General features: G+C 44.6%; 2 protein-coding genes across 4 annotated transcripts; one reads left to right on the top strand and one right to left on the bottom strand.

Annotated features, from left to right (window-relative positions):
- Positions 1-71,536: 71,536 nt before the first annotated feature.
- Hs3st4 (heparan sulfate-glucosamine 3-sulfotransferase 4) lies at positions 71,537-404,259 on the top strand. Its single transcript, XM_042689824.1, is given in 3 exon segments — positions 71,537-71,872; positions 71,874-72,295; positions 403,373-404,259. Coding segments are annotated over 3 exon segments (1,395 nt in total). The 3' UTR covers positions 404,010-404,259.
- Positions 404,260-457,185: 52,926 nt separating this feature from the next.
- Positions 457,186-462,404, bottom strand: LOC122116138. 3 transcript variants are annotated; one of them, XM_042689768.1, is made up of 3 exons: positions 461,851-462,404; positions 461,692-461,772; positions 460,185-461,011 (listed from the first exon to the last, which is right to left on the bottom strand). In XM_042689768.1, the coding sequence occupies exons 1-3, from the start codon at positions 461,979-461,981 to the stop codon at positions 460,876-460,878; spliced, it is 348 nt and encodes a 115-aa protein (XP_042545702.1). In that variant the 5' UTR covers positions 461,982-462,404; the 3' UTR covers positions 460,185-460,875. The 3 variants fall into 3 exon arrangements, 1 of the variants encoding a protein (XP_042545702.1); XR_006148904.1 differs by adding an exon at positions 457,186-457,326 and having other exon boundaries at positions 457,730-462,404; XR_006148903.1 differs by adding an exon at positions 457,186-457,358 and having other exon boundaries at positions 457,730-462,404.
- Between the last annotated feature and the right edge of the window lie 114,312 nt (positions 462,405-576,716).

Consider the following 576,716-nt stretch of genomic DNA (forward strand, 5'->3'; position numbering starts at 1 on the left):
TTACGATGCATTTTAACAATTGATGATATATGTTAGGCACTGGTGGCCACACCTATAATCCTAGCTGTGCAGGAGGCTGAGATGTAGAGGATAGCTGTTTGAAGCCAACACAGAGCAGAAAAGTCTGAGAGATTCCTTCTTCTCCAGCAAAAACTGGGCTAGAAGCATGGCTCAAGTGATAGACCACCAACCCAGCAAGTATGAAGTCTTGAGTTCAAATCCTAGTACTGTAAAAAAGTTGAACATTTAAAACACATATTAAGCTTTGTTCAGCAAAACAGACTTCACAGTATTTTCAGACTTCTTATCAAGAAGATAAAACAAGAGCCAGGTTCACACCTATAATCCTAGGTAATTAGAAGCCTGAGATCTGAGAATCTCAGTTCAAAGCCAGTCTGGGCAGGAAAGTCTATGAGATGCTTATCTCCAACTGACCACTAGAAAAACCCCGAAAGTGGAACTGTGGCTCAAGTGGTAGAATGCCAGCATTGAGCTTAGTTCAAGCCCTAGTACCAGCAAACATACATACATACACACACATACACACTCACACACACACACACACACACACACACACACACACACACACACACACACACACACATATACCATAGCTCATTTGAAGGAAAACAGATTATAATCAAGAATATGTACAGTATAATTTTTTGTCAGTTGTGGGACTTGAACTCAGGGCCAAGGTGCTATCACTGAGCCTCTTTGTGCTTGAAGATAGCATTCTACCACTTGAGCCACAGCGCCTCTTCTGATTTCTGAGTTGTTAATTAGAGATAATAGTCTCCCACGGACTTTTCTGCCTGGGCTGCCTTCACACTGTGATCCTCAGATCTCAGCCTCCTGAGTAGCTAAGGATTAAAGACATGAGCCACAGGTACCCTGCTCACCCGAATAATATTTGTAATAAATATTTGTAACACAGGTAGTGGGATACATTTGAAACATATTAAAGGCATACACGATTGAAAAGCTGACAACTTTGAAACAGAGTAGAAACATCAGAACAAGATTTAGTGCAAATAAACATTTGTTACCAAGAATGATGACATCTTACAACAAACAAAACTGGTGATAGATTCCTCAGTAAATGAGTCTGGGATTCATTGAGGAGAACCTTCCATTTCTACTGAATACGATGCAGGTGGGTAAGATCAAAGGAAAACGTTAACATCCAACAGTCTGCCTTAGTCAGACTTTCATTGCTGTAATGAAATAACCCAAGAGAGGCTGCTTTATATTTAAAGAAATAGGTTTATGTAGCTAACAGTTCTCAAGATTCAAGGGCAAAAGTTCCACATTGGTTTGGAGCTGGTATAGAGTTCATGAAGGAAATGTTGATAAATATGCAATACAAAGTTCACTAGGGGTGGGCTTTTAAAAGGCATTATCATGATCTTTCTGTGGTTATACCAAGGAATTCCAATTCAGTAAACCAGATTATGAGCACCCTGTCTCTTGATCACTGCCACCTCTTCCATTGATGCCTCCCCCATCTCTCCCAAACCCATCCATCCCCTCAAACTACCTGGTTCCATTTTCACATATGCATATTGAATACTATGACTGCATTCGCCCAGCTTTCTGCTTCCCTCTCCTCCTCTCTGGCCATCACCTGTTCCAGAAACATGTTTGTTTTTCATAGGAGTTACACCATTGGAATCCTCCCTTGCACATACTACGCCAGTCAATTTGAACATAGCTGCTTATGACCCCGTAGATATTTTCATATATGCTTATAACTTAGGTCCAGCGTCCACATATGAAAGAACACATGGGCCCTTTGTTTCTCTCTGCACCTGACTTACTTCATTTAACATAATGCGTTCTAGGTCCATGCCTTGTTCTTCAAAGGACACCAAAATTCTTCCTGATAGATGAGTAACATTCCATTGCATGAGGATTCACGGTAGCTACACATGACAGCACTGTATATAGTTCCCTACACAGCACTGGGTAGGAATGACAGCCATTGGCTACCATGACTATCCCTTCCAATAGGAGATTCCCATATATCTGAGAACACTGGTGACCCAGAGTCAGCAAAGGTTCTAGAAACTACCATTTGAGCCTTGTAGGCTTCCCAGCAAGGGACTCAATCCTTGGAAAAACAAGTCCGATGTCATCAACTTGACCGGGTTCCTAAGGCACGGTCTATGTAATTAAGGGTTGCTTAGCATCAACCTGAAGTATCACACAAATCCTATCTCCTGTTAGCTCTGTGAGTTAGGTAGTAGTAGTCCTACCCAGACACTAGTACTTGAGATAGCTGCACATTAAATTCGAAGAGACATTTGACCCAAACCTAGAGAACCCAGTGGTACTATCAGTTCTGCTCTGGTGCCATCTATCACAGAGCGAAACACAAAATGAATGCTGTGAGGAGGAGATGGATGGGTCTGTTTTGAATCCAGACAGTCTGGAGGAAGTGGCAATAATAAACGATGCCCAAATCTCAGTAACTTATAACCACAAATGTGTATTTCTCACTCACACCGTATGTCCGTCATCACTCAGCCGGGAGTGCCAGAGTTAGGGGAGCAAGGTATCTTCTGCTGGGGTCACCACAGCCATAAGAGCAAGGAGAAAATCAACCCCTGGACACACACAGCCTCCTAAGTCACGTGACTCAAGCCATCTGACCAAAGCAGGCTGACAGGAGTTGCTATGTCTGGGAGATGCGAGGACTAGAATCTTCTCCTGAGGCTAGGGATTGCTGGGACAAACATAGGCATGTAGATTACTACTTAACATCGAATACATTTCCTTTTCCAAAGCCGCCTCTTTTTTTTTTTTAAGTTCTGGAAGTTGTCCTATGGCCCCAGACTCAGCAGGACACAGAGCTTTTCCAGAAAGCTCTCTCTGCTTGCTCTTCCCTTTCTGAAGCAAAACATTCAGTGAAGGAAACAGATGTTCACTGCCTAGGTAGGGCCACTAGCAGTGATGGACAGCTCTTCTGTGTTGTTGATTCTCTCAGGCAGGGTGATAAATTCTCCTCCTAATCAGCCTTTGTGTTTCTCCTTCTCGGATGCACCAGCCCTGCTAATGAGTGATGCGCTGACATTAGCGGCAAAGGCGCAGCACACCTCACCCAGCACTTGGCCTTCGTGATGCCAAGACATGCCCTCACTTGTCTCCCAGACATGAAATTGAGTTTCCTGAGGCTGGCATGGGTAGACAATGAAGTGTGCCACAGTCTTTGTTTTCAGTCACTCAGGCCAGTATATCCTGTCAAGTACGCAGCTGAATATATTTGGTGGTGGGAGAGAAATGATGCTTGGAAGAGTCCCTAAGCACACGGTCCTGAGTTTCCCAGTGGCGAGTCTGAGATCTGATAGGGGAGGTACTTCAGCTGGGTTCTGAGAACGCTCCAGCAGGAGGGATTCCTGCCTGCCACAGCCAGCACAACCTCAGGGAGATCAGATGGAACACGCATGCACACTGGGGAGTTCCTTTTCTCTTTCCATACGACCATGCGTTTGAAAAGTTGTAAGAGCCGGGTGCCGGCGGCTCACACCTGTCATCCTAGCTACTCAGGAGGCTGAGATCTGAAGATCACGGTTCAAAGTCAGCCTGGGCAGCAAAGTTCGTGAGACTCTTCAATGAACCACTCAGAAAACTGGAAATGGCACTGTGGCTCAAGTTCTAGAGTGCTTTTCTTGAGCTGAAGAGCTGAGGGACAGCACCCAGGCCCAGAGTTCAGGCCCCATGACTGACAAAAAAATAAAATAAAATGAAAGTTGTAAGAGCTAGGTGCTGGTGGTTCATGCCTGTGCTGTAATCCTAGCTACTAAGGAGACTGAGCTCTGAGGACTGAGGTTCCAAGTCAGCCCAGCCAGGAAAGCCTATGAGACCCTTATCTCCAATTGGTAGTCAAAAAGCCAGAAGTAGGACTTTAGTTCAAGTGGTAGAGCACAAGGACAGTACCCAGACCCTGAGTTCAAGCACTAATTCTGACTCACACATGTACATGTGCACGCACACACATGCACACACACACACACACACACACACAATGTTATATATAAACCAAGAGCAGATTTTGTTTTAAACATTGAGTGGATTCTCAGCTGGGCACTGGTGACTCACGCCTGTAATCCTAGCTACTCAGGAGACTGTCTGAAATCATGGTTTGAAACCAGCCTAGACAAGGAAAGTCTGTGAGACTCTCTATTTCCACTGAACAACCAAAGGGGAGAAAAAGCCAGAAGTGGAGCTATGGCTCAGGTGGTAGAGCACTAGCCTTGAGCAAAAAGAAGCTCAGGGACAGCACCCAGGCCCTGAGTTCAAGCCCCAGGATTGGCACGTGCGCGTGTGCACACACACACACATACACACACCCACACACACCAGTAGGGTCTTAAAGCACAGCATCATTTTGTGTGTGTGTGTGTGTGTGTGTGTGCGTGTGTGTGTGTGTTTCACTGAATCCAGACTTCAACCTTTATTTTTCTAAAGTAGATGAATCTTATAAAATAGGGCAGACACAGTGCGGGAGGGTGAGGTAGACTTGGAGCAGAGTCACAGGGGCAGAAAGCTGAGAAGCGCACCTTGCACTGGGCCAGATTCTCCCTTAGGTCACGAGGACTTTTGAGCTGTGAATATCCAGTAGGTACTGCTTGGTGAAGTGTTGGTACAGCCGGGGGTGGGGAGGGCGGCGGGGAGGGACATCAGGGCCCAGATAGGGAAATACAGACCCAAAGAAAGTTGGGTGAAAACTCCCAGAATTTTATTCTTTGATACCCTATAACCCAAGTGATAGATCGGAACCCCCAGAGCAGGAGACATGGGTTCACCCACAATCCAGGCATGGCCTTGAACAGCCCGGGGGGGGGGGGCGTGTGGAGAAATGACGGATTCAAGTTAGGGACACTCTTGTAGATGTCCACAGCATGACCCACGCACTGCAATATCCAACATGTATCTCAGGAGAAAACTGATCAGGTTGAGACTTGGCTTTGGGGATATAAACCATGCTGAAGTTAACTAACCTATCCTGGGAAGGAAATTGCAATTTTAGAACTTTGCAATAAACACTAAATGAACCAGCTGCCGAGACAATAAAAGAATATTGATAAAGTGTATTGGGCTGGAGCTAATTTACTCTTCACAAGTGCTATCTTGGACAAGAACAGCTTGTTAGAAAACAGTGGCCCACGTGAATCACTGGAAGGCCAGAGGATGGACCTAAAGTCTAAGAGGTACAAATCTTAGCCTGAAAGCTTGAAAGAGCACCTTCCTTTATTTTCTGGGCAGTTAATCTCTGTCCCCAAGATGTTGATGCTCAGGGTTATCAGAACTCTCAGGATACACAATCTTCTTTTAGGGCTGGCTGTGTTTCCCTCCCTCTCTCCTTCCCTTCCGCCCTCCACTTCTTTCCCCTCCCCTCTCTCTCTCCTACTCCTTCCCTCCCTCCCTTCCCCACTCTCTTTTACTGGTCCTGAGGCTTGAACCCTTGGCCTGGGTACTGTCCCTGAGCTTCTTTGGTTCGAGGATAGCACTCTACCACTTGAGAGTCACAACACCACTTCTAGCCTTTTCTGAGTAGTTTATTGGAGAGAAGAGTCTCACAGACTTTCCTGCCTGGGCTAGCTTTGTACAGCGATCCTCAGATCCTAGCCTCCTGAGTAGCTAGGATGATAGGCATGAGCCCCTCTCTTTCCCTTGCAGATTCCCTAAACACATTTTTATCATAACTGCTGATATATACATGTATATATTTAGTGCAGATAGATGCAACATACAAAATGAAGTTTCCTTTGCTTCCTTCTACCCTTCTCCTGTATTCCCATTCCAGAAGTCACTCATTACAGTGGATTTTACATCTTTCCTCTATCTATAGCTACATCTATAGATCTGTATAGTTCCTGTGTGTTCTTTAAACCTTTTTAGCCTTGCATTTGTGTAGCTTGATGTTTCTGTTGACAGAAATAGCACCAGACCTTATGCAAATCCCTTTTTCATCAAATGGTGTATGTTGAAGATATTCCCATATAAACATGTATAAACCGACCTCATTTGCTTCACAGATGCATGGCATTCTATTGCCAGAATATGCTGTCATGTATTTAAACACTCTCTTATGGCTGGATATTTTGTGTACCTCAGCTACAACCTTAGAGGAGCCTGCTATGACAAATTGCCACAGGCCAGGTGGATTAAATGACAAACATTTCTCTCTGGCTGTCTAGAGGTTAGAAGTCTGGGATTAGGATGTCCACAGAGTTGTGTACTGATGTGAGTTCTCTTCTTTGCTGTAGACTACTCCCTCTTGGGTTTCACATAGCAGGAAATGGTCTTCCTGGAGACCCTACCTCCATGACCTAATTATCTCTAAGAAACCACACCATCTCCAAAGCCACCCCATTGGAGCGTATGAGTTGGGGGTAAGACCCCGTTGTACTCATGTTTTTTTCTAGGCTGTCCATCGGTCCTGATTTCTTGGCAGAGGGCTAGGTGTATTTCTTGAAGAAGAATGTAAGGTATGGTTGAGTTACTTGGTAGGAATGCTTTACCAGTTTGATCTCCCAACAGTGCTCATCAACATGAGCTTAATAATGCCTTCACTGTGCCCTTCTCTTAGAAATATCTCCAGAAAACATCACTCGTTTTCACATGGTCCTTGTTCCTAATACACTTAAACATCCTTTCATTTGTTTTTTTTAATACATTGCCTGTTTATAGTATTTGTTCCAATTTTTGTTCCAATTTTTGTTTTGGTTTGTCAGTCATGGTGCTTGAACTCAGGGCCTGGGATCTGTCCTGGAGCTCTTCTGCTCAAGGTGAGCACTCTACTACTTTAAGCCACAAGACAACTTCTGGTTTTTTGCTGGTGAATTGGAGATAAGAATCTCATGGATTTTCCTACCTGAGCTAGCTTCGAACTGTGATCCTCTGATCTCAGCTTCCTAAGTAGCTAGGATTACAGTATTTGTTCAATTTTATTGTTTTGATGTTGAGTCTTTTTATCTAATGATTTTTGAGAAATCTTTGCTGTATAATATATATACAAAAATTATATATAAATGTATAAGTACCTCTCTCTCTCTTTTTCTCTCTCTCTTCTCTTATGACTGTACTGGGACTTGAACTCAGAGCTTGGGCACTGTCCCTTAGCTTTTTCTGTCAAGGATGGTGCTCTGCCACTTAAGCCACAGCTCTGTTGCTGGATTTTTTTGCTGGTTAAGTGGAGAGAAGTCTCATAGACTTTCCTGCCTGGGCTGGCTTTGAACTGTGACTCTTAGATCTCAGCCTCCTGAGTAGCCACGGTTATGGATGCCTGGATTAAAGAAATCTTTAATCTTGATATATCTGGATAGCAATCCTTTGGTGATTGTACATGTTGAAAATACTTCCAGCCTGATTCTTATCTCTTAATCTTTTTTTTTTTTTTTGGTTGGTCATAGGGCTTGAACTCTGGGCCTGGGCGCTGTCCCTCAGCTCTTCAGCTCAAGGCTAGCACTCTACAACTTGAGCCACAGTGCCACTTCCAGCTTTTTTCTGCTTATGTGGTACTAAAGAGTGGAACCCAGGGCCTCATGCATACAAAGCAAGCACTCTACCACTGATCCACCTTCCAAGCCCATAATCTTTCAAAGACTTTTGGTTTGATTCCACTTCAAGGGTTTAAACTCAGGGCCTCGTCACTGTATCTGAACTTTTTTCCCTGAAGGCTAGCATTCTACCATTTGAGACACAGCTCCTTTCTGCTCCCCTCCCCTTTTTTTTATTGGTAATTACAGATAGTAGTTTCATGGATTTTCCTGACCAGACTGGCAGGGAACAGAAATCTTCAGATCTCAGCCCTCTGTAGTAGATAGGGTTACAAGGTATGAGCCACCATTGCCCAGCTACACTGAACATTTTATTCACCTGGAATATACTAAATTATGCTGGGAATAATACGTCTTTCCTGTATGGAATTTTCCTCCCCCTGTCCCCAGTAGGTAAGTAGTATTTGTTGAACAACACATTCCTTCTTTGCCATCTTCAAATACTACTTTTATAAAAAATAAATGCCCACTCTTAGGTTTCTCTTTTCTGGGATCTCTATTCTTCTGTATGAACTGATTTGGCTCTTCTCATGGCTTTTCTCACATTTTTAACAGGAATACCTTCCTGGAGTGTCAGAGGCAATAGAAAAGAATTACTATCCATACAATGACGACCACAACTTGTATCTCCTGCTCAGGTGTCTCCCTGGGAAATCTGATCCAACCCCTTCCTTGTTTACTGATGCTTTGACTCACCACGAGAAGAGCCTTGGGCATTTTTATCACTGCATGTTTGGCCTCCAAACCTTTATTTATTATTAATCTCAGAGAGAGCAGAGAAGATTCATGTGATCTCAGTATGAATATACCCCTCAAATTCTCAGATTCCCGTCTTAGGATTTTCCTTTTCTGGGGAAGACTGAAGACCAGGGAATCTATCTGGGCTGACTTAACTGTCCATACAACCCACAGGAAACAACATGATAGTCATTTCAGAACGTGATGTTTTAATGTGTTTTTTTTCTCACTTCCTTGTTAGTTTTAGAATATGCCAAGCCATTTTTTTTTACCTTTTCCTTTTCTTTTCTTTTTTCTTTTTCTTTTTTGCCCATACTGGGGCTTGAACTTAGGGCCTGGGCTTCTCCCCTCCCCCCTTTTTAAAAATTGTTATTATAAAGGTGATGTACGGAGGGGTTACAGTTACATAAGTCAGATGATGAACACATTTTTTTGGGACAATGGCACCCTTTCCCTCGTTCTCGCCCCTTACCTTTTTTTGTTGTTCAAGGTTGGCCCTCTGCCATTCGAGTCCCAGCTCCACTTTTGGGTGGTGAATTTGAAATAAACTTGTCCTTCCTGGCCTGGCTTCTAAGCATGAGCCTCAGATCTCAGCCTCCTGAGTAGCTAGGATCCTAGAGGCATAAACCACTGGTGCCCGACTGCCAAGCCAGTCTTGTTACCATGGGATTACGTATTGAGAATTGAAAACCTCACATTAAATGAACACAGAGTCTAGTCCTGCTCTGGGTTACACGGCATTCACTTCCTTGAACGTCACGCCAGGATTCTTGTTTCTGAGTCTGTTTGAACTTCAGGATAGAGACAGGCTCGTCTGCACTGGCGAATCTCCTCCCATCAGAGGGTGGCACTTAGCAGATCTTGGCACAGACTACACACACATGGTCCTAACACGTGCCTAAGGGAGCGACCTGGTTAGCACCTCCAAAGACGTCCCTCAGCTCCATCCTAATTGCATAAAGCTTTTTATAGTCTCCCCTCATCCCCCAAACTCACCATCTCACTAACTCTCCCTCTCTCCTTTGCCTCCCTGTGTTGCCACTGTACAATTCCTTTATCTCAACCCTGCTCCAGGGTCCCGGTGACCCTCCATTAGCGTCTTTTACATTCAATCACATATCTGTGCCCGCACAAGAGTCTCTCTCTCTGCAGCCTTGGTCTGTGTGCCGCGGATCAGGCAGTCAAACCGTTGATTTAATTGGCACGAAATAACTACGCCATCTGTTCTGTGGAGTTGGTCTTTTAAGTGTTACTCTCCTCTCTGCTCTGAAGCATCTTGGCCACGTGGAAAGACTGTGTGTCAGATGGTGGGTCGTTAAGCATGGCGGCTTGAAGGCCGAGAGCATGAGGCCTAAGGGAGGCCCAAGGATTTCCTGGTGTTCCCTGTCTTTTAGGCGGGTTCATTCTTCTTCCGCTGCATGTATTAGCACTTTGTATGTTACACACCCGCCTGTTTGTCTCTCTCAATAGAGGTTAAGCAGCAAGGAGGCATGCAAGCAATCCCTGGAGCTTGAACTTAGGGCCTGGATGCTGTCCCTGAGCTTTGTAGCTCCAGGCTAGCGCTCTACCACTTGAGCCACAGTGCCACTTTCAGCTTTTGGTTGTTAATTGGAGATGTAGGTCTCAGGAACTGGCTGGCTTTGGCCACAATCCTCAAATCTCAGCCTCTAGGGTAGCTACAATTAATATCAAAGCTAGTGCTCTACCACTTGAACCATGGCTCCACTTCTGGTTTTTGCTGTTTAATTGGAGGTACGAGTCTCACAGACTTTCTTGCCCAAGCTGGCTTCAAACTGTAATCCTCAGATCTCAGCTTCCTGAGTAACTAGGATTATAGGCACGACCCCCCAGCACCCACTCCTTTCCTATTCTTAATTCAATGACAACCGTGCCCTTCAGGTGTTGATTTTATTTTCCATATAGGTTAAAGCTTTATTTGTTCATTCCTGTAGTTCTTGAACATCTATCAAATTGCCAGGTACTGTTGTAGGTCCCAATGACCCTGCCCGGGGTTCACATTTGCTTTGAGGTAAGGAGACAACGAACAGATACAGAATTATATACCCTAAGCCACCTTGAGGGGCAATAAACACCATCCAGGCAAATAGGAGAAAGTCATAGAGCAACCAGGAAAGGAAGAGGTGGCTGTGGTATTGAGCTTTGACTAGGAGAGATGGTATAACATCTAAGGAAGGAGGATTGCAGGTTAAAGGTTTAGTAAGCACAGACTTATTTGAAGGGAGAGTGAACTTGCTATGTTCTGGGCATGGAGAAGACAAAGCAATCTTGGAGGAAGTGATAGGGGAGTTGGTAGGAGATGTTGGCCATGGGTTACGTCCTCTGGAAGATGAGATGCAGGGCTTTCTGGTCTACCACACATTTCCAGCAATTGCAGGTCTCATTTTCCAGCTTGGTCTAGCCGGTCTGGCTTTAACCAACTCGTGGAGATGGATGTGATTGGGGAGAAGGAACCACTCTTCCCACGAGAACTAACTCCATGGTTGGCAACACGTCCAGCAGCTAACCCAGTTTCTCGCGGAGAACCTCATTAAAGGCAGTTGGCGAATTGCTCCACTTCATCTTGAGAATGGTGTCATGGGCAGGCCTGCTGGAAGGAAGGGTACGCGGAGGGCCTCCTGCAGCTCGGCTAGGTTGCTGTAAGCTAGACACTGGGATTCTTGCATTATTGAGCTGATCTTTCACCGGGGACCCTCTCCGCGCTGGATTCTACACCTCCTTTGCCATCCCTAGATTCGCTGATCCTGCCACCGAGAACTGGACTCCTTTAGGAACCCAACTGGGTATGTTTTAAAAGAGATGCTGAATTGAATCCCATCCTTCTGTGCATATTCTATTAAGGGAATGTGTAGAAAGAAAGCACTGAGGAGGGATTGTGCTGATTCAATACAGCTGTTCTATAAACCAGCATAGAGTGCACTCCAAGGAGAGCCTAGAGCCCCCATCCGACCATTCCAGAGGCGCGTCACTCTCTTGACCTAGAGTCTGCAATCGGATTCTAGGCTGTCCCCAGTATACCCTGTCCATATTTTCAGACCAGAGTGGCTGATTGGGTATGCAGTGTCTCTTCCGTGCTCTTTCTGTATATTTGTGTAATGGAATAACTTTAGAACAACAGAAATTGTATCTCTGTCGATATGCACATATGCATATACATATGTAGATCTATCTATCTATCTCTATACATAAAGAGAGAGATGGTGATATCTCTATCTGAGAAATTGAGAAATTGAGGTATATAATATGTCTCTATATAGAAGAGAGGAAGAGAGAAATAGAGAGAGACCGGCAGACAAACAGAGAGACAGAAACAGAAACAAAGGACTCCAATTCAGTCACTCTAGTTCTATAATTATATCCAGAAAGCACACTGAGGAGATTTTTTATTAGAATATACTGTGTGTGTGTGTGTGTGTGTGTGAGAGAGAGAGAGAGAGAGAGAGAGAGAGAGAGAGAGAGAGAACACTGTTATACATTTGCTCTAGATTAGGGCCTCCTCCGATCTGTTTCCCACTAGCAGCCTGGTGGTCCTTTAAAAAAAAATCACAAATCTGGTTATGTCACAGTCAAGCTCAGCCCTTGGGTGACCCCATAGTGTCCTGTCTTCCTGGGATCACCTCATAAGTAGGAAGATCAGAAGAGATGTGGGCTTTGTAATCATTTGGGGATGAGTTGCTGGACAGCTCAAGTGCTCCTGGTCAGAACAGAAGTTGAGTTCCAGTACACACTGAATGAGGAATGACAGGGCCATCATCCTCGCTTGACGGTCTGAAGAACGCATGAAGCCTGCTCCTCAGGCTTCACTCACCCCAACAGCTGCAGACGGCTATGACTGGCATCGCCCTCTGGAATGAAATCCAAGGCCCTTGTAATGTGCACAAAGCCTGGCGCCTTCTTAACCATCACCATGGCCCTGGCAGCCTTCTCTCCGTTTCTTTTCCTTTTTTTTCCTATCAGTATCTTTTATTGAGCTAATTTAGGGACACTAATCAAACACACAATCTCTGAAATTGTCCAGTTTCAATCTCTCCAAGTTAGAGAGGATGTGGTTGTAGATGACTGCAGTGTACTTTGAGTAAGTCCATATCCTCTCTTGTGATCCCTTAGCCCCCCATATATACCTCATTGTTCAAATAGTATTGGTTGGCTTTCATTGTGCTATCTTCATGTGTGTGTAATAGACTTTGGAGCTCTTCAGTCCCTAATGTCCTCTGTCTGTCTGTCTGTCTGTCTGTCTCTCTCTCTCTCTCTCTCTCTCTCTCTCTCCCCCTACTCTGAGAATCAACCCCTCCCCAATCCTCATTTGATGTTGACGTCTCCTTTTATGATGATCATTGTTTTAGACCTAGAGTCTCCATATGAGTCTTTGTCATGTCTCCATGGCATCACGCACCCTTCTGGCCTCTGGGCCTTGCTACATTCTGTTCCTTTTGTTGAGGACACGACGCCGCTTTGGACTTAACGCCTGTTTCACTTTCTGGTATCAACTCAAATGTCCCTTCATCAGAGAATCCTTTTCACATTCCCAAGAGATGAGTTTTCTTTAAGAATCGTTTCTCACAAGCGCCCAGAGCCATGCTGTACCGACCTTGAGTGTGTTTGCTTATAGTGTTCTTTGGTTTGTGTAGGCTCTGCCTCTAGGAGCGTGTGCTATTTAGCAGGGCAGCGTGGAGACCATATAGACTCTCATCCTCAGTGTTACAAACACAGGATTTGGAATCTACCAGAAGCGACTCAACAGGCATTGGCAGAATGTATAACCAAGCCATTTGAACATGTTCATTCCAGTTAAAACAATCCACCTATGAAACAGAGAGGTACCTCCATCCGACTCTGCCCACTCTCTGGCCCACCACAGGGGCTTAGTAAATATCAGTTGACTGAGAGATATGGAAAGAGGTATTGAGAGGTGCTGTCCAATCAGGCGCAGTGCCCTTGATCTCTCCTTTCCAGCCTATCAACCCGGCCACGGGCCTCCTGTGAACGTCAACACCTACCTGCATCCCAGTGTCCTCTGGGATGCACTCCAGTTTCCTCCTCCAAACCCCACTTGCTTTGTTCCCGTTGCTGATCACATGCTGTTCTTCCTCCTCCTTCCCTTTGTACGGTTGGTGCACCTAACAATGGTATCGCTCCTCTCCCAGCCTCTGCAAACAAGCTCATCCATCTCAGAGATCCTGCTGTTCGTTCTGGAAACCCTGGGCCCCATTCCACCTCCTCCTCAGCCTCCATTGGGCGTCAGAGACCACCGCCCAGACCTGACTCTGTGGATATCATTCGGAAGAAGAAGTCAGATAGTCATTCCCCCACTATGGAGAGTACTGCTGTTTAAGACATTTAACTGGTCAGTCACCAATTAACTTATACAACCAGAAAACAGAGTGGCAGGCATTTTAACTGCACAAGGCAAAGGCACCAAAGCCAGGTCTCTGTGGCCGACCAGATGGGCCATCTGTGGTTCAGTTACTTTGGCTCTTGGCCACTCTAGACATTGGCTGGTTCTCACCCTCCAAGTGGCCAAGTGTGGTGCTGGCGTTGTTTCCTGGCAGGTTTTGGCTGTAGAGGACCAAGGAAAACAGCGGTGCTGGCTTCTGGGGGCATAGAATGGAGTCAGAGCCTCCATTCCCCGTAGCTACTTGGTGTTTGTTGGGTGTATACCACTTCTATTCCTAGGCTTTAGTGGAAATCACTTCTACTCCTAATATATAGTCTTTTGTCCCCAGTCAGGGAAACACACATAGAAGAATCTATGTTTTTTTTTTCCTCTTGTAGTCTTCAACTTTGATAAGCATATTGGGACCAATACAGAAGTTTAAGATTCTTGTGCTATTGCTGAGTGTGATAGGGAGCTTCTGGAATCCCAGCTATAGAAGGTAGAGACAGGAGGATCACAGTTCAAGGCCAGCCAGCTTGGCGAAAAGCATGACCCTATATGAACAAACAAGCCATACATGGTGATATAGATCTGTGATTCCAGCTATGAGGGAAAGATGGATAGGAAGATTGTAGTCTGATGCTGGCTCCTGACAAAAATGTGAGACTCTGTAGGAATGATCAGTCAGGCAAAAACCAACTGGGGTTGTGATTCAAGTGGTAGAAGGCTTGTCTAGCATCACAAGGTCCCATGTTCAAACCTGAGAACTGCCATGGAAGAAAAGAAAAGAAAAGAAAAGTAGCCAGGCACTGGTAGCTCACATCTTTAATCCTAGCTACTCAGGAGACTCAGATCTGAGGATCACAGTTTGAGGCCAGCTTGGGCAGAAAAGTCCATGAGAATTTTATCTCAGATAAACTACCAAAAGGCTGTCACCGGAACTGTGGCTTGAGAGGTAGAATGCTATCCTTGAGGGAAAATAAAAAAGCTCAAGGATAGCACCAAAGCCCCAAGTTCAAGCTCCAATACTGGCATTAAAAAAAAAGAAGGACACAAAGGGAATAAGGGGGAAAATTCCGATGCCTAGTTTCCTCTTAGGTCAATTTAAAAGCATCTCCACACATCAGTATGCTTCAGTCCCTTCACGTGAGTTAAGACAGTCACCTGAGATTTGAACATGCATAAGAAGCACCCAGAGCACGTTGGCATTATGGGGCTGGAGAATGTACATTCCTAACAAGCCACTGGGTGATGATGCAGTGCTTACTGCAGGCCCCACAGCGGGCAGCTCTGTCGCAGAGCCAAGTCACTCTGTGTGTCCCTGGAACAGGAGCTCCCACACCCTTTCCTGACTCTTCCCAGAATCGCAAAGGCCCAAGCCCCTCACCAAGATGGCCCTTCTCCCCTCCCTCATCCCCTTCTCTCCCCTCCCCGCCTCTCCTCTCCTCACTTCCCCTCCCTTCTAACTCTATTCTCTCCTATCCTCCTTTCCCCTTTCCTCCTCTCCCCTCTCTTCTCTCTTCTCTTGTGCTAGTTCAGGGGCTTGAACTCAGGGCCTAGATGCTGACCCTGAGCTTTCTTGCTCAAGGCTAGCATTCTTTCTACCTCTTGAGCCAACAGTTCCACTTCCAGCATGATGATAGTTTATTGGAGATAACTGTCTTGCAGATTTTCCTGCCAGGGCTGGCTTTGAACCTGGATCCTCAGATCTCAGCCTCTTGAATTGTTAAGATTACAGGCATGAGCCACCAGTGTTTGGCTTCCTCCTCCTCCTCCTCCTCCTCCTCTTCCTCCTCCTCCTCCTCTTCCTCCTCCTCCTCTTCCTTTTCAAAAGATCTCTAAGTGATTTATATGGATACTAAGGATGAAGAAAGATATATAGAACTATACAGCATCCAAGCTACATTTAGCTGGTAGATGTGTATTTTATCTGACTTGCCCAGGGTTTTTGATTGGGGAAAAAATTCTAACAGCATTAGGTCTTTATGGGAACAGAGCAACAGGAGAGCGTGGTCATGTCCACTGCTACTGTGGTTGTTGTATGTTGAGATCATGTCTCCATTTCACTCACTGAAGATAGCTTCCACACCTCCACATGTGTTTAAGTTGGCAGCTCCTCGTTCCTCCACTTCCTTCCTCCTGCCCCCCCGCCAGGTGCAAATTCTTGCTTCCAAGCATTCTATCTTGAGCCAGTTCCTTTTTATCTCCTTGTATCTCGTACTATTGATCTGCTATGGATTGATCATAGTTATTTAGAGTTCTGATAAAGACTAAATGGAGATGGCCTTTATGGTTTTAAAACTTTACTGCTGTGTTTGGCTACAAGAAGCAAGGCCCTCTGCCCAGAACTCTCAAAGTATGCTGGCTGGCTCATGTATGTGAAGATCACCTGGGAATTTGATAGAAATGCAAACTCTCAAGCTACCTCCTCTCACCCCCCCCCCCCGCCCGCCCCAGAGCTAAGTGCGCCATCGATTGTCAGATGTTTCTACAAAGTGTGCAACTTCTTGAATTTTACCCGGATCTAAAGTCCACCGTAAGCACTGTCAGCTATGTAGAGAAAGTTGTACCAGGACTTGTAGGTGGATGGAATTTTGCAAATGGAAGAGACCAAGGGGGCGGGACTCAGCAGGTATAAGTTTGAGCTCTGAAATGCAGGAATCTATGTATCTGCCATCACCTGTGGGCGCACCCAGGCTTCCACGCTCCCTGTACAGCAGGAGACAGAGATGGTCTTTCACGTGTGTGTGTGCATGCACCAGCCTTAGGACTTGATCTCAGGACCTGAGCGCTGACCCTGAATTTTTTGTTGTTGTTGTTGTTTGTTTGTTGCTCAAGGTTAGTGCTCTACCACTTGAGCCACAGCTCTACTTCTGGCTTTTTGATGGTTAATTGGAGATAAGAATCTCACAGACTTCTCTTCCCCAGGCTGGCTTCAAACCATGATCCTCAGATCTCAGCTTCCAGAGTAACTAGGATTGAGGCATAAGCCACCAGTATCTGACAGAGATGATCATAGCTCATGGCAAGAGCCCATGTTGGGCTGAGCCTCGTTGTCTGCATAGCCACTCTGGTTCTGAACGTTCACAGGTTCTTCAGACCAATTGCCCCAATGCATTAGGCAGATGTGATGGGCAGATGTACAACCAAAAGCATTTTCTTGCCTTCTGCCTCTCTGGCTCCCCGGGCTCCCCAAATGTATGACACCCAGGCCTGTGCAGCTATCTGATGACTATGCTGTGCCTTACATGCAACCGGGAACGGTTGCTCCACTTCAAGGCTGTTCATTGGCACAGCCTAACACACAGTGCTGATGTCAGCACTTTGATCCCCGCCTCTCTCCCTACCTACCCTAGCTGACTTTCTAGAGTCTGGGCTGTCTACAGCCTCCCTCCCTGACACTGTTGTAATCAGAGAGGAATGGGGGCCGGGGAGCAGGTGACCCTTGGAGGAGGGGGCTGTGGTGTGACGAAGCGAAAGAAGATGTTGTACCAGGACATCTGGACCAGAAACGTCACTGTCGTAACTGGGGGCAGAATGTGCATTGCAGCAATGGGGAGAGGGTTGGCCAAGGGACAGAACGCTTCCGGAAGGTGGCAGTGATGGGCAGGGAGGCCGGCTGCAGAAGGGTGCTCGGGAAGTCCTGCTCTGATGATTTTTAAGGAGTGATTTGGCTAGGAGGGTTTGTCCATCTGGGATTAATTAGGTTTTTATACTGAGGAAAACAGGATGAGACTGTGAGGAATGATGTGTGTGTGTGTGTGTGTGTGTGTATGTGTGTGTCCGTCTGTCTGTCTGTCTGTCTGTCAGTCGGTTGGCCGGTCTGTATTGGGGTTTTTTTCTCTCAAGACTGGTGCTCTACCACTTGAGCTACACCTCTACTTCTGCCCTTTTGGTAGTTCATTGGAGTTAAGTCTCACAGACTTTCCCTGCCTGGGGCTGGCTTTGAACCACGATCCTCAGATCTCAGCCTCTTGAGTAGCTAGGAGGACAGCCACCAGCTCCTGGCGGCAAAATGACTTTTAAGTTGAGAGATTAATCAGTGCTACTTGGAATTATGATAGTGATAATAATGACAGCAGTGATCTTTTCCATGACTGACAGACACTTGTGCAGATTGTTTCTAAACCCCATATACTGCAGAGAGAAGATAAGAGATGTGTGAGATTTGATGAATCATGAGGATCCCCATTGCAATAACTCAAATATATCCCTGGACCACACAAGCAGCCATGAACAATGCATCCACAAATGGTGTTCCAAAAAGATGGCGGTGGCTGGATTTGGCTTCCACCCTGCGGTTTGCTAGCTCTGATCTCATCTCATTGACCCTCATGGAGCTGTGGTCTGTATCTTCCTTGATCCCCATTTCACAGATAAGGAAAGAATCTTGGAGAGATGATAGCTTTACATGCAACTCCAGGCCCAGCAGCACCCCATCTCCGGGCTGCTGGCATCACCACAGCTTGGTCAGGAATCTGCTCCTGTGTCTTGGATGTGTTCTTGGTTCAACACTTCGCTTATTTAATGATGATTGGGCAGGGCTGGGATGGTGGCTCAGTGGTAGAGCGCTTGCCTTGCATGCCTGAGGCCTGGGTTCGATTCCTCAGTACCACATAAGCAAAAAGAAAAAAGCCGGAAGTGGCGCTGTGGCTCAAGTGGTAGAGCGCTAGCCTTGAGCTGAAGAGCTGAGGGACAGTGTCCAGGCTCAGAGTTCAGGCCCCACGACCACACCCCCCAAAAAAATGATGATTGGGCACCCCCTAGGTACCCGGCATTTATTTACCCCATCTCCTTTAGCTGTGAGGATCACTACGAATCCCTACCCCATTTCACAAGTTGGAGATGACAGATTGAGCAAGATGCCCAAAGTCCACTCATAGGGAGAAGCTGACCCAGGGCTCTAAGTACAGCCTTCTTCCTTCAGACTACCTTTGCCTCCAGACTGAAGGAATCTCTAATGATGTTCGAATTCTCGAATGTTTGCCATGGAGGGATTTGAACAGTTACACAGAAGATGACAACGACAGGCTCCCTCATCAGTCACCATTCACACATACCCCCTGCTACTCCTCAGATGCTTGAGCCATGATTGCTGTTTTTCCTGTAAGATTATATACTGAAAAAAAATATTTTATCTATTTGCTATTTATCTGTTTAGACTGGAAACATTTCCTTACATTTTGAAATTGGATGAAAGCCCCACCCAAATAAATTGTTTACCCCCACAGAGGATGGTTACATAACTTTAACCATTGAGATACTTCCTCCACCCCCCCCAACCCCAACCCCCACCCCCCTACCCCCTGTCATCAATTGCTTGGTGACATTCTTTTCCAAAAGTATCTCATTGAAAAATACATAGCATGCATGAGGCCCTGGGTTCAATTCCTCAGCATTACGTAAACAGAAAAGGCCATAAGTGGTGTTGTGGCTCAAAGCGGTAGAGAACTAGCCTTGAGCTGAAGAGCTGAGGGACAGTGCCCAGGCCCAGAGTTCAGGCCCCACGACCAAAAAAAAAAAAAAAAAAAAAAGCATACAAATTCAAAGATACATATGGACAATGGCTAATAATTACAGAAGGCTTGCCACAAGAGAATTATGCAACATATTTATCACCAACGATAGTCATCATTTTGTGTATGGTTAGGGGTATATGACAGTAATTAATAGAAATAAGGGATAGTTACCAAGGACTCAAGAGTGGGAAGAATTAGGGAATGCTAATCAAGAGGCACAAACATTCAGTTATATGATGGAAAAAGGTCTAGGGGTCTTAACTGACTGTTAGAGTCACTACAGTTTAAAATAGTGCGTTGTTTGCTTGAAATCTGGTTACATTCTACAAAAATTTCTGCTTGAATTTGTAGTCATTTTCCCCAAGGGGGAAAAAAATTCCTAGAAAGAATTCGGTTTACCAAGAAGGTTTTGATTATTTTTAAAGGTCATTGTACATAATTCCTAAAATCTACAGTAATTTTCATTTCTCTTGGTAGGTCAGACATACCTTACTGCAAATCAATAACCTTTAAAAAGTGGGGGTCATTTAATTGCTATGTTTTTAAATTGCTTTTTGTCAATAAGGAATGATGCATTAGAGATTTCTTGTTGACTGGTCAGAAATCTTTATATATGAAGGGACAATCATAGCTCTTTGGGGAAGACAAACATTCTAGGTAAAATCCTAGGAGTAATAAAAATAAAATTTTGCCTTGGTAAGAAAATAACTCCTTTCTATATACTTTTTATCTGTTTCCTAGGGCAGATCACACCCTATTGGCATTCAATGTATGACTCCACTTGGAGGTGTGGTTCACATGGTAAAGTGCTACCTGGCATGTACAAGACCCTGAGTTCAAACTCCACTATCACAAAGACAGACAGGCAGACACAGATTCACACACACACACACACACACACACACACACACACACGCACACACACACGTGTGATTCAAAGATTCTGTGTTTCAGAATCTCTTCTCCTCTTGAGATTCAAATACAGTAAGACACAAGATTCCATTTGCTTCTCAATGTATTTTCTTTTCAAGTAGCATTTCCACTCAAGGTACTTATTTCTCTTACAGTGAAGAGACAAACTTTTCAAGAGTGCTTGAAAATTGCCACACACATGGCCAAAAAAAAAAAAAAAACCCTAAACAACAACAACACAAAACCCACAAATAAACCCCACAAAACCAAGCATCTTGGAGGCTCCAGAGAGAAAGATTCTTGAAAGAATTTCAGTCTTCTGCAAAAATGTGCTCCCCGTCTTCTGGCCCTGAGCTGGAAGATACTTCCTGCCCTTAAAGTGTACGTAGGTGAGAGAGAAAAGCTCTGAGGCCGATCAGTAGGGAACATAACATTCATGTATTGGCACATTATCTGCATGCGTATGTGACCGCATACCTTCGTGCCTGCGAATACACGCGTGTGTACATTTATGTCTCTGTGTATATGTGGCTGTGTGTGCATGTGTTGGCATGCGTATGTGCCTTTGTGTGTCAGCACAGCTACCTATGTGCCCATGAACCTGCGTATATTTTGGCCTGCACGTGGACATGCCTGTGTGGACTTGTGCATGAGCATAGGTAAATGGGTGCGTTTGGGCCTGGGTGCACACATGCGTGTGTGCCTGCATACTTTCCTTCATGCATTTGTTCCTAAATTCATGTGGGCCTGCGTGCCCATGAATCTGCATGTATTTTGTCTGCACGCATATGAACGTGCCTCATGTATCCATGCATGCTTGTGTGCCTGCGTGCACTTATGTCTGAGCACGCATGAATACATGCGTTTGTGCCCGAGTACATACATGCCTGTGTGCATAGGTTTCTGCGTGCCCAGGAACCCCTGCATCTGTGTTCCTGTGCACTTGTGTGTGTACATGCCTGCACACACAGTACATATAAATGGAAGCTCCAGGTATCCTCACAGGTATCCTTTTCTTTGTTGAAATCCAGGTGGACTGGGACCAAGATGGGGGTGTCTCTGGAGCCTCCTCTTCCTCTACTTGTAGCAGTGGGCTCCTGGAAAGCACGAGCCTACGGGAGCCATGTTCTCACTGAATGCATCTGCAGAGAACAGGAGGAGCTCTGCACATAGGCCATGGTCTGTGGGAAGGACTGTGGGAAGCCAGTCACACTTGAGTCTGGGACCATGAGCCCACGGGAATGGGAGTGGGGTATCTCCTGAGGCCACAGGTCAGCTGGAGTCAGACTTTCAGGTGGCTGTGGCCATGAGGTACAATTAAGGCACAAGGAAGCGAAATTGATGCAATACCTAGGAAGTGATTAAATAGCACTTAACTGCAAGTAGTGTGAATAAAGAATGGCGAGTTAGGAAATCTCCATGCTAATGAGGTAGGGGACTTGGTGATTGGGAGAGGGAGGTTCTGGGGTCTCATTAAATCCCGCATGAACTTATTCCTGAACAACCTCCCAGCCCCTCTGAGAACCTCGCATTGGCCTGCTGAGATTCTTGTCTTTGCAATTTCCCAGAGATCCTTCCTGCAAACTGCAGTCCTAATTATTTCAGGTAGGTGGATGTCTAAAAGGGGAATGCTTCAGGTACAGTATACACGTTTTATTTCTTCTGGACTCTTGAGATAACTTTTCAAAAGTTTTCTATAAACAATGTTTCCTTCCCACCTTTTAACTAAAATACTTAATTAAAAAAATGTATTTTGTATAGGTACGAAGTTTTGAGAACTGAAAGTTCACGAGGTTTCTTCTTTATCAGGAGAACTTTCCACTAGAAAAGATTGTCAGGACATTGATATGCATATCACATAGGATGCTAAATGTCATTTTATTTTTATTTATTTTTTTTTGGGGGGGGGGGGTCCGGTCATGGGCCCTGAACTCTGAGCCTGGGCACTGTCCCTCAGCTCTTCAGCTCAAGGCTAGCGCTCTACCACTTGAGCCACAGCGCCACTTCCGGCTTTTTTCTTTCTGCTTATGTGGTGCTGAGGAATCGAACCCAGGGCCTCAGGCACGCAAGGCAAGCGCTCTATCACTGAGCCACCTTCCCAGCCCATGTCATTTTATTTGTATAGCATATTTTCTGGGTCAATTTGTCCTCTGAAGAGGAGCTGGGCTGTTTCCATAACCTCAGCGCTGTGTAGTGCAGCAGTGAACATGGATGTACAAGTAAGTAGTGCAGGTCTCATTTTTAATAATAGCGTACATCTGTTATTGTAAAGGGAGCAAAGGTTGACAGCACACCAGCTCGGGTTGACGTGTGCACCCTTCAGGTGCATCCTGGGCCCACTGAGTCAGAGCAAAGGCCTCTCCCTCTTTGACCTCCACAGAACACTAGACAAAGAGGACTCCATTTTGGTTTGGCTCCAGCTTTGCTAGTGTTGTGCTCAGCAAAAGCAACTGTCCCCACCTGCTCAGGCAGTTTGAAGCCATTGTTTCCCGGACTTGTCTTGGTCCTGCATAAAGAACACTTCTAGAATATCACCTGATCCTCGCATGGGAGACATGCCAACACTTCCCTTGAAGAGCACTTGGATGTGGCATGGCTGCCCAGATTCCCTGTGGGCATCCCTGCTCCAGTGAGAGGACCAGAAGATCCTGAGGTGGCGTTCGCTTGAGGAATGCCACCAGGTGTCCCAGGGAACCATGCAGGGTCAACCTTAGGCTCTAGGGTCAGGGAGCCATTTTCCATAGGAACCCAATCTTCAAGCTGGATGCTCATGCCTGTCATCCTAGCTACACAGGAGGCTGAGATCTGAGGATCGCAGTTTGACGCCAGCTGGAGCAAGAACATCCAAAAGACTCTTATCTCATATTAACTAGCAAAAAGCCAGACGCAGAGGTGTGACCCAGTAGAGTGCCAACCTTGAGCAAAAAAAAAAATCGAAGCAAGAGTGTGGGGGCACTGAGTTCAAGCGCAAATACTGGCAAAAAATAATCAAACAACAACCACCAAACAATTCTCTTTCCTCATGGCCTCTCCTTGGTACATTAAAAACTGGATATCTCACAGACCTCTCAGACTCTTGTTTCCTTTCCCCTTCATAGAACCTGTCTTTAAAGAACCCAGACTTATCCTCCACAGTATCTGGTAGGGTAGGGTCTCAGAGGTCTAGCCATGAGAGTGCTCTTTGGAAAGTTCTGATTGTAAAAAAAAAAAATAATCAAAATGCTAGAGAACCTTAGTGAAGGAGGAAGGAATTTGGCCTAGGCAATCTAGAAGACTTAGCAAGAAAAGAAGAATCTGAACTCACTCTTCAAGTATCCTGAGATTGCCAAGTAGAGATTCCAGTGGATGATTCTTTTTTTTTTTTTTGCCGGTCGTGGGACCTGAACTCTGGGCCTGGGCGCTGTCCTTCAGCTCTTCAGCTCAAGGCTAGCACTATACGTCTTGAGCCATAGCACCATTTATGGCTTTTTCTGCTTATGTGGTGCTGAGGAATTAAACCCAGGGCCTCATGCATGCAAGGCAAGCATTCTACAGCTGAGCCACCTTCCCAGTGGGAGGATTCTTTTTGAGCCAACTTTTGTTGAGTACTGACTATGTTGTACTATCCTGTTGGTCCCAGTACTGTTACTCAGTGTCCTTGGGAAGGGGTGTCCATGGATTCCCATGTATTGAGTGTACTACTCACATGACATGTCTATGTATTAACTCATGTACCCTTACAACCTGGGATACTACGCTCATAGAATTTCCATTTTATAACTAAGGTTATATGTCTAAGGCCACACTGCAAGTAGGTGGTAGACTTGGAATTGCTACCTTGCTATTTTGACTCAGAGTTTCTGACATCTTTGCTATAGTACCCAGAAAACCAACAGACTCAACGGAAACAAAGGGAATGAGGCATTGGGGTTGTTTTGAAAGTAAGTGCAAAGTTTTTGATATTCCTTCCTGCTGTGCCTGGAGGGTAGTTTTCCTCTTCTGGATTGGACATAGGGACTCATTGCCAGTAAATAGAATAAATAAAGCAGAAACAACAGTGTACAACTTTGAACACTAGCATATATGGCTTCTGGCCACACTCTGGAGAAAATCAACCGCCATATTGTAAGGATACTCAAGCAGTTCTATGGAGAGGTCTACATGGTGAGGACCTCTCTCCTTGTCTCTCCTCAACAGCAGTAAGGAGCTGAGGCATCCTGCCAACAGTCACGTGATGAGTTTGGATGCAGATTTCCCCAGTCCCTGTCAAGTCTCAGATGACCACAGGCTTAGCCAACGTTCTGCTTGCGACCTTGTCAGAACTGCATACCTAACCTTCTACATATCCAGACCCATGAATATTATGGGAGGGAGGAATGAATGTCTATTGTTTTAAGCCACTAGTGCTGGGGGTCACTTGTTACACAGCAACAGATAACTGATACAGGCAGGAGGGGATCTTATGTCTCCAATGCTATCAGCAGTTAGCATTCAGGGTTGAAGCTCATCATTTTTAAGAGAACCAGGAATGGGGAGTACAGGTTTTAGGATAAATAACGAAGCCCAGTCTACATCAGTTCACAGCCAACCTGCGAGATTGGACTCACAGGGCCCACTTAGCAAAAGCAAACTTCACACTCTCCAATCTCTGACCACCCCCTCCCACACCCAATGAGAAAATACCTCTGCTTTATTCTACTCTTCCTGCCTGTGCAGCTTTTAGTGCACACACCTTTCTTCCTGATGAGAAAGAATGTTGGGCACCTAGAATGTTGGGCTCACATTTTAATTCTTCCTACACACACTCCTCTGGTCACTGCAGGAGCCCCATTAATGTTTGGGGAATGAATGCTTTCCACTCTGAAGCCACATGGCTGATGATTGGGCTCTCGTTCAGTTCCAGACAGTGTGTGCTTCTTTCTTTCTTTCTTTCTGTCTTTCTTTCTTTCTTTCTTTCTTTCTTTCTTTCTTTCTTTCTTTCTTTCTTTCTTTCTTTCTTTCTTTCTTTCTTTCTTTCTCCCTCTCTCTTTTCTTTTTCTCTTTGTTTTTCTTCCCTCCCTCCCTCCTTCCCTCCCTCCCTCCATCCCTCCCTCCCTCTCTCCCTTCCTTCCTTCCTTCCTTCCTTCCTTCCTTCCTTCCTTCCTTCCTTCCTTCCTTCCTTCCTTCCTTCCTTCCTTCCTTCCTTCCTTCCTTCCTTCCTTTCTGGAGAATAACAGTCCAGAGAAGAATGAAGGGAGACCCAAGAGGCAAATTAGTTTCAAGTGCCAGTAGACAGGCTGGACACTTTTAACATAATGGTGTGAAATGATTAACTCATAGAGAAACTCAGGCATGATGCAGAAGACATCTTGTGGTCAGGGAAGACAAAGCAATAAGCCAGGGCCATGTTTGGGGGGAGGGTAATACACATCAAGACAAACTGTGTTTCCTATGTAGTGTTAGATATAATCCTCCTTTCTCTGCCTTGTTCTCAAATATTTGCAAGTAAGCAAATGTGTCAGAGGTAACCTATTAGAGACTATTAGAGAATGTGTTTGATAATGCATTTATTCCATGAACGAAAGCTGCGTAGATGACAATCAATATTCTTAACCCTGACGTTCTTTGGGCTAACTATAAATAAAAGGGTTGGAGATCATTTAGGAGAATTTTTATGGATAACCAAGGCCTCTGTCCACTGATTGGGACCCATTCTAGCAGCAGCAAGCTGGAAAAGGTTACCAAACACCAGGGAGCCCAAGGCAGCTTTCCAGTGTGATCACTTATGTGTAATTATTTTTGTTGGTCATGGGGCTTGAGTGACCAGGGCCTGGGAACTCACTGTCCCTGAGCTTTTCTGCTGAAGGCTAGTGCTCTACCACTTTGAGCCACAGTGCCACTTCCAGTTTTCTGGTGGTTCATCGTCATAGCTTGAGGATGGCCCTGGCCACAAAGTGCGACCTTATGTGAAAAATGAACTAAAGCATAAAAAATACTGGAGGCATGGTCCAAGTGGTAGAACATCTGCCTGGGAAGTATGAGGCTCTGAGTTTAAATTCCAGTACCATTGAAAATGTATGGCCTTATAACACATAATAGTATCTACTAAATCATTAGTATTCTCTTTTCACTTCAAAATTCTTTTCTCTGTTTCTGGCCAGGAATATTCTTCTAGAAATTAAGAACTTATCCAGATCCAAACAAATGCCTTTGGGACTAAGATTAGATATCATTGGAGAGTTCCTACTGGGTCTTTTTATTCAAGTTTTTGGTATTTGTTTTTTTTTTTTAGTTATCTAAACCTTTGAGTATATCTCAGAAACATCTTATAACATTGCTCACACAGACATTCAATTGATTGTCATCACACGTGAATTTTTTCTTAAGAGTGGAATTTTTCGAACAATGTAATTTCTCACCACATTTCTGGAACACTGGACCTCATCACATAATAATTATTGATGGTGAGGAAGCTCAGTGGATAGATAATTATGGAGAGATTGACTATCCTCAGTTCACTTGTGAACTTGATCACTTCCCAAGTAAATGAAACTGAAGAAAAAAAAAAAGGAAGTATTACCACTGTTTGCCCCTTCAGGAACAATTTATTAGTTCTGCTTCTATAAATATAGAAGCTAATTTATGAAAATGTATATTTATTTACTGACTCGTTTTACAAAGTTGGGTCATGGAAGTCAATGTATCACTTTCATTTTTCAACAACTTTGCAAGGATGAGCCACGCATGTCCAGAGGGCTTCTTATTCTTGTGTCAACCCTTAACGTGTCTCAGTAAACACAGGAGCTTATTCATTTCAGCAGGAGCTCTCTCTATGTCTGGACATGAGGCAAAGGGAAAACTAAGGGGGGAGGGGGGGTGACCAGTCCTTAGAACAGCTGCTTCACTGAGATTTTCTCCAAGCTCCAAACTCATGAATGGCCATACTGACAGCTTTGTCCATCCAGGGTCCTGGACGTTCAATCGGGGACTCCAGGTTTTTCCTGTCAGCCTACATCCAGCTGTTGGTTTAAAACTATGATATCCAAGCGAGAGGAAAGAGCTAATGCTTTCCCCTAGGAGTAGCCCCATGTGCCTCACCAGTGAGGTAGGGGGTGTCAGGTGGGAGAGGCATCTAAACCAGCTCCACCTGTGAACCGAGATTAGCTAGTTTCCTTAAGTTCATTGTAATCAGCTCCTAGAATCCATCCATCCATCCATCCATCCATCCATCCATCCATCCATCCATCCATCTCCTCCTCATCCTCCTCTTTCTCTGTTTCTGTTGCTGACAAGAGAGTGTATCTCTTCCCTGCCCTTCTTTCCCTTCCCTCCCTCTCTTCTATTCCTCTCTTCCTCCCTTCTTCCCTTTCCTTCCTTCCTTCCTTCCTTCCTTCCTTCCCTTCCTCTATCTCTCCCTCCCTCCCTTCCTTCCTACCTAAAGCATTCCATAGCTGGGTGCTGATGGCTCACACCTGTAATCCTAAATACTCCAGAGACTGAAATAGAGAGGAGCTACGGCTCAAGTAGTAGAGCACTATCCTTGAGCAAAAGGAGCTCAGGGACAGCACCCAAGCACTAAATTCAAGCCCCACAAAAACTGGCAAAAAAAAAAAAAAAAAAGCATTCTATATATAATGAAAATGAAAATTTTTCATATCTGGAACAGAAATTCACAAAGGCCCCCGAAAGTTGTTCTGATGAATAGCACGGAAATCCATTTTACAGTGTTTACCAACTTCGTCGCAGCCTTGCTCATTTTGCATTTGATCAACAAACACACCTTTTTCCCTAACCCGGTGGTCCACTGCAGATGCTGTACCCTTTGCAATCTCCTAGGGGAAAGCAATTTATTTTCTCATCCTGGTGTACCTCAGGGGGTAGAAAGCATGCCTTTGTGGTGCTTATTACTTCACTCTGTGCCTAAAACCATTGTCCCGTCTTATTAAAAAAATGCTAGGCATGCTGGTACATTCGGTAATCTGGAAGGTCACTGTTCAGGGTCAGCCCAGGCATAAAGTTCATGAGTTACCATCTGAATCAGTAAAAAAAAAAAAAAAAAGCAAACACAGAGTGTGGTTGTAAGAGTCTGTAGTCCAGGATGGCCTGGGTATAAATGTGAGAGACTTTTAAAAATAATAATTAAAGCAGAACTTGCTGGAGATGTGGCTCAATGGGTTCAACACCTGTCTAGCAAATATAAAGCCCTGAGTTTGAACCCTAGTACAAGGAGGGAAGGAAGGAAGGAAGGAAGGAAGGAAGGAAGGAAGGAAAGAAGGAAGGAAGGAAGGAAGGAAGGAAGGAAGGAAGGAAGGAAGGAGAGAAGGAGGGAAGGAGGAGGGAGGGAGGCAAACCCATAGTTATCCTGAAGTTCAATAGGCTCTTCCTTACAGTTACTTCAACCAACCTTATTCATTATTTAATTTGTGTCTGAGAGAGATGGGGGTGGAGGGAGGGAGAGAGAAAGAGAGAGGGAGAAAGAGAGAGAGTATATGTCCTGGGGCTTGAACTCAGGGTCTGAATGCAGTCCCTGAGTTTTATTTTTGTTATCATTTGAGCCACACCTCAACTCCTGGTACTTAACTGGAGATAAGAGGTCCACAATCTTTCCTGCCTGGACTGGCTTTGAAACTACAGCCCTCAAGGGCTGGGAAGGTGGCTCAGTGGTAGAGCGCTTCCCTTGCAGGCATGAGGCCCTGGGTTCAATTCCTCAGCACCACATAAGCAAAAAGAAAAAAGCCGGAAGTGGCGCTGTGGCTCAAGTGGTAGAGTGCTAGCCTTGAGATGAAGAGCTGAGGGACAGCGCCCAGGCCCAGAGTTCAGGCCCATGACCAGACACCTCCCCCTCCCCCCCAAAAAAGAAACTACAATCTTCAGATCTCAGCCTCCTGAGTAACTAGGATTACAGGCCTGAGCCACCAGCACCTGCCCATCTTTATCCCATTCTTTCACAGCTCCCCTTCTGCCCCCGTGGCTGTCCTCCATGGGTAGCTAGTGACCCTGTGCAAAGCATCTCAGGCTTATGATTTCCCAACTGGAACAACCTTGCTGTCCGGAGCATCTCAGCCAGCCTCTCAGACCAGAGCCCCTGGCCATGACCTCTGACCTCTGTCAGGCACAGAATACCTGTGCATTCGCCAATGGATCTGCTCAACTCTTTCTCCTACTACTTCTCTTTCACTGAAGTAGAGAGATTGGGTCTGGCCGGCGCCATCTTGGCCACACGGTGGATAGTAGAGTCTGGCATCTTCCCAGGTGATGGATGTGTCTAAATCCCTGGAGGAAGGGGTGGGGACTTGGCTGATAGGTTACCCCACCTCTCCAGTGCCTAGGACTGGGAGTTTCCTATGACCCTGTCCCCTGACCTGACCCTAATTAGGCCTAGACCAGCTCAGGCGCCATGACACCACGTCTACATGTCTTTGTGTTCGTGGTCTCTCTCCTGGCTCTTCTCCGGTCACCATGGTGTCTTACTTCAGCTCTCCATTGGAGCTGAATTGGTTTGTTGGTATTGTTTTTTTGTTCTTTCTTTCCTCTCTGGCCTTCATAGCTCAGTTTCCTAACAGTGTTAAGTATATTTGTTGGCTCCTGGTCTTTGAGACAGGCATCTACCAGGCAGTTACCAGCCTTTTAATAAAGACTCCAAGATTGGAACTCTCAAAATGTGGCTTCTCTGTTTTCTTACCTTACAACAGTGCCTTGAGGCTGGTGCTGAGTGTTGGAACATTGCAGCCTAGACCATGGACCTTCAAGGTGAAGGTCACCAGGGCCTTGGGCAGGTGAGAAGGAGCAAGATCCACTCTCCACGGTGGCCACCCTCCGTTGCTCTTTATTGGCAGAACCTCCCTAAAACCAGCCAGCTGGGCACAGAGAAATGATGTCTGAAGAATTCCAACCCCAGCTCCAGGATGGTTTGAAGCTGAGAGACATAATTGGAATGAGGCCTTTATTTCCTTTCTACCCACACCTAAACTTCCCTACCTCTCCAGCTTGGGATTAATTATCCAGTCTTTTCAGTTACTGTCTGATGGATATCGTAAATGTTATTTCCTTCAAACAAGCAGGCTGGATTCTCTGATTCGCAGCCCAGCTCTGTCCGTAGGTTTTCACATTATTCCTCTAGGCCATGTGTTTTCTCCACACTCTGCAAATACTGCTTTCATTCTCCACCCTCCTCCAACTTCCACCTCCTTTTTCTCTCTTGCTGGTGCCTGCTTCAAAGATGGGCAGTTCCTCCTGACCTTCTCTTACTCAACCAATCTCTTTGCCTACAGCTCCCAGCCTTGCTGCCTTAAGACAGAGAGCCTGTGATGCTCTGGAGGGAGATGATATCTGTTCCCTCGGTCAAACCTTGAACCTTTCCCTTTTTTCGAAATGTTAGCATCCGCCTGGAACCTGATTTCTCCAGTCCACAGTTTTGTTTTCTCTCCCCTTCACCAGGCCTTTGCCTTTAGGCTCTTCATAAATTTTCATACCCTGAAAATTCACTCAGTCATAGTAGAGAACAGTTTGGTAGTTTATTAGAAGAGAAAGTGTACACAGTAGAATCCAGAAAACCACTCCTGGGTAGTTGGCTCAAACACAAAGGAAAAAGTCAGATTTCATAGCCAAACCTCCGAGTGAATTGTTGACGGCAGCTCTCTTTAGACTCACCCACACTGAGAAATAATTGTAACTGGGTAAAGGAACCATGACTCATTCCTAGGATGGAATACTACACAGCAGTTAAAAGGAGTAGAGAGCTGGTAGAATGTAGCTGAATCTGAAATGCCTTGTGTCACTGAAATAAGATGGATTCCAAAACCAACACTGTATGCTCCAATATATGGACATTCAGTGATACGATGGAAAAGACAAAGTTATGGAGAAAACAGATCCTCATAAAAAAATCCCTTTGAATTTCAATGATTCCTACCATTTTTTTTTCTTCAGATAGAAAGCCAATTTATAGAAACCAAAGCCTGTAAGATCCCACTTCAGATTACTGCCGATTTTGCTCTCATGTTTACAAGAAATTGTGTAAGGACCTGTGTCTACACCCTATCTCTACTCCCTTCGCTTCCATTCCCTTCAACATCAAGTTCACCTTTCTTTTCATGTTATTGAATCCCACAGGTGGTTCTCGGTACGCGTTTCTCTCTCTTGCTCACAGTAGCCGCGCCCAAATGTTGACTTTCCCCCCTTCATGGAGATCAGAGGCTCACCCTCTAAAGACTTGCTGGATTTATTTGAGTCTTTTCTGTATTTGCCTGGATTCTAGTGTAGTTCCTTCTACAGCATAAGAACCCAAGGCCCATTGCCGGAAGGAGCTTTGGGATGCCTCTCGGGACAAGGCGGAGCCATCCCCAGCTTGCACCGAAATCTAGCATCTTCCCCAGCTTTTCTTCTTCATTATTTCCTCCTAAAGACATTTCCACCTGGTACTCACACCTATTACAATACAAACACCACCATCACAAGACAGAAACAAATGGCAACCGCCCCAACGCTAACAAATGCCTCTTGTTTATTCGATTTTTTTTTTTTTTTGGCCCCTCTCAATAATCTCCCAGATGGATGGACTTCTTTTATAGACCTTTGAAGGCGATCCCTTTTCCTCTCTTGGAACATCCGTTCTGATTCTGGATGTATTGCAAGTTCTGTGCCTCCGCTTTGATTGATTGGTACTGAGCAGTCTGAGCAGCGAGATCACTAATTATCCTGAGGATGTAATGCAGTTGAAGAGTCATTAAGGACTCTCTAAATTTGGAAAGCAGCCACTTGCAAACAAAGGCACTAGCCTTCCTCACCTGGGCCAGGAGGAGAATGCGCAGTCAGGTCCCTGGGGGGGTGGAGGGGATGGGGTGGGGGGGGAGTGTCTGACTCAATGTAGACTTCCTTTGTGTCCTAGACACACTACCAAGGCAGGGCTTAGCCTGATGTTACTCAGTGACAAAGATAAACCAGAATTCAAAAAAAAAAATGCTAAGACTCTGCATACATCTTTACCTTAATAAGAATTCGGTCGGCATTTCTTTTTCGTGCAGAACTCTAGGATGCTATAGCATAATTGCAAGGCACAGTCAATCTAATAAGGCACCTAGCTATTTTCTCCCTCAGTCTGTCTCTGGTGTCTATCACTCATTCCACTGTTGAACATGCGGTACTTTTATGGGGGGAATTAAGGAGTTGTAACCTAATAAAACACCAAATGGGTGGAGAAAAATGCATCCAACTGGGTAGACCTCTTCAGATCCTATATGCAGAATAGGCAGGTCAGTGGCTGGATCATACCGAAAAAGTCCTAATAAATGGGGGCGGGGGGGGGAGTTAGGGGTAGGAAGGAGAAGGCAATGATTTCTATCACCAATTTCTGCTAGAACTTTCACCAAACAAATCTTTGTGGAGCATCTGGTTGATGGCAGGCTACTGTATTCGCTGTTAGGAAGATGGAGATGAATTGCTATAATTCATGCTCTCAAAAAGCTCAGGTGATCAGAGCAATAAAACACTTAGATAAATAATTAGAATTCCACATAGTTAAGTGCCATCGACAGTAGATGCACTGAGCCCCTCGTGAGAACGGAGAGGCGTACAGCTAGCTGGGCTCGTGTCAGGCAGGGATGATGCTGTATGGGGGTGGGGTATGAGAAGAGCAGAGCTTTCAAAGCTTTGGCAGATGAGGGACCGAGGCAATGGCTTGGATAATGACAATAATAAGAGGAAACCAAGCAGCTGGCTGGTTGTGCCTGGGCATATATTTCATGGAGAAAATGTTGGCAAAAAAATGGGTACAATAAATGTTTTTGCTTCATTTGGGTGGTCCTGGGATTTGAACTGGGATTTCACATGTGTTTGACTTGCTTGCTCAGTTGGTACTCTGCCATTTGAGCTCCATCTACAGCCCAGCTTTTTGCTGGTTATTTTGGAGATGAAGTTTTGTGGACTTTTCTGCTCAGGATGGGCTTTGAACTGTGATCCTCTGAATCTCACCACCCCGTTCCCCACACCAAGTAGCTAGGCGTGAGCCACCTCTACCAGGCTCTGGAATCATGTTTTAAATGATAAAATGTCATGTCTAGGTGAAATGATTTAATAGCATAACACATAGAAGACTGAGAACACATTTCTAAGCTGGAACACAGTATAATTTACTAATTAGATAGATACATTCATGGCCATGGGTTTAGTGGTGCATGTCTGTAATCCCAGCTATTCAGGGAGTGGAGATAAGAAAATAGACATCTGAGGACAGCTCTAGGCAAAAGCAAGAGACCCTGTCTGAAAAGTGAACTGAAGTGAAATGGTCTGGAGGTGTTGCTCAAATGGTAGCGCACTTGCCTAGGACGTGTAAGGTTCTGAGTTCAAGCCCTACTGCCATCAGAAAGACAGATTAGTTGACAGTGATCAAATCCAATCTCCTGACTTGTTATATACACTTGAGCTAAGAATTATCCTCACATTTTTAAACGGCTGACATTCGAGCAAAACCATAATATTTTGTGGCACATGACAATGACACACAAAATTCAGATTTCAACACCCACAAATACAGTTTTGGTGGAACAAAGCCATGCTCAGCTTTATGACTTCTCTTTGGTTGCTTCTGTGATACAGTGGCAGTGATATAATGCTGGCACAGTGTTCACCTAAAGCATTTGCTCTCTGCTCTTTAAAGAGAAAGTATCATCCTTGAGCACAAAAGGCTAAGCATAGTGCCCAGGTCCTGAGTGCAAGCCCCAGTACTGGCACACACACACACACACACACACACACACACACACACACACACACACACACACACAGAACTGGGGGGGGGGGAGAGAGAGAGGAGAGAGAGAGATTTTTTGCTGGAGCTCCTTGTTGAAGACACTGAAGAAAACAGAGAGAAAGCAAGGCACAAAGCACCAAGGTGTAGAGGAAGAGGCCCTTCACATATATTACTCAAAACAAGATAAACCTCCACTTAGATTTCTGTAAACTAGTTACCGATGTTCTTAATCCAGATCACTTATTCTTATAGCTCACTCTAAAACAAGTAAGGAAATGAAAACTTAAAAATCAAATACTAGTAAAAGTACAAGATTGAGGCCAGGTGTGGTAGTACATGCCTGAAGTCTCATTTCAAATCGCATTTGTGAGACTGAGCCAGGAAGATATGAAGTTCATGGTCAGCCTGGGTTATACAGTGAGATCCTGTCCTCAAGTAAATATTACAAGCCCAGTCTACTTCACACTAGCACCATGACTTCAAGGATAACTCTCTGTCACTGTAAGATCACTGCTTCAGGGTCTAATTTTGCTAGATTCTTCTGAGCGTGAATACAGACATTTGCCTCCTGTTCTCAATGATCACTTGATTTTCTCAGGCACCATTCAGAATCTTCCTTCAGGTAAACTATGTCTATAAAGGACAAGACATAGACGTAGTTTAGTTTTGGAGAGGTCTTGTTGCATGTTTTCATCTACCATTGTAGCTTGAAAGCACCCAGACAGCACATAAACAAGGAAGCAATCCTGTGTCCCAATAAAACTTTATTGGCAAAAATCAAGCAGTGGGCCAGAGTTGGCCTGAAGGCTGTAGATTGCAAATGACGGTTCATAAACTTCCCCACTTGGAAAGTAGGCAAGAGACCAGATTATCTGTTGGGTTGTGGACATTCATTTAACAAGTCCAGAGACCCTTGTGTATGGGGTCAGGATCAATGATAAACTTTATAAAATTTGGATCACAAAAATAGGTAGTGAATAGACTTAGTCCATAAACTAGAAGTTTACTGAGGATATAAAGTAGGATTACTTCTTAATATCTATATCCAAACCAGCACACAGCAAGAATGCACGTAACTAGTTTCCCTTGGCCCCAAATGTTGTTTTCCACTCGTGGATTTTCAACCCTAGCAGCTTGGAGATGACCACAGAGTCTAAGCACTGGTTTCCAATGGCACTCTAACAAAGGGTGCTCCTGTGCATTAATGCACAGAGACTAATGCACACTAAGAACGAAACATGAACACCCTTGAGGCTATTGACCTTCCGCTGAGAGATTTAGGGACTCATTTCTTTACTTTTGTACATAATGAGGTTTTTAAATTTTTCCTCTTTAATTATTTTTACCATTATCTTTATGTAGGTGGACAGAGGAGTTGCCATTTAACAAAGCAATTTGTGAACACTATCTATCTTATTCCATGTCAACCTTTTCAACATTCTCACCCATCCCTCCCCTACCCACTCCTTCCCTTCCTTTTCTTAATTTCATAGGATATACATTGGATTCTTGTTTGCATTTCCCTCTTCTTTTCCTCTTTGACTACCCCCCCCCCATTCCCTTTGAACCTACACTACCCCCTTTGGAGTTCCCACTTCCTGGCATTTTATTTTGGGATCTTCTAAGGAATGACACTTTTTGAGATCTCTCTTGAATCTACTGTATTTCAGTTCATTCATTCGTGTACACTTGCATACCACCCATTGTATTTACCTGTGAGTTCATAAGCTAAATCTAGCTTCTACATAGAAGGGAAAACATGGATCCTTTGTCTCTCTCTAAGCCTGACTTATTTCACTTAACATAATTTTCCCCAGGTCTTTCCATTTCTTCACAAGTGGTTAATATCATTCTTTCTAATGGATGCGTAAAATTCCATTGTGTATATATACTCCGTTTTCTTGATCCATTCGTCCATCTGGGCTGATTTCAGACTTTGGTTATGGTGCAATAAACAATGTTTTATCTATACTGGAAAGCATTTGGGGTCAGAGTTTTTATTTTCTTCATGAAGTCTTTGGTGTAGAGAATCACATCTTACCTGGACAGGAAATTCAAATCATCTGTCTCTGTCTCTGTCTCTGTCTCTCTGTCTCTCTGTCTCTCTCCCTGTGTGTGTGTGTGTGTGTGTGTGTGTGTGTGTGTGTGTAGTCCTAGGGAATGGATGGGTGGCCATTTCCCAGCTGGACCACAAATTCTCTCTTAGAACTTGGGCATGTGTCCCTGGGTATTCTTGGGTAAATTACTTTCTACCATGCACTCACACATGCTGGGATCTATGAGAAACACTGGTACGCTAGAATGGGTGGCACTGATTTGAGTGCCACTGAAAAGTAGTCACCTTAATTACATGCTTACTCTTTGTAATCTTCAATCCTTTGTTGTTTTTCCAGAATCCATCTATTTATTCATTCTTCAGACAGAAAAACAGAGACTCATCTACCTACATAACTTGCCCAAGGATGATCATATCCCCTAGTTTCTGAGCTTTTGAATTCCCTTGTAAGATGGACACCAAAGCAGGTGCTACATACAGTATGGCAAGAGGTTCAGGGATCACTGAGTGGAGAATGTGAGGGTCCCCTGATTGTATGCAGAATATTAGAAAGCAAACACAGTAAGGCATGAGGCTTACAGGTAGAATGTAAGGAACTCACTCAGATGCTCAAGATGGAGTTGTGTTTTATTGAAGATCTCATCATAGATAAAACTCTGGACTGTTTTGGAGGGAAACATTTAAAAAACAAACAACAACAAAAAAAAACTTCCAGATTTTCCTTCTACAGATCTCCACGGCGCAATCTTTCAAGCTGTTTTGCAGACGCTGTCTTCTCCCTGAAAATGATCTGACACCTTATTTAAATTGCAGACTGCTTCCCTTTTTCATCACTGGGAACTGCACCCCCCACCCCTCTGCTTTTGTTTGGCTACACATCTGTTTTCACCTTCCAACGTACAGTACCGCGTAACTTATCTATTCGCATTTATTGCTTATTTTGTATCATTGCTTGGCTTCTCCTTTTAGGATATAAAAATCAGTCAATGAGAGGAGGCCCTTCATAACTGATGTATTAAGGAATGCATCAAGTTCCTAAGGAGAATGCCTTAGACAATACATACTCACAGCTGTGGGTTAGAGATTGGACTGAGTGATTTGGTGATCTACCCTGATCTTACCATTAAGCATTGCATGGCCAACAAAGAGCAAGCTCTGACATAAAGCCCAGAGGTGTTAGAAAGCTTACATTTGAACCCGGATGCAGTCTACACGCTTGATGAACTTTCACCTGCTGTGTCCTGGGTTCAGCACACACACCAAATACCCTCCACATCTCCATGGCTGGCCAAGCAGACTCTGTGATTTGAGCTGGAAACATTTAAAAAAAAAAATGTACGGGAGTGTCTTTGTGTGTGAATTAACATAATTATAAAATTTACAGGCAGCCAGTGTACTTTTTATAAGGCTTCTGTAATAGATGTGTCAAATGTCTGGTTTTGAAAGGACTTCATAACTCAGTTACAATTTCCTCTGGGTTAAATATTGGAGTCTGAGAGTTGGCAAGGGAGGAAGGGAGAGGGGAGGGGAAAAAACAACAAATTTCTCGACACAACTGCAGAGTGCAAGATGAATGCTATCAGTTATAGCATTGGGCTTTCTGCCTTCCTTTTTTTTCTCCTCTCTCATTATATTGTACCCACCTCCCTTATTAGGCTGAGGAAGAGGAACCAGTCCCTTTGTAGAGAGGTTGAAGATGACTTTCTAATTCTTTCTTGAACACTCTGGGGCAGGGGAGGGGAGGAATTGTGACCAGGCTCAGCTCCAAAACTGGAAGAAATGAGGGTATCTGCATTTATTCCCATGTAACCATGTAACTGTCATTCGTTTAGGTGGTCATCATCTCTTAATGTATTTCCCTCAAGTTTTTAAGGTAACATGAAAACAAGGGCTGAAGTCATTCCTTCCACTTTTTGCTGCTTTTCTTAGGAAGATCTGAGTGGATCAAATTTAACCTGATTTTAAAAAATTCTCTATGCTACTATCAGGGCTTGATCAGGCCTCACTCAGTTGTTTGTTTTTGTTTTTGTTTGCGCACAGGTGGTTCTCTACCACCTGAGCCATGTCTCCAGCATGAATTTTGACTGCTTAAATAGAGATGGAGACTCACAGACTTTGTTGCTGGGATTGGCTTTGTGATCCTCCAAGTCTCAGCTTCCTGAGTAGCAAGGATTATAGGCATGAACCACTGTCCAGCAACCTTGAATTATACATGTATAAATATAAATATATCTAAGCATACAGGTGTGTATACATATAATATAAATTGTATCTAACATATGTAATCATCTAATATCTATCTCTATCTAATATATATATACATATATATATATATATATATATATATATATACTCTAATATATGTAATATTGATGGTAGGTATTGGGAATTGAACCTAGGACTCTACCACTTGGGTTGTGTCCCTAGATTTTTTGTTTTTATTTTGTTTTTGAGAGAAGGTTCTCGCCAAATGCCTAGATTGTCTTTAATGTAGGAACCTCCTCCCACTGCCTTGTGGATGGTTAGAATAACAGACTTGTACCAACACGCCCAGTTCTTGAATCCATCCACTTTTTCATTTTTCTCTACCCTTGCCCTATTTCTGGTAGCATAAGGTTTTTTCTGAGTAAGTGAACAAAAGAGCCCCCCTATTGTAATGTTCAGAGGGGAGGCTTTGGGAAATGACCGGGGCTTCAGGACTCTGCCTTTATCAGTAGTTTCATCCACTGATGGTGTCAAACATTTTTTAAAAATATATGTTATTGTTATTATACAGGTGATGTACAGAGGGGTTACAGTTACGTAAGTCAGGTAAAGAGTACATTTCTTTTTGGATAATGTCACCCCTTCCCTTGCTCTCTCCCAGTTTTTCCCTCCCATCCCTGTCCACAAGTTATATAGTTCATTTTCCACATAGTATCCAGTGAGGGCCACTGCTGCATTTGTTGACCCTTTGTCCTTCCAGTTCTGTATCCCTCCTTACCCTCCCAGAGACAGACAAGCTAACAAACAAGACAAAAGAAAAACAACAAAAACAGCAGCAGTAGCAACAGCAACAAATCTCTTCTTTCCATTTCTTGGAGGTCATTTTGAAAAATATTATTTTATATGATCATATATAATATGATCATATAAATATCATAATATATGATCATATATTTTATATGCACATAGCTCTTGAGCCTTAGTGATCCACTCCTATGGTCTTACTATATGAATGTCTGGAGACCTGTATAATTTATCACATCCAGATGTATTTGGACAGACTTTGGACAGGTGTTGGAGCTGTGGCAAGTGGGCTCACTTGCAAGAATGAGGCCACTGGGAGAGGAAGTGTCTTTGTAGGGTGTCTTGCCTTGTTCCCTTCCTGTCTTGTCCCTTGCTCTATGCCTGGCCATCTTGAATTGAACAACTTTGGCCCTGCCACACATTCCCTATCAGGACATTCTGCTTACATGAGTCCAGAAACAATGGAGCCATGTGACAATGGAACCAAATCTCCAATGCTGTGAGCCAAGATGAATATTCCCTCTATTGAACTGGTTCCAACATGGCAACCTGCCCAACCAGCTTTGCCTCCAGAGGGTTTCTGTCTTCAAAGTGAACCCACCTTGCCCTACCTGTTAGCCTTGTGATTCTCTAGTTCCCTGGCTGGCTACAGCCTGTGGAGCTGCCTCTAAGTTGAAATTGACTCTCCTTCAGCTCTACTTCAAGACCCCCCAAACAGCTTGGATTTTGACACAGATTGCTTTGTCACTTACTCTTTGCCTGGCAAATTTCTTCTCTTGAACATGACACCACATTCACCTTGTCACCTTGTATTTTATCTGTGCCATTATATATGTAACGTCATATCTTCTTTCCTCCTTTTAAGGTGCCAGTTCTGAGGCTTGAACTCAGGACTTCATGTTCTCTCATGGCTTTTATGAATCGTACCTCCACTTCTAACTTTTTGTGGTTAATTACAGCTAAGAGTCTCCCAGCCTTCCCTGTCCATCTTGGCTTTGTATGGTGATCCTCAGATCTCAGCACCCTGTGTTGCTAGGATTACAGGCATGAGCCATAGCACCTGGTCAAGAGGTCCCATCTTTTGCATAGCTATTTATCTCCAACCTATACGCCAGACCTGGAAAACATTTAATACCTTGTAGATGTGTTACTAGTAAATTTCCTTCCTATCTAGTTCCAATTTTCTCTTGGTTGAATTCACAAAATCTTCATCTCTCCTCCATTTCTTCTTCCTTCTCTCCTTTCTCTTTCTCCTTTCTTTTCTCTTTGGGAGAAACAACTCTTAGAAGTCAATTTGACTTACTGTTTTTTTTTTTAATTTATGAGAGCTAAGCCAAATAATTTCTGCTTTTACCATCTCATTTTCCTTAGGTATATTTGTTATTTTTATTCCTGAGCATTTGCTTCAGCTCACTTCCTCCTCCTTGATTGAGCTGTTCTGACTCTCTGCTTCTCCTGAAGAAATTGAACGGTTTGACTCATGTGTTTTTTCTGTGTGCTATACCCTTCCTTCTCTGACTTAACAAATATATTTTTTGGGGGGTCTGGTCTTGGAGCCTGAACTCTGGTCCCTCATCTCTTCAGCTCAAGGCTAGTGCTCTACCACTTGAGCCACAGCGCCACTTCCAGCTTTTTTCTTTTTGTTTATGTGGTGCTGAGGAATCCAACCAAGGGCCTCAGGCATGCAAGACAAGCGCTCTACCACTGAGCCACCTTCCCAGCCCCTTAACAAATATTTAATAGATACTTTGCCACCTTGTCTGGTGACTGGCTAACTCTTTAAGATCTGGATCAGTTGTGCCTCATCTGCAATACTTTTCTGCCTCTTCCCTCTTCGAGTTAATCTATTTGGTAGTCCTAGAATAGAGATGACCTATTATAATAGGCACAGGCCTCCCATGGACCCCAGAGCCCCCACCACAAAAGTGTATGCACCCCTGAGTGTCTACAGCTTCTCCTTTGGAGAAAATGAGCATGGATAATTAGTCTGTCTCTCTCTAAGGTCCCAGCCTTCTGATAAATAAAGAAATCTCCTAAACAGAAAGATAACAAGTCATAGGAAAATAGACAAGGAGACAAAAAGCCAGAGTTGGGGGCCAGGAATGCTGGGTCATGTGCCGTGTCCATTTCCACACTATTAGCTAAGACCGATGGAAATGCTTTGCCTTAAACAAAAAGGTGGGAAAAAAGGCAGATACAAATACGTATTTATGTATATATATCATACCTATATTTATATATTATCTATGTAGAGAGATTATATCTATATTTAATATAGATAAGAGGGGTTCTGGAGAAAATTCCATTGGATGAACTTGGTCCCTGGAAGATGTGTGTGTGTGCTGTTACTGGGTCTTCAACTCAAGAATCTCAAGCTTTTCTTGGCTTTAATCCCTTAAAGCTGGCAATCTACCACTTGAGCCACACCTTCATTTCTGGCTTTTATTTATTTATTTATTTTGCTGGCTAATTGGAGATAAGATTCTCATGGAAATAAGAGTCTGCCTGGGATGATTTCAGATCGATTCTTAGATCTGCCTCCTCAGTATCTAGAATGACAGGCCTGAGCCATGGGCAACCAGCAAGATGCTGATTTTGAACTGAGCTATGGTTAAAGAGTCTCTTCTCTCCAAAACTCATGATGAAAGAGAATCCCCATAGTCATATGTTTTTGGAGACGGTAACTGCTTTGGGGAGGTAATTAGGAATTGGACAGTCATGAGGGTGGGGCTCTCATGATGTTAGTGGCTTTACAAGCAGAAAGAAGAAAGTTGCTAATCTTCCAAGAGCCAAACACAATTGTATTCCTTATATGCACCCACTTTATGGTACTCTGGAACAGCAAGTAGACTAAGCAAACTGAATATGGACTAAGATAAAAGTTCAGGTGATTAGAATGAAATACAGACCTTGATGAGACTGGAGTCTGTTTAAACCTGGGGCTTGTGGCTCCTGCTTGTAAGTTTAGCTACTCTGGAGGCCAAGATCTGATCTAAGGTTTGAAGTCAGCCTGGGCAGACCAACTCAAGATACCCTTATCTACGGTTAACCAGCAAAAAGCCAGAAGTAGATGTGTAGCCCAAATAGTAGAGCACCACCCTTGAGAAAAAAGAGCTTAATTAAGGACTTAAAGCCCTAAGTTCAAGTCCTAGTACTAAAATGTGTATACATGTGCATGTGCACGTGCGTGCACATACACGCACACACACGGAATAGAGTATGTTGTATGTTTGAAGACTTTTAGAAATGTCTCATGGAGTCAACCACAGAAGGACTGAGGACAAAGGAAGTCACAAAGGACTGACTAGTTCAAGACCAAATGGCCTGGGTGCATTTACTTAGTATGTTTGCCATTGCAAATAGAGAAGGAAGTAATGGAAGGTCCAGTGGTAGTCTGGGGGACTGTAAATGATGGGATTTCATGGAGGAAAGGGTGTCAATTATGCTCATGAAAACCATAGAAGAGCTTCTCATGAGCCATAGGTATGTGAGATTTGAACTCCTGGCCATGATGGACAACAGGTTCTGTGGGAAAACAGGGATTAAGAGATCAAAGGAGAGGATGTGTGAGGATTTGCCTATGTTTAAGACAAGTCAGTATCAGAGCTACATCCTCTTACTGGCCCAAACCATACTTTTCTCTCACTTTATGGAAATGAAATAAAAAAAATACTTGTAGGGTGTGAAAAATGTAAAACTGAGCCAGGTGCCAGTGGTTCACGCCTAAAATCCTACTATTTAGAAGGCTGAGATCTGAGAATTGTGTGTCAAAGTCAGCCAGGGCAGAAAAGTCCCGGTGAGACTCTTATCTCCAATAGTCACTCAAAAACCAGAAGAGGAGAGCTGTGGCTCTAAGTGGTAGAGCACTAGCCTTGAGCAAAAGAGCTCAGGGACAGCGCCCACACCCTGAATGCAAGCCACACAACTGCAGGGAGGGGGAAATATGTATATTCAATATAATATATCATTATCTATCTACCTATCTATCTATCTATCTGTCTGTCTGTCTGTCTGTCTGTCTGTCTGTCTGTCTGTCTGTCTAATGGAAGGGTGTATTAAGCCTTTCATTATCAGGTATGATTTGACTATTACACCCCACACTGTTTCAGCCTTCTGGCTACATGTGGGGTTCCTCATTAATCAAGGTTGTCCTGAACCCCAGAACTTCCCTGGCTCATTTGGTGTAAAATAGGATAGTCACTAAGGAGTGGCTTAGCTTAGAGCTGGGATTTTTTTTTTTCTTTCAGAAGTGGTTAAGGAGAGAGGGTTCCTGCTCTTTTAATGGTACGATTCAGACACACATTTATCTTACTTGATATACCAAGGGATATGGAAAATAAGGAGACTTAAGTCAGAAGGAAAATGAACCAGGAGACAAAGAAATGCCAGTCATGTCTTCTATACGTTTTCAACTGTATTAGAGTCTCCCTCCACCCCCACAATGGAAATCCATTTCTTGAGAGAAAAATGAAGTAGGAGAAAGGGGCCGATAAATTTGAGATAGATAAAAGAGGTTTTGAGAAAATTCTCTTGAATGGATGTGGTCCTCACCAAATACGATCTGGAAGGCATTTTATGGAACACAAACAGCAAATAAGAATGGTTTTGAACACACAAGGGGCTTTGAACTGCAGATTTACAGGCATTCCCCCTTTCTTGTTGCTCATCTCAGGAAACAAAGCAAAGCAAAAGAAGCATCACAGTCAATGTGCAGTTAGTGATTCTCATGATAAAGGAATATCAATTGGTGGAGGGAGGGCCTGTTGGGAGCAGAGCCAGAGGACAGGGTTTCCCCTGAGGTCTCCCAGGAGAAGGAGACTCATGAAGTAGAGGTGTGGTCATATTCACAAGTGATGATGTAAGCCACATAGAACTGGTAACCACACCGAAGAAGTCATAAAGACAATGCATGGTGAAGGTCCTGAGATCATGGCTGGGGAGAATGGCAGGTATCCAAGGCCAAGGTTTCCAACTTCAGCAACACAAGGATGGTGGCGCTACTCAAAAGAATAAGGCGCAGGTAAAGCAAACCTTAGCTGGGGGCTGGGAATGTGACTTAGTGGTGGAGTGCTTGCCTAGCATGCATGAAGCCCTGGGTTTGATGCCTCAGTACCACCTAAACAGAAAAAGCTGGAAGTGGTGCTGTGACTCAAGTGGTAGAATACTAGCCTTGAGCAAAAGAAGCTGAGGGACAGTGCCCAGACCCTGAGTTCAAGCCTCAGGACTGGCAAAAAAAAGCAACAAAAAAGAGAGAAAACCTTAGCTGGGCACTGGTGGCTCATACCTATAATCCTAGCTACTCAGGAGGCTGAGATCTGAGGATTGTGGCTCAAAGCCAGCCCAGACCCCAAAACAAAACAAGTCCCTGTGAGACTCTTATTTCCAAATAACCACTCAAAGATAGAAGTGGAGCTGTGGCTCAAAGTGGTAGAGTTCAAAAGAGCTCAGGGTCAGTGCCCAGGTCCTGAGTGCAAGCCCCACAACCAACAATCAATCAATCAATCAATCAATAAGATGGATCCTAGAGCTGCAAGTGGGGGAACTTGGGGACGGAATAGGGGGGTGGGGACTTCCCTGACATGGAGGCAGCTCCACCTTCTTTGCAGAGACTGTGCACCTGTGTGTGCCTCACAGTTCCTGTAGCTGTACATTTAGGAAACTGGTTCCAGAAGCCACCATCGAAGTGGTTAGGGGACACCCATTGCCTGGCAGTAGTGAAAGCTTCATTAGGTTCTGTAATAGTCAGTGTTCTGATACTGTAACAAAATCCCCCAGGCTAGGTATACTGGAAAGCAAAGAGGTTTCTTTAGTTGACAGTTCTGGAGATTCCAGGGCATGGTGCCCACCTTGGCTGAGCTCTACTGAGGGTTCCATAGCAGAGAACATCATGGCAGGACATGGAAAGGAAGAGGCTGTATGGCAAGACAGAACAGTTGGAGGTGGGGAAATGGAGTCTACTTTTATAAAACACAAAACAAAAAAACAGAAACATAAAAACAAAACACAGGTGAGAAGGTACAATTGTCCCATAAGAACCATATCAACTCCTTCTACGGTCAGTGTCTTCCCCCCTCCTCCTACCAGGCTCTGCCCCTTCAAGGTGACAGAATCACAGATTGAGAATCAAGTCTCCACCGTGTAGGCCTTCGGAGACCACGCTGCAATTTTATTCATTCCACAGCAGGTGCCCACGGCCCTCCCTGTGAGTATGAGGCCAGCAACCAGTTCCCTGCTTCGCCTTCTCCCAAATCTGGCCCTCTCACCTTCATAACACCTCAGCAAAATCTCACCACCACTCCTTCCAAGATTGCCTAAATGATCAGGATTCGCGGTCAAGGGGACAAGGGACTGGTGTTTTAAAAATATTTGCATGCGAGCTCATTTCCAAATCACCCCATGAGTTGCACGCATTTAGGGATATCTCTACAGAGTCTTCAAATACAGATCTCTGGCATGTTTCCTTGTGAGTGACTGTGGGTGAGAGTTAGGAAAAGATATTGAGCCAGGGCTTCGAAGTTGAAATGTTTTGAAAAACAACCCTCACTACTCCCTCCCAAATCCCATACTTAATCTAATTAGTTTTACTACAAAGAGGAAGAACAGATGTGAGATTGATTTGGTGGCTCTTTGCATCGAGTAGCATTTATATTGGATTTTAGATTTTATGATTTTTTATTAAAGCCTTTAGAAAAAAAAAACCCTTTATCAGGTCAGACAAAGAACTTGGCGTTAGAACATACCAGTCCAAGCCAGGCGCCAGCGGCTCACGCCTATAATCTTAGCTACTCAGGAGGCTGAGAACTGGGGATCATGGTTCAAAGCCAGCCCAGGCAGGAAAGTCCATGAGACTCTTATCTCCAATGAACCACCAGAAAACCAGAAGTGATGCTATGGCTCAAGTGGTAGAGGGACAGCAGAGGTCAAGCCCCACAACTCACAAAACAACAAACATAAAAGAAAGAAAATACCAGTGCAGCCTCTGGGATGGAGGCCTGAGCATGTCACATTTTCCTTTGCTGCCTTTACTGCTGGAGGAAGAACTCATCATCAGGGACTACAGGGAGCTGCTGTGGGGCCAGCTCCAGGGACAACATCCACATTTGAGTCCGGCTGTGTGAGTCTTCCTTACAGCAGGTTAGAGATTAGAGATCAGGCAGAAAAGTTGTTTTCCAGTTATCTGAACACATACAGGAAATCTTTATAGTGATCTTAATGCCACAGGCCAGTTTCTAGGACTTGAGATGAAGATTTAAATTTTTTTTTCTTTTCTTTGTTTGTTATAGGAGTTGTTCTCTGGACAGGAAACAGGAGGAGAAGACAGAAGAAAACTGAACGTGGGTGCAGCTTTGGTGGGAGACTTGCTGTCATCGGACAGCCCAGAGGATGCTGGTCCAATTTGAGGCCAGGCTGCTGGCTTTTGGCACTTGAATTAATTGCTGACTTCACAGCAGATCCAGGAGTCACTGAGCGCATACAGCAGCTTTACTTTAGCGGCTAATGAGGGACAAGCCCATGGCCAGTAGGGTAAGGTTGGTCTCTAAGAGCATCCATTATACTAGGGGAGGAAGAGATGTTTGGGGAAAGCAGGAAGGCTAAGAGCAAGATGATAAATAAGAGTTAGGTCAGGGCATGGCTGCTCACTCCCATAATTCTAGCTATTTGGGAGGAGGAACTAGGAGGCTTGTGGCTTGAAGCCCGGAAGACTTCACTTCAACAAATAAGCTGGATATGGAAGTACATGCCTGTAATCCCACTGGAGGCCTACAGAGGAGGATCACAGTTCGTGTTTTGTCTCGGCATAAAAGGACTCAATGATCCCATCCAAAATAAATAACTAAAGCTCAGAGGCTCAAGTGGTAGATTGTCTGTTTGGGGAGTGCCAGGCCCTGAGTTCAAATGTCAGTCCTGCCAACAAAAAAAAGGGCAATAAGAGACTTGAAAAATGGGAGCATGGTGTCATGGATCATGGCACATATGTAGGCCAAAGGGTGGAGTTGCAAGTGTTACCGGCTCTCTTCATAAAGGAACAGCATAAAGGAACAGCAAGACCATGTAATACATTCTGCACTCTTGGAAACCCAACAGGTTTGTGGGAGGAAATGTGAAGTATATACCGGGCTCTGAAGATTGCCCTGGTCCCGTTAGTGCTTCCGCTTGTGCACAGATATAAATCAAGCACTTACTATATTTCATGTGGCTGCAGACTTTGCAAATGGAAACGCCACATCCTTCCTCCGAAGGGCGAAGGTTCTCCTCTCTGTGGTGCAAAAAGTTCTCTTCTTGGCACAGGTAGGTGCAGCCCGGGTGCCATTGACAGGTGTTTCTAAAGAACATACATTTTTTTTCTCCTTTATATTTTGCATTCTATTTTTATTTGAGATCTCGGGTACTTTATTTTTTTATCATATCTACTTTTTAAAAACATTTTTTTCCTTGTTATGATAAAGGCAGTGTACAGAGGGGTTAAAGTTACATAAGTCAAGTAAAAGTACATTTACTTTTGGACAATGTCACCCCTTTGCTCTACCATATTCTTTCATAACAGCAACAGAAAACTAGTACAGCCATCTATTTCACTGAAGAGGAGGCTGTTTATGCAGAGGATAGAGCTTTCTCCCCCATCACACACCTTATTTTTATTAGCATCCTTTAGCTGTAAAGAAGACAGGTGGTTTAAGGTCAACATGTTCATATCTGCATACAATGTATGCTGATCACACTCCCCCACTCTGTCATTCTTTCTCATCTCTCCTCCCGCATGACCTTGACTTATAGCACCCCAAATTCAAGGCAGCTGTTAGTCAGACTTTTCATTGCTGATACAAACACTGAGGAAAAGCAGGTGGAGAGGGGATTCGGTTTGCTCAGGTGTCAGAGGTTTCAGTCCATCATGCAGGGGGGGGGGGGGGGAGTATGGTGAAGCCGAGCAGCTCACATCATGGCGGCCAGGAAGCAGAGAGCGAACCCGCCACATTCCCAGACTTCCTCCTTTCTCCCCTTTCCTTCCACCCTGACCCCAGCCTGTGGGCGATCAAGGTCAAGATCAATTCTCCCCCCTCTCTCTCCTTGATCCTCCCACCGTTGGGGCTTTACTAAACTTCTGAGTGCAGTCAAGTTGACGATCAATGCTAAGTGTTCCAGATACACAGACAAAGGGAAAACCACAGCTAGGCACTCCAAATACAAATCTTTACATGATTTCTTGGATATCATAGGCAATGAGTCATGTATTAACCATCCAGTAAAACTCAGGGCACTGAGAAAAATTAATTCTTGTATTACCTCCTACCTGTGTCCCAGCATGAGGTATTGTGTGTGTATGTTGTTTACTATTATTTTTAACTAGCATCCATCAGTATTACAAGGTGGAGGGTTATTGTAATAAGTCAATAGATACATTCAGTCTATTCTGAACAAGTTTACCTATTATGTTCCACTAAGACTTCTCCTTCCTTTTCTCATTCTCTCTTTTTTTATTGTGTGTGCCAGTACTCGAGATGGATTTTAGGGACCTCTGACTCTTGCTTGGTTTTCTTGGTCACAGCTGGAACTCTACCACTTGAATCACTCTGCCGGGTTTGGCTTTTTTCTGACTAATCGGAGATGGAGTCTCACAGATTTTCTTCCCCTGGGAAGCTTTGAACTTTGTCCTGAGTAGCTAGGATTACAAGCGGGAGCTACCTGGTTTTGTTACATTCACTTAACATATATAATATCTTACATATATATACATCTATGTATATGTGTTATTTGTATTGGTATGTAATATGTATGTGTGAATAAAATGTAGTTTGGGCCCAGAATGAAGTTTTCAACAGCCTCAACTGCAATGAAGAAAGGCAAGTGGCTGCAAGGGTAATGGGTAGTGTCTCAATTTGATTTCAGATAAGAAAGGACTCAATAAATATGTATTGGATAGAGAAAAAACATCCTTGGAGGCCTTGCCCCTCAGGAGGTACAAGGAAACCAAGCTATAAATGAGAAGGAAGAGAGAGGAAAGGACAGGATAGCAGAAGTCAGGGAAATAGATGGAGATGGTTTTAGAGCTACACATTTGAAAATGAGGTAAGAGCCTTTCCAAGTAAAGATGGTGAATTGAGGACAAGGCACATACCATGTTCCTTTCAAACATGTTTTTTAAGAACCTGCTATACTCCTTTTTCTTCCTTAAAGAAAAAAAAAAAAAAGAATACATCCATAATAATGCGAGGAAACTAGGAAGGAAGGCAGCTGGAGAAGGACATTTTGAAGAAATCTTAGAATACAGAAACAGATGGAAGCTGATTGATGAAGAAAACTGATGGTGGAAAGTTGTCACCCGAAATGCCAGAGGGAAGAGGAATGGTTCCCAGAGGAATCCTTTGAAAACTCTGACTCCACAAATACAGGGGACAGGGATGAAGCAGGCTCCAAACTATCAGAGTAATTAATACATTAATTATAGTCTGAGTTCTACATGCTCTATTTTGCTGACTCTTTCTGCTCACTTTCTCTCTGTGTGCCAGTCATTCTCATTGCTGCTGCTGCTGCTGCTGCTGCTGCTGCTTCTTCTTCTTCTTCTTCTTCTTCTTCTTCTTCTTCTTCTTCTTCTTCTTCTTCTTCTTCTTCTTCTTCTTCTTCTTCTTCTTCTTCTTCTTCTTCTTCTTCTTCTTCTTCTTCTTCTTCTTCTTCTTCTTCTTCTTCTTCTTCTTCTTCTTCTTCTTCTTCTTCTTCTTCTTCTTTCTTCTTCTTCTTCTTTCTTCTTTTTGAACTCAGGACCATGCATACTCTTGTGTAGCTTTTTTTTTTTAAACTCAAGGAAGGCACTCTCCCACTGAAGCCAAAATCACTTCCAGTGTTTTGGTGATTAACTGGAGAGTTCTCACAGGCTTTCTTTCTTGGGTTGGCTTCAAACCTTGATCCTCACATCTCAGTCTACTGAGGAAGCAAGGGTTACAGGCCCGAGCCTCTCATTACTCTTCTTTCTTTCTTTCTTTCTTTTTTTTTGCCAGTCCTGAGGCTTGTTTTCAGGGCCTGGGCCCTGTTCCTCAGCTTCTTTTGCTCAAGGTTAGCGCTCTTATCTGTGTATGTGGTACTGAGGAATTGAACCCAGGGCTTCAGGCATGCTAGGCAAGCACTCTACCACTAGGCCACATTCCCAGCCTCATTTCTTTTCTCTATGCCCCTTTATGTGAGTGACATCTATTCCCCTACCTCACGCAGTGTCTTTGTACATGTTACCTCTGTCTGGAGCAGTCTGTCTCTGGGCCTCTACTTTAGTTCATTCTTCCTTGCCAATTCAAATTTGAGCTTTAACTTCACCTACTCTAAGAAGGTTTCTCAGACCACAGTAGCTGAATTAGATCCCAACTTTTGCCAATCTATCCTGCCCTCCCTACCCTGCTTCTTTTTCTTCATGGTGTATGCTAAAGTTAGTGCTTCACCACTTGATCCATGGCACTACTTCTAGCTTTTTCTGAGTAGTTTACTGGAGATAAGAGTCTCACGGACTTTCTTGCCCAAGCTGGCTTTCAACAACGATCCTCAGATCTCAGCCACCTAAGTAGCTAGGATTACAGGCATGAGCCACCACACCTTGCTTTCTTTTCTTTTTTTTCCCTCTTTCTCTCTCTCTCAATAAGCTAGAGTCATACTCTCTTGCCTTGTTTGACCTGGGATTATGATTCTCCTACTTCCAAGCAGTTAGGAATGCAGGTATACACCACCTAACTTGTAGTTAGCTTCTATTGTGTAACCAACTACCTGCCCCCCCCCAAAAAAAAAGCTTTTACACAGGAACACTTCATTGAGTATATGATTGATTCATATGGAACAATAAAAGACCCGGAATAGCAAAAACAATCCTTGGTAGAAAGAACAGAACTGGAGGAATATCAGTTCCAAATTTCAAACTCTACTACAAAGCCAGCTTGATACTGGCACAAGAACAGACCTGAGGACCAATGGAATAGGGCTGAAGACCCAGAAATGAACCCACAGACCTATAGCCACCTAATCTTTGACAAGGGAGCTAAAGCAATAGAATGGAAGAAAAACAGCCTTTTCAGAAAATGATGCTGGCAAAATTGCTTAAACACTTGTAGAAAAGTAAAGCTAGATCCGCATTTATCACCCTGCACCAGAATCAACTCCAAAAGGATCAAAGCCTTGAAATAAAAGCAGACACCATGAACACATTACAGGAAGGAATAGGAGAAACTCTAGGGCTCCTTGGCACAGGCCAAAATTTTCTTAATAGAGACCCAGAAGCACAACAAATCAAAGAAAGGTTAGACAAAAGGGACTGCATGAAGCTCCAGAACTTCTGCATGGCAAAGGACAAAGCTAGTAAGATCAACAGAAAGCCCATGGACTGGGAGAAGATCTTCACTAGCCATACAACAGACAAGGGTCTCATATCTAAAATACACTTAGAACTCAAAACACGAAACCCCCCAACAACAAATCCCCAAAGAAACAACTGCCTGATTAACAAATGGGCTAAAGACTTAAAGAGAGACTTCTCTGAAGCTGGGAGGTTCTTATCTGCAGGCACTCAGCTAAACAAGGGCTGGGTTTGCTCAAGTACCCACAGTCAGCTGGTGGGTTTGGCTGCTGGGTGGATAATCTAGGAAATGTCTTTTCTACGTGTTTAGTGTCTAGCAGCCCATTGGCCAGGTAAATTCAGTGATCTGGCAGGCTTATGGTATTCGGTTTCAAACCAGTTCTGGCTTTGGGCGCTTTATGGTGACTCTTGGTGAGGTCTGGTGCTCATTGGTGCCCATGTGGCATCGTCAGGATACTGAAAAGATTGGGCACTGTACAGCTGTGGGACCCCCTGAGTCTCCTCTGCCTAGAATGACACCCCCAACACCAGTCAGGCCCAAGACCCCCACGAGTGTGGGCGGTCTTGGACCCCGAGGCCGGCATGAGCAGCCACAGGCGATGCTGGCTGGAATGGATGTCTGAGAGCATGGCATGGGGGCTACTTCAGAGGTTCGTGTGAACAGGCAGGCCAGCCAAGGCCCAGGCCTGGTCTGGCTTCCCACCCCATGGGTGGCCTCGTGCTCCCTCTGCGGGTGCCCGAGCTGGGGGAGTGGTGGTGGAGCCTCAGGGCCCACTCAGCAGCACCCTCCTCTGAGGGGAGGTAGCTGGGGGTCGCTGGTCCTGGGCTCTACTCAGCACTGAGTTTGACGGCGATGACTTCCCTACTGGGTTTCAAGTCTAAGGCTTAGACTTGCTTCCTTCTCCCTTCCTCAGGTAGGAGGTATCTCTTGGACGAGGTGGGCAACTCCTTCCTTTCTGCCTTCTGCATCGAATATATATCACAGATGATATATTAATATACAAGATGATATATTCACATATGTCATTAAGATAACATCAATTAATTATACATAATATAAAATATGTAACATATTTAAGAACATAACAACAATTTGCTAACTATACTAACATATTAGCACAATACAATATCATATTAATATATTAATAAATAACAAAATAAATACATAGATAATAAATATATTCTAAATAATAAATATATTATCTAAATAGTTTCTATAAATTTATTGTATCCGCATCATGTATTGATCTATAATAGGTTAATGTGTTAATATATAATATATAGTCTTTAGGTAGTTGTACAAAGGAGTTGCCATTAACAAAGCAGCTCATGAATACAGTGCATCTTGATTAGTACCACCCCCTCATCCTTCTTCCCTACCCCCCAACCCCACCCCTTTTCTCAATTTTCTTAATTTTGTAATATCCATTGAGTGTTTGATGGCATTCTTCCCTCCCTCACTCTCTTCATTTGTCTATCTCCCTTACTTTGACCCCCCCCCCCTGCTTTTTTGAGAACCTGTTCCCTGGAGTTTATTTTGTTGGACTGTGAGTTAGCTTGTCAGGTTGCTATGTCTGTGGACAGACGGTCGCTGGGGGACCTGACTTAGCTGCTATCTTGCTCCTCTCCTCCTTTTAAAGCTGGTAAATTTAGAAAAGAAAATGCAAGCACAGAATGTACACTATAGATTGGTAATCACCAAAAGAATTAGAAACACAAATGGTTTTGTTCGTTGTCTCTAGGGAGCCGCTTTGTCTGAGGAAGGTAAAAATGAGGTAGTAAGTTTTTCAACTTTTAAAAATTTTGCATCTTTCTTTATGAGGGCAGTAATTTTTTTTATTCTGCTTTTTACTAGACTCTGTTATTGCATACCGCATATATGAGGATTAAGATTTGAAGCCTGCTTGGGCAGGAAAGTCCCTGAGATGCTTTACCAGCAAAAAGCTGGAAGTAGAGATGTGGTTCAATGGTAAAATGCCAGCTTTGAGAGAAAAGGAAATTGTGAGTCCCCTCCCCCCCCCTGCCAAGTTCAAACCCCAGTACCAACCCACATACAAAAGAACTGAAGATTGGAGATTTAGCCTAGTGCCAGCTGCCTGGCTTGTATGAGGCTATGAATTGGATCCCCAGGATTGAAGAAAGTAGAATAAAAGATTTTAATTTAAAATATTAGCTAAAAAATTTAAAGGTAAGGAATATTTTAAAAGATACAAATAAATGAAATATAAATAGTAAACTATAAAATATAAAAGTAGCTGGGCGCTGGTGGCTTATCCTGTAAACCTACCTACTCAGGAGGCTGAGATCTGAGGATCAAGATTCAAAGCCAGCCCCGGCAGGAAAGTACGTGAAACTCTTATCTCCAATTAACCACCAGAAAACCGAAGTGGCGCTATGGCTCTAGTGGTAGAGAGCTTGCCTTGAGCTGAAGAGCTAAGGGAAAGGCTCAGAGTTCAAGCACCATGACCGGAAAGAAAAAAAAAAGTAAAAGTCACCATAGCTTACAAACAATAGAGTCAGGTGCCAGTGGTTCACACCTATAATCCTAGCAACTCAGGAGACTGAGATCTGAGGAGTGTGTTTCAAAGCCAGCCAGGGCAGGAAAGTCTATGAGACCCTTATCTCCACTTAAACATCAAAATAACAGGTAGAAATGGAGCTGTGGTTCAAGTGGTAGAGTGCTAGCCTTGAGCAATAAAGCTCAGGGACAGTTCTCAGGCCTTGAGTTCAAGGCCCAGGACTGTCTCATGTACAAAAAAAAGAAAAATGTGAATGATATTTAGGCTAATGAAGACATCACATATTAATAGAGAAAATAAGAAAACTATGAGCACAAAGCTTCAGGGGGGAAACATAAAGTTTGGTAGTTCCAGAGCTTTTTTTTTTTAAAGAAGGGAATGAAGATATCCAAAATATTATTTGGAATACATATTCTTGGTATTTATAATTTTCTCTTATTCATTGTATTACTTAACAAAGATAAAAAGAGGTTACTGGGGCTGGGAAGGTGGCTCAGTGGTAAAGCGCTTGCCTTGCATGCCTAAGGCCCTGGGTTCGATTCCTCAGCACCACATAAGCAAAAAAGAAAAAAGCCGGAAGTGGCGCTGTGGCTCAAGTGGTAGAGCACTAGCCTTGAGCTGAAGAGCTGAGGGACAGTGTCCAGGCCCAGAGTTCAGGCCCCATGACTGGACCCCCCCCCCCAAAAAAAAGAGGTTACTACTGGACATGTTTGTGTGAGAGTCCTTGGGTAAATATGAAGATAAAAGCTCACTACAGGTCAAAGAAATATAGTGGAGAGAAACAGACATCCATAAAGAAAGAGTAAGATCTGAACACAGTGAAACTTTTTAGCATGGTCTTTTTTTGGGGGGGGGGATCCGGTCGTGGGGCCTGAACTCTGGGCCTGAGCGCTGTCCCTCAGCTCTTCAGCTCAAGGCTAGCGCTCTACCACTTGAGCCACAGCATCACTTCTGGCTTTTTTTTTTGCTTATGTGGTGCTGAGGAATCAAACCTAGGGCCTTGGGCATGCAAGGCAAGTGCTCTACCTCCCAGCCCTAGCATGGTCTTCAGAGCTATGGAGAATGCTGTAATTAATTTGCTCAGGGCATCTGGGAAATGTAGGAGATGCTTTTTCTGTTCCACTTTGAATAGTAAATGGGAAACTGCCATTGAGCTGGGAGCATGAAGGCTTTTCCAGCAGAGGGAGCAGAAGGAGGAGGAACAGAAGGTTCTGAAAACTACAGGGTAGGTTGAGGAAGAGATTGATAATCTAGTTAGAGATATATGGAAGAAAGGCAATGCGAAGTTGGGACTGTAAATTAGTCATGATATTCTGTGTGTGTGTGCGTGCATGCGCGCATCAGTACTGGGGCTTGAACTCAGGGCCTAGCTTTGTGTACAGGGCAGGTGCTCTATGACTTGAGGCACAGCTCCACTTTCAGATTTCTGCTGGTTCACTGGAAATAAGAGTCTCCCGTGCCTTTTCCTTCTGGGTTTGGCTTTGAACTGCGATCCTCAGATCTCAGCCTCCTGTGCCTCAATGATTGTAGATGTGAGCTACTGGTGCCCAACTTCACATACTTTTCTGAGAGGACTGGACCTTCCATGATAATCTGTGGAGGCCATTGATGGATTTTATGCACTGAAGAGAAATAATCAGAACCTCCTTCATCTTGAATGATGATGACAGAAAGCCAGCAGCTTCTGATTAGCTACTCCCTGCACTTACATAGATATAAAAACTCAAGAGGCCATGGAGAATTGCAACAGTGTTAGGAACCAGGAAGAGCTTTTCTGACTTAACACTTGGAAGCCTGTACTTATAACAGTAGCACCATGAATGGAAATATATTTCAAGAAATCGGACAATCTTGGACTTCCATTCATCAAGAGTGAAGGATTTGAATCTCCTTCAGCTGTTGACTTGGGCAATCAGAGTCTCCTAACACTCTTCGTTAGCCTCTGTTAGGATCTGAAGATCTGCATTTGGGAAGAACTGTATGTAGAAGTCACATAGGGTGAGGGTTATTAATTTTACATGCAAATGTATCAATAATCAATGTAGAACGAAGATGTCAATGTTGCAGAGAGATAATCAGGTACTGGTATCAAAATATCCCTCCTTGGAGCACAGATCATCATTTTGAAGGATGGTTAAGATTCTTTTTTTTTAAACTAGAAATTTTAATTGGCCAAATTTGAAAGTTTAATGATAGGATTGGTTCCATCAGTAGTCTGCCCATAGAAACATTACTTTACTCAATTGCACATGAAAAATGTCTTCTGAAGAAGGAAAAAGGAACAGGAGAGAAGGCCCAGCATTTGGGTACAGGACAATAATGAGAAAAGATGCATGGAGGAAGACAGGAAGGATAAATGTGTGTGTGTGTGTGTGTGTGTGTGTGCGCGCGCGCGCGCTGGTTCTGGGGCTTGAACTCTGGGCGTGGGTGCTGTCCTTGAGCTTTTCTGCTCAAGGCTAGTGCTCTACCACTTGATGTACAGCTCTACTCCTGCCTGCTATTTTCAGTTTAAACAGAGACTCAAGAGCCTCATGGACTTTTGTGCCTGGCTGATTTCAAACCACAAGCCTTAAATGTCAGCCTCCTGATTAGCTAGGATTACAGGTATGAACCCACTGGCACACCGCTCAAGGAAGGATAATTCTACCCACCTACATCATTCTCCTCACCTGCCCCAGACAGCACAGTGCTCCACTGCTTGGAGGAAAGAGAGACAAATGGAAGTAAACCCAGGATTTTTTTGTATCTGACCACTAAGGCCAGAAAAGCAGAACTTCACCCTGCACTAGTAGACCCTGTACCTCATTCTTTCATGCTAGAGTCAATGCGCCGAGCCTAAAGACACATCCAGCTCAGACCACATAGCCCTAGGTTTCAGGCTTATGTGGCAGACACTGTCTGAGGTACACACCTAATGGGTGGTAGATATCAGCAATCACAGGTGCTGGACAGTTCACCACAGCAAACCGTCTTGAGTGGCCCTGAGTTTCTGGTATGTCCCAGCAACGCACCTGCCCCAGAGCCTTCTAACACAGACAGTCCTTGAAGATTGGATTGGTGCTGATTTACTGAAATGCAGAGACAGGGATACAATCCAGAACCACAAGAGAAATGTGACATCACCAGATGAACAAAGATATTGAGATGGATGAACTGCCTGACAAAGAGTTCTCCATCACTGTATGTGGAAGCTCTGTGAACTTCAAGAAAACAAATGGAAATACAAGAAAACAAGGGAAACAGAAAATGACAAGAATGAGAATTTTCAGCTAGGCCTTGGTGGCTCACACCTGTCATCCTAGCTACTCAGGAGGCTGAGATCTGAGGATCACCGTTCAAAGCCAGCCCAGGCAGGAAAGTCCGTAAGACTCTTATCTCCAACTAACCACCAGAAAACCAGAAGTGCCACTGCGGCTCAAGTGGTAGAGTACCCGCCTTGAGCTGAAGAGCCCAGAGACAGTGCTCAAGCCCAGAATTCAAGCCCCATAACTGACCTCCCCCCCCCCCAAAAAAAAGTATTAGGCATGAAAACAAAGGAAGGTTAAAATTTGTTGTGTGCTAGTGGCTCACGCCTATAATCCTAGTTACTCAAGAGGTTGAGATTTGAGGATTTGAAGACAATCTGCTCAGGAAAACCCATGAGACTCTTATCTTCAATTAGCCAGCAAAAGGCTGGAAGTGGAGCTGTGGCTCAAATGGCAAAATGCCTAGGCCTTGGATTTAAACTGCAGTAGCAGCACACACACACACTCACAATATAGATAGATAGATAGATAGATAGATAGATAGATAGATAGATAGATAGATAGATAGATACACACACACACACACACATATATATATACATATATATATATACATTCTTGGTACCATTGACAAAATTGGAGTATAAACCATGAAATAGATAAGTCTAATGTTGAAGTCAAATTTTCTGTACTTGGTAACTGATGTGTGATTACATAATTAATTAGCTTTGCTTTTGGAAACATATGCTATAAAACATTAGAAGATAAAGTGGCATATTATATGCTAACTACTCTGAAATCAGGAAGAATGAGAAAAATGGCAGAAAGAAGATAAAATGAGCATGTCATGTCTTCATGTAGATGAATCGTGTTAAAAGACACGTGGGAGTTTTATGCATTTATTTTACAAATGACTTGTAAATTCACCATTTTTCTCAAAATACAAATATTTGAAGTAACTAAGAGTAAAAGCGCAAGACTGTCACACATGTTGACTTTTTCAAAATATGAAATATACATAGTAGTTGATATGCTGACTCCATTACTTTTCTTTTTTTTCCTCTTTCTTTTTATTTGTTCATTTATTTATTTTTTAACTAGTACTGGGGCTTGAACACAGAGCATGGGCACTATCCCTTAGCTTTTTTGTTCAAGGCTAGTGCTCTATCACTTGAACTACAGCTCTACTTCTGACTTTTGGGGGATTAATTGGAGGTAAGAGTCTCACAGCCTTTCCTGCCTGGGCTGGCTTTGAACCATGATTCTCAGATCTCAGCCTCCTAAGTAGCTAGCATTACAGGTGTAGGCTACCAGTACCTGGCTCATTCTTCTCTCTCTCTCTCTCTCTCAGCAAATATATCTCATATGTGCATATATGCTCTTTCAAATGGGAAATAACCTATATGTCCACCAATAGAAGGATTAGATAATATTTTATTTTAGACAATTCCATGTAATCCTCCATGGTCATTAAAAGAACTTGAATACATCTATGTGTGGTTGGAGCTCAGAAAATGAAACTCCAACGTAAGATGTTGGTGTATTGTAGATGTTGAACATAAAGAACTAGGAATTGAAAGGCCTTAGAAGCAGCTTCATAACCCAGGTTTCTTTGCCCTTCTCCTACCCCAGATACCTCTCCCTTCCTAGCCCTTCCTCTCCTCCTCTCTCCCCTGACTCATAGGCAGCACCTTTCTCTGAGTCTCCCTAACCTGCCTAAGCACTTCCCTGAAATCTTCTCAAACAAGATTAACACATAGGGAAAGCAGACTGAAGACACCCATCACTAATTTTTCAGAGGTTTGTTACCCCGAAATGGTATCTGCATGACAGGCAACATTTGTTTGGTATCTATTTCATCTTATCATACTTCCATAACTGATGGTACCTCTTGCCAGAAATCTTGATTTCTCTCTCTGTTTTAAGACACTATATAAACTTCAGCCATCCAACCCTTCTTTGAGTTTCATATTTTGTGTATACACTGAATATACTTACATGGTTTTTCTCTACTAAATCTGTCTACTGCCGGTTTATTTTACAAACTCAAAATAGTAGACTTTCAGAGGGTAGGGAAGTCCCTTTTTCCTCTACAGTGTTTTGACAGGAAAAGTCTCCCAAATCTTTAGAACAAAATAAATTTGGGAGCCGGGTGCCGGTGGCTCATGCCTATAATCCTAGCTACTTAGCAGGCTGAGATCCGAGAGTCATGGTTCAAAGCCAGCCTGGGCAGAAAAGTCCATGAGATTCTTATCTCCAATAAACTACTCTGAAAAAGTTCGAAGTGGAGCTGTGGCTCAAATGGTAGAACAGTAGCCTAGAGCCAAAGAAGCTCAGGGGTAGTGGCCAAGCCTAGGTTCAAGCCCCAGGACCAGACATGAATAAGTAAATTTGGTACAAAATATTATTTATTATACAATCCAAATTTTTGATAGCAGAAAAATAAAAAGAACTACCCCCAATCAAACAGTTAAAGGTGGTTGCTTTGGAGGAGCTCACATTTGGGGACAGATTAGTTTTTGAAAGGTTGTTTGCAAGATCATATGTTTTTAGGTCCCAAGTAAATGGGACAGATTTAAACGTGTGATTCCCCAACTGCATTTCTGCCTTACAGGATTGTGAATCAATTTCCTTGAAGCCTGAGAAGCAGGCATATTCTCTTCTTTCTTACACATATATTTTCTAGCAGATTTATTTCCTCCAAATAGATAAATTTTGTCTTCCTTGGAAACCTGTTAAGGGAGGTATTTGTCTTTTCCTGCATAATCTTGCCTAGTGTCATACATTATTCTCTAGCTGTGAAGTCTATACCTGTGTAGCTTTGCCATATGCAGGGGCAGTGTGCTGACTCAGAAGGGCCTCAAAGCCTCCAGGAATCATCCGGGAAACAAAAGATCAGCAGAAGCCCCTTTACCATCTAATTACTCTCAAAATTCTCTTCATCAATTAACACTAAGTGGATGGGCGGCTGACTTTAATGTTGATCCTATTACTGCTGACTCAAAGTTGTTACCCTTCTTTCTCCCTCCTTCCTCCCTTCCTCTTTCTTTCTTCCTTCCTTCCTTTCATTTTCTCTCCCTTTCCCTTTCTTTCTTTCTTCCTTCCTTTCTTTCGTTTTCTTTCCTTCCTTCCTTCCTCTCTCTTTCTTTCTCTCTCTCTCTCTTTCCCTCCCTCCCTCCCTCTCTCTCTCTCCTTCTTTCTTTCTCTTTCTTTCTTTCTTTCTTTCTTTCTCTCTCTTTCCATCCTCCCTCCCTGCCAACCTCTCTCCCTCCCTTCCTTTTTTCCTTCCTTTTTCTCACTTAGTCAAGTAGTTTTATTTTCTTACTTCCTGATGAACATGGCTGATTTCATTGGCACCCTGATTCCATTCTCATCTGCTCAGTTCATTTGTGCTTCAAAATCATTCACACTCCTCAGCAATTCATGGAGTGTGTATGAGCTTACCTTCCCTACTTTCTCACCTTTCATTTCTTTCATTGCATATATATATATGTATATATGTATCCATATATCAATTCAATATATCCATATGTATACATAAATCATATGTACATCTGCACAGCCCTCTAAATGGGAAATAACCTCTATGTCCTATGTCCCATCTTACAAATTTTTCCAATATTCCCAATACTTTTCCTCCTACATCATATATGACAGTACTAATAATATTTGCAGACTCTCTAAACTCTACGCACAAACTCAGCAAATATGACTGTAGAGTGAACATCAGCATGAAGACCCGAGTAAACGTGACCACATTATCTGTCAGCCACACACTTGGTGCGTGTTTATTTTGAAAAGTAGCTTTCATTATATCTGTGAGAATTTGTAAATTCAATATTTGTTAATAGAAGCACTTCCAATTGCGTCTGGCTTTGTGAATTTATTCTTTGTTTAACTTAAGACTATGTATTCATATTTTATTTTGTAATTACAAAAACAGAAAATAATAATAAAAAAGGGAGGCTATCTTGTAATTGTGGTACTTACTGGCAGGCACAATTGCATTTCTGCACATGTTGATTTCCTTCTGAAAAATGTTTTGGATGTATTTGCTTGTTTTGATGTCACTGTGGTTTGAGAGTTCTTTTGTGCCCAGGGAAACAATAGATTTTGCTCGTTTATGTAAAAGCATGCTGTTTAATTGGGGGACTTACCAGAATTTGGTCGCAGTTAGAAGCCAGACCCCTAAGGACAAACATATTCTAGAAAAACAGAATCAAATCAAAATACCTCAAGTATAGGAATGTCAAAGAACTGGTATGGAAAATCAGCAGAGGTTAACATGACCAGCATTAATAATAAGTGATTAAATGCATTTAGGTCGAAAACAGAGCTAAATATTAAAAAAGCTATCACTTTATATTAAGTGAAGTAAGCCAGGCCCAAAGAAACATAGGTCCCATGGTTTCCCTTATTTGCAATATCTAGTATATGTATGAGTCAAGCGGGAAAGGTCAGATAATGTGGTGTTAGGAAAATGAACCCTTAGATATGTATTTTAATGCTTTTTTATTTCATGCATTTGTTTCTAACGCATTTATAAGATTATCTCTTTGTTGCTTTGTATGTCCCTCCCCCACAGTATAACTCCTGCTTTCACTATATTTGATGTCAGTATAACTTGTGGAGGAGATGGGGAAAAACAAGTTGTTTAAGGATACAGGTGGACCTGTTGCAACAATGAGAAGTACAAGGTCATGTCGAAAACGAGCTTTACAACGTTGGTGTGGGGGGGGGAGGGAATGGGGGGGTAGAGGGGAGGTAGGGAAGGGATGTGAAGGGTAAACAAAGGAGGAGGCTGCAATGCTTGATAAGAAATGTACGCATTATCCTGCCCATGTAATTGTAACCCCTCTGTACAGTATGTTCACAAAAAAAATTAAATTAAATTTAAATTAAAAAAAAAAGCTATCACTGATAAAGAAGATATAAGAAAATATCAACTCAACAACAGTAAATCTAGAATTTCAGAGATCAGGTGAAGGCAAGTTACTGTGGTGGGTTTCATTATGCTTTTTTTATACAGAAATATGTTAGTTTGACCATATTCACCCCCATTCCTGTCTCCTCTCTTGTGTTACACCCCAATAGTTCCCCTTCTACATTCATGTCATATCACTTTTTGTGGGACTTGAACTCATGGTCTAGATGCTGTCCCTGAGCTTTTGTGCTCAAGGCCAGTGCTGTATCATTTGAGCCAAAGTTACACTTCTGGCTTTTTGGTGGTTAATGGGATCACAAACTTTGAGAGGATCACACACTTTCCTGCCCAGGCTGGCTTGGAACCACAATTCTCATATCTCAGCTTCCTGAGTATCGAGGATTACAGATATGAGCCACCAGCACCCAGATGATACATGTTTTCTATATTTCATGTTTTATTTATGGCAGTCTTCCCTCCCTAGATGTTAAGAGAGGTATGATTCTATGCTTTTTGTAAAATACGACTATACTTGTTTTATACACAGAGGAAGGCGAGAACTAACTTCCCTTTTGTGCATTGGACAGCCAATGATTTATTAAAAAGCTCATTCATTCTCTCACTTAGCATAGGATTCAGAGGGGATCATTATATTTCTCCCTTCTTGGAAGCTTCATCTTCATTCAATATCAACAAATCTGAACTCCTTGATTAGTTTAGACGGTTATAAATCCAGTTTCCTTTATCAGCATATGAATTTACATCATCAAACCTAAACACATAAAGCTTTTTTTTGTTGTTGGTTGTGGGGTTTGACCTCTGGCCTTGGGCGCTGTCCCTACGCTCTTCAGCTCAAGGCCAGCACTCTACCACTTGAGCCACAGCGCCACTTCCGGTTTTCTAGTGGTTTACTGGAGATAAGAGTCTCACAGACTTTCCTGCCTGGACTGGCTTTGAACGATGATCCTCAGATCTCAGCCTCCTGAGTAGCTAGGATTACAGGTGAGAGCCACCAGCACCCGGCTCACATAAAGGTTTTTCAAGGCTAAGCTATTTACTTTAATGTCTCTCTTTCTTCACCTTCCTAGTGGAGGGCTCATCTTTCCCCACAGGAGGGTTAGCATCATTCTGCTTCCATGCTTGTATATGAAATTTAGGAACAACTTACCAAACTATGCACAATCACACGGACTACACACAAGCCTGTTGAAATCACTTGGAATCCAGTGATTAATGGTGAGACGTTAATTGTGTGTGTATGTGTGTGTGTGTGTGTGTGTGTGTGTAAACTGGTACTAAAGCTTGAACTTAGGGCCTGGGCACTGTCCCTTATTTGCTCAAGGCTTGTGTTCTGCCACTTGACCAACACCTCTACTTCCAGCTTTTTGGTGGTCAACCAGAGATGAAAGTCTCATGGACTTGCCTGTTGTGGCTGGCTTCAAACTGTCCTCAGATTTCAGCCTCCTGAGTAGCGAGGATTAGAGAAGAGTCACTGGCTTCTGGTGAGAATTTCATTTTTGTAAGACTGAATCTTTCATTTGCAAATCATTTTTATTTATTATTCTATTCTATATCCATTATGGGTTGAATTATGTCTCCAAAGGACTCCAGTCTGCCGTGTCTACAAATGGGACACTTATTTGGATACGGGGTCTTTGTAAATATATTGAAGTTCAGATGAAGTCTTAGGGTGGGACCCAGTGGAGGAAAGTATCACCTAAAGGCAGAGACACCTGTAGAGATGGCTGTGTGAGAGCAGAGGCTGTCCCTAGAGCCATATGCTCGTAAGTAAAGGCATAGCAAGGATTTATGGCAGCCACCAGAAATTGGCAAGGATTTGTTTCTCCCTGAGTGTCAGAGGGAGCACTCTTCTTTTGACATTGTGATCTCAGATCCTTGGCTCCAGAGCTGTGGTATAGAACATTACTGTTGTTTTAAGCAGTTTATGAGCACTTCCTTATGGCAACTCTGGAGACACACTGCCTGCAGTTCTAGCTGCTCAGGAGACTGAGATCTGAGGATAGAGGTACATATAAATACATACACACACACACACACACACACACACACACACACACACACATACATTATATTTGTGCTGGTACTTGAACCCAGAGCCTTGAGCTCTTGCTTGATTTTTTTTTACTCAAGGCCAACAGTTTACCACTTGAGACACCTGTACGTCTGTTTTTTTGGTGGTTAACTGGAGAAGACAGCTTCACAGACTTTTCTGCCTGGGCTAGTTTTAACTGCGATCCTCAGATCTCAGCTTTCTGAGTAGCTAGAATGATAGGCATGAACTACTAGTACCCAGCTAATAGTTCTACTTGTAAAGAGCTTCTTGCCCTTTATTTCCAACTACTTTTGAGGGTTTGTTGTAGTTGTGAATCAGATCTTCTTTTAAAATTGTATTTTCTAGTTTGTCCTGCTTGTGTACAGAAATGCCAATATTCTTTGTGGTGTTTTATTTAATGAGCTTGTCTAACTCTTTTGTTGGCAGAATATTATCAATTTTTCTTTTGGCCAACAGCCAATAATAACTTGCAAATAGTCATTCTTTTCTTTTCTTTTTTTTGGAAGTTCTCATGCCCTTTATTACTTTTTTCTTGTCTTATTACAATAACTGGTAATTTGAGTACAATGCTGAAGAAATGCTGTACTCAGAAACACAGGGTTTGTTTCTGATCTTGAAGGATTCAACTTTAATATTTCCTCATGTTTCATTGTAGTGGGAAAACATCCTTTTATTTCTGAAAGTTACTTTAAATGGAGTTTGCTTACTGTATTTATTAGAAGTGAAATGGGGAAGATGTTGTACATATTAAAAATACCCTCTGGCTTTCTTTGATTTAATCCAAACTTTGTTTTTAAATCAGGGAATACATTCAATGTCCTCTCCCTTGGCAGGGATTATTTCATGCTTTTGTGCCAGCAATTAGAGCTATAGTTTTCTGTGTTCTCTCTTTCTTTATTGTAAAAAAAAAATCTTACTAAAAAGAAGTTGAAGATATGGCTTAAGCAGTAGAGTACTTACCCAGCAAGCTGAAAGCCCCAAATCAATCACCCAGTGCCACACAAAACAAATTAATTAATATTAAAAAAGTAAAAAGTTAAAAACCTCAAAGGAACATGCAAGAGATGAAAGATTGATATCTTCATTTGTCTGCTATGTAAAATAGGATAGACTGGGAGTGTAAACAATGAAAATTTACTTTTTCAGAAGACTGGGAGCTCAGCATCAGAGTGTCAGTGTGGTTAGGCTTTAGTAAGAAATCTGCTGGTTACAGTCAGCCACCTTCTTAAGGGGTCTTTAAATTGAATGTGTGTGTGTGTGTGTGTGTGTGTGTGTGATAGAGAGAGAGAGAGACACAGAGACAGACACAGATAAAGGAGAAAGAAAGAAGGAGGAAAAGGAAAAGGGAGAAAGATCTTCTTGTTCATAGAATTCTATCATTATTACCTCCTTATTTCCTGATGCTTCTTTTGTTTTCTAGGTTATTGAGTGGATAGATCAATTGCTTTACATTCTTATTCCCTTAAAATATGTGTTTGAATTTATAGTATTTCTGACAAGAATGCTTAACTGTGTAGTATTGTCAGTTATAAGTAACTCCTGATTTTCTATGTGAGCTCCTTTTTTTTTCCAGTCCTGGTGCTTGAACTCAGGGCCAGAGCACTGCCCTGAGCTGCTTCTGCTCAAGGCTAGCATTCTACACTTAAGCCACAGTGCCACTTCCAGCTTTTTCTGTTTATGTGGTACTGAGGCATCAAACCCAGGGCTTCATGCATGCTAGGCAAGCACTCTGCCACTGAGCCACATCCTAGCCCTTTTATTTTTTAGTCGGTTGTGGGGCTTAAACTCAGGGCCTGGATGCTGAATTATCTACAGTCTGGTAGTTAACTGGAGATCAGAGTCTCACAGACTTTTCTGCCCAGCCTGGTTTTGAACTTTGAGCCTCAGATCTTAAGTCTTCTGGGTAGGTAGGATTACAGACATGAGCCACTGCTGCCTGGCTTGAGCTCCTTCTTTTTTTTTTATGGAAGGCTTTACATATTTGTGGACATTATTATTATGTTTGGAAGCTTTTCTTCCTTTTGTAAGACTTCATTGCTCTTCTTTTTGATCATGCTGTTTTCTTCTGGAAGTTTGTCTTGTTTGTCTCTAGATTTCTATAGGGAAAGGACACCTGGTAAAGTATATTTGCTATATTTGAGGCATGGGTTCTTCTATACTGGTGGGAAAATATTTTGTGTGTGTGTGTTGTTCCTGGGGCTTGAACTCAGGGCCTGGGTACTGTCCCTAAGCTTTTGTACTTGAGGCTAGCTCTCTATCACTTGAGCCATAGCTCCACTTCTAGCTTTTTGGTTAATTGGAGACGAGTCTAAAAAGTTAACGGGCTATCCAAGCTGTCATTTAGGTACTTTTGTAGAAGGGAATTCTTCTCCCCCTCTTCTCTCCTCCTCCCCTTTCTTTCCCTCTTCCTCTCCTCCTCCTCCTCCTCTTCTTATTTGAAAGTAAAGGAAAGTCATGAAAGGAATGTAGTGAGATTCTTCACCAGGAAAGGAGCCTCAGGGAAGGCTGTTATTATATAGTACAGGACTCCTCCCCTGAGCTTAGTGATGATTGCTTGATGGCTTGTGCAGGTAGCTGCTCCCAACTGTTGTCATTGGTCGAGGGTGAACCCAGGGCATTATGGGAAGGAGAATTTGAGCAGGAGCCCACACAACTATGGAAACAGGAAGCACTAACATGGGATAAATGTTATCTCCTATGAGTTATGTTTACCACTTTTTATCCCTGTCTCCCTATCAGTTTCCTTTTGTCTCTCTCCCCTTGCTCAGATGGGAACTCTTGACTGCCATTAGCATTCCCTTCTTGTGGAAGGGAATACTGATTTTGGAGGAATGAATTCATTTGGTCAACAGTAATGGAAATCAACAGTTATGTATGTTTTAATCAGTCAGGTAGTCTAGGTTATGCTCTGCTGCCAACCCTGACCTGTGTCTTAAGTATTAACAACATGGCTGTTTTTGTTTTTGTTTGTTTGTTTTTTGTCATTGGGGCTTGTCATCTTATTCAAGGTAGAGTGCCCAGTAGATAGAGCCAGAGAGAGCTCCCTCCTTCCCACCTCTTCCACAATTCGCATGACAGGAAAACCAGGAGCAAATCTCCCAAGTCTCCCAAAGCCTGGAGGGCAGAACTTCAGTTCACGGTTTCATTGGCTAGGGTTCCATAGGCGCATGTTTTGGCCCTCTGATGTGTCCACATGAAGAATGGCACTATTGGGAGAATTTCCATACTAACTACCATAACCTCTACAGTCTCTTCCCAGAGCCTATTTTTGGGTTTTCTTGTTTTTTTCTTCTTCTTAACTCCCTTCACTATAAATACTTCCAGTAATTTTCTTTGAAAAACAGAAACACAACACTGAGGCTAGCTAGAGTGAAGTTCTATTGCTGACCACTCTGGAAGGCAGTGGATCGGGTATCAGGCATGTTACCAACTGGGAAGCTAGAGATCGGGAACTTCAGCATGTATGTGGGGCTGGACTGGAAGCAGGAACAGAACTGTGCTTACCAGGGATACTATTCTAGTGGGAAAAGAAGCCGTGCATTGTCTGAACCAATATTCAGATCCAAATAATTATTGGGAGCTGCCACACGTCAGGCAGGGAGCCAGGTATGTTTGGATATGCTAAACTGATTCGATTTGATTCTTTATAAAAACAATTTCAGGTGAGTTTTATTATGCATAATTTAGATATACTGAAACAGAGGCTCAGGAGTGGGCAAAACGACCTGTTCCCAAAGCCATTAGTTAGTGAATGGCATCTGTATTGTAATTCTATCATTTGATACTACAGATGTAAAACCAAAGAATGCAATGTGTACTTAGATTAAGGTAGAACCTTGACTATCAGGGCAAAGAGGTTGGAGTTGAGAGAGTGAAGAGATGGGGAAGGTATTAGCAGGTATAAGACACATTTCTCTGTAGCACTGATTAGCTCAAGGATTAAACAGAATGAGGGTGGCTGGATGCCGGGTGGAGGAATACTCTGGAAACTCAGGCTAGTTTTTAATCTTGTTTCCAGACCCACTGGGAACATCAGGATGTAGGAGCTTCCCCTACATAGTGAATGCCTCTCTTTCATTGGAAGTTTCTCAGGACTTGCTCCTGGAAAAATGCATCTATCATAAACAGATAGAAGGACTGGGTGCAGGTGGCTCATGCCTGCAATCCTAGCTGCTCAGGAGGCTGAGATCTGAGGATAAATACATAGCCAGTTGGTGCGGGAACGCCCATGAGACTCTTATCTCCAATTAACTAGCACAAAGCTGGTAACAGAGGTATGGCGTAAGTGGCACTTTGCCATTTTGACCTCTGTACCAGCAAAGGTTGCTTTGAGCAACGTAGCTAAGGGACCGCTTGAACCCTGGATCAAGGCACCAGTACCATCACAACCAAACAAACCCCCCAAACCCTATAAGGGGAGTGCACAGAAATGGAGGGACAAAGGGGGAAGAAATGCATGCAGGAGTGATACTCACCAGACACTATGTTGAAAATGAACCATACAAAACTTGTGGGTGAGGGATGGGAGGGAAAAACTTGGAGAGAGTGAGCGATGACACTGTCCAAAAAGAAATGTCTTCATTACCTGTCTCATGTAACTGTAACCCCTCTGTACATCACCTTCCTAATAACAATAAATAATTTCTTTTAGAACCCAGATAAAAGGAAAGTGTGAAACATAAAGCTCCACTCACAAACAACAAGCCCAGCTCCTCCCTACTGAGGCCCAGCATGGCCCAGCGAGGGATTAGAAGATAGGGCACTAAGAAATTTCCTATTAACAATGTCTAGACAGGGGAGACAAATGTGGATGGATACCCTGAGAAACAGGGCCCCTCAGGCTTTGTGTTGTGTCTCAGTTCTGCCTGAAGGGGCTGCGAATTCTGGATCTGCCCGTTTTTCAACAGACACATCATATCCACATCTGTTTTATTTGCTTTACAATTTAAAACGATTGCAGCTCCTTTCTATTTCTTTGCATCATGGTACTGGGCACATTTCAGCTCTGCTTTTTTCCATTTGCCATTTCTAGGGTTAAAAATATATATTTTTTAAAAAACATCACTGGATGGAACCCTTCCCAAATTGGAAAACACATGTTTAGAGCAACTTCATAAAGTGCAGCGTGGGTAGAAAGTTTCAGTGGTAGGTACCGAGCTACAGGAAGGGCTTGCACTACCTATGTGGACATCTTCGTAGCTGACCCTGGAAAGAGAGATGGGTCTGTGCAGAGGTGATATTAGCTAGAATCCGGGCTTCTGGCCAACCACCTCGGAGCTGGGCTCTGGGTAAAGTAGGAGGGTTGAGGGGAGCTTGTGTTCCCTGGAGCTCCTGTTGCTCCTTTCCTGTTAGCATTACAGCAACACAGTTGTGTGGTGTTAACACACACACACACACAGACACACACACCCCAACCCATCCCTAGTTACATAGAATGATTTACAGGACACCGGGCTCCGCATTTCACAGGTCTCTTGTGTACCATAAAAAAAAAAATAGATTATAAAGGAATCATCTTTATCTGAACCAAAGCTGCGGTGAAGAAAACCCATGTCCAGCTGAGTGCAGCAGTGAGCTTTCCTTCTTCTCAGGGAAAAAAGTCCCACGTCCCCCCGCGGATTTGATTAACATTATTTCCCCCTCTTTGGCCCTGGGTTCCTCGTTCATATTTAGTTATTATGCATGTTTTCGTTCAACGGTGGTTCCTAGTTAGGTGACCACACAGACCGCCCCTCCCTTGTGAAGCCAGCCACATCAGCAGGGGGTAGCGTGGGGTGCTGGAGAGCAATGCACCTGCCAGGCCCCCCAGCTGCGGAGCCAGCCCCGGGGAGGGAGGCAGGGGCAGCCCGGGTTCCCAGGAAGCAGAAGAGAGGCCGGGGTGCCCGGGCTGGGGCTGACTGGCTGAGCTGCGTGGCTTCCTCCTGCGGTTCCAGGCACTGGGGTGCACCTCTCCCTTCTCCGCCTCCAAAGGGGACAAATTTCCCGGCAGAGAAAATACAATTAAACAAACAAACCCCAAATGCAGTGAAGCCGCCACACGCAGACACCAGCAGGATGCTGGTCCCGGGGCTGCGTCCGGCCGTCCGTCTGTCCGTCTGGCTGGGGGGGGGGTGTGGAGCGGGGGGGGGGGGGCGGCTCTGATTCCGGCAGGTGATGCCTTCCGCGGGCACAGGTGTGTGCACCTGTGGTGTGGCGGTGTAGGGCAGAGGCCAGACGCATGATGTCTGGGAGCCAGAGCGTATACCCGTCTCCATCCAGGTCCTGGGCTGGAGGCGGCTGCTGTGTGTGTGTGTGTGTGTGTGTGTGTGTGTGTGTGTTTGTGTGTGTGTGTGTTTGGGGGTCCGGGCTCCACCCATCGCCCGGGAAGATGGGGAGGCTGCAAAGATGGGAGTTGGGCTGGGCACGGCGGGTGCTGGATGGAGAAGGAACCCCCGAGGCAGGGTGAGAAGACCACAGGACTTCGGGGATGGGCTGAGTTTTGCTTGCAGTCCCGGGGTGGGGTTGGGGGGGAGCGGGGAGGAAGGGGAAGGCGGGGAGCAACGCTGGTGACTCAGTGGCACCGTACCCCCCACCCCCACTGAGCCCGGGGCCCCCTCTCCCAGCCTCGCCGTGCGCGGCAAGCGGAGACCCTGGACACGTGTGTGTGTGTGTGTGTGTGTGTGCGAGGGGGAGCTCGGTTTCCCCGAAAAGTCCTGGGGGACCTGGGCGGCGCCGTCGCTCCCCGCGGAGGGGCGAGCGGGGAGGCGGGGGGACACGCGTGGTGAGGAGCGCCCCAAAAAGCGCGCGGCGCGCGCGCGGGTGGCTGGCGTGCGCCCCGGAGAGGGTTGGGGAGCCGGAGCCCGGCTTCCCCGGGTGGTGTTCCCCGATCCGGGCGCACGCCTCCGGATCCCGCGCAACCCTCCGGATCTCCCCCCCCCTCCCCTTCTCCCACCTCCCCTCCCTCCCGTCCGCAGGCGCGCGCGGGAGAGGCGCACTCCCCTTCCCCGGCGGCGTCGGGCGCGCGCCCCGCCCCTCGCCGCCCTCCCCTCGCCGCCCCTCCCCTCCGCGCCTCTCCTCTCTCCCCGCAGAAAGTTAGCAGCGGGGAAGGAACTCGGGGTTGCCACCACGCGCGGCGGCGGCGGCGGGGACTGAAGCCGGCTGGGCGGCGCGGCGGGGGGAGAGATTGGGGTCGGAGGGTTGGGAAGCTGGTGCGGTGTGGGGAGGGGGGGTGACGCCGCAGACGGAGCGGGTGCCGCCGGCGGCTCCGTGCGCCCCCCTCGGTCCCCTGGCCAGCGGCTGAGGGGGGTGGGGGGGCGGCGCGGGACTCTGCGGGCCGAGCGGGGGGGAGCAGGGGGCCATGCGGCCGGGCTCCCCCCGGGCGCCGCGGGACAGCAGCCGGGGCCGGGGGCGCAGGGGCGCCGCTTCATGCAGCCGGGGCGGCTGGGCAGCGGCGGCGGCGGCGGCGGCGGCGGCGGCGGCGGCGGTGGTGGTGGCGGCGGGGGCGGCGGCTGAAACCATGTCCGGGCCGCGCCGGGGGCCGCCGCCGCCGCCGCCGCCGCGATCGGGGAGCCGCGATGGCCCGGTGGCCCGCACCGCCGCCGCCTCCGCCGCCGCCTCCGCCTCTCGCCGCGCCGCCGTCGCCGCCCGGCGCCTCGGCTAAGGGACCGCCGGCGCGCAAGCTGCTCTTCATGTGCACCTTGTCCCTGTCCGTCACCTACCTGTGCTACAGCCTCCTGGGCGGCTCGGGCTCTCTGCAGTTCCCCTTGGCGCTGCAGGAAGCGCCGGGCACCGCCGCGCAGCCCCCGCCGAGCCCGCCGCCGCCCTCGCTGCCGCCTCCCGCCGCGCGCCCCGGCGCCCCCTCGCCGCCGCCGCCCGCGCCGCCGCCGCCGGACAACGCGAGCCGCGGGGAGCCGCCCGCCGCCACCCCCCGAGCGACCCTCGGCGCCCGGCCCGGACGGCTGGGGGCTGGCGAGCGGCGGCGGCGGCGCCCGGGACCCCTGGCTCCGGAGCCCGCTGGTTCCCGGCAAGGCGATGGCCGCGCCGGGCGCGCAGCCCGGGGACCGGGACGCGCCGGAGTCCAGCACCGCCGCCGCCGACGAGCCGCTCGCAGGCCGGAGAGCGGCCAACGAGAGCGGCGCCGAGAGGGGCGGCGCCGCCGCCAGCACCCCGGACTACGGGGAGAAGAAGCTGCCCCAGGCGCTGATCATTGGGGTCAAGAAAGGGGGGACCCGCGCGCTGCTGGAGGCCATCCGAGTGCACCCGGACGTGCGGGCGGTGGGCGTGGAGCCGCACTTCTTCGACAGGAACTACGAGAAGGGGCTGGAGTGGTACAGGTAGGACCCCAGCGAGGCCGGGACGCGCACCGGCGCGGGGAACGGGGGGTGGGGGGGGCTCCCGGGGGAAGCATGGCTCCCCTGCCTCCCCGAGATGCCTAGGCGCAATCCGGAGAGCCCGGGTCTCCACGGGGGGTCCCCCCCCCAGAGTCCTGGCTGAGGGTACTCAGGGGAGGGGAGGGGTGTAGCTTGGAAGGTTGGACTCCAGCTGGCAAAGCGACCCCCCCCATCACTTGATTTCAGGGCAGCCAGAGCTCGGGTCCCGTCCTGGCCCTCAGCCTCCTGCTGTGGGAATCTTCCCAGCTTTGGGGATCCCCCCCTCCCACCCGCTTAAGCCTTCATACCGGTGGGGTGTGGGGGGGCTGTTAGCAGGCTATTACCCACCCCCCAACACCTTAGAACTCTGGGATCCTGTGTGGGGGACACGGAGGAGGAACCAGATGGCAGAGCTAAATTGACAAAGGGCTTCGGGGATCCCCAAGAGTCCCTCGAAAGAGCACCCCATCTCCCTCGGGGTGGCTGGAATCCAACTTTAGTATCTTAAGGTCAAAGCAAAAGGAACCAGGGGATCGTTATAAGGAAGACGGAGGAGCCTGGTGCTTTGGCTTTCCAGTAAAGATGGGGTGGGAGGGGGTGATGTGTCCCCCAGAATAACAACTTTTCTGTCTCTCTTGGGTTGAACGGCGCTCCGGGTTGAGTTTTGCATCAAGGGCTTGGATGACTGAGTCACAGTTGGTGCTTTGAAGGAACCGTTGAAGCTCTGGAGCATTGCTCCCCTGCCCGGTGCTCTTTCTGATCTCCCCCTCCTTTGGTGACTGATGGCAACTTCATGTCTAGTGAGGTGACCGCGTGCTTACCTTCCCACCAGCAGCCAGCCCCTCAGCTGGTGGTGTGGAGGGGAAGGGGTGGGGCTGGTGGAGAGGACTAGAAAGTTCAGTGCAAGTGAAATGAAGGGAGAATCTAACCTTTCTCACCCAGCCATACCTTTAAATAACAACCAGCGTGTAGAAAGTTCTAAAGGCAAAAAAAAATGAAAAAAAAAAAATCCTCTCTGGTTTTCTTTCCTTCTTTCCTCCTGTTTGCCATCTTTCTGGGAAACTAGAGCTAGATGACTGTCCCCGCCCCCCCCTCCAATCTCGAATTGCATTTCAATAAATAATGGTAGGCATCAAACAGAAACACAACTTCCCTTGGCTGAAAGAGATGTTACCATTTCAATGGAGCCACTAGATAAAATTGTGGGGTGACAGTGTTGCCTTCCTGCTCAGAGCTGTGCTTTCTAGGTTTAAAGCACTACCTGGGGGAAAAAAAGTTTTAAAAATGACTTCAGAAATATATAAATAAACAGGGAATGGTGGGTATTGGGACTGGATTGGTTTCTTTTTTTTTTCTCAGTTAAAAAAAAAATCTGCCTTATGCTTTTAAAAGCTTGAGAGAAGGACATGTAGGCATAAACATTCCAGCACATTCCACGGCAACAGCCCGAATGTGTCTGTTAATGTCTTGTCTGTTTCAACAGCAAGAACTAATTGCAATGTTTTAGGAGGCTTCAGACAGTCCCTTCCTATCAAAACATAAAACAGCAAATGCCTAATTTAACTGGGGGGAAAATCAGTATTTATAACATCACAAGCCATGGCTTCCAGTTTGTGATTATAATTAAAAAAGGTGTTAGGATGATTAATGCAAAAACAGCAAAATCGAGACAGGGAAGGATGTCTGGGAAGGGTTTAGCTGTTTAATTGTTAGTGATGGGAAGGTTTGGGTTTCTTTGGTGGGGTCCCTGGAAGCCTTTTCTCCCCACGGACCCCCTTTTCTAATTTTATCTGCACCTCTTGAGTCAGGAGCCCTTTCCAGGGAGGAAAGAAATCCAATCCTTCCACCATGTGTTTGCGGTTCTTTGCAGCTGCTGGGAATTTCAAAGGGGTATATTCTTCAGGCAGTTTAAAGTTGAGGGGTGCTTGAGGCAAGAAAGCGTCCTCATAGGGTCTGGGATTTTCTGGAGGTGAAGGAAAGAATATGACAGGTTTTCTTAGGTTCTTTTTACACTGAAGCTGGGAAGAGAAGGTACGTAAATTCCCTCACTGTCACAATGTGAGGACTGAAGACATACTGGTGATGCTCCCAGCCAGCACCGGGGGTACAGGGCAGGGCAGGGGAGGGGTGGAGGGAGGATCCATGTCAATATTTAATAGCCATCCATCCATCCATCCATCCATCCATCCATCCATCCATCCATCCGTGTGGGTAGAACGAGATAGGCTTGGTTCTCACTTAAGATGATCATGCAACTTCTCCTGGTCTGGTTCTTCATTCCTTTGCTTCCACCTCTTTGCCTCTGATTGATCTTTGCCATACTGGGTGGGGTTGACTGGACAAGCCAAAAATCCTCTTGAGAACGAGCTTTCTGCTAAGATGTGTCTGTCGAACACAGAACGGTGGTGATGTGAAACCTGGCTGTAATGGAAGTGCCCTTTGGAAGCTGCTGGGCTTCGGAAGAGCCCACTAATGCCAGCCTTGCCTGTGGGCGGCTCTGCCCTCTTATTTTGCAGACCATGGCAAAACAAAAACCAAAATAACCCCTCACATGTGTGAGGTTTTCATAAGTTATGTCATCTCTTCATACCTCCCCTCTGTCTCACAGCGTCATACTCGATTGCAGAAGAGAAACGACAGCTTTGATTTAAACCCATCGCTTTGGAACCCTTGGTCCAACGGTAAACCTTTCAGATAAGGAATCTCTACTTCCCTGCGACCATTCCCTTTTGTACCCAGGAATGCTATAGTGTGTATTTGCCTGATGCGAGATCCCCAAGTTAATTATAACATGGTAAAGTTTCCCCTATCATTTATTTACACTAATTTTTTTTAAACATAGTTTCCAGCAGCCTATTGATTCTGTACGTGACGTGGCTCAGGATTTGGGGTTTTCACCAAGAGAGAGTCCTCAAGAAGAAACTGGGGCCGCTTGCTGTCAAACACAGCTGGTTCAGGTTCCTTCGTTCCAGTTAATCAACTCGAGTAGGTTCATTTTCTTGGGTGACACTCAGTGATCCCTAAATCCGGGCATTTGCTTTGCTCCTGACGCCGTTAATCTGATGTGCTGTATAAACACATTGGAGAACAGTTCTGAGCAACAGATTCTCTCACTGGGCAGCATTGATGAATGGATTAGTGTGTGTGTGTGTGTGTGTGTGTGTGTGTGTGTATGAAGTCTTTGGAGAAGCTAGCTCTGCTTAGCAAATTGAAACAGGTCAGTGATTAAGGAGTTGGGGTGAATTCAGCCCATCCAGCACTGCTTTGCTGTCCCCCTTCGACAAATGAAGCTTCCAGAATGAGCTGTCTGGACAGAGACCTTGTACTCTTATGAAGGATGGGACTTGGGTAGGCCCCTGGCTGCCTATGCAGAACTCATCAAAGTGACACGGATTCACGTGGTGTCCTGCCACACAGGGACCATGATGCTGCTGTGGTCTTCTCACAGCTCCTGGGTGATGAGAGTTGATGTGGCATGATTTGATTCGTTGGCCATGGGAAAGAAACCCCGGGAAGATGTTTGGAGAGATGAGTATCAGCTCTGTGGAGGAAGGAGAGGAAAGTGTCCCGTGGTCTCTCATGGTACCTGGAGACAAGGAAGGATGGATGGAAAGATCAGCATTTACAGACCGCTGTGTAGAGCGCTGTGGCATTTGAGCGTCTGGAGGATGCTATGAACAGCATTAGCAAGTGTTGTCATTCCGCAGGCAGCGTCTGCTCTGTTCTGGGAGGCTCTGGGTCACTGTGAGCCAGTGTCTGAGCTGAGATTTGAACCTGCAGCTTTCCAGTTTCAAAGTGTTTCACCCCTCATTGCCATCCATTAATACCAAAACGACCATATGCTTTCCCCAGCTGCTGCTGCTCCCCCTCCTCCTCCCCCTCCTCCTCCCCCTCTTCCTCCCCCTCCTCCCCCCCTCCTCCTTCCCCTCCTCCTCCCCCTCTTCTTCCCCCTCCTCCTCCTCCCCCTCTTCCTCCTCCTCCTCCTCCTCCTCCTCCTCCTCCTCCTCCTTCTCCTTCTTCTTCTGTGGTACTGTTACTGGGAGTTTATAAAGTCTAGTGCTGGTCAGGCAGCTCCACTACTTGAGCCACATTTCCAGACCTTTGCAAGTCTTTTTTTTTTTTTTTTCTCCAAAGGTTTTTGTTTTTTTCCCCAGGATATTTTGGACTTCAGTCTTATTTACACTTCCTGTATGGCTGGGATGATGGGTGTGTGTGATATCATGGACAGCTATTGGTTGAGATGGGTCTTGTGATCTCCATTGCTCAGGCTAGCCTCAAATCACAATTGTTTTGCTCTCTACCACCCATGTAGCTAGGACTACAGAGGCAAGCCTGGTTGGTCTGATACCTCTTTGATAAATACTGACCATGCACCCCGTACGGTTTTAGGTACAGACTAAAGTTGATGGTGACTTAAACAGGTTCAATTCCTCTTCTCTTGGACCTTCTGTTTTAGCAGAAGGACCGGGCAGACCTCAACAAAGCAAACCAGCAAGCATATAGAGAAAATTCAGAATGTGATAAAACCTATTAAAAGGAAAAAAAAAAAAGAAGCAGCAGCTAATTGTGACCCAGAACATTTTTGCCCAATGTGATAGCTTCTACCTGCATGTGGCCATTGAACCCATAAACCACCCAAACTGAAATCCGGCGCTATAAGTACAAAAATACACAGAATGCTAAATTGCTCATTGACAATTTCCCTGGAAGACAGGTTGAAATTCCGATACTAAGGTTGAGCTAGATGAGATCTATGATCAAATTAATTTCCCTTCTTGTCACCTTTTCAGTTTGGCTCCTAGGAAATTTCAAAGCACACTTTTACCTCACATTGTGGTTGGGTTGGGTTTGCGTAGGGTAGAATTAGCTGTTGAGAATGGAAGAGTGCATGAGTCACAGGGGGATTTAACCTGTGGATTCAGATCCAGCCTGTTAGAGGAGGAGGAGGGAGAAGGAGGGGGAGGAGGAGGTGGGGAGGAGGAGGAAGAGGGAGGGGGGGAGGAAGAGGAAGAGGGGGAGGAGGGGGGAGGAGGAAGAGGAGGAGGAGGAGGAGGAAGGCCTGAGAAGTTACATTTCTAACATGATCTGGATGCTCCTGCTGCTGTTTCTTCCTGTGCCTTGCTTTGAGTAGCAAGGGTAGAATTGCTGTGTGTGTGTGTGTGTGTGTGTGTGTGTGTGTGTAAAGGTAGAATTGCTGTGTGTGTGTGTGTGTGTGTATGTAAGTGTAAGGGTAGAATTGCTGTGTGTGTGTGTGTGTGTGTGTGTGTGTGTGTGTGTGGTTTCTGCAGCTTGAACTCAGGGCCTGGGCACTGTCTCTGACCTTTTGTGTTTAAGGCTAATGTTCTACCACTTGAGCCACAGCTCTATTTCTAGCCCTTTGTGGTTTCATTGGAGATAAGAGTCTCACAGACTTTCCTGCCCAGGCTGGCTTTGAGTTGTGTTCTCCTTAGATCTCAGCCTCCTGAATAGCTAGGATTATAGGTAGGTTTATTCTTTATTCTAAAAGCACTCTCTGTGTAGCCACATGAAACGGAGTTGGAGCTTGGTATGCGTTCCTTACCAGTTAGATGTCCCTTGGCTTCACTTGACTCGGCCAGACCTCTTTCTTCCTGGTAAGATTGCTGGGAAGCATACATGTAATGATACATTGAATGGATTTCTAGAGAAAAGGAATGTGTTAGAGTAGAAATTCAAATGGGCTTGGCTCTCATCCTGGTGTCTTGTGAGCTCTACCTTGGACCATGGAGAGCAATAATGTTGGTTTATTGGTCTTGTTTGGGGAAAAGCCCAGCTATGACTGGCTTTGCAACATTACCGCTGCAGAATCTTTCAGAGCAAAGCTTGAGGATATTTACAGTGGTCAGATGGTAGATTTCAGGGGCAGGAGACTAGCAGGACCAGGCCAGGCTCACTTCTGTAATCCTAGCTACATGGGAGGGATCAGGAGGATGGTGGCTTAAACAAAAGAGACCCCAAGACTCATTGCAACCAATAGCTGTGCATAATGTCTTACACCTATCATCCCAGCCACACAGAAAGCGTGAACAGGCGAATCACGGTCTAGGTTATCCTGGGCAAAAATGAAGAGCGGGCCCTCCGTGCTGTGTGGAAGGGACTGCTGTTGTTCCGTTCATCCGCCCTCTCCCAGGAGGGAGTATGGTGTCAGGGCTATGAGATTTTCTACTCTGTAAGAGATACCGGAAAGCCAGATTTTGCTGTGAAAAATCTCAGATTTTCGAAGTTGGCTAGAGATTTCAGTGTCTGGAAAGCGCCATGTAGGCCAGCACTGGGATGAATGAAGTCCATCTGTAGGCCACTCTCAGCTGGCTGGCCGCTGACCTGTGATTCCTGCTTCAGACCCAGGCCCATGTTCTTCCAACTGTCCCAGAATTGTGGCTTCTGGGTGCTATTTTTGCTTCATTTTCTTTTCTCCTTATAAGCAGCTTTTTATAACACCACAGTGGACATGCCTCTCAAACACTGCCACGATAACCGGAAGATCTCGATACCAATACAGATGTTGAGGCACGGGAAGAGACCTCACAATCAAATTAACTGTGTGTTCCTAACTAGGTTTCCCTAAAGATGGGAGAAGCCATTTTATTTCTGAGAAGGGTCTTGCTATTTTTTGAGCCTAAATGGCTTCAAACCTTTGATCCTCCTGCCGTCAGTGTGGGAATTACAGATAGATGCTACCACGCCAGAGTATGTATGTATGTATGCATGTATGGTATGTATGTATGTATGTATGTATGTATGTATGTATCTATCTATCTATCTATCTATCTATCTATCTATCTATCTATATCTTTGTGTGTGTGTGTGTGTGTGCTGTGTGTGCTAGGTTTGACATCCAAGGCCTCAGGCATGTTAAACAAATATTCTACCCACTAAGCTACATCCGCAACAGGAAAATTGTTGAATTTTCTCCTCATTAATCAGGAGCACCTATCATTGATATTTATATATGTAACTTAAACTTACAGATTCTGGGCAACCGAATGAAGCTCTTAGATGTATTTAAAATGGGATCTGGGCTTTGCTTTGTTCCACTGGGTGTCAATTTCTTTATATTGAAGCCTTGTTCCTTTGGTGATGAGGCTGTATTATCTCCATAGGGTTCATTCACTCACTTGAATACTTGGATTAGAAGGAACATATTAGACCCTGTAGAGGGAAGAATCTACTACAACAAAGCTACATGGTTTGGACTATACCGAACCATAATCTGAACCATAATCATTGCATGCTTACTTTTAAAATATATTGTATTGTTATTGTAGAGGTGATGTGCCAAGAGTTACAGTGACACAAGTTACTGAACGAATACATTTCTTTTTGAGTCATGACAGCCCTTCCCTTACTTTCTCCCAGCTTGTCTGCTCTTATCCCCAAACCTGTTCATTCCCTAACCTTGGGTAAGTTACTATCGTTACGCCTCAATTTTTCCATCTTTAGAATGGATTTGAGATTGCTGGCTTCCGAAGGACTGCTTGAGGATGAATTAAGGTAGCTTTTCCAGGGCCTCCTGTGGAGTTAGGGATGTAGAGGACACTCCCCTCCCCCGACTTGTTCTCCCCCCCCCCCCCCCCCGCCCCTACTTTTTTCTTTCTCCTTTGCCTTTCTCCTTTATTTTCATCCAGTGCCTCCCTTCTATCATGCCCGTCAGGAGAGAGGGCCCTAAAGAGAAAGCTGTAATGCATTTTTCTTTTGAATATAGTCTTTTATTTCAAGATTATGTCTGAAGGAGCGGTTATACGCCCTGAAGCAGCTCTTGAATAGCACTCCTGAGAATAATCAAAACCGGATTCCAGGATGTGGTCTGTGGTTACTGGCACAGAGGGGGAGGCATTTGGGTCCCTAGGTAACCACTGGAGGGTTCTCACAGGGGCCCTGGGTCGCCAGGCCTCTCTGGGCTACCAGCTGGGTAATGCCTGAATCTCTTGGTGGCATGGAGGACACTCACCCAGTAAGTGAGGTTTGGAGAATGCCAGGGCAGGGTGTCCTCCTCTCTGGACTCAGAAGAAGTCAAAGCCCTCAAGGATACAGGATGCTCTTGAAAACCGCATTACCTTCCGTACCCTGTGACCTAGTGGCTTTTGCTGGTGGGCCACAGCGATCATGGCAGGATTTATGTTTTATTTTTATATGTTGTGCCAGGCATACATACATATATATATATTATTTTTCAATTTTTTTTACTTATTTTTATTTTATTATTAGTAGTGTTAGTATTTTGTCGGTTGTGGGGCTGGAACTCAGGGCCTGGATGCCATCCCTGAGCTCTTTTTGTTCAAGGCTGTCACTCTACCACTTTGAACCATAGCTCCACTTCTGGTTTTCTGTTGGTTCATTATAGATAAGAGTCTTAGAGGACTTTCCTATCCAGATTGGCTTTGAACTGTGATCCTCGATTCTCAGTCTCCTGAGCAGCTAGGATTACAAGTGTAAGACACCAGCGCCTGGCTCTTTTGTACTTTCCTGTGGAATCAGGGGAGAGGCTCTGAGGCTCGAGGTGAATGACACAGGGCAGGAGTTGTGTGAATTGTGTGTGTGTGGGGGGAAGTAGTAAAGGGTTGTCTTTTGCATAATGGATGGTCTCTCTGGGCAGATGGAAACTCCTCTCCGGTGAAGCCATCTCTAGGTTCCGTTGGCTCCTGCCGCTTAACAAGCCATTTCTGTAACTGCCTGGGGAATTTCAATCTGAAATTATGATTCACTGAGGGAACCTTTCAGCCAATCTTGCTATTAATTAAAAGCAAGAGGTTGACTTTTTTTTTATTCTACTCTCACTAGTTAACAATTGCTTTCCTTTAGAAAATTGCTTTTAACTTTTAGGAATACTTAGTTATTTACAGGGGAACAAAAGCATGTATCAGGACATACATATACATGACATATCATATATATCATCACATATATATCATATATATGTCACATATATAACTTCAAAAGATGGAAGTGACACAAAATAAATGTGTTTTTTTTTTCTGGTCTTAGGACTTGAACTCAAGGCCTGAGCACTGTTCTTGAGCTACTTTTGCTCAAGGCTAGTGCACTATCGCTTGAGCCACAGCACCACTTCCAGCTTTTTCTGAGTCGTTTACTAGAAATAAGAGTCTCATGGACTTTCCTGAACTGGCTGCCTTTGAGCTGTGATCCTCAGATCTTAGCCTCCAGAGTAGCTAAGATTATAGGCATGAGCCACCGGTGCCTGGAACTAAATGTCTTATTTATTTATTTATTTTTAAAGTTTCTGTGACCAAGAAGTCTGAGGTAAGGCAGGTAATGGGCTTCGAGAAAAGTTGGATCCAGGGGCTGAAAGACCTCTGTCTTTTTTCTTTTTTTTTCTTCTGCTGTTTATTTCTACTCGGCTTCCTTCTTGAGTAGGTTGTCTCATCATATTTTAGTCAAGATGATAAATAGTCACCCTAGATGAACATACTTTATTCCTTTATTTCCTGTTGGAATTATTTTAAGACATTCAGTAGAAAATTCCTGGAGATGCCTTTGCCCTGGGAATGATCCATTCCCACAGCAGTAGTTGTATGGTGCCCTAGTTAAGTCTGGGCCTCTTTGGCTTAGGTTGGTGGTTGGGGTACAGTGGGGTTAGCCCCACTGAAACTGCAAGGAATAATTTCTATATAGAGAAAAAGGTGTTCAAGGGTTCTGCAGCTAGAAAGAAGGGAACTAGTTAAGCCAGATGTTCATTAAATACAAAATCTGCTCAGGGACAGGGACAAGGACTTGTGCTCTGATTTAGCATTTTAACTCTGCATGGGTCATTCATTTATTCATTTATTTATTTATTCATTAAATACATATTATAAGTGCTGGGCTTATTTATTTATTTATTCATTAAATACATATTATAAGTGCTGGACTCAAACATGAACCAAACGTGGTTAGTGAGTGGAAAGAGTTCACCCAGTACAGAAACAGACATGGGAATGATAATATTGAAAAACTTTGATCAAGAACCAAAAGTGGAAGGGTAGTTCAACCTTGAGAATTTAATGTGATGTATTGTTCATATATATGTATACACATGTGTATTTATACATATACACATATACATACATCTCCTGTTATTTGTTTTATGGATACTCAAAAAAGATATCTGATAAACATCTGTTTCTTTTAAAACAATATACTAGCAGCTAGTACCATCTTTAGCATTTTAATGGGAGAATTCCCATTTTTAACCCAAAACAAGATAAGAATATCTATTATTATAACTATTATTTACCATTGTTCAGGAATTATTAGATAATACAATTAGGTGAGAAAAAAGAAAGGAAAGGTAGAACTATCCTTATTTGCAAGCAATTTCCTCTATTTTTGGAAAACCTGAGAGAGACAATCTCCCCATAAACCTGTTAGAAACAGTAGTAGAATTCATTAATGAGACTGGTAAGGAAGTAGCTATTGCAAGAGCTATAGTTTTCCAATTTTCCAGAACGAACCCTTTTGAAACTATAATGGGAGAAAATATTCTTGTGTAGGACCAAATGAAAAGACAGAGGTCACTAGGAATAAACTCGGCAAACATTGCAAAGAGTTTTGTGAGAAAAAACCTTTCCATGCTATCCCGAGAGGTGTTTCTCTTCCTCCTTGATTTTGTTTGCTTGTTGGTATAATTCTTGGCTGCCTAAATGGAGGTCAGGGTGGGTGAGGCGGGGAGAAGTCTGTGTGTGTCTGAAAAAAATACTGCTTATATACGTAATACCCAAATGCAGTACTTTATATAGAGTTTCCTTACTTTCTATAACTTTTTTGACAGAAAATGATGGCAAGATCCACTATTCCTGTTCAGTCATAAACTGCTGTGATTGCTTGCAGGCAGGGTGGTAGGTCAAGGTGAGGATTGCTGGTTGAATAAATTAATGATCACAGGTTCAATAAAAAGATGATTTGGGTACAAAACAGTGGCTATCATAGGGAGAAGAACATTTTGGTGTGCAAGACCATTAGCAGTGGTAGAGGAGTAAACATGGTAGACACCTCCGGTACTGACTGTGCTGGGCTCCGCCCCAGGTATCAAACTTGGTTCAGTCTTTGCAAGAACCTCCAGAGAGAGGTAGAGATGGTGTTCCGTGAACGTGAACTGTCTGCCATGGACTCAAGTATTGCCTCTTCGGTCTCCAGCTCTTGATCTGTTTTGGGAAGTTCTAGAAACTTTACAAGGTAGGACATAGCTGGGGAAGTTGGTCATTAGAAGCATGCATTTGCAGGTCATACCTGATTCCTGGTTCTTCACTGTGCTTCCTGTCCACCATGAGGGGAACAGCTTCCTCCTCAGGCTCCCACCTCCATGATGTTCTGACTGAACGCATTGGGATAACCCACCATGGACAATAAGCAAAATAGATCATTCCCCCTTCAAATGATTGGTGTCAGGTGCTGGATCACAGGCACGTAACAGTAACTGACACATTTGCAAGCAGAGGGGGTGATGTGTGGGAGAGGGGGCGGGAGCAAGACAACTTGATTCCAAAATGGAAAGTTGTTAGTCAAAGATGTGTGGCCACAAACGCACAATACTTCCTTGTGTTTCTCCCAGGTCTCTTTTGCATTGGAAGTGTGGCTTCTGCCAGTAAGCAATACATATGTGCATTTTCTGTGTTTTGGATTTCCCTGGGCTGCTGCTCATCAGATCACGACAAGACAGGCCAGTGCAGCATCTGGTCCTCACAGTCTACCGGAAGAGACATGCTCTCTGTTCGGTGGTGGCTGTTCACATTGAAGTCCTATTTATTTTTCAGTCCCTCTTCCTGGAATTTTCTGTCCCTGATCGCCACATGCTAGTGTCTCCTTAGCTCTCTCTCTCTCGAGAAGACTGGCTCAGATTTATAGCTCTTTAGAAAGACCATTCCCAACCACTTAATTGAAAGACCCCTCTTCTGAGCTGGGTGTAGTGGTGCATGCTTGTAATCCCAGCATTCTGGAGGATGAGGTGGGAAAATGACTAGTTGTAGGCTGTCCCTGATGGCATAGTGAGATCCTGGCTCTAAAACATACATAAATGGGCTGGGTACCGGTGGCTCACACCTGTAATTCTAGGCTAAGATCTGAGGATTGTGATTTGAAGCCAGCCCAGGCAGGAAAGTTTGTGAGACTCTTCTCTCCAGTGAACCACCCGAAAGGCTGGAAGTGGAATTGTGATTCATGTGGTAGAGCCTTGAGTGAAAAAGCTCAGGGGCAGCAACCAGGCCCTGAGTTCAAGTGAGTGTGTGCGCGCATGCACTCATGTACGCGCACACACACACACACACACACACACACACACAAACACACTAAGCTAAGCTAAAAGAAAATGAATGAATGAGAGAAAGAGAAGAAGAAAGGAAGGAAGGAGGGAAGGAAAATAAAAAAGATTCTCCTCCACTTCTGAACTTTGTTACTGCTTTGTTTTCTTGGACCATATTTTGCTGTCCAAAGCCCCTGTAATTGCTTTCTTCTTATTAGTTGGTGATAAACTATACAGAGCAAATGTCTTGTCCAAAGTCTCATTCTTTGCTAATATCTAGAGCAGTATCCCCACACAGTAGGCTCTCGGTAGGTGGCGTTTGTTAGTCATTACCATAGGTAGACTAACATGAATTAATGTAGTGATGAGTCAAAAAGGCCCTCTCTGTGCACTACCCCAGGTTTCTGAGAACATATACATTTCATGGGAGCTCTGGTTAGAAATGACCTATGTAACTTGTGGGCAGGGATGGGACAGGGAAGCTGGGGGGAAAGCGAAAGAAGGGGTAACATTGTCTAAAAAAAGAAATGTACTCGTTACCTGGCTTATGTGCATCACCTTAATAACAGTGTAATTATAGTAAGCAAAAAATTCATAATTAGAGCCAGGAGCAGGCACACACACTTGCAATTCCAGTATTTTGGAAGATTAAGGCAGGAGGATTTTAAGTTTGAGACTCAGATACATAGTGAAACAACATTTTAAAAATTATTTTCACTAATAATTAGTGAAATGGCTGAGCACTGGTGGCTCACACCTGGAATCTTCACTATGTAGGAGGCTGAGATCTGAGGATTCTGGTTTGAAACCAGCCAGGATGGGAAAGTCTCTGAGACTCTTACCCCCAATTAACCACCACAAAGTCAGAAGTGGAGCTGTGGTTCAAGTGGTAGATTGTCAACCTTAAGTGAGAAAAACTTAAGGGACAGTGCCCAGGCTGTGAGTTCAAGGCCTAGTACTGGTGCGTGTGTGTACACACATACATCACACAGACACACAGACAGACATACACAGACACAGACACACAGACATACACACAGACACAGACACACACACAGACACATAGACACACACCTGTATGTAACTTTACAAATCATTGTAGCTACACCTTTGCTTATGCTTTCAGGTTTAAGTTTCTGCCTAAAAAGTAACACCTTTGAGAGCTAGTGGTACTGAGGGAATATTTGCGTGTAACTACAACTCTGCTATCATAGGGCAGTTTGACTATTTGGTGTCATGTAGTATTGGGAGAAAGGAAGAAGCTAAAGATTTGAGTCTGGGCTCTGCCTTTCTTTGCCTGTCTGTATAGATAAGTAGGTAGTCTAGCTAGCCTGTGCATCTTCATTTGCTCATCTCTAAAATGGGCACAACAGCCTTTCCTAATCCTGTGGTGATTTTTTTTTTTTTTTGCAAGTGGGGAATAATGGTAATGAGCCGGAGCTACCTTGTCTACATAGGTTCGTTGTTGTTAATCCGTGCACGTTTTCCTGAATTCCTTCAGGTAATTGGTTTTCTGGGATGTTGCACTCCAGGGAGTATCTGAAATACAGGACACAGGACAAGCACTCTTACCATAAAGTTAGATTAAGAGGTTTAATTTACAGAAACTATTTTATAGCATGGATATCAAATGTTCTGCACGCAGACTGTATAAAGTTCTGGAAAATTCTCCCGAGAGTCTGCATTAACTCTTCTGTAATCACATGACCACAGGTGCGGTGGATGTTTATTTGTAACTGAAATGATGTAAATAGCAGCAGGCCAAGCTTGCTTCAAAGTCTCCCCTGTATGTGATGAGCTAGGGGACTGACCGAAAGGAAAAGTCTCTTGTTTTGCTCTCAACTGGCCCATCACTTCTATTTCCTGCATACCTTCCAGGCTTTTTAAATTTTTAAATAAGTTTTTTATTGTGAAAATATTGCACAGAGGAGTTATAGTTACATGAGCAAGGTAATGAGTACATTTCCTATCAAGCATTGTTGCCTCCTCCTTTGTTTTTCCCCTACCATCCCTTCCCTCCCACCTCCACAACTACATTTCCCCCCCTCACCCCCCCACCCTCCTGCCTAAATTGTAAAGTTTGTTTTTTCAAAGTAGTGTCTTGTACATCCCATTGTTACAATGGATCAACCTGTATCCCTATTTAAATATTTTGTTTTTTCCCTTCCCTTCCCCAAATTAGACCGACATCAAATACAGTGAAAACAGGGGTTATACCGTGGGGAAGGGACATACAAAGCAACAACAACAAAAAAATCACATGGTACCTTATAAATAAATACATTAGAAACAATAGCAAACAAGAAAAAAACACTTGTGTCCCTACTTTGGGGTTCATTTCACTTAACTTCATCTGATCTGGTCATATGTACATAGCTTTTGACCTTTTCTACTTGTCTCAGACATATACTAGTTATTGCAAATAAGGGAGACCATGGAACCTATGTTTCCTTAGGCCTGGCTTACTTCACTTAATATAATTTTTTTCCAAGTTTTTCCATTTCCTAACAAATGGGGCGATGTCATTCTGATGGAGGCATAGAATTCCAATATGTGTGTGTGTGTGTATGTGTGTGTGTGTGTGTGTATACACCACATTTTCTTGACCCATTCATCTATTGAAGGGCATCTGGGTTGCCACCCAGATGCCCTTCCAGGCTGTTGTATTAGCATCCAGTGTTCTTGGTGGTAGGCAGAGCAATTAGGATTATGTCCTATTCCACACAACCTGGGAATATTGTAGTTTCCACGGCTAAGGGGAATTACATTGTGTGGGGGGGGGAATTAAGATTCTTAAATGCTAACCCTGCTGGCTTACAAAAGGAAAATGGCCCTGGGTTATTTAGATAAGCCCAGATAATTCCTAAGAAACCATACAAATAGAGAAGAAAGATGGAGGAGAGCCATGTCACCATGAGAAGGACCCCAGTCAACTCTTGTTGGCTTTGAAGATGGAGAGAGAGGGGCCAACAGCCACTGAATGGGAACAGCTTCTAGAACCTAAGGAGATTTTCAAGGAGAGAGATTTTTTCCCATCTAGCACCTCCTAAAGGAATGTAGCTGTTGTCAGTTTACTTTTAGCTCATTGAGAGCCATTGCAAGCTTTGGGCATCCAGAGCCATAAGGTGATATATGTATATTAAGATATTAGGCTCGGGGCTGGGAATGTGGCTTAGTGGTAGAGTGCTTGCCTAGCATGCATGAAGCCCTGGGTTCGATTCCTCAGTACCACATAAACAGAAAAACCTGGAAGTGCTGCTGTGGCTCATGTGCTAGAGTGCTTGCCTTGAGCACTGAAAGGCTCAAGCACAGTGCCCAGGCCCCAAGTTCAAGCCCCAGAACAGGCACAAATAAAAAAATTAAAAAATATATATATATTAGGCTTGTGGATTCTTGTTACAGCAGCAACAGGGTACCAATACAACACCTTTCCACAGATGTTTCTAGCACTCAACACACCCTTTGGGATGTTCTCACGGTCCTCCTTGTTTTAGTTTTATTCTGGATGGAAAATATCACTTCCAGGGCACACTGGGTCTCTTGCTAAGTGGATGGAGTAGAGCATGATGGGAATATTCAGTGTTTGAAGATGGAAATGGTACTTGTGACTTACCTAAGATTGCCATTTATCTCTCCTCTACACAACGAAAGTTATGCAGCACTCATGCTGCATGGTCAGAGGGAACACAGCAGAAAATGGGGCTCCATTGTCCAAGCGTGTGTGTGTGTGTGTGTGTGTGTGTGTGTGTATGTGATATGTGTACATGTGTACACACATGTGTATTGTGTATGTTTACATATACACCTGTATAAATATAGATTTGCAGTGATACATCTTACAGGGGTGGGTTTTCTTTTGTTTGTTTGTTTGCTGGTTTGTGGGGCTTGATTTCAGGCCCTCAGCGCTTTCCCTGAGCTTTTGTGCTCAAGGCTACCACTCTACCATTTTGAGCCACAGTGCTACTTCAGTTTTTCTGGTGGTTAATTGGAGATAAGAATCTACAGCTTTTCCTGCCTGGACTGGTTTTTTTTTTTGGGGGGGGGTTCGGTTGTGGGGCCTGAACTCTGGGCCTGGGCGCTGTCCTTCTGCTCTTCAGCTCAAGGCTAGTGCTCTACCACTTGAGCCACAGCGCCACTTCCGGCTTTTTTCTTTTTGCTTATGTGGTGCTGAGGAATCGAACCCAGGGCCTCATGCATTGCAAGGCAAGCCCTCTACCACTGAGCCACCTTTCCAGCCCCCTGGACTGGTTTTGAACTGTGATCTTCACATCTCAGCCTCCTGAGTAGTTAGGAAATCAGGCATGAGCCACTGTTGCTTGGCTAGGTCTTTGTGTTTTCTGAGGTCTTTTCTTCTATGGAATCTTTCTTGTACCACTTGTACACAGCTAGAGGTAAGAGCTCTCTTCATGGGAAAATACGGGCAGATGTGGTATTGTTATTTCATATACCATAGTTACTATACCCTGATAGAGGCTTCCGTGTGTGTGTGTGTGTGTGTGTGTGTGTGTGTGTGTGTGTGTGTGTTTGCCTTTTCTCTCTACAACTGGAGCTACATCTCCACTTCCAGCTTTTTTTTTGGTGGTTAATTGGAGATAAGAATCTCTTGGATTTGTCTTCCTGGGCTAGCTTTGAACTGTGATCCTCAGATTTCAACCTCCTCAGTACTAGGATTACATAGGATTACAGGTATGAGCCACTGGTACCCCAGCTTCAACTTAGCTCTTAATTCTCTCATTCTGCAGAGACCTACTTTTGATCCAGTACCATACAATGACATCAGAGTGCTGGGGTCGGAGATGATTATTATGCATCTCTCAGCTATCCCTGTTATTTAGACGCATTGCCACCAGGTGGTGGTTAGGCAACGTTGGCTGCTTTCTGGCTCCTTCTCAATCTAGATTAACCCTGCACAATTTTTACCGAACTCATAAAATGGCAGGCATTGCACAAGGTTCACTTTCAGGAAACAATAAGCAGGTATCAAAATAGATGCCTTGAGCCATTTAACAAATCATATCAAAGTGCAGTTGGATATTTTTCTCCTCTCCGCCTTCTGAAGCAATGTGTTTGTGTACAGGTGTAGAAAGAATATTGTTGGGTAACTTCCCCCCCTCCCCATACTACTACTATGACCAGTGGAATCCTGACAATGAATGTACCATGCTACCATTTAACGTAAGAAAATATTACAGTGCATAACCAGTTCTTAGGTGGGTATATTGCCCACCAAGAATCTGAAAATTGAGTGATGATGTTAATTGACAAGCCCCCTTGATCTCTCCTGACCCTGCTATCCTTGTTTCAAACAGAGCAGCAAGTCAGTTCTGTACTTACCTGTCATTCACTTCTATATTGTCAAGCCAAAAAGCTCTTAGCTTCCCTTTCGGTGCTTTCTCTTTGCTCTCTCTCCCCTCTCATCCTCCAGGAGGAAGAAATCATTCAGAAATCACAATCTGTTGAGTGCCTTAAAAAAAGTCAGGCATTGGTGGCTTATGCTTATAATTTTAGCTACTAAGGCTGAGACCTGAGGATCCAAGTTCAGAGCCATCCTAGGCAGACAAATCTGTAAGAATCTTTATTTCCAATTAACTAGTGAAAATCCAGATCTACAAGCATGGTTTAAGTGGTAGAATGCAGTGGTGAATGGAAATGCCAAGCAAGAGTATAAGGTTACTGGCACATACACATACACAGAAAAGAAAAAAAGCGAAAAAGGAAGACAAAAAGAAACAAAACATCTTCAAAACTTGGTTCCAGCTTCAGATCTTGATTGGCTGCTATTCTTCTGGTTATTAGAGGTGCAAATCTCAGGTAAAATCTGAACTGAGCATGAACCACACACACACACACACACACACACACACACACACACACACACACAGACACACACACACAGACACACACACACAGACACACAGACACACACACACAGAGACACACAGACACACAGACACAGACACACACACAGACACACAGACACACAGACACACAGACACACACACACACACACACAGCGATTGAATGGCTCATGTTTCTGAGAAGTCTCCGGTAAGGCTGGGAATCATTTTTTAAACCTTTACATTTATTTTTATTTTCAGTGTGGCTTAATTAGAACTTACTGCTACTATTTTCAACTGAGGTGGTTGGCTGCATTCTTAAAATTTGACTCCCGTGTTGCTATAAAATGGGTGTGTTTTAGACAGAGATATCAAATACATGGCGTAAACCCCTTAAAGGAAAGAATTATTTATTTTTCTGACAATTTAAGAGGTTTCAGATCCTTATGGGATGGATTGTAAGGTGGAGTGGATCAGGTCACTTCACAATGGCCACGGCAAGGAGAAGAACAGATACAGAAAGAGGAAGAAGAGGAGGAGGAGGTGGAAGAGGAGGAAGGGGAAGAAGAGGAAGAAGGAGAAGAAAAAGGAGGAAGAGAACAGAGAGGATGGAATGTCTGTCTTGATGGTTGTCTTTTCTACCTCTACCCCCAACCTCATTCCATATCATCCATCCACATTAGGAGCAGTTCTCCTCTACATTTATCCTCTCTCGGGAAACACCTCACACAGAGGTGGCCTTTATGCGTCTCCTGGGCATATCCTAATCCGGTCGAGTTGATGGTCAAGATTCACCTCACACAGTGCCAGCCCTCTTCTTTCCCCCCAAGGGCAGTTGGAAAAGGTTACCATCTTTGTCCCAGAAGTCTTTGCTAAGAGCCCTCATGTATCTGATTAGGTATCTCACGGGTCCTGCAAGCCATCAGTCAAAAGTCTCTGTTGCCAGGGTTACAAGAGGCTGGAGGCCCCGCCTTTCTGGGAGCATAGGTAGAGCTCAGTATTATTATTATTTTTTTCTAGAGGGACAGAGAATGAGACACAGAACATTTTCTCAGAGCAAAAGTAGAATATGGTTATTAAAGAAAAGAAGTGGATGCTGATGCCAAAACAACAGATGTCGGATTTCAAGACTTTGGTTTCAATGTAATCTTTCCCTGGAATACAACCGAATAAAATAAATCAGACATACTGTGAGTTCCCTTACCTTGTGCACAGATAGAGAGCTTGGGTCACAGCCTTTCTATCAAGGTGAGCATGAGGAGGGCATCCCTAAATCTCCCTCTTCTTGTTCACTGCTTTAAGATTCTGCATTTGTTCTGTAGAACAGAAGAGATCAAGGAAGTAAGGAGATGCAAGGAAAGAGACTTGTCCAGTCTCTAAGATAGGAAAGCCTGAAAAGAAAAACATAAGAGACATCTAAAGATCCTCTTTCCTCCACCTCAGAAATCACTAATTATTTATTTAGGATATCTTCTATTTCTATCACTTCCTTAGCAACCCCTAGCAGCTGCCTAGGAAAATTTAAAGGGATTGTGTATCTTACCAGAGAATTCTCCAAATAGCAAGGAAATTCATTTCATCACATTAAATCTTCCTGCCCGGATTCACTACAAGTAGAGAGGGAGAAATGATTTTGGCATTTGATCAGTCTTAATATAACAACTAGATAGCCCAGAAATTCTAGAGCAGCCTTCATTCCATGGCTTTTTAGGCTTTTCACTTAAAAGGTAAGGCCTACAAGATAGAATTAAGTGTGATTTAATTTTTTTTGTGCTTTTCGTGAGACTTTTTATGAAAATAACCCCCCCCCCTTTATTGGGAGGGTGGAATACCTTGCCAAATTCAGTGTTTTGATGTTTTGCTATATATGTGTGTGTGTATACTTATACATACTATATTTAAGACACACACACACATACACACACACATCTACCTTACACAAGGGATTTCCATTAGCATGCAGTGTATTTCTTCCTCAGCGTGTGTGTGTGTGTGTGTGTGTGTGTGTGTGTGTGTGTGTGTGTGTGTGTAAATTTTATAGCATCCTGAAGCATGTTCCCCAGTAGGGATTTCTTGGGAAACTTGTAGCCTTTGAGTTTCTTGAGCCTCTTCAGGCTTTATTTTTATTTTGTTTTCATTGCAGGCTAATTTCTTATGTGATCTTGAACGTTGGCTGTTTTTTGCATGTCGATCGTGGAACCCGGGGCTTTGAACACGCTAGACAATGCTCTGCCGTGGATCCACATCTAGCCAGGAGCACAGACATGAGCCATCGGTGCCTGGACTCACCCTCCCTTCTTACAGATACCATTCAGAATGGATTTGGGTCTTCCAATGGACTTCTTTTCAACTCAATTCCCTCTTAAAGACTTTCTCTCCAGTTGCAGGCACATTCTGCAGTGCTGGAACTAGGATTCCACCATAGGAATGTCGGGGGAACAGGTGAAGAGAAGGCACACACACAAACGTGAATCCGAGGGTCTCAGTTCCCTCGACTAAGCTGCCTGCATGGCCGGGCCCCTGTGCTGTCCCCATTCTTCCAGAGTGACAGGCCCAGTCTCAGACTAATAGCTCATATCTGTGCACGAACCCATTCAGAGATACAACTAGAGTTTGATTCTTAGATGAGAGTCTTAAAAACAGCAACAACAATGAGCAAAGAGATGGGAATAAAAGAAGAAGGACATTTACACTTTCCCATGACTCATCTTCTGCTTCCTGCATTGGGAGCTTCGTGCCATTAGCAAGAGCCACTGCTGTGTCTCTCCCCTCTGAGTAATTAATATAGTGAGTTAAGAGGCCACTGCTGAGAACTTAGGGAGAGTGAACATGGTTGCTGTCACCAGTGGTTTACAGGTACCCAGGCTATCTTCCTGTCTGTTAGCTTAGGTGTTCAGTCCCCCCCCCCCCCCAGCCCCTGCCTCCTCCTCCTCTTCCTCCTCCTCCTCCTTCTCCTCCTCTTCTCCCCCCCTCCTCCTCTTCTTTCCCCCCTCCTCCTCTTCTCTCCCCCCTCCTCCTCCTTCTCCTTCTCCTCCTCCTCCTCCTCCTTCTTTCTTCGTCCTAGGGCTTGAATTCAGGGTTTGGGCATTGTTCCTGAAATTTTTTTTTGGATTCAAATTGAGTGCTCCATGATTTGGGCCACAGCCCCACTTTTGGCTTTTTGGTCGTTCATTGGACATTTGAGAGTCTCATAGACTTTCCTACCTGGGCTGGGCTGAGGTCCTCAGATCTCAGTCTCCTGGGTAGCTAGGATTACAGATGTGAGTCTATAAAGCAGCCAGCTTTGAGTTCCATTCTTAAAGCACCCGGTGACATGATCCTATTCATTTCCCCATGGTACAGGAAATATGGGACATTCCAGTTTGGAACTGCTTGGTACAGACTCTTTCACTTCAGAGTCTGTATGGCTTGTTTTACTTTGGCTATTTATTTTGCTCTTGCTTATACGTTTTGTTTCCTGCTTATGTGTCACTAGATTTGTGAAACGTGTCTGCAGCTTGGCCGAGAGTTCATAATTTGGCAATAGAGTGACAATTTCACAATACACGGATTGCAGGGATATTTTAGGCTTTGTTTGACCACTTTTCTCCGGAGGGACGGCTGTATGGTTCTATCTGTTGCTTACAGCTTTATTAACAAAGCTGGAGAAATTTTCTTGTTCCCTGTGATGCTCTTGTCTGTGCGGAAGATGGAAACACTGATGAAATTTCAAAGCACTTTGAAGTTTTTCATCCCCTCTGAAAACCTGTCAGAGGGCACACTTATTTCTGAGTTCTTAGGAGAGATTGCTGTGTCATTCCCAAGCAATACTATCGATTTAGGAAAATGGAGTCCCTTTCAGATTCCAGGCACCTGCGAACCCTTCGTAAATGCTTTAAAAAATAAAGACGGGTGTTGCTGGTGGCTCATGCCTGTAATCCTAGCTACTCAGGAGGCTGAGATCTGAGACTAGCACTTTGAAACCCCAGCAGGAAAGTTCATGTGGTTTTTTTTTTTTAAAAACAGTCTCCATTGAACCAGCAAAAACTCCAGAAGTGGAGGGGGGCTCAAGTGGTAAGGTGTCAGCTTTGAGGGAGGCCCCAAGTTCAAGCCCTGGTATTGTCACAAAGAAAAACATGAACTAGAGATAGCGATCCCAGGCGCCATTACCTTGAGAGGAAAGGCGATGTGAGTTTCAAGTGCGGCCCCGACTCTTGAATGCCTTTAGTGAGAGTTTCGTTTCTGTTATCCAAATAACACTGACTGCTGCGTCTGCATGAAAGTGTGGAAAAGCAAATACTTCCTCGCTTTGAACTGCCGCAGAATCATTTTTCTGTTAAGACTTGAGAATTGACAGTGAGGCCAAAGATTCTTTTTTTTAAACAAAAAACTTTTCCCAGTGATTTTAAGTGGAGTCAGATGATTGCTGGTTTGTGGAGTGGTGGTTAGTGATTGGTGGGAGCCTCTGGGCTTATCAGTTACCACGTCCATGACCTGCCCACAGACTCTGAGGCAGAGGAGTGCGTGAGCACTCCCTGAGAAGCCCAGGGCAGTCCCTGTCTGTAATCTTACATCTACCCACAGAGCATCCTGTGGGACAGGTGCATGTGAGTGACAATAGAAAGGACCCTCTGAAGATTTCTCTCTAGGATGAGGTCAGAGGTCAAGGGGAACTTGAGCAAGACCAGAGTTGAAACAACATTGCTAAAGACCCGGGTCTGTAGATTACGAAGGTTCGTGTGGTGGTACTGTGGTGAAGGATTTTTTTCAAACCTGTATTATATGTGTATATTGCTACATAGACACAGTATATTCTATATCTTTACATGTAGGTGTTTTATATTATAGCTATATTCCTTTTCTTTTTTCCTTTGAAGTTCAACCAGTGCATTTCTGTGCCAATAAGGTGGGTTGCTACGGATGGCATTTCTGCAATCTCATTTGCCCATACGATATATATATATATATATGTATATACATATATATATATATATATTTGGTTGGATGATCATGGGGCTTGAACGCATGGCCTGAGTTTGTCCCTGAGCAATTTTGCTCAAGGCTGGTGCTCTACTACTTTGAGCCACAGATCCACTTCTGCTTTTCTGGTGGTTCATTGGAGATAAGAGTCTCACAGACTTTCCTGCCCGGATTGGCCTTGAACTGTGATCCTCAGATCTCAGCCTCCTGAGTAGCTAGGATTACAGGCATGAATCACCAGCACCCGCCTGCCTATATTTTTTAAATGTTTTCTTCAAAATTTATCTTTACGTCATTGTACAAAGGAGTTTCTATTCACCAAAGCAGTTTATGATTACAGTGCATCTTGATTGATGTCACCTCTTTCACCATTCCCCCTTGTGCCTTCCAACCCCATCCCTTTCCTCAATTTTCTTTTTCTTTTTTTTCAAATTCTTTATTGTGATTAAGTGGTTACATAATTCCCCAAATTTCACAGTATTGTGGGATAGTGATGCTTAGTTAAAGTCACAAACACATTCTAACTTTCATGGGGCAAATTGTCTATCGTGGTCTATAACATTTATGAGTTCTATGAGCTTTGCGATACAGTTATTTCTTCCACATTGGTGGTATGAACATTTCTTTTGTTTTGCATAGCATCAGCTGTTCCCTCTTTCCCACTTGTTCCCTCCCTCCCGTCGCTGCCATTGAGTTGCTTAGTTCATTTTGATCAATGTCCAGTGCAGCTGATGGGTCCCGCTGTTGTATGTTTTTCCCTGATTCCCTCTAGTTCTGTGATTCCCTCTAGTTCTGTGTCAATTTCCTTATTTTTATGCATTGAATTTTATGACTGCATTCTCCCCCCACCCCCATATGATTTTTTTTTTTTATTTTTGCATGCTCTGAGGCTTGAATTCAGGGCCCCATGATTTTCTTTGGCTTTTTTCCTCAAGGCTGAGGTTCTGCCACTCAAGCCATACCTCCACTTCTGGCCTTTTGCTGGTTAATTGTAGATTTGCAGCTAAGGGACCCTTGGCTTTGTCTCTCTGGGCTGACTCTTAACTTTGATCCTTAGATCTTGGCCTTTTGAGTAGCTAGATTTTACAGATGTGAGCCACCAGGGCCCAGCAGTCCATATAATCTTCTTTTTTTTTTTTGGGGTCCAGTCGTGGGGCCTGAACTCTGGGCCTGGGCACTGTCCCTCAGCTCTTCAGCTCAAGGCTAGTGCTCTACCACTTGAGCCACAGCGCCACTTCTGGCTTTTTTTTTCTTTTTGCTTATGTGGTGCTGGGGAATCGAACCCAGGGCCTCAGGCATGCAAGGCAATTGCTCTACCACTGAGCCACCTTCCCAGCCCCATATATAATCTTTTATAGAGATACTCCTGGACCTAAAATGTCCCATTTCTGTGGGCGCATGCTCCTCTTACATCTTGTTCTGATGGAAGCTGCTGTCTTCCAATGTGTTTTAAGCACATGAGAATCCTAGTGTTCTGTTTCTATGGTTAATGGGTGAAGTTTGGACCAACGGAATTTAAGACTTTGCTGTTGATGAAAGTGAAAATCTGATGGTTGAAGCTTGGACAGTGTGTAAACAAAGATCCCCACATCTTGGCAATGGTGGAGAGATGAAATGAAAAGTCCAATGGGAGCCCTTTGGATAAGACAGGAATATATTTCTGTATTGCTTGAGCCATCTTACTTCTGGTTTTCAGTTGCTCTTAACTAAGTTTAATTGGCATGGTCACATCTACCTTCTAGATGTTGAATTAACTGCTTTAAGATCATCTTATGAGCTGGGTGCTGGTGTCTCACACCTGTAATCCTAGTTACTCAGAAGGCTCAAAGCTAGCCTGGGCAGAAAGTCTATGAGCTCTTATCTGCAGTTAACCACCAGAAAACCAGAAGTGTTGCTGTGGTTCAAAGTAGACTGTAGCAGAAGAGCTCATCGACAGCTCCTAGGCCCCGAGTTCAAGTCCCATAACTGATTAAAAAAGAAAAGAAAATCATCTTAGGAAATCTAGCACTGGTGGCTCATACCTCTAACTCTAGCTACTCAGAAGTCTAAGATCTGAGGACCGCAGTTCAAAGCCAGCCTTGGGAGACAAATCTGAGACTCATTTACATTAACCAGCAAGAAGCTGGAAGTGGGGCTATGGCTTAAGTGGAAGACCACCAGTCTTGGGTTTAAAAAAAAAAAGCTAAGTGAGTACAGAAAGCTCTGAGTTCAAGCCCCAGTCCTAGAACATAAATAAACAAATTGAGAAAAAAGGTCATCTTATCAAACTCTCAGCAGGACGTTTGTTATGTGTTACAGATGAGGAAACCAACACCTAAAGCAGGACAGTGAACTAGAAGTGACTTGTCTCAGATGACAGAATACTTTACAGAAGGGCCTTGTTACCAACCCTAGATTTTGACCTATTGACTCAACTTCCAGACATTATTTGGACACCTGTTTCTCAACTCTGGTGGATTATTCTCATTGTGCCAGGCGCTGCACTCCATGCTGGAAAAAAAAAAATGAACAACTAAATCAAAGCACTGGGTTCTTGCTCTTGTAGTATTTGCCTTCTGGTAGGGAAGAACGTTAAATCTAGGTATTAAAAGCTGATCATAGGAGCCTTCATGGGCCTTCTGATGGAGCAGTATGCAATCCTGTAACAGAATATGGCAAAAGATGTGACGTGAGTCTAGAAAGGAAGAGGTCTAACGGATTGGAGAGTCTAGGGAGACTGCCCCTAGAAAAGTTGCATTTGTGATAAGATCTAAAATGTAAGTAAGTAGGAGAAGGTGTGTGTGTGTATGTGTGTGTTTGTGTGTGTGTGCATGTGCATGCGCGCACGCACGTGTGTGCAGAGGAAAATAACATTTCAAAGACCTTATGGCAGGAAGGTGCATCATACACGAGGGGGAAAAAACAAAACAACCCAGGATGCCAGCACTCAGTTGAAGCTGTGGACCAGTGCGATGGAGGGATCTGTTGGTCATGCTATGGACTTGGGGGTTTGTCCTAGAAACACGGAGAGGCCGGCTGTGGAGTTGTTTTAGCAGATAGATGACACCATGGGGTTTTGATGTTGCAGTGATCATCTGGTGGCTGTCTAGGGCGTGGCTTGGAGAAAGGAGAGCAAGTATACACTGTCGATTCTTGAAGTGCAGCAGGAACTTAAACCTGGCTTAGACCCAGGTCTAAGTGTTGGCTTAGACCACAGAACTGGCAATGAAGCTGGAAAGACGTGGATGACTTTGGATGATTGCTGGAAGGAGAACTTGAAAGGATGTGGTGTTGTCTTGCCTTTGGGAGGTGTGGGGGAGATAGATGTCAGGGACTCCTGTGTTGCTGGCTAGTGCACCTCTATGGGAGGACCATCCATTCACAACTGTGTTGGTTTATTCACCAACAGGGGGATCCATGAGGAGAGGGTTAGGTTTAGGGTGGGTAGACAATTTCCTTAATTTGTCCATCACTTACTGTTAATCCAGATAGGTCACTTCTGTTTAGATTTTCCTGATGAGATCTCTGCTGACCACTACTGGCCTGCTGGAGCTCTGTGTGTGTGTGTGTGTGTGTGTGTGTGTGTGAAGATAGGTTGGGGTGGGCCATAGCTTAATGGCCAAGGCCAGCCAACACCGTGAAATGACTGCTCATGGACTTGTGAGGGTAGAGGTCACATGACTTGCCTTTGGCGTTACAGAGCAGCAGACATGGACAACTGTGGCTGCTCCTGGTCATGCTTCTTACTTGAAGAAACTGGTTTACAGGAAAGAACAAGAAATATGATGATGATAAGCAGTGATGAGAGAGAGAGAGAGAGAGAGAGAGAGACAGACAGACAGACAGAGAGAGAGAGACACACACACACAGATCTTTTGTTACTTTCCTGAATCCAAACATGTGCCAGTCTGTCCAGCCCTGTCCAAGTTTCTAGTGGGTCCTACTTCAGACAATATATTTTATTTTATGTCTTAGGCTAGTTTGAGATAGGTTTTTGATATCTTTATTGCACCCAGGATAGTCAGACAAAAATAAGAAGCTCAGTCACAAAAGAATGTTGAAAGTTCAGCTGGGTTTTGCAATATCTAGGTATACATAGCAACAAACAGGCCATTGCATGTACGCATCTGAGTTGATAGACAAGTGACCTAAATTTGGAGTTTTATCAGTAGAAGGGCAACAACAGAAGACATGGCCAAGGTTATTCTCACAGGGAAGAAGTATGGGATGATATGAGAACAAGCTTAAGGCTTTCAACACGCGGTAGAGAATGCCGAAAGGTGCATTTGTAAAGAAAGCAAAGATTTGTGAGAGAAGAAAAGAGAAAGATGGCACTTTGATGGAGTTAGGCTTTAAAAGAGGAGGGAGGGAATGAATATTGAATGAAGTCAGCGTTCAGCCATGCTGAATGCCCGTCACTAGAAGGTATTTCTAATGGAGATGGGAAAAAAGAAAAGAGTATTTCATTTAGAGACAGCTTGGGGAAGAGTTGACTTTTTAAGTTGTATCTTAGCATCCTGAGATCTGAGAGGCACTACATACATATTTGATTTTTGTGCTTGGGAAATACCATCTATTTCAGCATCCTATTCTTCCCTAGGTGTGGTCCTAGGGATCAGGTGAGGGTCACTAACAGGGCATTTTTGATCCTGCGATGCTCGCAGGGTGGGTACTGAACCAGAGAAGCAAATGACAAGCACAATTTAGATTGATAAATGTGGAATGTGTCAACTTGGATACTGTTGTCTATAAGCAAGAGAAAGCTTAATGAAGAGTGACTTAGGACATTTAGATTTCACTTAGCCAGAAATCCAGATAGGTGGCAAAGGCATAGATTGAACAGTGTGCTGGTATACAAAGGATCCATCCAGCTGCTTCTATTCTTCCCTTCCATCTCGGTTACCTGTTGGGTTTTGGACTGTGCCTTGTCACAGCATGATCTCAACATGGTAACAGCAGCTGTGGGCACAACTCCTGATGCAAGAGAGAAAGCAAGAAGAAAACGTGGAAGTATGGAAGTGGCGCTGTAGCTCAAGTGGTAGAAAATGTGGAAACAGGGCCTTTTCCCCCTGCCCCCCAAGCATCTCTTTAAATTTATTTGAGAGAGCCTGGGAAGGAGAGATGAAGGAGAAGGAAGAAGAAGAGAGGAATGGGGAAGAGCAGAAGAAGGAGGGGGAGAAGGAAAGGAGAGTAGAAGGGAGAAAAAAAGGGAGGGGAAGAAGAAGAATGAGGGAAAAGAGGAAGAGGAGAAAGCCCTTTCAGACTATTCAAGTTCATTTCCTTGATACCCCGCTGGTCACAACTGGGTAGGTCGTGTCCATTTTTTACATTGTTCACTCATTAAAAAACATCTAGTAGCTGGGCGCTGGTGGCTCACGCCTGTAATCCTAGCTTCTCAGAGGGCTGAGATCTGAGGATCGTAGTTTGAAACTAGTGTGTCCAGGAAAGGCTGTGAGACTCTTTTCCCCATTTAACCACCTCAAAACTGGAGGTGGAGCTATGGCTTAAGAGGTAGAGGGTTAACCTTGATCTAAAAAACACAGGGATACTGCTCAGGTCCTGAGTTCAAGTCTCATGACCGGCAAAGAAAAAATCTACTGGTTGATAGTGATTATGTGTCTCACACAAGTGTAGATGAGAAGCATTCAGAGTGAATACAAACATAAAGTGCCTTGTGAGCTAATTCAGTTCCTGTTTAAGCCGGGAGCTGTGAGAAGGACTTGTAGTCTCTGCTACTTGGGAGGCTGAGACAGGAGGATCTCTTAAACCTAGGAATTTGAGGCCAGTCTGGACAACGTAGGAAGATCTTCATGACAGGAAAATATAACACATGAAATGGTTAACATGGTACTTATCCAATAGTAAGGGTTTTAGCTGTGAGTGTTACCTGCAGTTTCAAGGAACATATATTCTATTGGGGAAGATAGGTAATCAGCAGGCAGATGTGTGTCAGGTGATGGGAAATGCAATGTAAACAAAGGAAGAGAGGATGCAAGAAAGCTGGAGAAGGAACTGAGATACAGATATTAGGGAGGCAGAGACATGTTATTGGACTGTATGCTGAAGGGAGGAAGGGAGGAGTGAGTCACGTGGGAATACAGGTGACAAGCATTCCAGCCAGTGAGAAAGAGCTTCGTGCTTGGCTTTGATTGGCATATTTGAGACATTGCAATGAGGCCTCTGGGACTGGTTCTGGGTGAAGAAAGGCGAGAGTTAAGACAGGGGCAGTGGGATGTGGAGAGCCAGAGCTCACCAGGCTTCTGAATGGGATGGGGACCATTGGTGAACTGAGCAAAGGAGGGACATGACAGAATACATAACTATGCTATTTGGAAAAGCATCTGTAGGAGTACCAGAGAGGAAGCAGGAACTCTCAGGAAGTTATGGTGTACCAGGTGAAGAGTCTGTGGCTAGATTGGGCTGGCTGGTGGGCACAGAGGAGATAAGGATTAGAGGACGTAAGAATTGCTGAGCTGACTGCTGGTGCCTCACACCTGTAATCCCAGCTACCCAGGAGACAGAGGTCTGAGAATCACAGTTCAAAGCCTGCCCAGGCAGTTAAGTCCATGAGACTCTTTATCTCCAATGAACCACCAGAAAACTGGGAGTAGAGCATTAGCCTAGAGAAAAATAGCTCAAGAACAGTGCCCAGGCCCAGAGTTCGAGCTCCAGGACCGGCACACACACACACATGTACACACACATACATGTACACACACACACACACACACACACACAGAATTGCTGAAGTCCAAGGGTATATATGTGAAATGAAAGTCCTAAGTTGAGTCCTGAAACCCTTAGCTGGACAGCTGGAAGAGTAGAGAAAGAGCAGTGAGGAAAAGATTAGGGCTTCTGTGTGGGGTATCTGATATCTCTTAGATTTCCAAGTGGACAGTTGCATGCCTCGGTCTAATCTTAGACCTCTGAGTCACTGCCAAGGAGAGCAGACTGTGGTAAACAGACTGTCGTAGACCAGCTGTGAGTCATCCTCCTGTAGTTGAGTACTTTGCTGCCCAAATGAAATGCGAGTTCTGTTAGCAAGAATAAAAAGGGAGATAGTGATCAGGTAGGCCAGTCACCGAGCTGTGCCACAAAGGAAGTGACACATGGAGAAGTAAGAGATCTGTACAGATTATTCATTTAGATGAAGAGTGGGTGGTGAGGGAAAGATGGCAAGGCAGGAGGAGAGAGAAGACATTACACTCATGTACTGTGGTGACAAGAGTGTTTTTTCTTTATAATATACCTTCCGAGAGGCAAGGAGAGAGATGGGAAAAGGCTGAGGTAAATATTTCCTTTAAGGACATGCCCTCCAACAACCTAACTTCCTCCCCATAGGCTCCGCCCCTAAAGGTTTCACCGCTCCCAGTATAGCACCATAGACCCATCAAACCCTTTGATGTATGGGCTTTTGGAAAGCAGTTAAGATCCAAATTCAAGAAGGAGATGCAAACCTTCATGTAAGCTGAGGGATTCTTGGGGCCAGAATCACATATTCTGGATTGAGGGTTGAGGTGAAGAACTTTCAAAGGCTATTCTTAGTCTCTCTTTTTTTTTTTTTTTTAATTAAAAATTTCCCCTAATGGCACATACCTGTATAACAATAAAATACTTTTTTTTTTTTTTTTTTTTTTACTCAAAACACTATTTTTTTTTCTCACACATTCAAATAAATGAACATCCTCAGCTGGCCCAATTCACTTGATGGGGGTGTGTTTACGTGCTCACGTGAGCTGGCCCAGTGGATCACAGCACTAGAAAAACCAGAGCCTGGCAGCTTGTTTCTGCATAGACAATCCTGCTGAGCCTGTGGGTTGATCTAATTTCCTTCCTTTTGCACAACGGCATCTGTTGACTTGTACCTGTCCTTGTGATTCGTGTTTGTGGAGTGCTGCCCAGTGAGAGAGAGTAGAATGGGGAAGAAGGAGGGGAGAAAGTCAAAGGCATTTTATACTATTTATCTAGATGTTTGTCCTGGTTTTTTTTCTTTCTGAAAGAGTGTTCCGTGTATTTATGCTCTGGGCACCTGTTTATGGAGTAAGGTTTTCTTTTGTGATGACTCATCAAACTGGAAGGAAGGCACAGGAGACAAGTTGGTGGGGGGGGTGTTGGAAGACATCCCCTTCATCTTGCATGACCAGATTTCTCCAGTGACACTCCCCTGCCCTCCCGGCCTTGCCTCAATTCTAAAAGAAGAATCGGCTCTCTTGCTTCCAATGTTGGATTTGGAGAAACCTTCAGTATATTGATAATTACACTGGGTAGTCTGTTCTTTATTTAGACTGGGATGACATCATCAGGATTATTTTATTTTTATTTTTTGGAAAATAAAACTACCCCACTAAGTTTATCCTCACGTTAGCCTGCTACCGTGTATGCTTTACAGTGCAAATCGTTCTTATTAAAATCTGCAGGCGTCTACCGCATCTCAGAGGGGAGTTCCCACGGCATAGGGTTCAATCTTCCCCACTGTCCTAAGGTGCCCTACAAAAGGTGAAATAGTCTACCAAAGGTACCAGCTAACTGATAGATGTTCTCATTTGCCATTCTTTTATTAAAGCCATTTTATTTGTACATGTCCATTACACAGGCTGCCCAAACAACCTGTTTGTTTCCCCTCCTCCCTCTCCCACCCCTCTCTGTCTGTCTTGCTTTGCTTTTCAGCTAGTGAGAAATGAAGATGGCCTTGTGGGAAATTGCCTTGGTTTCTTAGACAATACACAGCCAGGGCATATGGGTAGAAAGTGACTTGGGAAGGTCATAGCATTTTAACAAGCTATCTCAAGTTGCTTCTGGAAGAAAGAATGGAGCAACGTCTGTTCAACATTTAGGCTGCCTTGGAAATGTGGAGTAGCTTTAAGGCAAAATGGAGTGTGAAGCCAATTGCTCGGCTCTGAGTATGGGCTGAACAACCTGCCAGCTGTGTGGCCTTGGATGAATCTGTGTGACTCAGTGTTCTCCTCTCTGATAGGAGGGTATGAACAGTGCATACTTCTTGGAAGAGTTAGATGAGATAGTATATGAGAAGCTCTGGAAAAATCAATGCTCATAAAGCCTGAGCTGTCTAAATTTAAAAGAGATAGACATTTTTAATGCAGATGTCTTATTTTACCTTATCATATTTATTTATTTTTTTGCTGCAAGTCTGAGGATCTTTATCTCCTTATAGACATTTCAAAATACAGACTTTTTTTTTTGGATGCCAGTCCTGAAGCTTGAACTCTGTGTCTGAACTCTGTCCCTGAGTTTTTCTATCATTTGAGTCATAGCTCCACTTCCAACTTTTTGGTGGTTAATTGGAGATAAGAGGTGTATGGACTTTTCTGCCTGGGCTGGCTTTGAACCTCAGATTTCAGCCTCCTGAGATTATAGACATGAGCCACTTTGAGCTAGCTTCCTTCCTTCCTTCCTTCCTTCCTTCCTTCCTTCCTTCCTTCCTTCCTTCCTTCCTTCCTTCCTTCCTTCCTTCTCTCTCTCTTTCTTTCTCTTTCTATTTTTTCCTTTCTTCCTTTCCTTTCTTTCTTTTCTTTGGCAGTAGTAATGGTCTGGCTTGGACATTTAAAAAAATGAGAAGACAAGTATTTGTGGACACGTGGACAAGTTGATGCAGGTGTTCTGAGTATTTTTATTTATTAGTTATGCTCCTTAAGCATGCATATTTCACTCCTTAGCTCTTCATTGAACTGCATCTGGGAAGCCTGATTTATCTAATGTTGATTGGTTATTTTGTAAGGGGGCCACACTACCTCCAGTATTGTTCAAGGTGGGAAACGTATATGAATAAATGGTAAATCTTGGGAAAATGGGTGAAGCCATTTTACTTTAGTCTCAGGTTTTCTCAGTAACATTTGGAAGGGTGAGTTTGTTTGGCTATCTGTGTCAGACCTTTTTTTGCTGTCTTGTCCAGCAAAGCTAAGATACTCTTCTTTGGAGCCCAGAAGTGATTTTACTTTTCCTGGGTCATCGGGTTCTTCTGCCATTCTCTTTTTGCAGTGATGAGGTTTGAACTCAGGACTTCTAGATTGCTAGGCAGGCGCTCTACCACGGAGCCATGCCTCAGGCCTTTTGCCTGAGTGCCTTCGAATCCCCTCATGTAGGTATCGTCTGAGTCACCGAGGGAAGGCGGTTCTAGCATTTCTTCCTTATCACTGATCAGCAAGCGATCTTCCATTCAGGGCATCAATCTGAACCATCTTCCATGTAGCTATCTGGAACCTTCCCTTCACTCCCTCGACGGAATGTAAACATTTTGAGCCAAAGGTCATACTCACACTGGAGGGAGATTTGGGGGAAAGGAAACAGAGTGGACATAGAAGCAGGTGCCATTTTACTGCCTGTCTCTGATCAGTTCCAGCAGCCACAGTCCACACAGGGGTTCCACTCTGGCGAAGCAAAATTACAATAAAGTCACTAACGATTATGTTTGCATATGAAGGCGCCCTCACCTCCCCGCTTCCTTTTTAATGGAACCATGTTCTTTCAGTAATGAAGTGATCACCTGAGTCTGAAGAACTGGCTCATAAAATTCCTCTTTTGGAAGAGGTCAGGACTCACTGGTCACTTCATTAACTCATTATGAATGAAAGCAAGGAGTGTATTGAGTTTTGGGTCATTTTAACATCTAATAACTTCTGAAGGCTATTTGGTGGCTGGAATCACTGGCCATTGTGTGGAAACTTCATTAAGGGTTACTTTTTCCTGGTGTATTTCCAGTCAGGGTTCTCCCAATTTTCCTTTGGATATCATATACTCCGGACTTATTTTTCCATTTTTCTCCCTTATATTTTGTTCTTTTCCTTTTTTGATCTCCCTTTCTTTCTTCAACCTCCCCCCTTCCCTCCCTCCCTCCCTCCCTCCCTCCTTTTCTCCCTCCCCTTCCTTCCCTCCTTCCCTTCCTTCCTTCCTTCCTTCCCTTCTTCCTTCCTTCCTTCCTTCCTTCCTTCCTTCCTTCCTTCCTTCCTTCCTTCCTTCCTTCCTTCCTTCCTTCCTTCCTCCCCCCTCTCTTCCTCTCCCTCTCCCCCCCTCTCTCTAAGTAGGAATAGTCATCTCTGGGTATTATTACATGGAGATGCAAATTATTATTACTATTTTTGGTGTGTGGTGCTGGACCTTGTACATTCTAGGCAAGTGTCCTAGTATTCAGCTGCAAGCTTATATCCTCAATACAGGATACTTTTAATTTTAAGCCACTGATACCAGGATTGTAATACCTCAGGCCCAAAGTTCAGGAGTCCCAAGTTAGCTGGAGCCATTCACCCCCTTACAGAGACATGGTGAAAGGCAGAGAAAGGATATCTTACTCCATGGCAGCCGTGGGAAGACAAAGCACTTGAGTACATCTTCAGTTATTTTTAGAAGTACAGACATTGGTTTCAGGTTAAATGGGGAGAATTGGGGTCAGGGGAGGAAAAGGTACGCAGAGTTCACCCAGTCCCAAGTCTCAGGTGCAGCCTGGTTGAGCTCAGTCTTTGTCCTTGGAGAAGTACTGGAGAATCTTGATCACTTTACTCCTGGGATACAGCAGAAACAGGCTGGCTGATCCCCTGAGTTTCTAGCTTCTTTCTTTATGATGATATGAGAAGGCATCGTTTGTTTGAGGGAAAGTTTTCCTTCCACACAGGATGGGTTATCTGTGGATCTGGTCTTTCTTGGAGCTGACAGTGATGGCAGAGTTAACCTCAGCAGAGAATAGCTCAGATTAAAGGGCGCAGATAACAACTTTGGGAGATGTTTGGTTAATTCACAGGGCTCAGCAAAAGCATCTTTCAGGTTGCTTCTAACACTACTATTATTTTATGTTTCATATGTACCTTTTCACAAGAGCATGGTCAACGCTTAGGTGTGTGGCCCTGGTGAAAGATCCTTTTCATAGGAGAGAATGGCGTAGTATCATAGTAGAGAATGGTTGCCTGACCAGTCACGGTTCATTGATTCTGTTACCACTGACTCACTTGCCATCAAAACACTTAGGGTTTACTTATCCTAGTGGCACTGAAGAATAGTCTTTTATTTTTTCCAGTTGCTAACATAATAATTGCAGGAAGTTATTGGAAGTTGTAATAAAAAGATACAGAGAAAAATTATATCCTTCTAAAGTCCTACTATCCAGAGAAATTTTCTCTCTACCCATATAAATATATACATGATTGTTGGTAATTTCTCAAATTTGGGGGAGAGAGAGAGAGAGAGAGAGAGAGAGAGAGAGAGAGAGAGAGAGAGAGAGTGTATGTTGGTCCTGGGGCTCGAACTCAGAGCCCCGTACTATCTCTTGGCTTTTTCATGTAAGGCTGGTTCTCTATCCCTTGAGCCAAACACCTTCATTTCTAACTTTTTGGTGGTTAATTGAAGATGAGTCTTACAGATGCTCCTGCCCTGGGTTTTGAACTCTTGGTCCTTGGTTCTCAGTTCTCAGGTGTGAGCCACCAGCACCCAGTTGGGGTTAGATTTGTAAGTTCATATTTTTTTCTTTTTCTGTGATGTTGAGAATCAAAACCTAGGGCCTCACACATGTTGAATGAATATCCTGTCCCTGAGTTAAACCTTATCTCTCTTCTTTTTTCTTTCCTTTCCTCTTTATTCTTTTTGCAGTGCAGAGGATTAAACCCAAGGCTTGTCATGGAAGTGTTGCTACACCCCCGGCCTACCTCCATTTTTTTTCCCATATAAAGAGAATATTGATATATGCATATTTTCTTAAGTTTTCTGTTACCATAGTGACTTTCAAAAGTGTCTCTGCCCTACAGAAATAACATTTTATATAATGACCCTGTATAAACAGGTGTGCATTAAAAGAAAAAATAAAAAGTTTCACAAAACTACTTACTCTTACCATAGGTAATGCATTCTTGTATGCTTTGATTCCTTTATTCTATTTTTTTAAAAAAAACCTGGTCCGCTAAATTGGTTTCATGACTCTTTAGTAATGATTTGTGACCCACAGTTTGAAAACTACTCCTTTACTCCATGAATTTTATTGTCTGCGTGCTGCTGTTTGGATGGCGTGTATTATACTACCTTTAACTGGGGTCCACAGTTGGACATTGGAAATGCTTAAAGTGTTCTAAAACACTGTAGTGAGAAACACACATCCACACACATCCACCTGCACTTACACACAGCACACACGTGCCTATGCATGCACAGCACACATTCACATCCATGCACATACACATCTGTGCACACACACTCACTTTCTTGGAATAAACTCTTGGGTGTGCATAAGAGGGTCAGAGGGTGAGCATTTAGAGGCTTTTAGTACTGATTGCTGAATTTTCCCTGTGGGAGGTTTTTGTAAATATTTACACTCTTGCCAGGAGCGTCTGGGGATGTGGCTTGTTCTCTTTGCTCTCACTCGTGGAAATCCTTTTCTCTGAGTTAACTTAAGATTCAGTCCCAAGCAGAATGGGTGGCTTCTCTCAGCCGTGAGAAGAGAGGAGCTGGAATTGCTTCTGTGACGTCATCACTACTCTCCTATGCAACACGTGCTGTGGGTGAAGCCATTCCTCATGGATGCCGCCACAAAAGAAAAGCAGGTTTGAACAACTTCAGGACACTTTATGGTCAGGGGTGAGGACTCTCCCTGGCTCCGATGAGTCTGGACTTGATGCTATTTGCACAGTAACATCTCCAAGACTCAGCCTGTCCCCAACATCCAGGCTATGCATACATAGGTCTGTTTATGGTTTATTTGTATTTACTTATTTTTGTGCCTGTGCTGGGGCTTGGAACTCGGGGCCAGGGGGCCGTCTCGTAGGTTTTTTGCTCAAGGCTAACACTCTACCACTTGAGCCATACCTCCACTTTCAACTTTTTTCCTCTCCCAGATTGATTGGAGATAAAAGTCACACAGACTTACCCGTCTAGGCTGGCTTTGAAATGTCATCCTCAGATCTCAGCCACCTGAGTAGCTAGGATTACAGGCGTGAGCCACTGGCACCTGGCTGCTTCTGTGTTTTATTTGATGCCCCACTTTTGAGCTGGACAGGGTATCTTTGGGAGAACAGGTGTGTGCGTGCGCTTGAATTTAGAGTGTTGTTTTATACTCTCGTGCGAGAGATAAAAACAAGTTCCATTGCTTTTTTTTCTTTCTCTTTGTCGGTTGTGGGGTTTGAACTTAGGGCCTGGGCGCTGTCCCTGAGCCTCTTAGTGCTCAAGGCTAGCTTTCTACCAGTTGAGCCACAGTGCTACTTCTGGTTTTTTGAGTGGCTCGTTGGAGATAAGAGTCTCATAGGGACTTTTCTGACCGACCTGGCTTTGAACCATGATCCTTAGATCTCAGCCTCCTGAGTCACTAAGATTATAGGCGTGAGCCACCAGCACCCAGCTTCCATTGCCATTTTAATGGCCAAGACTGCAAGGCACTGGGCTGCATAGCAATCTCAATTCTGCTTAAATATGTCATGGCACACCTACATCAGCTCAGACACAGATGACAGAAGCAACTGCACAGGCAGACCTGAGTCCGTCTCTATGACTGTTGTTGATGTAGAAATCACCAGGGGCAGGGTGGTATGCAGTGTAAATTCTTTATACCATAAACTACCTTTGGGGGAAAAAAACCCCCACAGGTTTGTATTATTCCAATTAAAAATATATGGTAGAAAAAAATAACGTTGGCAAGTGTCTGAGTATTTTAGAATGGGAAAAAGTACTCAGTTGTCTAATATTGGGAGTGTGCTGTTCCTGGGGGGGGAGGGGAATTTGAGGGGCTGGGCGTGGTAGCACATGCCTGTAATTATGATAACTCAGAAGGTAGCGATTTAGAGGATCGTGGTTTGAGGCCAGCGTGGGTAAAAATGAGTAAGACTCTACCTCAAAAATGAAGCTGTCTGTATCTATAATTCCAGCCATGAGAGATGTGTGGATTGGAGGGTCATCATGGTGCAGGATCAGCTCTGAGCAAAAATAAGTAAGATTCTACCTGAGAAATAGCTAAAGCAAAAGAGGGCTTGAGGGTGTTAAGTGTTAAGGGTTAAGGGTTAAGAGTATGTACAAAAGCCCATATTGCAAAACGCTTCAGGGCCACAGATGTAGTTTAGTGATAGAGCATATGGCTTTGCAAACTTGAGTCCTAGGCTATTAAGAAAGATACAAGGTATGTTATTTCACCCAAGTTCCGGTTCTCTCAGGGTGGAAGAAATGCATGAGGATCAAGCAGATGGTTGGAAAGAGTCAGCTCCTCCATAACTCATCCCCCAGAATATGTGGCCTACTTTCACCTGCTTCTACCCCTCGGGCGCCAGGGGAGAGCCAGAATCACACAGTCACGCCCATTCCCTTCGCCTACCCAGTGTGAGCTGACCTCTGGGATTAGGATCAGCTTCTAAGACGAACCCGGGCAAACACACGAGTATAAGCACACTCAAGCACACTTCAAAATCATCACCTCGGGACCTGGCTCTTCCCCATCACAGACCTGGTAGAAATGCTGGTGAGGGCTGAAAGAGAACGGGACTGGATGGCTGGAGGCCCCGTCTACTCCCCACCCTGGAACTCAGGGCTCTGGGGTTGTCCCTGAGTCCTTTTCACTGAAGGCTGGGACTCTACCACTTGAGCTTTTGCTTCCAACTTTCTGCTGGTTCATTGGAGAATCTCACAGACTTTCCTACCTGGGCTGGTAGGAACCATGATCCTCAGATCTCAGTCTCCTGACTAGCTAGGATTACAGGAGTGAGTCACCGGGGCTTGAATCGCCCTTATGTTTCAAATCTCATTATATATCAAGTAGATTTACATACAAGTTTTGAAGGCATTCTTTCCATGTTCATTGGGTTTTAATCATTCCGTGTCGTGTATAGAATGTAGCATCCTGGGGCTGGGAAGGTGGCTCAGTGGTAGAGCGCTTGCCTTGCATGCCTAAGGCCCTGGGTTCGATTCTTCAGCACCACATAAGCAAAAAGAAAAAAAGCCGGAAGTGGCGCTGTGGCTCAAGTGGAAGAGCGCTAGCCTTGAGCTGAAGAGCTGAGGGACAGCGCCCAGGCCCAGAGTTCAGGTCCCACAACCGGACCCAAAAAAAAAAAAAAAAGAATGTAGCATCCCACTGCAGTTGGGATGAATGCAGTTCATCAATTGGGAATACAAGTCTTAATTTGGGTATTGATTTCATCTGGACGTTCTAGTATTATGATGTTCATTGTTGAAAGAGAAGATCAGCTCAGGAGCTCACAAGCACAACTGGGCATGGAGCTTTCTGGTTGGTTCCGGAAGGGTCTAGAAAGAGAAAACAAGCTCACAGTTTAGAGGATTTCTTGAGTGATAGGTCCATTTATGTTCAGGGTTCCAGTGAAGAACTCACCTTTCCTAGAAAGACTGAAAGAAGATCTTCCCTTCAGGGTTCAGATTCATTTTGGAGAGGACACTTAGAGCCCTGGTCTCTAGGAGTCTGTGACGCTGGCATTTTGGGAAGAGATGAATGGAAATGGAAGAAGATCTCTGGGCAGAGAGGACCAGAGGGGCACAAACAAGTCCGAGGAATCAGAAACCAGCGGGACATTGAGCGTGCAAAATCAACCACCGAGCGTTCACTCACGATCTCCTGTCTTCTCTTTCCAAGTCATACTAACTAGTCATACCCTTAAAAATGTCTAGCCTGGTGAAAGGTTGGTATGTGTGTGTGGTGGTGGTGATGGATGAAGTAAAAATCTGAAGAGATGAAGCCTCATTGAGGAGCAAGCCTGGAAACAACACACTTAGAAAGTTAGTAGGAGAAACTCACGAGGCTTCTTAGAGGGAAAGAATTGAAACACAATGCTTGGAAAATGATCCCCCAGACATTTACTGGTGTAAAACATTAAAAAACAAACAACAAAAAACCTCTGGCATTTTCTGGATTGTAGGTTGACCTTCTTGGAGATTGCAGTTTTGTTGTAAAATGCAACAGCACACCGCATTGTCCTAGTTCGGAAGACGCAGTTAGGCTTGGAGTAGATGCAGATTCTCTCCTGGTGCTACTTGGAGTCTGACTGCCTTTTGATAAAGTATAGGTAGGCTGGGTTATTCCGCCTGGGGTGGTGAGGACAAAGCAGAGGGGAAGTTCCTCTCCAGGATTTCCATCCCTGACAGACTTCCAGGTACAAATTAGTAGCGCCTTGCATTGCCAGAGACTTCTTGAATCCTCTGATTTGTCTTTTCCTTTCACTCATTTCCTTCTTCTTCTCATTGTCGTGGGGACTTCTTTTCCCCTTGAATTATTACATCTTGCACTTCAGCAAAAATTTTATTGCTTCGGGACCATCGAGTCTCACGTGGGGCATTTCTCGCCGCTCGTGGTGTAATACACAGAGGTAATTTCTTTCAAATGATTTTTGCTTGAAGTGGTTTGCAATGAATTGAGAAGGGGAAAGGACCTGAATAAGCTGCCAAGATCCGGCATCGGCGTCCAGGTAGGGAGCATTTAATGTGGATGGCACAATTGCATTGGTGGCCTGCGAAGAGGTGGCAATCTGTTTTATCCTCTTATTTGACCACAGAAAAGGAACAACAGAGAGAGAGACAGAGAGGGACAGGGAGAGAGACATACACATTATTTAATACAATAATCTGTTGAAGTCTCTTCCCAATGACTTTGGAAAGTTTTATTTTATTTCAGACACTGGATGTTTTCATCGAAAGGGAATAGTTATTACTTTTCCGAGGTGAAGGTTAGTTGTTGTGTATGTGAGGGGGGGGGAGAGGAGGGAGATGGAGAGGAAAAGCAATCTCCAGGACAGCATGCTGGAGTGGTAAATTACGCCCGGCTCCTTCTCCAACAGCCTCTGATTCTTGTCTGTTTTCAGTGTCCTTCCAAAGCGCTGGTAGACATGGCATTTTCTTTCCTGTTGACAATTTGAGCTCACACAATACAAAATTTGAGACTGGAGCAATTTCTTGGGTTGTTTTCTTCTTGTTTCATTTTCTTCCCTCTTTTTCTCCCACTCCCCCTTTGCCTGGTGATTGTGGTGTGTGTGTGTGTGTGTGTGTGTGTGTGTGTGTGTGTGTGTGTGTGTGTGTGTGTGTGTGTGTGGAGAAGGGATTCACCAAGAACACCTTGGTGGTTCTATGATGTTGCTGGGCCTCACAGAACTCAGAAAAGCTGCTCAATTCACAACAATAGTTTATTAGCCAAAAGCAGGCATATTACTATCGTCAGCCCAGGCACACATAAAAGGCACCTAGAGTAGGAGCCTGGAGATTCAGGGGTGCAGCAACACACCTGAATTCAGGTGCGCTTTGTTCTCACAAACAGAATGTGCTAAGTCTTGCCAGCCAGAGATAACCCAAAGACTTGGTGACCAGGATGTGTAATGAAGAGGCCCGTCACATATGTACAGAGCCCAACGCTCACCCACATGACCCACTAGCCACACCTTCTTCAGCTTTTTGCTCTCAGAGGTCAAGGGACATGGTGAATACAGGACCCCAAGGGAAACAAAAACATGGATTCACTACGGACCGTGTGGTTGGCACCAACTCTTTGGCACACTCAAAGTTCTCAAGAGGATAGAGACACATTTATCGTGAAGGGTAGTTATTCCAGGGGCTGGTAAATTCACCAAGGGGCCATTCTTTCTTTGGAATGTGCAGGGGTTGGGCAACTTGGACATGCTATATAAGCCCTTGACTGCCTACTGCCAACCAACACGCACTCAAGATTAGGCATTCATTAGTTCATTCATTCATTCATTATTCATTCATTTAGTGCTGGTCCTAAGGCCTGAGCTTTGTCCCCGTGCTTCTTATGTTCAGTGTTAACATTGTACCACTTGAGCCATAACTCCCACTTCTGGCTTTTTTGGGTAGTTTACTGAAGATAAGAATCTCATTGACTTTCTTTCTTGGATTGACTTTGAACCACGATCCCCACATCTCAGTCTCTTGAGTAGTTAGGATTACTGGCGTGGGCAGCACCTGGCAAGCATTGCTCTTATTATCTGCGACTTTGAAGACTTGCTTGAGACTAACCAAAGGGTTGTATTTCTCTCCTGGCTGTCCCACAGTGAACACACAAATTTGTTAGACTCTATATAGGGAGTAAAAATTACCTTAGGAGTCATTTCAGTCCTCTTGCTGCATTTCGGTTTGGCCTCTATCCATCTGGGATGAGGGGAGAAAGGCTACACAAGCCTCACACAGAAGTACGTGGCCTCACTGGTGTTTAGCAAGTGAATCAGGCTCCTGGCTTCCTGTTTGGGATAATTAATATCTTTAAAGAGAGGAAGGGTGGGCATATGTAGTCATGACATTCAGGATATAGGTGTGAAAATGGAAGTAGGAAAATTGAAGGGAGGGGCGGGGTTGGGAGAGATGGGGGAGAATGAGGCAACGGGTGGCGTGGATCAAGATGCATTGTTCTCACACACTGACGTGTTCAGTGGAAACCCCTTTGTTCAACTACATAAAGATAACAACAGATCATAACCCTCAAATAGATATTGTACAAAAATGATACCATTTTCTTCCTTCCTTTCTTTCTTTCTTTCTTTCTTTCTTTCTTTCTTTCTTTCTTTCTTTCTTTCTTTCTTTCTTTCTTTCTTTCTTTCTTTCTTTTTTTCTTTCTTTCTTTCTCTTTCTTTCTCTCTTTCTCTTTCTTTCCCCTCCCTCCCTCCCTCCCTCCCTCCCTCCCTCCCTCCCTCCCTCCCTCCCTCCCTCTTTCCCTCCCTCTTTCCCTCCCTCCCTCCCTCCCTCCCTCCCTCCCTCCCTCCCTTCCTTCCTTCCTTCCTTCCTTCCTTCCTTCCTTCCTTCCTTCCTTCCTTCCTTCCTTCCTTCCTTCCTTCCTTTCTTTCTTTTTTGTCAGTTGTGGGGCTTGAACTCTGGGCACTGTCCCTGAGCTCTTCAGCTCAAGGTGAGTGCTCTCCCACTTGAACCACAGTGTCACTTTGGTTTTCTGGTGGTTAATTGGGGATAAGAGTCTCACAGACTTTCCTGCCCGGGTTGGCTTTGAACTATTATTCTCAGATCTCAGCTTCCTGAGTAGCTTGAATTACAGGCATGAGCCACTAGTGCCCAGCTGCATTTTCTTCTCTCCCCTCTTACCCACTTACATATCCTCTCATCCACCTGTGTCTCCTCCCACCCCCCACCAGTACCAGAGGAGCGTTAGGAAACATAGCATAAAAGCTCACCCCAGTAATTCTTTTACATGGTATGAATGGTGGATGTGTTTGCTCAGATAAATTGATATTCCCATCTCAGCTGGCTCATTTGGAGAGCCACATCGACCTGCGTTAGGCTGACCCCTGCCACTCCGCCAGCCATCAGTGGGAGCACGGGATTATTGTCAAGTTAACAAGCTCTGAGAGACAGCAAGCAGTTTCATTTCTAGCTGTTCCCGGGGACATCCCTTGTCTTCCTGCTGATATTCTGGGTGCCACAATACAGAGATGGGGTGGCCATGCACATTTGTGTGTCCAGATCCTGAGGGTGTCTCAAGAAAGGATTTTGGGGAGTAATCGTATCATGCAATCTTGACTTCTTTAACAGCACCCCAGTATTTGAAGGCGGCCAATTAAATTTCTGGATAGAAGCAGCATAATATATATTTTTGGGAGCTCACGTACACACACACACACACACACACACACACACACACACACACACACACACACACACACACACACACACACACCCTAAAGATATAGATATATAGTTTTTTTCTGTTTGTTTTTTTTTAATTGGCATCAATTGGTTTGCACGTAGGGGCTTGAGGCATTTGGAGCCCATTCACCTCCCCCTTCACCCTCTCTGTTTGCCCACCCTCTCCCTCATTAGTACCCACACTCTAAACAGAACGTGTTTCCACTTTCTTAAGATTCATTTTTGGTAGAATGTAAGTGGATTATTCAAAGGGCTTTACCAGGGTATCTCACACATGCAACTACCTGTACTTAAATAAGACTGATCTTATCCATATTTGTAGACCTATTAATATAAATATGGCTTTTATTATTTTTTTTAATGGACAGCCATGGAGCTTGAAGTCAGGGCCTTGGCACTGTCCCTGAGCTCTTTTGCCAGTACTACCACATTGAGCCACAGCTTTTTCTGGTTTTCTAGTGATTAATTGGAGGTAAGAGTCTCACAGACTTTCCTGCCCACGCTGGCTTTGAACTTTGATGTCAGACCTCAGCCTTCTGAGTAGCTAGCTTTACAGGCGTGAGCCACGTGCACCCAGCTTTGCCACAAGGTCTTGTCACCACTTAATTGATTGAATGAGTCATTCAATTCCGCTTGCCCGAGGTTGTATTTTCACCTGCTCATGCCCCTTTACTGTGGCGTGTGGTGTATTGGAAACGAGACGGCAACCATGCTACCTAATGTCACTCATCCCCGAGGTGGAGCGCAGGATGTGTACATTGAGAGGGTGACCGTGAGGACTTCGTGCGGTGCAGCTCATGTGAAATCCCTGGCAGCCACCGGGAGCAGAGCTGTGCTCAGATTTCCTCGAGTTTATGAGATGCGCTCTGATTCATGTGCTCGCTAAGAATAAAATGTCGCTAATTAAACCACGACGCTACTTTTGCATTTAGCATTTTAGATTCCGTGTTCATTGAAAGAGCATCCTCATCCTTAGACATTTTCCCCCACATTGCCTGCCTGCGTTCATACCTCAGAGCAGAGCTGTTGCTTCAAGCATTCTTTTAAAAAAAATTCAGTCCAAACCTGACCCTTTCTAGATCCTCTGCAGAGCTCAATGTGCCTGCTCACCACCCGCTTCATGGAAGTCTTGTTCTTTGTTCTAGTAAGTCTGTGGCTTTCACAGAGATTACTAATGCATACCCCATTCCTATCCCTGAGAGTCCTCCCCGCTCCCCCCTCCCAGACTGCTTCTGGCTTCTTATTTTTTATTAGTGTATATTAATTGTACAGAGAGCTTTCATTGTCATAGTTTCACACAGGCCTAACATGTGCTTAATTAAATTCACCCCTGCCGTTGCTCCTCCTCAACCTCTTCACCCTGTTTAAACCCTGGTAATGGGTTTCATTGTTCCATTTTCTTACACATGTATGAAGTGCTCCGGTCAGTTGCTCTTTTCATGCTCATTCCCATCTCTAACAGTGGCTCTGTGTGATTTTCCTACTATGCATTTAAAAAAGATATTTAGGATCTGCCTATGAGAGAGATCATGTAGGATTTTACTTTCTCAGCTGGGCTTATTTCTCTTAACAGGATGACCTCTAGTTTCATCCATTTTCTTTCTTTTTTGGGGGGGGTCTGGTCATGGGGTCTGAACTCTGGGCCTGGGCGCTGTCCCTCAGCTCTTCAGCTCAAGGCTAGCGCTCTACCACTTGAGCCACAGCACCACTTCCGGCTTTTTTCTTTTTGCTTATGTGGTGCTGAGGAATCGAACCCAGGGCCTCATGCATGCAAGGCAAGCGCTCTACCACTGAGCCACCTTCCCAGCCCCTCATCCATTTTCTTGCACATGATGTAATTTCATTTTCCTTTGTGATTTTTCTTTATGATGTAAGAGTACTTTATTGTATATTATTATATATAGTATTTTGTCATATGTATATGAGATATATTTATCATATTTATCAAATATACCATGATATATCATAGGTAGATAAATAGTTTTCTTTGTCTATTTGTTTGCACCAGGGTTGATTCTGTAGCTTGACCATTGTGAACTGTGCTGCTATAATCTTACCTCAATTATATGCTGTTCTAGATACATATTTGCAATGCTTTAGTAGAATCGTGTGGTGCTTCTGTTATCAGCCTTTTCCTCTTTGAACCTCCATGCTGTGATTTCCATAGTAGATGCACTAATTTCCATTCTTACCGCAAGTGAGTAAGGATTCTTTTCTCCCCCGTTTCCTTCCCAGCATGGATTGTGTGTGCTCTCGGTGTCAACCATTCTCATGGAAGTGAGGTGGAATCACCTTGTTTCTGGTCCTGGGGCTTGAACTCAGGGCCTGCACATTTATCCCTGAGCTCTTGTTTTTTCAAGGCTAGTGCTCTATCACTTGAGCGATAGCTCAAGTTCATTGAAAGGCTGTTGTTTTTGTCCGTTATTGTTGTCTTCCTCCCCTCCCTCTCCTTATTCTCTTCTTTTCCTGGTGGTTAATTGGAGATAAGACTCCCATGGACTTGCCTGCTGGGGCTGCTCTGAATCACAGTTCTCAGATCTCAGCCTCCTGAGCAGCTAGGATTTATAAGCATGAGCCACGGGTGCCTCACAAACTACAGACATTGTTACATGGGTAGGAAAGGCTGTGGTACCCAGGACAAACTCCCACTGAAAAAAACAACTCCACTCCAAGTGCCAATCACAGCATCTTTCATAAAACCTTCATGTCAGCGTCCTGTCCCCTTGGCTTTCCAGCCTGTCTCTAGTCACCCTGTGCTTTGGAAGTGTCAGATGTACCTGCATGCACGCACGGGCTGTGGTGCACTTTTCCTCACCTAGGCCATTCTCTGTCTGTGCCTTTGGACCACTGTCACTGTCTAATAATCTCCTTTGTTCTTCCGCCTTGTTATTTTTGGTTTGCATCCTTTCACTAGAAGCACACACACACACACACACACACACATGCATACTCCATGAGAGCAAGGACTTCTTTATTTAGCTCATTACTAGATTTCCAGTGGTCAGGGCAGTCTTGCATTTAATATTTATTTTATGAATATATGAATGAATGCACTTAATATTTATTTTTTGTGTGCATGCATGAATGAAGACTTATAATTGTCTAATTATCTTAAGTTCCCCAGTTAGATGGATGACAACCTCTGCCCACTTTCCTTCCTTCCTTCCTTCCTTCCTTCCTTCCTTCCCTCCCTCCCTCCCTCCTTCCTTCCTTCCTTCCTTCCTTCCTTCCTTCCTTCCTTCCTTCCTTCCTTCCTTCCTTCCTTCCTTCCCTCCTTCCTTCCTTCCTTCCTTCCTTCCCTCCTTCCTTCCTTCCTTCCTTTTGCTTCTCCCCTCCCTCCTCCCTTCCGTCCCTCCCTCCCTCCCTCCCTCCTTTCGTCTCTGTTTTGTTCATTTGGTGTGTGAGTGATACTCTTAAATAAAGCGAACTCCAAAGACTGGATGGTGGTTAGTCAGCTGCCCCCTTGATTTTGCAATCCCTAGGTTTGTTTTCTAAGGAGCAATGACATCATTCATCTGAGGGAAAGCGAATTGGATGGCTGGTGTCTCGCACTGATTGCTTCCTGAAAATTGCTTTGTGGAACAGGACTGCTTTAACATCCCTTGTCTGTCTGTGGATGGTAACCCACGGGGGAGATGATGATGCTGGTTACTGAAAGGTTTCTATTCCCCTTAAGCTTTCATTGAGGTTCTACTTTTCGGCTCACAGGCCTTTTAGGCACAAGGAGGAAAATGTAAGGTCACAAGGAGGAAAATGTAACACAGTCTTGATCATTTTCCTGTGCTTGAAATGGTCGAAGACGTAGCGCTCCATGAATACGTCCTGTAGAACAGATCATACAAGACCCAGTCAGTCGCAACTGGGCATTCTTTCTAAGCCAAACATGCATTCCTGCCTATTTCTTTCTTCTTCTTCTTTTTTTCTTTTTGTATTGGTCCTGGGGCTGGAACTGAGGGCCTGGACACTGTCATTGAGGTACTTTTGCTCATGGCTAGTGTTGTTCTACCATTTGAGCCACATCTCCACTTTTGGCTTTGGCTGGCTAATTGCAGATAGGAATCTCCCAGGCTTTCCTGCCCAGGCTGGCTTCAAACTGCGATTCTCAGATCTCAGCCTCCTGGTAAAGAGGATAACATATGTGAACCAATTTCTTAATGACTACTATCTGCCTGCTCAGACTGAGCCCCAAAGGTCTTCCGTTCCAAGCGGCTCCTTCCATAGACGGCGAATTCCCTTGGCTAATGTGAAAAGGGTAAAATCAGAGGCACAAATGACAGCCAGGTGTTTTGGCTGAGGCTTCCTCTAGGTAGTTATGATGATTTTCAGGGTGGCTAATGTGATCCATACGAAATTTATAAGAAAACTAAAATTATGCCCATTTCTTCATGAAGACCAATGTCCCTCCGTTTTTTTTTCTTACCAATCCAATTCATAAGAATATTGAATGTTCCATATGCAGATGAGGAAACAGGAAGAGAGTGAACCCTTTACCCAAGGTAAGACAGGAGTTCACATTTTCTTTGCCTTGCAAAACTCAGATTCTTGATTGCAGATTGAATGGAACTTAGCCTTTCTCCTCAACTATTCCTTCCTTTACAGTCTGTTTGCTGAGAATCCTGGGCAAAACAGGATGTAAATAAATATAGTTGAAAAGACACCCAAGGGCTTCCCATTTCTGGGCTCTCAGTTTTAGTTTTCTCTGGAACCCATCACAATTATGTTCCTGGCTGCACGACACAGAGTTAGCATGTGTGTGCGCTTTACTTTTGCACTAAGTGTTTGAGTTTGAAGGGGTTCCTCTTTCTAAATCATCTGTCTCTCCTTGTAGGACTCTCAGAAATGCTGCAAAATTCATTACACACAGATATTTTTCCTCTCTCATTTTGTATCTGAAAAAAAAATCAGGAGATGGATCATAAATTTTTTTTTATTGCTTTAAATGATGTACTCCTCAGTCTTTCTCGCTTTTGTTTTGTTTTCGCATAAAGGAATGCATTCACCTTGCCAAGATTTGATTTTTAAGTACCAGTTCTGTATTTCCTGAAAGAATATATTCAAGGGTAACAAAAAAAGGAGAGGTGCGTATGTGTGAGAGAGAGTGGGGAATGGATACAGATGGGTGAGTCTGGGAGGGTTCTCGGCATCTCTTGAACTGACTTGAACTTCAGATCCAGTAGGTTTTGGAATGAAAATAATGGCAATTTTTTGTCATCTCTGAAACCATAGCAAGTTATTCTACAGAGCTTATGTTTCTTCCTTTAATTGATCCAGGGATTAGTGATTTTTTTTTTTCAATCGTGAATGTAGCTGGTGGGTGTTGAGTGCTAGGATGTGGAGAGGGGGGGAGCATCCTTGTTTTCTGGGAGTTCATGATGTAATGGAAAGACCTGATTGCATTCAGAAGTGTGTGTGTGTGTGTGTGTGTGTGTGTGTGTGTGTGTGTGTGTGTGTGTGTGGTGACACAGAGCCCTCAGAGATAATGCATAGACCATCACTCCCCTTGGCAGGTGACAGAAAGCAAATGAAAAAGAGAATTTATCTGCTTACATAACGGGATGTGAATACTGTAAAGGTGGATCTGGGCACCGAGGAACCCCCTCCCCGTCACCAAACAAACCCTGGGCCTTATGATGCTCCTTTCCTCCCTGGTGGCTTTGTTTACTGGGATAGGCTTTTCCCAAACGATGGCAAAGATGACTTCCCCTCCTCCCTCCCCTCTCCCTCCTCCCAACAGCTCCAGCTTCTCACCCTTCCTCTGGTACCACCAAGTGCAGACACAAACTCCTTCCCCAGAATTTCACCCCCAGTTCAAGTGTTGACTCTGGCCACACCTACCTAGGTGTGGGCGTGGGGGTCCACTCTAAACCGACCGTGCTGGTCAGAGAAACGGATGGCCAGAGAGGATCACTTAAGAATAAGGGTGGAAAGGTTCCAAGCCAGCAAGAGCGGCTGAGGACTCAACCATTTTCTCAAGAATCCTTTAAAACGGATACATCAGAATCCTACATATGCTTCTTGTCATCCAGCCTTCACAAGTGCTATGTACTTACTGTCTTCCCAGGCATTAAGCTATTTCTATGTCTTGCTGCCACCTGCTTTGCATTTTCGTGCCCCGCCTGCCTGGCTCGCTTGGTTCATAGTTTAAGCCTCGACGTGTGGCGCATCCTTCTGTGCTTCCCGTCTTCTCAAACATGAATACTTGGTGATTGTAATCTGTCAGACTGGGGTGGGGGGTCTTGATATCAGAACCTTGTTTGCTGGGCAGGTGCTCTACCACTTGAGCCGTGACCCCTACCCTTGTTACTTTTAGTTACTTTATATATATAGGATCTTGCTTTTGCCAGGGCCAACCTCAAGCCGTGATCTTCCTACCTGTGGCTCCTGGGAAGCTGGGATTACAGGGGTTACACTCCCACCCACACCCAGATTGTAGGTTGCAATGGAGTCTCATTAACTTTATGCCTGGGCTAGCCTTGACTCCTGATCCTCTCAATATATGACTCCTGAGTAATGACTTTTAATTCTTTCTTTCTAGCTCAGACCTTTCTGAGCTAGTCTCTACTGTGTCTCTCCAAAACAGTTGTCTTGGCATAAATGGACTCCACAAAGGGGCTCATTGTGACAGTTAACAGCATGCATACAAAGTACTTTGATCAGATTCACTCCATCTATGTCCCTGGTTTTTAGCCATCTTCCCTTCTCCCCCTGTTTTGTAGTAGTTTTTGGTGCTATTTTCATACATACACATATAATGTAGTTCTAGAATGTTCTCTCCTTCCCTGTGTGACAGTCTCTTTCTCCTTCCTCCTAACCTCTGTTTCCCCTCCATCCACTCCCCTTTTTTACAGTCATGTCTTATTCTGGTTTTCCTTTGGTTTAGACTCTGCCCATGGGTGAAAACATGTGATGTTTGTTTTTCTGAGCTTGATTTTTCTCTTTTTCATCCTTTATTTTGTCGGTCATGGGGCTTGAACTCTGGGTCTGGGAGTTGATTTTTCTCATGTAACATGATGATCTCCAGTTGTATCCACTTTCCCCAAAAATGGCATGATTTCATTCTTCTTTATGAACAAATAATACTCTATACTAATACTAATTTGATACTCTACACTAATCTATACTAATATTAATATTGTACCACATTTTTGAAGATATGTATATATCTATCTATTGATCTATCTATAGATCGTCATCAGCCAGAGGTTCACTCAATTGCTTAGCTATTGTGAATGTGCTGTTTTAAACATGGGTGTGTGGCTATCTCTCTTGTATGCTGACTTCTGGTCTTTTGGCTACATGCCCTAGAGTGGTAGAACCAGTACAAGTTCTAGCTTTAGTTTTTTGAGGAGCCTCCATACCGATTTCCATAGTGTTGCACTAATTTATACTCTTAACAGTGTATGAGGTGTGTGTGTGTGTGTGTGTGTGTGTGTGTGTGTGTGTGTGTGTGTGTGTTGGCCCTATGGCTTGAACTCAGGGTTTGGGTGCTATTCTTGAGCTATTTTACTCAAAGCTGCCCCTTGAACTACAGCTCCACTTTCATCATTATGGTAGTTAACTGGAATAAGAATCTCACAGGATTTCCTACCCAGCTTAGCTTTGAACCTGTATCCTCAGGTCTCAGCCTCCTGAGTAGCTAGGATGACAGGCGTGAGCCACCAGTGCCAGGCTGGGGCATTCTCTTTCCTCTGTGATGTCATCAGCATTTGTTGTTTGTTTGCTTGATGGCAGCTATTCTAACTGGGATGAGATTGGATCTCAAGGTAGTTTTGATTTGTATTTCCTTTATGACTAAGGGTATGATACATTTTTTCTCTTGTATTTTCTACTACATCTCTTCTCTATCTTCTAGTTGTGTCAGGTGCTCAACCAACTCCAGTGTTAATATATTAGCTGTTGCATAAACTAGAATCCCGGGTAGTTGAGCATTCCTGGTAATTCTTACCCTTGGAGGCCTGCCTCGCTGACCGGGTACCCTGGGAGACCTCGTTCAGTGAGGATGAGGTAGTTTCACATCCTGCAGAGGAGCAAGTGAGCAGAACACAGGTCTCCAATCTTGCCTTTGCATCTAACCTCTTACTTTGGTGACCTTGAGCGAGTTCTTTAACCTTTTCTTGTTTAATCTCAATTTGCTCATCCATAAAAATAGAGATAATAATAGTCTCTACTTCAGAGAGTTGTGTGAGTCAAATGAATTATACATATAAACCCCTCACAACAGCATTATCTCATAATCACTTTAAAATGTTGGGAATGTATTTTGGGAACGAGTCAAGGTATAAATCAATGAATCAATCAGCTGAGCGGGCATGTCTGTATCCTGTAAAAGCAACATGTTTGCACGGGTCTTCTTGTTCAGATTCTTCTGCGTCTCTTATCTCGCCCTTCTTCCTCCTTCAGTATGGGGCAGCTCTAATGATTCTAGAATATGATGGCTTTAGATCATTTCCTCATCTCTCCCTTTTCTGGTTTAAATAGCCCGAATCCTTCAACTGACATTTTTCTCTGCCCTTGATCACTTCTCACTCCGTTCTGTGTCACCTCAATTTTGTCCTCTTTCTTCAGATACAAATGTTCAGAGGTGAGTTCCACATTCCAGCTGTCATCTAGCAAATGTTAGAAAGTTTACTGTTTCTATTCTTCATATTCTACCTTTATTAACACCACCTGGTGTCCCATTTGTTTTCACAAGTCAGCTGTGTCATGAAGCTGACTCATACTGAATTTTGTGATCAGAAGACCCTTTAGAGACATAGCCTTTTAAAATCTGTCCTGCTTTAGGATAGATTTAAAAAAATAATTTGTGTGTGTATGTGTGTGTGTGTGTGTGTGTATGTGTGTGTGCGCGCGCGTGCATTGGTGCTGTTGCTTGAATTCAGGTTCTTAAGCTCTTACTCAGCTTGCTTGCTTGGCTGACACTTGAGTCGTGCATCTATGCCAGCATTTTTGGTGGTTATTTTGGAGATAAGAGTCTTGTGGGCTTTTCTGCCCAAGCTGGCTTTGAACGGAAGTCCATTGATCTCAGCCTCCTGAGTAGCTAACATTACAAGCATGAGCGGCCGGTGTCTGGATTCTGTGATTTCATTTTTTTTTTAAAATGGATCTAGACATTTGCTTGATGCTTGATTCTGCTGACCGACATGATAGAAAACCTAACTAGTTGTGTGTGAAAGGTAAAATTGATAACCTGAATTTAAGAGTTAGGAGTTGTTTCAGTTGTATATAGCAGAAACACCCAAAATGACATTTGTTTCAATAAGACAGTAGGTTGTTTTCTTCTTCACCATGAAAGAAATCCAGTCAGGCATAGTCAGGCATGGTATCTAGATTGTGCATAGTCCTTAGGGACTCAGATTCTGTTTAATGAATACTTCTCTATCTTTAATATTTGCTCAGGATTTAGACAGCTGTTGCAGACATTGTGCCCATATCATAAGTGAGGGAAACAGATTTAAAAAAAGACAAAGAAGCCTACCTTCCTGGATCCTGAAAAACATTTGTTATTAGCCAGGTCTTAACCACATGGCCACATTTAGCTGCAAGAGAGTCTGCTCAACAGTCTTTTACCCTAAGAGCTGTGTGTCTAGATAGAAATCAGGTACTTATTACTGAAAAGGACGAAGAAAGTTGAGCAACTGGTTGTCTGAGCTACACAATTGTTGTTGATCTGTTCGGGACACAACCCTAAAAATCTTCCCAATGACTTTGTGCCAACCGTTCATCTATCAGCTTTTCTGAAATAGTTCTTTTCAGATCATCTGGGTCAGATTTGCCAGAGATGTTTTTAAAGGTTTAAATTCTCAACTGAGTGCTGGAAGCTCATGCCTGTAATCCTAGCCACTCAGGATCTTGATATCGGAGGGTCACAGTTCAAAGTCAATCTGGGCAGACAAAAGTCTGTGAGACTCTTATCTCCAAGCCAGAAGTGGCTTTTTGTGGCTCAAATATTAGAGCTCCAACCTTGAGTAAAAATACGATGAACTTTACAACCTGGGAGTGGGGAGTTGGGCATGAGGGAAAGTGGAAGAAAAATGAGGGAGGGGGTAACAATGTTTGACAAGAAATGTGCTGATTACCAGGGCTGGGAAGGTGGCTCAGCATGCCTTGCATGCCTGAGGCCCTGGGTTCGATTCCTCAGCACCACATAAGCAAAAGAAAAAAAAGCCAGAAGTGCCGCTGTGGCTCAAGTGGTAGAGCGCTAGCCTTGAGCTGAAGAGCTGAGGGACAGCGCTCAGGCCCAGAGTTCAGGCCCCATGACTGGACCAAAAAAAAAAAAAAAAAAAGAAATGTACTGATTACCTTATATATGTGACTGGAACCCCTCTGTACATCACCTTGACAGTAAAATTTTAAAATTACAAAACCTAGAATAAAAGCTATGAGACAGTGCTCAGGATCTGAATTCAATCCCTAGAGCTGGCATGCACACACACACACACACACACACACACACACAGGTGTAGAATCATTTCTACATTTTTCTATAGTTTTGTACACATTAAACTTACATTCAGTAATATTCACAAAATTTAAATGTTAAATCGGTGAGTTTTGACAAATACAGAAATCAGTGGGGTTTTTTTTTTTGATAAATGCACATAACCAAGTACCTGCCACTGTCACAAAATATAGAACATTTCCATCATGCCCAAATCTTTCTGCATGTCCTCTTTCAGCTTTCTCTCATACTCCAGCCCTTAGAAGATAGGCTTTGTAAGTCAGTTTCTTTTTACCTTGTCTAGAATTTTACTTTAAAAAATCATAGTATTTCATTTCCTGCATATCAGTTAAAAATTGAGATTTTTACCAATGGATATGTTCTGGATAAAAAGCAGTACCCAGAGCTCTGGTTGTTTTAGTTGTTTTCATTTGGCTTTTATTTCTTCATCTGTCTCTATTATTTCATGCGACAGTGTTTCATATATTATTTTTGGCAGGTATTAGAATACTTTGGCAGGTATTGGAATATAATGTCCACCAATAGGCCTTTCCCTTTCATTTTTTCCTTGATTAACTCATCTTCTGGCTTTAGAGTAGATTCCAGCATTCCTACCTGTTGTCCACCAGGTATTGACTGCTCGTGCACCTCTGTTCTGTGGACTTAATGACTCGTTTCCAGCTTTCTCTGTGTCTGCTTTGTAGACTAGGAGTTTCTGAAGGCAGAGACAATTTTGTTTTTGCTCCTCATCGAATCCCTTTGCCCATGGCAATACCTGTTTCAGTGACAGTACATGACAGACATTTATAAGTGAATTCACTGAGCACAACATGGGCTTTAGTGTTCTCATGTGTTACAAAAAGGTGGCCAGTCAGGAAGGGAATAGAGCAGAGGAGCTTTCCCAGAATGCTTTTTTGCCCAGGTGATCTTCTGTATCTTGGAGGCTGTTTGCTGGAAAAGAATAGGATTGAAGCATGCAGAGGTGCAATGGCACAGGGCTACGTGTGAAAAATGTGGGGCTTGAAGAAGAGAGGAGAGGCTCCAACAATCGCAGCATCAAGTGTGCAGCAAGTGAGGAGGGCATAAAGCCGCGGGTCAGAAGACGGTGTTAACCATCACGCTTCATCAGAAAGAAGTGAGAGGAAGCTGAGGGCCAATGTGGAAAACATCACCCTCTTTGTTATTCATTGGTGCTGGCGATTAATCTTTCTGCACATCTCCAGTCATTGGAGACAATGCACATGACATTCACACTGCCTGGAGTGCTACTTCAGAAGGATGACCGTGTTCAGCACCATCAGCTGTGGACAGCACCCGGGGGCAACTTGGAGCTCTGAGTTCTTTGTGTGCAGGTCAAGCCACTTGTCTCCAGGCAGGGCATGCAACCACTCAAGACTCGCTACTTGGGGAAGGCAGACCATTAATATTTCAGAATCAAGACGTCCCAGCCGCCCTCGCTGGCGTGGGCTGTGCGTAGCCTTGGCATCTCTCCCTCATCTCCAGTGCTCGCCGTTCTTATCAGGCAGCTGTTATTTTTGCACTCCTCCTGCAGAGGAGGGAGCTGACACCCAGAGAAAGGATGACTGATAGATCTGGATCAAGCCTGGGTCTGGCTGATACCAATGTCTGCACACTTAGCCACAGAGCCTGTCTTCCCAGTGAACACTGGCTGGCTTGCACGGACATCTCAGTGTCCCATCTGATGTCCAAGCCCTGGTTATCCATCTGTGCCGGGGGAGTTTATACTGCAGACAGTTCAGAGCTCAAGACTTGCTGGTGCCAGCTCAGCGATACCGGGAGTGATGAGAGGAAGAGAGGGGTTTTTTGCTAGCTTGTCCCTCCTGAGTCGGAAAGGATGCTCTTAGCTCAGTGTGTCAGCTGGCGAGCAGGTGTGTGCATTGGAATGCTTCGACATGTGCAGCTGTGAAAGGGAAGCTGGTGGAATTCAGGAATTACATTCCTCTGTCACGTCTGTAGGAGACTTTTGAGGCTCCACTTGTTCTGGTGGATGGGGGTGGAGATAACATGGCTAATTCCATTTGTTACCATACTTCCCTAATGTTTGTCTGGGACCAGGGCAGTAAGCAATCCCTTGGAAAGTCTAGGAGACTGCATTGGGCTCTCTCCAGTGCTGCTGCTGGTTCCTGGCTGTGCTTGGGTAGCTATGGTCACATAGAGTGTACGTATTTCTTTCCTAATGGATGCATGCTGTCCCTCCCCCCCTCCCCACTTTCCAAATGAGCCCATACTGTGCCCCATTAGCCGAAAATGACATGATGGTTATTTTCAGTGCCATTTCTTTAAAGAACTCAGTCTCACTGTGCGCTGCTAGCTTCCCCCCCCCCTCCCTGTTTTGCTAAGTGCAATGGAGAACTCCTGGAAAGGTATAGTGGCAGCTTTTCAGAAGCAGCAGAGATCAGCTTCCTACCTTCCCTCTCTCTCCCTCCCTCCCTTTTTCCCTCCCACCCCTGTCATCTGAGAGAGCATCAGGAGTTACACATAAACATTTAAGATTCCTCCCCTCAGTGCAGAACCCTCTGGAAATCTATGAATCAAAAAAAAAAAAGCTCCATGATAAAAATGCATGAAGTGATCTTCTTATTGGTAAACTTACATATCCAGCTGAGATACTGTACATGATAATGCAATTTTCTATGCAAAAAGTGTTTATCTCCATCCCAAATATTATTCCACATCGTTATTCATTCTGAGGAAGTGATTGCTGTCCTAGGTTAACTGATTGAACTTTTTGGAACCAAAGCTTCAAGCTTATCATACTGGCTACTGCCTGGCTTCTCATAAATTGCCATTAGATGGGTAGGAATGAATAAATGTACACTCCATTAGGAAATATTAAAGTATTTTATACTGGTTTAGAATAAAAACAGGATTAAAGGGAGCATTTCTAAGATTCACTACAGCGTGAAATTGAAATCTTTTTGGCATGTGAAATATACAATATGAATATTCTTCCTGTTTTCTGATAGCTGGGAGATGATGAAGGGTGGACAGACATTCCCAGAGTTCACCTGTAGATGCTAGTGTGGGAGGGGTAGGAAAATTCATTTCGATGTTTCTTTTCTGAGTCTGTGAATTATCAGATTCTTAAACATTAACTATGCGAACAGCAGAAAAATGCTTCCCTTTTATTATTTGTGTGTGTGTGTGTGTGTGTGTGTGTGTGTGTGTGTGTGTGTTGGTAATGGGACCTTAAAGTAAGGGCCTGGATACTGTCCTTTGGATTTTTTTCTCAGGGTAGTGCTCTGCTATTTGAGCCACTGCTCCACTCCTAGCTTTATAGCGATTAATTGAAGATAAGGGTCTCACAGATTTTCCTGCCTGAGATAGTTTCAAAACATGGTCAGTCCTTAATCTTCACATCTTTGCCTCCTGAGTAGCTAGAATTACAGCCACCAGTACTTGGCCAAAAAAAAAAAAATACTGCTTAAGCTTAAGTAGGTGCCAGGTACTATCTTGTATGCTTATCCATCTATGGACAGGCTTGTTTTGAAAGGAGAAGAAGATACAGCAATACTGGCTGCAGTTCAGATTCATTAATTCATAACCTGCCTTTTAAATGATATGTTTAGGCAAGCTATCATCTTCTTTGTGTCTCACTTTCCCTTTATGAAAGGAATAATAACTCTACCCCATGAGGTTGTTAAATGAATTAAATTACACCATGTGTGTATGTTGTATTAGAAAGAGAGAGAGAGAGAGACAGACAGACAGACAGACAGACAGAGATTGAGAGAGAGACCTATCAAAGAAATAAATGTTGGCATATTGGCTGTGGTTATTATCTTACTATCTCTCCAAAGAATGCTGTTTGAAATAATTTTGGTCCCATTTTTCAGATGCTGAAACTGAGGTTCATACCATAGAAATTGATCAGTCACTGAGGAATCAGCATGTATTGTTTATATATACTGTTCGATAGCATAGCACATGGAACTCTGCTTGATTCTTGTATAGCAAACTCATGCAGCCTTTAGTACCATTGAACAGCCTCCTATTCTCTTGTGCTTATAGATTCTCTTAGGAAAGGGATGGAACACTGCGTTGCAAGGTTGGCTTATGTCTGGGCCAGGGTATCCGAAGCTTGGGTAGAGTCCAAAATGGCTCATGATGGAACCTCCTGGAATGTTTTTCATTCCAGTGTCCTGATACTAAAGATGAGTCACCTGGGCTGGTTCATCAGCATCCCTGTATCTGGCTTCTTTGTGCAGCTTCTTCACAGCATGGTGGCTTTAGAGGTAACATCTCACAGTGAAGTGCAGGGCTCTGGACTTCTCATGGTCCAGTGAACACGAGGTGCTATGCAGTGTTCTATGGCCTGGCTTTGGGTGACACACACAGCCATCTTATAGCCTAGGGGTGAACACAGTCATCAGTCTAGCTGAATTCAAGGGAAGGGCACCGAGACCCCCATTGTCCATGGAGGAAATGACTTTGAGCTGTATTTGGCCACCGCTGCATGGACTGTTGAGATCTGATACTGCTTGTGTGTCTGAACACTTGCAGCTCTCACTCCCTCTAGAACAATGGAGCTCTTGGAAGGCTTAAAAAATAACCAGGTGCTGGTGGCTCACGCGTGTGATCCTAGCTGCCCAGGAGGCTGAGATCTAAGGATTGTGGTTCTCATCTAAGGTAGGAAAGTCCAGTCCGGGAGAATCTTTATCTCTGATTAGCCACCAAAAAGTCGGAAGCAGATGGATGCCGGTGACTCACACCTGCCATCCTAGCTACTCAGGAGGCTGAGATCTGATGATCGCTGTTTGAAGCCAGCCCAGGCAAGAAAGTCCCTGTGAGACTCTTATCTCCGATGAACTGCCAGAAAACAGGAAGTGGAGCTGTGACTCAAACTGGTAAAATGTTAGCCTTGAACAAAAGAGTTCAGGCCCTGAGTTCAAGTCCCAGTACCTGCACACACACACACACACACACACACACACATATACCCCAGAGGGCTCCACACTTGAGGTGCCTTCCCAGGACCTGTGCACCCCACTCTTGGCTGTGTTTCCATATGGGGAAGCGATTTGCATTCACACGTACGCAGCTTCTCTCCTGTGAATACTCAGGGTCCCACGCTTGTGCCCGGGTGTTGCGTGCAGTAGCATCAGCCTCTCCCATCCCCAGCATTCCATCACAGTGCGTTGCCTCTCCTCTCCCCCAGCTTCTTCCCTTCGACTTCCCCTTCTTTCCAGTGGATTCAATTAAGTTCTCTTTGGTGCCTTCGCCATAAAACAGTCCCCTCTGCCGCATTAGAATGAGTCTCTCTCATTATTTCATTTAGATGGTGGTTCTGTTTGAAAACTTGAGGGCAGGGCAGGCGGGAGGAGAAGAATGCTGATTTGCAGGGAGTCCCCGTAGTGTGATGGGGAGTAGGGCCTCAAAGGAGCCAAGAAGCTGCCACTTGATGTACTCCTGGAGACATAAAGGATTGATGAAGGATGCTTAAAACCACACAGCTCTGGCATTTGTCGTGCTGAGACCTACAATGATACGAGAGAGAGCAATTGTGCAGGTCCTGGCCAAAACCCGGCTGGCAGTGGTGGCTTGCCGCCTCTTCTGTCTCCATTTTAAAAGAGCCATTTCTCCTGGAAGTCTGGGCATGGCTGTGGATGGTCGTAAGTGTGTCTGTGTGTGCACACGTGTGTGTTTGTACTGGTGTGAGCGGCCTCCGTTGGTTTCCCTTCATCCCTTCTAATTATGGAGATGCTCTTTCGCTCCGGCCGTTGCTGAGAAAGGCAGTAGGTGGTAGAGATGGAGCCCAAGCTCAGCATCCTTGTAATTGGGCTCACGGAATGTCAGAGAACATTACACAAAGCACAGAATTAAGCTCTAGGAGTTCTAGAGTGACATTGATTATGTAGGAATGACATATAAATAATTACAAAGCTCTCCGGGTGGGTTTTTTGTTGTTGTTGTTGTTAGTCATCTGTGTTTAGAGTTCCCTTTCAGGAATTTGAAATGCCATCAGGTAGCTGAATTACACGAAGAGAATCTGCATTTCACTCCAGCTTCACACGGCGCTAAATGGCGATTCATATTTGTTACTGCACCAAAGAGCGTCTTTGTTAGGGTGGGGAGGAGAGGCTGGTGGAGAACAAGCAGGACTAGATTTAAATCTAATTGCCTTTCATGTGTTCCACCACTGCTATTTGGCGTGCACAGAGAGGCAGTATTTGTGGGAAATGAGGATTGGGCTGTTTGCTGGAAGGTAGAGTTGGCATAGGCTAGATTGCTAAAGTCAGTAGTGATCCTAACCCCTGGGGGTTAGGAACTCTCCCCTGAGTCGTTCTGTATTAAATTGGTTCAAAAAAAATGGTCTTCCCACTGTGTTGCTGTGAGTGGCAAGTTTTAAATCTGCCCTACTGCTGCCATTTTCTTTCTTTCTTTCTCCCCTTTCTCACTCCCACCTTCTTTTCATCCTAAGATTAAATCTGGGGCTGTCTGAATACATCTAAACCAGGGAATAATTCAGCTTTGGAATCGTCGGTAGAGATTGGGCTCAGGAGGGACTTCTCTGTGGCATTAATTCTATAAAGAAAGATGTTGCAAGTTCAACCCCCTACTTCTGGCATTAAAAAAAATAAGTTTAAGCTAGGGACCAGGGGCTCACGCCTGGAATCCAAGCTACTCAGCAGGCTAAGATCTGAGCATTGTGGTTCAAAGCCAGCCCTGTCAGGAAAGTCTGTGAGATTCTAATCTGCAATAAATTCCCAAAAGCTGGAAGTAGAGCTGTGGCTCAAGAGGTAGAACACTAGCATTGAGCAACAGAAGCTCAGGGACAGAGCCCAGGCCCTGAGCTCAAGCCCTAGGACCAACCCCCCCCTCCCCCCACCTTTCTCTCTCTCTCTCTCTCTCTCTCTCTCTCTCTCTCTCTCTCTCACACACACACACACACACACACACACACACATAACATGGGATGAAAGGGGCAGAATGTAGAAAGAACATTGGTCATGCCAAATAATTTGGAAACTTGGTCAATGAGTGGAATCGATAGGTAAAAATCTTTTCAAATGGAAGAAAATATGTATCCATCAAAACTTTTAAAAATACACGAAGAACAAACTAGGTGTATTTAGGAATCGTCTCCCCCAAGGACTTATGTATTGAATCTAAAAATATAGTATTAAATATATTCTATTAAAAATATGTCACAGAAAGAGAAGTTTCATGAAAGACGCTCTGGGGTTTTAGTCACTAGTTCTGCTCAACTAATGATCAAACCAGGGTGTTGTCAGATTCCTCTTCAGCATTGTTTACCTAGGTTTACATGAATTTTACAGTTGCAAGTGGCAATGGAATGGGCCAGTTGCAAAATTATTGTTAATAACTTGAAGGTATAACATGGAAATGCTGTGTGTGTGTGTGTGTGTGTGTGTGTGTGTGTGTGTGTGTGCGCACGCGCGCGTGTGTATTTAGGTAAGGAAGGCCATTTTACATGAAAAATGAGATCCGAGAGTTTTACAAAGGTGAGGGGAAAGTTTAGTAATTAATCACAGTGGTCATAATGAAGAGATGAGATCTATGTGATCAAAGGATTTATGTACATGGATTATAGGTAGATGGAAAAGACACACATACACACACACAAATACACACACAAGCAACAAAGGGCACTGCTGGCTTGGGAATTGTACTCTTAGAAAAAAAAATTCTCCATCAATTCTTCCTTTCCCCAATAGCCATGTGCAACCACAGCTCTCTCTTCATTGTCTTAGATTAACCACTCACTGCAAAAACCATACACTAAATGAAAGTATTGAGTATTTGTCTTCTAAAAATTATACTTGAACATTGTTTATTTCCCCAGTAGGTCTGCGATGATGCATTTAGGTGCCATATTGCTAAATACATACAGTACTTTAATATCTGCAAGCAGCCACTCTTCAACTGCCTTACGTAGCAAGCAGCTGTGTGGGGGCTCGGCAATCACAGATAGAGTTTTTCTCATAAACTGTTTAATTGTTTGCTTCTGGAAACAATTAGACTGACGGCATTACGGAGTGAGTGTCGTATCGCAGCCGGCAATCTTCTTTATGAGTTTTCTTAGCAAAATACCATGTTGACATATGTTGGGCCTACAAAGAAGATTCGATTAGACGGTAACTTGACCTCCAAGGAAATCTTGTGCGATAACGTAACGACTTAGTAGAAGGCCCCCATGGAAAATGGCGCTGCCAGAGGGGAGCCCGGACTTGAACAAAGGCTGTCCTGGCAAGGTTGCTCCTGATGAGAATGGCACTGGATTCAGGTAACCCTTCCACTGGGCCCCATGTCTGGTAAACCTTGAATGCTTGCCACAGCTGATGGAAGAGCAGAACCTGCCCAGGCCTCTTCTGCTGTGGATCCAGACAAAGATGCTTTCTCCAGGGTGGGAGTTTGCACAGACTCAGGAAGGAAAGGATTTGGGAAGAGTCAGATATGTCAATACCCTGATTTTTTTTTTTCAGCTCAGGTCTCATAACGCACCATGTTCCCTGCCAACTGTCCATTCCAGGTGGAGCTTTGCTTGCAGTGGACACTGGGCTGTGCATTTTCACACAGTGAGGATCTCATTCATTCCTGAATAGCTTCTTTCTTCCTCTCTCTTTCTTTCTCTCTTTTTTTCTCCCTTTCTTTCTTTCTTTCTTTTTTCTTTCTCCCTTTCTTTCTTTTTCTCTCTCTTTCTCTCTTTCCTTCCTTCCTTCTTTCCTTCCTTTCTCTCTCTCTCTTTCTTTCTTTCTTTCCTTTTTTTCTTTCTTTCCTCTCTCTCTCTCTCTTTCTTTTTTTTTTTTGTTAGTTCTGGGGCTTGAACTCAGGGTCTGGGCACTGTCTCTGAACTGCTTTTTGCTCAAGGCTAGCACTCTACCACTTAAGCCACAGTGCCACTTCTGGCTTTTTCTGTGAACGTGGTACTGTGGAATTGAACCCAGGGCTTCAAGCATGCTAGACAAGCTTTCCACCACTAAGCCACATTCCAAGCCCTAAATAGCATTTTGTGTGTGTGTGTGTTAGTACTGAGGCTTGAACTCATGGTCTGGGTACTTAAGAAGCTAAGGGAACGCCCTTAGCATGTTCTGATCAAGGCTAGTGCTCTACTACTTGAGCCATAGCCTCACTTCTGGCTTTTTGTTCGTTAACTGGAGATACGAGTCCCATGGATTGGCTAGAGGTGTCCAGGTACTTGCACACATTTTGTTGTAAGTGTGTTTATGAGATGGAGAAATGGAGCAGGTTTGAGTGGCTTTTCTCAGGAAGTGGCGAGTAATGAGTCCTAGTTTAAACTCAGCTTTATTTGGTACTAAATCAGGGTCAAAACGGGTACGTCAACAAGGGTACATCCCAACTCCCTGGAAGAAGAAAGATTGTGAAGGAGGACCATGAAGACCTAGGGCCACTGAGTGTAGGCAGACAAAGGCTTTAAGGTCTACTTTGTTTCAACTTGGGTTGAGGTTTTTTATTTTTAGACTCCATTTCTCAGATTATTATTGAGTTTATTCAGGAGACCACACACAAAACCCAGATTTCCCACTACTCAAGAGCGTTTGGGAACCTTGTGCCTGCATTTCCCCCCAAAGGCTGTGAAGTCCCCCCATCCCAACCCATGAAATCAAGTGGCCCTTTGCTGTCAGTTGGGGTTCACCCATCCTATCTCATCCAGCACCCCCTTTCCCTAAGGATGTATTTTTTTTTGGTTGGTAGTGGGGCTTGAACTCTGGGCCTGAGCGCTGTCCCTCAGCTCTTCAGCTCAAGGCAAGCGCTCTCCCACTTGAGCTACAGCGCCACTTCCAGTTTTCTGAGTGTTTATTGGAGATAAGAGTTGCACGGACTTTCCTGCCTGGGCTAGCTTTGAACCGAGATCCTCAGATCTCAGCCTCCTGAGTAGCTAAGATTACAGGCGTGAGCCACCGGCGCCCGGCTCCCTAAGGATGTCTTTAGGGATGTTACTATGAAGTATTGCTTTTCCTTTTTCATCAAACCTAACCTAGATTCTTGCTTTTGAGTGCCCAGTCAAGTATTTTTTTCCCTTTACTGATGTCTCTAGCTATCTAAAACAAAGAGAAGGGAAGCATATTTCTTTGTGGAAGCGAAGAATGTTCTGTCATCTTTACAATGAGTAAACACAGTATGTCAAGGCAGGGGCAGGCTCGGGGGTAGGTGGCATTATAGAGAAACATGCATATCCTGCATTGCTTCTGTTCTGTTAATTTTTGGGTCTCAAGAGACCCAAGAGTCTATGGCTCCTCTGCGGGGATTGGAAAAGTGTGTGAAGAATGTTAAGTTGGGCAGTGGCCTAGATATTGTTGATCTGTGACTTGATGAAGCCACTTGATCACCGCGGGGAGGATCCTCATTCTATAGCAGACAGGACTGTGGTTGATGGAGTCCAGAGCTGGGGAGGGGAAAGAGGCGATACAGACATGACATGGCCCCCAGCTCTGCAGATCCAGCACTGATCTGGAACATTGGGCTTCCTGCAGAGGTAGGGGTATTTATACCCTCCTGAAACCTGAGATGTATCTTTGTAGGAAAGAGACATTGTGGAGAGAACTGATACTTTGTGAAGTAGATGCCTGAAGAAGAAAGATGAAGAGTTACAATATGTTGAAAACAAATAAGTCAATAACAGAGAAGCTAAATTGCTCCTTGTGGTCCTTGGGTTTAAACTCAGGGCCTTGAGCTTGCTAGGCAGGGATTATATTCCTTGAGCCATAGCTCCACCCCTGTTTTTGCTTTAGTTGTCTTTGGGATAAATAAGGTCTTGCATTTTTGCCCAGGCTGGTGTAGACTGTAATCTTCCTATATGTATTGTATAACTAGGATGGCAAGCAGGCACCACTATACACCCAATTATTAGGTGAGATAGGAGGGATTTACTAACTTTTCAGGAGATCCTGGGATTTCTTGAGATCTTCCCAGTCTCCCTCTTCTAACTACCTAGAATTATAGGCATGATCACCACACCTGGCCTGGTATCAGAATGTGAAGGTTAGCTATGTATGTATGTATGTATGTATGCCTGTATGTTTCAGAGTAATGACTTGAACTTAGGTAAAAAAAAAACCTATGCTAAGGACAAATTCAGGAATCTCTCTCTCTCTCTCTCTCTCTCTCTCACACACACACACACACACACACATATAGATAGATAGATAGATAGATAGATAGATAGATAGACATTCCTTGTATTTCACTTTTAGTATAAACTATTTTGTTTGTTTTAGTGCCAGTGCTGAGCCTTGAACTCAAGGCCTGGGCTCTGTCCCTGTTCTTTTTTTCTCCTCAAGGCTGGTGCTCTACCATTTGAGCCAAAACTCCTCTTCTAGTATTTTGCTGGTTAAATGGAGATCAGAGTCTCACAGATTCTCAGGCTGGCTTTGAACTGTGATCCTTAGATATCAGCCTCCTGAGTTGCAGGAGCCACTGGTGGCCAGCAACCATTTATTGAGTTTTAACACGACACAAATATGGTGCCAGATAAACCCAAAAGCAATGACAGACAAAGCAGACCTGGCCAGCTTTGGATCTCAGGCTCCTATGGGACACAGCCCAGGTTCTAGAAAGAGAAAAGAACAAATTTGAGTCAGGAAGGGGAACGACTCTATGATTTCCTTCTTCAAACTTTGCCAGCCAGGAGCTAAGTATATCTCCGAACAGTGCGTGGAACACGCTGCCTCTAAGAGCAAAGGAAACTCACTCCCGGGAGAATGTTCAAAGTACGGAAGTGTATAATGTTACAGCAGCTGAAATACTGACATCAAGATTAAGATAAAAGCAAGTTTTACCCAACAATCAAAAACACAAAAGACTGAAGGAAGGCATCCTGTGTGAAGAAAAAAAATTAGGGCAATTTGGTGAGCTGAGCTTGGTGTACTGGGGGAGAAAATGGAAGATGATATCCTGCTAACCTGCCCCTAGGTGACTTGTTACCATGCACAGTGATTAGAGCTTATGTAAGTGTTGTAAATGATCTTTTTATTCTCCCCCAGATACTGGTGTTTGAAGTCAAGGCCTCTTACTTGTGGGAGAGCCAGCACTCTACACTGCACTTGAGCCATACCCCAATCAGATCCTTCCTGCTATTTTTAAAAGTCTTGCTCTTTTTTTTTTTTTAAAAAGCAGGCCAGTCTGGACTGCCATCCTCCTATTTATGTTTCCCGAGTAGCTCGGATCATAGGTGTGCATCACCATGTCTGACTGGTCTCTTTTGTATAGCCTTATTTTTACACTCTGTAATTAATTTTTCTACTCCCCCATAAAATACCATTACACTACTGTATCTGGGTCCTGTGTTGTAGAATTCTTATTCCTCTCCTTGCTTTTTCTCTGAGCAAGCGTGTGTGTGTGTGTGTGTGTGTGTGTGTGTGTGTGTGTGTAGGCTATGATGGGGAACTGTTCTGGCCAGGGGTCTTTAGGCAGGTTGCAGGAGTTTGAACTCCAGTCGTCAGAGGACTGAGTTACTCCCAGTCAAGTTCCCAGCTCCTACTATGGTGCTTGGAACATCGAAGGATCACGACAAATATATAATATGAATTATACTGCTGCGTGAAGTCCACGAATGGAAGGCAACTGTTGTTCTTAGGGAGCTCTTGTCTCTTTGGAGAACACAGCTCCTCCACACTCTTCCCTACTTCTCTCCTCAGCCCTCAGAACAACTTGTCGCACTTCAGCAAATCATAAAAAGATCCTTCTGGCTCATTCCTCCTCCGTGGGCTCTTCCTGTATGCAGTTCCTCTGATGGACTTCCCCTCCCTCCCAAGCGAGGGAGAAAGAAACAGGAAGTTCTGGAGAGGCACTTCCTTCTTTCTTACCCAATTAAATAACATCTTTGGGCGATCATTCCATTACTCCAGGCTGATACTGGTATTGATCGTACCATTGATCTTCTTTTTAGTTATTTCTAATTGGTCACAAACGTTAATCACGCCTCTGCCTAACAGATTGCATCTGTTATCAATACCTGCACTTGGATTGTCTTTCCATACAGCTGTAACCCACTGTCTGGACTTGGAGTACACTCTGGTTGTTACCTTATGCTAGGAAATCAATTCTACTCCACGTAGGATCCTTCCCTGTGTGTGGATGTAGATGTCAGGTCTGGGCCTGGCCTTCCTCACTTGTCTGGATTTCAGAATGGATAACTTATCGCCTCATTTCCATTCTGTACAAGACTACGAAGACCCCTGCGCTCGGACCACCACAGCCTCCCCCATGTCTCTCTTATATCTCTTGGAAGCAGGTTGAAAAGGAGCTAATATGGATATTTCAGTGTGTTCAGCAAAAAACAAGGACCTTCCATGTAAAGTAGAAAGTCAGCCATGGCTCGGAATTACCGTGCTGAGGACAGGAAACACAGGGTTAAATTACTGTAACTGAACACAATGCCCCATCAGTGGTGGTCGCTGCTGGTTATGAAGAACCTGCTCATCCCTGGCCACTGTCTTGAGTATTCTCTGTGAGTGATCCAGGCAGCACTTCCCAGAGCACTTCCATGTGTTACTCAATGGCTTCTAGCCTGGTCTAGGGACAGTGTAGGTACTGGGGATACTAAGATGAGCCATAGGAAAGAAGGCCCCCTCCTTGGGACTTACAGTCTAATACCAGCAATGTCTATGCACACCTAGAAACAGGGGCCAGGCTAGGAGGAGCCAACAGAGGCTACCAGAGGGTATAGACCACAGGATTCAAAGCCATCCTGGAGATTTATGGGCTGGCCAAACTGAGATCTAAAGGACAAACAAGGATTTGTGTTTGAAGAGAGGAAAGCCATAAGAGGAAGGGAAAAGCTGAATAGCTGAGAGAGAGAAGGGTGGGGGGTATATGTGTTCACTAGCTCAGGTGAATGGATGTAGGGTGACCTCATGTTAGAACCAGGGTAGAAAGGAGCCAAGTTGGATAAAAAGAGTAAAGTGCAGTGAGTTCTCAAGGGCCAGACAATGGTCAGAGTACACCTGAAGGATCAAACTCATCTGTATGTTGCAGGTCCATCCCTAGATAGCATAACGTCGCGACTCCTTTGCCAGCCCTGCTCAATAGAACAGTTGGAGTTTCCTGCCCCCCAGTCACCTGTGACTACTGAGGTTCTGACTTGTGTTCAATGTTTAATATGACTAGAGGTTCTGACTTGTGTTCAATGTTTAATATGACTAGAGTTAACATCTAGTTCTATTTACCTTTGATACTGTTTGTGTGTGTGTGTGTGTGTGTGTGTGTGTGTGTGTGTGTATTTGTGTATGTGTGTGTTAGTCTTGGGGCTTGAACTCAGGACCTGGCAACCATCCCTGAGCGTTTTTGCTCAAAGCTAGGGTTTTACCACCTGAGCCACAGCTCTGTTTCCAGCATTTCAATGGTTAATTGGAGAGATAAGAATCTCTTGCAGACTTTTCCTGCCTGGGCTGGCTTTGAACCAGGAATCCTCGGGTCTCAGCCTCCTGAGTAGCTAGGATGACTGGTATGAGCCACTAGCACCCGGTCCTTGGATACATTTAATTTATTTTTAAAAAGCCACATGTGTGTAGTGGTCACAGCATTGGATGTGCTTGCGCCGGATGGTGCCACCTTGGTCTTTACGGATTGGAAGTCAGCAAGGCAGGATTTGGCAAGCTTCGTCCACCAGCCACGGGATGAACCCTTGGGGAAGGTGAACTTGTGGGGAGAATGTGGTTTGTGCACATCTGCTCGACATGGAGGCTGAGCTGGGAGACTGGAGGGAACTGACTCTGAGCATCTGCCTTGCAATTTCCTCGGCTGAGCACAGGGCAATGCATCTGTCATTCGGGGCTCGGTATCTCCCCAGAGTCTACTCTGCGTCTCCACTCTGCCATCACCATTGTATCCCGTAGGAATTCTTACCTGGCTGCGACATTAACTGTGTGCCAGGTGCAGGTGACACGTATTTTACATGTGTTAACTTACCTTCACAGTGACCCTGGAGGTACATATTTGCAGCAGGGAAAGGAGTGAGTGACTGGCTGTGTTAGGAGCGTCTCCCTAAAATCTATAAGCCCCTCGGTGAAGGTCTTGGAAAATGGGGCGCTGAGAGGTAGGTAGGCTTCAATGAGGCCTATGTCACGAAGTTAGTGTCCTTATGAGGAAATAGAGATATGAGGTCCTAACTGGTCCTGGGGGGGGGGGTATTGGAAGGGGGAAAAATCTCTAACCAAAATCCTGACTGTAGCCTTGGACTTCCAGCCACCTTGCATGAGAAATAAATATTTCTGGTGAATCCAGTCCAGGCCATGGAGTTCTGTAAAACTGTCCCAGTTGGTCAAGAAACCCAGGGTAACTTGTAAGGGTCCTAACCCACAGTGCTCTTTCGGAAGTTCCCATTGGAAGTGGAGTGCAGGCCACACCTGTGGGTTGGGTGGTTCCGTAAAGCACCGAGGAAGAGCCAGTTCCATCCTGTTGGCTTCTGCCTCTCACAGGAGCTGCTCCTATGCGGTGGCTGCAGGGACAAAGCCCATGGAAGTATTTAAACTCAAAAGCCAGAGAGGATGTTAGCTGACTCTGGGAAAAACACCGAGCTGGAAGGGACCAGGGAACCCAGAGCTGCTCATCCGCTGCTGGCTGATGAAATAAATGCATGTAGGGAGACAAGACAGATGCCAAGGGGCCCAGGAGACAAAATGTCAAAGATCTGGTCTCATCTACCTGCCTGCAATCACGTCCCAGGCTCTGGGCCCACCCTGGCTCCTGTGTACCACTACTAGAGCAGAGCAGCGATTCATTCCAGGGAAGATGCTCAATAATAACAAGGCTGCTCCTACCCTGGGACAAGGGTCAGGTGAGGTACAGGAGTTATCAGGTTTTTAGGAAGAATTCGCCTTCCGGGCAAGTTGCAACAACTTCTGATTTTCAAAGACTATTCTGCTTTCCGCTCGATGCCTCTACAGGAAGGAAGGAAGGAAGGCAGGCAGCCAGACACCGGGAAATGTCACTTGATAGATGTCTCTTGCCCTGCACCCCCCCCCCCCACATAGGTTTCAATGAGATCAGAGAATTAAACAAACACATAAACACAACTAGATTCATCCACGGGGCCTTGTGTGGACACACTCCTACTTCAGTTAGGCAAACCTTGGAGTGTCCAATTATTCATGCATGTACCAAAATATCTCCTGAGCCCAAGATACTGTGATGAGTGCTGGGGGTAGAGGGAGAGAAGCATGGGTAGGGTAGGTAATTGTTTAAGTTAGATGTCTGAATGGTGATGAGTTGGAAGAACACACACACACACACACACACACACACACACGTGCATACATGCACACAAGCACAAAGGAAGAAATGATTTCAGGCAGAGGGAATGTGTACCGGTTGAGCTCTGAAGGTTAAATTCTGGAGAGGAAAGGAAAGAGCTTGTGTCTGAACCTCACAAGTGAAAGGGGGAGGGGCAAGACCTGTGGCTGAAGGAGGAGAGGGATCATGGGACAAAGATCAACTTTATGTTGCTGAGGACAATGAGAGCCATTGAAGGTAATGAGAGCCATTGAAGGTGTGTGTGTGTGTGTGTGTGTGTGTGTGTGTGTGTGTGCGCGCGCACATGAGTGCTCGCACTAGTACTAGGGCTTAAATGCCTGGGCACTATCCTTTGGCTTGTTTGCTCAAGGCTGTACTCTACCACTTGAGTCACATCACTCCACTTCCATCTATATTTGCTGCTTACTCACAGCTAAGGTCTCTTGGACTTTCCTGATGAGGCTGGTTTTGAACTGCAGTCTTCAGATCTCAGCCTCCTGAGTAGTTAAGATGACAGGCATGAGTCACTGGCACCCAGCTGGCAGGACATTTTTTTTTTTAAATCAAGAGAGTGACTTGTTCTGATTTTAACTTTTAGGAAACTCAGGGTCAGAAGATCAAACGACCCAGGGAACAATCATCAATGACCTAACGAACTTTTACAGGGAACAGCCTGGATTGAATTAGGGTGTCGGAAGCCAGGGAGGAGAGGAGAGGATGATGCCAAGACACGAAGGGGCAGATTGTAGAGGATGCAGGGAAGGCGGCTTGCCAGCTGACTGCCGACTGAAGCAGGAGATCGCGGGTGGACCTCGCCGTGAAGCAGGGGAAGAGGAGGACAAGCAGGAGTTGGAGGAAGATGACCAACTCTGGGATGCTCTGGGATGTCACGGCAGCCTGGGGTACCCACAGGCAATCAGACGTGGAGGTCTGGTGCCCATCCCTTCAATTAACCTGGGGAACTACAAGAGGGAGGGAGGGAGGATGGTAGAGAGAGAAAAGAAAAACAACATAGTCATATCTCCTGTAAGGAAGATACTTTCATCCCCATCTTTTCCTGAAATGGTGACCACCCAGCTCACTCAGATGAGGAAGAGGAGAACCTCAAAAGGCTAAAGATCAGCCAGGCACCTGTGGCTCACGCCTGTAATCCTTAGCTACTCAGGAGGCTGAGATCTGAGGATCTTGGTTCAAAGGCAGCCCAGACAGGAAAGTCCGTGAGACTCTTATGTCCAAATAAACACTGAAGAAAAAGAAAAGCCAGAAGTGTAGCTGTGTCTCAAGTGGTAGAGCACTAACCTTTAGCACAAAAGGTCAGGGACCTTTTGAACTCAGGCCCTGAGTTCAAGCCCCAGGACTGGCAGGCTCGTACATGCACGCGCGCGCGCGCACACACACACACACACACACACACACACACACACACACACACACACACACACACACACACACACACACAAAGGATAAAGATCACACACCACAGGTAATGTCAAAGCCAGGACTTGAACCATACCCCCTGTATGCATGTGTGTGCCCTTGTGTATTTTCTCCAGTACACAGTGGTAGCCAGCATCGCTTTCCGGTGCCAGCCAGTGTTTGAAAATATCGTCATTGCCTTTGCCAACTTGGCACGTCGCATTGGCTGAATTCTATAGGACATCTCACTCTGACAGCCCCTGGAATCGGGACCGCCCGTGGATACCAGAATGCAGGACTGGAATCTGTGCTAGCGCAACAGCTAGGAGAATGGAGAGAGAAGAATACCAGCACAAGGGGTGGATGGTGGGTTTAGAAGATTCTCTTTTATGCATCCTATCACATGGGCAGCTATTGCGGCCAGGAGCAGATCCTGTGAAATCACTTTTCTACAGAGATTGAAAAATAAATCTGTGTGTGTGTGAGTGTGTGTGTGTGTGTGTGTGTGTGTGTACGTGCACACACAGGCACACATGTATGTGCTGCAGAATTATTAAAGGTAAGAGTAACATGAGAAGCTGCCCTTCCAATCCCATCAGCTCCTTTCGCTGGGGTGGGAGGAAGCTCAAGATAAAAAGAAGAGAAATAGCCGAAGGGGAAGGGATGAAGGACAAGCAAGAAATAAAGAGCCAAGGCGGACAGCCCAGTCATGATTCTGAGTTTTCTTGGGCCATCGGAGCATGGTTGAGTGGAGCTTGTGTGAAACATTTTGTGAAATGGCAAAAAAAGCCAGACCACAGCCACTGGGTTTCTTGAGGCCGTAACCTTATTAAAAGTTATGTTTTGATCCTCGGAAGCTGATCCTGTTTTATGTGTGTGTGTGTGTGTATAAGAGGAGATGAATCCTGGCGTGAAATTCTATTCCACTGAATTTATTTTGAAAAAAAAAATGGCTCCTGTTCACTGGGCCAAAGCATTATGAAAATCGAGAGACAATGGAAATGCCAGTTGTCAGGAATCTGGGTTGTCAAGGCCTAGTCTCCAGGAACAGGTGGAATCAGGACTCGATTGGAGCCCAGCCAGTTCTGGAAAGTCTGATTTCCCTAATCAGCCCTTGCTTCTGTGACAAGGAAGGGCCAGCCTGGACTGGATTATTGCTCTGGATGAAGAACTTGGGTTCAGATTCAAAATCAGACCCATAGATGAGAGGGGTCGGTCATTGCTTTAGTCCAGAGAGATTCACTGATGGTTGATTTCAGCTTTGTCTGTCCAGGACTCTGCTATAAAGCATGTCCTCTGCTACTGTCAAGATGTCTTGCATCCCTTCCTGAGTCTTCAGTAGTGGGGGGGGAGGGTGTGCAGTGGAGAGGGGTGGGTCTTAGCTTCTGGCATCTTAGTGGATTGGTTTCTATTGGTGCAGAGAGAACTTTAGTACCATCACCCCATAGCAGGCACAGATTCCTGGCAATGAGCTCGATAGGCTCACTCTGTGGATGTGTGTAACCTTTGAGGTAACCTTTGAGACAGCGCGCCCAGCAGGGATAGACTATGGATGGCTTTTTCTATTACATGCCACCATCCTCTCTCCTATTCTTGGAGAGAGAGCTTGGCTCAGAGCCGAGTCAGTAGTCTAGGCCCTGGTGAATGTGTTAACCCAGCATTGTGGTTAGAGAGTGGTACCTGGAAGGAAACAATGCATTGAGTGGAAAGATGGGGACCTCAAGAGATGGTCAAGACCCTTTGGGGCTCATCTAAGGCCGTTCTGTCAAGGATGGGGAACCACCACTCTGAACGTGGGTCTAAAAGGACAAGGCTCCCAGATGATGAGTGCCTCGTCACAGCCGTGCGGCCTGAGGAAGATGTATTAGTCAAAACTTTGGTCTCTTGTGCCAGGAAGTGGACTGACAGCAAGGCCCATCTCTCAGGGTAGGGAAGATGAGTGGAGATGAAGTCATGTGTCCCCGTCTAGGATGAAGTTAGCCTCCTTCTAGTCTAGCCACCGTGCCACGTGTAATAGAATGCGGGGTGTGTCTTCCCCCTTTGGTAAATGGCTAGGACAGAACTTGACAGACTATGGCAAAACTTGGCAGGTTTATTCAAAGAATCGGTGTCTGTGGCTGACAGTTTTATCTCTCTGTTTTTCCCATTCACTCATTGATGACTGAATGTAATCTTTCTCTATCATTGGGTCTTGCACGTTACTTTTGCTAGATTCATCAGTCATCTAGGCACCCGTGCCATGGGATTTTGTTTTTGTTTTTGTTTTTGTATTTGGTTATCTATTTTGAGACATGATCTTGCTCTGTAGTCCAAGCTGGCCTGAATAGGTGATCTTCTTACTTCAGCTTCCCTAGAGCTGAGTTTACAGGTACGCATGGCCACGCCTAGCTTCACGTGTCATTTTTCAATCAAGAACTGTTTATTGGGTACTTAGTGGGTGCTCAGAGCGCTGGGGATCTAGCGAGTGATAACAATGAGATCCCTGCCTTACCAGAGCTTGTCTTGGGGGGTGGGAGGAGGTATGCAAAAGACAATGAAAGTAGACTCTGTGTGTACATGGTAGACAGTGCCATTGTGGGGACCTCTCCATGCCTGTTGCGTTCCACATGGCGCTTCTGAGCAGTAGAGTCCTGGTGCTTCCATTTGTGAGATGAGGCCATCCAGGCTCAGGAGACAGAAGCTCGATGAAGGCAACCCCCAGCCACACAGAAGAGCCTCCTGATTCCACATCCAGCCTTCTTCTGATGCCTTCATCATGTCCCTTCCTGGGGGAAAGGAGAGAACAGAAAAACAAAAAGGGAGGGGAGGGTCACTGCGACGGTAAGAGTTTGTAGACAACCTTAAGCAGTTTCATTGAATTGCAAGGGGAGGAGGCAATCACACAGTCAGTTACTACTTTGATATTCCTTTCTGGTTGTAAATTCCCCTGGTATGGCTCCTCCGAGTGGTTCAGGGTAGTTTAGCTTCCTGTATTGCCAGGCAAATATTTATCCTTGTGTCTAGGGCAGCACAATGTTATTCAGGAAGACCTCCACACCTTCCCTTGGGTGGGTTTTCCGCCAGCACAGAGAATCTCGAGGATTTTCCACTGGGCCTGGAGCAGTCCAGGGGGCTGCCGGGCATAGATCTCCTGGGTCAGACCAGGCTGATGAGAATGGGAGACTCCAATGACCGTGTCTCCCTTGAGGAGTGGGCAAGATTCAACTCTGTACCCGTGGGGGATTGGGAGGAGAGCTTTCTTGATACCATTTCCAAGCCTTCATTTTGAAAAAAAAAAAAAAAAGGAAAGAAACAAACCAGCTATGTTTGCATAACATCTTGATTTTTAAAAAAAAAAAAGCAACAAACCAACCCACCAATATCTAGCTCAGATTAAACAAACCAAGTCAAATCAAACCAAAACCCACAGTGCAGACCAAGACAAACACAGCTGCAGTTTGTAGTCAGTGTTTGATCTCGCGATCACAGTGGGTAATTCAAGTTTTGGGGACCGGGGACAGTTGCCCTCTGATGAGTACCGACTAAATCCCCGAGGACTTAGCATTACATGGCAGTGTCTGCAAGCATTTCTCAGCAGGGGAAAGGTCACTGAGCCTGCATCACCGAGCTGGTCGGTGCTAAAACAGTCTCCCTCCCCTCCCCGCCACCCTCCCTCCATATCTGACAGTGCCCGGCCATGTGCTGTGGCTTTGACATTGTACTTAAGGGCCCTTGGACAACCAGAGCCACACCTTACTAGGGTGGGATTCACAGTGTGGTGAGAAATGCAGAACTCAAAGTTCAGCTTTCTGTTTTTATAGGGGAGCAGGCAGCAGGCCTGGGCAGGGGGAAGGGGGACCTGTGGACTTGGCTGATGGGTGTCATCCATCCAGGTGTGACAGGGTGCAGAGCCAGGTGTCCATCTGTGTGCTCCTCCTGCCCCATGCAGGTCTGAGCCAACCATGCGAACACACTACGCATGTGTGTGTAGTGTAGAACTAACCACATCTGAATGTGTGGGGGTTGAGTTTTAAGTCAACAGCCCTGGGGTTTATTTGAGAAAGGCTTGAGTCTCTTCAGGGCAGTTAGATTGATTTGGCAACCCCAGGAGAGCAGCTCTGTCTGTCTGTCTGTCTCTGTCTGTCTGTTTTTCCCTGTCTCTCTCTTTCTTTCTCTCTCTCCCCTCTTTCTCCCTCTTTCTCTCTCTCCCTTTTTTTGTCTTTCTCCCCTTTCTATCCTTTCTTCTTTCTTCCCTTTTCTACCCCTTTCTTTTCTGCTTTTCCTCCTCTTTCTTCTTCTCCATCTCCACCTCCTCTTCCATTCCTCTTCCTTCTCCTCCTCCTCCTTCTTTGTTTTCTTCTTGTTGTCCTTCCCTCCCTCCCTCATTCCCTCCTTTCCTTGCTTGCTTAACTCCTGAGCTAAGCAACTTCACAGGAAGAGCGATCTGTGTTGGCCCTTAGTTTCAGAAGTTTCAGTTCCTATTTGCTTGGCTTTGTTGTTTTGGGGCCTTCAGTGAGGCTGGCTCTCAGCACAGAGTGAACAGATCTGCTCATGTCAGTGCATCCACGGAGCAAAGAGAGAGGGATGGCCGAAGGTCCCCTGTCCCCTTCCAGGAGTCATGTCCAATGATATCACTTCTGTCTACCTCTTCCCCTGAGCACTGCTGTGTGGGGAAACCAAGCCTTTAACATGTAGCCTTTGGGCCTATTCCAGATTCAAACCATAGCATCCTGTCTCCCGTAAGAAAGCCGCGCCTCCAGCCTTGGTCCGTGTGTTACCCTGGGAGGGCTTCTGGGTCATCTGTGGGCCGAGCTGGTGGCCTCTACCTGGGAGGCCTCCCTTGCCACACACGATTGTAAGCAGCGTGCACAGGGGCTCTTTTGCCCTGGATCATAGTTTGTATTTACCTGTATCTCCTTGGTACCTGCTCCGAGGACAGGGACAGAGTAGGTGCTCTATAAACACCTGGGTTTGTTGAGTCGCTCTAGTTCCTTGCTTTGTCATCAGTGATACAAAAGCCCTTGTACTTACCTCAAAGGATTCTTTTATTTTATTTTATTGCAGTGCTGAGGATCAAATCCAGGGCCTTGCACAGGCCAGGCAGGAATGCTGCCTCTGAGCTTCATTTCCCAGCTCTTGCTGCTGCTTTCTGAGATAAAGTCTTGCTGTGTAGCTTAGGCTGGCCTTGAACTCATGATCCTCCTACATCTACTTCTCAAGTGCTGAGACTAGGTCCAAGGATGTTTCACTGCACCTTGTGCCTCAAAGGATTTTATTTTTGTCAGTCGTGCGGCTTGAACTCAGGGCCTGGGAGCTATCCCTAAGCTCTTTTGCTCAAGGCTCTGCCACTATGAGCCACAGCTCCACTTCTTTTTTTTTTTTTTTTGTCAGTTGTGGGGCTTGAACTCTGGGCCTGGCGCTGTCCTTCAGCTCTTCAGCTCAAGGTGAGCACTCTACCATTTGAACCACAGCACCACTTCCAGTTTTCTGGTGGTTCATGGGAGATAAGAGGCTCACAGACTTTCCTGCCCAGGCTGGCTTTGAGCTGTGATCCTCAGATCTCAGCCTCCTGTGTAGCTAGGATGACAGACATGAGCCACCAGTACCTGGCCTCAAATACTTCTAATGGGTAGATTGTAGGAAAACTTTTCAGTGTGTTTCAGGCATGTAATAAGGATGGAGCAAACATATTCATCGCGTGGTCTTCTGACAAGTATTTCTTCAAACTCTCCACCTTTCACCTGATACATGGAACTGTAGATGGGAAAATTCAGTGGCGTCCCGGGGAGACCTCAACCTCTTCCCTCCCCCTGTTCCTCTCCTTCCCTCCCCTCTGTCTCAAGAATTCTAGAAAGGGTCTTTGAAGAGTGAGAGACATTTAAAGGCTGTGAGGAATCCATCATCTCTAAGTGTCTCGCGTGCTTTTTGAGAGAGAGAGAGGAGTGAGAAAACGTCGACATTTCCTTTTCACACCGGTAATGTTACAAGCAGAAAGGGAGCTGGAGAGCCAAAGGTGGCTTTGATGGAAGGGGTGCAGAGAGACACAGTTATGGGGGTGCATATGGGGGAATGGAAAGGGCATGCCTGGGGTGGAAGACACACTCCCAAGATCTTGAAGGTGTTTTAATGACTGGGGGGGGGGGGTGCAGAAGGAGGACGTGTTGAGAAATCCTATTCCGAACCAGGAGTGGTGTCACCCTGCGTAACTTCCACACACCGAGTGCACGCACATCACAGCTACGTGTGTGCCGTGTAGGACACATAAATGTCACCCGACGCTGCAGCCCGTCTGCTTCCTCCCCTGCCCACACTTTGCCTGCCTCCTTTCCAGACGGGATCTTTGTAGAATGTCCTAGAACAGAGGCGTTCCACGCAGTCCAGCCTGACTTGGCTATTCCTGAGCAAAAGTGCCTCCGTGATTTTACCACGTAGCTTTGGTGACCCTTTGCATCTCGTGTCTAGAGAGTAGGAGGTGCTGTGATCCTTTGGGCAGACTCAGTCTTTCTGTTCTGCCCACAGCCCCGAGTTCATCTGGACAAAGAACATGGGGAATCAAAGCGTCACACCCAAATGTCCCTTCTCAGCGCGTTTGTCTCTACCAGTTGCACATTGTAGATGAATTGCTCTTTAAACGCCAAGCACTTGTGGCTCACACCGGTAATCCTAGCTACTCTGAAGGTTGAAATCTGAGGATCATGGTTCAAAGCCAGCCCCAGCAATTAAGTCAGTGAGATTCTTATCTCCAGTTAACCAGCAGAAAGCCAGAAATGGAGCTATGGCTCAAATAATAAAGTGCTAGCCTTGAGGAAAAGAAAAAGAAAAGCAAAAAGCTCAGGGATAGTAACCAGACCCTGAATTCTAGTGACAGGACTAGCACCAAAAGAAAGAAAAAAACAAAAGAGCTCCTTGCCCCTTAAAGACTGAGACCATGTTATCTTAACCTTATTTATTAATTACTTAATTTAGGACCTTGTATCATGCCTGGCACTTCATAAAAGCTTGATACATGTTGCTGAATGTGAACACTGGGAAGTATTTGCACATTGGGAGATGTTTTCAGGTTGTCATCTTGTTGCTACCATGTTGGACACTGTTGGAAGGAAGCGGTTTGGTGCTGAGTTCAAAGTTGAGCAGTCCAGGCTTTTCAGTCCCCTGCCCTGCCTATTCACGGGCGAACCTCTGAAGATCCAGGTAACCATAGCCTGGCCCCACATACTCCCTACTTGTCTAGCCTCTGCTGTTCCAGATGGCTATGCTCCAGGGCTTCTCTGTGGGGACTTCTGGGAGGAGGACAGCTCTCCAGAAATGCACTGTACTCTGTGCACCAACAACTGGGCCTTGGTTAGGCAAGGTAATTGCATCAAGCCCAGGGCGTGTGGCTCACGCCTATAATCTTAGCTACTCAGGAGGCTGAGACCTGAACATCAAGGTTCAAAGCCAACCCAAGCAGGAAAGTCTGTGAGACTTATCTCCAATTAGACACACCACACACACACACACACACACACACACACACACAGCCAGAAGTAGAGCTGTGACTCAAGTGGTAGAGCTCTGGCCTTAAGTCACAAAAGCTCAGGGACAGTTGGCCTTGAGTTCAAGCTTCAAGATACACACACACACACACACACACACACACACACACACACACACATACACACACACACACACACACACACACACACACACACACACACAAGTTCAGTCTTCACAGAAACCCTTGATGGTTTAGCCAGGGAACCCACAGACATCAGACTTTCAGGGTTTCAATTCCTACTCTGCTGCTTGTAAAACTGTGATGTCGGACACATTCCTGAATTTCTCTGTGCCTCGGTTTCCTCATCTTCGAGGGAGGCTATCATGGTTGTTTCTACCTCCTGGGGACAGCAAGCAGTAGCACTTCAGGCACCTTGTGCTTAGTTCTCTTCTGGAGGCCTCCCTCACGCCCCACCCCCACCCCCCATGCCCCTTGCACACCCACAGCTCCACCTGAGCCATTCACCCCCCAGCCTGGCATTCATCTCCCTGGCAGTATGTTTGCCCATCACAAGGCCCCTTTACCTACCGACAGTCTCCTTCCCAGGCCACACTGAATTTCCAGGGACAGAGATCTTTGCTACATAAATGTCCCCTCTCACAGCTTAATACCTGGCAGGTGTCGTTATTTTGCTTCTGTGTGGCAGGGATTTGTTTTCTTCTTCTTCCAGCATTGACTAAATAGAGTGTTATTTATGCAGGGGCCTTGGTGACTGAGTGGCGGCCGCACCCACCCCATTTCTGTATCATTTGTGAGTTGGCAGATGGATCCATCAAAGGCTGGAGAGCGGGACCGCATTTCACTCTGTTATTCTAGGAGACCTTGACTCTGCTGTCTGTGTGATGTGCCCCCGGGGACGGTGTGCTAAGGCTTCCCCCCCCCCCCCCCGCCCCCTGCTGGTTGGACATCAAGACTGAGGATTGCATAAGATGGGTCTGGACCATGTGTCTATTGGCATGTGTCTGTGAGGCAGGCTGCTGCTCCCTGCCTTTTGCTCTCCTGCCAGACAGACATCAAGTCTTCTTACATGTTTTGGTAGGAAAACTCCTACTTGAGTTGAGTGGTCATCTCACCTGGCTCCTTCCCACGCTACCTGTCAGGTACAGATTCAACTCCTGACCCCTTTGCAGGGTACAGAGACCTCTGCAGTGCCAAGCTCCTCATCTCTGGTTGGAAGAATTGCTCTTCCTAACCCCTGCTGCCCTGGTCATGCCTGTAATCTTAGCTACACAGGACGCTGAGATCTGAAGATTCTAATTGGAAGCCAGCTTCAGCAGCAAAGTCTGGGAGACTCTTATTTCCAAGGCACCAGCAAAAAGCCAGGAAGGAAGGTGTGGCTCAAGTGGTTAGAGCACCAGCCTTGAATGAATAACCTAAGGAACAGTGACCAGGCCCTGAGTTAAGCCCTATCTGCACACTTGTGTTTGTGTGTGCATTGTGTGTGTGCACACATACATACACACACCACACAGACCCACCTTGCAATCATTTCCACTTCCCACTAGCTTTCTTGATTGGTCTCCTCATATGGTTAACAATGGCATAACCATTGACTTTTTATGGATGTCCTTTTTACCTGCAGTGTCCTCTTGGGAAGGTGGCTCAGTGGTAGAGTGCTTGCCTTGCATTCATGAGGCCCTGGGTTTGATTCCTCAGCACCATAGGAGCAGAAAAAGCTGGAAGTGGAGCAGTGGCTCAAGTGGTAGAGTGCTTGCCTTGCATTCATGAGGCCCTGGGTTTGATTCCTCAGCACCATAGGAGCAGAAAAAGCTGGAAGTGGAGCAGTGGCTCAAGTGGTAGAGAGTTAGCCTTGAGCTGAAGAGCTGAGGGACAGCGCCCAGGCCAAGTTCAGGCCCAATGACCGACAAAAATAAGTAAATAAAAATAAAATAAAATGTCCTCCTCTTTTCCAGTGTCAGACTCCTATTTTTACTTCAAAACCCAGCTTTGATAATACCTTCTGCAACGCCCCTAAACAATATTTGTTCTCACTTCCTTCTCCTTCTGCCATGTACTTCTTTGGTGTTGTAATGAGCCCACTTACTTCTTGCTTTGTCTCTGCACTTGGCTATGGAGCTGGTTGGCATAGCCATTTGTCTGTGAACTCCTAGCCCAGCCCTGCTCCTTGCTGATTCGAGGAATGAAAGGAGCAGCCCTCTGATTGGCCATGGCTGACAGTCCATCTTCCCTTCTATACAGTGGGACAGGGTTGGACCTACCTAGGGGACTGTGGTAGGGAGAAAGGGAGAAGTCTTCAAACCAGAACCAGGGGGTTACAAGAAACTGGAAGGAAATGGAACCAAACAAAAGAGCACTTGGAAGTCTGCTTGCTATTAAAGCTGTCAATGCCCCCAGAGAGGCTAAATAGCTTGGCTGAAGTCACACAGGAAGTTGGTCATGGAGAGGGATTCCAGCCTAAGCAGTCTAGATGTCAAAGCCACACCCTTCCCTCCATACCAGTCGTTTTATTCATTTCATGAATGTCCACACTTTGTTTCCTTCCTGAGGACAAGGGTTTGTGCTGAATCCCAAGGAAGAAAATCCACGCAACTTTTAAGAGCATTCCTTGCAAGAGAAACCATTTCCTGCCCATCACACTACATGTTTTTTAAAAAGGTATTTGGAGCCAAATCTACTTTCCCTGAGCTGCTCAGAGCAGGCACATTCTAATCCTGATTGGTCTTCGGAGCTGAATACCAATTCTTTTCTTTCTTTCTTTTTTTTTTTAAACCAAGCTCACTTATTTTCAGTTCACTCTATGAAGTCAAGCAGAGAAACAGGAGAGAGTAGAACATAGTCCTCACGGCGGAGATACCCACCGTTGTTTACAAGAGTGGAGCGTGTCTGATGGGTCAGCCGAAGATGTACGGCGCCCGTGTGCCAGAGATGTCTTGGCATCTTGGTGAGCCATGGATTGATTGCTCCAGGGTCACTGAAGGAGGAGTCCATGTGCACTGATTTCCTTCTGCACTCTCCTGGTTGGTTATTGCTCCATTTCCTCTGATTGTGACTGATGAGGAGGGCCTGGGAGGGGAATGGGAGCAGGAGGCCGAACAGTTGTTTCATGGATTTATTGTTGATTCTCTCAGCTTGATTCACATCCCCTGCCCAGCCCTGTGAAAGAGCTACTGGGAAAGAACAGCTCTTGGATCTGCAGCTCCAGAATGAAACCTGCCAGCCATTTTCCTCCCTGTTAGCCTTGGGCCATCCAAGCCCTGCCCTGCCCCATAGGGCCAGTTTTGCCTTCTGTCCCCCAATTGATCCTTCCATTGAGATCTTTGAAACTGAGGTTTGTCTTATGGGCTTGTAGAGCGGTCGGCCACTGACTTTCTCCACTCAGGTGTCAGCAGTAGTAAAATCTGTCGAGAGTAAGTGGACAGGGCAAGCCCTGAATCAATGATGGTTATTTTTCTTTTATTATTTAAGCCATCCCCAGTGAAGAAGAAAGCAAGGAATTGCAGGGGGGCGTTGGAATTCTAGCTGTTGGCAAACTCATATGACTTGGGGGGAACTTGGAAGAGTTGTTGGCTTTTTTTTCTTTCATTTCTTTTGGGTGTCAGCACTGGGGCTTGAATTCAGAGCACTGGGGCTTGAATTCAGAGCACTGGGGCTCTGTCCTCTTAGCTTTTTTCACTCAAGGCTGATACTCTGCCACGTGAGCCACAGCTCCACTTCTGCTTTCTTGGTGGTTCATTGGAGATAAGAGTCTCACGGACTTTCCTGCCCGGGCTGGCTTTGAGCCTCGATCCTCAGATCTCAGTCTTCTGAATAGCTAGGATTGCAGGTGTGAGCCATTGGCTCAAGCTGGCAATTTCTTTCACCTACAAAATGGATACAAGGACAGCACTCACCTTGTCAGGTGCCTGTGAAGTTTGTAATAGATGTTGCCTGGGAAATGTTGAACACAGACTCAGCATTCAGTGAGTATCCAATGGTTGTAATTTTTTGTGTGCGCGCTGGTATTGGGGCTTAAACTTAGGGCCTGTGTGCTGTCTTTATAGACTTTTCGTGCGACACTAGTACTCTACCATTTGAATCAGAGCTCCATTTATGGCTTTTTGCTGGTTCATTGGAGACAAGAGTCTCATGGGCTTTCTTGCATGGGCTGGCCTTGAACTTCGATCCTCACATCTGAGCCTTTTGAGAAGCTAGAATTAGATGAGCCAGGGGCACCCTGCTTTATGTTGATTTTTCGTGATTACTATGAACCTGAAAACATTTGACCACTGTGTTATGGATTAATACAATGAGATCCTAAAGTAATTTTATGTTGGTTCTCTACTCTTTAGATTTGTCCAATAGGATTTCTATTGCTGTCTTTGTACGGCAGTTCTAGAAGGCTCTCTGGAACCCATTTAGTAATAGAAAAGTCCCAAATTCTCTAAAAATTGCAAAACTCAGTTGCGCATCAGGAATTAAAATATAAACTGGCTGGGTGCTGGTGGCTCACGCCTGTAATCCTAGCTGCTCAGGAGGCTGAGATCTGAGAATGGTGGTTCAAAGCCAGCCTGAGCAGGAAAGTCTATGAGACTCTTATCTTCAATTAACCACCATAAAACCAGAAGTGGCTCTGTGGCTTAGTGGTAGAGTGTTTGCCTTGAGCTGAAGAGACAGCGCCCAGACCCAGAGTTCAAGCCCCATGACCGACCAAAAAGACACACACACACACACACACACACACACACACACACACACACACACACACACACACACACACACACACAGACTTTGTTTCTGGGGTTTTGTTACTAAAAGAGCAGCTTGTCACCAAGGGGAATTGGTAGCTTTCTCTCCTCTGTGTCCCTTTTGTCATCTCACTTAGGTTGGATCGAAATTCTTCATGAGTGGGTTCTAGTATGTTCCGGAATGGGTGGGCTCGTTAGCTCGTAGTTGCTTTTGGAAGGTTTTTGTTTGTTGTGAGATTTGACCCAACACCCTTAACTTCTTAATCCCTCATGGACCCTTTCTGTTCATGTATTTTTGCTTATGGTTGTTTCTCAGCCTTAGGAAAGCAGGATTTTGATGCTCTTCATCTATGAATATTCCGTCATCATCTCAAGTTACCTTCTTAGACAAAACCCTCTCTCACACAAGTCTCAGCTCTCTGTAGTCTAAAGACATGGGCACTTCCCTGCCCCACTTAATCCTCTGGGGTCCGTTTGTGATAGGCGATGTCGCTTGCAGTTAACAGAGGCATCCTGGGAGACCCTGAGGGCCTATATAACTTATGGCTATATAACAAGACCATGCAGGTAGCAGGGGATGGAGTAGACTATCCGATTGTTTGCCCCTGTGTTTAAAGATCACCCCTTAGCTTATGGGTAGTTATATGTGGCTGAACAATTTCTATTGGTCTTTTTGTAGTGTTCTCTCCTCTTTCCTCCCCGATCCCATCTCACCAAGTAGAAAAGCCAAACCAGAGTCAGCCACCGAGGAGAAACTCCACGTAGTGTTTCCTCGAATCTGTTTTCCCCACTCCGGTCAAGTGCCTCAGTAAACACGCCCTGTCTTTCCCGTGGGATGTCCGTTGGCCTCTTTTTTATTTTTTTTCCCTGTCTGGCTTGTGGTTAGATTTTTATTCATTATCAGATTTTTAACCACATAGTTCAGGATTCAATTTATAAGAAAAAATACATTGGACTTGAGCAGCTATTCTACATCTGTTTATCATTGTCTCTGGTGCTTCTAGAATGGACCTGATTAAGGTAGTGTAAGGTTTGTTGGCCCATTGTCCTTTAATGAAAATATTGGATCATCCACAGCAAAGCAACTCATATACCAGGTTCATTATGGCTAATTTTCTGACCTCATTTAAAATTAATGAGCTTTTATTAAACTCAAAGACTTAAATAGATTAAAATGAAATCAATTCATCTATTTTTTTTTTTTTGCAGACAGCGGCCATATGAAATCAAATGACCAGTCTTAATAGCTTAAATATTTTTAAAATGTTTCATAGATTTTACTTCTCTGGATCATAGATTGTCCATTTCATTCGTTTTGGGTCTCTTGTCAAATGCTTTCAAAGTAATCAGCACTTTCTCTACTTACCACAAAGCAAATCCTGATCCATGTCTTATTTTGTTGCGTTCTTTGTAAACAATAAAGTAAATAAAAGGATTTAGGAGCTACTTATTGAATCTGCCTTGATCTGGTGTTGCATATCAGAGGAATCACATTTTTCTTTTTTATTCTATGGATTGCAAATATGAAGACATCATCACATCTAGAATTTTTTTTTTTAAATTTCAATTTCCTCCTGCATATCTGCTCACCAGTCTAATAATTATCCTGTCAACACACTGCTGCTTTTAGGTATAGATTTTTGACTCCTCCTCCAAAACTTCTAGTATTTTCCAGAATGGGTTCTGGTTTTTGTTTTGTTTTGTTTTTTAATCTACTGCTGATTGCCCTTATTTGTAGTTTTTGGTAGTAAGAACCATAGGGGGTTGACTGGTTTGCGGTCTGTTTTAACATCAGATCTCAGAAAGTGTTACTGAAAATCTTTTTTCTGCTTTTCACACGAGCTTTGATGATCAAGTAAATTCTAGAGTTTTTTCCTCTGCTTGTGGCATAATGACGGTTTCCTACATTTCAGTCACTTGAGTCGTTTGGAAGCTCCACTCTGAGAGAGACACTTTGTAATGAAGGGTAGAGCAAGGTGACAGCAAACACATGTGGTTGACAGACAATGTGTGGTAATTCAGAACCAGAGATTAATTTTTTATTTGCACTTGGGGAAAATATTTATGATCATTTTTTCATTAGGAATATATATTTACATATATATATATATATGAACTATACAACTTGGGAGGGAGTGGAGTAGGGAGGAGTAAGTGGGAGAAAATGAAGGAGGGGGGTAACAGTGTTTAAAAAGAAATGTACTCATTACCTTTCTTATATAATTGTAACTCCCTTGTTCATCACCTTTACAATAAAGATTAAAAAGATTACATATGATTTTATATATATATATATATATAATATGTATTAGTTAAACCATTTTCAAGGGCAAAATCTAGTGGTGTTAATTGCTTTTACAATGTGTAAATGCAATGTGGTATGTATAATCTACCCTAACCAGTTCCATTTCCATAACTTATTTAAAGTAGAGGTTTTGAACCACTTGGGTGACCAAATTTGTCAAAATCTTTGAAGCTTTACAGATAATGTCATCAAACCTATGTCATGTGTTTTTGAACACATCTGCCATCCATTTGCTTCTTCCTTCCTTCATTTGTTTGTTCAATGCGTGGCAAGTGAACGCTTGTGTGGCCTAGTTCTAGGCATGGAGAGCCACAGTGATAACAAGAAAGACAAAAACTTGGTCTGTCTATATGGCTGGAGTGATTTACAGGTCCTACTGACCTCTTCACCATCAACCTTTCGCATACATGTGTGAATGGCTCTTTCTTCATCGTGTGTGTGTGTGTGTGTGTGTGTGTGTGTGTGTGTGTGTGTGTGTGTGTTGTGTGCTGGCACTGGAGCTTGAACTCAGGGCCTCACATTCTTGTTCAGCATTTTTGCTCAAGGTTTATGCTTTAACACTTGAGCCAAACCTCCATTTCAGACATTTTTTGCCGATTCATTTGAAAATAAGAGTCTCACAGTCTTTCCTGCCTGGGCTGGCTTTTCAACCAAAATCCTCAGATTTCAGCTTCTTGAGTAGCTAGGATTATAGGTGTGAGCTATGGCACTTGGCCCTTTACCTTTTCAGGGAGATGGAATGTACCTGATATAAAGGCCAATTCTCTCTTCCTTTATTTCTGATTTCCATCTAATCTTCTCAACCCCACTTCAGTATTATTTTTTTGCATTTATTGGTGAAGTACCCTCTAATAGAGTTTTACAGGTACTTAACTATCAATGATTTTATATAGTTGAGCAGTTTTCTTTCTTTTTTAATTATCAAGGTAATGTACAGAAGGGTTACAATTACATAAGATAATAAGTACACTTCTTATCAAACTTGTTGCACTTCCCTCATTTTTCTCCCACTTTCCCTCCCTACAGTGCCCCCCCCTGAGTTGTACGGATTATTTCCAACATATTGTCTTGTGAATATACCTGTTACTTTGGTTCCCCCTTGTCTTTTCTGTCACTATTCTATTTCCCCTTCCCTTCCCTAATTCAGATAAATGTATATACAATACCGGGGTACCAAAATTAAATACAGTGACAACAGGGGATATACTTTAGGGGGAAGAACATACACAAGAAACAAGAAATCACATAGTACATTAAAAATAACAGAAAGAATGAAACCACCCATTTGTAAGGAAATGGAAAGACTTGGAAATAAATCATATTAAGTGAAGTAAGCCAGACCCAAGGACGCATAGGTCCCATAGTTTCCCTTATTTGCAATAAATAGTATACATCTGGGATAATTTTAGCAGATGAGCAGAATAGCTCAATAGCTACGTAATATGACCATATAAGATGATGCTAAGCAAAATGAATTCCAAGACGTGGACACATGAGTAGTTTGCTTTCTTCTCCCATAGTGTTTCTTAGAAATTTATCCATATTGAATATGAATCAGTAAATGGGTCCAATAAATGTTTGTCTTACTGCAAAGTCAGGAGCTGTGAGCTAGATATATTCACTACTCTGTCTCATTTAACCTCTGCAGCAACCCCAGAGGGAGAAGGATCTGGATCTCCTCCTATTTATTATGGGCTTAAACTCAGGGCCTGGGTGCTGTCCCTGGGCTTTTTTTCCTGCCCAAGGCTAGTGCTCTCCCTCTTGAGCCACAGCTCCACTTCTGGCTTTTTACCTGATCAGTGGGAGTTTCACAAACTTTTCTGTTCAGACTGGCTTCAAACTGCAATCCTCAGATCTCAGTCTTCTGATTAGCTAGGGTTACAAGCATGAGCCACCAACGACTGCCTTTTGCTCGTTATTTTGGAGATGGAGCCTCGTTGAGTTTTCGGTTCAAGTTGGCTCTGAACCACAGCTCTCCAGATCTCAGCCTTCCCAGAAGATAGGAGTCTAGGCATGATCCACCTGTCCCTAGCCACCATCCTTATTATTCTAAAATGATTTGTTACTACAGTTCTAAGCCGCTTCTTTACGTTACCTTTGTATACCAATTAAATCCTGTTTTTGACTTAACAGTGGGCCCTTCTGAACAATGCAGTCCCATTCTTCCTAAAGAACCTTTCATTACAAGCAAATCAGAACAAACAGTAGCCTTTGAATGCATGTTGTACAAGAGCCACAACACAGACTTTTAAAGGTCACAGGTGTCTGTGTTTTAAATTAATTTTCTCTCCTTTCTTTAATCATACAGATCCAATTCTTGATTATATGAAGTTATTTAAAAAAAAATAAACCAACCCCGCACATGTTGTTAATTTAGAGGATCGGCTTTAAGGGTGACAGTCCTTTCACGGCAACTCCGCGTGGGGGTTGCTGTCGGCAGCATGAATGGGAACACTTACTTTTATGAACCCATGTTCTCACCTGAGGATTCCACTTCTGACAAGCACTGAGAAGTAGCTGTCAAATTATTCCCTTCTCCAAACCCGCTAAATTAAAAGCCATTCAAATATTGCCGGTTGAGGTTGAAGCTTCAAGGCTGTTAAAAATGTCACCTGAAATATGAGTGCATCTATTGGCGAAGGTAATTTTCCTTCTAGAGATTGCATGGGGTAAAGCCATCCGATTTTTCAGAAAGTATAATATAGTTTCACTAAATAAATATATGCCAAAGCTCCTGCGCCTTATTGCTATTTGGAAGAAATCTTTCCTAAGAAGAAAACGATGGGGGTATTTGGAAAATGGATGTTAGCCGCCGTCTTAAGTATGGCCCCTGTGTTAGGTAGAAAAAGAGAAGGCGGAGCATTCAGAATCGGAGAGAGAAAAGTGCTTGTGCGCGCGCGGATTTTTATTTCTTTTGCAGATGTGTTTGGCCTGCTTGGGGGTTCAGAGAAACACACTCAATGCAGAAGAGTTCTATGGCAACTGCCCCCGCCCCCAACCAGGGGAACTGCTTTCTGTACATCTATTTCTGTATCCTCTTATCTTACAATGGCTCCACTTCAACTTACCAGCCTGACTCCCAAGGAAGGAAGGAAGGAAGGAAGGACAGAAAGGATGAAAGGAGGGAGGGAAGGAAGGAAGGAATGAAAGAAGGAAGGAAGGAAAAGATGTATGGGGGAAAGGAGGAGAGGTGGGAAGAAACTAGGAAGATCTTAGAAATTTTACCTCCTAGTTTCCATCTGCTTCATAAAAATGAAAATTTCCTCACTGGATAGACCAGCAACTAAGAGGGTGCAAACAGCACCCCTCCTTCTTTTTCTGCTTTACTCATATAATCAAAATTGCACCTGGATTCCTCAGAAAAAAACCTTTATTTGCTCACTGAGGGATCATACTTGTAGTATCTGTACTGTTCTATCAACCATTGCAACTCAGTGTTACCATTTTTGTTTTGTTTTCTCATTTTTTAAAACATTTTTATTGTCAAGGTGATGTACAGAGGGGTAACAGTTACATATGTCAAGTAATGAGTATACTTCTTTTTGGACAGTGTGCTGGTCTTGGAGCTTGAACTCAGTGCCTGGGCACTGCCCCTGAGCAGTTATGCTCAAGGCTAGTGCTCTACAACTTGAACCACAGCTCCGCTTCCAGCTTTTTGGTAGTTCATTGGAGATAAGAATCTCAGAGACTTTCCAGCCCAGGCTGGCTTTGAACCACGATTCTCCGATCACAGCCTTCTGAGTAGTTAGGATAATAGGCTTGGGCCACTGTCACCTGACTACGGGGGAGACTTTTTTTTAACAAGTAGCCAGTGTCACTTGGATGGCCTTACTAAAATAAAAAAAAAAAATAATCTTCACTTCACACATCACCAAAAAAAAAAAATCGCATGGATTTTAGATTGAAGTTTAAAAAATACAAGAGACCTTTAAGGTGACAGAAGGAGAGAATCTTCAAGACTGTGAGATAAAAATTTAGCTTTAAGCAGGATAACAGAAAAACACTTATTATAAAGACAGATGATGATAAAGGAGGCTCACAAAGACAGTATAAAGAGAAAAAGAGAAAATACCTGGCCCAGACTGGTTGAAGACATATTCAGTATACATGCCCAATAAGCCACTTTTTTCTGAAATATGTAAACTGTATTTATAAAATAGGCAAAATACTTGAAGACTCATATAGCTACACACCCATTAAAGATAGGAAAGACAGTTCAATCTCATTAATCAGCAAAGAATTGCCACTGTTTGGGTTACTCAAAGTGTGTGTGTGTGTGTGTGTGTGTGTGTGTGTGTGTGTGTGTGTGTGTGTGTGTGTGTGTGTGTGTGTGTGTGTGTGTGTGGTTCCTGCTACAACTTGGATGTAAAATGTCCCACACAGGCTCAAGGAGGTAGTTTCTCACTGAATATATGTCCTTGGAACTTGAGGCTACATCAGATCTCTGGTAATCATTTCATCTTTTTCTGGTAGGAAACATCTGTCACTCACTCTCAGACCAGGGAGTTTAGATAGTATTGACTCCCGATCCCACAAGACCCAGGCCCATCTAAACGTTGTCTTCCAGTTGCTGCTCATGTCATTGGTTGGCCAAGAAATGAATATGGAACTCTTATCGGAGCCAATGAGGCTTGATTAGAGGTAGAGTGGCCATCTTATGGGATTGTCTGACAAGAACAGCACACTTTGCCTTTGAGATTGATACGTAACACTGTAAATATAACAATTCTGACATTCTTGTCATATTAAGAGGCCTTACCAAGGTATAAATCAGAAAATGAGGGATGTACAGATGATTACAGCCATGGTGGTGATGACGATGATGGATATATACAGAGAAAGACAGAGTGGGGTGGAGGACAGAAGGTAAGTATGCGAGAGATGGTTCCTTAGGTTTTCCTCCATCTCCTTGAGCCATTTCATTGATCAGCATTCAGCTTTTCAGTCTTTTATAAATTATCTTCCTGTGACACCTGCTGTGTGGCTTCCATCTTTCTTTTATCTGAATTTATTTGGTGACTATGTTGCTCTTTTCTTGTGTGTTGAAATACCAGTGTAGGGATTCCTACATGCTTGTATATTTGTGTCTATTTTCCTTCTTTTGGTTCTATTCTAGTAACTTACCGACCTCTGCTAGCTGTCTCAGAATACATGAACAAATACATTTTTTTTGCTATTGTTCCTTTATGTTATAATTTATTCTTTAATCCTGCAGTTTTCCCCTGGTCATTCTTTTTCAATTTATTTTGGGCTGCTCTGATCTGCTTCTTTGTGCAAACAAATTTGAGAATTATGCCGTCAAGTTCCATATAAAATTAGTTTAGAATCGTATTTAATAGCATTAAGTTTGTAGATTAATGCTTAGGGACTTAAAATCAATACAGCATCGAGTCATCCCATCCAGGAACATGGTTTGTATAACAATGAATTGCATTTTCTTCATCCTCCTCATGTCAAAGTGCTGTGAACGTTTCTGTTCAGAGTCCAATGCATGTCTCTCTCAATTTAAATCAAATTTTAACCGACACCTGTGAGTACACATTCCATCCATGCCCTCAGAGGCCCAGCAAGTTCTGTGCAGCCCGCGGTTGCCTCATTTGTAAATTCAGTATGTAAGAACGCATGCTCCCATATAGTATGGGAGGAGAATTAAGTGAGATGATACTGGCAGCAGGCTCACCGAAAGGAATGAATTTTATATCCTTTGATCCTATACTCTTCTGGAAGAATTCTAGTTTGCAGTTTCCTTGACTGTATGCAACCTACAGCAATGGCTCAAGAAGCACTTTTTAACGAGCGCTCTCTCTCTCTCTCTCTCTCTCTCTCTCTCTCTCTCTCTCTTTTCTTTTTCATCTAGAATGAGCTTTTCAAATCTGAAGTATTCCACAAGGCGAGGAGGTCTCCTGGATTGTCAATTTAGTTCTTTGTCACCTTTCAGTGTTTAACTCTGCAAATCTTTCTTTTCTTGGGTTAATTCCTTAGCTCTACTAGCTTCTGCTCCCTCCTCCGCCCCCCCCCCCCAATCTCTGGTCTCTGTAAATTGCCTCACGATTCTCTTATTTTACAAAGTCTGTGTTTTCTATGATTTCCTTGAGAGTGCAAAAGCAGATGGTGTCTAAAATTTCCCGAGCAAATTTCCTTGAAAATGCGATCCTTCTCGGCATGTGTGTTCTGTTCAAATCTTCCTTCAAAGTGGCAAGCTCTTTACGGGAGTCTTTTGTGTTGATGGAGGTCCTGTTTGTCCTCTTTTAAATATAACCTTGTTAAATGTATCCCGCCGTGTCATTTGGCCCTTAGACTTACCATATTTTTTTTCCCCTAGGTTTTTTTTTTTAAATGTGGTTCATCCTTATGCTTACCAGGGTTCCTTATCTTTTCATCTTACAGAATTGTTGTATGGCGATGTGAGGTGATATCTTTTAGGAGTTTCAGCCTCTGGCTAATACTGGGTGCTGACACTGAGTAGTGGTTTGCCACAATTGCCATTAGTGTCATCTTTTCTCCTGCTGTAAAGGTGATGATACAGGTTGGGGTCAGAAGGTCAATAGTTCCATGACCCCAGCAGGTGCCAAGGGACTTGAGGGTCAGGCACTTACTTCTTTCAGGTACCTGGCCAGGTTCTGTTCAAAGCCAGAGTGTTCAATGGAGTGTTGTCGTAAGAGGGATGAGTAAAGGGCCCATTATCTATGCTACTGGCTACTCAATCAAAGCTGTGTCTGACTCTCGCCATTCTTGTTTCTGTTTCTTTTTTTTAATATATATTTTTTATTGTAAAGATACTGTACAGAGGGGTTACAGTTACATGAGTCAGGTAATGAGTCCATTTCCTATGGAGCGTTGTTACCCCCCTCCTTTGTTTTTACCCTACCATCGCTTCCCCTCTCCACCTCCCCAACTCCTCCCTTCCCCCTCCCCAAGTTATAAAGTTTGTTTTCAACGTAGTGTCTTGTACGTCTCATTATTACAATGGATCAACCTGTATCCTTGTTTCAGCATTTTGTTATTTCCCTTCCCCTCCCCAAATTAGAATAATGCATATACAAGATACAAGACACCAGAATCAAATACAGTGACAACAGAGGTTGTACCATGGGGGAGGAACATCCAAAAGAAACAAAAAAAAATCACATAGTACATTTCGATGCTGCACACGTTACTGCTTGGTGCCCACACTTTTCCATAAAAGAACTTTATCTGTGGCTGTTTCTTCTGCGATGTCTGTTAAAGCACTGACAGGTACCCGGTCCTTTTGACTGGCTTCAGTGCTGACACAGAGCTCCTCTCTTTCTAGTTTTTTGTCTGCCCACTTCATTTGTGTATATGAGGACTCCCTGGTACATCATGTCTAGACAGGCAAGAGGTTAGTTAAACTTTCTCTGACAGCACCATTTTCACCACAAGTACCTATGGAAGGAATGTTCCTACAGAGAGACGTTGGACAGACATCAAGGGACCTGCTATACCAACTGCACAACACTCTCCTGGTCATCGTCACTCAAGTTTTTTTCTGATCATTTCCTTTTTACATTTTTAAGTACTTATACCAAGGAGTTCCAATTCCACAAGTCAGATGGCGAGTACCAGGCACAACTTGATCAGTGCCACCCTTTCCATCCTGCATTTTTCTCCATCTCATCTCTACATTCAAATTAAGTAGTTCAGCGTTTACATAATACACATTCAATATAATGAGTCAAACTATGCTTTCTGAAATGTTTGGCTAGATGACCCTCCACCACTTTCTATAGAGTAGAGCGTGCTCTGACTTCGATTTAAAATCTTGACCTATTGATTTTGGTAAGAATTATAAATTCCCATGCGGTGTAAGAAACTTGATATTCCTCAGGAGATGTCCCCCCAGGGATTACACATTGTAAAACTATTTGTGTAATATCACAATCAGAAGAGAAGACATAGGTAAAACCTCTACTGATTTTATTCAGTAGCCCCAATCTTACTTGTACTCATTAGTGTGTGTGTATACATGTGAGTGTGCGCACATGCTTATTTGTTTCTGTTCGATGTTATCGCCTGTCTACATTCTTGAGTTCCCTACCAAATTCAGGAGCTTATATCATTATAAGAATCCTAATCACCTTTAGGCCACTTTTATCTCAGTATCCTTCATGCAAATACTAACCTCAGGCACTCAACTAACCTGCTGTCCATTTCTATTAGTTTATCATTTCAAGAATTTTTTTTTAAAAGTTGCCCTTCATATTTAACTATTATCTTTTTAATGCTCTCTGAATTTGTAGCAGTACCTACTGTTTCATTCTTAAGACTGGTGGCTTGTGTGTCTTTCCTTGTATGTTTTTGTAGAATTGATAGAATTGTTTTTGAAGGATTATCTATTATTTCATTCAGTCGTCTCCATTTTCCAGTTCCTTAATTTCTGCTTTCTATTATTCCTTCAGCTTATTTCAGGTGGAGTTTTTCTTCTTTTGGTAGTTCCTTGAGGGAGAAACTTAGATTATTGATTTGAGGTCCTCCTCCTCCTCTTCCTCCTTCTCCTCCTCCCCCTACCCCTCTTCCTCCACTTCCTCCTTTTTAAGAGAATTTAGATATGTCTTGTGTATTTTGAGACGCTATACTTTTCAGTTTTGTTTACTTCAGTATGTTTTCATTCCTGTGGAGACTTCTCCTGGGAACCATGACTTACATAGAAATGTGATGAATCATATCCAACTATTTAGAAGATTATCTTGTTACCTGTCTGTCATTGGTTTTCAGCTGGGTCCCATTGTAGACAGAATAAATAGTTTGGATAGTTTTCATTCTTCCAGATGTGCTGAAGTGTGGTTGGCAGATTATTTTTTTACAGTGCTTGAAAATATGCATATTCTGGAGTTGTTGAGTAGAGTCTTCCAAAGATGCCGACTCCATCCTGGGGCTGATTGTGTTGTTCCTATTTTTCACTTTTTCCATGTTCTGTGTGTTGCTCTGGCATTTGCTGTGTCCGGTGTTGTTACTCCAGGGCTTTGACTCTGCAACTTCATCTCCTTTCCAATGTTACCAGTTTCATTGGATTCTCTTTAGTCTCTGCTGTTTAATGAGTACACAGGGGGAAAAACATTCTTTGACTCATTTTTAATATTTTTTTTTGTGTTTGTGGTGATACGAGGACTTGAACTCAGGGCCTCACTCCCTCGCTCTACCACTTGAGCCATACCTCCCCTTTTTGCTGGATGATTGGAGATAATATCTCAATAGTTCAATTTCTGCCCTGGTAGCTTTGTACCACAATCCTCAAATCTTAGCCATTAGAGCAGCTTGTATTAATAAGCATGAGCCACTGGTACCCGGGTATTTTTATATTTCTAACACAGTGTCTCAATATAATATAGACTTTCAGTAAATACTCCCTGAATGACTTAGCAAGTTAAAATTAAATACGTACATAAATGAAAGATAGAAAATATTTCACTTTCTCAAGCTGTGCCTTTCCCCCTAGTTGTATAAATTATGCATCGTGTAGTTTTCAATTAAATTCTCTGAGTTCCTCACTTATGGGTGGTTTTTTTTTTTAGCATTGATGAACATTTTTAAGTATGAAGAGGAGCAGAAATGAGCAGAAAAGACATGGATTCTTCTTAAAGACGGATTTAATTTTAATACGAGCAGTGTGACCCAACAGAAAATTTAGCCTCTTTAATTTTCAGCTTCTTAGCTTGGAAAATGAAAACGATGTCACTGTATTAATTAGGAAGTGGTTTGTGGGAAGCAACGCAGATGCAGCTTTAAACAACAGTAAATATTGGCTTATTAGACAGAGAATTTTAGAATTTCAAGTGGGTCCTTGATCCTTCTAAGGGTCACTTTAGTTATCAAGGAATCTTGCTGTGTTGCATTGTCAGCTCCTAGATTTCCCGCCTGCCCAATGTTCGATTTATCCTGAGTGGCTTCCCTCAATCAGCAAATTCTAGTCCTCATTACTATCACCATTACTGCACCAAGGGAGCCATCTTTACTGGGAGCAACACTGACATTTTCTGGCTTGTCATTGGCTTTGAGTGAATCTCACAATCTTCCCTGCACCAATAAGATTGAGCGAGGTGTGGGAAGGGAATTTGTGAGGTGATTGATGTGTTCAGCAGGGTTAACATAGAAGTGTATGGTTGCTAGAACCTACATGAAAACTCTACAGCAACAGAAATAATTACAGAATACAGCAAAAAAAAATGAAGAAGAAGGGTTTCTTAATGATCAGAAATAGCAGAAGGTGACTCCTATCATGATGTCCATTTCATAGTATAGAGAAGTTTGAATTCACATCAAGGTCTCATGCAGGTTTACTTAGCTGGTAGAGGTAGAGCCTGACCACCGTACACTGATGATGAGGTAGCCCCAACTTTCCCACATGGACCCCAGGATTTGGCATATGGCAGAAGCATGGCGGATGGTGTAGTTGCATGTTATTCAGAAATGGAGCCACAAATCAGGCAGTGATGGAAAAAAGTAGGGTGTTTCCTCATGTTAAGGTTGGTGCAAGGACTGCCTTTGATCCATTCGCTCTAGGGATATTGTTTGTTTATTCTAGGAGTGAAACATGTCCTGAGCAGTAGGACTTGAAAGATGGGCCATGGCTAGGCAGTATTGTGTCTTCAGGTCATGTGTGCATTGTTGTGGGAAGCCAGTCGGAGCCACACATTCCATTTTACTGCTATTGAGTGAGGAATGAATGAGAAACAAGGCTGGCTGCGAGGCAGAATGAATGTCCAGCAGGCTTGATGCCCAGAGGGTCCTGGCTCTACCTAGATACATCTACCTATTCCTCATCATCAAAGCATACATTTCATCAGAGTAGGCCTGAGACTAGAGCTTTGGCATCCTTTGGGGACCCTAAACACAAGGGAAATCAAGAGGTCACATTTTAATTTTAAGTGAATGAATAGGTGACCCTATAAATGTCAATGATCCCGTGCCTCTGCAGGCTGACTGAAGTTTCAACTTCATTAGGTTCAGGCTCCAGTTGCTTCTGTATGCAACCATTTCCCCAGAATCCTCTTGTTTCCTAGTTCACCCAAGTCATCCCTTTGTAGTTCCTATCTCTAACCCTTTCTCCAGCTCAACCTTCGTGAGACTTTCCCTTGCTCCCTTCTTCCTGTACTAAGTGAATGGTTCTCAACATTCATGTGAGCCACTGGCCCCTATGAATAACCCATGTTTTTGTAGCATTTCCTAAAATGAGGTGCATACACAACATAACCAACAGGCACACAAAGTTACAAAGTCAGCACAGTGACCTAATTGCAATATAAAGGAGAAATAAAGGGGGTTATTGTATTTCCCACACCCATGCATATACACACCCTCACATGAATTGCTTGCTCGTGAGTACACTATGAATAAGAGCACATGCTAGAATAACTTCTTCCTCTTCCCCTTATGAAGCTTCATAAGACCCTTTGTAGACTCTGTTGAGCCTACTGTACAGCTTCATTCTGAACTGATATATCTGCTAAATGTCCCTGAGAACCAAAGGACAAACAGTAGCCCTTCCAGAAGCTTCCATCATCAGCTACTTACTCCACAGGTGATATAACCTTTTACCATCTGTAGTGCCCACATCCATTGAGACTCATGATTTTCCATAATTGCATTACATCATTCACTATGGATGACTGAGCTGATAAACATTACTCATTATCGACGTCCCAAGGTAGAGTTAGTGGCAGACTTACCTAATTTTGGAGTGAGACGGGGCCAGAGTTGTCCCTCTGGTTCTGAGAGATTAGCACTGAAAGGGAATCCGAAAGAGCAAGAGCGTGAATCTTCATGTTAGATTCAGAGGCACTGCTGTTTGAATTCAGCTTGATCTCAGCTCCTGCCTTTTGTGAAGGATTGACCTTGGGCAGTCATTAGCCCTCACACCTCAGTTTCCTCAACTGAAAAGTAGGGTTAATTACAGTATTGATCATAGTGACCAGTGTGTGCAGAGGGCTACACGGACTGGCACCCAGGAAGGGGTCTGTTGAACTTGCTGTGGTTTCAGAATCTCAGAGTGCCTAGATTCAAGACAGAAGTTGATAAACTCTTGTTTTGTAAAAGGTATGATGGTAAATATTCAATCCTGGTCATGTGGAGTGAGAGTGGCTATTGTGAATATATAAATGAACGAGTTTATCTGGGCTCCAGTAAAATCTCATTTGCAGGCTGTCGAGGTAGCTCATTGGTAAAGTATATTCTCAGTATGTGTGGCACTGTGGGTTTGATCCTGAGTCTCAAAAGAAACTCTGAGAGACTGAGAGACAGAGAGAAGAGAGGGTAGGAGAGAGAAGAGAGAAAAACTTAGCAGTTCAAAACTTGAGCTAAGTATATTTTTCCTCTCTTAGAGAAGTAGGACCATATTTTGCTGTCTATTCTGTATAGTATTGATGAACATATTGAGAACATATTTTAGGTAAGTAGCAGTGTTTATACGGCTTCATTTTTGTTGCCTGTGTGGATGAGCCATTGTTTATGCAGTTGTGCCTCTGTGGTGGAAGACACAAGTTCGATCTGTGCTTATTGTGGTTCACAATTACGTATTTGTAATGTCATTTGCTTAATGTAATGCCCCCTCTCTTTCCCCGGCCAGACTTCATGGGTCATGAAGGCCAGGATTAATGTGTTCAGCACAAACCTGGGATATTTGATACTTATCTGCCCTTTTTTTGGGGGGGGAGGAATCAGTAATTTTCCCAGCCATAGTTTCTTTACCAGAAAATGTGGATCTGGTGGGAGTGGTGTTTCATATGCAGGACCTAAGGCTTGTATAAGACCGTAGGATACACAAAGTTTGGAGTGCATGTTCATATCACCCCAAACTCATATTTGGAAACCTAAGTCCACCATGTTGTAGTATCAGGTAGTGTGAGCCTGGAGGGGAAACTGAGACACGAGGGCGGGGTCCTCACGATGGAGGATGCTGAGAGGGGCTGAGGAGAATGCTTCCATTGGGTGAAGACAAGCTAGAAGGGGTTATTAATGACTGGAAATCAGACACTCAGATCTTGGACTTCCCAGCCTCCAGAGTCATACATACATTTATAGCCAGGTGCCAGAGGCTCATGCCTATAATCCTAGCTACTCAGGAGGATTGCAGTTTGAAGCTAGCCTGGGAAAGAAAAGTCCATGAGACTCTTATATTCAATTAAGCAACAGAAACCTGGAAGTGGAACTGTTGGTCAAATGGGAGAACACTAGCCTTGAGCAAAAAAAAAAAGAAGCTCAGGGACAGTTCCCAGGCCTTGAGTTCAAGGACACACACACACACACACACACACACACACACACACACACACACACACACACACACACGAAGTAAATGTGTTGTTTATAAGCTTCTCAGCTTATGATAGCCACCTGAAGAAACTAAGACACTCTCTAAAAATAAAAGATGACTGAACATTTTTTTCTTTTCATTTAATATATCATTTATATTCTTGCTGGCTAAGGAGAGAATGCATTCATATCCCACAGGAGACATCAGTTCTAGATCACATCACAGGAGTAAGAAAGTATTGCTGTGGAGACTTTTGACTTGGAAAAGGTTGTAAAACCTTACTTTGTAGCATCAGGGCCAGAATCCAGGGCAACCTGCAAGCTAGGCAAATGTTCAACCACCTGGGAAAGTTAGAACAGAAGCAAGCAGGGATAGAAATTTGTGGGTACCTAGGATTTTTCTCACTCTGTGACACTCCAAATGGTTCTTGTATCCTGGTAGATTGCTGTCTTGTTTGGTATTATTTATTGTTATTTTTTATTCCCACTTTGTTCTTTCCCATGTGGAGATGTTTTGAGTTATGGTATATCTATAAACAGAAGTGGGGGGGGGCAGTATTAAGAGAAAAGAACAGAAGAGGCTGAGTATATAAACTTCCTGAAAGAAGATGGCTTCAGTGTGCAGGGTGTGAACTTGCCAGGTCTGTGGGCAGAGGCTCTGCGGTACCTGGATGAGACCCAGGGAAGACCATGAGGAAGAAGACAGGAATTCAGAAATGACAGACCCACGATTGCCTGATTCCTAGCTGTTGGCTGGATGGACCATCTTCCTCTTTTTTAGGAGTGTTTGGCTTTAAAAAAATCACACTAGGACTAATCCATTGGTAAGGGCTTCATAATCTGCACATTTGGAATCTGAGAAGGATTGTACAAATACACACACACACACACACACACACACACACACACACACACACACACACACACAGAGCTTGCCCTGGGTAAACCTCACAAGTGATCACAGACTCCTCCTTCCCCCAACCCTGGAAGTCTTGCTGCTCATTCTTTCCAAAGCTAGGGGATTGTCCAACTTGTTTCCCTCTGTGACCAGTGCACAGTCCATTTGTTTTAGGGCCCATGGCTCTACGGTTATTAATCCACAGGATCTAGTGATCACTCACAACTGTTGATCCTAGATGAAATTTCAACGCCACTAGACACGGGCTCCCGGGGATGCTCTGAGGGGAAGTGAGTGATTCATCATTTGTAAGACAAAGCCTCTTTAATAATGGGAAAGATGTCTTTTGGATGCTTTATGGGTTGGCTATCGTAGCAGAGATTTGGACATTCGTTGCTGTGTCTGAGACCATCCTGGCATCTTGAGAACATGCACAGAGATTCAAAGCTGTTTCCTTTCCCTTTTGTATGTTTAGATCACCCAGAATTCTGTTGTACCAGCTCCTGATGATGACCAGCCCCATGTATAGAGATGGGGATGGTCAAGGGTCTGGAGGGTCATCAGTTGACTAGTGCCAACTGGCCACTGCCTGTGGGTCATCTTCCACCCCTTGATGATGGGTGTTCTTGTTCTGTGTAGCAGCTGGAGAAGCCTGGGCAAGTCAGGAAACCCCTTTGACCTCATTTTTTGTGCAACATAGATTTCTTTGCTTCAGTTCATTTTTATTTTATTTTATTTTATTTTTATGCACTCACTTGCCTGACAGCCCTCAGGATCAATTCGAGTGAGTGAAATTGCTGAATGGTTAACTCACTTTAGGCTCTGATAAATATTGGCTTTTCTTCCCCTAGAAAGATCCCATCCATCAGAAAGACCCACAGGCAGGGGCCAAAACGTGTTCTTATTTCTCATTTTTCTACCCAACTATGGGTTATAATTATCTTTGTATTCTCTTCAAAGAAGGGAGATGGAAAGCTGTCTTATTGAAATTTGCACCTTTGAATGTTTCAGTGATGCTCATTCTCTTCTGACTCAACCAATTGTGAAGTGTGTATTTTTAGGGGTGGAGAGAGCTCTACTCATGACCCTTGTTCAATATTTTCCAGTATATTTTCCTCTTGAGTGATTAGTTCTTTTTTTATGGCTCCCGGTTTTCAACTCTGAACTTTGCACTTAGTAGGCAAGCCCTACAAGCCTCATAATGAGTACTTTTTGCTTTAGTTGTGTTTGTGAATCGAGTTATGCTTTTTTATTTGCCCAGGGACATTCTTGGACTATGAACCTCTACTTACAGCATCTTGTGGTAGCTGGGATTCCAACTGCATTCCAGTGCACCCAACTTATTTGTTGTATTTTTTCCCTGGCTGGCCTTGAACTAGTCCTTTCTGTCTCTGCCTCCTAAGTAGCTAGGATTACAGGTGTGAGTCATCATACCCCATCTTCTCAGTGATTTCTTTTTGTTGTTGTTGTTTTGTTGGCCATGGGGCCTGAACTCTGGGCCTGGGTGCTGTCCCTCAGCTTTTCAGCTCAAGGCTAGTGCTCTACCACTTGAGCCACAGCACCACTTCCAGCTTTTTCTGTTTATGTGATGCTGAGGAATCGAACCCAGGGCTTCATGCATGCTAGGCAAGCACTCTACCACTAACCACATTCCCAACCCTGCTTCCTTTCTTTGTAATTGCTTTTAGAAAGGCTTTCATTTTCAGTAGTCAGGCTGTAGAATGTAGAGTGTTTACAATTTCTTCTCTAGTTTAATGAATATGATGCTTCATAAATTGTGTTTTGAATTCATGTATCTGTTTATTTGTCCCTCCTGTATTCCCAATACATGGGTGTTCCAGAAATTCCAGATTTTAGCTTAGGGACAGCGCCCAGGCCTTGAGCTAAAGCCCCATGATCATCCTCCCTGCTCCCCCCCCAATTCCAGAGCATTTTGGCTTTGGGATGTTTGTTTACTAGGGGTGCTTTGTGTGTGTAGATAAGGTATCTCCCAGGGTTCTAGGCATCTTTTGAGGGTTTGACACATCTTCCCCAGGGATGGGGAGAAACCGCTGTGTCTCTGCTTAGGATGTCATCCTAGGACCATGGGACAAATGGTAAATGGATGTATTTGTGTCATTTCAAGGAGTGAACTTCGTATATAGAATATTTTTAACCATACTAGGTAGGAAATTTAGGGTCTCAAGCCATATCCCAAGCCCTTTTTGCTTTTGTTTTAATTTTATAATCGAGTTTTGTGTTTATTCCTTGGCCAACCCAGACTACAGTCCTCCTAGTTATGCGACTCACATTGTTGGGATGGCAGGCACACACCACCATGCCCAGCTTTGTCTTGGTTGAGAAGAGGGTCTTACAACCTTTTTGCCATGGACGGCCTCAAACTACTATCCTCTGTGCTCTCTGCCTCCCCAGTAGCTAGGATGTCTGGCCTGAACCATTGCCTCTTGCTAAGCAATGAAGCTCTTCACCTGTGAAATTCTTTATATTCAGGGTTTGCTGGTACACAGTGTATTTTCTGTGTCTTGATTTCCCTCGGGGCTTGGGTTTTTCAAAATACAAAGGTCTAAACTTTTCAAAGACAAATGAAGGGGAAAAAAAAAAGATTCTCTGTTTCTCTCCGTTAGGCTTTTCGGATGACTGCTTGTCTGTTGGGAAGGAGTTAGGCCACAGGTAACAGGAGGCAGGAGCGAGGAATGTCGTTCCCTTCACCATTCCTGCCCCTCCTAGTTTTCCCTCTAGTCCTGTAGATGACTGATTAGTTATTGGATTTCTGAGACTTTCAGGAAGTTTCTCCAAGGTCGCTGCTTTTACCTACTTATACGTATTTTGGCCTTTGTCGTTTCAAAAGTCAGAAAACAATCAGATTTATATACACCAGTAGAAATGTTGAGGGAAGTCATTTTCAGTGCACTTGGGGAAAGGAGATTGAACCTGCCTAGCTAGCACATGTCTCCTACAGTACACATGTCCACTGTGGTGAGCATCAGCTTCCCTCCTGTTCCTCTTCCTCCTCCTCCTCCTCCTCCTTTTTTCCTCCCCCCTTCTTCTTCCTTGTGCTTGTATCAGGGTTTGAACTTAAGCCCTCATGCTCTCACTTGGCTTACTTGCTTGAAGATGGTGCTCTACCACTTGAATCGCGTGTCCAGCCCAGCTTTTTGCCGGTTAGAGATGGAGTCTTTCAGAGACTTTGAACATGGATCCTCCAAGTCTCAGCCTCCTGAGTTAGCTGGGATTAGAGATGTGAGCCACGGTGGGCTTCCTGCTTGTGAGCACTGAGTTCTTCAACCTGCCACCACACATTGCCTACTTAGCTTCTGAGTTCAACAAACACTCCTCCTCCTCCTTGGGCATCAGGGCTGGATTTGAAGGAAAGGAAGTGGGTCAAGCTGGGTGTGTGGGCAGCACTGATGGATAGTAGAGGAAATGTCATTCTCCTTGTCCGTGTGAAGTTGTTGGAGGAGGTGGTACCCTGGTGTCTTCGTTTGGTTCTTGGGAAGGTGGGGTCTCAAAGGTTGTGTCCAGAGTATACTAGTGGCTGAGGAACTAGAGCAGCTGATGTCATAAGGGAGGCCTCTTCACACGGAGCCGGTCAAGTCCAGCATCCCCCTCCCCCCCCCCCCCCCCACCTCATGGGGCTCTCCTAACCCAGCACCTGCCATCTCCCTGTGTGCTGTGGACAGGGACCTGTCTGGTAATGCACAAAACACTTTTATTTTGCCAGTCCTGGGGCTTGAACTCAGGGGCTGGGCACTGTCCCTGAGCTGCTTTTGCTCAAGGCTAGCCCTCTGCCACTTGAGGCACAGCGCCACTTCCAGCTTTTCCTGTGTATGTGGTACTGAGGAATGGAACCCAGGGTTTCATGCATACTAGTTGAGCACTTGACCACTGAGCCACATTCTCAGCCCACAAAGCATTTTCTTTATAGTATCAGTAGAGAAATCTGCACACTGGCTCCAATTTGAGGCTATACAGCTCCTTCTGGCTCTTCATCTGATGCTGAGTTTATTATTTGAGAGTCAAATGAACACAGTCTATACCAGTAACGGAGTTTAGGGAACAACATTTTTTTTTTTTTGCAATACTCAGATTTGAACTCATGTCTTTGGATTTCCTAGATAAGTGCAGGCCCGCTTAAACCATGCCCTTAGTCCTTTACTTTCTGCTTTAGCTCTCTTTGAGATAAGGGTCTCACTTAGACCCAGGACTGGCCTCAGACCACCATCTTCCTTCCTAAACCTCTCTTTGTAGTTTGGATTACAGGCCTGTGTCACCAAGTCCTACTAACATTCATTTTTTTTTTCCTAAGAAGAGAAATGTATTTTATTTCTTCTCCCTTATCTGCAAAACCTATAACCCACTCTTAACCTTACAGGGAGGTAGAAAGATCGCTGTGATTGAAACTGAGTCAGATGTGTCTGAGAAGCTCTAGGCATAGGCCTGCTGGGAACTTGTAAACAGCATTATGCTGGAGCTGCTCCGATGGCATCTATATAACAAGGCGAGAATCTGTGATCCCCGGGGGGTGTGGCTGGAGCACACCTTAAATACGGATGGAAATAAGTTAGTGGAGTAGAGCAACTGCAAAGAGAGACACCCCTAAGAAGGCAGAAGTTGGTGAACAGACAGGAGAAGTACAGGAGTGGGGAATGGAGGGAGATCGAGAAAGGATGAGGGCAGGATGGTGGGTGTAGCGGAAGGAAGCTGAACAAGTTTGCAACCCCTTGCCATCCAGCCAGCGTGAAAGTTAGAGGTAAGCTTACCGTGGAGGAGGAGGAGGAGAGGAGGGAGCGCTTGGAGGTTTGAAGAGATTGGTAGATGCCTTGTTGAGGTGGGAGGGGCTCTGGAGACAGGAGCAGGGCTCATAAGGGCCACCCAGGGTCTGGGTTAGGGCTTCTTGTTATAACATCGCGTTGTTTCCTTCCACAGTGCTCCAAAGCGCAGGTGATGGAATGGTGCATTAGTCAGCTGCAATTCCTCAGTACTACATACACAGAGAAAGCTGGAAGTGGTGCTGTGACCATCTCTAGGCACCCAGACTGAATGACACAATGGAAATTTATTGTCCAACAGCACCAGAGGTTGGAAGGTCACCATTGGGTTGGTTTCTTCTAAGGGTTTCTAGCCTTGGCTTTCAGAAGACCATCTTCTTGACTTCATCTTAGGTGGTCTTTCCTCAGCAGGTATATGGAGTGACACAGGGAACCCTCTGCCCAAAACCCCACTCAGCCTTCATCAAAAAACGCTGTCTCCAAATACAGTCATGTTCTGCGGCGCTGGAAGTCAGGACTTCAGCGTATGGATTTTGACCAGCAGGGCGCTGGTGGCTCATTCCTGTTATCCTAGCTACTCAGGAGGCTGAGATCTGAGGATTGTGATTTGAAGCCAGCCTGGGCAGGAAATTCCGTGGAGAGTTTAACCTCTGATGAATTACCAAAAAAAAGCCAGAAGTGGAGCTGTGGCTCAAGTCGTCAAACTAGCCTTGAGAAAGAAAGCTCAGGAACAGTGCCCAGGCCCTGAGTACAAGCCCCAGGACTGGCACAAAACAACAACAACACAAAAACAAATCCAAACAACCTATGAATGTTAGAGGGAAATGATTCTGTCCCTGAACACACAGAAAATGGAGGTGATAAGGCTTATTTTTAGGCTAGGATTTTCCCACGAGAAGGTGAAGCTTAGGAAGGGTGTGTGATGGCAAAATAAAATTAAACAATAGGGACATGAAAGAAAGGGGAAATAAATGGGAAAGACTCTGGGAAGGGATCCACAGCGTGGGGACCAGCAACAGGACATTTCGGTGACATCGAGGAGAAGGGCAGGAGAGCAGGCCCGTGGAAATGACAGGAAGTGTGGCTGAAGAACGAGGCAATTGTTTTAATGATTTCTCTGGTGATTTCAACACCAGGCCCACGCTGTATAATACCCACAAGAGGGTTTATCTCTTTATAAAACGTAGACACGCTTGCCCTTTTCAAACCTTCCAGAAGGTGCCATCTTCTGACAGTAATGATCTACAGTATTACCTCTGGCTTGGCTGAAAAGTGGCATTTGTTGGAATGCTTTTGTGTGCAAGTACCAGGAGATCAAAGCACGCTAAGGAAATAAAAAGAACGAAAGGGGCCTTCGTGATAAAAGTTCAAGAAAGACAGAATATAACTTAATAAGAAATAGAGGCAGACATCTCCAGAGCCTGGAACCAGAAATTAGTTACCCAACAAGAACGCAGCCAAGGCACCAATGGCTCACACCTGTAATTCTAGCTACCCAGGAGGCTGAGATCTGAGGATCGTGGTTTGAAGCTAATCCAGGCAGGAAAGTGCATAAGATGTTTATCTCCAGTGATCCACCCAAAAGTTGGAAATGGAGCCATGGCTCCAATAATAGAGCATCAGCCCAGAGTGAACAAGTCAAGAGAAAGTGCAAGGTTTTGAGTTCAAACCCAGGTACTGCCCCTCCCTACCCCACACCAAAAAAGGAGTTGGCCAGAACCAAGAATCAGAAAAAGTCACTAGTATCTGAGAATCTACCTGCTCAGGCTCTTTAGGAGCCATGAAGACCACACAGAAAGCTGACAGTAGCTTCCTTCCTGTCTAAGCAAGTGTGGGATCTGAGTCTCAGACCTAGCAATGCCTGGTGTTCAAGCACTGAGCAGGTTGACTACCATTTGCATGCAGGTGTGTCTGGGCCAGATGTCCACCATATACAGGTGGAGCCAAAATATTGAAAGACAGGTTAAAAACAAACAAACCAAAAACCTTTAGTTGCCCCCAAGCCTTTGAAGATCTTTCTGTCTTCTAAACTGACTGTTCATCACCAGTTGTAATAAATATAAAGCCACGGTCCTCACCACACACACACACACACACACACACACACACACACACACACACACACACACACAAGCAAATGTTTTGGTTCTATTTTGGTGGAACTCACTTATGTCCAGAAGGGATTGGCTGGAAGCAAAACCCACTCCATGTTCGTGAAATAAAAGTCATAGAAGCCAGGTGTGGGTGGCTCAGGCCTATAATCCTAGCTGCTCAGGAGGCTGGGATCTGAGGACTGAGGTTCGAAGCCATCCTGGGCAGGAAAGTCTGTGAAACCTTTATCTTTTACTCACACAAAAAAAGCGGAGCTGTGGCTCCAGTGGCAGAGTACCAGTCTTGAGGTGTGGAGGAAAAAAAGCTAATGACAGCACCCAGACCTTAATTTCCAACCTCAGTACTTGTCTGTACTTGTGCACACCCATGAACACGCACACAGACACACACAGAGACACAGAGACACACACAAAGTCATTGAAGACACTACAGGGTATATCATCTCATTTTTTTTCCTTTCTATTAGGTACTTTTCAAAAGTTGTTTAAATAAGCCATGGGAACTTCTTCTTTTTCTTTCTTTCTTTCTTTTTTTTTTGTTTTGAGAAAAATCTGGCCTGCCATGTGCCTGCTATGTGAATTTTCTCACTTGACTGATAGCCGTGACAGCTTGGGAGGGCAGAGATCTGCTTCCTGTGGGCAGTGTGATTGCTATGACAATGGGGAATATTGTACTGTTTTCCTCTGGGTAGGTAAGCACAGGGGCAGAGAGGGGTTGGAAGACTTGGTATTCTCTGAATGGGCCTCCTCCACCTTGGAAAGAAGCCTGGGTTGAGCAGCTCAAGTAGTTTTCTCTTTACAGCTCCTAGAAGATAGCAGACCAAAGCTGTTAGCTAGCTCCAAACAGAACCAAATCATTGTCACCCTTCCCCACACCCCTCCCTTCCCTCTTCACTTCCTCTTGTCTCCTCGCCGTGTGTTTTGTCACTTCCGTGATGGTTTTGTGTGTGTGTGTATGTGTGCATGCGTGTGTGAATAATCTATAATGGAGTGTCACACCCTTGTATCTTTTACCCATTTTTTTTTTTTCTTTCAGGCAGCTTCTTTCCTTAGCAGGTGGAAGGACCGGTTTGTCTCAGCCTGTTTTCGGTGGTTAGAATCGCATACCACAGACTGGAGGAACTGAATCCGCAGTCACTTTGCATACAGCTTACTCGTAGTTCTAGAGGGCAGCAGGGCCACATGACAGCTTGGTGTCTCGCCTCCTCTTCTGCTGGAAGCAGCCGTAGAGGGTGCATACTTTTGATCTCCTCTAACTACTTCCCAAAGGCTATCTCTTGAATCCCAGAGTTGGGTTCAGTTTCCATTCTCAGGAGATCTCATGGCGGCGATTAAATTCCCATGTGAGTTTAAACCATAGCACTCCTATTGTCTTAATATCCCCAGGTCGTATTTCTGGCCTCTGGAATCACTCCTCTAAGATCATCCTTGACTTTCCAACTTGACCTTGAACCTTAGAGACATCCTGATTTGCTGAATAGCGAACAAGAACCTATTGTAGCCCTGCCAGCCTCCAACACTGATGAGTTAGTCTTGATACCTTCTCTTCTGTTGCTCTCCACCTTCAGCCTGACAGCAGGTTCTGCCCTTCCTAGCTCTCAACAAAACCCCACAACTCCAGTGGTTTGAACTCTGTGTGGTCCTCTGCCTGCTGGGTCCAGGGAAGCTTGCCTCCCTCGTTCAACCCTGGTGGTGGCAGCACCTGTCAATCTCCTCCTCACACAGGAGCATCTTCAGATGTGTAGATGCTGGTGCACAGGCAGCATGGCCTTCCCCTCCTGGTGTAATACACTCAGCCCCTTCCTTGTGAACTCTGGATTCTATCCTCCCCCTTTTCTTCCCTCTGCTTGGGCACCCGGCCCTTGCTGTCTGCACGCCACTTCCTGCGCTGTGTGCTGTTCATCTTTACTCCTTCAAGTGTCCCCGCCCACAGCACCCCTTCAGAGAAGCATCCCCTTACTACGGTTCAATGGCAGCCTGGACAGGAAAGTCTGTGAGACTCTTTTCTCCAATTAACCAGGGAAGTGGAGTCATGGCTCAAGTGGTCGAGTGTCAGGCTTGAGTGAAAAAGCTAAATGGAAAGGCCTAGGCTGTGAATTCTATTCACCAGTACTGGTGCACACGTGCGTGCCCTCCCCCCCCCCCCACACACACACCTGGAGTTCATCTCCTTTAATTCTTCCTTCCAGTTCCCCTATCACAGATGCATCCCTTGTCATCATCCAAGATAATTCTGTTGGCTTATTTACCATTTTTTTTTTTTTTTTTTTTTTTTTTGCTGGTCCTAGGGCTTGAATTTGGGATTTGGGTGCTGTTCCTGAGCCTCTCTGTGCTCAAGGCTAGTGCTCTACCATTGGAGCCACAGCATCACTTCCAGCGGCTTCTGAGTAGTTTATTGGAGAGAAGAGTCTCACAGACTTTTCTGCTTGGGCTGGCTTTGAATCTCAGCCACCTGAGTAGCGAGGATGACAGGTGTGAGTCGCTTCACCTGGAGGTGCAAACTCATAGCATTACTCCTCTCCAATGACAGAATCCTTTCTGACACATAGTAGGTGTTGAGTAGCTGTTTATTGAATGAATGAATGAATGAATAAAGGAGGGAAGAGATGGTCAGGGAACTAATGACTCCACCAGTCATGTGCTTTTCTTCCTCTCTTAGAGTTCTACTCATTTCCTTTAAACAACAATTCTATCACGGTCCTTCATGATCAGTGTTGATTCATATCTGAAATAACATTGGCGCTAAAGGACCTGATTTATTAACCTATGATAAATAACATCGATTTCCCCTCCCCCGAAAATCCAGGTAGCAAAGCAAAGACCAGATGCTGTGAAGAAAGAGGGTCCCCATCTGGCAGGGAGGCCAGGGGACCGATTGGAGGAGAGCACCTGGGGACAGGCACTGGGGACACTCCTCAGCTCACGTTGATGAAATTGGAGAGCACGCAATGTCAGGGACTTTCTCTTTCCCTGTTGTTTTGCTGACTTTGCCATTTTAGCAAACGATCATTTATTCTGAGGTGATTTGCATTGCATAAAATTATAATACGTGGTTTTAAGAACGAGGCACTGTATATTTATGAAATCTTTGTGTTTATGGGAGGCAGAGGTTTAAGACGTATCGGCATGCATTTCTCACCCACACTTACACGGGAGTCTCACCATTAACACGCACCATTTACATAAACCATGAATAGGGGGCAATTTCTTTGTCAAACAAAAACTACTGATTACCGTGGAATGGGATATTAATATCTTCCCCTTCTCCGTCGTTTTAAATTTTGCTGACTGTATTTTGATGATCATTCATCTCGTCGGGGGTAGTTCAAATGGCAGCAAAGCTTCTCTTCATAGTTTCCAAAACAACCCAAAACCAAAAAACAAGACAAGACACAGTGGAAACATTATCTTCTGAATGTGAATGCTCTGTGCTACCGTCATCCTGACCGGCTGTCGCCAGCCTGACTTCAGTCAGAGTTCACGGCTGTTCTCGGTGTGGGCATACGTCAAAGCAACGTGCCAAGGACAGAGGGGTGTTGGTAAATGTATTTCCAGATTAAATTTGTTTTCAGCCATCCTGTAATAAGCTTTCCCGTCGGAGCTGGCTCCGCTGAACCTAACCACTTCACACTGGGGAGAGAAACGATGTGGGCAGAATCCTCTGTGTTTGTGCCTTAATAGCACGGGATGTTTGGTGCCCGTTTAGGCTGAATGGATGACCTAAGGTTGGGATTCTCTGTTCTGTGTGATGGGGCGGAGTGACCCCCACCTGCAATGCCCTGAAGGTGTTCCTGGAGCGAGTCAGACCCGGGGTTCACTAACTGGCGGTGGGGTTACAAGCAGATGATGCACTCTTTAAGTAGTAGGAATCACTGCGCTTGTAACATGAAGGACTATGAAGGGTCATGAACCAATGATCTATGTAAGGAGCTTCGGGAAGTACCTGATAGGTAGAAGGCACCTAAGAGCTTTGACGGTTGCTACCAGAATCATCACCACCATCACCGTTAGCCATCATAACTATCCTCACCATCGTCACCATCACCATCTCCACTCCCGAATGAACTGGACATAATGATCTGTGCAGCATAGGTTCCTGTGAAGATGGAATTCCACGAAGTGGGTGGTAGAAACTCCTACCTGCCATACTACCCAGAGAAGAGCTCCCCCCAAGTGCTCCTGGAATATGAACCCAAACGACAAGTAGGTGACTGGGTGAGCATGAGCTTCGTATGGGATACTCACACCTAAGGCATCCAAAACGGTACATTACATGCCTACCATGTCTGTCACACAGCCCAACACTGCCAAGGTTGTATCTCACGCACATGTGGAGAGGCACCAGAATAGCAAGGTGCATGCCAACACACGTGGCCCACCCACATCCATTCTATGATCTGAAACTCTGCAGAGCGATGTAGGAGAGGAGAAGACCTAACTTAGGCCTTGGTGGCCGTGGCGAAGGTTTTATTTCTTCAGCGGAGTGATTGGTGTATTGATTCTTACTGTCTCCTTCTTTCTCTGTGCTCAGATATCTAAAACATATTGCCATCAATTAATGTACAGAAAGAGGCATTCTTAAAACACGCCTTTGTCTCCAGATCCGATTTCTTTCCCTATCTCTGTGTGAATATCAAAATTCCCAGCTACTTACTAAACATCTCCTGCCCAGAGAAATCGCTGGGCAAACAGCGGCTGGTGATAAGACTCAGCTTAATTCTCCTCATGAGCCAGTGGGCAGCCTGTCTGTTTTTTTCCCCCTAGTTTCATATTTGTAGGTTCTTTATATATTTCAAAGTATTGTCTCACACATTTCATCCTGAAAATAGTTCTAGGAGTGTTATTTTTTTCCCTCGGTTGGCAGATGATAGCAGAAATCAAGTTGACTAACTAACCTATTATCATGTTATCAAGAAGTTTGGCACGGTACCATGGACAGGCATTTCCGAGGAATCCTTTCACTATGGTCCCATTTCATAGATGGGTCCACTGAGGCATACAGAGATCAAAGAACTCGCTCCTGTCCAGGAGATGGCCAAGTCAAGAGTCAAAAATCACATGTGGCTGGGTGCAGGTGGCTCACGCCTGTAATCCTAGCTACCCAGGAGGCTGAGCTCTGAGGATCACAGTTCAGAGCCAGCCTGAATAGGAACGTGCATGAGACTCTTAGCTCCAATTAACCACCCAAAAGCAGGAAGTGATGTTATAACTAAAGTGCTAGGGTAACAGCCTTGAGCGTTAAAGCTAAGGGACAGTGCCCAGGGCCTGAGTTCAAGTTCTAATACTGCATGTACAAGCATCTACGTACCCATATGCACACGCACAGACACAGACAGACACAGACAGACACAGACACACAGATACACAGACATACAGACACACACACACAAATCATTCACCAAGGGTGAAGGTCTCACTTTAATGGCTATTCCTAGCTCACATGATTTTATAACTGGCCTGATGTTGACTGAGAATAACTTCACATCTTCTCTGTTAAACCAAAGATGATCTACACTGTTGGTGTTTGTTTGTTTTTGTCAGTCATGGGTGTGAGCTCTGGGCCTGGACGTTGTCCCTGAGCTCTTTTGTTCAAGGCTAATGCCCTAGCCCTTTGAGCCACAGTGCCACTTCTGGGTTTTTATTGTTGTTTTATGGGTTTTTTTTGTGTGGTTAATTGGAGATAAGAGTCTCACAGGGACTTTTTAGCCTGGGCTGGCTTTGAACCATGATCCTCAGATCTCAGTCTCTTGAGTAGCTAAGATTACAGGTGTGAGCCACCCACACACAGCTATTTGTTTGTTTGTTTTTTAACCCTTATAAAGCCAGGCTCCTTGATTTGCAAGTCCTGGAAATGAATCCTGGTTCATTTAAGCAGATGGGAATGTAGAGGGAATTTTAAGGTAGAGGAGGATGAAGAATGGAAAGGAAAATTGGAAGAGCATCCGTGGGAAGAGGGCAGAGTCTATGGACATTCAAAGAGGCTGGGCCACAAACACCATACCTAAGTCCAGAACAGATGAGCGAAGGGCACTTGGCCTATGTTACTTCTCTATCAGGCTTATAGAATAGCAGAGGATAATTTTATACCCCATACATTACTAGGGAAGGATACATGGGTGCTGGGGGAGCCCCCAAATATAACAAAATTAATTGGTTATGGGCCCTCTCTCTGCTTTGGGGCCTCGCGCATGCGGTGGGTGGCACCAGAAGATGCCAGACTCATCCTGAAGATGGATGGGTGTGGTCAGACATGAACAGGGGAAGAGCGGGTCCCTGAGCAGCCACTCATAGTATCCAAGGGAAGCGAGAAATAAACGCATCTCTGCTGCCTGCCATCCCCCAAAGGGGTGATTAAAATGATGTCAGTGCTAGTTTTTTTATTATTATTTTTACTACATTCAAAAGTGTTTTAATTTGTGTTTTAGCCCGAGGCTGTCTGGCAATGGGAACATTTATACGGCTCTAACAAATAATTATAAATAAATAAACTCACCACTTCTACACTTTTTGGGTTTCTTTTGGAAGGAGGAGGCAAATGTTTCCATCAGGTAACACACTGATAAATCCGCCCCCCCCCCCCCTAGTTTGATGATGTGGAGCTAAAAGACCAGGAGAGCTTGAACCGGGTGCTTAAGTGACAGTCAAAATGGTGTGTTTGTCAGCATCGAAATGAAAAACAATGTCAAGAGAGGAGGTAGTCTACTCCCAGAGGGACCATGGACTATAAATGCTAAATCACAATAGACCTGGGATATAAGCTGGAATAATTTTTGAATAAGGAGATGGCACTGGGGAAAGGAAAATACAAGGCAGCATGAATTCAGATTCCACAGAGCCTGAACTATGGAAGGGATCTCTAGGTGCTTCTCCTGAAATCTGTTTGACCATGGGTGTTCATCAGAAGGTGGAAGCATCAGTGTACTTAAATGTTCAGAGGAGACATTGGCTGTGACCATGTGATTCCATTCTACCGTCTCCACAACCTCCATGGCCCAGGCTGTGGGTAGACATGGTTAAAGGAGGGAAAAGATTTTGCTAAATAAAGAATATGTGAGCCAGGTACTGGTGACTCATGCCTGTCATCCTAGCTACTCAGGAGGCTGAGATCTGAGGCTCACCATTCAAAGCCAGCCCAAGCAGGAAAGTTTGTGTGACTCTTATCTCCAGTTAACCACTAAAAAAACAAAACAGAAAAACAAAAAACTCCAAAAAAAAAACCCAAAAAGCTGGTGAGTGGAGGTGTGGCGTAAGGAGTAGAGTGCCAGCCTTGAGCCAAAAAGCTCAACCACAGCACACAGGTCCTGAGTTCAAATCCAAGGACCAACACACACACACACACACAAATAAATGTGTGCAAAATATTTCCAGAGGCTTTCCAGGATCTGTAAGGATTCTTAGATATCTTGTTCTTAAAAAGATCTGGAAACATTTAACATTTGTATTTCCTTAAGTCTATTTTAATAGGGTTTTTTTTGATTGTGTGTGTTTAGGGGGTACAGTGATATTCCAAGACAGGCTAACACATGCTAACCGATCTGACTTGATCTGTGCACGTTGTGTGCATATGTCCAATGATCTCACTGCGGCCTTGTGCGTATGCATAATTAAAATCATGCTTAATCAAAAAGAAGTTAAAACATTGTTCCATGAGAAGGAAAGAGCTAGGAGGTAGATCAGGGAGGAGAGAGCTTTCTCCTGTTAAATACTGAATGCTGATTTTATATACACAGAATGTCTAGGGTAGGCAAAAGGCTAGGCACCCCCCACCAACTCTGAAGAGATATGTGAATTCCAACAGATGAGACCATTGTCTGGTGCGTGGAAGGGTGGAGTTCTTTCTGTGCATCAGGATGGTTGGAATATATGTAAATCACTGTGCCAGAGCGCTCACCATACTCCCGTGTGAGTGTATGTGTGTGTGTGTGGTGTATGCACACGCGCGCTCATGTACACGCATGCAGGTGCAGTACTAAGGGCTTGAACTTGGGGCCTTGGGCTCTTTGCTTAGCTTTTTCACTCAAAGGTAATTCTCCACCACTAGCACCATGCCTCCAGTATTTTGCTGATTCCTGGGAGATCAGTGTTTCTCACCTCAATTCTCAGCTCTCAGACTCCTGAGTAGCTAGGATTACAGGCATGAGCCCCTGAAAAGTTCTGCTGTTTATGACTTTCTTGGGACTTCTTATCCACTTCGTGGATAAGAGGCAGCTGGGATTCAAGTCCATGCTGCAGCGACCTAGCTGGGTGTATGTGGATGTTGGTTTTCCCAGATGCTAATAGGCAAGCCTCACAGGGGAGTGCATTTGAATAGCCTTCCATAAGCAGTCAATGGCTACGGATTGCTATGGCTATTATTTAACCACATCAGGTTTGCAAAAGGCTGTCTGAGCTCTCAGTGGAAGGCTTCTTATCTTACGTAGTCTTCCCAGAAGTACTTATCAAACCTGATTCATTCCCTTTATTACTGTTCTTCTCTTTCATTCAACATTTACTGTGTACCTGGCATTGGCCGGACAGATGTAGCTGCTTCTCACAAAAGGGAAAGATAATAGTTTCAGCGAAAGGAACTCACAGTCTAAATGGCAGGACACCAGGTAGTCTGTGATTGTGATTCATATTTGCGGCTTGCTCTTGCATTTCTCTTGCTACTGATATGGTTTCTCCAGTCTGCCATTCAATCCACAATCCTTACATCATCTCCCTGTGTCCTTGGCTGGCGAATAAGGGGCTGTAGTGTGCCAGTACTGGGACTTAAACTCAGGTCCAGAATGCTGTCCTTTATCTTTTCACCCAAGGATGGTGCTACACCATTTGAACCACACCTCTGCGGTATAATTGGAGATCAGTCTCACGGATTTTCTTGCCCAGGCTGGCTTCGAACTGTGATCCTCAGATATCAGCCTCCTGAGTAGTTCGGATGACAGGCGTGAGCCAGCGGCAAATGGCTCAGCTTGCATCTTGACACCACCAATCCCTCCCCCACTCCTCCTCTCTCCCTCTCCTGTCATTGGCCTTGAGTTTTTCTGGAGAAGGTTCATCCCACCGATTTTTTTTAAACAACAATCTGAGCTAGAGTCTCTGGATCCATAGGCAGTGTTTAATCAAGAAAAAAGAAAAGTGAAGTCTCCTTGGGACCACTTTTCTAATTAGTGGGAGGTGCCAACCGAGAATTCTCTTTTGTGATTTGCCTTCCATGCCACTAGGTGTCACTGTTCTACATAAATAAGCTGGGACCTTAATTTGGCCTTGGCTCCGTGAAATTTGGCCTTGGGTTAAAGGGGGAGCTGGTAGGTCCAGGTAACCACTTCCTCTTGAAGTTGCTAGATAACCACTCCTGCCATCTAAAGATTGTCTGTGGTACAAGAACCGAGCCTCATTACAAAGTCTTTGAGAGTCAAGTATTGGACACATGTAAATCCAGTAGTCTATATATCCTCTACCGCTATTGATCCTTTTAAATAGATCTTTAAAGATTCACTTCTTGGAACAAACCTAATGTACTTATGGAATGTAGGGAGAGTCTCGCTTTATTATTTATGGAGATGTTTGGGAAGAAATATCTGATTTGATCATGCAATAAACCTTGGAGCGCTCACTAAACAAGATTGTTTGACCTTCTGGTGACCCCTGTCAGACTGACGCATGCATCATAAACTCTCATGGGGCGATCAAAGATACAATGATCGCCGGATCCTCTCTCCCCTCGTTTTAGTTTTATTTTTGTTGAGCACTCTTGCCAGGTACTGCCTGTAATCTTGGCTCCTTGGGGGGCTAAGATCTGAGGATCAAGGTTCAAAGGCAGCCCAGGTAGGAAAGTTTGTGAAACTCTTATCTCCAGTTAATCCTCAAAAGGCTGGAAGTGGGGCTGTGGCTCAAGTGGTATACTGGCAAAGCCCAATGAGAGCATCCTGGCCCCCAGTTGACGTCCAGGTACCAGCACAAATAAAATGAGGCAGCATGAGCAATTTGAGTCACCATAGTGCCCAGCTTCTGCCTTCAAGCCCTAGTTCTGGTACTCTATATCTATGTGTAGATGCAGATATAGGTATGTATGTATTTATATAGAGAGAAGGATAATATCTATAATGATATATATATATAGATTATAGATAGATAGATCTCTACCTCTATCTGTTACTCTGTTTCTCTCTGCATCTATTATTTATTCATCTATCAGCTACGTATTTGTTCCGTCTATGTATACGTATTATCCATATTATCTATCATTTTTGTCTATTATCTGTGTACCTGTCATTTCTCTATCTGATCAGTCTGACTAACGTATGGTATCTGTATGAGCTGAGCTATCGCTGCACAATTAGCATGTACATGAACAAAATACAATATTAGGAAGCAGAGACACACTTCTGGGGTGTAGGAACCGGTGGGGGAGGGCGGAGGAGTGGAGAAAGGAAGAAGGGCAAATATGGCTAAAATGCTTTCTGTACACATGTGAACACAGAACAAGGAAACGTGAGGAGACTGGTGTGGGGAGGGGAAATAGGAGGAGGAGAAGGATGGATGGGGGGGGGACTCTAAGCAAGATGCACTGTATTGTAACCAGACCAGTTAAAATGAAGCTCCCTCCTACAACGAATTGATGCTCATAAAACAAGACATACATACATACAGAATTTTTAAAAAATCAAAAAAGGCTGCGTCTAGAACCACTGTGTGGTAGGTTGTCATTGTGAACTGTTTGTATCACAAGACAGAGGTTGGCACAGAGACCTATGAAGTCGGCATGGAATCTTGACTATGGAATCTTGGGCTTCGGTGGGTTATCGTAAACCAGTCTCAAAGAGATATTTGGCCATCATGTAGCTTTCCAACCAGCCATTGCTTTCCTGTGAGTGTTTCTTAGATACCAGCGTGTTATCATGGTAAAGATAATGTAATATCAGTTTCCTGGAATAAGAAAGTGATTTTTTTTTTCCACAAAGGGCATTTTTAAATGGGTCATTAACTCATTTTATGGGTACCTTAATGCTTTCAGCACTGTAAGGAAATAATGTAGCAACTTACTGGGGCCCAAATTCATTCTGAAAAGGATGTCATCACCTAAACAAATCATCCTCTTGCTCGATATTACACATCCCTGCTGCTTGGATCAAATAAACAGGATTTGCTAGGTACAGACCACACCCAAATATTATATCCGGGTGAACCTGTGGTTCTAAACCCAGTTCATGAGCTCTCCAGGGTCTGAGACAGACGAGTTTCCTAGCTGGCCCAAGGAAATTTGAATGCCATTCTGATCTTCTATTCCTTCAGAACCAGAGTCCATGTCCGATAGCTCCTTGGGTGGTGAGATGAGTCTTCTAGCCTGCGATTCTTACGGAAGTGGCACCGTACAGAGGAAGGTCTGTATGGGTGACTGGTAGAGAGAAGATGTGTTCCGTATGTTTCTCCCAGCAAATGTAGTCTTTAAATGCAACGCTGTAAATGAAGAGGCTAGGACTAGCCGTGGAGAAACGTCCTAAGCACATTCTGATGAAGGCTTATCATCAGGACAAATTGTAACGGCCGTGGAAGGAGCTCTTCCGCAGATGGCTTTGTTCTCGAGTGCTCGGGACCATCTGCTACCTTGGGCTGGGATCCCAGCTCCGAAGCTACAAGAAACCCCGATTTGCAATGCATTGGCACAAAGTCACCAGTGAATGGGCTCCTTGACATTTTGGACTCTTTGTCAGATGGCAAGTCCAGAGTGGGGCTCTTTCGAAGCAGGCAGGAAAGTGGCTTGGGGTATGTTGGGGTGGAGGGGGGCAGGAGAAACTGCCATTATGGTAAGAAAGGTCAGCTCGGGGTGTCCTGAAGTTTTGCCTTCTCACGTGGCACCATTTCTCTTAGGTGGCAAGCTTGCAAATACGGATGTAGGCATCCCAGAGCTGCACGTGTCTCCACGTGTTTATGTTAGAATACACGGAGAGTGTTGATACACTCAGATCATGGAGCCTTCCTCCAATCTGCTCTTCAACCACTTCATGAAGATTTTTTTTAATTATCTCAAGTAGCTCAGTGAAAACCGGGAGTTTTCTTTCTGCTTTCTTGCTGTGGCGGGTTGTGGTCACGCGGAAGACACACGTGGTAGGTTTTCTCATCTTTTCCTTCCAAGAATCCCCAGGAAATTAATTAAACCAACCCAGAAACCTTAGTGCATCAGAAATCACATGACTAAGGAGTCATGCAACTCTGGATCCACCATCAGAATTCTAGAAATCAGAGTTTTAGGACTAATCATTCCTTGGAGCTAAGGGAGCCCTTTTTGGAAATGTCTGGTTCTAATATAAAACCCCTTCTCTTAGCTTCTGAGAGAGTCGGTGATGGGTAAAATGTTTCATAGTTCTACAATCTGCTTCTCCCCTGGGGGAGTTTTAACTTAGCTTTCGTATAGCTTTTATTTATTTATTTTTAAACTTTTAGCTTTTTAAATCAAAGGCTGGTGTTCTATTTGAGCCACAACTCCATTCCTGGCTCTCTCTCTCTCTCTCTCTCTCTCTCTCTCTCTCTCTCTCTGTGTGTGTGTGTGTGTGTGTGTGTGTGTTGGTCCGGGGGCTCGAACTCAGGGCCCCAATACTGTCTCCTATCTTTCTCGCTCAAGGCTAGCATTCTACCACATTAAGCCACAGCCCCACTTCCTATTTTTAAGTGGTTAAGTGGAGACAAGAATTTCTCATGCAGACTTTTCTTCCCCAGGCTGGCTTCAAACTTCAGATCTCAGCCTCCCAAGTAGTTAGGATTATAGACTTGAGCCACTCAGCACTTGGCTTAAGCTCAGCTATTCTGGCAAGGAGACTTTGGGAATAAAAAGCGTGATGGAGGGATCTACTGCTGATCAAAGTTTAGCAACTCTCATCAGGTTCAATCTTTTAATCATGGCTATTAATGAGTCCTGTTACACTCATGGCCATGGCTGGAGGCTTGCATGCAAAGAGTCTCTGATTAGCATGCAAGTCTTGGACCACATTATCATTCCAGAACCAGGATGGCTTGATGCAGGGTGATCAGCCTTGACACTGGGTGAACTTCGTTTTAATAGGTTTTGAATGGCTTCTCTCAAGTTGGCCCAGTCTCTCGGAGTTTATAACCTGTCTTGTTGAAGCCATTGGGTGTATGTTGCACCACCAACCATATGCTGAACTCCTCTGCAGATAAGTTAAATTCCCAACTGCTCAACCCACCAACACAGACTTCTCACATATTTATGTCTTAAATCCCTTGAATAAATGCATGGAAATAAAATAAGAAATGGAAGTGTTAAAGCAGAAAGTCCTATCTCATCCCTATCCTGGTTTATTATCATTCTCCCTCAATAACTCCATTTCAGTGTCTGGGTATCTAGTCGCCAAGGCTGTTTTCCATGCTATTTGCAAAGATATGTTCGTAACTTTGGTGCTTCTTTGAGAATATTAGAATCATTCATTTATTGTTCTCCACTTAGAAATTGTTTTACTGAATGATACTATGTTAGAAATTTCATTTTACTTCAAAACAACGTAGCAACATATCTTGGCTATTTGTGTGTGTGTGTGTGTGTGTGTGTGTGTGTGTGTGTGTGTGTGTGTGTGTGTGTGTGTGCCAGTTCTGGAGCTTGAATGTAGGGCCTGGATGCTGTCCTTGAGCTTTTTGTTTGTTTTGCTCAAGGCTAGTGCTCTACCACTTGAGCCATAGCTCCACTTCTGGCTTTTTGGTATTCAATTGAAGATAAGAATCTTATGGACTTTCCTGTCTAGGCTGTCTTCAAACCACATTCCTCAGATCTCAGCCTCCTGAGTAGCTAGGATTATAAACGTGAGTCACCAGTGCATAGCTCTTTAAAAAATAAAAAGTACAGAGAAGAATAAGCTGCTAGCCAGGTGTTGGTGGCTTACATCTATAATCTTTTAGTTACTCTGGAGGCTGAGATTCCTTAAACTATGACCCAGATGGTTACAGTTCAAAGCCAGCCTAGGCAGATACAGGTTCCATCTTTAAAACAGTCAGCAAAAAGCAGGGCAGGAGGCATGGCCCAGGTGTTAGAGCTCCTGCTGAATGAGCACAAGGCCCCTCCTCTGAATTGGCCCTGCCAATTTACTTTTCCTGATCTTTACACACTTTGCTATTGAGTTGTTTTTCTCTGTCTGAGTGATCTGTACTGTAATTTTTTTCAGGTACTTTATATGTTTGGAGAGTATCCTACATGTTTGCCTGGACTGGCCTATGCCAAGTGTTTCTTGTTTACACCGTCTATATTGCTGGGGTGATGAGTGTGAATAACCTCACTCATCTCATTGATTGAGATTGGGTCTCACTAACTTTTGGCCAGGTTGGCTGGGAATGGTGACCTTCTGAGCTCTGTCTCTGGAGTTGCTGGGATTCCAGGCATGAGCCACTGCTTGCTGCCTCCTCTGTCGATTTTGTCAAATACGGCCTGGTCGTAATTAGAAGTGTCTCCTAGCTGGGCTCTAGTGGCTCATGCCCGTAATCCTAGCTAGTCAGGAGGCTGAGATCTGAGGATCAAAGTTCTTAGACATCTTGGGCAGAAAAGTCCCTGAGACGCTTATCTCTAGTTAGCCAGCAAAAAACCAGAAGTGGAGCTGTGTCTCAAGTGGTAGACTGCCAGAGTGGAACAGAAAAAGCAAAACTCAAGCCTGGAGTTCAAGCTTCAGTACCAACACACACACACACACACACGCACACACACACACACACACACACACACACAGTCACATTCCTTCATCATAACCGATTTGATTAGTGTTTCTAACTTTACCGATATAAATTTATGTGCAGTATGAAGGCTCTCCACATTTGTTGTTATGTCTTCTCGATCTTCTTTGAACTATTACTTCTGCTTTGTATTCCTTGATCGGTTTATTTTTATTGCTCTTTCTTACAAACCTGCCTCTTGGTTTTATTGCTGTGGTCTCCTATTTTTCTTTTCTTTTCTGTTTCATTTATTTCTGCTTTTATCTTTATTCACTATTTCTTTTTACATCCTTTAGGCCTTTTTTTTTCTTGTATCGTTCTTTTCTTTCCCCCAGGTTTATAAGATCATTCATTCTTAGTCTTCCTTGTTTTTGAACACAAGTATTCAAAGTTATAAATTTTCTTCAGAGCATTGTGACATCCCATTATTTAGACGTGTTGTGTTCTACATCTTAGTTTCCAAACAGGTAATAATTTCAGGTTTGAATTTCTGTGTAACTCAAAGAGTTGTTTAGAAAACTATTCAAAGTCTCCAAATAGATCTTTGCATGGTGTTACGTGTTAACAGTTGGGTGAATTTACCCCATGAATTCTTCTGTGTATTTTTATTTAACTTTTGGGGGATTTGTTGAGATATCTTTTGTGGCTTAACAAACACATTCAAAATCTCTGCTGAATTTATTTTTAAAGGATATATGTGTCCTGGGTATACAATATCAATACACTAGTTAGGACACAGTTTAATTTTCTCCTAAGGTTTCATGCACCGAAATTGAATTCTCCTTGGGAAGGATGACTATGAAAAGTTGGGCTGAAAGCATGGTTCAATGGGTAGAGGGGCATGGCTCTTGCCTGGCAAATGTGAGGCCCTGAATTCAGACCCCAGGATGAAACAAAACACAACAAACAACAGTAGCCACAACAACCCCCTTCTCCCTAAAAGAAACCCCCAAAGACATCATGTGACCTCCACCTTGCTCTATGCTGGTTGCCCTTGCGGCTGCCATTGCTCCCCCTCTCCTCACCTTCTAACAGCCGGAGAAACATACGTTGCTTCGAATGGATGCTTTTTCAGAGGATGGACAGTCTCTGTTGCAATGGGAGTGAGTGGGAGATGTAGACGGGTTAACTGGCGTTTGTGTGATCGAAACACTCAACCCTTCATCTCCTAAGCAGCCGAGAATTATCATTGTTATTATAAAACAAGAGGTGATCACAGATGGAAAGTTTCCAAGTACCCAGGCAGTCACTGAGGTTTGGTGGCAACCTGTGACCTCCTGTTGTAGAATGACAGGCTACGATGTCCTTCTCTTACTTTGTAGCAGCGGGGAGAGCAGTGTGCGGCTTTGTGAGGATGTATGTGATTGGATTGATTTCTTCGTGCCAGTACGAAGGCTTGCACTCAGGACCTGGGCGGACGCTGCCCCTTAGCGTGTTCAGTCAGAGCTAATGCTCTGCCACTTGAGCCACATGCTCCACTTCTGGCTTTTGTTTTCTGGTGGTTAGTTGGAGATAAGAGTCTCCTGGACTTTCCTGTGTAGTCTCAGGCTTCAAAAACCACGATGCTCAGATCTCAGGCTCCTGAGCGGCTACGCTTATAGACACGAGCTACCCACCAGTGCCTGGCTAGGATCTGGTTTTGTGGATGAAGAAGGAGACATTTAGGGAAATTGAGGAACTCAGGGGAATTTGAAGGATGAAGCTGGATTTGGGATCCGGTCTGCTTGACTCTCATAGGTTACTGCCAAACGGCACCAAAGGAGAAAAGCACCCAATCTCCCTGCTCCCTGCAGGACTGCTTCTCTGCTCACCTCCACACGTCTGCTCTTCCACAACCTGCACGTTCCCCCACCCACAGGGCCTCATGGACAGCGGGCACTCCTGTTTGACTCATGCGCCAAGCCTCCCACTCAACATGGAAGTCCTGCGTAGGGCGTTTTGGCCTCTCATTGCTGTGACAAAAATCCTCAAACCTTTGCAACCAGAGTTGCAGTCCGTGGCTGGCTGGCTGGATCTATTGCTTTGGCTCTGAGGAGAGGAGAAATATCATGGTGGTAAGAGTGGGTGACAGTCTGTTCACCTCATGGTGGTCAGGAAGCAAAGAGTGACAGGAAGAGCAAGGCCGATATCCACCCTTCAAAGGCTGGGCCCCAAGTGACCATTTCCTCCACTCAGGCTCTGTCTTCTAACAGGCCCGCCACCTTCCAGAAGTCTGGTCAAATCCTGTCCAGCAGTTGAGTAAGTTCACAGTCTTTACCATAGATTCATTTCTGGAAGGCCCCTCACAAACATAGCTAGAGCCAGGATGTGTCTCAATCCAATCCAGAGTCCCTCAGAATTAATCCTTTAAGTTACTGCTTCCTCCGATGGAGTTTCTTAGGAACCTGAAATTCCTCTTAGCAATACACACACCCCGCAAAAGCACAACACATCTAGTCTGTACCTACTGGCCACAGTGACCTGTCCCCTCTCTTCTATCTTTTACAGAGCAGACAGAACGGATTTTCTTTTCCAGTGAAAGATTATGTCACTCTCCATTTAAAGCCTCTCAATGGTCTCTGTCACTTAAAAAAAAAATAGCTTTAAGTAGTTGTACAAAGGGGTTTCAATCCAACAGGTCAGTTTGGAAGTACTATACCTCTTGATCAATGTTACCTTTTCAAAATTCTCCCCCATCTCTCCCCACCAGCCCGGCCCCTTTAAGCCTCTGAGTTCCTTTGTTACATGTGTGCATTGAATACTGTGGCTCACCCTTTCTCCATTTGTCCACTCACTACCTTATCTGCACACAACAAACTTTCCAGCTTACAGCTTCTTGTGATTCTTTTTTTTTTGGCCAGTCTTGGGGCTTGAACTCAGGGCCTGGGTATACTGTCCCTGAACCTCTTTGTGCTCCAGCCTAGTGCTCTACCACTTGAACCACAGCAGCACTTTTTTTTTTCTTTCTGAGTAGATTATTAGAGACAACAATCTCACCGACTTTTCTGTCCTGGGCTGGCTTCGTACCATGATCCTCAGATCTCAGCCTCCTGAGGGGCTAGGATGACAGGTGTGAGCTACCAGCGCCTACCTGGCTCTGGTGTTCGTTCTGGTAAATTACAAGGTAAGTTGTTCAAAGGAGTCACACAGAGAATGAATGATAAGCAGATAGGTAGAATGTGTTAACTTGCAGATCTTCTGCACTCTGCGAAGCAGTCATTAGCGCATTGCACGTATAAGAAAAATGAAAACGCAAATTCGTTCTATTATTTTCTCAGAGTCCTAGAGAAAGGAAGTGTAGCAGAGAGTCAGGCCCAGAGAATGTGGGTCCAGATACCCTCCTCAGTCTTTGCCATCTACTTGGGTCCTCTGTCCCTTCCTCAACACGGCTCAGTTTTGCAATATTCAGCATGTGCATTATTTTTTTCCTCTGCTAGAGGGATTGGGAGATTGGATCCAGGAGAAAGGAGACATGAAGGAGAGTCTCTACCCAGCCTTCATACCCATAATGCATTTATATTAGATGCAAGAAATACACCCCAGGTATTCTGGGTGTTTTTAAAAATCATCATCATTATTATTGTTTACATGCTAATATGCCGCCACATTCTGAGGGCTCAGGGAATTTTTGCTGAATGAAAGTCAGATATTATGTAGATTCTATGTTATTTCAAACCAAGGAGAGAGCCACATAAAAAATTATACGTTGCCTTAGAAATATCTTGCACATCTTCAGAGACTGAATCAACATGAAATACGCATTACCTCTCTGTGTGCTGAGTATTTTGAAAAGCAAAATAATGTGGGTCGTGGGACAATTCTAAAGACAATAATCCTTCCAGGGATGGAAGGAGCAGGTCATTCCAGATTTATCTGCAATGACAAAATTCACATCTGAGCGGCATTAATTACATCAAAATTGCCTAGGCTGGCATTCCTCACATTTCTCTCTTAGAGAAAAGAAATTCTGTGGTGTAGGATTGACTCTCTAATCATCAATTTGTGAGGTATTTGGTGGGTAGACAATATTGCATTACAGTTCTCAATAGGAGAAAACTATCAAATCAAGGGCTGTATATACAAAGTGGGAATGTGTCAGAATTGTTTAGCTCTGCTTGCCACTGGTTTGATGAGGCAGAAACAACACAGGATATGATTTTAATATCAATATTTGGATCAATCTCAAAACATCAAAACTCTGAGTGCAGTCTAACATCTAGGAACACTTGAAATGCTGATGTGTTTTAATTTTTTTCTCTCTCTTCCTCTTTCTGTGTCTTTGTCTCTCTTTATTTCTCTTTATCCTTGCCTCCCTCTTTCTGTCTCAATCTTTCTCTGTTGAGACAAGGTCTTAGTAGCATAGGCTGGCCTTGAAATTGAAATCTTCCTAGCGTAGTCTCCCTACTGCTGAGCTTACCGGTGTGTGATCATGTCCAGATTGATTTTATCTTCCGAATTACCATAGAGTAAAACTTACTTTTTTTTTTTTTAAGTAATAGGTTGAGCTGGGCATCAGTCATTTATATCTGTTACCCTAACTGTCCAGGAGGCTGAGATCTGAGGACTGCTGGTTGAAGCCAGATGTAGCAGGACAATTTATGGTATTCTTATCTCCAAATTAATCACCAAAAAGGTGGAAGCGGAGGCATGGATCTAGTGGAAGATTGCCAGCCTTGAACACAAAATCTAAGGGACAGCGTCTATACCCTGGGCTCAAGCCCTAGTACTGGCACAAAAACAAACAAATAAATAGTAGGTCGAAATGTTTGGGACCTGAACTCTTTTTCCTTCTTCAGATTTTTTTGAATCTTTACAAATCCAGTATTTGTCCTACAATGTTACTTGTCTTCAACCTTCCTTAAAGTACCTTTTGTCAGTCAGATGTTTTTAAATTAACCACAATGTCAAATCAGTCAGTACTGATTTCCCTTGATAAGTTTTTCATGTTGTTTTCTGCCCCCTCAGAATGGCATAATTTGCTTTCTAATTGCTTTGCACTTTTAACGTCCAGGTCTTTATCTGCAGTGGAGCTTTAGTTTGTGGAACAAGATGGATGAATCTCAATAGAATTTCCTAAAAGTGGATTCAGTTTTACCAATGCTTTGGTGTTTTAGTTTATTTCTGACTTACCCCCCTACCACACACACATAATTCTTAAGTTAGAACTCAAGTCCTTATACTTGCCAGGCAGGTACTCTACCACTTGAAACACACAACCCAGCCTTTGTTTTGTGTGCATTATTTTCCAGATAAAGTCTCATATTTCCTCCTACCCCTTTCAGAGCTAAAACTAAGATCCTCCTATCTGGACTTTCACTATAGTTGGGATTAAGAAAAGAATCATGCCAGATACCAGTGGCTCATGCCTGTAATCCTAGCTACTCAAGAGGCTAAGATCTGAGGATTGCAGTTTGAAGCCAGCCCAGGCAGGAAATTCCATGAGACTCTTATCTCCAATGAACCATCAGAAAACCAGAAGTAGCCCTGTGGCTCAAAGTGGTAGAGCATTAGCCTTGAGTGGAAAAGGTCAAGCACAGTGCCCAGGCCCTGAATTCAAGCCCCATGACTGACCAAAAAAAAAAGAAAAAGAAAAGAAAAAAAAATCATTATAAATTTGCTTATTGGTTATGGTGCCTCAAAAATTTCTTTTCCCTGGGATAACTCAAGATGTGTTTGTTCTTTGTGATCTCTGTCTCCTATGTAGCTTGGATTATGGGAGTAAGTTACTATCTCTGGCCCTACAACCCTGGGCTAGCCCTCACTGATTTTCTTCCCCACTTTCATGCTGTGTAGACATTTTGCTACAATTCTGTTTATCTCAACGATGTGTTTCTTTCTTTCTTTCTTTCTTTTTTTTTTTTGTCCATCGTGGGGCCTGAACTCTGGGCCTGAGTGCTGTCCCTCAGCTCTTCAGCTCAAGGCTAGTGCTCTACCACTTGAGCCACAGCGCCACTTCTGTCTTTTTCTGCTTATGTGGTGCTGAGGAATGGAATCCAGGGCCTCATGCATGCAAGGCAAGCGCTCTACCACTGAGCCACCTTCCCAGCCCCAAGTGTTTCTTTCTTATATACTTATTTTCTCATCTTGATTATCGGTACAGAGATATTTCAACCCTTTTATTAAATTTATTCCTAAGCATTTTACTGGCTTTTTTTAAAACATGGTTTTTTTTGTAAAGATGATTGTCTAACTTGAAATACTTTGCTAATAATACATAGAAAAGAAAATGATTTTTGGACATTTATGTTGTGCTTTGCAACTGTACTGACATCTTGGTTAGTTTCTGGAGATTTGGGGTGGATTTTCTATGAACAGATATCGTTTGTACAAAATTTGACTTGTCCTTTTCCTTGTCCTCAGATGCCTGTTACTTATTTCCTTTTCTTGCTTAATTTCTCTGTCTAGAATTTCCACTAGTATACTGAACAGGTGTGGAAAGAATGGATCTTACGGTTTCTTTTCCAGTCATAAAGGAAAACCCTTCATGGTTTTACATATCTCATCATGTTGAGTTTGATATTAGCTGTGGGTTTCTTAAGTATAGTCTTTACTATATGAGGTACATTCTTTCTATATATGAGTTCTTCAGCGGTTTTAGCCTGAAAGGATTGTGACTATTTTTTTAAGCACTGGGGATGGAAGCCAGGGCCTCGTGCATGCTAGACAAATACTGTACTGCTGAGATACATCTCCTGCCCCCCAAACGTTAATTTTGTCTAATTCATTTTCAGCATCTATTGACATGATCACATGACATTTATCCTTTATCCTGTTTATGAGGTGGCTCACACTGATTTGTTGAACCATCCTTGAATTATGAGGTTAAATCCTACTTGACTGTGGCACACGATTCTTTGAATGTGTTCTAGAAGTCATTTTGCTAGTGTTTTTGCGGAGGAGTTTCAGTTTATATTCAGTGTCGATATGGGCCTGTAATTTTCTTTCTTTATAATGCTATAACTGAGCATTGGTGATAGGGTAATGCAGAACCTTGTAAAATCAGCAAGTTTTCTTCCATACATCTTTGGAATGGTTTGAGAAGGATTAGTGTTAACTCTTTAAAGGTTCAGTATGATTTACCAGTGTGGCCGTCAGGTCCTGTGCTTCTTATTTTGGGGGAGGTTATTTAATGTTGATCTGTTCATATATATATATATATATATACACACACACACACATATACACACACATATATATGTATATATACTTTTTATTTCACCATGATTCAAGCTTGGAAGGTTGAAGGGAATTTTTTTAAAAAAATCTACTCAGCCACTCTAAGTCTTTTGATTTGTGAGGTCAAACCATTTATATTGAGAAGAATTATTGATAGATAAGGACTTGCTGTTTGTCCTCAAGTCTCTTAACTTCCGTTTCATTCCTTTCTTTCTCTCACGTTGCCTCCTTTTGTGGTTTGAGGGTTGTTTACACCAGTGTGTTTTGTAAATCTACCACAGATGTTTTCTTTGTGGTTACCATGAGGTTTAAACGGAACATCTCGGAGTGTTACTTTGATTGGTAATAGTTTAACTTTAATTGCACACAAAAGCCTACACGTAAACTTCTCTGCCAACATTTTAAGTTACTGGTGTGATACATTGCATGTTTTTATATTGCATATCCATTAACAGATATTTGTAGCTCATTTTAAACATCGTTGTCTTTTAGCTTTTATGGTGGAATTAAAATGATATATGCACAACTGTTAAAGTAGAGCATTCTGATTTGATGATATTTTTACCTTTCAGTGAACTTTATACTTTTATATAGTTCCATGATTGTTGTTCTTTTTTTCCTATCCTATCAACCTGAAGAACAACCTTTAGCATTTATTTATTTTTGTAAGGCAAGTCTGATGGTGAAAAATTCCTTCAGTTTCTGTCTGGAACATTATTTGCAACTCCATTTTTCTAAAGACAGCAATACTGTTCTTGGTAGCTCTTTTCCATTCTCTTTTCTTTTTCCTTTTCCGTTTTTCCATTTGGCCTATGTTATGCTTTTTTCTTGCATCAGATAATTTTCAAGGGTGTGTCATTCTGACGTGTATATACTCGTGCATACACCTAGATAAGACTCACCCCACCCTCACTTTCTCTTGCCTCCTTCCCCCCTTCTCAAACCAACACCAGCCAGCTTCACTGTTCCATATTTGACCATATTCACTTTCTGACACTTCTCTGACATCCATATTTTACCTTCCTAATATTCATTTCTGTTAAAGTGCATGTAATTGTTCAAAAAGACAATGGTATTTCACACATGCAAATAATGTACTTTAATCTGATTATATGTATTAGGTGTATACAATGTCTTATATACATAAATACATCACATATACTATGTATGATCCTTTATATGTTTAAGTATAAGTTTGCTTTTTAGATCTAAACATGTGACTTTTGTCCTTCTGAAGTTGGCTTATAGTTTGCTTACCATGATGAGCTCTTGTTCCATCCATTTCTCAGCAAACGATATAATTTATTTCTTCTTACAAACAGAGTAGTACTCCATTGTGGACGTGCGCCGCATTTTTCTTGATCCATTTTTTTTTTCACCCGTTGTAGGGCATCTGGGCTGTGCGCATAGCTTGGCTGTTGTGAATAGTGCTACAATGAATGTCATGGAAATGAAGGTGCTTGGAAGACAGGTTGTTTCCTTTTTTTTCTTCTGAAACCTGGGGCTGTGGAGGCTTGCCTGGCCTGCAGCGAGAACACAGTTGTGTCCGGGAACAAGGTCTGTGTATGTGTGTATGTGGTACAGGGATGCGGACAACTCTCTGCCTGATATCTGCATCCAGGGCTGGCCTGGTGCTGGGACAGGCCTGGAGCCTGGCACCAGAGTTCACTGAGGTAGGCTTGCTGCCAGGGACAGAGGTGAAGCTGCAGTGTCCTTGCATGAACATGAATGACACGTGTGTTATGCTGGGTTGGCCCTCTACCACTTGAGCCACACCTCCCCCAGCCTGCTGTTTTGCAGGAGGAGTCTCTAGGACTTTTTGACCCAGGATACCTTTGAACCAAGATCTTTGAGTTCAGAGCCTCCTGAGCCATTGGCACGCAGCCAGTGTGAGGTTTTATGTTTTACCCCACGGTGCATCTACCAGTGCCTAATTTGCCATAGTCTTAAGAGCCAGTGGCTTCTTGTGTGCCTGGGGTTTTTGCTCTCGTGGTTGACTTTAGACTTACTTATACAACCCTCCCTCCCAGAGGAGGAAATGAGTCTTGTAACTCTTTCAGTTATAAGCAGTTATCATTGAATTCCTATGCAGTCCCATGAGGCATTTTAGTGACTTATTCACCCTGAAGTGACCAGGTAGATGAGGTACCCCATCTGTGGATGGCATACAAAGTGGGAGCCCACAGCCTTGTTAGAATGAGCCCACTTCACCTGTGGGGTCTCCCCAGAGGGGGCTGTGGTAACTCTGGCTAGTTAGTATCAGTCTGGAAGTGAATTGTTGCATTTTCCAACTGAGGTCACTCAATCAGAGGCTACCTAGGACTGGGCAGAATCAGAGATCACCCAGGCCTGGGTCCCCAGGAGTTGTTAACCTACATTTATCCAATTGAACCTTTAACACATTGTTAGAAATCACCAATGCACCTCTCCCTTGGTTTGTAGCTCCTGGGGCTGCTTCTCCAGGTGAGCAGGTCTTAGTGTGTAACTCTGGTCATTCACCTTGTCTGTCAGAATCACAGAGTAGTGGTTTGCCCTGCAACCCTCATTCTGTTTTAGGAAGGTCTGAAGAAAGTCATGGATTTTTCATTTTGTTGGAAAGATGAGAACAATGATTCCTAAGCTCTAGACATGCTATGATTAGAAGTAGAAGTATCCCTGTATTTTAAGTGAATCCCTGTATACCTGTGACTCTTAACAGACAACGTTTAGACATGATTAGCTTCATGTCTGCTTCCTGCCCATCAGTGGGACTCAGCTACAGTTTTGCATTGGTGTGAAGAGGGTATTTGCCTCACGCTGTTATCAGGAGTCAGAGAATGAGCTGAGAGCTTTCATCTTCATACTTTTAGGCCTTTTTTTTATGTCTTCAAGTTTGGAACAGGACTGTTTTTAAAAAGTCTCAATTTGTGGCTTTTTCATTTATTTGTGTTTTTTTTTAAGTTTTAGTTTTGTACACAATAATATACACACACATGTATAAATATATATACACACACATAAACAATTGTACATGGGAGAGGTCACAGCACAAGAGCACCTTATTAAGGAATTCTTTTTATATGCAATCTTTTCTTTCCTTTTATTTTTGTGCCAATATGGGGCTTAAGCTCAAGCCCTGTGTTTTATCCCTTAGCTTTTTCACTCACGGCTGGTGCTCTACTCTTTGAGCTATACTATCCTCTCCTCCTGCTCCTCCTCCTGCTCCTCCTCCTGCTCCTCCTCCTGCTCCTCCTCCTGCTCCTCCTCCTGCTCCTCCTCCTCCTTCTTCCTCCTCCTCCTCCTCTTTTTCTTCCTCTTCTTCTGTACACACATCACACATGTAGAAGGATTCATTCTGATTATTGCTTGCAAGAGTTAGAACATGCATTTATGTAGTCTGGTGCATCTTGCAATTAAAAAAATTTCCCTTAAATAGTTGTGCAAAAGAGTTCAGCTTCAACATGTCAGTCTATGACAACAATGTATCTCGATCGATGTCATCTTTTCTATATCCCCCATCTCTCCCAACCCCGCCCATCCCCTCGAGTTACCTAAGTGCGTTCATTTTGCTGTTTTCACTATTAATATGTTTGGGAAATGGTTCCAAATAAACCAATAAAGATCTAACTCATTATTTTAAGATGGCAATATAATTTTTCTGTGCTGGGGGAATTCTCTTTCTCCCCAATGTCTCCCCTCAACCAATAATTCTTCATTAACAACCTCAGCTCAGAATCTATGGTACCAGCACTTTTATTTCCATTTGATATGTCTCCTAGGAATGGAGTTTTTGGAGTTGGAAGGTATGTGTATTTTTTAATTTTAATAGCAATTTCCAAATTGCCTGCACTGGTATCTTGTTTTGAGTAGGTATTTTTTTTTTCCTGATAGCATTTCCAATTTCTTCAGTGGTTCTTGGTATACTCCAGTTTGCTACCTCTTCTTGAGTCAATTTCGGCAAATTATATTTTCTCAAGAACCTATTCATTTTTCATGGATTTTTTTTTCAAACTCGGCGATATAAATTTTACATCGTGTTAGGTTTTTAAAAAATTCTCCCTCATATCTGTAAAGCTTTGAACATTATGTATGTATCTTCTCTCTTTATGTCCAGTTTCTTTGACTGCAACTCTCTCATGTATATTATATTATTTTATTTTATTCATATATATATATATATATATATATTACTTCAGAGTGTATCAGAGGCTTGCAACTTGTCATATTTCTTATTTTGGGGTTGGTGTTCAAATCTGCTCATCCCTCTCTCTGTCCCAGTACCCAGGTTTAGGAAGGGCAGGGCTCCCTCTGGTGTGGGGGTGAGGCATTCTGTGAGTCTGTAAAACAGATAAGAACAAGGGATCTATCATTACACTTGGCACACAGGGTAAGTTCATGGCTCACAAATGACCCAGTGCTCGCCCGATCTCCTCCTTCCTGTTTCTAACCTTGGTATTTTTGCTGTCTCTAGGTTTTGACCATGGTCAGAAATGTTCTGTAACCAGAATCACTCAGTGCGTAATCTTGCCAGATAAATTTCTGTTTCCTTTCTTTCTTTTTTGGCAGTGCTAGAGGTTGAACTCTCAAGGCCTGGGCCTCCACAGCTCAGGGCTCTACTATTTGAGCCACCTACCCAGTGCTTTCCTTTTGCTTTTTTTAATCCTCAGACTATGATGTACTTATCTCACCCTTCCGAGTTGCTAGGATTCTAGGTGTACGCCACCGTGCGTGGCTGGTAGCATGACTGCTTTCACTTAGTACCATTCACTTGAGATTCCCTCATGTTGTTTTGTGGCTCGATTTCCTTTCCATGCTAAGTCAGATTCCAGTGTCTGGATGGACCAAAGCTCATTTATTCCCTCACCTCCTGCAGGGCTTCTGGGTGCTTCCAAGTTTGAGCAATTGGAATAAAGCTACTGAAAGCACCCATGCATTGGTCTTGATAGAATCATAGTGTTCAACAGCTTTCTTTATGTGCCAGTCCTGGGGCTTTAACTCAGGGCCCAGGTGTCCTTTTACTTTTTTTACTACTTGAGCCATAGCTCTACTTCTGGATTCCCCCTCCCCGCTTCGGTTAGTTGGAGGTAAGAATCTCTCAGATTTGTCTCCCTGGGCTGGTTTAAATCACGACCCTCAGATCTCAGCCTCTGGAGTAGCTAGGATTCCAGATGTGAGCCACTGATACCCATCAAATTCCTTTACATAAATATTATAGGACATCATTGATGTGTCATTTGGTTAAATGATACTTTTAGCATGGGAGAAAATATTTGTAAATCCTCACCCCAAAAGGAACTCGGTTACCTCTTTAAAACCTCTGTCCCCAAAGGCAGTCCCATTCCGTAGATGTATAGATTTAAGGTTGGGGAGATATAATTCAGCCCACACCAGTGGCTAATCATCCAGCCTCCGCTTGTCACTTAGGGTACAAGCCCACTCATACGCCTAAGGAACACTTAGATCTTGCTGAGAGACTAGATACAATGCTCTCTGCCTAGAGTCCTGGTCCTTCCTTACTGAAAAATAGTACTGATTCCTAAGGAAGCAGGAAGGCTCATTCTGTGATGTTCTAGGATCTTGCAGAGGGATTCTTAATAGTCGACATACTCTGTTTCATTGTCCTGGAGGTTGTATACATCACTTCAGGAATCCCAGGGATATCCTTGGAGGCTTGCCCATTTATTCACGGAGATGAAAAACCGAGCTTGTGTCTCACCAAGCTACAGAAAACATCCAGGCCAGGTGGTGCTGTCTTCCATGGAATTAAAACAAATTTTCACATAAAATCTGTCCTTAAAATCCTAGCATCCCCTGAGTGCATAAAAGACCTGTCAAACTCAAAACCTTATGTCTCCCCTGGGTCGTTTAAGCCTGGGTTATGGAGCAGTGGCTTGGTCTTTGGGGAATTCCCTGCAGGTTTAAGGAAGTTCCACCGAGAATAATCTCTGGACAGGAGCTGGATGGCAGGAGGCCACGAGGAAATCCTGCCTACGATCCACCTCAGAACACAAAGGTAGTTGAGCTGGAAGCAGGGGAATGAGGTCAATTGATTGCTAGTTTGGGACATGCTCTCCCTGAAGCCTGCCCATCCCATAAGTGGAGCTATGAACAGAGACTTCAGGCTGCTGTGTTTGCAAGGCTGGCTTTCTTTAACATAGCTACCCGTGTGCTGTGATGCAATCTCATTACATTTGCATTTTCTCTGCCCTTATCTTTGATAAGTAATCACACATATGCACACACACACATATGCATGTGCATGTGCTCTCTCTCTCTCTCTCTCTCTCTCTCTCACACACACACACACACACACACACACAAACACACACAATTGCTCTATGTCTTTAAGACCACTAAGGCATTTTCTGTGGGGGCTGTAACCATTGGGGTTTGGCCCCTATCACTGATCTACAATGGACACTTAATAAACACAGATTAAATGGATGTTTATTTTTAAAAATGAAGGAGTAAATTGTTTGTAATCAAAGCCACAGATGTCTAAGTAGGACCTTCAGGATTCTGGAGGTGAAGTTAGGAACACTGAATCAACCTCCTCCCTTTCACCTATGAGAAAGCTGCTCAGCCTCATCTTAGCAAGTATTTGTTGAGGCTCAGTTTACCCCTGAAATAGATGGTTATAAAAAATGATAGATAGACAGACAAAGTGACAGATGAATGGTTGGATGGATGACCAGGTGGATAGATCAACTGATACAAGATTGATAGATTAGGTAGATGATAGGTAGGTAGGTAGGTAGGTAGGTAGATAATAGCTAGGTAGACAGATGCACAGGCAGGTTGAAGTGGTTATGTAGACACCGGGCATCTTCCTCGGTGTTTTTCTGAGATGGTGGGAAAATAAGCCAATGAAGGCTGGAGGTTAGTTTTGTCTCATCACACATGTCTGCTGACTCTGAATCTACACCCACCCGCCTGCCTTCTGTCTCTACCTCTGTCTCCTTCCCACTCAAAAGAAGAGGGGTGGTACTATAAGATACACAACACCAGGACTGTTGTAAGGTGAATTCAGTAGTGAGATACAGAGAAGTCACATTTTCAAAGGTTGAATCAGGAGTCTTTATTAAAAGGCCAGTGCTGGCATGGTGGACTTACGTCTCAAAGACCGTCAGCCAGCAAATACACTTAATACCATTAGGAAACTGAGCCATGAAGGCCACAGAGGAAAGAAAGAACAAAAACCAATTCAGCTCAGTGGAGACCTGAAGTGGGACACCATGGTGACCGAAGAAGAGGCAGGAGCCAGGATACAAACACGGAGACACATGGCATGGTGTAATGGCGCCTGATCTGGTCCGGGCCTAAACAGGGTCAGGGCCACGGGAAACTCAAGTCACAGGCACTGGATTGACAGGTTTAGTAACCTATCATCCAAGTCCCCGCCCCTGCCTCCAGGGATTCAGTCACACCCATCACCTGGGAGGCGGGGCTTCACCTTCCTCCACCGTGAAGACAAGATGTCAGGCCTTACCATCCACCATGTGGCCAAGATGGTGCCAGCCAGACCCGATCTCTCTACTTCAGGACCAAACCATTTTCTTTGTAATGTTGTGGAGGGAATGGAATAGACAAAGAAGTTCAGGGATGGCGATCTCTTCTATGCCAATGAGCCGAGTGAAGAGCTGTTGTAAGGTACTAAATCTGGATGCAACAGCAAACTCCACAAGCTGCCCTTGTCTTCTCCCTGCCTCCTCTTGCCTTTGCAGGCCTCCGGGGCCCGGATAGCAGATGTCCCTTCTCCCCAGCCTGCAGCAGATGCTCAGAAGCACCTTTACACAGAATAACAGCCTGCTACATTTCAAGGGTTTGTCTTCAAAGGAAGAGAGATGCAACCACTGTTTAAGTTGGAGGAGAAAATATTTCGTAAATAGACCATGTGGTGAGACCTCATTTTGAGAAGGTTCACCATTCAAACAAACAGAAGGGGAAAAACAAAACAAAACAATACAACTCAAACCTAGCATTTCCTCTAGAGGCTGAACGCCTTATGAGTCATTTCTGTAAGGAGCAAATGTAATGCAGGCTTGTCAACTTTAAAAAGCTGCTTAGCAATCAAGAGAAAGAGAGATGGTCTTGGTTGGTGTAAGTGTTTGTTCATTCCCCTCCCCCTGCTCTGTTCCTTGAAGGGAAAGTAGGGGTGAGGTGATCTTAATAAAACACTACATCAGCCTTTAGGAGAAAATGGGATAAAAAGACTTCTGCACAGGCAAGTGCATGGGTAAGAACAATGCCCCAAAGTTCCTTTGCCTCTGTCACAGTTCCTAACTCACTCCCCACTCCTCTCATACTTGTGTCAACAAAATGACACTTGTGTGCCTCTGTCTCTGTGTGTGTTTCCTTTTGCTGCTGCATCTATGAAATCTTGATTTTATTCAGTCTTATTTAATGTAAGAATGATAGCAGGGTTCCTGGGTGGTGGGGGGGGGGGGAGGGAGAGGGTGTCCCAGGAAGGATCTCAATGCAAGATGGTCCCAGAGGCAGCCATCTGCTCCTGGAGGAGAAGTGGAGGAGGGGGAGGAGCTGGCAGCCTAGTCACAGCCTCAGGAACCAGGCCTGTGATTGGCTCTCCCTGGAGAAACAGCTCTGCTTCTGGAGGTTCACTGCTTCTTCCCCTTGAGCGACAGAGAAAAATCTGTCCCTGAAATGACATCACTGTCTTCACTAATGGAGGGGGGTGGGTTATGAGGACTCTTTCCCGAGCACAGGCTGGGCCCGGGCCCGGGGTATGGTGGCCTAGGGGAGGTATGAAACCATTGATGCAGAAGGCAGATGCACATTGGTTGAGACTCTGGTTATAGCCACCTGTAAACATCGTGGTTTCATAGGTTGCTTGAACTGCCTTGGACTTTTTGTGGAGGAGGGATACAAAAATAAGTGACTATGCCCATTTCATAAGTAGTTACACAGAACTGGGCTGCTATCTCAGTCTAACTGTAGCATCCGGGACCCCCATCACATATCGGCAAAACCCAGAGTACAATCAAAGTAGGAGAGGAAGTACTACAAACAGGAACCCTTAGCTGCTTCAAGCTCATTGTTGACGCATGATCATCGTAGAAGCATCATTGTGCCATTAACCAGGTGGAGGAATTAAGCCCTAGGATAGTTTATCCCTGTAGATAAATTAGCATTTATTGAATTCTAGACTCAGTGCTGGACCTTTTCCATGTGTTCTTTATTTCTCCAACACCTCTGAGGCTGGAGGTGGTGGTGCGAACATATTGTCATCAGTTTTACAGGAGAAGAATAGAACTGGAAGCCAATAGTGATTGACTTAAGATTATGGGACTGGAATTCCGATCTGTGTCCATGTCACCTTCGATCTTCAGGTCTTTCTAGAGTGTTCACCTCCGTGTTTTAGGATATTTGGAAATCAAAGCCCCCGTCCACCCAACTTTAGGTTCTCTCACTTGGTGAGAACTGGATAAATGTTCATTGTCTGCGGTGATAAACCATTCTTGTGCCTAGTTCCTCTGCCTGGTCTGAAGGATAAATAATTAAATTAATACAAAGCAGGAGTTTTTTTTTTTTTTGGGAAATCCATGGGTTCTGTTCCCATGGGAATCAGTTATGTCTTTACTGATGCCCCTTTGCTTTTCCCTGATAAGTCAAATAGCATTTCCAACTCCTAGGTGACTCTTTTCCAACCTTCTTTGCATACACCCATCCATCCATCCACCCGTCCATCTTTCCACCCATCATTTATTCAGTAACCCATCCATTCACCTGTCTAAACATTCATTCAATCATCTGTTCATCCATCACAATCATCCATCCATCACTTATATACCAGATGACATTATAGGTGAATACAACAGTGAAGAAATCAGACAAATTTCAGGTAGGGTGACCAGGTTGGGTCTCATCAACAAGGTGACATTTGAATAAAGGTTTTAGACTCTGGGAAGGGAATCAAATGGTCATTTGAGGAAGAACTCCAGACAGAAGGAATAGCACATGGGAAGCCTATGAGGTCAAAGCTTCAGAGGAGAAAGCAAGCCAACAAAGACATAGCAGAGTGAGCAAGTGGTGAGGCAGAGTTAGACTACTGGGAGAACTTTGCCTTTTAGTCTGAGTACATGGGAGTCTATTTGGAGACATTACACAGAGGTGTTTCATGATCGGACTGAGCTTTAATAGGATCATTTATTTTAATAGAGCAATTTGAAGAAGAGCCAGTGCAAAACATAGTAAGACCATCCAGGAAAATACTGTAATAGTGCAGTCAGAGAAGATGATGGTGATGGGAAGCAGTGGGGATGGAAGAGGTGGCAAGATCCCCTTTTAAGATGGAGACAATGGGATATTGGCTTGTGGGAGAGAGATCTCATCCTATCCTGCTCTGTCCCGGTCTGCAGAGAGGGTTCATAACCCTTGGACTTGAGTTGTTTAGGAGGACATTGCCTGTGGTAGCAGTAAAGCAGAGGAAATTCAGTATACGGGAAGATGTCAGCTTGTTTGCATCTTCCAAGAAGCAGAAGCAATTGCCAGTGTAGGGTGAAACAGCCATGAGCAATTGGAAGAGGGCCTGGGAAGGAAAAGCGGGAGGGCAGTGGAGATGGCGGTGAGAGTCCTCAGATAGCAGTGCTTCTCTGATTCCAATGCTTCTCTGATTCCTCCAATGGGAAAAGGGTGAGGAGGAAGACTGGCAGATCCAAATGCTAGAAGAATTTGGCCAGGTAAGGGAAGAGTCCACACACCAGAGCTGTCCATGAAGTCTGCTTCCTGCAGCAGCAGATCTGAAAGGTATGCACATGTACTTACCACAGAGAGGGCAGCACCCAGGGTCTAAATCAGGGAAGACAGGTCATACAGGTGTGGAACAGCCAAAGCCATGTGTCAGGAGTCATTAGCATCAGAGGTAGGATGTGAGAAGTAAGGAAGAGGATGCTGAAAATTAACGACATCCTTGTCAAATTGAGCCAGGTATTTGTATGTCCAGGATGTTACCTTCTTTGGTCCTTACAGCAGCCGTTCGAAATTAACAACTGTTATTTATCTCAACTGGAGATCAAAGAGAAAACGGAAGCCCAGAGAAATGAATACACACACAGCAAGTCCCAGATGCAGGCTTTAAGATGATAGAATTCCAGAAGCCATTCTCTTAGTCATTTTACATGAAGAGCTCGGATAGCTAGAGTTTCTCCTTTCCTTGGGTGCTGCCAAGCAGTATGTGGGTGGATCTTTTTGGCTAAAGACTGAGAACAAGAACAAGTCATTGTGATGATATCCCTTCCTTCTCTAGCTCTCTTGTGGTGGAGGATGGGAAACTAAGACTGTATTCATCCTATTGTATGGGGCAGGGGTATGAGGCTAGGGTGATAATCTCTCAAAGGGTCATAGGATGCTGGTGGTTCGATGTCAGGCTAATTGTACAGAACTCGATTCTAGTCCCTGATACAATCACTTACCAAGTAGGGGTCAGGACCATGTCAGTCTTCTACTCTTTTCGCAGAACGTTACCCATGTGAGTGCTCAATGGTTGTTGAGTACTTAATTTAAACACTGATGGAATAAATACATGCCTGCAGGCTTGTCGCTCAAGTTCCCGAGTGCTCAGATCCTGGGCTTGTCCTGGTGAGAAGAGCTTTTGCTGAAATTGTGTCTGTGGCCTCAAGGCCAGGAAATGGAGGAATCAGCTTTTGCTGCACTTGTCCGCTCACTGGTTCTGCTAGAAGTCGTGTATGTTCACCATTCTCTGTTCTTCAGTGAGCTTTCAGAACGTCGTCATACATCACCCGAAACCCCGTGGCTTACAACCCACACCATTTTATTCTTATCATGCTTCTGTGATGGGTGGGGTGAGGGCCCACTTGGCTGGTCTCTGAAGTCAGCCAGAGTTAGGTAAAGTCTGCCTGTTTTAGGTTCAGTGTCAGCAGGAGAGTTAGCACGACTCAATTGTGTGTGTGTGTGTGTGTGTGTGTGAATACATAATAGAATTATTCTGGAAGTGTGTGTGTGTGTGTGTGTGTGTGTGTGTGTGTGTGTGAGAGAGAGAGAGAGAGAGAGAGAGAGAGAGAGAGAGAGAGAGAGAGAGAGAGAGAGGTCACAGGATCCTGTGGTCCCATTGGCCAAATCAACTGGGCAAGGCCAGATTCAGAGTAGATAAATGAAGTGCATCTGTTGATAAGAAGAGCTGCTATGGTAAAGGGTGGAAGACATTTGTGGCTATAATGGCCCCTACCACCCTGTCCCTCTGAATTGAGCTGTACATAGATGTTTCCTATAGCTAGACATTGCCCACCCCCATCCTCTCTGTCATTTCATTTGACATGTCGGGCTTTGCCAGACTCCATCTTGACGTTCTGGTTTCAGTCCACTTTTAAATATGCAGCTGTTCATTCAGAATGGATGGAGTGTGCCCTTGGAGTTGGTATTTGTAAATATCTGATTCCCATGGGTCAATAAACCATTGCTCTGTATTTATCCATCCATCCATCCATCCACCCATCCATCCATCCATCCAACCATAGATCTTCCCATCTATCCACTCATCCATCCAGCCAGCCAACCATTGATCTTCCCATCTGTCCACTCATCCATCCATCCAACCAACCATTGATCTTCCCATCTGTCCACTCATCCGTCATCCATGTATGCATGCATCCAATCACTTATGTTTGCAATTGTCGATCCTCTCATCTATTCACTTATCCCCCCATGCGTCCGTCCATACATTGATCCTCTCATTTATCCATCTGTCCATGCATTTACTCATGCATTCATGGATCCATGCTATCACCTATCCTCCTATACCACTATCCAACCATCCATACAACCATGGATTCGCCCATCCATCTACTCATGCATGTATTCACACATGCATCCAACAGCAATCCTCCCATCCATTTCCATCCACCCATCTATCCATTCACCCCCTCATCTGTCCAACTACCCATCCATCCAATCACTTACTCACCCACCCATCTATCCATCCATCCCTTTAGCCAGCCAGCTAATTAGGCATCTATACACCCAAATATATACTCATCCATTCATCCATCCATCCTTCCATCTATCCATCCACCCATATATCCATTCTCTTATCCTTTCACTTACCCATCCATCCACCCATCCACTTACTCATGTATTCACCCATCAGTCCATGCATCCATGCATTCATGCATTCATGCATTTCTCCATCCATTCATCTATTCTCTTCTCTGTTCTTCTCTTTCACCCTTCCTTCCTCCATTCATTATCTATTTGGTGCATTTATTTCTTCTGTAGATTACATAGATATCCAAGAGCAATGCTTTTCAGAGGAGACACATGTATGTCATAATATCCAACCTGAATGAATGAATAAGGGAGGGCTAATTCTAGCCTTCTCACCAACTCCCATACATCCCATGCTCCACATTTCCCAACACTCATTGAACATGTTTGTTTTTCCCTGGCCTTTCCTGTTTAACTAATACATCTTTGAATACAAGGACCACATTTGTCTAATTTACTGTTATATCCTTGCCCTCAGCACAAAGTCTGCATAAAGGGCACATTTCATAAATAGTAGTGGAATTGAATTGGATTGAAAGCTACAGAAAAGAGATGACATTTGAACTGGGCTCCAAACAACAGTAAATAACATTCAATTCACAGCAGCCGTGTGAGTTGTTGGGGGCTATTCTCATTTTATAAGGGAGGAAGCAGGTCCAGGAGGGTTAAATGGTTTGCTCCAGATCACACAGATAGTAAAAGGCTGGAGCTGGACTTCTATGCAAGGGCTTTACCTCTGAGCTGTATTACTAGCTCCTGGAGCCACGTTTCTAATCTTGGAAATTGGATGCATTTCATTGGCAAATTGCCATTAAATGCAGGGGGAAATCTCAGGAAGATAGACCCACAGGCTTCTCTGTTGATCGTTCACCCATGATATGAAGTAAGCTCTTCGTACTTATTTTGAGTCTTGGCTTTGCTATTTATCCATCACCTTACCTGTCCATAAAATGTCTAGTGAATTCTCCATTTCTTTTAGTCATAGCTGGATCCTCAGAACCAAGAAGTGTGGTTGGGTCAGACATGGAGGCTCATGCCTATAGTCCTAGTTAGTCAACAAGCAAAAGGACCATGGTTCAAGGCCCATCCTGGCCAAACATAATTAGTGAGGTGTCAGGAGGAGGAATACAGAACAAGGTCTTCCCTGGGCCAAAGCACAAGTCCTTATATGAAGAGTAACTTAAAGCCTGGGACTCTGACTCAAGAGATAGAATGCTTGCCTAGCAAGTATCAGTCCCTGAGTTAAAAAAAAGTATATAGTAGATACTTTGTACATTCTTGTTCAATGAGTGTTCTGATAGTTGCAAGGAAACCTAAGGGCATAATAATGAGCATGAATTCTGCAGTCACTTAAATGTTGGATTCAAATCTTGGCTCCATTATATATTAGTGGGTGCTCATAACCAAGTTATTTACCCTCTGCCTCAGTTTACACTCTTGTACATGAGGTTATTAATAGTACTCACATCAAGGGAAATGATCAAACACACACACACACATTTAGAACACTGCCTGGCTCTTTGTAGTGTCATTGTAGTGTTACCAGTTGGTTTTTATTGTCATTCAATTAATGGGACATAGTGCTGATCCAAAAAGACAAGGTTACTGCTCTCCTGGGATGTACATTTTAGAGGATTAGACAGGTAATTAACAGCCAGCCAAACAACCGGATAACCATGACAAAAGTCCAGATCAGCAAACTTTTCTAGAGGCTTAGCTTTATCTGAAATGGTTCCCTTGTCTCTGCGACTTGAGCATATGGGAGTGAGCCCAGAGGTACAGGAAACTTGCCACTCATTCCCTTGGTCCCCTTAAAGAGGAGGGTGCAATGCCCTTTCTAGGTAACACTCAACAATTCGTGGCACAGATGAGAACTCTAGGCCTTCTGTTTGTGTCTGTGTGCCCAGCCTAGGCCGCATGGACAGGTCTGTTCCTCTGCAGACCTCCTTCTTTCCCTAAACACATCCAGATGCATCTGTTAGCCTGAGTGCCATGACAGAAGGCATGTCTGCTAGTTACTGAGCCATCTTACCCCCAGTAGATGACAGAGGTTCAGTCCATTAGGAGACATCAGACTGTATGCACATTGAGCTCTGACTCCAGGCTTTGGTTCTCTTACTTACTTTTTGCAAAGGAACTGGGCCCAGATGTAGACATCTCTGGGACTCCTCTGTATGTCTGCATGGTGGGTAGTGGATGATGGGAAGACTTGGCCAGGGGTCATGCAGTGTGTAAGTAGGTGATCAGCATACCATGCTCCTGACATCCAGGGCAGTGATTCATATTTCTCACTCTGCAGCAGGTGCATGGATACTGATAAAATGCCCAATGGCAGGTGCTGTAGGATTGGAAGCCATAGCTCAGGCAGGGCTGTGGCTCTGGGGCTAACGTTCCTTTACTTGCAAGGATGTCTGGAGCACAAGACTCAGAAAACCAAAGAATTGCAGGATTTGGAAGGATACAGCCTCCATAAGAGTACCCACACCTGAAGTCTCTACCAGTGAGACCTCCAGCAGTCTCCTCTCACCAACCACATGAACCTCATGACCATTTTCAGAAGACACCTGATTTTTTTTTCCCAGGGGGTGGGGTGGGGGTGGGGCTCTGTGACTTGTGGCTAGCATTGGGCATCTTGGATAGAGGTTTTGATTAACAGTCTTTTAGTTGTGAGTTCCAGGAAATCCAATTGCACAGGGTCTTAAGATAAATAAAATACAAAATAAAAATGTAATTACCGACTTATAGAATAAGGGTCCACAGAGAAGTTTGGCTTGAGGTCTATGGCGTGGTTAGAACATAAACCATATCTATAGGGTACAGCCTGTGGGCTGCTTATGTGAATGGCTCAGTTCCCAGGAACCGCTGTCATTCTTGGCAGTTTCAGGGTTCTCCTTATGGTTTCAGGAAGGTCCTAGCACTACCATCAAGCCTTTCATTCTTTCCATGCTAAGTACAGTGGAACACACAGTTCTCTCCTGTCCCGGCCCAACAACTGTCCCAAGTCATTGGCCTTGATTAGTGAAGGAAATGAGATATACTGATTTACCCAGAGCCCTTGGATCTCCGGCTGAGGCTATCCCAATTCAATCAACAGTATCAAGAGTGGATTTGTGGCCTTTTCTAAAGGGATAAGGGAAGGAGAGAGATAGACTTTGGGCGGGAGATGGTGCATTTTCCCCCTATTATTTTTCTGCCTGAAGTGGTTCACTGTCATTGACACTTTAGTTCTTCACTTCTATGGCTTTTCCAGGCTGGGTTCATTCCTTTCACCTCGGGGCTTTCCGTAGCTCTTCAGAGTGAATGTTGTCAGTTCATATTTGGTTTCTCTTCTGTAGATCTGTTCCCAGCCGGATGTAGAGATTTGCTTCAGGGGACTGGCAGGACCTTCCTCACCCCTCCCTGCTAGATGACAGCCTGGATCTGTGGTCAGTCACCCCTTAACACACATCCCAGGTCCTCAGCACACCAGCCAATCATCTCCAACGTTTTGTCTGCTAACCTCGGTCAGTTTCAGTTCCTCATCTGCAGTGATGGGTGTCACAGAGCTGGTCTGAGGACTAAGTGAATCCATACTTACTCCATCCCACTGCCTGATCCAAATTAGCTCCTGTTTCTATAGCTTCTTCAAAGCCTGGAAAGAGCAATTCTGTCCCTCTGTATATTATTTTATGCTAATCTCTTGTAGTTAACAGGGTATGATTTTGAAATTCCAATCATTTCTCTGTTTAGATTTATTTTTATTTTTTTTTATCAGACCCAAAGTTGTTCATGTCTAACAAAACTACACTCAAACTATTTTAACAATAGGCAAAGAACAGAAATGCCACCGCCCTTGCTCTAGAAGACTCTACTCCAAATAATGACAGTAAAAGTGATCTTGCTGCCTTTGAAAGCCTCAGCACACAGCTGACTGGTTCAGAACTTGCAGGTACTGAAGTCTGGTCAGGTATTTCCACATCTACTTCTTTAACAGAACACGCCCAGGTGGTTAGTGGCCCCGAGGGCAGGACCTTGTGTTTCCTTCTTGTTACATTTCATGTTGTATAAGCCGACTTTCCACGTGGAAGGCTTCTGGGGTTCTGGATACTTCTATATGGCATATTGCTTACAAGCTCAAGTCCACATTTTGAATCACATGGATATCCATATATCCATGTATGTATGTTTAGATCTCTATCTATCTATCTATCTGTCTGTCTGTCTGTCTGTCTGTCTGTCTGTCTGTCTGTCTATCTATCTATCTACCTATCTATCTATCGTGTCCTTTTTTAGCTTTCTCAATGAAATACTGGCTGTCAGGCCAAGGGCTGAGCCTCTCTTGCCTCTGTTAGGGAAATGATCTCAGGACACTAACTGGTGGCAGGCTCTCCCTGTTTTAAAACAAGAGCAAAACAAGAGCAGCTCCCAATACCCATGTATTCCAGTGGTATTTTCCGGAAAGACAACAAAACACAAAACAGTGATCAGGAAAGACATGAAAGTGTATCTGACTCAGGAATCTCAGATTGAATCTATGAGGTCGAAATTATGCTTTGCAAAGCCTTACCAGTCCTTACAGGCCTTACAGCTTTACTGGATGTATCTGTGGATGAGTAGCCAACCCACAGTTTAGAAGACCATTGGAAAATAACCATCGTAGCTGTGATTGCTCACCTTTAATAAGTACTTGCTTTGATACAGATGCAATACTTACTCTCAGACCTTCCAGAAACTCCTGAAGGGGGAACTATTTTGTAGAGGAATCTGAAGTGAAGAAAGGTTAAGAAAAGTGTCGAAGGACAGGTTACTAATTATAGTTGTGTAGTTACACAAACTCAGGGCTATCCTTTTTTTAATTTAAATTTTATTGTCAAGGTGATGTACAGAAGGGTTACAGTAACATGTCAGGTAATGAGTACATTTCTTTTGGAACGGTGTTATCCTCTCCCTTATTTTCTCTTACTTTTCCCCCCTCCCAACTCCCCCCTAAAGTTGTATAGTTCATTTTCAACATAGTGTCTAGTGAATATCACTGCTGAATTGGCTCACCCTTTGTCCCTTTGTTTCTGTGATTTCCCTTCCCTTCCCCAAATCGGATAAACCTATATACAAGACAAAGGGTACAGAAATGAAAAACAGTGACAACTGGTGGTAAACCAAAGGAAAAAGAGAAAGAGAAAGAAAGAACTGCAAACAGTATAATTAAAAAAGAAAACCTCTTGTGTCCATTTATTGGAGTTTATTTGGATCAACATCATTTTATATGGTCGTGTGCACATAGTTATTGAGCCATTGATCCTGGTTGATCTTACTTAAGACCCAAGATCATCTTAGGCTCTTCCCTTTTTTAAAAGTATTATTTAAAATTGTTCATGTAAAGATGATGTACAGAAGCATTGCAGATACATAAGTCAGGTAAAAAGTACACTTCTTAAGCCAGGTGCTGTTGGCTCATGCCTGAAATCCTAGCTACTCAAGGTGCTGAGATCTGAGGATCACAGTTCAAAGCCAGCCCAGACAGAAAAGTCCATAAGACTCTTATCTCCAATAAACCACTAGAAAACTGGAAGTGGCGCTGTAGCTCAAGCGGTAGAGTGCTCGCCTTGAGCTGAAGAGCTGAGAGATAGCGCCTAAGCCCAGAGTTCAAGCCCCACAACTGACAAAAAAAAAAAAAAGTACATTTCTTGTTGGACCATGCTGTCTTTTCTCTTGCCCCGTTTCAGTTTTCCCTTCCCACAACTTTTTCTTTAATGTTGTTCAGAAGGTGATTTTTTTTTGCATGATGAATTCATGAGATATATTGGATTCCTACCTGTTTCATCCACGAAACTTTTTAAGACCCCTCTGGTGGCTGTTACATATTTGTGCCTCGTAGGACCTAGTCCTCTGCCTGGCATATTGTTGACATCCGGGAACTACATACTGGATGAATTAACCTTGCCAGGTTCAGATTCCCTCCCGACCAGCTTCCCCAGAGTAGAAGGTGAACTTGACTTAAGGCATTTTTATTTTGATGCGCAGCCAGGGCTACCCAGGAGTTCTCAGAATCCCAAATGGGAGTAAATATTTTCCTCCCAATGTGCTGAGAATTAATTAAAGTTTGTGACACCCTTTAAAATTCCTTAGGATATATAGCTGCTCTCATTCGGCTAAGTGCAAGGCACCGTTACGGGGACATTACTGGGCCTGGTGTTAATGGGCATTTACCACCCTCCCCCCCACCCACCACAGTGTGTTAAACCTGTGCATCCCCAGTAATTGCTAAATAACTCATGGAGTGCTTGGGTTGCTAAATTAAGAAATGAAATAATGGAATGAAAATAGGAACAGGCGCGTGGAATGAATAGAGCCGTCCGATTCAGAGGATTTTCCCCTGCCGGTATGTCTTTTAAATAAAGAGGATGGCTCCATTAGGATTGCATTAATGGATTTTTATAGACTTTGGGGATACTTTGATGGTCGTGTGGGGAGAGAAAGGGGCAGCCGTCCTTGATGGGTGGTCTCCCCGTGAGTGGTAGGGAATGAGTCTTGATCAGAGCTGAGTATACATGGCTGGCCCATCACAGGGGCGAGGGAGAGGGACCAGCTGGTTTCACAATAGGTGGGAAATTGCCAGGAGGGCTGCTCCTGTGGGAAAGATAAAAGAGAATGTTTGCAATCAAAGGACAGGTATGGAGGCCACTTGTAGGAGAATTTGCCTAAGCTGTTTTCAATAATTACTTCTTCCTGCATTATGAAAAAAGACAAGATTATAATCAATCTAGTTTTAAGCAAAGCTTCGTGGGCTTTATTGTGATGGCTCAATTGGCCAATCAAATCAGCCAGCTTCTTCACATGAGGATGGTTATATTCATAACTGGACAAAAAAAACAAGAAGTCACATAAGCAAATAGAGGTGAGGCTGATTGGTTACATCTGAACGTGACTGCTTGTGATTGGCTGAGATTTATCGGCTTGTTGCAAGAGTAGGTTACATTTTGTTTGTATGTCAGTTTAGGGTATGGTTTACTATGTATGGAGAAGTCTTCAGCCTAAATTTAATTCTTTTTTTTCCAATAAGTACGTCCAGCTTGGGTGTTTTTGTATTTTTTTTAATCTATTGGTATGAATTTTCTTTGTGTCAGTACAGGGGCTTGAATCAGGGCATTGTGTATCCTCTAGCTTGGCTATTTTGCTCAAGTCTGGCGTTCTACCACTTGAACCACACCTTGACCTCTGATACAAATTACATTTTAAAGAAGAGAAGTTAACCAAAACTTCATGATTTAGAGGTGCAAAGTTAAAAAGAAAGTAAGCAGAGAGATCAATCCCAAAGATCAAGTGCTCTTTTGCACTTGAGATTTGTATAGTTATTAGATATGTAAAATTAAGATGAAATTATCCTTAGACAAATAATTCATGTGTGTGTGTGTGTGTGTGTGTGTGTGTGTGTATTCTTAAGATGTCAGAATATGGAAAAAAGACACCTGGGTACATAGACAAAGGAAGTTATATTTTAAGTTGTGTACACTAAGTGGGGAGATGGTTTAGATGAAGTGGGCTGAGAACTATGTCTTGGTTGGTATGTACCACAAGACCCTGACTGTGTCACTTTGCTATGGGTTCTTCTGTTGGTGGTGGTGGTGGTTGTGGAGCTTGAACTTGAGGCCTGGCCTCTGTCCCTGAGCTTTTTCCACTCAAAGCTAGTGCTCTAACACTTTGAGCCACAACACCATTTCCAGGTTTCTGGTGGTGCATTGGAGATAAGAGTCTCATGGAGACTTTCCTGCCCAAGCTGGCTTTGAACTGTGATTCTCAGATCTCAGCTTTCTGAGTAGCTGGGATTACTGGTGTAAGCCACCAGCGCTTGGCTTTGCTATGGGTTCTTAGTATGGGCTTCAGGTCAGTGTCTACTTGACTGGCCAGAGTGAATGGGACAAGAATCGGGAAGGAGAGGTCATCAAACATTAGGGCTACTAGCAAACTCATTGGTCCATGGAGTCAGTGCTCATATTGAGTACAAAATAACTATGCATTCACTCTGTTGAAGATAACAAATGTCTTCAGGTTCATCAACGGACCTCTGGACAATTCTTTCTGAGGGAGAGGCTTGGTGGAATGTTACTCCTTCTGAGCAGGGGCAGCCAGGATGACACTCAAAGACTAAAGTTTCTCCTTGGGGAAACTGAGGCACTTAACCTTCTGTCCTTCTCTCCTGTCAATCTAAATGGAAGCAGTAGCCAGCATCCTGGGTTCCATCTCCCGTGGAACTCAGAGGGAATTCCAGGACTCACTGAACTGACTTCATTCACCTTCCAGAACCTTCCAGACCCCTGCCAAGCTAGCAATGAGAGGGGTGAGCTCAGAGTATGCTGCTGGATACCCCCCTGATCTAGCATGGTGTTGCAGTTTGTATTCCTGACATTTCATATCTGATCCGGGGGAGGGGTGAATTGGAGGACAGAGGGGCACGGGGAAGGGGAGGAGGGGGGAGAGGGGCTCCTCTGGTTTCATGTCAAGCAGGTTTCCATTGACTCTTCTTTAGATCTCCAGTGTGTCGATGGTGGGCTGTCTTTCTAGCAAATCTCCCTTGACTCTATGTGTATAGCAAAGGTGTATTTCAGTGTCCTTCAGCTGCAGGGAGAACAGGAGCTCTCCTCATACTGAGGAATGGATGCTGAGCCTTATTCCTCTAGATTGTTTGAGCTGCCGTCCTATCTTGAGGGCTTATGACGACCAGGAGCCATCCTAAAGGGGGTTTATTCTTGTGATTCCAAGAGCGCCAAGCCAAGTCTGGAGGCATGGACGCGTTTCACAGACAGGTTTGAGCCACGCAGGAGAGAAAGACATACTGGCTGTGGCACGTAACCAAATACTCAGGAAGAGAAGAACACGCAGGGTGGTGCTCCGTTCCCAGTGCTCAGGCATTCCAGCCCTGCCTCTGTCTGGACACTGTCTGCAAGAACAGGGGCGGGGCTTCTTGCCTGCACCTCACCCAGCTGTCAGTCTTATTCTCCTGGACTGGTGATTGGCCAAGTGATGAACTCATGGATTTTGTCCTCCGGAGAAGAGGCTTCATTCGTATCTTACATGGCCTCTCGTTGAGCCTTGGCAGATGCTAGTGTTTCTTTTCTCTGTTGCTTCTGCTCAGCTTGGAGAATTTTTTTTTCTTCTCAGCAGAGGAAAACCTCCCTTTTCACAGATCAATGACCATATTTCTTCTATGCCTATTATTTAGCCCAGGATTTTAGTCATTTGGAACTCAAAAGATACAGGCTTTCAAAACCCCAAAAAGGCCTTTTTGCTCAAGATTGTACTTCCTGCCTTGAGTTTCAAAGGTCTGTTTTGAACCTCAAAAGCCAACAACTGACTCTCTCTCTCTTCGGATCCCTACTGAATTTAAAAAAAAAAAAAAAAGGAAAATGAAAAAAAGGACAAAAAAAAAGACAAACCCTCCACCGACTTCTCTACATTGAGGTTCATAACTATGGAATGTTCTAGCTCGTGAAGGGTAACTGAAGATACCTGGGGCCAAAAGAAAGAAAATGACATCAACTCCAGTTTCACAGAAATCAACCTCAAGCTCATTTAAGTAGGAAAGGGCCTCAGAATTCATACCCAGCTCAGTTTTGCTGGGGACTAGTGATTACATGTGTGATGTTGTTTGTTTGTTTTTCAACCCACATACACCTAAGCATCTCCTGGAATTTTCCCAAGCACGTGGGTAACATCTGCACGGCCATTTCTGAACGCCAACGGAGGAAGACTCCGAGTGTTTTATCCCTGTCATCCCATTTCCACAGCGACTCTATCAAAGAAGCATCATGTGTGTTTGTTACCATTTTTCACGTAGGAAAAGTGACTGGCCAAGAACAGACACTTGTTTAGCTTTTGATGAGTCTTGAGTCGCCCCTTCCTTCCCGGCTCAGAGCCAGCCTTTCAGAGGAAGTGGAGGCATGAGAGAAAAGGGCGCGTGCTCGAGGAAGGTGAACACAGAAGAGGGAAATGAGAAAAGGAGCATTTATGTCTCGTTTCCAGAAACACCCTTCCCCTTGGATTGTAAGGCCGCTCCTTTTATTACTCAAGTCTTAGAAAACAAACAAAAAACTCAACATAGAACTACCTACCCTATGAGGCAGTGATACACAACTTCTTGGGAGTTTATCTGAAAGATCACAAGTCGGGATACAGTGACAACACTCACACAGCCCTGTTCATGGCTTCATTATTCACCATAGCCAAGTTATGGAAATAGCCAGAGGCTGTTCAGTGGACAAAAGGATCAAGACGGGCTGGGAATGTGGCTCAGTGGTAGAATGCTTGTCTAGCATGCGTGAAGTCCTGGGTTCAATTCCTCAGTACCACATAGCCAGAAGTGGCTCAGTGGCTCAAGTGGTAGAGTGCTAGCCTTGAGCAAAAGAAGCTCAGGGACAGTGCTCAGGCCATGGGTTCAAGCCCCAGGACTGGGGGAAAAAAAGGATCAAGAAAATGTGATTGGCACGTGCGTGCACACACACAGACACACACACACACATACACACACACACAATGTGGCGAGTCTTGCTTTATTTTTCCAAATACTACTACTTCAAGTGCTCTCTTTTTGCTTATTTATGTTCTTACATACTGACGCTCATCTCTGCTTTTTCTAGCATCTTCAGAACAACCGCTTTTGAGGTCAGATCCTTTGTAGATTCTGGCTTCTTGTTGATTTCTGGTGTTTTCTGGAGCAGTGGCTGCTTCCCTGGAATACACGTCCTTAATAAATACACTTGGCTGATTTGGGTTACATGGTGAAGAACAATCAGAAAGGGTCAGAGGATCGAAGCCCCTGTCTAAACGCCATTTCAGCGCAGAGGTGAAGTGCTTAGCTCCTTACTGCCTGTCAGTCTTGATGTCTGCCGTGTGGGAAGGTCTGGCTGGTTTGTTTGGGGGACTGCTTCCTTAAATGAGAAATAGAAAGCACCTTTAATGTGGAACTTCGTTTATTTATTGAAGACAGCAAAGCTTTTGTCCTCATAGCGGGGACTCAGCAACACAGGGAACTTCTTTGTGGTTTTTTAAAAAAATTATTGTTATTTTTTGTTTATGGGGTACTGAGGAATTGAACCCAGGGCCTCCTGCATGCTAGGCAATCACTACCACTAAATAGGTTCCCAGCCCTTCCTGGGTCTTATACTTCATAGGACCCAAATGTAGCTAAGATGCTGGTTTATATTATTATTATTATTTGTGAACTCTGAAATCATTTAAGGATGTACAAACTCAACATAGGTGTCCTAAGAGGAGGGAAACAGAGAGGGAAAGTTCAAGTTATTACCTGGTTTCTAAAGCCTTCTGTGAAGCTGTCAGGACTGGCTGGAGCCAGTTTCTCAAGTTGGGTGTCTTCACTGTGTTTGGCAGGATATTTCATTTGGGGCATTGACCATAAAACATTGCACCTAGTGATTAGGTACCAAGGAAAGGAAAGAAGGAGGCTGTGTGTGTGTGTGTGTGTGTGTGCACGTGTGCGCGAATGCGTGTGTATGCTTGAACTCAGGGCCCCCTGCTTTCCCTTAACTAATGCTGTACCACTGAGCCACACTTACACTTCTGGCTTTTTTGGTGGTTAATTGTAGATAAGAATCTCAAGGATTTTCTTGCCTGGGCTGGCTTCAAACCTGGACCCCAGATCTCCGCCTCCTGGGTAGCTAGGATTACAACATGAATTTACACCTATTCCATCATACTTATTCTAGTTCCCTCCATCCCAAATTTCATGTACTGTATGTATCAATCACCTTCACAATGTTTTGCCTTATTCAGCTATCATCAATGCTTAGTATCTCAGAACAATATTTTAATGTGTACAAAATCCCACTTATAACACCTTCAGATGTGTGTGTGTGAGAAAGAGAGACAGAGAAACAGAGAGACAGAGAGAGAGAGCAGTTTATCTAATTCCTTTGCTTGACCCTTTGCGCTTAAGTAAAAACTTTACCTTTTAAAGAAAATGTCAACGGAACAAAAGGTATCCTTTTCAACAAGTCGAAGGAAATTCTACTTATAATCTAAGCAGAGGAAAACAATGCCATTAGCAATGTTACTTTTGTCTGCCAAACAGGGGAGATTATGCAAATGCTTAGGCTCAGAAAACAGAGGATTAACCAGAAGTTAGACTTCCTGTTTTGTAAGGAACCCAGAATGAAGGGAGAAAAATGGGAGACACAAGCACATTTCTTCCTGTACTTCATTTTGGTCTGTGTGTTTTAGGATAAGTGGTACTTGTGCGTCCTCTGACAAAATCCCTAAAATGATTGCGCGTGTTTGCAGTGAACCTTGGGGGCGGGGGAATACTTCTATACCACGGGGTGAGGTTGTCCTCAAACCTAACTGAATCATCTATTCTGCCGGGAAGGTGGCTTTGTCTTCTGAAACAAGCCTGACTTTTTAGGGTGAGACTGTTCTGGAACACATGAGCTTGGATGGAGTGAGGAGGAAACGAGTTCCTTGAGATCTTCCGGGCAGAGGAGGTATTTCAGGCAGATGGAACCACACTTAAAAAGACAGAAGGAGAAAGATGGAGTAGCCTATTTTTAGGGGGAACTCTTAAGTAGTTCATTCGTTATCACTGGATCCAATGACTGGGCACCAATAGGTAAGACAGCATATGAGAGAGGATGCAGACAGGAGCAGAATCTGGGAGAGAACCTGACAGGAGGTGTTCTGGGCCTCCACTTCTGGCCCTGACATGAGCCCTGGGCCTTGTCATCTATGCCTTTTTCTCTGGTATTTTGTGAGGGAGTAAATCCTATTTGGGCAGCCACGCAGTCTGTTCTGGAAAGATTTAATTTTTTGTCACCTGACTCCAATGATTAAGATTTGGGGAAGAGATGTGAGCCCTTCTAGGATTTTGTTTGGCTTCATGGGCAGAGAGGAGAGATGGATTCCTAAGGCTCTAAAAGAAGATCATTATAGACGCTGGGTGGCCTGGTTGAAAAATAATATAAAACGGCTGTATGGGGGAAACACTTCCACTGGGGAACCATGGAGGTGCCTGCTGGGAAATTTCACTGGAAGTTTCTGTTCTTCAGGCAATGACAGATCCTAAGACAAAAAAAAGGAAACCGAAACAAAGCAGCAACAGCAGAATCCAATACCAAAAACCAAAACAAACAAGCAAAAAAGAAAAACCAAACCCAAAGTCTAAGTAATTTATTTAGGAGATACAGAGATGCACCAAGGCGTAATGACCTGACTTGAGGAAGGGAAGACTCCTAGTTCGAGGTGAATTAAGTAAGCCAGTCAGTACAGATGGGACAGGACAGTGTAGGAAGGGGACCTCATGGTGGGTGGGGGTCTGAGAAGAAGCCATTTTTTCTTCTAGACCAAAAGGTCTGCCTCTTTGTAAGCAGTCACCATGGCATACGGATTGCCTGGAACTATTTGCTTGTCACGATCATCTGTGTTGCTTGTGACCAGCTGGCCATGTCAGGCGTGTAAACCTTGGTCAATGGAGTTAAAAGATAGGACTCCCTCCCCCTAGCTCCCTGGAATAGGAACTTGAGTGGAAATTTTCCCCTGACTCTTACAAACCTTCCATCTTCTTAATCATCCAGGAAGAATGGCCCAGGTGGGAATTGCCATTCCCCTGGTGGGACTGACTTTCTTGGTGAAGGGGAGACTCTGCCACCTGTGCAGGAAGTCCTCCTTAGTATGGGGGCTCCTCCTAGTGGTCTCAGTCAGGACAGCACATGGGTACACGGTAAGGGGGTCTAGCGAGACCTGCTGCCGCATTTGCTTTGGACGGCGAATTTGCTTTTCCGTCCATCATGTGACATCGACAGTATCATGGCCGTATGTGATTAGTGCATCGGAAAATTGAATCTGAGTGGAAATGGAGCTAACTGCCTCCTGGGTGCGGTGATACATCAGGTCCCAGAGAGACCTGGCAGTGTCTAAGCAGACCGGCCTCCTCTGTGCTGCATGGCTGTTTTAAGACTGTATATTGCCAATACAAGACAAAAGCCTAGCTCACAGTGACATAACACAAAAACAAAACACAACCACCACCACCGCAGGAAAACTCCTGAAACTAAACTTACTGGATCTGGGACCTGAAAAACCCAGGAGATGGTCTTCAGCTAACACTTGATCTAGGAGTTGAAATCATCTAGAACATATCTCATGCTGTCTTTTACTTTCTTTTTTTTTTTTTCCTGAATGGATTGCATTTGTCCCTATTACAAGAGGTTAGTTACCATGGGCTTCCGGCTGGCATCTTCTCAGTAGAAAGATGACTTCTTTTATCAAAAATAACAGAGATGAGAGAGTAGTTCGGTGGTAGGCTTCATGCATGCTAAGCATGCATCACAAAAACAAATAAAAATTTGGTCCCCAGCATCACAAAAACAAATAAAAGTATTCCAGTAGGTCACTGGTGGCTTACCCCTATTATCTTAGCTTCTCAGGAGGCTGAGAACTGATGATCCTGGTTCAAAGCCAGCCTAGGACGTGAGTCTCTTATCTCCAATTCACCCACAAAAAAAGCCAGAAATGGAAGCACTCGTTAACTAGCCTTGAGTGAAAAAGCTAAAGGACAGCACCTAGGTGCTGAGTTCAAGCCCCAGTACCAGCACAAAAACAACAACGAGATACTCCAAGATTAAGATGCTAAGATGCATTGTTGTGGCTTCCTAGGGATAGCCCTGAGCCACTCGCTGAGCTCAGGGCTCTGCTCTGCTCTGATTGGACAGGCTGAACTAACAGGAGCCTGCTGGTTGGCTAAGTTCCAGCGACATCTCATGGACTGAGAACTTGAAGAGGAAATAGAGTGAGTTCTGTTGATAGGAAAGAGAGAAGAGAATTCATGCAGGGTAAGCAACAATAATAGATCACTTGTGTTCAAAAACAAACAACCAAGAACACCCAACCATCCCCACACACATGCACCCTGAAAATCCCAGTCCACCTCAAGGATCCATTGTAAATCCAGCACCTCTGGTCCCTATACCAACCTCTACACTGTGCTGTCCCAAGCCCCTTTCCAGCCTCCTTCCGAAGCTGTTGACGATCAGTGATGGATGAGGGGCTCTTGGTGTCCAGGGCACGGGGCTGCCGTCGACGGCTGTAACCTTGAGCTCCAGGCTTTATTGGCAGTATTTAACACAAACCTATTTTCCATCCTTGTCAGATCCCACTTCAGTATGCGCCACAGCACAAGAAGTCGAATGCTAAATTGATTTCTTTAATGGGGAAGGCTTCGCCACAGATAGCCACCCTTCTGGGCAGGCATTCCTTGGCATACGATGGAATCTTTTCTCACTTGCTTTTGTGAACTCTTCTTGGCCAGAGGCTCAGTTCATCCTCCTGATTTATTTAAATTTTTTTTTTCTTCAGGTTAGAGGCTAAGAAAATTGGGGCTTTCCCCTTCGAACCCCTAGGTTAGAGGCAGTTTTCCATCTACCAGAGTTTTCCAGAGAGGAATGAAATTTAGGGATTAGCATCTTACAATGGCTGCAAATGACAAAGCAACTCAATCTTTCTTAGCTACTTGGGGAGCAGTAAGTAGGTAAGACTCACACGAGTGAACACTTCCTTGGGAGTCTGAAGGCAGGTTCCTGACGCTTAGTGGGGTTTTAGAAATTGTTTATACTGTACTTTGAGATAATTTGGCCTATTTTTTTTCCTGCTTCTGGGCTTTAGTGAGCTTTTGATTACTTCTCTTTGGTGAGGATCCATTCCAGCTCTGTAAGTAATGACTATAATCCTCTCATTTTGTTTTGTTTTGTTTTATCATGTGCAAAACCCTAGGCTCCTTCTCAATCCTCACGGAAACCATGAGGTGCGTTCTGTTATCCCTTCCCCTGCACCAGTGAAGGCATGGAGATTCGTGAAGTTTCTACGATGTACCCCAAACTAAGAGAACAAGTAGCCTCTGAAGAATGTGTTCTGTGAGTCACCAGCATCCTATTTTCTTACACACACACACACACACACACACACACACACACACACACACAGAGGCAACTCAATACAATGCAACCCCCAAATTGTTTACCCCCTTTGTGTCTCAGTTTTCCTTCAGGTGTGGAATGGAGTCACTAATATTGTTCAATATACAGGGTTCAAGACCGTAATGCATATGAAGAATGAGATGCTAGTTGTTCCTATTGTATTATGCTGGGTTTCCTTTTTTTTTTTTTTTTAATGCCATTCCTGGGCTTGAACTCAGGGCCTGAGCTCTGTCACTGAGTTTCTTTTTGCTTAAGGTGAGTGCTCTACCACTTGAGCCGCAATGCCACTTTCAGCTTTTTCTGAGTAGTTCATTGGAGGTAAGAGTCTCAGGAACTTTTCTGTCCGGGTTGGCTTTGAACCTTCATTCTCAGATCTCAGCCTCCTCAGTAGCTAGGATTAGAGATGTGAGCAACGGGCACCCTGCTGAGTGTTTTCTGTTGTTTTGTCCATCCTGGGGCTTGAACTCTGGGCCTGGGCTAGCACTCTACCAGTTGAGCCACAGCACCAATTCTGGTTTTCTGGAGATTAGACTTTCCTGCTGGGGCTGGCTTTGAACTACAATCCTCAGATCTCAGCCTCCTGAGTAGCTAGGATGACAGATGTGAGCCACTGGCACCCTGCCTCCTTTTTTTTTTTTCTTTTTAACTTTGTATCTTTCAAATGATGAAGATGGATCCGCTCCATTTCTGAAGCATGACTTGAAAATGGCTAAGGCTGTCTGGAGAGAGGAGGAATGTCACAAGTAACAACCCACATTCATGGATGGACAAGCTCTGTGGGGATGGGAAACAGCTGAAGCAGGTTCAGTATAGCTGGTAACATTTGGTGCCAAGAAGACCTGGCACCAGGCAGAGAGTGGTAATTGAAGTTGGCTGTTGACATGTGGGAAGTCCAGCAAGAAAAGATGGTGTGGCACAACAGGCTATTAAATTATGATAGACTCACCACGGGGCCTTAGAGGCTGAAGTAGACACAGTTTAGAAAGCAGAGCTCTGGAGACTTGGGTATTTACAAGGCATAGACAGGAACTCCAGCTGTGTAAACAAGCTACTACAAAACCTAGTGGTCCCCCTCTTCCTATCAGGTGAAAGGTCTGGAACAAAGCCATATTCACAGGGCAGGGTCAAAGTGATGAGGGAAACAGGCCTCTGCTACTGCTGTTAAGACAGTCCAGGAAGCCGGGGCCAGTGGCTCACGCCTGTAATCCTAGCTACTCAGGAGGCCAAGATCTGAGGATCAAGGTTTGAAACCAGCCTGGAGAGGAAAGTCCCTGAGACTCTTATCTCCAATGAACCACCAGAAAACTGAAGTGGCGCTGTGGCTCTAAGTGGTAGAGCACTACTAGCTTTGAGCAAAAGAGCTCAAAGACAGCATGTGGACCCTGAATTCAAGCCCCAGGACCGACCAACAACAACAATAAACACTCCAAGAATGTAATGTAGGAGTTGGATCAGAGGACTTCTGAATCAGAGCTGTTTGGTTGGAAGTGACAGAAACTCAGGCCAACTGTATCGGCATTCTCTTAACTTTATAGTCCACAGGCGGATTGTCTCACTAGAGACCATCTGTTCCCAGGATGTCATTAGGAATTTTATCTCTATCTTTCCAGAGCCTTGCTGTTTTGGGGGACCTATTCTCACAGTAAATCCATTCATTCATTCATTCGTCTGTCAAGTATTTATCTGGGGCTTGCTAGACAGGAGGCATGGTTAAATACAGAGACTACAGTTATACTCCAGACAGCACCACACCCTGCATCTCATGGGCTTCCTCTCTATAGGGGAGAAAGCAGACATAAATCTGTAGACAAATGGAAATGCATATTTATTCTCATTAGTAGTGTCATGGAGACAATTCAACTAGGTAAGGGAAATGTAAGATGAAAGAGAAAAAAAAAAAAACCCAGGGGATTTCTCTGAGCTGTTGCCCTGGGTGGAGGCACATACACACATTCCCACATACGCCTCTCCCTGCCTACCCATGGTTCCATGGTGGTCTTAGCCCAGCCTTGGACAACCTTGTGATCCATCAGATTGATGTCACAGTGTTCCTTGTTGTAAAAGGTGTGGGGGGGGGTGGCTGGGAGGGAGGGGATTGTTGAGCAGTATCTGTTTCTCCCTTTGAGCCTGATGTGGCCACAGGAATGAAGTTGTTCTCACATTTCTGGCAACCCCAGCACGGTGCTGGTCCCCCCATGGAGGGCCGGGGGAGGTGAAGGATGCCAAGAGCAGCTTGCAAAACAGGATGGAAGGCTCCTAGGAGGAAATCACTTCTGGGCACCGTGGATTTTCTTTTTTTCCCTTCTCCACCATGGTGACATCTTGTCATTTGCAGGCTCGCGTGTTTACAGGAGAAAAGTTGGTCAGGAAATGCCTGCCCATATGGGACTTAGTCAGGCTCCACAGTCATCATTTACGTATTTGAATTCTGCAAACATGAAGAATCGGGTACCTAGTCCAATCTAGGTATTGGCCACTAGGGACGAGGAAATAGTGAGGTTCTGGTCTGTCATGGGAGACGTGTCAGAAAAGTCAAGGCAGGGGAGGGATGAGGGAGAGGGTGTGAGGGCCAGGTGGAGGCTGATGAGGCCTGACAGAGGCCAAGGGGTGTAAGCACGCTCCCAGTGCAGATTCTGCGCAGTAGAAACAGCGTACACAAAGGCCAGTCATGTTTTGGGGAACAGGGTGACCCAAGGTCACGCATGATGGGGGAAGGATAGAAGGGATGCAACCGGATATTAACTCTGGTCCAGTAGACAGGGATCAGAGCGCACGGGTCTGCCTGGGGATGGTGCGTGGAGGCCGTGGGAAGTGATGGAGGGTTTCACTCATGAGGCGTGACAAAGATCAGATGAGGGTGAGAAATCTGTGTCAAGTGGGCGGAGTCTGAGGTCTGGGGCACTCAGGGAACAGATGGAGGAGAAGAGCAACGGCCAGGGAAGGAATGAGACCCGAGGCTGACATGGAGACTGCTATAGCAAATACCATAGACCGACAGACAGCTTGCACGGGGACATTTAACACTTCTCGTCCTGGAGGTCGGCAAGTGCCAGGACAAAGCAGGACTGGGCAGATCTGTGTTCTGGTGAATGTTCCTTGGTAGATCAATGTCTTCCAGCCGTAGCCTTATGTGTTGGAAAACCAAGAGAGGCTGGGGATGCCAGCGAGATCCTGTCCATCTAACTTATCAACCCCCAAAGCCATCTTCTGAGACCACTCCATGGGGGGGCGTTAGGTGTTTGTGTGTATCTGGGGGATACCAACGTTCAGTTTCCAGCAGTAGCCAAGGAGTCTGAGGACCAGGGATAGAACAGCTATAGAGACAGGGTGCCAGCCATAGTGCAGCCCTCTGTAAGGCGTTGGTGTTGGGGGTTGAGTTATCCTGAGCTAGGAGGTCCTACCGCATACTTGGCTCAGCCCCACGCATGACCCACAGACTCTCAGCCTTTTGTCAGAGACTCCCCTGGGGTTGAAACCAGTGGGATCTGTCTTCCAGCTCTCAGTAAGAGCCCTCCACATCGGGCTTCCTCCCGTCTACTCTCATGCCTTGGTGAGGTGGGAGATGGTGTTTCTCATGCCCGGGGAGGTGGCTTCGCGGGCAGCAGAGCGCAGTTGCTACTGTGTTCTTCAGACCAAAGTTGAGGTTCCTTCTTCCCTTCCTTCCTTCCTTCCTTCCTTCCTTCCTTCCTTCCTTCCTTCCTTCCTTCCTTCCTTCCTTCCTTCCTTCCTTCCTTTCTTCTTCTCTTTTTGTTTTTCTTCCTTTCTTTTGTCTCTGTCTATCTGTCTCTCTGATTCTCTCTCAGTCAGAAAATGACAAGATGCCTCATTCGGGACAGAACGCACTTGCGAGGGTGTGTGCCATGTTTATTGGGGAAGGCTGAGCAGGGAGACGAGGTGTGGCTGTGGTCTTGTGGGCTGCTGGTGGCTTCTGCAGCCCCGTGAGAAGGGGAAGCACACAAGCTTTTCTTTCTCAATGACTCCTGGGCTCTCATCGTCTTTGTCTCTTCTAGTCCTAGATTTTGCTGGATTGATAGCAAACTCACCACCTCTTGATTCTTTTCCGAGTCCAATCTTCCACCCCTGACCCCCGTTGTCTCCACTCTGAAAATGGCACAGCACGCTAATAGTTCACCTTTATTGTACGGGCACCGCACAATTCTAAGCCCTTGGCACATGTGAACTCATTTATTCTTCCTAGCAAGTTGTTGTAGAAATAGTTCCTCCAGATCTGCGTGGCTTTCTGACACCCCCACACTGTCCCCACTTACATGTCAGTTTCGAGAGGGAGACTGGAGGATCTTCTCAGAGTCTGTCAAGTTGTCTTCCACCTAGCCCACAGAGACTCAAAATGCTTCTGCAAATCAGCTGACTTTGGAAAATATTTCCATGCATCAAAATAAAATAAATTACAGTTCTCATTCAAAGGCACTAGAAGGCACCCAAAATCATACACATAATAGGAGGAGAACCAAAGCTGAGTGTTGGAGGCTCATGCATGGAAATCTTAGTTACCAGTAAGGTGAGATCTGAGGATCTCAGTTCAAAGTCAGCCTCTGCAGGAAAGTCTGTGAGGCTCTCGTCTCCATGTAACTACTAAAAAACAAAACGTGGAGCTCTAGATCACCTTGAGAAAAAAAAAATAAAAAGCTGAGGGATGGCACTCAAGTCCTGACTTCAAATTTTAGGACTGGCACACATACAGAAAAGTAAAACCAGAGCTTCCCAATGGCATTAGATCTCAGCCGGAGACAACTGACAAGCATGTTCTGCATCTGTATATAGCTCTCTGTGTTCAGAAGGGACATACATAAAGCGTGAGAGAGGAGCTGGGCACCAGTGGCTCATGCCTGTAATCTTAGCTACTCAGGAGGCTGAGATCTGAGGATCACAGTTCAAAGCCAGCCTGGGCAGGAAAGTCTGAGAAACTCTTATCTCCAATAAACCACCAGAAAACTGGAAGTGGCCCTGTAGCTCAAGTGGTAGAATGTTAGCCTTGAGCTAAAGAGCTGAGGGAAAGCGCTCAGGCCCAGAGTTCAAGCCCCACGACCGACAAAAAAAAAGAGAGAGAAAGAGAGAGAGGGTAGGGGCACAGAAACACCAAAAACATGGCTTTCTTCTTGAAAGACCAAAACCAAGACTTAGGTGAGCATGCACATGGGAATTGTCTTTTCTCACATAGTTCAAACCTCTTTAATGCTATGTCTGTCGCTTCTCGGTATCATCTCATGGTTACTAAAAGGAGCCAGTAAGTTTAAAAGTACAGTCTATAACTATGATTTTCTTCGGAGAGGAATACGAAGGTGCAATGTGCATCTGATCACACAAAGTAATATCTATTGAATATTTTATTTATTGAACTCTGAGAAATGGAAATGAGGGTTTTCTTCTTCGTTGCTGTTTCTGTTTTCTTTTCCTTTTGTCTAATTTGTTCCTTGATCTGTCTTTCGGAGGGAAGGATGGGGCACAGAAATGGAGGGCCAAAGTGTGAACAAATGCAGCAGTGGTACTCATTAGACACCGTGTTGAAAATGAACTATATAACTTGTGAGTGGGGACAAGAGAGAAAAAAACTGGGAGGAGGGTGCAGGAAGAGGTTACGTTGTTCAACAAGAACTCTCTACCCAACTAATGAAACAATAAACCTTCACCTTTCTAATAACAATAAAAATGCATGAAGAAAATAAAAGAAATAGAAGTATGGTCTAAGCTATCAATACATAGTTCACACATATAATCCTAGCTCCTCAGGAGGCTGAGGGCTGAGGATCCCAGTTCAAAGTCGTGAAGGCAGACCCCTCCAAGAGATTCTCATCTGCAGTTGGTTAATTGGAAAAGCAGGAAATAGAAGTGTGGCTCACGTGGTAGAGCGTCCAGCTTTGAACTTTAAGAAAGCTAAGCAACGTGTGAGGCTGAATGACTCTTAGAGATGTTTTGTTTTGGGGGTGGTAGGTAAGAAGGAGCCTGGGAGAAATCCCCCACTAGAACTTTCCCTCTGTATTGCAGGTAAACCTGCTACCTCTGTGTCAGCCTTTGTTGTGGTTGTACAGTACTGAGTGTGAGAAACATACATGTATCTCACTAAAATGTTATGGAGTTGACAAACCAATTCTGGGGCCATCAACTTTCAAGCTTCTTGTGAAGTACATGATAAAGGTCCCCATGGAGTAATCTGCTACTACCTACTAGGTTCTCTTCCCAGAGTTTCAAGCAATTCCAAGATAGGGGTGAGCTGTTGATCTTTGTACTTACTTCTCTCATTTATGTGGGGCTTGGAAAAGGTCTCTATTATCGTGGTTATTATTTTCAGTATCAACAGTATCAAGCAGCTATAATTATTATTCAAATTTCTTGTCTATGAAGCTCAGAGCTTGTGTCCTTAACCACTACTGTACAATTCTTGTCACTGGCAAAAGTAAAATAGGCCAAAAAAATGAATAACTCACCAGCCAGAAGATTTGCACAAATTAGTTTTCATGGCAATTTTCTTTAGTAACTTTATTTGAATTTATATTGGAATAAAAAAAAAGGTGAGGTTATGTTATTTGTTCCGTATTTTGCTTTGATTCATGTATTTTCATTTGTTTGATCATAATTTCACAAGGTTTTCTTTTTTGAGCTTTTAGCAAGGCCATTCCAGCCGATCAGAGTATATTCAGTTATGGTTATTTTGTGTGTGTGTGTGTGTGTGTGTGTGTGTGTGCCAGTACGTGGACTTGAACTCAGGGCCTGAGCCCTGTCCTTAGCTTTTTTTGTGCAAGGCTGGTACTCTAGCACTTGAGCCACAACTCCATTTCTGACCATTTGGTGGTTAATTGGAGATAAGAGTCTCATAGACTTTCCTGCCTGGGCGGGCTTCGAACCAGAATTCTCAGAATTCTCAGATCTCAGCCTCCTGAGTAGGTAGGATTAGAGGCATGAGTCACTGGTGCCCAGCAAGTTCTTGATTTTTTAAAATTATCTCCAAATAGTTGCACAAAAGGTCTTCAATTTAACATGTCCATTGATATGTGTACAATGCATCTTGATCAAACTCAATCCTTCCATCATTATACAATCCCCTCCCCCACCAGCTCATCCCCACCTGCCTTATCAAATTTCCTAGTCTTACTGTGTAGTAGTCCATTCTTTATGTGCCAGGTATGGTAAGACTAGAGATTGATGCAGTACAGTTTTGTGGGTGTTTTTTTTCATTGTTGTGTTGTTGTTGTTGTTGTTGTTTTGGTTTTTTGGTTTTTAAGTCCATCCTGGGGCTTGAACTCAGGGTCTAGATGCTGTCCCTGAGCTCTTTTTTCCACTCATGGCTGGCACTCTACCACTTTGAGCCACAGTGCCACTTCTGGTTACCTGGTGGCTAATTGGAGATAAGAGTCTCATAGAGTTTCTTGCCTGGGCTGGCTTTGAACCACAGTCCTCAGATCTCAGCATGATGAGTAGCTAGGATTACAGGCATGAACCACCAGTGCCCAATATAATGTGTCTTCCTTCCTTCCTTCCTTCCTTCCTTCCTTCCTTCCTTCCTTCCTTCCTTCCTTCCTTCCTTCCTCCCTCCCTCCCTCCCTCCCTCCCTCCCTCCCTCTGTTCTTTCTTTCTCTTTCTTTCTTTCTTTCTTTCTTTCTTTCTTTCTTTCTTTCTTTCTTTCTTTCTTTCTTTCTTTCTTTCTTTCCTCCTTCCCTCCCTCCCTCCCTCCCTCTCCTTCCCTCCCTCCCTTCTTCCCCTTCTTTCTTTCTTTCTTTCTTTCTTTCTTTCTTTCTTTCTTTCTTTCTTTCTTTCTTTCTTTCTTTCTTTCTTTCTTTCTTTCTTTCTTTCTTTCCTCCTTCCCTCCCTCCCTCCCTCCCTCCCTCTCCTTCCCTCCCTCCCTTCTTCCCCCTCTTTCTTTCTTTCTTTCTTTCCTTTCTTTCTTTCTTTCTTTCTTTCTTTCTTTCTTTCTCTCTTTCTTTCTCTCTTTCTTTCTTTCTTTTGGATAGTCTTGGAGGGGGGCAGACCAGGTGCTATATGCCATTCAGATAAGACTCACAAGTGTGAATGAGAGTGTGTACCGCATGCTATTTGATGTAAGGGCCTGAGCACCTGCAGATGGAGGTTCTGATCCCCAAGACTTAGCAAGCATGATGATATTGGAACGCAGTCCTTCGAGGCTGGTTGCTTCCTGCTCTCACCTGCAGCGGCTGCATGAGACGCTGCAGGGATGTTGTGCCCCCTGACCTTGGACTTGTCATGCCCTTTGATGCGTCCTACAAGCTGCATGGGTTGAGGGTGTGCCCTACGAGGAGACCTCTGCCTTCCCTCACCTCTTCTGTGGGAATCCTCTTTAATACTTCATCATCCTCTGTGTGAACATCCCTAGAATGGGATTCACTTCTCATCTTGAGTATACTCCTCTGCGCGCGCTCTCTCTCTCTCTCTCTCTCTCTCTCTCTGTTGGGGGGTGCACAGTCCTGGAGCTGGAACTCTGGGCCTGCATGCTGTCCCTGGGCTTTTTTTTTTTTTCCTTTAAGGCTAGCATTCTACCACTTGAGCCCATAGCTCCACTTCTGTCTTTCTGGTGGTTCACTGGAGAGAAGAGTCCCATAAACATTCCTGCTTGGGCTTGGCTTTGGACCAAAATCTTCAGATCTCAGCCTCCCGCATCACTAGGATGCACAGGTGTGAGCCATTGGTGGCTGGTTCATTTCTCTGTGTCTTCTCCCACTCTTTTTATGTAGTAGCTGTGGCTCCATGAGGTTCCAAGGCTGTGTAAAAAGGTCTGAGAATAGCTCTGAGCATCTACAGAAGCTTAGCCTAGCTCAGGGGAGCTGGCAGTGCGAGCTCCCTAATGCAGCTTCGGAAGGGGTAGGGGTGGGGGAGAAAACGTTCAGCAAAATGCTCCAGTTCCTTTTCCTCTTCCTTTCCTGTTCTCGTAGGGAAAAGCTCTTTCAGAGCCTCGGTGCACAGCCTTCGCTTCCCTTGTGACTTTTCTTGCTTTTGCACCCTCTTTTCTTTTTAGCTTTTCCATTTCCATTTTCCTCAAAAATCTGTTCGGGCTGGAAGAGCCTCCCATTGAACTTTTGGAAGTTGGAGGAAGTTAGTTTAGAATTTGGAAGTCTTACTCTGTGGGCATGGTTTAATCTGCTCATCTGTTTGTGTCCATGTCTACGTGGTGTGTGGCTGAAGCTCTCTCTCCATCTCCAGGCCACATCTCTTCCGTATTCGTCTGAGTTCTTTCCCTGCCTCCCTCCCTGTCTCCTGCCAAACCACAATGGTTAACGCAGTGCCGATTGTGTGGGGAAAGGGATCTGGTGGGAGGGAAAGGGATTTGTTTTTTCTCCCCTCTAGGCTTTTTTTCTGACTTTTGTCAGAAAGTCGTAGGTTGGAGCAAGGATTTTGGATCTGGAATAGCATGATGGGGAGAAAGGGGAGCGTCTCTCCTACATACAACTCAGTTGTAGGTAGAGTCTGTCCTACTTACACTCGGTTGGGTAATGAGTGAAGAGAATCGAGGGAGAGATCTCTGGGTCCAAAACAGAGATGCTAACACGTGCACAGGAAGCCACGTGGTTGCAGGGCGAGGGTCCAGAGTGTAGTGTCGGGCTGCACTGAGCAGCCTGATAGGGATGGCAAGTCAGATCCAGAGGCTCACAGTGCGGTGTGACTGCTGAGCGAAGCTAAAACAGCCGGCCTGGCTCCATGGATCACCGCTGCCGATTGTGTCTTAGCCCCAGACCCACTGCACTGTGTCGCTGGACCTCAGGGAGGACCGGGGACTCCCCTCTCCACATTGGCTCATGTCATAGAGACTAAGGTACAGCAATGAAGATGCTTTACAGTGTGTTTATTTGTACACATGCATGATATACATGCATGCATATGCATAGACACCTGTATAAACATATATCACACACACATTCTTACACCCAGACACACATACACATGCATACATAGGCATACAGACATACCTGAATGCACACATATCACAAAAATGTACATTTTTACACCCAGACACACACATACACATACATGCATGCACATACAGACACACCCATATATACAAAATCACACACATGTACATTCTTATGCCCAGACACATACATACACATGCACACAGACATACATGTTACACATATACATATACACACAAACCTACAGATATACACATACATATACGGACACACATAAATATTAACCTATATATAAATATATTAATATTAGCACACACATATTAACACATATATTAACACACACATAAATATAACACACATATAAATGCAACACACATGTATATACTTACACAGATGCACACATGCATCCACACAGATATGCATACATATAAACAACACATACATATACATACACATATACAGAGACACATATACAGACACACAGACAGATATATATACAAATAGATATTGACACATATACATAAACACACTCACACATGTATACACATGCGTATATTTTGGCCTCATGTGGATTTCTAAAATTCACACCCAGTTCCTCATTTCTCTACAGAGAAATCTCTGCAGATTTCACACTGGCTCTCTTCAGCCTCCTCACCTTCCTGTGGTTTTCTCCTCTGGGTATCCCTTGCAGATCTGATGGCAGTTGACCTCTCCTAATTATTAGAAGCCAAAGGGAGTATTGCACCTATTTGCCCTCACTTTGTTGTTGGTGGTGGTGGTTGTGGGGCTTGAACTCTAGGCCTGGGCGCTGTCCCTCAGCTCTTCAGCTCAAGGCTAGCGCTCTACCACTTCAGCCACAGCACCACTTCCGGTTTTCTGGTGGTTTATTGGAGATAAGACTGTCATGGACTTTCCTGCTCAGGCTGGCTTTGAACCTCGATCCTCAGATCTCAGCCTCCTGGGTAGCTAGGATGACAGGCGTGAGCCATTGACAGTTGGCTACTTGCCCTCATTTTATCTCACTTTCTCCCCCTCCTCCTGGGGCTCTGTTTCCTACTCCCTGTTTGGCCATCCCCAGCTTCCTTCAATGGCTCTGCATGCCAGGCTCTGCCCAGCCTAGCACATGTGAGCTTGTCACTTGTGTCCAGCGCCGTCTCTGTTTCCCCCTCTCACTTCCGCCACAAGGTAACACAGTCACCCTCCTTCTCTGCGTAGCTTCCAGGCAACTGCTGAAAGTTTTAATGTCTTAGGAGAACTCCCATGACCACCTTCTTCCCAACCTGACATATTTCCAGCATCTTCATAATTCTTAAAATGAACCAAGCCTTACTACATGTTTGACGAATGAGAGAACATCGGAATAAATCCATGAATAAATAGAATAAAATGAATGGGCGGATAAGAGGGGAAGAGGATGGGCAGATGGATAGAAAACGAATAAGGTTTGACCTTTGTGGCCTGTCACTCTTCACAGATAAGAGGCCCATGATTCTTCGGGGTCTCTGAGTCCTGCATCTTTGTGTCCTTCATCTCTGTGTCAAGGAGCGAGAATAGCAGGCGGAGGCATTTGCTTTGTAAAAGCAAATCTTATTTTGAGTTGCCAGGGAGTCAGAGTGGAGAACCGGCAGCATAAATCAGCCTTTTGTTTTTCTATGTTCGCACCCGAACTGGGAGCTCTTTTAGACTTGTAGGGACAGGTGTTCTGGCTTTACAGATGCCCAAGGACAATGAACATCATTTGTTCCTTCCTTCATTCTCAACAGATTACTTCAGGTAGGTTTTAAGTACAGCTTAGCAATTAAGAGAAAGGGGTGTGTGTGTGTGTGTGTGTGTGTGTGTGTGTGTGTGTGTGTGTGTGCGTGCACACACATGCACGTATGCTCGTGTGTAAACGCATGTATATATGCCAGTACTGGGGCTTGAACTCGTATCCTTGAGCTTTTGGGTTCTACCACTAGAGCCATGCCTCCATTTCTGGCTTCCTGCCAGCTAGTTGGAGATAAAAGAGTATTTACCTGCTCAGCCTGGATTTGACTTGTGACCCTCAGATCGCTCTCAGCCTCCTAAGTAATTAGGATTACAGGCATGAGCCACGGGTGCCTGGTGTAAGATTTTTTTTTGAATTTTAATAAGATTGGGTCTTGATTGGATATCCCACTTTGTAACCCATGCGCCTTTGAGTCAGACATGCGTCTTTTCCGAGTCTCCTCTTTTGTAGAAATGAGTTAATAAATGTAGATCATTTTGTACAGCACTCAGTACAGAGTCAATGCTCAATAAGTGTTAGAACCTATTATAAATTCCTTAATATATGAATTCCTCCTGTCATCAAATATTTATCGAACTCCTATTGAGTGGCAGACCCTGAGCGGAGTAAAATACGCTTCCTAGCTTTCAAGCTCTCACAGTCAGTTGAGTTTGATAGAGATATAGGTCAATCATTAGAGAACGCTCAGAGAGATTTAATGCTGAAGTGGAGAAATGACTCCCCTCTCTGAGGTAGGGAGACACTTCACATGGCCAGCAATGGCTAAAGAATTCTGGTCTAGGGCTGGGAGGGTTGCTCAGTGGTAGAGTGCTTGCCTCGCATGCATGAGCCCCTGGGTTCGATTCTTCAACAGCACATAAGCAGAAAAAAGCCAGAAGTGGCTCTGTGGCTCAAGTGGTAGAGCGCTTGCCTTGAGCTGAAGAGCTGAGGGACAGCGCCCAGGCCCAGAGTTCAAGCCCCATGACTGACAATAAATGAATAAATAAATAAATAAGGTCTTAATTGTGTCAGACTGCTAACGTTGGGATTATCAAAATGTTTTCAGCTACGAAATGATATGACTGGATTCCACCCCACTCCCCCCCTCCCCCGACCTCCCCAAAACTTCCTACATAACAGACTGAAGGATGGTTAGGGACAAGTGGGATTACAGAAAAGCAGATTGGGGTGGACACTGGGCAGGCATTACACGGCCAAGTGTAACTGATGGCCTTGTGGTTAACTGGCAGCACATGGTTGAGCAGGTGTCTTTATCATAACCTGGTTCATGATGTGCAGGGTAGATGCTCAGGAGTGGGCTGGCTGGGTCATAGGGGAGATCTATGTTTGTGTGTTTGTTTTCTGAGGAACTCCTAGACTGCAGTTCAGAAGGGTTGTACTAGTTAACGTTCCCACCACCAGTGCAGTATGGTTCCTTTCCCTCCACATTCATGCCAGCATTTATTGTTCGAATTTACAGTGTTGGCCAATCTTAATGGGATGAAATGGAATCTCAGAGTTGTTTTGATTGGCAGCTCCTTTGTGGCCAGGGATGATGCGCGTTTCCTCATGCCATCTTTACCTCTTCTTTTGAAAAGTGTCTCCTTAGCTTCCCTCTCTTAGTTAATGAACTCCAAGATAGGGAGACGAGACATCTTCTTCTTGTTTTTAATTGTTGTGTTTTGATGATTCTGTCTTCCTTTTTTTTTCCTCTGCGGTGGATTGATGTGTGTACTCTCCAGAGGGTTGGGAAGAGGGCACAGAACTCCAGGGCAGAAGAATGGACAAATGCATCAGTGGAGCTCACTGGATCCGGGTGAAAGTGAACTATAAAACTCACGGGTGGAGACGGGAGGGAGGGGCTGGAAGAGGTTGAGGGAACAGAAGACACTGTACGAAAGGAAATGTGCTCCTTACCTGACTCATAATGTAATCTGCACATCACCTCTATAATAACAACAAAGTAAATGAATTTAAAAAATGCAAACTCTCCAGTTTCATTGGAAACTTCCTAGGTTCACATACTAGCTTGGCCTCCAGGTGAGTGTGGGGGCTTTGAGCAGTATGAAAGATCTGAGAGGCTCTGTAATATTTGGGGTTCTCCTAGATATGGAGTGAGAAGAATAACTTAATTAGGGACTAGAAACTCCACAACATCAAAACACATGGCCTAGATGAGAAATGAGGGAAGGTTTTTTTTTTTTTGTCCCTGTGATTGATTCAGAATTTAGTGTTATAACAAAGAAGAGAAACTCATGGTTTCTCCTTGAGCCCAGTGGGGTGAAAGCTGTGGAGATTTCACATGTATATCTTTGCCCACGGGAGCAGGTGTGATCGGTAAAGCCATAGCTAAGTGTTTATGGCTGAGTTATAAATCGCCCGAACATGGATTTCTTACTGGAAGTGCTGACTCAATCTTAACTTCTGCCGTGCAAATGGGGCCCACAATAAAATGTGTATATCAAAGTTGTGGCGACTATAAAGTTCTTTGAAAATCGAGTTGACATTGCAGTATGTTTCCTTGAGATAAGGTGAGGATTTACGTTCATAAATAGCATTGTGAAGGCTGGGAAAGTGTAATTGGCAATTTGGGGTGTGGAGGTTTGGTTTAGGGGGGATCTTCTGTCCTTGATCTTAGCTGAAGTCTCCTCTGTCTTTGTCAGAGAGGCAAGCTCACTTTTTAACTTTTGACTTGGCTTTGTACACACAAAAAGAAGTAATCTTGGTGACATCCCTTGCCCCGGATAAAAATCAATCCTGTCAAATGCATTTCAAGCCAATTCAGTTAAAAATGTTATTTAAAAAATGTTATGATTATCTTTAAGTAGTTGTACAAAGGGGTTACCATTCCTTATGTCAGTTTTATAAGTACAGGCATGTGGATGGATGTCACCCCTTTCCTCTTTCTCCCCCATCCCTCCCAACCCAACCCCTCTCTTCAGTTTTCCTAGTTTCATAGACGATGCATTGAATATTAGGACTGCAGCCACCCCCCCACTTCCTCTGTTCATTTGTCTCCTCCCCCCACCCTCTCAACTTTACATCTCAAGTTCTACCTTCATGGTAGTTTTAGTTTTAGTTTTTATTTTTCACTCTTATCCTATACCAGGAGCTTAACTAAGTATCTAGACTATGAAGTGACCTCACAGGCTAGTCTGGCAAATAGACATTCATTCATTCAACAGAACATATTATTGTTGTTGTTTTTATTGTTATTATTATTGGTGCCAGTCCTGAGGCTTGAACTCAAGTCCGGGCGCTGTCCCTGCACTTCCAGCTTTTGGGTAGTTAATTCGAGATAAGAGCCTTACAGACTTTCCTGCCTGGGCATGGTTTCCTACCATGATCCTCAGGTCTCGGCCTCCTGAGTTGCTAGGATTACAGAAGTGAGCCACTGGTGCCTGGCTCAACATATTTTTGGCATTTAAAAATTATCTGTAAGTAGTTGTACAAGGGAGTTTCAGTTCAACATGTCACTTTATGAGTACAGTGGGTCTTGATCAATGTTACCCCTTTCACCAATCTCTCCATCTCTCCTAACCTCACCCATCCCCACAACTTTCCTACCAAATGTATGTATGTATGTATGTATGTATTTGTGGGTCTTGAGGCTTGAACTCCGGGCTTGGGTGTTGTCCCTGAGCTTCTTTTGCTCAAGGTGAGCACACTACCACTTGAGCCACAGCACCACTTCTGGCTTATTTTTCTTTTTGAGTAGTTTATTGGAGATGAGAGTCTCATGGGGTTTCTTGCCTACTCTAGCGTCAAACTGTGATCCTCAGATCTCAGCCTTCTGAGTAGCTAGGATGACAGGTGTGAGACACCAGCTCCCGGCCCAAATGTATTTTTAATAGTTACGTACCAGACTCTAGCCCTAGAGTGATGGATTTAGAGTTTATGTCCCTTAAGAGTTTATATCCCACTGAGGGAAGCCAAGCACTAGAAGAGGTAGATAGATAAACATGAAACATAATATCATACATAACATAATAAAATGTTTCTGTGAGATAACAGAACTGTTGGTTTCTGCCAAAGAAAATCTGAAAAGAAGGACACATAGAAAATTCCAGAACTGCATGTTGATGGTTGCAGTAATCGCTCACATTCATAATTTCAGTTATCTGTTAGTCGACCATGATGTGAAAACCCTACATGGAAAATTCCAGAAATAAAACAGTTCCTCACTTAATATTGTATGCCACCCTAAGTCACGTGATAAAACCTCTCACCATCTTAGACTTTGCCAAGTGTGTCTGTAGTGTATATGCTACCTCTCCATTATTCCTGCATTAGGGAAGAAAGTCCTCAGTGCCTCTGGGGTCTGGTCCTATGTACAGTTCCAACCATCCACAGAGCATGTTGTAGGATATTTCCTGTAGATGAGGTGTGTGTGGGAATTGGGATAGTTGTTTACTGAGCAAATACTCAGAAAGTGTGAAAGTCCAAAGCCCATTTTAGGCAAACAGGACTAGAGGGTGAAATGAAGTGGCTCTTAAGGAACCACCAGAATCTTTACGCAGAGGGAGAAGATCGGAGATGCCTGAGTGAATAATGCGTGATGGGAGACGGGCATAATCAGATCCACAGTAGGGAGATGGAAAGACAAGAGTTAGGGGTGCTGATGCCAGCGGGACACAGGAGGGAAGCCGAGTGGATGAAGCAGGAGAGAGGAGGTAGCTCAAAGGGTATTTAAGTGTTGGATGTGTTTCTACTTCTCTCGGACTAAAGCTGGGGCCTTGGAAACTCAGCATCTTCCCCTCACCTATGTTTGAAAGGTTATCACCATGTGCCGGGTATAAAGAAAGCTAAAACATCACCCCTGGCCCAGAGCCCTAGCTACTGCCGTAGCTAGCGAGCACCAAGCAGAAACAGAGAGAGGGGAGGCGGGTCAGAGTCCAGACTGACCTGATGTACCCGCCTTGATCCTAACAGTCAATATTTACAGTCTTCCCAGGGCTTGATGAGGTTGGCACCATCATCGCGCCAGACCCTCGAAACTCACGCACCGTGCACATGTTGTGCATTGCACAGGGCGCATTTTTAATATTGATCTCTCTCTCTCTCAAAAAAAAAATCCACCCAGGCCTCATTGATTTTTTTTTTTCACGGCACCTTGGAAGAAAGACTGTGATAATCAGCCCCAAAGGACGTGACTTATTTCCCTCTTCCTTGAACTTTTCTTGGCTTTCTGGGAAGATAACTTATTTTTATTTCTCTCTTTATTTCTTTATTTTGTATCAGCCTATATTAAAGCCCTATAAATAACCCCAGAGACATGCGAAACAGATTCATTTAATTTTCCTTTAGTTATCCTAAGTCTGAACAGATGTATGTCTGTGATAGAGAAGGGAAGGGGAGAATGAGTCATAGGTGTGGAGGAGGGAGGTGAGAAATTGCTGGCATCTGCAGTTGAATATCTGAATTTCGGCGGTTGGCAAACAGTACGAGCTTGGAGTGGCGGGTTGTGTGAGCGCCTCATGTCACAGCTGAACACCAGGTGCCAAATAATAGGCAGAAAAGATTCAAGTTCATAGGACGGTGTGTTTCCTCACATCTTCTGTCTGTGGGTTAGGGCATTCACTGACTCTTATTTTTTCACATGCGTAAAAGGAGACCTGAGATCAGAAATTTAGCCTTGGGAATTGTGGTTGAAGGTCTGTTGTCTGTCCTGCCCTTGAGCTATAAGAAATGGATCCCAGTTCGTTCATTCCTCGCAGACCAGGGGGTCTCACCCTAAAGAGAAAGTCTGTGTTCTTTTCATTGCTCGTAAGGAATCACTGAATAGTGTCACTTCACAGATGGGAGGTTGGGTGGGCCTCAGGAGAAAGCCAGCATACAGCTCAGCCTTCAGATGCAAATGTAAGAAGGTAGGAGAGCTGTGAGTGTTCAGGTGGCGTTTACCCTGCAATACGCAGTGGCCAGATTACATTGAAGGGTCAGGGACCACAGTACGGGTGGATGGTGGAAGTGTGTGTCCTTAAAAGAACCAGGAGGGCTTAGCAGAGCCCATAACAACCACCAGGGACATCAGAATCCCATCCATTGGCCTCCAAGACAGCCTGGGTTGTCTTTGCTGAAAGAATGCAGGAGAGAGAATCAGGGTAGTGGCCTCTCTGGACGATGATGGGATGAAGTTGTGGAGCTGCCCTACGTGTGCTGGCACAGGGTGTGCCTGGATCGGCCTCCACCTGCATTGGCTAAGGCCGATGACAGCATCCCTGCCCTGGTCAGGACTGCATCGGGAGGGCGCTGAAGCATCTCCAAATGCAGTGTGCCTGCCCAGTCACCTTGAGTGACCTCTAGGAGGTCTGGGGATGGGACTGGAGGCTCTGAATTTCTCTCAAGCCCCAGATTTCGAGATGTGAAGTCGAGACAGCTAAAGAAGAATTAGGACCCGTGGACATTTGCCACCAGACAAGTATGTAACCATCACACAGTATTTCCCTGCGGCTCTGTTTCCACCCAGTGTACTCCTAATAACGCTTCATCCAGGGTCCCTTGGAGCAAATGTGTGCAAATTTAGATGAAGCAACTTACCCCATTCAATAAAAATCCTTTATTTGCCTATCAAAGTCCATGCAGGTCTGACACAGAGATCTCTGAGGGAGACCACTGTGTTGGAATCCATCATTCTTCACTGATACAACAGCCACCTTCAACTTCATTGTGTTAGCTAGCTTCAGGGTGAGTCTGGACCATCGCTTGGGCACTCTTGCTAGTCTCCTGTGTAAAAATGGATGATATACGGGTGAAAGGCCACAAATTGTTAGATCTTAAAAATCTGCCTGTTGGGTAGAAATGGGCAATTCCTGAAAAGGATCAGATGACAACGATTGCAGGTTCCCAGAGTCCTGAAGTCTCAGTTATGGGTGGTAACTCAATTCCGCTGTCTCTAGTTGAGAACCAAATGGATACTATGTAAATGAGTGGGCGTGGCTGCTTTCTGGGACACTTCCATTTATAAAAGATGGCAGCTTGCGATTGGTCCACAGGTCATTGTCTGCCAATGCCTTGTGGGCCATTATTGAACTAAGAGAGCCTCAGCCAGAGGGTCCATATGACAGTCCAGGGAAGGAGATAGGCAAAGCTCCAGGCAACAGACGCTGTTTTGTTTAATTCACGTGTAAACGGCCAATGATGTTCGGGCCCTGCCTGGTCTGAATGGCTTATCTCACCTAAATGGAGAATAAAACAAAATAATTATAGGAAATGTAATGGCTGGTAATATTGGGCTCTTTGGTAATGGAGCTGTTTGGGCCAATAAATAGGGTCGTCGCCGCAGTGTATCATACTGAAAAAATATGAAGACATTCCCCCAGAGGCTCAGAAATTACAGAATGAATCTCTCCAAGGCAGAGTCCATCAGATAAGAGTTATCAGTCCAGGGAGGCTGCTGCATTCTGGTGATTCTCAGGCCTGATAGAACCTTCAAGAATCACAAAGGCAGGCCCCTTAAGGGATGTTTGTCTGCCCCCATTTATTACAAAGGGCATGAGGGAGGGAAGTGAAGGGTGCGGGGAGGTGGTATAGCATTCAGCCCAAGATCCAGTCTTCCAGTGAGACTGGAAAGGGCATGAAGGCCTTAGCTAAGAGGCCTCTTGACCTTGAAGGTCTCAAGTTCATCAAGGAAAGCAAGCATTAGTTGGACCATGGAGGTAAAATTTGTCTTGTGCTTGCTAATTGGCTCGGGTCAGGGTGGGCTGAGTTAAGAGACCAGGACTGTATACAGAGCCTCATGGGAGTTGAGGTGTGGCTCAATTGGTTGAGTGCTAACCAATGAGCTGAAGCGGCAAGTGCTGAGTTCAAGTCCCGGTCTCAGACTAAAAATAAAATATAAAGAGCCTCCTGACTTGTCTCACCTGTCCTATGCTAACTCCGTGCTTAGATCTGAGCTCACTTCATTTTTTCTCTCTCATCTTTTGGTTCTTCGCTTGCTGAATTCCCCCATCCCAGCGCACTTTCTTAAGTGCTTAGTAATAGTTTAACATATGAAGGAAACATACAGATTTCTGAATATGATGGTATATATCTCTCACATTAATTTAAGTCTACATAAAGTAGAGCTCTAGACTGACATATTGAAACTTACTTTCTGCTTAGCCTTTTCTGTCAGTTGTAGGGCTTGAACTCAGGGCCTGGGCACTATCCCTCAGGTCTTTTGCTCAAGGCTAGCACTCTACCACCTTGAACCACTGCACCACTTCCAATTTTCTGGTGGTTCACTGGAGATAAGAATCTTATGGACTTTCCTGCCCGGGCTGGCTTTGAATTGCCATCCTCAAATCTCAGCGTCTTGAATGGGTAGGATTACAGGATGAGCTACCAGTGTGCAACTCCCAGAGTGCTTTTAACCCCATATCTTCTAGATTAACATGCTTACTCACTGTTCTCATAAGCTTGCTCACTTACTCCTTCAAGGAGGAAGGCTTTGTGACTAGTGCTGTGCTCAGACCCCATATCACAGAGGCTGTACAGCAAGAGCATCTGGAGACACACAGAGAGTACCATTCATTTTCCCCCTGAATATCAGCCCCAGCAAAAGGAGGGAGCAGATCTGTATCCACCAGCATTTGCGTCTCCTCCTCCCAGCCCTTGTTCACGCCACCGGAAGCAGTGGTGTCATTGTACAGGACCAGCTCTGGGTCTGCTGGATTCTGAGAAATTTGGGTGGTTGGTGCTGAAACGGCCACTCCCACCCCATGCTGCTCTGTCTGCGCCGTGGCTCCGCTCAGCGATCTGGAGAAGGGCATGTCGTTTCCATCTGGCAGAGGCTGGAGAAGCATGAATGGAAGAGAGATGATGCAGCTGATTGTCCACAATACACCAGGCATCTACAGAGTGTCAATTCTATATTGATGCCAGTGATAGGAAGACAAATAAAATACCATCCTTCTTCAGTCCTGGATGATGAGACAGGGGGAGGGAGGAAGGGAGGGAGGGAGAGAGAGAGAGGTGCACACCGAGATAGTTGCTTGGCAGTAGATGATGTGCGAGTGGAGGTCTATTCAGAATGTTCTGGGCAGGTTGGTGGGTTGGTGTTCACAGCAGCATCTCTCAGAGGCACCCGAGAGAGGGGAATGCGTGTTGAAAGGCAAGTTCTGACTGGGCAGGCAGGAGATGGGTCGAAGTGTTGGCTCTCCTAATAGCCTCAGGTGATGCTAGTGTTTTGGTGCATGAGCTGTCTCCTAAAATCCCTATGCTGAGTAAAGATTCATCTCCAGGGGATAGTAGTGCGAAGAGGTAGGCCTTGGGGAGGAGGAGATGAGGTCAAGAGTGAGCTCCCATGAATGGGGTCAGTGCCCTGATAAAAGGGACCCTGGAACTGGGAATGTGGCTTAGCGGTGGACGGCTCGCCTTGCATGCTTGAAGCCCTGGGTTTGACTCCTCAGTACCACATACACAGAAAAAGCTGACAAAAAAATTAAAAATAAATAAAAGGGGTCCTGGAGAGCTTGTCTGGTACTCTCTCTAGTGAGCACGCCTCGTGAAAGAGCTCCCCCTGAGGCAGAGAGCCGCCCTCACTGGATGCCCACAAGGCCAGGCCTCCATATTGGATCTCTAGCCCCTGGACTGTGAGAAGTCACTGTCTGCTGATTGTAAGCCAACCGGTGTGGCGGTTTTGTAGCAGTGGCTTGAGTGGACCAGGGCAGTCCACGAGCCCTCTGTGGAGCAGTAAAGCGTTCTAGAGAGGTTTGAAAGAGGTGGCACAGGTGAAAATGAAAAATGAATAGCGCTGAAGAGAGGTTCGCAGGGTAGGGAGGAAGGAGAGCGTTAACCTAGTAAGAGAAAACAATGCCAAGGACTATGAGGACTATGTGTATGTGTTGTGTGTTTGTATGCATGTGGGCATGGGTTTGTATGTGTATGGTGGATATGGTTGGTGAATATGCAGGGTTGGTGAATATGTGTGGGACACTTACTTGCACTGTACGCATTTGTGTGAATGCTTTGGGTTGTGTATGTGGGTGCCTAGGTGAAGTCTGGGGTGTGTAGGCATTTAATATAGGTGTGATGCCCGCACACGTGGGAGTCATGTATGTATACATGTTGTGTGTGTCTGTGTAGTGTGTGGATGTGTATTCTGGAGTGTGGGAGTAGTATGTCTGTAGATGTGCCTGTGTGGTGTGTATTTGTGTGTGCGTGCTCATGTGTACCACGTGTACCTGTGCCTGGGAGATAGGGGGGAATTTGAGGGCTGGCCCAGAGGCTGCGGGAAGCTGGTGAAGGGTGTGAAGTGCTAGGCAGCACCCACCCGGTGAGAAGAATCTCAGCTCTGTGCTGAGGGACTCAGGGCCTGAGACAGGAAGCCATGGAGGCTCATTAAGGAACTAATCTTGAAGATTGGGTTTTAGAAAGATCTGTCTCTTGACAGGCTGACAGTAATCTGTTTTGCCAAACACCAAAAAAAAAAAAATCTTTTTTTTTTTTTTAAACAAAACACAGACAATCCCTCTCAAGTAGGGTTTCTCAAGCTTGGAGCTGTTGACATTTTCGCCAGACAGATGTCGGTGGCACGTTTAAGATCATCTACCCACGGGATGTTAGCAGCTGCTCCCGTTCGTTACCCATGACCAACCCCAGCCCTGACAACCAGCAACAACTCTAGGCGTGGCCAAAGGTCCGCAAACTAGCCTAAGGTTGAAATCACTGCTCTACAGCATGCAGTCCTGCGTTGTTTTCCTCTGTATGCACCCCATGGAAGCCCAGACCCTTGAAATATTCATACTCAGCACCCCTTCCCTGCCCCCCCCCCCCCCCCCCCCGCCAGACTCCCAGAAGAGGTGCCTCAGAGTAGCTGATCGATCTGTTCACTGTTCTCTGAAGCAGCAGTAGGAGAGGAGCTTGGCCTGGAGTAAGAAACACTAAGACAAGACATCTCCTTATAAATTCTGTTTTAAAAATAGGAAAATTAGTTGTCTCTTCCTTCCTTCCCTATTTTTGGGCCCCCTTTTTGTAATCTCTTGATGTTCAAGAGGAAAATTCACAGTCACGTGAAGGAAAAAAAAAAGATAACAAAGTCCTTTGCCTCTTTGGGATACACTGGGGTTCTAAAAATCACCATCCCCAAACCAAATTCACACAGATGGCCAGAAATTCCACTAATTTCCTGTCCATTCTAATAGCAGATCCGGTTTGGCCGCTTTGTTACCCAGCTAGAGCCGATGTCTGCCAGCTGTTCCAGCGTTTCCTGGTCATATTGCCTAAGCAGAGAATCCAGGTGAAGGATGTTATGACAACATCATTGATCAGCAATAAAAACTTACTCTTTCTCAATCCTGGCCATTGAGTAAGGCAGGCAGGAGAGGATGGTGGTTGACTGGGGTGGAATTAGAAGCTTAGAAGAGACTTGATCCCATCATTGAGGAGGGCTATACAGCTAGATTCTGTGTCTAAATGAAATATCCCAAGAAAGGACTTGAGTTTGAATCCTGCACTTAGGATGATTAGTAAGTTGGGGTGAGCAAGCTATGAAGCTAAATAGAGAAATTCCATCCTGGGTTGATGAGTGGTTTATTGGTTGGCGGACTGATTTTTGGTGGTCCAAGAGTTTGAGCTCAAGAGGATGAAGTGAAATCAAGTCGAGTCTAGAACTTAACCTGGGTGCCTGGTATGAAGCAAACCCGCTGAGGATGACTGTTTTCAGTCTTTAGGGCACACTTCACCATGAGCCTTTATGTGCTCATGGGGAGGAAGAGTCAGGGTGCACTGTCACATCACACATCTCAAGAGTACAGTGGGAGACTTCCATTCTAGCCCTAGCTGCCTCCAGCTCTCCTGCAGACTCAATCAAGGAGCGTCATGCAACTCACATCACATGAACCCAGCACTGCGTGAACTTACAAGTGCACCTGACTTCTTAGATGTATTAGGTCCTTTGAGTACATATTATCCCCCTTTGGTGAAACTTAGGCTTGAGCCCAGGGCCTTGAGCTTCCTAGGCAAGGGCTCTACGTCCCCCTCCCTAGTCTTAGATGCATATTCATTCATTCATTCATTCTCTCCCTCTTTCCCTCCCTCCTTCAATCTGTGTGTCTGTCTCTTCATCTTTCTCTGTTTTTATTGTTTGAAATATTTATATTTTAACTCAGAGCTTTATGCTTGCTACACTATATTCTACCACTTGGGCCACATCCCTAGCCCTTTCTTCCCTTGTGAGTTTTGAGCTAAGTCCTCGCTCTTTGCCTGATCTAATCTGGACCGTAATCCTCCTATTTGTACTGACGGATACATGCCACCATGCCCCCAACTACTGGTTGTGATGGGGGAGAAGGAGTCTTAAGAACTTTTACTCCTAGGGCTGGGAAGGTGGCTCAGTGGTAGAGCGCTTGCCTTGCATGCACGAGGCCCTGGGTTTGATTCCTCAGCACCACATAAGCAAAAAGAAAAAAAGCCGGAAGTGGCACTGTGGCTCAAGTGGTAGAGCACTACCCTTGAGCTGAAGAGCTGAGGGACAGTGCCCAGGCCCAGAGTTCAGGCCCCACGACTGGACTCCCCCCCTCCCCCAAAAAAAGAACTTTTACTCCTAGGCTGACTTTGATTCTCCTAAGTAGTTAGGATCATGTAGATGAGAGCCACTGGTACCTTACTACTGCCCACTACCACTGTTTTCCAGTTTTTATGAGCTTGGGAAAGTTATGTAAGCAGATTGAACCTTAGTTTTGTTTTGCTGTTGTTGTTTTTTAACCTCTGTGGAAATCAATAATTCTTGTGTGCAGGGGCCATACAAGCTGTTGTAATTAAGTGGGGACTGCCTAGTCTAGGTTTACATGGACTAGAGTTCTATGGAACATTTATTCTGTTATTATTCCCAAGCTATGAGCTGCAGAGGGTAATGATGGGGAGGTAGGCCAAATTTGTGTGGCTTACCATCCCATCTGTTTTGGAACCCCACAGAGGGGGTGGTCTGAGCTTTTGGGACAAGTGTGTGTCCCACCCACTGACTACGTGGACAGGTCGACTGCGTGCCTCCCCATCCCATTGCTCTACACCTTGGCTTTGACCCTTGCTGTGGACATCAAGTGAAATTTAATAATATATTAGGAGGCTTCTTTGGCGAATACAGTCATTTTCTAATCTGTAACCATTTCCTCTTGCTGGTCAACCCTTCAAGCAATAAACTTCACCTTTATTGACAAATTCTAGATGTCTTTCAAAAAATAATAAAACAAACAGGTGAAAAAAAAACAGAAACTTGTTCATGGGTGGAAAAGCTTTTGCCCAAAGGCCATATATTTATTGACTCATCCTGGGCAGGCTTACTGTAAGATCTCCAAACCTTATGATCCAGTTGAAGCACCTTTTTGAGATTGGATGGGTAGGGGTCATTGTTTGTGGACCAGCCTGCTGACATCAACTTTTTGTTTTATCTTCCTGAAGACATATAGTATTGGCAATTCAGTTCAAAACACATTTGTTCAACAGTAGCTCGTTGTGTTGGGTGCTGGGGAGACAGATCAGGGCAGAATGGTCTTTCTTGGAGAATAAAACTATAATAAAATGTCATGCTGCCTCATGGTTTTATGAGGTTCATCCGGTGACATGTTAAAAGAAGGGCTCTCACTGCTACAGATGAGGAAACCGATCCTCAGCCTATTTTAGAGCAGTTGATGTCGATGGCCTCTGTCACTTAACCAGAACTTATTGTCTATGTCCCACGTGGCAGGTTTACAGCCCGGGATAACAAGATGGTGACCAGCTGAGGATAAGCTGGTGAGGGCAGGAATGGGGAGGGGAGATGATGTTTGGCTGAAAAAGGAACCATGCATGGTTAAGAATGGAAACACTTTTCTCAGTAGACAGAAGATACCGAGGCAGAAAAGCACTCATTCATGGGCAGAAAGTAGAAGACAGCCCATTGAGTAGACCTTAGGACACTTTATGGGAAGAAAGAGGCTAGAGGAGATGAATGCACAGGCCACCATTCCAAACACCTACAGGGATCCGCTATGTGTTCTCTTCAGGTGAAATGAGCCACCAGGGACCAGCACCTCTCATGGCTGTCTAGTCACAGATCTCAAGATGTCTCCCTCATGGTTGGGACGGTAGTGCCTTTTCGTAGTCATCCTTACAGGACTGTGGGAAGGAGGTGGAGAAGACCAGTCTTGATGGCGGACAAGGCATTCTATTAGGTTATTATCTTTGAAGTGCTCATTAGCCACCCAGATGGCAAGATGAGAAAAGTAGTTGCATCTTAACCCGGGTAAGGTGGCTTTGGGGAGTCACGGGCCGTCTCTGGCATTGTAATCCACAGAACTTGATGGGGGTCGCATGAAAAAGTATGCAGGGAGAAAAGAAGAGGGCCTTGGTGAATTACAACAGGTGGATTGGGGTTCAGAGGCTGAAAATGGCCAGAGGATCTGAGGAACAGTTAGGAGAGCTGCTGGTACGTCAGCCAACAGGAGGGTAGCACTCAAGAAGATGGACTAGCCCAGTGTGCCCGGATGTAGCTTGGAGGCAGAATAAGATGGGCGGGCCCAATATGCTCACATGTAGCTAGAAAGCAGAAGAAGATGGACAGGCCCAGTGTGCCCGGATGTAGCTGGAAGGCAGAAGAAGATGGACCGGCCCAGTGTGCCTGCATGTAACTAGAAAGCAGAAGAAGATAGACAGGCCCAATGTGCCCGGATGTAGCTAGAAGGCGGAAGAAGATGGACCACCCCAGTGTGCCCGGATGTAGCTAGAAGGTGGAAGAAGATGGACCATCCCAGTGTGCCTGGATGTTAGCTGGAAAGCACAAGAAGATGGATGGGCCCAGCGTGCCTGCAAGTAGCTAGAAGGCAGGAAAAGATGGACGGGTCCAATGTGCCCGGATGTAGCTATTAGGTGGAAGAAGATGGAGAGGCCCAGTGTGTCCAGATATAGCTGGGAGGCAGAATAAGATGGTCCTTAAATGTGTCCTGTGAATTTGGCAATAGTGTTGAAGGAATGAGGAGAGAATCCTTATCTGAAAGGACACCAAAGAATGAACTAGAGGCAAAAATTCGAGTCAATTGTAAGCAGGGTTTTAAGGAACTTGGCCACACAGAGACCAGACAAGAAGACCCAGAGCCTCTCTCCCTGCGGCCTCAGGAAGCCACAGGCACCGCCCTGAGGCTGCTCCTTTGTCTGTCTCTGGTTCCTGTGCATTGTTCTGCTCTAGTGTCATCATGTTCTCCTGCTGATCCATGTTTACCAGCGTCAATGTTGGCATAATTCTGATTTCTGCCTCTCCCCCTGCATTGAAACCCCCATCAAGCCTTGTCTGGATTCTTGTCCAAAACGAAGACGCTCTTCCTGCCTGCTTCCATTGTGAGGCTTCAGTTGGACAGTGAGAGTGATCTCTCACAGAGAAGATCGACTGTACCCCAAAACTACACTGTGGCTTTCCACAGGGTTCTTTCACAATGTAGAGGGAGGTATAGGATGCACATTTCATCTGTGAGGTCAAACCTTCTTTGAGTGTGCCTGAGATTATACTGGCTTCATTCATGACTCCTCAGATGCAAAGGTTGAGATGGTTTCCACAATTTGTGTGTGTGTGTGTGTGTGTGTGTGTGTGTGTGTGTGTGTGTGTGTGTGTGTGTGTACCACTATTGGGATTTGAACCCAGAGCCTGGTGTCTGTCCCTTAGCTATTTTGCTCACAGTTGGTATTCTATCACTTGAACCACAGCTCTATTTCCAGCTTTTTGGTGATTAATTGGAAAGAAAAGTCTCATGGGACATTCCTGCTAGGCTAATTTGGAATTGAGATCTAAAGATCTTCTCCTTCAGAATAGACAGGATTACAGGTGTGAGCCAGGGGTGCCTGGTTGTCACAGGACCCTTGACACTACATTTCCCTGCACGTAGAATGTTTGTCCACCTGTGTAAGACTCATTCCTTCACTTCCCTAGAACTTTCTTTAATGCATCCATGTCTCTCTCATGGCTGCCATATCTAAAATTGTAACCCTTACTTAACTCTATCCAGTAATACTACACCTTCTACTATAGTTTCCATATTCCCCATTGCTGCTCTATTGTACTTCAATGAAAACTCAGTAGGAAGAGGTCTTTATCTCTCTTGTTTACAGTTCTATCCCTAATTCCTAGATCAGTACCCGGTGCTAAAAACATAGAGTTCATAGATGAAGAAGGAAGGGTTCTCATTATATGAATACATTCTTAACCATCTAGCATTGCCCAAAGTTGAGGCAGAGTACTCAGAACCTACATGTGCATACAAAGCTTATCCTATGTACTCAATATGTATTTCTATCTTGAAAGTTTATATCCGTTATTCCTGGAAGGAGGTGATCCTAGTTCTATGACTTAGATAATTAAGCTATGATTCAGAGGATTCTAGCTTTTTTTTTTCTGGCTGAGCAAGATATGAGTTACAAAAGCAAGTTTTGGATCCAAGACAAAGCTGAGTAGATATGAAGCCTTTACTGGCTGACCTCATCATCCACAGGAAAGGAAGCTGGAGGAGGCCATATAGATAGCATAGGAAGTAAATATTTCTTTCCCTTATAGTGATGAAAGGAAGTTTCAAAAAGTAGAACCTTGCTGGGTGCTAGTGGCTTGCACCTGTCATCCTAGCTACTCAGGAAGCTGAGATCTGAGGATCACAGTTCAAAGCCAGACCAGACAGGAAAGCCCGTGAAACCCTTATCTCCAATTAACCACCAAAAACTGGAAGAGGAGCTGCGGTTCAAAGCGGTAGAGTGCTAGCCTTGAGCAAAAGAGGTTGAGACAGTCCCTCAGCACTGAGTTCAAGCCCCACTGCAGACAAAAAAACCCTTTACAATGAGGAGTTTTTATTACCTCCTCAGCAGATCTTTCCAGTGTCTAATCTAGCCTGCTAAGTGTGACTGCTGAGTGAATCTCAGCATTTGCTTCCAGGAGCCTAGAAGCTACTGAATCATTTGTCTCTTCCAAGTTCGGACTTGCATAAGATAGTACAAGTCCATGGCTTCTTCTTGCTGCCTCCTCCACTGCTGTCTTTGACTTTCTCTTCTCCCATAGCTAGCTGCTATAGTTCTAATGATAGTGCCACCGTGGAAGCCTTATATTGAAATCTAGTCACCACTGTAATATTATTGGGAGATGTATCTCAGGAGGCAGATAGGGGTTAGAGTCTTAAAGAGGTTCCAGAAAGCCTGGTGCTGTTGGCCTGAAGTCCTAACCACCCTCCAGAGTGGGATCTGAAGATCGAGGTTTGAAGCCAACCCACGCCGAAAAGTCCATGAGTCTTTTATCTCCAGATGACCAGCAAAAAAAAAAAAAAGGCAAAAGCGGAGGTGTGTGGCTCAGGTGGTAGAGTGCCAGCGTTAAGTGGAAAATCCAAAACAAGAGCTCAAGGACTCTGGGTTCAAGCTCCTACCAGCATGTGTGGGTATATGTGCATGCATGTGTACACGCACGCACAGACACACCCACAGACACACACAAGCCTTCAGAAAACTACCCTGTCCTTCTATCAAGTGGAAGATGCCAAGCAGGCATCAGGAGATAGGTTGAACCAGACTGCTGGCACCTTGGTCTTCAATTTCTCAGCTTCTAGAACAGTAAGGAAGGATAGTTTCTGTTGTTTACGACCTACCCAGTCAGTGGTATGTTTATTATAGATTCCTCCCTCCCCCTGGTATGTTTATTATAGATTCTTCCCTCCCCCAAATAAAACAACCCAGACCAAGGTCACCAGAAATACTGAATCCTGGATGGAGAAGATTATTTATTCAACAAATATGTACCGAGCAGTTGGCTAGCACCTATACTGTCCCTAGCATGTTGGCTACCTGAGAACATGGGCCCTTATAGGGAAAACTCCTGTTTGCTTGTGTCATTCTTATGACAACAGCCTTACCGCCACAGAGGGCTTGGTAGACATGAAAATGTTTGAGATGAATACACAGATACTAACATCCGTGAGTCCAGAAAGCTGTGTTTCAAAGAGTTTTCCAGATGCTTTTCCAATATTTAAGAACCACGAGCGTCAAGAATGGCCTCCTCTACTGGACCAATGGGCCTCACCCTGAACCCTTCAACCATGGTAGAGGGCCATGATAGCCTGAGTGACCAGGCCTCTGAAACATAATCCAAATTTCTCTGATGATCACAGTTGCCATCTTTAGAAATTAGGTTCCCTGACTGCTAGGAAATTAGGTTTCCTGACTGCTGTGTAAAGTTCACCAACCCTGTTTTTCACTGTGTTGGTATCATTTATTTTGAGCTACTGTTGCACAAACCCATATTCTGAGAGAACCACAAGACATCGTAGGATGTCTTTCCAAATTCTAGTCTTGTTCTAGCCTTTTATTCTCTGGGATGTCATCTGGGGAAGTAGTGCAGGGTTTCTTAAGAGCTTTTTGATGCTAATTGGAACATATTCACACTGTACTCAAGGCTATATTCTATCTTGGTATTAACCAAAGTCATTAACTGCCTCCTCTTAGCCAAGCTTGCCTGATTCTTTGCTCTTCTCTAATGTCCAACTTGGAAAGCTCAGGTCTTGGCTTGTCGAATCTTTTTGAGACTGCCATAGGAATTCTGTTGCCTGCAACTCATGTTGTCTCTTAAAGAGAAAGACATTTTGGCAGAGCTGTAGTGAACAGATTTCTAAAGACGCATTGGATTTTTGTTTGTTTGTTTTCTGGAATGAAACTTGGATATGTTATCTATTTACCTGAAACTGTGTTGGCTTGATATTTGTTTTTCCCAAATTAACAGACAAAGAGATAGGGTCTAGCATTTGGGGAAGTAGTTGATTGTAAGTTGTGGTTCTCTCTGTCTCTGTCTCTGTTTTTCTCTCTCTCTCCCTTTCTTTCCCTGTCTCTCCCTCCTCCACAAAAAGACCTTCGGGGAAATTCTGACTTTCAATCCTGTTCATGAATCGATTGATTGATTTGTGTGTTCAATAAATAACTATTTATTGAGCTGGGCCTGAGGCCTAGAGGGCCATTCTAGATGTTCTGTAACATCTATCATGCCTAAGTGGATTTCACTGGTTATCTTGGGGTGGGGGTAGGTAATGTCACCCTGGACATTCCTCTTAAAACAACTCATGTGTACTTAATGGCTTGTTTGGAAAAAATGATAAAACTGTCAGATTTCCTTTTGTACCTTTCTCCTTTGTGCTTCAGAGCTCAATCTCCAAGTGCTTATTTTACATCTCCATTTGGAGAGGTTAAATTTGTTTCACATTCGTGGTAACCCAGAGACTTCATTCAATTCATGACCTTTCCTACACAACCTGGGCCTCTTCTGGTGTTCATGGTCTCAGTGGAAAGAGATGATCAACTTTCCAGTTGTTTGGTTTAACATCTGTGAGACATTGCTGAGCTCCTCTATTCACTTCTTTATTCTTGCAGTCAGGCTATTGCCAAATCCTGTCAGGTTTGCTTTGTAAATCTCTGTCTGTCTGTCTGTCTGTCTATTTTTCTGTCTCGCTCTCTTATTTATCAGCTTTCTGCTATATCCACTGACAGTACTCTAGCTAATGATAGTCTCTCTCCTGATTTTAAAGATAGCAACAGCCTCCCATCTTTTTCTGGACCCTAGTGCAGCTTTGGACCAATACATTCTTCATCCAGCATCCAGGGAAACCTTTCATAATCCAAACCTGATGTTGCTTCTTGGCCCCAAATCCTTCAGGTCCTTCTCATTATCCTCAGGATAATACTGATATCATTTACTAATAGTAACTAGTATTCTTCTCTACAGGTACTATTCTAAGTGTGTGTGTGACCTGTTTTCACCCATTTGTATATGTTAACCCATTTAAGCCAAGCCAAAACAGTTGCAGTAGTTACCAAGTACTTTGTCAATGCTTCTGCCCCACCTCCCTCTCCTGGCTTCTCTTGGTAATTTCTGTACTATGCATCTCTCCTCTATTTGTAAAAGGATCTGAAGGGAACTTGCTTTTATAGATAATTGTGGATGTTCGATGGGGGTGTTTGAACTGAAGAACAGTTAATGTCCGCCATCTTGAACATACAAGAACTTTGGGCTGGCAAGAGACTAGGAACTGGTGTCCATTCTACCCTGTGATTTGGGCAAGCCATTCTAGACATTGGATGCCTAAAGGCATGTGACAGGATCTCCGGTCAGTTTCTGATCCTTTTTTGAGATAGCATTTACACACAAAAAGTATATTTGATGTATTGCAAGTGTCCTACCTGTCCCCTCCCCCACTCCCCCGGCCTTGGTCTCAGCATGCTTTGAATGCAAATGAATCCATTTGCAACTTGCTTAAGTAATGTATAGGGATTTTTCTAGAAACATAGAGAGCACCTACAAAATCCCAGAATTAGAGTAAAGTGAGCTTTAGCTCAAAGGAAGAGACTCAGGAACCGGAGGTAGTTAAGATGGAAATTAGAGCCCAATGACAACTCTCTCTAGACCAGATGCCAACTTATATATATTATTTTTATTTTTATTTTCAGTGTGCTGGTCTTGGGGCTGGAACTCAGGGCCTGGGCATTGTCCCTGAGCTTTTATGCTCCAGGGTAGCAGGGCTGTACTGCTTTAAGCCATCGCTCCCCTTCTGTCTTTTGGGGTGGTTCATTCGAGGTAAGAATCTCTCATGGCGTTTCCTGCTCAGGCTGGCTTTGAACTGCGGGCCTCAGATCTCAACCTCTAGCTAGGATTACAGGCGTGAGCCATCCGTGCCTGGCTGATGCCAGGGCTCTGAAATGCACACAGTTTGTACTTTTACAGGCCCAGTGGTGAACTCAGGGTAATTAGCATTCTTCACTTTGGCTCTGAACTCTGGAGAGCTCAGCTGATTGTCCTGGTGGGGTTCAGCCACCCAGTCATCCTTCTCCGGGAGTACTGTCTGCTAAAGCAGAAGGTTGGGTGCTTGGAAGGAAATTGGAGGCACCTCCAGAAACTCTAGAAGGTGCTGCTCTGGGTTTCCTCCTCTTTAACAGCTTTCTGAGCACCTTGAGTTCTCCTGACTTGCTCCTCCCCCACCCCAAGAGCTGGAAGCTCAGTTGTCACATATTATTCTGCTATGCTCTTGAAACACAGACCGAATGCAGCCCAGCCTCTAAAAGATCTGGGGATTAAGCAGAAAGCCCTCTTGTGTCGGTTCAGCAAAGAAGCTGCAAATCCCCCAAGTGCCGGGGAAGGGGGGAGTTTCGCTGGGGAAACATCAGAGAAATCAAACACTTTTGCAGCGCTCTTATGTCCTAGAAGGGGATTTGTGGCTTCAAACAGTCGGCTTCGATATGTCTTTTGCAAAGCCACAGCCTGCCATCGGACGTGAGAGATAGAATGTCAAACAAGCAGAGACCAGGTGTTACCCAGGGCGGGGTGATGGTGAGTCTCTGTCTACAGGAAGTCTCCCGTCCTAGTTTAACACCAGGTGAGATGTCTTCCTACCCACAGCTTTCATATTCCCCTCCTCTTTTCCCTCACTTCTATACCAGGCCCTCTGTGCTCTGTGTGTGTGTGTGTGTGTGTGTGTGTGTGTGTGTGTGTGTGTGTGCTGGTACTGGGCCTTGAACTCAGGCCCTACGTGCTGTCCTTTAGCTTTTTTTTTTTTTTTCTGTTCAGTTTGGTGCTAGTCCTGGGATCTAAACTAAAGGCCTGGGTACAATTCCCGAGCTTTTTCTTCTTTTTTCAGTGCTGAAGGCTGGTGCTCTACCACTTGAGCCACAGCTCCACTTTTGGTGTTTAATTGGAGATCAGAGTCTCGCAGCACTTTCCTTGTCCAGGCTGGCTTCAGATCAGGATCCTCAGATCTCAGCCTCCTGAGGAGGTAGGATTACACTGTCATTTTTTTAAAAAAAACCAGCTGTATTCCAGTTTGCCCTAGGACAAAGCAAGGATGTGTCCAGTGGCCCAACCTAGAGAATGGCAGGGCTCCCATGTTCACACACTGACAGGTGGAATGATACCAAGAAGATTAGATGACAAGCCGATTTGCAGACCATTCCCCTAAACAGATAAGTAAATCAACAAAAGAGAATGTCTTTGTTTCTGGATGAGGCCTATGGGGAAAGTCCACAGCTCCATAGAGCTGTCTGGGTTAGTCCTGTCTATTTCCTGGCCTTTCCTCTTGATCTTTTTTTTTTTTTTAAACCACAGAAAGGTTGCAATAAAATTCAGGTCCCTCCAACTTAGGTGATCTACTCTGCCTTGCGCTTCTCAGTACACAAAACTTTATTTTTTTAAGTGACAGAAGCTCATTCAAAATGGCTTAAGCGAAAGATCATTCAATTACTTTAAAAAAATCAAAGCTTAAGGTGAACTGGACATTGATGACTCAACACCTGTAACCCTAGCTACTCGGGAGGTTGAGATCTAAGGATCACAGTTGGAAGCCAGCCTGGATAGGAAGGTCTCACGGGAGACTCTTGTCTCCAACGAACCATCAAAAAGCTGGAAGTGAAGCAGTGGCTCAAGTGGTAGATCAGCTTTGAATGAAAAAGGTAAGAGACAGTGCCCAGGCCCTGATTTCAAGCCCCAGAACCAGGTGTGCGCGCGCGCGCGCGCGCGCGCACACACACACACACACACACACACACACACACACACACACACACACACACACACACACACACACACACACACACACACACACACACACATTGTAGACTTAGCTTTGGGAGACCTGAACTCTCTCAAGCTCTGACTTTAGCAAGAGGAGTGAAAATAACAGATAAAAAAAAGCTCCCGTACTCGAGTTGGAGAGAATCTGGATGGGTTGGATTCTGTCACAGTAACAAACAATCCCCACATCTCAGCTGCATGAGACCACGAGTGTATTTTCTTCCCCTTACTCTCTGCCCACCACAGCAGAACAAGTGATGTATTCAGCCATATTTTCTAATTCCAGGGCCCACACTGGAGGGGCAACCATGGTCTGCTGTATTGTTGGTGTCTTGCAGTGACTCCCATGGCCTTCCGTGCGTGCGTGTGTGTGTGTGTGTGTGTGTGTGTGTGTGTGTACGTGCCACAGGCCAAGAATGAGTCCCATACCCCATCTCACTCCAAAATGCCAGAGGACCGTGCCCTCCCCAGGGATGAGGAGCATGAGAAACATGGTTTGCAGCTGTGATTTTGTAATAGCAGGAGCTTGAGGAAGTCTCCTTTGCGTGTATTGGATCCCATTGCATGCTAGGTTTTTAGTCCTTGTGGAAAATGAAGTGAATCACTGGGAAAGTCCAGCAGGACTGTCACCCCTGATACAAAGAACCTTGTAAAATGCAGAGGTGGTACTAAGAGAGGTGAGGTTCCCCCCCCCTTTTTTTAAAATTGTCCTCTTCTTCCTGTTGCATTTCTTTCCTACCAGCAAGGAAGCCATGATTTGTTTACATCGCCCCCCCCCCCAACACACCCTCCAGAAAACAGTTAACAAATGGCCCTCTCTTTCCTCCAGTCCCCTGACTTCTGAGTTCTCAGGTAATGCATTTTTATTTCCTTTCAGGAACAAGGGCCTAAAAATAGATAAAAGTGCAGAGCACAAACGATAACTATTCGATGTATTGACTCAGCCGTGAGTTTATCTTGGTGAAATTCAGATACGCTCTTTATTCCTGAATGCAGAAGCACCTTCTGTGGGCAGTTATGGAGACATTACGAGAGCCATTTTGTAATAAAACGTGACTGGCTTCATTACGTGGGATGGAGACAAGCAATAGCTGAGCTTAAATCACAGGGCAGCTGACCAGGTTGCCTTTGGCGTAGCCATATGCAGATTGATTCTGCTCAGTGGGAAAATGGTGCTGGGGACCTGGATCTGGAATTAAAATTTTTAGGATTATTTTTAAGTCCTTTTGTTTAGCTCAGTGCCCGGTGCTTATGAAGCTCACACCCGTCATCCTAGCTACGCAGGAGGCTGAGAGCTGAGGCTTATGGTCTGAAACCAAGCCCAGGCAGGAAAGTCCGTGATATGCTGATCTCCAGTGAACCACCAGAAAACCGAAAGTGGAGCTATGGTGGTTCAAAGTGGTAGAGTGTCAGCCTTGAGCGACAAAGCTCGGGGACAGTACCCAGACCCTGAGTTCAAGCTGACAAAAATAAATATATAATTGATGAGTAATGCACAGCAAGCCATATGTCTCTGTCTGGGGTGCTGCCTACCCCATAGCCCCACCTGCAGTTGCTGAGATTCCAAGGCCTTTAGCTCTGGGAGGTAACCAGAGGCTGCCCAGGTAGACCGCAGGGGAACAATTCCATTGCCAGGGACTTGGGTCCTGCAGGCTCCATTTCCCCACAATGGAGATATTCCAAAAGAAAGGAGCAAAATCCTATATTAAAAGATAATCTCTAGCCAGGCACCAGTAGCTCATGTCTGTCCTTCTAGCTACTCAGGAGGCTGAGATCTAAGGATCACAGTTTGAAGCTAGTCATGGTAGGAAAGTCCATGAGACTCTTACCTCCAATTAATCAGCAAAAAAAGCCAGAAGTGGAGCCCTGGCTCAAGTGATAGAGCACTACCCTTAAGCAAAAGTGCTCAGGGGCAGCACCCAGACCCTGAGTTCAAGCCCCTGGACTGGCACACAAAATATATATATATATATGTATATATGTATACACACACACACACACACACATACACACACACACACTCTTTCTTTGGTCTCCACCTTCTTCTACCCCTGTAAATCACTATCCAACTCTGCACAACTGAGTCGTCTATTTTTTCATTCTTTGCTGATAGCTTACCTTCATTTCTTTTTGGCCTAGTGGGAGAATGGTAATGCCATTTTTTTCCTTATATACTTATCTAGACATATTGTAGTAGTGGAGTTTGAACTCAGGGCTTTATGCTTGCTAGGCAGGTAGGTGCTCCACCATTTAAGCCATACCTCCTGCTTTCGTGAGGTCTTGTACTTTTGCCTGGGTGGGTCTCAGACTACAAGCCTACTACCTCTAACTTCCTAGTAGCTGGGAATACAGACAGATGATTTTGGCCAAGTATCATTAAATCTTTCTAGCTGTGTCTCCTTTTTTCATTTGGCAGCACTGGGGGTCGAACTCAGGGCCTTGTGCTTGCTAGACAAGAGCCCTACCCTTGAGTTACAACCTCCAGTCTTCTAGCTGTGTCTCTCAGAGCATCATGGCCCCTTTCCCAGGTGGGACAGTGAAAGGCTGAGACTCTTGAGGTCTAGCTGGAGCTGAAGGTAATATCTGAGGTGTCAGCGGTGAGCTGGGAGCGACACGCTGTGATCCATTCTCATGTCACTAAATCCACAAGAGTGCACCGTGTTGCTATTACTGTCCCATTTCACAGCTGCTGCCATTGATGCGTAGGAGACAGGCGGAAGGTGATGGAGATACAGGACTTTCTTCCAGAAATGAGAAAAGGCAAGCTGGGAGCCAGTGGTTTACACCTGTCATCCTAGCTACTCAGGAGGCTGAGGCCTGAGGATCATGGTTCAAAGCCAGCCTGGGCAGAAAAGGCTGGGAGGCTCTTATCTCCAATAAACCACTAGAAAACTGGAAGTGGTGCTGTGGCTCAAGTGGTAGAACGCTAGCCTTAAGCCGAAGAGCTGAGGAACAGCGCCCAGGCCCAGCATTCAAGCCCCAAGACCACTACCACCAACAATAAAAAAGAAATGAGAAAAGGGGAGCGAGGAGCAGAAGCTCAAGTTTGTCATCCTAGACACTTGGCAAGCCACAGATTTGGAGGACTGTGGTTTGAGGAAAGCCTGGGCAGAAAAGCTCATGAGAGACCCCCCCCCTCCACCCTCCCACCTCAAGCAATGGCTGAGTATGGTCAACCCCAAAAGCACTGGGAAGCTCACTGAGGAGGAGGAATCCACTCTAGGTGTACCAGGGTGAAAACCTATTTGGAAATAACCAATGCAAACAAACAAGCAAAAAAAAAAGATGCCGGGCTCCAGTGGCTCACGCCTGTAATCCTAGTTACTAAGGAGGCTGAGATCTGAGGATTGCAGTTCAAAGCCAGCCTGGGCAGTGAAGTCTGTGAGATTCTGATCTCCAATGAAACACCAGAAAACTAGAAGTGGCGCTGTGGCTCAAGTGGTAGAGCTCTCACCTTGAGCTGAAGAGCTGAGGGGCAGCGCCCAGGCCCAGAGTTCAAGATTTGGGGAGTGGTTCCAATGGTAGGCTGCCTGCCTAGTAAAGCAAATCTCTTGGTTCAATCTTCAATTCTGCCTCCACCCACCGCCCCCCCCCCCCTACAAAAATGGGAAGAGGAGGTGGATCTCGAACCCTACCGCTCTTTTCCCATTTCCTCCCTTCCCTTCACTGTTAGCTGTGACAGGTAACGGACGCTACCTTTCCAGGTAATTAATGAAGTGCCTGCTTTCCAGGTTCCCCATCTCACATGTTACTGGAGAGGCCTTGGAGTGACTGACAGCCAGCACTTCTCACTCGTCCTGTTTTGCTTCAATGTTTGCTTCCTCCCGCAGAACTGGCCTCTGATACCGATGCTGTCTAGCTCTCTGCACTCAGGCATCCGGCTCTCGGGCAATCTCATTACACTGGCTTTAATTACTGATGAGGAGGCGAAGACAGAGGCTCCTAAGCCTCTCCACCACGCCACTATTGATTGGCTGCCGAGAGCCTTGTGTTAGACAGCAGATTAGGAAAGGTTAGTTCCCCTAATTCTTCAACACGTTTCCTGGTGATAATTGGCTCCCAGATGAAGCCTCATCTCCAACAGGCATCTCACGTTGGCTTTCCACCTTTCAGTTGCATTTGGAAGTGAGGTTTAGCACAGTTGAAATTAAAAAAAAATAAAATAAAACAAAAACCAACACATCGGCCTGTTTTACCACCGTCTCTGAGAGCGGGAGACAAAATTGGCATGCCAACCATGGAGGCCGACCTTGCTTTCCCACCTCTGTGGCACTTGTCACAAATATCAGAGCAAATTTTTTTCTACTTGGATCCTCCATCCTCTCCTCCCCGCACCCACTCTGGGAAGTAAATGCTAGCTGTTTCCCTGCCCCGCATTTCCGCTGCCCCCCACCATCCCCCCCACCCCCGCCCAGCCCAGGACCCATCTACAAAGAGCTCCTCATCTGTCTTCTAAAGGGCCGGGTGATTTCCTGAGCGAGGTGTCTTGGGAATTCCTGGCAGCTGTGTTTTCGACTTGTTTCTCCTCTCCTTTCTTTGTGGCCCTGTCAAGGTTGTCAGGCACTCATGGGTTAAACCCAGGTAGCCAGGATAGCATGTAAAGTCTAGAAACCTTTGCCTGTGAGACAGTAGGATAATTCCTACAGTGCCTGGACAGCCCTGAGATGCCCGTATAGCCTTTAGCTGGGCCAAAGTTCTGATCTGTTATAGACGCATCCAGCATGTACTGGATTAAATCGCCATGGATGTACAGTGTGTGCTGAATAGGGTTGAGTACGAACCCTGGGTTTAGGCAACCATGGAACCCTTTGGAATGAATCTCCTGCAGATCAAGGGAGAGGGCTGTGGGAAACGGGTGGACCATTTAAGCAATTACCCCGAGTCCTTCAGTGGGAGGAAGTTACCCTTCTGGCCACCAGGAGGCAGGAGAGAGCAGGTTGGCATGGAGATCTCCAGTCAGGACTTCATTCTCAACAGCCAACATTGATTAGTAGCCAGGCAATTGTGTCCAGTTTGCAGCTGCTTTCAAGTTCGGAGTCCTCTAGCAAGTAATGAAGCCATCGGATCTGACCCAACCACCAGGAAATCCTCTCCCCAAAGCCAGGGCTAGCCTTTGTGGTAGTTACCACTGGTGGGAACATTCAGGCCCAGTCAAAGAAGAAGCTCATAGCTAATTCTGGACACCCAGGAAGTACAGGGAGAATGGAAACAGCTGGGAGACAGTTGGAGGGCTTCAGGCTGTAATAATTTGCGTAGGCAAGAAAAGTGGAATCTCATTTTGGAGTCAACAGGCCGCAGAGGTTGGGGGGTTTATGAGTTACATATATTTCATTGTCTTTTTAGGGATGAACTAACCGAAAGCCAAGTGTTCATCTTCTTTGCCAGGGGTTCACGCCTTTGAGCGTAAGAACACAGGCACACTGTCTCCTCCACAATACGGAGTTTATTGGGCCATTGTGATGTGATGGTGAGCTGGTCCCTGTCCTTAGGAGAGAATCAGTAAGAACATCTTCCCGAGGTATTATCTCCAGAATTTAGAATCAGTGATGGGATTTTTTTTTTTTTTAAAAAAGCTTCATCCTTTAGTTCCTAAAATGTACCAGTCTCCTTCCTGCCTCGCGGCCTGCGTACCTGGTATTCCCTTGGCCTTCCTCCGAAGTTCACTCACCCCCTTGTTTGGCAGCTCTGTTTCTATTTCACGGAATCAGAGAGGGAGGCCTCTCATTTCACAGGCAGGGCATATTTTTCTATGATTTGTTTTCGTCGTAGAGCCTGATTTCCCTGGACAATTAGTAAGTGAGGCAGGTTACTCCTGCTTGTGCCCTTACTCGTCTGAGATGCCTGGAGTTCTACCCGGACAGGTCCCTGCATCTTGTCACCTGTCACCATCGTATCATTGCATCCGGTGTGATGTCTTCCAGTGAGCAAATTATTAATAACGACCAATGAGGGCTGAGTGCATAACATTAACCCTTCTGACTCCCTATCACATGTGCTTACCACTGTTAATTGCTTGGTCTGGAATGTCTGTATGCAGAGTTAAAGTCTACATTGGCCAGGCGGGAATTTCCTACCATGTCCACATGGAGTAGAAGCTTATAAGATTGCCTTTTACTTCTTCTTTTTGCTAGTACTGGGGCTCAAAGTCAGGACCTCATGCTCTTGCTTGGCTTTTTGGCTCAAGGCTGGTGCTCTACCACTTGAACCACACCACCCCTTCCAGGATTTTTGTGTGTGTGTGCATGTGTGCATGTGCTATTCCTAAGCTTAAACTCAGGGCCCAGACTCTGCCCTTTAGCTCTTACTCTCAAGGCTAGCATGCTACTACTTGAACCATAGTTCCACTTCTGGCTTTTTGGTAGTTAATTGGTGAGAGGAGTCACATGGACTTTTTTTTTTCTTGCATGCCTGGCTTGGCTTTGAATGGTGATCTTCAGATCTCAGCCTCCTGAGCAGCTAGGATTGTAGCCTTGAGTCACCACCTGTGCCTGGTTCTTGGCTTGTTGTTTTGTAAACAAACTTGGATCCAATGTTGCAAGGGCTTGAAATTTTGTTAAGGAAGTTTTGAAATGTTGATCTTTCTGGATACTGCCTCAATTTTAAAACATATTTTTTCCACAAGTAAACACTAGCGTGGTCAAAGCAGTCATTTGGGGAATGTGATCTGGCATGGTGGTGATCAGCCAGAGCTTCCTGGAGAGAAGTTAACTGTACTTGCCTCTTGGCATTGCTAGGGCCACGCTATATGCCAAGAATTCTGTGCTCAGTACCATTTTTCTAAGTGTTTGTTGAACCAAGCTGCTGGTGCTTTACACCTCTAATCCTAGCTAGGCAGGAGGCTGAGATGTGGAGGATCAAGATTCAAAGCCAGTTCAAGCAGAAAAGTCCTTGAGACTCCATCTCCAATAAACCAGCAAAATGCCAGGCTGCAAGCATAACTCAAGTGGTTGCATACTATCTTTGAGTAGCCCAAGTGAGTCAAGTTCCTCAATGGAAAGCCCCAGCACTGGCAGAAACAATTAATAAATCAATTCCCATTGATACCAGTGGTAAAGGTAAATAATGAAGGTTTTAGAAATCACACCATGAAAGGAACTGTTGCCCCAAATGCAAATATCCAAGCTTTGCTTCCCTGGCTTTCCAGGTTTGGTGCTTAATTTACCAGAGAAAAAAATCCAGGCCCTGAAGGACCTGGAGAGTTAGGGCCACAGACACAGGGAGTGGGAGGCGGGTAATGAGGCCGATCATTAACCAATAGGTTAGCAGCTTTGACACTTTCCTGGGGCTAGGGTTGGTCATGCGGTGAGACTTTGGAAGGAAAAGGGCATTATTCCCGTGGTAGGGCAACATCCCAGCTCTTCTGAGAATGGGAAATTGCCATCCACGCCTGGAACATCATATTTTAAATGTCCTTGATTGTGACAGATCTCCAGATTGGAGTGTGTGTGTGTGTGTGTGTGTGTGTATTGGAACTGCCAAGCAGTATTTGAAGCTAAGTCCAGTGAATTAGTCTGATGATTAAGCTTAAGAATGCTGTTTGGGGCCTACTGTGTTGTAGGATTAAGCCCTAATGAGAGGGAGCTTGGTTAGGAACAGACGTGAGAAGATTAGGCCTAGGATTAAGGGAGGAGGAGGATAGAGAGGGAGGAGGAGAAGGAGGAGGAATAGGAACAGGAGGAGGAGGAAGAGGAGGAGGAGGAGGAGGCGGCAGCAGCAGCGGCCGCTGTAGCACAACCAAGTGGCACCTTCCTCTGTAGACCTTCCTCTGTAGTACAGATGGAATATGGACTCAGTCTATGGTCACTTGGCTCCAACCTGGCCAAGATGTCCAGACTAAATGGCCTATGGCTCAAGGCTAGAGCTCTACCACTTGAGCCACAGTGCTACTTCGGGTTTTCTGGTGGTTAATTGGACTCAGGAACTTTCCTGCTCAGGCTGGCTTTGAACTGCCATCCTCAGATCTCAGCCTCCTGAGATAGTTGATTTGTTCTATCCTGCAGCGCTATAGGTGTATGTGACACGTAATAGAAGCTCAATCAATAATTATTAAGTCCACAGATGGATGCTAGATTGGTTTGCAAGGTAGAATGAGCCCCTGGAGCTGAGGTTTGGAGGAATTCAGAGGTTGAATGTTCCCAACCTGCATCATCATTGCTGGGCTCCAGAATCGTTGGCTAGCCCCTGATGAGCTCTGGAACCCGGGTGGGGTTCTAGGTCCTAGAGACTTGAGGGAGAGCAACAAGAGATGATAGGGTGTCCCAAGGGTATGGATGACCGGATATGTGGATCTTGAGGATTCTGGCCACAGAGTCCACGGAGGAAGGAAGTCACTAGCGAGGGAACGAATGAGCTCTCTAAGCGTTCCCCACGGTACTTTGCCTTCTCTTCGTCATTGTGGGGAGAAGGGTGAGCTGCAAGTTCAGAGGAGACTTCTGTCATTCCATGTACTCTGGACTCCGTGTGTGTGTGTGTGTGTGTGTGTGTGTGTGTGTGTGTGTGTGTGTGCATGTATGTGTGCCTGTGTGTGTGTGGGGGGGAGTTCTCAGGATGGCATGGTCTCCTACATGCTTCACAAGGCTCCCTGACTGAGCTGCACCCTCCGCTCTTCGTGAGTTACTTCTTGAAATACATTTTTTCCCCTATTGAATTTGTTTTTCTTTGTGGCCCTTTGACTTGACTATATAATTTATTATCAGGTGTGAGCTCTGTCCTATCTTATTTTTTTTTTAAAGTAAAACCTGTAAGACCTAGGCAACATTTCATTTCTTTATCTTAAAAATTAAGTAAATAAACCAAGCAGGTCAGAAAATAGTCTTCTTTATCTCTGCAGAATGATAATCAGAAGCCACCACCAACCACAACAACAAAAACTAAGGATAAAAAAGTCTGAAAGATGGAATCCCTGATCACTTTCAGACACAGACAGTATTTTAAATTCTAGGATATCAGAAAACATCGGCGACATGGAAATTTCTATGCCCAGAGAGCCCCTTGGGAAAGTTTGTAGAGGATATGAAATTTCTTCCCCCAAGAAGGATGGATTAAATATATTATAATGTGCCGAGTCTCAGAAACACTGCCCAGTTCTGAATGATACCTAGTGATATTTGTGCAAAGGGCAGAATGCTATGAAACCTAAACTTTACCATGCTAATGAGAAAAGACTCCTGGCAAAAGCGACAGGGTGATAGAATGACCAAATTTACTTCCATTCTCTTGTTCATTCTGTCTTTCCCACCGCACCCATTCTACGGCTTTTGGGTGCTACTGAAAAAAATGTGTATGGGGGCTTTGTTTTTCTTCTGCTTTCCCAACTTTTCAATTTAGATACAGTATTTCTTCTTCAGCAAACAAAACCATCACAGTGACAATGACGACAACAACAACAACAACAACAAAACCCTGAGGTTGATTCCTTGTAAAAGCAAAATCATTCTTGTAAAGTGCTCACAGTCGGAGCAAATGGCTGAAGAGAATAACCAAAATCCATTATGGGTTTCATTTTTAGCTCTGCTATTGGATTCTGATATAAAAGCAACTACAGCCCCATCAGAGTGATAAGCGGCATTTGTATATACCATTTTACGGTTTTCCAAAAGCATGCATGAGCCGTTTTATTTAATCCTCGCAACTTGGTGAGAGTTAACAATGATTAGACTGGGTTGACCTGTAGCCATTGCAGCTCAGTGGTTTGTTTATCCTTATCAGCCTGGCATTTTCCTAGCACAGGGCTTCTCTGTACTTTGTACATTTAGATATTTAGCTGGAAGTCTCTTGATTTATGCACTCTGGCGAAGCCCACTGTCAGCAATGACTCTTGGGAAACCTTTGTTTTAAACGACGTGGCAATTTCCCCCGCTTCTTAATGCTTTCCTTCTCATGCCCCTTTGACGATCCATTATAAAACAGCTTTGTCAGATTTGCCTTGATCACCTGGAGGAGGGATCGCAAAGACAGGGGTGTGGGTGGGGAGTGCAGTCACTTGGAGAAAGCCCTTACAATTGATTTGGTTTTGTTTTTTTTTTAAATGACTTTATTTATTTTTGTCCATCACGGAGCCTGAACTCAGGGCCTGGGCTCTGTCACTTGAGCCACAGCACCACTTTGCGGTCTTTGAGTGGTTCATTGAAGATAAAAGTCTCACTGGGCCTTTTCTGCCTGGGCTGACTTTGAACTGCAATCCTCAGATCTCAGCCTCCTGAGTAGCTAGGTGTGAGCCACTGGTGCCCGGCTTCCATTAAAAGCTAGCTGCCAAGGGCTCATGCCTATAATTCTAGTTACTCTGGAGGCTGAGGTCTGAGGATCACAGTTCAAAGTCAGCCAGGACAGACAAATCCTAGAAAGTTCTATCTCCAGTTAACTACCTTAAAGCCAGAAGTGGAGGTGTAGCATCAGCCTTAAGTGAAAAGGCTTAAGGGCAGTGCTCAGTCCCTAAGTTCAAGCCCCAGTACTGGCACACACACACACACACACACACACACACACACACACAGTTACTCTCAAATTTACAAGGAAAGCATGACTAGTATTCCTTCTAGGGACTCTCCTAACCCTCCTAACACACACACACACCTAGAATATTTACTTTTATTTTTTTAAGTCACAAACACCTTTTACTCTTCACAATGATAGTCATCATTATCTTAATCTGCATGGCTTATGAGCTCTATGAACTTTAACAACTTTAAACTGCTGTTTTTACAAATCAGATGATATGGACATTTCTTTCCTTTTGCTTAGTGTTAGCTGTTCCCTCTATCCCTCTCATTCTCTCCCTCCCATCACCGCCCTTGAGTTATTTAGTTCACTTTCATCAATGTCCAGTGCAGCTGATGGGCCCCTTTGTTGTATTTTTTCACCTTCTTTCCCTCAGATGTGCACGTGTATACACCATCTATGAGGTAAAGAACACAGAGTCATCTAAAAATGATAGGACAAACTAAGCAGAGGTCCTTTGCTTCCTTATCCTTGGGATTCTTTTAAGCATGCATATTATTTTATATACAAATGAGGAGGTGCTTGGGTATAGCAAGGTGTTGTTTTTCTCCTGAGACTATCTTCTTTTGGTCTCACTGCGTATGGGTAACTTGAGTCCTGTTTTACTTTGTCGTATCTCATTGCATTTTAATGTTAACATCTTCATATCAGGGAGAATATGCGCCCTTTGTGTCTCTGATCTTGGCTTACCTCACTCAACGTGCTTTGTTCTAGTTCCCTTCCATTTCCCCATGAATGCCATTATATTATCCTTTCTAATGGCTGCATAATATTCCATTGTATATAGGTACCACATATATCCTTTGTCTTTCTGAGCTTGACTTTCTTCACTGACCCAGATTTTTGTCCAGGTCCTTCCATTTCTTCACAAATGCTGCAATGTCATTCTTTCTAACACGTGAGTAAAATTCCATTGTGTACAGACACCACAGTTTCTCAATCAGTTTGTCCATGGAGGGGCATCTGGGCTGATTCCATATCTTGGCTCTGGTGAATAGTGCAGCAAGGAACATGGTTGTACAAGTGTCCTCCCTTATGAAAGTCTTTCCATTAGCCCACGGTCAACTATCCATTGTTGCCTTACCCTCATCCAGATAATCAGCTTCCATCTTCTAACCCTCATGATCTCCAGGTCTTAGTTATTCGTGGAATTCATTCATTCATTCCCCAAATATTACATGAACGATGGCTGTCCCTTCTGATAAGTGAAGTCATCATGCTGTTCTACCCACCGTCTCGTTTATTGCCAGATCCCAATTCGCAGCCACTCCCCAAGGAAACCCAAACAGCCCTGACTTCATAGCATGAAAGGGGATTAAACAGTACATTCAGCTGCCAGCTCTTCTGTCTCTCTGCAGTTCAAGAGGCTCTCATTTCTTGTGCATCGATTTTGATGGTGATGGTATAGACAACCTGTCGAGAGAGTTGGCTGCATCCAGATGTTCCATCCCCTTCCAATTACCGGTGTCTTTGGGATTGTAAGATTGCAGTGTGGATGTTGAGGGGTGCGGGACGAACACCTGTCATGTAGACTTGAGTATACAGCACAAGGTGAAGGTCACATTTCCCGAGCTGATAAATAACGGATTGATAATGCATTCTCACCACACTGTCATTTCGTGAGAGAAGCATCCTGGCAGAACCTCACAGAAATGAAGTGAGTGTCGAAAGGGGTTGCCGTGGGAAAGAAGAATTGGCTATATTCTCTGGGCACCCCCCCCCCAGTAATCTATGTCCTCCCTGCTACCCCAGGGGTCATTCTGTAACATCTCGTCGTTCAGCACTTTATCGAGCGTTTACAACACAGCAGGGCTGTGTTAATGCTGGGTAAGTGCAAGGGGACCCCGAGCGGCTCTCAGGAAAATGGATGAGTTGGCGGCAGAGAGGAGCACTGGTCAGACTTTATGCATGGATGGGAACTTGCGGCTAGCGTAAGTGAAATGATGGAGACCCATTCTTACAGCAGGTGCCACGGGACACAGTGGTCAGGCAAGCCTTTGAAGAGGAAGTTACACTTGAATAGAGAAGTGAGTCGGGAAGCCAGACAATGGGCTCCAGAGCATTTTGATAGCAATGAGAGAAGTAGGTGCAGAGATCCAAGAGTAAAAACCAGAAGCTGTGTATAACCAGGGAACTTCAAGTTGGCGGGTGGGGCGCAGTGGCATGGTGGGGTAGCTGAGCAGGGTCTATGCAGGAGGATCCTGAATGATGTGAAGAAGTTGAGGTTTAAGCTGGGTTTGGGTGAATCACACCTGTCATCCTAGTTACTCAGGAGGCTGAGATCTGAGGATGTGGTTTGTAGCCAGCCCGGGCAGGAAAGTCTGTGAGACTCTTTTCTCCAATGAACCACCAGAAAACCACAAGTGGTGCTATGGCTCAAAGTGGTAGAGAGCTAGCCTTGAGGGCAAAAGTTCAGGGACAGCACCCAGGCTTTGAGTTCAAGCCCCATAACTGGCCAAAACAAAACAAAAAACCCTGAGGTTTTAGCTTAAGAACAGTGGGAAAGCTTGGACAGAGAAGAAAGAGGTACGGGTATGTTGCTGGGGAACACAGATAAATAGAGTCCAGTGGCATTTTGAAAAGATTGCTTTGCTTATAGTGTAGATAATATAAATTCTGTCTTTGCATGATTGTGCATATGGAATCTGGGTGCTTGTGGTCCATGCCTGTAATCCTAACTACTCAGGAGGCTGAGATCTGATTACCACAATAGAAGTCAGCCTAGGCAGGAAAAAAAGTCCATGAGCCTCATCTCCAATTAATCACCCCCCACAAAAAACCCAGAAGTGGAACTGTGGAACTGTGGTAGAGTGTTACCCTTGAGCATAAGAGCTCAGGCACAGTGCCCAGGTTCTGAGTTCAAGCCCAGAACCTTCCCTTCTCTCTCCCCTCCCCCCAAAAATACTACTTGAGGATTATTTATTGGCCTCGGGATGAAATGGAAATTCATTCACCTTGTCTTTTGGGTTATTTCTCAACGTGGTAAATGACCACAAGGAATCCTTATCTCAGAAAATTCTCACACTCACCCATTCTTGATGATGTTTCATTGGCTAAAGCCAAGCCCAGTGTCACTGTGAGGGCATTGTGGGAAAAAAGGCAAAGGGAAGAATTAGAATTCAGTAATACAATCAATCATGCCCCCTGGCTGACCAAAACAAAACAAAACAAAACAAAAAACTCTGAGATTTTAGCTTAAGAACAATGGGAAAGCTTGGATGAGTAAGAAGGAGATACAAAAAATACCAAGTTGTATTTTAAATCGTGCTTACTAGGCAAGTGCTTTTCCTCTTGATCCATGCCTCCAGGCTTTTTTTTGCTGGTGTTATTTTTCTTTTGAATAGAATCGTACTTCTTGTTTTGGGGGAGAAACTGGATTGTGATCCTCCCATTTCAGCCTCCTACAGAGCTGGCATGTGTGCAACCATTCTCAGACTTTTTGGCTGACATGGGGTCTTGTGAACCTTTTGACTAGCCTGGCCTCAAACCTTGATTTTTTTTTTTTCCCCAATGTCAGCATCCTGAATAGCTGGGATTGCTGGCATCAGCCATTCTTCCTGGCTGGCTTTGGGGCTTGGAGGCCTGCTTATGAAACTTCTCAACCTGTGTGTGTGTGTGAGTAAGTCACTCTTTGTACATTAGTTTCCATATCTGTGCAGAAAAGAAAACAGCAGCACCTACTGCAAATCAGGAGGATTGCCTTCATTAGGATTGCCTGAAGGAGTACCTGCCACATAATCCTTGCTTCATAAACTCCAAGTGTTATTAATGTGGCTTCATATAGCCTCACTCAAAACCAGACATGCTTTGAAATGTTAGTTATTTCCTGTTTTAGAAAGGCAATGTTGTGCCTAAATCCTATCATACATCACATCCCTAAAGGTCTAGGACAATAGCCTGTAACCAAACTCTTGAAAACGGCACCACAAAACATGATCCTTCACCAACACAATGGGAAAATAAAATTCATCAATGCATTTAAATCAGACCAGCTCGGGTGTATGTCACTAAACTAACACCTCGTTTGTTTGTTTGCTTTTTACTTTCCTGATTGGCAGAGCGTTGAGGGATTTTAGGTTGGTGGATAAAGGAGGTTAGTAGATAAAGACTGTTGTTCATTTCGAGACATAATGTGTGTGTGGCAGACAGCCTTTCTGCCCAAGGTAGGGGTGTTGTAGTCACCTCTTAACTCTGTGAATGCCTTCTGGACCCTGCTCTGTGTATAAATTCTAGACAAGCCACCATCCCAAATATCAGCTCATTCTTTGAAGAGTGGTTGGCAATGTGTTCTCAGGACATTGCTAGGCCTTGTACCCCCCTTGTTCAAATGATGCCTATTGATACCCTCATTGGGGGATTGTGTGAATGGCTTTAACTTGTGTGCCACGTGGAACCATTCCCTGTCTCTCCTTTCAAGACTATGGTTGGGAACACTTGGCTCTTTCCTGTGCCCCATGCTGTGTGAGGCCTTATATTCATGACCTGACTTGGTGCCCACATCTCTAAGCCGTGGGACTACTACCAGGCCTATTTTATAGACAGGAAAGTGCGAACGAGAAAGACTTAATACCGTGCCAGGTGAAAAATAATAGGGAACTGAGGATGATGGTGCTGCATGGAATCAGCCCAAAGACGCTACCATGTCCAGGTGGGAGCAGAAGACTTCCTGTCTCAGGATTGCTTTTCAGAGAAGATATTACCTAGTGGTATTGTGTTGGGCAAAGCCAATGAATCCTTCCCATGTGACTCTTCCTTCTAGGGTCTCCATGAAAACTAGAGTTGGACAGAAGCAAAAGTGGTGAAGGTAGATTTGATTTGGGAAGTCTGGGTGTGACTGGGCTCCATTAAGAATATCACAGGGACAGCAGGACTCAGGCCTATAGGAGCCACCAGTGTGTGATTCCATCATTCCCCTATCCTCTCCCTATTCCCCTCACACAGGCCCTCCAAACAGACAGTCCAACAGTTACAAGACAGCAGGAAAGACTTCCATTTTCTGAGGATGCCATCCAGGAGCAAGAGGCTGGTACGATTATGTGCAGGGGAAGACTTTTTTTTTTTAAAGGATAAATGTAGCTTAAGTGTGGGTTTGGTGTTGGAATCTGAGAGGGCTCGCAGTGTTTCTGTGAAGAGAAGATCAGAGTCCAGATGATGATCATCACGAAGGCACAAGAAAGCCAGAGAGCCAGGATCTAAGAGGCGCAGAAGCCAGGGCTAGTTGCCGGGCTGCCATTCTTTGAAGCAAACTCTTCTTGCGTGGGTTGTACAGTATGGCAGGGGCTGGGGCTGATGCCCTGTATCTTCCTTGGGAAAGGCCAGGAAAGGGAACATAATTGCCTGTGATGTGGAGCAATGGAGACATCACTGCAGGAATCTCTTTAATTAAATGTTATCTCTAGCCACATCACCTAAGAGAAATCAGCCAGCCTCGACTGCGCTCTCTTCACACCTGCCCTTGAAGTCCCAAAGCAACTCTGGGAAGAAAAAGAGGCTTGTCTTTTGGCTTATGCCAGTGTTTACCCGGAACCAGGTATGAGTGCTAGAGGTAGGAGCAGACATAGAGATGGATGGTTGTAGTTTGTTGTGGGGAGGGAGAAACAAGTTCTTGGGTCAGAACATCTCATTGCTGTTCTGCGAGTTCATATTCCCGTAAATTATGGCACACTGGTATTATTATATATGCATTATGTAATGCACATGCATGTTAGAGCACCTACTATAGCAGGTAATAGTGTAACAGGAAAAGCAAAGGCAGGCTCAAAGTCACACCATGCAAAGTGACCCTCTAAAGGAAATGTTCACATACCTACTATTGTGACATTCTTCTAGACTCTTGAGCATTCCCACAAGGAACAAGTCGTGAGTGTCACAAGTTAGGGAGAGAGATAAATACAGCAGCAAGAACTAAGGTCAGATTAAGACCTGATCCGATGGGGCAAATGCTAGCGAATTGTTTGGATACTTTACCCCCCAGCACAAGCTGCCTTGCAGCTTTACTGCCTTAAATAATAGCAGACATTTTTATTTACCATTCTGTACCTGGAGTAGAGCAGAGTGAGGAAGATATTTCTTTGATCTCTGGGGCACCAACTAAACGGATTCATCTATGGCTGACTTTCCCTCATTCCCAAGGTTGGTGAACTTTGGGGAGGGGGGCGGGGACTACCACTGGAAGCTCAGTAGTGATGGGACAGCTCTTTTTCTTGTAAAATCTCTTCATGTCCAGTGTTGACTAGTTCCCACCACCGTGGTCCCAAGCTATCAGAAATTCAACCTAGTACATGACATCCACCCATGCTAGCCAGGCACTGGTGGCTCATGCTTATAATCTTAACTGCTCAGGAGGCTGAGATCCGAGGACTATGGTTTGATGCCAGCCTGAACAGGAAAAGTCCATAAGACCCTGATCTCCAATGAAACACCAAAGAAATTGGTAAGTGAAGCTGTGGTTCAAGTGGGCACCAGCCCTAAGCCAAAAAGCTAAGGAAAAGTATGACGGCCCTGAGTTCAAGCCCCAGTTACTGGCACACACACACACAAAAGTGCAAGTTCCCAGCCCTTCACAATGGCCTACTTTAGTTATACCAGTATGTCACATGTACTACATTCTCTGGGTCAGATGTCCTTAAGGTCGGCTGAGAATCAAAGGGTAGATAAATATAGATAAATGGCCGTTGCTGCCATGTCTGGAAATGCATTCTCCCACAGACCACAAAGTGTAGCTTCCTCGAGATGTCATCCGGGAACCAATGAAGAAGTTGCGGGAAACTATGTAATACGTCGTGTAACTCAACTTCTGAAGTGATTTCTGAAGTTAGGAATTTACCACAGTGTTTCTCGGGTCCTGGTTTGTCGTCTCTAATAAATAAAACAAACGAGGCGAAGCTTCATTCTCTAAGGGCTCCAGAAGACAACTAGAATCATGTTGTGGCTAGTTGGAACTCTGTTAACTAGTTTGAAGCCTGCAATTCTGAGGGTCCTGTCTATTCCATCTACCTTGCTCTTGTGATCTTGGTCCGGTGCTGTTACAAACTAGACCCTGGGCCTCCAGATCTTTCCAAAATGCAGAACTATGAAGAAGTTTTGAAAATGGGGTAACAAAAATGTTCTGACTCAGAGTGAGATTTTTTTTAATCTTATCTAGCTAACCTCAAATGTCTCTTTGTCCATTCTGCAAGGAAATAATGAAGAGAGGAACTCCTCCCAAAGAAATCTGTATGTTAAGGGTAACAGTTGCTAATTGGGATTAGATCCAAACTCCCTGCTGAGAAATTCAGAGAACTAAATTGGTGCATCTGACCTATTGTTTTTTTCCATATGCCAACTCCTGCCTCTTCTTATCCATCAAAATGCATAGGATCTGATGCATAGAGGGACATGTGTGAGATAATTGCTCTTCAGTCAGTCCTGGGGAAATTTTATTGCATTTATTTAATCTTCTGCATGGTGAGAAGAAAGGAGAGAACAAGATCTCTTCCCTTGACCTAATCTGTCAGCTGTCAGTCCATATACAGCAAACACATTCATTATCAAAAGTACCCCATGGGGACTGGGAAATCTGTCAGGTGCATGCTGACTTCCTTTTGTTGGAAGATGTTGAATGCTGCAAAGAAGAAGGGTGGAGTGGCAATTCTCAGGCTGGCCTTGGGAAGAACATGCTGAAAATAGCGTATGGCATCTTATTGTCTTGGGTTTGCTACTCTGGCCTGCTTATGCTTTCCCCAAGCATTCACTGAATGCTAATTTTTTTATTTTTTTGTGTGGGTACTGAAGCTTGAATTTAGGGCCTGGGCAATGTCCCTGAGCCTCTCTGTGCCCAAGGGTAGTGCTCTACCACTTGAGCCATAGCACCACTTCTGGCTTTTGTTTTTTTGAGTAGTTTATTGGAGATAAGAGTCTCACAGATTTTCCTGCCCAGGCTGGCTTTGAACCACAATCCTCAGATCTCAGCCTCCTGATTAGCTAGGATTACAAGTGTGAGCCATGGGCACCCAGCTTGGACACTAATTTTGTAATGTAGTTTTGCTACACCACAGAAGTATGAACATAAATATGATGTGCTTCCTGCCTTCAAGAAATAATGAAAATTAGATAATAATATTCACATGCAGTATGTTTATTACCTAAGGGAAATACTGTTGTGTCTTTAGACATTGATTTTTGTTCATTATAACTTATCCTACTTCAGACCTAGGGGCCTAGCATTATTTTATTGAAATGTCAGAGCAATATGGCTAGGTACATTTCAATTTCAATTATTAAAAAGAAATGAATAAAGCTAGGCAACTCATGTCTATAATCCTAGCTACTCAGGAGGATGAGATCTGAGAATTGTAGTTCAAAGCCAAATCCGGTCACAGGAATGTCCATGTGACTCTTACTTCCAGTTAACCAACAACAAGCCAGAAGTAGAAGTATGGTGCAAGTGGTAATACATCAGCCTTGAGTGAAAAAAACAAAAATCTCTAGTACTGGTGCTCATGCACACACACACACACACACACACACACACACACACACACACACACACACACGCTGAATTCATGGAAAGGTAGATTATATGACTTGACTCCAGTCACATAGCCAGTAAATGAAAGAGTTTGCACAAAACATTTTCATGACTTAAAAAAAAAAAAGCCCATCCCATTAACCTTTGTGTTGCGCTTATACGTAGCTCCCAATTTATGCATGCTTCTTCACCTTGAAATTTTGAAGCAGGGCATGCAAGTATAATGATGCTGTTGATATTTGGGCGAGGGGGACAGGAATTGCTACTTTAGGCGTTGAGCCAATTCGCAAGGCTGTTGATCACTAATTCCCTTTTTAGCCAGGTGCAACAGGGTACATCGTTATCAAAAGAAAAGAATCATCTCAGGAGCTCATGTTACTACCCAAGCATCCAAGATGCAGGTATCTCCAAACAGATAGGACGCCTATGCTTATCTCTGACTCAGTGAGAGCAATGGGGAAATAAGGAAGTCATGTTGGATTTCTGAACAGATGAAAAATCACTTCCTTGATGTCACACTGACATCCTCTCCTTGCCCCCAAATTTTGGACAGCTACAGCGATCTGAAACGGTGTTTGTATTTGGTTTTGACATATGGTCTCCCTAGGTAGCCCAGGCTAATGTTGAACTCACAATTATCCTGCATCAGCCTTCTGACTGCTGGGATTACAGGTGCGTGCCACCATGCCCAGATTAGCAGCCCCAATCTAGAACTTCCACATTTTGTTCTTGAACCTCCTCCCAGGCCAGGAGACCAAATTCTGCCCTCTGCTTGCCTTGCCTTCCTCATGCTTCTGAGAATGGGATGTCCAAGGCTCACTCTCTCTCCCAGCTTCTCGCTTCCTATCTCCTCTTTCTATCTTGTCTTAGCTTGAGGGTCTGATGCTCTTCTCTTGTGCATGGTCGTGGTACCTGTGGCCTTGAGTGACGGGGACTAGCCCCAGCCTGTCATTGGTACAGCTAGACCTCAGACTTGCTCTTCTCGCTTTTCCGTGTTGGTTCTTTTCTGGCTTCTGAGTTTTCCATTCCTCCACAGATGAAGTATTCTCAATGATTTCTTTTTTGACACAATAGCATATATTCCCAAAGGAGGGCTGCCCATGTTTTATTCTCCAGATCATCAACAGATGATCTTGCAGGCAGAGGCCTCTTCATTTAGTTCTGCTTCTGTGCCCTGTGCATGCCTGAGTCTGGGCAGTCTGACGGAGACTCTGAACACCTGGTGGTAGGAGGGGGCTGTGCTGGAGAGATGACCTGGAACCTACAGTGGGCAGAGTTTAATGAGTCTTATTGACAATGGGTCTGTTTGAGACAGTGGAATTAAAAGAATGAGCTAAAACAAGTCCCAGCTGGTCCCAATATTACTTTGGGTACTTTTCACCTGACCATGCTTCATTTTTATCTATCAAGCATTGTAGGGAGCACCTACTATGTTCCAGGCTTTAGGCTAAGTACTAGGTTTACAGAAATAATTTTAGGCAAGGAGAATCTCTCTGTTCTGAAGACCTGAAGGAGGAGAGGCAGATTGATTTATTATTGATTGACTGATTGATCCTGGGGGGGGGGGGGGGGAGAGTCTTGTACTCTAGGCTTGCTCAGTTCTATCTACTTGTGAGAAGAGGGTAATTAGCAGAGGAGATGAGGGCACATGGGATTGTGTGGCCCAGAGCACTGTGTTCAGTAGAGGTTCAGTAGAGGCTCTGCTTCAGACACAGAGAGGCCAGGATGGCAGGAAAGGCAGAGTATGCCTGGTCCTTGTCACTTTGATGGACATACTCTGCTTCAAAGGAGTACTTAGGTCTCCCAAACCACAACGTGAGCACCGCCATGGAAACTTCTAGAATCACAACGTCATGGGCTCTACCTCACACCTGAAGACTTGGAAACTCTGTAGCGTGGAGCCCAGTCAACCCTCCCAGCCATTTCCGTGCTGTCTGCGGTTCACTTGCTTACAGCAGGGGATGTGTTGATTGCTTCTCTTAGCATTTAGAAATTCAAAGCCCAATAGAATGCGTATTTGCAAGGGGGCGGGGCAAGAGGAGAGCAGGAGGAAAACGCATGAAGGAAATGAGTAGAATGCAGGCAACAATGCATTGTGTATGGGACAAAATTGAGGGAAAAAATAAGGGAAGGGTGGGTAGAAGGGGCGAAGATGTCAAAAGGATGACACAGATCAAGATGCATTGGATACAGGCATTGTGTTGTGAAATGGCAAATATCTCAATACATAACCTAAAAATGAAGAAAGGGGAGGGAAGTAGAGGGGTGGGTGAGAATGTGAAAGAAGGGAGACATTGATCAAGAGATTCTGTATTCATCAGCTGCTCTGTTGAATGGCAATTCCTTTGTACAACAACCTAAAGAAAGTAAAAATATATTTAAAAATTAGAAAGTCATACTCATTGGCTTTTTTGTTATGATTGTTGGTCGTGGGACTTGAACTGCTTGTGCGCAAGGTTAGCACTCGACCACTTTGAGCTACAGCTCCACATCCAGTTTTCTGGTGGTTCGTTGCCGATAAGGGTCTCATGGACTTTCCTGCCAGGTCTGGCTTTGAACCACAGTCTTCACATCTCAGCCTCCAGAGTAGCTAGGATTACAGGTGTGAACCACCAAGTGCCCAGCTGTTGTTGTTTTTCAAGATAAATCCACAAGAAATGTACTCATTACCTTACTCGTGTAACTGTAACCCCTCCGTACAGCATCTCTACAACAAAATAAAATTTAAAAAAAGATAAATCCTATGATATTCTTTTAAGAAAAAAGCTAACAGAACCGCTCACACTTTCTCTCTCAGAGATCAATTAATCATTATTCGGTTGGAATACATTTCTCCTTAGATCATTTACTATTTATATTACAAGGAAGTTAGCACTAATTGGCCTTCGTTTTGGTGGTTGATCTCATCATCCTCTCCTAGGGTCAAGCGCGAAGAGAAGGCAGAAGAGGAGGTCAAGGCACCTGACCATGGGGTGGAGTTGGAGGCTTCAGGCAGGAGGGTGGCTTGGATGAGTCTCAGAGCCTTTGGTTCTGCCCTGGGGTAGGGGAATCTGAAGATGGGGAACTAGGGAACTAGGGCCGGGGTTCCGTGGAGCTGCCTAAAAGTGAACAACCACCGAGGCTGTGCCTCCCTGGGAGTATTTCTCCCTTTTGATCACTCTCAGTAGATGGGAGAAGATTGATGTCAGCTCAGAAATCATTGCAGGGAATGAAATCTGCAAAGGGCTGTCGTAGAGAAGAGGGATTCAGCTCTCCTTGATTATGGGAGAGCGGCGAGCTCCTTCAGGAGAGAGGAATAGATACAGGATGGGGGCATATTTGAACTGAAGCCCAGACAGAGTGCTTGTGATCAGAATTAAGGAGGGGGCGGGGATTGTGTCTTATGAGGGGTTTGATTTGTGACTTATGGTTCCCCAGGCCAAGGCACATGTAGGTTGGATGTCAGCAATCCTGGCCTACAGGTGTGTTCTGAGTGACTGGCATAGTGCTAGCTTGCTTATGTATTTATTTGTTTGCTTATTATATTTTGATACTGGTCAGGGGGCTTGAACTCAGGCCTGGGTACTGTTCCTGAGCTTCATTTTGTTCAAGACTTAACATTCTACCACTTGAGCCAAAGTTCCACTTGCAGCCTTTTGGGAGGGAGTGGGGAGCAGTTAACTGGAGATAAGAGTCACATAGATTTGCCTGACTGGGCTGATTCCTAACCAAGAATCCTCAGATGTCATCCTCCTGAGTAGCAAAGATTACAGCCACCTGCACATGCCCAGTGCAATGCTAATATTTTGAATCCAGAATTTTCACCTGCAATCTGGATGATGGCAAGAAATAGGGGTGAATACTGGTGGACCCTTTAGATGGGCTCCGGTATCCAAAGGTTACTCTGACTTATCAGACAGGGACATGAAATAATACACATTGTGTATGTGTATATGTGTGTGAGAGAGAGAGACAGAGACAGACAGACAGACACACACACACACACACACACACACACACACACACACACACACACAGAGGCGCAGAGTCCTCTTCCCAATTGCATATAAATTAAAAATCGTGTAATCTAGTATTTCAGAGTGGGGATTCAAGATCCAGAGTGTCCCCCATTAGACTAGCCGCTTTATTCCTCCGAGCATTGTATAAACCATACACCTGCTTGGCTCTGAGAAGTGGTTGGATGAATGCAGGTAAAGTGTCTGCCACTCACCCTCACCCTTAGTGAGGGTTCTCATGGTTACTGTGGCTGTTCATTTATGTTTGCATTCTGGGGATCCCCTTCTTGCCTCCCTTGGCCTTTCAATCTTGCTCCCAGGCTGCAGCCCAAAAGTTCTTTAGAGCATTGCTTAGCAGGAGAGGAGAGTACATGAAATGACGGAAACAAGACATTTGTGTTCCTTGAGATCGGGGATTTTCTGGGATCTTAGCCATAGAGAGAATTCCATCTTAGTTAAAGAATAAAAGAGTAGCATTCATTTGTTCTTGAGTGAAAGCCCTGTGGGCTCCCCACACAGCACTTAGGAGGGTAGAGAATCTGTGTGAATAAATACATTGTGTGTGTGTGTGTGTGTGTGTGTGTGTGTGTGTGTGTAAAAATGCTTTGAAAACCAGTTCGTTGGCCCTCACAGCATGGTGGCCAACCACCCAGGCTGTATTGCTGACTGCCTTTCATCTCCCTTCCTCCCTTCCTCTTCTCAGCTGTGTCCAGGAGACATCAGTAGTCTCTCCAAGGGCCACTTTCCTCTAAAATGCTGGCAGAGGTGATGGGCAGGCTCCCGGCACTGCAGAGTGAGGCGTGCACCTGTAAGGAGCCTGGTACACTGCACCTTTGTGTCCATCTTTCCTAATGGCAAAGGCGGGGCTGCCTCCAGCAGGAACTTGAACTTACCCCAACATGAACTTGAGCTGGCCCCATCCTGGGAAGGAAGGCCTTCCTGTTTCAGTCTGAGTCCTGTTTGTGTTCCCATGCGTAGACTTTAGGAAATTGTGCCAGGCTTTGTCAGAAATAAATCTCCATCTTCCACCCTAATTCCAAAAAAGCATGGTGTCCGCAGCATGGCCTGGCACGGTCGGTCCCTCCTTGTGGACTGAATTTCTAAATGAGCAGCGAAGTATATGGAAAGTACCCTTCCATTCATCAGGAGGCCTCAGACACCAGCCCACCGCCCTTCCCCACCCCACCCCTTCAGCACTGTCGGTGGTAGGACAGGCAAAGAAACAGCCTGTAGTGTCGGACATGGTGGATTCAGAAGCCCATGGATTGTTAGGTCCCTCACTTGTCTGACCCTCAGATTCCCCTTTACAGAGTGGAAACAGGAAAACCAAACTGTTGTGGGAAGGAAGCATGATTTCAGGATATGCCTGGAACATAAGGCATTAAATCATTTCTCTCTCCCCCTTTCCTCTTGCTCTTCCAAAGTTAGGGGCCTCTGAATAAGTACTTTTATTCTCAAACTAGGTATTTAAATACTTACATATAATTCCGCACTCACCGCTATTAACTCATTCATTCATTCATTCATTTACGCTTCATTTTATTCATTCTCTAAATCATTCCTTTCATAGGACACCCTTCAAACCATCCACATTTTACAAGCACCTTTTCTATGACAAGCCCTTTAAAAAGACAAGGGTGAGGAGGAAGAAAATGAATAATGACAAATGATTTCCTTGAGGACTTTACATTCTTTGGAGCGAGAAAGTATAACACAACGTGACAGAACCATGTATCTGAGGGAAGCCGGCTGCAAGCTTATAACTGTTGCATAATTACATCATTTCTCAACTTACATGATCTGTTTTCTACTCATTAGCCTCTTGCTGTTCTCACATAACCTTCATCAGGGTATAGATATTCTTGCAAGAGGCTACTTTTTAAGTGAAATGCTCTGTCCAGGGCTGAAGTTCAATCCAGCAAGGTTAATAGGGAGCTTCCCCTGTTTCTTGGCTCCCTAAGGGATGAGAAACAAGACAGTATAGTAAGGGAGGGGAGAAAGAGAAACCCAGCTGTTTGTCTACTCACGTGTATTTATCAATACATCTACTCATCCACCCATTGTCTACTCACTGATCCATCCATTCATCCATCATCCATACATCCATCCAGTTATCCATCCATCTGTCTACCATCTACCTAACCATTTATCCATCTACCATACCTCTGTACATATATCTATCCATTATCCTTCCATCCATTCACCTACCAAGATCCTCCATCTACCTACCCATCCATCCACTCTTCTTCCATTCCTACCATCCACTCATCTTCCATGTACCACCCATCATCCACTCATCCAATCCACCTGTCTGACCACCCAACCATTCAATCGTTCACACATTCCCATCCACCCATCCTCTATCTCCCCACCTAGCTTCCATCTGTCTGTCCATCTGTTCACTCATCTTTCATCTACCACCCATCATCCATCCATCTACTCACCCATCCACCCACCACTCATCCTGCATCTCCCTACTCTGCCTGACCTCCAACCTCCATCCATCCACATACCCAAACCATTTATTACCTGTTATTATGGTAGCATTTAATATTATAGTGAATGATAATTATAGCATACTAGTGTAATATATAATATGTTATATTATTGTATTAGAATAATTAGCATATAATCATAATACTGTAGTGGATGATATAGTTAGTAATGAAGCCTCTGGAGCTGGACTTCTTGATTGAAATCATGCCTCTGCTCTTTATTAGCTATGTGATTTGCATGAAAGTCCCAAATCTTTTGGTGTCATGTTTTCCTGATGTAATAAAATGAAATAGCAAAAGTTGACTGTGTTATGCAAAGATTTCTGGGTAACAGGTGGATGTACCATTGCAGGGATTGCATTGACTAACCATTGCTGTTCACTGACCCTCCCTCCCCAAACTTGGTGGTTTGAAAGAATATTTAAGCTCTCCCACTTTCTTTGGGTCTGGAGGCCAGGCCCAGCTCCCCTAGGGTTCTTAGTCTCTCTCAAGGCCGCACAGACTGTGTGAAGTGTTACGACTTGATAGAAGTCAGTGGTTGATTTTCTTTAGGAGGGTGCCGTTTGGATCCACTTCCTTGCATTCGATCGAGTCTTAGTTGTTCCCAAGCTATCGCCTCCACTGATCCCATCGGACAGGGGGCAGCTTACAACATGTCACTTGCTTAATAAAAGTAAGCAAGCAGGAGGACTGTTGAGTAAGCACCAGCGGGGTAGATGTCTTGGTTTTTGGTGCCCTCATTTTTTTTTTTGCATGTTATGTCCATCAAAGGTGAGTCATAAGATCCAGCCCACAGGCCACAGGAGTGGATCACACTGGGAGTATCAGAAAGGGGAAGGCAAATCCTAGAGAGCCTTCAGAAGCTGCCCACGGTGGTGAGAATGTCATGAGTGTTGCACGCAATGCATTCAGAAGTGTCAGGGTTGTACTTCACACTTAACTCTTAGCTGTTATTATTACTTATAGTACTATTTATGTATCTTTTTGGCAAATGTTCCTGTGCATTTCCCACTCGATCACGTATGCTATTCTTGTCTCTATTGGATATCATTAGAGGGGGAAAACGGAGCAGATGAACTATAAGCGGCTCCTTCTTCAAAGCACTCCCGAGGCTCTGGGGGAATCGCTGTTCATTTAGAATATAAAGACTACAGAGTTGAAAATGATCGTTGTACTGTCAGGAGAGAGGCCAGGTTCCAGAGCTGGAAGGCTCTGGATGTGCTCAGAGATTAGCAGTGCGCAGTTTGGCTGGAAGGCAGGACATCTGAAGGTTGGAAAATCAGGTTAGTGCCAGATTTTTTGACAGGAGTTTGGAATTCATCTCCTGTGGAGGGGAGAATCCAGAAAAGGCTTTGAAGAGGACGATTCTCATAGGTGTAGACGAATGGCTAGAAGCGTGGGGACAAACGGAAGGGTCCTAAGCCACAAGTTAAAACATACCTGGTGTGTGTGTGTGTGTGTGTGTGTGTGTGTGTGTGTGTGAGAGAGAGAGAGAGAGAGAGAGAGAGAGTGTGTGTGTGTGTGTGTGTGTGTGAGAGAGAGAGAGAGAGAGAGAGAGAGAGAGTGTGTGTGTGTGTGTGTGTGTGTGTTTCTGGTTCTGGGACTTGAACTCAGGGCCCTGTGGCCTTACTTGGCTTTCTTTTTCATTTTCCAGATTGATTCTAACGCCTGTTTTTAGATTAGAGCCAATAGATGATCCACTCTTTTAACTTTTCAGGTTAAAGTTCTAGACACATCCTCCATTCCTCTCTTGCTGTTTGCTTGCAGTAAAACATGGGCAGATCCTGTCATTTCTTCTTTTTCAAAATATCGAGATGACCTCTTCTCTCCATGCTAACCTCACCTGTCAGCATCATGTCTGGCTTAGAACGTTCTATAACATCCCGGTTGGCTCCTCCTCCCATGGATGCTTTTACCCAGCAGGAAGAGCGATGTTTTGTAAATGCTCAGCATGTCCTTTTCTGTCAGATCTCTCCAAGGGCTTCTGTTCTCCCTGAGAGTAAAATCCACACAGTCAACCTTCTTCAAAAAGAGGCTTTTCTTTCCCCCCTGAATAGTTACAATTTCTAAATCGTGGCATTTGACACACAATCTCTTTGATTTCTGAACCAATTGTTGAGCACTTCCTCTTTCCTTTGATTGACAGTTTACCCAAATACATCTAAACTTGGGTCATCTCTTGCATCTTAGGTGATTTATCCAAGGTAGAGATTCTTACATGTGGAATTAACTTCATGGAACAAGGAGAGAGATGGTCAAAGTCACCACTAGTTTAGTTTCTTTAGAGTTTTTCCCAGTTCACATTTCCACCAAATATATCCAAGTATATAAAACAATACCCTCAATAGCAGTGAGTTTTACACATTTGCCTTATGGCAAGTAGATACCTTTTAAATGGCATTTTCTTTTAAATGCTCTCTTTTAAATGTCAATGTCAATCCAGTGTCACTGAGTGGAAAGATGGATGAATGGATGGGTGGATGAGTGGATTGTTGGATGGAAGATGGATGGGTGGATGGATGGATGGATGGATGGATTGGTGGGCAGCTGGGTAGATGGTTTGGTGGATGGAGGAAAGGTAGATGAATGGATGGATGGGTAGGTAGACCGATGAGTGGGTGAATAAATGGATTGGCATATCTAAGGATATGTTGGTTTAATTTCTTTCCAACAGTCATTCACAGAGACCTGGAGAATACTTTTGGTGCTTTCTTCAGACATGTCGGGGGAGCAGCTGATGGTGGGACCCAGGATGAGTTTTTATTTAGCCATGAGATGTGGAATCAGAGCATCGATTTCTGTCTAGAATTCTACTTCACGAGCTTGCCACTTCCAAAGTTCTGTTTTCTATAGCGATTTCTGCAGCGATCTAGGAGCAGAGCTTCCCTCTTTCCTAAGGCCAGAGTCTGAAAACTCTTTCTATGATGCAGCAGGGATAATGCATGTTTCTGACTTTGCGGTCCACACAGTTAGTCCTTTGATTAATAATCACCTCTGCCCTTGCAAAAGCAGCCAGAGGCAATCCGTTACTGAAGGGATGTAATGTGTCCCAATAAACCTGACACAAAAATGTCTTACAGTTTTCTTATGTCACAAAATATACTTCTTTGGTGTTTCTTCCAACATTTAATAATGTAAAACTATTATGAATGGACTGGTAGAGCTTGGTTCATCGGCTCAAAACTGCCAACCCTTCTCCTAGGGCTTTGAGCAGATAGAACAAAAAGACCTAGTTACCATCCATGCATATGGGTGTGACACCCACAGCTTCAGCCAGCTGCTGATTTAAAATACTTAGGGGGTGGGGAATGCATTTGGGCTAGGCACCACCGGTGGCTCAACCTTGTAATCTTAGCTACTCAGGAGGCTGGCTAGGAGAATCATAGTTTAAGGCCAGCCCAGGTAGAAAAGTCCATGAGTCCCTATCTCTAGCCAAAAGCCAGGCTAGAGGAATGGCTCAACTGGTACTATGCTAGCCATAAGTTTTGTGAGTATGAGGCTGTGATTTTTCAAAGCTCCTTACTGCTAAAAACAAAACAAAACAAAAAAAACCTGTGTTTGTAACTAAAGATGTATGTGCTTTAAAAATTTGTCATTAATCCATAGACAATATGTTCTAAAAAGTATATATTGCTGGGTATTCTGAGTCCTCTAAAGATGATGTAAGTATGTGTGAGTATGATGGACATTTAAGTATGATGTGTATTGGTTACATGCAAATACTATGTCATTTGATATGAGGGACTTGAGCATCTACAACGTTTGGCATTTTGGAGAGCTCTTAAAAAACACTTTTACAGTTATGATGGGAAAGACAACTGTATTTATCTATAACTTGCTAATTACTGGGCACAGATTAACTGCTTAGTATATATCAGTATGATTCTTCTTATACTAATATGATTTTGTACTATATTATTAGCATGGTTTTTTTTTAACATAAAATGACGGCTAATTCTCACATACGTGCTGGAGCATGACTGAAATGATCTGATTGGTGCAGACAACCCTGACACATGGTAGGAATTTAGATGTTTTGGCTTCTCTTACCCCATGTAAGTGTGGGTAATATATCTCCCATGTCATATCTTGCCACTCACTGTGAATTCTCTTCCCCAAGTTCACTGAAGCCCTCCCAAGCTCTTTGAAACACCATTCCCTCTTTCACCTTTAAATTCTCATCGCATTCTCTTAATTCTTGAAATGTGATGTGACCCGTTTTTCCCCCTCAGCACGGAAAACAATGAATAATACAGAACTGTAAAACCTACCATCCTTTACACATCCTTCCAATCCAAAGTTTCTTTCCTTTTAAATAGTTTCCACCAGAGAAGCACATCCAAGTTTTCTGAGCCTGCCCTTGGATGATTTTGAAAATCCCCCCACCCCCCAAAAAAATAAGTTTGCCATTAACATTAGAGCAAGACACAGTTAATACCATAGCAAGCGACAGACTTCATGAATTCAAATGGACAGTCCCATGAGAGTTGGTTTGTGAAAAGAAAAAGGAAGAGAGACCTGGAGGGATCCTTCATTAGAACCACAGAAACTGTTAAGATTCAAACTCTTCCATGGGGAAAAGAAAGTGGGGTTCCTGGTGCATCTGGGTGGGTGGCATATTGTGTCCATTGGAGCCTTGTGCTGATTGCTGCCCCGGGGGCCTGGAGTCCTCAGCCAGCGATTGTTCTTGATCAAGGAGTTCTGATGGCAAAAATCAAGGCTTTATTGAGAGGATGACCCCACCATGTCCTTCACTTGCCCCCTCCAGCGAGCGCCTTAAGACATCTTTGAGCATCTGCTGCATCTGCAGCATGATCACGAATATCTTCTCTACTTGAATGGGGAGGATGCCAGTGAGTCTGCTTCTCGTGTGTCTGACACATAGTAGGTGCTCAAGCCTGGTAGCTCCGCATCCAGAGTGGCTGTGAATTTAAGCATGTTGCAATGGGTTCCAAGGCCCCATACACAAACCTTCTCCCAGGACTCAAGAGATTCCAAGGATTAGAAGAAAGGACAGAGGAATTTTTCCAGAGCAAAGGTCAGTCATCTTTTGTGTGTAAAAAGCTCAAAAGAAAACATCTTATGCTTGACAGGACATTTCAGCCCCTCTTGTAACGATGTAGCATTCCCACATCTGTGTACAAAAGCCTCGGGCAACACTGAATGGTTACGATCACGTGACAGCAGTGCTATATTACAAAGACAGATGTCCAGAGGATTTGGCCTGCGGCGGTGTAGTTTGCCGATCGCGTACTCCACTCCACGTGGATTAGGCTCTGGTGACCAAAGTCCAGAACTTAACTTGCCTAACGGCGTTCACATTTCCTGACTTTCCATGATGCAGTGGGTAATCTTGAGCAAATGGACTTCCATTTCTTATATCATTATCATCACCATTGTTGTTGTTGTCGTTAAATGGTTGTACAAAGGGATTACAATTCTGTAAGTCAGGTTATGCATGCAGTGCTTCTTAATCGTGTTCTCTACTTTTTTCCTTCCCCCGGATCAAGTTACATAGCTCAACCTGAATGTCTTTTCCTGAGAATGAGACTAAGAGTGACTCTTCACTGCTCTTGATGAGTATTGTTGCCTGGATTCAGATGGACACAGCCCCTGCCCCCAGTCTTACCTTGTCTCTATGTTTTGCATGGTGGACTTGCTAAGAATCAGAAACAGAAAATGCAAGTCATCTGTCACCTCGAGGAATTAGCTAAGCCCAGGATGGAGTGGTGGGAGGAAGAACGCCAAGATGTCAGTGCATCAGGATAAGAGATGCGGGTCACCCTTCTTAATCTTACACCAGCCCTCAGCACTCTTCCTCAGGCTGGACTATTTATCACATACAGTGCAACATAGTAGTGTGAATATCCCAGCATCCCTCAGAAACCCTGGGAATATTCCAGCATTCCCCCAACAGCCCTAAGACTATCCCAGCATTCCCAAGCTCATTGTGAGGTTATGACAGGAAGCATTCATATCTTACCCTAGACTGAAACCTTAGTGGACAGAAACAGGAAGTATGCTTTCCCGTCCATTAGATTCCCAGCCTGGTACATGGTTGGCACCTAGCAAAGACTTGTTAAATGAACTACCTGATCTCAGAAGCTCAGTTCTATACTGACAGAGTGGGAATGGCAATTATAGCCCATTCTGTGAAAACTAAGTGGACATGCTCACCAGGGCTGTGATGCCTAGCTGGTGGTCAGCAAATGGCCTCTGGTATGAAGCCTTGTCAGCAGCTGCAGTTATGCTTCTTGAGGAATTTAGGAGATTGCGCAAGAGTGTGCAGCCTCATGTGTGGGATACTTACATGTGCACACATACGCACAGGGTTTCTATCCATGTATCAATAACTCTTGCTTATGTTTACACATCCCACATTCCAGGAATCTCCAGTACAGTCCAGAGCATCTAGCTTAGGTGGGATACATCGGAGGCTTGGGAGGGGTGGATTCTGGGATATTTCCAGGATTGAATGAGGGATGCTGGGATATTCCCAGGGCTGCTGAGGGATGCTTGGATATTCTCAGGGCTTCTGAGGGATGCTGGGATATTTCCAGGGTTTCTTGGGAATGCTAGGGTATTCATAGGACCACTAGAGGGATGCTGAGATGTTCCCAGGACTCCTGGGGGATGCTGGGATATTCCCAAGGATGAGGGACTATTTCCAGGGATTCTGGGGGATGTTGGGATATTCATAGACCTGCCGGGGGATTCTGGGATATTCCTAGGGATGCTGCAGGATGCTGCGATATTTTCAAAGGCTGCTGAGGGATGCTGGGATATTCCCAGGGCTGCTGGGGGATGTTAAGACACACGAGGCTGCTGGTGATCTGGAGGCACACTGGGCTGCTACAGATTTGCAGGAGATACATTTATGAGTCCATTTCCTCATGTTCCTTGTTCTTTGCTCCCTCCCCTTCCCCAGCCGAGGTCTGAATTCTTGGTGTTCTCCTCATTTACTCTTTGACAAATTGCCAACGTGGTGCCTTCCAAATGCCCCAGTAATCGTCCAGTGTCCATGAGACACTTAGAGTTAAACCCTGCAAGCTTGTCTACAAGCCTGTCTTCACATTAATGTTCTAGTCAGGAAACTGCCTCTTGTTCAGCCACTATTTATTGAGCACAAGCTGGGTGGCAGGCACTGTTCTGGGGATCCAGGGAGACAGGAGGGCAGAAAGCAGATTTTTTTTAATCCCTGATGCTTTCATCCCAAGGAAGGGCACAGCGGATATCACAGGAGCAAGTAAGTAAATAAATTCTTGTCGCATGATGGTACGTGCTAGAACGAATAGGAATGAGGAATATGCGCTGGAAGTGAGTCTGTTACACAAGCCCTACCTTCTTCAGTCTCTCCGCATGACTTTCTACCTTGATCCACCTGCACCCCAGTCCCCATTTTACGTTTCTAAGAGTATATCCGGGTTTCAAAGGGGACAGGTGTTGTGAATGAAGGCCCTAGAATAAATCTTGATTAGTCATTTCACTTATTAAATCTTTATTTATTTATTTATTTGCAGGTCTGGGGGCTTGAACTCTGGGCCTGGGCTCTGTCACTGAGCTTCTTTTGCTCAAGGCTAGTACTCTATCACTTGAGAGCCACAGCACCACATCCAACTTTTTCTGTGTATGTGGTGCTGAGGAATTGAACCCAGGGCCTCATGCATGCAAGGCAAGCACTCTACCACTGAGCCACCTTCCCAGCCCCTGAAGCTTTAAAAAAAAAAAATAATTGAGTTCTGAGTTTTGTGAGAGCCAGCGTTTGAACTCGGGGCTGCACCAATCCTCAGATGGCTCTACCACTTGAGCCATGCCTTCAGATCAGCTTTTTGCTGATTGGAGATGAAATCTAGTGGACTTTTTTTTTTTGCCTAGACTGGCTTCAAACCACAATCCCCCGAATCTTGGCCTTGTGAATAGCTAGGATTACAGGTATGAGCGACCACTGCCTGGATTCCTTTTTTATATGTTTCCATCCGCAGTGTACCTCATCTCTCTGGGGTAATCATTCTCTCTGGGCACCTCAAAACATCCTTTTGCTATTTTCCTGGACACAGTCAACTTCTGTGTGTTGTCATTTCTGGTAGATAACTCAGTCCCCGGAGGCTATAAACTCTGTCTCACTCAGCTCTGATTACCCGGTCTGTAGCATAGCCTTGTACACTCATCTTTAGGGCTCTGACAGTCTGTTGAATTAATGAATGAATGAAAGTGCAAAGTGTCTGCCAGGTAGTACACAGAATTCACTGGCTTTTGAATTAGGTTTCTTTAAAATCCAGAGGAACAGACTCACACAGGTGATCTTTTCTGGGATAGAAGTACATTAAAGGAGGAGCTGAAGCGTGGTAGGGGACTGGGCTGCGGGAAGAGGGAGATACATGGCTTCTTTGTCTTCAGTCCTGTAGTGATTCTGTGTCTCAGGGGGACACACAGTATGTTTCAGAGAGAAGAGAAATCACAGCTAGACTTCCTCCCACCATAGCCATGGGTAACAAGTGAAATCTGATAACCCAATGCTCAACCTGGCATTTGAGATGGAGTCTCTGGGTCCTACTTATGTTAGGAGGGACCTAGCTCTGGGTAACTATCTCCAGTAGACATAGAACATAGTGATTCAGGGTATTGGAGAATCTACCCATTACCAGTGCCAGGATACCATGACTTGAAATAATGTGAAGATCCCCAAAATGTTAGGAGATGGTTGGTATTCTGAAGAGGAAAATGGGGACAGGTACCACCCACCATTACAGGGCTGGCTGGCTGTAGCACTTTGTTAGGCAGGATGGTGGTTCCAAAAAAGTGGTAGAATGTAAAGTGTGTTCCAGAGAAAAGAAGTCATTTGCTTCCAGTTTCCAATTTGATCATGGCAGAGGGCCTAGCCTGTGTGGGAAGCAGGTTCTCTTTGAAGTTCTTTTCTGCCCGTTAGTTTCCGTAATGCAACCCAGTCCCTGACTGTCTCCTGTCTTATTCTTTGTGTCAGCTTTTTTTTTTCTTCCTTTCTAGATCTGAGGGTTGCGGTTCAAAGCCAACCTGAGCAGGAAAGTCCATGAGACTTTTATCTCCAATAAATTACTCAGAAAAAGCTGGAAGCGGCAATGTGGCTCATGTGGCCTGAGATGAGCCATTCTTACCTTGTGCAAGAGTTTCTTAGAGTTTCAGCCTTGGACCTTGCTTGAGGTCAAATCCTGGCCTGGTCCTACCATCTGTGTGATTTGAGATGAGTTTCTCAGCCTCTCTGATCTTCACGACTTAAATAGAGGAAAGATAGATAGACAGATAGATAGATAGATAGATAGATAGATAGATAGATAGATAGATAGATAGATAGATAGATAGATAGATAGATAATAGAGATAGATGATAGAGATAGATGTATACTAGATGTTTATGGTAGAGAGAGACAGATAATAGATACTTGATGTAAATGATAGATGATAGATAGCTAATAGTTACTTGGTAGAGATAGATGATAAATAATAGATATAGATGATAGAGATAAAGGATAGATAATTGATAGATTATAGATTAGATAGATGGATAAACAGTTGGAGGAGAGATAGATTGATAGATTGTTTCAATCTCCAATACCACAAAAAATAAACTAACACAAGTAAAACAGCCTGGGTAGTAAACCTCACCTCATTCATCCAGCGTACCTCATGTCTGTAATCTGCAAGTAGGGAAGCTGGATGGAGAATGGCTCACCAAACCAGACATCTCAAATGCTCAACCAGAGCATGTGCCCATAGAACTCATGGAGGTCCGGGGAGGGAGATGGAAATTAATCAGGCGATGAACCTGTAACACACACTAGCCTTGTAAAAGGTGTTTGGAAGAGATCTACGAGGCTGTGGCGAGTCTCTTACAAGCCATTTAACCCGAGCAGGGCTGCAGTCACTGAACGACCTGGAAAACCAAGAGTTTAATCCCAAAGTCAGACACAGAATTAAGCAGTGAAAAAGGCAGGGTGAAGAAGTGCTGTGCTATACTTTCAGGGAGCCGGAAGGGTGGACATCTATCTGGAGGGAGGGAATGAAGATTGTGGAGGACCCCAAAGATGGACAGACAAACTGATAGAGAAAGTATTGTAATCCCAGAGCAGTGGGCCTGGGTCTCCATCATTTACCTCAAAGAGAACTGAGTAAACATTTACCTCAAAGAAAACTGGCCAGTGTTGGAGGAATCGGCATTGGGGGCCATACTGACGTGTGGAAGAGAGAGAAGAGTAGTGTTGGCTAACGCTTTTTGGATAGACTTCCCGGATGGTTTGTTGAGTGCTCTTGTACGTGGCAGTTCCCAGAACTGGAGGCAGACCCCAGATCTAAACTTCAAGGGCAAAGGGGTGGGGAGACCAGGTATTTGACTCTGAACCTTGGATCCTTCACCTATAGACCATAATTCTTACCTCACAGGGCATCTTAATTTGAGTTGTCCTAGAAGCTGAACCTGGGACTAAAGTAAATCAAACACTGTAATGTGACTCCAGGAAGCATTGCTGGAAAGTGGGTGAGTTACCACTGTGGGCTATTATTTGGTGTCAAATAACATCTTTGGACAGTCCTAGGACTTGAACTCTGGGTCTGGACATTGTCCCTAAGCTTCTTTGTGCTCAAGGCTGGTGCTTTAGCTCTGGAGCCACAGCACCACTTCCAGCTTTATTTGAGTAGGTAATTGGAGATAAAAGTCTCACGGACTTTCCTGCCCAGGCTGGCTTTGAACCATGATTCTTGAATCTCGGCCTCCTGAGTAGCTAGGATGACAGGCATGAGCCACTGGTGTCTGGCTTAAACTACTTCCATTGATGCAATTTATGTCTATAAGACATACCTGCTTTATTTAGAACGAGAAAATTTACAAAAAATAGATACTGCTTCTTCTGTCAAAGATAGCATCGAGCAAGATAATAGATGTGGTCAAGTCTATTTAACAGGGTGGTAAATGGTAGATATTAATCCTTGCGTCTGTGCATCAATCATTTACCAACAATTAGACCTTTAAAGCATTATGTGGTTCACTTGCTAAGAGGTAAGTGTTCAGGAGGAAAAGCCAAGAAAACATCCAGACTTTTAATCACATCGTTTTTAGACTTAGCATACATCTTCCCACCTTGCAAGGTACGTACACTGATTACTCTTCCCCTTCTCCAAGATCTGTTTTAAGAATGTAACAGTAGAGAAATTTGTTGACTGAGTGGCTTCTCCACACAATGAATGGGCTTGTATTCTTCACACAGTAAGAAATTACATCTTCCAGAATATTGTTTTATAGGAACAAGAACCAGTTTATCAGTCAAACACTAAAAGCTGAACTGGGGACGTGGTTCTGGTGGTAGAAGACTGGCCACCCAGTGGCCTCAGACCACCATCCTTCTATTTCAGCCTCCCATGTGGCTAAGGGTGACAGGCAGGTACCAGAATTGTTTTTTGAGATGGAGTCTCTAAATTTTTGCTCGGGCTGGGCTTGAACTGGGATCCTCCTAACACCGCTCCTCCTCCTGCCTAATTGAGATGACAGATGTGAGCTACAGCATGCCACCTCCGAGGCTCCTCCAATTCTACCTTCCCAGTGTTCTGCTGAGAATGCAGTATTCCCTGGCCCGCACACCCTCCACTCCTCAGCCTCCCTCTACTGTGGGTTCTTTTTCTCAATAACAATCTCTACCTGATGCAACATACAGCATACTTTATCTTCTACTGCTTAACCCTTCCCGCTAGCGTGTAAATTCCACAGGAGCAGCGGGTTTCTTTCTTAATTACTTCCAGAAGCAAGATGGAAAGCTGGCATTACGCAAGGATGAATAAATAACTGTAATATCCACGACACCTCGATGAGGTTATTCTTAACCCCACTCCACAAGTGACAAGACTGAGATGAAGGCCAGGGGATGTTTTGAGTTAAATCTCACCCCACTCCTAAAATAGAAGTACCCAGAAGGAGGACCAGAGCCCACACAATCTTGTTTTCAGGACCTGGGATTGGGACCAAACAACAAAATTTAGCAGCATCCCGCCTCTCCTCAACACGACTATTTTTGCTCCTCCTGCCCTGAAAAGTCTTAAGTCTTGACACTGATATTTCCAAATGGAATTATAATGGCATCATGTGCTCGTGGCTCACACCTGTAACCCTAGCTGCTCAGGAGACTGAGATCAGAGGTTCGAGGCTTGAAGCCAGCCTGGGGAAGCCAAATCTAAGAGATTTCCTTATCTCGAGTTAACCAGCAAAAAGCTGAAAGTGGAGTTCTCACTCAAGTAGTAGAGCATCAGTCTTGAGTAGAAAAAAGTCAATAGAGAGCATGAAGCCATGAGTTCAAATCCCAGGACCAGGACGCACATGTACACACACACACACACACACACACACATACACACACACACACACACACACACACACACACACACACACACACACACACACACACACACACACACACGAGTTCAATAGCTGAGACCATCTGGCATCCTGTGATGGCACAGGATTATCTTTAAGGAGTTGAACAAAAGTGTTTCCACTTAACATGTCTGTTTGTGAGAACAATGCATCTCGGTCAATGTCACCCCTTCGGTAATTCTCCCCTATCTCTCCCAACCCTACTCATCTCCTCAATTTCCCTAGTCCATCTTCACATTCCTCATCGAATATTATGATTGCCCTCTCTCCACCTCATCTCCCCCCCCCCCCCACCTCAAGTTCTGTCTCCCCGGTGTTCATCTTGTTAGATTGTAAGTTAGTTTTGCGAAGGTCATGCACCATTAGAGTCCTCCTCTGCATAGATCAGGCTTTAGTTCACATGTTTGTGTTTGCTGATTTTTATGGAGGAGAGAGTGGGCTGGCAGGGGATCAACTTTGCCACCTTCAAGCAGAGAACATTCCTCTCTAGGTCATGCTGGGTGGAACTCTTGATCCTCAACCGTTCATGGACTGGTGCTAAGCTTTGCTTAGGAGATCCAGGCCAGGATTTTCGCATGGTGGTTTGTTTTGCCTGCATCTTGGGCTTGGGAATTACATCTCATTAACATGGAAGCATCAGCCATCTATCATGGATCAGAAACAGGTTGTTAATAGGTCTACTTAAAGCACCCCGCCGGCTGGCAGGGCCAGGATTACAAATTGATGGATGCCTGGGTACCCACACTTGCACTGGCAGCCTATTAAAACAATACCGCTAATAGTTTTTTTTTTCTTCTTTACTAATATTTATTGAGCTAGTTTTCTCTGTGTTTGTAAGTACTTGACTCTCCTGGCAGCCCTAAGAAAATAAAAGACAATTCCCATATTACCAATGGATATGATGAATTCCAAAATAATTCGACAGCTGGCTGATGTTCACATGATCTGAAAGGGGCTGAAGCGGCAAGAATTCCTCCCTTCCAAATGTCACCAAGTATCAGACGGGGTCAGCGCCCAGTGGCGAGGCTGACTTCCCAGAGCCCTCCCTCCCCGCCCCTGAACCCTGGGAGGTTGTAAGAGACACCTGAAGACTCCACAAGATGGAGTTTTAACCCGTGTCTCCACACAGCTCCAGCGGACCCACACAGGCCAGGCTGCTGGCTAAGTCATCTCAGTCCACCTGCACGCCTGTCACTGTCGTGAGCAGAGTGGTGGCAGCTGGGCCCGCTCACATCCGATTAACCTTGTCTGTTGGAATGACACCTGGCTGTGCCGAAGCCCTGCTTTCTGTAATTAGGAATGTAAACAACTCCAGCTTCCTCCCCTCAGAGCTGGACCGGTGCCCATCCACAGCTCCTCCTCGCTCTCTGCCTCCATACTGAACATCCCAAAAGACACACACACACACACACACACACACACACACACACACACACACACGTGCAGCTAGTGCCGGGTGGGGGGATTGTGGGTGCCATTTCATCTGGAGTTCAACAGTTCCTCTTGACCAATTGCCTACCTTGAGTGTAAGGTTGAGTACAGTGTGACCTTATATAAATTCTTGGTTGACCTCACAGAAGTTGTTTGTGTCTATTCCGTGGGTATTAGCATGGCCCTTTGGACGAATTGGACCCATCACCTAAGGTGACGTAGCAAAGGACTCCCTGAAGTTGATTTTCTCTTTTGCTTGTCTTGGTAAACAGGTAAACTGAGGCATGGTACTTCAATGTTTTCGGGGGGGGGGGGGTTTGGTTGGTTGTAGGGCCTGAACTCTGGGCCTGAGAGCTGTCCCTCAGCATTTCAGCTCAAGGCTAGTGCTCTACTACTTGAGCCACAGCACCATTTCTGGCTTTTTTTGCTTATGTGGTGCTGAGGAATTGAACCCAGGGCCTCATGCATCCAAGGCAAGCACTCTACCACTGAGCCACCTTCCCAGCCCCCCACTTCAATGTTTTTAAAAGAATATATGTGAGAGAGTAAGTAGTGGATTTCCAACAGTGGTTTAGGACTCCATAGGGAAATAGCAAGGGGAGACTTTTTATAAGAGGAACACAATGGTAAAGCAAAGCAGAGCAAATATTTACATGGATTAGTCATATAATCGATTTATTTGATCTATTCTGCTGGAAACTGCTACTCATGTACATTAGTTGAGAGCTACTGACTAGCCAGACTGAAGGTTAACTTTCTTTTTCCTTCCTCTAGTACAGACATCAGCTATAATTCGAGCTCTGTTTCCCTTGTGTTTGCAAAATGTTTATAGTCAGTTATGAGGGCCAGAGGCAGTATCTTCCCAGGGCCCCTCTAATCTCTGGTTTTCGTCATCCCAAGTGAGTTCCTGATGCTCTACAATTAGGACTTATTTTTGACCCATTTGTAATGATATGAACCCACCACTGCAGCATCATATTTTTAAAAAATAAATAACAACCCACTCCTGCTAGGTAGGGTGATACATGCCTGTAGTCCTAGCTAGGGAAAGAGAGACAGGAAGATCATTTGAGCTTAAGAGTTGAACTGTCTGGGTGGTGTAGTGGAAGGGCAGTTCAAACACAGTGAGACAGAGAAAGAGAAGAATGAGGAAGGAGAAGGAAGAGGTAGAGAGAGAGAAAAGGAGTATGAGAAAGAGCAGGAGGAGGGGGAAGGGAGAAGAGAAGAAAGGAAGAAAGGGAGGGAGGGAGGAAAGAAGAAAAGAAAGAGGGAGGGAGAGAGGAAGGGAGGAAGGCAGGCAGGCAGGCTTACTCATCCAAATCCCACATGGTCCATCGACCACATGTTCATCCCTCTCGGTGCCCTAGTTCTCAGTAACTTCTGCTCTTCTGCGTCAATTGCCTTGTACAGGACGAACAACAAGTAGTCAGAGGCTTTTCTCACCAGATAGTTGGCATTTAAGGTTCCTGCCATGTCTTTTTATGACCTTGATAGCTTACCTCTTCTCTGCACTGAATTGTGCTCCACTGTCGGGATGCCCAGATCCGGGTTGCTTCCAAGTTAATTCCCAATAACGCTGAGGAAAGATCCATAAGCAGTGTGTGTGTGTGTGTGTGTGTGTGTGTGTGTGTGTGTGTGTGTGTGTGTGTGTGTAAAAAATTGGGAATAACTGTCAAGGAATGTGCTGATAGGTTTAATGGCAGCACTGTGGCTACCTTGGTAAGAGGTGGCCCCATGTGAATTCCCGCCAGCAGTAAGTGAGCATTCCTGTTGCTCCTCATGCTTACCAGCATTTGATGATGTCAGTGTTTGTCATGGGATCATTTTGCATCTGCCCCAAACTCATGCATAGGACAGGTATGAAAAGCCAGGGCACATCACCTGTTGTGGGGAAGTGGTCATATCTAACACTGAGTAGGCGCCAGGCACAGCTCTAAGGAGTTGGGTTGCGTCTCACTCTCATGGAGGAGCTATTATGGGCTCCATTTTACCATAAAGCAGTAGGTCATGGTAAGATGGGGAGCGACTCAGGTGGTTTCAAATACAAATGTACCTGACGCTGGGACCAGGGCCCTTAACTCTGTGCTGTACACATTCTCCTAGATAATAGATGCTCAATAAAAAAAAAATCCAATCACATCCTTCTACCCAGGCACACACCACAGTCTGGCACCATTTATTTCAGCGAAGGTATCCACTACAGTGCATTGTCTCTACCAAGTGGTCTGACTCCTAACAGTTTACCATTGGGTTTTGTCTTATTTTTATTTCTTGCCAGACCAGTGTGATAGACATTCTCCCGCTCCTATTACAGAATGTGCTTGAGGTGATCAGCTCACAAGGAGAAAAGGTTTACTTTGGCTTATGGTTTTAGTAGGTTTGGGCCTGTGACAAGACAGCCTATTGGGACAGGCACATCAGGCAGAGCAAGGAGAGAATGAGGAGCAGCTGGGACCCACAATCCCAGAGGAGCTAAGACAAACAAGTCCCCTTGAAATGGAGCACCATCTGGAGGTCGGATCTTTAACACATCGACTGTCAGGGATTGTCCAGCATCTAAACTAGAGCAAAGATCCCAAGGCTTGGCAATTTATACAAGGCAAACACTTTACCACTGAGCCACCTTCCCAGCCTCCAAGGCTTGGCAATTTATGAAGAGAAGAAGTTTCTTTGACTCATGACTCTGCCCAACTGGGAAGTCAGTCATATCATGGGTGTACTTTTTTGGTAGGGAGAGGGACCCACAGCCCCTACTAGTGACTGTATCATCCCCTAGTGAATACTGGAAGGACTTAAAGGTGTATGCAGAAAGCTCAAGCGCAAGGGAAACAGACTCCCCTTCTCTAACCAATCCAAGAGGAAGAAGTTTCAGACTTTCAGAGGAAGGACATCCATCACCCTTTCCTGGTGGCTGGCCCCCATTACCCAACGACCTCTCCCAACATGAAAGAATTGAGCATCCACGTGAGTTTCACTACAAACAAACCAGATGCAGCCCTCCTTGCTGCTTTCCTTGCAGATCTCTGCAGGGAATACAGAAATCCAGAGCATCCCTGGGGCTCATTTCCGACTCAGTATTCGGGGCCAGCATTTCGGCATCAATAACATTGATACCACCTAATTTAAACCCACTGAACCAGCAAGCTCTGGCTGCAGATGTGTTTATGGGCAGGATACTAAGTAGATATTTTAACTAAGTGGAACATTTCTTGCTTCAATTAATGCAAAAAGGTAGCAACTCGAAGGAAATATTAGGAGCATTAAGTTTTATACCGGCGCCATTTATTATATATGATGTTTTAACACTTTTAATCGCTTTATTTCGGTGTTGACAGCCACTGAGAGAAACAGATCTTCCCACTGGTGATTGCGACCTAGATGTTTCTGTCAAGCTGAGACAGATTAGCCTTAACCCCTGAGTTGTCATGGCTCTCCCCTCCCTGCTGGTGAAATAGTGAGGATTTTTATTAGCTTTATTAACTGCAATCAGGGAGATCAAGTTAATGATTGGCAAAAAATGGCTCTGTTAAGAAACACATCTCATAGGCCGCACGACATAGAGAGAATGAATATTTCCAGAACACCCACCGAATGCCAGGCACGTATGTGGCTCTCGTGATTCCAAGCCATCTCCAAGACAGCTCTGAAGCTGGCCACACTGGTGTCATTTCTCTCAGGAAGAAAGAAGGAAGGGCCAGGGGCTGGTGGCTCATATCTGTAATACTAGATACTCAGGAGGCTGAGATCTGAGGTTCATCGTTCGAAGCCAGCCCAGGCAGGAAAGTTCCAAGACTCTTACCTTCAATTAAATAACAAAATGGAATGCCAGGGGCTGGGAAGGTGGCTCAGTGGTAGAGCGCTTGCCTTGCATGCCTGAGGCCCTGGATTCCTCAGCACCGCATAAGCAAAAAGAGAAAAGCCGGAAGTGGCGCTGTGGCTCAAGTGGTAGAGCACTAGCCTTGAGCTGAAGAGCTGAGGGACAGCGCCCAGGCCCAGAGTTCAGGCCCCACGACCAGAACACCCCCCCCCCCCACAGATAGGGAGCTGTGGCTCAAGTGGTACAGCACCCGCGTCGAGCAAACAAACTCAGGGTCAGTGCTCAGACCCTGAGTTCAAGTCCCAGGACTGACACACAAAAAGACAAAGGAAGAAGAAAGGGTTGGGAAGGGCTTATTAGCAGGTGCACTGTGGTTAGACCCGGTGTCTATTGGTGAGCACTCTAGGAGAGTGCCCTTCCCTGCCTGTGGAGTTCCTTACTTGACTGGATATTTATGATTATCTTCTGATTCTTATTGTTGTGGGTGCCATATGGGCTGGAATCAGGGAGGAGAGGGGGTGGTTTGGAAACCTGGCAATCATGTGACGTGGATGCGTGTCTTCAGTTGAGGAGGCTGTCCGCCAGGCAGGGAGGTCTAAGATCACACTCGGATAATGACCAAGGAAATGGGGGAGGTGGAAGAGTCATCCTGGGAGAGGAAACGGTATATTCCAAGCCATGGAAGCAGAAGAGATCGGCTACCTGTCCCAGGGGTGGTTGCTTCTAGGATGACACAGAACGAACCATTGAATCCATGTTTATCTGACATTTTTCTAATGACTCAACACAGAAGGAAATCTAGGATGTTCTTTAGAACATAATCAAAATAGGAAATCTTTAAAGAAGGCATCCGGGTTGTTTGAAGGATGCTGGGAGCTCCTTCCTATGGTCACCCTGGGCTGACAGATACCCCCGAGGTCTCTTGGGTAGAGCCAGCATCTCCGTGGGGCTTTGCGGTGAGAAGTGTAAACCCTTCTTAGTTTCCTTCTGTCTCTTAGTTGTTGTTGTTGTTGTTGGTTTTCTTGTTTTTTGGTTTTTTTTTTGTCATTTGTGGGGCTTGAACTTGAGACCTGGGCACTCTTGCTGAGTTATTTTGCTCAAGGCTAGAATTCTACTACTTTGAGCCACAGTACCACTTCTGGTTTTCTGGTGGCTTATTGGAGATAAGAGTCTCGCGGATGTTCCTGCCCAAGCTGGCTTCGAACCTTGATCCTCAGCTCTTAGCCTCCTGAGTAGCTAGGATTATAGACGTGAGTCACTGGTGTTCGGCTTCCTCTTTTTATTACAAGGGAACCAATTCCATTATGACCCTCCAACCCTCAGAACTTTAACCTAAACCTACCACCTTTCCAAAGACCCCTTCGTGTTGAAAATGAAGTTTTGCCCACTCTGTTTGCACACTGGGATTTCAGCCATATTGTTCAGTACAAACCCAAGAATGGTAGCTCTGGCTGCTGGTAAGACATTTTAGCTGAAGCAACACAGAAAGGTACCAATACAACATGGCCAAAAAGTCCTGGGAGGTGAAGGCTTCAGGCATGGCATGAGCCAGGTACATAGCTGACATCATCATCTTTTTTCTTTTTTTTTGTTAGTCATGGGGCTTGAACTCTGGGCTTGGGCACTGTCCCTGCGCTCTTCAGCTCTAGGCGAGCGCTCTACTGCTTGAGCCACAGCGCCACTTCTGGTTTTCTAGTGGTTCATTGGAGATAAGAGTCTTGTGGACTTTTCTGCCCGGGCTGGCTTTGAACCGTGATCCTCAGATCTCAGCTTCCTGAGTAGCTAGGATGACAGGCGTGAGCCACCGGCATCCAGCTTCACTTTTCTTTCTGTCTCACCTATGGTTCAATTTGCAGTTATGCTTTCCCTCATTCTCATGAAAGAGCTCACTATAGTGTGACAAAAAGGCCTGTCTCTCGTAGACCTGAACATGCATGCTCCTCCTAACTCAAATCCACAGCAAGCACAGGATGGCTCAATACGGGATAGGTGCGCCTTGCTCGTGGTCTTGGGACTTACAGGAGGGAGGGAGAAAGACAAGACTGTTATTGGCCAGCTGTGGTCTCTGATGCTACCCCTTGGATCTCTGCAAATTCTGCCACTCGGTGACCATGAAGGAACTGAACTACATTAGTAAGAATTTCTGGGACTAAGCATTAGGCAGGCAAATAGCTTCTACAAAGGTTGGCGCTAAGCCAGGCACTAGTGGCTCACACCTGCAATCCTATCTACCTAGGAGGCTCAGATCTGAAGATCACAGTTCAAAGCCAGCCCAGGCCGGAAAGTCCATGAAACTCATATCTCCAATAAACTACCAGAAAAATGGAAGCGGCACCTGGCTCAAGTAGTAGAGCGCTATCCTTGAGCTGAAGAGCTGAGGGACAGTGCCCATGCCCAGCGTTCAAGCCCCACAACCGACCAAAAAAAAAAAAAAAAGGTTGGTTCTAAGGAGCTTGGACATTCAAGGCTCAGTGGAGGACTGTGTTTAAAGGAAGAGATTTAGACTTTGAATGGTACCCTCAAAATATCCAAGCTTTGCTGACCTGGTACCTGAGAAAGATGTGCTTGCAAATGTGTTGGGGAATGGATGATACAGTTCTCATCTTGAGAAAGCATCAGCAAAGGATGGAGACAGTCCCATATAAAAGAAAAAGAAAGAACTGCACTCTTCAAAAAAAAAAAGAAAGAAAGAAAATTTGTCAATGTCAGAAAAACTAAAGGAAGTGTTATGGAAAGGTTCTGGAAATGTTCCAGATTAAAGAGACTTCGTCATAGCAAATAAATGTAATCTCTGATCCTCTACTGGGTTGCTGTACGCGGAGGAAAACCCATGCAATAGAAGACATTCATGGGTCAATCAACAGCATCAGATCTCAGATGGTAGATAAGACAAAAGTATTGGATCAGTGTTAAATTTAGCAAAGGCTAAGTGTATTGCAGCTCAATAAAAAATATACTTCTTAGAAATACTAAACATAGAAGCATTTGGGGTGGGTGAGGTCTGGGCTACAGAGAAACGTAACCTAAGTGAGATTATACATTATTAATGGACTTAGTATCCTATCAGTGGACCATGCTATATACTCGAGAAAGGGTTCTGAAAAATACTTGTGCCTGTGTGTGTAAATATAGCATTTTGTTTCAATGAGATGCTAGACACAAGTAAATCTAGGCACAGCCCAGACAGGTTATTTTGGTACTCTTTTTTAAAATGTGTATGCTGGGAGGCTGGGAAGGTGGCTCAGTGGTAGAGCGCTTGCCTTGCATGCCTGAGGCCCTGGGTTCGATTCCTCAGCACCACATAAGCAAAAAGAAAAAAGCCAGAAGTGGCGCTGTGGCTCAAGTGGTAGTGCGCTAGCCTTGAGCTGAAGAGCTGAGGGACAGTGCCCAGGCCCAGAGTTCAAGCCTCACGACTGGACCCCCCAAAAAAATCTGTATGCTGGTATTGGGACTTGAACTCAGGGCCTCATGTTCGTGCCTGGCTTTTTCGCTCAAGGCTGGTGCTCTTACCACTTGAGTACCACCTCCACTTCTAGCTTTTTGCTGGTTCATTGGACAGAGGAATCTCATGGATTTTTTCTGCCCAGATTGGCTTTGGACCATGATCCTTAGATCTCTGCCTCCTGAATGTCTAGGATTACAGATGTGAGCCACCAGTGTCTAGCTTATATTTTTGTACTATTTTTAATGCCGGCAATTTCTTGATAAGTTTGAAATTACCTGCAAATAAAATATAAATATATGTTGTATAACTAAATATATGTAAATATATAAATACATACACATGTATTTTGTGTATACAAAAAGTATGTATATATTTCTATATGTACAAAAAGTATAAATAAATATACACTTTATAGGTATATTCATATATACACACTTATAGCATATATAATTTTTGTATATATGAATATAACATGAATAAAAATAAATATATGTGTATCTATGCTTTTATCTTTTTTTACAGCAATAACAGAATATCTGTGGTTTTCAACAAACTCGCATACTCCATCTGTTTTTAAGTCTTTTCTAAAGACACTTCACTGAATATAAACTTATCTCTGATTCAGAAGGCAATTGATTTTATCCTGTTAGCAGAGGCCTGGGCTCATCCTCTTATTGACCGTTGGAGGGCATTTGAAAGAGAATTGGAGAAAGGGCTTCCCTACTGCCCGCCAACAACTGCACCGTTGGAGAACCCAGACTGTGAAGTTTCTGGGTCTTTTGAAGAAAGATCATGCTGCTGGCTGTAAGGAGGGGCAGGCTAGGAGGGAGTTGGCCTGGAGGTAAGAAGGAAGTGGAGGGTCCGATCGCAACAGCTCAGCCCAGAAATAACGAGAAGAGGAACAGGAAAGATGTACTTGGTAGCTAGTTGAAGGGAATTGTGAGGAATTTGTTGAACGCTGGGGGTTGGGGCCAAGGAGAGGTCCAAGCTGAGTGAGCTGTGTGTGTGAGCATTGGGGGTGAATGAGTATGCCGTTGATGGAAATGAATTGCAGATGGAGGAGCAGGGAGCAGAGGCCTTGGGCACTGCAGGAGAGGATGAACACTCCATGTTAGTGTTGTTGGTTCAGTGGCATTCCCAATACCATGTATTTGTGAGGAGCTTGGAATTATAGCTTTGGTGTTTAGAACGAGAGTCAACGTTCTTCAGGAACTCAGTGTTCATTTGTGCAGAAGTGGTCACGGAAGACTCGGCTGTGGTTGGCACCACTCAGAAGATGTGGGGCAGAGAAAGAGGGGCATGGGCTGGGAGTCAGTGCCTGTACTCCTTAGCTTCTCAGGAGGCTGAGATCTGGAAGATCAGGGCCTTGCATTCCCCTTTGGCATTTTTTTTTTTTTTGGAACAAGGCTGGTTCTCTACCACTTGAACAACAGCTCCACTTCCAGCTTTTTTGGTGTTTAATTGCAGATAAGAATCTTTCAGACTTTCCTACCCGAGGGGCTTCCCTGGCTTTGAACCCCGATCCTCCTATCACAGCCTCCTGAGTAGCTAGGATTACAGGAGTGAGCCACTATTGCCTGGCTACAAGTCACAAGCTTGAGTGCCACATGGTACAAAGGTGGTATTGTAGAGTTCCGGGCTCTTTTCTGAGTAGGGGGGAGAGCACATCTTTTCCTAGCACCCCAGAACCAAGCTTTAACAACAGGGTTTGGGAAGTAGACCAGTTGAAAGTATTCTACAAAGATGCTGCGTTCCAGAGTAGCATCCTATAGAGGAGATTTACAAAGGCTAAGACAGGGTGTTTATGAAAGAGTAATCCTGTTCATCAGACACAGAGATTTAAAAACAACAGCTAAAAGCAGTCCTCCAATAAAGTCTGTAGGAACCAAAAAACAACACCGAATGCTTTTCCCGGGACAGTGCATGCATGGCTATCTGAACAGCACCCCTTCAACTCCGGACCTTTAAGCTAACTGGACAGGGATGGGTCAAGGTTAGAAAGAGGAAAGCCTTCAATAGAGCTCAGTTTTCAACTGGGGAGATATCCGTTGCTTCTGTACAATGCGGTGGCTGCCGTAATGGCACAGTATGCCCTATGCAATCTGGCTTTATTCCCACACTAAGTGACAGGAGATAAGCAGCCTTAGAGTCCGGGATGGCATCCTTTCCAGTCTCCTCGCTCTGTTGTTTATGCCTGAACTTGGATGGTATTTCTGTGCTCTGTCTCTATAAGCCTCAGATCAGTGCCTGCTGGTTAATGTTCGGAGTTAACCGGTTTTTATTATATTGCCTGTGGGTTTTTGTTTTGTTTTGTTTTGCTATTTGTCGTTGTCGTTGTTGTTTTTTAATATCCCAGTCCACTTTCTCATTTAATAACCTTTCTTCCAAGAATAAAAGTTTCCCCTTCTATGCTAAAATACCTTCTTAGAGGGGGAGAGGAGAAGGTTCATATCTATATAAATACAAAGTGTTTCTTTGTCAGCCTGGTCTTAAGAGCTAGAGCAGGAGAAACTCAGCCTCCGCTGAGAAATCCACCGAAAAGCATGAAAGAGAAATTCCTTCATAATCCAGACCATTCTGCAAACTAAGGTGACTTTGTTTTTACTCGATAATATAATGAGTTTCATTTTGAGTGATGCTGAGGTTTAATGGCTAAATCAATATGTGTATTTAGCGTTGGGCTTTATTCCCACACTAAGTGACAGGAGATAAGCAGCCTTAGAGTGTGTTAATTGGTTTGTGTTTAGCATTTACGCTAATCAGCAGTAGCAGAGGTGCCCTGGGCCACTCCAGGCCTGGTAATGGGCTTTATTCTAAGCCTTAAGCTGGGCTTTGTTTACACTTATTGACTGGAGTTGAATTGCTCCTGTGCCTTATACACTTGAACAGTAAGCTGGATTTGCAAGTGTAACTCAAGACCTTCAGAATTAGCTCGAATTAGCCCAGGTCTGGAACAAGGCAACCCAAATTAAAAGCAAATAAATATCACCAAGCCAACGCTGGCAAGTGAGTAGCTTTGAGGGGAGAGGAAGCCCTGGAGAACACTTAGCTGAAGGAAGAAAGCTTTCAACCAGAGATCAGAGTTAGAAGGATGTTTGGTTAAACCAGGATTTCTGCCTCGTTGGCATGGTTGCCATTTGGAACTGAATACTTCTGCTGTGAGATTGTCCTGGTCATTGCACAATGTCTTTGTGTATCTTTGCCCAGACCCAAGTGGCCTCCTCTACCCTCAGTTCTGCTGGCTAACACGTCTCCAGACTTTGTCAAATCTCCCTGATGGAGATGACTGACAACTGCTGGAGAAATGAGACCTGAATACAACTTGTTGGGTGATTACAGAGGTCTTTTGTTTGTTTCTTTTCTTGACAGTTGTGGGGCTTGAACTCGGGGCCTCAGTGCTATCCCTGAGCATCTTTGTGCTCAAGGCTAGTGCTTGAGCCACAGTGCCACATCCAATTTTGGAGTGGTTAGTTGAAAGTAAGAGTCTCACAGGGACTTTTCTGCCCGGGGTTGGCTTCGAACCATGAGCCTCAGATCTCAGCCTATTGAGTAGTTAGGATTACAGGTGTGAGCCACTGGCACCCGGCTGTTTGTTTCTTATAGATGCTGACATTTTAACTGCTTGGAGATTTCACGTAATTATCTGTATGTGTGTATGTGTGTGTGGGGGGGGTTCCTCTTGAAATAGGGGGAGAGCTGGTGGATTTGGGTCTTTCTGACAGACGGCAATTAAACTATAGGAGCTGATACCCCTTTTCTCAAAACGCTACAGTATCCCAGACCCCCAAGGGCTCTCCACTGTTCCCCACCGCCCCTCGCCCCCCCCAATCTCTCCAGTCTGCTTCCCTCACGAACCCCACTGTTGGCTTTTTCAATTCTGACCCTAGGCAGGCAGAAAAGGATTCAGAGTCAAATGGAACTGGATTCAGGTCCTAACTGCATCGATGATCAGCTTTGGGATTCTCTGGGCCTCCATTTTATACATTTATTTATTTTTATTTTTTTACAGGAGGTAAGGTAATCGCCTTGATGAGCTTTCTAGTAAGTGTCTTCCAAATGAGAATGCCAACACACACCATGGCAGGCAAACGACAGGATCAGAAAGGCTAATATCTTAAGGTGCCTGGGATTCAGTAAGCCAGAGGGTTATGAGACAGAATCAGAAACCAGGCTGCTTTTGTCCCATTTCTTCTCCTTCTAGATCCTGTGGCTGCTAGACCCAGGGTTACTTGTTGGCTAAAGAAAACTAAAGGCAGAAAGGTAGTACCTGCAGCTAGCAACTCAGGCTGGCCTGGCATCTGGTTGACCCCTGCTAAGTCCTAGTTGCCATTGCAATGTCCACAGGGCCTTCTCAGTCCATCGCACCTGCTGAGCCCATCCTGCTGGAGATCAGAGACTGTATGAAGTTTTAGAGAGTCTCACTGAGGTCACACACGCCTTCTTTCAGTCCCTTCAATCCCTGGGGGTAGGGGGGAAGCCAGTCTTGTCAGAAGCCTTTTCCTAAGTCATTCCTCTGTCTTCCATGTTGTTTTCTCCTCCTCCCCAGAACTCTTCTTTCTCTTCATGCAGTTCTCTGAACAACCAAACATTTCCCCCAAAGAAAGTTCCTTTGGTTTCTGGTTCCATGAGGTTTTCTCATGACCTCGTGTTCACCATTGCCAGGCATTTGTCACTGTGGGGAATTTTAAGTGAGTCTGATTTTGATAAATGTGTGTCCTTCTCTGGCAGTGATGACATCTCTCAGGCCAAGGACTGGATCTGCTCTTGCTCATCACTGTACTGTGGCTTCTAGCTGAGGTTTGGGCCATCCATAAGTATTTGTGAATACTGGATCTATAGGTTTGTTTGGTTTTTTAGCTGTAAGTCAGGATAGACTCCGTTTTGCTGCAATAACAATCAACAAAGATCAGTGGTTTCATACAGCACAGAGGTATTTCCAGTGCATGTTTCCTGCCTACGCAGCAGGCTCCAGCCCGTGTCCATTGCTGTCCACCTGCTCAGGTGGCAAGGTGGTTGCAAACCTTGTAGACAGCCTGGAATGTCCCCAGGGGAACTGGCCAAGCTAAGGAAAGTGGCAACTTGCATGCCAGCTCCTTCCTCCCAGAAGTGACGTAATTGGTTCTGCTCACATTATATCGGCTTATGCACCTGAAGTTCTCTGCCTGGCCTTCCCAGGGCCAGTTGAGTTAAAGCTGTCTCACCTGATTTGACTGTGAAATCTAAATGAACTACAGCAGCTGGTTCTGGGGACTCAGCATTGTGGCAGTCTTTGAGAGTAGACTGATCCTAGCCATGCGGACTGTCTCCTTTATTTTAGAGACCCAGTTGTTCATTCATTCATTCATTCATTCAGCTGTCATTTTTCAGCACTGCATTCTGCCCCAGGTTGAGGTTAACCCAACAGAATCCAAAGACAATCAAAGCACAATTCTTCCCTTCAAGTTGCTTGCTGACTAGGAGAAATGGGTATTTTTTTTTTCACTGTGTCTGTACAGTCTCCCATGATACTACAGAGTGAAAAATGTACTTTTCAGATATATTTTGGTTAGGGTAGGATTTTTTTATTAATTTATTTTTTACACTCTTCAAATCGTCGTATAGAAAGGGTTTCATTTCAGCATATCAGTTTATGAATACAGTGCACCTCGGTCCATGCCAACCTTTCTATCATTCTCCCCCATCACGGTGAAACTTTCAAACAGAGGCTCAAGGAAACCTGGGAATCTATGGATCTATTCCTGGGTGTCTGTAATTTTTCAGGCAGAGAAATACTCCTGGCAGAGTCAGGAGGGATCAAATAAACGCAACCATCTGATACCAAGGAAGGATGTGGGACCTAATCTTCGGGAACCATCGAGAGAAAAATAAGCCTGCCTGTGAGAACTCAGGAAAGGTTTTATAAAAGAGTCCCATCTGGACAGATATGGGGGAAAGAAAGCAGAACTACTAAGATGGCTCGTAGAGCAGTAGGTATGTTTATAGAGCCAGGCAGCCTAACTCTGCATGATATTCAACAGTCATAGTGATGTCTTTAAGCCTCGGTTTCTTCTTATATAGAAGAGGGATCACAATGGCCCCTGTCTCATCAGTAGTCTTAAGAATCACATGAACCACTCCTGGAGACAGCTCATCATGGTGTCCAGTGCTAAAGCATGTCCTCAGCTACCGTTACTAGGCTGGGAAAGGATAGCAGTATGTGGTACTTGGAACAACTCAGGAGTACTAGAGGGAAGGAGCTGCGGACACATATTTCTCCAGAGCCAAGCAGGTATAAGAGAACAAGTAAAAGCAGTACTAACATTGGAAGGCATTAGGGCAAATTGAAGACAACAGCTCCCCATACCCTGCCCCGTAGTGTACATCAGTCAGCTTCAGCTGTGTAAGGTACATCATGAGCACATGCCATAGACATGAGCTTCTTTCTATATGGGTTTGGTTGGATGCCAGTGGTAATAGAATGGCTGATATGTATATACAACAAAACAAGGTAGGGGTGTGTGTGTGTGTGTGTGTGTGTGTGTGTGTGTGTGTGTGTGTGTGTGTTGAAAATGGAGTTGAAGACACTGCAAAGTTTATAATAGAAAAGAGAAATCTGTCTCATTAATCTATTAGAAGTAATACAAAGAGCGGGGAGAAGAGGTTGAGAAATGGGGATATGAAGTATATTTCAGCTCTGGGCTGCCTTTCTTGGATATTTCTCGCGCTGAGATTGATGAAAGCCAGGCCAGGGTCCAACCGCTCTTGTAGTTTGTAAGAAAAGATTGAGAGGGCTATAAAACGGGGGAGCAGAATGGATTCCACACCTGAATAATCAATTAATGCCTCTTTAATGATTGCGAAGGCAATAGGCACAAACTCCAAATCAATCTCAAGAATTAATCAACCAAGGCAATAGGGCCTCCTGTGTCAGTAGATAAGCCGACAGGGCGTGGTTTGCAAATGGTCTCCTTGCACCTTGAAAGGATGGGAAGACAGACCTGAGTTTTACTGGATGTGGCCGAGAGAGCCTGAAGTACAAGTACAAGGCCTTGAAGATCAGGCAAAAGGCAACCATACCAGAAAGAAAGGCCATCTTAGCCATGCAGTCCAATAATGATCGGGGGGGGGGGGGTGGAATCACAAGGATTCAGGCAATGGAACACTGCTTCAAAATAAGTCAGTGAACTTCTTTTCCAAGTGTCATTGGAGTCTGCTTAACATGGACCATTCTGCTTGTGTAGACTTTTTTTCTGTTTCTCAGAAAGCTGCTGCTATTTCTCCCCATTGTTTATGAAAATGTCCAGATACACTGGCAGTCATTTTTATCCATCATGACCTCTGCCGAGGTATTTTCTCCCACAAAGACAGGCTGAAGATGCATGAGATGGGTGGGGATTTTTTGTTGTTGTTGTTGTTGTTGTTATTTGGTTGGTTTGGGTTTATTTTTCTTTTCCCCAAGGCTGGAGCTGGTACATTACAATTTTGTACTGGCTACACAGTCTCCTCATTCTACGCCAAACAGCAGCTGGGTGACATTCTTTATATTCCCAGTGTCTGCTCCTCAGCCAGGAAGGTGGCAGGTGTTTGATAAATGCCCGTTGAATAAATAAATTTATTAAGTAAGAAATTCACGGGAAAGGTTCAAGTCTGTGTGTGAGAGGTTAGCAAAAGAAGACTAGATCGTGGGCTAGAAACGTCGTTATTAAAATAGGCTGTGGAGGCAGACAGTTAAGGGCAAAGAATGTGAGCCATAACTGCCCCAATTACCATCTCAATGCTACTACTTAAAAGTTATGGGGATGGAGGCAATTTAATTAATATTCTTGTCTTTATTTCCTCATCGGTAAAAATGGTCGTGCGGAGGTGCCAATCGTGAGCTTAGTGTAACATATAATATACAGCAAGCACACTGGTAGCATCCCACCGTTATGATTCCTGGGAATATTTTCCAGTAACATTTAAGTGTGTATTTATGGGGATCTGCAAAGTCAGTGCTTAGCATTTTATAAAGTGCCAAAGACAATGTCCACTGATTTCATCAGCCTCCGTTCATTTCTTCCACAGGGATTAGCTTTGCCGGTGCTTCACACTATACACTGAGCATGTTTGTACCCCAGGGCTTCCGTACAACCAAGGCTTCCTCCTCAAAGAAAGGGGGGGTTGGAGGTGTGGCTCTGGTGATAGAGCACCAGCCAGTGAAGGAAAGTGTCAGCTACAAAGTTCAAATCCCAGTCTCAGGCCAACAAAATAAAAAAAAAAAGAAAGAAAGAAAAGAGTTCTGAAGGTGCTCCTCATAAAAGAATGTCCAATCCTCCTATGAATTCTCTTCCCTTACGTTGCCTTTGTTTCTCTTGGTGATATTAGTCTTCAAATTGTATGGAATGAGTGAATTGTTGGTGCTCTCTGTCTCTGTCTCTCTGTCTTTCTGTCTCTGTCTCTCTGTCTCTTTGTCTCTGTCTCTCTCTTGTCTTTGTCTGTCTGTCTGTCTCTCTCTCTCTCTCTCTCTCTCTTTCTCTCTCCTGCTAAGATGTGAACTCTATGAGGGGGTCTCATTTTGTGAATTGTTGTATGGTGCTTCCTATGATGTTGTGTTTTGTGGACACTTCATGTGTATTGAATGAATGAATGAATGTACCATCATTATTTCACATGTGGGGACAGCACATCTCCTCCCGCACCCCCACCCCGCAACCTCATGTGAAGTGACTTCACCACCATGTTTAAGCAAAACAGCTCCATTTAAGATTTGAATTCATGATGGAGAGGTCCAGGGTTACTTTCACTATGTCTCTGTGATTTAATGTGTTAGAAGCCCCTTCTGGCTGCGATGAAGACTGAACAGAGCCCTGTCTCACAGGAAGCTATGGTGAACTGCTGGGGGGGAAACAAAGATTTTAAAGATAGAATTAATGGAAGTGATGGCACAGAGAGACAGACCTCGTTAAATCTGTAGCTGTTGATGGCCAAATGTGATGTTGAAGGGACTGACGTCTTAGAGAGAGAGAGAGAGAGAGAGAGAGAGAGAGAGAGAGAGAGAGAGAGAGTGTGTGTGTGTGTGTGTGTGTGTGTGTGTGTGGCATGTGTGTGTGTTTGTGCTGGTCCTGGAGCTTGAACTCAGGGTCTGAGCACTATCCTTGAGCTTTGTTTTTGTTTTTTTTTGCTCAAGGCTGGCACTCTACCATTTGAGCCACAGCCCCACTTCTACCTTTTGGCTGGTTGATTGCTGGCTTTGAACCAAAATTCTCACATCTCAGCCTTCTGAGAGGCTAGGACTACAGGTGTGAGCTACCAGTGCCTGGCTTGACTTAGAATTATATTTTAATGTAGTAAAAGGTTCATGATTGGAACCAGCCAAAGGAATAAATGCATGGAGGGTTTTTGAGTGCTTGGAGAAGTGTCTCCCCCTTGTCAATTTGGGGAGATACATTACCTCCAAAAGCTCAGTCTGGCCTCCAGAGGAATGTTAAGAGGACTTCATTGGGGCTCAGTCATTGAGGGAATTATCACTTTTGTTGTTAAACTTGATCAACAATTCCTCCCTTTCCTGAGGTCAAGCTGATACAATGGGACTCAGATCCTTACCCCCGTCACATGGATGATTCTCCTGGCATGGTACTCTCCTACCTCAGTTTAATATAAGCCATCAGGTGTGGCCTGAGGTCCCACCATGAATGACAGATGTTCGTGGCTTCACTCAAAAGGTTTCAAGGAGCTGGGTGCTAAGACCTTGTGCCTGTAATCTTACCTATTGCAGAGGCTAGATCTGGAGGCTTGTGATTTGAAGACAGCCTGAGCAGAGAAGTCCTTAAGACACTCTGATTAACCAGCAAAAAGCTGGACTGGAGGTAAGGTTCAGGATGTGGAGTGCCTGCCATGAGAAAGTACAGTGAGAACATATACTGAGGGGCAGAGACAGTTCTGGTCATCACCAGGAGGGAGAAGTACGCCGCCAGGATGTAGTGGGTAAAGCCAGAGATGCTGCCAGTTCTTCTGAAATAGTCAAAGACAGCTTCTCCTAGTAACAAGACATTTCCTACCCCTTCAAACATAAGCAATGATGCAGTTAGAAAACCCTGTGGTAAAGTAAATCTGGAAACTGGGCCAAGACATAAAACAAAATATACAGATGTATGTGTCTAATTTTAAAAAAATGTTTAGCATACAGAACACACACACACACACACGCACACACACACGCACACGCACACGCACACCCTCTTATGGGTGAAGTATCCAGGAGTCTGCCTTCAACTATGATTGTCACACCAGGCCCAAATAGCTAACTATGTCCCCCGCAGATATGTTCTAGGTCAGAGCTACTCACAGGTTGAAGCGCCACAGATGTACATCAAACCATTTTAGAAGCTATGTGGACAGGCAGTGAACAACCTAAAATGGCACCATAAGGTAGTTATTGATATTTGGCTTTTTCTTCTGTCTGATGATGTTGAGGAGAGTGGTAGACGTTGCCCCTTTGTGCACAATAGCTACATAAAATTGAAAAATGTGTGGTAGTACATATATATATAATATATATAGATATATATTATATATATATATTGCTTCCCATCTATTTCTGGCCAGTTATCTTTATGGAAACTAAACTGACTCTCTTTTTATAGATAGTTTCTCTCAAGGAGTATGTGATCTAATTTACATGAGAACATTTTATATGTCAAAGTCATTCTGTTTAAGAAAATAGTGAGTCAATGTGTAGAAACAGCTAGTGCTCACTCAGATCTGGGTCTACCCCTCCCTCTGGCTACTGGTGGGGTGGATTTTTCAGACCACCTCTGCTTCTGTAGAGTTAGAATGAGCCTTGACATTATTCCTGGTCAAGAGGCTGGTCTATGGCTTAGCCACAGACAGATGAACGGCCAGATGCAGATAGAACTGTGTCAGATTCTGTGGATCTTCTAAAGACCAGGTCCAATAGAGCCTTTGGCCATCTATCTACCAGTGGTCATGTGACTTGAGCAACACATAAACATGACTTTCAGCAAGCAAGCAGTACTTTGGGACTAAATGTTATCACTTACCCAGCCTTATTTCTGACATGATGGTTAGTACCAAAGTGGGGGTCATTGTATAACAGAAACTTAAGTTGGATAGTGCTAATTTGGAAGCTGGGAAGTGGAGGGCAAGAAGCCTGCTCTTAGGGCTTCTACTCATGGCAAATGCTGGTACACATGCTCTGTGATGGTTGGGGAGGTAGACCATGTACCCGAATAACTTGCAGCTGTAGGGAAAAGGTTGGAAAATAAGACATTAATAGTGCATGTGGGTTGGGTTGTATCACATGGAAGCAGTGAGCTTAGAATGAATCGGCCAATTGCAATAAAGAAGATTCCAGAAATGGTTTACATGGGGGCAGGATAGGAGGTATGAAGGTAGACCTGGCCAAAACTCTTATGGCAGGTGCTGTACCGGGGTGGCATTTTCTGTTCAGGAATAAAATCTTCCTTCAGCAGCGAGCTATGTTCTCAACATCAGTCACTTCTATCTCCATGGGCTCATCTGGAAGCAGAATCGCACAGTGTTCAAGCTACAAAGGGGCCCTGAAGGGCTGGCTTTATAGTTCCCGATGAACTGGGGTTATGATAGAGGGCTGGGATGTTTAGCCATACATTGTTGAATGAGGCACGAGCCTAGGAAAAAGCTACTGGGTAGGAAAGACAGGTCCCAGAAGACACGTGAAACAACCAAGATTCTACTAAGATGGACCAGACTCTTGGTAAAAGGTAGAAAGGAAAAGTTGGTATGAATTTTCAGAAGTAGTAGCAACAGAGTTCTGCTTCCTTCCTTCCTTTCTTCCTTCCTTCCTTCCTTCCTTCCTTCCTTCCTTCCTTCCTTCCTTCCTTCCTTCCTTCTTTCCTTCCTTCCTCCCCCTCTCCCCCCCTCTTTCTTTTTGGTGTTATAACTGGACACTGTCACTTACCTTTTTCAACCAAGTCTGACTTTCTACACAGCTCCACTTCTGTCTCTTTAATTCAAGGTACAAGTCTCATGGATATTCCTTCCCAGGTTGGCTTTGATCCTTAGATCTCAGCTTTCTGAGTAGTTAGGATTACACATGTAAACAAACCAACACCAGACTGATGTGTTCTCTAAGGTAGAAATCTGGGTAGGTTAGACACTGTAAACCTAGCTTAGGCTTCTGTGGTCATAGGAGTTTGTCTTCTCAGGTCTATACCTTGATATCTTTTGGGTTCCTTCCTCATTCTAAAGATTCTTGGAGCTGCCTAAAAGAAGGGTAGCGAAGATCTCACTCCCCTCTTACAAAAGGACACTGCCAGCTACTCATTTTACCTTTCCCCCCTGCTCCCCTCACCTTCCCCCATCTTCCCCCCTCATTCCCCAAAATCAGCTGTTCAGGGATCCAGGAGTGTGTAGACATCCCTCTGACTCCAGGCCCCAAAACAGCAGCATTGGCTTTTGAGAAAGGGCACCATCATTTAGTATTTTTATGTTCTAATCATTCTGGTCTCTTCAGTTCATTCATTATGTATGCAAAATGGTAATACACTGGTATTTTAATGCTCTTAAGCATACAATATTCTTATTCATCCAAGTGCTTTCTTTTCCCCACCCCCCCCCATTCATAATTGAATGGTTTACTTTATTATTGCTTTATGGTAACGACTCTGCATTTCCATTTTTTTTTTCTATAGGATGCCTAATTTTAACGGGAGGACAATCAGAATCAGGAAAGCTGGCTGTGCTAATCGCCTTCATTATAAGACAAACGCACATTCGAGCAACAGTGATAGATATTCACTGAGACCACAGTGAAAGCACATCTCAGGGTGGGGTGCGGATCCTAGTGGCTTTTGAGAATCCAGAATGACATTTCTTATCAAAACAGATCCCAGCACTCCCAAAAGGTAACCCTCTTTCCCTCCAGGCTGACAGCTTGAAAGTTAACAGAGATCGAGGGTTATTTATATCAGTTTGTACATTTCATCGGGATTTTTTTTTTAAGTATTATTTTTGCACTTTTTTTCAACAAGATGCAAACTCTATGGCTGTCCTAGGCGTTTGGTTCAAATCAGCTGAGACAGAGAGAAATCAAGATTTATGATTCTCCCTCTGACTCCCTTCCCACAGTGTCTACGGGGTCTGGCTGAGAGCCGCCTCCCCCTCCCCCCACCCCCTCCCTCGCCCCCATGACGCCCCCTTGACTTTCTCTTCACGAATGATTTCATGTCCATCTGGGAACCTGTTGCAGCACTTCTGGTGCTCCAGATAACAGCAGCGTGACTTCTGTACGCCTCAGAAAACCCCCGCACCCTCTCAGCACGCCGTACTTCCACGATCCTGTCTGTCAAAGCCCATGGATGTCAGAAGCCAGGACGTGGGGAACACTGAGGAAGGAGGATCAAGCCCAGAGAACACCTGAGCCACCCTCCTGTAGCGGCTGGTAGTGGATTGGAGTCAGGCTGGGATGCCTTTGCGTGCTCTTGGCCTGAGGGAGAGGAAAGGGGTAAAAGTGTAGAAGGAGAGGGTCTAAGGGTATAGCTGTTGTTAACTGTGGGGTTTTTTTTTAATTTTTATTTTCCTGGTGCTGTGACTCCAACTCGTGTTCTTGGCCCAGCATGGGTATGCTATTGACTTAGCAGTAATAACAGTTAGCTAAGAAGCCTGTGCTATTCCCCCGCCGCCACACACACACACACACACACACACACACACACACACACACACACACACACACACACACACACACACTTCATGTAGGTTTCTTCTGTAGGCCTTGGGGAAGATATTCATAGCTCTGGAACATTGTTAATCTGCATTGATTCTATCTCTGGAACAAAGCCTAATGGGTCCAAGCCACATTTTTCACAGTCCAGGCATAAAACTGTCTATCCTCTGGCTGATGCACAGAACCCATTGCTACAGGTGAGTGGCAGAGCAGTTGAGTGAAGTCACTGTTACCCGTGTTCTGTCCCCAAACGTAAGCGTAGAGTTATACGTAATACTTCTGTCCCCTTGGTCCCCTTTGTCAGATGTATTACCAGCCTGTTAATTTGCATTTTCGCAAAAGTCACTTGAGGGGCTGGGAAGGTGGCTCAGTGGTAGAGTGCTTGCCTAGCGTGCATGAGATCCTGGGTTCGAGTCCTCGGTACCACATAAACTAAAAGCTGGAAGTGGTGCTGTGGCTCCAGTGGTAGAATGCTAGCCTTGAACAAAAGAAGCTCAGGGGACATACCCAGGCCCTGCGTTCAAGCTCTAGAACTGGCAAAAAAAAAGTCACTTGAATCTGTCTGCTTCTCTTCTACCTCCTGCTAATATCCAGGTCCAGACAGACCATTTCTTCCATCAAAGCTCTCAGCAGTCCCCAAATGGCCTCTTTTGCAGGTAATCTCTTCCTTACACTTCTGCTAAAGCGAACCCTCGCCGCCACCCCCCACCCCTGCCAAAGCATCGCTGATCACTCCATTCCTAGTGCTGTTTTGGTCCTCAGAAAACCATATTTAGAACTCCTCTCCCCCACCCCCACCCCCGCCTTCAAGGGCATCTTCTTGCTCATAGAATAGTAATAGAGCCTTGGAGGTGGAGATAAAGGCTATCTCCCAAGATAGCCCGGGATCTAGGAGTGGAGGCAGGCCATGTGGGGTGGCTCTTGGCCATCCAGAGAAAGTGGATAATGTCTGCCACAAGGGCTGTCTCTCAAAGGAGAATATCTGTGAGTGGAAAACCCTTACAAGGTATACTATAGGATTAAAAGTGCTTATACCCACGGATGGAGTTAATTAATTCAACCAGAATCTCCAGTCTACATAAGGATTAGGGGAAAGCCATAATTAAGTGGAGTCAGAACATACTTAGCAAATTTATAGCAACCCCATTAGATCACATTAACTAAAGAGGACAAGGCACCTGACATGCACCCTGCTGCTGATGTATTTCAGTGGGTGGAGCAAAGCTAGATCAGAGATGGCAGTGGGTGGCTTGCAGGAATCTGACACCACTGTGGCTTCTACTGAATCTCTATTGGCTTCTTCCCTGTTCTCGAAACCATCAGCACAGTAACATCTCCTCGACCTGAATCACGATGGGATGCTGCTACACTGCCCCACTTTGCACTACCTGGGAATCAGGCCTTAAACTTCAGTCTGGCTTGAGAAGGAGTTCCTTGCCATCTCCAATTTGTATTGGAATGCTTATTCTTTCTTCCTAGAAGTTCAGCTTGTACTTCATATTAAGTTTCCTACTTGGAAGTCCCTTCCTTGTTGGTTCCCATAGTTATGCCTCTTGGTTTCTTTAGCATCTAGTGTAGGGCTTCCCACATGGACACAATTAGAAAATGGAAAACTCACTTCCAAACTCGCCATTTTCCAACATGTCTTCCTAGATTGTTCTCCCTAGTAACACTCAATATGCCATGATACATGTTATTTATTTGCACATTTTCTGTCTAGCTTGACTAGGATAGAATCACTGGGAAGGCAGAGATATGTGCACAGTGAAGGATGCATGCAGATCCTCACCCTAGAGCCTCTCTGCTCATGGTCTCCTCCCCCTCCTCCCCAATGACTCTTCTTTCAAGGACCAGCTTGCTGCCCTTTCCTCTTTCCTCCATTCCCACTCCAGCAGAGTTGTGCATTCCTTCTTACATTTAATTAATACATGATTGATACACCCTTCTGTAAAAATACCCACTACATTATAATGCTATGCAGTGTTTTTCTTTAAAAAAATAAAAAGGTAGAAGATGGCTGTCAGTAGTTTACACATGTAATCTTAGCTGCTCAGAAGGCTGAGATCTGAAGATCAAGGTTCTAAGCCAGCCCAGACAGGAGAGTCTGTGAAATTCTCATCTCCAGTTAAGCACCAAAATAGCCAGAAGTTGGGCTGTGGCTCAAGTGGTAGAGTGCTAGCCTAGAAAAAAGTTCAAGGGAAAAGACAGACAGACAGATAGATAGATAGATAGATAGATAGATAGATAGATAGATAGATAATAGATAGATAGATGGAAAGATAGCTAGAATGTTTGTAGAATGTCTGTATTCAAAGAATCCCCATAAAGTGAGATAGATTGGATAGATAGATAGATAGATAGATAGATAGATAGATAGATAGATAGATAGATAGGTAGGTAGATAGATAGAATATAGGTCTGTGAATATGTTCACATTATCAACTATTCAAAGAATACAATTTAAGTGAAAGACCTCTGTTTTAATCTACACTTTTCTTTCTGTCTTCAAAGTGATCTTGTCAAGGATTTCACATGCATAACATTGAAAATTTAAAAAATATTGAGTTTGCTTCTGAATGTATATGTATGTGTGCTTTATGATGTAAGTGTGATTGTATTCCTTAATATTTACAACATCTCCACGATATATTTTGGGCAACTGTCCATTTTATACCTTTATAAAAGGTATAAAAAAGGACTTCATTTTGCAAAACCCTGGCACCGAATTATGGGGAATTGAAGGATGATTTTGTTTAGCCGTTCTGTATCTTCTAGGTATTTAGATAGTTTTCATTGTTGCAATGATACTGAATTGAATGTTGTTATACTGGTCGCTTAGCACATATATATATATTTCTGTGGACTAGATACCTAGACACAAAATAGGGAATTTGAAAAGTGTATAGATTTTAAAGCAACAATTCACCCTCAGGAAAAAAAAAAAAAGGCCTATGAAAAATTACACTGTCTTGAAAGCTGGATATTTCCAGCAGTCTTAATGTTTGCCTATTTACTGGAAGAAAATGTCTCCTTGAAGTTTTATTTTCTGCATCTCTGATTATTCCTGAAGTTGAACGTGTTTGTGTATATTTAGTGGAAATTAGATCCTCACCTTCTTTGACTTGTCAGTCTGTATTTTTCCTGCCCATTTTTCTTTACTATTGCTGCCAGTATCATTTTTTATGTGCCTGTTTGTTTCTCTCAATGGTGAGCTCTGTTAGGGCTGGCCTTACATTGTATTTATTTCATTTTCTGCTTGCAGAACAGAACACACAGCTGGAGCTTAATGAATGTATATACAATTGCATTGTGTGTGTGTGTGTGTGTGTGTGTGTGTGTGTGTGTGTGTGTGTGTGTGTGTGTGTGTGTACAAGTACTAGGGCTTGGACTCGGGGGCCTGGGTACTTTCCTATAGCTTTGTCACTCAAGACTGGTGCTCTACCACTTGAGCCAAGCCTCCACTTCCAACTTTTGGGTGGCTAATTGGAGATAAGAGTCTCACAGACATTCCTGCCCTGGCTAGCTTTGAACAATGATCCTCAGATCTCAGCCTCCAGAGTAGTTAGGATTACAGGTGGGAGACACTGGTGCCCGGCTTCCAATCGCACTTTCTGAAGCCATTCATCCATCTTTTGTCATGGTCATTTATTTGGACTTACTGCATACTACCACCTGTCATGGGAGGCAGGTGTTCCTTAGCTCAAATCTTCTTATTTCTTCTCTCCACAGGGTGGCCAGTGATATCTTTTGTTTCACAGACAAGCAGCTGAGACACAAATTGTGCACATAGGCTTTAGCGTGGGAAGGTGAGAGTATCAAGTGCAGGCTTTCCCCCTGGTCACAAAGCATCAGCCATCTTCCCAACAGGGGTCTTTTCCACCCCTGGCTGCACATCAGAGTGGCCTGGGTGGCTTTTTAGCAGCTGCCTTTAATCCCAGCCCTGCTATATAGGTCAGTGGTTCCTGGCAGTGAGCCTGGGGATCTAGCACTGAATAAATAAAACAAACAAAGCAAACTCTAGGTCATTTTGATATGCAGAGATGATTGAAAACCATTGGTCCACATCAGAAGTGGCAAGATAGAACACACCTTAGTTTTTACAGGCGTTGTGGTCTGCTGTAGGTTGAATAGGGTTTGGCCCTGTGACATTCATGTGGGATCTAGTTCTCCTTGTGTGGTATTCATAGCATGGAGATTTCAGCTGACTCTGGAGGAACCTTTTAGAGTTGATCAGGTTGGATGAAGTCACCATGGACCACAAATCCCAGTGTCTTTGTAGCAAGAGGGAAGGGGCTAGGACATGTATTCACACATGCCCTCCCTCTCCCAATTGTGGTACCTTATGCCACCTTGGGGCTCTGGCAGCAAGAAGACCATTGTTGGCTGTCCCCCACCCCGACCCCCACCTTGGTTTTTGTTTTTGCCAGTCCTGGAGCTTGAACTCAGGGCCTGGGCACGGTCCCTGTTTGTTTGCTCAAGGTTAGAGCCACAGCACTACTTCTGCTTATGTGGTAGTGAGGAATCGAACCCAGGGCTTCATGTATGTGAGGCAAGCACTCTACCACTGAGCCACATTTGCCTCTTGATCTTGATGTAAAAGTGGGAGCAGTCAGACCCTCCCTCGCCTGTGGAATCATTTAGCTAGCAATGGGAAATGACTGCTGCACAGTCTCTATGGTAATGATTCAACTTTTCTGTGAACCCAGAAGCAAATAGACAAAAAATGATCTGGGCACTGGCTCATGACAGCCCAAAGCCCATAATCCTGTCTTACTTAGGAGGCTGAGATCAGAGGATCACAGTTAGAAGCCAGCTCAAGTAAGTAAGTCCGTGAGAATCTTGTCGAAAATTAATCACCAAAAAGGTCAAAACTAGAGGTTCCAATGGTGGGGCACCATTTTTGAGTGAAAAAAGGTTTTTTTAAAAAAAAAGTGTTCAGGCCTGAGTTAATTCCCAGGACCAGTACAAAGTAAAGGAGAGAGAGAGAGAGAGAGAGAGAGAGAGAGAGAGAGAGAGAGAGAGAATGAGCATGATTATGTTTATTTACAAAATATCAATTATAAAGAATTAACTTTGACCCATAGACTAACCCTTGAGCCAGAGTCCAAGAACCTATAACATAATGCCTTGAAAAGTCTGCATTTGATGAGTATAGTGTCCCATGCCTGTAATCTTTGCACTCAGGAGGCTGAGGCAGGAGGCTGGCAGGTTTGAAGGTAGCCTACCATAGCCAGGGAGATCTTATCTTAACAAACAAACAACAAGGAAGAAACCTAAACTAAACTAAAACAAAATAAGAAAGAAAGAAACTAAACCAATACAAGTCTTGGTTTTACAATTATCCTTGTCAGATCACAGCATCTGATCACATCAAGTCTCAACAAACAAGGAGTGAAGAATTCTATTCTGTCTCAAGTCAGCTAGCTTCCGTGGGTCTGGGCCTGGCCGTCTGGGTGTCCAGGCAGATGGTTCTGATGTAGGTTGGACTTCATGGGCCACGTTCAAGAATCACCAGAGTACAGAAGCATAGTGTTCCTGGCACAAAAAACACACGCTTGGCTGCAGAGCAGGAACAGGCTCCTACTCAGAAACTTGAGGATCACAGAAAGACATTTGGCATCTCCTGCCTTGCCTTATGTTGCCGCATCCTGCCTCTGAGGGGCTAAAGCCTAGCACCCCAGCAGCAAACTACACCCGGCTAACCATCCCCAGAGAAAGAGAGAAAACATTTTCCCCTTTTGTTCTGATATCACTGAAAGCCCAGAGGCTCCACATATTTCAAAACATGGAAGAATACCGTTTAACCAGCCACCATCAAAGAACCGATGCTGGCCTTTATCCATCTTGTGTGTGTGTGTGTGTGTGTGTGTGTGTGTGTGTGTGTGTGTGTGAGATAAAATAGAGCCTGCATTTTTTTCTGTCACTCTGTGGTGGAGGAATGCAATCATTTCTGTTTCCCGACCTCTTTAACATCCATTATTTCTCTGTTGTCCACATCTAATCGTCTCAGTCCTTTTAGTTGTTGATGGCTTTGGCGATTACCCGGGCTACTGCTTTAGGATTACATCCAAATGCATGTGAACAGTTGAATTTAGTCACCGCTTTTCTCTGAAAGCTTTTTAGCATGATCCAGCTGGGATGGTGTCACTGGCAGAACCATTATTTGCAGACACTTTCTCTCTCTCTCTCTCTCTTGCTGTTTATCTTTCTGTGTGTCTGTCTCTGTTTGCCTGCCTTTCTCTGTCCATCTCTCCGTTTCTCTGTCTCTCTGTCTTCCTATCTTTTTCTCCCTTTCCTGCTTCCCCTTTCCCTCTGTCTGTCTGTCTGTCTCTCTCTCCATTTCCCTCTTTCTCTCTCTCATTTTCAAGGGAGGGGTGCTTTCTCCAAAGGGAAAAGTGACTCCTGTTCAGTGTAGAGCATCAGTATTACTTTTGTTCTCTCCTTTTTACATTCCATTTTCACCGTTTTCCTGGGGGATGACTCTTCTCCGTGAGAGAGGAACATTCTAAATTGCACAATTGAGTCAAATCAATATTTAGAGGGGGTTTGGACTTGTAGCCCTTTTTGCTGGGTTTTGGCAATGCTAGGTGACACTGTAAAACACCCCCACTTCCCTGGGTACCCTATAATATTAATATTGAACCTCACAACTTCCCAGCGCCCCGCCCTCCAAATGTCATTTAGCTATGGCAGAGTAAATGGTACCCAAGAGTTGCAAATTTGGTGCATACACATTCAGAGAGAGAGAAGAGAGGGGGGGAAGGTGCAGGGCTCCTGTTTTCAAATCTGTAGTCTGGTTTTTAAAAAAACAAAACTCTGTACTAACTAGGAAAAAGTCTAGAATACACCAGGAAGGCTTCAAAGCAAAACCACACAGATTTGACGACTGTTTTGTGCAAAACACAGAACCACGGTAATGGCACCTTGGAATGCTTCTCAGGCAGGATGTATTGTCGAGAGGCCAGATAGGGTACAATACTGAGCAGCTGACAGCATGGATGGACCAGTCCCCTTTGGGTTGAAATCTCAGTGCTGTGTGATCTCATGTAAGTGGCTTTGCCTCTCTGAGGCTCAGTGGTTTTATCACTATGGTGACAGTCCAATGTGAACCTTGTCGGTTCTCAGGGGAACTTGAGAGGTGGTAGTTGGTGAGCATTTGATAGTTGCACTCAAGTGTGCCAGCAAGGATGAAAGGGGCTGAGCAATTCTTGTAACAGGTCTGTGTGTGTGTGTGTGTGTGTGTGTGTGTGTGTGTGCATGCGCCAGTACTGGGGTTTGAACTGAGGGCCTGGGCCCCATCCCTTGAGCCTTTTTGCCCAAAGCTGATACTCTACCCACTTGAGCCACAGCTCCACTTCCACTTTTCGGTGACCATTTGGAGAGTTCCTGCTTTGAACGAACAGGCTTCTGAGTATCTCAGATCCTATAGGGGTGAGCCACTGGGCCTGGCAACAACATTCTCTTGATAGCCATCCCTACCCAGGCCACCCAGAAAGTTCCCCATCTCCCTGTGAGCCATTTTGGTCAGTAATGTTTCTGTTTACTTGGTCACCTTCATTTTAAAATGTGTAGAAGTAAGACTTGTTTTGTTTTGTTTTTACCAGTACTGGGCTTGAACTCAGGGCCTGGGTGCTACCCCTTGGCTCCCTTAGTTTGGTTTGCTTACGGCCATCTCCACTTCTGGCTTCTTTTTTTAGTTATTAATTGGAGATAAGAGTCTCGTGGATTTTCCTGCCTGGGCTGGCTTTGAACTGTCGTCCTCAGATCTTAGCTGGCTGAGTAGCTAGGATGACAGGTGTATGACACACTAGTGCCAGGCACCAAGCTCTTTAACTCTCCCCCCCCTCTCTCTCGCCCTCCTTCCCTTCTTTCTGTGTCCCTCATCCTCGTCACCCCCTTGTCCCTCCCTCAGGCCAGCCCCTTCCTCCTCTGCACCAGTGAGAGAAACTCTCCATCAATCTGCTGTCTCAGATCAGATCTTCCACGTTCTTGTAGCTGGGGAGCACGGATCCACATAGCTAGTCAAATGGTGTTCCTGGGATTTCCACCAGCCCATCTGGCTCTGGTATCTCTGTGTCTTATAACCTCAGGTGGCTGAGGAAATCCATCAGACCATCAGACACCTTCCATTGGTACGTGGAGTGAGTCTTCTTTCAAAGCCTCTCTGCATGCTCCATGGGACACATGGGAGAGTTGAGTCCACGAATGGAATGCTAGGAGGCTGCCCTGGTAGAGAGGGCATACTTCCCAGGCCTGGTACCAGAAGGAGGAAGTTGGCCTGGGCATTGGGGCATGAGGATGCAGATTGATTCCACATTCCAGAAGTCCAGCCTCATGCACAAGGCCAGGTGCAGTGGATTTCTAGGTTGCTAGTTCTGGTTTGTCATCATTTTGGTGTTGGGGATAAGATCACTCTAGTTAGGTGTGCTATTTCCTTACTCTAGGGACAAATTATCCAGTGCGTGAAGGCTACTCCTGATGGAAGCAGGAAATCAGGGTGTTCCTGTGTTCTGGGGTCCTCAGAAACAGAGTGGCAGAAAAATAAATAAATAAACGCAGATACATGGACCCAGGACAGGGTTTGTTATCAGCCAGTCAGAGGGTCTCACTGCTTTCCTGCTGGTCTGATGATGGCCATTCAACCATAGTTTTGCAAAAGACAGTGAATGTGTAACTTTGTTGCCCTGCCCTAAAGGCTGAGGATGTAGGGCGGAAAACTCATCTAGGGAGCTTGATGTATTACAATCCTGGCATATGCTGCTCAGGGCCTGCCTTGGCATTTCTCCCGTGTGTTCAGAGGTGTCCGTGGCTGTTACAGGAGACGTGAAGAAGGCGGGGGGGGGGGGGGCGGGGGTCAGCATCATGGCAAAGGGCATTGGGAAAGGCTGGCTTCGACCTTTTCCGAACTGGAGACTGCTGCATCATTCTGATCTCTCTGCATCTTAGCAGTCAAGTTCTGGATGTTATCCCTTAGTTTTGATTAACATACACTTGCCCAAACTTATTAGAACATAGAAACGTATTTTTTTTTTCAACTGGAAGATCCAGCGACAGCTCACAAACCTTGCTGCTAAGGATGCTAGCTCATGAAGAACAGATCTCGTTGAGCCTACAGAATACAGAGAAGCTGAAAAATGAGCAGATTTAACCATGTGGGCTCTCTGCTTTACAGAGAGAGCCCTGTGACAGAGTATGGACCTTAAATATCCTCCCCAGAGCCCATGTGTTGAAGGCTTGCACTGTTGAGTGGTGGTGGGACCTTTAAGAGATGTGGCTTTGTGGGAGGAAGCGAGGTCACTGGGGGTGTGGCCTGGAGAGGGATGTTAGAAGCCCCGCCCCTTCCTCCTCTTCTTTGTGTTATGTTTCAGATAACTTTCAGAAACATTTTCCTTTTAAAAACAAAAACCTGGGCCAACCTGAACTGTAATCCTCTTACTTTTATACTGTATGCATAAGCTGATTTTATAGGTGTGCAGCCCTGTGCCCGATTTATTGCATATCTTTTATAGGGGCATATTATAGATTCTGTTTTCTTGCTGTACAAGTGTTGGCTGTACTTTTAGGAAACAGAAAACCATCTGTTTGTCTGTGTTGGGCACCGTGGATTCATTATCCCGCATAGTGTTTATTTCTGGGTCCTGTTCTGTATCTTCCCTTCCGTTAGTGATATTTACCATTATCCCAAATTGCTGTCATAAGACTTTTCGCCAGAGTGGCTCTTCAAGATTCAGGAAGGATTTCCTATCTCTTTTCTGTACCAAGAAATAATGGAAATATAAATTTGTATGCATGCATGCCTGTGTATGTTTTACATATCTGCATGTATGTATCTACCTGGTATAGATAAGTTATCAGGCTTTGTACAATGATTACCGAATACCAGGCACTATTCCCAAGCCAGTCATTTAATCTACAAGTTAACTGCCAGTTTGATGCTCTTAGTAACACTATCTGATAGTTGAAGAAGCTGAGTCATTATAATTTACCTAATATCACACAGCTACTGTGTGACCAAACCAGGTCTGAATGAACTAGCTCTGGATTCTGTGCTCTTCACCACTGAAATATGCTACCTTTTTACTCTTTTATTGCTGAAAGTGACGGAAGAGGAGGAGGAAGAAGGGAAGGAACAGAAAAAGAAGGAAGGAAAAATGGCAGCTGTTTTCCTGTGGTTTCTGTTTTTTCTTCCTCCCTAGAGAAACCACATGGTAGCTGTGTTCCACAACTGGCCATTATAGTCTTAACACCATGCATCAACTGCAAGAATAGAGAGATATGTAGCCCCAGCATCTTCTACTATAGCATTCTTATTCAGGGAAAGAAGCTTCTTTGCCTGTGGTTGGAATAGGAACCAGTCTCTTAAGTCTCCATGTCTGAGAAATGTGGTAGCAAGGCCTGAACTTATTTACCTACATCAGAGACATTTCACTTAGTCAAAATTGGAAGATTTTAATCAGTGTTCTAAGGGTGATAGCAATTTTCTGTCTTTTTCCTTTCTCTGCCAACCGTGGGGCTTGAACTCAGGGCCTGGGCACTGTCCCTGAGCTCTTTTTGCTTGAGGCTGGCGCTCTGCCATTTTGAGCCACAGCACCACTTCCAGTTTTCTGGTGGTTCATTGGAGATAGGAGTCTCATGGACTTTTCTACCGGGCTGGCTTTGAACCTCAATTCTCAGACCTTAGCCTCCTGAGTGGCTAGGATGACAGAGGTGAGTCATCAGCACCCAGCAGCAATTTTATATTCAAGTATAAAACAAATCTTAGGTTCTTTGCCTGCTGGTAGCTGGCCCTGGAAGTCTCCATTATCTACTTTGATCTTCAAATAACCTTTCAGGATGCCGTCATTAACCCTGCTTTGTGGTGAGAACACAGAAACATCGCCGGGCTTCAGAAGTCACCCTGGGCCATGCAGTTTCAAGTGAGAGAAGTATAATACAAGGCACAGTCTCGTATCTACAGCCAGTGACTTCCAAGTTAGGCAATGCTTCCTCCAGTTAGTATGCTTTTAGTTTGTCTTACTTCATTCAACCTATTAAGGGTTCCTTTGCTAAACTTCTGCCGGGTAAGCCAGTCTCAGGATCTGCCGTGCCCAGAATAGTGTCTGTCTCCTAAAGCTCTGGGTGTTACTGGCTGATAGTGGTGGGGATATTGGGAGGTTAGCTAAAGGTTCTGTCCCTGGAAAGGAAGGGATGTCATTCTCCTATGGCCCATTAAAAGCTGTGTAGCAAAGTTTGCTGTTAAAGGTTCAGCCTGGCCCTGTCCAGCTCTCTCCAGCTTCCTGTCTCCTGTATCTACCTCTGCCATAATGATATGATGTCCAGAGTCAAGCTGAAACCCTGGGATCTCCAGTGCTTGAAGCTCCATAAAGTTCTGCTCTTTATAAAATAAGCCTCTGGTATTTTCTTACAGTCACAACGTGCTGACACACGCAGGCTTTGCTCACGATGAGAAGCAGAAGGTGGAAAGCCAGGGCTCTGTGATGAATGATGGGCAAACAAGAACAGAGGTTTGCATTTGGGGCAAACATGGGAATCCCTTTTGTGTGGAGGGTTGCCAGGAGGTATTAGAGGTGGTAGTTGAAGAGGAATATGGCTTCTGCCTCAGCCATGCATGAGGATACTACCCAGGTAAAGGCTGCCAGAAGTGTGAGAATCATCATGCAGTGGTTTCCGGCGGCTGTCCATCCATCACAAAGATGCCCAGACTGGATGGCTTAAATGGCAGACATCCATTTTCTTCCCCTGTTTCAGAAGCTGGAGGACCTAAATCAAAGTCTATGCGGAGTGGTCTTTTGTGAGGTCCTCTCTTCTTGGCTTTCCTGAGGCTCCATATTATCTTTCGTCTGTGCGTGTCCGTGTCCTGATTTCTCTTCGTGTAAAGACAGCAGCCAGATTTCATTAGGATCTGCAGCTGCGTCCTCATTTTCACTCAATCCTGTCTCTAAATGCCTCATCTTTAATTACAGACACATCCTGGGGCCATAATTGAGGTCATAAGTTTCACATGGAAAATGTTGGGTGGGTATATTTTAATCTAAAACAAGCTTTCTATCCATGGTAACGGGATTACAAAAAAAAATAAAGGCTGGGGACAGAGACCCGAGTCAGTGGGACCCAGAGGAGCTGAAGCTCCAACCTTCTTCTGGAATCCTTTTCTCACCATGGACCAGTTACCACTGGATCTGTGGGTGACAGTCTGAAGTCTTGTGACGTACATGGCAAGAAGTTGGGCCCTTCATCTTTCTTTCAGTGCTTCAAGAAGGATGTGTGAGTCAATCAAAAGACACCGTTGGCACCTCTCTGCCATTCTCTTAACATTCCTTATAGAGGAAACAGGAAAAGGGGGAGCCGAGGAAAATAGCGGCACCTAGCTGGACTCTGAAATTACAAGTCTGTTCTCAACGTATTGAATGTTTATGCTTGCCTGGTATTCAGGGCAAGTAAGTCTGAGCTTCCTTACACTTGGCGATAATCCTATGAAATTTTTTTTTTCTTTCCTGCTTTCTAATCTTCAGGTGGCCAATTATTTTTGTTTGAAGTGAGTTAATTTCAAGAAAATGTTGGGAAATCATAGAAGAAATCTGAAAAGCCAAGGCTTCTGACTTGCGTGCAGAACCTGGGGGGGTATGGAAAGGAGTAATGGAGGAGGGGCAGGCAAGAAGAGAGGAGAACAGGAGAGCCATGGGGAAATTTACCTGGAGAAGGAAGCACGGGTGGAACTCTGTATCTGGAGGTGCACAGTTCCAGGAAGGCCACTGCTAGGGAGAAACGGTCAGGATACAAGAGTTCCAGGCTACTTCCTATGCTTGATTCATTTTGGCTTTTTCCTAGAACACCGCCCAACTTTCACTGATCGCATTCACATTTATGTTACTGGTGGGGGCAACATTTGCTTTTGAGGAGGGAGATTTTTTTTTTAACCAAATTAAGTGCAGGAAGATACTCACTCGGTAGATCACGCTGAAACTGCAGATCGAACACAGGGTGGACACAGCCACTCCACGTCCACCGAACTCCAGATTGCGCATGCTGAGATTTAAAATCGTTTTTGATATATGCTGTTTTTAAGTCTATTTGGAAGTCACAGCTTTGTGTCCTTGAACTGGGAAAGACCAGGGGAGGGGGAGGAGGATGAACGGGGCGACATAGATCGAGATGCATTTGTACCCACAATCTGATTTGGTGAATTGAAACCCCTTTGTACAACTGTGTAACCTACAATGTAAACAAACAAAACTACATGTAATAAATCCATTATGGAGGCAGGTTGGAAAATGCAGTTGTGATTGTGTAGGTAAAGGGGCATGGGTGCTGGGCTGTGTGTTTTTTACACCCTGAAAACATGCCATACACTTTTTATTTTCACTCTGTGAGCAAATGCACACACACACACACACACACACACACACACACACACACACACTCACAATCCCACCAGGGGTCAAGACAAAGCAAAATGTAACTCCCAAACAATCCAGCCTGCCAACCAAGCCCCTCTGCCCTTTTACAAGCAAATTGAACACATCAGCCTCAGAGCTTGGTGCAGTTGAGTGACAGCCGTGGACGTAGCACAGATTGGCCCTGGTGATCAATGGGCTGAGCTGGGTGAATGCTGTCTGTAAAATTGTGCTAAGGCATATGGCCCACATTATCACCAGGAATCTTCCATCACCAGTTTCAAAGGTGCCACTCAGAATCCTCCACTATATGGCTTTCAATAGCAGGCAAAATATATCACTTCTCTTCGGAAGGCCTAACTGCATCACCCGAGTAATTTAGCTGGAAACCGTGAGGGACCCTTTTGTAGCAGGGACCTGGGATGGAGGAGACCATGTGGTCAGGTGGTCAAGGATCTCCTTTGGGGACTGCGGGGGTGGAGTGGGGTGGGGGAGGGTCACAGGTTTTAAGGAGACTGGCATCGGCTGTAATTCTACGAAGGTATTCCAGATGAATAGAATGTACTCCCGGATTTTCATAACGAGCTCAATAAATGTGCAGGGCTCCAGGCAGAATAATTGAAAGAAAAGCAAGTCAGACCTGGTCCATCCAAACCTATTTGCAGTCTCTCTTCCAGCAGTGGGAGACGGGGGGCGGGGGAGGAGGGAAGAAAACTTTGGGTTCACAAATTAATGACATCTGCCTACTGTGCCTTTAATTACACTGAGCACCTCTTGTAGGAGCCAGGAGCAGGCTTCCTGAGCATTCCAGGCTGATCACACAGCTGTCTCCCTGCATATTCTTGGGGGCAAGGATTAGCTTCATGTTAGAAAGCCCACCGACCCAGGCAACTGAGGCCAACACTAATACAGACCTTAGGAGGTTAAGTGCATTGTACTTTATTTACCCAGGAGGGAAACTGAGGCTTCAAGGCATGACATGCTAGATCCAGGATCTTACAAGAGCGGAAGTGAAATATTTGGGAAGAGAGCCACACCTTTTGTTGTTGTTGTTGTGTTTAATTTATAATATTTGTAGTATTATCTTTTAAGTAGTTGTACGAAGGAGTTGGCATTTAACAAAGCAGTTGTTCGGTGTCATCCCTTTCAACATTCTCACCCACCCTTCCAGACTCACCCTTTTTTCTCTTCTTAATCTTGTAGCACATACACTGGATTCTGTGGATTAATTATTTGCTTCTTATTGTTACGATGAGGGTGATGTACAGAAGGGTTACAGTGTCGTAAGTCAGGTAATGAGTACACTTCTTTGGGGACAATGGCATCCCTTCCTTGGTTCTACGTGGAATTCTTTTCTTTTTTTTAATTGTGAAAATACTGTACAGAGGGGTGACAATTCCATGGGCAAGATAATGAGTACATTTCTTATCAAGCATTGTAGCCTCCTCCTTTGTTTCCCCTTCCCATCCCTTCCCATCCTCTCCCCGATCCCCCCACCCAATCCTCCTCCCCCCTACATGGAATTCTTGACTGAGTTTCCCCCATCTCTGTTCATTTACCCCTTTCCCCTCCACCCCATCTCACGCCTTTCAGGTACCTACTTCCTGGCATTTTATTTTGCTGAGATAAACCATGTCTGCCGGAAAAGTCCATAAGGCTCCCCATGCTGCCTCCTATCTGCCTTCCTCCCTCTGTCCTTCTTAGTGTAATCTCTTTTCTACCATCCCTCCATTTTTCCTACGTTTCCCCTCTTCTCCCCCCCCATCTATCACACGTTTCCTCCCCTCTTCCTCTTCCTTCCCTCCTTTCTTCCCTGCTCCTTCTCTGCTCCTACAGTGCCAAATCTCAAGCCCTCCTGTCACTGCATCAAGTAAATAAGCAGATAGAAGAAGCTGGAGGGAGCATGGCCTTATGGGAGAACAGAGAACGGGTAGGTTTTGATCTCTGAGCGGAATAGAGGCACACACTGTGGAGTCTGTGGCTCTGGGTGTTGGGTTGCCGGGTGCTGGTATGGGAATGAGCTGGGCGTGTGTGAACAACAGCGAGAAGATGCTGGTGTCTGGGCCTGGGTGAGTGATGGCCAAGTTGGGAGGAATGAGTTCAGAGAGGACACAGCCAGGGAGTGGACACAGCGGAGGGGACTTGTGTGGGGTGGAAAGCAGTGGTTGGCAGACAGGACCAGACAGACACAGGGTGCTGTGGTTACCCCTTCTTCTCTGATTTGAACACGTCACTCAGCTTTCCAGTGGAGATGTTGCCCGAGTTTTCGTGTCACCTATCTAATGCTCTTTTCTCTTCTTCCCTCCCTTCCTCTTCCTATCCTTCCTTCCTTCCTCTCTCCTTCCCTTCCTTCCTCCCCCCTCTCTCCCTTCTTCCTCCCTTCCTCATTCCTCCCTCCCTCCCTCTTTCCTTAATTTCCTTCCTTCTTGCCCTCCTTTGTTACCCTATCTCTCCTCCCTTTCCTGTCTTCTTCCTTCCTTCCCTCTTCCTCTTCATCCATCTTCCTGCTTTTCTGCCCGATTCTCCCCTCCCCTCCTTTTCTCTCCCTTAATTCGCTCTTTCTTCGTCCCTTTATTTGTTCTCCCTTTCTTCCTTCCTCCCTTCTGTTTCCTTCACTCACTTCTTTCCTTTGCCCATAGTTAAAATTCAGGAGACAACATATGTTTAAACAAAATAAGATTCAGATTCTAGCCACGTGCCAGTGGCTCATGCCTGTAATTCTAGTTGAGGTCTGAGGATCGTGGTTTGAAGCCAGCCTGGGCAGGAAACTCCATGATTACCTCCAGTAAGCTACTTAGAAAAAATTGGAAGTGGCACTGTGGATCAAATGGTAGAGCACTAATTTTGAACAAAAAGGGTCTCTAGGATAGAGCCTAGGTCCTGAGTTCAAACCCCAGGACTGGTGCAAAAAATTCAAATTTCTGACTTATTTTGAAGAACTTTAAAAAATTCAGAACTGCTGCAGCTGGGTGACTGTCTCTGGGTGACTGGCAGTCATATGAACACAGATTATTTCAAATGGCCATGCACTTGGCTGCCTCTTCTACCATTTCCTAGCCCTCCGTGACCTCTGACCCAGCACGCATGTCTATATTCTTTTGCTTTCTCACTGTGATCTCTGCAGACTATTTCTGGTTTGAGACAAGGACTTCTGAGTCACTAAAAGTATGCTTTGTTTAGTGCATTTAATGCCCTGCTTCTCAGGCAACTTGTGGTTAGAGGGCTGCAGATCATGTGATGTTTGTTGGAGGAGAGAAGTCGACCACATTTGGTTCAAGTCCTGCGTCTTTGATTTGCTGTTGCCTTGGGCAGCCTCCTTACCTGTCTGGACTTGTTTCTCCATCTCTAAAAAGGACTTTCCCCAGTCACTCTGCCAGCCTCAATGTCTATACATCTATGCATTCTGATACTCCCTGGATCTTGGAAGCCCGCAGCTCAGGTCAGTTCACAGTCATGTCTGCCTGCAGTGGTCTGTGAGGGCAAGCAAGATGTCTAAGGGCTTCCTTTGCCAAGTCTGGGTGGGATCAACAGCTTTTAAAATGGGTATCACCACATGTTGAATTAACTTCAGTGTGTGGTGCTACTTTTATCCAATCTGCACCTCCAAATTCATAGGGAGAAAAAAAAATCACATAAGAAAAAATATCTCTGGTTCCAGAAGATCTAAGCACTAATGTTAGTACAGATTATTCTCTGTCAGGGAAAATATACCCAAGTAGAACTCTAGGAAGTATGTGTTTCTGATCAACATGGAACAAGGAGGTGTTGGTCTGAGGTTTGGGGCTACTGTGTGTGAACTTGTCAAGTGTTTATCTCTCTGTCCCCAGTTTCTTTTATTGGTCTGGCCTCTGTGTAGCTGATTATAATGTTGACAACTGTCTCCTCACATATATCTATGTCAATTGGAGAATACCTATCTGCACAGAAATGCTGAACAATGCTGTTTTTTCCTCCAACTGCATCATTTGCAACATCTTTTTGCTTTTCTCTGTAAAGATCCAGAAACAGAATCAAACGCGTCTAGGCAAATGTTTGAACAGTCTATTCATTTAGCTATTCATTCTCTCGCATATCCATTCATCTTTTTTTTCCCTCCTTCATTACTTTTTAATCGCTGTGTTGTGGAAATCTAAGCAAGTGTACACATGTAGTGTTAGCTTCTGTTATAGTAAAGACCAAACCCCTCAAATCTCAGTAGTTGAAAATAAAACCTGATTTCTCTCTCACTCGTGAGACATGCCTGCCTGAGTTACCAGAGACATTGCTACTCACTGGAGGTATCAGGAGACCTGGATTGGTAGAAGATCTCTGGCAACACAGACTTCTAGCACAAAGGCAAGCATAGAAATGTGTGCAGGAAATACCACTTAACAAAGAGCAATGCCTGAGTTCAGATAGGGGTGCCCAAGGCAAGAGAAACAAAGCTTTGTATGAAGAGACCCTGCCTCTGAGCAAGGAAGGAAACTAGCCGAGTGCCGATGGCTCATGCTTTCCATCCTAGCTACTCGGGAGGCTGAGATCTGAGGATCACAGTTCAAAGCCAGTGGTTCAAGTAATTAGAGTGCTAGCCTTGAGCACAAAGCGGCCCAGGGACAGCGCCCAGGCCCTGAGCTCAAGCCCTACAACCATCAACAAAAAAATAGAAAGAAGAAAGAAAGGAAGGAAACCTCTCCGATTCTGCAGACCATTTTTCTACTTCTAGCTACTCCTGAAGTCTTGATAAAGATGGTACCTGATTCTTCTCTTTTGTTCCAAGGAGAGTGAATTCAGTTAATTTTGTTCTGCTGCATCACCATTCTCCTTCCTTAACATTGGAGGCCTTGGTCTTTTATTTCTCATTCAAAAGTTACTCTCTGATGTGAATCATTCATGAGAAGCAAATCTCTCAGGAAGTCTGAGGAGCTAGCACAGGACTGGAGCTAGTCTGGCCCAGCCTGAGATCTCAGCTCTGATGTTGAGTTGATGTATGGCTTTCGTTAAGTGATTCCACCTTTACTGGAGGCTCACTTCTTACTCCTGTGGATAAAGCTGGTGCTTATTGAAGAATCTCTGTGCCTCTCCTAACTCACGGCAGGTCCTCCAGCAATAAGGAGGGTCGTTAGGAAGCATGGAGCTAGTAAGGGGCACTGGGCACATTGTTTGGGTCACCAGGCCAAGCACTGGAAGACTGACCATGCTCAGGGAAGGCCGTGTATACAACCGATCTGCATTAAGGGTGGCAGCTCCTTGACTGTGATGGTAACCAATGGAAATAGTTACCGATATCACCAAAGCTTATGAGTTTTTACCAGGATTCGCCCATGCAAGATTCCTTACTTGAAGATCCTGTGAGCCTACTCACTCCCCGTTTGTTTGATGCCTTCCGCTGTGTGCAGAGCTGTACCGTACGGACACATGCAGAAGATCCATCTCCTGCTCCTCCTCCGACAGAATGAGACATATACTGACCTATTCTAACTCACAGAGGCTAGCACAGGTTGGCTAGAGAGAGAGGTGGCCTGCTAACCCAGTGATTAATTGGATTTGTGTGGACAGCCACACTACTGCAGATCAGGTAAAGAATTATAAATGACCTGGCTGGTCTAGCTACGTGGATCAGGCTCATCGGACATGTAATAAAAAAAAAATCCCCTGGGCATCTAAATACCCTACAACATCACACCTGACAGGTTGGGTTTACATTGTAATGTATCTTAACTTGAGAGACAGAGACACAGAGGGAGAGAAAACAGAGAGGAAAACAGAGACTACATTAAGATTTCTTGCTTTCCCCAACAATGCTTACTTCCTGTCTTATAGTCCGAGTAGCTTTCCCTCCCCACTTGATTCTACCTGCCAGTTCAGGAGCCATAAATGCCTGTCCTTCAGGAATCCTGGGCCATTTCTCTCAGGAGTCTAGGAAAGCCAGGTGAGTCATGGTCAGAGCCAGTAACCCATAGGCCATGGTGGGAATTCTTCAAGCCTAGAGGTCGGAAGGTGATACCAGAAGAATGGCCATCTCCACCAGAGGGAATAGCAAAGGTGAAGAGTGGGGACCTCAAGTTACTGTTTTGGTTGTGAAGATCATGTCATAATCCAAAGGCCTAAGAGAATCCTTCAGCTGAGAACTGGGAGTGTGGGGCTTGGGTTCCATAACTACCCTGGGGTGGGGGATGGGGGTTAGCCGGCCCACAGAGGTCCTGAGAGATTCTTGGGAAAGCAAAGCTGGAGACCAAGTAGGAGCCTCTTTTCTAGCAGGTGGTGGGTTTTCTGGCAGATTATTATCATATGGATGGACTATCCACTTTTCCACCTTTTACTCACTGGCTGAATCTTCTCTCTGCCCCGACCCAGCCTCCCAGAAGACAACCATATTAAAAATAAAAATAAAAAAAACAACCGATAACATTATCTTTCCCCAAAAGTAAGCCACAATACACAGACATTTTATTGACTGATTGTGTCGTGATTCACATGGTGACACAGAACAATCTGTTTGTCATTGTCTGCCACGGAAATATCCTAGACAGAGGAGAAGCTCGGGGTCAGTATGGATAACCCCGCCTGTATTATAAAATGCATTTATAATTCCTTTGTTGAGTAGTTCTCACAGAGTGTCATAGTTAGTCTTGGCTGTGAGCTTCTGATGTTGGTACCATTCCCATTGGATAAGTGGGAAGATGGAGGCACAGGATGATACGGGAACTTTCCTGTGTCACATAGGTAGAGGGAGATTTGTTCACCTGCTCCTGTCTGGCTGAAGAGGAGAGATACAGAAAGCTGGGACTAAAGGCAGCCTCCACCTTACTGAGAAGTGACATGGAAGGCAGCATCTCACAAGGAAGACAGAGTAGAGGGTGGCAGTTCCCTTCAGAGAAAGCACAAGACAGCATTACGATATAATCTGATGGCAATTCAAGACATTCTCTCCGGGAAAAGGATGGGCATGTGGATTCTGATAGAGTCCTCACTGCGTCCCCACACAAAGGGAGAGACGACACGGGTTGCTGCAAAGAAGAAAACGACCTCACTGGCGCTTGGAGTCACCGATGCTCTCCCTGCTATGTTGTTATGCCTGTGTGGTTTCCAGTGAGTCCTCAGACCTTCTGGAATCCCAATTTCTCCCTCTGTTGAGCAAGGGTCTGGGATGGAGGCTGTAGAAGAGGGCTTGTTATTTAAGTATTATCTGAGCATCACCAGAGAGCCAACCCCTGGAGAGTTTCCATTTGTCAAAAAAAAAAAGAAGAGAGAGAGAAAGAAAGAAATCAGGGACCCAAGAGATAGTAATATTTTTAGATTGTATTGCTTCCCGCAGGCTTTTTGGTCGGCTTAAGTATGGGCTGCGGGGCAGGGCAATGACACGAATGAGCTAAAGAAGCCATCATGGAGAGGGCTTCGTGGCCCTGAAATTTAGGGGGTGACACGTGGCTCCCGGGCACAGCGGGAGGTGGACAGCTCCGTGACGGCTGTGGCTAAAAGGTCTTAATGGATGGTGCTCTTCTCTGCTTTATAATTATGAGATTCTTTCCTGTCTGTCATGTCTGGGCCTCCCAGGAGCACAGCGCAATCGCTGCTTTTTGGTTTGACCCTCTCATTTCCCCCCTGAGGCAGAGGGGCCAAGGCTGGCAGAGACAGAGGAGAAATCAGCCCCGCTTCTCGAACTATGGCTGGCTACTTCACTCCAAATGGAAGTAAGCCAGTCCCTGACTTTTGACTTGAAGAGCAACTCGTGTTGGTCCACATGGGGAAACTGAGGCCTAGAGAGAAAAGAGGAGTGCATAAGGCTGTGGAGGAGGCTGGATTCATGGAACCTGGGTGGCTGACCAGGTGTCAAGAGATGGGCGATCAAGATGACCCTATACCTTGTCACAGGTCAAGCTTGGCGGATAGCATTGCTGGGTCCTGAAAACCTGGGCAGAGGTGGGAAGGAGGTCTGGATGCCCATCTTCCCTGAGGGAGGGGGAGAGAGTGCGAATCACAAGATGAACCCAAGTCAGGACCAAGCTGAGGGAAGCTCGAAGAAGCAATCCTAGGGGGTCAGGTTCAAAATGTGGCTGTGGAGCCAAGAGGCGGAAACAGAAGACTCCGCATGAGGAGAAGTGAGGGCAGAGACAGGCCTAGTGGGGGTGGCAGGAACTCAGGGGTCCTGGGTGGCAAATATGGGGGTGTTTAGATTGGTTTATTCTCTTTCTTTCCTGCTTTTCTCCTTTTGGTTTCCCTGAAGTACTCCTGTGATGGTTCCCTTCCTCCCCTCCCCTCCCCTCCCCTCCCCTCCCCTCCCCTCCCCTCCTCTCCTCTCCTCTCCTCCCCTCCCCTCCCCTCTCCTCTCCTCTTTCCCCTCTCTTCTCCTCTCCTCTCCTTTTTTGTACTAGTTCTGATCTCAGAGCCTGGGTGCTGTACCCTAGTTTTGGCACTCAAGGCTGGTGCTCTACCACTTGAGCCACAGCTCCACATTCTGCTTCTTGGTGATTAATTGGAGATAGGAATCTCATGGACTTTTTCTGCCTGGGCTGGCTTCAAACCACGATCCTCACATCTTAGATTCCTGAGTAGCTAGGACTGATTACAGGTGTGAGCCATTGGTGCCTGGCTTGTGACTTCTTACCTCCTCCTCCTCCTCCTCCTCCTCCTCCTCCCCCTCCTCCTCCTCCTCCTCCTCCTCCTCCTCCTCCTCCTCCTCCTCCTCCTCCTCCTCCTCTTCCCCCTCCTCCCCCTCCTCCTGCTGGACCCAGAAAGTAAAATAGGATGTCTGAGGAGACCTTCAAGCTGTAATCAGGACTGAGGTAGTTTCTCAACATAGATCTCCACTTGGCTACCCAGATGCCCTACAGCCAAGATGGGGTGTATCTGTCACCTGAAAGCCAGTATGAGAACTAACACATGGGCAGAACACTTAGTGTGTGTTCTGCAGCGTTGTCAATGGCACACCACACTGTGACGAGACCGCCCCTGGCTGTCTTTGGTTCTCAAATACCCCTGGGAACCAGGTACTTTGAGGTGCCACCTTGCCCCTGATCTGCTTGTGTTTTGTAATCAAGCAATCAGTCCTTCACTACACTGATTGGCTAGGGAGTGCAAGCCAGTCTCTCTCTCCCTGACTTTTAACTTCTCATTAACCAGGCGAATTCAATGCGATTCACCAGCCCGGGTTTCCCACACTGCAGTGAGCCCTCAATCTTGTCTGAAGATGTTGAGTGGGACTAACGCTGTCTTCCTGATCCTTAAGGAACACTGCTTATCACACATCCCAGCCCTCTAAAGGGCCCGTTCATTTTGCCTCCATCCTACACTTACAAGCAGACTCTCTGGTCTTGGCAAAATGCATGCGTACACACTTCCCCAGTCCCATGGTAATACAGTGTTTCTGAACAGCTTTGGATACGGAAAAAGGTCAGGGATTTTCTTTCCCTTCTTTTCCTCTTAAGTCTGATTAAATTATTTCCACAGATGACTTCAGCCAGACAATGAATGGCCATCAGGATAGCATGTATAAATTACCGGCGTGGGGCTTGAAACCCATGTTGACTTTATCTAATGAGGAGAGCATTGTTCACCACCCACCATATGCTTTTTTGGCTGAACCAGTCGGGCACTGATTAAAGTGCTTGGAAAAGACTGAAGCCTCTCTTTTCAGTTCTCTGCATCTTTCTTCAAAGCTGTCTTCCATGTCCACTCACCAGTTTGCCTTTACACACCAGCATCAGAGAGGGACGGTGACCAGAAGGAAGGTAAACATAAGAACTTTGGAAGTTGGCACACTTTAAACTTCATTGTTTGTCCAGGATTTAAGGAGACTCGTCTCATTGTCAATAACTGAAAGCCTGACCAATGGGATCTGAGCAGGGAGGAGGTAACTAGCTCGGGAACAGGAAAGGGATGAATCCATTCTAGCTTTCAGCAGCCTGACTCAGGGGCTCCAATATTGTCATCTAGACCTTGTTTCTGAATTTCTCCTTCTTTCCTCTCAGAACTCAGGGCTCTGAGTTGATTGTGTTGTCTAACCAGTCCTGACGTGGTGGTGACATGATACAACCAAGAGCCTTGAATTCTCTCCTGTGTGGATCCTATTCAATATAAGCCTGCCTGCCTGCCTGCCTGCCTGTCTTCCTTCCTTCCTTCCTTCCTTCCTTCCTTCCTTCCTTCCTTCCTTCCTTCCTTCCTTCCTTCCTTACTTCTTCCCTCCCTCCATTTTTTCCTTCCTCCCTTCCTTCCTCCCTTCTGATAAGACTAAGCCAGATCGCATGCTCCTTGTGTGGTGGGTAGTAAAGCATTCTGCCTTCTGAGACACTGTTCAGTTAAAAGTTCACACCAGTAATTCTAGCTACTCAGGAGACGAATTCAAGGATCAAGGTTCAAAGTCAGTGAGGGCAGGAAAGTCTATGAGTCTTTTATCTCCAGTTAACCACCCCAAAAGTCGCAAGTGGAGCTGTGTCTAAAGTGGTAGCGTACCAGCTGTGCGTGAGGAAGTCAGGCAAGAAGTCAGGGTCTCGAGTTCAAGCTCCAACACTGGGACAATTTTTTAAAAAGTATATCTTAGTAAATTTGGTAAGTATTCTGTGTTTATCTCTACATGTTGGAATAGTAGGGATGACAGAAGTCAAAGGTTTCATATAATTAGTTCTCATAATTAGTCAGAATTTGAGAGAAAAAGTTGAGCCATGTGACTCTCAAGCTTACACGTTCTGTCATCACAAACAACTCTTTCTATCTCACCTCTAGCCTCGGTTCTCTGACCCTTCAGGGCTCCCATGGTCACCATTTGGGGAAAGAATATTAAATAGTATAAACGAACATTAAATACCCCATCCTGGAAACTACATCCTCCCAAATGGTGTGGAACTAACAAGCATTCCCCCAAGATGGTTTTACTCTCAGGAAACCAAAACCCTTTGACTATTCAGGCAGATTTGCGTGTGATTCCAAGATGCAAACATTTGGCATCTTGATAAATCGGTTGCAAAAAATAAAAGTAAACATTACTCGAGTTCTTCACTCCCATTCCCAGGGAACATAAGGATCTCTTTCATAAAGAAATCATCACTAGTTCTATACGTTCCGAGACTGAGCCAGCCTTGGGTTTTGCTTGAACTAGTTAAATGTGGCTGGTGTGATAGTTTGCCAATTCTCAATGGAGGCTCTAAGAGGTCTTCAGATACTGGACTTTCTTTTGGAACTGCGTCCTTTTGTGAGAGTAAGTCCAAGGTGGCTTGCTAGAAGATGGAAAGCCACCTGAAACCACACTGCCTAATCTGAGCTGATGCCTTCTTTAGACCAGCCAGCCCCTAGCTACTTGGCTATCTGACCACGGACTCTTGAGCAAGCCCAGCCGAAGGCAAATGAGCATGGCCAGTAATGCAACTGGACTCCAGCTCAGATCAGCAAAACTTCTAAGCAAACTCACAGACCCATGAGAAAAACAAAACACAACAGCAACAACAAAAACGAGCTGCTGTGAAAATCACTACGTTTTGAGACTGCTTGTTAGGCAGCAATAGCTAACAGATACAGTTCCAATCTCAGAGCTGTAACAACTTAAAAAAAAAAGCAAGGAAGTGGCGCTGTGGCTCAAGTAGTAGGGTGCTAGCCTTGAGCTGAAGAGCTGAGGGACAGCGCCCAGGCCCAGAGTCCAAGCCCCACCACCAAAGGGGGAGTAGCTCTTAGCTAATGTAAAAAATTCCTGAGTGATCATTCACCCAGGAAGGATACTTTACATTTACTTTAGTAATGAAAACATCCCTATTGAAACAACTCCATTTTTCTTTGTGTATTCGGTTGCTATAGCAACCTGATACTTTTGTTCTCCACTCTGGTCCTCCTGATCAGATCCCTTTGCAGTTAGTCAACATTGATGTTGGAGCCTCGGTTGTTATGGTAACATGGGACCTTTTTTTTTTTTTTTTTTTTAAATGTATTCCATTGACATTGTTTTTGAGGAGACCTGAGATTTAGTTTCATACTCCTCTGCAGGAACTTATGGTACAGAGTCAAAAAAAAAAAAAAAACCAGTTAGGGAAATACACCTCTGGGGAGAAATTCTTCATTAAAGCCTCCTTCCAGAAAGCTCAGACGTTCTGGGCTTTTATGGATTTTTCTTATTTAAATGCCTCGCAGAATTTTTTGGTGAATTGCAAAGTATGTTTTAAAAAGTCCTAAAAGAGCCTGAATTGTTAATAGAAAACATGTGTAGCTGAATTGTCATTAATTATGCATGAAGCCCATAGGCCCTTCTGCATGGAGCTCTGTGTGCAACCGGGAGATGAAATTCTCGGTGAGGTGTGCAGACCATGTGTGTGGGATAGAGCCCACCGTGGAGTGTGGGAGGGGCAGAGGAGAGAGGGGACGGGGCTTCCGGGAAGGATGTACTAGAGGCTAAAGCGGAGGACAGAGAGCGCTGGCCGGAGGAGGAGTTTAAATCCAAAGCAGACTCCAGAGAGCAAAGAAAAGATCTCATTGTTCTGACACTTGTCTTTTGCAAAAAGCTTTTGTTATATCTCAAATAGGAAGTCACGCCAACACAAGGGTACAAAATAGGACCCGTGTGTTTTATATGGAATACTGTTTGCTAATAAAAAAAAAATCTGGATGCCATAGACTCACATCTTGCCCTAGGAAAATTGGAGGGTGTATTTGAAAAAAAAAAACAACTCTGCACTAGTCACCCCGCAAAGCCAGAAGTGGGACTCAGGTGTGAAGCTGTAGGGCACACCTGTGCAGAAACACACAGAAGCCAGTCAGAGGGTGGGGATGTGGGAAGCTGCTCACCCTCAAGACCATCTGTGGAGTGTGTCCTGAGGATGCTTCATTTGCTCAGCCCGACAGTGTGCCTGCTCTTGGCTCAACCACGCGACCTAATCTCATTTCGAACATATATCAAGGCCAATTGGAAATACATGACTTAGCCAAACGGCTCTCCTACTTTCTCTGGTAAAGATCCCCTTTCCTTTGCAGTCCTGGGGTTATCGAAGCAGCTGAAGGTAGGACTGTCAGCTAGGAAGGACAGAATTGCTTAAGAAACTCCCAACACCTAAAGGCTTGGGCTAGCGACACAGGGACCATTCACTTTCTGGCGTGTGGCTTTGAGCAGATGCTTTGTTTTCTGGGCTTCTCTATCCTAAAGCTTTTCTAATTCATAGGACCCTTCTGACTCCGGAGCATCTAGAAGGCTAATGAGCTTGTGGTATCTGTGGTATGAGAGGTGGAGAGTCTGACATCAGACTTGTGGTCTCTTGAGTTCTGTGGTTGGAAGGTGTATCTGTAGGATGGGTTCAGGAAGTTCTTTAGGCCACCCCTTCTCCAGCCTGACCTGGCAGACACCTCCCAAGAGTAGATCCAGAGTCCCTGCATGGATCTACCTGAGTACTTAGACTTGATCAGCATTAACCTGACTCTTCCTTTGATGACGGGCAAGTCCCATTGCTAGCCCTCAGCCTGGAGCCTGATCAAGGATAGGAGATCAACAAAGGGTTGTTTGAAGGATGAACGGATACCGGGGTATTTTCCACTGGAATTTGATTCTACCAATTTAAGAATCCATCTGGACATGTGGATACTTCATCCCCTAAAGTGGCCTGATGCAGTTTGCTGCTAATACTCTGTAGTCCTTTGAGGACATGATAGTAGTGGGGGAAAGATGGCCAAGGTAGAAAGGTAGCTGCAGGTGGTGTTTCTTGAATACATTGCCTAATACATTTCTAAAAGGCACTTTCCTATGGCTCATGCACCCCAATAACTCATCCAGGCTAGCTTGTTTTTTTTTTTTTTTCATTAGGAATCAAGAGTACAAGACTGTGGATTACATCAGATAGTTCTTCTTGTTAACTTGGAAAAGTTCTACTGATGTCTGGAAACACTTCCTCCTTTATATGTTGTACAGGATGCAGGCTGAATTTATGGTTTGCAAAGGCAGTAAGACATAACCAAGCCAAGCCAACTAACCTGCCCTTCCCCTCAGATATGCATTTGCTTGTGTGGTGAGAATGTTTGCAATTTCCTCTTCGCGGTTTTGAAAATCACCATGCACCAGGGTTCACCATACTCACCAGGCAGGTTGGCAGTTCTCCAAAGACTTCCTCTTGCTTCAGGCTGAGAGGCATGGTGATCATGAGTCATTCTCTCTGTAGTTTTCCTACCACCCCAATCTGTTACCTGCCCCTCTGTTTCTGGAAGTGTGATACACTCTAGCTCCATCCGTGTATACATTTTCTTCTTTGAAATAGCTTCCAATACTTTAAGCTTGCTTAGTCCTAACACCCGCTCCCTGTCCCCCACCACCTTCTGATAACTCTACCTGGTCGCTTCCAGGCTTAGTACTTTACCCCTCGCTTTTATTCTCTTAAGTGTGAATCCTTTCTCCATCAATGACAATTCGGAACCACAACAAACCCACCTTCAGACATTACCTCTAGGCCATTCCAGACTGGCTGATTTTTATGGATCTACTTTGAATGCAACCAAGCTTCTTAGCAGTCTCGGTAGCCATGGAAGTGTCTGGACCCTACAGAAGCACTAGAACTTGTCACAGGGGAGTGAACAGAGGACAGACACCTGAGAGAGGTGGTAGCCGCATGGATTTGATAGACAGAGAGATGGGCATCCCGGTAAGAACACAGTATTGGGGACAATAGGGTCAAATCACCTGACTGATATTAAGTTGGGCTTGCTGCATCCGAAATATCACATTTGCATATGTTATGTGGGGGGGGTAGTGTCTGGGGGGGACATCAGTACTATGAGGACGGCTCCAGTGGAGGGAGTGCGGTTGGGAGGAGCTATCCCAGACGTAGGCATTGAGTTAGAACGATTTGGGGTTCTTCCTCCTGGCTAGGTAAGACCTTGTCCTGTCCCTCTCCAAGTAAAGTGGCCTCATCTCTACGTTGAGAATAATCAACATATTCTACAAAAGATTTCCACAGGATTCCATGGCGGGAAGATACCTCAATGATTGGCAGCTCTTTGGGCAAGAGGATGATGGGAAACACAGGGAGCCACTGTGTGCCCACGTTTATAAAGTAAGAAGCCTGGGTTCCTTAGAAGTTACTCAGAATGGTGAAGGGAGGGTCCGCCGCAGAGTTCACTCCAGGCAGGCTGCCACTCTGTGATTGTCTCCATCTACCTTCTTCTAAGTGCAGTGGCTTCAGGATCTTGGCAAGCTTATTCTTTTCCTGGGGATGCTTTTCTCCTGGTGGGGTAACTAGTTTCTGCTGCATAACAAAATGTCCCAAACATGTTTCAATGCCCCGAGCATAGAATGTTTTAGAAGAGTACTGATTGGTTCTCGTGGTTTTTGTTGTTGCTTCCTCCCCTCCCTCCCCTGCCCTCCCTTCCCCTCCCCTTCCCTTTCCTTTCTTGTGCTCATATGGGGGATTGAACTCCGGGCTTCATCCTCTCACTTGGCTTCTTTTTTGCTCAAAGTTGGTGCTCTACCATTTGAGCTACTTTTCCACTTCTCTTTGCTGGCTTATCAGAGGTAAGAGTCTCACAGGTGTGTCTTCCCAGGCTGGCTTGGAACCAAAATCCTCAAATCTCAGCCTCCTGAGTAGTAGCTAATAGGACAAGTGCCCAGCTCACTTGGCTTTTCCTTCTTGTCTTTCCATAGTCTTCTGAGCATCCTTGGTGAACTCACCACTCACTGGCCTGCTCCTGGCTGTGCAGGAACTTTAGCCCTCAGGAGGCTAGATAGGACTTCTTTCCATTGGTAGTATTAGAGTCCGGAGAGAAGCAGGTGCAGTTTCACTCGGGGCATAGGTACAGACCCACCTCCTTTTATTTGATTGGTCACTCTGGCTTAGCATGCATTGCCTTGATGAAGACCAAGCTCCCATAGATCACACCCTTCAAGGAGCAGCAGCCAACCCCAAGGCAGATGACCAAGGTCACAGGAAATGGGAAGGATGAGGGCCTTGGAGCATCTGGGCATTGGTGAGCTCTCTGCCAGCTACGTTCATCACAGGAAGTAGGAAGGAAGAGGGCCTTGGAGCTCATAGCTCACAGCATCTGGGTAGGAGCGAGCTTTCTGCCAGCTACATTCAACTCCTGATGATCTTCACGAGACAGGCTGCTTGCCCACATCTACCATGTCACCTGGACTCTTCCTCTGCCTTGCGTTAGCTCTGAGCACTTACCACCACCTGACATGTTCTCCACCTATTTGCCTTTGTTTGCTTGCCTGTCTGTCTAGCACCCACACCAGCATCCAGAACTTCTCAGGGACTCTGGATATTGGTTGCATGCCTGGATTGCATCCATTCATGTGCAATTTGTGTGGATTTGTAATTGAAGGCCTGTTTATTCCAAGCTCTACCAATAACTGTCAAAAAAAAAATGAGTCACTGGGAGGGTAAGGATAAAGCCCAGGAAAAAATAACAGTTGACCATTTTCCTTGCAAAAATAGCTGTGCTTTAGTGATTTTTTTCCTTTATGCACATAGCCCAAATCCTGCAAATGCGTATTTATTAGTTAGCACCAGCAGGTTTTGTGTGGCTTATTAGAAAGGACTGACTCCCCTGGTTTAGCAATGTGCCAAAGGATTGGGCTTAAGCGCGATTAAAATTATTTTCAGCATTAAAAGGCGATATATCTGAGCCGATGCATCTAATCTGGAATAGAGATTTTCCCCCAAACCAGAAAAGATAAGACCTTAAAGTCTTACGTAATTTCAACCATTCCATTCTGTTTGAACCAATTCCAGAAGATAGTTGACTTGGGTGGGGGTAGCTTTCCAGACAAATAGATTTGATGGAGAGAGAAAAAGTTAAAAAAGAAAAGGACCCAACGGATGTCGTATTCCCCTTGAGAATTCCACAGCTGAGTGACTCACTAACAGGTCACAGTTGAGAACTCAAGCAATTACGCCAGAATGTGTTAATAATAAAACAGAGAAAGGGCCGTGTGTGTCTTGTTGGCAAAGCAGCTGTGGGTACCAGAAAAAAAATAATAAAGTGATACAAAGACACGTGTTTGTAATGATCAGTAAGATGAAAAAAAGAGAGCTTTGCTCTTGGAAATCTGCTCCCAAATCCTTTTGGCAGTGACTAGGGCAATGAGTATCATTGCACCAATTCACTAGGTGACAGAGACAGGCAGATACAGTTACAGAAGTTGCCCTGAGCAGGCACCAGGGAAGCCTGAGACATAAGAAATGAACCAACTCCATTGGATGGATGGGTGGATGGATGGATGGATGGATGGATGGATGGATGGAATAAATAGAATGATCTAGACTTACACAAGTCCCAGGGGGCTCCTGGCAGGCATGCAAATTCACCAACTTAGCAAATGTATCCTTTGAGAACAAAAGGCTCTTTTGAAAATGGGCAGTCAAACGGAAGGAAGGAGTGAGCCTGTATTCTTCTGGACCCTTATAAGCAAATACAACAGGGCAGGGGAGGGGGGGGCAGGACATATGTCTAGGAAAACATACCCTGCATGGTGCTCTTACTAATGATTAGGCACCCAGCGCTATGCCAGATGCTACTTCAACACCACAGGTACCTCGGACCCCATGTGGGGCTTTTCTGTCTCCCATGACACCAGCCAGCATCACAGCTGAGGTTGGAGTCTGGATCTGTCTGACCCCAGAACCTCTCCTTGCTAGATGCAGGGGAGAAAAAAAAATCCCATTAAGGAAGCCATTAAGGAAATCTTTTGGAGGGGGGTTAGTATTTTCAGCTCTGTAGCCTGTCAGTATTCTAGACTCTTCTCTCAGACACCCATCATAGAGGATTCTCATGGGAAGAAACCAGTCACCACCTTGATGTGCTTTCTGAGCAAGAACGTGTCAGACAGGTTGTGAGGAACCAATATTCTCATTATCTTTAATCTTTCTCATTACTCTACCAAACAACAACAATAACAACAAACCAGCTCCTATTGCTAGTCTGGTTTTGAGTTTGAGAACTCTTAAGACAAAGAGGATTCAAATACCATGGAAGAATACTCTACCAAACAACAACTATAACAACAAACCAATTCCTATTGCTAGTCTAGTTTTGAGTTTGAGAACTCTTAAGACAAAGAGTATTCAAACCCATAGAAGAAGAGAAATCTCAATTTCAATACCACACTGCTCACTGCTCTTAAAACGCTTTACCCCACAGAAGTTCTTCACCCCACCCAAATTCCTCATCCTGAGCTCCACCTCTGCCAGGAGGGCTCCACCCACCAAAGCTAAGGCTGGATTTGACCTGTCCGGGGCAGCATGCCCTCAGCCTTCTTTCCTTCCTCCCTTCTCCAACCCATACCTTCAGGAGCCATGCCATCGCCATCATAAATTTCGCTTCAGGAAACTTGAACCACAGAATGGAATGGCATCAGTCCCTACACATGCACTGATCGACATCTTACTACGTAGTCACTTGTGGAACAAATGCATGAATGAAAACCTGGGAAGAGCCAGAAGATAGACGGATCTGAGAGAGAAAAGTGTTAGGGACTTAAGTCTGTTGCCCCAGGATAGTCACCAAGATAATGGTGTTGGTTTATTAAGCTCCCCTCATGTCCTAGGGAGGGCCATGTCTCTGAGGAGAAGTAAGACAGAGAAGGAAGGAACACAAATGCAGATGCAACCACGAGCAAGTCACAGATGTGGACAGTAGAAAACCAGCTCCATTGGGAAACTCTGGGAGTCATGATGGAGAATGTCTTAAGAGGTCCTGCTAGCCATAGGCTGGGTATGTAGATATGTATGTATGTATGTATATGTATGTATGTGTATGTGTGTATGTATGTATGTATATGTATGTATGTATGTGTATGTATGTATGTGTATGTGTGTATGTATGTATATGTATGTATGTGTATGTGTGTATGTATGTATATGTATGCAGGTATGTATGTTTTTTGTGCTGATTCTGGGTCTTGAACTCAGGGCCTGGGCGCTGTCCCTGAGCATTCTCAAGGCTAACACTGTACCACTGCAGCCACAGCTCTACTTTGAGCTTTTTTAGTAGTTTATTAGAGGTAAGAGTCTCACAAACTTTCCTGCCTAGGCTGGCTTCAAATCCTCAGATCGCAGCTAGGATTATAGGCATGAGCCACCAGTGCCCAGGGATGGGTATTTCTTTACCAGCATTCACTAGTCACTGGCTGCTCCTGGGGGCATCGGCTCTAAGGCCCTGCCTCTCTATCTTCTCCCTGAGTTCGGTAGGCTCCAGGAACCAGATCAATCACAAGCACAGAGCCACAAATGCTGGTGGATCTCCAGCTCCCCAGGTGGCTGCCCTTGAGATGAGAGACCATGGTTAGCTCAGTCCCATCTCTCTCAATGCTGTCAATGGGAAGGTTGTCTGTGGAATCCAGCAATATTTACATTTGCCATGTACCACCTCAGCTCTCCAGAATCAAAATCTGATTGCAAAATAGCCCCAGGGAACACTCTGTGTGCTACCAGGCTACAAGAGTTTTTCACTCAATGGTGATGACTTGGAATCCCCGAGATACCAAGCACACTGTGAAGTACTGAGGCCTCAGTGTTGGAATGAGCCTCAGGCTGGTCCCTAAAGGAGTTTGTGCTGGTTAGAAGGGCTTCAGATCCAGTGTAGTAAGTCTGCCCACTGACCAGCTACGGTGTCCTAGAAGGCCCACAATGGACAATGTACGGCTCAGCTCCGGCTATATAGCCCAAGGCTCTCTCTGAGCTGAGACTTTTAAGACAAGAACGGCTTACCAGGTCAAGAAATCAGAAGAACAGTCTGACAAAGAGGAAAATCGTGTGTATCACAACCTTGAGTCCAAGAAGGGAGCACTTAAAATTGGGAGCCATCAGTAGAGATAAAACAGCCCAGGGGTGTGGTTTTCCAAATGGAAAGGTAGGTAGCAGGTGACAGAGTCGGTATTTCATCTGCTCTTTATGGCCTCACCTCTATGGAGATGCACTGTGGGCAGCCAGAGCTGTCAATCACGTTTACATCCCTTTAAAATTCTCTCAGCTGTAACATGACTTACAGCCATTCTTCACAGTCATGTGTCCTGGGGTAGAGTGGGGAGGGGAGGGCGGGAGAAGGAGGTGAAGGAGAGAGCAAGCAAGACCATGATCATCATGGATCATCAATGCTTTACTGGCCCTTACTTCCTGTGCTTAAGGGAAATTTAAGCATCATGTGCTTAAGGGAAATTTAACCTTTCCCTTCTCGCCCTCAAGAATTCCTTAACAAATAGAAGATTCAGACATAGGGGGTTTGTGTGTGCAGACTTCATTCTTATTAGTGATGTAAACTTGGGCAGATTACTAACCATAATTTCCTGTGTTCTCCTGGCAGACTTCAACCCCCTTGAAGTGACCCATGGTTTTAGGACTTGTGTTGTCAAATTGAAAATGTGTGTGTGTGTGTGTGTGTGTGTGTGTGTGTGTGTGTTATTCAATTTCCACAGTTTGAGTATTTGCCATGATGGCTTTTTCTGTTGAGCTCTAATTTTATTCCATTGTGACCTGGCAGATGCAGGGAGTCATTTTGATTTTCTTGAATTTGCAGAGATTTGCTTTGTGACCTAAAATATGGTCTATTTTAGAGAATGTTCCATGGGTTGCCAAGAAGAATGTACACTGTAATACTACTGGGGTCCTGGAATATTCTGGAGATGGCTATAAGGTCTAGCTGCTCGGTGCAGTTATTTAGCTCTGAGGTTTCTTTGCTAAGTTTTTGCCTGGATGATCTAGCCAAAGGTGAAAATTATGGGTTAAAGTCACCAATAATCAAAGTGTGTGTGTGTGTGTGTGTGTGTGTGTGTGTGTGTGTATGTTTAGGCCAGCCCATATGGCCCTCAGTGGATGAATGGATCAAGAAAATGTGGTGTATATACACACAATGGAATTTTACTCATCTATAAGAAAGAATTATATTGTCCCATTTGGAAAGACCTGGGGGGAATTATGCTAAGTGAAGTAAGGCAGATGCATGTTTGATTTCCTTTACATGTGGAAGCTAGATTTAGCTTAGAAACTTATGAGTGATGATGCACATGCATATAAAGGTAGTAGCTGAAATACGGTAGATTCAAGGGAGATCTCAGCGCATTTCCTTAGAAAGGCAAAGGCAAAGTTCAGCAAAATAAAACATTCATAAAGGGCGGGATAGGGTCAAGGGGAAGAGGTAGACAAATGAAGAGGAGAAGAGGGGGGAATGCCATCAAGAATCAATGTATAAAATTAGTAAGAGTGTCATGCGCTGGTGGCTCACACCTGTAATCCTAGCTACTCAGGAGGCTGAGATCTGAGGATCGCAGTTCAAAGCCAGCCCAGGCAGGAAAGTCTATGGGACTCTTATTAATCCAATTAATCACCAGAAAACCAGAAGTGGAGCTGTGGCTCAAAGTGGTAAGAGCACTAGCCTTGAGTAAAAAAAAACAGCTCAAGGACAGAGCCCAGGTTCTGAGATCAAGCCCCTCGACCAGAAAACAACAACAACAACAACAAAAAACTAGAAGATTGAGGGAAGGGGTGGATAAGGGAGGGACTGTTGAGAATGTTGAAGGTGGTGACATTAATCAAGATACTATGTTTTCACAAACTGTCTTGCTAAATGACAACTCCTTTGTACAATGACTTCCTGATTCTGTAATCAGTAAATAAATCCCACGGCTCTTTTTCTCCACCCTGGAGCAGCACACTGGTAGCTTCTTGTTGAACATCTGTTTTCCTGGGCTTCTACTTACCCACTTCCTGATGCAATCAATCTACCAAGGCAACTTTGTGGGACCAGAGGAATGGGGGGAAAGAGATGAAAGAGAATTATAGGATGCTCATTTGTCCAGTAGTTCCTATAAAGATGATGGCCTTTCTGCCACATTTGAATTGTTGGCCTACTGCTCCTTGGCTTGGCTTTCTTTCTTCTCTTCTGGTCAAGTCCCTGTGAGCTGCCTTCTTTAATGCCTGTTCCCCTGACCATTTCCTTCCTCCAGATTTGTGAGTGATTATTCCCTCTCTCTTGGGCTGCACTTATCCAAGAGTAAAAGCCCTAATTTGTTTAATACCTCCCTGATATCTCTCCTCCACCCCTCACCTTGGCTATGAGCTTTCTATGAACTCAGGGATTTCTGCTTCTCGATTTCTAGGCCTTTGGACCTTCCCACCCTCCCCTATCCCCCCGGAATAGGGTCTTTGCAATCCTCTTCCTCTCATTTTTTTCTTTCTGAAGCCAGCTCTCCAACTCTCATTCCCTTTGCCTGTGAGATTAGACTGAAAGAAATATTCAGTGTTTCCCACTCTGAAGAGCATTTCACTCCCATCCTTCCTTGTCTCCTGAGATCTTCACTCTGCCAAATCAAAGAAAAACTGGAATTGGGGATCCTTTCCTTCATTCCCTCGGAGTTCCTGGTTGCTAAGGGCTTTGTAATATTCCCCACAGAGCTTCTTCTCAACTGTCCTCCCAGATAGAATTCTGCTGCAAGGCTGGGTCTTAACAAGGGGAAAAGAAGCTTGGAGCAAGATCTAGAAAAGTGAGACTTGTCTTCTAACTCTTCCCTAGCAACTCTGAAATTTTGGGCAAATCCGTTTAGCCCTTTCTGGATACTTGACTGATCTCATCTCTAAGGAGAGAGTGCATATCTGGGATATTTAATCTCAGTGAGTGATGCTGAGACAAATTAGCACAGCACATGTGAAAGTCAGTTCATTGAGATTTCTTTGAAGAAATATTACACAAGTATCTATCCTATATTAGGCCTTGTGTAGGGACTTAGAGATCCAACAGTATATGGATGAGTAGTGAATAATATATACAATTAGTGAAATATATATATATATATATATATATATATATATATATATATATATATCAGACACTGTTTTGATGAGTCCTACACTCTGGGTAGAGAGAAAAATAATATTGTTACCATTTCTCCCATGCTATTTGGACTACACATGGTGCTAGTTCATAAAAGTCCTCAACAGCTCTATGAATAATATAAATATTATAGACACTCAATTAGAAAAGTTGAATTAAAAGAGCTTACGAGACTTGCCCAAGGCCAACAGATAATAATAAATGCACAGATAAGATTTGGGTCAAGGTTGTAACCCCTCCGTACAGAATTTTCACAATAAATAAAAAAAAAAACAAGCAGCAGAAAGTCAGGCTAGAGGTGTGGCTCAAAAGTGAGTTAGAATGTCAGAGGTAAGTGAGCAAAGCAAGCTGAGCCAAGGACAAGTCCCTGAGCTAAGAAAACATGAAATAATAAGGAAATAAAGCAAATAAACAGGTGCTGCATAATTAGAGTAAGTTCTGTAGCGTATCTCCAGAATGCTGTGGTTTGTGGCTGTGTGTAGACCAGGAAGATAGCTTCTTCCCATTAAAAGTATGGAGCATAGATTGTAAACACCTAGAGCTGTGGTTATGTTTTATTTGATCCTGCTTTCCTATGGTAGGGACAGAATCTATTTGAATAGCACTACTAGTGATCATTTAGAATCCCAAGTTTATGTGTCAGATACTGACTTGTGCACTTTGTTGAATCTTAAATCATAATGTTCTGTATTAATCGTAAAGACATTTATGAAAATTCTAGAGCTTATCCAAGAGGGCCTCCAAAGCCATAGAAATCCTTGATCTTATGTTCTCAAAAATCAATCACAATTTAAGGCTGTATTTAGAGACAACTCGGCACTGGAGAAGTTTTCTAGTCATCCTAGGAGCTAGCAGTTCTTGGGCATTTAGTTGACAACTATTCCAAAATGGGCTATTTAGGTATTTTTTACAACAGAATTAAAGCAAAAACAAAAACAAAAAAGTTTGTTTCTGAAACAAATTAGATGGAGGGCTCTCTCTTCCCTTCTCTGTGGCCTGGGTCTTTGTCCATCTCTGCTCTACCCAAAAGTAGAGGGGAAGAGATTCCTCCATCTGGACCCATCTTTTGTATTTTTGTAATTTTTTTTTTTTTGGCCAGTTCTGGGGTTTGAACTCAGAGCCTAGGTGCTGACCTTGATCTTTCTTTGCGCAAGACTAGCACTCTACCACTTAAACCACAGCTCCACTTTGGGCGATTGGGGAGGGTTGTTTATTAGAGATAAGAGTTTTGCAGAGTTTTCTGCCCAGGCTGGCTTTGAACTGCAATCCTCAAATCTCAGCCTCCTGAGTAGTAGGATTACAGGTATGAGCCACTGGTGCCCAGCTGTATTTATTATTATTATTATTATTAGGCAGAACTTGTCCATGGTGTTAGGTATGCAAAGAATTGAACTCTTGTGTTAACTGAAACTCCTGTGTTTAAGTGACACTTCTCAGCATACCCAAAGGAGGTTGTAGCTGAAAGAGTAGCTGATTTCAACCAGCTCAGGCACTAACCTCTGGTTTGCCAGGTCTAAGCTACACGTCCCTGGAGATGAGATAGATAGATAGATAGATAGATAGATAGATAGATAGATAGATAGATAGATAGATAGATAGATAGATAGATAGATGCATACATACATACATAGATACATAGATACATAGATGATAGATACATACATACATACATAGATACATAGATAGATACATAGATACATAGATGATAGATAGATACATAGATAGATACATAGATACATAGATGATAGAGAGATAGATAGATAGATAGATAGATAGATAGATAGATAGATAGATAGATAGATAGATAGATAGTGTTCTCAGTGTTCTCAGGCATAGACTGGGTTAAGGAGAGGCATTGTTGTACCCATTACATGGAGCTGGTCTGGGGGCATACTTTTAGTTTCTCACTGTACTTGGGCTTCCAATCAAGCATCACCTCTCTGGCTCTGTGTATGACCTCTCCCCACCCACTCTGTGCTTTATTTTCCAACATTATTTCCTACAAGTGCATGAGCAGGTACCATGTACACTTCTTCTTCTTTGTAATCATCTGGCTATTGCTCGAGCCACCCTTTTAAAAGCTCAGCGCCACGGAGGATGAGATCTATGCTTTCGAAACACCTGGAAGGACATCTGGAATGACACTTAGTAAGTGCGCAAGAAAGACTAGATAAATGGACTGCAGAAACCCACTCTCCTCAGTCTGTATTCCTTCCTGCCTCCTCACCCGTTAATCTCGGGTTGCGTCTTTCCTCGGTGCTATCCTATGTCGTTATTTACTGATATCCAGACTGTAAGCCTGCATTTATGAGCCCAGATGCAGCCCACCAGATAGTGCAGAATTACTTTTTTCAAAACCTGTGTGTGTGTGTGTGTGTGTGTGTGTGCACGCGCGCATGCACCTGCCGGTATAATGGCTTGAACTTCAGACCCGCTCTGTCCCTTAGCTTTTTCATTCAAGGCTGGCACACAGCTCCACTTCTTTCTTTTTGATGGTTCATTGGGGATGAGTCTCACGGGTTTTCTGCCTGAGTTGTCTTCCTACGGGGATCCTCAGATTCTCAGCCTTCTTAGTAGCTGGGATTACAGGCATGAGCCACCAGCACCCAGCTTTTGTTGTTGTTGTTGTTTGGAACATGCTGATGGGTTGCTCTGTAAACACTCTTAGGGTTCCATTTAATAAGAATACTGTGGCATTGCTTTTCAGAAGCCCTTCGAGGGGCTGTTGACAGGAACAGCAGGTGTGTAGCTGGCCACACAAAGGGGTGGCCTTGGAGAGGCTCTGATGTATTTACTCACAATGAATAGGGTTTCAATCATCTTGATGTGGTTAGCGCGAGTCTCAAGCTGTGCCACTAAGTAAATAATGAACCACCTGCCCACCAGGGGCCTTTCTCTTCCTGTGAATGGACAGGCTGGCATTGGAGTGGGAGTGGGGGTTGCAATTCTGAAGAAGTAAGGCTTCCAAATGGGAGCAAGGAGCACCAGGCATTTTCCTAAGCACCCATCAGCCCCGGGACCTGCCACTGCCATGTTTCCTTCTGTTTTACTTACCCAACGTTCACTCCATGAGCAAGGCGGGCCTCTGACTGAAACCTCCAAGTTGCTCTCAGATCATATCTTCTCCCTCCTCTCACTCCCACTGTAGGTCAAACTAACTACAGATCTTACTTGGAATATTGCCACAGCCTCTATTCCGGACACTCTCTCCATACCATTCCACCCTGGTCCTGCCTTGACCCATACTAAGTTCCCTATCGTAGCTAGTGATGGCTTCCAGCCTCAGAATCGTGTTGATGATTCCCACTGCATAGCTCATGGATCTTCCAGCTCTACTGGATCTTCCTGTCTCTCTCCAGCTGCAGTTATAGGTCCCCAGGGAGAGTGGCCTCCTGAGAGCCCCAGCCCTGCCTTCAGCCCTCTCCCTGCTGACCGCACGCTGGCCCTGTCATGGGTCTGCCACTTTGTGCCCTCAAACCATACAATCTGTGCACCCGCTATGTTCCCTTTTCCCTTAGGAGACACACAGTGCTCTTTAGATTCCCTAAAACTCCTTGTGAAAGCCCTCCCTCCTCCCTGCCTAGCTCCAGTGCCTGAATTGTAAGTGTTTTAGAGTTTGCTGTGCTTCAATTGCTCTTTGTGTCTATTTACTCTCTCTTCCATCAGAGCAAATGCCTAGCTTTCTGGGCTTATACATTATAACTACATGTGTGTGTGTGCATGCATGTGCACTCGCACACATGTGCATGCTTGTGCGCACACTAGTCCTGGGGATTGAACTCAGGGCCTGTGCACTATCCCTGAGCTTCTTAGTTCAAGGGTAGTCTCTACCACTTGAGCCATGGGATCACTTCTGGCTGACAGACTTTCCTACCCAGTCAGGCTTTGAACCGTCATCCTCAGATCTCAGCCTCCTGACTAGCTAGGATGACAGGCGTGAGCCACCGAAGCCCCACGCTAAGCAAGAACCTTCACCATTCAAGAACAGCAGAATGATCTGACACATTTTCTTAAGCACTGAGAGCAGGCAGAGAGACTTGATGGGGATAGCGCAGAAAACAAGAGGTACGTGAACACGGCTACCTCCATTTCTTCTTGTTCTCCAGGCCCTGAGGCAGTGTGGGGGACTCAGAGAGATGTTGGCCTTGCTCTCACTGAGGAAAGCAGAGGTAAGCAGCCGGCGTCCTCAGAAGGAAGCAGTCAGTGAGGCTTTGCCCACATTGGAGTGGAGGAGAACATGGCACGGGTCAAGGTGACCTTCGCCACCTGCGACCTACGGCAGACATGGCTCAGTGTCTGACTTACACGGAGGAAGAATGTGCAGGGTTGCAGCGTGTGATGAGCTGCTGGTCCAGGCGCCTCCCCGCCCATGGCTGGCACTGCTCTACCATCATGTTGAGTGCCTGCCAGGCAGGGGATTCTCCTTGGCCCTCCAGTGTTCTCAGGCAGCTTCCAGCCCCCAAGATAAAATGCTCCTGCTCTTTGAAATATTCGTTGTTCAAAGCCTCCAATGGGCCTCTTTAACTGCGTGATTCCCTCTTCTCCCACTTTGCAAATTAGATCAGAGGGTTTTGTCTTTCTTTTTATTTACCTTAAATAGATTCCTAGCCAGGCACCAGTGGCTCCTCTCTGTAATCCTAGGTACTCAGAAGGCTGAGATCTGAGGATCGAAGACACCTTGGGCAGAAAGCCTGTGACACTCTTATCTTCAGTTAAGCACCAAAATGCTAGTGTATCTATCAGTCTTGAGCCAAAACAAAAGCTCAGGGATAATGCCTAGGCCCTGAGTTTAAGCCCCAGGACCAGCAAAACACACACACACACACACACACACACACACACACACACACACACCACACACATACACAATCTTTCAGTAGTTGAACAAAGAAGTTCTCTTTCTTTTTCTCTTTCTTCCTTCCTTTCTTTTCTTTCTTTCTTTCTTCCCTTCTTCCTTCCTTCCTTCCTTCCTTCCTTCCTTCCTTCCCTCCTTCCTTCCTTCCCTCCTTCCTTCCTTCCTTCCTTCCTTCCTTCCTTCCCTTCCTTCCTTCCTTCCTTCCTTCCTTCCTTCCTTCCTTCCTTCTTCTTTCTTTCTTTCTTTCTTTCTTTCTTTCTTTCTTTCTTTTCTTTCTTTCTTTCTTTTTTTCTTTCTTTCTTCTTTTCTTCCTTTCTTTCTTCCTTCCTTCCTTTCTTTCTTTCTCTTTTTTGGTCAGTCCTGGTGCTTGAATACAGGGTCTGAGTTTTGTCCCTAAACTTTTCTAATCAATGTTAGAGTTCTACCACTCGAGCCACACCTCCATTTCTGGCTAGTTGCTGGTTAATTGGGTTTTTTTTTTAAATCTCATGGATTTTCCTGCTCTGAGCTGGCTTCAGACTGCTTTCCTCCAATCTCAGCTTCCTAAGTAGCAAGGATTACAGAGGTGAACCACTCACCACTCTATCACTGCTTCAGCACCTGTGGTGAGGATCACTACATTAGGGAATATTATAAATCAAATATAACAACGTAGCACGTACAACATAATGTCATTATGTAATATAATGTACTGTAATGTAATAAAAGGTAGTCATGGCTATAGTGGTAGTAGGATAGTAAATCAGCAACTGCAGCAGCAGACAAGAAGAAAGAGGCAGGAGAAGAAGGAGGAAGAGGAGGAAGAGAAAGTGGCAGTAATAACAGAATGGGTATGGTGGCTCATGCTTGTAATTTCAGCTACATAGGAGCAGAGATGGATGAATCAGAAAAAGGTTAGCAAGACCTTATTTTGTGGTGTGGCACATGTTTGTAATTCCAACTATGTAGGCTTATGGTCTGAGATCAGCCTACTGAAAATCAAACTGACTCCAGGGTAGAGCGCTTGCCTAACAAGCAATGAGGGTTTGAATTTGAACTCCAGTACTACCAAAAGTTAAAAAAAATAACCTAATACTTGCTACCTCACCAGCTTAGGGTGAAAGTGAGTGAGTTTATCCACAGAACATACTTGGAACATGTCTTGAGGCCCAGTAAATGCTGAATGAAAGGTAGATAACAGGGAAGTGGTGCTGTGGCTTAAAGTGGTAGAGGGCTTGCCTTGAGCTGAAGAGCTCAGGCACAGTGCCCAGGCCCAGAGTTCAAGCCCCACAATTGACCCAAAAAAAGTTAGATAACGCTCCTGATTGTCAGTTGCGTTATTGGTAGTGTTTGTTGGTTGGTTGGTTTATTTTATGGCAGCTGGTTGAATATGGTGGTTGTTCAGGGGTTGTATTGATAGTTAGTGTTAGTTAGTTGGTTGTGTTGGAGGTTAGCCATCATGACTTAGTTAGCGGTGAGAGGTTGTGATGATCTACGGTCACAAATGGATATAAGCTGTTGTGTTTCTCCCCCTTTTTTTGTATTGCTCGATTGGTTTTCAGGGGATGCTTAGCTAAAGAGATGGCTCACAGTTTGTGATGATGAGTGTTGGTGTGTGGTGATGTTTGCTTGGTTGTCGTGATGGCTGTAACGAGCTGAGATGTTGGATTGTTGTGCTTTGTGGCTGGCATCCAGTGGTGGTGGTTGTATGTAGTGTTTGGTTGGCTGCTTTGCCACAGCAATGGCTGCTTGGTTGTGGTTGGTTGATTAGTTTGTTGTGATCTTGGATGGTTGTTGTACTTGGTAGATCGGGGCATTGGCTGACTGGTTGTGGTTATCAATAATGACTGGTTAACAATAATGGCTGGCTGGTTATGGGCTAATGGGTACAAATCCTCCCCAAATGTGTCCATTTTGGCCGTGTTGAATGACTAAACAAGGAAAGAGGTGAAAGTATGTGCTTGTGCATTAAAGAAGCTGTTTGCCAGGTAGCTCACGCTTATCATCCTACCTACTTAAAAAGCTGAGATCTGGGGATCATGGTTCTAAGCCAGCTGGGACAGCAAAGTCTTTGAGACACTTATCTCCAGTTAACCACCAAAAATCTGAGAACAGAGCTGTGGGTTCAAGTAGTAGAAGTACCACCCTTGAGTGTTAAAGTTAAGGGACAGCACCAAGGCCCCAGGCTCAAGTCCTGATATTGGCACACACATATAAAAGTTTCTTGCTGCAAAGCATCATGTGGAATTTGGAGCTTCGGCCCATATGTGAAATCTCAGCTTGTTCTTACCTGCCTTTGGCATCTGTGCAAGTATTTCGTGTCCTACTAGGAATACAAGATCCTCTTATTTTCCCTCCATTTTAGACACACTGGCTTGCCTTTCTATTTGAAGGTCTCTACCAATAATCTCTATCTTCAACATGTTTAATTTGCATTGTGAAGCCATTGTACAAAGAAGTTACAATTCCGTAAGTTGGGTTATAAGGACAGTGTGTGTTGATCAATATCACCACGTTCATTAGTCTCCTCATTCTTCCCCCTCTCATCTTTACCCTCAAGCTACATTAACAATCACTATTTTTTATGGGCCAGGCAGGCTGTATTTTAGGTCAGACCATCCAAAGTATATGTAGTCATTTTCTCCTGATGTTGAAATGGGCAAAACCGAAGCCGAGTCATCTCTAAGAAAAGTCTTCCCAGAAGCCTGGCACTGGTGGCTCATGCCAGTAATCCTAGCTACTCAGGAGGCAGAGATCTGAGGATTGAAGCTCAAGTCTTCCCAGAAGCCTGGCATTGGTAGCTCATGCCAGTAATCCTAGCTACTCAGGAGGCAGCGATCTGAGGACTGAAGCTCAAGTCTTCCCAGAAGCCTGGCACTAGTAGCTCATGCCAGTAATCCTAGCTACTCAGGAGGCAGAGATCTGAGGATTGAAGCTCAAAGCCAGCCCGGACAGGAAAGTCCCAGGAGACTTATCTCCTATTGACCACCAAAAGCCGGAAGTGGAAGCATGGTGGTAGAGCACTAGCTTTGAACACAAAAGCTCTGGGACAGCATCCAGGTCCTGAGTTCAACCCCCAAGACTGGCCTATGCGCATACAAAAAGGACAAGGAGACTTGAAGGAGAGTAGAGAATAGAGGAAGTAGAGTAGATCTTTTTGTGTGATGAGTGTTTTCCTTCAGACTGTGCCAGGCAGCATCCTGTGGGCATTCAGGGTCTTGGTCTTATTCATCCCTGAGGCAGTTAGATAGGTAGATCTTGGATCTACCCTTTCCAAACTCTTTTCAGCTTCAATTTCTACAGCCACAAAATTAGCACAATGGAAGTATGGCCTGGAAAACACACCATGGGTTTTGGAGTCAGTGAGTTTGAAGAGAAGACCTGACAGGAACATGCAGGGGGCTACTCAGCTAGAACAAATGCAGATGGAGAAAATCCACTAGTACAGTCTTATTCTAACTCTCTCTTCCTCTCCACCCCCCTCTCTTTATACTTCCTGGCCACCATCATGTGAGCTACTCCGTTCTATCACTTCCTTCCAGCATGGTGATCTGTTACTTTCTTCCACCACCAGCCCAGAAAGAAACAGTGCCAAGTGACCATGGAATGAAGCCTCTGAACTCTTTCAGTTAAACATTTTCTTTAATTAGCATGCATTAATATTACCGGTGGCAGGGAGGGGTTGCTGGTTCTGGTTGTTCATGCCTGTAATCCTAGCCGTTCAGGAGGCTGAGATCTGAGGATCGTGGTTCAGAGCCAGCCCAGGCAGGAAAGTCCATGAGACTCTTATTTCCAATAAACTATTCAGAAAAAGCTGGGAGTGGTGCTGTGGCTCAACAACTGGTAGAGTGCTAGCCTTGAGCCTGAGAAGCTCAGGGACAGTGCCCAGGCCCTGAGTTCAAACTCCAGGACTAGTAATAATTAATTAATTAGTTAATGAATAATACCAGGGAGACTCACTGTGATAATTCCATAGATACATATACAGGATAGTTTGAATAAGTTTACTCCCTTTCTGATATTGCCATGCGGGGCTGGGAAGGTGGCTCAGTGGTAGAGCGCTTGCCTTGCATGCCAGAGGCCCTGGGTTCGATTCCTCAGCACCACATAAGCAAAAAGAAAAAAGCCGGAAGTGGCGCTGTGGCTCAAGTGGTAGAGCGCTAGCCTTGAGCTGAAGAGCTGAGGGACAGCGCCCAGGCCCAGAGTTCAGGCCCCACGACTGGACCCCCCCAAAAAAATGTCACTGATATTGCCATGCTCTCCTCTCTTCCTCCCTTTTTCTAAACAGTGTTTGTTTTTTGGGGGGGGGGTTGCTTTAGATAGTTTCCCTCAGTTATTCTGTCAGAGCAAAGCAAAACTTGCTAACTGACACACACTTCTCAACCTTTGCACTGTAAAACTGTGGATAAATCCCCTACCTTCTCCTCTCTGAGCTTCAGCTTTCCAGGGACAAATAGCACTATGCATTGGTAGGATAATATGAACCCTGTAAGAAAATGCATAGAAAATAGGTGTCAAACGTAGCAGGCTCGTAATCAGCACTATGTTTCCACTTCCATCACAACTTCTTACTCTGTCACATGTTGAGCCTGCTCAAGGATGTAAAAATGGAGGAAGCGTCAGATCCATGGAAGGAAGTTAATAAGCATCAGCTCCTTGTCCCCATTATATTATAGGTAACTTTGGGGGGGGGAAAAGATCGTGACTCTGACTCAGATTAGTTGAACCATTTCTCCAAGATTGTGCCCAAGAGCCACAATCAGCAGGGCAGTGGGACTCACATCGTCTGTCTGCCATGGAGTAATTCTCCTTGAAGATAAGAGTGTGGAAGAAGTCCCACAAAACCCCCCAGTGTTGGGATGATGTGTCTGGTCTTCATCATCCATCCTGCAGAACTCATTCATCATTCCGAGCCCTTCCTGTAAGACCATTCGTTCTTTCATCCCACGGAGAAATGTGGAAGGGGTTAGATCCAATTACTCAAGAATGGAGGAGACCCAGAAAAGCTGAGCCAGTAAAAGCAAGTCCTCCACTGCCAAACAGCAGCCCTGGCCCTGGGAACCTCAGGGGGCTGTGGCGGAGATGTGTAGCAGCTCTCCAAAGGGCAGGCGATCATAAATAGTAATAAGAGATTTTTAATTTGGAGATGCTGAGCCTCCAAGCAACCACAAAGAGAATCAGTAAAACTGAGTTATAGGAAGGGATGGCACCATGCCAGAGAAAGAAGGAAGGATGCTGTGCCACCCGGTGGGGGGGGTGGGGGGGGGGGCAAAAGTACATGGAGATACTTCCGATGAGCCTGCAGTAAAGAGATGTGGGGCGCACTGACCTCTTGGTCGTGGAATGGATTCTCAGTTCACTAGACAAGGTCGGAAAGTCAGCACAGGAGGCCACTCAGCAAATCGTCAGCATTACCCTTGAGAATTCCTCCAATTTCCCATAAAACAGGCAATGAGGTTTTAGGTGTACAACCCTGGAAGGCTTTGTTTGTTTGTTTGTTTTCTAGGCAGATAAGAATAAGACAAGGAGCCAGGTGCTGGTGGCTCACCCTTGTGATCCTAGCTACTCAAAGGTGTCTGAGATTTGAGGATCATGGTTCAAAGCCAGCCCAGGCAGGAAAGTCCATGAGACTTTCCTGGAGTTGTGGCTCAAGTAGTAGAAAGCCAGTCGTGAATGAAAAAAAGTCAAGTGAGAGTGTAAAAACCTGAGTGTAAAGACCCAGGGTTTGTGCACACACACACACACACACACACACACACAAGAGAGAGAGAGAGAAAAAGAAAAAAGATAGATGGATAAAAGGAAGGAAAGAAAAAGAAGAAGGAAGGAAGGAAGGAAGGAAGGAAAAAGTGAAAGAAAGGAAAGGAAAAAAGAGGCAAAAGCAGATGACTGGACATTCAGATGACTGGACGTTAGCCATTCTGCATCAAGATAACTAAACAATTTTTAATTAAAAAAAAAAACAGGTGGATGTAGATTCAGAATTGGGGGAGATTTATCTTTGTCTATAATTTTCCTTGATCTATGATATTATTCGTCCTCTATAGCTTTTAGTACTTGTTATCAGGTGTGTAGCTGGATAAGTGAATCCTATTTATTAATCCATATAACAAATTAATATATTGGGAACATCTAGCAGAGGGCATGGCGTATAGTACATACTAAATTGGATATAAATCTCACCCAATCAGATTCACCTATACACTGATTTGTTTGCGTGCATGTATGTACATGCGTGCATGCTGGTCATGGAGCTTGAACTCAGAGCCAGGGTACAGTCCCTGAATTTAGTTGCTCAAGGCTACCACTCTACCACTTGAACTACAGCTCCACTTCTGGCTTTTTGGTGGTTAGTTGGACATAAGAGTCTCTTGGATTTTCCTGCCCTAGGATGGCTTTTAAACTGTGATCATCAGATCTCAGCTTCCTGAGTAGCTAGGATTACAAGCGTGAGCCTTGGGCATCTGGTACACTGTTTTATTTAAAGTAGGAGAGAAGAGCTTGGCCATTGTCCTCGCCTTGCTGAGATATTGTTTGTTAAGGAATTGCCTGTGTTATCTCCACACTCACTGGTTTTGTGACACCTACAAAACACAGCCATCCGTGACACTGGGTTCGTGATGCCCAGTCTTCCTCGTTCCTCTAGTTCTAGAGAGTAAACTGAGGCAGGACAGTACTTGTGCCACAAGTGGAGATACAGAAGACATCGCTTCCAGGGAAGCCAGAAATAGAACAGCCAAGGCCGTCATTGGAAAGGATTGGGAATCCCGATCACAGCGTGTGAGGAGGAAGAGGCGGTGAAGAGATTGACAAAGTTCCTACTCTGTGCCAACGCTTTCCCCTAAAAGGAATTCAAACCAAGGCTTCTCAAGAGGAGTATGATTCAGGAAGCAGAGATTTGAAAACTTGATTTTGTCTGGGGCGGAAATATAGCTTACATTCCACTGGAGCTCCAGTGTGTATGATTAAAAGGAGGTCATGGGAGGGGTGGCAGAGCATGCTTTCCTGAGTGATTCGTCGTATGTAGGGCTTGAACTCAGGGCCTGGGTGCTGTTCCTGAGCTTTTTCACTCAAGGCTAGAGCTCTACCACTTTGAGCCACAGCACCACTTCTGATTTCTGATAGTTAATCAGGGATAAGAGTCTCACAGACTTTCCTGCCCAGGCTGGCTTTGAACCACCATCCTCAGATCTCAGCCTCATTAGTAGCTAGGAGCTACTCAGGCACAAAAAGAAGAAATCCAGTATGGACTGAACTCCTCTTCAGACGTTATGAGAAAAGCATTACCTACCCATCCATTACCTACCCATCCATTATCTACCCATCCATTCAATCAGCGTATTTCAAGGGCCAATGAATGATATGCCACGTACTGGGAAGAGAGCATTGAGCAGGACACATAAAGAGCCAACTATCTTACACTCTAGCATGGGGAGACCATAGTAAATGCACAAGCAATGCCGGTAATTTTTGAAAGAACAAACTGAGTGAAGGACGGTGGATTCGGTCAGTTTCAGTTGAGAGAAGCAAAAAGTACAGAAACTTCAGAAAGACCAATGGCAATTTGGGGAAGGGCTTTCCTTTCCCTCATATCATCCACTTTTCTCAATAGAGTGGTCCCCGGAATGATGTATTCTTTCCAGTGTTTCCTAAGAAAAAGATGCGATGAATCCAGGCATCGTGGCTCACGCCTTTCATCCTAGTTACTCAGGAGGCTGAGATCTGAGGATCATGATTTGAAGCCAGCCCAGGCAGGAAAGTCCATGAGACCCTTATCTCCAATAAACTACTCAGAAAAAGAACTGTGACTCAAGTGGTAGAGCACTAGCCTGAAGCACAAAGAGGTACAGGCACTGGCAAAAAAAAAAAAAAGATGTGCTTATTCAACTTGACAATTCTATAATCACAGAGCAGGGGTGAATTTGAGGGGGAAATTCTGCATAGAGCCATCGTCACCAGTGCTATGCAGGATTCTCTCTGAACCCCAGAATCCATAGTCATAAGCTCTCCAACGCTTCTACAAATGGCCCACTTAGTTGCCTTAAACAGGGCATCAGGATTTACCCAGGTACGTCTGAGTGACTCATGCCCACCTTCCCTTACAACCTTGCTCCAAATGCATCGAGTGGCAGTACAATAATGAGAAAACTCTCCCAATCTGATTTATGAACATTGTCATTTTTTTTCATGCCTTGTCAATTCCCCCCCCCCCCCCAGCTGAACTGGAACAGATCGGTATGCCCCTCAGAGCAATTCCCCTGCACTACTACTTGGTGTCATAAACAGCTTCCATCCTGCCCCTCCTTCCTTCACTAGTATACCCAGCGTGAGCCTACCGCGTGATCTCCCGAGATCCTCTGACCGGTGCCAGTGTTCTGACAAGGAAGTTAAGAGAAGGCTTCACAGCTCCACTCTGCAGAGGTGGCAGGATGGCTGCCCAGCACCGCCAGGGCCCACAGGTTGGAAATGAGACAGAGAGCCACCGGCATTACAGTTGTCCCCAGCTCTGTGAATGCCGCCACCACCTGCCAGCTACTGAAAGCTCAGAGCCTGCCAGTCACCGTGACCATCTTACTTCTATCCAGGCTGTCCTTGATTATTCCAGTTTGTGTCTCCAACCCACTCCCTTCCCCTTCCTCCTCTCCTCTACACACACCCCTCCAGTCCAAGCTCATCTCTTCCCACTCACATACTCTCCAGCTTTCCATCTCACCCTTGTCTACCATCTCCCATCCATCCCCACCCAGGAGCTTAGGGGGGAGTCCACTCTGCTTCACTTCATCCCTTTACTTAAATGGCTTCCTGCCACAAAATCCACACTCCTATGCCCAACTCTCTCTGGCTTTCTGTGACACCATCTTCCTTGCTATGATTCTCTAACCAGTTGACCCTGCATTATGTTGTGGAACCAAGACCCAACCATATGTTACCCTTCTACCTTCTCTGTCTTGCCTTGGGATTCATTTGTGCTTCCTTTAGACTCAGCTACCTAATGACCATCCCAGACTGCCTTGTCTCCATGCCTCTTCTCTTGGAAGTGTGTTTGCATGCTTTCCTGATCCAGTGGCTCAAGCCTGTCATCCTAGCTGAGATCTGAGGATCGCCATTCAAAGCCAGCCTGAGTAGGAAAGTCCATCAGACTCTTAAGTAACTCTAATGAATCACAAAAAAAAAAAAAAAAAATCCAGAAGTGGAGCTGTGGACCCAGTAATAGATTGCAAGTCTTGAGCATGAAAAACTCGGGGACGGTGTCCAGGCCCTGAGTTCAAACACCAGAACAGGCACCAAAAAAGAAAAAGTACTTGGAAATTAAAAGCCCCTAAACAATGGACAAAATGGAACATTAAACTGGTTATGCGTATCAGAAGGTTCCTCATCTTTGCAATTATCCCAGTACATGTTCCTGATATATTTCACAGGTATGTATAGAATGAATCTCTGAATGAAAGGTCCCTGATCGGTGCTTGATCGATGGATGAAGGATGAATAGATGGGAAGGGAGATATATGCCTTTGATTTTGGATGTCATAGATTTTTCTTTCTTCTCCTCTTCCCCTTCAACTTTTCATACTGGAGCAACCAAACTTATAATCCTTTGGTAATCCCCTTACCTCCAGTTCTCTTTTCTAGCATCCTAGCTCCTCGAATAGCTTTATTTCAGAGTTATAAATCTTCCTCTTTTGGGGGGGAAGGGGTGGTTAATCAGTTCTCTTCTTCCAAGGATACAAGAAAAAGAATTTTAAAAAAATAGTATATAACATCAAAGCATAAACCTCCTGCAAGCACTCTTGATTTACAGACACAAGAATGTATTTCAGTTGGGGTTTGGAGGGTCAATACAACACGCATTAGTCCTAAAACTGGCACAGGGCACTTGAAAGGCACAAATCACAGAGAAACCTGGTCTCTGTCAATCCCCTTAGCTCGGCACAGCAGGGACTCTTTCTTTCTGTCTAGTAGGCCTATAGGGTGTTTGGTACCATCACTACCCAGCATCTCTATTTCAGATATTCCCTCCTCACTGTGATGCTGGTGATTAGCCCTGCAGGCTCTGTAAGGCTGGCCTGTGAATTCTCAGCTGAGCTGTAGGGAGAAGCCTCTGGCATTCTTGTCGGCACTAGAATCTCTTTTCTCTTCCCCCCCCCCCCTTCTCTCTCTTCCTCCCTGCCTGTCTCCTTCCTTCCCTTTTCCCCAGGTGTTGCCTTTTTCCTCCTATCTACCCTCTTACCCAAGAACAATTCAAGCAAATAAAATGTCATTCCCCAAACTGCCATTCCTGGGGCAAGCATGAACCTCATTACCCCCCGTTCACAATATGGGAAGGCCAAAAACAGTTACATCTCCCTCCTTCCCTCCCTCCCTTCCTCTCTCTCTCTCTCTGATTCTGGGGCGCCCTGCCACCTCTCCTGGGTAACATCAGACGATTAACTCCTCCCTCTTGCTTCCAGCAGCTCTGCTCCTGTTCTTTCTTGAGTTTCAGAGCAGAGAGAGAAAAACGGACGTTTTATTTAGCACTTACTAAGTGTCAGGTTCTATCTATAGCATTGATGTAAAATAACACAGTAGGAGTTTCCATTTTCAGGCTGGGAATAGAATTCAGTCATCCTGAACATCTGCTTAGCAAGCATGATAGCCAGGATTCCATTCCCAATACTGCATAAACAAACACATCAATGAGGTGTTTTTAAAAAAAAAAAAAAGCGTATTCACCTAGCAAAAGGGGTTTCTGGTTAGTGGCCAAGGGGTAGAAAAGTTTCCTCAACAGAGTGACTCAGAAAAGCCCACGTTGATAGAGGCTCTAACATCTTAGACATTGGGTTTCTAAGATTGCTCTGGGTAAAAATACCATGCAGAAGTAGGAATACCGTAGAGGATCATGAGTGGGAACATTTTCTTATGAGGGAAGTCTGGTGCGCTGGCATCATTTTAGCTACATTCCATTGCTGACAACACCCTCACGTGAACCTATACAGTCATTGAATTCAACTACAGGGGCCTCCGAGAAATGAGATCTAGCTATAGATCCAGGAGAAAGAGGAGACAGGCTGTGAATGAAGAGCAGATACCTCACCTCTGCCAATTAGGGCTGATCACTTATCTCCCCCCCCCCCCCCCCCGCCTGCCCCCGGTCCCCTGGAGCTAGGGCTTGAACTCAGAGCCTGAGCATCGTCTCTTCACTTTTTAGCTCACAGCTGGTGGTGTGTCCTGTCACTTGCCACAGCTCCCCTTCTGGTCTCTTGTGTACTCATCCAGCTGCAACCAACCATCTGGTTAGAGAAGAGGCTATGGAGAAGTATGGCAGCTAGCTCCTACCTTTATGGGAGAATCCTTAACAGTAGCAGTGAATAAAGACCCAGGAGAGCTCAGTGACCCGCTGTAGATCTGAGAGCATGAAGGAGCAAGGGAAAAGCAACATTAAACCCTGCTTCTTCTGAGCTGGTCCTTACGCACAGCTGGAAAGAGTCCATGGGAACTCCTCCACTTAGCCTGTCTGGATTCGATTTCCTTCCTTACCCCTTTCAGAACAGATCAGCACAGCCTGAGAAGTCGAGCAAAGCCTGGTCTTCCACGTGGACCTGCTCTTCTGCGGCCTTGCTCACCACGCCAGCCTGTGGCAGTCTTCGGCATCCTGCTCTCTGACTGTGTAACTCAGATTTAGCTTCCTCCATACCTTTTTTGAGCAAGCTCAGTCACTCTTAATTCTCCCTCTGGGCTTCACTGTTCCAAAATCAACCCAGGTCTCCAATCAAACTTCATCACACCCTTGCGAGAAAAAGAAAGGCTTAGTGTTAGGAATCAGACAATTCTGGCTCAAATTCCAGGCTGATGACATATCATTTGGGTAATTTGGTTTGGGTTGTTCCCTGAGCCTAACTCTTCAAAAATATTATTATTAAGGTATTGTACAGAGGAGTTATCATTTCATAAGTCAGCACATTTCTTTCTCCTTTTTTTGGGGGGGGGGACAATGTTGCCCCTTCCCCCAATGAGCTTAACTTTTTCCTTGCCAAGAAAAAAAAAAAGTAAGGAGATATGAGTGAATGAAGTTAGTCAGGAACTTTATCCCCAGAATCAGGATGTAAAGGCATTGTTGGTACGTACAGAAATCAACTGGTAACAAAGCTTACATGATAAAGTAAAGCGTGACAGTGTTTTAACCCTAATCCCCCCTTTTTCCCTTGCTGGGTGGGGTCTTCTGGAATCTTGCTAGCTTGGGAACATTGGATGAGGCACTGAACTTTTAGATACTCCTGTTTCTTAATTTAAAATGGAGAGGTAGCAGGACTTTCCATGCCAGAGGATCATTGTGAAGATTACATAGGTTTATTCTTGTAAATCTCTTGACACATCATGAGGTCTTAATCAATATTAACACTGAGCATTTGTTGGTCTAAGTTTTAGGTATTATCAAGGATCTCCAAATCGATTCTTGTGAATTCCCCATTATCAGTGATTATATCTATAGTTTCTCTTGATCTTTATATTCTAGGTAAACCCTAGAATAGAGTCCTTGGTGTGTAGGGACCAGTAAAAACTTGCTTTGCAAATGAATGGCTACACGTGTGTTAGATGATGGGCATTAGTGGCCAAAAGATCCTGGTCTTGAGTGTTAAGAATTCTGTCCTACTTGACACGGGCCCGCCATCTCATCACGCTCATCATTCTAACTACTCAGGAGGCTGAGACCTGAGGATCATGGTTTGAAGCTAGCCCAGGCAGAAAAAAAAGTCCATTCGATTTTGTTCTTATTAATAACCACCATAAAGCCAGAAGTGGAGTTGCGGCTCAAGTGATAAAGCACTACTAGTCTTTGAGCAAAATAACACGTTTGAGGACAGTGCTCAGGCCCTGAGTTCGAACCCCAGGACAGGTAGCAATAACAAAAATATCAGAAAAGAATCCTGCCTCCCCGCTCCATCCCCAACCACAGCCCATCCCAGAGACACAGAATACAAAAGGACTACGCAGACACCCGCACACGGAGGATGGAATTAAGAGCAGGACGAGGGCATGGCCGCAAATGACGGCTGGGAAGGGAAGAAAGCCACGCTGCTTTCGTGAGCTCTCCTGCAGCACGCACGCACGATGATTTACTCCGGCAAATTACCAACTGTAAAATATTTACAGCTAATTCCCTCTACCTTCCAGGGTGGCAGCGGCAAAGGGGAGGAGGAGGCAGGTTGTTCTGGCAGTAAATGCAGGATGCAATTTCCATCTCGGTGGCCCTATTTCCTACAAGCAACCCCAGGCGACAGCGTCATTTATAGCCTCGGCACACGCAATCTTTTCTGCATGCGTGTGAGTCTCGATTACAGGCAGTTGAGGTTTGTGTGCGAGGCATTATGCATTTATGAGCCAGAGCTAACATTTACTAGTGCCAGTGATTCGTCTAGAAGTGGAGGGAGAGAAGAATGGGAAAACCAGGCCCTGGCTTGTTCCCAGACAGGATATCAGGGATCCAGGGTAGAATGGGGAACAGTGGCATGGGGGGGGAGACAGATGCTCTGATGCTCTGTGGGTCTGGAGACACCTGCCTTCCAGATGTGGACATGCAATTCAGGGGACCAGAAAGTCAGGGAGCAGCCCTTAGACTTTTCTCATCTCTATGCCTGCTCCCAGATGTGAACCTCTCTGCATGGGTCACAAAGAAGAAATACAGATGTGAGATGCCACAGCACCCTGTGACTGTCACCAGGAAATAAGTAAGGCTCCCGCCATTGGTGGCTCTGCAGCCGCCAGAGTCCGTTAACAAAATCCCAATGCAGCAAGGAAAGCATAGAACGTCTCATCGTTGTTGACTTCTACACACACCAAAGAATGAGAGAATATTCACAAGAGGCATGCTTTTCTCTTCAAGCTACATTCCCGCTGTTGGAGCCTTTTTTTTGCTGTCTCCTTGGGTGGGTGATGTGACTGGCTTGAGTCAACCAATTCAAAATGATACTCATGCCAGCCAGGGCATTTTTGTTGCCAACAGGAGTGTTCTTTAGAATGCTCATACTCTTCCTGGCCTTCTCCCTCTTCACCCTCACACCCATGGCTCTGGTACCACACTGGGCAATCGATGTCTGAGACATATGCAATGACATAGGAGATTTTAGTATATTGTCATGCATGCATGTATGTGTGTGTGTGCGTATGAGTGTGTGTGTCTGTTTTCCAGGGAAGATATGAGAGGAGGAGGGCTTTGGGTCAGGCACGCTGGGAACAGGGGTTGGATCTAATCAGTGGACGGGAAGAGAGAGGACTGTGAGAAGTTGGAGCTTCCTGTGGAACACGTATGGGGCATAACCAAGCTGGGTGCATTATAGAAATGTCAAGGAATGTGGGAGAAAGTGTCAGGATTGTGACCAGCACACAGAGAGTTTATTGAACTCTGGGGAGGGGCTTATACTGAATCTTGCCAGCAGAGCCTTCGTGGAGTTTTACCCCTCTCCTTTTTTTGGTTTCAAAATTTATTTATTTATTTTTAAATACTATCTTTAAGTAGCCATACACAGGGGCTTCAACTCGACTTATCGGTTTATGTAAATGATGCCTCTTGATCAGTGTCACCCCTTCCGTCATTCCCCTCCCCCATCTATATTCCAACCCCACCCATCTTCTCAAGTTCCTTGGTTCCATTTTCAGATGTGTACATCAACTATTAGGGCTGTATCTGCCCACCCTTCCTCTCTTCCTTTGTCTGAACCCCTTCTTCTTGGTCTCCCCACCCCACCTCCCTGACAACACGTTTTCGCTTTCTGCTATTCGTTAAGTTAAACTGTGAGCCCGTTGTGAAACTCCCTTCTCGTTCCGAAAAGTCGCACCCCCAGACCATGTTCCTTTCCATCTTTCTATTTTCACACCGCTCTATTTTCAAAGCTCGGAGCTCACGGGAAGCTCCAACCTGTTTCAGGTTCTGCTAGGGGCAGGAATGCCTGGCACCAACATGTAATGGCATCAGGAAAAGGCAGGGGGTTAATCCGATCCAACCACGCCAGCTTCTCCTGTGAGTCTGTTCTGGTGCTTTCCCCCACCGAGTCTGCAAGACGAGAAAATACACGGGAGCCATGTAAGGTCGATGATGGAAACAGTTCTAACCACAGGCAGTGGAGACCAGACCAGAGTGGGAGGGGTGGGGCGCGGAGTGCAGGTCCTGACCACCTGGGGAAAACAGAACATGTGTACCAACTGGACATATATCCCGTCCCTGGTCACATTCGAAGCCAGTAAGGCTCAACAGAGGCACATGTATTAAATGGGTCTTCATCTGGCATGTCATCATGGACAGTAATTTGCATATGTGTGTTTAAAACTGTAATACAGGAGCTCTCATGATTCAGGAATGCAACTTCCTTATGACTGCATTAAGGAAATTCTCAAACAAGTGTGAAAAGAGGCCAGTGGAAGGTCACTCTCTTCAGACTTTTTTGTTGTTGTTGTGGACAACTGGTTAAAAGGAAGGGAGCCGGATCACTGGTGGCTCATGCCTATCATCCTAGCTCCTCAGGAGGCTGAGATCTGAGGATCACAGTTCAAAGCCAGCCCGGGCCGCAAAGACACTCATCAATTAACCACTAAAAAGTCAGAAGTGGAGCTATGGTTCAGTGTCAGAGCACTAGCCTTGAGCAAAAATGTTCAGGGACAGTGACCAGGGCCTGAGTTCAAACCCCAGGACTGGCACCCCCCCCAAAAAAAAACTTTTAAAGTAAAAGAATGGGTAGGGGAGCCATGGCTTTATAATGGACATGCATCTTAAAATGAGCTAGACACTGACTGATGTGGAAAGATCACAAAAAGTAAAACCAAATGGGAGCCCAAATCTTACAATGCTACACAGCATAGGATGATATTTGTATAATACATGATGTTGTGTGTGTGTGTGTGTATGTATATATGTGTGTATTTGTCTGTGTGTGTGTGTGTGTGTGTGTGTGTGTGTGTATGTATGCCAGTCTTGGGGCTTGAACTTGGGGCCTGGGCCCTGTTCCTGAGGTTTTTTTGTCTTTTCTCAAGGCTGGCATTCTATCACTTCTGACTTTTTGGTGGTTAATTGGAGGTAAGAGTCTCATGGACTTTCATGTCCAGGCTAGCTTCAAACTAAGATCCTCATATCTCAGCCTCCTAAGTAGCTAGAATTACAGGTATGAGCCATTGGTGCCTGGCAAGTTTTGCTTCTTTGAGCTATATTTAAGCAAAAGGAGTAACCTCCTAGTTTGGTACTTTGACACCTGACATTGCTACTTTCCTTTATCATAAGGGAAATATCGGGCTCATATTCTAGGGCAAGCTACACAACATTAGGGTTTTTTTTCCATTTATTGTTACCTTCTATTTATAGCGATTGTTTGAGCCCTCTACACTGCATAGCAAATTGCCACAAATGTAAGGGCTAAAGCAATGCACACATTTATGACACCACAGTTCCTGAGGTTCCTCTGTTTTTCAGTATCTTCCACAAGGCTCCAGTCAAGGTGTTGACCAGGGGTAAGGTCTGACGCTTAACTGGGGGAGGAGGAAGTATCTACTTCTAGAGGTATGTGGTTGCTAGCATCCTCCAGTTCCTCACGGATGACTGAGGTGCACTTCAGCATTTTGCTGAGCATCTTGTTAGCCAGTGTGTGTACCCAGTTCCTTCACAAGTGGACCACTGCATATGATAGCTTGCTTCTTCAAAGCCAGCAAAAGAAGAGAGCCATGGGGGAGGAGGGTGGGAGAGTGGGAGGGTCTGCTAGCCAGATGGAAGTCATGATCTTCTGTAATGGTCCGAGGAAGTGACTGCTCATTTCCATCACTAGATGCCATGGGGTTGAAGTACACCATCTCTGATCTTGCCCACACTCAGCAGAAGAATAGCACAGAAAGATAGGACCCAGGAGGTAGGGTCTCTGTTTGTACTCTTCCTTTCTGTCTTCCTCAGCATTTCATAATTAGATTCTTATAGTGATGCAGATGCCCTTTGTTTTCAATAGAATTGTTGGACCAAATAAGAAAGAATTTTTTTTTTTGTCGGTCATGGGGCCTGAACTCTGGGCCTAGGCACTATCCCTGGGCTCTTCAGCTCAAGGCTAACGCTCTACCACTTGAGACACAGCACTGCGTCTGGCTTTTTCTGCTTATGTGGGTGCTGAAGAATCGAACCCAGGGCCTCATGCATGCAAGGCAAGCGCTCTACCACTGAGCCACCTTCCCAGCCTCAGAAAGAAATATTTTTTAAAAACAACAACAACAAAACATCTTATCTCCAGTAAACTACTCAGAAAAAGCTGGAAGTGGTACTGTGGCTCAAGTGGCTAGCTTTGAGCACAAAGAGGCTCAGGGACAGTACCCAGGTCCCAAGTTCATGCTCCAAGACTGGCAAAAACAAGCAAGCAAACAAACCAAAAAAATATATAGATTCTAGGCAATGGAAATGAGTTTCTCTTCCTTAAAAAAATGTGGAGCCTTCTATAGTATGGATGTGTGTGGATTTTCAGAGATGGTGCGATGTGACCAGAGACTAATAAATATCCTCTTATTTACTTATCCATCTGTGTCTGTCTGTCCATCTATTTTTTTTTTGAGGGGGGGGTCTGGTCGTGGGGCCTGAACTCTGGGCCTGGGCACTGTCCCTAAGCTCTTCAGCTCAAGGCTAGCGTTCTACCACTTGAGCCACAGCACCACTTCCAGCTTTTTTCTTTGCTTATGTGGTGCTGAGGAATCAAACCCAGGGCCTCAGGCATGCAAGGCAAGCGCTCTACCACTGAGCCACCATCCCAGCCCCTCTCTGTCCATCTATTATGGAATACTATGTCCTCTTGTTTTTCAAGGATTGAGTGGTATGTATTTATTTGGTCATAAAGACAGAGAACTATTCGCTTATTTATTTATTCCTCTGTGTCTGTATACCCATCTCTTAGGGAATAATAAGATATCCCCTTGTCTTTCAAGGAATTGGATGAGAGCAATATGTCTCTAAATCCTGGCTGCACATTAAAATCTCCTGGAGAGTTTTCAGAAACTACCAGAGGCCAGGAAACCATCACCGGCCACTTGAGTCAGGATCCTGAGTGTTAGGCACCCAGAATTCCAATGGGCTGAGATCGCTGGTGTGGTGATTCCAAGGCACCTACCCATTCACAGCAGAATTACAGATGCAGACGTTCCTGCAGACATAGCCAATGCCACAACCCCACACAAACCAATTCAATGTGGTTCTTCTTCTTAGAGTCTCCAGTGAAAGTTGATTGAGTTGTAGGTAGATGCAGACTAACTCTTCACAGAACTGCCAGCCCTTGAATTGATCCTTGATCTGTAACCTTATGTCTAGCATAGATAGCTTTTAAAACTCTAGTCCCGGCTCCTCCTCTCCTGTGCCTTCCTAAAGGAAGTCTGGATATATTGATTCCTCATCACCGACGTATTTCATATTCAAGGCCTCTCCATATCTAACTACTTACACTTTGCTGTGCTGGCCAGGGATTACTACAGCATTTTTAACAGGCCAGTCTGTTTTCTGCCTTCTGACCACATGGTAAGAAAGAGACAGAGACTGATGCACCCAGATATGCGTGTGAATGCCAGGGCACTATTCGCTTGTTCTTTTGTTAAGTAATGTGTGCTGTGCCAGGCCTTATTCTAGGTAATAGAGATAGAACAATGAGCAAAGCCCATGTTCTTCATGGAGCTTCATTCCCTGGAAGGAGGCATAAGCAATCCTGGAAACCAGTAAGTCCATGAGATCATTCTAAATCCTGACCATCTTGTGACCAGTGAATATGGGACAGAAAGCCTCTCTCGGATGACGTTCTAGGGTGTGTAGATGTTATAAAAGCCTAGGGGGTGGCCCAGATCAGCATCATCTCCTAGAAGCTTCTGTGAGGACAGAGATAGCTTAGATCTATATCGACATGTCTAAGACAACAGTGGCTAGTCAACGCTCCTGGGCATTTGAAATATGGCTAATACAGCTAAGACACTGAATGTGAATTTATAGCTAATTAAAAAGTTACATGTGGCTAATCGCTTTCATAGTGGAATGGGAGCAGGCAGCCACTGAATGGAAGACCCGAATGATCACGCCAGCTGTGCTGACATCCCGGGAATACTATTCCAGCTTGAGGAAGAGATAGCCGGTGCCAACGCTGTACCAAAAAGAGAAAAAGCAATAATTTGGAGTATTTGGAAACAAGAGAGGATCCCAGGGCTGCTGGAACCTTGGTGAAAAGGGATTTGAGTTGGAACACATACTATAGATGGATCTGTAAACTGCAAGAAGGCTGTTAAGGTTCTATTTTGACATATTATGGTGTATTTACTATTACATATATATGTATAAGCTATATTACATATACTTATATACATTGCATTGCATCTATATTATATATACATATACTTGGTATTCCTCGCTGTAATAATAACTAGCACTTAGATGGATGTATTACACACAGTTCTTATGTACTTTGACTGACTGGATTCTCTTGTGTAACAGTCTGAGTGCCAGTGGTTCATGCCTATAATCTTTTTTTGTATGTTTTTTATTGTAAAGGTACTGTACAGAGGGGTTACAGTTACACGAGCAAGGTAATGAGTACATTTCCTATCGAGAGCATTATTACCTCCTCTTCTGTTTTTCCCCTACCATCCCTTCCCTCCCACCTCCACAACTAACTTCCCCCGAACCACCAAAGTTATGAAGTTCATTTTCAACATAGTGTCTTGCACATGTCATTGTTACAATGGTTCAACATGTATCCCAATTTAAGCATTTTGTTTTTCCCTTTCCCCTCCCCGAATTAGAGAAGTATATATACCAGATGCAGGGCAGCGACATCAAATACAGTGAAAACAGGGGTTATACCGTGGGGGAGGAAGCTACTCAGGAAGCTGAGATCTGAGAATCATGGTTCAAAGCCAGCCTAGGCAGGAAAGTCCATGAGACTCTTAGCTCCACTTAAAAAAAAAACAAAAACAAAAAACTATTCAGGGCTGGGAAGGTGGCTCAGTGGTAGTGCATGCCTTGCATGCATGAGGCTCTGGGTTTGATTCCTCATCACCACATAAGCAGAAAAAGCCAGAAGAGGGGCTGTGGCTCAAGTGGTAGAGCGCTAGCCTTGAGCTGAAGAGCTGAGGGACAGCACTCAGGCCAGATTTCAGGCCCCACAACTGACAAAAACAAAAACTACTCAGAAAAAGGCAGACAGGGTGCTGTGGCTCAAATGGTAGAGTGCTAGCCTTGAGGACAAAAAGGCTCAGGTACAGCACCTAGGCCCTGAGTTCAAACCCCAGGACCAGCAAAAACAAACAAAGAAACAAATAAATAATAGCTATAACAAAGATTCTATTAATCATTTTATTTATATCATATTAAAGATTGAAAAGACACCAAGAAGGTTAATTAAGTCTTAAGCATCCCATAGTCGGGAGGAAGTTGGTACCCAAATTCATAGGGTCTTTTTACTTGTTTAATCGTTCAAGACCATGTGCCCTACCTCAAAGCTACACCTCCATGCTCTAGCCACTGTGTTATACTGATTACACACACACACACACACACACAATCTGAGAGTCAACTTCTTGCTCACTTTGGATAATGACATCATGAAGGGAACAGAGAGCAGAGGAACACAGGCTGCTAATGCAGACAGGCCAGAGTCAGCCGTACCCCAAGGGATTCTGGGAAGAAGAGATTGAAGTTAGGATGCATCCTTTAAGCCAAGGCAGCAGATAGACTGGCTGGATGTTACTGATGGAGTGTGGGACGGAGTCAGTGAAGGAAGGAGAGATGGGAGATGGCACCTGGGCTTTGGACCCCACAACCGAGTGGATGGTGCTACTCTCTCCTGGGTTAGAAGGATGGATGAGGGTGAGGCCAGAGCTGTGTGTGGGAATTCTACATGTCGTGTGCCTGGCTATCTATCCACCCACTGGGGACCATTCTGTGCCTCAATTTAAAAAAGACTTCCTCTCTTCCCTTCCTTTCTTCCCTTCTCCTCACCTAAATGTGTCTCCTGCCATCTAAATTTCCTTTATATATTTTTCCCCCATCATTCAAGATTTATTGGGATCTACTTAGTGTCGGGGATGATTTGAATTGCTGGGAGCTCATCTGTGCACCTGTGAACCAAATCACCCTTGGCGCTTACATTCTAGAGGACTCACAGGTTACGCCCAGGTGCATTTCAGAGACCCACAAGGCCTAAGAACTAAATGGAAGAGGCTCCCAAGGGCCAGGCACGGGTGTCTCACAGCCTGGAGTCCTGTCTACTTCAGGAGGCTGAAATTTGAGGATCACAGTTTGAAGCCAGGCTTGGAGGAGAAATCCAGGAAGGAGACTCTTATCTCCAATCAACCACCAAATGGCTGGAAGTGGAGATGTGGTTCAAGTGATAGAGCATCCGCCATGAGGGTGAAAAGCTGAGAATGAGCTCAAGCCCTCATACCCCCCTCCCCCCCCACACACACACTGTGAAGGGATTGAAGTTAGACAGGTTGCCTGGGGATGGGGAGTTCCAGTCTCAGGAGACAGTGTGAACTGAGAATGGGAAGCAAAGAGAAGAAGAGAGAATCGAGAGTAGCTTCGTGTCTGATCACATCTGACTCTCCAGATCACTGAGGGAGGCCACGCCTGTCTGTGCATCTCTCTCTAGATGGGTACCTATCTCTTTTTCTATCTGTCATTTCTCCATCTGTTCCACGGTGAGATTGATTGGCTTAAAAATCTGCTTAGTATCTCAGGCGCCCCAAGCTGTGAAAGGCAGATCTAAATACAGTCACAGTATGGTGCACTAATTAATTAATGATTGTATTTTACATCATTGATGCTTGAGCTCTTGATTTGGAGAATGCAACTTCCCGAAAGGGACGGCTCAAGGACAATGGAGCAATCTCTTGTCCGGACACTTGGTAGAAAAGCGTGAATGTAGGGACCAGGAGAGGTTGTGACCTGCTTTCCACTCACAGAAAGTATGGATTCCCTACAGTGCTCTCTCTCTCTCAACTGCAACAAAGCTCTAAAGCTGGCACACCACCGCATGGCAAAGCACGCTCGCTCTGCACAGTGACATTCGCACCTGTTATTCTTATGGATGGGCGCTTCCATTTTGCCTGACTTATTTTTACAGGTTCTCATAGACAGGCATGATTGACCCCAGCAACATTTTCACCAATAAACTATCAAGTGCTTTCACTGAACATTATCTGTCTCACTGACCAGATGCCCCGGACTGCAAGATAGAAATAAAAAAAAAAAAAATAAGCTGAGTTCATTTTAAGAATGCACACAAGATAAATGTGAGCTCACCCACAGCACAAGTCTTTAAGGTGCATGCTTTAAGAATGGCCAGGGGAAAAGCCTGGCACCAGTGGCTCATGCCTGTAGTCCTAGCTACTCAAGAGGCTGAAATCTGAGGATTGTGGTTCACAGCCAGCCTTGACAGGAAAAGCTCATGAGACTCCTATCTCCACTAAACTATCTTTTTTTAAAGCCAGAAGTAGAGCTGTGGCTCACGTAGTAGAGTATTAACCTTGACGGCCAAAGCTCAGGGACCTTGCCAGGGTCAAAGTTCAAGCCCCAGGACCAGCAAAAGAAAAAAAAAATACACAAGGGAAAAACAGAGTTCCTATGTTACACACTTGTGCGGGGCAGTTCATTTTACAGGCATCTTCAGTACATTGTATATTTCACAAGGCCTGTGCCTTGGTGGGTCTAGATTGGGATCCCCATTTTATCTGATGTGAAAACAGAAGCATGAGGTGAGTTCGTAGTTTTCCTGAAGTCATTTACAAAGAGGAAGGCAGAGCCAGGCTCCCAGCTGCCATAATTTAAAGGATCTTTACCCAAAGTAGGTTGAAGACGATGCTTAGAAAACACAGTCACCAACAGCCAGGGCCTCTAGGGAGAGAGAGCTAAGTACCATGATCAGATCATCACAACCGGAATAAATGGGTGGGATTCACACAAGGCACCCCACAAATACCTACAATTGGCATGCAATAATCATCCATCCATAAAGACAACACGGGGCCTCTTTGAAAGGCAGGTTGTACAGCCAAAACCTGAGAGAAACTCCCCAAGGAAAGAACATTTATGGTGGCTTACAGTTTCCAGAGTTTCACCCCATCTTGGCAGAGAGGGTGTGTGGTGTGGTACCCTGCATGAAGACCAGGGAGCAGAGAGAAAGGATGTTTGCACCAGGACGCATCCACTTACTTCTTCTGCTCTCCCATTGGCGCCTCCACTCTATGGGACAGCTTGCCTTACTTTCAGGCGATTCCCCCCCCCACATTGGTCAAACTTCTCTGGAAGTGAACCACAGACACACCCAGCAGTCTTCTCTGCTCAGCCCTGAGGTGTCTGGATGGGAACGAGTCAGTGGACAGTCACTATCCACCATGGTACGGGAGAAACACAGCAAAGCCTAGCCCAAGCCAGGGCCGGAGTGGAATGGAAACATGGCAGACTGGCAGGTTTTCCTGCCTGAAGAGCTGCCCACCTCACCCGTGGGGTACATGTGGCACGTTTTCCCTCATGAATGGGAGCTAGAATGTGCCTAGAAATCTAGAACTAAGCCCACTGGGTGGCACCCAAGCAGTCATAAAGGAATTAACTGACCTGTAGTAGAATCTGTGGAGAATGCGAACAGTGTAATTCTTTAGAAAGACTAAGGCAAAGCCTGACAAAATGAATACTAGGAAATGGGTACTTGCAGGGGAGGGGGCGTGTCAAGGAGGATGGGGTAGAAGAATGAATAGGGGAAATGAATAGAACGCAGGCAAGAATGCATTGTCTAGTCCCACGGAACTGAGAAGAAAAATGGGAAGGGGTGGGTGGAAGGGGGAGGGACAAAAACCTAAGGAATGACACAGATCCAGAGGCATTGTGTACATAAATGGCTTTGCTCTGTACATACCCTCAAAATTAAGAAGGGGTGAGGTGGGAGGGGTGGGTGAGAATGTATAAAGGGGCGATTGATGTACCACAGCGTTCATCAACTGCTCTCTTGAATGGCAACTCCTGCGCAGAACTACCTAAAGAATTCTTTTTAAGAAAACAATAACTTAAAACGAGTAAGTACATAAAGGTCCCAAACACGATCTATTAGAACAAAACATTAAAAAATAAAAAAGAGCCGGTATCTTCGTCCCTCCGAGGCTGAGATTTGTCATGGCCCCACACACAGCTGGAGGCAAACACATGTATGGGGTTAGGGATGACAGAGGCAAACTCAGCAAGACCACACGGAGCTCAGAGCCTTGGCTGACTGCAGGTGAGAAGGAAGAAGGGCTGGCCCTGAGCAGTCAAGGGCTGCCACGCAGCTGGGAGGCGAAGAATGAGGTGAGGTGAAGAGACACCCGCAGCAGGAGACAGAGAGGAGCCCTCTCCCGCCACCACTGCCTGTTAAGCTGTGAGCATCAAGTGTCTGTGCAGATGCTCCGGCACCTCTGTAATCATCGTTTAATTGTTGCACCTGCCCTTTGAGACGCTGAGCCCGAGGAAAGAAAATACAATCAGATAGCTCACAGAGGTTGCATGTGTGAGGTTCTGCAGAGGGGCGCTCTTGGAATGGATTAAAAGAATCAGAGAAGTACACGCGAGGTGAGATTCCTCCTGGACCAGAGCAGGTGATATGTCTTCCACGATCCCATTCATTCAAATCAGGGACTATATCTTTTGTGTGTGTGTGTGTGTGAAAATACTGTACAGAGGAGTTACAATGACATGGGCAAGATAATGAGTACATTTCTTATCAAGCATTGTAGCCTCCTCCTTTGTTTCCCCTTCCCATCCCTTCCCATCCTTCCCCCTCCCCCACCCAATCCTTCCCCCCCCTCACAAAAGTTGTAAAGTTCATTTTTGACATAACGACTTGTACTTCTCATTGTTGCAATGGGTCCAACTGTATCCCTATTTAAACACTTTGTTTTTCCCCTTCCCCTCCACAAATTATACTGACATCAAATACAGTGAAAGCAGGGGTTATACTGTGGGGGAGGGACATACAAAGCAACAAAGAAATAATCTTATAAATGCGTTAGAAACAATCACATGAAAGATAAAAAAACATTTGAATACATATTTTAGGGTTCATTTCCCTAACATCACCTTATCTAACCTTTTCTGCTTGACTCAGACATATACTAGATATTGCAAGTAAGGGAAACCATGGGACATATGTTTCTTTGGGCCTGGCTTACTTCACTTAATATAATTTTTTCCAAGCCTTTCTATTTCCTAACAAATGGGGCAATGTCATTCTTTCTGATGGAGGCATAGAATTCCATTGTGTATATATACCACATTTTCTTGATCCCTTCATCTACTAAGGGGCATCTGGGTTGGTTCCATATCTTAGCTATAGTAAATAATGCTGCAATAAGCATAGTCGTGCTGGTAGCTTTAGTGTGGTCTTGTTTATAAACATTTGGGTAAATGCCCAAAAGTGGGATTGCTGGGTCATAGGGGAGCTCTATGTGGAGTCTTTTGAGGAACCTCCATACTACTTTCCAAAGTGGTTGAACAAGTTTACACTCCCACCAACAATGCAGTAAGGTTCCCTTCTGTCAGGGATTATATCTTATTCTTGAGGTAGAAAGAGCCAATCACTTAAAAAAAAGACAAAGGGCTAGAGAGTTGCTGGCAATAGTGTGTGTGTGTGTGTGTGTGTGTGTGTGTGTGTGTGTGTGTGTATTTGGGGGGAGGGAGCATGGATGCTGTGTAGGCAGGTGTTGGTGGAGATTCTAGCTCAAGGCTTTCCTACCTGTGGCCTTGAGAATGATCTCAAGGGACCACTCCATCCCTATAGATACCAAATGTTACATAAAGCAAATCAATCAAAAAAAAAATCACAACATCACACACACACACACACACACACACAGAAACCTTTCACAGATAATGGCTGGATCCCAAATGTATTTTCGAGGATTCACCATTGCTTTCTGGCCACCTGTGCTTCCTTCATGGGAACAACGTGGAGAAGCTAGCTTCCTGTCAGGTGGTGGTATGCAGATGGTAAAGACAGTGATCGTGTTGTGAAAGGTCAGGGGTAACAGAGAAAAGCCAATGCCTCCTGCTTGAGGCAGTGGTGAAGCATGAGCCCCACGAGTGACCAAGCTTTGCCAAATAGAATGGGTAAACCCAGAAGGCTAAGCAACTCCTCCGCCCACCCTCTCCCCTCTCCCCCACACCCCCCCCACCACAACTTTGTGGCTGGAAACACCATCAGTGATGAATGATGATGGAAAAGGAAAGGAGGTTTTCAGGACTTCATCTCTATTTCAGAAGTTTCTCCCCAACTCTACTGAGATTGTTGTGAACGCTTTCAGTTACCCAGTACCTTGTCACCCTTGCTGTTGATGCCCTCCTCCATATTCTTGGATCAAGATTCAGAGAGTATCGGGCCCAGTGAATTATTCCCGGCATAAAATCACATCTCCGGAGCTCGGAGCAAGGCTCCCTGAGCCCAGCGTAGTACAGTAATGTCCCACCCATCTCAAGATTGACAGCTCTCATGGTCACGCTCTCAACGGATTGCCTTGTACCTTTGACTTCTGGGTTCTTCATGTTGGAACCAACTTCACTAATCCAAGTGATTCATAAATTTGTTTATTTTCATCCTGTGTATCAAAGCTATATACAATTGCTTATTGTTGCTGTTTCAGATATGAAAGCCAAGGTTCTTATACTAAGACATATTTTAAACAAAGAGAAAACTATTTGTGTTCTCACTCATTCAGCAAGTGTAGTATGCCAGGCCTTGTACTAGTATGAAAACAAAGAATACGACATTGCACCTAATTAGTAACAAAAGCAGTTTGAAGCCAGGAGCCAGTGGCGCATGCCTATAATCTGAGCTACTCAGGAGGCTGAGATCTGATGATTGAGCTCAAAGCCAGCCAGGGCAGGAAAGTCTATGAGACTCTTATCTCTAATAAATAACTCCTAAAAAGCCAAAAGTGGAGCTGTAGTTCAAGTGGTAGAGACTTGAGTGAAAAAGCTCAGGGAGAGCACTCAAGCCTTGAGTTCAAACCCTTCAACTAGTCTGTAAAGTCCATTCTTATCTCTTAGTACTCATAGTGGTCCATGCATTTTAGCTTAGGAAATCACTGGTTGAGGGTCAGTTTGATCCTAGAGCCTACAAATCCCTGCTTAAGAGACTATCCTATTGCAAGCATATCTTATCAGCAGTGTGTGGCTAAGAGTGAGCCTCGGGAGACCTGGTCTCCAAATCATATTCTCTTTGAGTAATTCATTCTTCATTGTGTGTGTGTGTGTGTGTGTGTGTGCATGCACACATGTGCCAGTACTGGGCCCTGAACTCAGTGCTTCATGCTCTTGCTTAACTTTATCCCTCAAGGCTGGTACTCTACCACTTGAACCACACCTCCACTTCCTGCTTTTTGCTGGTGAGTTGGGGATAAGAGTCTCTTGGATTTGTTTGCCTAGGCTGCCTTCAGATGGCAAACCTCAGACCTCCTGAGCAGCTAGGTTTACAGGGGTGAGCCACCAGTGCCTCCTTCATTCTATACCCTCATCTGAAATCTCATCCCTTTCACGGTGTGGATGGTATTTCATATCCATTCTCCAGAGGAGATACCATGACCAGAGCATGCATTGGTGAGATGTCTTTTCTTGTCACTGCTAGCTAGCTTGCTTATGCCAGAGCCAATCTCTCTGTGGGATGAGTGCAGGAGAAGAGCCTTGGCCACCTCCCAAATCTGCACCACTATCGTCCTTGTCTCAGATACGTTCATGACGAATCTGCTGTAACCCATTCCCTAAGCACAACCAGTCTTAGAGCCACCACAGCTTCATTTTGCCCTAGATGCCAGAGGATTTCTCAAAAATGATCCTCTCCTTCTCCCCTCCCTTACACTCATTCTGCTACTCATTCTTCTTGAGGCCTTCAGAATGTCATCGGTCTTGCTTCGGAAGAGTCATGGAGAAACACAGAAAGAGTTCCCTGTTCACATCGCACAGGGAAAGGCAGCTAACCCTTAACCCACAATCTCTCTATCCGCTCCTCCGATCCTTCAACCTCCCCACTGTCTTCCTCATCCTTAAGTTCTTCCTATCTCCTTCACTCATTTCCCACCCCCCCCCAACCCCAACAAGGCCCGTAATTAGATCTAAAGCACAAGCACTTTAACTTCATCATTCTCCACCTGTCTAGCTGACGTGCACGCTTGTTCCCTAAGCCCTAAGTTGGTTATTGTCAGTCCGAGTTTCCAGAGTCAAGGGGATGCACAGCATGTGGTGACAGCTCTCTTGCGTACCACAGATTGATGACTCCTTAACCCTTGGTTTACATTAACATGCAAGATAGAATATCTATAGGTGTTTCTACTTTAATTCAACTGGCACTTGCCTATCGCTGTTAACAGATGTCTTTCCTTGGCTGCTATTCAAAGCCACCTTTGGTTAGTCTCTTGGAGTTGTTCAGGGAGCAGGGGGTGCATTGGGTCTTCATTTGTCCATGAGGAACCTGGCTTTGTAATTAGCTCCACCTCGTCCACACCGTGGTTGGCTAGAGAGCCTTAAACACTCAGTGCCAGTGTCCTCTCCGGGTTGTGTGTTCCTACATGTTCACTGCTCCAAGGGTTGGGAAAGAGCATCTAGAATGTTGCAGATGGTCTCATAACACAGCAACTTCTCTTGTTAACAATCATGGGGACAAATCATGATAGAATCCTGCTTCTGTGACAGGCAGCCATGCTGTGGCAATGGGATAGGTAGAGTTATAACGTGTGCCCTGATTTTCATGCACTGAAATTTAATTCCCCTTGGGAGGTAAGAAGGTTGAAGCCAAGTACAGGTGGATGGCTCAGGTCTCTTAATTCTCGCTATTCAGGAGGCTGAGATCTGGGGATTGTAGTACGAAGCCAGCCTGAGCAGGAAAGTCCTTGAAACTCTTATCTCCAGTTAACCAGCCAAAAGCCATAAGAGGAGCTGTGGTTCAAGTGGGATTGTATCAGCCTTGGGAGAAAAAGATGAGGGATAGTACTCAGGCCCTGAGTCCAAGCTCCAGTACACACACACACACACACACACACACACACTCGCGCGCATACATGCACACGCACACGCACATGCACGCATGCAAAGGTGGAAAATTAATCCAAATTAATCCAGTGGTGGTGTTGAGAGGGGATTAGGATTAAAGTCATCAAGCAGGAACTTCATGAATGAACCACCAGTGTTATGATCAGAGGGAAAAAGAACCCAAAAGTCACGTGGACACCTCTTCCTGCCCCCTGTTTGAGATAACCTGAACTTTCCCAGCAACAGGAAGGCCCTAACAACATCTAAACCCTCAACCTCATATTTCCACAACTACAAGCCAAAGTAAACTTCTGTAGAAGTTTTCCAGCCTAAAATATTTCGCTATCGTAATATGACATGGAGGACTACAGCAACATTTGCAGAAACTCAGTCAGTTCTGTTTATTCGTTAACAATTTTTTTTCTTTTGCCAGTCCTGAGGCTTGAACTCAGGGCCTGGACATTGTCCCTGAGCTTCTTTTGCTCAAGGTTATCACTCTACCACTTGAGTCACAGCATCATTTCCAGCCTTTTCTGGGTATGTGGTACTGAGGAATCGAACCCAGGGCTTCATGCATGTTAGGCAAGCACTCTACCATTAAGCCACCTTCCCAGCCCCACTCATTGACTAGGCATAGAGAGATTAAGTAACTTTTCCAAAGCCCCACCCCTAGTTAAAGGCTGAGCTGAGACTCACTTGTGGACTGTTTGGTTAGGCCAGTGGTTTACAACCTCAGGACATCTGACACTTTCTGGCAGTTGACAGCTGCGATGAGAGGAGGTCCCCACAATATTGTCTGTCCTGGCCACACAGCAGTTGAAGCCTTTCTATTACAAGGAGTTGAGATCCCAGGAGTGAAAGCTCCCCTCTCAAACTCATTGGGCAAATCAGTTGTCACATCAGGACTGTAATTCAGAATGTAATTCCTTCTTGGCTTCTGATTGGCTGCTGACTTCCTGTGCTATGGGACCCAAGGATGGTTCCAAATGGTCTGACTCTTCTAGGGTCATGGGGTTCAAGATGTACGGACTTAGATTTGGGCCACACAATGAGTTTCCCAAGATAACTGGGCAAGGCAGAATTTTGGCTGTGAGTCTCTGGGAAAGATCCATTTTCCCCTCTGACTCTCAGTTTCTCCTTCTCTCTATACAGCTTCATAAGCCAGAGGGCACCAGGGAGAGGTTGAACCAGACTCACAGGTACTGTTGTGTTGGGAGTAGCAGGTGCTCGATCGAATGTTAAGTGACTTTTCTTTCTTTCATGGGGAGGAACTGGCCCCTATTCCAGACCCTCGTTCTTACCACAGTGCATTATGAAAGCTCAGAAAACAGTGCTCATTTATGTGGCATGTCTGCTCCCAGAGGATGCATCTGGGGGGAAAATGTAAGGTAGCCACACACATGTAATTCAGGCAAGCCCGCGGCGAGCTCTGCACTGACCCCGCCAGAGAGAATGGGAGGCTTTCCATCTCCTAGGCTTGATTGCCTCCTCCCTCAATGTTCATGATGATGTCCATTCGCTCTCCCTGAAGGGGGCCCCCGGAGAGAGATCAGACAAATTGAACAATGTAGCTTGATCTGGCAAAGATTTCCAAGGATTCTGGCCCCGGCTCCTGTACCTCTCTGTAGTAAATCAGTGACAATCACTTTTACAATTCGCATTCAACAACAAAAACTCATTTAAAGATTCCACTTGGCCACCTACCTACTCCCAGAATGACCTTGGGCCACCCCTTTGACCTTGCAGAGGCTCTGGAGTTTGATCAAGTTCGATTAGGTGGTAGTCGATGCGTGTGGACTATGGTGTCAAAAAACTTCAGGATTGAATCGAACTCCACCTCTTTCAGGTTTGAGCATCGTAATCTTTCCTGTGCCCCAGTTTTCTGATCTCTTAAATGGGTAGACTAGGTGCCAGTGATAACTTCTGAATAATTTTTTTTAAAGAATAATGCACTGAGGATCTGCTAAATGTAGAACCTCTCATTAGCTATTAACTCCTCTGTACCTTAGGAGAGAGGTGCTTTGAGTAGGATAAGCTTTCCAGATAATAAGACTGAGAAATTTGGTGCCGTCATAAATCGAAAATATTGGAAGTAATCAATGCATTTACTATACCTACCCTGGCTGGGTGTCACAGCTCTGCACCTAGTACACTGAGAAGTGTTGATTGTTCATCCAAGCAGTTGTATGGACAACTGGAAACTACTGTCCCCTTCCAACACTGAGTATAAACCAGGAGAGGTATTGTATATCTATAATATTAGCAATTTATGAGGCAGAAATAGGAGGATCATGGTCCTGAGCCAGCCAGTGCCAAAGCAATGGATCCTATCTGAATAATAAACTAAAAGTGAAAAGGGCTCAGGGGTGTGGCTCAAGTAGAAGAGTGCATGCCTAGAAAGCACAAAGCCCTGAGTTACACACACACACCACACACACACACACACACACACACACACACACACTATCATAGTTAGGCTTAGTAGTATATACTTATAGTCCCAGCTACTTGGGAAACTGAGGCAAGGTGACCACTGGAGCCAAGAGCTTGAGACCAGCTGAGCAACACTGTATGATCTCCATTCAAAACTAAAATAAAAGCTGGATGCTGGTGGCTCACGCCTGTCATCCTAGGATTATCTGAGGATAATGGTTCAAAGCCAGCCCAGGCAGGAAAGTCTGTGAGACTCTTATCTCCAGTGAACCACCAGAAAATGGGAAGTAGAGCTGTATCTCAAAGTGATAGAACTCTAGCCTTGGGCAAAAGAGCTCAGGGCTCGCAACCAGGCCCTGAGTTCAAGCCCCACAACTGACAAAATAAAGTTTCAATGAAAACCAAACGACAACAGAAAGAGAGTGTTACATCCTGCATCCACTTAACCCAGGCAAAAATCCACATTCAAAACTCAATCTCACGTTTGGACCGCCTGTCTTCTCATGTTGTGAAGATGAACAATGTTAAGTAGGTGACCACCTGTCATTGGGTTAAGGCCTTGACACAGGATCACACATTGGTGCTCTTAGCTAGCCTGGAGAACCCAAAGATTGGAAGTACGAATGAGCAGTCCATCTCTGGACCTCAGAATTTGGAACCCTGACCTGGGAAACCCAGCCTCAAGCGACTGAGGCACACCATAATGAATGAATAGGGGGTATCACTCTGCCTTGTGTGCTAACTCTCCTCAGCCTCTCCCTTCAGGCCCCCAGACCCTGCTGGCCTGCTTTCCAACAGCCTGTACTTAGCCCTGCACCCTCACCGGCAGAGTGGGTGGGGGCAGGGTGAGTGCCGGGTAATGTCTCCTAAACAGTTGGGTCTGTGAGAGCAACCGTGTGATCTTGGCAAGCAGGAGCCTCATTCCAGGACTGTGTGTTGACGCTGATGTCACGGCTTGCGCTGAGCACCCAAGCTACTGTTAACGAGCTGTTCCAAGTCCAGATGCAGTGTTTTTCTCACCATATGGTCCGGGCTGAAGTGCAGAGACTTTCAGACAGGGATGGCACCACAAGCCAGACATGCTGAGTTCCTGTGCAAGGGGGAAAACCTACCTAAGAAGAGCAGGTGCTCCAGTCACAGACACTCCAGAGAATGTGTACTCATCTGCATACCCCTCACTCATTGGCCCATTCACTCATCCATCAAGTAACTACAAGTAGGAATGGAACAGCACAATGTGGCAGGTGCCACGCTAGGCCCGAGGAATGCTAAGGTGGTTTAAAAGCTACCTAGGCCCTCGAGCACTGATTGTAGCCAATCAGAGTGTGAGGACAAATCATTGTATGGCATTACTCTTTTTTCTTTCACTTTGTTTATCTCCCTATTTCGCAATGCCAAATTGCGAAGGGACCAAACCCCAGTGGCTCCCTTCTGCCAGTCTATGTTATGATCGTTATTAAAAGCTCTGTCATACAAGTAGTTCTTGGCTGAGCATTGATGGCTCACACCTGTAATCCTAGCTAATAAGGGATTATGGTTCAAAGCCAGCCTGGGCAGGACAGTGCTTGAGACTCTTATCTCCAAGGAACCACCAAAAAGCTAGAAGTCGAGCTGTGTGGCTCAAGTGGTAGAGCGCTAGCCTTGAGCACAAAAGCTCAGGGACAGGGAAGTTCAAGCTCCAGGACCAACACACACACACACACACACACACACACACACACACACACACAAATATAATTAGTTCTCAAGAACTCTGGGGATTAACTTGAGTTGGTGAGGGGCTGGGTGTTTGCTGACGGGGGTGGGGAGGTGGGGGTGGGGGAGGAAGGGAGGTTAATATCTCAGTGCAGACTTTTTGCCTCACATTTGAGAGTTACTGAGTTCCCTGAGTTCATTTCCCAGTATTGCACAGAAAAGAGAAATAATAATTGCACAAACAATTGATAAAGGGGGTCTATAAAAACCTTTGTGAAGAAATTAAAAGAAAAAAAAGGGAATCCAATGCATTATCCTACAAAATTAGGAAGAGTAGAGGAAGGGGCGGAATGGGTGAGAATATTGAAAGGGGTGACATTGATCAAGATAGATTGTATTCATAAACAGCTTTGTTCAAAGGCAACTCCTTCATACGTCTACATGCTAATAATAATAATGATGATGATGTTAGTACACTCAGCATCTAAACACCTTTCTACTTGAAAGAACTCTCCCCACCTTGTCCCTGAGCTTTGTTTGTACTCAGGACAATTGCTCTACCACTTGAGCCACGATGCCACTTCCAGCTTTTTTGAGTAGTTTACTGGAGATAGGAGTTTCACAGAGTTTCCTGCCTGGGCTGGCTTCGAACCACAATCCTTAGGTCTCAGCCTCTTGAGTAGCTAGGATTACAGGTGTGAGACACCAGCTCCTGGCTTATGTTTTTTGTTGTTGTTGTTGTTAGTGACTCCATTGGGAACACTTCTGACCATGCCACCACCCCATTTATACCCAGGCCACCAGCATTTACAGTGTACAGCCCTGAGATCATCTCTGAAAGCAGACTGCTTCCTTCCCTTCTTGGAATTCTCCTCTGTCCCCCAGCAATGTAGCCAGGAAAAAAACGGAAAAATAACTATACATCCTATCATACTCCTTTGTTCAATATTCTTCACATAGAGGGGGGAAAAATCCGTGTCCTTCCCACAGCCTACTTGGTTCATGGTTTCTACCTACTCTTCCTGACTTTATTTTCTGGTTCTTGACTTCTTTCCCTCAGCATTCTGACCTTTATCTTGTTCCTCACGCACATCACAATGTGAGAATGTGGACAGGTGGAAATGTCAGAACCAGTGAAGATGATCCTCAGCAGCAAGCTTAACGGAAGACAGATTCTGGTATCCATCAGGCAAAAACCTTCAGTGACACACCTACATAATCACATTTGTATCCTTCTAGACACACCTACATAATCACATTTGTATCCTTCTAGTTCTGGGAAGATAGGATCTTATTAGGTCTACCTTGTTTCCAGGGCAAGAAATTGAGACTCACGTGCCTGAGTTAATGGAATGTATGTGGGAATGATTATATCATTTCTGGCTTGGTTAAGAAGACCGCACAGGGAAATTCTCTGTCTCTCTGTCTCTGTCTGCCTATCTCTCTGTCTCTGTCTCTCTCTGTCTCTGTCTCTCTGTCTCTCTCTGTGTGTCTCTTTCTCTGTCTGTCTGTCTGTCTGTCTCTCTCTCTCTCTCTCTCTCAGTAACTTCACTATGGTGACATGAAATGAGCATGCAGGGTTCCTAGGTCAGTTAGAGCTGATCCCTCAAGGCTGTGGGTTTTTTGTTTTGTTGTTGTTGTTGTTTTGGTAACCAATGAGATCCTTCAATCGAGACCATTAGATTTACTAAGGGCCAAACAAGCACACATAAGCTAGGTGCTGGTGACTCACCCCTGTAATCCCAGGGGTTGAGGATGCTGAGATCTGAGGATCATGGTTCCAAGCCAGCCTGAGCAGAAGAGTCCTTTGGGACTCTTATCTCCAATTTACCAGGGAAAAAAAAGAGATGGAAGTAGAAATGTTGCCTGCTCAAGTGGTAGAACCTTGCACGAAAAAAACAAAGGAAAGCATGAGGTCCTGAGTTCAAGCTCCAGTACCTGCACAAGCCAACCAACCAACAACAACAACAAAAAGTAGGCGCACATACCCAAAAACATTGGAAATACTTAGGAGAATAAGTCATTCCCTGGCAAGTATGGTTATTTTTGGCCAGGGATATGGCTGGAATCCATGCTACCCAACCATTATACTCTTAACAACTTCCAGCTCTCATGAATTTTCTCTACCAGGAAAATTCCTCTTGCTTAATAAAAGAGCTTGCTGCAGAAGCTCAAAACCCAGCAGCAATTAATTATTGACAGAGTATGTGAATTGGAGATAAAAGAAAAGTCATTCTTTGTCCCCCCACACATACACATGATAGTAAATAAATTTAATTATAGGAGAAGAAGCTTGGGGGATCTTTATGTGTATTACGTTTTATTAGCTGAGACATTTAAAAGCATGTCATCCTAACAAAGAGGTCTTATGTAATCCTAAATGTTCCTCTTTGGTGTGAGGCTCCGGAGTGAATAGATTTAATAGCGCACCTGGTGGCAGATGGCTGCTGCCCTGACAGGTATTGAACGGGTTTATCATCAATTAACTCTGGTCTACATAGGCCTACAGCAAATTGGATACATAGTAGTACCCTAAGCTTCTTTTTATCATGGATACTCCCACCTCATTCATTAGGATTTGGGGGGAACAGTGAGGGATCCCAGAGCTCCAGAATATGCTAAGGGTACTTTGAAAACAGAAGGAGATGGAGGGAAGAAAAGTACGCTTGTCAAAGGATGCAAGAGATGTGGGCTTTGTTAATCACCTTGGTGCTACTGTAACCAACACTGAGATAGCCATCTTAGGAGGAAAAGTTCATTACAGCTGATGGTTTAACCATTTTCAGTCCTTGATTACTAGGCACCCTTGCTTTTAGACCTGCAGCAAGGTGGTAAAGGAAGCCCATGCATAGAAGAGATCCAAAGGAAAATAAGGGACTAACTCCTCCCACGGACACAGAACTTAAGACATGGGTGTTTTCCTTAGATGCTGGCTAGACTGATGTTTATTCCACTGTCAGGAAATGAAAGCAAGAGAAAAAGGCAAGGGCTGACATTTCAATATTTCCCCTAATGGCACACCCCCAATAGCCCAACTTCCTCCCACAGGCCACGCCTCTTAAAGATTCCGCCACCTCCCAGGAACACCAGAGGCTTTTAGCTCGTGGGTGTTGGGAACGGGATCTTTTAGTGGTCCCCTGGGTAAAATATGAGATCCAAGATACTGTGGAGAAATCTCATAGTTTGAACCAGGCCTATGGCTAGATGCTCTTTCTCTATACATGTCATTTTATTCTCCATTGAACTCGAGGTACATTTTAGGATCTTACAGATGGAGATGAGGCATGGAGACACGATTCAACTGGCTGGGTTCACAAAGACCTGTTTGATTTCTTTCATTGCTCCTGGACTTCAGTGAGTCATTGATACAATAAATGTCATTGGATTAAACTCAGAGGTCAGCGAAACATTTCCTTAAAGGGCCAGCTGTGAATGCATTAGGTCTCGGGGGCATATGGTATCTGTCTTACCTCGTCTGCCCGTTTTCATGGCGTAAAAACAATTATAGATAACACATAAATAAAAGAGTGTCTATGGTTTTCCCCAACACAGGTTTATTTGTGAGCATTTCAATGTGAATCTCTATAATTTTCATCACACCAGGTTATTATTATTATTATTATTATTATTGTTATTTGGGGATTTTTCTTTTTCTAACCACTTAAACATTACAAATCCTTCTTTGCTCTGAGTCATACAAAACACACACAAACACACACAAATAAAAAAGTAGGAGATGGGCGGGAATTCACCAACCCTAGACTAGATAATCTTGGAGGTGTTGTTGCGCTCTAACGTTTTCTAAAAGCCACGGCAACAATAAGATCTTTAATTTATTAAGCCCTTGAACATGCCAGACTCTCTGCTAAATGCTTCCCAGAATTATCTCCCTTAATCCTTACATTGCCCGTGTGAAGTCAGGGATATCATTATCTCCATTTCAGAGATTATAAAACTAATAGTAGAGAAATTAGGGGGTGTATCTAAGGTAAACATAACTAGTAAGAGGTAGAAAAGCAATTTAAACTCAGGCATAGAAGGGTCTCAAGAAAGAATAAGTCATCTGCTAGTTTTTTCTGATAATCACTTAGAACTATATGTGGAATTACAGATTAAAAGAAACCCCATGTGTTTATCAATTTTGCGGGCTCCCTGAGGTTAGTTACTGTGTGGGGAGGAGGAGAGAGGGAGAGGGAGAGGGAGAGTCAGAGAGAGAGAGTGAGCCCTGGGGCTTGAACTCAGAGCCTGGGGTCTGTCTCTTAGTTATTTTGCTCAAGGTTAGTACTCTACCCCTTGAGCCAAACACAGTTCCACTTCCAGCTTTCTCCTGGTTAACTGGAGATAAGAGTCTCATGAAGTTTCCTTCAAGGGCTGGCTTCTAATTGCGATCCTCAGGTCTCGGACGCAAGCCTGTGTGCACAAACCTATTCAATGATTCCAGGGTGGTAATAACCATGTTCTGCTGGCTTTGTCCTCCCCTTTCCCAGAAACGTGATGCCCAAGACCGTGGAAGGGCAGCTAACCATGGAGAAGACTCCAAGTTACTTCGTGACCAACGAAGCGCCCAGGCGCATTCATTCGATGGCCAAAGACATCAAACTGATCGTGGTGGTGAGGAACCCCGTGACCAGGGCCATTTCTGACTATACTCAGACGCTGTCCAAGAAACCCGAGATCCCCACCTTTGAGGTGCTGGCCTTTAAAAACCGGACTCTGGGGCTGATCGACGCCTCCTGGAGCGCCATCCGCATCGGGATTTACGCCTTGCACCTGGAGAACTGGCTCCAGTACTTCCCCCTCTCCCAGATCCTCTTCGTCAGCGGGGAGCGCCTCATCGTGGACCCCGCTGGGGAGATGGCCAAAGTCCAAGACTTCCTCGGCCTCAAGCGTGTGGTGACCGAGAAACATTTCTATTTCAACAAAACCAAGGGGTTCCCGTGCCTCAAGAAGCCAGAAGACAGCGGTGCGCCCCGGTGTTTGGGCAAAAGCAAAGGGCGGACTCACCCCCGCATCGACCCCGACGTCATCCACAGACTGAGAAAGTTCTACAAACCCTTCAACAGGATGTTCTACCAAATGACCGGGCAAGACTTCCAGTGGGAACAGGAAGAGGGTGACAAATGAGCCCGCTGCAGAGTCAGATGGCAAGAAGGCTCTGTACCTGAGTCCTGGGTTGCCTCCTCCCACCCCAGCCCCCCCTCCAGGGTCTGATGGCAGGTCAGCCTTTTGGGGTGGGAGTGGGGAGGGCAGCAGGTCGCCTCCCTGTCAGGATCCCTCCAGCACTGAGGGCTTAGGCAAAAAGATGGGATCCGTGGCCCTCCCATAGAGGAACCAGACCAGCCTGGACAGCCAGCTGTCTGTGGTTGACCAGATGCCCGAGAACCCACCATGAATTCTTGCCTTCTATTTATTGGTTAGTAAGAGAACCAAGATAAGGCAAAGGTCTGTCAAAGTCAGAGGAGGATGCCGGATGCCACCAGAGTTTGTATGGTGAGCATCGACAAGGAAAGGGAGAGCTCCTTGCTGGAGGGGTTCTTACTTCCATTTGGGGAGGCTAGATTCTTAGCTCTGCACCTGGCACAGGTACCTGCCCCATGAGCCAATGCTTGGGTTTCTTATCCAGAATGCGATTTGGGGCTAGGAGCTCCAGGACTCTGAGAAAGCACACGGTTCTCCATCGAAGACATTTCCAGCCCTCTCATCCCGGGAGGCCTCTCTCACCCAGCACCCCCAAATTTCCTCACTCCCCACAAGAGGAAGGCAGAGACGTGTCCCACCACTCCCCACCAAAATTGAAATAAAAATAAATACATGGGAACAGCGGACACCCGGAAGCTTTCTTCCTGAGATCTATGTGAGAAGGGAAAAGGTTCCCCTGTCTTTAGGAGTGACTTCAATTGTGGAAGATCAGGTCCCACAGGGATGGGGTTGCTCTCAGAGTCGAGTGTGGGCAGCAAGGCTGGCAAAAATAAATAAGTAACCATATCTGAGGGTGGAGGAAAAAGAAATCCAATCCAATCAGTAGGACGTGTCTTTTTACTGAAAGACCGCCCCCCACTTTATCCTCAACTCCCCCAAGCACCCAGGATCCGGTGGTGTATTTTGAGGAAACTTTTTGCCCCATACATACACACACATACACCACCATGAAGGTCCCTAAAGAAGCAAAGATCAGAGAGCTGCCTTGTCTCTTGTGTTGACTATACCGTAGGGATACAGTGGAGGGGAGAGAATGTTTACCTTTCTCCTATTCCTCCCAAACCTCCTCAACCCACTCCCACCCACCCCCAAGGTCACCTCATGGCTTATTTGGTCTATACAGAGACAGTTTCTGTTGGGGCACTGACAAGAGCTTTGATCCATTTGTCAGATGCTGGGGAGGGCTGTGTGCAGGTGCCCCCCATTAAGGGCTGCCCAATAAAGCATCTTTTCCCATTAGTTTGAATGGATTCAATGCAGCATTCGACATAAAAGCACTTGCTCATAAATCTCTGAACCCAGGAATTGTTCTAGTAAAAAAAAAAAAATTGGAAATTTGTATGAGTTGGGGAGGGGGAGTGAAATCTGTTCAGCTGTTTAATTAAACTGTCATTTCTCCTGCCCAATGAACACCGTGTTGTTATAAAGCTTCATGCAACCTGATAAATCGGTTTTTGATGGCTTCTTTGTCATTGGTCACTTCCGGTTCCCCGGCTCCACCCCGACTCTGGAGAGCTGGTCGATGTTCTTCCTCTGGGATGGATGGGAAAAACAGGTTTGAGAGTCTTTGGAGCATTTTGTCTGCAGGGTGGGTGATTCTTGCAATAGCACAGAGAATCCGAAAGGAGCACATGTTTCCATGTTTCAGCCGGAGTTGCCAGGCTAGTCTGATACGCCACAGTCATAAAGAGCCTTGCAGATGAATTCCCCTTCAGATAAGAAAACCTTGAGTCGAAGCCTCCACGTATACTTTTCCTGTCAAAGTAAAAGAAGATAGAGATCAAACTACAAATGCACATGTGTTTAAAGGAAGGGAATGTCTTCCTGTTCAGAGGGCTTATTGCAGGACTGGCTACTGTGAGACCTTGTTTTATAAGCAAAGCAAGGAGAGTGGGCCGTTAGCCCTGGCTACAACTGAAGACATCTGTGGATTATGTTTAAGACCTAGCTTTCAAGTCAAGCCTGGTAGAGCATGCCTGTAATCTCAACACTCCTCTAACATTGAACATGGAGAATCTTAAGTTCCAGGACTGCCTGGTCTGCATAGGGAGACCCTATTTAAAAACAAAAACAAAGATAAAAACCCAAAGAAACAAAATAACACACCACTCTAGGATTGAGAACAGCTGGAGGAAAGTCTCCTCTAAGTGTCAATGGCTCCATTCCTTTCAAAGCTAGTCTCCACTTTTCATCTCCTTGGCTGTCTACCTGTCTCCCTGTCCCCACAAACACGAGACATCCAGACCCCAAGTTCAGCTTCCAAAGTAAGCTAATACATGTGTGTGTACTCACATACATGATACATGAATAGGACAAGCAAATCTAGTTTTCATAGGACCGATCAGCCATGTTCACTTGGGAAATAAAAGTGGGGAGATTCTCCTTCAGAAATTATTCCTACACCCTTTCCTGTGGTAAGTCAACTGCAGGAAAACAATGTCTGTCTGTTCATAGGGATGGCCTATGGGGCTGGCTGAGGAAGGGACCTTGTTTTATGACAACAAGGAGTTGTCATTATGGGGCTTGAGCCCTGACTACAACTCAGCGACCTGTAGGGTTTTTTGTTTTGTTTTGTAAGTCATGGGGCTGGAACTCTGGGCCTGGGCACTGTCCCTCAGCTCTTCAGCTTAAGGCCAGCGCTCTACCACTTGAGCCACAGCTCCACTTCTGTGTTCTGGTGGTTTATTAGAGATAAGAGTCTCACAGACATTCCTGCTTGGGTTGGCTTTGAACCTTGATCCTCAGATCTCAGCCTCCTGAGTAGCTAGGATGACGGGCATGAGCCACCAGCGCCCGGTCTGACTTGTAGGTTTTAATTCCTGGATTATAAAGGAGCAGAATCCTGACCTTGAGGTTCTGAAGGTTTTTCTCCATTTGGTGACCTAGTTCTAAGAAGAGGTGCAATCTGATATGGCCTATTAGCTGCACTATCTACTCTACCTGGATCTTTGTAACTCTGGGAGGAAGCCATAAAGCTGTGCCCTCCCCTCCGTGGAGAGACTTCATGAAGGAATTATCTTCTCTCCAGAAAAGCCAGGTCAACTTGTAAACACAGAGTCAGGTTAATAACACTTCCTAATAACACATTTAAGCCAGCACCAGGCAACTCTCAGGGAGATTGAATGCTATACTTGATTTCAATTAGCAAAGCATAAATTATATTCAATTCTCTAGCCCCCCCTTCCCTCCCTCAAATACATGACTCATGGCTCTGAAGGGCTAAGTGGTTTAGAGAAAAAGGAGAATTCAGCTTTCCAAATGGTGCTCCTATAGTCCTTTATTTGTTGCAAGTAGCATGTTGTACCAAATCCTTCCCATTGTAGCTTAGACCTTCCAGCTCCACACACAGCCATCACAACCACAAGAACACCCAACAACAGCTCCATCCATTTTTTTAGTCTGATGGAAGCAATGGCATCGTGTATGGTAAATATTCGGCTGAATTCTTGCACTCTGAATTCAGAATTCTCAAGTTCTGAGTTCTAGTCCTGGGAATCCTATTCAGCCCGAAGGAGCCCTTCAGGTAAAATTCGGAGTCCAACAAGAATGTGACGTGCTCCAGCCCATAATACTAGGGTGTGTCTGAGCCCCCCCCCTTTTCTAAGGCCTCTTGGTCCCCACTTTCCTACCCCCTGTCATTCATGTCTCCATTCTTTCCTCTAAGAAAGCTTGGTCATAGCCCAATAACGTGGAGAACAGAGATAGCCAGGTTTTATCCTTGCCTGGGCCTGTCTTGGGCGAGCAAGCTTACCAATCTGAGCTTTAGTTTTCCTTATGTACAACACAAGTATATGTAATCCTATCTAGCCCATCACCCAGGTTTTTCCTCTGACAACTCTGAAAGTAAGTTAATAAGGGGGAAGACATGGGAAAATAATACCATATTTCATTAATGTAAAGGGTGGTGGTGATGCCAACGCTGATGATTAAGGTGATAATGGTGATGGTAGAGGTGAGGATGATATTGATGAAGAAAATGAAGAAGGAAGAAGAGGTTACTAATGACGCTTTCAGAGCAATGATGTCCCAAACTGAAACAACTGATCTGTATAAAGCCCAGCCCAGACCACACACACACACACACACACACACACACACACAAAAGAAGCTCTCTAAATTGCACTGATCCAACTGAAATTCACAATCCAGCTGTAAAACGGTCTCCCTACCCCAGAGAAGGGTCCTTCTACCCTGTGCTGAACACTACTTCACCTGGCCTTTCCCCTCCTTCCAACTCGAGAGTCTTTTAGATATGAGAAGGCTCCAAGATTCATTCACACGCAGCCGATCCTCTTGAGACAGAAATAAGGGTGGAAGTTCCCCACACCCAGGCCATGAGTTTGATATTTGAAGTTCTGATTCTTCTAATTTTACATGGAAGACAAATGGTTGAGAACCAAGACCCCAGGCTTGGACACACAGCTCTTATATGTTTCTTGAAAGAAAGTTAGAGAATCTTCCTCAGGTTCCTATAATACAGTGGGGTGGGAATGATGAGTCCATATTGATTCTAATTTCTCATAGGAATTAGGAGTTGTGATTCCCAGACACAAGAGATCACACAGGGTTTAATGACATAAGACGATGTCATATATATCATCATCAAAGATGGAAATAAAGATAGACCTACCAAAGATGGAAATAAAGGTATACCTACCATGCAAAGGGAGCCAGAATCCCTGGCTTTGGGAAGACAACTGTGGCATCAATCACGTTTAAGTTCCTGCTGATCTATAGGGTGACTGAGTTGCAGCTGAAGGAAATACAGGGCAAGACAAAGTCACCTTGACAGAGCTCCCTGCCTCATGGTAATGATGGGCATGGGGGTGTACTTGGACAAGGGTTTATGCTGTTGTGAGAGAAGTGTATGAGTTGCCCTAAGAATGGAATAACTAGGAAATCATGTGGGCAAGACCCAATAGGGAAAAAAGGCCACCAAATACTTGTGGCATTAAAGACCATGCTCTGTAGCAATTTGTTTTATCATAGGTCTATGACTATCCTCCAGCAGAGTTAGACCAAATCACGAAACAGTAGATGCCACCAAAATGAGACATAATGAAAAAATAATAGCATCCCTTAAGAAATCTACTAGCCAGAGATACGGTATTAAAGGAGAAGTGTGCAGAGGAGGTCATTATTATAAAGGAAAAGTGACTGGAGCCAAGGCATTATTAAGTATGATAGATCCTTCAAAAAAAATAAGGATGGAGGGAGGTGGGGAAGATTGCATTTCAACAAGTCCTGCCTGGGCCACACTCAGAATGGAAAATACACTCACCTTTGCCTCCTAACATAGCCTTTCAGCAGCTGGTAGAGCATCTCAATTCAGAGCTCAATCTATTAGGCAACTCTACTTGTAAATATCCTCAGATAATCAGCTGTACCTCGGGTGGGAGGGACTTAGAGAGTGTACAGCTAATGGGATGAGGGATGACCTGACACCTGACAATACTGGAAGGGGGGTGGTGGCTTGCTGTAGAGACCATGCAATAGCAGCTCTGGGAGACAAAAATCTAAGAAGGGAAGTGAATTTGCCTAGGAAAAAACTCACTCAGGAGCTTTGAAGGGAAGCCAGGGGGCACTGACGGGCTCTGTGGCTAATGAGAGCAAACTCTGTTGCAATAGCTCTGTTTACTCTTTAAAAGGAACCAGGGAATGGGTTTAAGATGGTTGTCACTGGACAGAGTAAGAATCATGAACCCAAACTGTCAATGTTATACGTTCAGTGCTACGGTATATCCCACAACTATCGACACGGTGTCTAGGGCTCACTCAGAACCCCAAAAGAAGCTGTAATGGAGGATCTTTCTGATTTCAGGTCAGACACCAGAGACCTGTTCCAGCTCAAGTCTATGCATGGCTTTTATGAATGATTTTTCCCAACTGACCATTTCACGACTGCACCCAAAAGCCAGTATCACTGCTCTTACCTATTTCAAAATCATCCTTTTCCGAGCAATCCCCCAAAAAAGGAGATCAGAGCTGTTCAGAACTGACCTTCCTGGGACTTGAAAAGCACTTGTGAAAATAACTTGGAAATCATGAGTCCTGAGGGCAGATTGTAAGGAACGCTCCTTTCCCTCCACTCCCAGAACAGTGCTCTGTGACTCATGCGATGGTCTTCACTTCTATCTCTATCTTGCTGTGGAAGATGGGTCGAGTCCCATAAGAAGTTCTGTAGCGGGCACAGCCCCATCTTTTTTAAAGCATAGATTTAAGGGGCTGGGAAGGTGGCTCAGTGGTAGAGCGCTTGCCTTGCATGCATGAGGCCCTGGGTTTGATTCCTCAGCACCACATAAGCAAAAAGGAAAAAAGCCAGAAGTGGCCCTGTGGCTCAAGTGGTAGAGCACTAGCCTTGGGCTGAATTGCTGAGGGACAGCGTCCAGGCCCAGAGTTCAGGCCCTACGACCAGACCCCCCCCCCCAAAAAAAATAATAAAGTATAGATTTAAAACATAATCTTCCCTTTAGGTTTTTTTCATTATGCTTCTCATGTAATCTAGGATCTTTGGGTGTGTGACTGTGTTAATTTTAATCCCTAATGATTTTTCAGAAAAGATGAATAATTTCTTTTCTCATAGTATTTCCTTCTTCTTCTTTTGTTGTTGTTTTTGTTGTTGGTCGTGGGGCTTGAACTGTGGGTCTGGGCACTGTCCCTCAGCTCTTCAGCTCAAGGCTAGTGCTCTACCACTTGAGCCACAGCACCACTTCTGGTTTTCTGGTGGTTTGTTGGAGAGAAGAGTTTCACAGACTTTGCTGCCCAGGCTGGCTTTGAACCACAATGCTCAGATCTCAGCCTCCTGAGTTGCTAGGATTACAGGCTTGAGCCACCAGTGCCTGGCAGTATTTCCTTCTTGACTTATGAGTCAACAAGTATCTGATCACTAAGGGAAACAGGGATAGTGCTTATCTTGACCTCAGATAATGCCAAGGAAACACGAGTTCCATGTGTCACCTACATGCATTGAATATTAATGGCTACATTCTCCCACCCTTCCTCTCTCCATTAATTTACTCCTCTCCCCTTGACCTCACCCCACACTGACACTTGAAGTTCCAACTTCCTGCTATTCATTTTGTTAGATATAAGTTAGCTGTTTAAACACTTACACCATTGGAATCCTCTCCATGTATATACCATATCTTACCTTAGTTAATATATTTATATGCAATATGCACCGGGCTGTATACATGGTTATCTATGTATATAAATCAGGTCAAACTTCCACATAGGAGAGAAAACACATCTCTCTGAGCCTGACTGACTTCACTTAACAGACTTTTTTTTCTCCAGGTCCATCCGTTTCTCTGGGGGCAGTAAAATGGGGTCCCCAAAGAAGCATTGACAGTTGCCTTCATCCAGGACATACTAGATTATATACAAGAAGAAAGTCTCAGGTCGTGACAGTTGTTAAAGCAAACTGTGGAACTGTGCGGCCTCTGTTGCTTTTCCATCTCTTCAATTATTTGGCAAACATTTCTGTGTCATCACCATGCTCAGTGGGAGAGGGAAGTGACAAGTACAAAACCCCACCAATTGCTCTTATGAAGCTTGTGTGTGTGTGTGTGTGTGTGTGTGTGTGTGTGTGTGTGTGTGTGTGTGTCTAGGGCTTGAACTCAGGGCCTGGACACTGTCCCTGAGCTTTTATGGGCAAGGCAAGTGTTCTATAACTTGAGTCATGGCTCCTCTTCTGGCTTCTTCTGGTGGTCCATTGAAGATAAGAGTCTCACAGACTTTCCTGCCTGGGTTGGCTTCAAATTGTGATCCACAGGTCTCAGCCTCCTGAGAAGCTAGGATTACAGGTGTGAGCCACCAGCACCTGGCTTCTCATGAAGCTTCCACAGGAGAACACCACCAATCCATATGGGAAGAATGGGCAGGATGGCTCCCAGGGCTTATAGGAACCCAGAACTTGATTATTAATTGAATTTGGGTGCTCTAGGAGATAGTGAGTATCCCCTTTCTTTGCCTCTCAATTTGAGAGAAGAGTTAATAGGAAGGTTTTGCAAGTTCCTGATTAACCTTCCTTTCCATTTCTGTATTTTTTTTGTTTTCCACATCTCTGTATGTGAAAGAAACACAAATTATCCTGACCACAGAGGAAAAAAAAAATGAGTTGACATTTCAGGATTTGTTGGGGGCCAGATTGGAAAAAATGACAGCTCCTTTTGGTGCATGGAAGTTTATGAGCCTGCAACTTCATGTCCTCTTTTCCCTCTGTGTGGAGGCAGAAAAACACAGCAGCAGGGCTGGGAAGGCGGCTCAGTGGTAGAGTGCTTGCCTTGCATGCCTGAGGCCCTGGGTTCGATTCCTCAGCACCACATAAGAAAAAAGAAAAAAGCCGGAAGTGGCGCTGTGGCTCAAGTGGTAGAGCACTAGCCTTGAGCTGAAGAGCTGAGGGACAGCGTCCAGGCCCAGAGTTCAGGCCCCACGACCGGACCCCCCTCCCCAAAAAAAGAAAAACAGTAGCATTCATGCAGGTCCCTGTTAGGCAGAAGGAAGTGCTCCTCTTCCCCCTCAAAATTGCAAGCAATCAGCTGGCACTAGTGGCTCATGTGCATAACCCTAGCTACTCAGGAGGTTGAGATCTGAAGATCCCAGTTTGAAGCCAGCCCAGGCAGACAAATCCAAAAACCCTCTTCTCCCCAGTGAATAAGCCAGAGGTGGAGGTGTGTGGCTCAAGAGGTGGAGCTGCAGCCTTGAGTGACAAACCTACCCTGAAGCACATGAGATCCTGAGTTCAAGCCCCCATAGTAACTCATGCACATGAACACAAACATTTCAAGCAAATTCCCATCCCCTGGGCACATCTACCCCTGCCGCCTCTTTGCTTGGAGCTGGGTTACCTCTGTTTCTCTGCTAAAGGAGATTTCCCCTAAAATGTCTTTGGGAACCAAGTTGGTTTTTTTTTTTTTTTTTTTTTTGGTTACCAGTTTCCAAGATTATGAGGACAGTCTTGGATCTCTAAGGAAAGAACATCTACAATAAATGTTAAACGGGAAAAAGCAAGTGTTCTATGATCTTTCTGATAACCTGTAGAAGAAGTAATATTTAGCAACCAATTTGATTTGTCCTGTCCCCAGAGAAAAGAGCTAACCTCAGAGTCCACTGTGCTTTTTTTTTTTTTTTTTGCCCATCAAAGGCAGAACTGGGAGGAATGGAGCTGGAGATGGCCTCTTTCTTGTCAGTGAAGGAAGAAAATAGTTCTTTGTTTCTAACTCGGTGGAGCTGTCTGTGAATGCTGTCACAGAAGATGAGTTGCCCCTAGAAATACAGGGAGAAAGGGTTTTGGAAATAAGAACCTTTATTACCTGGGATGTTGAGAGGAAAGAAAGAAAGAGAGAGAGAAAGAAAGAAGAGAAAGAGAAAGAGAGAGAGAGAGAGAGAGAAGGTAGGAAAAGAAAGAAAGAAAGAAAGAAAGAAAGAGAGAAAGAAAGAAAGAAAGAAAGAGGAAAAGGCAAGAAATAAAGTGGTAACTGTTTACGCCATAGGCTGTAGCAGAGCTCTGAGACTAAATCACAAACTTACAGTTTGGTTCTCACAGCCAGGATGAATCCTATGATCCATTTTTCCCCCTGCACTGGTACAGAATGCAGCAGAGAATGTAGATTGGGTTCTCTATAAATTCCTGGTTTCTAACCTCAGCCAGGCCCTCATTTCTGCTATTCATTCCCTTTATGGGTCCCTGGGAAGCTCTTTTATTTGCTTATTTATTTTTTATTTTTTGCAAGCCCCTTGTATTTGTTTCGGAGACTTCTCTTTTATTCGATCTGATTTTTTTCTTCTTCTTTAAGATTGCCTTTCCTGGCCACATCTCTTGCCTCTTGTTCTCTTTTCTGAGGGAGGTGGTTTCATAGCGAAGTTGACTCTGCCTCTCCTTCAACGTGTGTTTTCTCATCTAGGAAATGAAGCCAGTTGCTAAATGCTAATGGCTCCCACCTATTACCCTAGCTATTCAGGAGGCTGAGGTCTAAGGATCGAGGTTCAAAGCCAGCCCAGGCTGAAAAGTGTGTGAAATTCTTGTCTCCAACTAAGCAGCAGAGAGCAAAGAGTCAGAAGTGGATCTGTGGCTCAAGTGGTAGAGCACCAGCCTTGAGTGGAAAAAGCTAAGCAATAGCTCAAGGTCCTGAGTTCAAGCCCCAGTATCAGATTGCACACACACACACACACACACACACACACACACACAGAAAACAGAGCAGCAATAATACCAATCTCAATAAATCACCAAGACTAAGTAAGATAACACAACTAAGGAGCGTCCCAGGGGAAACTGGCAGAAAGCAAAAGCTCAAAGGTCAGTATTATTCGTGTTATTACTAGTGTTATTAAAATATTTTAAATTATTAATCATGCCATTATTATATTCCTTGTTTTGCTTTTGGTCTCCAGCTCTTACTCTCCAAAATCATGTGCATATTCATTTATTCTGCCCCTCCCTTCATTCCCCTCCCTGTCCAAATAGTTGCTTCTAAATTGAAAGGAAAGAAAGATGACAACTTTCTATAGTCCTTCTCAAAACATTCTTAATCTTCTGAATCATGCAACCTTTCAACTATTAGTCTGCAGGCTTGTTTTTTAATCAGATGAAAAGAGAAACATCTTCATTGCTTGAGACACTTGTAATTGGAATCTTCTGCTTATGAAAGCACCTTAAATTATAAGTTACTTAAGGATGAGAGGACACAAAAGAGAATGCTTAGACAATAGATCTCAGGATCAGGGGAAATATATACAATTGATACCTATATATAATATATACATACATACATATCACCATATATATACTATATATATGCACACACACACAGGGGTATATATTTTTTTCTTTCCCTCTCTCAAGTCTGTCCACCAATATGCATAAAAAGTCACATTTCATAGGGCATCTTTAGATCTGAGATCTTTCAGCACCATCATAGTTTGAAAAGTTCCAGATTCCTCTAGTAGCTTCTCAGATGTGAGACTCTAATACTTTTCTCCCAAACTACTGGGCTAACCTATCTGGTATTCCAATTTATGTGAATCCTAGGAAATACTAGAGTTCAAACAACTCCCGTTAAAGTAAACAACCCCCGAAAGGCTTATGGTAAGTGAAAGACAAACACCAAGAATAATAATAGCGAGAATCTCTTGAGCAATCATGTATTCAAGATACACAGCCCATCGGAAACAGCCACACTCATCAGCATTCATTTAGCATTCATTTCCTGAGTAGAATTTCGATGTGTGTTTGGCTCTATGAGGTGATGGGGGATCAAATCCAAGGTCTTGTACAGACTAAGCAGGTGCTCTACCACCAAGCTCCAACCAACAGCCCAGAAACAGTTTGGAAATGACAAATCTCTACCCTTTCAGGCAGAGCTTTTTTACTTTTATTGATTGATTTGTTTTTGCCAGTCCTGGAGCTTGAACTTAGGGCCTGGAAGCTGTCCTTGAGCTCTTTCACTCAAGGCTAGTGCTCTACCACTTGATCCACAGCTCCACTTCTAGCTTTTGGTGATTAATTGGAGATAAGAGTCTCACAAACTTTCCTCCCTGGGCTGGCTTTGAACGGTGAGCCTCAGGTCTCAGACTCCTGAGTAGCTAGGACTTTAGGCATGAGCCACCAGTGCCCAGTGTGATCGTTTTACTTTTTGAAGAGCAGAGAAAAGAGGAATGTTACACGGCACATGCATGTCATGGGAAGAGACAAAGTAAACACTTTAGCCCATCTTCTTCATACAGACACCAGCTTTAGGTAAAGACAACAGCCAAGCTATTGAGCTATTGAGACAAGACAGGGAGAGGATTTTTTTCTGTTCAGGGTGTGTGTGTGTGTGTGTGTGTGTGTGTGTGTGTGTGTGTGTGTGTGTGTGTGTGTGTGTGTGTGTGTGTGTGTGTGTGTGTGTGTGTGTGTGTGTGTGTGTGTGTGTGTGTGTGTGTGTGTGTGTGTGTGTGTGTGTGTGTGTGTGTGCCAGTACTGGGACTTGAACTCAGGGGCTGGGCATTCTCCCTGAGCTTTTTCATGCAAGACTGACTCTCTACCACTTGAGCTATACCTCCACTTCTGGCTTTTGAGTCATTTAATTGGAGATAAGAATCTCTTAGACTTTCTTCCCTCAGATCTCAGCCTCCTGAATAGCTAGGATTATAGGCATGAACTGCCAGTATGTGGCCTTATATTTATTCTTGATCCTCATTTTCTTTTATGGTCTACATATAATTTAAAAAATCTCACCTCTCCTATTGAGGGCTGTCAGGTTTGGCAAATCATTGCCTAGCACCTTCTTGCATGGTTTACTGAGATCTCAGAGTGGCCTTCTCCCAGTAGATTCAACCCTATTTTATTTACAACCACTTATGCATGTGAGGCCATACCAATTGCCTGCATTATCCCCTTCCTAATAAATTCCTTCTGGGTTGTTCCATCAGTTCTTTAACTGGAAGTGACAGAAAGCATAATTAAGTAAGGTCTGGGGCTACAGGAAACTTACTGGCTCATGGAGCAGATCTAGGCCAGGTGGCTAGCCAGAGGTGTAATTTACAGCAAATAATTTAGTGATATTAGACCCTGGCTCTTTTTCAATTCTCTCACTTTTCTCCCTCTGTCTGCTGGTGGTATTTGCTTCTGCTGATATTGTTCAGCCTTTCTTCAGTCTCTGTTCAAATAGGACCATTACAGCCTCCTGTAGTGGAGCCCACACCACTCATACCAATGCCACAGGGAGGAAAAGTATCTTCCTAAGACCTCCATCAACAATGGGGTCACCTGTAGGATGCAATCACTATGGCTAAAGATCTAGAAGACTCTCTGGTGTCAGCCACAGGTGGGGGCCAGGTAGAGATACACTTTTTAACTTGAGGAATGTAATTTTGAATGAAAAGACGGAGAAGAATCCTAAGAGGAGGTGCTGGGGAAACACAAACAAGCACGATTCTCTCTAGGGTACCATATTGCCTACATAATAGATTGCTAATTCCTCAGCTCCGCCCACCACGACGTTTTACACATGGTCTTAGAACCATCCCTCCAACTCTGTCCTCGGCCAGCCACTACCTTTCCAATCATCCCGTCACATGAATGGGTGGTTATTATTCCCTACAAAACTTGGGCTTTAATTTCTACTTGTCATGTCTTCCAGACACCACCCTTCTATTCCCTACAAAATGCTGCCAGTGCTTAATGCTCCAAGACCTGGTGAGAAATGCCCCTTCTCCAATTCTCCAGTTACATTGGTCCCATCCTTACACTTTAACTACTTTCAGGGCACCTTGAGTCACTGGCATCTACTAGACCGTGAGCTCCTTGAAGGTTGAAGGAATGTCTCCTTCATCGCCAGTCCCAAGATGGATACAGCAAAGGCAAATGAAGGATGGAGGAACCGACAGAGCCCCAGTCCTCAATTACTGTGTGATCTCACTCACCCAAGTCCTAATGGCTTGTTTCAACAAGCTGGTGGATCTCCTATAGAGCCTACGTGATGAATGAATAAATGACCACAGATTCGCTGCTCACATTTCCAGAGGAGGGGACTTACAGATTTCTACCGTCCATGTTTCCAAGGTATGATTGACACCCAGGTTTCCATCTGAAAATATCCTCAAGGGCCCCAAGAAGGGAGAGGCACACCTCAGGGGAGACAGCTGCCATCTGTTTTTGAAGCTCTGGAGACTGTACCACCTCAGTCAATGTTCCTTTTAGTACTGTGGCCTTGTGAGTCAGAATTGTACATTTAGGTTAGAGTGGATCTCCTTTTCAAAGTACCTGTCCAGTATGTACTAGCAAAGAGACAGAGAGAAGGAGACAGAGACAGACAGACAGAGGGAAAAAAAGAAATGTACAAAGGGAGAGTCAGAGAAGTCTATAGAGATCAACAGAGACAGAGAGGACAGAGACACAGAGAGACACAGAGAAACACACAGAGGGAGAGACAGAGAAATAGAAACAGAAAGAAGCACAGAGAGACAGAGCGATGAGGAGCATGTCTCTGTGTCTGCATAGCAACCTGCAGTTTCTCCCCTATTGCCTTTATTTGAATGTAATAATTACCGAGCCAGGGCCAAATGTCAGGCACCTCTCTCTGTATCCAGAGGGCTCTTTTGGCCTGGGCATGGTTTGTGGCCTCATTCCATCAGATCTTGGCTCACATGACCTCATCTCAGGATGACCTTCTCTGGCCATTCCACTTAACACCCCCCGCCCCCTGCTGACCTAGAGTTCAGCCCCTGTAGCCTGTGACGTGTGTCCGTAGCCCTTCCCAATGACGTGGTCATCTTGGTGTGTTACATTGCTTGTTGTCTCTCTCCCCTCCCTTCCCTGGGACATGAAATCCAGGAGGCCAGGAACCCTGAGGCTCTCCTGCATTTTGTCCCAAACTCCTCCAACGTTTGGCAAGCAATGATTTCCCCCACTCCCACCCCTCATAAACATTTACCAAGTAGAGAAATAACAAGTGCCTTGCAGAGATTATTTGACTCAATTTTGCTCCCGCAACCATGTAAAGTAGACACTAGTATCATTCCACTTTACCATGAGGAAGCAGGCTCAAAGGAGTTCAGAGGTCACTTTTGTGTCCCATAATGAATAACAGACAGGATCCAGACTCTGATGTGGGCTCTACTTGACTGTTTCTCTCTTTGAGACATCTCTGGGCTTTTTCTAAGAAAACTGAGATGAGATTTCTTTTTTTTTTGTATTCTTCTCCAGTACATAGGGGGACATTTTCCCCATCTGGTAGCTAGTCATTGTCACCATGGTGACCCCCTGGGGAAAGAGATTTACTAAGCTATTGCTGCACTGTCACACAAGAGCTATGGGGCCAACTTCTTCACTCTGCCATGCGTAGGTTATAAATTGTTTCCTCTCCAAGATGTCACTTGACTCTGATTTACCTTAGGAACCCCATTCTGTGGATAAAGAAACAAAAGGCAGAGAGGAAGTCATCTGTCCTGAAGTTTTCCAACTCAGTTCAATTTCCTTTTCCCTACTTGCATCTCAAATACTAAGCCATGTAGTCAAGTAGGGGACCCATGGGAAGAACAGGAACTTATAGCCAGAACTTTATTATTATTATTGCCAGTGCAGGGGCTTGAACTCGGAGTTTTTACACACCCTCACTTGGCTTTTTCTAGGTCTTTATCACTTGACCCACAGCTCTCCTTCCAGCTTTTGGGCTGGTTAACTGGAGATAAGAGATCCACAGATTTATCTTCTCAGGTTGGCTTCGAACCATGATCCTCAGATCTCAGCCTCCTGAATAGACTAGGATTTTTAAGTATGAGCCACCAGCACCTGACTAAAGCAGAACTCCTAACAGTACAAGGCTATGGGCCACATTTTTTCTTTGTGGAAACTTCTTGCAAGAAACACTGACCCGACATTCTGCATAAAACTCATTCCAGCCAAGTGCCCTTGGCTCATGGCTGAAATCCTAAAAGCTCAGGAAGCTGAGATTTAAGGATCACGACCTGAAGCCAGCCTGGGCAGGAAAGTCCATTAGACTCTTATCTCCAAAAACTACTTGGAAAAAGCCAGAAGTGATGCTGTGGCTCACGTGGTAGACTGTTACCCTTGAGCACAAAATGGCTCAGGGACAATGCTTACGCCCTGAGTTCAAGCCTCAGGACTGGCACAAACAAACAACAACAACAACAAAATGTTCCATTTGTTCGCAGGGTTCTCCCTTTAAACAACTGCAGTATCAAGATGTCACATACAAAAAGAGAAGCTATTCTTGTGGACAGCCAGCACAGCTAATGAGACCCTTAGGCAGAAGTCCCCAGGTGACGTTTTTCCAGCTTACTGTTCCCTGGATTCTTGATCTTATGTGGTGCTATATAACTAGAGACTGTGAATATTGCCACCCAGTTGACTATTAGACTCCAGAGGATTGGCCCCAATAACTTGTTACTTAGAAAAATTACTATACTCCATCAGACTGTGAAACAATTGCTATGATGCCAAACATTAAAGACTAATAACAAAAGAAATATATAATATATAATACATGTGTATAATCACATATATATCGCAGAGATACAATATATAATATATATATACATACACATGCACATTGATCCTGGGGCTTTAACTACATGGTCTGGTTACTGTCCCTGAGCTTTTTGGTGCTCAAGGCTTGCACTCTACCACTTGAGCCACAGCCCCACGTCAGCTTTTTTGGTGGTTAATTGGACATAAGGGTCGCATGGACTTTCCTGCCAGGGCTGGCTTGGAACTGTAAACCCTCAGAACTCAGCCTTCTGAGTAGCTGGGCTTACAAGTGGGAGTTACTGGCCCCTGGTTAACAAAAGGAATAGCTGAGAAACTTGGGCGATCCGAACATGTATCTAGTCCATAGTATTTGTTTGCATCAAGTTTGGTTGGTGGGAGTATTTTATGTGTCCCTACGCCACTCTGTGGTTTGTAAGTTAAACAGACTGCTTGACAGGATGTGGAAAATTATTTCACCCCAACTCCACACACCCTTAGAGTTCATCCACCAGCTCATTTCATGAAACACGTCAGTCCCCAAAGGAGACAAGGTCTAGGAACATAGCCAGAGAGCTTTGATGAAGCAACAGCAAGAATTTCCTAGGCTTGCAACTCAATATTTTTGTGACACACTCAATAACATAAAGAAAAACAATAATACCCAGAATCTTGATTGCATCTTTCAATTTTATTCCAGAACATTTTTTCCCACCTGGAGAATATATCTCATCAGCTGCTCAGAGTACCCACAAGGCACCGCTCCTCAGACTCTAAAAGGCCTGATAATTATCTGTCAACTTATTAAAACATCAATATCTGTTCTCTAGAGATTTCTTTCCATCATTTTGAGGCAGGGCTTGAAGAAATTCTTTTCTTTCTTTCTTTCTTTCTTTCTTTCTTTCTTTCTTTCTTTCTTTCTTTCTTCCTTCCTTCCTTCCTTCCTTTCTTCCTTCCTTCCTACCTTCCTTCCTTCCTTCTTTCCTTTTTCTTTCCTTTCTTTCTTTCTTTCTTTCTTCCTTCCTTTCTTCCTTCCTTCCTACCTTCCTTCCTTCTTTCCTTTCTTTCTTTCTTTCTTTCTTTCTTTCTTTCTTTCTTTCTTTCTTTCTTTCTTTCTTTCTTTCTTTCTTTCTCTTTCTTTCCCTCCCTCCCTCCCTCCCTCCCTCTCTCCCTCCCCTCCTCCCTCCCTCCCTCCCTCCCTCCCTCCCTTCCTTCTTTCCTTCCTTCCTTCCTTCCTTCTTGTGTTATTTGAAACAGGGTCTTGCTTTGTAGCCCAGGCTAACTTCAGATTCGCTATGTAGCCTAGACTGGATTTGAACTCACAATTCTGCCTCAGTCATCCAACTGCTAAGATTATAGAGGTACATAACTATACCCAGCTAGGAATTCTGCATTTTAAATAAGATCCCAAGAAGAGTGGTACTGCTGGTTCACCAATCATCCTTTTAGCAGGAGAAAAGACCATCCCACCCATTTCCCAGTGGTGGGAACACCACTTATCATTGGCAAAAGGTTCTGTAAAAGACCCTGTTGGTATTGAACAAGATAGCTGCTTGTTTCTGTAGGCATGTAAATGTCTCCAGAAAGAGACATCCAAGCAGAAAACATCCTTCGTAAAACGTTCAAAACATCTTTAGCAAATTTCTTTTTTATTGCTCCATTTCTTCTTGCAGCTTTGAGCTAGCTTGAGGGGGGGAGGGTAAGATAGAGGGAAGGAGGGAGGGAGGGAGGGAAGGAGAGAGAGGTGGAGCTAATGTGTTGTAATGAATAGTTTCACAAGTTAATTAAGGAGAGATATATCAGAGCTAATGAGGAAACAATTTTCTTCTCGACTCCCACTGCTAAGGCGGAGAATCTCCAAGGTCACACAGCTTAGTCCTCCCTTGCTGCCTTCCTACAGCTTCCCCTTTGATGTTGATTAAGGATGATTTATTATGGCTTCAAATGATAGATTGAGAGTAGAGGGTGGGAGATGGTGATGGAGGGAAAGAAAGGTTTAGGTTCCCCTGGAAAAAAAGTAGATAATAAACGTTTTTTAAAAAAGGTTTATCTCTCTATAGAAGAAGTCATGTTTCTCTCCACTTTGGGTAAAGGGAATTCACAGGATGTTGTATTGTGATGCTGTATTAAAAATTAAAAAAATAAACCCACTGGGAGAAAAAAAAAAGTATCCATAAAATTAGGAAGTAGTGAACTATAAAATTGTTAATTATTTTCTAGTAAATTTACTTTTAAATAACTTTTGACATCAATTACAGGCACCATTAGCCACCATTAAGTACTGGGCATGTTTACCAAACAAGGGTGGTGCACCACTGATTTATGTCCCCCACCTGTGCCACTTCATCATTTCAGTTCCGCCCCCTCTTGAGTACCCCTGCTATGTATTCCTCACAAACACAGCAAGAGTTGAACCAAGTGCTGAATTCAACTCCATAAGTAATGGCTGATTGTTTCAAGTGTCCTAGTCCTAGTCAAATCCCAAGTGTCTGAGTGGAAGGTAATTTAGGGAGAAGACTTTCACTCTAAATTGTCAATTTGGGATGTATTTCCTAGCTCACAGTTTCTCTAGATTTGACTATGAAGTAGGGTCATTTGGGGAAAAAAAATTTTTCCCGTCCTGGGGCTTGAACTCTGGACCTAGGTACTGTTCTGAGCTTCTTTTGCTCAAGGTGAAGACTCTACTACTTGAGGCATGGCACCACTTCTGGCTTTTTTGAGCAGTTTATTGGAGATAAGAGTCTCACAGAGCCAGGCTCATGCCTGTAATCCTAGCTACTCAGGAGGCTGAGATCTGAGGATTGTGGTTCAAAGCCAACCCAAGCAGGAAAGACCATGAAACTTTTATCTCCAATAAACCACCAGAAAACTGGAAGTAGCACTGTAGCTCATGTGGTAGAGCACTAGCCTTGAGCTGAAGAGCTGAGGGATAGTGCTCAGGCCCAGAGTTCAAACCCATGGCCGACAAAAAAAAAAAAGTCTCATGGAGTTTCTCACCCAGGCTGACGTTGAACCATGGTCCTCAGATCTATGCTTTCTAAGCCACCGGTACTGAGCTTGGGGGGGAAAAATAAGCCTTTTATGTCAACATTCTGCTTTATTACATTTGTATCTTTAAATGATAAAAAAAGAATGTTTTCTTGTATTATAATATGCAGCCAAGAACATTACCCACAACCTCCATCATCCTCAGCTACGGGCTCATGAACTGTTTCCTCCTGACTCCTTGGCCTCTATGAGGTGGAGTTTGGGGTTGAACAGCCAGCCAGGCTTACGATGCCTGGAGTCAAACGTAAGTGTGGGACTCTTTTTAGTCTGTCATATACCAGGCACAAAGAGCTTTAGACACAATTCCTTGCTTTGTGCTCTCTTCATGGGACTGGACATGCTGTGGGTCCCTGTAGCCATCTTTGGAGTGGGGCCTGCGACTCAAGTTCACCATCCATCATACAGGGACAGAAGATGGGCACAAGGGTGACAGACCTCAGCCTGGGGGCAGGTAGTTTGGATACACTCTTGGATGCTGCTGCTAATGAAGTAAGGAGACTGGGTCTAAGTAACATGGCCTTGTTCTCATAGCCAAACGGGTACCTTGTTAGGTGCAGGGGGCTTTCCACCCAGCTCTGAAAAGCTTAGAGATGAAAGAGGACATTCATTGAATTGCACGCGTCATGCTGCTTAGCTTTAGGAGAGCTTTTGCCACTGAGAATGCTGGCCTTTGGTTTCCCCTAAGTGGTTCAATTCACTCTTCTCTGAGTAGTCTCTGAACATCTCCCCATATGGAAAATGTGAGGCCTATCCCCCCCCCTCCCCACCCCCAAATGGAAAGTTTAAGTGGACCCCTGATTTACTTCCCTAAATGGAAAGTTCTCTTGCACCCTGAGCATTTCCATATAAGGTCTGCTTTTGTTAAGGCTTGGACCCCACCCCAAGCTTGTGGTTTTTGTCTTTAAAAACTTGGTTCCAGCTCAATTTGGGGGCTGCGGGTCTCTGAGACAGGAGTCCACCTGCAGACGCCAGCTGTCCAATAAAGACTCCCAATTTGACCTCTCAAGATGTGGCTTCTTTGTTTTCTCACGACTGAATTCCCATACAACACTAGCCTCTAGCCTGACCATGCCGCTGACTAGCAGAGTATTCTTCAACCTCATGGTGCCTCAGTTTCTCATCTCAACCCTTTCCTTAATGTTTCCAGAAGCATGGCATGGAGATGCCCCTGACATGGAGTCCAGCATCTGCTTTATTCTTTTGTGGGTGATTTCCTGACCATGAAGAAGCTTTGTGAGCATGGGTAACCTTTCAAGGGAAGAGATTCTTTGGGGTTCTGCTGAGGAAAGCCGAGAAGCCAATGGGACTGGTAATTACAGGACTATGGACAACATCTGCTGTTCTGTGTGGTCATTGCTCATGTGCATTACACAGTCATTTGCCTTTAAAAAACCAGCCTGGAGTTAGTGAAAGCAGAAAGAGAAGAAGAAGGTGGCAATTAGTTGTCATCCTCTTTGTTATCTTTAAGTAGTTGTGCAAAGGAGTTGCCATGTGTGGCCAACTCTGGGTCAACTCCACAGAGCAATATTGCACCCAGAACCAAGGGGGCTGGGCTATAAATTCAGGTTACATCCAGGCCCTCTAGAGGGGTGTGTGTGTGTGTGTGTGTGTGTGTGTGTGTGTGTGTGTGTGTGTGTGTGTGTGTAGGGGGAGGAAGAGATCAAGAAGGGGGTCCAACTATGAATAAAGTAAATGTCTGAGTATCTATTTGACAACCAGTCTCTTCTTTCTATTGCCTTGCAATAAAACCCTGGAGCAGTATTGAGGTGTAGCTGCAGAACCAGAACTTAGGGTTGTGAGTTGTTTTCAGTCTCCTCTCTGTTGCATAAAGCCATGGGGCAGGGTGGGCCAGGTTCCTTATTAAGTGGACTAACACACCAACCCTCAGTGCATGTATCAAAGCCCACATGATAGACCCCATTGTAAATGCAAATGGTGGTGCTGTTCACAATTATCTAGCTCCCCTCACGCTTTAAGGGCATAGTGCTACATGAAGAGCTGGAATCAGAGGGGAGGGCAGGGATGCCCGGATGTTCACAGCCACCCTGGGCTTTGCTCGTTACATGTTTTGGCTAGAATGAGGATGTTAAGACTCACGTGTTCCTGCTTAGACCAGATGCCTTGAACTCCTACCATGGTCTGTGAGGCCAACCTGACTTCCATTTTCTCCCTTCACTTAGGTCCTGTGTCTCTTCCTGCTGATTCTCAGTGCACAACATATCTCAAAAGAAAATTGGAAATGTTGATGGGCTTCTATGGGCAGAGTTCTTGGCTCTTCACGCTGGTATGACATGAATGTTTGTGTTTTGTTTTGTTTTGTGACAGTCCTGGGGCTTGAACTCAGGGTCTGGGTGCTGTCCCTGAGTATCTTTTGCTCAAAGCTAGCACTCGACCACTTGGGCCATAGCTCCACTTTAGATTTGGGTGGTTAATTGGAGATGAGTCTCATGGACTTTCCTGTCCCAGCTGGCTTTGATTCATGATCCTCAGATCTCAGCCTCCTCAGTAGCTTGGATGATAGAGATGAGCACTTACACCCAGCTTTTGACATTAGGTTTTAATAATAGAGTGGAAACAAGCAACTCCCTGGATGTTTCTGTGATATCAAATTCCAGGGCTTCAGTTCTCACCTCAGATGCTGTGATCAGGAGGATCTATACCCCAGAGGCTAAGAAGATTACCTGATTTCTTTATGGCAACATTCTCTCCCATTAAAAATTATAAAAATCAATTGTACAGTATGAGGAGGTAAAAGAGAATAACTGTTTTTAATACTAACCTCTAACACGACATCAATGTTCATTTTTGTCCCTTTCTGTCCCTTCCACTCCTAAGAGATCTGTAGCCTTCACAGTCACCGTGATCACTTTATTCAATACATTATTACGGGTCGGGCACCAGTGGCTCAGGGTCTGTGTGTGATCTCCGCTCCTCGGGAAGCTTGAGATCTGAGGAACACGGTTCAAAGCCAGCCCTGGCAGCAAAGTCCTTGAGAGTCTTATCTCCAGGAAACCACCCCAAACCCAGATGAGTCAGAGAGTGAGGGTCTTGTGTTTTATGGATTGGGATAGACCCCAGAGGGTCTGGTCATTACCAGGGATGTGAGTTTACAGAGGTGAAGGACATGGGTAGGGTGGAGGGGGGTAAGAAAGGAGTTCTGCATAGAGGAGACCATCCAAGAGAGCTCAGAGTCGCCCCATTTCACCCTGTCCTTTCAGTGTTCAGGGCAAACATACCATATGGAAGATCAAATGAGGCTCTTCTTCATTTTGGCCGGGGAGGGGGGTGGGAGGGAGAAGTGGGGTTAGAGGAAAGGTGGATGAATGCAGTCATAATAGTTAATGTAGTTCCCATGTGAATAACCAGGTAAGTTGAGGGGAGGGGTGGGGCTGGGAGAGGTAGGGAGAAGGATGGAAGGGGTGACTGTTGATCATGACACATTGTACACCTACACTGGCGTGTTGAATTGAAACCGCTCTGTACAAGGGCATCAAGTAATTTTTTAAAAATACACTGCGGTGGGGGAAAAGGATACCTCCTTCTCAACCCTGATGTGTGTGAAAACATCCCTAGTCTAGAAGCTTTAAATTCTAGATCCTTCCCAGCATCAGGTGATCAGGTCACCGGTTTGAAGGGCTGGTTTTCAGGCAACTCAATTTAAGGCTTACACTTGATTGTGGTGATGAGATCAGTTCTCCTGCATGGTTCACTTTTTTGCCAGCCCTGAGCACTTTGCCTGCCAGCACTGCTGGGGGTTATCTCTGGCCACCGCAGGCCTGAGACCTTGGGCCCATTAGGATCACAATTTGGGCCCATTTTTGTCAAAATGGGTTCATGTTAAGAGCCATCAAGGGCTAGAAAAGAGGCGAGTCACACAGCTGAGCGCTAAATTGGGAAGAAATTCAAATCCCATAGCCCAGCTGCTTCCCACCTGGGAATCTTCTGGCCTCTGTTCCCCACCTTTAGAAATTAGATGAATATGGTTTGCCCTCCCCCACCTCCCTCCCCACGTCTGTACCTATAGGGCCCAGTCCTTTGGGCCCAGTCCAATGTGACCCCCAACGCCCCATTCCAAACTCCAAACACAAGAGAGAATGTGTGGGGCTGCATTGCACAGCATCTAAAGCAAAAGAGGACAAAACCCAGCATATTCAGTGGACCAAAGAAGCTATGGGACTCATGGCCAAGCTTCCAACTCTAATCAGTGACTGGGGACCATATGCCAGTGACCGGCGCCCACACACGAGCCCACATCTGCCTGAAGTGACCTTGAGCAGGGTAGAGAAGAAGTAGAGGTCAGATCCATTCCAGGAAGGTTAAGAGAATCTGGGTCTCAGAACTTTTCTCCCAATGTCCTCAAGAAGGAACTAAAGCTAATCCCTGGTGTTTATGGCTTTGGGGGTTGTGAAATCTATATACTCTTACAACAACAACAACAACAACACCCCAAGTTTAGGCTTTAGGGAATATGATTCCACCTCAGGGCCTTTGCCAGTCTCCATACTGGTTAATCATCTTCCCCAGACATTTAGTGGGGTTCATGCTCTTCTAATTCAGCTCTGCCAAACCACCTTGTGAAAAAATAACATTCTTGCCCTGTGTTTTGTATTCTATATTCTGTTTCATAGATGTAGTGCTTCATATATATATATAAATGTACATATCTATATATTTGTATATATTACATGTATATGCATGCATATATATGATATTTATGGTATATATGATATATATGGTATATGTAAGATATATATGATACTTATTTTTTATCTTTAAGTAGTTGTGCAAAGGAGTTGCTGTTCAACAAAAAGTTTCTGAATACAATGCCTCTTGATCAACATTCTCGCCATCCCTCCCAACACACCCCTTCTCCCTTCTACTCCTTCTTGGCTACCTGGTTTTATGTTATATGTTGATTAATTGTCTGTCCTACTAAAACCTAAGATTCATGAGGACAGGGTCTTTGCTTGTGGAAGACTTTGCCCAGAGTGGCTTATTAAAGAAAAGCAGAAGAGTGAATTAATGAAAACAATGTAGTCTCAAATTCTTTCTCTCTCTGGAGGCAGACATGGTCATTATCAGCCTTCCCCCAAAGAAAGCATGAAAAATGTTTTGCGTTTCAGTAGCTTTCCATTTACATGGAGTTTTAAGTTTTTATTTAATTAAAAAAAGCTGGGCGCTGGTGGCTCAAACCTGTCATCCTAGCTACTTAGGCGGCTGAGATCTGAGGATCATGGTTCAAAGCCAGCCTGGGTAGAAGGGTCTGTAAGACTCTTATCCCCAATAAAATGTTCAGAAGAAGGCAGAAGTGGTGCTGTGGTTCAAGTGGTAGAGTGCTAGCCTTGAGCACAGAGAGGCTTAGGTACAGAGCATAGGCCCTGAGTTTAAGCTCTAGGACCAGAAAAAAAACCAAACCAACAATAATAATAACAGTAATAATAATGCCACATTGCATATACTTTTCAGTAGCCTGACTTTTAGCTTCTTATGTACAATACTATTTTTTTCTTGCAGCAATAATGAATACTTAATATGTTAATATAGTTTTAGTATTCCATTATCTGAATCCATCATGTTTTCTCTTCCTAATGAAACACTTTCTGATTGCAAATTTGCATCATTATTACAAGTAAAATGATGTGTTAGTTATAGACTGGTGGGTAACAAATTTCCCTACAAGTTAGTGGTATTGCCGTAGCATTTCTAACCGCACAGTTTCTGTGATCAAGAACCAGGATGTGCCTTAGAGGGGATCTTCTGGCTCTGATGCTTTTGCAGAGGCGGTGGTCTGGTCCCAAGGCCTGCCTGAGAAGACTTACCTCCTGTTGTGAGTCCTTGTTTTAAGTTGCTCTGTTCCTCCAGGAACGTTGGCTAAGCTCTCTCCTTGGATCCTAGCCATGAGGCCTTCTCTAAAGGGCAGATCAAGGACTGTATGCTAGCCTTATTAAACACTCAAGTGAGAGAGAGAGAGAGCGAAAGAGAGAGAGAGAGAGAGAGAGAGAGAGAGAGAGAGAAACAGCAAGAAACAGAGAAACCAGAAAGAGAGAAACAGAGCAACTCAGAGAGAGACAAAGACAGAACAAACAGAAAGAGATGACAGAGAGAGACCTACAGACAACACAGAGAGAGAGACAGAGAGTTGGAGGGAAAGACATAGAAAGAGACAGAGAAACAAAGGCAGAGGTACAGAGACAGAGACAAAGACAGAGAGACAGAGAGAGAGAGAGACCAACAGGGATTTAAGAAGGTCTAAAACAAATTGTTTCAATAGGGATATAGGTTGACCCATTGCAACAATGAGATGTACAAGATGCTATGTCAAAAAACGAACTTTACAATTTAGGCAGGCATGGTGGTGGTGGGGGGTGTAGTTGTGGAGGTGGGAGGGAAGGGAGGGGAGGGGGAAAACAAAGGAGGAGGCAATAATGCTTGATAAGAAATGTATTCATGACCTTGCTCACGTAACTGTAACCCCTCTGTACAGTATTTTCACAATAAAACAACTTATTAAAAAATCTAATCACAAAAGTGGCATCTCATCTTTTGTAATCGTCTCTCTGCTACAGCAGCCAATCACGACAGGACCACCACCACATATGCCAGGAGAGTGCGTAATCTGGAGATCTGTCAGCCTGCCACAGGCTGGCACGTACATCTACATTTCCAGACAGACACGCACATATCTGAATCTGAAGGTTGATTTGAAATACAGTGTTAGAAGAGACTCATTGGATTGGATTATGTATATGTTTATTATTGGGTCACCTGTTAGAAGACATTTGGTACACAAAGTTATAATGCCTTCCAAGATTAAAAAAAGAATCTTAGAAGCTTAGTTCTGTCCATTTCAGTACTGGGTATGTGTGTGTGTGTGTAATTTATTTCTCCCGCACCCAGCACCCACACTCCACCAGTAAGCTAGATGGGAAACCTAGAGTGTGAGGATTTGAAATAAATTTCAATTCATAAGGTTCTAACACACTTCAGATATTTATGGAGTCTAAAGCAAACAGCTCTTCTCCATTTCCCATCTTCTTACCAGGGAGTACACCCTTGTATTGATTTGTGAGATCTCTGCACATTTTACATATTCTCCTTCTGGTTCATAAATAGGAAGATAATAGACAAACATGAAGCCAACTTAACTGTCTGGTTTCTAGTATATGGTTTACAAATACTTTTCTTTGGCAATTTGTAATTGTCCTTTTGGTTTTATTCGTGATATTTGTATAGACATATTTTATTCAAAGACTATTTAACCTAAATCAAGTCTATGAAAGAAGCTAACACTTCTTTAGTTTTTCCTTCGTCCATTCCTTCCTTTCTCCAACTCTCTCCTTTCTTCCCTTCCTCCCTTCTCCTTCCTCCTTCCCTCCCTTCCCTCTCCTCCCATTCTTCACTGCTCCTTCCTTGTTTTCTCCCTTTCTTCCCTCCTTTCTTTTCATCTTCCTTTCCTTCCTTCCTCCCTTTCTCTTTTCCTCCCTTCCTTCCTCCCTCCCTCCTTTCCTTCCTTCCTCCCTCTCTTCCTTCCTTCCTTCCTTCCTTCTTTCCTTCCTTCCTTCTTTCCATTTATTTCTTTCCCTTTTTCTTTCTTCTGCTTGAATCACCACTCTAATTCACCACCTCTCATTTATTTTGTTTTGTGTGTTCAAGTGTACATTTAACTTTTCCTTTATTTCCCTTGTTCCTACTGTTGTTGTTTTGATACATGGAAGGAGTGAACCTCAGACTATTTATTGACGGATTCTTTCTACTTATGTGAAACGCTATATTTACATCTTACACAGTTTGGTGTTGTTTAGATCTCTTCCAGGCTGTCTTTAGTTCCTTGATCAAACTATCCATCCTCAAAGAACTTTTAGTGCTATTCTATTGAGCATATGCATTTTGTGAATGCTATATCTATATATTTTTATGAGCATAATTTTACATCAGTAAATCCATGCATCAAGACACGGATATACATTCTTACTGATTATATTTTGGTAATTGTTCAGACTTGTCTATTTTTTTTCCTTTTAGAAGCATTTTTTGGTAAGATGTCAAATTATGAGGAATTTGATCAAATCTGTTTACACCTATAAACTTGAGGAATCGATATTTTAAATAAATATATTTTACACACATATATATATATATGTATTTTTCCAAACCATCATACAGTAGATGCCTGTTCAAGTCCAACTTTTCAAGTCCTGTTCAAGTTTTATGAACACTCAGCAAAGAGTTGGAGCAAATCCTTCAGAGGTTTTGAATTTATGACAGTTATAACTAGGATTTATATTCCACAGCTTTGTAAGTTTGGGTACATTCCCTCCGCTCTTCAATCTGCCTCGCTCATCACTGAGCTGGACCTGTTGGTTCTGCGCTCTCTCTCTCTCTCTCTCTCTCTCTCTCTCTCTCTCTCTCTCTCTCAGATGTGGAGGCTGTGTGGGTTCAGTGAGGTGGGAAAGCTCCCAGAGGGGTATGGAGCATACCAGGTGTCTCACATCTGGCGTGGGAGTTGCTGTTAATGTAACAGGAGTTGTAGAACACTGGCAGATAATTGTGATCATCCCAGACCATGAAGAAAATTCCTCTTCCACCTGATGGCTCCGTGCACCTGGTACAATTAGCCTGTGAAATCTTTTGAAGGAGGAAATGAGGCGATGAGCCAGCAGGCAGGCAGGCAGCATCCACCCTGCCATTGCATGGCTTTAACTCCTTTAACTCCATTCTGCTTCATGCTCCCTACCACACCCCACTAAGGATCCATCCAGGAAAATGGTCTCAATTGCTCTTGGAAGTGCAGATGGCTATCATGCTTGGCCGTGAAGTTTGATTTGCCTGTTAGGTGTGATTTGTGAATGCAGAAATACAAGAGTCTCCCTCCCTTCCCCATCCTTGTTACTCAAAGTCTTGGGCCTTTACATGGTAGTGCTGCACAATGGTGCTAACCTGTTGGATCGAGGGGCAGCTACAAGAGGGGGTCTATATGATGATTCCAGATGAGAGCCATTAGGACTTCTTTTTACTCAGGTACTGAGTTTCAGACTTGTGTGGAATTTCCATTGGCAGCCCCTGGGTCTGGAAGTAAGAAAATGGATACTTGGCAGATGGAAAGGAGAGAGGAAGGGTGATGTGGAGCTTGGGAGAAGATAAGGGGGTGGGGCGGGACAATGATAGCCCGAGAAGTCAGAGAAATGATAGCTGAGGGAAGGAAATGGAGTTGAGAAGAGTGGCGGGTGGATGTGCTCAAAAGAAGATGAACTCAGAAGAAAACCGTGAGGAGAAGTGAAGGGGGGAGAGGAGGGGAGAAAGACAAAAGGGAAGGGGAGAAGAGAGGACAGGAGGGATGGAAAGGGGAGGGAAGGGGGGAAGGAAAGGAAAAGAAAGAAAAAGGAAAGTCTGATTTTTTTTTTTAACTTCTTGCAGAAAAAAAATCTGAATGGAAATGTCCTAAAACGCTGGCAACAATATATTCTGTGACCGAGTCATTATGTAAAGAGATGAGCCAGGGGGCTGAAGGACAGAATTAATATAGTCAGTAATTCTATCCCTTTGGCAATGTCTTTCTGCATGGAATAATGATGTGACGTCTCAATTCTCCCCGACCTGCACATTCCTCATAACAAACAGGTCCCATCGTGAGTGGCTATTTAACTTTCAAGGCCACAGCACTGGCAAATGGACTGGCCTCTGAGTCATTTCTTTCTTTCTTTCTTTTTTAAATTCTGCCAGGGAATGCTAAAGCTACCAAAGCAACCTGGGAAAATCTAGCATTTGTGAATACCATGGCAGCGGCTGTTGGCTCTTCCTGGAGTTTGGCATTGGGGGAATGAGATAGCTCTTGGTTCAACCTAATGGACATGTTTACCAGTAGCCTGCGTGGGAAAGGTCATAGCACAGGGACTCAAAAATGGCTGACTAGGAACATGTCAAATGTCCTTTGGCCTCCATGTCTCAGGGGACACAGGGCTGTATGGAAAAATCCCAGCCTATAAATATACACAAAGAAGCGAGAGGATGTCTCTCCATCCTTGCCTCTCCTCTGGATGGTTTATGTATTTGTTCAGCAAGGACGTGTGCCTTTCTTGTTCCAAGTACTGTGCTTCCAGGGCAGATGATAACTGGACACTGAACTTGTCTTTAAACATTATTTGTTTTTATTGTCAAGGTGATGCACAGAGGGGTTACATAAGGTCATACGTACACGTCTTGTCAAACTTGTTGAAGGAAGGGGTAACAAGTTAAACATTATTTTTCTCTAATTCTTTTTGTATATACTTCCTGGGTGCTATATACTATACCTAGAGATGCTTTGCAAAGCCTTTTGTTCTTAATACAATCACTAAATACACACACACATTAAACATTGGTTGCTGTTATGTCTACTTTGTAACTTACACATATGTCAGTACAGAAAGTTAACTGGTGTCTACCACCCAAAACCAAGGTGATGGTGCAGTGCTGGTAGCTCACACCTGTCATCTTAGCTACCCAGGAGGTAGAGATCTGAGGATCATGATTCAAAGCCAGCCAGGGCAAAAGAAAAAAGCTCCCATGAGACTCTTATTTCCAATGAGACACTCCAAAACCAGAAGTGGAGCTGTGGCTCCAAAGTGGTAGAGCACTAACCTTGGGTAAAAAAAAAAGCTCAGGGTCAGCACCCACCCTGAGTTCAAGTCTCAGAATCAGCACCAAAAATAAAAATAAACAAATCACAGTGTGCACAGTTCGGAGGCATTAAAGGCAAAAGAGCTAAAGGCAAGAGAGCTGCTTTTCTTGAGAGAAATGCAAAGAGATGGAGAGAGAAGGATTATGGTGGGGGGGGGGACTAGGCTATGAGGGGGACTTTACAACTGCCTGGAGAGGCTGTCTTTCATCTAAGAGCAATAGAGAGCCGCGTAAGTGTTTTATGAGATGATGGATATGATCACATTGGGCTCTAGAAAGAGCACACCTGCTGGAAGGAAGAATGGCTAAATCCTGGATGCAGACAGACGCCGGTGGAGAGTTGTACTTACAGGCTTAGGAAAGAAAAGAAGGAGCTTCTGTGCTGTAGCATCGGGAGTGGAGAAGAGAGGAGGAGTTCGTGAGCGATTCCATTCACGGTGAGCCTAGCCACCCACAGAGGTAGAGGACAGGAGAGGGAGTAGGGAGAGGATGGGGGCGAATTCTAGAACTAGGAATTCTAGACTGAGTTATAAGGGTATTAGAATAAAGAAAGGGCAGAAAGCAAACACAGCAGACCAGATCAACGTTAAGGGAAAGTTGCAGAGGGACACCAAGGTGGCTTTGGGAGAGTCAGGAGATAGGAGGCATAATGGGGTGGAGGGGAGGCAGGGGGGAGGGGGGAGGCATTTCCAGTAGGGTTATGGGTGGAGGTGGGATCTCAGATCGCTGGTGGGTTCAAAGAGCTTGGCCAATTTGGGGTGCAGCTCTGGTTCTGGGAACTTGTTGTCCCTGACCCATTTGCTTGGAGGACTTCAGGCACCTATCCCAAGAGGGTGGGGTCGGGGAGTGGGCTTCCATATTTAGATGTCCATATTTAGATGGCTGCGGAACAGGCTGGAGAATTTCGGGAAGGTCCCCTTGAGCTATGGTGAAGTGGGGATGCTGGGTCTAACCGGCGCCATCTTGGCCACATGATAGATGATAGGGAATTGGGTTTGACTGGTAGTAAAAGCGAGGAAGTCCCACCCCGCAGGTGATGGGTGTGCCTGAATTCCTAGAGTCAGGGGCAGGGACTTGGACAATAGGTTACTAAACCTGCCAGTCTTGGGTTATGAATTCTCAAGCTCTCTGTCCCCTGCCCTGATCCTATTTAGGCACAGACCAGCTCAGCCACCATGACGCCATGCCTTGTGTTCCAGTGTCTCCTGTCTCCTGACCCTCCTCCGATCACCCTGTTCATCCCATTTCAGCTCTGCATTGGGGCTGATCTGGTGTGTTGGTATTGTTTTTCTGCTCTTTCTTTCCTCTCCTGCGCTCATGGCTCAGCTTTCCGACCGGTCTTTGTGACGGAAGTCCACCTGTGGTCACCGGCTTTCCAATAAAGACTCCCAATTCAACCTCTCAAGATGTGGCTTCTCTGTCTCTCGAGACTGAGTTTCCTGACAACAATGGGAGCAGAGCAGATTCTCATCACTAAGGAGTGAGTTTGGATGCCTGCGCTTGGCGTTCCCCTCGCTGGACCACACAGGCCCAAGCAAGCTGGAGTTGCCATCTGTGCGGAGCCTGCTAGCCACATCAGAGGTCCTCCAGCTTAAAAGGCACAGCAGAAACCTCTGATGGTCTCCCTTTCCCTGTCCTTTTGATGCAAAAGGCAGACCGCATCAGCCAAGAATTCACAGCAGGGGTTGGAAAGTCCTGCCCAGATATTCGGCCTCTGTTAATTCACCAGGATGCACCTCAGAATCAGAGGGGCGGGGCCATCCTTTCTCCTCTCCATGCTGGTGATGGTTTTGCTTCTGGGGGAGTGTATGTCCTGATGATCCCTGTTTTCTCAGAGTATGGAGGATGTAGGCTGTTCACATTTACCCAGCAAATACTTACTGAGCACAAATGTCTTCCAACTACTGCATTGTTGGCTGGGAGTACAACAGAGAACCAGAAAAGAATCTTCATTCTGTAATCTATGCTCTCAATCTCTGTCTGTCTGTCTGTCTGTCTGTCTCTCTCTCTCTCTCTCTCTCACTGTGTATCTGTCTCTTTCTGTGTTATTATTTATTTATTTAACATGTTTATTGGGTGATAATTTGATACATTTGTCCAATGTAATAATCAAATGGTATTAACATTTACAATTTCTTAGTAAAGTAAGGTGATATACCTCTGTAACCCAAGCTACTCAGAAGGGAGAGGTAGGAGGATCTTAGGATCCAGGCCTACTCAGGCAAAGTCAGAAAGATCGTATCCAAAAACAACAACAATAAAAAAACAACAACCAGAAAAACACATCTTGAAGGTAGAGTGCAAATGGAAGAGCACATGTCTGACAAGCAAGAGTACCTGCATTCACTCACCAATCACACACACACACACACACACACACACACACACTCACACACACACACTCACACACACACACACACACTCACACACACACACTCACACACACACACTCACACACACTCACACACACACACTCACACACACACACACTCACACACACACACACACACTCACACACACACACTCACACATTTCTTTCTGTTGGGAATCTTCTAGTTCTTTTACAAAGAATGCAAACATTGTAAACTACGGTCACCCTCTTGTGTTATAGCACACCGGTCTTTTTTTCCTCTTGCATTTTGGTACCTTGGCTTGGATAATGGGCACAGATCTAATTTTCTGAGGGGAACTGGTTGGGTAGATTTACCCGTGCCTGCACAGAATGAAAAGTTTAAGGGCTGGGAGGGAGTGGACAGGAGTACACTTAAGAAATAGGAAGAGCGATGGGGCTGGGAAGGTGGCTCAGTGGTAGAGCGCTTGCCTTTCATGCCTGAGGCCCTGGGTTCGATTCCTCAGCACCACATAAGCAAAAAGAAAAAAGCCAGAAGTGGCGCTGTGGCTCAAGTGGTAAAGCACTAGCCTTGAGCTGAAGAGCTGAGGGATAGAGCCCAGGCCCAGAGTTCAGGCCCCACGACCGGACCCAAAAAAAAAAAACAAAAAAAAAAACAACAAGAAATAGGAAGAACAAGAGCTGCCCAGTACAGGTTCAGACTTCTCAGCTACCTTAGAAATCTTAAAGTATTGTTTTTTAAAGAAGAAAATCCCAGCCTAGGCTCTAAAATAGCTCATTATAGGGTACAGCTTAGGTTAACACTTTTTTTCTTGGTTCTTGGGGCAACATTGGGGTTCAAACTCTGGCCTCACACTTGCTAGGAAGATGCTCTACCACGTGAACCATGCCACGAGCCTAGCTTTGCAAATTCAATATGGCGCTTCGGACCTCTGCTGTGCATAGGAATCCAGCTGAGGTATGCAAGTTGGGAGTCCCCCAGTGGAATCCAATCCATTCTTTGTTCTCCTTTGTCTTAATCTCTTCAGGTGGTTCACAGAGACTAATTCCTCCTTTCTAATGATGTATAAGGGTTAAAGGGACTGAAAGCTAGAGTCCTCAGTAAGCTGCCTGACACATAGTAGGTTTTCAATAGCTGTTGGCTCTTACGACATGGATGTCTGCCTCTGGCTGCAGGTCATCACTGAAAATCAATTCCTTTAAAGTCCATTCACTGAAGCCCAAACTGGGGGTGTGCGGTGGGGAAGAAATCAATTCACTTTATGACCTACGTATCTCTGTTCCTAGATTTAGAAAGCTAGAGGATCATCAGTCAGACAGAAAGGAAATGTAAAACAAGAGCTACCCTTCGTCCTACATCCTTTCCTCTTCCTGGCTAAAATGAGTCAAATGGAGAGTTTCTGTGCATTCTCTCACTTCTCCATTTTCACTCACTGCCCATCCCTCCGATGGGGTTCCTGCCTTCCATAACCTACCAGGACGTTCTGTGCAGTGAACAGGAGTGACTATGTGTCTTCTGCTGTGGCATATACCTAGGAGAAACGATTTAAAAGAGGAAAGACTAATTTGGGCTCACACTTTCAGAGGGCTCAGTTTGAGATCGACTGGAACCATTGCTTTGGGTAGGATAAGAATACGATGGTGGCAGGAGCCTGTGTGGTAGAGGAGGCTGTTCACCTCATGGTAGCCAGGAAGGAGAGAGAGGAAGAGAGAAAGAGACAGGGAGAGGCAGAGAGAGGAGGAAGAGGAAAGGAGTAGGAGGAAAAAGAGGAGGAGGAAGAAGAGGAAAGAGCAAGAGAAGGAGGATCAGGAGGAAGAAGTAGAAGGAGGAGGAGGAAGAGAAGAAGGAGGAAGAGACGAAGGGTCAGGAGGAAGAAGAAGGAGGAGGAGAAGAGGAAGAAAAAAAGGAGGAGGAATAATAGAGACCAGATGTATTTTCCATGTTCCTAGGGACCACCTTCCTCTAACTAGGCCCCAGCTTTCCAGTTCTACCACACATCTCAATAATCTACTCACATTTCAAACCCATCCATGGTTTAACCATTGACTAGATCTTCAGGGTGTTCATGATCTCGTCATATCTGCAAATGCCCCAAAGTGTGTTATACCCAGCTCCTAAGTGTCACTCAGTCCAATCAAGTTGACCATTAAACATAGCCTTCCCTCGCCAGTCACCTAGATCCTTCCCATTCCTGACCTTATGGCTTAACTCATTTGAAATTATTGACCACTTCTTCTATCTGGAAAAACAACAACAACAACAACATTATTTTCTTGGTTTGTTTATTGATTTTGGTGCTACCTCTCCCCCGACCCCATCACCACATTTCTTAGACTCTGCTTCTCAGACCTTTTCACTGGAATTGCTCAGAGCAATATCCCAGGCTTTCTCTTCTCATTTTCCTCCTCTTCCTGCACCCAAGTGTCCATGAAAACAGTCACATTCATAGCTTTGCTTTTCATCTTCAAAGCTGATCATTCCAGCCCATGTCTTTCTTCTGGGGTTCACTCCCCTGTACTTGAACGACAGCTCAAGGTCACAATCTCCCAGTACAGCTAAGATTGAATGCATTCCTTCAGTCCCCTCATACCACGATGTCCCCAGCTGATACCAACCCCTCTCCCCACCCCCGCCACACTGTTCTGAATCTAAGTATATATTATTCTGCTCAATCAGATATTCACATCTAAAACCTAGGGCTACTCTTTACCATATCTTCTCTCGTAACTACCTACCTCCGAACCAGTTTTGCAATTCTCCTTCCAAAGTTGTCTCAAATATTTCCCTTTCTCGCCGAAAGCTTTTCAGATGCGTATGTGGTCACATCACTCCCCTGCTTAGACTCCTTAATTCTCTTAGGATAAGAGCCCAAATCCTCAGTGTGATTTGTGTAATCGCACCACGGCTTTGCTCGGCACCGTATGCCATGTAATTTTTATGCCCTCACTGATCTCCAACCAGGCTGACCTTGTTTTAATTCACTGACAGTTTCAAGACCCCCTTCACCCCCCACTTGCTTCCCTGCCTTGATCTAAGATTTTCCCCTCGAGCTTATATTCTTCCTGTATTGGCTCCTGAGCTAATTCTTCATCCTTTAATCCTGCAAGTAAATGTCCTTTGCTCAGACTGTATGAGTTTCCTTATTATGAGATCACATTCTCCCTTCCTAGTCATTAAATAAGGAAAAGAATAGTGAGTTAAACTCTTAGATCTCGTTCACTATTGCATCTTCAATGCATTGGGTACACTGTAGGTGCTCAATGGATACTTTTTTGAATAGAGAAGATGACTGAATAGGTAGACATAGATTTCTTTGAATACCATTCATAGAAATGAGATAGGGGAGTGGAACTGTTAAACACGCTGTAGAATGCTGCCTAACGTCTACTTATTTTCATTATTAAAGTCTTGGGCAAACAGCCATAATGGCAGTAGTTAGGAAGTCTGAGCTGTCGGGACCAGGGCTCTCGATGTGATCAAAGCTGACAAACCAAATCTGACACATGCTTAACGCTGTGCAGAGCCTGGGCGGTGCTGCAGGAATCAGGCCCCACTTGTGGAGTTTCCCTGCTGGATGATTGTCTACTCCTCGGGTCCCTCCCAAGCAGCTCCCCGTTACGTCTCCCCAGCTGGATTTGAAACGATAGAAATGAATTTCAGGAGCATCACTGTGAGACCCAGGAGGCTGAAGTGACTTGGAAAGGCAAGTTTTACTTCTGCAGAAGAGCGTGCAACCTTCCAAGAGTGAGAGCCGCAAGCACAGTTAATGGACAGTCCACCAAGGCTGTATCCCTTTGTCTCTTGACCACATCTTAGAAAGCCCATTGCTAGCAGTTACCAGCATGCTCTTGAATCAGATACACCTGTCTGTATTCAGATTGGGTTACTCTGTGTGTGTGTGTGAGTGTGTGTGTGTGTGTGTGTGTGTGTGTTGTGTGTAAAATGGAGCTTGCACCCAGGGCCTCTCAATCTTGCTTGTTTTCCCTGCCTCCTCCCAAGGCTGGTGGCTCTCCCACTTGAACCACAGCTCCACTTCCAGCTTTTGGGTGCTTTATTGGAGATGAGTCTTACTGACTCTTTTGTTATGCGTCCTGACCTTAGATCTCAGCCTCCTGAATAGCTAGGACTACTGGTGTGAGCCACTGATGCTCAGCGATGCATTCAGCCTCGAAACTCAAAGGAAGAGCGGAGGGAGGATACAGGACCCAAGCTGTGCATGATACTCACACACCAGAAAATATGATTGAAAGTTGCCTGGTGAATTACCCAGGGCTCTGGACCTGTCCACAGTAGGTCCAGAAACTCTTAGGGACGGGGTAAGGTAGATGCTGGACTTGCTACAAGAACACCACTTATCACTTAGACAATCACTGAGCACAAGAAGCCCCAAACACTTCACGCTGAAAAATAATTTTCTAGTGTGATATGAATTGTTTTGAAAGATCACTGCCTTTTTAGCCACTTTGGTATTTTATAAACCAGATAGGAAGAGGTGTGTTTCAATCAAGTCCTGTCTGATCTAAATTGGTAAAAGGAAAAGCTACATGAAAAAAATATATATAATTTGTCAATCTTCAGTCTCAGACTTTAATTAAAAGAACATCCTATTGCTAGAACTGAACCTCTCCTCTCATGTACGTTGCTGCACATTAGATTAAATTTTTACCAGTTGTATCAGAACATTTACTAAGAAGATATGCTCAGAACCTATGTGTGCCACGGTGCAATGAATTCTCAAGAAAATCCTGTGAAATGAGTAATCTCATTCACTGTAATCAGTGCAGGAAGAAATGCTCCAAGAACCTCACAGCTTGCCTAGTGTCATTAATGCGACAATAGCTACCATTTATGAATCGAACCCCCACTAGGAACCTTGTTCTTTGTCAATCATTTCATCAATACTTTCCCACGTCATCTTTAGCATATCCCAGACAGACTGGCTTCACTTCCCATTTTCTAAATGAGGGTGATGTGATTTTTTTTCTGTGGACTGTCCCACACCCATCAAGTCTGTAAGCTAAGATTGTCATCTTAAACCCAACCCGACAGTTGAAGGAGTCAACAATTAGCTACTGGAGCCACTGGTAGACCTGATATTAAAAAGACAAGGGTTCCTGGTGCCGGCGGCTCATGCCTGTAATCCTAGCTCCTCAGGAGGCTGAGATCTGAGCATTGTGGTTCAAAGCCAACCTGGGCAGCAAAGTCCATGAGACTCTTACCTCCAACAAACCACCAGAAAACCAGAAATCGCTCTGTGGCTCAAGTGGTAGAGCACTAGCCTTGAGCTGAAGAGCTGAGGGACCAGAGTTCAACCCTCATGACAGACCAAAAAAAAAGACAAGGGTGCACTTTCACGCATGGCTCTGTCTCTTCCGTGTCCCACCTGGTTTCTAACAATTGGATCTTTGCGAGCGAGCCATGCAATTGTGTCTTCTGGAGTTGGAAAGGATAAATCACCATTGCTGAGCTCTCTGGGAAACACAGCTGTTTTCTGAACGAGCATAGCTCTATTATGTCCTGAAAGATCATGGCTCACCGAAGACATTCTTGACGCTCGCGTCATTCTTGATGCTCAAGTCCATACCTGAAACCATCCCACTGCCCAGCAATCTTAGAGTAAATGCCGAAGGGAACAACCATTGGAAAGTCACCTATACGTTGTGCTCTAAGATAGAGGAACAACCCCTCTGTCCAGGCATCTTTTATAGAGCAGCGGACTTACACATTCCCAGAATAGGAAGAAACCTCAGGGATCATCCAACCTGTTCCTACCTTCTGCACAGCAGAATCCGTCTATGTTACATCTCTAACTAAAGATCAAAAGCACCTGCTCTGATACTGCCCCAAGTTCCTGGCTATAGGGGGCAGAATCCTGCCACTTCCTTGAAATGACTACAAGTGTGGCCACATTTCTACCCTCTGGGTCCACACAAGAAGCTTCTTTCTTTTATTCATTTAGTCAACAGTCTTTGTTTGTAGCCTTGTTATATGTGTCAGGGTGGGCATAATGGGAGGGAAAATGGTGTGGCTAACTGAAAAAGGTATGTCTAGAAGTCTTACGGCATCTGGAAGAGCTTTGCCTTGTTGAACAATTAGGAAAAGCTGATATAAGTCCAGATAAAAGGCAGTTCTGAAGAGATGCATGAGACAGGCTGAAATGAATCATCTTGTGTCTATAGCAGTCTTGTATTCAGAATGGTGGGGGACATGTTCAGAGGGAGCAGGGGCCCATTTGAAGGGTCTGCCTCTGGCCATATCAGGAGGAAGTTCATCATAAAATTAGTACTGAGCCAGATGTGAAGAGCTACACAGGAAGTGAAAGCAAGGAGGATCATGAGTTTGAGGACCTCTGAGCAAAAGTCGGGGGAACACTATCACAAAAACAAAATAAAAGCTGGGTACCGGTGGCTCACACTTGTAAACCTAGCTGCGATCTAAGGATCATAGTTTAAAGCTAGTCTGGACAGAAAAATCCAAGACAGTCTTATCTTCAATTAACCTGGAAAAGATTGGAGGTGAGGGAGCATTACCTTAAATGGTAGTGCTTCAGCCTTGAGTGCAAACAGCTCAGGGGTAGTGCCCAGACCTGAGTTCAAGCACTAGTATCTCAACAAATAAACAAATTAAAAGAAAGGACCAGGGACATAGATCAGGTGGTAGAGTATTTGGTTAACAAGTACAAGGTCCTATGTTCAATCCCCAGTATTATAAAAATAAAATGAAATAAAAATAAATAAATATAAAAAGCAACAAAAATTAATTCTAATCAATCAAATGAAATAAAAAAATCAGTGAATCAAATCTGCTATGAGTTGTAGAATGAAGATATACATAAATACTGTAAGAAAGTACCTCTTCCTTATAAAAATGTCATTAGCAAATATAAATAAATTTGGAAACTTATTAATGAAAGATAAAATTAGTGAGTTTCCAGGCTCATGCCCATAATTCTAGCTATTCAGGTGGCTGAGACCTGAGGATCAAGGTTCAAAGCCAGCCAAGACAGACAACTGACCAGTGCAAAGGCTCAAGTGGTAAAGCACCAGCCATGAACAGCAAAAGATGAGCACAAGGTCCAACGCTTAAGCACCACTACCAGCACACACACAAAACAGTAATGGGTAAAAGTTTTATACGGAATGAGATATTTATTTATCTTTCCCCAAAATACCCACAACAAAAGGTAAAGTAGAATCTTTGTGGTGGAGAAGATTGGTAACACTTCTTTAACCAGCTGACCAAAATTAGCATCGCAAACACTGAGCAACCTGACATCCAGGGCCCCTTGATTATACAGCAAGAAGAGCATGATATCATCTCTGTGGAGCGCTTGCCAAAATTACTAGACAAATCCAGCCATAAAGACAGGTGAGGCAAATACAAATTATAGGACATTCTGCAACATAACTGGCCTGTGTTCCTCAAAAAAAAAAAATGTCAAGGTCAGAAAGGACAAAGAAAGAAATGGAACCGTTCTTGATTACAAGTGATGAACATAAACGTGACAACTGAATGCCATGGCTGGTTCTAAGCTGTATCCCGGGATGAGAAATGAAAATAGCTAAAAGGGTGTTTGGGAGAACACTGACAATTTCTTAATATATCCCGTGGATTACATAACAGTATCAAATCACTACTCAAATTCCTGATTTGACTAATTGTCTATGTAAGAGAATGACCTTGTGCTTAGTTCTACATACTGATCAGGTACATTGTAAGTCAGGGGGAAAAGGTAAATCTGGCTGGGTGCTGGTGACTCACACCTATAATCCCAGACACTCAGGAGGCCGAGATCTGAGGATCAAGGTTCAAAGCCAGCCCTAGGAAGGAAAGTCCTTGACACTCTTATCTCCAACAAACCACTCAGAAAACCAGAAATGGTGCTGTGACTCAAGCAGTAGAGTGCTAGCCTGGAGCTGAAGAGCTGAGGGACAGCGCCCAGGCCCAGAGTTCAAATCCCACGACTGACAAAAAAAAAAAAAATCCTTCCTCAGCATCTTCTAGATTTGGGGCAGGACAATTAGAAAATCTGCAAAGGTGTTAACCTGGGCACGTGGCGTGGAAACTGAGCTATGGAGGGATTCAGGAAGTTGAAGAGGAAATAAGCTAAGCAGGATATTGTGACTAACTGAATGTAGGGGAAGAAGAGAAGAGCCTGCTCTGAGTGGGAGCCGGTGTCTGGCAACTCTGATTGGAAATAACAGACCTAGAAGATTCTTCTGGACCGGCAATAATTTGGATCTGCCTGTCCTAGAGAGGGCGTATGAGTTGCTTTTGCAGAACTGTGACCAGAATATCCCTGAGGACCCCCTTAAGGGAACAAGGATTTTGTTTTGGTTTGTAGTCGCATATGGTTTCATCCACGGTTGCTTGGCTCCATGCATTTGGGCGGAGCATCATGGTAGTGACGGATACAATGGCAGAAGAGACTGTTCACCTCATGGTGGATAGAAAGCAGAGAACAAGAAGGTACTGGGGCTCCCCAAAGACATGTCTTCAGTCACCTGTTTTCTGTGATTAAGCCTCACCCTTGAAAGTTTCCAACATTTCCCCAAATAGCACCACCAGTGAAGGAGCAAATATTTCCCACCTGAGTCTGTGAGGCTCACTGAATATTCAAACTATCACACCATTTACCCACACCTGAACATATACTACTGCTCTCTCTATGCTGTGTGAACTTAGAGGCCAAACATCTTCGCTTATATTCCTTCTTAGCCAAACTAGCTACTGAGACTTCCTGATGATTGTTACCTCGTCTCTAATTAATCCTTTAGCTTCACAGCCTCTTCTAAATTTCCATGGTCACTATTTTTTGGTCAATATCGTCATATTCTCCCTCCCAGGCTTTCTAACTCCCTAGTGTCTGAAACTTTGTCTCTCCCCCTGCCCCATATCCATCTGATTAAATGGATCACATAATCTGATTAAAATGGAAGTACAGCCATGAATGTTTCTCTTACCTCCAGGTCCCCAATTCTAATAGAATTGGATCCAAACATCCTTCATCTTGACTTCAAGCCCCTGACTGAATTACCCTTGTTCTCTGCTGGTATCTCCTGTTCCTTCTCTTCACCATGACTGTAGAACACAACGTATTTTTTTTTTTTTTTGTCGGTCATGGGGCTTGAACTCTGGGCCTGGGCGCTGTCCCTCAGCTCTTCAGCTCAAGGCAAGCCCTCTACCAGTTGAGCCTCAGCACCACTTCCGGTTTTCTGGTGGTTTTGTGGACTTTCATGCCTGGCCTGGCTTTGAACCGCAATCCTCAGCTCCTGAGTAGCTAGGATTACAGGCGTGAGCCACCGGTGCCTGGCTTGAACACTGAGTTTGAATCCAACCTCTGATATGAAATCAATGTGCCCTTCATACAAGTGGAGGTGGGGTTTGAACACAGGGTCTCTTATTCTCTTTGGCATACTACCACTTGAGTCATACCAAGTGGCTCCAGTTCTAGCTTTTTGCCATTTAATTGGAGATAAGACTGTCTCAGATTTGGCTGCTTGGGTTGGCTTTGGATCTCAATCCTCAGCTCTCAGCCTCCTAAGTATCTAGGATTATAGATTATAGGTATGAGCTACCAGTGCCTGACCTACAAGTTTGTGTGTTTGTTGATTGGAGAAATCTGAAACTTCATTTAGAAAGGCATCCATTGTCCTGGCTGTAACGTTGTGGTGAGAATTCATTGAGATGATGTTGGTGAAGTACCTGGCCCAACATTTGACACCTGTCACTTCTCCCATCCGGAGATGATGGAGCTTCTTTGTGCTTCCAGTACATGGACCCATCAATCTTATTTGCTCCTTGGAGCCTTTGCAATCATCTCTGTCCAATGGATTCAATTCATCCTTAAAGGCTTGAATCAAATATTATCTTTGGGAAATGCTATGATTTGAATATAATTTGAATATGATCAGAATATGATTTATGTCCTCCCAGGGTTCTCCCATTAGCAGCCTGGTCCTCTGTATATTGACACTGTAATTTGGGATTTTTTTTTTTTTGGTCGGTCGTGGGGCTGGAACTCTGGGCCTGGGCGCTGTCCCTCAGGTTTTCAGCTCCAGGCTAGCGCTCTACCACTTGAGCCACAGCACCACTTCCAGTTTTCTGAGTGGTCTGTTGGTGATAAGAGTCTCATGGACTTTACTATCCAGCTGGCTTTGAACCTTGATTCTCAGATCTCAGCCTCCTGAGCAGCCAGGATTACAGGCATGAGCCACCCACACCTGCCTCATAAATTGGAATCTTTAAGAGGTGAGACCTCTTAGGTCAACTGAGAACACTTCCCTTGGAAGGGATTGTGAGATCCCAGTCTCTTTCTCTCTCTCCCTGATTTCCTGCTTGGCAATACGATCTTCCTCGTGCCCTTGCTCCTACCTTCACTAGCCACCATAAGGTGACACAGACCAGAGGGACCCTTTTTATGCCATGTTTGGACTTTTAACCCCCTAAACTGGGACCTACCTAACCTCTTTGGTTTATAACATTAGTCTGCTTTGTGTATTTCATGGTGGCAGTAAAAGGTAGAGCATACCATTTAAGAGTCCTTTTAAGAATCCTTTTAAGAATTCCTAGGTACTGTGTAGCTGTCCTAAAGGGTGGTACCACCACTGTCTTACTATGTCAGCAAACATTCGTTGGAAGTGTAATGGGCTGACACTAAATGGCCAGTGGAGGGAGTTTATTGTCTCCGTAGAGCAGATATCACAGCATCTGGGCTTCAGGCTCATTTTGTCCATGGATTAAAAATTATATGTTTACAGCTGGTAGAGTAGGTTTATTTAAAACTGCCAGGAGGGGTCTGCAGTGTTTCACTTGGGGCCTGTTAGATGTCAATTCTCTTTCTTCCTCTTCCTAAGGGTGTGATCCTAGTCCAACTGGTCAAGGCTTGGACATGTGCTATGGGGAGTCTTGTGATTGGTTTCTCAACACAGAAACCACCCAATCAATGGCTAAATCTCCCATCTCTTCAGCACAAGTAGAGAAGGGCTCTTGACTGGATGGAGGGTAAGAGAACACGAGGTGGCCATGGCTTCAATGGGCTCATGTGTTCAGGAGCTCACAGGGCCCAGTGGGTAGTTCTTGCTGAGCCATTCCTCTCTGCCATATTGGAGCCAGTCTTGGCCGCCATCTTCTCTCCCTAACTACTTATCCAGGAAGCCCTACCTTCCTCTCACATGTTGTACTATTGAAGGGACAGACTTACAAGAGGAAGAAGCAGGTGAGTAATCTAGGTAATTAGGGAGTATTTTCAAATGGGGAGCTCAACATATAAGGATGTGAAAGAGATAACCTAGAACAGAGCCTCTAGAGGATTGAGGTAGCCAGGTGAGGATTCCTTGAGTTTCTAAATAAGCTGAAATCTACATGAGAAGAAGAACCCATGGGAGAGCACGAAGAAGATTCCAGGCAGATACAATGGGCTTGAAATTGAACTGGTTTGTACTGACCTGAGGATCCAGTGCAAATGGAGAAGACTGAATAAGGAATAGACAGGAAGAGGATGAGTTGGGTAAGGAGTCAGGAGCTTGATTCTCCACAGCCTGGGAGCACGATTACTTTCTAGATGCACCATGCCTAATGACTCAAATGTTCCACCTCTTAATGATAAAAATGATAAAACCCTTCTGGGACAGGTGGAGAGAGGTTCTGTTCCTGAGATAGGAAAGCTAATGAGGGTTATTTTCTCTAAACACAGTGGTTACCCTGAAGACCAGTAATGAAATGACCACTAAGGAAAGAAATGCTCAGTTAGAGTGTCTCAAGCTCTCTGTTTTTGTCTGTGGAGAAATGGGGAAGCTCTTTCCCTGACATGCTGTCACTGCATGATCTGCCCAAATGCATGGAGCCAAGGAACCACAGCCTGAACTCTCTGGAACTGGGTACCCAATATAAATCTTACTCCCTTAGGAAACTGATACCAGAAAGTTGTTCTGGCCAAATAAACCCAGCCATGTGGCCCTGAAGTCATTGGATCTGATGAAAGACTACGGGAGAGTTTAGACGTGCAAGCTACACACACCTTTTTTTTGCTCTACACTCATCTTTTTTCTGTATTTTTTATTTTTTGAAACTTCTAGACTACTTGAGATTTTATTTGTCAGTCAAAAGCTTAATAGTTGAGAGCAGCGATGGACAATTCAACATCTATTATTTACTTCAGACTCATTAGAGTTTCATATAAACAAGTTCCATTTTCTGCTTCTTTCCCTTTTGAAATTATCTTTAAGTAGTTGTACAAAGGAGTTTTCATTTAACAAAGCAGTTGATGATTGCCGCGCATCTTGACTCATCTCACCCCTTTCAATATTCCCATCCATCTCTTCCCTATTCAACCCTTCCCTCATTTTTCTTAATTTTATAGACTATGCATTGGAACTCTTGACTGCATTCTCTCCTTCTTTTCTTCTTCACTGTGCTCATCTTCTTGGGTTCTGGTGTGATCTCTGAGACCAGAACAAAAATGGTGTTGGGGGCACTAAAAGCCAGAATCGTGAGATTTCAGACGAGAACAAGAGCTCTATTGGAAATCAGACTAGAGGCTATTCACGTTATAGTCTGGCAAAGTATTTGTCATCACTTTGTCTTGTCCTGAGATGTTGAGTGGGGCTGGATTCAACAGTAATGGACTAATCATAAATCTGGCAAATCAAAGTTCAAGGCATCATCACAGCCTTCAAGCTGTGGCATGGTTATAGCTGGCTGTTTCCAGCGAGGATTTGCAGTGAGAATTGGGAAAAAAAGTGAAGCAGAAAGATTTTGGTTTTGGAGGGGGGTGGGAAATAAAGTACAGGTTGGCTAAAAGAGAGTAAGTTGGAAGGTGTGGACAAGAAGTAAGGTGTGTGGTTGTGCAGAAGAGTAGAACCTATTCGAGAGAACCCAAGGACTTTGCATTGGGATGGTGGGAAAGAGGACCTGCAGGCAGCTCAGAAATTGGCAGGCACCACAGTGAAAAATTGTAAACTCATTTGAAAGCCTTTCCCTTGAGAAGTGAGAGCTACCGCTGCTCCCTGCTTGCAGAAGGCTAGCTAGGGAAGTGTTTTCCTGAGCTCATGCCAAGATTCTCAGAGGCCACGGCAGCCATGGGTCTAAGAGGGCCTGGCTGGTGCTCAAGCCGTTAGTGGCATCCAAGTGATGTTGTTTATTCATTCATGAAGAATTCAAGAATAGTGGGCTCATAGAGGCTTCCATCACGATTTCACACTTCTGTGAGATCATGATCCTTGCAGGCAGCCCCAAGAAAGGTCCAATTGTCAAGCCTGGTAATGGAACCAAAGTTGCAGTAGAGACCTCAGGATGGGGAAGACCTCAGAAATTGGGAATATCAGCTGAGAAGAGCCAGAGGCGGCAAATAAATCCAGCCCAAGAGCTAGGGCACATGGTCTCCAGCAGCAAAGACCTAAGAGTGAGCTAACTCTTGTGGAATTCTCACAGCCCCACAGCCATGGCTGGAAGACATGCAGTGACAGCTTTAACAATTTTGCTGTTGAGGTTTGATCTTACTTCTTTCTTTCTTTTTTTTTTTTATTAAGTTTTTTATTGTGAAAATACTGTATAGAGGAGTTACAATCACATGAGCAAAGTAATGAGTACATTTCTTATCAAACATTGTTGCCTCCTCCCTTGTTTTTCCCCTACCATCCCTTCCCTCCCAGCTCCACAACTACATTCCTCCCCCCGCCACCTAAATTGTAAAGTTCATTTTTTTGACATAGCGACTTGTACATCTCATTGTTGCAATGGGTTAACCTGTATCCCTATTTAAGCAATTTGTTTTTTCCCGTCCGCTCCCCAAATTAAACCAACATCAAATACATTGAAAACAGGGGTTATACCATGGGGGGGGGGAGGGACATATAAAGCAACAAAAAAAATCAAGTGGTACCTTATAAATACGTTAGAAACAATAGCAAGAAAGATAAAAGCCACTTGTGTTCTTATCTTGGAGTTCATTTCGCTTAACATTATCTTATCTGACCTAGCTATTGCAAATAAGGGAAACCATGGGACCTATGTTTCTTTACATCTGGCTTACTTCACTTAATATAATTTTTTCCAAGTCTTTCCGTTTCCTAACAAATGGGGAAATGTCATTCTTTCTGATGGAGGCATAGAATTCCATTGTGTATATATACCACATTTTCTTGATCCGTTCATCTACTGAGGGGCATCTGGGTTGCTTCCATATCTTAGCTATGGTAAATAATGCTGCAATATAACATAGTCGTGCTGGTAGCTTTAGTATGGTCTTGTTTGTGATCATTCAGGTAAATGTCCAAAAGTGGGATTGCTGGGTCATAGGGGAGCTCTATGTGGAGTCTTTTGAGAAACCTCCATACTACTTTCCAAAGTGGTTGAACAAGTTTACACTCCCACCAACAATGCAGTAGGGTTCCCTTCTGTCCACATCCCCTCCAGCATCTGTTGTTATTAGAGTTCTTGATTATAGCCATTCTAACTGGGGTGAGATGGAATCTCAATGTTGTTTTGATTTGCATTTTTTTATGACTAGGGAGGTTGAGCATTTCTTCATGTGTCTATTGGTCATTCTTATTTCTTCTTCAGAGAAGTTTCTCTTTAAGTCTTTAGCCCACTTATTATTAGGCTGTGGTTTCTTTGAGGATTTGTTGTTGGGAGATGTAATTTTTTGAGTTCCAGGTATATTTTAGATATGAGACCCTTGTCCATTGTATGGCTAGTGAAGATCTTCTCCCAATCTGTGAGCTTTCTATTGATCTTGCTAGCTATGTCCTTTGCCATGCAGAAGCTCTGCAATTTCATGTAATCCCATTTGTCCAACCTTTCTTTGATTTGTTGTGTTTCTGGGTTGTTATTAGGAAAATTTCGGCCTGTGCCAAGGAGACCTAGGGTTTCTCCTATTCTGTCCTGTAATATTTTCAGGGAGTCTGCTTTGACTCCGAGGTCTTTGATCCAATAGGAGTTGATTCTGGTGCAGGGTGATATATAAGGATCTAGCTTTAGTTTTCTACAAGTGATCAACCAATTTTGCCAGCACCATTTACTGAAGAGGCTGTCTTTCTTCCATTCTATTTTTTTTTAGCTCTCTGTGGAAGATTATCCACCCCTTCTTTCTGTGCTACAAATCTCCCTTTGGAGATGAGAAAGCATTCTCTGTGCAATTGTAATTTGATCCTATGAAACTTCCCTTTTGATCTGATAGGGGCTCATAGGTAAGCGTTGGCTTCAAGTCTCTGAAGAGACTTTGAATGCAGGATTTTGAACCCTGTTGGAACTGCTCAGATGTTGGTGACTTTGGGGGTGGATTAAGTGCACATTACATACTGAGATGAGCAAGAGTCTTGCACTACCCCACCCATACCCTCTAAAATACAAATCCCATAGCAATTACTTTGGGGGGGGGGGGTCTTTATGTTGTCCCTCAGCTATAGCTACAAAGTGGAAATGAGCTGGGGTAAATGAAAATTAGGAGAAAATAAACGAAGAGTTGAGACTCTTGAGTCCTAGCTTGCCTTCACTGGCTAGTGACTTCAGGTCTTCTTCTTTAAGAACAGGGTATGGTCCAGGACCTGGTGGCTCACACCTGTACTTCTATAACTCAGAAGGCTGAGATCTGAGGATCACAGCTCAAACTAGCCCAGGGAAGGAAAATCCATGAGACTCTCATTTTTAGTGAACCATCAGAAAACCAGAAGTCGAGCTGTGGCTCAAAGGGGTAGAATGTTAGCTTTGAGTAAAAGAGCTCAAGGACAGTGCTCAGGCCCTGAGTTCCAGCCCCACAACTGACGAAAACCAAGCAACAGCCATGTGTGCTTTATGTCAGCTGTTGATTTCCCTCGTGTGCTATTCACTAAGTCATTCATCCAGTGTTTATGGGTAATGCATAACAAGTTACCTTGCTGCTGACTAGACATAGAAGATGCATACAGTCCAGTCTTTCTGGACTGTGTAGTTGTACAAGATACATGGACAATGTTTGGAGTCAAATTCAGAGTCTCGGGCATGCTGGGTAAGCACTGTACCATCACCCCACACCCCGCCCCTAAAGGGGTGCTTTTTACAAGCAACTGCTATGTGATAGACCACTAGTAGAAGCATAATCAACGCATGAGCATCTCATCTCTAAGAGCTCAGCTGAACTAGAAAAGACCATTTTCATGTAGAGTTGGTTTGGTTCATTCACAGGAGAATAATATTCCAATCTTTCAGGAGCAGGCTGAGATTTAAGAGACAGTATGGTAGCATAAAGGAAGTGAAAGAATTTCAGTGTGGCTAGGGGAAGGGACAGTGGCAGAACCCAAGGCTGAGGACACAAAGAAGAGATGGGTCATCCAGGATGTTTGTACGCTCTATTAGGGTCCAGCAGTGTGCAAGTCCCCAGTAATCATTAATCTAATCCTCCTCCAGGCCATCTGAATTTACTTATATCCAAAGCATCAGAGATGCAAGCTCACACCCATTACTAGAACTCGGTGTCTTTCACACCCTCTCTTTCCTCCCAAATGTCTTTGGCAGTGGCTGTGTCTGGGCTCCATCCAGCTCTCCTGGCAGAAGATGGAAACACACTCACATCTTCCAGCCTGGGCTCAGAACAGGCCTTCTTTCCTTCAGAGAGAATTGTTGCTGGAGACATCTAATTTTACAGATCATGGTTTTGGAGAGGGAAAAAAAATGTCACCCCAGAAATGAGTGGGAAATTACTCACTTCTGCAGAGACGGAAATGTCAAAGCAGATTGATCCAAACCCCACTGGATTCCTGGGCAGCTCATGCAGAGACCCAGGAAGCCCAGAACCTTCTTTTCCCCAGCCTCTCTCGAAGCTATGGAGAGCTGGAAGTTGGAAAGCACTCACTCACCACTGGGACCTCAAAATCATTTCTCAATCCACTTCCTCTGTCTTCCACTTCCTCAAAACCCTGGGTTAATTTTCACATCCTCTACCTTAATATTACCTCTCCCAATGCATTTCCTGAGCCCAGGGAAGGGTGGCTAAGGTGACACTATTCTCTATTTTCAGATACTATTTCTATACAACTTTTTCAGAATACTGATGATGCTGTCTTTGAATTACTGTTTCCTATTTGTTTTAGTTACTTTCCTACCAAACCTGAGAGATTCATGACTACAAGGTAAATATGATCTTATTCTCCCAATACCTAGTTTGGCATCTGGCTCATAGATAATGCTTAGTGATTTGTTTTACTTGAGGAATGGGTGGATTAATAAATGAATGCATGGATTCTTGAGGCTTGACGACTTCCCATTGTTAAAAGTGTCTGTCTTAGTGAAAAGTCTCCTTAAAACACATATTGAGATATGTATTTGAAAAAGGCGTATTTAGACTGTGTTGGTCAACGTTCTGTTACTGTGATTAAAAACAAAACACCTACCTGAGCTGATTGACCAGTCTAAAAGGAGGAAAGGTTTATGTTGGTGCACGGTTTCAGAAGTTGAAGTCTGTGGTCTCTGACATCTGTTGTTGTGGGGGAGACTGTAGGGAGATACCACATCATGCTAATGAGCAGAGGCAGAGTAAAGCTGCCCAGCTCATGATGGCTGGGAAGGAAAAAAGAGATGGGCGTGGCCAGGGTTTCCACATCCCCTCCAAGGACACGCCCCCAGGGATGTCACTTCCTTCCTCGGGGTCCCAGCTTTTAAAGATCCCCCACTACCTCCCAATAGTGATGTAAGTTGATGACCCAGGCTTTGAGTACTTCAGTCTTTCGGGAAACAGTGAAGGTTTAAAGTCATCATATTTGCCTTCCACACTTCTCAACGTACTGGGTTCTCAAAAATCACTCAGATACCACTCAGTATGGTATCTGCTATCTCATAATGTTTGTCATTTAAATCTCATCCTCCTGGCCCCTCTCACAGAGGTAAGAGTTTTCATTCCCATTTTACAGTAGGAAAGGGGGAAGAGAGTTTCAGTACACCAAGGGAAGAAGAAGACTGAAGCCCAGTTCTCTCATCTGGCAGGTGGAAGAGTCAGGGTACAAACTTGGAGAATTAAGCCCAAGTTTCTGGTTTGTTCTGTCCACAGAATTTCCTAGAGTGGTATATTTGTGCTTCTGTAGATAGATGAGCTGATTTTGTGATGATAATTTACACGGCAATAATTATGTGTTTATTTCAACACACTTTAGAAAAATTCATGTAACCAATCTGTCAAACCTGTGATTCATGGATCTGGGAATTAGTGGGGGACACAGAGAGGTAGGATTGGAAGGGTGGATAAAGGTTTGTTGAGATGTAGAAAAAAAAACGTAAGTAGCCGGGTGCCAGTGGCTCACGCCTATAATCCTAGCTACTCAGGAGGCTGAGATCTGAGAATTGAGGTCCAAAGCCAGCCCAGGCAGGAAAGTCCATGAGACTCTTATCTCCAATTAATCACCAAAAAACTGGAAGTAGTGTTGCGGCTCAAGTGGTAGAGCACTAGCCTTGAGCTAAGAGCTGAGGGACAGCACCCAGGCCCAGAGTTCAGACCCCACGACTGACAAATATAATATAATATAATATAATATAATATAATATAATATAATATAATATAGTTGAGTTTAGAGACTAACAGGATGGTTCTAGCACTTTTTTTTCTCTTTACTTTTTTTTCAGTATTGAGGATTTAAACTTGGGGCCTACAGGCAGTCACTCTACCACGGTAATCATGTCCCTAGTCCTTCTTGCTTTGGTTATTTTTGAGATAAAACTAGACCCAGTGGTCCTGAGGCACAATCCTCCTATGTACAATTCCCATTAGCTGTGATGACAGCTTTTTGTTGGCTGAAATTTTGGAGGGGGGTGGGGTCTCACAGTTATTGCCCACGTGGCCTTGAACTGTGATCCTCTCCCTCTGCCCCCCTTAAAAAAGTTTTCCTAGATGGTTTAAGCATGTAGGAAGGACGTTGGATGATTCTAGGACTGTCCAAATAAAAAACAACCCAGAGGAAAATGTTCACGTTACTCAAGTGCTTTCTCCTCTAACATTTGTATTGATACCCCCTGACTGGGTTTAGTCTGCCTACTTACTGCCCTGCAGCTAAATGGGATGAGGGGAAAAAAAAAGAAAGAACAATTCTCATGGCTGGAGGCCAAGGCAGACTCTGCCTTGGAACTCGGAGGGATTCCCCAAAGCAGAAACTTCCTTTGGGAGGGGGCGTGGACAAGAGCGGTAGTGGTGACCATAGAGACAGTTGTATTGGCAGCTGAGGGGTAGCAGTAACCATCACCATAGCAACAGCACAAGTAGGACAACAGCTAATACTTACAGAGCACCTACTGTCTTACACAGAGCCATTTTTGTGCATGTGACAGCACTAGGCTTGAACTCAGAGCCTGGGCACTATCCCTTAGCTTTTTTTTTTCCTTCAGGCTGATGCCCTATTACTTAAGCCACAGGGCCACTTCTGTCTTTTTGGTGGCTAATTGGAGATAAGGGTCTCAGAGACTTCCCTGCCTGGGCTGGCTAGGAACTATGATCTTCAGATCTCAGCCTCCTGAGGAGCTAGGATTACAGGCATGAGTCACCAGCACCCAGCTTCCATGTAGCAATGTGTGTGTCTTCTCTATAGTTCCAGAGTAAGACTTCATTCTTATAGTACCTCCATCGCCTAGACCAGTGCCTGGGTAACATGGAGTACGTGCAGCATGTATTTTTGAAAGAATGGACAATTCACCGAGCTGGGTTTGATTGAGATCCCTGCTTTTACAGATGAGAGACCCAAGGCTCAAGAGAGTTTAAGTAGCTTGTCTTTGAGTGAAGACTGTAAGGAAGACCCAGAACATCCGTGGCTGCATGTCATGTGCTTCATCAACAAGTGGACACTGGGAAATACCTTCTGCCCTGAGCTGCAATCAGAGATTTCCATCCTGATTGGTGAAAACAAAATCAAAGATTTGCCTATTTCAATGGTCCAAGCTAGAAGGCTGTGTTTATAAAGTCCAGATTAGAAAGAGCCTGAGCTAGAAGGAAGTAGAGCTGGGAGTGGAAGCAGTTCCCTCTGCTGGCTCAGTCATAATTTATCCACTGTTACCTTGGCTGTGGCTAGGCATTAGTGGAATGAAAATAGCATACACCTCATTTCTGGCAGCACCTCCTGACCCATTTAACAGGAAAAGAATCAACTCACTTTTTTCCAGAGGCTCAGGGTATATTAGACAGTACACTAGCCAGTATTGAAACGGTGCTTTGTGACATAAAAATGCTTTCATTTCTACAATTCCACTTAACTCTCTGAAGAAGTGAGTGGCTATTGCCTTGTCTCCATTGGCTAGATGAGCAAACACTTGATTCCGTGAAGAAATGATAGGATCTTGGTTTCCTTAACTTCGGGAATTCTGATGCAAACTGCAGATGTTTCATTCAGGGCACATTGTTCGTGATAAGTCAGATGATTCTGTTTTCAGGGTCTCTTTTTTCCCATCTGTTAAGTAGATTTTCATCTGTGGTTTGCGGGGGGGGGGGGGGGGGGGGGGCAGGGTTCTTGATATTCTCCTGACCATGAGAATAGCACAAGATGCTCTCTCTCATGCTGACTAGAACTCACTTAGACATACATTCCAATCATTAGCTGGAAACAGGTGATCTAGAGCCTGCTTCCTACTCCAGCGCTGAATGGTCATTATAGAGTGTTGGAACTTCCAGTGTCCACTTGGAAAATGGACCTCTAGAGTCAGGGTCGCAACATGTGTGTCATGAGTGTTAGGTTTTTAAAAAGAGGTGGCCGAGTAAGAACTGCACCACGCACGTGGTATTCAGGTAAGGGGTAGGTTTATTCAGTAGACCTGCTGGGACCAGGCAAGGTTGGCACTCCACGCGGCTGGCAAAAGGAAAAAAAGGGCGGTCTGGCCGCGGTTTAGGCCTTATATAGGGTAGGGGGTGGGGAAGGGTGTGTCCAGGTAAAGGGAAGTGGGATCAGGTGGGAGAAAGGTGTGGCCACATCAGGTTAAGATGTGACCTCAGCGGATGCGGATGTGACCTCTTCCAGGTATCCCAGTTGCCTAGGTAACGCAGGTACTGGGTGAGGTCTGTTCGCCGTCCAGGAATGGACCTTACATTCCAGCCTTTTGATAATTATGAAAAAGGGCGAAGACTCTCTCTGGCTACTTCCTGCTGGCAAAGGGCGTCGTAGGGGTAAAAGGCTGGGATGTGGTCCATGCTGGGAGAAGGCAGCAGGCTGCAGCTGTCACTTGGGTGTTGAGTCCTTCGATGAAGTTTGGAGGAGGCAAGTCTCTTGGACGAAGTCTGGAGAAGTTTTATGAGGCATTGACGGAAACCTGAACAAATAGGAACTCTGACAATTTTTTTTTTTTTTTTTTTTTTTTTTTTTTTAAAACCTAGAATGGCTAGCCTTTGAGAGGGAACCTAGAGGGGGGTCCCCGGGACCCAGCCTGCGTCGCACTCTTCAGGGCACAAGCCAAAAAGTTGTAGAGTCAGTCTGGTGAGTGAAGGAGAGCTTACCAGGCAGAAGCGGCGTCCCGACTTCCCCCAGAGCCCTCTAGAGAGAAATGGCCAAGCCCCCAAAGCCAAGCGTCCTCGGCTTCAGAGGTGACCAGCCTTTCAGCTAAAGGCCGTAGGAGCTCTCTGGCGTGGCGCCACGTCTGGACAGAGACTGAGCAACAGAGAGCCGTAGAGTAGTTTCACTCACCAGAGTAGAGAAGTGGTGTGGACGTGGATGTGAAGGCCAGAAATGGTATCGGTGAAAAATCTCGCATAGTGTCAAGGCAGTTCAGTTCACAAAAAAGGGGTGGTTAGGAAATTAGCTGATGAAAAGAACACCATGCACTATTCAGGCAGGAAAAGAAGTTAATTTGACTGAACTGTTGCCCCCACCCAGCATGGTGGAGAAGCATGGCTGAAAAAGGAAAGGGGGGGGGGAGGAAGAGGGGTGACCTAGTAGAAGGTGACTGCTTCCAGGTCTGCCAGTTCCATGATGTCTGCAAGAAGCGAGTCTCTTAGATGAAGTCTGGAGGAAGTCTTCTCAGGCAGGGGGCTGAACAAAGATGAAAAGCAAATATATTACTGGAAAGAAAAGATTGGATGTCCATGGCTTGGAGGTGTCCTAAGGGATGAGATAGTGAGGTCTTTGGGGAGGAGAGCAGTTAGCTCAGTTTTACTCACCCGGATCTTCAGGGATGCGAGACAGCCTTACCTTGGTAGGCCCGAGGGGGGAACAGGTGTACCTGGAGGTCAGGGTTGGTATAGAAGGGGCAGGAACAGGAGCCCTTTTTATTCTTGACAGGTGAATCCACTGGGGCTGTCCATTGAGCTTGACTGCGGTGGGGGTTGTCAGCAGAACCTGGTGAGGGCCTGTCCACTTAGGGTGTAAACCAGATGGATTAAGGGTCTTGAGAAACACTTGATCACCAGGCAAAATTGGGGGAGTGGGAAAGGGGCCTTGATGAGGCTGAGGGAGACACTGGTCAGCATGTTGGCGCAGCATGTGCCTAAGAAAGGTTAGGACAGGAAGGTAGTCTATTAGTGGAGTCTTGGCATTGTCAGTAGGGAAATTACCTAGGAGAAAAGGTCTTCCATACATTAACTCAAAGGGGCTGAGGAAAGTAGGGCTGCGGGGAGAAACACGTAAGCGGGTGAGCGCCAGGGGTAACAGTTCTGGCCAGGATTTCTGGAGCTCTAGAGAAAGTTTAGTAAGTTGTGTTTTGAGGAGCGCATTAGCTCTTTCAACCTTTCCAGAAGACTGAGGTCTATAAGGAATGTGAAGATTCCACTGGATGTTTAGAGAGGATGCCACCTGTTGGGTCACTTTGGAGATGAAAGCAGGTCCATTGTCAGACTGAAGTGACCTGGGTAAGCCAAACCTAGGAATAATTTCTTTAATAAGGACAGAGGCAACAGTGTCAGCAGTCTCCAACGTTGTGGGATAGGCTTCAATCCATCCTGAAAAGGTATCAACCATAGTTAGAAGGTATTTCAGCCGCTTACATCTGGGCATGTGAGTGAAGTCTATCTGCCAGTCTTCCCCTGGGGTATGTCCCCGTGCTTGGTGTGTGGGGAATGCAGCTGGTCGGAGACCACCCTGTGAGGAGGTAAGAGAACATGTGGGGCAGGCTTGGGTAATAGCCTTTAGTCGAGTAGTTAGGCTAGGGCAATGGATTAAAGGTTTAAGAAGGTGGGAGAGAGGCTTGTATCCAATGTGCAGCGCCTGGTGAACCTGGGAAAGAAAGCTGTCTGCTTGTGCCTCGGGAAGAACAACTCGTCCTTCCAGGGACCACCATCCCTGTGCTTCCTGGGAGGCTCCCTGGTGCGTAAGTTCCTCGAGCTCCTGTGGGGTATAAGAGGGTTGAATTGAAGGCAATACCAGTAGCAAGGGAGCTGGAAGTTGTCCCTGGAGTTGTCTCTGGGCTGCTAGCTTTGCCTCCCGGTCTGCTTTTGAATTGCCGACTGTAATGGCATCCAATCCTGTCTGGTGTCCTCTGCAGTGGATGACCGCTACCTGCTGGGGAAGGGAAGCAGCTTCTAATAGTTTAAGAATAAGTGAGGCATTAGTAATGGGAGTCCCTTTGGTGGTCAGGAAGCCACGCTCCTTCCAGATTGCTGCATGAGAATGGAGAATATGATAGGCATATTTTGAGTCTGTATAAATATTAATCTTCCGACCCTTTGCTAGAATTAAGGCCCTAGTTAAAGCTATAAGTTCTGCCTTTTGTGAGGTAGTGCTAGGGGGCAGAGGGCTGCTTTCAAGAATGGTAGAGTTATTAACGATGGCATAGCCTGCAACTCGGCTTCCTGAAGAGGTAGATATGGAACTGCCATCGATGTACCAGGTGTCTTCTGGGTCAGGAAGAGGAGTTTCCGAGATACCTGTAAAATGGGGTGTGAATTCCTCCAAGGTCTCTGTACAGGAATGGGAAAGAGGGTTAGAATTGGATGGAAGCAAGGTAGCTGGATTGAGCGGGGAGCAGCTTTCCAGTGAAAAGTCAGGGTTTTGAATAAAAGTAACATGAAACAGCTGTAGGCGGGAAGGGGAAAGGGAAGACAGGGATTTATGAGACAAAAGGTCCTTTAGTCTGTGGGGAGAGCGAATGGTAGTGGGTTGGCCAAAAGTGAGTTTTGTGCTCTCCTGTGCTAAGGTGGCTGCTGCTGCCAAAGCTCGAAGACATGCTGGCCAGCCTTTTACCGTTGGGTCTAGCTGTTTTGAGAGGTAGGCCACAGGTCTAAAGGAGGGGCCTGACATTTGTCCAAGAACCCCAAGGCCAATTCCCCACTTCTCAGTGACATAGAGTATAAAGGGTTCCTTGAGGTTGGGTAGAGCCAGTGCTGGAGCCCGAAGAAGCGCTTGCTTCAGAACTTTAAATGGGGTGTCAATGGGCTTTGTGGGGTCTGGTGGCTCCAATAGGGAACCTTTGGATGCCTCATAAAGAGGTTTGGCCAATGTGGCAAAACCGGGTATCCAAATACGAAGGAAGCCTGCAAGTCCCAGGAAAGACAGAATGTCCTCCTTGGTCTGTGGGACAGAGAGAGACTCAATGTAGGCTTTTCTATCAAGAGTAATTCTTCTCTCTGTAGGAGTTATGGACAAACCCAAGTATGTTACCTCTGACTTCGCTATCTGGGCCTTTGAAGGAGAGACTCTATATCCTTTTGTCAACAGGAAGTTGAGGAGGTCAGCTGTATGTTGGCGAGCCAACTCAAAGGAAGGGCTGCAAAGCAAAAGATCATCCACATACTGGAGAACAATGCTAGGAGACACCTGAAGAGAGAGGAGATCCTTTGCTAAAGCCTGTCCAAAGAAATGGGGACTGTCTCGGAACCCTTGAGGGAGGACCGTCCAGGTCAGCTGTTGTGCCCTTGAAGTGTCTGGGTCCACCCAAGTAAAAGCAAAGAAATCTTGGCAGTCGGGATGCAGGGGGATTGTGAAGAATGCATCCTTGAGGTCCAGCACTGAGAAGTGGGTGGTACCAGGAGGTATCTGTGAAAGGAGGGTATATGGGTTAGGCACAACAGGATGAATGGGAAGGACTGCAGCATTAATAGTGCGCAGGTCCTGGACTAGGCGGTAGGTCCCATCAGGTTTAACTACTGGCAGGATAGGGGTGTTAAAGGGGGAGTTAGTGGGTCTGAGAAGTCCTTGTTTAATAAGGCGAAGGATGATGGGTTTTAAACCTTGCCTGTGCCTAAGGGAAATGGGGTATTGGGAAGTACCAGGAAAATGGGTAGGGTTTTTAAGTTTAATCAGGACAGGAGTATGGTGTCTAGCCATAGTAGGAGTGGAAGTATCCCAGATAAGAGGGTTGACAAGATCTGGAGGTAAAGGGAAAGGATCTAGTTGGGAAGTTACAGGTGGAGGTTCATCTAAAGATAAAAGTAGAACAGGTGTAGGCTGTTTGGGGATATGGAATGAAAGGGAGACTTGAAATTTAGAGAGCAAGTCCCTTCCTAGGAGTGGGGTAGGACAGTGAGGTAGGATTAGGAAGGAGTGTGAAAAGGGAAAGTCTTCTATTTTACATGATACTGGTCCTGTAGTTGGGGGACAGGTAGGTAGGCCATCTACACCCACCACCGAGATCTGGGAGGGAAAAGTCTTGCCTGTATATTGACATAGCACCGAGTAAGTCGCTCCCGTATCCAAGAGAAAAGATATTAACTTACCGGCTACATAGAAACACACCCTGGGCTCCGTCATTGTGATGGTCTGGTTGTTGGGAGCAGGTGGCCCTGGGCACCTTCATTCTGTAGCCAAGCAGAAAATCTCCGACCTGTCTGGCTCCGCCTGCCTGGGTGGGCGGGGTGGGGGAGGGGCTGGCCTACCTTGTGGAGGTGAGGAGGGGCAATCGACTCCCCAATGTCCTTGCTGCCCACACCTTGGGCAGGGTCCAGGTGGAGGTCGTGGTGAGGGACAGAATTTCGCCCAGTGGCCCTCTTGCCCACACTTGAAGCATGCTCCAGGTGGTGTATGTTGGGTGCCTCTCCTCAGAGGAGGCCGGATGGCAGCAGCCAGGATTTGATAGTTCTCCCTCTCACGGGCAGTCTTATCGGCAATCTCCTGTTCCTCTCGATTATTGAAAACTTTAAATGCCATACTCACCAGATCTCGTTGAGGGGTCTGAGGACCGTTCTCAGCCTTTTTTAACTTTTTCCTAATATCAGGGGCTGATTGGGCAATAAAATGCGTATTGAGAACCACCTTAGCCTCTGGTGACTCTGGGTCCAGCCTTGTATAGCGCTGGAGCGCTACTGTAAGGCGCTCAAGAAATTCTGCCGGGTTTTCATTGGGCCTTTGAGTAATGTGGTTTAATTTGTCATAATTAACAGGGAGATAGGCTGCCTTTTGAAGGCCAGCCACTAAGCAAGTTATCATCCTATTTCTGCTTTCCTGCCCAGGAGCATTATGTTGATAATTCCAATTGGGCTCTTCCCTAGGCACAGCTGTTGCTCCCACTGGAAAGTTAATATCTAGGCGGTGAGCTTCATCGGCATGTGCCTGGGCTGCAGTCCACACCCTTTCTTTTTCCTCAGCAGTAAGGGTAGAGGATAGTATTAGATATATGTCCTGCCAAGTAAGGTCATAGGTCTGAGCCAGGTTCTTAAACTGCTTAACATAATTATTAGAATCTTGGGCATAAGATCCCAGCCTCTTCTCAATCTGAGCAATATCAAACATTGAGAATGGCGCATGCACCCTAATTACACCTTCAGCCCCTGCCACCTCTCGCAAAGGGCACATGGGGTCTGGTGGAGGTTGTGTGCCACCAGTGCGAGACCGGGTGTGAGCTGCAGGGGGGGAAGAGAGAGAGGGTGAAGGAGAGGAGAGTGAAGAAGGTGGGGAAGGCACCAGATGCTCAGCAGGAAGAGGGGCAGAGTCAAAAAGAGGGTCAGCCACATCAGGCTCCGGATGGGGCCCTGCGCTATCAGAGCTGGGTTCTCCACGTGCCAGGAGGAGTGGAAAGGCCGGGCATGATTGGCATAGGGCAGGGTTGTCCCGGAGAGCAAAGAATGGCTGAATATGAATGACCTCAGACCATTTACCATTACGACGGCAAAAATCGTCTAAATCTCTGAGAATGACGTAGTCAAAAGTCCCGTCTTTGGGCCATCGAGAACGATTATCCAGTTGGTACTGTGGCCAAACTTGAGTGCAATAATAAATCAGTTGTTTCTTGTTGATGCAGTCAATAGACAAGACATCCAGGGAACGCAGGAGGCATTTCAATGGAGTTTCCTCCTTTGGGCGTGACTTACAACAACCCATTGGAAATGTAAAAGAGAAAAACGTAAGAGGAAAATTTAGTGAGTGAAGGAGGGCTTACTGAATGGAAGCGGTGTCCCAACTTACCACCGAGCCCTCTAGAGAGAAGTGACGAGCAACCAGAGTCAAGTAAAGGCCTAGTAGGTTCTCCGGCGTGGTATCTGGAAAGAGACTGAACGACAGAGAACCCTTAGAGAGTAGGTCACTCACCAAAATGTAGAAGTGTGGAGGAAGATGCAGAGGCCAGCAATAGAATTGATGCACTGTGTCCGCAGCAGATAGACGGGTTCATAAAAGGCCGTCAGAACTGTGGGTATTCCTCAGAGCAAAAAGGGGAAAACAAACAAAAAACGAAAAAAAAGAAAAGAAAAGGAAAAAAAACAGAGAGGAATCCAGCTATCCTGACTTTAAGCCCTTTATCCGAGTCACGGCACCATTTATGTTAGGTTTTTAAAAAGAGGTGGCCGAGTAAGAACTGCACCACGCACGTGGTATTCAGGTAAGGGGTAGGTTTATTCAGTAGACCTGCTGGGACCAGGCAAGGTTGGCACTCCACGCGGCTGGCAAAAGGAAAAAAAGGGCGGTCTGGCCGCGGTTTAGGCCTTATATAGGGTAGGGGGTGGGGAAGGGTGTGTCCAGGTAAAGGGAAGTGGGATCAGGTGGGAGAAAGGTGTGGCCACATCAGGTTAAGATGTGACCTCAGCGGATGCGGATGTGACCTCTTCCAGGTATCCCAGTTGCCTAGGTAACGCAGGTACTGGGTGAGGTCTGTTCGCCGTCCAGGAATGGACCTTACAATGAGGTAAAACAAGGAACCAGTCCATGAGTTAGAGAATCGGGGAACATTGGAACTGAGATCAATAGGCTTAAAACCAGATCATTTGGATGAATTACTATGAATACACTTTATTAGTTATAGTAAAACTAAGCTGCTATAATGAAGAAACCACAAATTAAATTAACCTATTTTTTTAAAGACTTCTTTTCTCCCATAAAAAAGCAGTCTAGGGAGTTCTCAAGATGGCGACGGGGCAGTAGGGAAACGCCACAGCTCTCTCCAACCAAAAAGAGAGTTCGAGTTCCAACCTTTAATCTCCCCAAGAGACCGACAACAACAAAAAGACGAACACTCAGAGAAAAACCAGAGGTGGAAAATAACAAAAAAAGAAAGAGAGGAAAAGAAGAATTTCAGAACAGAGAAGAGCGAAGACCCCTCCCCCAACCTTTACTGGCCGCGCGGCAGTGCGCCAAGCCGCCGGCCAGCCGGCCCCGCGGGGGCTGCCGGAGCCACAGAGACACAGGGGGCTGCTTGCAGATCACCAGGTACCGGATTGCAGAACAGCGGATCGCCAGGAACAGAGAAACCTACCAGCCGGGAGTCTCCAGGAGGATCCCACCCCACCCATCACTCTCCACCGGAGTGGAGAGGCTCCATCCCGCCAAAGCCGCCCGGCACCAGCAGCAGACCACCCGCCCAATCGCGATCGCAACGACCCGGCGGGGGGCCGCCCAACCCAGCCCGCAACCACCCCAACTGAACTCGGACTGCAACAACAACTGACGGACTGCAACAACAACTGACGACCTACAGGGTGAGTACCCATCAGGGGACAGGGAATCCATCAAGGGAGACCAGAGCTGGAGGGAATCCCCAGACCCTGACCTAGACTCCCTACCCCAACACCCGGACCACAGAACCCACTAAAACTGGGAACTGTTCGAGAGCCCCACCAGCCGGTGGAGCACACTCTGCTGGCCAGGCCAGAGCAAGAGCGCCCCGGGAAGGGAGCTTAAATGCTCAAGCCAGGAACAGTGCCCCTGGGTCAAGACTACCAACAGTAGAAGAAATTTGAACTGTGTCCTCCAGGCTGCATAACCAAGGTGGTATACACATTAGCACAGGCCTAACGAGCGCGCTCCAGGCTGGGGCCGGAACCAGGCCAGGGGACCGGCGCCTGAACAAAGCAAAAAGGGTCAGAAGTGGGGCTGTGGCTCAAATGGTAGGGTGCCAGCCCTGAGCTGAAGAGCTGAGGGACAGCACCCAAACCTAGAGTTCAAGCCCACAACCAGCCCAAAACAAACAAACAAAAACACATCAGGAGCCCATAGCAGACTCCAGTATTTGGGAGAGTGCATCCAGAGCATCTGATCTTCCCAAGAGCACCCGCAGGAGCAAACACAAGCAGTCTAGGCTGCTCAACCCTTCCAAAGGCGGGAATTGCTACAGCAGAGAGCTGAGAATCCTAAGTGAATAGCAGCTGGAAATAGGCTCCCAACAGAATCCAGATCAGACACAGACTCTCTCTACCAATACAGAATCAGCAACCAAGCAAAGACAGACACACCAAAACAAGATTGAAGAGCAGTCTCCTGAACCCCCATGCGAAAATCACAGAGAAAAATCACAAGGTTTACCACTACCCAGGACAGCAAGCTCACCTCAAAAGCCAGCAGCCACGCAGGGGAGAGCCCCAGTGGGAGCAAAGCAGGAATGGAAGACAAAAACTACATCCAAGGGTTGCTGGAGGCAATGACTCAAGAAATAAAGCGAGAAATGGATCAGAAATTGAAAGAGCACAAGGATGAACTATCAAAAGATATACAGGATATCAAACAAAAATTGGATGCAAAAATAGAAGCTGCACAAACCTCAGTAAGAAGTGAGATAAACGCCAAATTAGAGGTAATGCATACTGATATCACCTCATTGAGAGGTGAGATCAGTACTCTGAGAACCAACATTGAATCCATAAAGGGATCCATTTCCACCATGCAAACCACAATAGAAGCCACGGTCAACAGAGTGAATGAAATGGAAGGTAGAGTGTCAGATACAGAAGACAGAATACACCAACTGGACCAAAAAGTGACAGATATGGAAAAATCACTCAAATTAAACCAAAGGGAAATTCAAGAGCAAGCAGATAATGCTAAAAAATTTAACCTTCGCATAATCGGAGTGGACGAAGGTGAGGAATTCCAGAGCAAGGGAATGCAACACCTATTTAACAAGATAGTCAATGAAAATTTTCCCCACCTCAAAAACGACCATCTTAACTACATCACAAAAGCTTATCGAACACCCAACAAGCAAGATCCCAGGAGAAACACTTCTAGGCACATAATAGTAACAATGATGGATCTGAATAATAAGGAAACAATCCTGCATGCAGCAAAAATGAAGAAGGAGCTATACTACAACGGGAAAAAAATTAGAATCACTGCAGATCTCTCCACACAAACAATGAATGCAAGAAAAGCCTGGGAAAGCACCATACGAGCCCTGAGAGCCAATAACTGCCAACCCAGACTGATATACCCGGCAAAGCTAGCATTCACATTCGATGGAGAACTGAAAACTTTTAATAGCAAAGAAAAACTAAATGAATACATAAACATTAAGCCAGCATTACAAAGAATTCTAAGAGGGGGGACACAACCTGAAGAAAGCAACCAGGAACTGGGACCTGCCCCAAACAGGCATTACTCAAAGTCTAACTGAGCAAGCACAGGAGGAAAGGAAAGAAGAAAAACTTAGGAAAACGGAATGGCAGGGACAACAATGCATCTCTCTATACTTTCTCTTAATATAAATGGGCTGAATTCGCCAATTAAAAGAAAACGAACTGAGGACTGGATCAGAAAACAAGACCCATCCATCTGTTGCCTTCAGGAGACCCACCTCTCAGCCAAACATACAAACAAACTCAGAGTGAAGGGGTGGAAAAGGATCTACCAATCAAATTCCCCCAATAAGAAAGCAGGTGTAGCTATCCTGATATCTGACAAAATAAGCTTTTCATTAAAATCAGTACAGAAAGACAAGGACGGACATTACATATTAATAAAGGGAACAATCCAAGAGGAGGATATAACCATCATCAACTTATATGCCCCAAATATCGGTGCACCCAGATATGTTAAACAAATGCTCTCAAACTTACAGAATAAAATAGATCCCAATACGATAATACTAGGAGACTTTAACACGCCACTCTCACCAAAGGACAGGTCTACCAACCAGAGGATTGGCAAAGAAGCTACCGAATTAAGTGAGGCCATACTTCAAGCGGAATTAACTGACATCTACCGAGTATTTCACCCTAAAACAACACAGTACACATTCTTCTCAGCAGCTCATGGAACTTTCTCCAAAATAGACCATATCATAGTTCATTCAAGGAACTTAAGCAAATACAAAGGGATCGACATAATCCCCTGTATCCTATCTGACCACAGTGGAATCAAGCTAGCTCTCAATAACAAAGCATACCGCAGAAATTTCTCTAATACATGGAAATTGAACAGCACACTCCTTAACAAGGCCTGGGTAACAGAAGAGATCAGAGAAGAAATAAAGCATTTCCTAGAACTCAATGAAAATGAAAACACCTCACAAAGAAACTTGTGGGACACAGCAAAAGCAGTCCTGAGGGGCAAATTTATTGCCCTCAGTGCCCACATCAAGAGAATGGAGACAGACCAAGTAAATAATCTCATGTTGCAACTAAAACAGCTAGAAAAACAAGAAAAAATGGGACCTAAAGCTACTAGACGAAGCCAGATAACCAAATTGAGAGCAGAGATTAACCAATTAGAAAATCAGAAAACCATAACCAAAATAAACCAAACAAAAAGCTGGTTCTTTGAAAAAATAAACAAAATTGATGGCCCGTTGGCAAGATTAATTAAAAAAAGAAGAGAGGAAACCCATATTAATAGGATTAGGGATGCCACGGGAAACATCACAACACGTACCCAAGATATCCAAACAATTCTAACAGACTACTTTCAAAAGCTATACTCTCTAAAGGAAGAAAATCTGGCGGAAATGGATGCATTTTTAGAGAAATACAAGTTACCCAAACTGAGCAAAGAAGAAGTTAACCAATTAAATAAGCCAATATCCTATAATGAGATACAGGAAGCTATCAAAAGTCTTCCAACAAAAAAAAGCCCAGGACCAGATGGATTCACAGCAGAATTCTATAAGACCTTTAAAGAAGAACTAATACCCATACTCCTCAAGCTCTTCAGAGAAACAGAGAAGGAGGGAGCTATCCCAAACTCATTCTACGAAGCCAATATCACACTCATCCCCAAACCAGGCAAAGACCCAACCAAAAAGGAGAATTACAGGCCAATCTCCTTGATGAACACAGATGCAAAGATCCTTAACAAGATTCTAGCTAACAGAATCCAGAAACACATAAAAAAAATAATACACTATGATCAGGTAGGCTTCATCCCAGAGACACAGGGATGGTTTAACATACGTAAGTCAATAAATGTAATCCAGCATATCAACAGAGCCAAGGTCAAGAATCACATGATTATCGCCACAGATGCAGAAAAGGCCTTTGATAAAATTCAACATTCATTCATGCTAAAAGCTCTGGAGAAAATAGGAATAGAAGGAACATTTCTAAAAACAATAAAAGCCATTTATGACAGACCAATAGCCAATATTATACTTAATGGGGAAAAGCTACAACCAATCCTCCTAAAAACAGGAACAAGGCAAGGATGTCCACTGTCTCCACTCCTCTTCAACATAGTCCTAGAACCCTTAGCCAGGGCAATAAGGCAAGAAAAAGACATTAAAGGGATCCGCATAGGGAAAGAAGAAGTGAAACTATCCCTTTTTGCAGACGACATGATACTATACCTCCACGATCCCAAAAACTCCATCCCCAAACTTTTAGAAATCATAAGTCACTTCGGCAAAATAGCAGGATACAAAATAAACCCACAAAAATCAGTTGCCTTCCTATACACTGATAACGCACAGGAAGAGAGGGAAATAAAGGGAGCAACCCCATTCACAATAACCTCCCAAAAAATAAAATATTTAGGAATTAACCTAACCAAAGATGTAAAAGAACTATTTAATGAGAACTATAAAAAGTTAAAGAAAGAAATTGCAGAAGACACTAGGAAATGGAAAGACCTCCCATGCTCCTGGATAGGCCGACTTAATATAGTAAAGATGGTGATACTTCCAAAATTAATATACAAATTCAATGCAATTCCTATTAAAATCCCAATGACGTACATCACTGAAATACAGAAAACAGTCCAAAAATTTATATGGAACAACAAAAGACCTAGAATAGCCAAAACAATTCTAGGGGATAAAGACAATATGGGAGGGCTATCCATGCCGAACTTCAAACTCTACTACAGAGCTATAATCACAAAGACAGCATGGTACTGGCACAAAAACAGACCCGAAGACCAATGGAACAGAATAGAAGATCCAGATATAAATCCACAGGCCTACAGCCAGCTGATATTCGACAAAGGAGCCAAAGACATACAATGGAAGAAACACAGCCTCTTCAACCGCTGGTGCTGGGAAAACTGGGCAGCCACATGCAGAAAACTAAAAGTGGACCCCAGCCTATCACCATGCACCAACATCAACTCAAAATGGATTAAAGACCTTAACATTAAACCTGAATCTCTGAAACTACTGCAGGACAGAGTAGGAGAGACACTTGAACTAATAGGCACAGGAAGGAACTTCCTGAACAGAGTCCCAGGGTCACAACAAGTTGGAGAGAGACTCGACAAATGGGACTACCTTAAAATAAAAAGCTTCTGCACAGCTAAATCTATCGCAACTAAGCTAGAAAGACAACCAACTAATTGGGAAAAAATATTTACCAGCAATATATCAGACAAGGGGTTAACATCCTGTATATACAGGGAACTCAAGAAACTAATCCCTCCCAAACCTAACAAACCAATTACTAAATGGGCAAGGGAACTAAAGAGGGACTTCTCAAATGAAGAAATAAAAATGGCAAAGAAACACATGAGGAAATGTTCATCATCCCTGGTGGTGAAGGAAATGCAAATAAAGACAACCCTGAGATACCACCTTACCCCAGTCAGAATGTCCCACATCCACAAATCAGCCAACGACAAATGCTGGAGGGGATGTGGAGAAAGAGGAACCCTATTACACTGCTGGTGGGAATGTACACTTATACAACCACTTTGGAAAGCAGTCTGGAGGGTCCTTAGAAAGCTAAAGATTGACCTCCCTTACGACCCAGTCATACCACTTCTAGGCATCTACCCTGAACAACAGGAACCAATATACAAGGACACGTGCACCTCCATGTTTATTGCAGCACTGTTCGCAATAGCTAGGATATGGAAACAACCTAGGTGCCCCACCACAGATGAATGGATCCAAAAATTGTGGTATCTATACACAATGGAATATTATGCAGCCATTAGAAATGACAAAATAATGGCATTTGCAGGGAAATGGATGGAGCTAGAAGGAATCATGTTGAGCGAGGTAAGCCAAGAACGAAGAGACAAACGGTACATGGTCTCCCTCATAAGTGGATGCTAAATCCAAAAGGTTAGTGATACGACAAAACTAACAGGACTTAAGAAACAAAGAACTCCCGCTCATCTGGTTGAACCACTACTAAATATCCTCATGCTGCTGATCACAAATATGGTATATAACATGTGAACACTGTTATATATTACAGACTGTGGTAGACAATTTGCTCCAGGGAAGTTAGAATGAACTTGTGACTTTGAAATTATGTAATCATTTAATCACAATCAAAAAAAAAAAAAAAAAAAAAGAACCTCGGGGAAGGGAGGGAGGGAGGGGATGGTCGGGGGAAAACAATGGAGGGGGTAACAATGTTCAAGAGGAAGTGTACTCATAACCTCACTCATGTAACTGTGACCCTCTGTATAGTAGCTTTACAATAAAAAAAAAAAAAAAAAGCAGTCTAGGGAGCTCAAGGCTCTGAGTTCAATTTATAGTACTGTAAAAACAAACAAACAAATGAACACAAACAGTCCAGGACTCTCCAAGTGGTGATGAAGTTGAGCAGATGGCCCTCCCATTCTCCACACAGAGGTTCCTTCTGTGTCTGGGATCATATGTCCTATTTCTGCCTCTTTCTTCAGCTAATAGGAGAGAACAACAGAGAGGAGGAATATTCTACCTAGCATTAATTAGTACAGGTCATGTGATCAGGCATAGCTGCACAGGAAGCTGGGCAATGTGTCCAGCTGAAACTGTATTGCTAAGAAGATAGGATAGATGGGTGGGGGGAAGAACTACTCATCTGCTGAAAAGAAGACAAGGCACACTCAACAAGGCTGGGATTTCAAGAGGTATTTCCCAAGGTCTGTTTATTGGGGTCAGGATCTTACCTGACAATAACAGGAGAACATCTACAAGAAACACCTTCTTGTGTTACACCAGAAGACACCACTCAGAAAACTTGGAGTTCTGGCCACAGTTCTACCATTTATGGCCCCCAAATTTGGACCTAGTTGTGGTGAAGATCTGATGTTACTGCTGATTTCTAAGCATCAGCCTTCTGTCTTTTTCTAAATAGTCTTGGATTTCCTGTGGGGAACATTTGGACTTCATTTTAGGAGTTGCTCCCCTACCCAAATCTTTAGATCTAAGTTTGGGCACCTGGTTTAGATCTCTCCTGTCACAGCACTTCCTCTGTAGTAATTGATTCAAGGCTGGGCATATGGCTTGAGACAGGCAGCCCAGTGAGATTTGATCTTGAGAATTTTGATGGAACTGTTCTCATTCTGCCAGGGTTACTAAGAAGATAAAAATGCAAGCTGAGTCATTAGTGCTGGTTTTTGCCACTGTAGAGGAAGAGCCCACCTGAGAATAAATCATGGCTGAGAGATGAAGAGAGATTGTGCATGGTATTATGCAGGGCTTCTGGATGCACCCATGCCGAAAGCTATTAATCCTAGGATTAGTTCATGAGCAATGAATCCCTGTTTTGTCTTTTGCCAGTAGGAATTAACAACCTGGACCAAGAACAATTCTAATACATCACAGTCCAACTTCCTTGATAGTTTTTTTTAACCTATATCATGGCCCTCAAGCTTGGATGAATATCAATATCAATATATATACATATACATATTCCTTAAGCAATTTAGTTTAGTCTTGGATTCTTGTCTTTATTCTACCATTTACACTCTGTTATGGTTTCGATACAAAGTGTTCCCACAAAAAGCTCACGTGTTAAAGACTCGATCTCAGCTGTAGATCCAATCATTTGAGAGGTGATAGATCATGAGGACTCTGACCTAATCTATGGAATCATCCTCTAGCGCAGTCCTAGGTGGATAGCATTATTGGGAATTCTGGTTTGAGGACGCAGGTTGTAGGGGCATGCCTTAAGATATATCTTGTCCTTTGCCACTTCCGCTGTCCACCTTTGTATTTCCTAGCAACCATAAAGTGCATAGCTTCCTTTGTCCTACCTTCTCCCTGCCATGATGTTCTGTCTTACCATAGGCCCATAGCAATGGAGCCAACTGACCATGGACCCAAACCTCTGAATCCATGAGCCAAAAAGAAATCTTGACTCCCTTCAGTGGGTTTTCTCACCTCCCTTCAATTGGTTTTGTCCAGGTTTTTTTGTCACAGCAATGAAAAATAACTGATATGGGCCCAAAACACAGTGCCAGGCTTAATGTATACTTATTATTGTTTGTTACTTTAACCTTAAAGTTTTACTTCTGGTAACTATTCAGACTTGATCTTCAGACTTAGGAAAGGCTGAGCAATCTTTGTGGGATTTTAATAAAAGTAACCATCCCAGGAGTTACTGATGGGCATTTAGATTTAGGAACAACTAATGACTACATGCCAGTACAATGGTTGCAGGGTGAAACTGGAAACTTGCTGACCACTCTGGATCACAGTTGCTTTCCCTACAGTAGACAGACATCAGAAAGAGAGGAAGAATCTGTGTGTGTGTGTGTGTGTGTGTGTGTGTGTGTGTGTGCCTGTGTGTCCATTCTAGGGCTTGAACTCAGGGCCTGGGCACTGTCCCTGAGTGTTTTTTGCTCAAGGCTAGTGCTCTATCTCTGGAAACACAGCTCCACTTCTGACATTTTTGGTGGTTCATTGGAGATAAGAGTCTCACAGAATTTCCTTCCCAGGGGTCAGCCTCCTGAGTAGCTAGGATTGCAGGCATGAGCCACCAGCACCTATTAATGAGTATTAATTGGCCTTCTGAAAGCCTACCATAATGGCAGGTCCTTGGTTACGACCCTATCCTCCCCATTTCTTATTTGCATCACAAATGGTAGAGAACACAGGCACGTACATCCATTCTCACAGTGCACAGTGCACATCCAAGACACACCGCAGTCTTGGCCCACTTTTCCCAGCACTCTCTTGCCTCCATGGCAGGCACTGACAGGTATGAAGTGCGAAAGATCCGGGCCCTGTTTGAAGCATTGTGATAAGAGAAGCTGGGAAGACAGGCTGAAGAGAAGAAACAGAAATATTGATCTCAGGAGCTGACAGGTTGCACTGAAGGATCCAATGGTGAAGAAAAAAAAAAGGTGAGCCCAAACTGAAAAGTTTACACTTCCACTCTGCAAAAACTCAACTGCAGCTGAATCTTGATGAAAGCATTTTTCTTGCACTTACCATATCCCAGAATTCCAGACTCAGTTCTGACCCTGGCAGCCTCCACATTCAAGGAGCTGGCTGCTCAGAGAACAGGCAAGAGTTCTTTCATGTCTCTAAGCCCTCACCTATGCAACTTGTCTTCCTGCCTCCTTCTGAGCCAACCAATGACTGCCCCCCCCAGGTCAAGTGGACTTGGCGTGTGAACCTTGCTGGATGCCCAGAGGCAGAGTTGTCAGCCTCTTCCTTGTCTGAGCTTCAAAGGCCTGGTGGAGGTCCAGGGACTTCTTTACTCTGTGTTATAATTATTTGTTCATATATCTCCCCCACTAAGAGAGGTCAAGTCTATGTGCCCAAGAAAGAGTCAACACTTAACAAATTTCTTTTTGAGTGAATGAGGAAAAGAACAGGAGGGATTCTCTCACAGTCACTGAATTGTAGACTTAGGATGTGTTGGTGGGAACTGAGCCACCAGCCAGGCACTAGCGGCTCACACGGGTAATCCGAGCTGCCCAGGAGACTAAGATCTGTGGACTGTGGTTTGAAAACAGCCTGAGCTAGCCATCTCTGTGAGACTCCTCTCTCCAACTAACCAGCAAAAAAGCTGGAAGTGGAGGTAAAGCATCTGCCCTGAGTGAAAAAGCCAAGCAAGAACACAAGGCTTTGAGTTCAAGCCCCAGTAATGAAACAAACAAATAAACAAAAAACTAATCATAATTAAAAGAAATGAGCTGGGCACTGGTGGCTCATGCCTGTAATCCTAGCTACTCAGGAGGCTCAGATCTGAGGATCATAGTTCGAAGCCAGCCCAGGTAGGAAAGTCTGTGAGACTCATCTCCAATTAACCACTAGAAAACCAGAAGTGGAGCTGTGGCTCAAAGTGGTAGAGTGCTTGCCTTGAGCAAAAGAGTTCAGGGACAGTGCCCAGTCCCTGAGTTCAAGCCCCATGACAGACAAAAAAAAAAAGCCAAAACAAAATCAAACAAAAAACAATAATCAAATGTATTACATACACATAGACATCACAAAGTAAGATTTATTTTTCCATGACAACATTATTTTAAGACTCCTCAGAACAATGGATATATATATATATATATATATATATATATATATATCCACATGTATATAATGAAGCTTGTTAAAATTTATTTTTAAAGAGAGTGGAGAGGTAAGAAAGAGTAATAAAGGGATAAAGAAGTGAAATTGATCAAAGCACATTGTATGTTTCTATGAGAAAAATCACAATGAAACCCCTTTTTACAACTAGTAAAATGCTCATTAAATACAAGTTGGAAATGAACTTTATGACGTGGGGGGGGGGGCATTGGGACAGAGTGAGAATGGGAGAAAAACCAGAGAGGGGGTAACAATGTTTGACAAGAAAGGTACTCACAACCTTACGTGTGTAACTGTAACTTCTCTGTACATCACCTTGACAACAAAATTAAATTTAAAAAAATACACAAGGTGGGCACTAGTGGCTCATGCCGGTCATCCTAGCTACTCAGGAAGCTGAGATCTGAGGACTGTGGTTCAAAGGCAGCCCAAGCAGGAAAGTCCATTAGACTCTCATCTCCAACAAACCACTCAGAAAGGCTGCAAGTGATGTTATGGTTCAAGTGGTAGAGCAGTTAGCCTTGAGCACAAAGAAGATCAGGAACAGCTCCCAGGCTCTGAGTTAAAGCCCCAACTGACAGACAGACAGATCGATCAACCGATCGATCGATAATATATAAATACACCAATAAAATGAAGAGCAAAAATGCTCACAGTGTCTGGTGTGTGGTGTGGTGATCTGAGATAGCTGCTGGGTATGTGACATTTATTTTTCCCATTTATGAAACAGGGGTAGCTGGGTCCCAAGTTTGCTAGATAAGTGAGTCAAATAATGCAATCAAATGCCCATGGGGACAAAGAGGTCCCTTCCTCACACCCCCTGCAGTGCCTGCCTGATCTTATCCTGTGCTTGGTTAATTTTGTGTCCTTTTGACAGAGTCTGTCTCCTTTGCCTTAGTTTGATTGCAAAGACCGACTCCTGGGCTTCACATAAGGGCAGCAGGCGGGTTCTGAATACTTGTGAAACATGCTGGCAGGGGTTCCAGGCTGGGCTGGTCAACCCCTACCCCCCCTCCCACACCATCCCTCTAACCTCTTCTTTCCCAAGGGCACAAATTGCAAATCCAGCTGCTACCTGACAAAGCTGCCACTCAGCTCGGAGCCACTGCGAGCAGAATGTCTCCGAGAGGTGGTGAGGGGGGACGAGAAAAAATTACATAAAGCCAACAAAAGAGAATAAAGGCTGCGCTGTCATTGACTCTGGCTGGTGCCATGGGCGCTGGTGAAATCCCAGAGCTGACAGGCAGGAAGGGAACTCTCCACAGACCGAAGAGGCATTAAGTGTATAATGGATCGCCAGAGAGCATACATTTCTACAGGCACCTGATATTGGCCGGTTACCCCCAACTTGTCAAAAAGAAGAGAAAGGCAATGAGAGAGAGAGAGAGAGAGAGAGAGAGAGAGAGAGAGAGAGAGAGAGAGAGAGAAAACGCTAAAACTAAACTCAACAATCCAGCTATTAGTGCAAGGTACTGATTGTCTCCTGAACCCAATGTTGTGCCAGCAAACTTCTGGAAGGAAAAGAAGAAGAAAAATGTATGAAAAGAATCATCATCATCATCATCATCATCATCACTATTTCTTTCAGATCCTAAAATACATGGACAGTCAAAAGTGTCACATGGGTGGTGGCTGCGGGCGATGATTACAAAGCAGAAGGCTAATGACCTACAGCCGTCAGCTTTTGCTGAGCTGACAGTGCAGGCCCCAGGATGAGCAGGTGTCAGGCAGGAAGGGGTTAATTAGGGAAGGTTCCAGCTGCCCTCTGCCTGCCCAGTCACTTCTATAGTTTTCATTTTCCCCTCATGAGGTTAATGAGGCTTGTTAGGATTACAAAGGAAGGAGAAGCGGACTGGGGAGGGAAGGGTGTGTTATTGTAGAAATAGAAGAGCAGTAGACAGAAGACCGTGCCCTAGGTTTGGCTGTCCTGTGATTGTAGATAAGGGTACCCCCATTCAGGCATATGAACCCCCATATACTACCCATGACTGCAATGCTCAGCCCAGCATCCTTCCAGGCATTGCTTCATGACTTGCCTTAAAAGATCCATCCTCGAAGTATCAAGGTAATGTTAGCTCCGGTGCTGATTTGGGAAGGTTCTCTGTATCTGGTTTGTGCAAACCTTTTGTTATGTTAGCACCCCAAAAGGCTGTAGGTACTTTTTGGTGTCCTTTGTTGCACAAAACCCTTTGGCTGTAGGTATGTTCTGTCTGACATTGATGGAGGTCATACGGTCTACATGCAGAAGACCTTCTGTCCATCTTTCATTAAGGACTGGAGGGCGCTGTTTAAAGCCCCAGCCCAGGCAGCACAATAATACTGTTTGCAGCAGTGTTCCTGCAGAATGAGCAGGCCTTCCTTCTGGACATCATCCACCAGAGGCTACCTTAGTACACGTTGCCTTGCAGCTTCCTTTGATGGTTACCTATCCCTCCATGGGGAATCTAGTCTTGAGTCCTCTCTCTGGGTCTCCATCTCCCATGAGAATCTCCCAAGAGAAGGGACCTAATGGAGTCATTCAATTGCTCTTTGATCCAGTGAGTCACCCTGCATGATAGCATTCCATATGGGTGAAGATTTCTCCACCGAGGCAGGTCAGTGACTGTTAGTGTAAGATCAAAAACATCTTCAATATGCAGACAAGGATCCAATGTCCCTCCCACAAAATTGAGAGGTGTGAGGGAGGGATGGGTGTGAATGTCAGAGGAGATCAAGAGAGATTGTATTCCAAACTGCTGCACTACATGGCAATTCCTCTGTGCAGCTACTTAAAGATAATAATAATAATAATTAATAATAATAAATCCTAATCCAATCAGCTTTAAAGCAAAGACAGGCATGCATTACTTTCTGCTTACGATCTGTTTGCTCAGAAGGGGCCTGCAGATTTAAGAGATATCGTGAGATTCATGAACTCTCCCCTCATATAGCCAAGCTCCATTCTTCTCCAACTTTCTCTGATATTTTTCCACCTGGGCATCTCAAACTGACTACATTCTGAAACCAAACTCTTCATCATCCTCATAAAGTCTGACTCTTTCCCCAACTACCTCCTCTGATGGAAGTCTCCCAGGTCAGTGATCTTGGACCTCTCTTACTACCGCATCAAGGACATTCAAAGCTTCCAGTCCCGAGCCTATTTATCTGTGATCTACCTCGGTGGACTCTTGCTGTTATTTAGAACTTTATCATTTCATATTTGGTCCATCCTGGTAATTCAGACTGCACAAAACTCAGAACAATGGGTTCATTTTCTAGGTCTCTTGTTTTATGCCTTACCTCATGCCTAGGCTTATCTCTGTGCTTATGTCTACCTCATGTGTATTTCCGTATCAAGATCTCCATCTAGGACTATGTGTATGCCCTAGTGTGACTGCCTGTTCAAGTCGTTGTATCTACCTGTGGCAAAGGAAATAGAGGATTGACTTCCATATTAAGTAAGACAAAGAACATGTGTCCATCACAAAATATGGGTTTCATTTGGATTCTGACCCATCATAATTTGTAACCTTTTTAGGAAGAACTAGGGAATGTAAATACAAATCGGATATTTAGTGATGTCAAATGGTGGTTGTTATGTATTAAGTTTCATCCTTGCATCAGAGAAATGTGGTTTTATAAATAGGTTCTTATATCCATAAGTATATATAGAACGCACTACATCTTGGATAAGTATATACACACTTGTGTGTGTGTGTGTGTATGAGAAAGTGGGTTTAAGTGTACCTGAAACCATATAAACGTGACATTTATTGAAGCATAGTGAAGTGTGCCTAGAGTTTCATTGCATTATCTTCTTTACATGCTTGAATTATCTTTTTCTTTTTTTGTGCCAGTGTGGAGGCTTGGACTCAGGACCTGGGTACTGTTCTGAAGCTTTTTCACTCCAGGCTGGTGCTCTAACATGTGAGCCAGAGCTCAAATGGTGCTGGTCCTGGGGCTTGAACTCGGGACCTCGGATCTATCTCTGAGGGATTTTGCTCAAGGCTAACACTCTACCACTTGGTAGCTCCACTTGTGGCTTTTATGGTGCTTAATTCAAGGTAAGAGTCTCATGGATATTCCTGCCCTAGGTCACCTCAAACCACAATCCTCAGATCTCAGCCTCCTGAGTATCTAGGATTACAAGCGTGAGCCACCAGCTCCTAGCTTCACTTCCAACTTTATTTTGCTGGTTAATTGGAGCTGAGTCTCACGAGCTTTCCTGCCGGTGCTGGCTTTGAAACATGAGCTTCAGATATCAACCTTCTGAACAGCTAGGGTTGCAGGAGTGAGCCCATTGTGCTTGGCTTGTTTGAATTCCTTAATGAGGAGAAATGAGAAGGATGATGTGAGCTGTTCACTTCTCATTCTTCTGGTTAAGTCCTCTTTGTCAGTGCTTTAAATCCCTGCTCCTCCGTTATCTTCTCAGAGTAGCTGCAGTGGACGTTTGCCATTACCTGAAACTTACAAAGCTAGATAGTATGGTTTCCAGGACCGCCTACAGCTAAAGAGACTGCCAGGCTACCAAACAAATGCTTCTGCCCTAGATTCCAGACAGAAGAAACCAGAGACTGTGTAGACTCTCACTCGAGAGCCACCTCATAGTTTATGATTAAATTCCTCATCTATTTAAGTTGGCCAGAGGTGGTTTGTGTGCCCTGTCATCAGAAAGCTTTACTTCAACAAAAGCGTTCCTGGATTCCAAGGTTAATTCACACTCCTGTTGTAGGTTGTCAGAAAACAAACAAACCAAACCCATGCTTACCTTTTATACAACTTGACACAGTTCTAATTTACTTGCAAGCTTATTGGATTAATATATATGTTCCCGAGCATGGCGTTTCTGGAGACTCAGTGTGTGTGTGTGTGTGTGTGTGTGTGTGTGTGTGTGTGTGTGTGTGTGTGTGTGTGTGTGTGTGTGTGTGTGTGTGTGTGTGTGTGTGTGTGGTGTTTTACCTGTGCAATTTCACAGTTCAGGGACACGCAATACCTGCCAGTGTTGCAGCTCTACTGCCGGCACTGCGGTAGCCCCTATTTGGGTGCTTGACTCAGGAGATGGACGAATGGCGTGCGGGATAATGGAGGATGAGTGGGAATAGCTTTATTCAGAAGAGAAGCATTCAGCTTGGAGGCTGGCCGCTGTGCCATGGCTCTGTCTGCTCATTGTTTGCCCTCCCCATCAGTCATCTATCTTCTCTTCCTCAGGCGGCTTCCTCTGTACAACCCTGTGTCAGTGGTTGGCTCTGGGTCTGGAGGTTCTAATGCTCTTGGATGTGTGTGCTGATTGTGTTGGCTCCCATTATAGTTAGGGGAGATGATAGTTTATCGGGCTTCTGATTGGTTGTTAATTCTTCATCAAGCCCCTTCTGCAAATCTTCCTTTCCAGGGTCATGGGAAGGTTTTCAAAACTGGAAGGGGCTGGGGAGAGACAGAGGCAAGATGCTCTCAAAGGATGTCTTTTTAGGGGAGGGGGTCAAGTCGTGGGGCCTGAACTCTGGGCCTGGGTGCTGTCCCTCAGCTCTTCAGCTCAAGGCTAGCGCTCTGCCACTTGAGCCACAGCGCCACTTCTGGCTTTTTTTTCTGCTTATGTGGTACTGAGGAATCGAACCCAGGGCCTCTACCACTGAGCCACCTTCTCAGCCCCAAAGGATGTCTTTTTAGAAAAAATGTAATTATCATAAAGGTGATCTACAGAGGAGTTACAGTTGTGTAAGTCAGGTGAAGAGGACATTTCTCTTTGGATATTGTCACCCCTTCCCTCGCTCCCTCCCACTTTTCCCCCTCCCAGCCCCAACCACAAGTAGTAGAGTTCATTTTCCACATAGAACAATGTCTTTTTGTCATCTGGCTTCTACCTGCTAGGCCAAGATGCTGTCGTGGGGACTTAGATCCTAACTCATGAACTCTTCCAACAGTACCTATCAGTAACAACGTATCACATCCTCTTGGTTGCATAAAAAGCTATGCTTAATAATGTTGTTGTGGACAGGTGGGATCACAGGACTAGTGAACTGGGCCAGGTGGACATTTCAAGAGGAGGTGTCTACTTATCCTGCCACAGTGACCAGCATGGTCTCACGTTCCAAATAATAAGCCTGTCATCCTCTTTGCCTGAGTGGCTGTGGACAGAAGGCACCAGGCTAGATCACATTAAACCTGCAGGTTGATCCAGAAACAGAGACAAAGAAAACCCTTTTTCTCTTCTATGAAGCAACTAAATTATGGAGATGTTGACTCTTTAGCATGATCTACCCTATTGTGACACGGGAAAGGAGAAGAGAGAGAGGACAATTTTAAGCAGAAGTGGGAAGAGACGGGTGTTTGTGCACACAGAGGAGATGAAAAATCACAACAGGGAAGTTAGTTAGCAATTGATAAATGCTTGGGCTCCTTGGGGGGATGTTTTAGGGGATGAGCATGAACTTTGCCACTTATTATCTATGGAATCTGGCATGAGTTTCTTAACCCTGGGAAATCTCAGTTCCATCCTCTGTGAGAAATGATAGGATTCTGGGATGGTTCCACAGTCAAAACTTAAAAGAATCCACATGCTAGGAGCTGACCTGGTCTGGGGTAGAGTTCTTGACAAATGTCTCCTGTTCTGGTGAATGGATGTGGACATAGGTCTGACCAGGATAGAGAAAGAGAGAAAGTCACGCCGTTAAAGGTTTCCCCATTACCAATCAGGCCCCAGCTCTGAATCTCCCAAGTCTGTCACTCAGGTTGTAATTTAGTAAATCATTTCAAGGAGTGGCATGTTTGCTTATTCAATCAAGAAGTGAATTTATGCCTAATTCTGCCAGCTCCTGTGCAAAAAGTGCTGTGATTTTAGGTGGGTCTCTGCTCAGGAGCCAGATTGCAGCATGGTGATTTATGTGATCTGGGAGGTTGATCCCATAGCCATGAGCTTAGGGTATAAATCTAAGGCTTGCAGGATGCCTAGATTCAACCTGGCATACATTGGCAGTGCACCAGCCATGAGCTTTCTATCCTATCCTCTTACTACAGAATCAGTGTGTGCATGCATGCATGTGTGCATGTGTGTATGTGTGTGTGCGCACACATGCTCACGTGCTGGTACTGGGACTTGAATTCAGGATTTCATATTCTTGTCTGGCTTTTTTTTTTTAAATTTTCTCAAGGTTACTGTTCTTCTACCTGAGCCATATCTCCACCTCTGGCTTTTTACTGCTTAACCTAACTGCCCTGGCTGATTTCAAACCCGATCCTCAAGATCTCAGCTTCCTGAGTAGCTAGGGTTACAAACACAAGCCACCAGCACTTGGCTTGCTGTAGCATCTTCACGTTACAGAAGCTCCTGGGTCTGATTTATTTCTTACCATCCATTCAGACAAGAGTAGGTTGGATATTCTGATTGCATAGACCCTATGGGTGGTACTTAGAAAACAAGCAGCAAATACGAAAGCCATTGTTCCAACCTTTTTATCATTCAGGTTCCAGGTGGAGCCATCCACAGCCAGTCATTGCAAGACAGTGCGGTCTGTGCAGGGAGGAGGGAGCCGGGGTCATTGTAGAGTGGAGAGTAGCATCTAGGCTAGCCTTGGGTCTGAAGGTTAGCTTTCCTGAGCAGAGGATGTCTAGGCCATAAACATAAAGGAGACTTCTTGGAAGAAGGAATGGCCTTTGCCAACTCAAAGATATGTGCAAGAGAATGAAAAAAGATTGACGACAGTGGAATGTCATCTAGTCTGTCTGGAGGAGGGAACTGGAGAGAGGAAGAGGCGGCAGAAGATGCGGGAGAGTGGCAGGGGTCTGATCCAGTAGAAACCTTTCCAGATTTTCTTGCAGAGTTTCAGCTTCACCCAAAGGGTGGCCAGAAGCTGGGGAGGCAGGGTGATCCTATTTCTTCTCCTTCAAGAATTCCCAAGAATCTGGATGCTGGCATCTTTGTCACTTCCTGTAATCCTAGCTACTCAGGAGGCTGAGAGCTGAGAATCATGATTCAAAGCCAACCCAGGCAGGAAGTGGAAGTGTGGCTCGAATGGTAGAGCACCAGCCTTGAGCAAAAAAGTCAAGCAAAAACATAAGGCTGCCAGGCACCAGGGGCTCATGCCTGTCATCCTAGCTACTCAGGAAGCTGACATCTGAGGATCGCAGTACAAATCCAGCCCAGGCAGGAAAGTCTGTGAGACTCTTATGTCCAATGAACCACCAGAAAACCGGAAGTGGAGCTGTGGCTCATATGGTAGAGTACTCGCCTTGAGCTGAAGTGCCCAGGGACAGTGTCCAGGCACAGAGTTCAAGCCCCATGACCGACAAAAAAAAAAAGAAAAAGTATAAGGCACTAAGTTCAAGTCTCAGTGTCAACACACACACACACATACATACACACACGGGTTTCAAGAACTTTTCCTTTTCTTTCTTTCTTCATTTTTTGTTGGTTGTGGGGCCTGAACTCTGGGCCTGGGCACTGTCCCTCAACTCTTCAGCTCAAGGCTAGTGCTCTACCACTTGAGCCACAGCGCCACTTCCGGCCTTTTCTGCTTATGTGGTGCTGAGGAATCGAACCCAGGGCCTCCTGCATGCAGGGCAAGCACTCTACCACTGAGCCACCTTCCTAGCCCCTCAACAGCTTTTCTAAGTAGAAGTGACCAGAAGAAGTTGGAAGACCAAAGTGGGAGGTGGAGAACTCCAGGGGTCAGATTACATCAGCCTAAATAAGGACGGGGCAGGGAAGATTCCAGGTTGGACATAAAGCAGATAAGAAGAGCTTACACGTACTGTGCAGACACCATCCCTAAACCTGACTGCAGCAAATTTTATTTGGACAAACCTATCTCACAGCTGCTTTTCACAGGAAAAGGCTGCAGCACAGAAAAATTAAGTCACTTTCTTCAGATCACACAGCTTGAAAGAGGCAGAACCTCAAACCAAGGATGTTGTCTCCAAAAGCCACATGCATGTAACCCATACTAATGCTTTGCTGCCTGGCTTGACCATAAACTTTCCAGGAAGTCCAAGAGTTGCATCCATCATAGCACTTGGCACAGATATCCTCTGGTGATACATGATTTTTGTTTTCGGGTTTTTTTTTGTGGCAGTTGTGGGGCTTGAACTCAGGGCCTGGGTGCTGTCACTGAGCTCTTTTGTTCAAGACTGGCCCTTTACCACCTTGAGCCACAGCTCCACTTCCGGTTTTCTGGTAGCTAATTGGAGATAAGAATATCATAGATTTTCCTGCCCGGGCTGGCTTTGAACTGTGATCCTCAGCTCTCAGCCTCCTGAGTAGCTAGGATGACAGGGATGAGCCATTAACTCCCAGTTTGTGATACTTCTTCTTTTTAAAAAGATGTGTGTTTGTACTATCTATAAGTAGTTGCACAAAGGCATTTTGAGTCAACATCTCAGTGGATGAGGACAATGCATCTTGATCCACATCGCCCCTTCCGTCCATACTTCTTGAGCAAAGAACTGAATTGGCAGACACGGTAGAACCCACCTGGCTGTGTTTCACAAACGTCATCGCTTCCTCCTGCTTAAAGCCTTGCTCTCTTCTCTAACAGAGCTTCAATCAGGACCTAGGTGATGACTCTATCTCCCTCTCTTGTGGCTTCTTTGTATAGCCCATGAAATAACAGAGAGTCACTTACATATGACAGGGCCCTCTGCCAGTGTATTTATGACTATCTGCAACCACATGTCATAAGGCTGGTGGCATTTTATTTTAGACTGGACATCGCATGCTTCTTTTCTCTGAAAAACTCCCCAGTGCAAACGAATTCCTGTTACCAGGTCCTGTTACCAGGTCCCTCTCTTCCTGAGGCCGAAGCTTCCTATTGACTCAGGATTGAAATCCACCTTTCTTTCTGGAGGTGGCTCCTGTCTTCCTCCCATTGACCTCTGTATATGATCACCAACACAAAGCCCTCGGAATAACATCTGACAAATGATACCTATTTTAAAAAAAAAAAAAAAAAGGAGAAGAAGAAGAAAGGGGGAAAAAACCTTTCTGTGCACTTCTATTTCTCCGCCTTCTAATTTGGAATAGCATTATAACCATGCACCGCTAGACAAGCAATATTATGTTAAGAACATGATAAAATACCGGCAGCTCCGTAATGGCACCAGCCAAATGGTAATTTCTGCTTCAGAAATTGGTCATTTATTTTGCTGGTCTGTTCTTACGTTCAAATTAGATGAAGTTTAATATACTGTAAAATTGAATGTATTCTGTCCTTTTCAACAAATATGGCATGTGTGAGAATGATTTATGGCTTGTGGGAACCTCTAAAATGTTAAATAATCTCTTCTTCCCTCTCCCCCTTTCCGTTGTTTCTTAAGTAAGTTATAGCCTGTGAGTTTAAACACAGAGAAAAGCAAAACTTTATTAAACTCTCAGCCCCAGTTCCTCCTCCGCTTAGGCCTGTGGCCCCCGAATGTATTATTCTGGGGTTGTAAGAGCAGCTGCATTAATTGCTACATTAATTTTCTTCTATTAACTGCAATTGGGAGGAAAGCAAGTCCTTCCCCAGTGAATGTTATAATTTGTGACTTCGTTGTTAATAAAGCTATGTTAACAGCATGGGTGCTTACCGCAGGTCATTTCATTTGATGGGTGTGGGGCATCCTGCCACCACCCCAGCCCCCTGGGGACCAGGCATTCACGCTGGGAGCTGGCAGGGGAGGGAGACAGGAAGGCAGGAGGAAGGACTTCCTGCTTCCCAGAGATAAAGAACGGAAGGCTCCTCTCTGACAAATGCTTTGTGTTCCTTCTTTGTCATCTGCCCACATCTATATCCGGACTCCAAGGCCCAAGGAAAAGTTGAGAAGACCAGAGAAAGGCCCAAAGACTTTAGGATCCAATGTCCAAGTCAGTGCCTTGGTGCCAGTATCTTGACTGAGGGCCACAGAGAAGCCATTCAGACATCCTAAACCTTTACCTCCTCATCTGCAAAATGGAGAGATTCTAACTGTGAAAAGAACGTACTTTTCATTTTCATAATCACATGATCACGTGTGCAAAGCACTGTCCTGAGGGCTTTGTCCAGGGACCCGCTCTGGAGTCCATGCTGTAAATGGCTGAGTTTGGGGAGACCGTGGGTGTGTGTGCACGGTGATCGCTTCCTGGGGGAAGTCTTCCACTCAACAAACATTTGATTGCTGCCACACCCAGACACAGTGCCCGGGAGTCTTCTGGGAGGAACCCATGGCAGGGGGCTGATCTTCAATCACTTAACCTATCATCAGGTGTTTCTCTACAAGCACTCGCCTTCTTTGATCCTCCACTTAATCCCTAGTGGTGTCAGTCCGAAGTAGTCAGGACGTCCAGCTTAGATCCTTAAAAAAGAGGCAGGAATTCGTATTTGTTGGGTAATCCATACATATGCTGTTTCTTCCATCCTCCTAGGGTGCCTAGCAACGCAGGCCTCCATTTTGCCACTTCAGAGATGAAGCAGCAATGGATTCAAGCCCAGGTGGTAAGATCTACAAGCGATCTTATGACTTCCAACTCTTCTTCTGGCTTTTAACTGTGTCCCTTCTCATCCCCCTCCCTCCAGCCCCACCTCTACCCCTACTAGATCTTATTGGGGGAACAACTAATCTAGAACAAAACAAATTCTTGGGGAGGAAACATTTGGAAACACAAATGGAAGCCCAGATCAGGGAAGGGGCAGACAGCAGGAAACAAAAAGTGAAAATGCGATTGATAAGTTAGGATGGTAATTACGGATGAAGACTTACTTTCAGCCAATCAAATCAGTGAGTTCAGATTCTCTTATTCCTAGCTTGCTGAGCTGACAACTTACTTCAAACTCAGAGAGCCTCACTTTCCTTATTTCTAACAAGGGCAAGCCCTTACTGACTTTATAGTATTGGAATGAGAATTCCATGAGATATTATTTGGGCCAAACAGCTCTTTTGTCTCATGCTCTATGGTGAAAATAGCCCTAAATATGTCTAGGTATAATAGAAATTCTGGTTCTGAAGTTATTTAAAGAATATAATTGCAACCAAGAAATAGAGTACAGTTGGAATTAGCCATTACCATGATTTTTCATGGCCTTTTCTGCTCAGGCCTATCTACACTTACCATATGTCTGATAAGTTCCATCTAAGGCTGCAAAGAAACAAACTAATCATCCACTGCTCCCTTTCCTTCCCCCTTCAAAATACTCACTTTGGCTGGGCTGGGAGCCTAGACAAAGCAATTTTTCTCACTGGGAAAATTTGGGGCAACGTGCATCAAATGGTTACTGCCAACTTTGATGCGTTGATGAATCTCTTGAGCGGAGCCTTTTCCACTACAAATTTTACATTATAGTTTCGACACTACATCTTTACATTCTAGTTTTTGGGCTTTCCTTAAAACAAAAGATATGGCTCCAGGACCCCTAAATCTACAATTGGATTTGGTGCCCACTATTTTGTAATTCTATGTTGATTTTTTCGTGTTATAATTGCTCCCAGAGCTATTATCTCTACAGCATCTCCAGGGTTTAGCATAGAGACCTATAAGCTCAAGGAATACAGGTAGATTCATTCATTCATTCATTCATTTCTTTCTTCTATGCCTTGAGCACTGGAAATTTGTTTTAAATATCAATTTTAGTGATGAATTACAGAGTGGAAGGCTATGTTAACGTCCCCAGGTAGACTGAAGTTCTTCCTTACAAATATATGGAATCTATCTATTTGAGAACAGATTAATCTCATTACCTGTTGTATATAGCTTTTGAGTGTAAAAAGGCAGATTGTATGCTGTGGAACTTGGGCAAGTAGTGGAACCCCTCAGTATTTTGATTTTCTGGGCAGGAAATATGAGAATAGTCGTGTGATCTTCTAAGCTAAGTGCTGAATAAGATCTTTAGAGTTGACCCAGGGTGTATTAAAGGCTGGGAAATCATAGGTGTTGACAATACATTCTTAGTGATAAGTAGAAAAGGTTGTCCAAAAGTGAGTGTTAATCAGCCATTGTTTTCTCTGATGCCATTTCTGACAGGAATGGACAGACAACATTTAGTACAATTATTACAGAATTCTGCAAGTTTGTTTCTCATATTTTGTGTGTCCTCCTTCTCTTCCTTTCTTTCTTTTTTCTTTCTGTCTTGTTCTTTTCTTCTTCCTTCTTCTCCTTCTCCTCCTTTCTCCTCCTCCTTCTCCTTCTTTCTCCTCCTCCTTCTCTCTCTTTCCTTCCTTCCTTCCTTCCTTCCTTCCTTCCTTCCTTCCTTCCTTCCTTCCTTCCTTCCTTCCTCCCTTCCTTCCTTCCTTCCTTCCTGATCTCCTTCTCCTCCTATCTTCTTCTCCTTCTCCCTCTCCTTCTTGTTCTTGTTCTTTTTTTGTTCTTCTTGTTCTTGTTCTCCTCCTCCTCCTTCTTCATCATGATCTTCTTTATCGTCTCCTCCTCTTCCTTCTCTCTCTGATATTCTCTACATTACTTTCTCCTTTCCCCTTGTCATTCTTCTTTCTTTACTCCCACTATCTTCCCACTTTCCTCTTCCTTACCAAACTTTAACACGCCCTTTTCTCCTTATTTTTCTTTTCTTTTTTATCTGTTTTCCTCACTCAAGCACCCAAAAAAGATTCTAAAATGTTTGGTTATAAAATAGGAATGTGTTTCCTCATAAAGTTTTAAGATAGATTAGTTAGATGCTCTATATGTCATTTCCAAATCAACAACAAAAAGGAAAGGCATTCTTTCACAAATAAACTGAACCATTTTCCCCCTTCTTGAGTGTAAGACCCTGGGCCAAGAGTGCAGCCCTGTCATCTGGGCCAGCCCTACCAAGCAGTGGTATATTTCTCATGAAGCCAAAGAGAAAACGTGTTCAAGCAGAGCCGGTGCCCATTTGTACTCTCCTGCAAAACTTGAACAGTTTGAAAATGTCATTTCACTTCTCAGGGCCTCATTCACAGTCCCAAACATTCCTAAAACATCTCCCAGTACTGCAGTTTCCATAGGTTGAAATCTTGGATTCATTTCCCATAGAAATGCTATCAAGTACCAAATTTCGTTAGCCCAACAAAGCCTGGCTAAGTCATAACTTGCAGGTATTCTATCGCCAATAGATGACAATTGACACTATTTTCCCCCAATTTTCTCTAGACCTAAGGTATCTTACTAGACAATGCTTTTCCCTTACTGATATAAATGTATCATTAGAGTCCCAGAGGGCAAGAATGGAACTATTAAAGCTAAGGAGAATAGATTTCTTTTTCTACCCCTTGAGAATATTTAAAAGTTGCAATAGATCAGATGATACACAATAATATTGATCAGAATGAACTCCAGGAAGTTGAAACAGAGGTTTTCTTTTAATTTCCTTCTGTCTTATTTGTTCATTTACCTGCCTTGGACAGGGTCAGTGTGGGTGGGGGAGACCCAGAAATAGAGGGACAAGAGGCAAACCAATGCAGCAGTGGTACTCACTGGACATAATGTTGAAAATGAACTATACGACTTGTGGGTGGGGATGGGAGGGAAAAACTGGGAGAGTGAAAAGGGGTGATATTGTCCAAAAAGAAATGTACTCTTGACCTGCTTATGAAACTGTAACTCCTCTGTACATCACCTTTGCAATAACAATAAATAAATGGAAAACAAAGTTGCGAAAGTTCATTACCTCATCATTTAGGGACCATCGTACTCTTTGCCTTTTAGAGCCAACCAAACCCTGATCTTTAAAAATAATATTTTTTTCCATTGAATTTATCTTTTTGAGAAGGCTAATCCTGCACACTTTTATTTAAAAAAAAATAGTTTTAGTATCGTTAAGTAGTTGTGCAAAGGAATTTACATTTTATAAAGCAGTTGATTAGTCAGAGCAATATTTATAAGTAGTAAATAGTATATATCTGAGTCAAGCAGAAAAGGTCAGATAAGTTGGTGGTAGGGAAATGAACCCTAAGATATTTATTCAAATGTTTTTTTTTCTTTCATGCGATTGTTTCTAACACATTTATAAGATTATTTCTTTGTTGCTTTGTATGTCCCTCTCCCACGGTATAACCCCTGCTTTCACTGTATTTGATGTCAATATAATTTGTGGAAGGGAAGGGAAAAAACAAATCGTTTAAATAGGGATATAGGTGGACCCATTGCAACAATGAGATGCACAGGTCATTATGTCGAAAATGAACTTTACGACTTTGGTGGGGCGCAGGGAGGATTAGGTGGGGGGGGTGTGGGGGAAGGATGGGAAGGGATGGGAAGGGGAAACAAAGGAGGAGGCTACAATGCTTGATAAGAAATGTACTCATTATCTTGCCCGTGTAATTGTAACCCCTCTGTACAGTATTTTCACAATAAAAAAATATGTATAAGTAGATGGATAAAGCACCTTGCCACCCAGCATAATTCTCGGGCATTTCAACATCATGATTTACCCTAACATCACGATTTACCCTCAGTGTGTTCTAACTTGCCAATCACATACCCGAGGTGAGAATTATCTGAAAGTTTTCAATCCTGTATTACACATTATCTCCAAATTCTGTGCTAAGGACACATTGTGAGTTCTACACTCTGCTAATAGAGACATCAGTCACCCTAGATAGTCCAACTAAACCCCTCCTGCTCCATCGCCAACCCTCTTCTAAATTCTGGTAATCTATTAAGATTTGCTCAGTTATCCAAATTACAGATAGCTTGAACCAGCCCCTCTGCTTTTTTCTTCTCTCGGTGGTGGTCTTACCCTGAAAATCCCATCGCAAAATCCCGTCTCAAATAAGAATGATCTTTTCTCGTCTTCATTTGCCCATAATTATAGTTCAAAGTCCCACCTACGTTTCTGAAGCTATCTCCTAATTAATCTCCTTATCCTTAGTTTTATTCTTACCATTCTCTTATATTTTAGGAGATAGCATGAAATTTTAGACGTGGGGGAGAAAAAACTTTCTGGAGTTTTCTGAGGCTTTTTTCTTTTGCAATGATGACAAAATTCCTTGGGCTGGGATATAACTCAGAGGTGAGGCACCTGCCACGCATGGGCAAGACCCCGGCTTCCGTTTCCAGCATTGGAAGAAAAAGAAATCTTAAGTCTTTGATACAGTACACAAAGTGCTTTCTAAGCTGCTGCTTCTGTAGAATTGTGATTTCACAAGCTCTGCTGGGAAAGTGACATTCTCTTTTTCATAAGAAGGCTAAGCTGATAGAATGTAAGCCTACAGCAACTACTGGATGTCTTTGCCATCTTTTGAGGAGATTTCACACAATAAAATAGCCAAAAGGGAAAAAGACAGAGCTATGAGTGAGAAAGACAGACAGACAGAGAGAAAGAGACAGACAGACAGACAGACAGAGAGAAACACACAGAGACAATACAAAAACATCCTGATGACAGTCCTATAAAAGATGCATACCCAGCCATGCCTGAAGCTTTTTTGAATTCCCAATCACAGGAACCCATAGTTATTTTTCCCTGTTCTCCTTCTTTCCTTCCTTCCTTCCTCTCATTTTCTCCTTACATTAGCATTCAATTGAACTTCCCCAAATTTTTCTCCAAGATAGAACAAGCTCAGTAGAAGTATCCATCTTTTTTTTTCCCCTAATGTCTAAGTATATCCCAAATAACTAGGTAGTGCTATATCATACATTTCAATAAGAACACCACGAATGTTAGGACACTGGAATCAGTTTTAGTCTCATATCCTCTAAGAAAGACATTTCTGCTGTATTGAGGTGTCTATGTTGAATGACCGTCAAGTCCCAATGCCGACTCTGTCTATTAATTGATTCTTTACTAAGTATCTCTCCTTAGATACATTCAGTCCAATAACTGTCAAAATCCACATGATATTCAATTAAGAGCTATTTGCATCTCAAAAGATGAGGGTCCAAGGAGTTAATTAACATTAAAAATAATCACATAGCCAGGATAATGTAGCTGAAACTCAATTGCAGGTGTGTCTGCCTTCCAGACAAATAGTTACCACATTGTGTATGTGTTAAACAGTTGATTGGAGTTGCATTCCCCGTACTAAAGAATAAAATTATATTGGTTGAGCTCCTTAATAGTGTAAGAATTGGTAAGTCTACCTATAGATCAACTAATTATAGCACTTAACAGACAGCAACTAGTTATTTCATTTAATCTTCTCTTCATGAAACTGTGACTGTATATGATCAACCCCAATTTATAAGTATGACACTGGCATAAGGACCAGAATGTTCCAAAATCAAAGAATGGCCAGTACTGAAATCCAAATCCATGACTATCTGAAATCAAAGTGTGTGTTAAAAAAAAAATCTTCTAAATAAAACTATTTGACAGCCGAGATGCTAACAAATAGAAAGGTAATTATAAGAAATCTGAAGGGATTGATCTCATTTTTTTTCATATTATGTTTTAATGTGGACACGCCAAACAGAACTAATATGAGAAGATCTTCTACTGAAATTCTGCATTCTGTGAAATTTACAGCTAGGGATGAAAAGAGGAGGACCTTGTAGATTACAATGGTCAGGTTCAAGTACAATGCTGTCAGACTCAGAAAGCTGAGCAACGTTGTGGAGACAAAATGTTCTGTCTCCACGAATATTTCATTTGCCATCAGACTCTGCTCCTCAGGCACCTAGTAATACCTCTGAGCTTCTGTTTACCCACTGGTAAAATATATTGAACATCACAACCCGTGTTATATGGCTGTTGTGAAGATTACATGATATAATTCTTATAGGTACACTTAGGAAAGTGGCTGGGTTGTAATAAATGCTCAATTAATGTCCTTATTTTGATATATGGAGTAGAGTGACATGGTTCCAGTATTTCCCAGAAGAACTCCCATGCATTCCCATCCCTCACTGCCTTCTCTCTCTCTCTGCAAACACAGCACTGTGTCATAAAATTCACTTAATCTGGCCTCACCTGGCTTGGGTTGTGGGAGCATTTTAAAGCCAACTCAATCATGTAATGGTTTGAGAAAGTCTTGCAGCCTTGTAATTGAGCTTTATTTTTGAAATATCTTTTACTTATTATAACTAAATTTGTCTTATTAGAAGATTACATAAAAGGTTCAGGGAATATAATAGAGTAGGTGAACTTGTTCAAAATGCCTTGTGTGCATCTATGGGATTATTACAATGAATCTCCCCTGTACTATTAACATATGCAGATAACAGAAACAATGATGAAATCAAAACATTCCCAGGGAAGCTAAAAGCAATAGAATATGTTGCTAGAATGACTAAAGAGAGTCTAAAAGTTGGTTCTGCTGAAATGAAATTCCACCAGGTGGCAACACAAATGTAACAGGAAGAAAATTAAATAAGTGTGTGAGTAAACATATTGTCCCTTTTCATGTCTTCATTTAAAAAATATTGCTGTAAATACAAGAGGATGTAAATCCAATGTTTTCTCTTTTTAAAAAGATGATGTATGAGTCCAGGTGCTGGTGGCTGGTACCTATAATCCTAGCTGAGATCTGAGGATTGTGGTTCAAAGCCAGCTGGGAAGGAAAGTCCTTGAGACTCTTATCTCTACTTAGCTACCAAAAATGGAGCTGTGGCTCAAGTGGTAGAGTGCCAGTTCTGAGCAAAATAAATGCTCAGGGATACCACTACGGCCCAAGACTGGAATGTGAGAGAGAGAGAGAGAGAAAGAGAAAGAGAGAGAGAAAGAGAGGCAGACAGACAGACACAGACACAGAGAGACAGAGAGACAGAGAAAGAGGCAAAGGCAGAGACAGACAGACAGACAGACAGACAGAGTAAATGATAAAGTCCCAAACTTGGCTAAATTCCAAAAGCTTTAGGTTGACAAAAGCTATTCTCAGAAAATTACTTTACTACTACTGTTGTTGTTGTTTTATTATTACTATTGCAGGTACCAGAGTTTGAACTCAGGGTCTTACACCTGCTCAGCTTGCTTTCTTGGCTGACACCCTTCTAGTTGAACCATTTCCAACCCAGCTGTGTGCTGGTTAGTTAGAGATTGATTCTTGGGAAGTTTTCTGTACAGATTGACTTAAAACCTCCATCCTACAGATCTCAGCCTTCTGAGTAGTTAAGATGACAGGTCTGAGCCACTTGCACCTGGCTGATGACTTTTTGTGACATGACCTTCTCAAAAAGAAAAATCCAAACAAAAGCCCCTAGTGCTGTAACAAGATTCATACCTATCAGGGTAGCACTGTGCTATTACCCTCATGTCAGTTACATCTTAACCCTCAGCAGTGGTGGAGTGGCGTTTTTCTCCCCATCTTTATCAGAAATGTCTTCTGCGTCTGCTCTGCTCCTTTCGTTCCTCTTGTTAAATCAGAGCTCCAGCGTGCTCCGGCAATCTGTGCAAATAGCCCGCTGTTTACAGTCTTGATCATCTTTGTGTAATCTGCAGAAGTAATTGGATTCCTAGGAATGTAGCTGAACTTTCAACATCATCGACATGGCAAAAAAAAAAAAAATAACATAAAAACTAAGAAGAAGAATCCTAGTGGGAATCTGGAGCCATGAACATCTTACCTACTACCCTTCGGCCATCCTTCTCCTCAAATTCTGGAAGCTTTTTTTTTTTATTCTTCAGCTCAGAGCGACCTTTTCCCCTCAGGCTGGAAAGGTTGTGTCTTCAATATCTGGCCCAAGCAGCCAGAAAGGCTGTGGTTCCTTTCAGCGAAGCGGGGTTGCAAAAGTCACCGCTCTGTGGGTCTCTGCTTTCCTTCATTGCTGTGGCGGATTATGATCTGATTCCAAACAAATAAAGACAAAAGGGCTCCTTTTGGTTTAAAAATAAATAAATCATGACAAGCCAATGCCCGGGGCTCACGCCTGCCTGCAATCCTCACTTCCTCGGGGAGGCTGAGATCTGGAGGATTGTGACTGGAAGCCAGCTGCAACAGGAAAGACTGCAAGATGCTCTCTGCAGTTTAACCAGCAAAAAGCTAGCGGGGAGGCACGGCTAAGGGAGTAGGGTTCCAGCCATGATTGGAAATAAGCCGAGAGAGACCATAAGGCCCTGAGTTCAAGTCCCCCACTCCCCCTCCTCATTCGCCTCTACCCAAAAGAAGTCACTGTTTTCTGGAGAGACACATACACAACCCCATGGTCCATAGTGTTCGCTTCTTTCCCAGGGAGAGTGTCTGCCTTGGTTTCTTTCTTGTTTGTTTGAATGCTGGCTCTTGGTTATATTTAATTAGCACCTATTAGCGGTACTGGGGGTAGGGCTCCATTATGATATTCCATACATGCATACAGCAGGCCTTGATTACATTCACCCCTTCTCTGCTCTCCCCCCAGCCTTCTTTTCCTCCTTGTGAATACAATTTTAACAGGTTTCATTGTTCTACTTTCATCCACCTCTGTAAAATACTACTGTGGCTCTAGCCATGGTCCTTCACCCTCTCTCTGTGTTCCTCCTCTCCCCTCTTGCTGATACCTAGCCCCAAATGAAACAAATTTCCTCTCCTGCCATTTATTCTTTTTTTTTTTTTTAGTATATATGAATTGTATCAATGGTGTTTTACTAATGTGCACATTGTATGTTTATCTGACTGCTTTCTCTTTCCCTGCTCCCCCCCCAGCCCTCTATCTCTCTATGATTTGACAGCTATGAATAAGGTTATGTCATCTTCATCCATAGACACAATGTATTTCCATATTGTTCATGCTCCTACATTGCCTTTCCCTCTCCTCCTCCTGTCCCGAGTCTCACAATTATATCAAGATAGTCTAGATGTCTCTTTCTCTGTTTGTGTGTGTTGATACATACCTTTTAGGTCCAGATTCCACATTAGAAGAGAATCGTGTCCTTTGGCCTTGATAGTGGCTTACACAGATTAATGTGATCATCTCCAGTTCCATCGCTCTCCTGTGAAGAAGGACTTTATTCTTCTCTATTGCTGAATAATACTTCACTGCACATGGACATCCACTTTATCCATTCATGAGCTGCAGGCCATCTAGGCTGCTTCCATTAGTTGGTCATTGTGAATAGCAGCCATGCTAGCTGGCTGACTTTGGGCAGAGTGACCTCCCTCTTGGTGCCATCATCTCCCCCACCCCCACACAGGTAAAAAACAGAGATGATCACAAAATTTGCATCACAGAGCGGTTAATGTGTGCAGGCTGAAGACATTGGCAGATCAGAGTAAATCTTGCCTGTTAGTTAACTCAAAGGAGAAAATGACAAATGGATGCCTTATTGCAGATGTCTTGGTAGTGGTGGGCCTTGGTGTTTCTAAATTACCCTCAGATAAATAGAGATGGAAAAGAAAGAGGTCACACCATGTTGGTGGCCTCCGGGCCTGAGGTGCAGTAGCAGCCGATCTCTGTGGCAAACCCAGACACATCCACTACCATCGCCCTGCAGCAACCGGACCGCTTTCCTTCACACAAAGGAGTTCTTACCACAGCGATAGCTTTCAGATGAAAATATGTCATAATCTCAAGAGCGAGATACTACTGGAAAAAAAAATTAAAGCCACCTAATGGAATCGATTAAAATAATAATGTAATTCTTCAGGCCCGGCGACCAAAAGGTGTTAATCACTTTTTGCCATGAATTCCATCTCCTCCACCTTCACGCTCCAGCCCTTTGCTGGAGCCAGCCCAAGCAGAAAAGTCTGTGAAACTCTCATCTCCAATGAGGAACCAAAAAACTGGAAGTGATGCTGTATCTCCAAGTGCTAGAGTGCTAGGCCTTGAGCAGAAAAGCTCAGGGACAGTGCCCTAGGCCCTGAGTCCAAGCTCCATGACAAACAAAAAGTCATGTTCCTAGCTTATATGGTTCCAATGCTGTATTGGTTTTGAGCACTCCTGCATGTGGTGCTGTGGATTGAACTAAGGGTTAACATGCTAAGCATCCTCTATCCTTAGCTATAACCCTGGTCTCTGTTAGGGAACATTTGATCATCATTTCCTAACTTTCGGTCTCTGGTAGGTATGTCACCTATATCTTCTTCAAGACCTTACCTTGCTGTAATAAAAGCAATTTTACCTCTACTTATATCTTCCTCCAGTTCTTGACTAGTATCCCTGTGCCTCTCACATTTTTTGCTTCCAAATCAGTTACAACATCTGTCGACTCCCTCATGAGATGTATTGCATAGTGTAGGCCAAGTTTATTTCAGAGTTGCACGCATGCCGTAGCTATAACCTGTTTTAAAGAATCCTTTCACTGCAGTTTTTAACAGCGGTAGTTGGGAATTTATTTACTTATTTGTTTGTTTAATTTTGGTGCGCTGACCATTGGAGGTCTCTATAAATGGATTCATGGCTTTTAGAGATGAATCTAGTTTGGTTGAGCTAGATGTTCAACCAAGAGTTGAGATGCTAGTTCTTAACTCATGTTCATTTCTTCTCTCCTTTAGCTGAAATCACTCAAGAATCTCATGCCTTCCGGCAGAAGAATAACTCCTTCATATCTGAGCCAGTGTGTTTTCCTGTTTCGCTACTCCGGGTTGGTGGATGGAGTCGTAGAAACAAAAAAAGGAATTGTAGAAGCAAGGGGGACCGCTCTATGTTTGTGTGTCTGAAATTCAGAAATGCCTTCATCTCTAGCCCTCTTGGGTGAACAAAGTTTCATCTCGAGGTAGCAGTAGAGGTTAGTTCCAGGCCTTCCTGGAGATGCTCACGTCTATAATATTAAGCACCATAGTACATAGAACTTGCCTATCATATTTACACCTTCCCCTGTATACCTCAGATCATCTCTAGATGACTTAGTATACTTAATCCAATGTAAACGCCCCAGAAATTGTTGTTGCACGGTACTAATTAGAGGAGAACGAGAAGGAAAAGAAGTCCTCATTTGGATATTTTTCTCTCTGAAGTTAGTTGAATCTCTTAAGTGTGGAACTCAACAGATACACAGGGCCAATTATAATATTGTCCTACCTCCCTGGCTTAATAGAATGAGCTTGGTAGCCATCGCTCCCTTTCTGCTTCATATGGAAGAGTTTGAGGAGAATTTGTGTTAGTTCTGCTGTAAAGGTTCATAGAGAATTCAGCCGTGGAACTATCAGGAGCTGGAATTTTCTTTGTCAAGAGATTTTTTTTTTTTTTTTGGTATCTCCGTCTCAATTCCATTCTTTGGTATAGATCTGTTTAAGTGACAATATCCTCTTTCAGGACACTGATGCTATCTAGGAATGTATCTACTTCTACCAGATTTTTCCAGTGTGTTGGCATAAAAAAATCTGTTAAGTATTCCTGTGTAATGTTCTGAATTTTACTCATAGTTGTTGGGATATCCTTTTTTTTTTTTAACCTCTGATTTGATTTTGGGCAGATGTGCTAAGGGTTTATTCAGTCTTCAAAGAACCGACTCTTTGTTTTGTTGAGAGTTCAAAATATACCACCATAAATTATATCTGTGATGTATGCAATGTTGATATGTCTCTTACATATGTATATATAAAGCCTATGTATACATTTTCTCTTTATTTTTATGTAAATACAAAAAAATCATCCAACAAGCTGCTTCATCATTTATGTGTTTGGAAGGGCAATGCCAGTCCCTTTCAAATTCTAAGACTTAAAAAAAAAAATCTTACTTGGAAATTTAACATGACTACCAGTTCAGGGAGAAATGTCTCTGTGCATGTCCAAAAAGACATTTCCCAAAATGTGTATGAGCAGCAAAATATTCCCATTGTGTAAAATATAGAAAATTACAGTAGAACATAAAAAGATCAGGGTTGGGTGGGTGGATCAAGTGGTAGAGCCCTTGACTAGAAAGCCTGAGGTCTGCAGTTCAAACTCTAGCATCACCACCACTACTACTACTATTACTAATAATAATAATAAATGGGAAGAAAATATTAATAATAAAAATTAGCTACAACCATACCCCACAGACACAATAGTCCCTACAAAATTCAGATCACAGGATAGACAACACACCACAGCTTCCACTCAGAACATTACACCAAATAGAATACAGACATGATTTTGTGTCTGCGCATGCCCCTCATCAGCATGATTTTAATGGCTTCCTTATACATTTCACTGCATGATCATAGCGTAATTTATTTGACAAATTGTTTCTGGGAAATATTCCATGTGCTGTGGTTAATCGCTATTATATAAACAGGGGGATAATACCTGTGTGCATTTGTGAGTCCTTCTCTTGGATACATTCTTGGAAGTAGAATTGGTAGAGTGGAAGATACTCAGAAACCTTTTCCGACAACTTTCTGAATTACGCTCTTGAAAGAAAGGCACAATTCGAGCTCCCCCGGTCAGAGCATAGAAGCACAGCCTTTCCACCAGACAGCAAGCGATACTCCACATCTTGTGGCTTATTCTTTGTCAGTTGGATGGGTGAGTGATGGCATTTCGTTGATGCTTTGATCTGCATCTCCGTGATGCAAAATTGGACAATACTTTGACACCTGCCTTTTCCCCATTCATGGGTTATCGACTCACACCCCTTCCTTCTTTTCCACTTGGCTCTTGTTCTGTTTTCCTTACTGATCTACTAAATGCACATAGATTCAAATTTATTTCAGTGTAATCGACTTACCAAATGTATTCACTTTGGAAGAAAAAGTAGTGGCAAAAATGAGCACTTAAAACTCCAAACGAGGAAGTCTGGCCATTCTATCTTTGGGGATGAGGAACTAAGGCCAGAGGGCAGCAAGGTTTTCCTCCAACTGTCTTTCCAGCCCAATACCCCCTCTACTCCTCCCTGTTTCCATGTGCACATCAGGCAATTGAGTCTGTGTGCTTGTAAGCCAGGGCTGCCTTAGGTCTTGGGGAATGAGAATCCATGACAAAGGGTCAAAGGAAAAAGGTGAAGGGTTTTTACATCTACTCCTCTCCCAGCATGCCTTGCTGTGAATCGATTGGAGCCTTGCATTCCTTCTGGTCACAGCCACAGTCAGATGACCTAGCTGCTCCCAGAAGTCCACCTGCTGGCTCAGAAACATCAACTCTTTTCTTGATGGCACCTGGATCCTAGAGTGGCAGGAACTACCTGCTGCAGGTGGCCAGTAGTTCATCCTTGTGTTCACATCTCTGTGGATGGCACCTGCCTTTATTCTTCACCTAAACCCACGTATGGTCCATCTGTTTCTGGGGTGGGGGGGATTTCACTTCTCACCTAGGAGATGAAAGTGTCTGGGCTCTAAATACCTCCCTTCAGTTCTTTTATAAATAATAATTACTAATTTTAATTAAAAATCCTTTAACATGTTTCCCTGGGGGCCACTTGAATGTTCTTTTCTGTGATTTGCTATGCGTTTATTTTCTGTGACTTCTGTCGAGCAACTGGCCTCTTTGTGATCACTTTACAGTGGTTTGTAAGACTTTTTTCTTTACTCATGGCAAATCATTTCTATTACAAAGGTTCCTCCAACCTATCATTTTGCCTTCTGTTTAAAACATATTTTGACACGCAAATATAAAATTTCCATCGGGTATCCACGGCTCACACCAGCAACCCCAGCTACTCGGGAGGCTTAGATGTGAGGATCAAGTGTTTCAAAGCCAGTGCAGACAGGAAACTCTGTGAGATTCTTATCTCCAATTAACCACCCAAAAGCTGGAAGTAGAGCTGTGAGTCAAGTTGTAGAGACCTACCCTTGAGTGAAGAAGTTAAGGCATAGTGCTCAGGTTCTAACTTCAAGCCCAGTACAGAAACAACAACAAAAATTACACATTTTTGCATTTAGTCCAAATGTCTATATATCTTTTGGTAGCTTTGTGCATACTGTTCCAATTAATAAAGCTTTATTATTCTAACATACAATATAGTTGTCTCCTGGATTCTTTTCTAATATTTTCATATAAGTTTTATCTATAAGTCTATCTATTCTCCATTTAGGTTGTTTCCAGCTTGGAACGATTTCAAATTCATGAATATTCAAATGTACCTTGTTGTATGAGGTAAAGCAGGAATCCACACACATTTTGATCAGGGAAATTGAAACTAATGCAAGAACGAATTGCACTTTGTCCTCAAGAGTTTAGCACACACACAAAAAAAAATTTAAGAATTATAACTTGTATTCCTTGTGGGTATAAGGAGAAAGTAGTTGTCTCTGAAGTTATTGGAGGCAGTATAAATGTTTATAGTCCTTTTGGAAAGTAAAAAGGTAATATCTCTTAAAATTAAAAGTACACATGCTGTTCAGCCCAGCAATTCTACTTCTGGGAATCCAACCCCAGCAATAAAAGCATCAATGCATTAGAACACCTCCAACGAGATGTTTATGGTGGCATGGCCTATAGTAGCAAAATAAATCCAAAGACAAAGACAGGGTTGAAAAATCTATATAGAGAATATGCTGTGGCCACTTACAAGAATGAATTGTGGTGGTAATAGAAAGGTTTCTATGAGGTATTGTCGAGTAAGGACAGAGAGAAATGTGCTTTCTACCCTAACACTGCTATTCATCAAATGGTGTCGAGAAAGATGCGTGCATATGTGTTCACAAATACCTCCATCAAAAAGTAGAGGAGCAGAGGAGAACTTGCAGTGTGTAATCAGCAAGTGTTATTTTTTTAAAATGAGAGTTGGAGGTAGGGCGAGTAAAACACTCTAATAGAACATTTTCAACTCCTCCTTTGTGTTAGGATCTTTTTAAAAATGAATACAGTCAAGGGAGATTACTCCTTATGCCATGATGCTTCTGATAATCAGGTTTGTTAGCTGTTTTCTACACCAGAGGAACCATTCGTTGGTTCTCTGCAGATACCAACTGGGATTCACGAATTAATTCACATCAAACATGAATTACCCCAGGTAGCACCCATCCTAAAGACTCAGTGTCACAGGACTTGTTTCTGCCACTTGGATATCATTGAAAGGAGCAGGTTACCCCAGGTAACTCCAACTTCTGTCCCACTAGGCTACAGCTAGAAGTTTCTTCAATCACCTCCTCAGGTTTGGTATTCGCTCTAACAGCTCACAGAACTCAGAGAGGCCAAGTACGATCCATCAAATGCAAACCTTTGGATGGAAAAATGTGTGTGTGGCCGGGGTGGTTGGGGGGGACCATTTTTTATTAGGGAGTCACTCACACACAGCAAGAGCTTTGGAAATTAAAGAGAAGAGCAATGAAGACATTTACTCTCCAGTTCTAAAGAAAAGCCATGCCAACCTGGCATTGATTTTCTTTTCTTTTCTTTTCTTTTTGCTAGTTCAATACTTAACTTAATGTTACATGTTAAACAACAAGAGTTTACAATTCGCTAGTCCTTCCGTTACAGGGAATTAAGCAATAAAAATCCATTCTCCTTCCAAACGCCAAGAGCCACAGCCATGCACTAATAAAGGAGTGAACGTAGCCAGTGATTCTGTGGGCAGATTGATTTTTTGTTTTCCTCGATATCTATTGGGGACGCCTTAATAGACTCCCAGACATCTTTTCTCTGACATTCTGTCATTTCTTACCTCCTTTTCCTTCCCCCCCAAGCCTGAGACTCACATGTCTATTGATGCACGTGTTACTAAAATGTTTGAGGTAGAAGCGAGTGTACCATGCCTGCGGCCTCTTGGTCTCAGAAAATTCCCAATCAAAGGTTACAAAAGCCATAAGTGTAGATGCCGGAAGACCCTTCACTGGAGCTTTGTAACAGCCTTGTGAAATCCACAGTTATTTCACAGTAATCATTTCACGGTAAGGTAGTCCCTGTTTGGAAACGTGGCATGCCAACATAGGTCACGATTGTCCTACGAGAATTACTATCAGGGGAGAGAAGAGCTAGAAGTGGAGCCTGCTCCCGTCCTTGACTTTCACCTTCCTGTAACGGCTTTCTCTCAGACGTGTTCATTTTCTTCTGGTTAACTCCAATACGTCACGGCTTCTTTATTAGGAAAGTGGAGCCAGGTAGAATGGCAAAGACATGAGTTGACTCAGGGCATCCTGTCGCTCCACGCAACCAAGTTTAAAGCAGGGAGCGTGACACAGGTAGGAACAGAGCAAATGTGGAAAACAAGAAGGTCAACAGCCTCCAAGAGAGGCCATTGCTCATGTTTGATAGAAGTCTCAAAGAGGCCCATGCTTCCTGCAGGGCCAGGGGGGGAAAGGCTTGCCTTGATTTGGAGGTTGGATGGAGACTCCGGATGCTGGCCAGCCTCTAGTAACTCTTTGCCCACCAACCAGGATGAGGGGTATGAGGGCAGGGTGACTCTTGGCTGAGTTCCTTGCACAAAGCTCACAGGCAACTGTGCCATTCCAGGGCTACAAGAGAGGGGCATGGATATAGGAGATTTCCTTTATTTGCTGATGTCTGATTTGCTCTTTTAATTATCAGGACCCTGGGGACTACCTAGGGTCCATACCAAGGACCCAGGATAATGCTCCAGCTCAGAATCCTGAATTCAACTACATCTGCAAAGCTTTTTCTGCCATGTCAGGGAGCATCCATCCATGGATTCACAGGTAACTATGAATACTGTTGTCTGTCTACCACTGGAATCTGGCAGTTACTCACTCCTTATCAGCCGCACGCACGTGTGTGTGTGTGTGTGTGTGTGTGTGTGTGTGTGTGTGTATGTGTGTGTGTGCTGGTACTGAGACCTGAACACAGGTCCTCAAGCTCTCCCTTGGTTTTTTCATTCAAGGCTGGTGCTCTACCACTTGAGCCACAGCTCCACTTCTGCCAGGGTTAATAGCAGATAAAAGTCTCATGGACTTTTCTACCCAAGCTGGCTTTGAACCACAATCCGTAGATGCTAGCCTCCTAAGTAGTAAGATCACAGATGTGAGCTACTAATGCCCAGGCATACCAATAATCTTATTGGTTACTTATAGTATCTGGAAAAAGAAAAATGAATAGCTCTAAGGAAGGAGACAAAGGAGATGATATAGATGGTAGCGGAGGTCCGTGAAATTGAAAACAGAAAAACAATTGTGAACAAATCAATGAAAGAAAACAACTGGTTGTTTGAAAACTCTCTAGAAAAACTGATAAAGAAAAAAAAGGAGGAGATGGCACTGATCAAGATGCATTGTTCTCAGAAACTGACCTGTTGGAATGAAACTCCATTTGGCAACTACTTAAAGTTTAAAAAAAAAACAACAAAAACTAGGGGCTGGGAAGGTGGCTCAGTGGTAGAGCGCTTGCCTTGCATGCATGAGGCCCTGGGTTTGATTCCTCAGCACCACATAAGCAAAAAGAAAAAAGCAGGAAGTGGCACTGTGGCTCAAGTGGTAGAGTGCTAGCCTTGAGCTGAAGAGCTGAGGGACAGCGCCCAGGCCCAGAGTTCAGGCCCCATGACCGGACCCCCAAAAAACAACAACAACAACAAAATCTAATAGAATAGAGAAATGTTTCCAATATCAGGAATGATAGTTACCACTGTAGACTCTGCAGACATCAAAATAATAATATGAGAAGACAGTGAACAATTTCATCCCCACTCCAATTTGATGTCATATAAAATGGACCAATTCCTTAAAAAAATACACATAACTAGAACTTACTCCACAAAAAAGTAAATTATTTGAATAGTTCTGTAACTAGTCAACAAGAAAGTACACTAACTGAAAAAGAAAGAAAGGTAAACAAGAAAAAAAAGAAACAAATGAAATTTTAAGTTTATAAATACTTTCAAAAGAAGTCTATCTAGTGCTAAAAAAATCCATTCTCTGTCAAGTATTAATTAATGGGTTTATTTATTAATAGAATGAGTTTAACACGGTTCCTAGCAAAACCCTCACAAGAGCGTTTTTTTCATATAAACAGTTGTAAAAGATGGATGGCAAGGCATCTGAGGGAACAGAGCTAAAGCAATTCTGTAAAAGGGGAATAAAATGAGCGGATTCTCTCTGTCTCAAAGCTTACTGTGTAACCACAGGAATTCAGGCAGGGAGGTGTAAGTGGGGAGATAGACATATTATAGGTCAATGGATCAGAATAGAAATCCCAGAAATAGGCTCACGGAGCCTATTCCTAGCCAGCTTATTCTTGGGAAAGGTGCAAAAACAATTCAGTAGAGGAAAGAGAGTGTTCCAATAAAAATGCACGGGGATAAGTCGAGCTGTACATTGAAAATCAAAAGAAACTTAGAGGAAGCGCTACTGAAAACCCACATCTTCATCATAATTTACTTAAGCCGGGTCATGCATTTAAATACATGACTGATGGCTAGTTTTAAATGAAAACATAATGGGGGGGGGGGATATTGAGAGGTGGCAAAAACAAAAATAAAAACTTCTCAGCTTGACATCAAAAGTGCATCTATAAAGGAAAATGTATCCCTCACCATAAAAATAATAGTGTCTTCTCCATAAAGAACCCCTTTATGAGTACAAGGTAATCCTAACTCCTGAGGAGCAGACAAATCTGTTAGATTTTAATCTCCAAAAATCCAGCTGTGGCTCTACTTAAGTGCTAACCTTGAGCAAAACAAACAAAACAAAACAGCTCAGGGACCGTGCCCAGGCCCTGAGTTCAAGCCCCAGTACTGGCACAGAAAATAAAAAAGTACAAAGAAATATAAGCAGACCTGACACAGGACTAGTATTTAAATATATAAAGATCTCTTGCTACTCAAAAGTGGGATTATACGCATTAAAAAAATCCAACTGCAAAATAGATGAGAAACATAAAGAGGTTATATAAGTGGCCTCTAGTAAACACATGGAAAGCTGCTCACAGCTTGAGCCAACAAGGAAATGCAAATTCAAACCTATTAGAATGGCATTTTTTTTAATGCCAACACTAATCAGTGAGATGTGGAGAAAATAGATTACTCATCTATTGCTGGTATGGATAGAAAATAGCAGGGCCTCTGCTGAAATAATTTTGTCAAACCAAACAACATGGTGCTGGGCACCGGTGGCTCATGCTGGTAATCCTAGCTACTCAGGAGGCTGAGATGTGAGGATCTTGATTCAAAGCCAGCCCAGGCAGGAAAGTCTGTGAGATTCTTATCTCCAATGGACCAACAGAAAACCAAAAGTGGAGCCATGGCTTAAAGTGGTAGAGCACTTGCCTTGAGCAGAAGAGCTCAGGGACAACACCAAGGCCCTGAGTTCAAGTCCTACAACCGCCAAAAAACAAAAAACACATTTAACTACCATTCAACCCAGCAACTACACCCACAGGCATTTATCCCAGACAAATAAAAACTTGTGTCCACGCAAGAACCTATTACACAAATGTGTATAGCAACGTTATTTATCATAGCCACAATTGAAATGACCCAGAGGTCCTTGGAAAAGTAAATGGAAACTCTGTGGTACATTGGTACTGTTGAATACTGTAATACCCGGATAAAAATGAATCAATGGGTGAGATCCATAACAATGTACATGAACCTTGACAGACTTATACTGAATGGTAAAAACACAATTTGAAAAAAAGAAGTTGCCTATTGTATGATTCTATTTAGATAAGGTTCTTGAAATGCCAACTTTACAGAAACGTGGAACTGATCAGTGGTTGCACAAATCTGAGAGGTGGTGGGAAGAAAGTAGCTAGCATAGACTATAATAATATAGTATAACATAATAAGCTATTGGTGGACCTTGAGTTGATGGAAGTACTCTCCATCTTGACTATTACCTTGTCAGTACTTCGTATTATTAGACTAATAGCTTAGAAAGATGTCACAATTGAAACTGCATGAGAGATGGTAAATATAGAGTTTTCCTTGTATTATATTTACAGCCATATTCAGATTTACAGTTGCTTTAAAATAACCATTGAAAACTAGGCATGAGTGGCTCATGACGGTAATCCCAGCTATGGAAGAGGTTGAGATCTGAGGATCTCATCAGGATTGAAACCAGCCCAAGCAGGAAAGCCAGAAGTAGAGGGGTAGCTCAAGTGGTGGAGTGCTAGCCTTGAGCAAAAACAAAACAAAACGAAACTCGGGGACACTGTTCAGGCCCTGGTTTTCCCACCATCTCCCAGACTGTGTGCAACCACTAAACTGTTCTCCATTTCTCTAAAGTTCAAGCCCCAGAACTGGAACCACAAAAAGAAACAGAACTAGAGGTATGGCTTGGGTACTACTGCACCAACTTTGAGTGAAAAAGCCAAGAAAAAAGGAAGGCCCTCAGTTCAAGCCCCAGAACACACACACACTCCCTCCCCCCCCCCCCCTCTCTCTCACACACACACACACAGAAATACAGAGGCATCGAATGCAAAATTATTTACAGGAGGCTCTGCATAATTAATAGGAATGAAAGAATTGTGCCTGCCTTAAATTAAATTATAAAGGGCCAGAAGATGGAAAGGACCTAGAGATGGAATAAGGTTTATCACTAACACATTATAAGAGACCCCCCAAAACCCTTTTACCACCTTGAGTAGATGTTTGTTAAAACCCTAACTCACATCCCATCAGCCAGTTAGCCAACAGACCAGTGGGTGTTGTTTACAGATAAACTGTCTCTTACCTCTAAACAAGCCGGGAGCAGCAATTCCTTCTCCCTGTGGCCAGAGCAGCTGGCACGTTCTGTAACCCCATCCCTCTCATCCCTAATCAATGCAGGTTCGATGTTAACAGGGCTCTTCTTCCCCAGCGTTCACAAAATCACTCTTCCTTGGAGGTCCAGCCGACATTTTCCAGCTGTTGCCAGCTGTCAGCCATTGAAGAACCTTGTTCGAACACCTGATCCATTCTTCTCTTGTTTTGGCTGTCACCTGTAATGGCTAAATAAACCTTTATTTCAGAGCTCTCTTGGGCTCAGGAGTTTTGGTTTAGTAACATCCTTAGGGTCCACCCAACCAACTCTTTGCAGATAAAGATACATCAGGGTTACCATCAGAGTCCAGCTTCTTGGCTTCCTAACCCCTAGATCAGCCAGCAAGCTTTGGTGATTTCTACTTCCTTACCTGGAAATGAGAGAGAGAATTTGGGCCTGACATGGTGGAGGATTGTGGGATGTGACACAGTGGAGGATTCTGGGATAAGTAGTCCTGGTTTGTAGTCCTTGACTGTCTGTCATAGGACCCAGAGACCAGAGAGGCCAGTGCTTGAATAGCTTTGAGGACAGACCTGAACTGTGATCTGAAAGACCACAAATGTGTACTTGAACTACAACCCTGTATTTCCTAGTGAGATCCTTGTCTCTGAAATGTGATTCTCTTCTCTGATTTATGGGGCAAAGAGTCACTGGTCAGGGTCATCTCTGTGCCCTTGATTTTCTCTCCCTCTCTCCTTCCTTCCCTCCATCTTCCTTCTTCCTTCCCTCCCTCCTGTCCTTTCCTTCCTTTCTTCTTTCCTTCCTTCTCACTCCTCTCCTCCTAACTTCCTTTCTTAGATCCTTCCTCCTTCCTTCTTTCCTTGCTCATTCCTTTCCTTCCTTTTCCCCTTCCATTCCTCCTTCCCTTTTTTTCCTCCCTTCCCTCTTTCTTTCCTTTAAATATAAAAGTATCTACTCTGACAACCGTGATTCCAGGACGTAGGAGTCTACCATTTGATCCCCTGTCACCTCCATCATGAAACGTTAACCAGTCGGCTTCCCAGTTGAGAAGAAAAAAGTCGGAGGCCCCCTGGTGGTGGAGGACAGAACTCCTGCATTGGTTTGCCTGTGTTCAGTGGAGCACAAAGCCGGAATGAGGGGAAAGGACTTGCAGAAGGGGAACTGTGGTCTGCTCTGTGTAGGCAGGGACCCACCAGCTGAGGCTGAGATCTGGAGGCCAGAGATTTGAGGCTAGCCCTCAGAAGGATGTTCTCTAGACCCCACCTCCAAAAGAACCAGCAAGCAAGCCAGGCTGGAGTCATGGCTCAAAGGGTAGAGCGCCAGCCCTAACAAGGAAGCTAAGCGAGTGCAAGGCTGTGAGCTCAAATCCCAGTATCCCCAAAACAGAATGTGTCTGTTGGGTGGTGATAAGGAGTGTAAGGGACTAGTATAGCAGGTGAAGTGAAGCTGTGTGTGTGTGTGTGTGTGTGTGTGTGTGTGTGTGTGTGTGTGACAGAGAGAGGGGGGAGGGAGGGAGGGAGGGAGAGAGGGAGGGAGGGTGGGAGAGGAGCCAGAAACTCCCCCCTGCATTGGGCCAGTGGCTGCAGGACAGAACAGACCTCTGGCTGAGCCGCGAGGATGCTCCGTCTGGCTGGTTATTATTATAGAACGAAGTGAGAAGACTGCCCCTCTCCACCTTCCCCAGCCATTCCCACTCGCTCTCCACCACCTGGATCCAGCCCAGCTCATTTAGCAATTGACTCAGCCATTCAGCCAAACCACACAATCAGAAGCTGCCGGTGGAGCAGAGGCAGACGAAGACTAATGAGGACAAAATCAGTGCGGCCCTGGGCGATGCTCTAGCACAATAGCAGCAACCCTGCGTGATCAGGACAGAGCGCCCTGGCTTTAGACTGAGCATCGGTACCATTTACTACCTTGGTCTTGGTCTAGACCACATGGTGAACTCCTTGAGGGAGTAGAAGAGGCAGAAATCTGAGTTTTGATTTTCAAATGTAAAGTAAACCTGCAAAAAAAAAAAAAAAACTCTCAGAAAAGATGATTTTTGCTGCTCTGTTTCCAGGCAGGGACATGGAAATTATTTTCAAGTATTGAAAATTAGAAGGAATTTAGCTCAAAAAATGGCTAAAGCCTATAACCCTAACTATGTGAGAGGCAGGGACCAGAAGATCCCCAGTTTGAGGTCAGTTCCAGCATGTACATTCACATGACTCCATTTCACTCAAAGGCTGAGCATGGTGGCATATTGCCTGACATCCCAGCTATGGGAAAAGCACAATGGCTGGGCATTGTGGCTCCTGCTGGCCATCCCTATCTACCAGGAAATGCACAAGTAGAAGGTTGCCAGGCCAGGCTAGTCTGGACATAAACAAGACCCTACCTTAAAGATAACCAACACACCCATGCACACACACACACATACACACACACACACACATGGCTGGAGACATGGCTCAAGTGGTTGAACACCTTGCAAACATGAGGACCCCTGAGTTCACTCCCCAGTGCTGACAAAAAAATTAATAAATAAATAGTAGAAGGAATTATTGGCCTTGATGCTTAAGGAATGGAGACATAATGAGTGGGTGTCATTAATCCGGAGAGAAGCAACAACAAGAAGTTGCTGCCAGCTCCAGTCCAGAGAGATAAGAAAGTGATCTCATCCAAGTCCAGAAACACATAGCCCACAGTAGGCCGTAGTTGATCAGATCAGGATGGAGAATATCCCCACCCCAGAAACCATCACAGACCTGTGTTAATTCAGCCAAGCAAAGAATCCTTCTGGTCCTGGGCACTAAGACTTGCGTGTAGGTAGCGCTCTGGGGTGGCTGGGCCAAAATTCGATCTTTGGTCAGCTGGATTCCAGGGCTGATGGACTGATTTAAAACCCCAGTATGCAAAGATAACAAGAAATCACAGACATCCCCCCCACCACCCCAGCAACTAATTTTATCTATTGGCAAATATAGTAAAATTCTAGTGTTTTTGTTTTCTAGTAAAGTACATGCTCAACATATTTATTAGAGGAATCGTGATCAGTCTTATTTCTCTGAGGCTTATTTCCTTTCGTTTTTATTAAGGTACAATTTGCATACACTAAATCCAACCTTTTAGGAGAGAGTTTCCGGGAGTTTTGACAAATGCACCCCATTAGGTATCGAGCACCATGAGCGAGCTGCAAGCTGCAAAACTCCCCCAAAATGCGTCTGTGTGATCAACATTTCTTCCCTCCTCACCAGCCCCCCGGCCACTACGGGATCTATTTTCTTGTCTCTGTCGTTTCGTTATTTCCAGAATATTGTATAAATGGAATCGTTTAAGTCTGCCTTTTCTCACACTTAGCATAATGTGCAGATTCATACATTTTAAAACGTGGAACAGGAGACTTTTGTTTAATGGTGACTGGGCAGGAGTCTGCACATTCCCTCATCCCTGGCTTTACAAGAAAAGCATTTTGCATGGAAAAAGTTAAAAAATCTTGACGACCTGTTCCTCATCTGGAACAAAAGTACCAGGGACAATAGAACTGAGTAAGCTTGCATGAAGATTACATAAATTAATATATGGGATACAGATATCATATAACATATACAGATACCATATAATCATATAATATATGTGCATACAGGTAAGTAGAGTGCTTGGCTGGCATAGAAGGTCCCCAGAGCCTCAAAAACATAAAATAAAAATAAGTCAAAGGTGTAGAAGTGATAGATATAAATTCATGATGTCAATGTTGCTATGATTCTTTTGATCAAGTCTCAAATTAGTCACCTTAGAGAAACCATTTTATTATTACAAATCTTCTTCTCCTCCTCCTCCTCCTCCTCCTCCTCCTCCTCCTCCTCCTCCTCCTCCTCCTCCTTCTCCTTCTTCTTCTTCTTGTCGGTCATGGGCTTGAACTCTGGGCTTGGGCGCTGTCCCTCAGCTCTTCAGCTCAAGGCTAGCGCTCTACCACTTGAACCACAGTGCCACTTCCGGTTTTCTGGTGGTTTATTGGTGATAAGAGTCTCATGGACTTTCCTGCCCGGGCTGGCTTTGAACTGCAATCCTCAGATCTCTCAGTCTCCTGAGTAGCTAGGATGACAGGCATGAACCGCCAGCACCTGGCTAATACAAATCTTGTCCATCTGCTACAGATCTCTGTTCATGTTTTTCTAGGCAGCATCTTTGACCTCTTTGGTTATCTCCTCCTTAGGCTAACTGACTTTTCTTTGTACATGCATTGCTCTGTTTCTGAAAGACTGAGTCTTCACCCAGCTCTTCTGTCAATCAATCACACCTGCTCCAATCAGAGATCTTCGTGGTTTAAGAGAATTTGATTGGTTAGACTTGGATCCAAGCTTATCAGTGAGGATCTTCCCGGAAATTTGCAGCACTACCAGGAGTTCGCTGTTTCTTTCTAGTGATTTCCTTATAGACTATACTGAGTTGTGAACCAGGAGCTTGGAGCTATTGTCTTCCTTAACATCTATGAAGAACATCAATGTGAAGAAAAAAGCACACTTGATGTGAGGAGCTGGGAGATTTCTTGTTTATTTTTAAGCAACAGTTCCTACTGTGACACACTTTCTCATCAGAGAGGCCAAAAGCAATGGGCTTTAATGATCCTGGATTGAAACCCCCAAAACTCTGAGCCAAAAGGACACTTTTTTCTTTAGAAGTTAAGTATCAAGTCTTTTGTGGTAGTGTTGGGAAGCTAACACATGAATCGTCACAATATAAATATAGTGAAAGCAGGAATCGTGTCTTTTACAAGTTCAACAGCACACTCTTGGTAAAGATCCTATTGCAGATTTTTTTTAAAAAAAGAAAGAGTCATAAATGCTTCCCTTTTCTACTTCCACACCTTTAGAATATGAGATTTTGTAGCTCCTCCCATCAAGAGATGGAATTAGTACTCTTTTTCTCTTGAATCTGGTTCTGGACTTATGACTTGGTTTGGGCCAGTAGAATGTTCCAGAAGCGACCTATTCCAGTTCTAAGCAAAGGCCTGAAGTGATTTCTGTGGCACTACCAGCCCATCTTGGATACCATGTCAGTTACCATTCACGAATCTATGCTAGTCTTCTGGAGGAAGAAGATGCATTACAGATGAACCATGCCAGCTAAAGCCATCTTTGGCAAGCCAGCTTCTAGTAACTTGCCACAATACCCCACGGACGGCTGCTGAGACCCAAAATACTACTCTGTTGCACTCAGCCTGATTGGCTAATGTGGAGGTGTGTTGAGTTAAATAAAAGTTGCAATTTTAAGCCATCGGGTTTCGAAGAGGGTTTTTTTTTTTCTTTTCCATTTGTGGTAAAAGCAAATGAATGCATCTCATGTATTTATTCTCTGGTATCTTGGGGAGTCACTCCTAGACCTCTGTCCATCTTTAAGAGGAGCTTGCCAGCTTTATCAGCCATGATTCCACAAAGCAGATTCCGCCCAGGCAGCGGTGAAGGGCTGCGTCTCCACGGGTAGAATGACCTTCTTGCTCCGTTGCCTACGTGAGGGTTTATTCAAACTGCATCAGTGTCGATTGTTAATATGATCATTATGCAGAGTAGAGCCACAATCAATGTTAATGACACGGCTGGAATAAAATTGTCAAGACTTGTAAGTGAAGAGACACATCCCCGAGCCTCACTCACCGTGCACGGGCCTGTGTCTGGTGAGGAATCTGGAAAAGAATGGTGATGGGCTGAGAAAGTGTACCGTCACCCACCTGCACACAAAGACTCACGGGGGCTTCAAATCCAGTTAGGGCCAGACAGGACCTGGGAGGCAATAGAAAGAAGACGGAAACCTGGGGGAAGTATCTGACTCTCTGCTCCCACAGTCTTCCTACCTAAAGCACACAAGACTGGAAGTTTGCCAGAGCTACTCCGAACTGAGAATGTCGAGGTATGACATTTCACAAAGTCACACCCCAACAGAAAAAGAGAAGGAATGCAACACTTCCTTGGATCAGGTTCCTGCTTCTGTGCTAACTAACCCAGTCTCTTGAAAACAGACTCACGTCTTAACTAACCCACGTTCATGATCACTAACCCACTCCATCATCACTAACGCTCATCCTAACTCACTCAAAACTAACCCATATCCATGACAACCAACCCACCCCAACCATCTAAGCAGTCCAATCCTAACTAACCCTCTCTGATCATGATGACTAACCCTCTCCCATCATAACTAACCCTCTTCCATTGTAACTAACCCACTCCTATCATAACTAACTCACTCACTCATAGTAACTAAACCACCTCAATCACAAGTAACTCTCATAATGAACACTCTCCCACCATGACTAACCCATCCTTGTGATAACCGCATTGATCCATTTACAATGGCGGCGCCCTCAGGATTGAGTTCTCTTTTAAGTCCCGCATCTCAATACTTTTGCACTCGGCATTAAAATGCCAACACACGAACTTTAGGAGGGTGGATCAGAACCATGGCAACCATGCAGAAGAACTTCTGTGTACCAGCTGCAAAGATTGCAGCTTGGTTTTCATTTCCCCTTACCCAACCCCAGTGGCTCACTCAACCAATCACCTTTATCAGCCAGGGAAAATACCAAAGAAGAACTTCCACAGGAACCCAAGAGAGCTTGCCTTACTCCAGATAGATATGGACACCATATTAGAGGATCTTTCAACATCCTGGTGGGAAAACTAAAAGGTGATATTTTTGCAACTCAAAGTATTACTCTGCAGGATGGACAGGAGAAAAGGTAGTGTGTTTGCAGATCCTGAACTGAGCACAAGACTTCTGTTCTGCTCTTCCTACCACAGTCTCCTGTGACTTTAACTGTGGGGCTGTTCATCACCTTCCAAGACCCAAATAGAAGAGAAATATTCCCACGGTTTTTTTTTTCTGTTTCATCTACTCATTCTTGCTCTGGGAGATTGGTTTAATAATTCAGAACTTTATTTTCCTCTGGATGAGTCCAACTCACCAGTATAAAGCTATTCTTTGATTCATAATACAGTGTGGACTAGAACATACTCCATCTCTAAACCCTCCCAGCGAACGCAATCTTTATTCAACTCTATTATGAAGAAAAGGGAAAGACTTCCAAAGGAAGGAACCTTATCTGTCATTCTCATTTCAAAGTTAGGCATACTTAGCCCAAGAAAATGCTAAACATAGTCGGGTGCTGATGGCTCATGCCATTGCTACTCAGGAGGCTAAGATCCGAAGATCACGATTCAAAAACAGCCTGTGGCATTGAATGAAAGAACTCAGGGACAGTGCCCAGGCTCTGAGTTCAAGTCCCACAACCAGCAAAAAGAAAAAGAAAAAAAAAAAAGAAAAAGAAAATGAAAATGGTAAACAGAAATTCAGAGGTCCAGTCAAAATAATGCTCATTTATTGACATTCTTTATTGGTATTTTTCAATACCATAAAGAGAGGTGTAACAATTCAAAGACACTAGAAATTAAGAACCTAAATAAAAATTTTAGTATACCTCCATATTTTCCAGAAGGTATTTCCAATGGTTTCTAATAATGCATCTGACACTATAAAGTAATACAAATTAGAAGCAGAACACACAAGTTAGTGGGAAAACAAGTTAGAATGCATGCAATCAAATGAAGTAAGGTGGAAAGCAGCCATCAACTATTGCAATCCAGAAATGAAGAAGGGGAACATTGGCCTTTGAGCTTCTATGGAATACTGACGGCTTTCCGATTGTTATGATGCTGTGAAGTAATAAACAAACCACTGTTCAAAAGAAGAAAACATCATCTCATTGGCAGGAGGAACAGATAGGAATTTGTCTGAGATTCCTATCCAAAAAATGGTGTTTGCGATCTCAAGAACAACGGTCATAATAACATTTTTTTGTTTTTTGTTTTGTTAATGATGATGGTTCATAGAGCTTGAAGATATCTCACAAAATCATAATATTTGAAGGGAGAAAAAACAATTTGACTAAACATTTCCATAAGCATAATTTTACTTCTTAGCAATTTAGTGCTTGGTTTTGTCCAGACAAATAGCTTGAAATCTCCAAAGTCATAAATGACATTTTATTTTGTTTTATTGCCTTCTTTTATTTCATTCCATTTCACTTTATACTTTTTTTCTGCCAGTACTGGTGCTTGAACTCAGAGCTTGACCATTTTTCTGAGCATTTTCTCTAAAGATGAATACTCTACCACACTTGAGCCACAGTCCCACTTCTGGCTTTTTTGGTAGTTAACTGAAGAAAAGAATCGCACCCACTTTCCTGCCCAGGCTGGCTTCAAATGGTGAGCCTCAGATCTCAGCCTGTTGAGTAGCTGGGATTATAGGAATGAGTCACACTAGTTCATAAAAAGTATGTCAAAAGTCATCTCCATACAGAGCTTTCCCTAACTGACACTTGGATGACATATTGAATTGGGTTTAAGAGCATCCTTGGGGATATTTCTTTAATAGTGTAGCTCTTATTGATATTCATGAAACTCACACAACTATGACTTTTTTGAAAGAGCTGATGCCTAGGATGGGTTTCTAAGAAGGTGTTAGCATCCTTGTGAGATTCAGGGAGGGGATAAAAACTGGATAAGAACACATCCCTGGTACAATGGATTGCCTAGGAAACAGAACCAGGTTACAGTCATCAGAGCCAGGAGCTGAGTGATCAAAATTCCTACCTCACTCTGTGTGAAGAGAATAAGGCATCATGGTGACCCGATATCTCATTAGCTCAGAGGTGGGGGGGAGGAGGGAGGAGGGAGTGGGGGTCGGGGGAAGAGAAAGATTCAGTTAAAATAAGATGCAAAACCTTCAAAACAGCAGCTGGGCCTGAGGAGTTCTTAGTCGGAGATTAAGAAGGAGCTACGGGATAACCAGATTGTTATTCATCATTGATAGGTGAAGGAAGGCAACGGTGGGAAACCAGGTAAATTGCAATCACCAGATGAAGGGCACAAAGAAGGATGTGGGTTCTCTTTGAAATGCACAGGAAGGCTGTGCACCTGAATTGCTGGGTAGAGGAGAAATGTCTCGGGCCTCGCACGTTGCAAAGATAGTTTTTCAAAGTGAAAGACAGCAGGGCAGGGCGGCTCATGCCGGTCATTCTCACTAAATCAGGAGGTAGAGATCTGAGGATCGTGGTTTGAAGCCAGCCTGGGTGGGAAAATCCATGAAAAGCCAGAAGTGTAGCTGTGGCTCAAGTGTCAGGGTGCCAGCCTTGAGCAGCAAAGCTCAGGGGCAGTGCTCAGGTCCTTGAGTTCAAGCCCCAGGACCAGCAAAAAGAAGAAAGAAGAGGGGAGAGGAAGAGGAGGAGGAGAAGGAGGAGGAAGAGGAAGGGGGGGGGGGGGAGGAGATCCATTTCCACTTCCTGAGGGTGGAGGCAGGAGAGTGGTGTACACTCTATTAACACAAGAACACAAACGAATGTCTCTGTGCGATCTAGAGCCCGTGAGGTCAGGGGTCACACACAAGCTGACAAACCATGAGGCTACAGGACACACAGATGGTGCAGAAATGGACATGAACTTCCATTATTAAATGATGGCTCCTGCTTGTCTTCACCCTGGGACCATCTCCCGTATCCTCTATTTTCCTTGAAACGTATCTTGCCTATAATCTCCCATTTGTTTGGAACTTCCCTTTCCATATTTTTCTCTCTGAGGCCCAAGGGATGGGCATCGAAATGACATTTTTCTTCGCCAGGATCCATTTGAAGTCCCTCAGCGGGAGTTGGAGTTAATCACCTTCTCAGACACTCTGTCTCTCTGCTGCTCAGAACAACTATTGTTAAAGGCAAAAGGCCCAGAAACTTCATCAATCCCCTTCCGTCATGAATGAATGAGGTCCCCTTTGTAGAACTAAAACAGTGCATTGTCCCATCTCTATTCAACCCCTGGTACTTTGAACTGCGTGGTTCCTTTGACCCAGCCTAACAAAAGCATGCAAATGCTCTCGATCCGCACAGAGAATAAAAGCCAAGGCCCCACATTCATTCTCCAGCATGAGCCAATTAGCTTTCCTCTCTATTCAGAGAACCACAGCAGCCCCCATCACTGAGAAGCATCTGTGAGAAAAGCTTTGTAATAACCGTAGACAGTAAGAGATGGTCTTTGAGGGAATATCTTGGGGGAGATTAAGAGATGAAGAAATCATCACAGGGAAAAATGATTAGGGATCTGATAGAAGAGGAACAAGAGAACTCAGAATGACCAAAGAGCGAGGGTAATGCGTGGAGATGAAGAACGTTTTCCAAAGAGAATTCCCTTTGGGTCCATGTGGGAAGGGTGAGCAGGGGTTCTCCAAAAGGCCACAGAAGAGTTCAGGGAAATAGAATATGTGCTATGCGGTAAATACCCAACAGGACTCAGCATCTAGAACTCTTCTCCTTATGAAGGCAAAGTTACATTGGCTTGTTCTAATGTCCTGGAGCACACAGAAGAGGAGGAGGAAGAAGAGGAGGAAGAGGAAGAGAGTCATCAAGATGACCCTATCCATTGTAGGGATATGCCCTCTAAAGTATTGATGTACAGCTGAGTATGCTTTATCTGAAATGCATACGGCCATTATACTTTTCGTTCCAAATATATTCAAAACACTTTCAAGCTTTGGAATAGTTATATACATGTGCATAATAAGATATCCTGGATATAAAGACTCATGCCTAAGCCAGGTGCTGGTAGCTCACGCCTGTAATCCTAGCTACTCAGGAGTTTGAGATCAGAGAATCAAGATTCAAAGCCAGCCTGGGCAGGAAAGTCTGTTAGATTCTTATGTCTAATGAACCACCAGAAACCCAGAAGTGGAGCTATGGCTCAAAGTGGTAGAGCATTAGCCTTGAAAGAAAAAGCTCAGGGCCAGCATGCAGCCCTGAGTTCAAGCCCCAGGACCAAAAACAAACAAACAAACAAATAAATAATAAAGACAGACAACAACAACAATAACAACAAAACCCCTCTTACCTAAACAAAATCCATTTGTGTTTTTATGGACACTTTAACCACATAGCATGAAGACGGGTTTGCACAGTGTTTTAAATACATTGTGTTAATAAAAGAATGTTCTCTGGTATTTGTGATGGTGTTACTAGTCTAGTAGGGCTAGTCACCCCAACACACCAAATAAAGGGAGAAGTGAAAGTAAATGACCAAAACAAGCTTACACAAAGAGCTATGTCAATCCACCTTCACGGGAACAGACATTGAGCTATAGGTTAAAATAGAGGAAGAATTGGAGCAGAGGGAGAGAGGTATGTGTAATCATTAATCATTACACAGTCCCAGGGTAAGTGGCCTTGTCATCATTCAGAGAAGTTGAACAATCTGATTGCAATAAGAAAGTCCATTTTTACCAGGTGCTGGTGTCTATAATTCTAGCTACTCAGGTGGCCTTGATCTAAGGATCATGGTTCAAAGCCAGCCCGGGCAGGAACATCCATGAGACTCTTATCTTCAACGAACACCAGAAAACCAGAAGTGGAGCTATGGTTCAAAGTAGCAAGAGCACTTGCCTTGAAAGAAAGATTAGGGAGAGCACCCAGGCCCTGAATTCCAGCACCCCAGCTAATAGCAACAAGAAGAAATCAGTTCTTAGTCTAGTCACAAGATGTTTACCCATCAGCCCTGTGTCTTCTGGATTCTGCAGTGATGGCAGAGCAGAGAGATTCAGTGGGAAGGAGACAGATGCATCATGGGGAGATCCGGCACTCAGCATTTCTCCTGCCCTTAGTTACTCTTTGGGCATCGGCAGGCCCAAGTGAGCAGTTAGGGCTCTTCAGCAAAAAGCAGTTTCTAAGTGCATTTCACAATGAATCTCCCACCATCCCCCCCCCCACCATTTTGCAACTTTATTTATTTATTGTTTATTTTTTGCCAGTCCTGGGACTTGAACTTTGAGTCTGGGTGCTATCTCTGAGCTTCTTTGGCTGAAGGCTAGTGCTCTTCCACTTCAGCCACAGTGCCACTTCTGGCTTTATTTTTTGGATTCATTGGAGATTAGGGTCTCATGGACTTTGCTGCTCAGGCTGGCTTCAAACGATGATCCTTAGATCTCAGCTTCCTGAGTAGCTTGGATTACAGGTGTGAGCCACCAGCACCTGGCTGCCACTTTTTTTTTTTTTTTGGTTAGTCATGGGGCTTGAACTCTGGGCCTGGGCACTGTCCTTAAGCTCTTCAGTTCAAGGCAAGCATTCTACCAATTGAACCATGACACTACTTCCATTTTCTGGTGGTTAATTGGAGATAAAAGTCTCTCTCAGACTTTTCCTGCCTGGGCTGGCTTGGAACCTTGATCCTCAGACCTCAGCCTCCTGAGTAGCTAGGATTACAGGCGTGAGCCACCGGCGCTCAGCTTTATTATTGTTTTTATTTTATATTTAATTTTAATTTTTTGGGTCCGGTCATGGGGCCTGAATTCTGGGCCTGGGCGCTGTCCCTCAGCTCTTCAGCTCAAGGCTAGCGCTCCACCACTTGAGCCACAGTGCCACTTCTGGCTTTTTTTTCTGCATATGTGGTGCTGAGGAATCGAACCCAGGGCCTCATGCATGCAAGGCAAGTGCTCTACCATTGAGCCACCTTCCCAGCCCTATTATTATTTTAATAGCATCTTTTGCCTCATTTGAAGCATACTAGGCACACTATACTTCCATTCCTCTGTGTTCAGATTTTGATTTCTTACACCATTCCATCTTTCCCACCAGAAATCAAACTCTATGAAGAGAATTGCAGGTCTTTCTAGATAGTTTATTCCAGCTGAGTATAAGATTATTTCTTTTTTCATAATACAGTCAATCATATCTCCTTCTGGGTGAACCATTGCCAATCTGGTGTAGAGATCCCTTCTTGATGAAGACAGAGTCTCTTTGCCCTTAGGAAAAGTATATTCAGACAAGGAAAATCCCCGAATATTTCTCAGTTATTATTCTTGCCTTAAGATTTGGTTTCATCTTGGAAATCAATACATAACACTTGTATAAAGATAAAAAAAATCAAATGCTTAAATTAAGATACTTTGGACAGAATTCCCCCTCACTCCCAAGTTATCTTAATAAAGAAGATGAGTTTCAGATCGCCCAGGAATTCTCTCACAACAACCACCTCCTATCTTTCTTTCCCCTGTCCTGGGTTCTGCTACATTTCTGCTTTCTGTGAAGTATAGCAGAAAACATCTATCCTAATGTATAGCAAGGGTTGGTGACCTAAATCTCCACTAATTTACCATGTTTCTATGATGCCTTTTTTTTCTTTTTTTTTTTTTGGTAAGCTTATTTAGTCTATTTGTATGACAATCCTTGTTGTCAATATCTGAGGGCCAAATCAACAACAAGAAAATGATTCATCAAATTCCCCAAAGGCCAAAAAGAAAAAAAAGAGAGAGAGAGAGATACTTTTTCCTTGTTAGAGCTAAAAATCCTGATTGAACTGGTTATCGATTGTCTAGCAAATACTTGGAACAGTTGATCCGATTGTAGACATTTTCTGTACGCCTCTGTGATTCTCCCTGTGTCAGACATCTCCCGAATTCTGCACTCTTTAAAAAAAACCACACTCAGAAGCCCGACTGTAAGCCTTTGGCTGAAAGACTAACATGGTATTTAAAAAAGTAAAAGACTTCGGTCTCCTTTGTCCAACAAAGTTCAAATTTCCCCTACAGCAATAAATACCTTATCTGCGAAGTATGCAGCGTGGGCTAAAGTCTTCAACCATGAAATTATATGACTCTACCTTGACCTCTGATTTTCTCCAGTGAATCTCACGCCTTGAATACAAACAGCAGCTCTGGGCGTTTTCTGTGATCCGGCTGGTGGATGGTGTACATGGTGAGGCGTGCAGACTCCTGTAAAGACGTCTAGGAAGTGGGGACATCTTTATCTGTCTTTACTTACACCCCGCGCAGGATGGAGCCACCCCTGGGGCTCTCACTGCGAAGAGGGGAATATCAGAACACTGCTTTGTATGTGTCTGCCTCCAGCAAGCCGGAAGATCAGCGGGATTCCCTTGCGCTGTGTGGACAGAAGCCCATCGTGGAGGTGAACACAACTGGCAAAACTCAGTGTAGAGGTGGAACTCCACCCCCTGGGCCTGATCACCGTACCAGAAGACACCAACCAGGCTCTGGAACAGAGAATGTGATGCACCGGTGCTCAGAGTATAAAGCATGGGCTGGCCGTATCGGAATTCTCGGGAGTGCATTATGGATGGAAACCTAGTGGATCAGAATCACCGATGTAACTAGCCTAACATGTAGTTCTTTATTTTTTTTCATTCTTTCTTTTTCTCAGATCTAGAGCTTGAACTTGGGGTGCAGGAGCTGTCCCTGAGCTTTTCTGCTCAAGGCTAGTGCTCTACCACCTTAAGCCATAGCTCCACGGCTGGGTTTTTTGGTGGTTATTTGGAGATAAGAGCCTCATGGACTTGCCTGCCCAGCTGGCTTTGAACCACAACCCTCAAATCTCAGCCTTCTGAGTAGCTAGGATTGCAGGCCTGAGCCACCAGTGATCAGCTCTAACATGTAGTTTTAATGCTCATCAGTGTCTGAGACATGCTGGGGCAATAGACTTCTCCTATTCTTTTTCTCAAACCTCCTGACCTGTTCCAATGAAAATACTAGAGTCAGAGTTCAAGCTCCAGGACTGGCATTAAAAGTTAAAAAAGGAAAGAAGGAAGGAAGGAAGGAAGGAAGGAAGGAAGGAAGGAAGGAAGGAAGGAAGGAAGGAAGGAAGGAAGGAAGGAAGGAAGGGAGAGGGAGGGAGGGAGAGAGGGAGGGAGGGAGGAAGGGAGGAGGGAGGGACGAGGGAGGGAGGAAGGAGGGAGGGAGGGAGGGAGAAAGGAAGGAAGGAAGGAAAGAAGGAAGGAAGGAAGGGGGAGGGAGGGAGGGAGGAAGAGAAATAGGAAGAAAGGAGGGAAATAAGGAAAGAAGGAAGGGAAAAAGAGGGGAAAGAAAGAAGGAAAGAAAGAAAGAACGAAAGAAAAAAGGAAGAAAGAAAGAAAGAAAGAAAGAAAGAAAGAAAGAAAGAAAGAAAGAAAGAAAGAAAGGAAGGAAGAAAGAAAGAAAGAAAGAAAGAAAGAAAAAGATAAGAAAGTACTGTGAATCTACTCCTTTGGGAATACCAGTCTACTCTGCCTTTGGGCCCGTGAGTGACGACATCGAAGTGGCCTCCTCTCAGCTCGTAGATGAGTTCAGGGATCGACGGGTGACCTGTGAGGGGCAGGCCTGTGGTAACCTTGTGTTGGGTGTTGGAAATGGGGTATTAGTTTCACTGTTGGGTTTTGTTTTCCAGTGGTGGAACCCTGGAGTTGCTATGGCTTACCCTATAGAGCCTGACGACTCATCTTCAGTGAGGAATGGACTGTAAACCAGTCACTAAATGGACAGAGGAGCTAAGGAGAGACTGCTCAGAAGAAGAGGTAAGAACGGCAAAGAAACCCATGAGGACATGCTCATCCTCCCTGGCCCCAAAGAAAACGCAACTCAAAACAACTCTGTAAGATTGGCCAACATTGTAATTTCCATCAACAACAGGTGCTGGCAGGGATGTGGAGAAAAATGAACCATACTGCACTACGGGTGGGAATGTAAACTAGTGCAACCACTCTGGAAAACAGTCTGGAGGTTCCTCAAAAAAACTAAACATAGATCTTCCCGACGACCAAGTCATCCCACTGCTGAGCATCCACCCAGAGGATCACAAATCAGGATACCGTAAAGACACCTACACATCCATGTTCACTGCTGCTCTATGCACAATAACCAAATCATGGAAACAGCCCAGGTGCCCTGCAAAAGATGAGTGGATCAAAAATGTGGTACCTATACTCAATGGAATTTTACACAGCCATTAGAAAATGAATGCACCTAGAACAAATCTCGTTAAGAGAAGTAAGCCAAGCTCAGAGTCACAAATGGGGCATATTTTCTCTCATATATGGAAGCTACCTCTAAAACACACTAGGATAGAGCAAATTCTACAGGCCTCTAGGCATCCACACACAGTGAGACCAGAGGAGGATACTCTAGCAGAGGAACACGAAGGCACAATACCTATGTGCTTCTGATCATACAAAGTAATATCTAGAGAAATGAACTCCAAGAGGTTTTGTTGTTGTTACTGTTTTCATTTTGTTTTCTTTTTGTCTTGTTTGCTCATTCATCTGTCTTTGGGAGGGTAAGAAGAGCACAAAATGGTGAACAAATACAGCAGTGGTACAATTGGTGGGTGGGGACAGGAGGAGGAAACTGGGACAAAGTGAGGAAAGTGGTGACTTCCCAAAGAGGAAATGTTCTCTTTACCTGACTTATGTAACTGTAACCCTTCTGCACATCATCTTTGGATTTAAAAAAAAATCCAAGGGGATGGGGAAGAAATGGACTCTGTGGAGCATGAAGTGGGTAGAGAGAAATCTGCACAGGATCATTTCATCCTCTAGATCAAATGTTGCCTGAAATCTGACTTCAAATCATTAATAAAAAAAGATATTTCATGGACTGGGAAGGTGGCTCAGTGGTAGAGTGCTTGCCTTGCATGCCTGAGGCCCTGGGTTCAATTCCTCAGCACCACATAAGCAAAAAGAAAAAAGCTGGAAGTGGCGCTGTGGCTCAAGTGGTAGAGTGCTAGCCTTGAGCTGAAGAGCTGAGGGACAGCGCCCAGGCCCAGAGTTCAGGCCCCATGACTGGACCCCCCCCCCCAAAAAAAGAAATTTCTCTATGATATCACATTTCTTCTCATGATGTTGTCTATAATTTGATAAAATATTAGATATCTCCAAATCTATCTATGTATATAACTATGTATGTATGTATGTATATTTATGTATCTATCTGTTTGTGTATTTTATATAATGTATGTTTTTATGTATGTATATATGTATGTATGTATGTATCTATCTATCTATCTGTCCATCCATCCATCCATCCGTTTCTATTTATCTATCATCTATATTTCTTTTTTTCCAATATCTCTTTTATTGTAAAAAATACTGTACACAGGGGTTATAGTTACAGGCATAAGGTAATGAGTACATTTCCTATTGACCATTGTTGCCTCCTCCTTTGTTTTTCCCCTACCATCCCTTCCTTCCCTGATGTTAAGCAAAATGAACCCCCAAAAAGGGACACAAGTGGTTTTGTTCTTTCTTGCTATAGTTTTTAACATACGTATAACGTACTATGTGATTTTTTTTGTTTCTTTGGTATATACCTCCTCCACAGTATAACCCCTGTATTCATTTGAGTCCAGTGCCCTGCATCTTGTTTATATACTTTTCTAATTTGGGGTGGGGAAGGGTGAAAAATCACCTATGTTTCTTTCTATTATCTTTTATCTATTTTTTTATCATCTTTGTTTCTATCATCTATGTTTCTATCTATCTGTGATCTATCTATCTACTATCTACAATCGAGAGAGAGGTTTGTCTCGAGAATCAGCTTACAGCCTGAAAGCACTAGCAAGTCTGAAATCTATAGGACACTCTATCTGAACCTCAGAGAGTCAGATTAAACTCGATGTTGTGATCTTGAGCTGAAGAGCTAGGCAGGAACCTTGGCCGAATTTCTGCTACAGTCTAGAAGCAGACGTTTTTCCCTTCGTCCTTAAGGCCCTCAATGGATTAGCTCAGGCACACCCATCCTAGGGAAGCTAATCTGTTTTAAACTTGCCTTAAAGTTTGCCACCTTAAAAGAAAAAAAGGAAAAACAAAACAAAAGCAAGAGGCCCTTCAGAACAACTTGGAGACTATTACTTCACCCAACAGCCGACTGATACAGTCTGGGCACTTGGGACACCAAGTTCGCTGTAGGTGGGTTTGCTGCCTTGCTACTAAAATGTCATGGTGGGACCATAAATCCCCAGAGACAGATGGCTGTTTCTCTCAACTGCATGATCATAGATAAATTCTGGCTTTCTGCTTTCTTGGCTGCTCAAAAAAAACAAGTCAACAAAGAAACTAATGTTTCTATTGTCCCATGAAACATAGCAGTTCAAGGCTTCCAAGACTCCGAGGTGCACCAGGGTTAGCTAAGTGTGACTTACTTGCTTATGACTCTAATGGTGATTTGCCCCATAATTATAATCCACAGTGTACAACATTCATCCTCTCAACGTGGTTTCTTTTATTATACTCACTATGAATCTTTAATGACATAATTTATGTTGAAAAGCCAACATGATACTCCTGCCATAAACCCAGAGCCTACACCACTTTCCTTCAAGACATAAATACACACATAAACAAAGCTGAGAGCAAAGAAGCATTTTAAAAGTAACGCAAGACTCTATTACCTGCAGGACCATCTTCCTCTAAGGATTTATCTCCCTTCATAAGAAAAAAAAAACCCACACAATTGCAAAGTAAGCATCGTGCATTAAAGACAAATGAGATGCTTCCCTTGAAAAATTGGAATAATTGAAAGGAAATTGAAAAGGAAAGCAGTTCACAGGTGCCAAAGGAAAGATTGCAAAGTGCTTCTAAGTTGTGTTTTTTTTTTAAAAAAAGTGAAAGTTCCTGATTTAGTAAGGAAAGAAAAACAAATGCACACCAAGGTTGCTGAGATCTACGGTGAGTCATTCAATATTCTGTGTTCTTTATTGTGATGAATCTATGAACTAAGTTTTATCATAGGCGTGTGTGTGTGTATAAGAAAACCAGCCTATGGAAGCTGGGTTTGGGGGAATATATCAGCCATGGATATTTGGGGGATTGTACCGGCCATGGATACGGGGTGAGGGTCAGGGAGCTCCTGTGTGTTTAACTGAGATAGTATGTATTAATTACCTGGAAGATTTCCTCTGTCATCGCCTTGTTCATTTGGACAAGGTGTGTGTGTAGTTGACTCCATGAGAGGAAACACAAAGCCTTCTTCACCGGAGGATCTTTGTTTCCAGTAATAGAGTCTATACTCCTATCTGGTATTGGGGGGGGGGGGGAGGGTCAAGCCGTATCACTCTCACTGTACTTGTAAGCTTAATGTCAGAAAAAAGAAAAAGAGCTGAGCTTTTAAACCACATGTTTTTGCTAAAGCCACTTGTCCTTGGGCAGCTGAGATTTTAATAGAAATTCAGGGACTTGCATTCATCCTTGTTAAATGCCATCACGTCTTCTGACAGGAATTTGTGTCATCTGTGCGTTTCCCCCCTCCCCCCCCTCCCCACCGACCTGGGAGTTGATTTGGGCTCTGGTGGACTTGGGAAGAAGTGAATTGCTCAGGTGCTTTGCTGGAAGCAAAGGCTGGATGACAATGGATTACAGCAAGCTTCCATTTCTCTCTATTGAATCTAGTATAGGGCTGAGATAAGGCAAGGAAAAATAAACCACCAAGGGAGTCATGTGTGTGTATGTGTGTGTGTGTGTGTGTGCGTGCACATGTGTGTGCATGCATGTACCAATCCTGAGGCTTGAATTCAAGGTCTACATGCTGTCTTTGAGCTGGCTATTGTGTTCAAGGCTAGTGCTCTACCCCTTGAACCACAGCTCCACTCCTGGCCTTTTTTTTTGTTGGTTATGGGGCTTGAACTCAGGGCCTAGGCCCTGTCCCTGAGCCTCTCTGTGCTCAAGGCTAGTGCTCTACCACTTGAGCCACAGAGCTACTTCCAGTTTTGAGTGGTTAATTGGAGATAAGAGTCTCACAGGGACTTTTCTGTCTGGGCTGGCTTCAAATGGCAGATCTCAGCCTCCTGAGCAACTAAGATTACAGGTGTAAGCCACTGGCACCCAGCCCACTTCTGGCTTTTTGATGGTTAATTGGAGATAAGAGTCTCACAGACTTTCCTGCTCAGGTTGGCCTCAAACTGGGATTCTCAGATCTCAACTTCTTGTACATCTGGGGTTATAAGCATGAGACACTGACGTCTGGCAACAGGAGTATTTATTTTTTTTTAATGAGAATAGCTGGGGACTGGTGGCTCACGCCTGAAGTTCTAGCTACTTAGGAGGCAGAGATCTAAGGACCATAGTTCAAAAATCAGCCTGGGCAGTTTATAAATCAGCAAAAAGCCAGACAAGGAGCTGTGGCTCAAGTGGTAGAGCACCAGCCTTAAGTGAAAAAGCCAAGAGGGAATGGGAGGTCCTGAGTTCAAGTCCCAAGCCCCAGCACTGGCACACACAAAAGCAATAAAAAATATAACCCCAAAGTTACAAGTGTTTATCTCTCAAGAAATGCAGATAAACAGAGTTAACAGTAACTACCTGTCTAAGCACGTTAAAGAACAGATGCTTCATACTTGAGGGTTTAATATTCCCAGTTATTTTTCTATCATCCTGACTTCTTTTATGTTTCAAGGATGTGTGTGTGTGTGTGTGTGTGTACCCAGGTTTGTATTATACCCTCCCTTTTCTCATTTAAAAATGTGTCATGTGTTTAGAGAGATGGAAATTCTATTTCCCCTGACTTGATTACTAAACACCATAACACATGTATCAAATTATCACCCTATGCCTCATAACCGTGTGCAATTAAAAAATTAAAACTTACAAGAAAGCACTTGTAAATAAAGCATAAAATCAGAGATCATAAAATCATTTAAAATAAAAATTTGAAAACATGCTGTGAGCCTCATTCACCGTATGCTAAATGTTCATCGATGACTCAGTGGTAGTACATGACACCACCTTAAAATATTCCAGACATGTTTCTGTTTTCTAATCACCAAAGGCCTCAGAGGATTGGATGTGGGATTTCTGTGGCTGTCCAAAGAACGAGGTTCAGCAGTCCATTCTATGACTGAAATCTGTGTTCTTCTGAAATGCAATCAACATTCATTCCCTCTCAAGAATAGTAGTATTCCCTGGTGCTGGTGGCTCACACCTGTAATCCTAGTTACTCATGAGTCGGAGATCTGAGGATCATGGTTTGAGGTCAGCCCAGGAAGACAAATTTGAGACACTTTTAATTTCAGTTAACCAGTAAAAAGCTGGAAGTGGAGGTGTGGCCCAAATGGTATAGCACCAATTTTGAGTAAAATAAAAGTAAATAAAGGGAGGAGGGAAGAGTTGGGGAGGGAGAGAGGAAAGGGATGGTAGGGGGAGGGGGTAACAATGCTCAAGGGGAAATGTACTCATCACCTTGCTCATGTAACTGTAACCCCTCTGTACAGTATCTTTGCAATAAAAATATATATTTAAAATTTTTTTAAAAAGAAAGAAAAGCTGAGGCAAAAAAGGGAAATAAATAAATAGATAAAGCCACGCAAGAACAGAAAGCTCAGTTCAATCCTCTGTACCAGCACCAAAGAAAAGAAGAAGAAAAATGAAAAATCTCAATGAGGATCCTTGGCGGTCATTGCTCAGCTGTCATTTGTTATTGATGCAGAGAAACTCCTCCCCTCATTTGCATAAACACAGATTGAAGAACAGGGAACTAGAAAAGCTTGTAGTCCTCACTGATCTAGATCAACTCCCAAACCACTATGCTTGGGCTTGCCAGCTTCCTGTGTTCGGCAGGCTGAGGGTGAGTATACATCTGTGCTTCTAACAGGGTCCTTCTGAGCAACTTTGGCTCTCCTCTCTAAGCTCCACATTATTGTCTCCGGAGGAATCTCTCTTCCCATTAGAAAACACTCTCTTTTCACAGCTGAGTAGCCCTCTCCAACTTTACTCCTACTGCTAAAACAAACTGGGGTGTTTAGGTGCTTTAGGGGAAAGTGTCTCAGCCTTTTATGGTTTATGCTGTTGCCACTCAATTTTAAACTTTTTCTTCATGTGGTGTCAGTTCTGGGGTTTGAACTCAGAGCCTGGGCACTGTCCCTTAGCTTTTGTATTTTTGTCAAAACTGGTGCTCTGCCACATGAGCCACAACTCCATTTACAACATTTTGGTGGTTAATGGGAGAGAAGAGTCTCATGGGCTTTTCTGCTTGGGCTGGCTTCGAACTATGATCCTCAGATCTCAGCCATTTGAGCAGCTAGGATTACAGATGTCAGCCACTGGCACCTGGCTAAGAGAAGGGACATCTTTTAAGACCCAGTTATCTAGCTCTCTCCTACCATGTACTCTTGGTTGAATTGGGCCATAAACAAATCCAAATTTAAGGAAAGGAGGCCCCGAGTCCTCTCCTTTGTGAGAGTTGCAAAGTCACAGTGCCAAGGAGCAGATGGCATGGGAGATGTTGCTGGGGCCATGGTAGAGACCTTTTGCCTTCCTCCTCCACACCCCACTTCCCGTGTCCTAGGATTTGGGCTAAGCAGAGGCCTTGTGATAATGGGCCTTTTAACCCTCAACACCCACTGAGAGAGGTGGCATTATCTTCGTTTTGTGGAGACACCGATAAAACAATTCAACACAGTTTGGACATCCCTAATTCTCCCCCCACCCCCATATCCAGAAGGTTCCAAACTCCCAAGCTTTTTGGAGCATCGGTGTGATGTCACTGTGGAAAATTCCCCACCTGGCCTTATGTAATGAGTTGCGATCCAAGTATAGGTTCAACTAAAAGTATATTAAGAAAAAAAGAAATCTATCTTTAGGGTATGGATCTCAGATGTTTATGACTCCTAAGGTGAATTTGGTGTTTCCATTGGGATTCTAGTCCTGGTGTTGTTTCTCATTGTACATATGCAAACTATGAAAAAAAGTGCCAAATCCAAAATAGGTCTGGCCCCAAGCATTTAGCAGAACAGTTACTCAGACTTTATGCAGAAGGGAACAATGTTGTTAAGTTGCAGGGCAAATGAATGGAAGCTGACCGCTCAGCCTGTATTTCCTGGTCTTCTCTGACATGGTAGCTCACCCTCTTCCCTGGCCATCCCTCCCAGAGAATGAATAAACCAGCGTACAGAAAACCCTTCCATCAGACTCTGTTGACTTAATTTGTTTGCTCATTCGAGTGTTTCCTGCCAGCTTGCTAAGTGTCAGGCACTAGATTTATTTTATTTTATTTTTATTTTGTCAGTCCTGAGGCTTGAAGTGGGGGCCTACCTACTGTCCCTGAGCAATTTTTACTCAAGGCTAGTGCTCTACTACTTTGAGCCACAGTGCCACTTCTGATTTTCTCATCAGAAATTAGAGATAGGAGTCTCATGGACTTTCCTGCCTGGTTCTGGCTTGGAGCCACAATCCTCAGATCTCAGCCTCCTGAGCAGCTGGGATTACAGCAGCCCAGTGCCCAGCTGAGGCATGGCTTTGGATATTGGAAATACTATGATGAACTCATTCCAGCTTTCACATGGGCTTATCAGACATGTTAGGAAAACAGCTATGGGGAATTCGGAATCATTGCTAGTATAAGCAAATAGCTATTAGGAATTTGGTATCATGGCTATGTACTTTCAAAGAAGCATTAAAATATGCCTAATGGCAGCCTTAACTCATAGGGTGATTTGAGTTTTGGCTCAGGATCCCATAAGTTGAAGCATTTCACGTTTAAAATAATGATTAAGAGGACTGTACCCAGGCCATGCCCTTTCTCCCTCAGCCTCCTCTTCATTCAGGTACTTACCAGGGGACTGGAGAACTGCACCCTCTGTTGGCCAAGAACAGAGTGTCTCCGGGGTCTTCGTAGCCGTTGGGAGGACTTGTCTCTATTGCTTCTTTCTGTGACTTAGTCATGTTTTTAACTCCTGATTGTCTTAGTACAAAGTGCTTGCGACTGTGCTAAGAGGGGGACTGAGTTGTCTTGCACAGTCACGGAATTCTGCCTGGTGAAAGAAAAGAGGAAGGCAGAGCTAGCGGCTCACACCTGTAATCCTAGCTATCTCAGGAGTCTGAGGTCTGAGGACTGCAGTTCAAAATCATCCCAATGAGCCACCAGGACACTGGAAATGAAGCTCAGGTAGTAGAATACTAGTTGTGAGAGAAAAGGCTAAGGGAGAATATCTAGGCACTAATAATAATAATGAAGAAGAAGAAGAAGAAGAAGGAGGAGGAGGAGGAGGAGGAGGAGGAGGAGGAGGAGGAGGAGGAGGAGGAGGAGGAGGAGGAGGAGGAGGAGGAGGAGGAGGAGGAGGAGAAGAAGAAGGAGGAGGAGGAGGAGAAGGAGGAGGAGAAGAAGAAGAAGAAGAAGAAGAAGAAGAAGAAGAAGAACCTATTTTTTATTCTATTTTTTATTTTATTTTTTCTGTCTTTTTGGTTTTTGGTGCTGGTCCTGGGGCTTGAACTCAAGGCCCAGGTGCTGTCCCTGAGTTTCTTTTGCTCAAGGATAGCACTCTATCACATGAGCCACAGCACCACTTCTGGCTTTTTCTGAGTAGTTTATTGGACAGAAGAGCGTCTTGGATTTTCCTGCCTGGGCTGGCTTCGAACCATGATCCTCAGATCTCAGCCTCCTGAGTAGCTAGGATTATAGTCCTGAGCCACCAGCACACACACAGCGCAAGCCTGTTTTCTATCCTGCTCCTGAACATACTTGCAGTGTGGCATTCAATACATGACTCGACCTCTCTGAGTTTCTTTCCCTCTTCTCTAAAAGAGGTGGCACCATGGAGAATCATCAAGATCAAACCAAATGACATTGGATAAAGTGCTTGGCCAAAAAGAAGTGTGTGTGTCGGGAGAGGAGAGACTGATTGCTTCCAGTTTTTATGAAATTATCAGTAACCTTGTTTGGTTCAGGAAAGAGGGAGGTTGGAAGGGAGAGAGAGATGCATCTCCCCCTTTGCATATCGATGGCCATTGTATAGAAGCTTAACACCGTGGGCCTAGGATAACCCAGCTCAGTACCTTGCCGGATGACCTACTGGCAGGTGACCTATGACCTTTGGGAATGTCTTGTCTGATAAATCTGGTGCCGTGTCAGAGAGTTTCTGCTCAAATGTGAATCACAGTTCAGCATGACTTTGCAGGCTCAGATTTGGGGATGCACTGGATTAACTTGCCTTCCCATTGGGAGAGGATGTTGGAGATTGACTAGAATCATAGGGATTGCTGAACGTCTAGCTGGTTTCCTTCCAGTAGAGAATGTTGAACACTGAGGGTCAGACCTCTGGTTTATAGCATCTCGCTTAATTCGCCTTTCAACAGCACTACGAAAAGAGGTGAATGTTCTCAACCATCCTCTTCAAGTCACAGCTATGGAGCAGGCCCAAGGATCATGGACGTGTTTTCTCCTGGAATGTGAATCCAGGGATTTCAGGGACACAAGTGATGCTCAGTCTGGTCATGTCACAGGGTTACAGAACAGTGCACCGCATGCAGGCATAACCCCCATCAAATCCTTATTGTGTCTGGAAACAGGAGGAAGAGGCAGACAGCAGTGCGCACGGTATCAGAGACAAGATGGCATCCCTCCTCCCTGTCACCAGCTACTGAATTATCCATCACTTCCTTCAGGGAACTAAAGAGAGCCCATGTCCGGGGAGATGTACTCCCCTCCCACGCCGGCACAACTGAATGCAAGAAAGCAAAGCAGACTGAATCTCCAGAAATCCCTCGCTGACTTCTTTCTATGTTTTATATTACATTTCTTGGGGAACGAAGCATTTTCTGTGTGCACTGACATGGAAGATCTGTAAGATAGGCTATAGGGGATAAAGGGAAGGTGTGGAAGGAGAGCGTATCTTTAGAATTTGTGTAAAAGCAAATATGCATGCCCTTACCTACATGTATCTAGAATCTTTTCATTTGGTTCTGTCTATATATATTGTTACCTTAATTTCCACCCATGCATCTAACTCTACAATTATGTATCTGTGGGTCTGTCTCTGCAATGATGTATCTGTTTCTGAGATTTTTATGCATCTATTTCCGCAGTTATGTATCTATCCATCTCTGTGGGTTTGTAACTATCTCTGCAGGTACATATCTCTGTATCTGTCTCTCTTAATTATGTATCTATCTCTGCATTCTTTATCTCTGTAGTGATGGATCTTTGTATCTATCTCTCTTGATTATGTGCCCATGTATCTATCTCTGCCCATCTTGATCTCTGTCCTTATGGATCTGTCTCGGTAGTTATGTACCTGTGTATCTTTCACAGACATGTCTGCCATATCTGGAAGGGATCACTAAGAATAAAGGGAAAGTGAGAAGTAAGAGCTTGGATTCTTTTCCCACTTGCTGCTATAGCACACTAACACAGAGTGGTCCAAAACAGATCCACCATGACTCACATTTCTGTCTGTCAGAGAGAGTTAAACGGGTCCCCAGGGCCCCATTCCCTCCCTTCCCACCCTCACCCTTCCATTTCTGTCCTTACTCCTCTCACTCACCCTCCTTCCCCTGGCTCCCTCTTAGAAGAACCCTGTGTTTTCTGGTGGGCACTTGGATGGTTCATCTCAAAGTCAATTACACCACCACATAAGACCGTCTTTCTCCACTGAGAAGCCGACATCAACACTTTTATATAGGCTGCAGGCTTGAGGAGGTGAAGACTTATGGAAGACTTAATTCTGCCTTAGAAACATCACTGCCCCTCAACGTAGAAGTACCTTTTTTTTTTTTTTTGGTGCCAGACTTGAGGCTTGAACTCAGGGCCTTTGCACTCTCTCTCTGAGTTTTTATGTTAAGGCTAGCTCTCTACTCCTTGTGCTACTGCTCCACTTCTGGCTATTTTCCCCCCCTTTTTGGTGCTTAATTGGAGATAGAGTCTCAAGGTCTTTACTGACCAGGCTGGCTTCCAATTGCGATCCTCAGATCTCAGCCTCCTGAGTAGCTAGGATGACAGACTGGAACCACTGGCACGTGGCTTCATCTTTTCCTGAGTCACTTTAACCAGGAGGAATTCTGGGAAACACAGCAGTACTTTTTTTTTTTTTTTAAAGGTTTTACATTGTAATGTATTTTACATTCAAATAAACAAAGATATTATTTCTAGAGATGGACAGCATTTACTCCTTTTCTCTCTGAACCTGTATGCCCAGTCTTGTCTTTGAAGCAGATACTTTGTTCACCTCCCATGGATCACTCCATGTTTCTGAAGAAGAAAATGAAAATGGAGGAGAGAGGAGGAGAGAGCCTTGAAGCAGGAACGCAGGTTGAAGTGTAATCTGGTGATCTCCCTTGACTGAAACAACATCTCTTTTGTACAACTACTTAAGATAATAATAATAATAACAATAGCAACAACCATAATAAAATATTGAGACCCCTGAAGAGAACCAAAGCACCATTATAAAGACAACACATCTTGATCACGGTCATTCCTTTCAACATTCTTACCCATCTCTCCCCTACTCACCCCTTCCTTCATGTGTCTTAATTTTGTAGGATATGCATTGATATATAATTTTGTCAGTTGTAGGGGCTTGAACTCAGGGCCTAGGCACTGTCCCTGAGCTCTTTTGCTCAAGGCTAGCTCTCTACTGCTTTCAGCCACAGCCGCACTTGTGGATTTCTGGAAATGAGTCTCACAGGGACTTTTCTCCCTGGGCTGGCTTTGAACTGCGGTCCTCCGAGCTCAGCCTCCTGAGTAGCTAGAATGACAGGCGTGAGCCACTGATGTCCAGCATGCCTTGGAGTTTTGGAGTGCATGCCCATCCCTCTTCTCTTTACTCATTTCACCCTCCCCCCTGGAGCCCCGCTCCACCCCTTTTTAAGTGCCCATTCCCTGGTGTTTTTTATCAATCTTTGACTTAGCCTTTCTGAGGAACTACACTGAATCTACCCTATCTCAGTGAATACATTTGTGTGCATTTGCACATCACCCAACACATTTACTTATGCATTTATAAAAGCATTGCGAGCTTCCACATATGAGAGAAAACATGTAACCTTTTTCTCTTTGGGTCTGGCTTAAATTCTAACACTACTCCATCCAATTATCCTATTAGCTTTGGGCAGGGGGTGAAGGGAGGGGCCACAGGTGGCCTGAGGGAGTCTGGATCCGGGAGGCCGCACGTAGCGATGCTGCTGTGATGGCTGTGACTTCCTGGGCAGATTCCTGGGCCTCTCCTATGCAGAAGGCCTGGGTGAGGGCAGGGGGAGGAAGGAGGGGAGACACTGTTTGTCTGTACACTCCAGGAGCCTGTCATATATCTCCCAGGAGAACAATGCCTTCTGGCTATGCATTTATGCCCAGGCTAGTGTCTTAAGAAAATCTCACGAGCAACCAAAGCGTGATTTCCCTGGGAACCAGATGGACACGAGGCCATCAGCCATCTGATGTAGGAGCCTCTCTGGGCTTTGGCCTAAGCAGCCCACGCAGCCAGGAGGCCCAGCAGGAAAGGGCATAGGATGTGTGGTGTTGGGCTTTTCTCTGCTGGCCTCTGGGAACCTGGGGGCCCGGATGGATGATTCACCTTAGTGCCTCCCATCGGGCCTCAGGGTGAGGGCCTCCTTTGGTGGGAGGAGGCCCCCCCGGGGGCAGGGAAGGCTGATTATCAAACACCCTTCCCCCTGAGACTCTCAGAGGTTGAGCTTTCTGTCTTTTTCTCTGGCTGTACATTTTGGATCTCTTAAAAAGCTGCGACTGTCTCAGACACCCACATAAACCAGAAGCCACAAAGGTCGGTAAATTTAAGAACCAAAGGAGCAGGGGAGGGAAAATCACAGGCATAGGAATACACATGGAGGCAGATGCTCTCAGGAACAGCAAAAGAGCTGCCCTGGAAATACCAGAGACAAAGAGAAAGATGCATTCCAAGAGGGCTGGATATCCTCACAGAAAGATGGAGCCAAGAGACAGAGACCCAGACACACAGAGAGATGCCCAGAGGTGAGCAGGTAACCCAGGTCAGCCTCCAGTGCTTTGTATCCATGAGGAGGAACCTGCTCCCCACTGCTGCTGCCCTAAGGGGTCAGATCCCACTTTAGACCAGTAAAGTGAGGCAAACAATGTCACAAAGCCTCCATCTGTACAGCAGAGAGACATTCAAGATGAGTGTGGTGGTGCATGCCTGTAGTCCCAGCATTTAGGAGGCAGAGGCAGGTAGCTTATGAGTTTAGGCTAGCCTAGATACATAGTGAGACCCTGACTCAACAAAACAAGATAAATGAAAAGAGAAAAGGAGAGAGGGGAGAAGAAGAAAGAGGGCGAAGGAAGAGGAGGAGAAGAAGAGGGAGAAAGAGAAATAAGGAAGAGAAGGAGGAAGAGGAAGAGGAGGAATGGGAAGGTGGAAGATGAATGGGAAGGGGGAGGAGGGGAGAAAGAAATAGCAAGGGAAGGAGAAAAGGAGAGGAAAGAGGAATGGAGAGAGTGAGGAAGGGAGAACGTGAAGGAGAAAGAGGAAGGAAGAGGGAAGAAGAAATGGAGACAGGAAATAGAGCAGGAAGATTGGGATGGAAGGTAGAAAAGAGGGAGAGGAAAAAAGGAAGGAGAGAGAAAGGAAGAAGAGAGAAAGAGGAGGAAAGGAAAGAAGGGAGGGAAGAAAGAGGAAAGAAGAGAGGGAATTATGTATGGAGGGAGGGAGGGAAGGAGGAGGAGGAGGTATGCACACGGTCACAGAATGTATGTTCACAGGAAATTCTTCTGGCCCCTTACCCTGTCCTGCAATAGCAAAGCCAACTCCTTCTTTCATGAACCCCTTCCTCTTACAGTTGAGCATCCCAAAGCCAAGGTGCCGGGGAGAGATGTGGGCAGCTTGGGTGTGGTTCAGGGTCTCAGGACAGTGAGGTTTTGACTCTCCATTGGAATCACATCTTATTCTGATGTGGTCTGGGGGAAGAAATGAAAGGAAATGCATCCCGGAATCCCAGCACCATTATCAAGGGAATTGGGGAAAGCAAGTCATCCAGCTCAAGGTGATGGTAATTACTTTCCTCTTTTTAATGGCCCATAAAGAGGGGTTCAGGAACCTGTATCCCCATGGACACACAAGACAGGAATATAGTACAATGTCCATTCCTTGGTGATACTCGAAACCCTGCTTGGAGAGTAGGAGTTATTAAATACTGTAAGGTGTTTCGTGTCACCTGCTGAAATATTTGCTATAATGGGCTTGTTAAATTTAAATTGTGTGTGTGTGAGAGAGAGTAAGATGAAGAGACAGAGAGAGACCAGAGATACAGAGAGATAGCGATGGAAATAGACAGAGAGATAGAGACAGAGATACAGAGAGAAAAAGACACAGAGACAGACAGACAGGGAAAGAGAAAGAGAAATTGAGAGAGAGAGGCATTTTCCTGTCTCTGAACTTTATGGCTTCCATGTTAGTAGTTAGGAACATGTTCAGGAAAGAGCTTCTAGCCATGGTCATTACACTGCTGGTGGTGGGAGGAAGAAGATGATATTTCAGAAGGAAAGAAGAAGACATTTTGTTTGGTAAATGCTCTCTGGGATCAAATCTAATCTTCACTTAGGAAAGATCAGTACAAACCATTCTTCCTCTTTTTCTTTCTTCATCCCTCCCCTTCCTAATTGGTTTTTAAATGTCTTCCTTGTATAACCAAGACATGCTATGAAAGCCTAGCTTATTACATGTTAGGTGTCTTCACAAGCATTTTATTTGCATGAACAATTTGATTATTCTTGATAACCTAGACATGAAATGTCCTATCATTGACATATTTACAGATCAAAGGTTGGGCATTGTATGCAAAGCCACGCAATTTGTAAAGGAAAAAGTCAGGATTCAATCACAGGCATCTGACACTAAGATTATGCATCTACTTAGTTCTGTTCCAGTGGCTCATGTCTATAATCCTAGATACTCAACAGGTACGCAAAACCCCATCTCAGCCAATAGGCAGAGGCAGTAGTATATACCTGTCACATCAGGAAGCGTCCACAAGAGGATCATAGTCCAGGATGGCATCGATAAAGAGTTGGACTTGGCCTCAAAAGTAAACGGAGCATCTGGGCACCAGTGGCTCACACCTCACTACTCAGGAGGCTGAGATCTGAGGATTGTGGTTCAAAGCCAGCCTGTGCAGGAAAGTCCACGACACTCTTATTACCAATGAACCATCAGAAAAACTGAAGTGGCTCAAAGTGGTAGGGGGCTAGCCATGAGCACAAAAGCTCAGGGACATGGTTGTGAAGGAACTACAAATAAAGACAACCCTGAGATACCACCTTACCCTAGTCAGAATGTCCCACATCCACAAGTCAGCCAACGACAAATGCTGGAGGGGATGAGGAGAAAGAGGAACCCTATTACACTGCTGGTAGGAATGTATACCTATACAACCACTTTGGAAAGCAGTCTGGAGCGTCCTCAGAAAGCTAAATATTGACCTCCCTTATGACCCAGTCATACCACTTCTAGGCATCTACCCTGAACAACAGGAACCAATATACAAGGACACATGCACCTCCATGTTTATTGCAGCACTGTTCGCAATAGCTAGGATATGGAAACAACCTAGATGTCCCACTACAGATGAATGGATCCAAAAACTGTGGTATCTATACACAATGGAATATTATGCAGCCATTAGAAAGGACAAAATAATGGCATTTGCAGGGAAATGGATGGAGCTAGAAGAAACCATGTTGAGTGAGGTAAGCCAAGAGCAAAGAGGCAAACAGTACATGGTCTCCCTGATAAGTGGATGTTAAATCCAAAATGTTAGGTGATACGACAAAATTAACAGGACTTAAGAAACAAAGGACTTCCACTCATCTGGTCGAATCACTACTAAATAACCCCATGCTGCTGATCACATGTATGGTGTATATGTGTACACCGGAGGGGAACCAGGAAGATGACACAGAACTAAAGAGAATCAGGGAAAAACATACAACCGCGGGACCCATCAGCTGCACTGGACATTGATCAAAATGAACTAAGCAACTCAATGGCAGTGACGGGAGGGAGAGAACAAGTGGGAAAGAGGGAACAGCTGATGCTATGCAAAACAAAAGAAATGTACATACCACCCAATGTGGAAGAAATAACTATCACAAAGCTCATAGAACTCATAAATGTTATAGACCATGATAGACAATCTGCCCCATGAAAGTTAGAATGTGTTTGTGACTTTAACTAAGCATCACTATCCCACAATACTGTGAAATTTGGGAAATTATGTAACCACTTAATCACAATAAAAAAATCTGAAAAAAAGCTCAAGGACAGCACCCAGACTCTGAGTTCAAGCCCCATGACTGACCAAAAAAAAACAGCAAAAAAGGGGGCTGGAGGTATGACTCAGTGACACCTTCCTACAAAACAAGAAGCTGTAAGTGTGCATGCCACTACAACCAAATGTGTAACTCCCTGATGATACTGCCCAGGAAAGCTAGTTTTCAGTTTAATTAGAGGATTTCCATGTAGAGCAAATCTTTGATCACCTACCCAGTCCTCTCTTCCCATATTCCTCAGAGTAAACTATCAATATTCATATTAATTTTGGATAGTTGAAGACTACAAGTGGATATTAAATTCGGGGCTGGGCACTGTCCCTGAGCTTTTTGGCACAAGGCTAGCAAGCTACCACTTTGAGCCACAGCTTCACTTCTGACTTTTTTTTTGGTGGTTCATTGGAGATAGGAATCTCATAAATTTTTCTGCCCAGACTGGCTTTGAACTGTGATCCTCAAATCTCACCCTCTTGAGGAGCTGGGATGACGGGCGTGAACCACCAGCTCCCGGCCCTCTCACTTAGAACTTTTAAAATAAGTATGATCAACGTTAATTCTTTTTTTTTTGTCAGTCATGGGGCCTGAACTCTGGGTCTGGGCGCTGTCCCTCAGCTCTTCAGCTCAAGGCTAGCGCTCTCCACTTGAGCCACAGTGCCACTTCCAGCTTTTTCTTCTTATGTGGTACTGAGGAATCAAACCCAGGGCCTCATGCATGCAAGACAAGCACTCTACCATTAAGCCACCTTCCCAGCCCCTCAACTTCAATTCTTAACACTCTCTGATACTGAGACTGGCCCTTTCTCCAGCATCATTGGCAGGTCTCAGAATTAAACTTCAAAAATGATGTCTGCTAAGTTTATGGGTAAGGAGAAGAGCACCTTTTTTCCCAGGTCACAGTCATTAAGTTTCTGGTCATCTTGGCTGCCTTCGAAGCCTTCACTGCCCGCCAGCCAGCTCTACTGAAGGTCAAGTTTAAACTTGCGTTAGTCCTGAGACTAATTTGGCAAAATAAAATAAAATGGCATGTGAAGGCCAATCTGAGGGCTCAGAATGGGGACCCGAATTGTAGCTATAGTGGCATTTCTCAAATAGAAAATTTTCCCCAAGTCAGAAAATTATGTTCCCATTTGGAAGGAAACGCAGAACCTTCTGCCGTGACTGATGCTTGATTTCCAGTCTCCTCACCTTCATTCAACAAATGACCATTAAGAACTTTCCATGCCGGGAGGCACTGGTGGCTCATCCTTGAAATCTTTGCTACTGAGGAGGCTGTGATTTGAAGCTTGGTGGTTCCAAGCCAGCCTGGGCAGAAAAGTCCATGGACTCTTATCTCCAATTAACTGGCAAAAAAAGGCCAGGCCTGGAGGCGTGGTTCAAGTGGTGGAGGACAAAAGCCTTGAGTGAGAAAAGCCAAGGGAGAAAGCAGGGCTCTGAATGCAAGCCCTAGGAACTGCACACACACACACACACACACACACACACACACACACACACACATGCACACACAAACACACATGCACGCACACCCCAAGGCACAAATATGACCAGGTCCTGGTGACACAAGGACATGATAAATGTTGTCCCCATCGTCAGAATGTGTTTGAATCACTGGCTGATTAATCAGGGTTGACTTTGGGCCATTTCTATTCTATCTGACTTTGTGTTGCTTGCCTGTTTGCCAAGAACTTCACCTTGAGTCCTAGACCATGTGTTTGGGGCTCTGCTACTTTGCAAAGTTTCCAGCTGCCCTCTCTGAAGGCCCACTTCTGCCTCCAGCTCCTATCCATACTGTGAAACAAGATATAGTTGAGCTGGAGGCCCATGGCTAACACCTGTAATCCTTGCTACTCAGGAGGCTGAGATCTGAGGATCCTGGTTCAAAGCCAGCCCAGGCAAGAGCTGTGGTTCAAGTGGTAGAATGGTAGAGTGGTAGCCTTGAGAAAAAAAAAAAGCAAGTTCAGGGACAATGTGCAGGCCCTGAGTTCAATTTCCAGGTCTCTGTCTGTATGTCTGTGTGTCTGTGTCTGTCTCTGTCTCGGTCTCTGTCTCTCTCTGTCTCTCTGTCTCTCTGTCTCTCTGTCTCTGTCTCTCTCTCTCTCTCTCTCTCTCACACACACACACACACACAAACATAAAGTATGTATGTGTACCTTGGAAATAGTCTCAGTGCCTAGATTCACAATAATCGTGACAGGTCTGTTACAATAATTCAGCATCGAATTATCAATAATAATATTAATAATAATATTAATAAAGCTTGCAGAGTAACAATGGAATATCCATCTTTTTTTGTTAGGAGACCATTCTTCAGAGGCTTCTTGCTTTTCTGCACGTCTTGAGATCAGAAAGATGGACTGACTTAGTGTTTTCCAGACTATTCTATAGCCATCCACCTTGGAAGAAGACACAGCATTCTCCCTCCAGTGTATAAGGGAGGTGTTTCATAGAGCTTGCAAAGTAGACAGCCTATGGCATAATAAAAAATATATTTGGTCTTCTTCCCTGCCACACAACTTCTAAAACCCTTGGAGTCCCCTGCACGGTTGGAGCATGTTTTGTTATTCATAACCAGTGGCTTTCAACTCTTCCTGAGATTATGCTGATGAGGTGATTCTGCTGGGCACCCCGAGAGCTGCAGGGTGGGGGATTGTTCCCCGAGCAATCAGTGTGCGCAACAGGAGGGGTTGCATCTCTCAGCCCCACCACCGATGTCCAAGGTGGGGAGAGGTTCTGGAGATCGCCTTCCATCACTGCTGGCCAACGAGGTAATCAATTATGCCAGTACAATAGAACTTCCTAAAACAACAACAACTCCCAAGCAAAGGGATGCGAGGAGGAGGGATCAAAGGTTGGGATAGGTGGAGTACCCAGAGAAAGCCTGGAAATTGCCATCTTCCTCCCCCATGCCTTTGAACATCCCTCCCATTTGACGGTTCCAGAATCGTGTTCTTTTTAAGAAACTACCAACAGCAAGCAAAGTGCCTTTCTCAGTCTTTTCTGGGGGTGGTGGGGTGGGGAAAGGAGGGCAGGAGTTCATGAGAGCAAAATATCAAGCCAGACTTGAGGTGCTAGGAACTCTCAAGTGTATGACTGCTTAGTTAGAACAATGGAAACTTGTGCCCAGCAGGGTCTAAATTAACCAGAGGGGTGTGTTCTAACCACAGACAGTGCCACACACGAATGGAGCTGCTGGAAGCCATGTTGATGCCCCAGCATCAGAGAAACAGCGAATCGACTGTTGTGAAGAAAAGACACCCAGGGAGAAGCTGGGAGGAGGGAGTTAATTGGACCCCTACTTGCTGGAAAAGATTCAGGCTGTCCGCGGTCAGAGTGGGATTCCTCTCGCATAGTGTCTCCTCCTGTACCCTCACTTTGCCTTCTCTGCCTCTGGAAACTGAGGCTCAGAGAAGCAGGCCACTTGTCAATGCTCTGATCATGGCTGTTCTGGGAATAACATGCTTGCCTTTATTCTTGGCCTGGGTCTTACGGGTTTTACCAGTGCCAATAAAACTGGTAGGTGAACTTGCTACCTCACAAACAGGGGACTATGCGGCACATTGGTAGTTTCTGATCCATTTATTTATCTACTCAATAAGACAGACAGACAGACAGATCAGAAAGACAGACAGACAGACAGACAGACAGACAGACAGCCAGCCAGCCAGCCAGCCAGACAGACAGACAGACAGACAGACAGACAGACAGACAGACAGACAGATAGATAGATAGATAGATAGATAGATAGATAGATAGATAGTTCTGGACCTGAGCATTGTCTCTTAGCTTTTTCCTTCAAGGCTCTACCTATTGAGCCACAGCTCCACTTCTGGTTTTTAGTGGTTCATTCAAGATGAAGAATCTTACGGACTTTCCTGCCCAGGTGGACTTTGAACCACGATCCGCACATCTCCGCCTCTAGGGTAGCTAGGATTACAGGCAGGAGCCACCATTTCCTGCTCAGTAAACTATGGAATCTCTTGTCAGGGTCACGCATTACAGATCCAGAGATAAACCAGATGGCCCGGTCTCAATTCTTATACAGCTTCCCTACAGTAAGGGGCCTCTGTAAAACAGAAGCATGTGCAGATAGTGGAATGTGCTCTGGAGGGAATTATACTCCATGGGGGCTTGAGGGTGGGCCTCTCTACAAAGGGACCACTTGGGTGAGGGCTGAGAGATAAGATGGAGCCAGTGGTTCAGACACACAAAGACAAGCAAGGACAGAGGCACTGACATAGGACAGGACCCAGTGCCGTTCCTCTGCTCACAGGTGACATAAGAGGCCATGGTGGCGTGAAGTCAATGACAATGGCATGGGGGTCATAGAAGCAGCAGAAACGTGGGTCTTTGCCATGACAGTTCGTGGTTGTATAATATTTCCCATGAGAATGGAACTCATAGAGGGCTGGGAGAGGATGTAGAGAGCGAGGAACATGATCAGGTTTGCATCCTGTAAACAAGCTCTTCCACAGTGGGGTAAAGAAATGAGTGAAGATGCTGTGTCTAGCCCATTCCCTCTCCTTTCTGTGTCCCCAGCCTCAGTTTCCCCTCATCTGGGACCTCTGCTCCATACGTGTGCTTTCTGACAGCCCTGTCCCCCTCTGCCTGCTCTTTGCCTGTGTGTGGCTAGTGTCCTACAGGGACCCCTCACTCAGTGTGCAGGGGTGTGTGGCTCTTCTGCTCAGGGCTGGAGAATGATGAAGACTGGACCTGAACACAGACGTGTGGGCAGCCTCTCCAAAGGGGCCACTATCCACTTGGGAACTGAGAAGGATTTTTTTTTCAGCAGACAAAAAAAGAGATGGGCGAATCCTTTTATCCAGGAGAAAGCTATGACATTCTCCTTGAAATACCAGCTCAGAGAATGAACACACACACACACACACACACACACACACACACACACACACACACACACTGCATGGAGAAAAAGACAGAGGATGAACTGGAAATCAAATGTGACAAGCTGATGGTTCTGAAGAAAATAAAAAGAGTGACCGACTAAATATCTTATCATCATGGGATAAGAGAGACAACTGATGACATCATGTGTAATTTTAGCTGACCTCTAATCCTAGAGACAGGAGGCTGAGATCTGGACAATTGTGGTTCAAGACTCCCATCTCTAAAAGAACCAGCAAATAGTTGGGCTGGCGATGTGATCCAAGTGGTAGAGTATCAGCCAAGCAAGTAGAAGGCCCTGAGTTCAAAACTTTGTAACAGCAAGACAAACCAAACCAAAAGAAAAGCCCACAATAGCAAAATAAAAACAAAAACAAAAACACAGTGGTCTTAACAGCAAAGTTGTGTTTCTATGTTTACCTCTGTAGAATTGTTGCAAACAGTATTGAACACATAACTTCTTAAACCTTTTTGGGAAAAGTCCTTCTCAACCACACTAAAATAATAGAATCAAAGGAGGAAGTGTTTTTCTCCTGAACTACCATGAAGATGAATGCTAGGAAATGTCACACTTTCAATACAATTTTTGTTCTGAAATAATTCTGGAGTTGAGGTGGTAATTTTGCAAAGAGACTAACCTAAATATCTTTCATATGATTCTCCCTAATGTTACTCTGTCTCATAACTATAATACATTCATCAAAACGAAAGACAAGGTTGCTACCTTTCTATTAACTGACTCTGCTTGCTTTATATTCCATTAGCTTTTCCCACCAATGAGAAAGTCCTGCTCCAGGACCTGGTATGTGGAGCCACACTGATTTCCATCCTCACATCTTAGTCTTTGCCCTGTGATGGCTGCTTGTTTTCCCTTGACGTTGACTATTTTGAAGAGAACTGGCCTGGAGTTCTTGTTTGAAGCCCCTCAATTGGGGGTTTGTCTGGTGTTTTCCTCATGATTCAAATTGAGGTTGAGGGTCTGGGTGGCTCATGTCTGTCATCCTAGCTATTCAGGCATCTGAGATATGAGGATGGTGGTTCAAAGCCAGCCTAGGCAGGAAAATCTATGACATTCTTATCTCCAATTAACCTGAAAAAAATCCAGTAGTAGAGCTGTGGCTCAAACGGTAGAGTGCTAGTCTTGAGCAAAAAATCCTCAGGGATAATACCTAGGTCCTGAGTTCAAGCCCTAGTACTAACAGAAAAGAAGAAAGGAGGAAGGAAGGATGGAAGGAGAGATGGAGGAAGAAGGGAAGGAAGGAGAGAGAGGAAGGAAGGAAGGAAAGAAGGAAGGAAGGAAGGAAGGAAGGAAGGAAGGAAGGAAGGAAGGAAGGAAAGAAGGAAGGACCCTTTTGGGGTCACTGTGTTCATACTCAGCATTTATTTCTGAATCTTTCTTAATCAAGGACTAAGTACAGGACCTAGATTACTTTTACATCAACTAAAATTTACAATGTCTGGGAAATAGCCAAAAAAAACCCACCTGCTATTCTTTTTATTGGGCAAATTGGTAACTGCTACCTCTATCAGTAATTCACCACTTAGCTGGCTGGCAGGGTCTCCTGGGAACTGTTTAACACTCCTATCACCGGTCCCCAGTTCAATTAAAGCACAATCTTTGCGGGTGGGGGTGGGGCTTGGGTTTCTTGTAAGTTCCCGAAGCTCCCAATGGACAGAGAGTGTTGGGGACTGGTTATAAATTCTGAAGCCTTCACGAGGTCCTGCTCCACTTTAACAAGCTTAGGGACTGGGTTCATTATTAGCATCCCAGGTCATTCTTACACCCACCAAAGTTCTGGAACCTTACTCGTGACAGCATAGACCCCTGACTTCCTCTCCCCCTCCTCTCTACTGCCCAGATAGCACCAGCATGTCCTGGGGATGTCTTAGAAATGCTGCCTGTCAGACAGATCCTGGACCCACCGAACCAGGCCAGTCCTGTAACTTGACGGCAGTCCCTGGTTAGCTGTGTGCATGGTAACCTTGGAGTGCCTCATTTCCAACAGCGACTTTACCCCATCTGGGAGATGTTTAAAAACAATGATGCCCAATCCCACTTTGGTATTCTAGTTGATTGGTATTCTGATTGACAAGATCTCTCTCTCTCTCTCTCTCTCTCTCTCTCTCTCTGTCTACACACACACACACACACACACACACACACACACACACACACACACACACACACACACTTCCTGAGATTGAACTCAGGCTTCACTCACACTTGCTAGGCAAAACCCTTGAGCCACACCTCCCTCTCTTTTGGCTTTAGTTATTCTTCAGATCAGTCTCCTGCTTTGGCCCAGGCGTCAGCCTCAGATCCTGATCCTCCTCCCTCTGCCTCCCACAGAGCTGCGGTTGTAGCAATGAGCCACTGTGCATGGGCCTAAACATCACTTTTGCTTTGTTTTCTTTGGTGCCACTGAGGCTTGAACTCATTGCCTCACTCTGGCTAGAGAGGGGCCTTACCATTGAAGTCACATCTACAGGCCCGGCCTGTCTTTTAGGAAAAAGAACAATGCAATCGCGTTGGCTCCTCTGAAATTTCAGCCACATCACTGATCAGCTTTGTGAATTTGAAGAAGGTAATGTTACTCCTTTGGCTTTTATCTCCTAATCTGTACAATAGATGCAGGCCCTTAGACTAATTCACAAGCAACTCTTGCAAGGGCAACTCTTAAGGTATTCTCTGCCTGTGTCTTAGCAGCTGGAGAAAAATCGCACTGCGTGTTAAAGTTCAAAAAAAACACCTACAGCCAAACAGTGCTCAGTTGTTAAAACAATCTTTTTTTTTTATTCCTTTAGACATTGGCAAAGAGGATCCTGCTTTCTCCTTCGTCTAATAAGCCCCAGTTTTGCAAGGAGAGCCTACTTAGGCTGTTTGCTTCTCCAGATCCCACAGCTGTTTAAGCATCAACTCTTCTTCCCAGAGGTGGTGCTTTATGCAACAGTGAGTCTGACTGCCAGCTGAAGGGAAGGGACTCTCTTCCTCCCTGAACTCCGTATGAATCCTTCCCTCATTAGGCTAGACAGCAACCAGGCTGCTGGTTGAGACTGAGGGGATGATGGGAAACCCTTGGCTCTCCTGCGTGGTTGTCAATAGCTGTGGTGGATAGGGATGTGATTTTGACCTAATCAGTTGCCGGCCATCTCTTTCCCGATCTCCCTCAGAGCATGGAGCAAAGCGCTATTTCACTATCTGCTTCCTGCCATGAGAGCAAGTGTACCTCGATTCCAACACAATTCTCAGGTCACCCAGCATTTGGTTATTTTACTGGAACAATTAGCTCTCTCTCTCCCTCCCTTCCTCCCTCCCTCTTCCCTTCTCCCTCCCTCCCTCTCCCTCTCCCTCCCATTCTCCCTATCCATTTCCCCCTCTCTCTCCCTCTCCTTCCTCTCTCTCTCCCTCTTTCTCTCCTTCTCCCTCTCCCTCCCCTTCTCCCTATCCATTTCCCCCTTTCTCTCCCTCTCCTTCTTCTCTCTCTCCCTCCCTTCCTCCCTTCCTTCCTCCCTCCCTCCCTCCCTTCCTCCCTCCCTCCCTCCCTCTCCCTCTCCCTCCCTTTCTCCCTCTCCATTCCCCCCCCTCTTGGTCTTAGTTTAGGATTTAGCCCTGGTTAAGTATCAGCTTCCATCTTTCTTTGAAAAAAAAATCTGATCTCAATCCACACATAATATTTGTACATATTTATGAGGCCTCGTGTGATGTTTTGAGTCGTACCCTCCTGGGGTGGTGATCAACACTGGCTAATTCACATAAGTATTGTCTTCAATTTTTATCATTTTCTTAGAGGAGGCATACAAATTCCTTGGCTGGTCAAGACAGACAATGCAGTGTGTTTCATTATATCCACCTCCCTGCCCCGATCCATAGAACACCTGAACTTATTCTTCTCATAAAATAAGAACAGTGCACCTGTTACCTGGAGGCTCCGCCCCCTTCCCCTCTGAGGATGCTCTGGCCCTGGAGGCTCCGCCCCCTTCCCTTCTGAGGATGCTCTGGCCCTGGAGGCTCCACCCACTTCCCCTCTGAGGATGCTCTGGCCCTGGAGGCTCCGCCCCCTTCCCTTCTGAGGATGCTCTGGCCCTGGAGGCTCCGCCCCCTTCCCTTCTGAGGATGCTCTGGCCCTGGAGGCTCCACCCCCTTCCCCTCTGAGGATGCTCTGGCCCTGAAGGCTCCGCCCCCTTCCCCTCTGAGGATGCTCTGGCCCTGGAGGCTCCACCCCCTTCCCCTCTGAGGATGCTCTGGCCCTGGAGGCTCCACCCCCTTCCCCTCTGAGGATGCTCTGGCCCTGGAGGCTCCACCCCCTTCCCCTCTGAGGATGCTCTGGCCCTGGAGGCTCCACCCCCTTCCCCTCCAAAGATGCTCTGGTCCTGCCTATATATGACTTAGACACTGGGCCCGGAAACTGGTCTGCCCAAGGTGTTTGTTATTCATTGAGGATCCTGACAGGGCACAATTTACTGATAACAAATCAGATTAAATACAGACGAATGTGTGTGGGCTTCTATAGAGAAAAACTTCCAGCGCTGTGAGGTTTCAGTCCTGACTCTTCATCAAGACTCGGCCATTTCTGCCATCCTCCAGGGCTGTGGCTCCTGGCTGACTTCACGTGAGTTCCCAGAGTTAAAGCAGATCAAACTCACAGTGGCAGAAGCCACATCCAAGCCCAGAGGAAGCTTCTGTTTCCCCAACCATGAAAACAGAGAAAAGTCCTGAGCCTCATTCTGAATGCAGAGATTTGGTTCACCTGCCTGTCCCTTCCAGAGAGAAGGAAATTTTCTCTTCAGTGCCCAATTAGATATTTATAATAGCATCAAACAACAGATATGTAAGCCTTGTCCAGGACCCAGTGATCCAATGGGAGAACTGGGATCAGACTTGAAATTGCATTAGGTTTACTAATACAGATGAATGTGGCACAGATCAAATCCGTCATTTATGAAAGGGCAGGGGAGAGCCACGATGGCAGCCAGGATTGAGTAAAATCAAGATCCTACAATCACTGGTCCCTGCAGGCACTTGGACTTTTAATAACAACACAAGGAGAAAAATAAATCAAATACTAGAGCAGGGAGCGACAGATACACTGCGCTCTGGCTGTATCCTGGGGCTGGATAAATAAAAATTAGAGTTCAAAGTTAGCAAAATGATCAGAATTTGAGGGACAAGGTTCCACCAAGAAGGAATCAGACAATTCTAGGTGCCTTTCCCCAAGGGGCATCTGCCAGTCAGAAAGCATTGAAGGACAAGATTAAGAAATACAGCATACATTGCATTAGAGGCTGAGACTATGGGAAGAGATTTTTTTTTTTGCAGACTTCCCAGGGCTGCAACACAGAAATTGGCATTTAGCATCCCAGCAGCAACTGCCAAAGGCCTACACCTAGATTTAAAGTTAAGCTAACTTGCACATAACATCATCGGAAACCCAGCCTTAAATCAGCTCACTCTCTGATCGAATAAGGTGGCTGATTGAATCACCCGTAGCTGAGGTCAATACACTGAAAGAGAAGGTCACACAGAGAGCTACACATGTTTCTGAACATAATATCCAACACTGAATCAAAAATTACTAGGCATAGAAATACACAGGAAGCAAGAAGTTCTGCAGGAGAAACAGATTCATGGTGATTCAGATATTGGACGTGGGGTACCGTCCTTAAAATAACTGTGATCAGTGTGGTAAACCAAATAGATTGAAAGAAGAGGAGGAAGAACTAAAGTAGCTGGGCACCAGTGGCTCACTCCTGTAATCCTAGCTACTCAGGAGGCTGAGATCTGAGTATTGCAGTTCAAAAGCCAGCCCAGGAAGGAAATCTATGACACTCTTATCTCCAGTTAGCTACTCAGAAAAAGCCAGAAGTGGCACTGTGGCTCAAGTGGTAGAGCAGACTCAGGGACAGAGCTCAGGCCCTGAGCTCAATCCCCATAATTGGCAAAAACAAAAAGGAGGGAGCGAATTTTCCTACAGAACTGGAATCTACTGCTAAAAATGATTTTTAAGTCTGTTGTGTATGGTGGTGCCTGCCTATAATCTCAGCACTCAGGATGTTGAGTCAAAAGCGTCAGGAGTTCAAGGGCAATCTTGATTATGGAAAGAGCAGCCATGCTAAGCTATATAGCATGGACAAAGCCCTGGATGCCACCCCAGTACCACCAAATTTTTTTTAAAAAAGAGATCAGTAAGAGACTGAAATATGAGAAAGCAAATGGCAAAGCTTAAGAATACAATGGATGCATAGAGAAAAATCAATGAACTGGAAAATAACTCTTTACAAAAATTAATACAGATTGTAACAGGGAGAAACAAAAAGGTTAGATTTCTAAAAAGAACATAAGAGACATGTAAGGAAAGATGAAAGGATTGAACACTTGTGTCGATGGGGTTTCCTAAAGAACAGCAATATCAGCTGGGCGCTGGTGGTTCACGCCTGTAATCCTAGCTACTGAGGAGGCTGAGATCTGAGGATCATGGTTCAAAGCCAGCCCAAGCAGAAAAGTCTGTGAGACTCTTATCTCTAGTAAACCATTCAGAGAACCTGGAGTGTTGCTGTGGCTCAAGCGGTAGAGCGCTAACCTTGAGCTGAAGAGCCGAGGAATAGCGCCCAGGCCCAGAGTTCAGGCTCCAAACAGACAAAAAGAAGAAAAAGAAGAAGAAGAAGAAGAAGAAGAAGAAGAAGAAGAAGAAGAAGAAGAAGAAGAAGAAGAAGAAGAAGAAGAAGAAGAAGAAGAAGAAGAAGAAGAAGAAGAAGAAGAAGAAGAAGAAGAAGAAGAAGAAGAAGAAGAAGAAGAAGAAGAAGAAAGATGAGGAAGAGGAAGGAGGAGGAGGAGGAGTTGGAGGAAGAGGAGCAATATCTCTGTGTCTATCCATCTACCTACACACAAACCTATCTCTATAAATTATCATCTATCCATCTACATACCTACCTATGGCTCCATCTACCTACATAACTACTTATCCATCCATCCACTCACGCATCTAGCTACATCTAATTATCTAATCTATCTATCTATCTACCCATCTACCTACCCACCTATTTATCCATCCATCTATCTGTATATATCTATCATCTATCCAACTACCTACCTAGCAATGTATCAACCTATTCATTCATCCATCCATCCTTCTGTCTCTTCTTATCCATCTGTCTGTTTACACATGTATCTATCTAACCATCTAGCTAGCTATCTATTTATGCATCTATCTATAAAAGTACAGTGGAAGAAATAGGAGAGAGACACAGAGAAACTTGGAAAGACAGAACGGAGTAAAAATAACCATTTGAAGACACTAGCTAAAGGTTTTCCTAAAAATCAATACAAAACCATAGCTTCAAGAACCGCTACAGACTCCATGTGGCATAAAAATGAACAAATCCTCCTGGAAATATGCTGTAGACAGCTTCTAAAGATCATACAGGAAGGAGAAGTTGTAAGAGGAGTTGGACCAAAGGTCCTGTGAGTGTCGGAGGCATTCCGGAGAGCAGCAAGGAAAACCACGGTCTGTTTCTAGTTGGAGCAATGGAATCCAGAAGCTTATAGGATGATTAGCTCCAAAGGCTGAAAGGAAATCGTGGTAATCCTTGTGAAAACATCCTTCACAAATGAAGGTGAAATGTGGAATTTGTCAAACAGAAAATGGCAGCAAGCTCCTCATTCATGCAAGCACTATGAAGAAACTAGAAAGGTATCTGCTATGCTACTGATGAGCTTCAATAATCATCTTGGATAGTTAGATGAGACAGATATGTTCACTTTATGCAAAACATTTGATCTGCTTATGGTGTACATATTGATGTTCTCTTTTCTGTGTTGCTTTCTATGTTAACATGCTGTATGATTATGAATTGAGTCTCCCTTTCTTTAATACCTTTTATTTCTTTGCCTTTTGGTTGAACTGATGATAGAATTCAGGCCCACGTGCTCTACTGCTGAGCTGCACCCTCAGTTGACATCTTATATCCTTACAATAACATTGGAAAACATTGTGTATACTTCTTTTTTTGTTCCTGGCAGTTCTGGGGTTTGACTTTGGTACTTTTTAGTGCTTTACCAGTTCAGCCATGACCCAGCCCATAATGCCACAGTTGTTTTGTTGCTGTTTGGCTGATTCATTTAGGGCATCATTTGTTTATTTGCTTGCTAATTTTTTTGCTGGTTGTGGGGGCACTGTCCCTGAGCATTTTTGCTCAAGGCTAGCACTCTACCACTTTGAGCCACTTCCAGTTTTTTGGTTGTTAATTGGAGGTAAGAAGTCTCTGAGCTTTTGTACCTGGGCTGACTTTGAGCCATGATCCTCAGATCTCAGCCTCCTGAGTAACTAGGATGACAGACATGAGCCACCACTGCCTGGCCTGTTTGCTATTTGGGGGGGGGGGGGGGAGGTCTGGTCATGGGGCCTGAACTCTGGGCCTGGGCGCTGTCCCTCAGCTCTTCAGCTCAAGGCTAGCACTCTACCACTTGAGTCATAGCACCACTTCTGGCTTTTTTTTCTTTTTGCTTATGTGGTGCTGGGGAATCGAACCCAGGGCCTCATGCATGCAAGGCAAGCGCTCTACCACTGAGCCACCTTCCCAGCCCCTATTTTTAACAAATGGTTTCATGCATTTTTATTTTTTCCTGAAGCCAACCTGGACCATAATCATCCTACCATCAACTCCAGCATAGCTGGGAGAATAGATATGCAGCAACATGCCAGTCTTATCTATTTACATGAACTATCACTTTATTTATGCATGTATATATATGTATATGTATTTATTTGGCCTGAGCTGATCTTAAGATCCTCCCAATCTCCACCTTCTGTGTAGCTGAGATTACAGGGGTGAGCCACCACCCTCAGGCAAACCCACAGACACACTGTCTACTCTGGATTTCTCTTCCTGCAATTTCCTTGGCAATATTGGAAAGCCTCGTTAACCCCCCCCCCACCCCGACCTCATCTTATTGCAAACTCCAGGGACACCTGGGCTTACATCCTACTTTGCATTTCCCAAGAATGTGGCAACGCTGATTTCTTCTGGAAGCCTCTTTCCTCTCCACGCTGCTGAGCGACGCTGCTTTCTTCGGATTCTCCTCCAGTGTCACCCCAGGCTGCTTCTTTTCAGGTTCCTCTGTGCACATACACTGCTAAGAATGACCTGGAAGTGTGGAGGATAGTGGAGCCCTGTTCTCGGGGCAAAGCCATCTGCAGCACTGTACCTTCTACAGCGATTTCTCTAGTTCAGATCTAACAGTAGAGTCCTCAGATGTGTGCATTGACTCTTCTCTTGTGCCTGGCTGGGGCTTACACTCAGGACCTGGATACTGTCTCTGAGCTTTTTTTTTTTTTTTGGCTCAAGACTTGCCCTGTCACACTTGAGCCTCAGCTCCTCTTCCAGCCTTTAGGAGGTTCATTGGAGATAAGTGTCTCACAGACTTTCCTGTCCAAGCTGGCTTCCAATTATGATTCTCAGATCTCGGCCTCCTGAGTAGCCAGGATTTACAGGTGTGAGCTATCAGTATATGGCATCCTCACCCTCTGTCTTTAAAGTACCAGACAGCAGATTTTTTAATATTTTTTATTGTAAAGTTTCTGTACAGAGGGGTTACAGTTACATGAGTCAGCTAATGAGTACATTTCCTCTTGAGCATTGTTACCCCTTCCTCTGTTTTTCCCCTACCATCCCTTCCCTCCCCACCTCCCCACCTCCTCCCTTCCCCACCCCAAGTTGTAGAGTTCATTTTTAACATAGTGTCATGTACATCTCATTGTTACAATGGATCAGCCTATATCCTTGTTCCAGTGTTTCCCTTCCCCCCCCCAAATTAGAAAAATGTATATACGATGCAGGGTACCAGAATCAAATGCAGTGAAAACAGGGGTTATACCAATAAGGAAGAACCTATGAAAGAAACAAAATAAATCACATAGTACATTATACGATCATCAAAAACAATAGCAACAAAGATAAACCCTCTTGTGTCTCTATCTTGGGGTTCATTTCACTTAGTATCACCTTATATGGTCATATGTGCATAGCTTTTGACCTTTTCCACTTGTCTGGTAAGGTTATCCTAGACATATACTAGTTATTGCAAATAAGGGAAACCATGGGACCTAGGTTTCTTTGGATCTGGCTTATTTCACTTAGTATAATTTTCTTAGTCTTTCCATTTCCTAACAAATGGGGCGATGTCACTCTTTCTGATGGAGGCATAGAATTCCAGTGTGTGTGTGTGTGTGTGTGTGTGTGTGTGTGTGTGTGTGTGTGTGTGCGCGCGCGTGCGCGCGCACGCTGCATTTTATTGAGCCATTCATCTACTGAGGGACATGTGGGTTGGTTCCATATCTTAGCTATGGACAATAATGCTGCGATAAACATAGTTGTGCTGGTAGCTTTAGTATGGCCTTATTTGTGATCGTTTGGGTAAATGCCCAAAAATGGGATTGCTGGGTCATAGGGGAGCTCTATGTGTAGTCTTCTGAGGAACCTCCATACTGCTTTCCAAAGTGGTTGAACAAGTTTACATTCCCACTACAAGGAAGTAGGGTTTCCTTTGGCCACATCCCCTCCAGCATCTGTTGCTATTAGAGTTCTTGGTTATAGCCATTCTAACTGGGGTGAGGTGGAATCTCAATGTTGTTTGTTTTTTGTTTTGTTTTGGTAGGTTGTGGGGTTTGAACTCTAGGCCTTGAGCTCTTCAGCTCAAGGCTAGCGCTCTACCACTTGATCCATAGCACCACTTCTGGCCTTTTCTGTTTATGTGGTACTGAGGAATCGAACCCAGGGCCTCATGCATGTGAGGCAAGCACTCTACCACTGAGCCACCTTCCCAGCCCTCAGTGTTGTTTTGATTTGCATTTCTCTTATGGCCTGAGAAGTTGAGCATTTCTTCATGTGTCTATTGGCCATCCTTATTTCCTCTTCAGAGAAGTCTCTCTTTAAGTCTTAAGCCCATTTATTAATCCGGCGATTGTTCCTTTGAGGATTTGTTGTCGTGGGAGTTAAGTTTTTGAGTTCTAAGTATATTTTAGATATGAGGCCCTTGTCTGTTTTATGGCTAGTAAAGACAGACAGCAGATATTTTTTATCCTCCTATCCTCCATGTGGCTTCTGTTACAACTATGCAGCACTGGGATTGTAGCTTGAAGGCGTACCTCCACAGTACATGAATGAATGGATGTGTCCCAATAAAACTTTATTAACAAAACATGTGGCAAACAAAATCTGGTCTGAGGGCCATTATTTGTGGATTGCTAGTTGGAAACTCTCCATACTTACCCAGTCCTAGGCATCTTGCTGTAAACTAGTTTGTTTCTTCAATGTCAATTTGGTGTTTCAACAGTTAGGCTGTAGTACCCACATGTTTTGTGAAGTACTATTTTGGTATTTCTGTGCGTGCATTCTTTTTCAGAGGAGAGAAATGATTAAGTCAACAGACTGCAAGGCAGGTGACCTTCACAAAGTTGGTGGGCTTTACCTAATTAGATGGGGACCTCAGTAGGAAAAAGACTGAATTTCCTGGAGGAAGAGGGAACCTAGCCAATGGACTTCCTTTGATCTCAAGCAAAAACATTTCCTGGAGTCTTCTGCTTGCTAGTCTACCCTGCAGTTTGGCCTTGTTGCATCCACAGTGGTACAAGTCAGCTCCTCACAAAAAACTCAGTCACTTTGCATCTCTCTCCATCTCTCTCCCTATGAGCCCTGTTCATGTTTCTCTGATGATCCCTGGCCAGTTCACCCCTGATCTCCATCCTGTAGTCTGTTCTCTATCTTCACTACCATCATGATGACATTTGCGGCTGGTGAGTGAGTTAATTTCTCTTCAATCTCTGTTCTCCAGAGAAATCAGAGTGATGTTTGCAGATCCTAGATCATGTCTCTCTCCTGATTAAAACTACTCAAAATGAACCCCACGTGTCCCACCCAGACCCCTGAGACCCCCCCCCTCCAAACTTATGGAAGGGACTACAGGAGTGTGGATCTTATCCTAAAAGGGGCAGCCTCTTTGGCCCCAAATCTCAGATATATGTGGATATGATAATGGCCAGTTTGGCCATCCTTCCTGTTTCCTTCCTTCCTTCCTTCCTTCCTTCCTTCCTTCCTTCCTTCCTTCCTTCCTTCCTTCCTCCCTCCCTCCCTCCCTCCCTCCCTCCGTCCTTCCCTCCCTCCCTTCTTTCCTTCCTTCCTTCCTTCCTTCCTTCCTTCCTTCCTTCCTTCCTTCCTTCCTGCTTTCCTTCCTGCTTTCCTTCCTTTCTGTTCTCTCCTCCTGTTCCTTTTCTATTCCTTCCTTCTTGCTTTCTTTTTTCCCTAAACTTCCTTTGTATCCAGGCTGTTCTTTAACTTAAGATCTCCTCTTGACTTCTGGAATTCCCAGAGTGTACCACCATACCTGACATATATAATTTCACATACCTGTGGCAGACGTTCTGCATTGTTTCGGAAGCTTCTTGTCAGGATTTGTATAAGGCTTCCTTAGACATTGCTTCTCCTTCAGTCTTTCCAAAAGCCTCCCTCCCTGTGTTCTCGGCATTTGCACAGTCTACTTCTGGTGGCCCGGCAGTGATTCCTGTCCACCTCCACACCTTCACCCCTTGCTGCTCCTGCTGCTCCTCTTCCACCCTTCCCAGCCCTTCCCAGTGTCTTTTTTCCCCCATATCACAAATTCCAAGAAGCCTCTCTGGATTTCCCCCTGCCACCGTCAGCATTGGAGTGCGGTCACCCCTCCTTTGAGGCTGCGGGGGACTCCCTAGAACAACACAGCGGCGTTTCCGTTGCCGCTGCGCACAGGCTGTGGATTGATGGACTGCTGGAGCACTGGGCCCTTTCTGAGCTCAGTGCAGGTACAAGCCAGCAAAGTGGCTGAGCCTGGTTCATGGAGCTCTGTCCAGGGTGCTGACCACCTGGCCTGCCTGGCTCCATTCCCGTCCCGTCCCTGTTCCCTCAGGGGCTCAAGGAGCATCCACTGTGGGGCTGAGACCTGGAGGCAGGGGTGGGAGGCGGTCTTCCTGCCTCCTCTGAGTTCTGTGCTCGGCGATCACTCAAGCCATCTCAGGGAAGTCTCTGTCTTCACTCTGGATCTCAGTAGCGCCTCTGCAAAATGACCTCATGGCAGACTGAGTTTCTTAGTACCTGTCCTGAGACCCAGGGGTGTCCCGTACCCCATCTTGGCCAGTACTGGCTCTATCTGTATTCCACTCTGAGCCTGACATGCTTCACCACCTGTGTAGACATAAGATTTAAATCTCCTCCCCAAGAATGCTGAGAAAATGTCCCTCAATACTCTCTCCCCATCCCTCTCTGTTTCTGTTTCTGTGTCTGTCTGTCTGTCTGTCTGTCTGTCTGTCTGTCTCTCTCTCTCTCTCTCTCTCTCTCTCTCATATTGGCAGAAACTCTTTGAATGGGAAAAAAACCCAAGTTAAAAGCACAGACCTTTTATTTTCTCCCACTGGTTAAATGCTGGCTTTATAAATGACTAGATAAATACAAACTCTGCCAAGCCACCAATGGGCCTGGGTCTTAGTTTCCTCTTCTAGAAAATAGGAGTTTGAATACATTCCCCACAGGAGTATTGAGAAATTGGAGCTAATGTGTTTAAAAGCACTTACTGCAAAAGCTTTAAAATCATTTCTTTAGTATTAATAAATCACAATGCAGTAATTGTCCCAGCTGGAGCTCAGTCTCTCTCTCTCTCTCTGTTTCTCTCTCTTTGTGTGTATATTTTCTGTCTCTTGCTTTCTCTCTCTGCCTCTCTGTGTCTGTCTTTGTCTCTCCATCTCTGTCTCTCTCTGTCTTCCTGTCTCTTCCTCACTCCCTCTCTCCAGCTCTCTCTCTATGTCTTTGTCTGATTCTCTCTCTCTCTCTCTCTCTCTGGAACATTCTCTACCTTCTCCTACTCTCTCCTGGCAGATGCTTCTGTTGCTAATAAATTCTGCCTGTGATATCCCAGTTCATCATCTCAGCAGCTGGCTCTGACTGGAGCTAAGGCAGGCACACGTGAATCCGAGAGGCCGAGAGGAAGAGGGGGTTGAAGGAAGCGGCTCCACCTGTCACAGTGACAAGAAGCAGAAAGGAGAGAGACGGGGGAGGGGGGAGCAGGAGAGGGGAGGGGGAGAGAGGGTGGCTTCTAAGAAGGGGGATGGTTGCTTCCATGTGGGTAAGATCAACACTTCTGCCTGTGTTCCCCCAGACTCTGGGGTGGATGCAATGCCTTTGGGAGGGGCCCAACCACTGGGGAACTCAGAAAGCCAGAGAGAGAGAGAGAGAGATCTGCCATCTGGTTGGTATTCAGGCTGAAGGAGAAGGGAAAGAAGAATGGAAGAAGCATGATCAGAAGCAGACGTTCCAAATCTTGCACAATGTAGAAGTAATTGCATAAAAATGTGTTGGATATGGGAATGAGGTCAGCTCTACAGAAGGACCCCCAAAGCTATTGAAAGTATAATCCCTCCTGGCTGGCTCCTTCCAGCTCCCCACATGTAAAGCCCCACCCCACCCCCTCCACAAATGGCACTGCTCTGCGAAGTTCATTGTCAGGGGCTCCTATGACCATCACAGTGAAGTTATAGGAAGACAGCTGTGGTGTCCCCAGGCGATATAATTTTGCAGGTCTTCTATCACTGAGTGATGGGTGGTTTCACGCACATGTTAACATTACACGTTACAAGTAGTGATGAGCTGAGCACTGGTGGCTCCTGTTCATAATCCTAGTTTCCCAGGGGGGCAGGGATCTGGAGAATCGAGGCTGGAGGTTCAGTCTAGGCAGAAAAACCCATAAGGCTCTATCTCTAACCAGCCAAGAGACAGGCTAGTTCAAGAGCACCAGCCAAGCAAGCAAGCGGAGTGAGGATGGGGCTCTGGATTCAAACCCAAGAACCAGGAAAACAAAACAGAACACCCCCCAAACAGACATAGATACGTGATAGCTTATTGAGTGATTACTAAGTGACAAATTCTAGGTCTGCATTCCCATGCAATCTTCTCAACAGCCTAGTGGAGATCCTCTATCACATTCTTTACCTGACAATAAAACTAGCTATTCAGGAGGCTGAGATCTGAAGATCATGGTTGGAAGGCAGCCCAAGCAAGAAAGTCTATGAGACTCATCTCTGATCACTAATGCTGAAAGTGGAGCTGTGGCTAAAGTGGTACAGCACTAGCCTAGAGGGGAAACAAATGCTCAGGGATAGCACCTAGGTCCTGAGTTCAAGCCCTGAAACTGGCTGAGACAGAGAGACACACAGAAAGAGACAGAGACAGAGAGGGGGAGGAAAGGAGGGAGGGAGGAAGGAGGGAGAGGGAGAGAGAGGAAGCACTCCTTTATATCACTACTTAAAGATAATTTTAAGAAAATGTGAGGGAAGGGATGGGGTTGGAGGGACTGTGACACAGAAACTCAGTCAAAAGAAACCAAGAAGCCACATTTTGAGCATTGGTGGCTCCTGCTCATAATCCTAGTTTCCCAGGGGGCTGGGATCTGGAGGATCAAGGCTGGAGGTCAGATTGAGAGTCTTTATTTTGAGAGGTCAGATTGAGAGTCTTTATTGGAGAGGCGGTGACTACGGGTGGACTCCTGTCACGAAGACCTGCAGCCCCTCCAATACACTTGACACGGTTAGAAAACTGAGCCACGAGGTCAGGAAAGGAAGAGCAGGAAAACAATACCAACAAACCGGATCAAATCCCATGGAGAGAACATCATGTGACTAGAGAGTCAGGAGACACAAGACCTGGGGTAATGGCGTCTGGGCTGGTCTGGGCCTAACTAGGGGCACAGGCACAGGAAACTTGATAGTCTCATGAGTTTAAGGCCCAGGACTGACAGGTCCAGTAACCTATCATCCCCGCCCCTGCCTCTAGGGATTCAGCCTGGGGGTGGAACTTCCCTTCCTCTATCATGGGGCCAGTTAAGCCCAGTTTCTTATTATCCACCATGTAGCCAAGATGGTGGCGGTTAGACCCAGCCTCCTTATTCCAGGATGATTGGGAATGTTGGAAGGGGTGGCATGGATCTAGATGCATCGTATCATAAACTGCTTTGTGAACTGACAACTCCTTTGTAACAACTCCTTAAAGATAATGAAATTTCCAAAGCACAAAACACTGAACTATCTTCTAGAAGCACAGGGGTAGCCTGAAGTTGAAACCCAGGATAACTAATAGCAAAATCCAACCTCCTCCCCCCGCCCCCCAAATTGATGGAGATTCATTCTTCAGTGACTTCTTAAAAACAAGGCTTGGGTAGCGGAGTTCTTCATGGATTAATAGCCACATTGCCTAAGGCCTCTCTGACTCTTTCTTAGCTACCAAAAAATTGCAACTCTGGGAACACAGCAAATACTTAAAGGGTTGATATGGCAACACAGGATCAAACAAGGCACGCCCCAGAACCAGGACCCCAACTCTCTTCTCAATGTTCAATTTTATTTTTCTATTCCACTCAGCTGCTTGCCAATTCCCTTGTCTTCATATTCAAAAAGGCTATTAACCTAGTACATCCCTACCACCTGGGGCCTGTACAGCAGATGCAAATAGACTCACCAGCTTTGTAAATAAGAACTCTGCCAGCGCCTGAACTCATCTGTCCTGGGAAATGCTACCCCTTGTCCTTCAAAGAGAGAATAAATGACTTGGTTTTCCTGGAGGAAGCAGAGGCTGAGGATGTAATGGCTGATGTCTAGCCCTGTGTGATCCTTCCCCCTTTGATTTCCTATCCCTCATCGGTAAGGGGAGAAGGATGGACCACCTAGTTCCAACAGCCTCTCAACCGTGGTCCTCACATCGAAGCCTCCCAAGTAGCTAGGATTCCACGTATGAACCACCAAGTGCCCAGCTTTCAATGAGGAAACATCAGAGCGAGAATATTGAGCTAATTGAAATACAAATTCTGCCATTTTCTTAATAATGTTGGGTGGCCTCCACCACTCTAATTACCTGCCCAGCCTCAATTCTTTGTTTCCAAGAGACCCAAAGCTTGTAGCCAGCGACCCAAAACTTGGAGGTAAAGCAAGGAACTCCAAAAGGCAGTCACCCCTTTAACTTATCCCCTTCCCAGCCAGCCATTGTTGGGGGGTACTTAGCATGCCCATCACCTGAAGGCCATTCTCCTCCTAGTAAGAAACCCCAGTGGTGATTTAATTAAGCCTACATAAAAATGCTAAATGGGTTTCATCCAGGATGGGATTTGCTGATTTGTCTGTGTTAAAATAAATTCTGTGTTCTGTTCTAATTGAATAGATTGAACACAGACTGTATTTGTTCTTGTCCTGTAGCACTTCCCTGGGAGCGATAAATTGGAAATGTTATCTGGCTGGATACACCAGTTGCTTTGCTGAGAAAATCGTTCTGCAAGTGATTGAGAAAAGGAAAGAGCTAGAAATATTTTGGTGTCCAAAGTCACATGTCACAAACCAAGGAGATCTAAGATGTATGTGTTTATGGATGCTATCTATTATATCTTATGTTGTGTGTGTGTGTGTGTGTGTGTGTGTGTGTGTGTGTTTGTGTATGTGTGTGTGCTTAAACTCAAGGCCTTGGCACTGTCCCTGAACTTTCTTGCTCAAGGCTAGCTCTCTATCACTTGAGCCACTGGCTCTACTTCCAGCTTTTTTGATGGTTAATTGGAGATAGAGTCTCACAGGCTTTCCTACTCAGATTTGCATGATCATCAGATCTCAGCCTCCTGAGTAATTAGGCTTACAGGTGTGAGTCACTGGCACCTGGTACCTGTTATGCTTAATGACCACTGTTAACAGAGATATGACACTAACACTAGCAAACCTTCTCGCCATAGGTGTGCAGTAATCTATATATTCCTTGTGTGGGAATCGGATCTAAGAAAGAAACTACAGAGCTGGGCGCCAGTGGCTCACGCTTGTAATCCTAGCAACTCAGGAGGCTGAGATCTGAAGATTGTGGTTCCAAGCCAGTCAGGGCAGAAAGATCCCTGTGAGACTCTTATCTACAATTAATCATTCAAAAACCAGAAGTGGTGCCTTGGCTCCAAGTGGGTAGAGCACTAGCCTTGAGCAAACGAGCTCAGGGAAAGTACTTAGGCCCTGAATTAAAGCCTCATGACAGACCAAAAAAAAAGGTAGATGGAAAGAAAGAAAAAGAGAGAAGGAAGGAAGGAAGGAAGGAAGGAAGGAAGGAAGGAAGGAAGGAAGGAGGGAGGGAGGGAGGGAAGGAAGGGGAGGGAAGGAAGGAAGGAAGGAAAGAAGGAAAGAAGGAAGGAAACTACAACTTGCAAAGAAGCTACAAGCATGAAGATGTTCGTGACAGGAATGCACAGCCGAACAGCATGACAAAGGAAATTCTGCCTCAACCCACTGTAATTGTCCCAACAGAACACTATGCTGTAAAGGTTCCAAAAAAATGCGTGTATGTGGCAGGAGGGGGTGGGGGATTGAAGTCTGTTGTGAAGTTAAAAGAAAGCACAAACATACACCACAATTGTATTTTGTTCCCCTTAATAAATAGCATGAAATATCCAGAACAGAAGAGTGCGAGTCAGGAAGATAGGCTCTTTGAATACCCTCGATAGTAGGCCTTTGACAGAAGTATAGCTAGCAAAGATTTTAACTTAGTAACTATGTCCGCTGCTGTGCAGAAACTTTTTACCTTGATATAATCCCCTTTGCCGATTCTCTCTTTATATTTTCGGAGTCCCTGGAATTCTCAGGAAGTTCCTGTCTGTGCTAACATTTCTAATGTTTCTAATGTTTCCCTTAATGTTCCTGTCGTAGTTTCAAGGTTTCTGGTCTGATGTTGAGGTCTTTGATCCATTTTCAGTTTTCTGTACTTGGATGTCCAGTTTTCCCGACACCATTTGTTCAAGAGGCTGTCTTGTATTTCCAACATATACTTTTGGCTCCCTTGTCAAATATTAGATAGCTGTAAGTACCTGTGCTTGCTTCTGTGTCTTCTAGCATGTTCCATCGGCCTGCAGGTCTGTTCACGTGCCAGTACCAAGCTGTTTTTGTTATTGTAGCTCTGTAGTTATTTTGGTAGTCTGAAATTGTGATACTTCTAGCATTGTTGGATTTTTTGTTTTTGTTTTTTGCTACCCTCCCCATTGCTTGGACTATTCTGGGTCTTTTGTGGTTCCACATACATTTTTGGATTGTGAAGAATGGCATTGGTATATTGATGAATATTGCATTGAATTGGTAAATTTCCACTGGGACTATGGTTATTTTCACTGTATACATTCTGCCAATCCATGAGCAGGAGAGGCCTTCCAACCTCCTAGTGTCTTTGGTTTTTCTTCATACTTTCACAGTTTTGTTGTATTGGTCCTTTACTTCATTAGTTTTGTTTACTGCTAGATTGTATGTATGTGTATATATATATATATATACATTTATTTACTATATATAGTATTTTATTTACTATATATGCATTTTATTTACTATATATATATACACACACATTTATTTACTATATATACATATATATATATATAGCAAATATATATACATTTCTTGATTTCCATCTCTATCTGTCCATTGTTGTTACACAGGAAAGCTGCTGATTGTTATGACTTGATTTTTATATCCAGAAACTTAGCCAAAGTTAATAATAGATATTTTAAGAGAAAACCCTCAATTAAAACAAGATTAAAAGCCAAGCACTGGTGGCTCACACCTATCATCCTAGCTATTCAGGATTGTGGTTCAAAGCCAGTCTGGGCAGCAAGTCTGAGACTCTTATCTCCAAGGAACCACCAGAAAACCAGAAGTGGCATTGTGGCTCAAAGTGGGGGAGAGCTGGCCTTGAGCAAAAACCTCAGGGATGCTGGGTCGACAAGACAAACAAACAAGATTAGGCAGAAAAAATGCAAATCCAATGAGAGCAAAAAGGTTCCTAATACAGTAGATAGTATTAATTCAACTGTCATGCTTACTTTAATTGTAAATGGATTAAATATACCCACTAAAAAACAAAGATTTGTACTTATATGTTTTCTATAAGAAACACAGTTTAGATCTAAATATATAGATTAAGAATTAACTCCCAAAAAAACAAACCTGGGAAAGCTATAGTATTTTCAGCCCAAGCAGACTTTAGAATGAAACAATTGAAAAGATAAAAGAGCATAAAATAAAGGAACAAAATCTCCAAGAAGGCATCCAAGTCTTTAACCTGTATGTACCTACCAACAATGTCAAATGGCATAAAGCAAAAATAGACAGAATGTGCAGGAGTAATGAATGAAGCTACTGTTTTAATTAGACATGTCAACATGTACCAATCAGTAATTGACAAACTTCATGAGGCAGAAAAGCAGTTGAGCTGAATCGTACCATCAATTAACTGAATATAATTGATATTTGTAGAATATCTCATGCAACTGGACACAACACACCTTTCTCCCAAGCTCACATGGAAAACTTGTGAAATGAGAAAATCCTGAGCCATGAAATGCACCTGAACAAAATTAAAAGAGTAGAAGTCACATCAAGTGCATAACCCAACCACAATGGAATTGAAACTAGAAATCAGGGACAGAAAGGCAGCTGTAAAAAATTTTCAAGAACTCAAATAACACACTTAATATACAGGTTAAAGAAGGTATCTCAAGAGACAATTTAGAAAATATTTTAAACTAAATGAAAATGAAAATACAAACCAGCAAAAATGGAATAATGTGAAAACTGTATCTGTAAGGAAAGAAATAGCATTCAACATATATTTTATAAAGACTATATTAGCATTCACTGGCATACATGCGTGTGTGTGTGTGTGTGTATATATAATACATATGCAACTATTGTGTATGCATAATATGTAACATGCTTGCATATGATACATGTATACATATAATATACATATATAGTATATACATATATTATGAAGTATGTATTACATTATTATTTTTGTTTAAGCAATGATCTTCTAAGAGACCTCAATATAAGTCACATATCCAACAACTGCAAAAAAAAGGATTAAAAAATCAATAACCTAAGCTTTCCCCTTGGGAAGCCAAATAACGAAAAACAATATAAAATAAACAAACACAGGATACTAATCATAAAAGTCAAAATGGAAATCAATAAAATTCAAAACCTTGAAATGAATAAGGAGAATCAATAAAACTGAGATGAAATACATCAGGTCCTTGCCAGACAAACTACAAAGGTCATACCCTCAAGGGACTACTTCTTTTAGCCAAACCCCACTTCTGAGCATCTTCAGCACCTCCTCAGAATGCTGGCACACTGAGAATCCATCTGTGGATTGATCCATTCCATTAATTAGATCTCAGCCCTCGTGATCCAGTCACCTCCCAATGGTGAAATCCACCAGCTTAGAACCAAGATTTCAACACTTGAACCCTTTGTGGGGGAGAAGCCATTCTCTCATTTCACTACTAACATCCTACTCTGTAGAACCTAGCTGTCTTCTCATTTTCTTTTTGCCAATGCACTTGCTAGTTTGTCTAAGGTCTTTGTCATCAATTTCCAAAATTCTGTTTCTTCCAACACTTCCCAGCCATAATGTGGATCCTCAAAAATCTACACAGAGATGTTTATGGTGCCTTGATTTATAATAGTCCAAGTCTGGAAGCCACTGAGACTCTCTCTAATGAGTGAATGAATAATCTTTGGTAGAGCCCTACAATGGATCAAAGTCAGTAAGTGAATGAAGAAAGCTTAAGTGCATTTTTCTCAGTGAAAGAAACTCATCTGAAAAGAATAGATGCAATTCCAACTATCTGACAGTTTTTAAGGACCAGTACTATAGAAACAGTAAAAAAAAAAAAAAAAAAGAATAAATAAATGAATCAGAGATTATGTGTGTGTGTGTGTATATATACATACATATATATATACATATATATATATATATATATATATATATATATATATGGATGTGTGTGTCTAGTCAGTCATGGGTTTTGCTTTGTTTTCTTTTGTTTTGTTTTTTGTCAGTCGTGGGTCTTGAACGCTGGGCCTGAGCACTGTCCCTCAGCTCTTCAGCTCAAGACTAGCACTCTACCACTTGAGTCACAGCTCCACTTCCGGTTTTCTGGTGGTTGGTTGGCGATAAGAGTCTCACAGACTTTCCTGCCTGAGCCGGGTTTGAACTGCGATCCTCAGATCTCAGCCTCCTGAGTAGCTAGGATGACAGGTGTGAGCCACCAGTGCCTACTTGAATCAGAACTATTCTATGCAATTCCACAGTTGCGTGCTTTGCAAAATTGTTCTTGTCAAAAATCATAGGCCATAGCCAGGCACTGATGGCTTATGCCTATGATCCTAGCTATTCAGGAGACTGAGATGTGTGGTTTACATTTTGAAGCCAGTCTGGACAGGAAAGTCAGCGAGACTTGTATCTCCAACTAACCAGCAAAAAGCCAGAAGTGAAGCTATGGCACAAGGGGTAGAGTGAAAGTCTTAAGCAAAAAAAGCTCTGTGACAGTACCTAGACCCTGTGTTCAAGCCAAACCTTAGCCTTGTACAACAAAAAGAAAGAACCTAACTACACATTAAGAACTTTAGTTCATATGAATGTCAAATGGTCATAATTATGTAGGACATTAAAAACAGGAGAAATGGTGCTGGGCAATGGGGGTGGGAGCATACGTTGGAATTCCTGACACTATTGGCTCAATTTCTGTAATTATAAAGCTATACTAATAATGAAAACTTTGAAACACACACACACAACAAAGTGTGACACCTCCTCAGAAGTTAGAGAAAGGGAGGATCATGCTGGAGGCTACCCTGGGAAAAATGTTAGCAAGACTTCCATCTCAACTAATAAGCCAGACATAGTAGCTCTTGTATGTCATTTCAGGTATGAAGGAAGCATGGATTGGAGGCCCATTCTAGGCAGAAATAGGACAACCTATCCAAAAGATTACTAATACAAAATAGGGTCAAGGATGTGATCCAAAAGGTAGAGCACCTTTTATTTTTTAACAAGCAAAAGACCCAGAGTCCAACCCTAGTAATGCCAAAAAGAAAAAAGCATTATCATGGCAACTCCAGTAATTTTCTACTAGAAAATGCCCTTGGAAGGAAGGGGGCAGAGCCATCTTGGAAACGCAGCCTTCCTTTCTAGTCTTCAGTATATTTCCTTGTTAGCCTCATGGAGGGACTTAATGACTGAACTGTCTTTTCATCTTCCCGCAGAGACCACACAGAACCGCAATGATCACCCGGATTGGTTGGCAGTCAGAGTTATCCGTTTAATGCCCCCTCTGATAGGGCCATGGTCACGTGTCCAATTTCAGAGTCCAGCCTACCTGTTCACTGTGGGCTCTCCCACATGGCACTTGTGGGTGAGGGTGAGTGTGAAAAACCCATTGAGACATGTTAGTCTTTACCTTCACGATTGCTATGAGGATTAAATAAGCAAATCCGTTGTTCCTAGGAAATGTTCGACCAAGATGGGTTGTTGCTCTTATTACTTATAAGAGCTTTAACATAATGTTCACATCAAACAGGACCAGATTCCAGGCTCAAATTATTTCTGTACTGTCAAAATACATTTAAAAAAACAACCCCCCCAAAAGTAGGATGTTTAGAAGCTTCAGAAACCTTGCCCAAAGAGCTGAAGAGAGAGAGAAATAAATGTCAAAAATGGTTTGAAATCTCCTCTGCCCTTTATCTGGGTGCCCAAGATAACTCACCCCAAATCCTTTTAATAATCTTCTTCTGTAAACTTGACCCTGCCTCTGTGCTCCTGGGAGAGACAGCATTGTAAAGGATGAGTCTTGTCTGGAAGATTCTCTGTGGCCTCTAACCTTGAACCCTCACCTCTTGGACCAGAATCATAGAGGGTCAAGGATCTGCACAGCTTATCTTGTTGAGTCTGCGTACCCTTTCTGGAGATTCATATTTGAGTTTACATGCCTTAGTTCCTTCTAGAGAAAAGAATCTATTCAGAAAACAAACCCCATTGCTGCCTTATGCTAGAAGCTCTTCATATCATCTAATTTCTTCACTGAGGGCGGAGGGGGGGGAGATAAGGGGTAGAAATTGCTTTCCCCCTACAACCCAAGGCTTAATAGTACCAGTCGCAAAGGGACCCGGAAGAAGTTTAGGGATTCATGATCCCTTCCGGGTCCCTTCTGTGTTGCTACATGATTTCATGACCCCCATGTCTGAGGCATAACTTCAGCCCATCAAGGCCCAGAAGCATCCTCAGAAATCCTGAAACATTGTCCCCTCAAGGCTGTACTTCCTCGGGACAGGCTGGTCTTGCTGTGGTCTCTCCTCTCTCCTGTCCGTGCTTTGCTGTTCTTTGCCATGATGTTCCCCTTCCCCCATCCTTATTCTATTTACGTGCTTACCCTTGCTGCTCAAAACACCACAGCCGTCCCTCCATCCGTACCCCTCCTCCTTCCCCTCCCTGTCCCCTGCTCCTGTGGAGCTGTGAACTCATCCATTAGCGGTGTGCTTTATGGCACCCGTGTCACCTCCCCAAATTGTCATGCACAAGAGAACAGGGACAAAAAGGCATCTACTTCAGTTGACATCTCTCTTCTCTCTCTCATTGGGGAGTGACAGGCTGTAATTTGCCATCAAGTTCACCCCAAATGCCTGACATGATGTGATTTTTTCCCCCCAACCATGGCCACCACCCGTTCCCGCATGACATAGGGGAGGCTGAGCCTCTGTCTTCGGAGACGGCGGTGACAAACCAGGAAGGCAGAAAAGTGCTCTGGACTGGCCCAGTCTGTGTAATGCACCAAGCATAGAGAAACGCCCAGGCGCATGGCTGAGACCAGTGCCCGAGTGTGAAGCTGATAATGAAAGGAAGCTTCCTCTGAGAGAGAGAGGAGGAGAGAGGTGGAGAGAGAGAGAGAGAGAGAGAGAGAGACAGACAGACAGACAGACAGACAGACAGAGACAGACAGACAGACAGATAGACAGAGACAGAGACAGAGAGACAGACAGATAGAGACAGAGACAGAGAGACAGACAGACAGAGACACAGAGAGAGAGAACAGAAAGAGACAGAGATAGAAAAGGGATAAAGGAAGAAAGGGGAGGAGGAAAAAAGAAGGAAAGAAGGAAGGAAGGGAAGGAGGGAGGGAGAAAAGGAGGGAGAGAGGGGAAAAGATGAAGGGAGGAAAGAAGGAAGAGAGAGAAAGGGAAAGAAAAGGAAGGAAGGAAGGAAGGAAGGAAGGAAGGAAGGAAGGAAGGAAGGAAGGAAGGAAGGAAGGAAAGAAAGGAGGGAGAGAGGGAGGGAGGGAAGGAAATAGAAAGGGGGTTCCCCAAGCCTCTTTAAGTTTCCTGCACCTCCCAGAACTGCTCTGGGAACCAGACCTTTAACTCCTGGGCCTCTGTGGAGCACTCAATGGCCAAGCTATATCAGAGACTATGGGGGAACGTCCCTAGGTCACAGCCTGCTCCCGATGCCAGCTTGCCAGTCACCTGCTAGGGCCTGAAGACTCATTCTCCTCGTGGTCAGTCAGAGGCTGCGGGCTCCTGCACGAAGTCCCAAATACCAAGTCACTGGTTTTCCAAACAGCTTCTGCATTTTCTCATTCACAGGAAGACCGAACTACCTACCTTCCTTCCTTCCTTCTTTCCTTCCTTCCTTCCTTCTTTCTTGGGACATACCAGAGGCCACTGTGTGTGTGTGTGTGTGTGTGTGTGTGTGTGTGTGTGTGTGTGTGTGTGTGCGTGCTTGGATTGCAATTCTAAGTTTTATTACCCAATGAGACCTATTGCTTGGAGATTCAGGTCTATTTTGGTTTGATTTGAACTTGTGTTAAAGTCAACACCTCTCTCTCTCATTTTAGACATGCAAGGTGATGACTATTTTATGACTATTTTTTCTCTCTCTTTCTTTCCTTCCTTCTTTCTTTCTCTCTTTCTCTTTTTTTTGCCAACTTAAAGCATGAGTCAGCCCTCATAGTCCAGGGTGGGTAAAAGCAATAAACAGATATCAGAATTGAGAATTCCTTTTTCAGCCGCCAGCCTGGGAGAAGGCTCTTGGTAGCAGATGGCTTGATGGCTCGTGATCAGAACATTGCTGTGTTTCCCTCCTGCCAAATGGTTTGGTCCACTTGGGGGCTGTGCAAATCTTCTTCTGCAAAGATTCCCCAGCTCAGGTGACATTATAAGATTAGTGGCTCAGCAAAGCCAAGATGGACAAGGTTAGCTGCTCCTGAGAAGAGGCTGGGGCCAGACAATTCCAGTATGCCTTGGGTTTCTGCAAGGCACCTTGTCTGCAGGAGAGGGTCAAACCAAATACCTCAAATCCTCTTTCCCTCCAGGAGCTGAGAGCATCCTGGATTCTTGTGAGAGAGCTCTGATGACACATTTATCACACTATGTGAGCTTTCTGCTCCCCCCACCCCTACACACCACCAGGTGTCTGTTTCTCAGTCTAGAGAGGCAACTTACATTCATTGGGTGCTTTGTAAGGCAGAAGATCTGTCTATTCTCAATGCACCTGACACAGGGCATTTTAAAACAGAAGATGAAGCCTGGCATGGCAGTGCACTCCTATAGTCCCAGCACCTGAAAGGCAGAGGCAAAAGAATCTCTAGTTTAAAACCAGTCTGGGCTACATAAAGTCTCAAAAAGACAAAAAAGGAAATAAACAAAGCAAAGCAAAATCAGACCTTTCAAGTTCCTTACAAAACATTTCATGTATGTGTCCTTTGAACTCCTTCCAAAAAAAAAATCTCTTTGTGTCTTTTCTCCTTTAACACATGATAGTAAAAGGAATTAACAGGGTACCAGTATCTTAAGCCTGTAATCCTAGCTACTCAGGAGCTTGAGATCTGACGATCATGGTTCGAAGCCAGTCCAGGCAGGAAAGTCCATGACACTAATAAATAAATACATATATAAATCAAGCCAGAAGTAGAGCCATAGCTCAAAGTGATAGAACATTAGCTTTGACCACAAAAGCTCAAGGATAGCACCCAGGCCCGAAGTTCAAACCCCAGGACCAGCAATCAATCAATGAATCAATCAACCCATCGATCAATCAAAAAAAATTGAACAAAGAATTCATTGAGGATGCTCAACGCAGAATCTGTGCAAGGTAGTGACAGGCAAAGGTCCTTTGGGAGCATATCTGAGCCATTCGGGCGGTAAGGAGGTTCAGGAGACCACTTTTAGGTCCCCTAACATCAAAGACAAGACCAACAAGTACTTTTCCATCTTCACTGTCTGGCTTGGGCCTGTTGATCAGACTCTTCCACACATTCTCCTCCTTGCCCTTGAATGGAGATGGCTTCCCGGCTTGTGGGCCCTCTGGTCTGTTTCCCTGGTGACTCCAGGCTGCTGGCTGCTCCTGAGGAGGAGGGCAGGGCTATGGCAGGTGGGCCCAGAAGGTCCACTGTCCAGGCTGTGCTGCCCTGCTCGCTGAAGCCAGCCTCCTGGTTGATGAACGCCCTGTGATCTGCTCCCTCAAGGTCTGTCCTTCTCTGAGTTGCTTTGCAGGTCCCTACCTAGCAGCTGTGTGGCACTGCTAGAAGCGGAGAGGAATAATGAGCCTGCGTGTGTGTGTGTGTGTGTGTGTGTGTGTGTGTGTGTGGTGTGTGTGTGTGTGTGTGTGTGTGTGGTTCTGAAGTGAGTCTGGCATATACTTTGGGAAGAAATCTACAGAAAGCAGCAGTGAGGAGACAGCAGGCCCTGAAGCTGGGGATGGAGGGGAGGGTGCAGAAGGGGAGGGGACGGGTGGCCCACAGTGGCAGTAGCCCTTTGAAGGAAGGAAGATCTGAAGTCTGAGCAGAGATGAATGAAAAAGAGTCCCTAGAGAGGCGATCCTGGGCACATCTGTCCCGCAGGGAGGGAGGGCGCAGGTCAGGGCACCCCCTCCCTGTGGGAACGGCAAAGGACTGAGCACCGAGGTGTCAGACTGACAGCTGGAGACAATTCTTGGAATAGAAACGACAGAAATAAAGCATGAAAATAAGTCATACTTTGGGAGAGAAAGAAAGAAAGAAACCCAGGAGCCACCGATGCTCGCCCACACAGTGGAAGGCGCCAGCTGTGGGAAAAGCCTCGTGGGACCACTTTGGAGTCTCTTCTCGGTCTATGCCACAACCACAGATCACTCCGTGGGGCAGGTGGAATCCTGTTCACCACGCAGACACCCAAGCGTGCCGTGGCACCTGCGAGCCCAGCCTGGGCCCCTGATACCTCACCATCGCTGATAGCTTTGAACTCAGTGATGATCTGTCACCAAATCCACAGTCCACTCTATGCCCTCAATCACCCACCTGCCAGACATCAACATGCAGAGGTTCCCTGTACCTCATGTGAAAGACACATCTTGACAGCAAAGGGTCCATTCCTCCCGTCCCATTTGGTTATTTTTCTTCTTTATTCATTTTATTTGGGTGGGTCTACGTTTTTATGACTATCAAATGGGTTTATAAGAGCTACTTCTCCCCCTTAAAACAACTTCTTGTTGCCTTGGGCTGTGAGCCCTCTTCCTCCTCCTCCTTCTCCCTCTTGCTGCTCCTCCTCCTCTTCTCTCTCCTCCTCCTCTGGGTATGCAAATTGCAGCCCTCCTATGCTAGTGGAGATAGAAAATCAGAGGAAGAAGAACATGTCCTCCCAAAGTACCTGCAGCTGATGAATGGCTGTGAGGGGAGATGTTTCTACCTTTGCACCTTGTCTGGAAATTCTTTGTTTCTCTGTTTGGCAGCAGCAGCAATGTTATCACTGTTAGGATGATGCTTAAAGTGGCCTTGGTCATTTCTGGAAGCAAACATGCACTGAGTCCCTCCTATGAATCACCCCCTCCAATGTGGACAGCCCGGTCCTGAGAACAATGCAAAGTCCTGGCGTGATGGCTCAAGTGAGCAAATCAACAAGCCACGTGTGTTTCCACGCGTGACTGTTTCATGAGCACGCACGCACTCTAGCAAGCTCAGAAGCTGGGCTCACATGGCCCAGCTACCCAGGCTGCACAGATGTGCGCATCCACAGCGCTACCGATTGCTTTTATCTTCCACCTGTCCTCAAAAAGAAAACCCCTCCCGCGGATGACCAAGGCGCACCGCCTGCGAGTGGAAATGTACAATGAACTGTGCTTAACAGGCCCATTAATTTATCAGGCACTCACTTAAGACGGTTACACTGCATTAGAGCAAATGGGTTCTGGGGGCTCCGGAAAGGGCTGTGTTTATTTTCTGAGAATTACCATTTGCTTGCTTGAGCTAGCAATGGTGGGATGGGAGGGGACTTGTCAAGAGACCACATTAGCAGAGCCCCGGTCAGTTTCTCTGCCCTGTGCAATTGCAGAATTAGTGTGAGGTTTATTGATGGGCTGGTTATCCTTGAACAGGGTCCCAATATGGCTCCTGGGGGTAATGAGATGGGTCCTTAGGGACCATCAGTCTCTCCCATGGCTAAGGGCAACCCTGAGGAACATGGCTGGTTAACTGGCTGGTGATGGAGTGTAGCTGGGGCCTAGGCAAGCATATCCCATTTATTACTCCGGAGCTGGAATGCTCCGTGAAATCTTCCTCCACTCCTCCAAGACCCCCTCCTCCACCGGCACATTTGGAAAGCTCTGCTTTCACAGTCTGGATGTAGGCTGGCATCTTTAACCCTGCTGGGAAAACTTTGGTAAGTTACTTAATCTGTCTGAGCTCCGGTGTTCTGGTCTAGTCAAAGACACACCTCCGATGGAAATAACCATACTGGGTCTAACTGGCACCATCTGGACAATGTGGAGGATAATAGAGAATTGGGTTTAACTGGCACCATGGTCTTCACGGCGGCCGAAGGTGAAGCCCCACCCTCCCAGGTGATGGGCGTGCCTGAATTCCTAGGGGCAGGGGCAGGGGCTTGGACAATAGATAATTGGGCCTGCCAGTCCCGTGCCAGGAACTCTAGGGACTCTCAAGCTCCCTGGACCCTGGCTCCTGGCCGGGACCCTATTTAGGCCTCCACCAGCTCAGCCACCATTTTGCACCATGTCTCCTATCTTCTGACTCTCCTACTTCAGCTCTCCATTGGAGTTGCTCTGGTTTGTTGGTATGGTTTTTCTGCTCTGTCTGGATTTTACTACCCTCATGGCTCGGTTTTCTAAGTGTCCAGTGTCTTAGAGGCTACAAATTTTCCGGGGACATATGTCTGCCTGCCGTTGCTGGCTTTCTAATAACAACTCCTGATTTGATCTCTCAAAATATGGCTTCTCTGTCTCTTGTGATTGAATTCCCATATAACACTGCTAAACTGGCACCATGCAGGTTTCCAGACTAGGAGAGGAAATCTCTGTTTTAAGCCATATTGATTTAAAAACTCAATGAGTACCGGGCATTAGTGGCACATACCTGTGGCTACTCAGGAGGCTGGGATCTGAGGATCATGGTTCAAAGCCAGCCCAGGCAGGCAAGTCCAATTAACCACCAAAATGGAATAAATGAACAAATCCTCAGTGAATTACCCCCAGATCCAGGTTAATTTAGATGCTGAGGAGGAGGATCCTGAAGGAGAGTCACATGACAGGGGCCATGACTTTGTTGAAGACTCTGAGGGAGTGACAGCCGAGCTCAGACCTGAGGCACCAGCAGGTGTGAAGCGATGGAATGAGGCAGAGAGAGTATGTCCAAGGCAGAACAGATTGCAGGAAATCCTGGCGACCGGAGGGAACAGAGTGTTGTAGAGACTTAAATAGAGCCAGAAGGGCCTCACACAACAGACCAGGAGAAGCTGCAGAAACAGGAGGAGAGCGGATCCATCCAGAGTCAGTCCTTGACCTCCCTCACTCATGATTTAACTTCTATAGAGAGTTCTCCAAGGCTGGCATCAAGGGAGAGACGTGATGGTAGGTATTGGGATGGTGAAGTGTGGATGGAGACCCGAGAGCACATGGGAAGACTGCTCAAAAGCTATTTGTGCAGAAGTGATGAAGTTTGGGATGGGGATGGAGGGTGCGTGGGAAGTGCTCCCAGCAGAACTCAGGCAGGGGAGAAAGGAAACCTGTGGACACAGCTCCTACATTTCCCGCTCTTACCTCACCTGTGGCCCCTGCAGGATTGAGTCAACACATGGGTGACAAGTGTCTGGCACCTCATAGGTACCCAATAAAGGCCAGCCCGTGCCCCTCTGTTCCCATAAGCTCTTTGCTATTTGATTCCCACTGACTTTTTTTTCACAGCTATGTGGAGCTGGGAGTCTAATCCCTTTTACCTTCTTCTAGAAGGTTCTAACCTTTCTCATTTACTAATTCCAGGCTGAAGTGCCAAACAGACAGGCTTGTCTTGGCAGAGTTGTGGGCAGGGGAGGAGGGGAGCCGGTACAGCTCCAGGCAGGGAACTGTTGTACTGGAATGTTCCCTGGCAGGCTGTTTGTGCTTCTTTCTAGTGTGTGTCATTGAAATCCTCCCACTGTACCTGCAAGGAGAAGGATGCTGGGGCAGGTGGAGGAGGGAGGAGATCAAAACCACAGCAGAATGGGACAAAGAACAGGATATACACTCCCTGGGAGGGGGGTGGGAGTCATTCCCGAGGTGTAAAAGGAGGTTAGTGCTCCACTGGAATTCTATGGAAAGATTAAATGAGATACTGCGATAGATCCCCCCCCACCCACACACAGGTTAATAAAAACAAAAAGAAGGAATTGAACCCTGGAGGTGGGGTTCAAAGGTAAATTCTGCCACTTCCGCAGACCTGTGTGTAAGGGAGGGAGAGGAAATGTCTTCACTCCTGGTATCCATGAGTGGGCAGCACCGTACATAATCCATGCCACGTATACTTCTGAAGTGAGAGGTTTATATAAGTCAGTACATAGCTCAGAGATCCTTTTACACTGGGACTGGAACTCTGGAGGAAGGGGAAGAAAGGCTGGTAGCTCAAAGGTGTAGGAAGAGAAGTTTCCATCCTCACTGGAAATCTGGAGTAAGAGTTGCATCGGGGGACAGGGGATGGTAATATTCAGTATGATGGGTATCAAGGCTGCCTCAGTTTCCCCCTTTCTTCAAGTTTAAGTTCAGTGCCAACTGGAGTTGAAGCCTCGAAATGGAAAACTAACTATCCCAACATGTTATGGGGTACTCCTTGAGGCCTGGGCCCCAAACCCCCTGTCCAGTGTCAATGTCCTCCACCTTCCACTCTCAGGATGCTTAGGAAACATGGTCTCAACCATGAAGACATCTATTCTCTTTTTAATGCAGAATCTAACAGTGGAGAGTGATAAGGATTCGCCACAGCAGCTCAGCTAGATCATCAAGGAGAAGAGTGATGACACCCTTCACTCCACCCTGCTCAGAATATGGGGTTTGAGCTGTATGGGTGTTACTTCATGGTCCTAAAAGAGCTGCCACTGCTCCAGCCATTGCCTCTTCAACAAAACAGTACAGGGGGGCAGGAAGCAACGGGAGAAATGGCAGCCATAGTACTCTTTAACCAACCAGCCACCCCCCTCCTCACACCTCCTGCAACTTTCCTATTATGGCAACTGTCCCCATACTGTATGGCTTCAGAAAAAAAATGGCAAGAGTTAAGCCTGTAGATGATTTGGTATGAATGCCACCATCAGAGGTCTGGCTATGTTTTTGATCCACCAGTGCTTGAATCCATAGATACAGAAGGTAGACATATAGAAGGTCAAAGCAGGCATTAGAAGCACACATCTGTGATCCTACCTTCTCAGGAGGCTGAGATCTGAGGATCATAGTTCATAGCCAGCCTGGGCAGAAAAGTCCATGAGACTCTTTATCTCCATTTAACGACTCAAGAGCTGGAAATGGTGCTGTGGCTCAAAGTGGTACAGCACTAGCCTTGAGCACCAAAGCTCAGGGACAGAGCCCAGGCCCTGAGTTCAAGCCCCAAGAATGGAACCATATATAAATATTATATATATAATATATACATATATATACATAATATATACATATATATGGTATTATATGATTTTATAGTATATATTTATTATATTATTATAT

Source organism: Dipodomys spectabilis, unplaced genomic scaffold (assembly GCF_019054845.1).
Source record: "Dipodomys spectabilis isolate Male_0828 unplaced genomic scaffold, ASM1905484v1 ptg000127l, whole genome shotgun sequence".
NCBI lineage: Eukaryota > Metazoa > Chordata > Mammalia > Rodentia > Heteromyidae > Dipodomys > Dipodomys spectabilis.

Coding starts and splice junctions, on each gene's coding strand:
- LOC122116138 (XM_042689768.1), bottom strand. CDS start 461,981: ATGCTTCAAGTGTGGGCAAGAGGGCCACTGGGCGAAATTCTGTCCCTC. Junction 461,773..461,850: donor CCCCTCCTCACCTCCACAAG/GTAGGCCAGCCC, acceptor GCTTGGCTACAG/AATGAAGGTGCCCAGGGCCA. Junction 461,012..461,691: donor GGTGTGTTTCTATGTAGCCG/GTAAGTTAATAT, acceptor CTCCTTTCACAG/ATACCTCCTGGTACCACCCA.